Source organism: Zonotrichia leucophrys, chromosome 10 (assembly GCF_028769735.1).
Source record: "Zonotrichia leucophrys gambelii isolate GWCS_2022_RI chromosome 10, RI_Zleu_2.0, whole genome shotgun sequence".
Classification (NCBI taxonomy): domain Eukaryota; kingdom Metazoa; phylum Chordata; class Aves; order Passeriformes; family Passerellidae; genus Zonotrichia; species Zonotrichia leucophrys.
Window position 1 is genome coordinate 9,609,432 of NC_088180.1, and position 576,716 is coordinate 10,186,147.

General features: G+C 40.0%; 12 protein-coding genes and 1 long non-coding RNA gene across 29 annotated transcripts; 6 read left to right on the plus strand and 7 right to left on the minus strand.

Moving 5' to 3' along the window:
- The first annotated feature begins 76,449 nt into the window (after nt 1-76,449).
- Nucleotides 76,450-84,863, plus strand: SLC24A5 (solute carrier family 24 member 5). The gene is made up of 9 exons (XM_064721753.1): nt 76,450-76,543; nt 76,778-76,957; nt 78,242-78,325; nt 78,415-78,518; nt 78,835-78,935; nt 79,692-79,975; nt 80,925-81,131; nt 83,890-83,991; nt 84,541-84,863. Exons 1-9 carry the CDS (start codon nt 76,450-76,452, stop codon nt 84,861-84,863), a joined length of 1,479 nt encoding a protein of 492 aa, XP_064577823.1.
- Nucleotides 78,599-102,496, minus strand: MYEF2 (myelin expression factor 2). 2 transcript variants are annotated; one of them, XM_064721755.1, is made up of 17 exons: nt 102,201-102,496; nt 97,565-97,794; nt 96,305-96,357; nt 95,027-95,034; nt 94,822-94,915; nt 93,768-93,959; nt 92,950-93,103; nt 92,491-92,540; nt 92,341-92,404; nt 92,105-92,206; nt 91,907-91,957; nt 91,764-91,832; nt 91,387-91,485; nt 89,056-89,127; nt 87,628-87,830; nt 87,466-87,517; nt 78,599-85,755 (listed from the first exon to the last, which is right to left on the minus strand). In XM_064721755.1, exons 1-17 carry the CDS (start codon nt 102,401-102,403, stop codon nt 85,592-85,594), a joined length of 1,860 nt encoding a protein of 619 aa, XP_064577825.1. In that variant the 5' UTR covers nt 102,404-102,496; the 3' UTR covers nt 78,599-85,591. The 2 variants fall into 2 exon arrangements, with proteins under 2 accessions (XP_064577825.1, XP_064577826.1); XM_064721756.1 differs by lacking the exon at nt 89,056-89,127.
- Nucleotides 102,497-110,703: 8,207 nt separating this feature from the next.
- CTXN2 (cortexin 2) lies at nt 110,704-115,883 on the plus strand. The gene is made up of 2 exons (XM_064722391.1): nt 110,704-110,842; nt 115,436-115,883. The coding sequence occupies exon 2, from the start codon at nt 115,493-115,495 to the stop codon at nt 115,736-115,738; it is 246 nt and encodes an 81-aa protein (XP_064578461.1). The 5' UTR covers nt 110,704-110,842; nt 115,436-115,492; the 3' UTR covers nt 115,739-115,883.
- A 4,043-nt stretch (nt 115,884-119,926) lies between these two features.
- Nucleotides 119,927-161,447, plus strand: SLC12A1 (solute carrier family 12 member 1). Of its 2 annotated transcripts, none has more exons than XM_064721936.1 (26): nt 119,927-120,337; nt 124,703-124,837; nt 125,034-125,109; nt 129,612-129,707; nt 131,053-131,192; nt 131,656-131,766; nt 132,713-132,824; nt 133,315-133,442; nt 136,123-136,207; nt 136,943-137,094; nt 138,667-138,774; nt 139,514-139,637; nt 140,539-140,640; nt 142,333-142,488; nt 144,167-144,266; nt 144,350-144,461; nt 146,868-147,008; nt 148,810-148,916; nt 149,750-149,832; nt 152,030-152,170; nt 154,084-154,215; nt 154,449-154,560; nt 156,945-157,031; nt 158,425-158,560; nt 160,502-160,569; nt 161,312-161,447. In XM_064721936.1, the coding sequence occupies exons 1-26, from the start codon at nt 119,927-119,929 to the stop codon at nt 161,445-161,447; spliced, it is 3,291 nt and encodes a 1,096-aa protein (XP_064578006.1). The 2 variants fall into 2 exon arrangements, with proteins under 2 accessions (XP_064578006.1, XP_064578005.1); XM_064721935.1 differs by lacking the exon at nt 129,612-129,707 and adding an exon at nt 130,344-130,439.
- A 6,008-nt stretch (nt 161,448-167,455) lies between these two features.
- On the plus strand, nt 167,456-174,080 carry DUT (deoxyuridine triphosphatase). Of its 2 annotated transcripts, none has more exons than XM_064722354.1 (7): nt 167,456-167,583; nt 168,151-168,313; nt 169,721-169,812; nt 170,849-170,893; nt 172,237-172,311; nt 173,242-173,312; nt 173,738-174,080. In XM_064722354.1, the coding sequence occupies exons 2-7, from the start codon at nt 168,153-168,155 to the stop codon at nt 173,792-173,794; spliced, it is 501 nt and encodes a 166-aa protein (XP_064578424.1). In that variant the 5' UTR covers nt 167,456-167,583; nt 168,151-168,152; the 3' UTR covers nt 173,795-174,080. The 2 variants fall into 2 exon arrangements, with proteins under 2 accessions (XP_064578424.1, XP_064578423.1); XM_064722353.1 differs by lacking the exon at nt 167,456-167,583 and adding an exon at nt 167,592-167,758.
- Nucleotides 174,081-192,833: 18,753 nt separating this feature from the next.
- FBN1 (fibrillin 1) lies at nt 192,834-334,329 on the minus strand. Of its 7 annotated transcripts, XM_064721767.1 has the most exons (65): nt 334,064-334,328; nt 320,526-320,608; nt 319,537-319,635; nt 312,971-313,066; nt 311,368-311,463; nt 285,157-285,354; nt 281,786-281,911; nt 277,280-277,405; nt 273,390-273,548; nt 270,359-270,517; nt 268,856-268,996; nt 267,968-268,087; nt 264,477-264,602; nt 262,232-262,354; nt 256,626-256,748; nt 255,577-255,729; nt 254,301-254,354; nt 253,292-253,417; nt 251,328-251,453; nt 250,680-250,799; nt 249,604-249,741; nt 248,567-248,617; nt 245,923-246,048; nt 244,912-245,136; nt 243,619-243,744; nt 243,398-243,526; nt 242,822-242,947; nt 242,568-242,693; nt 241,704-241,826; nt 238,020-238,145; nt 237,120-237,245; nt 228,941-229,063; nt 228,280-228,402; nt 226,407-226,532; nt 224,783-224,905; nt 224,099-224,221; nt 223,059-223,223; nt 222,583-222,651; nt 222,340-222,465; nt 220,961-221,083; nt 220,692-220,850; nt 219,765-219,836; nt 217,334-217,459; nt 216,460-216,582; nt 214,631-214,756; nt 213,801-213,917; nt 213,331-213,459; nt 212,943-213,062; nt 212,371-212,496; nt 210,254-210,403; nt 208,838-208,903; nt 208,017-208,133; nt 207,543-207,662; nt 205,856-205,978; nt 205,299-205,430; nt 204,555-204,680; nt 203,823-204,029; nt 203,096-203,221; nt 202,755-202,877; nt 201,784-201,900; nt 201,198-201,326; nt 200,262-200,381; nt 197,229-197,460; nt 196,034-196,208; nt 192,834-195,309 (listed from the first exon to the last, which is right to left on the minus strand). In XM_064721767.1, the coding sequence occupies exons 1-65, from the start codon at nt 334,228-334,230 to the stop codon at nt 194,920-194,922; spliced, it is 8,595 nt and encodes a 2,864-aa protein (XP_064577837.1). In that variant the 5' UTR covers nt 334,231-334,328; the 3' UTR covers nt 192,834-194,919. The 7 variants fall into 7 exon arrangements, 5 of the variants coding, with proteins under 5 accessions (XP_064577837.1, XP_064577839.1, XP_064577838.1 ...); XM_064721769.1 differs by lacking the exons at nt 311,368-311,463; nt 312,971-313,066; nt 319,537-319,635; nt 320,526-320,608; nt 334,064-334,328 and adding an exon at nt 297,470-297,505 and having other exon boundaries at nt 192,836-195,309; XM_064721768.1 differs by lacking the exons at nt 311,368-311,463; nt 312,971-313,066; nt 319,537-319,635; nt 320,526-320,608; nt 334,064-334,328 and adding an exon at nt 289,100-289,139 and having other exon boundaries at nt 192,836-195,309.
- A 16,084-nt stretch (nt 334,330-350,413) lies between these two features.
- On the minus strand, nt 350,414-371,559 carry CEP152 (centrosomal protein 152). Of its 6 annotated transcripts, none has more exons than XM_064722367.1 (27): nt 371,481-371,559; nt 370,269-370,391; nt 369,511-369,611; nt 369,233-369,299; nt 368,672-369,016; nt 368,037-368,205; nt 367,249-367,389; nt 366,321-366,460; nt 365,842-366,042; nt 364,277-364,424; nt 363,529-363,620; nt 362,527-362,690; nt 361,731-361,935; nt 360,868-360,960; nt 360,614-360,744; nt 360,311-360,439; nt 360,038-360,173; nt 359,135-359,314; nt 358,363-358,626; nt 357,810-357,923; nt 356,896-357,546; nt 355,352-355,526; nt 353,119-353,200; nt 352,926-353,032; nt 352,022-352,178; nt 351,643-351,746; nt 350,414-351,518 (listed from the first exon to the last, which is right to left on the minus strand). In XM_064722367.1, the coding sequence occupies exons 2-27, from the start codon at nt 370,353-370,355 to the stop codon at nt 350,638-350,640; spliced, it is 5,064 nt and encodes a 1,687-aa protein (XP_064578437.1). In that variant the 5' UTR covers nt 370,356-370,391; nt 371,481-371,559; the 3' UTR covers nt 350,414-350,637. The 6 variants fall into 6 exon arrangements, with proteins under 6 accessions (XP_064578437.1, XP_064578439.1, XP_064578441.1 ...); XM_064722369.1 differs by lacking the exon at nt 371,481-371,559 and adding an exon at nt 371,315-371,412; XM_064722371.1 differs by lacking the exon at nt 368,672-369,016.
- A 2,378-nt stretch (nt 371,560-373,937) lies between these two features.
- Nucleotides 373,938-401,214, minus strand: SHC4 (SHC adaptor protein 4). Of its 2 annotated transcripts, XM_064722271.1 has the most exons (12): nt 399,860-401,210; nt 393,050-393,120; nt 387,591-387,654; nt 386,654-386,773; nt 385,560-385,613; nt 383,168-383,219; nt 382,665-382,791; nt 380,484-380,664; nt 379,099-379,159; nt 377,545-377,724; nt 375,836-376,089; nt 373,938-375,154 (listed from the first exon to the last, which is right to left on the minus strand). In XM_064722271.1, the coding sequence occupies exons 1-12, from the start codon at nt 400,427-400,429 to the stop codon at nt 374,999-375,001; spliced, it is 1,890 nt and encodes a 629-aa protein (XP_064578341.1). In that variant the 5' UTR covers nt 400,430-401,210; the 3' UTR covers nt 373,938-374,998. The 2 variants fall into 2 exon arrangements, with proteins under 2 accessions (XP_064578341.1, XP_064578342.1); XM_064722272.1 differs by lacking the exon at nt 377,545-377,724 and having other exon boundaries at nt 399,860-401,214.
- Nucleotides 401,215-408,248: 7,034 nt separating this feature from the next.
- SECISBP2L (SECIS binding protein 2 like) lies at nt 408,249-436,260 on the minus strand. The gene is made up of 18 exons (XM_064721892.1): nt 436,058-436,260; nt 426,819-426,997; nt 425,959-426,283; nt 425,700-425,835; nt 425,084-425,313; nt 424,969-424,993; nt 424,139-424,254; nt 422,206-422,337; nt 421,591-421,674; nt 420,565-420,732; nt 420,272-420,413; nt 418,522-418,691; nt 417,290-417,422; nt 416,203-416,365; nt 415,288-415,508; nt 414,483-414,637; nt 413,797-414,016; nt 408,249-412,797 (listed from the first exon to the last, which is right to left on the minus strand). The coding sequence occupies exons 1-18, from the start codon at nt 436,073-436,075 to the stop codon at nt 412,124-412,126; spliced, it is 3,291 nt and encodes a 1,096-aa protein (XP_064577962.1). The 5' UTR covers nt 436,076-436,260; the 3' UTR covers nt 408,249-412,123.
- Nucleotides 436,261-443,256: 6,996 nt separating this feature from the next.
- COPS2 (COP9 signalosome subunit 2) lies at nt 443,257-465,439 on the minus strand. 2 transcript variants are annotated; one of them, XM_064721855.1, is made up of 13 exons: nt 465,254-465,439; nt 455,778-455,891; nt 454,645-454,722; nt 453,936-454,061; nt 452,549-452,659; nt 452,355-452,432; nt 451,323-451,497; nt 450,126-450,304; nt 449,933-449,985; nt 447,754-447,851; nt 445,926-446,008; nt 444,777-444,835; nt 443,257-444,011 (listed from the first exon to the last, which is right to left on the minus strand). In XM_064721855.1, the coding sequence occupies exons 1-13, from the start codon at nt 465,305-465,307 to the stop codon at nt 443,867-443,869; spliced, it is 1,353 nt and encodes a 450-aa protein (XP_064577925.1). In that variant the 5' UTR covers nt 465,308-465,439; the 3' UTR covers nt 443,257-443,866. The 2 variants fall into 2 exon arrangements, with proteins under 2 accessions (XP_064577925.1, XP_064577926.1); XM_064721856.1 differs by having other exon boundaries at nt 452,549-452,638; nt 465,254-465,435.
- Nucleotides 465,440-466,883: 1,444 nt separating this feature from the next.
- GALK2 (galactokinase 2) lies at nt 466,884-513,511 on the plus strand. Its single transcript, XM_064721854.1, has 10 exons — nt 466,884-467,041; nt 469,284-469,372; nt 470,497-470,620; nt 475,286-475,376; nt 478,239-478,385; nt 490,877-490,975; nt 493,698-493,850; nt 498,612-498,822; nt 506,037-506,238; nt 513,033-513,511. Exons 1-10 carry the CDS (start codon nt 466,989-466,991, stop codon nt 513,238-513,240), a joined length of 1,377 nt encoding a protein of 458 aa, XP_064577924.1. The 5' UTR covers nt 466,884-466,988; the 3' UTR covers nt 513,241-513,511.
- On the minus strand, nt 467,748-476,142 carry LOC135452089 (uncharacterized). The gene is made up of 3 exons (XR_010441533.1): nt 476,007-476,142; nt 469,819-469,939; nt 467,748-468,070 (listed from the first exon to the last, which is right to left on the minus strand). It is a non-coding gene; the product is annotated as an uncharacterized LOC135452089 (long non-coding RNA).
- Nucleotides 513,512-547,445: 33,934 nt separating the features above from the next.
- Nucleotides 547,446-571,892, plus strand: FGF7 (fibroblast growth factor 7). Its single transcript, XM_064722532.1, has 3 exons — nt 547,446-547,731; nt 571,204-571,307; nt 571,698-571,892. Exons 1-3 carry the CDS (start codon nt 547,446-547,448, stop codon nt 571,890-571,892), a joined length of 585 nt encoding a protein of 194 aa, XP_064578602.1.
- The last annotated feature ends 4,824 nt before the right edge of the window (nt 571,893-576,716 follow it).

Here is a 576,716-nt window from a genome sequence, read left to right on the forward strand (position 1 = left end):
GTATCAGTAACTTCAAAAAGGAGGGAATAATGTCATGAGGGAAAAACTGTAAGAAATATTTCCCCGTTCACGCCCCTCCAAGTTTTTATTTTGGCTCTCTTAACTGAAACATCTTATTTTTCTCAGGAAGTTTTTTGCCTGTTTGTACCATTTTCCCCAAATGGAAAGCATCTCACAGCAGCTCAAGTGGCTCTGCCTTGCATGTTGCCCTAGAGCTTCTGGCCTTGGAATAACTTCCAGCTAGCTATGATTTATCTGGCTGGTCAGAGGTTACTGTACACAGAAATGCAATTCCTTCCTCATACTTGCTCTAGCCTTCTTTGGCTACTCCAGGTGTCATCAACAATCTGCTGTATGCCATTTTGTGGCCTTTCTTCCAATATTTTATTCCACTGATAGCCCTTTTGCTGAGCTACACTGCCTAGAAAGGACTAAAGTCCTTTTCTCTATATATATTTAATTAAACTGCTGATTTATGTGCTAAAGAATTGACAATTAATGTATAATAGTTCTGTCCTTGCAATACTGCCAGTGCCTTGCTTCATCTTGACATTTGAAAAAAATGTCTTTTTATTCTTGACTGCATTCAGGTCTGGGTTGATGCTGCTCTCCGGAAATTAGTGTTCAGAATTACCTGGCTACTCCATGGTTTCCCACTTTTGAGCTACATTAAATACCATTAAGGTTTTACCTTGAGCTTTCAGAGTTGTGTGTTTTGATGACCCTCTTAAGCCCGGCCACTGACAATCTCAAAACCTCCTTAATTCCAGCAAAATAAATGAATTTTCCCATGCTCCCAATAATGTTTTAAACAGAAAGCAGGAAAACTGCATCAAAAAAAGCCTTTACTTTCTTTGCAAATCTGTTGCTATGCTGCTTTATCTCTTCTTCTGTTTTTAGATCAGCCCCACAATGATCCACAGTGACCCAGATCAGATTATTGCCAACATCCACTTCTTGCTAGTTAAACCTGGGGGAAAGTCTGCACCACAGCTGAGTCTAGTCTAATGTCACAGAAAATACATGTAATTTTCTTTCTTTTTAGTTACTTTTTTAGAATATTGGCAGTGACCAGGACAAATTATCATCCTTTACTTCATCTTATTAGGTAATGGCAATGCTATTCTTCTGCTATAAATTTTTGCAAATACTTCCATCAGCAGCCCACAGTTTTAATTTAACAGCAATAGATAAAACCAAATGGACATAAGAGACAAAGTAACTTTAATGAAATAATTTTAATTACTAAAGTCTTGAGGATTTGCATATTATAGAAAATAAAGCTTTACCCATAAACACTTCTACTGGCCTAACTATACCCTCGACCTGTGCTCCTGGAGAGAATGGGAGTTTTTAGTTCTCTTCAATGTAAACACAATCAAACCCAGTAAAGCCGAGAATGCAGCACTGATCTATGATCAGAAGGGCAATTCAGAGTAAGGAAAGGTACATCCCATAAAGGAAGAAGATATATCTTCCCTTTTTCTTACTAGGTGCTCTAAGGTACTCCAAAGCCTGATTTATGGCACTCAAAATTTACAGCACTTGAAAATCCTGTGTACCCAGGTACCTTCTTATTTTCTTAATCTGAGTCTTTTTTGCCCCTATTTGAAATAAAACTGCTTGCTTATAATCTGCAGCAAATCCACAATGCCAACATTCATCAAATTATGCCACAAGGTATACCACTAGCTCATTTTTAAAATGTTTCCAGCTTGGGCTGCCTGGGGTTTTCACCAAAGCAGATACACAATTACAGCTTTATAAGGCTAATTTTTAAGCACCAAGGATTGAAAATATTGGTCTAACAAAAAGTCAAGAATAATAACCCCTGTCAGTTAGAGCTGGCTGATTAAGAATGAAGGTGGCACTAAGAAGTCAGCCTGTGATCACATTAAAGAACATGATCCTGTTATAGGAGCACATGACAAGAGAAACAGAAAGCAGGCTCTGAGCACTGCTAAACCATTGAAGGAACAAGACAATTCTATGTCTGAATATTTTTTTTTAGTATTTAAATTTAAGCAATTAATTTTGAGGCATGCTTTAATATGACATGTAATTTACAAAATATCTCCCAACACAACAAAAGTTTTCTCAGTCCTCCTAGGAAAAAAACAGAGATAGCCCACATAGTTTTGGGCACAACTTTGCAGTGGGTCAAAAGATCAAGCAAGAAGATGAACAAATGAAATGTTATAAAATTGATTGACTTCATAAGGCCAAACATCTACGTGAACTGCTTTGCCAAAAGTTATATCAATAAGTATATAGAGCAATACCTTCAGCAACAAATCAACTCTGAAATGAGTATGAACAGCTCTCTACACACAAACTCCCACGGGTGAATCACTGATAGCCAGTGCTTGTATCACATGGTCACACTTCTGTGGTTACTGAGGGCCAGGGGGCTGCAATGCCTTTCAGTAGATTAGCTGCAGCCTCATGCTAAACTGGTTGGTACCTTCATTACTGACTCTCACAGACACTGGCCCTGTTTGTGCCCCTCTTCTTTCTCCCTGTTGGCTTCAGTTGTTAGCTTGAACACTCCCAGCTCAGACTGCCTGAGGAAGCTGAGGCAGTTCCACGCAACACAGGATCCAAAGCTTTTGCTGTGTTCACTCATAATAACTTCAGATTAACATTAAGCACATGATACATTGGCTCACATTACATTACTTCTACTGTAGCATGTCACGTTATGTCAGCCAAGGTCAACATGCAGTGTGACATGATACGATCTAACACTGCACAGGGTTATTGCCTCCTGAGTGAGGAATCTCAGGCGAAGGATCAGAAATAGAACGAGCAGATGCACATAACAGATCACTTTATAATACTCCTGGGAAAAAAGAATCATTTGATGCATTGCAAATTTTGCCAGTATCCTCCCTCTCGGATTCATCTGAACTTCCAAACTACCATGATACGTCTCTTTCTTTTCTCTTTCTTTTTAAAGTAAGACATGAGGCTTGTCGAGTCAATCAGACTGACACTTGGACCTCACCACAGGAAGAATTTCAAATAATTCAGTGAACTTCATAAGCTCTGATCACTCTGCTAATACTTTCTTCTCTCGTAGACTTCAGTGACCTCTGTTTCATGAATAATGTGAGTAGTAGTGCTGCAAGTCCCAGAGGATTTTGATTCCATTGAGCAACGTGGGGTTTTGGCCTGCAGGGTGACAAGCTGTAGGAAGGAAATGTTTGGCTGTATCCAAAAAGGGGAAACTTTTAAAAGAACTGCTAAGTCTTCTGGAGCTTTAACTTGTTTTCACACACTGTGGAGCTTCCAAGTCACAGTCTCTGCTCCCTCCCCTGTTACGCCCACAAAACTGCATCTGTACTTCAAAGACCGAGAGATAGCAAAGTTAAACTCAGCAATATGATGAGTCAAAGGGCTGGTTACATTCAATTCTGCTACATGGCAATAACCTCCCTGATTTTATTCCTGCACCCATTATAAGTACAGCCAATATGTGCAGTGTAAGAACGGTAATTTTCAGCTTTACACATGCAAAAGTCTTGCAAGAGACTAAAGACAGGAAATTCTCATGTTAGGGTAAAGCTTTAGTTTTCAATTAGACATAATAAACTTGCAAAAACTACAATAGAGTTATCAATGGCCACTGAGATAATTTCATATCTGGCAAAACAAAAAAGCAGAGCTTCAAGAGCCCATCCTGTCTCTGATATAACACAAGGATGTATCATTTTTAGAACAAAGGCTAAGCTAATCACAGCTGACTTCACATTTCTCTGTTTTTTGTTCACCTTTGTAAACACAAAGGTAATGTTTTTCTTTTTAGTATTCTGTGACAACAGAAAACACAAGCATTATTTTATTAACCTTTAAATGCAATTTGGTCGCTCTTTCCATTTCAGCTCTGGAGCTTTGATGTCTGAGTGACATTGGATATACCTTAAGGGCTCAAAAAAAAGTTCAATAGTCTTCATAGCCTCAGCATAAAATACAGAATAAGAAGAGAAAATAAATAAATAAGTACATACACACACATTTCCCTCTTTTATGACTTTGAAAAGCTGCAGCTGTCATTTGGTTCCTTGCTCTTTCCTCAGGCTAGAGATCATCTGATCAGATAGGAATAAGCAGAGTAGAATCCTTAGATTGGATACAGAGAAACTGGTATTTTTACCTAGTCAGCCATCTCAGTGAAAAAAACAATTTCAAAAAAATAGACAACTCCTCAGATATATCCAGAGAACAGCTCCCCAAATTCATCAGAACTTACCTGCACCAGCTGACTCCCATTTCTGTGTAGTGTCCAGAACCCAGGAAAAAAATTCTTGAACCTTAATCTTCAAAATTTTTGTACCAAGGCTTAAAAATCTTGAACCTTGAGCCACCATTATGGAATCTTGAACCACATTTTTCCAAGACTGAGTCAATTTGGGTAAAAATTGACCCAAAATCAATGAAAACATTAATTCAGGTCAGAAAAATTAATCCTTGGAGTAAAACACACAGCATTGTTCATTATTTTGAGATACCTTCAGCACCACGGTTCCAAACCTTCAAAACAACCTACTAGTACAGAAAACAGACAGTAGGTTTAGAGTCCTATTGACAACAGGCTATTGTAGCACTGCAAGAAATAAGCTGGATTCTTGACCGTTTCAATCTAAGTCCCTAACAGAAATGCCAAAAAAAATCCCAAAATTTTCAATTTAGAAGTCGGACTGACCATGCAATAGTCAAGAGGGGACATTGGTTTTTACTAATATAAGTTTTGCTGAATTCTGTGACCTGTGCCTTGATAGACAACATGATCTCTGCCACCCTAACCCTCAGCATAACTCTTCATGTGTGACAGACCCATTGCTTTCACAAAAGACAGTATCAGCCATACCAACACTTTCCCTTCCAGCACATCACCTCCTTCTACAAAAGCTCTCTCTGAAGGGCTCTTTACACAGTCCAGTAAAGATAAAAATGTCTAAATTTTTTCTCAACTAACAATCTTATGAACAACTGCCCAATGTTTTGAAGAAGCTTAATATGGCTCGTTATTGTTGTGAATTAAGGCTTGATGAGGACTGTGAAGATGCCTCTTGGGTCTTACAGTGTCTTGGAGCTCTGTTTTATTGTCTGTATTTCTGATATTCAAAACAGAGCTTACATTTAGAACATACTATTGCATGCAGCTCTACAGAAAATGAGGAAATAAAAGCCTGATCATGCCCTGACAATGGTGACTCAGTTAATTTTCACAAATAGCACAAGCTCCTGAAATGGGAACAGCAGAGCAGCATAAGCCAGGATGGCAGGTGTCACTACTGAAGTGACAAATCATCTTTACTTGATCTTTAAAACAAGGTTGCATCACATGAAACTGAACTCTGATTCAGAAACAAGCAGGTGAGCTTATACCAGATTACCTGATTGCACTGACCCTCTTTTTGTATGCATTGTACTGAAATAAAAATAAAAATCACACCCTTATCAAAACAAATGGAGCCAAGTTATATATTGCTTGTACTACTCTGTCATTTGTCAGTGAGCAAAGGCAGAAAGCAAAGCAGCAGGGTGATGTAGTGACTATAACTAATGTTGCTAAATATCACAACATTTTTAGCAAGTCTGGCTTCTCTCCCCAGTAAACAAGAGACAGTCACTGAGCTTGGTGACAATGAAGAAAATCTGCTTTTTTGTGGAGGTGGGTGTATTTCACTGGCAGAATTATGGAAGATCCAGTATCAGTGAGATATTCTGATTGAAGCTAAAGGCAATCCTGTCCTGAAAGCTGATAAATTCCCAAGCATATACCCAGGCAAACGTTAACGTAAAGGACAGTTCAATTTCTTGCAAGGGATTATAGAGAAGAAATGGACATTTATATTTCAATCCCACTATAATATTCACAGCAAGTCTTTGCTCTCCAGAAAATAAACCTGACAAACATTTCCCCCCCCCCCCCCAAGGCTTCCACCAGACCTAAGCAGGCAGTGATTTTTAGAGATTCTGAACCTCTAGAATAATTTTTGTAAAAATCTGGACTAAAAATTACTATTCAGGAAGACCACAGAGCTACAAGAACTAAGATTAAAATAAAAATGGGAGAAGATCCAGTAAAGGAAAACTGCAACAAAGTGGTAAAAGCCAAAACCACTGACCATCCAGCAGGGAGAAAACACAGTGGTCCTATTACTTGCACTGTTAATTAGGTAGGGCAGTTGTCAGTACAGGAACATTACTGTTGAGTGCCTACCTGAACAACTTAGTATGCTTAAAATATTCAAAATCCATTTCAGTTTCAATTAAGAAATTTTCAATTAAGATAATTTTTTAACCTACAGTAGGTTTCAAGACGGAATGAGTAACCATGGTACACTTCACCTGTAAATAGAATTTTTTGGCTCTTATACCACATACCCTAAATCTCTGTATTTTCTCATCTGTCAATCTTCATTACAAAAATTCCCATTCAAGCAGAATAACTGTCTTCTAAGACCTCATCTGCTCATGGCATTGATTCCTCAATTGAAGCCAGGCCCCTGCTGGAGATGTCATCTGCACACCCACAGTTGCAATGTCATATGCAAGGGATTACAACTTTAGGTAAGGGACTGGAAGATGATATAAATGCAGTTAAGGAACTGAAAATTTCTCTCCAAGTGAATGCCCCAAGCACGTGGACAGTAAGCATAGAGAAACAGATCATAGACATTAGTATACGCAGAAAGATTTTGAAATAGATTTGGGGGTTCAAAACTGCCATGGAAATGTGCAACCTCTAAATAAAATGCTTGGTGTAACATACCTCGCTGCTGGCAAAATTTAAATTTGGTTTTTTTAGGCTACAGGGAGAGAAAATATAAGAAAAAAGAGATTGTTCATTATTCAGATGGAGCTACTCTTGATGTCAGGTTGGGTGAGGTTATTGACAAATGCATAGAGATATTTTAGTCTTGGGGAAGTTGGGGTCCTGTACTGTCTTTCCAGTCAAAAATTGTACTAAGAAATTTTTATATTGGTTTGACTGATATTTGATATAATGACCTTCAAAGCAGTAAACCCACTCTTAATCAAGTCTGCTTAAGCAAAGGGCATGTTGTCAGAGGATGCTGCAAGGCAGCAACAACCTCTGGGTTATTTCACCTAACGAGGACCGTCCCACAGCAGGGCCGAGCCTTACAGCGTTGCAGCGCTCTGATCCGCCGGGATAACCATCCTGCTGGCCTTGAAGCGGAAAAGCTGAAGCTGTGCCATGAACAAGCCTTAGCTTGGTGAAGGGGGGAGAGATGGGGGATTCCAAGAATTGGATTAGCTTTTACTGGAATCCTTTCATATCACTAGAATAGATATATAAGCAGAAAAACAGAAATAGGGTAAACTCTGCCAGAAAGCATCATGCCCTAGTAGCAATCTGCAGAGTAAACTTGACACTCCTGCTTCATCATATGTTTTCCAATTCCAGGATCATTAAATAGTAATTGTTCTGCTCTGCTTCCTGTTTTGAAAAATGCTGCTTTTTGCTCTGCCTTTGTAACATCTTAAGTCATTTAAGTTTTAATACTCTCACAATGAACGGCTGTGAGAAGGAACCTTGCTGAACTGCATGAATTTATTTCGGGGCTTGAAGAAGCCATTATTTATATTAGTTCATAATTATTGGAGCAGTCTCTTCCAGATGCCTCAAAATGCCCCCATGAAAAAGGGAAGTACTAAAAGGAAAATTTTCAAAGGATTTAAAGCTTCTATTGTGGTTGTTGGATACAGAAAGCTAGCACATTTAAGTGGCTAAAGAAAAAGCAGAGAGCTCTTTCAAGAATGTGACCATGAATGACTTGTTCTCATGAATGTCTGTGTCAGAACTGAGAACAGGCCATGCATCCACAGCAGTGAAAGTACTACCTTTAAAATTCAGCTTACAACTCATGGAAGGTAGAGAATAGCAATAACAATTTACAGCATCCCAGTCCTTTACTTTCGCAGGATACACGTTCCTTTTCCAAGTTCAAAAATGTCAAGCAAGGGCATGCATATTCAGGTGACGGAAACATTTTAGTTCACAAAAAACAAAATATGTGAAGCAGGAAAAGGAGAAATAGGAGATTGTAAGAAAATGACACAATATAATTAAACCTGAGCAAGCAAGATATAATTCTGATAAGACTGGGAGGGAAAAGAAAGCATAAGTAAGTATCCTGATGAGGAAAGCATCTTTGTCAGCCACTTCACTATTCAAATATTCTCTACGTCACATGTTTTGCATGTTCTGGTGCTATAAAGCAGGGTCACTGATCTGTGGTACTCTTTCCTACTTAACTCCACTGTGGAAATAAAGGTTTGTGCTTCTGCTGCACTTGACAAAACAAGGCTTTTGATAAATGCAATGCAGCAAAAAAATCAAAGAATCAGGCGCAGAAACAGGAGGGCAATGACTGCATTATGCCCTCAGTACCTCGTGGGTTGCTTAGCCAATGTTTCAGAAACACCACCAGAGCAGAAACCAGCAAACTAAGACATTCTTCACTGTCATCACACGCAGGAAGTTTATAACCACCTTGCAGCATTCATAACTGTGCTGCTTTGTAGCTGTTTTCTCCAAGCAGTATTGGGCAATGAGCACACGTCAGCATGCCTCATCTCCAGCCAGGGAGTGACCATCGGTCCGCCCAGAGCAAGCTGTGTGCCTGCTGACACATTTATTGCTGACTTGGGCAGGGGTTTGAGCCCCACTCACAAGCTCAACAGAGTCAAGCTCGACTTGCTGCCAAGAAGGCTGTTTCACCAGTGTCAGTGGTGACATCTGATTGCTGGACTACTGTCTCACATTTGACAGAAAGCTGCCTGCTGATCTGCTGCACACCCCAACCCTTTGCTTCTGACTGAAGATTTTGCTGCATCCCAACCTGCAAGTTTTTATTAAAAAGGCAGAAATTCCCGAAGCCCTCTTTAGTGTGTTTCCTCCGAGCCTCTGGTTTCTCAGTGGTGGGTCTATAGCAAGAAGGGGTTCACACACTGCAGGGGGAAGTATAAAATCTGCTATTACAGCTGCCCTGCCCTCAGCAGTGGGGTTGAAATCTGTAAAAGAGTGCCCAGGAGTAGGACCTAAGGCTGAGTAGTCTGGAATAAGATTTATTTGAAAGAACCTATACAGCAAAGGAAAGGTATGTTCAGATCACTCCAGGTATTGCTTTAAATCTCATAGAAATCAACTGCAGTGCCTGTGCAGAACCTCTCTGAACACCCAAAAACCCCCCAGGAGCTTCCAGAACAGGGTAATTACCTCAAAATTTAGAAATCCTGTCTTTCAGCATGAAGGTCACTGACATTGGGCCACCTTATTTTCTGCAGAGCGTGTTTAAGAGCCTTTAGTAAGACAAAAAAGCTGGGTCACATATTCTCACATCAGTGTTCACACTCACAGAGACAAGGGAGACTTGCTAAAAGCCTGCTCAGTGAGAATCTCTCTGCCAAAAGGATATTCCTCCAGAGGCTGGGAATGTCAAACCTGGAGTCTCTGCAGCTGCCTTACAACCCTTTGGGGTCAGCCCATCCTTCCCTTAGCTCCCAGTACAGCGTTCAGCTGGCTACCAGTATGCCATGAGGACCAGATGTGAGCAGGAGTCTCCAGACCAAGCCTATTTAACAACCTTGTACCTCTGGAGTTTGGCATTCAGCAATTCTGGCCACATTTCTCCAGAATTTTTGGGTTTTGTGCATCCTTCTCGCAGTTCCAACAGGAGGAAGACTGTAGGGACCCCCATGAGGGAAGGGGGGGGGCTGCCCTGGCTGGGCACAATGAGTGCCAGCCTGTCCCCCACTGTGGGGTGCAGCCAAGGCCCCAGAGCTACTGGTGCAGCCTCTGTGGAATATGTTTAAGAGCAGGCAGAGCCTCACAGGCAGTGGGTGTGAGGAACAGCCCTGCCCACTCTGGGGTCAAGGAGAAACAGGGCAGGAGATGCTTCAGGGACTGGAGCAGGGATTCCCCTGTGACCCTGAGGAGCAAGGGGACCCTGAGAGACTGCAGCCCATCGGGGTTAGTTTCTCACCACCAACTCTGTTTTAATTGGACAGATGAAATTAATTTTCCCCATGTCAAGCATGTTCTGCCTGTGGGGGTAACTGGAAGTGACCTCCCCAAGTTTATCTCACCACAATAAGATTTTACATCTTATTATTGAGGAGGTAAGTGGGAGTGTGGGGGACATGTTAACCCACAACACTATGTTTGGTAATTCCCAGGGAGACAGCTAATATAATACTGAGAGCAAAATGTGAGAGTGTCATTATTCCCACTCAGAAATAAAATTAATTCTAAGCTTTTATTCCTGGAAACCCCAGTTTTGTCAGTGGCATTACAGCAAACATGACCTCCCTACCTCTGTACAGTTCTTGCTACATGTAAAATATCCAGAAGAACAAAAGCAAAATGAACTGTTAAAGCAGAGAATTCAACTAAAATTTGTGAGAAGATACAGATGCAAGAAAAAACACTTGCTTTGGTATTAAGGCTCCTAAAACAAAGTCAATTGCCAGTAGTGTGCTTTTTCACCAGTATGTCTAGTTGTTTAAAATATAGTCTCAGTCCTGGTCTAATGACAGAAGACTGTCCTTGTAAGCAATTTCACTCAGAGTGACTTGGACACTGCACATTCATTTGCAATTACAAGTCAAAGTTAACTGCTAGAGACGAGCCAGCAGAAAACACCTTCTAAAGGAACAGCAAAACTGTGAAAAACATTTTTGTTCAGAAGACACTCTGTCTTGATAAGTGTTCCCAGACAGGCAAGACTTCCATACCTCCCCCACCTCCTTTGGGTCACACATCCCACTAGGGCTGAGAGGAGGCAACGAAGCCCCTCACCTTCCACGGCAGAAAAGTGAAAGAGGAAGGACCAGGGGCTGCAGAACAGCCCTGAAAGGAAGCAGAGGAGCAAGGTGATTGGAACTGCTACACAGAGGAGCAGTTCTTGGTGTGGTAAACTGTTCCTCACCTCACCACTCCTTCCATCCCCTCCCCACACAGACAGGAGGGGCTGCACAAGCCAAAAGAGCCAACCATTGCCTCCCCATCCCCGGGCAGACTTGACAGGCAGCTACAGGCTGATGAATTAGGCGGTGGCCTGTTCTTCCAAGGCCCAGAGTTGGCTCTGGTGATGGCCTCTTGGAAAGCAAGTACAGACACCTGAGTATGAGCAATTAAAATGATGCAATACATGACACATATCCATCAGAAATAACCTAGCAATTGGGTTGCTGGCACAGCATGCTGCAGATAAGGCAGCGCTGATAATACTTGAACTTCTATGTCTCTCACTGAGATGTTTGCCACAATGCTATTTGTTCTTTGCTCTTAAATCTTATGCTCACTTAGCTTCACCAAATGATTGCAGGATAAGACTCTGATTTGCCAAATCCAGAAATAATGCAACTTGTTTGAAGATGCATTTTGCTGGGTTTTTTTCTCATTGATCTTGGGAGTCATGCAATAATATTGAAAACTGAGGCACCACAAAGAGCACAGCAAGGTACACCAAAGAAACAAGAACAACCTTGATAGCCCTCTTCACAAGTTGTTTCAACAACTTATCTTGCACACAAAGAACATTCACATATTTAAACACCGTTCTAGGCTCTGACAGAAGGCAAGAAGTTTGGTGGAGGGCTCGCCCCATGTTGGTTGTGCAGTGAGGTCCCGATGGAGACAAGAGGTTGAGCAAGTGCAGCACCTGGCTGAGCAGGACAGGCAGGTGCTGCTGCAGGTACAGCATGCTGTGTGACGTGGGGTAGGCAGCTCTTCCTCTGCCAGGCCTGTCTGCACAGCACAAGGTGGGGCCAAGCAGAGAAATATGACTCAGTCTCCACATAACTCATTCACAGCTATCTTAGATCCTAAAAACAACAGTCATGTTAACATAGTGCTCCTGCCTGGGCATGGCTAACCAGTCTTCCCAAGTATTGCACAAGGTAGCTGTTCCTCTGTTCCACAAAACCCAGTCATATGAACAGATCTTCTCACTCCCTTACTATGCCTTGTCAGTTTAGGTCTGAAGCACCTTCAGAGAAGGTCCACTGGACTGGTTTAGTGTGCCACATCACAGCCTCAGGACTGTCAGCTGGAAGAAACTGCATAAGGATCTCTCAGTCTAAGTATGGTTAAAGTAACATTATCCAGAAATTACAAAAAAGTTGAAAATCATGCAATTGTAAAAAAAAAAGCATTAAAAGCTCAGATCTACACATGAATGGACACTTATGTATCAAACAAGCAGGTAGCTGTAGATGTTCCTATGTGCCATATAGTAATTGCTTGATTTCTGCTACAGCAACCTGTGTAAAAATAGATATCAGTTCCCTGAGGTCATATTTACTAGTGTTCCCTTCAACTAAAACACCCACAACAGTTATTTTTGGAAACAAGTTATCTGTATGTATTTGGTGTCCTACTAGTATTCCCCACGTTGAAATCTTGGCAATACCTTCCAGTCAAACACAGCTACAGGTCTTACCCAGAAAAATCTTCCTTATGCACATAAGGCTTACTCATGTTCAGTAGTCACACGGATTGGAACAACATATGTACATGAGTTAAGATTTGCAAGAAAGGATCTTGAATGGTGATGGAGCAGTCACAACATTCATAGCTAATTAAATTAATTTGGAAAGGTGTATTTATGGTTAGGTTTAGACTATTAACACAATAGATTTGCAATGGAAGCATATATTTTAATTGTCAAAGAGCTTTTGGATAGGATACAGTAATCATAGAAATTCTGTACTTTGATATATCACATGCTGTCAGGGTGGTTTTTTTGCTTTTTCTTTGCCTAGGTCAACCGACTACATACCCATGCCTTGAGCAAGAAGTAGCCATTGAACTGATCACTCCTTAAATTTCAATTCCTAGTCACACTTAATAACTGTCTATCCCCAAACCCCTGCAAGGGACAGGAGAGTATCACAATGATACAGAGTTCACATCAATTTCTATGACACTGACTTGGGTACTGCTGGCATTAGAAACACTCCACTTTCAGACTGTGAGCCTACAAGCTCAGAGTACAGTGTAGGGAATAGAAGAAATATTAAGGAAAAACTAGGGAACTGGGACTCTGCTTCTTATTCAAGTATTTTTGTTGGTCTTTTTTTATATGACTTCAAATGCAACTATACAATATTTTTAAAGGTACAGATAACCAGAAACTGAGAAATGAGCATCATTGCTAGATGCACTCTATATTTATGCTTCAACTGTTTCCTCAAATTCTGCAGATTTTAGTCAATCTAGTCACATGCATGCACAACTGAGCTTTGGCTCTTTCCAAAAGGAAGCAAATCTAACACTGCACAGCTTGGTATTTTATCAAAAGTATTTTATCAAAACTGCTTATTGGGAAAACTGAGTGATCCTTCCATATTCCTGAGCAGTGGACTCTTTGGTCAGGAGAAAGTGGTGACTTTCAATAGAATTTTCTCCCTACCAGTTTATAAAGAAAACACTCGTTAATTATGAAAAAAATCTATCAATTAAAGTAGAAACTACTCCTCTAACATCATAACTGTGACCTTGTTACAAAAAGGAACAGCGAGTCAAGTGTGTCCAGAGAGCACTGGACTATCTTCAAACAAGTTTGTTGGCAGCTTAAAGGCTGCTGAACATTATGATTTTAATACAGCTGCATTATCTTGTTCACATTAATAAACACATGTGTGGGAAGGTTCAACTCTCTGCGAGGCAAAGTAGTTCTACCTCTTTGGTTTCCAATGGGACTTTGTTTTAATCTTAGTCCTGAAAGGAGATCAAAGTTGGTGAAAGCCTCAGAGTGGGCGTTCAGTGCTGCTGCTGGGCTGTGCTTCCAGATGCTGTCGCAGAGAAAAAGCACTTGCAAAGAATTGACACTGTATTTCATCGATGTCATTCATAATCCTTTTTAACAGATAAAAATTATGGGCTGTCTGGTTCTCAAACACAACATCATCCAATTTGCATGGTCCAGGTCCTCTTCTGCAATGAATGATGGGCTTAGTAAGTGATATTTACCAGTCCGTCATGCCATTGCACTGCATTTAATACACACTGAACCTTCAGAAAGGAGTGTGGAATTAATTCTCAGAAGCAATCAACAGTCATTTGACTCTTTTCCTATTTCCTCTGCATCTCCAACTTCAGTGATTTCACATCAAGAGAAATAAGCAAACCCTTAAGCACTCTCAGCAAACATCAAAACGTGAACTGCTAGAAATACATAGGGAGACTGCCAAAGGCACCAAATGGCAGCTAGAAATTTAACTTTCACTGATGAGCCATGATCCAGAAGTCAGCAAGCATGGGATAACTTTGCTGGCATTTTTATTTTTGGAAGTCTCCCCCTATGGCCACTTACATGTGTCTACGATTGTGCATTGTAAAACCAAATGCCATTCTAAAGCACACACCCCATACAGAGACACACACACAGACTCACAACACAGATCAAATGCTTGTTTTGCCCTCCAGGAGTCTCAAGGGCCTTCAACTACTGAAATTAACCCCTGTCCTTCAGTGTGCTGTGCCTATGGCTTTACAGCATTCCACAGCATCTAAGACAACACAACTATTTATGTTCCTGCACATACTGAGGTTTTTAGAATGACCGCATCAGAATCCACATCATAACCATTCCTCATGACAATAGGAGTGTATCGGGAACACTTGCAACACATAACAAAGAAACCATCACCACTCGTCTGATGTTGACATCAGCCTGAAGGATCTGCAGACCCTATATTGCTCCGAAAGTGACATTTATATAGATAAACACACGTCTAACTTTTGCTTGTTTGTACACACACAGGTAATATTTGCACTCTACTCCCACATAAAGACTTCCTTGTGAAACCAAAATATTATAATTGCCATTTTACTGTCAGTGGAGTGATATGTAATACACCAACTCTAGTCCAAGGCACTGCCCGCAGCTGCCCTGAGCAGCTTCTGCCCCAAGTACCTGCAGTAGAGCCCTGACAGCACCTAAGCTCTGGGAGTCACAGGGTGGTCACCATCCTGTCTGCAGGTAATTCCCCAAGCAGGTGGCAGGGAAGACAGGCAGTGCACTCCCCTGTGCAATACAGATATCGACATCTCCCACAGAAAAGAACTTTTTAAGCAATTTGTTAGAAATAATCAGCACTTCATTTACATAATTTCAGAGCACAGTTAAGCCCGAAAGCACAATTCCCCAGCTCCAAGAGTCCTGGCTCAGCAATGTCACCAAGTGCTCCTGGGTTCCCCCTGCCCCATCAGCCCAAATGAACCGGCAAGGGGTTCAAAGCCCTGCGAGCCATAAGAGAGCAGGAAGTCACAGAGCTTGGGAATCATGGTTCCAACACTTCCAGTTGTGTGGCATGCTGCCCAGAAGCCCTCAAAGGACCCATGGAATATCCCAGGTCTTTGGGGATCTCCAGAGGCAGCCAGCATGTCAAGGCTATCCCAGAGACACAGACCTCACAGCTTGCCAGGAGCCATGAAGTCAGGCATGCAGCCTGTCAGAACTCATCCTATGTCTTTGTAGAAAGTCACTAAAAAATGATGTTTCTGCAAAATATTTTGATATCAATGGATCTGCCTTCTCTGATGGAAAATTGTTTTGGCAGAAAGTTTCCAGCTAGCTCCAGACTGTCCCCTAGGCAGGTTAAAAAATTAGAGGAACTGCTCCACTGAAGCCCCAAGTTCTTGTCTAAAATTATTTAGAGCATTAACTTACAGTTGTTCACAAATATCAAACTTCTGATGAAACACCCAAAGACAATGTAAATGAGGTAGCAGACTGGACCTGCATTTCCTTATCCATGATCACATTGTGTTTTATCTGCAAGCCCTTACACTCTAACATTTTTCTTTTCTTTGTCCCAACTACAAGTTCTTTGAGGCAGGACCCTTTTCCTGACAAGCAGCATGTGCTATCATGTAAGCAACAAGTTCATATCAGTAACAACCCTGGTATTTTCTGTTTCAGAAGAATGACCTCAGCAATACATTTCCAGAGTGACTTTGTCCTTCAGAACCCATCAATTGCAGGAGCATAATACTGCCAATAAATTTAAGAGCATTTTACATAGAAAATACTTTCTTTTAAGGTCCACACAGAAAATCCTCTTATGTAAGGATCTGAGCTCTTTTAAAGCACTCTTGGAACAGAGTGAAGTATATAAAACAAATTTCACTAGTATAATATTTCTCCCCCAAACTAGGTGTTGCGTATTAAACATGACATTGATGGTTTCTTGCTCTCACTGTTGTACTGCCACTGACTAGATTTTGCATCTTTTCAATAAACAACACAGACCTTTAATCCCTACCAGGTAGGAAAAATTCCCCCCCAAAAAATTTGTTTCAGAACAAATAGGGAAAGAAATTATCCTTTTGTTCAAATGAAAATCTTATAAAATATTCTAAGCCCTAATTTTTCCATACAAAAAAAAACATCTAATGCATTAAGTAACATCACAGGATATTACTGCAAAACTTTCATCACAAGCCCAAGCTACATAAACCAGCTATAAAGCTTTTAATTTGTCTGAAGAGATAATTAGGCAGGATCAAGCATACTCAGGTGTTATAACTCACCAAAGGAGTTGGGCAATTCTTCCTTTGACAAAAGACCTGCACTAACCAGTATCACTTTCGTCTCAAGTGATCCAACATGCAATACCTACTGCAGCAATAATTAATTTTGCCCACATTTTTAAAATGCTTCGAATTTTAAAACAGAAGAACTACATTTTTAGAATTTTATTATCATTTTATTTTAGAATTTCAGAAAACCTTTTCATGCTTTACCTAAATTGCACACAACAAATATTTGCCATCAATTCAAGTCCATGTACATTTCTTTTGATGCAATTTGTTCATGCATATTACCTGAAATTTGACTTCTGATTCCAACATTCTTCTAAATTGAACTGGAAAGCATAATTTGTTATGCTAAAATATTCATAGTTCAAAAAGCTAGATTAGTAAGTATTTTATAGCCTCAGTAACCTCTTTCAAATACTTCATAAGCAGGAAGAACCTAACCTAAAAAAGAAGAGTTTGAAACTTACTGCAGAGTCTGAGCTAAAATCCACTGAAGTGAGTTACAAAAAATTCATTTGACTCTCAGAATTTCAGGTAAATGACCTAGTAAAGATAGTGATCACAGCATCGTAGTTTCCTATGCTTTTTAAATTTCTTTTAAAATTTCTTCCAATGCATTTATTAGCATAGGAAGCTACAATGCTGTGATCATAGCGGCATAGTTTTACAAGGTTTGTTTTGATGAAAACATTTTTCAATCCACTGAGACTTTCAGTCCATAAAGGGAATCTCACTGGGTCTGGAATAACAGGATCCCAATAGTTTCAGATACTCCACAGCCTGAATTTAGCTGAAGTCTCCAGCAAGACCTGAAGAGCCACATTCTTGCCACCATCTGACAGAAACTCCTAGCCTGCCATACACCTACAAGTGTTGTTCCTTGTACTGCAGTTCAGAATAGGCTCTGTACTATGTACTATAAAGAACTGAGAGCACACTAACAGATGTTCATTAAATTGCATGCACTGCGACTTTAGCACATACAGCAAAAGCTGGTTCAGGGTTCATCCTAAATGACTGGCAACTGGCATCTGCAGAAACCTCCCATCTCTATATTTTTTGTCTTCTCGTCTGATGATGAATTTTTTTTTCTACTTCATATTTCAATCCCTGATTTAAGTATATTTGAAAGATTAGTAATACCCATATTTTACACAAAATGGTATATCATTACCTATATATTTAAGAACTAACTAGCTCCCATCCTTACCACCTTAGTATTGAAAGATGTGCAATTTTAACCATGGTTAAACAGCTGACAAGCTGCCACCACTGCTTGCTGCATAGCCTGGCACAGTTTTCCCAAGTCCTTCCATTCCCCACCTGTAGCTTTTCCCTGCCACTTGTCACATCCTTGCTTGAGCTTCTACACCGCCTGACACTGAGGCCTCTAGTCAACCAACTCTTTGATACTGCTAACTTCCAAAAAAATTAACTGCATAACGTCATATTAGTGCAGGAGCTTCTTTATAGGGAAATTAATTACAGTTTATTTCTATTTTCATTTTAAACTCCTTGGTAACATTTTTGTCAGATGCAAAATTTTCTTAGGAAGCAGTTTGATGAAACACTGAGTTGGCTACTCTTTACAAACCACAAAATTCCATGTGGTATGAAACTTGGAATACTTTAATTGCTACATACAAGGGAAACCCTTCAAGTTTAGCCATAAAAAGAACCCTTACCTTTTTCTGATCTATATCAAAACAAAGTTTGTAAAGTGTATAAGGATCATAGTCATAATGCAAGTAAACACTTCACTGCCTCAAAGTCATAGTTTTCAAATACTCTAAGCATTCCAAAGAGTAAGACAAAACATGGAGCGACAATGTTATAAGAACAATAAATAAAACTTCAGTCACTGTAGGTCAAGTCAAGAAAAATGCTGCTAGCTGTGGTAGTGCATAATGAAAGCAAAGATACTGTGTTACAAGAATTAGAGTTCTTAATGATTCTGAAATCTATACAGCACCACAGGTCGCTCAGAGCTTTTCACTGAATTTAGTGACTGAAAAATTTGATCCTCCATTTAATTTGATTTAAAGCTCTCTAAAAAAACATTTGTGTGTGCAACTATTTCCAACCTTTTGTTTTGATCAGTTTTCAGCACTTGTTACAACAGTATCTACTTCACAATTGCAATTTAGTCACTGACTTGTAAAAAGAAGAAATTTAATTAAAAATGCCAATTTTAAAAGAGTACCAGAACAGCCCATTGAAAGTTAGATTACATGGGTCATTGGTGCCATTACAGACACTTTCCTGTTGTTAAGCAGGTTACATGGAGTAACTTTATGCCTATACATGAAAAACTCTAATCAGCCACTTTTACTGATTGATGAAACAGGAGCAGATGCTTTGCAGGCAGCAGAAAATACAAAGGTGCACATGGAAATTGAGTTATCTTAGTCTACTGAGATCCACTGCTGCACTGTGTGTTTGTTTTGTGAGAATTTGACAGCTCTTGTACTGGCCAATACATGCTCACTGCTGCAGTGTCCTGGATCTGTTTTCCTGGCTGAGAATTTGACAGCTGTACAATTATTTCTAGAGCAGAACAAGAAAACACACCGATTATTGCCATCATCTTGCTTTATGAAATTCAGTGTCAGTACAATGCAATATAGTTGCTATTCTTCCATGTCAGCTGCTTTCTGGAACTGCAATTTGGCAATGAAAACACAGAAGATAGGCCTTAGGTTAACACACAAGAAAAAGTCTTGATAATCATCTGAAATACTTATTTTTTCCATCCAGACAGAAAGAACTCAAGATGAGCTGTTTTTCTAGAAATGAGCCTGATGTGATGACAGCCCAGCAGATTTCTCAGTGATCTTAATGTTCCAATCAATTTTCTGATTCCCAGCTGATTAGTGGTGATGACCCTTCAAAGACTATTTGACCAAAAATAGTCTTTGAACCCTCTTTCCTATTTCTCATTAATTGTTCTACATCAGCTCTTGGAACAACTGCTACAAGTATCTCTCTCACTCTTGCATACCTTCACCTTCTTCCATCCATTTTCCTCCATTTTTTTACTTAAAAAAAAAGATGTTTTGTGCATTGTTTTATTACTAGTTTTCTGTCCTCTGCAGTGATTACTCTCTCCCTCCCTGCCACATCCTTGGAGCCTCTCTCACTCCAACTCAAGAGGAGCTGCATGTTGCAACTGGTGAAACTCTGATGTGGTTAAATGCTGTGCCAAGGGCTCTGGAGAGAAGAATAGACGCTGAGACTGGCAGGAAGAGGGAAGCTGGATAATATTCAAGAGGCTGAGTACTGTTTTGTTCAGAAGAGAGAATAATTGATTTCAGAGTAATCAACAGCTACGTGGCTTTTCCCAGGTCCAACCCCCACCACCCCACCCCCCCCCAAAAAAAGGATATTTGCATAGTATTTCTAATCCACAGGTCTCATAATGAATGTCATCACCCCTTCACCGAGGACAAAGACCAAGTCACAGCAAGGTTGGGTGATTTTCCTATACAGTAAGGGAAGGGCAGAGTCCTGGCTAAGATCTGGCTCCCACTCATGCAGTGACTCCACAAGGTCCCTACAAGTCTCCTCTGCTCATGACAGCCCAGAACAAAGATCTCTGCAGCATAACCAGGGCAGCACAAAGCTCCAGCACAAGCTGAGTGTCTCAGCCATCGCCCCACTTCTCAGTGGCCTGGCAGCCCTTTCTGACAGGCAGCCTGTAACACAGCCCTGAATGCCGAGGCAGCTCAGGCAGCAGCAGCACAAACCATCAGGGAAGAAGGCAAAGGCAGCCAGGCTGCTCACTGCACGACGCCAGCCCCCCGCTGGGCTGCACCTCTTGGCTCTGAAATCTCCAGGAACACACACCTGAGCCCTGTGCTGCTGGATGGCACTGCTGCCCACAGGTCAGCCTGCCAATTTCAGACCAGTCCTGGGGAGCGCACTGGCTTTAATGTGGAAGTTTCCTACATATCCTGTAGGAAAAAGATAAGAAACTGCAACAAACAAACAGATTTCCCAACTCACCAGGGAAACTCTTTTCTAAAGGATTATTCAGGAACTGTCACCAATTTACTGCCTGCCTCTATCAGTCTTAAATGTGCATTATTACTTTGTTTGGTTTTGCTGACATTTGTGTTTTGTTTAAGGGTCTCTTTGTGCAATCTTTTGTGTCTGTTTTAAATAAACACTCTTCCTGTGCTTGTTGCAGCATGCTTGGGTTCAGCAAGATGTCTATCACTTAATAACCAAATGAAAAGTTTAATCACCCAAAAGCTAGCTTTCAACCTGCAGTTAAGAAAACAGAAAAGCTAAGGGTGTTCCGTATGCATTTTTCTTTCTATTTCTTCTGTTATCATATTTGCTAGTCCAAGCAAGTTTGATGTTGTGTATTTAGGCCTGTAAATATCAGCTTAGCATGTGGAAACAAGAACATTTATTCTTCTTTTGCAGTAAGAATCAGTGCAATTAAAAAAAAAAAACACATCAACAAAAAAACAAACCTCACTGTATTCCTTAAAAAACAGGGGTTTTTTTCATAGTAATCACTGAGCATGTATGAAACAGAAATATACTCTAATAGCTTGTTGAGCACACTTACTGCAGAAAATTGGGCAACCAACCATGACATGGAAACCAAAACAGGAAAACACAAGTCATGCCAAGGTGTCATTTTTACAAAGTGACTTTAAAAAAAAAAAACCAAAAAAACACAGGGAGACATGTTAATGTCCCAATATGGGACAATAAAGCTATGTTAAAAACACTTGCCATTAACAGCCATCTGCTCTCTGCAATTTGGGGGTAATTTTTATGTACAGCTGACAGCTTTGCATCATCTTTCCTCACTTGTGAAAGATTGTCTCTGCCTCTAGTGCACAAAACCTCTGAGAAGCTGGATCTGTCCACTGAGTTGCAGCCCTCAATAAGCTTGTGCTGCTAAAAAACACATAGCATTCTGCACTAGATTCCCAAACAGAAATCAAACATAAGGTTTGAGGGGAAAAGATATCTGTATATGCTAATAATATTCCAGTTCACTCTAATAATATTCTGCTCGTGTCAGCATTGCCTGTAAAAATCAAGAGGCAAAATGTGCTCGCTGCCCTTGACATATTGTGATGGTAAGAAAAATCAAGACTGCTTTCTCACTGTTCTCTGAGTACAAGGGTAAATCTCTGCTTAAGCATATCTTTCTTGATCAGAACCTCTCTGGTGTCCTTACGCCTTTTCCTCCTGTTTGAACTTGTACCTTCAGAATATTTAGTAAATACATTTTATGTTCACACCTAAAGTAAAGTTACCTTCTTTTGTTTTGTTATGTGTTAGAAGTCCTAAAATACACATGCACAACAAATGGCTGGGTCACATTTCCCTCATCTGCAATCCTTGCAAAGAACAGTTATGCAAGAAAAGTGCAGAGAAAATGAAAATTCTATTAACATTCAAATCATACTCAACCATTTCCATTCTTCAGATCTGATATAATTTTAATATACATTAGGAATAAGATCAGGAAAAAAAGAAACTGAAGCAGCAAAAAATGATTTGTCTATTGCTTTGTAGTGTTCCCTTCAATACACAAGAGATGCTGATAAGATTCTTCCATCAAACCTAAATCAATTCATTACCTACATCCCACCAACCAAACACCCTGTAAACAGTAGGCACATGTAGAGAGTATCTAACACTGAACTACACAAATTAGTGAAAACCCCTGCAATGTCAAGTGTTGTTGATGGGCCTACACTCAATATGATTTTATTCCATGTTTCAAACATTCCAAAGTTAAGGAGTTGGTTTTCATTCACTTGAGAGAAAAAAGAAAAAAAAAAAAAAAAAAAAAAAAAGACTATTTTCACAGGTATCCTTCAGGGTCAAGTTACAAACATCTTCAACTGAAGTGAATTTTCTTCAACTTGTAGCAACCTATAGAAGGGAGCCAATTATCATGCTGGTTTTATTTCATGCCCTCCATTTCCTTACACTTGGGTCTGACCCAAACCCAGAAATGTAACAATGGAAAGACATGCAATTTTTACTTGATTTGGTTCCAAATCAGTATCAGGATCTAGTATTTTTCTTCTGTGTCGTATCTGAAGCTTGGTGCAGATGACCTAAGAGGAAGTTTCATGAAAGAATTCCCCACACAAACTGGGAGCCCGATGTTCAACAACAGTGAAGCAGACATGGCATTACTGCCTGAAGAGATCCAGCTTAACTGCAGCACACACCTTAAGACTTGAACCTTTCTTCAGGTTGCTATAAAAACAGCCATTCCTGTGGTACAACCCATCACACATCTCACCTCTAGACTGCATTGTCAAGGTATTGTAAATACTCCCAAGTCAAGAGAACACCCCTCCATAAGGTCCTTTTTGAGAATATTTTACCCTTCTAACTCTGAATCTTGGTGAAGCTGATTCTTATGAACAATGCAATCATTTCAGGTAAGCCCTTATTCCCTACCCTTTTTCTAGGTGTTCTGCAGCAGCTGCTGTCATAGGCTGAGATTATCATGAGATAATCACATTTCTGCCTCTCAGCATGACATTCTGCAGCTCCCAAGTGCTACTAAACCACATCCATCATTTAGTATCCATGCTGGATTTCCATAGCTCCCTCCCTGTACATGATCACAGGACCTGCAGTACCCCTGCAGTTTCTCATATGGCTGAGCCACATGCAAGTAAATTCCAGTTAATGGGACTGAGCACCATCACAGTGACTGCTCTGTGCTCTCACATGTGCTCTTTCAGTTTAGATTTACAGGTGATTCCAGCCTGGGTGCTTTTCCCTAGCTGGTCAGTATGGCACAGGCCTCTGTTGGGCCGATCCCAGTCGGTGCTCGCCTCCTTGTCAATGTGCTGAATGCTAACTGCTGAATCTCAGTCTCTGCACTGTTGTGCTTGGGGTATCTTCCACAGGAACTAAAGCAAAAATACCATGATTGATGTTACATTTTTTGCTATCTCCTCTCCAACTCTATTTTTTTCAAACAGCCACTCACCTTAGGACCACCTTTCTTCTGCTCATTTCCTTGCCTGTCCTCTTTCCTAAATGTTATTGCTCACTTCCTATAGTTTTGTTTCCTTTGAAACATTTTGATTCAGAACAAAAGGAAATTTGTGCTTTGCATGTCTGTAGGCACAGAATCATGCATGTGTTTCTCATTATATTGCTATGAATATTTATTTAGTCATCCATTCTAGTAATCCATATACCTTACTTCCTTCTTAACTCTTATTAGTCTCTTATTAACGATCCACTAGAACTGAACAACACACTACTTTGCACTGATGAAAATTATGTATTGTGTTTTAGAGTATCATTCAATTCCTGTCTCCCACTCAAATCAGAAACATTAGAAACTGTTTTTTACCAGATTTGCAGCACACGGAAAATTTCAAATGTCTTTGCAAAGACAAAGATGAGAAGTGCAGCTGGTACAGGCAAACCATTTGGAATTTGCAAAAGTCTTATCAGCTAAGCTGTGATTCTGTAGACTGAAACAGATCTAAAGTCCATTGAACCCACACAGAATACCCTCTGCAACTTCAGATAACCAAGTCCTATTTTGCCCCTTTCTATACAGAACTATAAATCTATGAATGACTGAATTGGGTTAAAAAAACTAACCTCAACCCACGTCTTCCTCAAACTTCATCTCAGAGTTTACATGTCTATTTTTCCCCAGATTTTCCTACTGCTTCTTCCTGTGGGGCCTGTAAACACACTCCAGGAAAGAAGCTTGCCAGGATATAAGAGAAATCTCACGAGAAATTCTGTTGTTGGTTCATTTCCAGGAAAATTCTTTGAACTCAAGACATACAAGTATATTTCTCCAAACCAGGGACACAATACCTATGATATCTCTAAGAGCAACAGTGATCACTTCCTGAAAGCTGCTCTTAATAGTCTCCTTTCTTAAACCCCACTTGAATGTGGAAACTTCATTTCTAGACTGAGTAGCAGAGTCATAATCAAAACTTAATCTAAAAGAGTGAATTTAAGTTTTACAGAGGGCTGCAGATAGCTTGCTTGGAATTTAAGAAAATTAAAGGATGAAAATCCTGTACTGTTTCTCCTTCTCTTATTTTCTTGGGTTCAAGACCGAAGTGTTTGTGGGAATAACAGAAACTGGTTGTTCTGCTTGGGCCCAAGTCTGTGATTCCACAAACATTTCTTTAGCAACACCATTAACCTAATTAGCTGCCGTTCGAGGAGGAAAGCAAATGTCCTGAGGATGTGTATGGGGACAAACAAGGGTCTCAGAAGAGCCACCACACTAAAAAGGGAGCACCTCAGCATACTCCATGAGAAACTGTGTAGTACTAGCAAAAAGAGAAAGTAAGATAACAGGAAGGCACCTGATATCCAGGAAACATTTCCTCAAAACTGAAACTAAAGTTAAATATCTCTGTCTGATTATGCTCCACAGCTTAGAATGGTGTTGCAACACCAGAATGTCATCTTCCATTCTCAACAAAACCGACCTAAAAAGAAAATACTGCCAACATTGAAACGGATCATTGCATAAAATCCCCAAGTAATAACAACAACTCGAGTTTCCCTAATCCTAATACCAACACACTATCCATTCCTGCATACTCTTATTTTCCCTAAAAAATTAGACCATCAACAGATATTTTTTCTGGATCTAGCTGCCTCTAAGGAGAGGTTACTGTCCACCTCACCATCACCACTTTGGTGTAGCTTACAGCACAGGTGATGCCTGAGACCAGTTAGAAAATATTCACACAGCCAGCTCTCCTACCCTAATCAGGAACTCTACTGTCTTCCCTAGTGCACATTCAGCCCAGAGCCCAGCACTGCCACTGCACACGCTACAGCCATCAGCCAAAGCAGCTTCCCAGGAGAGACAGACAAAGGAGTCTCACTGTCCACTTCTGATCATGTTTGGATACGTCCTGGGCAATGGACTGCTCTGATTTGGAGCCTTCTAGGTGTTCACAGCACATTTCAAGCAGCTCAGGAATGTTATCACTAAAAACATATTCATGAAACTGAGGCAACTCTAGGGCCAGGTAGTAACTGAGCTAGATCAGAATTTAAATCCAATTTAAAAATTTTAAATTTAAAAATTTAATTTAAATCCAATTTCAGGCACATCTTGTGTTATGAAGTCTAGTTCCAAACTGCACACCTTATCTGCCTCATTTGAGTAAGTTAAGAGAAATGCTTCCTTGTTCCGTATTCTTAAGCTATTTGCATACAATAGATACTAAATAATTCACGAGATTGATTTGTAAAAGATGAAGGATTTACAAAAGGCTGGAAATAGAATTTCTGGAAAACACTTCAGAGTACCCTACTTCTGCTATTGAGCCTCAAGTGCTTTTAGTTATTACTATGCAAGGATTTTCATTTCTGAGACAAGTACTGATCTTTCAGAACACATCCCTTGGACACACGCACACACCCATAGTACACCATTAGACAAACAAATGAACATTTTCCCACCTATGAACCATTTCCCTTGATTTTAGTAAGCAATTTTTGCTCAGTTGCTAGCCATAAGTAAAGTCCATCATCTTACTTTCATCAGTTGTAACAGAGCATTCCCACTCAGTAAAATTAACATCTGACCTAATTCCCACTGAACACAAAAGGAAGAAATTCTCTGATTTCACTGGGTGGGGAAACAAGCAGATAGCAAAGTGGTGTGCAGCTATTTGTTGACTAAATCCTAGCAGCTTGAAATGCATATAATTTACTTCAGGGGTTAATTTTATACTGAATTATAGAGGGTTAAATTGTTGACACAATCAAAGAAAGGCAGCATATCCAGATCAACAAAATCACCCAAGTTCTGATTTATGACCTATAAACTGGTGTGGACAAAGAGTTTCCCCATTGAAGACTAAAATGCCACCCATTTACATTCTCTTTTAACTTTTTCAAAATGACTTTTTGTTGGTTTACAGTGAGGTAACTATTGAGTTTAGCAGGTCAGAGAACCAAACGAAGGCACCAATTTAACCCCACATACTGCAGCCCACAGCCACAAAGATACAATTTCTTCAACTGAAAGCAATTCAGCACAACTTCACGGGACTCCTGCTCGTGGGTGTCTGTAACTTGCATCTTTGCGATGCAGCAATCATATCTCCACAATAAAACTTGTAGGGGTAATTTGATTTTACGCTGCCACCAGCACTTCATTGCTAGTGCTTATGATGCATTCCCTATTTGTCTGAGAACATTAGCACTCAGATAATTAACTCTTCTGCTGGGTGTCCGGTTTATGCTCTTTACTCAAAACACTGCTCCCACAGAGACATGTCTTGCATGCGAGCAAATCTAATCCCTAAATCTCAGATGTGGTCAGTCAATTAAAATCTAGGTTTGTAGCAGTTAAATTAATTCCTTTTTCCCCTGATTTTTTCTTCTTTTTTTTGGGCACTTTCTAGCAAAACAGTTCACATACAATCACTCAAAGGCTGGAAAGTGGGCTTGGCAGGAGGAGCCAAGACTCAGCACGGCTCCAGTCAAGACAAATGGCTGAATTATTGTGACGTTAGTAAACAGGTAATTAGCTTTGCATGTCATTGTTCACCACCTCAAGCTCATTACTGAAGTCTTACAACACTCTCTTTAAAAATTCAGACCTGTTTGACCTGCTACCAGCTATAGTGCATTTCAAGTACTCATGGATAAAGTGCAATCTTGTCAAACTGAAGACACCTGCTCCCAGCAGGAACACTACTTATGAACTGCCAAGTCTTTTGTTACAGTACCTTGAGAAGCAATGATCTTTCCATCTGGAATAACCAGCATCAACTTGGCTGCAACCACTGTAAAGCAATCTTTGAATATTTATTACCACATGAAGTACACAGAGCTCTAAAAGCAGTATGTACACAAATGCAAAAAGGGAGAAGACTACTCCTGAAAATTTTGCTGTTTGCCACACAAGTGTATGAAATTAATTTTCTTTCAAAACTGGCTACTGATAACAACTTCCAGTTCTTTTTTCTCTATCACCAGATCTATCAGAGTGAAGCTCAACCCAATATAAATAACTTATTTTACAGCTGACACACTTAACTCAATGTATCTCCTCTTTCTGTTACTCTTGTGCTCAATTTTTTGTCAATGATTGTGCATCTTGGGGTGGATAATTCGTGCTAATAATTCATCAGACTGTCCTTGCCTACTCCCCAAGGCCCCAGCATGGCACACTGCTTTAGGCTCCACTCTACCAATGTTCTTTCAGGCTGCCCCTACTCCCTTTTGCAAGCTTTGCAGAGGATTTTATACTGAACTATTCCTCTTTGCTTAGTTTTTAGCTCAATCTCATTTCTTCGGCTATTCACCCACCTGGATAGTGGACTATATTCCTCAGTTTACTTCTGATTAACAGCCATGATTAATCCATTCTGATAAAAGAAAAGCACTGGGTAATTCTCCCCTTGTCATCTTTATTTTGCAAGGGTACAAGTGGTAATTAAAGATAATTACATTTTTGCACTGTAGTCATTAAAAATCCAGTAAAAGCAGTCTAGAGCTTCGCTGAAGGTACCATGGAATTTAGGTTTATTCCCTGCATTTTCTTTGCTTCGGTGCTTTCCACAAGGGCAATGAAAAGCCTGATCACAAGCTCAGTGCTCCTCAGACTTCCAAAGGCAGTTTAATTCAACAACACATTCCTTGCTATCTTCTCTGCCCTTAAGAGACCTCAGTGAGCAAAGTCCATTCTGCAGCACTTAGTCATATATATGTAAATGTTGCATTTAGAATTTGGAGCCCACTGTGAGCCTATTTTTCTTGAGCTGTTATTTTAAAATGCGCTTTAAATCAATTTTGCAGTAAACATGGGGTTTGTTCCAATAACAACCATTTTTCTCCTGATTAGTAAATTACTGTTGTTTCCAATGTTTCATTCTAACTACTACTTGCTCAGAGTCATAGGAAAACAGAGCACTTAGTCAAGACAAACTTCCCTTTATTTCCATCTCAGCAAAGCAAGGTCTAGATTACTTTCAGAAAAACAGTTTTCAGCTGACAAAGTGAAAAATGTTGCATAACAGCAAACTTATAACATGGTAAGAAAGTTTTAATAGAAGGATTACCACTTGCTGTTGTAACTAGTTTAAAAGTCCTTTAAGACTTTCTGCTAAGAACAGATGATTATATTTGCAGTATTTATGTAATTTCTATTGGCTGGCTGTGTAATAATTTATGAAAGTTGTGACAGAACAGTGCTTTAATACAGATTAAACTATATTGAGAGAGGAAAAATACAACAAAATTCCAGTGTGCTGCACAGAATACCAATCCAAGGATCATCTAGAATTTTAAAGCAATTCTGTTGGAAAACACAAATTGTCTTTTTCCAACCACTGAACAACATCTCTCAAGCACATGTTTTTCTATGTGGATATGCATTAAATGTGTCTCTTTGCATCAGGTTATCTGTATTGTCAGATCCCCATTATACAGGCTTAGGAAAAGAAGCAAGTCATTCATGCCATCTTTATCCAGAGACAACACATATCCTAAATGCTATATTCTGGTGCATTGAGCATTGGCCACATGTCTTGAAAATGTTATCAATGCTACTTGTACAAATTTCTATTTGTTAAGCCAGGCAATCATAAAGGAGAAAGCTGAAAGTTTTCACTTTTTAATTCATGACAGAACTGTCCAAAACAACTTCAAAGAGTCCATACAAAATTATTCCAATTGTAGCAGAGTATTGCAGTGGGGAAAAAAAGGTGAAGTCTGTGAAAAGCTAGAGCAAATCACTTTACACTGACACTGCTCCCATCCACAAGCCTGATAGTTACTGGAAATAGTTTTCTCATGAATGATTTTTATTTAGGGTAGTAATTGGAGGATAAGTTAGATTTTACTTTGGTTTGAGGCTGGTCAAGAACTTTGATGTCCAGGAAATCTATTAGCAGATCAGTAAACTGGTCAGAAGTGAAACCTAAAAGCAGCTGACAACATAGATTTCTCATCTTTAGACCTGTAGATGCACAAAAAAATGTACCTGCAAGCCATAGACCCTGTAGATCTGTCTTTTACATTTGCAAAGTTTCCATTTTAATTAATATCAGCTGTAATCATATGGGAAACTAGGCATAATAACAGTAATTAAAGGCCTTGTCCTCTTAAAACACATCAGACACACACACAAGGGCAAAATCCAATTTGGAGAAATATATGGAGCATTCAAAGGTCGATATGGAGATTCTATCTAGGCTACCTAAATAAACAGGCAAATCAACCCTATTTAACAATGAAAGTGTTTTTCTTGAGATCTCAAGAGGATTTCCAATTATTCACAAATGACTAACCGTGCACTCCTTTCCCAGAATTATAAACAAGTCACCAGAAAATAGCAAGTTTGACAAAATTGTCCAACAGCCCATTAACTGTACAACTGTGCTAAATAGCCAGAGACAAGTCTAAATCTGCCAGAACCAGTGTCTCTCGAGCCTGCTGAAGGGATAGATGTTTCAGCTGCAGAGTATCCATTTGCAGCTTGCCACCATCTGGACCCTGGAAAATGAGAACTCAAGTGATGGGCTGGCAAATCCAGCTCGGGAGTGACCCTCTGGTTCTTAGGAAAGTCTTTAAAGTTAAGGATGGTGTTACTGAAAGGAAGTCAGGCTTGCTTGCAACAAATATTTGAGTTCACAAAAAAAAAAAAAAATTTTTACCTGTATTCCTTCAAAAGTCTGTTTAGCATGTAATTCTAAAGATTTATTAAACATATCAACAGCTTCACCTGTTGTGAGGCCCAGCAACTGGAATTCTTCATATATTCAGATTTACACCTCACCTCAGCTGACTCTGAGTTTATTCACTCAAATTTCACAACATGCAGATGCAAGCAGATAATTGGAAGAGTCCTGTCAACACTTATATGAAATTAGACTGGGCACATGGGGATCACCTGAATGCAATTAACAAGGCTGAGGCACAGTGGTGCAGCAAACATGTATTTGAGTTTCAAACCTTTACAAAAAAGCATAACAAATTAGTCAAGTAGTCTCTTCCTCTTCAAGCTTTTTTTTCTGCAAGTGTGGAAGGGGAAAAAACACCAAACAATCTTGATTTTTTGGAAAAAAGCATAGTACTGCAAGCTTTGAGTTAAAGAAATACATGGAAGCAAAAGAAGGGGACACAATGACTACAGTCTACAGTAAGAAATATTACTATAAAGGAATTTTTGCCCAAAAAATATACACTATTTGGGTTTTTTAACAAATATACTTGTTTGTACTACCTTTATACAAACAGGATTGTGAGGCTGTGCTTGCCTCCTTTTGGACTGGCTGAACACAAATACTTCTTTAGATCAGGGCTGCACTCTTCAAGCATAGAACTCTGTGAAGCTTATTCCTTTTGTAAAACCCTAGAGAAAGCTAACATACAGAATATTGTTTTGAGGTTATGTTTGAGCACACTCTAACTTGTGAGCCTACAAATTGTTTTTTGTTCATCTAATGTAAGATGATTCATAATCAATTACAGTTCTTATGTCAAAGGCTCCCAGGTGTCTTCAAACCATCAGATCCAGAGCCATCACCACCAGCAGCAGGCATGCTTAGAGTTGTACTTTTTAAGTTGTATGAAATCAACCTGTCTCTATTGGTTATCTCCTGAAAAAGCATTGCTTAGTCTTCTTTGAGGCTCATGCTTGACCCTGACACCAATGAACCCAGAATGGCTCTGTTACACCAGAAGTTTCTTCTCAAACTATCAGACAAGTTGTAGATCTCTGCTCTAGAGGAAGCATACACAAATGTGGGTCAGGCATGCAGATTCAGGTTGCTAGCTATAGGAATATCATCCCAGGCTCACTCCATTGAGCACTGCAGGTTTAAGAATTGCCTTTGGAGTTCTAGAGCTGTTTCTGTATTTGAATTCACTCATTTACAAACTTAAGACTATTGAGCATTCTTTAACCACCTAATTTCATTAACCACTCTTCTGATGATGCCTTTCTACTCACTAACAAAATCTTAAATTTAAGTTTTTAGGAACCAATAACAACTCCAAAGTTTTGGAAGTGGGCCACAGCCTTAAGAAGGGCTAAGCACCAGATCCTGAGCCAGATGATGGGCCCTTGCACAACAACCAGCATGTTTAGATTAAACCTTTTCCTGACTTTAAGAAGCAGTTCTTTATTTATCAGCGAATGTTACACAGTGATTGAAAAGAAAAGAAACTACCCTTTAGGGCCCTTTGGCCCTCCTCTAAAGACACATTATCAATTTCTTTAATTATCACAGTGGTAGGAAAACTTGGTGAAATATTTAAAAGGTAGCAGGAGGAAAACATGTGTTACACTCATTTAGGACCACTTGAAAACAGATTATTCTGAAGCTGGAAAGAGAATCATTGGACATTTAAATAATTAATCTCAGCAAATACATTAAATGCAAAACAGTGTAACATTTTGACTGATTCAGCACAATTCGCTTTCACTGCTTCAAAATTGCTATTGCTAAATTGCCATTTGCAGAAATTTCAGCATAGCACAGTGTAACTCACTAGTCAGTCATGTGCCCCGGGCACAGGCAGAACTAAGATACAAACAGCCTGGTGACAGCTGGCTATGATAACTAGATAGAAATCATGCAGACAGACACAGAACTTCTATCGTGTCCATCTCTCTGAGCAGCTCCCCTGTTTATAAAACATTAAACCCTGGACATTTATTTTAGTTAAGATTTACACCAAGTCATCTGCCATATTGTTGAGCACTAATAGGTTTCCATGGTTGAAAAGCAGAGAGCATAATTTCTCCAGCATCATTGTTTGATAGAAGATGAGAAAATTATGAGCAATAGTCTGGTTAAGACTGCTCCTACCAGTGTGTTTATCAGAGCAGGAAGCCAGAATGAGAGGATGAGAAGTAGGTTTTGCTGGTTCAGATGAGCTGCACCAATTCCCTGATGCATAGGGCATAAAGAGCCAAAAGCAGGTAAATGCACAAGGTCAAAAGTAATAAAAGCAGCTTCTTAAAAGCTAGTCATCTCTCTATGCTTAATTTTTTTTTATGAAGTGTCTTTGTGAAACATCTATTTTTGTTTCTTTATATGTGATACCAGCCAGTGACTGCAATCTCAGCTCAGCCAAGCTGAGTAAGGTTAAAGAAAGGAGCCTCCTCCAAAGACATTGCTGCTGCAAGAGCTCCAAACAGTCTGGTAAGCAGCACTTTTTTGTCAACGATATAACAGCTTAAAATGCATGGGTTTTGTGATGTTATTGCTGACAAACAGGCAGTTGCAATTCTTCTATATGAAACATTATTTAACCTGCATCCCAGCAAATTGCCTGTCCCTGGAGCTGCAGTTTTTCATATGAGCCATAAAGGCACTTCTGAGCCTTTGAGTTCAGACCCCAATTCTCATGGTACATCATGTGAAAAAAGAAGCTACACCACCCAACCTCCTCCCAGGACACAGCTGATGATTACTTTCTCTCTATGTTCTTCCAGTATTTTAACATTGTGCTTTCCCATTTATATTTTTATAACATTTTGTTTTGTTTCACTGCTCTGTCAAACAGTGCTCTACCTTGACAGAGCTGCTATAATCTATATATAGTTTGCATATTGATTCCTGTAGCACTTGGAGATCCTTCAGGCAGAAGGTTACCACAATATAAGGTTCCCTCATCTGTCCTTTAAGATAACCTTTAAAAAAGATAGAGCTCAGTTCACTCCAGATGTTTATCCAAATGGTTCTAAATCTCTAATGTCTGAAAAAAAACCAGAAGGAACAGGTTTTTTGAGAGCCTTCCAGTACCACTTAATACCAATTCAGACAAACTACCATATCATCCTGTCACTGTAATCACATGGGATGCTAATAACATCTACCATTTCTGTAGAACTTGATAAAGAGGAATCACCACAACAGCCCTTTGCAATATTATCGCCATTTTATTATTGAGGCAAGAGTGTGTTTGCTTTTACATTACACCATAAAGTGACCTGCTCTTTCAATCTAAAAAGAACAGCAATGAAAAATGCAGAAACTATTACTGTAACTTCCCCTGCTTTTGTTTGGTGAAATGCTGTTTAAATATTTAGATCCTGCAAATTCTTTTACCATCACAGACATTGTTAAAAAAGCAGGCCTCTGAATAATCAAAGTGACACTCTCTTTTGAGTGTCTGACTTAACAGCAATATTTCAATTTATTGCAATTTTGATCATGGTAGAAAAGTCAGCTGAATGAAAAAATAAAGACACCTGTCACTGCTCACTATTTTCTCATGCAGGCTTGAATGTGTGATCCTATCATTTAGGTAAGGCATCAACTTCTTGAAATCACAACAGCTCTCCATAGGAAAATAACAAGGTATGTATTCACTATGTACATATCACAGACTGCAATATAGTCCATTATCTACTGAAACACTTCCCAGTTCCTGCTTTCCATGAAAGGCCAGCGGGGTTGAAAAATCTGGAAGTCATTTTTATTTTATTTCAGGGAGTTTTGTGTTTGTTTTTTTTTAAACATCAGCTTTCATGACTAACATTACAGGTACAAGAAAAGCTTGGGGAAAGCATTTTATGAAAAATATTTTTGAATCTCTATCAGAAATCTGAAGGACCTAAGCACAAGAGATGCTGTGTTAACTTCACTAATCACAGAAGCCAGAAAAAAAAACAAACAAAAAATATGGTTAGCATCATTTTGGACTCACTTCCAAATTAATATTTATGTGGCATACAACTGTATACAACCTGGAAAAACGAATTCTACAGTAGAATAGTCTCTGCAGAATTAATTAAGTACCAGCTTGGCTCCGCTTCACATTTCAGCAAAGTCATCTAAGGAAAAGTTCTTCACAAAAAATCCGACAATTCCAGCTTCCAACTCCCAGGGGTCACAACCTGGGAGTTATCCCAAAATATTGCAGCACAGGTTTCATAGTAACTACACTCCAAATTGTACAAGACATAAATCTTTTCATATTAACAAAACATGGCTTCCTGTCAAACACTGATAGAACCATCATGGGTCCACAGTATCATTGTTGAGTTGGGATTTTCCAGTGAAAAGCCCTCCAGATAAGACCAGTTTTAGATTTGACCTTCTGGAAGAAAACAATTCACAGAAAATGGATCATCACATCCAAATTCTGCCCTCTGCAGCAAACTAGAGAGGGATCAAAGGAGATTTTCATTATACCAGTTCTGTAGCTGGATAGAGAAATTAGTGTCATGGTATACCTAAGCGTAAGTGTAAAAGAAATTGCATCTTCACTGGTATTTTACCAAAAACTCCTATTTCAGAATTAATTCACATGGCACTTAGAAATTAAATTACTGAGTATTGTATGTTAAAAAAAAATTAAGTATAATTGGCACAGAAGCAAATGATGTGAGATTTTTCCCTTGATGCTTCTATTTCGTTCACCAATTTTGCAGTAGCAACTCTGAGACCAAAACACAGCAGAAGTGTGGTCTTCCCAGCTTCATCTAAGGGTGTGGCTCATTCTCACATCTCAATAATCATAGCAAGAACAGCTCTTTCCCCCTTTCCCCCTTGACTTTGCAGAAGACAGACCTTATCAAAATTGAGCAGTCTCACTGAAACGTGGTTTGTGTATTCTTTGTTTTTACATGTCTTTAGAGATGTTTCTACGCCTTAGTAGCAAAAGCAGCTTAGGTGAATTCTACACATTAAAAGAGATGGAGAAAAGTTAAAGCTGGCAAGATGGGAAAGACAGAATTTGATAGCTTCATTAGCAGAATTACATGAAAGAGTGGCACAGGGCAGCAAAGGACTAGATTCCCTCAAGGAGTCTGGTGTAGTTCCTACTTTACATCCTTGTGATAAAACTCTGATGCTGAATGGATAAAAAATTACAGATGGCGACTGAAAAGGGCTGGGAGAGAAAGACTGCAGGATATTGAACAGTTATTCTCCCCAAACCTTTATTATTTTGATCACCAAAGCATTGCATCTTCTGCTCTATTCTACGTGTGATATATAGGAACTAGACCTGAATAGCGACGTTCAAACAACCACAGCTAATAACTACATTCATCCTCAAGGATTATCTACGTGCACACATATTGCTGTTCCTGGAGGGTACTGGGATCTTTGAAGAGTCAAGATAGAGAAGCTGAAGATAAGCCTAGCAGATTTGCTAATTTTAGTAGACAAATAATGATTCTCCCTGTTAAAGATAACTTGGAATTAATCAATGGTATTGTTTGTTCCTGCTTTCTAGCCTGCAGAGCATGACAAGCTGTAGCTATCCTCATGGAGTCCCACAATTGGGCATCTTCCTGGTGAACAGAAGCACCAATTGCAAGGAGACCAGGGTCTGCAGCTCCATTTTCAATGGGGAGTCATTAAGGTGCCTAGAGGAGGCAGCATTTTACAGCTGTACTAACACAACAGGAGAGTTTCATCTTGTCAAGCACCTTTGCACTCACCTCACCACCAAAGAGGGAAATGAGTACCTCTTAATTTATTTTCTGTTCTAGAAGAGATACCAATAGTCAGTCTATGTAGAAAAAGAAAAATGCCTTGCAAACACAGAATTAAATAAGCCCTCAAAAACTGTATATAGTATAGTGTTAACTTCCATGACAATTCTTTGTGGCAGGACACATCCTCATGCATAATGTACTTTCTAGGCATAACACTAAAACTGGCCAGGGGTATTATTTCAATTTCTAGAAAGGGCAGTTGATATAGATGTGAATCAGGGCTGTTTAGTAGAGAAGACAGCAGCACTGACCCACATATTTTAACAAGGAGGCATGCACATGCAGGATAATTCCAGTAATTTACATCAAAGTTATATGCACAAGAGGTGTGGAACAGGGCAGATGATGGTAATTGAACATGAAGACTACAGCAAAACATTTTTGTAGTGTGTTTGAAGATGTTAGAATAAAAGGCTTTAAACACATGGATGATGAGTGAGCTCCTATTTTAATCACCCTCCAAAGGATTCTACAGTCCATGTCTGAAGCCAAATTCCAAATCTGTTACAGCCTAGACTGAATCGCATTAGACAAAAAAGCCTTCTATGCACAACCAGTGTTTTGTTGCACTCCACTCAGCTTCCTAGAAGGCATGGCACTTGAATTTTGCTGGCTGAATCTGTCATTGTCACAAATGTACTGCTACTTCCTCATAGCATGAACAATGTATTTTCATCTCATACATTACTATGAAGGAAGATTAATCAGAATCCAAAATTGTGGCATTTCTTAGTTTCACCTTACTTAAGAAAAGCTGCAGAGTATCGTGGATCCTTTGCACAATAAAAGGGTACTGTTCCCATTCCTTTAGAGAAAAGATTTAGTGTGTACAATACAAACCCTGATAGAGGTGTAGAGAACACACATGGGCCTCATTTTCCAGTGCAATGGACAAACCTAAAGAAGCAGTCTGATATTGCTGCCGAGATAAGCAGCAGTTACTGGGCAGCAGCCAGCAGATAAAGCCACAGTATTATCCAAAGCAATATTGCCAGTGTCATTCTGGAACAGTAACTTTACCTACCACCAGTAGAGAAGCACAGTAGATTGAATACCTCTCTAGGTGCTTCATGCACTGCAAGGCTGCTCTAATTGTGTAGCTGTAAATCCTCCATGAAAGGGAAACCCTGGGCACAGAGAGCCAATACAGGAGACACTGGACACCTGCTTCCATCCCTGTCTTGGTTGATTTGCCTTATTGTGAGTAGTCATGTGAGCATCTTTCCACCCCCTCTGTATCTGACCACTGCCTACACTCAGTCCTTTTCCAGACTTCAATTTAAACACCAAGGAATCCCCATTCAAAAGCCATTGCCCTCTGTCTTTACTAGTGGATGATCCTTATGGGAGTGTGTCCCAGTGGCACAAGTGTTTTGTAGTCTTTGTAGCTTTGAGACAAGCTACATATTTGATATTTTAGTGAAAAAGCAGCCAAATTTTATTAGTAGCTAACGTAGTTAGATTTTTTTTAAAATCCTCATTCCTCTCTCTCTATTTTCTAAAACTAATTCTCTCACTATCCTGATTTATCCCACTGTTTTACTATTGCTCTGTTGGCTTTTTTATCTTGCAGGAACAAATTTAAGACTCTTTTTATTTAATTGCTCTTATTAATATTCATATATTAATGCAACACATTTATTATTCAAGTTGATAATGTCTGTCTTCTAACAGCCTAAATCCAGAGAATGAAGATCCTAAGGAAATCAGAATGACATTGTTAAAAGTCAAAGCATTACTTGTTTTGTTTCCAGCTATCTTGGAGCTTTTTCAGGTCCAAAAACACAACATGTATTTGAACAGGAGTAGAAATGATGCACAGTTTTCTCAATGCACATTAATTGCTCTTTCTTGCCAACTTGCCAGTATGACATTTCAGTGAGCCCTTCTCCAAGTCCCTGCTTCTACCTTCAAACAGACCTTAGACTGGAAGTCTGACAACACGGTGGACATGGAGAAAAACCGACCCAAAACCAAAGGAAAAAGCCATGTTTAAAGCAAATGGACAAAGAACAAGCGAGTCTGACAGAGATGTCAGAAAAGTCCTGCCTCACATTTACCCGTAGAAAAGCAGAATGTTGACCTTAAAAAAGGGGTGGGGACCTCTTGGTTTTAATTTTCAGTTTCCCAATGACGCTGGGATGCCGGGCACAGGCTCCACATCCCATAAAACAGGAAGATGCTGCCACCTGCAGGTGGGAGTCCCCGGAAGCCCCAAATGACAGCCGTGGGAGCCCACCAGGGGCAGGGACCCCGCAGCTGCCATAGACCCCCAGCTCCGTGCTACCTGCCAGAGAGATGCTTCATCCCGTTTCTTAGTGTCGTGTTCAGAGAGCAACACAGGCACATAAATCAGCATCTTTTGCAGAAAATAAGAGTTTTTGCTTTGTAGTCTTTAGAGAGCAAAGATCCACTGCAGGAAATACAAGACCTCTCAAATCCTCACCGCATGACACTTCCATCCCCATGATGCAAAGATGAGAGTAAGTTGTTCTTGTAAATAAGTCCATGAATCCTCATCTAAGGTCATATCAACATTCATAGAGGCCCAAACACCTCTCATGGCTGTACTTTCAGCTTGCAAGTTAATGGAAATTTGCAGGTTTTAGCTTTATGAACCTTATTCTTAGTCCTAAGGTGGGTCTATAAGCATAGTTCTTTATAAAAAGAGCTCAAGAAAAAGTAAACAGAGAAATTATTTAAGAAGATACTTAAAAGAATACAGAAATTGGCACTGTAGAGGAAGAAAGTAGTCTATATAAAGATGGTTCACACAGAATTTGGGGTTGGGCATATAACTTCCATATTCAAAGAACATATTCAGAAGGCCTCTATTTTACAGAGCACTCAGTGAAACATGGAAAGACTCACCTTTCGAGTCCAATAGTTTACAATTTTATATTCTTATTACCATGCAACACTGTAGTAAAAAAAAAACATAACAAAACAAGAAGTCTTGGGGAAAAAAACCCCAAAACCAGTACCTTTTATCAGAGCCTTTTTCTCTGAATAGTGTATTTGGCTGCTTTTTTTTTTAATTAGAGTGTAAATATTGTATTATGTTTATTCAATAATACTCCCATCAGCATACCAAACAGCACAACTTTTTGACTAGGGACACAGTAAACCTACAAAGTCTGCCAAAGTTTACTCCCTTGAGGCATTAGGGAGTCTCTTGAAAGTAGCTGTGCTTTGAACTGCCCTGGCTCCTGTGGGTTGTGACTGATTAACTGATATTTTACATAACACTAGCAACCAGCACCACAGGGAAAGAAAATAAAACAAGTAATCTACAAATGCAGGGGGCACCTTCTTCCCACATTGCCTGTTGCAAACTAACACAGCAGATTATTCCCTCCTGTGTAAATAGCTATGGAGCTAGGACAGCCACTGGAACCTCATCTGCTCCAACAGCCAAATCTGGCATTCCAAGTCTTCATTTTAAGAAGGCAGCAAACTTAGCCCTAGTCCTAAATTTTACAGACAAAGAGACTCCTAAAGTTGAAAGAGACCTACCTGCAAAGGCACACTGAACTTTACAAGCACTCCAGAAACTACCAGCATTAACAGCACTCCTGCAGAGAGGTGGATGTGTGGAGCAGCTTGTTTGCCTGTGTGCTGAGCTGGGCGAGGGGCAGCCAGCCCTACCTCAATTCTGCTTTACAGCATCCTTCAGAGGCACTCCCTGCACAGCCTGCACAAATGCCAGCACATCAGTTGTGTATCAGATTGCAACATGCTCCCTTTGTGTTCACATGTTTCAGTTCACAACTGCAAAAGCTGGAGTACCATTCAATAAAATACATTTTTTGTACTCTGCTTATGAAAATAACTGACACTAATAGACAACTTCCACCCACATGCAGCACACTAGGGATTTCCACAGCTAAAAGCGTGTCATGCACCAGCTTGACTAAAGCACCAATGCTCATTCTTAGTGGCTATAATAATTCACACCTTCTGTGTCAGACACAGAAAACTACCTAAATCACACTCATGCCACGGGGCTACATATGCAGATTACACCTTGCTGGGCAACAAGATTAAGCCTAGAACAGGTGTTGTTGTGGGTGTTTTACACCCATAAACAACACCTTTATCTCTCTGCATATATCCAGATCCAGACAAATGCGTCAGTGCTATTAGTACATTAGAAATGTGAATGTATGCATTGCAGTAGGGTAAAAAAAGATACTTTGCTGATTCTCACCAAACTGATTACTGGCAGGTAACCTGGATTAAGTAAAGCCAACATGAAGTCAAAGACAAATCAGCCTTGATTCACAGAAATGCAAAACACTAAAATTTAGGATAACAAATTCTGCCTTTTAAATTTCATTGATAGCTTTCTTAATTTAAACTCACCTATCTGTGTCGGAACAAAACAGCAGTCTGCACAACAGGAATGCTGAAAAGAGCTTACAGATTTAGGGAAGAACACTGCTACTTGGATGCCATTCTCTCGATCCTGTCCAGCTGAGCAGAGCTGGAAAGTGGCTCTGCAAATGTAAAGCAAAAAAGTGAATTGATTAATCTCAGAAAATATAAAAATACAACACTATTACATTGTTGCATAATTACTATTACTTTCCCCTATAGGCAACAAGCAATGTATTCTCTTTTCAATCTGGAGGATTTATTTCTAATTATTGGAAGACAAAATGAAAAAATACAGCTCCTGATATTGTTTGCAGCTCTATACAGACAGACCACTGCATCTGCATGAGTCTCCTACCAAAAATCACAGTGAAAAAGTCTGTCAAAAAGAGTAAAAGCAGCTTTGACTTATTCTCAGTCTGAGCTGGGATGGCTGGGACAAGTTCATCTCAAAATACATCCCTGTGTATTCACCTAAGTTTAGATCTGCAGTAGATCTAAACAACCCTCTCCACAGAAAAAGCACAGCCCCTCCCCACTCCCTCAGAGAAAGGAGGTGGGGAGAGAGTCAACACACACCACATTTTCAGACAGATAGTTCATCACTGTTCTAATTAATTGCTGTGCATCACTGAGTGCTTTCATCCTTTATGGCTACAGCAGGTGCCATAATGGGCAAGCAAAGGAAACATCTTTGTTTGCCTATTATGGCACCTGCTGTAGCCAAAAATCAATTCCTCTTGAACCAGTACCCAGTGAGTCATCTAAAGCTCACACAAGCTTAGGCATTCCTTCTTTGTGAGATCAGCAAGAGACTAAAATATCAAAACTTCTTTATTGTGTCTATCACTTATTACCATTTAATAGCCTGAGACCATCCAAATGCTGTTATTGTACTAGAAGATGGCATCAGCATAACCCATCATTCTAAGCTTACCACTCATCCCCAGCTAAGCAGCCAACAGGGTGTTTGATCATGGCTGTCCAAGATTCAGTCTCTTCCTTACAGATTGGCATCTTCTGAAGTGTAAAATCAGAACACCTCCATTCATCAAAGTCTTGGCAGTTAGAAAGTCTCAGCAAATAGCAAAGTCATGTTGAGAAGCAAAACCCATCTGACACTAGACTTGATGGCATCAGAGGCCTCTCAAATAGTGGAAGATGTGCACAAAGTGCCAGCCATGGACTTCACAAGCACTGCAGCAGCCCAGAACCCAAACCAAGGCACAGCACTAACCTCACATCTCTGGGGAGAAGCCCAGGTGCTCACATGCCAAACTGGAGGAGCAGGAGTTGGCTCCTCTGACATTTAGCAAGATGCATTCAGAGACCTGCACCCAAGCTAAACAGCAGCAGCTCAGAGCTACTGGTGCTTGCCTTGGACAGTTTGCACAAATGCCAATGGATCTGCTACTGCTGCTGAAGAGTCAGGTCTTGGGTAACTAGAAAGCAAAGGAAGCAGTGCTGTCCTGATTTAGATTGCTTCAATATTTAATCAGTACTGATTGTCTTTATAAGTCTCATAGATAAATAGCCAGAAACTGAACACAGGATTTTAAGCTGTGGATGAAGCTGGGGATGGGTGAAGCATTCCTACATTCTTTTTCTCCATACCATAGTATCAGCTGCTAAATTGGAGAATTCCTTGTCACAGATTTCTGCTCATCCCTCCCCATTGTATAATGGGATCAAAGATGACTTATCTGAATTATCCCACAATTGTAATTGAAAATCTCTCTGCTCTGTATGTGCATTTTGCAGTATGACTCCAAGTTGCAATAGATTTGTCCATAAAGCCCATTTCAGCTGATAAATGATTCAGTGCCTGGGGAAGAGGGAGTGGCAAAAAGACTGAGACTTACTGCTTTAATACTGGGATCATGTCTTAAAGCTTAGATTGTCTTATATCTGGCAATATGAACAAAGTAAAAACCTGATTTTGCCACATTTCTCAGTGGCCAGAAGTAACAGAGCAGATGAAATCACAGCAATACAAAGCACCTCTGCAGAGCTGCAAGTGGAACTATTATTCACTTCATGGCAGTAAAATGGGGTAAAAAGCCCCTAATCTGCCCTTGGGTAAAAGCCAGGGAAGTGATACCAAGAAATCTCCTGCTAGATATAATAGGCCCCAAGAGGAAATTATATGAGTCTTATCTTTAACTCAGCTGAACCATAAAATGGGAAGAAAGCAGACCTGAACAGAAGACAGATTCTATAACTAAGCTGCTTGTTATGAAATTCTACTACGAAATTTCAATAGCAATTTCTGTGTCAATATTTTACAAAATAAAAGGAGCTAGAAAGAGGCAAAAAAATGTAACTCAATTGGGATTAGAGAAAAACAGCTACTGAAATAAGGTACTCTTCACTCATTCCTTTCTAAAGCCCCACCTTTAATAAAGACTTTTTTGTAAGTTTAGGGTTTCAAAAGTCAAGTTCAGGTATCTCATTATCAGCAGCTTTATACTGATTACATTCCCACTAATACTGGGAAAGAAAAATAGTTTTACACAGTTTTCAGAATCTCCTTGCACAAATCTGTTCAAGGGTCTCACATATATGGGCATCCCCTCAGGTACAGTGTCCTGTTGGGGATCCAGTGGCAGGCCACATGGACTAATAATGTCCCATTTATTCTCCCATGCAAGCTAAGTCTTGCAGGTTAGGTTCCAGCAGGTGGAATTTCTAAATCAAGGATATAGTAGGTCTCCTTTCATGTAAAAAGTAGAGTTGGGGTTTTTTGATAAAAGCTTTCTAGTGGCTTCCCTTCCTGCTGCCCTTATGCCATCCACCAAGCAATCTTATCTTCAGATGTGCTCAAGTGAAGACAACTTTGCATAAAGAGCTTAAATTAAATGAATTCTCTCTCCCCCAGAATATAATATACATACACACACATACACTATATGACCCATATTTAATTTTTTATTTTTGGTCCATACTGTTGAAAAGAAAATCTCTTCTGATGCACCCAAATAAGAAGCAGAAGAATAAGCTAGTACAAGCTCTGTCAATAAATGCACACTTTGAGAAATGGTATCCTAGTTCATAGCAGATTTATAGTTCTTATCTCAAGTTTCCAAAGTTCATCTGAATCTCCAATACAGGGAATTTCAATGTATCAGTAAATCTTTTAAGCCATGAAGAAAACTCACTCAAAGAAGCTATGTCCCTTATCAGTGGAAGAAGTGATAAATCTGAAATAATATATAATTCATGATGACACATATCAAGACATTACAGCAAACACTGACACAAGACCTATTTATGGCATTGCTTTGCTAAGCATATTCCCTACAGAACTATCTCTTTTCTTATTCTGAGCCAAACAACTGCTTTGATAATGCACATCTTTTCAGAGCTGGGTAAAAAAAGCAAATCTAATTCAGCATCCATTTTTCGTGATAGAAGCTAGTGGCCCTCAGCCAGCAACATATAGAAGGAAATGAAAATTTAAGTGCAGATCAAAAGGAAATGTGACATGGTATGGCTACTTTAAAAAATTCATGACCTCAGACATCAAACTATCCATTGTCTAAAAGATGCTAATACAAATGTTAAACTGTCCTTGGCTGGGGGACAAAGGTTTTGTTTAGTTCCTTCTCATCTTTCTCAGTCTGTATTGTTTAATACATCTGGGATTCACAAGCTCTGTAGAAATGCAGATTCTTCTCGAATCTCTCTGATATAGTTCATCACCACCCTGATTCAGAATCTGGAAACACACTGCAAATTTTAGCTAGAACTTGCAACAACCTCAGGAACAAGGTCACCATCAGACAATTTTGGGAAGTGCATTAAATTTAGTGACTACAGATGACATGACTGGCATAAAATATCACATGAGTCAGTATCACAATCCTCGAACAGTAAAAACAGCTTTTAAATAGTTTAAATATCACTCAACAAAACCGCCTGGGATAATGTGGAGTTTGAGAAGAGGCATAGGTATATATCTGGAAAAACAAGAGAAATCATTTCCCTGCCAAGGCCATCACTGAGGTTCACCTTCAAATTAACAACCAAGTAATGAAAAAAAAAAAACAACCCAAAACCCACAAAACCCCAAAGTATCTTTGCTAGCATAAATGTTTCCTTAAGAATCCACAGGAGAGACAATCTCTCTAGACACAGAGCAGGCATATATTTCCCTAGCCACTCCATACCATCAGACATTAGCCAAACAATAATACCTACAGTGGCTGGCATGCCAGGGTTAAACTAAGAACTCAAAAACTGGCACAGATGTTGCACACAAGTTTCATACTATTTAGCTAATTATGGTTTTTTTCCTCTCATCTTTTTAAGTGAGTCATACAGCATAATATCATTTCAAATGTTAATATATTTGGTTTGAAGAGAGAAAATTATTCCAAACCTGGCTGTGCTGCAATCGAAGGAGCACCGTGCTCTGAACAGCAGCAGATGTGCTGTCTACAAAGTCTGTTCAGACCAACCTGTGAGATACCAGCACATTAGAAGAACAGAAAGAACACTTACAGACTGGAAAGGATTACAGTTTAATGTTATGATGTCCAATATATTTTTTTAAAAGACAAAGATAGTGCCAGGGTGGGTGTAGACTGGTGGAACAAAGAGACAGACATGCAGGAACAAGGCTTACAGAGAAGTCAGACAAGGAGAAGAATAAACCCAGTGACATATGTACTTGGGTAAACACCACAGTAGTTATATTGAGGTGGTAGAAGTACAATAACGTCTACAAATGGAAGTGGAACAAGAATTTTATGCACACATACATTTGATATATACAGATGCACACACATATATACTTGTTCAGTTTAGTTAGGCTGCCAGTTGAAGGGAACAATGGGGCAAGAAACAATAAAATCATGCAGACAAACACCTGGCTTCAAGACTGCAGCTACCAGCAGAATTTTGGGGGTTTGATCATGGTTCTGGTTATACAACACCAAACCTGCTGGCAACAAACAGGATTCCCCTGTCTCAAAGGGGAAAGAATAACCCCATGCACCAGTACAGGCTGGGGCCAGCCTGCTGGAAAAAGAAGGAGCTGGGAGTCCTGGTGGACGTGTCCCTGAGCCAGCAGTGTGTCCTTGTGACCATGAAGGCCCATGGTATTCTGACATGCACTGCCAGCAGGTCAACCAACATGATTCTACCCCTCTAGATTAGCTCAGTTGATTAGAGCAGGGTGCTAATTACACCAAGGTTGTGGATTCAGTCCCCTTAGAGGCCATTCACTTAAGAGCAAGACTTGATGATCCTTATAAGTCCCTCTCAACTCAGAATATTCTGTGATCTCTAACTACTCAGCCATAGTGAGGCCAGGTCTGGAGTGCTGGCTCCAGTTCTGGGCTCAGCAGCATAGGAGAGACATGGAGCTGCTGAAGCAGGTCCAGCAGAGGGCAACAAAGATAATTAAGGGACTGAAGTATCTCTCTCACTGGGACAACTTGAAAGAGTCAGGTCTGTTCAGCCTTGAGAAGAGATGACTGAGATGGGACCTCATCAACCCATACCAGTACCTGAAGGGAGGGTGTCAAGAGATGGAATCAGGCTCTTCTTTGGTGCTGCCAATCAAGAGAACAAAAGGCAATGGGCAGAAAGTGGTGGACAGTAAACTCTACCTGAATATGAAGAGGAATTTGTTTACTGGGCAGTGACCATACACTGGAACGGATTTCTCCAGAAGATTGTGGATTCTCCTTCAGGGGAGGCATTGCAGAAGTCTGATACAATCCTCTGCCATGTGCTTTAGAACAACCCTGCTTGATCAGGGACCAGGTGACCCACAGTGGTTCCTTTCAACATGACTCATTCTGTGCTTCTGTGATATGTGAAACAAATTAATCCGCCCATCTGCATTCAACTGAGTATCTCTGTTCCTTGATGCCCTGGGCTGCCTTGATTACCTCTGCAGTAAGGAAAATAAAGCTTTGCAGCATCCACTGTAATCCAGTCCAGTTTCCCTTTAAGCTTCATGAAAGCCTGATCATTTCTGGCAGGCTCCTGTGAAGCATCTCCTCTGAATAGCATAGCCCACATTGATTTTTTTCCCTACAATAAATTAATAAAATTGAAAAATCTTTGTCATCTCAATAGATCAACCTGCAGTTTTGGGGCACCATGAGAAGAGCCTCAGCACAAAGTTTTAATCACCAACTGATTTCCCGCATTTAAATTCAGTATACATAAACTAGGCACAGCTATTAGGTGGTCCAAACTTGGCCTTTAATTAGTCAAGTGATCCTGTTTTCCATCTTTATAGTGGCCTTCCAGACAAAAGGTAACAACAGTCCATTAGTAAGTATGGATCGTTTAGGTTCTGTAATAATGGGGGTTGTATAAAAAAGCTAAAGATAAGAAGAGGCTAAGACAGAGCAGTAATGGAATTGCCTACCTCATTCACAAACAGAAAAAGCTCTCAGGTATATTAGATAACTCCCACTAAAACCAATACATTTTGTGGTACAATGAGTACAACTCATCCCCTTCCATTCCCAGGTGTTCACAGTTTTAAACTCATACAAAATGACCTGTAGCAGTATAACTTACTCTATTTCTGCCCATGAAGCATGAATAAAGGAGAATCTTAAACTATAAAGCCAAGAATCAGACTAGAAAAACTTGAGTAAATCAGCCCATAACCAACCCTAGACTAGAAGGGAAAGAATCTGGCACTTTCTCCAGCTAATCTTAATATGTGAAGGAGGAATTCACCTTACTTTCTTCTTTCTTAGATGAACAATAAAAGAAAATCACTGTTTATAAAAAAAAAAAATCATCCTTTCATGCAAAGCGTCAGGTAGGAATGGCTTGATGACAGGACATTTGATGTGTTATCCACTAATGCTTTTTTAAAATCCAGATAGGTTTCATATGATAATGATTTTACTGAGTTTCAAATTGAATGTATTCCCCATCTCTTCTCTCCCTCAAAAAAAAAACAAACAACTGAATACATAAGAACTTCAGAATAATTTGTTGAAAATAAAAGAACATCACCACTGAAATTGCTATGACAGATGTGAAATATAATCCTCTAAACCAGCTTAATTTCCAGCAAACCTTGTGCAGATGCTACATAGATGACTCATTACTTACACTATCATAAAAATGATAAAAGACCCACAATGGAGGCATTCAAAGTAACAATAACAAGAGATCACCTTCACTAAAGACTAGGAGAGACTTTTCATTTTTAGACAGTTATTTACATGCAAGGGAATGTAAACTAAACAAAACTAAGAAGTAAACAAAAATGAAATTGTCATAAGTACCACACTAAAAATTGCCAGAAATTCAAGCCATTTTCCTGTAGCTTCCTCAACATGGGATGCTTCTCTTTTTGATTTGCTTGTCCCTCTGATACAGTAGGACTGCACTAATTCCAAGTGCTAAGGACTGGGAGGCCAATTGCAAATTACCAGACCTTGCAAATTAGCAAGTAAGCAAACAAACCTTATTAAAAAGCCCAGTCAAGGGTATCACAGCACATCATTTACTTTGTTCATTTGTTTTTCCAAAGGGCAATTTAGTCTCCTAAGATTCCACAGCATACCACGGAGAGTAGTGGCCAGAAAAAGCATAAAAGCCCCCACCATCATGTCTGTTTATTAGGTTTTTCAATCCTGTCCTCTCAGCCTGCTTCAAGAGCTAAGACTTTGCTCCTAGACACAATTCAGAAAAACAAAAATCACTGTGGCACCACTACTGTGTGCTGGAATCTGCACGTGTTGCAGCTACACTGAATGTCTACAGATGATTAAGGTGCCTTCCAGTCCACAAGAAGGTATCAAGTGCCCTGTTCAACCAACAGCAATCAGTATTGTCACAAAAAATTAATTATTTACAAAGCAGAAGTAACCACAAAGAGTTTAGACTAAACTATGTCAGTATAACGTATCTGTGGCTTAATTCTGATGGTGACTATCAAAAGGCTGGTTGCACAGTCTGAAGCAGAACAGACAGGGTAGAGTCAGTATTAATGGTTTAGCTGCACCTCTCCTGATCTGAGGGCAGCATAAACATAAAAGTAACTAGAAAACTTCTGTCTGCAGTCACTAAACTGCAGAGAGCTGGGGCAATGCCACAAGGGAGGTTGTGAGGTTGTGAGAACTATCAAGTTTAAAGTTTTGCAAGGCTAGAGGCATTTTCACAATATGGATATTGCTTCAAGGATTAAATCTGTACATTTAATTCAGGTATTTTTGTTCTTATTTTTCCTGCCAGTTGTCTGCTGAATTTTTTTACAGCACGAAGCTCTGACACAGGGTACAATTTCCAGGTTGATGTGTGTGTCAGCAAAGGGGCTTGCACTGCTCAGCTCTGACTGCAGGCGTGTATGTACCCACAGTGGGCTAAAGTTTTATCTGCCTTAAGGCACAGCCAAACTACCTCAAACCAAAGAGGACCTACCTCAGATCCAGCAGGAGATCCTCAGCCTTCACGACAGTTCATTTTCTGCAACTTCAAGTACACATGAAAACTGTACCTTTTAAAATTTCTTGAACCCTTAAACCTTCAAGCTTCTAGGCTTTCTTATTCCTCAGAAGGCCACAACATTTCAACAGATGAACCGTGTTTTCTTCTTAAAATGTACTCCAGAACTCTACCCAGACTTCACTAAAGAAACAGTATTGTGCTACACTTCCCACCTTGCCACAGCCCTCTGAACTATATTGTGTTTTCATGCAGCTGTAAAGGGAAACTACAGCCTCTGGGAACTATGATAATATAAATTGATATCACATCTATTTACTGTCCACATTTAAAATATATAAATACATATTTAAGTAAATCCAAACAGGGATTCCACTTCATAAGTGGGAAATTAAATTATAACCAGCAGCTTATGAACTTTGCAATCAGTAATAAGCAATAAGGCAGACATGCATTCCTGGAGAAAGTCTTAAAATTAACATGGTTTGTTATTCCAATTTAATTGGGTCAGATCCTTGGCCGGCATAAGGTAATACTGCTGTAATTACCTAAATTAGTCTATGGAAATGGGCATAGCTTCAGCTATTCCAGTGCCATAAGGGGTCCATTATATGGGTTAAGTCAGTTCTTTTTTATGACACCTGCCCAAGGAGGATATGTATTAATTCCTTCATTAAGCCCTAATCTTATCCTAGAGTCTGACTTGCATGTAAGGGGTCCTGCAGTCTGGTAAAACAAAGGACTTATGCCACTTCCCCAGTTTGCAGAGTGCACAGCTCACAGCACTGAATGCTCCTCTCACAGAAAGCAAAAGAAGCAGCAAGGAATCCCCAACCAAATCCTCTCTTTTCTCTCATCACACACCTTCTGCCAGTCAGTCCTGCAAAAAGGAGGCAGTCTGTCCCAAAAGGAGCTGGACAGAATGAAGTGTGAGTTCCTTGCAGCCGACAAGCTGCCTGGCTGCGATTGCCCAGATCCCTTCTCAGGAGCCACCTGTGCCAGAGCCTCCTGTTTGGCCACTTGTGCAAAGGTGCCAGGCTTTGCTGCACGCCTGGACTTGCTTTGGGAGCTGGCTGTCAACACCACCTTGGAAGAAGCTGTGCTGCAGGGGGACATTCAGGATGTACAGCAGCTCTGAGCGCCTCAGCACCACAGGCAAGGCAGGACAAGCAGAGTGCAGAGAGCTCAGTTTTGTTCTGCTCGTACAGAAAATTGAGTCAGGTTTAAGGAGTGAGATGGTTATTTTTGGAGCAGATGCCAGGATGACAGTGCAGATCCTGTGTCTATGGTAAAGCCTGACCTGTGGGTCTGTCTCTGCAGCAGTATATTCATCCAACATGATAACAATACTGAAGTCAACCAGGGAAAGTTTTTAAAATATATATTGGATTCCTGATATCCTTGAGGAAATTATTTTGACCTTATATTGCTGAAAGTTCTCCTGCAGTCATACTGACAGAGCTCCTTTGTGGCATATAAGTTTATTAGAAAAAATGCCTGTTGCAGATTTTCTGATCAGAACCTAGTAATGCAAGTCAGAGGCTCTGTTCAGCTGATTCAGTGATAGCTCTCTTCAGTAGGGAGAAATTACTTTTGTGTAAGAAGCAATACCCAGCTTGTTTCAAACCTCAGCCTCTGGCAAATCTGTCATAGCAGGAGACATTCCCTGTTTCTTTGACAGATTGGCCTGCGGCTGAAAGTTAATCTAACATGTCAGGAAAAGTATACAGTAGGTAAAGAAAAAAGCCAATGCTAACCCTCTCAGCATTTTACATCAAGGCATATTTGAAACAAACACTCATTTATAGACAGTAAAATATTGTTCTAAGTCTTCAAATTAAAAGAAAATGAAGGCATAAAAATATGCTAGCAATAAGAAATTAAGCTTACAGAATTAATGGAACAGAATCTGTGACCTACACCAGGGATAAAAAAATACTACCACCAGCTGACTTCCAAGACTGGGTTTTTGCTACTACAGATCAATTTTCTTTCTCCTTATCACTCTGAGTTCCAAATTAATAACTGGTTTCAATTATCATGATGCATAAAACCATGAATTTAGGCTACTACAACAATTTAAAATCCCACTTGCCAATACTATCAATGTGTAATTTTGTTCTTGTCACTATTTTATATATCCCTACAGTCAGCAGCCCAAGTTTGCTTCAGTTTCTCTATTCTTTCTTGCTGATAAGGTCCCTGAAGTTGCACAAAATCACATTCTAGAAATGCACAACATGTAAACACACTGAAGCTTTTGCTTTAAACTCAGCCCCAGATCTTAAGCAAAGTTAATAGGATTGCTGCTGGCTAGCACTAATCTTAGAAAAGCAAAGTAAGCCAAAACTACATTCTCTGTGGGAAATGTAGTTTTATCAGAAGACTAAACATTTTGCAAGAATAGTTCAATAACTTAACTCCTTGATCAGTATTAAAGCAATAAATTTTTATTATTTTTTCCCAGTGATATGATTTTCATTGTACCAAACTATTAAGATTATATTTATGATTTTACATTCATAAAGTGAAAATACTGAACATCTCAAAAATTACTTTCCATTCAGTGAAAAACTTATAGATGGGGGAGAGGGTTGGAGAGAAGAGGGGTCTGACACCAAATGAAAACACATTTAGCAGTGCAAGATTTTCCCAGGGGTTTAAATTTCCAGGCAGACACATCCAAATCATTAAAACAGGATGAAATTCTGCTGCTTATTGCTATTCTAAACATGTAAGGAAAATTTCATTAAAACTTTGCATGTTGCCAACTTTCTTACGCAAAGTAACACTCCTGGTTCATCCATACAATGTTTATATTAAATGGTGAACAATATGAGAAAAAAGTGTGATACAGTTTAATCTCTGTAGCACTTTTACAAGACAAAAAGAACCCAAAGAATGAAGCAACTCAGCAACCAGTCTAAAAGTTGTGTTAAGTCTCTGAATGCCCTTTGTCAGAGTCACCTGAAGCATCATTTTCCACTTTTCAGGTCTTTAACATCCCATTCCAATACTGTGACAGTTTTTTTCCTAATCCGGTAATGCCAAAATAAGGGCAATCGTTAAAGCAAAGCCTGCTTTGCAGCAGGCACCATTTGACACCGCGGGATTACTTTCCACGGCCCTGTGCTCTGCACTGGAAGGTGCGGTGGGAGGCCAGCCCCGCTCCCTGCCGGGCACAGCGCACTCAGGCGCTCCGCACAAATCGGGAGCCGCAGGCCCGGGCTGTGCCTGCAGGGAGGCACCGGAGCCCAGCCACAAACGCAAACGGCAGCAGGAAATCCGGGGAGCATCGAGCGGGGAGGGCACCGTCCCAAGCCCCTTCACTGCTTTGCCCGCCCTTGCAGCTCCTGGCTGGGGGGCACTCCAGTCCCCTCTGATCTCAGGAGTTGGAATGGCTGCCTGCCCCACCAGCCAGCCCTGCTCCTTGGTCCTAGGTTGAAGAAAAACTGGAAAATGAAGGAATTGATTGAGAGGCTCAGGCAAGACTCCCCAGAAACAGGGAATCAGAAGCGTGTAAAACATTCTGCTGCAGGGCACCTTCTCTCCCAGCCAGTCCTACTGACCACAGCAATCTCTGTCCTGCCCCCATCTCCTAGGGGTTCTGCAACAGTGTATTGATAGGGCACCTCCCACTGTGTTTACAAGACCCAAATAGGTTAGGGCAAGGAGAAAGGAAGGAAGAGAAAAATGTTTGAGAACCAGTCTTAATAATTTCTGCAGTTACTGAAAAAATCCTGAATTAAATGATTTACAAATTCTGCTCCAGTACATCTTTTGTACCTCAAAGGATGACTTAATGGATGGTTGAAAACATTAAACACTAAGCATTGTTCATTTTATAATGTGTGTTTTGAAAAGTTGACTGGGCTCATATTAATCTAACAGCAGCTTTCCAGCCTGACAGCTTCATAATGGACATCTTGGCCTTTCAGGAGTCTTCCTCTTTATCCCTCAGAGACTATAAATGTGCTATTGCAGGTGAACCACCAGCCTTGACAAGAAGGAGATTGCACATCATGTTGTCCTGCTAGCAAACTGATTCTCCTAACAAAGGCACCAATCTTCATCCTTCCTATTATGATTTTTCAAGGGGTTATTTGTGACAGCAGGCATGAAGGTCACATTTGCTTTTGTGTGTATTTTGTTCCCCCACAATTTTGGGAGAAGCTATAACAACAACAAAAAAAACCCCATCAGATTTATTTTCCAGATTAAAAAAAATACAAGTATTAAGAGTTACCCACCAGCACAGTTCCCCTAATAGTCATGAAATGAGTTCCACCTGCATACAATGTGAAACACCTTTCACAAGCTAAGTCCAAGCTTTAAGAGAGAAAATTTCCAGCATTAATAGCATGGAACATCAAGTTCAGTTCCTCTTTTAGGTGAGTTCTCCTGTGGTACATTTGAAGCACTGCTCTGACAGATTATTTGAATGAGCCTATACCATAACAGTTAGGGATGTCTCAAACTTCATTTCATACAATTGTTTAAAGTAATCGCTGAATGCTTCACATTCTGAGCATGACAGCCACAAAATTTGACAGTCATCAGCAAGCAACAGAATCATATTGTCAGCTAATTATCACTGCCAAACTTCAGCATTACAGCAATGAAAATACAGGTGCTCATATGGAGAGGACCAGACACACCACACCACGCTGAAGCCTTTGCTGCTCTGTGCAGGTATCCCCGCTGCAGTGCACTGCAGTCACCTGGGGGGAAACCACTGCAGGGACAGGCATGAAAAGTGTGTGAAGCACAGAGGTTTGGTTTCATGAAAGCTTCTGAGCTTTCAACTCTTCAGCTTTCTGCCAAGTCTGAATGGGAATTTATAATACAATTTCCCATAAAATTATTACAACTCAATCTAAATGTCTGTGTTTCACTTTGGTTTTAATGCTTTTCTTGCACAAAAAGAGCTTTAAAATGAAAAGCTGCTTTCAGTTTAGAAGAAGAAAAAAAATTAAAGGGAGGAGGAAAAAAATTTTAAAAGTAACTTTCTATCTATTCCAAAACAGTAAAATGGGAGTATGTTCTCATTTATCACAGGGGTTCCATACTGTTGTCTCCTTATCACAAAAGTTCCATACCTTCTTGGTGTTCCTCGTGGGCAGCTCCTCAGAGCACTGACCCTTTCTGCCTCACAAAGCAGCCAACTGACTCCAGCTCCCTCCCCACCCAGCCACCCCACTCTTTATAGCATCTGCTTCTCATTGGTTACACCTGTGGCCTGTTAAAGTCAGGCCTGCTCCTGATCTTTGCTAATTGGCCCAGCTGCAACTCCTTAGGGGTGAGATTAGTTTCTACACTATCTTTATTTTCATATATTCTATCCCCCTACAGGAGTGACCTCTCACCAGAAGTTCTTTTTTTTTTTTTAATAAAACCAACATCCCTAATCAACCTAATTTGGCAAGATATTCTGGTTCATACAAAGTACTTGCTCCCAAGAAACATGCTCCTCTCTGAGCTGGGACTAGCATTGGCAGGCTTGCTGCTCTCCAGAAAGAATGCAAGATGCACTACACTCATGAACACTGAGGCTGTTGGTTACTGAAGAGATCACTTAAGCTACATAAGCCCAAGGGATCAAAACGAAATTGAAACAAAACCCTTCATCTACAAGTATTGTCCAGACATGAGTGTTGAGTGTGCAGCCCTCCTGCCACCCAGGGAGCTTCCAACCATTGCACCAGAGGAAAAGAGAAGTTGTTGGACTGGGATCTATACAATGTTCACAAATGCAGTAACACAAGGGTGTCTCTCATAGAAACAACCATTGACTAGAACCTCAAAAACCTTGTATTTTAAATGCTAATCTTCTACTTAGGAATGGACTAGAGCCTCTGGTACTTTACGAAACAGTTGTTATCATTTTAAATATCAGACATACAATCTATTTACTGTCCCACTTCCCCATGTGAGCCAAAGGGACCAAAATAAACGTCACAAAAATCCTTGCCCTTTCATTCAGAAATAACAGCTTCATAGACTGTTTCCAGCTGCAAAAGTAAGTCAGACTGGCATCAACAGAAGAAAAAAACATTTTCCCTTGGGATATTGTTCCCAAACACTCCCAGCAAAAATCTTTTTCTTCTAAAGGCTTCCTTTTGGGATGAAAAAAATCCAAGGCTTTGTCCTCTGCAGGCTGGCATTTACAGCAAGAGCAGATGAGCTCATATGAGGAGCCCTTTGATTCTGGGAGAACAGTTGCAGTGCTGTCAGCACAGTACATGTGACTTTGCATGTGTCTGGATAAGAAGGGAACAACAGATGAGAAGGAGAGATCACTGCAATAGGGAAAGGATCCAGTTTCTAGTCTGAATGCACAGAAGGTGTCACAGTGCAGCTTGCCCTCTGTCTCAACACTTCTTGATTTTGGTTTCTAACATCACAGGCTAAATCAATTTCCCCCTTCTGGACCAGAGCTGGAAGAAAAGCTTAAGTAAAATGTCTTTGTCATAAAGGATATTACTCCTCTGCAGTGCCAGATGGGTCTACAGACGTGCAATTCATCCAATATTGGGAGGTGAACGTGGGGTTAGCAAAACCATTTTCCACTACTCTCTTAAGCCTTTTTTGCTTTTGCTATCCCAAGTGGTGGTTCATGGTTTCAGGCTTTTGCCATACTGCAAGATTTAAAGTCCTGAGCAAGGAATACAGGACAGGAATGAAGGAACAACACATGCTGAAGAATATTAATCTGAATTACCTTTCAAAATGAAATCATTAAACAGATCCACTCTGCAAACACTCTCAATCAAAAGTAAAGAAAAAGAGAGAAAACACTTTCCTTTGACTCCCACTGCTGCAACAGTACATAGTTTACACTGCTTCTACCCCAGTTCTCTATCCTAGCTTCTGAAAGCAGAGTAGCTTAACATCCTTCCCAGGGATCAGCCTTCCTTATCTATAAAGTCTAGAAAATGAAGGGGATAAATAAAGTAAATAAATAAAGTAAAACTATTCTTTGAGAACTGCCATACCTAGGGAAATACCCACAGAGTTAAGGTGGGAAGACAGCACTGGGTTAGGCTTAGATTCTGCCTATACCTGGAAGGTGTTTCTGCGTGTCTGAGCAGATGTGCTGCTGTTAGAGAAAATACACATCCCTTACAGGTAATTGCACTCATCTGAATAAATTTCCTGCTCCTCTTTGGTAGACAAAATATATTTACCTCAGTTATATTTTCACTATTTTCTTGCAGTTTTGGAAAACTGATGCACATCCTGTTTAAGCCCCATTGCTTGCAAGTGGTCAGAAGATCAGAAGGCTCCCAACTAATCCATGCAGTTTTGTGTAGCTGTAACATGGCACTCATGCCATGCAGGGCCCCATCACAAACATCCCCTGCTCACACATACCCTGACAAGGGGGAAGGACAGCAGAACAGAGGTAGTTAGGAGCAGACTACCCCAGCTAAAAGAGCCACTTCTTTTGCCTGCAAGCCTCTTCCAAGTTATGCCAGGAAGCTGGCCAGATTAATTACCCTGGTAGACCACACACAGCCCATGGGTAAGAAGCCTTTGCCTTGAAAAACCGAGTTGAATTATGAAACTCTCTCTCTTGTCAAAGGTGCCAGACTTGAAAAATAACACTGCACAAGATTCCCTTCATTCAGCTGCTATGCTTTCAGTTGTACTCGTTTAGGATGCAGCCCATTGCACCTTGTGAGCAGACAGCTGTTGGAGGGCAAATGCACAGTTGTAGGAGGGGAATTACAAAACTCACCTAATCCTAGCCTTCTAGTTAGAGGACTCCAGAATATGGATACTGTTTAAATCACAGACAAGTACATGCATTTGTCACCAGCCTTCCAATTTCCCTGCCAAGTCCACTTTTTATGAATGACTGAAGTATAGAAATCAGCCAGAATCCTGCTTTCAAAAGGTCCAGAGCTGGAGGAATTCTTATGAATCTCAAATCCTGCCAGGTAGGAGAATCCAAGGGATTCTCCAATGCATACTGGATGGTGACTGAGGTTACTGTTAAATCAACAAGATTCTGGGTAGGCAGAATTTTGTCAGTGACACAGTTCAGTGTTCATTTCTGGAAGCATCCTTTAAGTATTGAGCAGAAAGGACTATAATTTGTCTACAATGCAAAAGCTGTATTTTCTTGGGGTACCCAAAGTGCTAAATAACCTTGCAAACATCTGAAGCAGCACAGCACCTTGCGAGTGACTTACCATGACAGTGATTGTTTCTCTACAACTGCACAGCACATGGGCAGGAACTAGAGATGCTTTAAGGTGGACCTCCCTGTTCCAACCCTTTGTTCTAGCACTGGAGTTCACAAAACAGCACACACAGTGATGTGTGAAACACATGGGTTGGATTAGTGTGAACTAAAAGGGAATTGTTCTAAGGTGCTGGACTGTGAAATGGAGTGGCTGCGTTCCCCTACACCAATTCTGTTGCAGGAGGGCAACCTCTAGCAGAGACAGGAACAAATTACTGCAGGCAGTGACATGGAAATTGCTGCAGCTGTTTGGGCACACAGAAGCCAAGGCAGACAGCCTTGTTTCAGCAAACACCAGCGGGTTTGATGAGACCTAGTGGTGGGCACTTCAGACCACAGAGGAAGATTGAATCGAAGAAAGAGAGAGAAGTGTTAAACAAAATCAGAGAAATTTTGGGTTTGAGAAGCAGCTTGGATGAGAGGAGGAAATTTACTTGAAGACAGTAACCTGCAAGTCTACCATTGGTAAAAGCACTAAACAGCTTCCAAGGTTGTCTTCCTAGACATGGAAGAGGATTGCTGCTGGAGACACGCATCACTTCCCATGGTGATTTTCTGCACCTTTAGGAAAGTTTTCCTTTGTCTATCTGAATTCATTTTCACAAAGTACTTGACAGCTTGGCATAAGCTTGATATGCTTACTTTAGTCCTTGCTAATTACATAGCACCTCAGCAATCGATGGTACACTAGCCAAATAAATTCAGAAAATAGTTATCTCAGTAAGACATTGTTTGGAGCAACCCAATGAATAAAACTTTAAATCGATGCTTTAAAATAATAAAATTATACTTTTCTCACTGCTAGTGAAATTGCAGGCAACTCAATTAAGACTATCTTGTTAAAGCCTGAACAAAATTCTCTGCCAGAAAGGAGGCTTAAAGGTGGGTGGAAGAATGAACATGATATACAAGAAAGGCAGTACTTGTCTTTTGGCTACCTACAATAAAAGGTGGCTCCATGGAGTAACACAAACTTCCTAGGAAAAAGAAGTTGTCTTCTAAGGACAAAAATTTTCCCATGCCAGAAACATCCTCCCAAGAAGTCCTGTTTAATCAAATTGCAAATGCAGTAAAATTCCCTACTGTCTTTCTGATGGGGCAATGAAAGTCTCAAGTCATCAAGGACAGTCATCAATAAACAGCCATCACACTGACTCAACTGTCAAGGCTTGAGTTAAAATAGCCCTCTATCTCAAAACTTGAGTCAATGTTGACAAAAGTTTAGCAAAAGACTCAAAAATACATATCCTTTCTGGAATAATGGGAATAAAAGAAAACCAAACCAGCCAGAAGTCACCAGGGCAAGCCACAAGCCAATCACTACAAGAGAGGCCAAGCTGAGCACAATGAAGCCCAACTTCAACCCTGCCAACAATCAGGCATGACCATTATCAATGCTACACAGCTTCAACAGTAACTGAAGCATTTGGCACCAACCCACCACACCAGGAGTCCACTGATCTTTGTGAAAGATCCAGAAGCAGTGAAAATATGAGAAAAGATGAAGAAACTCATTAAATGCTCAACTAAGTACAACAGTTTAAAATAAGCTAAAGTTGTGGGATTACATGATTTTTTGTTTTTAAACACCCTTTAAGAACATAGTAAATGGTTATATTCACCAGTTACCATCAAATTTCTTTACAATTCTATATATTACACCTATATTTAGGCAAATCTCTCTCTTTTATGTGGGATAATTTAGAAATAAGGTAGGCATATGCAACAAATTCTAATAGAAAATACACCTTCACATGACTAAGAAATACAGAAAAGGTGGACCTGGCTGTACAACACACAGCTTCAGAATTCCTCACAAAGCCTGAATGAGCTCAATCATCAACCCTCCTGCACCATAGTGCAGGATTGAGGCCCATTTAAAATTCTCTTCACAAAACAGCCTGTAGCACAATCTTTAACAAAACCAAGATAAAAACCAAATTAATGTTTGAATAACACAAGAACTTTTTTAGGCAGAAAAAAGGCATGGCTTAGTTACATATCACTACAAAATAATGGTGGAATGAAGTGAAATTATGCTATCTATCACCCCTGGGCCATCTGAGCTGGTTTCAGAAATGGAAACCAGCAGGAGAACAACTAGTTCTCTGAACTGTTTAGCCACTGATAGCTAATCTCTTGTTTACTGTCCTTTCTCCCCCTCATTCTCTTAAATCTGGACTTCAGAGAATGCACATTAAATGACTGAACAGACCTCAGTGCTGTTTTCTCCTACACCACTGTAAAATAGTAGCATATCAAGAGCTTAAAAAGAAATGTTGTACAGATCTGAAGTGGACAGAATCTCTATTAATACAAGAGTTTCTGTCCAGTTCAGAATTAGTTTTCAAATATTAAAATATTTGATACAGTATTAGAGATTATTTGAGAAAATAGCACATACATTTATGAAGTGCTGCAGATTCAGCTGGTGTTTTGAAACAAAAACAGTAAGTGTTTCTAAGTAAAATATCATCTGTCTATAGTACTCAGTATGTAGAATTTCAGAGGGAATATTTGAAACACCAGAGAGGAAACAGAGTGGCATTTACAGTTCCTAAGCTCAATACCAAACAGCCTCCATTTAAAACAAACAAACCCCACCACAGACAACACAAAAGCTTTAAGCTGTTTTCCCCTGCTTGGATATCCAAGTTTCTCTGACCACAGAGCAGTTCAAGGTTTTCAAACTCAGGTGAAACCTTGTAGCAGAGACCATTTCCTCAAACATCCACTACTGCCATGTAGGTAACCAAGTGTACTGGTACCACTTTGGCCTTTTGTTCAACCTTACAAAAGAACAAACTTGTCCTTATTCTACTGAAATATTAATTCACATTCCACAGGCAACAGAAACCAAACGAGATAATTCTGTAACATGCAACTCACCAAGGCTGCACATACTTTCAAAGCCAGATTCTGAGAATATAATGGTCTTGATAGATTTAAAGATATCAACAGCCATTACAACTTTTATTGCAAGAGAAGACAAATAAAGCAAAATAAAGCAAATGAGTCACTTACCAGTACTAATGACTGCTTCTGCATTAACAAATTAATTACCTTTAGGACCAAGAAAGGATATTAAGCAAGTTCTGGCACATATCCACTGCATTGGTCAAATGGGAATTAGCAACACTTAGTCATCCACATCCAAAGTAGAATTTTTTTTAAAGGTAAAACCCACCATCTAAACAAACTATGGTCACATTTTAGGTAAGATTACTGCTGCTGCTATTTCTGCCACGAGTTTTTAATCAGTCCTTAGCCCCTTATATCACTGAAGAATCAATAAGCTGATAGCAAGCAATGCTTTCCTGGACACGTAATTAACAAAGCCCTGGTCCATCTAAGTCACAAATACAGATTGTACAGAACAGAATGTGTGAGAGAGAGAGGGGGAGGGAGAGAATTAATTATGAATGCATCTAATTTGGCTATAGTACAAGCTGCACATGTGGACTGAGAAGAGTCCACGGCCCACGGTGTGTAGGCTGTCACCAAATTGCATTTTGCTAATATTTCATATCTGTAGCCAGCAAATTAAGGCAGCCAAAGTGCCTCCTGCCCAGGTAGCTGTGCTGGCTGTGTTTAGGTATCAGTTTGACAGCTACAGCTTAGTTTTGCTTAATATGGTTTCTCTTAAAATTTCAACAGCTGGCTGAATGCTCTAGCAGCTTTTAGTCAAATTATGCAAGGTTTCAATTTTCATCTTAAACCCTGCAGAAAGGAATGTAATCATATTATGCTAATAAATAACCAGTGCTTTCAAGGTCAACAGAGGAAAGAGATCATAAAATTGTACAAATCAAAAATATAAAGAAAAGTCTTAAGCAGGCACAAGTTCTAATTTATTTCACATTGATGCTTCACACTAGTGGTCAAATAAATGCTGTTTTGCTTTCATTTTTGCCATTCATTTTGATATCCTGAGGTATTGTAACCAGCAGGAGGAGAACATTAGCTGTGATGGAACATTTGCTTTCTGAGAGCTCTTAAATTCACCAAATGTCCTCACTGCATATTTGGGTATGTAATGGTAGAGATATACCTGAAGCAGACAGAAACCTCAGAAAAACATCACAACCTTACAGTCTACTCAACCAAGCTAATTTCCTAAGAACAAAATATTTAGGGGTATCTAGCCATAACTGTTTCTATCTCAAACAAGGTATTATGGTAGTAAGTATCATTTACACACAGAGGTAAATTATTAGATCCATAATGACCTAGCAACTTAAGTATTTTATTACTAAAGTAGATTATGTTCCTTCAGAACTTGATAGAAAATCAGCTGCAAACATGCAGGACCTATCACTTCAGTTAGAGGCAGAATAATGAAAAATGTTGATAAGCACTGCTGCTGAATAATAGCCACTCCTCTTGCACCTGAGATTCGTCTGCATTTGGATATGGCTCCAAAGCATCTGGATTTTTCTTGACAGCTTTGAGATTAGGAACAAGAAGGTCACCAGGATTTGGTTTGTAAAATTTTCTCTCATTCAATATTTTACTCATATTTCATATTCAGTGCAACAAGAGAAAAATCAAGGTAAGGTACTCAAAGGCATGAATAATCTTGATTTTTTTTTTGCCTGTATTGGTATGGATACAGCCATTATCAACACTGGTATGGAACTAAGAACATAAGTTTTTCCTTAAAAATGTTAACAATAATTAAGTATCAATTGCACAGCATATTTGCATGCACTCCAATAGGGAGCACAGAATGAGGCAGCACGTGACAGAAGCAAGCTCTAGGGAGACAGGGTCACTCCATTAATAAATCCACATGGACTGCAACAGATGCCACCTCCTGTCTCAGCCATTACAAAACACTTGATCATTTGCTCCGGTTTTGTTTGCCATGTACAGCATAATCAAGAAAATGACTTCTCAAGTAACACTAATCTTTAGAACATTATGATTATTTTACTCCTACACAGAACATTGACACTGTCCTTGTTTTAAAGGCTACAGATATGGGAGGAACCTGCTGAACTCATCCTGCAAGCACCAGCAGAGGCAGCAATGTGCATTTGTTTCTCACACTGCCCTCTGTGCTTTGCAGGGTCACTGCCTCCAGACAGCTGGGAAGTATCCACCTGCAGACAGACAGACAGCACAGATCCATGCAGCACTTGTGGAACAAGGCACACAAGGAAATGATGGTGAGCCACTGAAAGGCAAGGGAGAAACCAAACTGCTCAGGAGTAAATACAATGATACACACGTGCCTGGAGCAAACCCCAAGTGGCCCCCACACAGCACTGCTTCAGAGACCCACTTCCTACCATTCAACTGCCAAGTGAAGGCCACTAATAGCACAAACCCTAGAAATCACAGTGGATGTAGAACAGCCAAAAAGAGCAGTAGGAATTCGTTTTCATCCCCCCCCAAGTTATCACAGATCTTCAATACAGAAAACTATTCCCATCTTAGAAAATCCAAGTACACTAACAACAGTTACAGAAACAGTCACCATACACTGCTGCTTTAGCTGTTGGAAGTCTCTACTCCCACCCCTGGATTTTAAAGACATGCTTGGCATGACTGCTCAACCAGATCTGCCTGAAGATCTTAACAGGCTCATTCTGTGTGAGTACCAGCTGAACAGAAATTGCAGCCACAGCACTCAGCCAAGCATGTCGTGCCCATCACACACAGCTTGCTACGTTAAAGCAGACAAGACTGCAATAACCTTGGGCTTTTAAGACAACAAATACTAATCACCAGTTGACACCAGCAAGTCCTGCTTTCTAGTGAAGAGTTTTCACTTTTGCACGTGTCACCTCAAGAATCATCACATTTTTAATTGCTTCAAACACTGCAGTGATGGTGCCAAGGACTCTTATCTTGAACTTGTAAATCACTGGTCTTGCTATGAAATAACATCACAAGGAAATGTTTCTAACCATGGCTAAACACTACCCACAGCACACCTGTCAGACCGAAAAATAAATTCAATTTTTATATGAAGTAAGAACCAATTTATTGAGGGGAAAAAAGTAAACTGTAGAGCTTTATTGCTACCATAATCATTTTCTGTTATCTGATTCTTTCCTGACTGACTGCACACACAACTGCCTATAAACATCAATAGGAAGTACATAATGACAACTTGGGGAGGGGAGAAACAACCTTCACCAATCTTCCCATCAGCTTTTAGAATTACCCTCTTCTCCCTCAGCTTTGGATAATATATGTGGACATAAGTTATCTGAAAAATAGCTGTAGCCTTTAAGCTCTCAAGGTATAAGCTGGTACATATTTCCTTGTAGCAAATGATACTACATCATTTAACTTGTTTTTAAACTAACACATATTGAAGCCAACAGATATTATGAAGAGGGCAGGTGATGTAGCTGGTGACACTAATGGGTGTTAGAGAACTGCACAACATAAGGAATGCAAAAGTGCTTTATTTTCAACAGTTTGCACCCAACCACAAACACCTGGATAAGAGATTTTTTAACTCTGGGAAAACAAACAAACAAACACAAAAAATCCCAGTCCAAAAGAAGCAAATAAAGTAGCATCAAAAAATTGTAAAAAACACAGAAATGAAAGAGGGTTTGGCCTCTGTTGCACAGATGCTTGGGGTGTCAGGCAGTAGCTATGCAAGGTAAAAACATGTGTGGGACACTGATTCTAACAGCTCTGAGATGATACACAAGTACAACCACATCACTCAATAATTTTTCCCCACTAGGTATCATTTCAGAATGATAACACAGCCACTACCAACCTCTTTCAGAATTAGATCTCTCTATTGTTTCTCAATTCCAATACAAATAAAAATTACAGTTTTCTATCCCTATGGCTGATGTGGGTTTCACATGGGTCCAACACTTCAAATGATGTGACAAAGTGGGAAATGGCTGAATCACTTTATGAACATTTTGCATAGCTCAGCTTGGCTGTTTGAGACAGATAGGTTTCTGTAGGCAAGATCAAAGAGAGTTGTAGGAGGAATCTGACAGGAAAGAAAAACTATGAGTTAGAGAAGGAGCAACCCAACAAACATTCAAACCACAAGAGAGAAGCTATTAGCTGTGAAGAGACAATCTGCCTGCAGCCAGCAGTTAGATGCTTTTCCCAGGGCTAAGGGAAGAGAAACAAGATAAATAAGTAAACAAACACATTGGTCCATTGAAGAAAGGGAGGAGCAGGGCTAATACATTGACACTTTCAGAGGATGCAGCTGTCAGCAACCAATCCAACCTGTCTGACCTGGAGTCAGCTGGCAAGAAACACTATAAAAAATGGTCAAAGCAGCAGTAAATGCAGAAAGGTCCTTCTTTTTTACTGTTGGGTGAAGAAATAAATTAGCAGTCTAAGCTTTGCACAGATAATCCTACTGGGTAAAAACTGCTCCAGTCACAAAAGGCAAAGCACCTAGGCAGATGAGAGAGAGAGTCTGACACAGGCAAGAGCATATCAGCACTACAGGCAGCATCATAACAGAACATCAGCAACCAGGCCTGAGAGCCAGAGGCAGCCCAGCCATGCAGAGCAGAGCTCAGGTACAGCCAGCCCATGTAAAATTCTGTCCTCATGCCAGCCCAAGCCACAGTACATCTCATGAGCTGGTCAGGAAACAAACCAGGGTCAGAGGCACACAGCTGTGGGACTCTCTCCATATGGCTCATCAGAAACATTAATCTCATTTCTCACTGATTTCTGAGGAGATGAAAGAAGGTGAATACAGGTGTAAACTACTCTCTTCCCTACCTGCTTGCCTTAAACAATGAAAATCACTTCATGTAATGAGCACTTCATGCTTCTCTTGGTACAGAAGCAACATGATGATTTCTACCTTACCCACAGGGTCAGCCAAACACATCCCAGAAACCTCTAGAGCTCTTCTCGGTGCAGTGCAGGTTGGTGATGCTCAGCATGATCAAATATTTAGCCAACTTTATTTGTATTCAAGCTTTCATAATACAAATTTTGTAAAATAAAGTGTTCTTTTTTCACAATGTATATATATAAAGTTCTATTGGAACACGCTTGCCGTGTGCCTCACTTACCATGCTTTTTGCTGCTGGGCCAAATGCCAGAACAGTTCTGTTTTCCAGATTCCAGTCTTGGTTTTCTCTGGATGAATACTGGAATGAGCAGACTGACAAAGGACAATGCAGTTAAACCCTCTTTAGGAGAAACAAAGGTCCAAACATGGCATGGCAGCAGGTTTCCTGCTCCACCAGCAGTAGGAGGAAGGCCATAGCATGTTCTGCATAGGTAACAGTTGCAGTTTATACTCACACAGGCGTTTGCAAGTGCTGCCCCAGTAATACCATGAACAGGACATGCAGTTCCTCTCAGTGAACCACACTTGGAAAGTTGTTTTCTCTGAACAGCTGGAGGAATGCTGCTCTCCCAGTCCTCAAACAGGCCATAAAACTAAAGACTTACTGACAGCCTGGAAGAAGCTCTGTTGCAGTACTACACAACAGAGCCAATTTCTTACAAGCCATTTCCAGTTCCGTGTTGCAGGAGATTTTTATGCTGTCAACTTAATAATGCAATAAAAGGCAGAGGAGAGCTTTAGTTATAAGTATCAAAATATAAAATTCTACCACAGACATAGGGCTGGGAAGATAAAGTCTCTTCTCACAGACTAGAAGTGACAGCTTTGCATTAGAAAGCAGCAGTAGATATTCAAAAGCTCCAGGAAAACCTGTAGTAAAGGCACCAAAAATCAAAGTGCAGCTGCTCTTTTTACTGTTTAAATCATTATATATTAGCAACAAATCTTGTTGTTGGCCAACACTCAGAAATGGCATATGGCCAATAAAAGGTTCAGTGGAGTTTTCCATCTGTCACTGGAATCAGCTATGGCTCCAGCTCATACATAGTAAGTTTAGTGTCATAATTATTTGTGTACTAGATGTCAACCACTCAGTCTAACATAATCATTTGACTACACAATTTGCTAAATATACTGCCCAAGCAAAACACACCATAACCACAGAACTGCAGCCCAAGAGAGGCATTCACAGGGTGTAAGACCAGCACTAACCAGAGATAAGCCTGCTTGCTGAGGGGGCTGGCTTGCATCAGAGACAGTAAGAGGCACCATTCTCTTACTAAAATCAAAAGTCAAACACCAGAAAGATACCAAGTCAGTGAGTGGATGAGTAAAAGTGGACACAACATGGTTTCTTGTAGCTCTGCTTGCTCCTTACAGATTCTAAGCATATGGATTTACTTTGCTCTCTTCACAGTCCTGCCAGCACAAGAAGGCTGACAGACTAAGCTTTAAACTATTTTGTTTCAGTGTAGGTTCAGGAAATACCTTAGTAAGAGTATTGTCTGAGGTTTTTTAAATTCCTTCTACAGCATATTCCATTCGTTTTTAACAGCCATGGAATGACATTTTTTCTCCCTCCCCTCATAGCACTCCAACGCTATGGATCCTGCACTGATAGCTCTTTAGGGCTGTATTTAGATGTGGTTTTTCCAGACACTGGGATTTGTATTTCCATCAGCCAAGAGTCACAGTCTGCTTGGTCCCAGATCTGGGTGCAGGCACAGGCACATTTCTATTTTCTTAGTTCAGACAGAAAAATCTGTAGTACTCCCAAATGCAGACTTTGCTAAAGTGGGGGACGTGGGAGCAGGGAGAGAGGGGGAAGTGTTCTAAGTTGTGCTGGAAGACAAATGCAAGAACATTTTTGTTTGTGCAAGTTTGCAACTGTACTCTCTTCCCTAAGCTCTACATCTGCTCAAAGATGACTGCCAAAGTACTTTAGAGCTACTGGATCTGACCTGTGGCTGGCTTTTACCGTTTAGAACCTGGGAAGCAGGGAGCATGGTAAAGAGGCATGTAGGAATTCAATGAAACCTTTCAGAATATTTAATAATCCCTTTGTGGTTTGGTCAGAATTGGCACAACTTCACAGCAGTAAGCTGATTTGCACAGAAATGGCCTCATGGCTCTAACAGATGCTAACAGCTCACAATTTCCTGCTGCAAACAAGGTCCTATCCATAGTGCTGTTCTGCTCCAAACAGGGTTGAGAGTAGAAACAGATTATTAAAAAAAAATCAAAACACCACAAATAATGAGAATAACTTAAATGCTCAACTCAGTTGCTGAAATATTTGTTATCTTCATCAGAATTGGCACCTTAGAGTAACCAAGACACTCTGTGAGGCTGGCAGCCATAGCAGGGCCTATTCAGAGCAGCAGGGGGAAAGCTGAGGAAACTCTTGAGCATCCAAAGGTCAAAAACTCACAATTATGGAACCAGACTGGTGTTTATAACATTTTTAAATTCTTGGACAGCAGAAAATCCCATTAAGCAGATTCAGTATTCAATATCTCAGGGATTAATAAATTGAATATTTTTAAAGTCTGTTTATGTTTACATCATTTACTTTATTGCTTCAACGTTGAAAGAATATTTAGATCAGAAAGCACTAGGGAAAAACTGTTCTCAGTAAGAGATTTTAAAAGCCTTAAGTCTTCTACTGCCAATTGCTTGTCCTGTCTTAAAGTTTACAGATTGTGCTAGGTATGTTACCAACAGCATCAACTCATTAGGACATAAATACACCCCTCTGCCAGAGAATCAAAATAAGCATCATACAGAATTTAAAAAAAAAATCAGTTTCCTCTAACTAGAAAATGACTGGTTCTGGTTCCAAGACCAGTTCACAGGAAAATCCAAGAACCCATCTAAAGCCATTCCTTGTCCCAAGTGATTTTGACTTGGCTTCAGTGGGCATAAACACCAGAAAAATAAAATGAGAGGCTTCACACAGTCTAAACCCAGCCCAAGTTTGTCAAACACTAAAAAAATCAAGATGTATTTCCAGCCAAAAGTGTGGAGGCAGTTCACAAAGCTGAAGCTCTCATGACTGCTCCTCTTCAAAGAAATGGGAAAAAATGGAAAAAAAGGGTGGAGAAAAACCAGTCCATTTAACGACATGTTTCTCAGTGTGGCAGGTAAAATCCAGCAGCAACAGACTTAAGAAAGCAAAATCATGGCTCAACATTTACAAAAACCTCTGAGCCAGCTGTTCTCACTCAAATTGAGAGTGAAGAGGGTCAAAAGTGGACAAAATGGATAAGAGCCAAAGCATCTGAAAGTAGGTCCACTGGATTCACCATTCTGCAGTTGTTACTAACAGAGTAGCAACAGAGTATTCAATTTCTAGCTGATTTGCAATATCCCCACTATTTTTTAATCCCAGCTGGTGGCTTTCAGCCTGTTATGCTGAATCAACTATTCATTTAGGCAAACTCTAGCTGAGAAATCTTTGGCAATAGGTGGGAACATCCAAAAGTCATCCAGGAAAAGGTAAGTCATCGTTGTTTGTAAGAATTTACTGTGAGTAAACTAGTCAGTAGTGAAACAGCTTTCTTGGATAGCAGAAAGAGAACACCAGCAGGAGACCTGGCTGCCATTTCCATCCCCTGCTTACAAGAAAAATGGCCCATGAAAGAAGTTATATAAACTTGCATATACTGTGCACATTGTTTCCATGGTCATTGATTATGTTTATCAGTGACAAATTACTACAATGAAATGATGTTTCTAGTGGCCAGGGAACAGATGCATAAGCTAGAAGCTTTTAGATTTCATGATATGTGAGAATATGAGATTTCTGCTTTAGCAACAGAAGGATATAATAATTTTTGTATCCTGAGGGAAAAAGTTTCAGCTCTATCACATCAGTTCTTCTGTCAGCAGAACATGATTCTTGTGAAAGATACAGTATTATCTATATATTCTGTGCTAGCAATTAAGGCATCAATATGTTCATTTTTTAAGGTCTGATAGAAACTTAAAAGTTGCCTTACAATATTGAAAACATTATGTTCTAGCATATACAGCAATGACAGGATTACTATAAAATGCATGAGGTTTTAAATATTCTCCATTTCACAGTGGAGCCTTTTAAAGCTAGCATTGTGAAGGAATCAGTTGGAACTCCACAGAAGTTTATGTCAGCTTTGGAGACGCTCAGTCCTTTGACAAAACACAAACTGCATTTCTGGTGATGTCTCATGAGGAAGCAGAGGGGGCTGCACCAAAGCTCTCTAAAGAGACACACTCTCAAAGACTGCAATAATTCTATCTTTACTTGTCTGCACTGCTCAGTTTGAGCAGTCATAGCTCTGTCATCTCCTCTGCAGAAGCACAGAATTGATTTTGTTCCTTTGTCCTCCTGTAAACATTACAGTATTTCCAGAGGAAAGGCAGGCATCTGCACATATGCAGAACTTGTATATTAGTCAGAATATAATTTGCATTAACTCTACCCAAAATATAAACTGAGAGAACTGATTTACCAAGAAGTTCCAGTTGAATTTCAGCCAGTTTTCCTAAACTCCAGGTTCACAGAGCTATCTATCTAGACCACCTTTTTGGCATGCAGCTGTTCATTTATGCTTTGCCAGAAGGTTCTCTTCAGTTTGATGCCCCAAACACCCCCCATTCATTGCAGAACAGGCTCATGCTCCACTGTCCAGCCAGGTTGCAACAAAGGTCTCTGCCCTGAGAAAACTCTGCACTCTTATTTTCTTCGCCTCAGCAAAAGCACATCCAAAAAGCAGCCAAGCTGATTTTTTCCTTGTCAGCCTCACCCCTAAGGCTACACAGGAGTGAAGGGAGGAAGAGAGAATTTACATGAACATCTCACAACACGCACAAAGTAACAAAGGTTTAGCACCACAGTTACTGCACCAAAAACTGAAGGTGCTTTAAAATCAAAGAACTCTCTAGACAGATGCACAGTAACCTAACCCAACACACACAAGTCGAATTTTGCAACACACTGCCTTGTAGCAATCCATTTCTGAAACAGAGAAACATCCTCAAATCAACAACATCTATTACATTGTAAATAATGTTAGTACATGCTGATGCTACCTGGTGAAATAACTTGGTAGCCTATAAGATAGAATTGAATGTGTCCCTTTCCTAGTATGTCAATAATAATTATTTTTCTAATGCTTGTTCAGTTATAGGAATACATGAAAAGAAGCAATTGTGTTGCAGAAAACATGATTGGATGTGGTTTATACAGACACTTATGTCCTGAGAGTTTATTTTATCTCCTGAGATATCACTGAGATTACAGAACTTGCAGGCAATAACCATAAGAATAATATTTTTAATCATAAGAATAATATTTTCCATTTTATATATGTAGAATATAAATTCCAAAGTACTTGAAACTTCAAGGTCAACTGAAAGCTGCCAGAGCAGCTGGATTGTTTCATTACAAATGCAATGAAAATCAGCAAAACTTCAACAAACTCAGCAGATGCACTGAGACCAAAAAGGCTGTGAGACATAGCCTTCAACTCACATCTTGCTCTCCAAAATGCTTCAAGAAATTTACCCTGAAAGGACAGCAGGTAGCAGATGAAGCCAAGCCAAGAGCAAGAACTGAAGGAAAAAAATTCAGAGCAAACATGGACTTCAAAGAGGAAAAAACAAACTTCTACTCCAGTGTATGTACACGCACAACAACTGAAGTGCTTGCGTCAACAGGAAGAGGAAAGCAAGTGGAAGCAAAAGTCACTGAGAAACCAGAACTCCTTGGTGCACAAACCTGGCAGAAAACAGGAGCTGAGAGATTGCAGGCAAGGAAGGAGTTTTCTGCTCTGTTTCTCTTTAGTCCACAGAAACAAGACTTTGAGTAGTTGAGGGAGAGAAGGAAAGCAAAACAATCAAGAAAATGGCCCCCCAAGGTGTTAGCAAAGAAGTCCATGACTCACTCATTGCCAGTATCTACTCCCATGTATGTGCTGTGGTGTATTTACCTGATGCCCTGGCATAACAGTGTAGGAATAGAAGTGAATGTGTATTTGGGCTATTCATAAACCCCTGAGGGATGGAACAGAGCAACCTGAAGTGATCATGGTGCAATATTACTGTTATCCATGGGATGGCCTCACAAACCTCATCATTTTGCTCTGCTCTTTGGTCATCCTGCACTGAAACACCTGATTTAGGTTCTTGAAGCAGGCTGGCTCTATTTGAAATCTTTTTAGACTGTGTGCAATCTTCTGAGCTTCACAGCCTTAAGATGTTCTAAAGGCACTATTGAGAACAAAACAAGAGCTACATAAAGAAACTTCTCTACAGCCTTATTACTGGCTAGCAATAGGCCTGCTCTCTTGGTATACGTATTGGTATTTATATATAAGTGTAGCAAGCCTTTGTGGCAAGATTTTCTGTTGTGATCAAGCTAGTTACCCATCATCAGTTTCATGATGAAACCATTCCGTTTCATGATACCACAAACACTGACATTCACAAGATTTCAATTGTCCTAATGAGAACTCGTAACAAAGGAAAGCAGTTAACATGGAGGAGCACTCAAATAATACTGGAGAAGTTCTATCTTAAATCTCAACAACATTTAATCTGAGACATGTTTCATTTTCAGTTTGAGAGATTCCTTCCATGTCCTAAATGGATGAACAAACCACCTGGTGAGCAAGCTAAGACCATGAGAACTGCTGTAGAACTTTACCACATAGGCAGCACATGAAGTGATGGAGGTCTTTGGGCCTCAAGATGGAAGGTGCAATTTTATACACTTGAATTGCTGGGAAAATAGAAATCCCCAGGCACCAAAATGAACAGATTCAATTTTCTTCAACTAAAAATAGTGCACCCTCCTTTAAGCAGGCATTCCCTTGAACTTGAATTCACTTGAGAACCACCAAGCAAAAACATTCTGCTAAGGGGTTTTTAGCTTTTTTGACATTGTGGGTACCCATAAGATACACCTTTATCTGGCTGTGAGCCACTCTGTCACAGGTGAGGCCTGTACTCCACAGCATACACAAAAAATATTCCACAACTGAAACCCCACAGAAGAGCAATCTCAACAGCTCCCCACCCTCACCCACCTCCCCTTATTATGTCATTTGAATGCTTCCATGGGCCACGTGCCAAAAATGTCCACTTTGCTCACATTCTTCTGAAAGCAGGCAGACAGCACTGCTGAAAAACTGGAAGCTCCCTGCATTTAGCTCACCTATAATTAACACAGTCTAATTATGGACCACCTGAAAACATACAGTGTTCACAACTTCACAGCTTAGAGTCAACAAAAACTGTCACATGAGTAAGGTCAGAACACAAAGGCAAGGAGACCAAGAATAATTTTGACTCCCATCAGCCTGCACCAGCTACCACAAAACATTCCTTAGCTCAGCAGCTTTCCTGGCTGTCACCAGGGATTGCAGTTGAGTTATATCTTCCAGTGGTCTTCAGAGATTTTCCCAGCAAGAGCATTTGGATCTTGGAGCTAAGGGTCAGAAATCAAATCCTTCCCTTTGACATTGTTCTAAAACCATGAATGAACCTATCACCCCTTTCCTAAGTCATGAGATCGGCTTGAAAATAGTATTGTCATGTGCTTATTTGCCTCCAGCATTAGATGTTCAGATTCCTCTTTTCAAGCTTTCTTTACAACTATGTATTTGAAAAAAAGAGAAAGCAAGCTCTGATTCTTGTGTGGCTAATGAACATCAAGCTGATGCTTTAAGAAAAACAGCAGCCATCATGAGAGTTGGCAACTCTCAAATTGGTGGTTATGGAGGAAAGAATATTAAACAGCTATCATCAATCTATCTAGACCCAGGAAGTGAGCCATGAAACGCTGACAAAGGGGAATATCTGATCTGACAATGACGGTATATTTATCTTTTAAATGAAGAATAATGGAGTTACACTGGAGAGACTCATTTTAACTTTGCAACAGCATTTATCTCATCACCTTAGGGTGGTATCTGAGCACCTCAGGCTAAGAGAATTTGTTCTATCAGCTCTTTTAAAGGCCACCATTTAACACTCCAGAGATGCTACAGGAGCTACACAACCAGAAGAGAATGGAAACTGACCTCCTGAACAGCCCTCGTGCAGCCTCCCACTGCAGCAGCGGGCCAGGCACTCAGTGCCCTGCTCATCCTCAACTTCTTCTCTGCCAAACAGGGATACCACCAGGTTCTCACAACACTGAGGTTTGGGGTATGTTCTGAGGATGAAAACATCCTCACTTATTTTGTTTCCCAGCACATTAGGCCTTGTGACTGGGAGCATAAGTGGTGTGTGCATGCACAGGCTGTCACACAAGAAAAGCACAGCTGTGCACAGGCTCTACATCCTGGGGTAGGAGCCAGAGCACTGAGGGACAGCCAACACCAAACCACACTCATATCAGCCCTGGGGCTGTCTAAGCACCCTCATCTAAACACAGACCAGAATATTTTTATACAGAGCTCTACCAAAAACAAAATCTCAAACAAATCCCCAAAACCAAACCCACAAGGCAAGGATGATGCAGACACTGATCTGTTTTAATCACTGTGATTAAAGCAGTAGGTTGCAGCATGAGTTAAAAGAAAGATTGGAAGTGTGTTTATAAAAAAGGAAGGCAGAGAAACTCAGGATTCCTACACAGGTGTGATTACCTATACCTAAGTTAACCACAGATTCCTTACAAGGATCTATACCACTCTTTCCTTCCCTCAAAAAGACTGGACCCCACACCACACAATAATAATTTTTGTTGTTATTTTAAGCTAGTCATGAATTCATCATGCCATTCTCATATCTCTTTTGTCTAAGGACTGATCCTACCAACAAGGACTAATGCTGCCCTTAAGTTCTGATAAACCCACCTGCTTTTTTCCCCTCGCTATCCATGGTCTGTCTGCTCAAATTGTGGAAAAAGGTAGAAGAAAAAAACTTTCAAACAATCCTAAGCAAACTCCCTGCTTATAGAAAAAGTCCTTGGTCTTGTACTGAAGTCCCACTCTCCTCTCAAGAAAATGAGTGCTTGTTCTGTGGAGATACAGCAGCTGATTCCAATTAACATTTTCTCTCCCACCTGTTCCCTAAATTGCACCATAAGAATAACATTTGTGACTCAGCTGGAGTCACGCCTCTAGACAGCCCAACCTCCTTTTGCTTTGTTGGGCAGCAACCCAACTGCCTGTCCTGAGCTGTGTGGGACATTCAGATGCAGTGTAGCCAGTTCACACCAGATTATGATCGCTGGAAAGGAGCTGCAGCTGCTGCAGTTTGATGCTCCCTTACCCTTTCCAAGGCCTGTGCTCAGGCAGCCCTAGCAGCCTTCAGCACATCCCCGGTGGAGCATCAGTGTTAGCAACCTGACTAGCAAACAGTCACCCATCTCTCTCCTCCAGAAGCTCAGAAACATTTATTTATTCATTATTTTTACTACCAGAGAGTAGACATTTACCTTAACACAGCCAAAAAATGCAGAAGCACACATCAAATGTGCACTGATGTTTGCCTGACCCCAGCTTCACAGAATGCTGTGTCACGGTGCAATAGCCCAGAGCTGGCAGCCAGCAATGCTGAGCCCAAAGCCTGCTCTGGCAGCTGTGCTTCTGTGCTGGGTCAAGCACACAGAACAGGCAGCACGTGGTTCCTCATGCTGGGACACTGAGGGGGTTTCTGTTTGCTGCTCTCTCCAGGGGTGCTCTTGGCAAGGAGGGTGCGAGTGCAGCACCCTCACTCAATAACTTCTCAGCAAACTAAGTGGAATTAAGCCTTCAGTAAAATCAAAGCTCTGGCTTTGCTTCAGCTATGCATGGAGAGGGGGTGCCTATAGAAGGGAATTAGAGCTTGAACACAGAGTAAAAGCAGAGCAGAGCAAAACCTTCAAATCCTGAAATCACATGACTGAGCTTTCCTAACCGTGCAGTGAACATGTTGCTGTACCAGGGAACTCATTCTCATCAGAAAGGCAGGCTTGTGAGTACTCTAAAGCAATTAAAGAAAAAGCTCACCAGCAAAAAACAACTACTTTGAAATGAAGCAGCTGATAATAAAAAACTGTGCAGGAGCTTTAAGAGTAAGCCAATGATATGTTTCAAGGAAGAGAAGCAGTGGCAAGGAAGCCACTTACCTTGATAGCAAAACCCTTTCTGTTGGCTTGTGTAAGGAAAGAGCCACCAGTAATTTAGACAGGGAATTTTGTACTGTTGTCTCTGGTGGACAGTAGGATTCAGAAGAAAATCCCTAAATCTTTCCAGACCAAAATGATCTGGTTTTTTTCTGTAAAGCAAGAGAAGCAGCATCTTCTCTGCAGCAGTCTGATTTTCAGAGAGCACACAGAATCATTTGTGAAAGTTTGTTGACACCCCTAAAAATCTATTAAAATCATTCTTGCTCTAGTAAAAAGCAGCCTGGACCACAGAGGGATCAGAAATGGGCAACAGCAATTGCTGCAGAGTTTGTTGTTCCAGGCCATTTTTTTCATTGTTCATGCTATAATAGTGGCTGTATGTATGTTATAAATATAAAAAGGAAAATACCCACTTTGTCACCTTATTTCCTGTATTGTAGAGTGGGGTTGATCACATATTAGCCAAACACCATGGATGCAAGGAACCTGAGGAGTTTAGAGGGATTAGACGCAATGAAGCAAACCGATCTGTTTCTGTTTGCACTTCTTGCTCACAAATGTAATAAACAAATAATAAAACAGACACCCCAAAACTCCATTTGGCATCATGGGGTTGCAAATGTTTCTGGAGACATGTCTGAAAGTGATACAAGGGAAACAGCTCCCTTCCTGAGAAACCAGTGACTGCAGAAGGGGCAGGGGTGATGACTTTACAAAGCTTAAAGACTGCATTTTACTCTTTAATCTTCGGTTATACACATGACTTCATTGTGAGAAGGTCACCAGACAAAGGAGTTCAGTGAACTGGGTCTGAAGGGAGGAACTGTGAGTGGGTCTCAGCTTTGCTCATGCAAACCATTCACGTAACTGGCATGGCCATCTGCCCAGTGAGGGGAGAGCCCGGTGCTCACACAGCCCGGCACAGAAATCCTGGGAATCGGTGGGAATAAACAGAAATTGTCACAGCAGAAGAAAAGGTATTGCACCTTCTGCATCCCGAGACATTACACAGCACCTGGGTATCGCGGTCAGCACCTTGCACCAAGGCCGAACCTTCGCTCTCCCCAAACACGAGGCAGGACGGGGCTAGGGCCGGAGCGCGGCTCCCTGTGGGACGCGGGTCAGAGGCGCTGCCCGCGAACCCCGAGCCCCTCGCTGCCGGCGGCGAGCAGCGGAGCGCTGAGCGGGGCGGCGGGACCCTGCGGGATGGGGCGAGCCTCTGAGGGGCGGTAGAATTTGGGGAGGCGGTGGGATCTGGGCAGGCGGCAGTGGGACCCCTGCGGGATGGGGCGAGCCTCTGAGGGGCGGGGGGGGGGGCGCGGCCCCATGTGACGCTGGCGCCCGGGCCGCCGCTCGCGCTGTTGCCGCTCGCGCTGGAGCCGCTCGCGCCCTCGCCGCGCGCGCAGTCCGGGCGATGCGGGCGGGCGCGCGGCGGCGCGCGGCGCTGATGGTGCTGGCGGCGCTCGCGGCCTGGGGCGCGCGGGCCCAGGGCCCCGGGGACCCCGCGGGTACGGCGGGACCGGCAGGGACCGGGAGGGCACCGGGACACCGGGAGGGCACCGCGCTCCGCTCGAGCGCTGCACAGCCCGTCCCGCAGGCGCTCTGCCCCGCCGCAGGTGTGCGGCGCTCTGGCGGCATCGCTGCAGCGCTCCTTGCTGTGCTCGAATCCGCAGACGTCCCGGGGCCTGAGGAATGGGAAGGTGCCATACACGATGTGTAACACTTTTGCGCTCAATTTTCAGAGAACGGGACGCGTTGCATCCTCTCGTCTTCATCGGAGTTTCCTGAAGGATTTTTCACACCGCAGGAGAGGAAGGATGGAGGAATCGTTATCTACTTCATAATTATACTGTACATGTTTCTGGCCGTGTCTATTGTGTGCGATGATTACTTCCTACCTTCCCTAGAGATCATCAGTGAATGTAAGTGACATCCTGACTGTTTTCCTGAAAAACTGAGAAGCTTGGCATAAAACTTTCTCATTTAAAAAGCTTTAGAGTGCTCTGAAAGAAAACTGAACAAGTTTCACTTTCCATGCACAGATGTGTCCATAGACTATTTAATTTGATACACAGGATCAATATTTTATTGAAAAAAACCTAGTGATTACAGTGCACATGTATTCATTTAATATTTGCTTTCTTTCTGCCTGGAGGAAAATCTTAAGATTCCTCAGTATTAACTAAACTGACAATTTCCATTTCAGTTGCACAGTACTATGTCCAGGTAACTACTAGTAAAAGAAAAAAAATTAGGAGGGATGGTGATTGGTGAAACCAAAACTCTTTCTAGGGTTTGTTTTTCTTTAAAAGTAGTGATGAGCTACTGCTAACATATTAAAGGTATGACACAGGAGGGACAGGAATTCTATGGTTACCACGGTTCTAAGAAATCTAATCAACCTGCAACAATTCCCCAGGCTCCAGCAGACCACTGAAGAGATGGTCTTGGCAGGGAGTTGAGATTTTCGCTGCCAAGAATTAATAAAATTCTCTAGGGAAACTCATCCCTGAACTGGAAAACCTCCTCCAAATCTGAACACTTACAGCAAATGTAAGCTTCTACACTGCCATAAGAGCTGGTGTTTTGTTTATTGGCAATAAATTAGCATTTGTCAGACTTTTGCCATGGTCAGCCATACATCCCTGTACTTGGTGTGCAGGACTTGATCCACAGAGTGAGTTACATTCCAGAAAGTCAATTTGCCAGAACAAAAATCTCATTTCTCTTAAGCAACACACAGGCTCTTACGCTGTCCATACAAAATGAAAATTTGATTTTAAGATCACAGCAGTGGTTTGAATTTAACTAATGTTTCTGGTATGTGAAGACACAGTAGTACAGATTTCCCTGGAAGATGGATAGAATTGATATGGATCATACAGCAATATCACACTACAGTCCATGGAATTTCCCCATAATTATTACCAATAGGAAACAAGGTTTAATCCTGCATACAAATGCTGATTTTACAAGATTTAAACTAATTTCTGTAATGAAGTTAGAAATAAACTAGCCCAATAGATCAGGCTAATTTTCAGTATATTACTTTATGACTCTCATATAAATGTATTGACTGTATGAAAATAAACTTTAATCTACTAAACTGTTGTAGCAGCAGCTAACATTATGTACTGGTGAGAGCAAAGGGTACAGGCTACTCAGCATCAGTTTTGTTAAAGCAATTCCTTTTGTTCTGTCCTCAGGCCTTGGCCTCTCACAGGATGTAGCTGGAGCCACTTTCATGGCTGCTGGAAGCTCTGCTCCAGAGCTTGTCACTGCTTTTCTAGGTAAGAGATGTGTTTTATAACTCCTTATAACTTGGAGCTCTTTTCCTTGCATGCCAAACTGAAACATACCAGAGTCATTTTCCTTACAGGAGTTTTTGTGACAAAGGGAGACATCGGCGTCAGCACCATCCTTGGATCAGCAATATATAATCTTCTTGGTATTTCTGCAGCTTGTGGGCTGTTTTCCAGTGTGGTATGTATAACTTTGATAGTTCTGCTCCTAAGGGCAAAAGAGTTATCCTTTCTCATTTGCCAACAAAAGCCAAGAGAGACTTACTATGACAACTGCCAAGTTTATTATTTAGTAGCAAAACCAGCATGTAATCAGTTTTAAGATAACTTGCTATGAAAGTTTTTAAAAACACTAACTTGTTGAATATCATACTTAAGTCATTCCTAAGAATCTTTAATTTTTACATAATATAGAAACAACATATTGATGCAGCATTTACAGCACTTAGTGAAAGTATTACAGAGAGGTTTAAGAAAAGTACATGACTGATCTGCAGGTTTCCAGGCTGTCCTGTTGGCCACTGTTCAGAGACTGCCTGGCATATACCATCAGTGCAGCAGCCGTCCTTGCCATGATATCTGACAGCAGAATTTACTGGTAAGAGCACAAGTAGTGTTGAATTCCTGTTGACTGGAGATTTGTGAGACAGTGTTTTGAAAAACAAATGAAAATCCCCAAGCCCCAAACTTCAAGTAGCCTGAACTGCCGTTCACTAACAGAAATAAACATCCTGTAGGCTTTAAAAAAAAAGTCACAATGCTTGTAAAGATTATTACCTAAACATTCAAACTCTGCATATTTGAAGTTTGACCTGCATAGGTTTGTCTGTACAGACTTCACAATTTCTATCACAACTGTTCTGACATGGCAATTAGTGTTCAGCATTTACTCCTTTTAAGCCTTTCCTTTCATACCAGCATTGTTCAGAAAAACTTTTGTGTGCCAAAGGAGATCATGAGTTTCTGATGTTTTAACTCTTCCATCAACACTGAAACTCCTGTTACCTCAACAAGACAGTCAGGTCCAGCAATAAGTCTCTTGAAGTTTATAATTTAAGCATCACATGAAGACTCAATTTTGCAAATATCAGGAAAATGTTCAATCAGTAAGATCCCCTGAAAAAACATGCAGCTATACAATACACAAACAAGATTCTGCAGAGGAGGGGAGTTAATTAAACTGCTGAAAGACATGGGGACACTCACAAACTTCCATGACATTAGCCATACAATTGCAAATAGATGCTTTTGTGTGTTCTCCTTCTGCTACTCATGCAAATCTTTTCTGTCTTCTTATGCCAACAACTAGGTTCTTTTATACTACATGTTATATAAAACTTGTTTTTCATTCTAGGTATGAAAGTGCATCCCTATTATTGATATATGGGTGTTATATTCTGGTACTATGTTTTGACATTAAAATCAACCAATACCTCATGAAAAAGTTCAGTCCCTGCTGCACGTGTTTTACAAAAGCCATGGAAGAGAGCACGGAGCAGCAGCCACTGGTTGGATGGAGGGACGAGAGTGGACCTCTCATTCGCCAACAGTCAAGGACAGACAGCGGCATTTTTCAAGATGAGCTGGACTACTCTCAACTTTCCACAAGCTTACACGGGCTCGATGAAATCTCTGAAGGTACAGGTTTGTTACAGCTGTCTCTAGCACCCTGCATGCCTGTCTGCATCAATTCTCATCAACAGCAGATTCTCAGACAGTATTACGATTTTGCTCACAAAAGAACTCCAGCATAGTATTTAAGCAAATCATTATTCTAACGTGGAATATAACACTGAGCAAAATCAGAGTGATGGTTTTTATATGAAGTCAGTTGCTAGAGGAATGCAAGGATAGTTGCTCATTTGTGTAGTAGTAGAACTTCTGTCTTTGTTGTATTTGAAACTTCCCAGCAACATTGCCTGTAAAATGCACTATCAGCTGAAAGCCACACAGGTACTGTAGTAATAGATACTCTTTCCATATGACAGTGGCAGGTTGGTAGCCCAAAATATGCATAATATCAAAAGTAAAGGGATAGCTGTGATGTGGCCACAGGTCATGTTTCCACTCAGGCAAAAAAGAGCAGTTGGTACTTACTCTTGGTAAATGCTATGGGCAAACCCTTATAAAGAAATTCATTTTTCATCCACCTTAGTTCACCCCTGGTGATGTAATATAAAACATTTTAATCATAGAATATTAGGCTGGAAAGAGATCTCAAGGATCATCTGGTCCAACCTTTCCTGGCAAAAGCATGATCCCAGATGGGCCAGCACCTGTTCAGCTGAATCTTAGAAATGTCCAACACTGGGGAATCACAACTTCCTGGGGAGATTATTTTATTGGTTATTATTCTCATTGTGAAACAATGTTTTTCTTGTGTGCAAGCAGAATCTCCCCAGAAGTAAATTGATTTCAGAACTTTGTCCAGACAGATGTAGGTACTGGGTAATACTACAGCTGAAACTTGAGGAAGAAGTATTTTTCACCTTTTTTCAGTATTCTCACAAGTAGAGGACAGTAACATACTGTACGCTATGAATTCAAACTTAATGCCACAATTTAAAAGTTGCTTTTTCCTCAACAGATCATCCAAATGTCTTTACCATGCCTGAAGCAGATATGAAGAGAATTTTGTGGGTGTTATCCCTTCCTATTATCACACTACTCTATTTAACTATACCAGATTGCAGAAGACAGTTTTGGAGGAACTGGTTCATGGTGACATTTTTAATTTCAGCAGCATGGATTTCTGCAATAACTTATGTTCTTGTATGGATGGTAACAATAGCAGGTAGGTACCTAAAGTGGTGTTGCTATACCAGTCAAGAATCACGGGAAAAGTTGTGTGGTTTCCCTGTGAGGTTTCCCTTTAAAAGTCAATTTAGCAACTCAGACTGTGCTGTAAAAAAACACAAGAAAAACAAGAGAAACTTATGTTTGACTGCTTAGTTTGCCACCCTCTTCTATCCACTGATGGAACACTTTTATAGAGTTTAGCTGCTTCACACTGCTTACCATCACATGAAGGAGAACTTGATGTAGCTACAAAAAACCCTATCTATTTTTAAAAACAGTTTCACTAAACTGCTTCATTAAGCAAAGCAATTAGACACACAGCAATAAACTTGTCATGCTGAAGGCTGACAAACATGAAATCCCCCAAGACTGGAATTAGAGGTCAAAGTTTTTTGAAAAAATCCATAATTTCTATACCTGTGTTTTTCACAAATGTTACAGTAAGAGATTTGGCATTAAATTCACTGCCAAAAAACCTCTCAAATGTGTTTATAAACATATTTGGAGTGTGTATATGTGGACCTCTTACAAATCTGCATCATAAAGTGGGTCAGTAAAAGGATTGCATTTAAGTGAGAGAAGGGGTATGGACTTATATGTAAAAACCTTCTCCTAAAAGTACTTTGAGGTATTAAAGGTCTCCTCATTTCATTGTTTCTCCAGTCAGCTTGAAAGACATCCAGTTTTTATATTTAAGAACAAGCAGAAAATGAAACTGAAACTCTACAGAATGTTTCAAAGCTTGCCATTTTCACATTATAGCTCACTAATCCTATTCAATCTTTCTACTACTTCAGACATGAATAACTCCTTGTTCAGTGCAGAAGCAGACCTACACAGTCAGTAAACCTTTGAGAAATTATTAGTAGATCACTGGATATTACACCCACCATGTTAACTCCTTGGTTAAATAATTTTCCACTTGTACCCAAAGAGCAAGGGTTCACTGTCTGGATGCTAAAAGCCTTTGAAACAGGATTCAAGTCAACATTATTGCTGTTCTACAAGACAAAGCATTAATTAAAATGAAAGTAGGTATGGTGGAGATTGAGAGAGTGTATTAGTTCACTTTCCAGAGTCATCACAGGTAGTACTGGGGTCTTTGGCCCACTACTTCCAGGTAAATTATATTCTATTTACATGTTAAAACACTACAAGTTAAACACACAATATATTCAAGTCCAGGCTCTCATGAAGGTTGAGAACTCAAAGGTTCTACCATTGCATAATCAGTCTATCAGAATGTCACAAAAGTATCATAGCTGGGCACTAAACTGGGATGGTCAAGAACAAACCTAATTTAGTACATCTTTCTGTTGCTGGCAAAGAAAATTCGACTACTTATAGCAACACATTGCTACTAATACACAAAATTAACAAAAGCCTAGAAAAATAAGACTTTTCTGTCTTAATGGTCAGTTGCTAGAAAATAAACCACTACACATTAAATAGAAGATAAATCTATCTAATAAAATAAAAAAAAACTAACTTCTCCTGAGTTTATATTCTGTCTTATAACCTTCAGAGGGCTAGAAACTAATGTTGGGTACATAAGGCTGGTTCATTCGTATTTCACCTTGGTTTGAACCATTATTTTCCAGCCTGGATGATTTATAAAAGCTGATTTGTTGGTCCCTCACCCTACAAATCTATTAGAAGTGATGGAAGGATAAAAAGAATACTAATTCTGCAACAGGATCATGTTAGTACCCCTCAAATCAACAAACATTTTCAAATATAAATTTACTGGGCTGCTCTAGACTAAGCTGGTAAGTAATAGACAAGCATTGCTGACCTAGCTTAGTGTACTGCCTCTTATTTAAATAAAACTGCTCTTATTAAATATGTCAAAATATTTCATGTAAGAACTCAGATTTCAACACTAAAAAATATTAAGATACTTTTTAGTGAACCAAAATGTTTAAGAAAAATTAATTACTTTGTAGCTTGACTAGAGGTATCAAATACTGATGCACCTGAATGGTACAACTGCTGAAACAGTTTTGAAGAATCCCTGTATTTTAAGTCAGAAATTAATATGATTAAAAGACATTTGGGGCTGAGAAAAATAGAGATTAGGGAAAAATACGCTGCTCTTCTAATAACAGTTTAAAACTTTTCTTTAAATTTAAATGAGTATTTCCCTAAAGGAACTCACACTTCTAAGGGGTTACTTGTACTTACAAGTCTTATAAAAATTCCGCACTCTGATTCTTCCAAATCACTTTCTAATTGGAATGAAATAGTAAAGGCATGTAGTTGAGACAGTATTCTCACAATATCTTAATGACAGTCCTCCCCAAGGTAATTCATGTGCTTATTCCCCTCCCCCTGAGGGGATTAAAAAGAATGATTATAAGAGTTATTGCTTCATGAGACTTTTGAACACTAACAAGGAGATGCCCAAAACTGTAAGAGACTATAGTATTTTCTAGAAGTTGAGGGAAAAAAAAAGGAATAGTAATTTGTTAGATATTTAAACTTTTACTTTATCTGCAAGAAAAAAATCTTAATTGCTACTGTCTTGACCACTGCAGACTTGAAGAACAAGGAAAGGATATTTGTTGTTACTCTTTGTTTGAACTGCTTTGTGGTTCTGTCACATCACATGTAGTTACATTAGCTGATACATTCCATATGGAATTACTGTATGATTGATTCTTTCTCCAGCAAACAAAGTCCAAACCATTTTCAGTGGATGAGCCCTAACTTAAACCACACTTGCATTTTCTACCCTTATTTCTCAACTGCAGGTGAAACGCTGGGAATCCCAGAGTCAGTCATGGGTCTCACCCTGCTGGCAGCAGGAACCAGTGTACCAGATACAGTTGCAAGTGTGCTGGTGGCTCGGAAAGGTAAAGATGTTCGTATTTAGGCTCATGCCAATGGATGTGTTTAAAAAGGTACTACAAAAAGAAAGAATTCTAGTCAACATTTCGATAAATTCAAGGAGTAACCTCAAAATCCAAGCTTCAGATTCTAGAGCTTAAGTTTACTGAAAATAAATAAATAGCTTACCTGAAAAAGCTGTGGCTCAGACATTTAAAAACTTCTCATAGTATCTCAGAGAAGTATTCTAGATTGGTTTATTTGTTGTTGATTACATATTACAGTTTTACTGCAGAACACAACTGTAGGTCTCAGTATTTTAAGCATAAATGGATTTTATAATAGCCTGTCTAGCTTAATTTTAAGTGCAGCTGTGCAGATGCTGGTGATTTAGGGAGACTTTTATGGTTGTGGTACCCATGTTCTGTAGAATCTGTGACTATAGTTCTTCCAATGCAAAATCTGAAAAGGGTGCTCTGTGAGAAACTGAGGGCTGGGAGTCTGTTCCTCCAAAACAGTTTGGCAATTTCATGCAATACAATTAAGCCAATTTATCTGTATTTCTTCTTTTACAGGAAATGGAGATATGGCTATGTCTAACATCGTAGGATCCAATGTATTTGATATGCTCTGTTTGGGAATACCCTGGTTTATAAAAACTGCCTTCATAAATACATCAGGACCCATAGAAGTGAACAGCAGTGGTCTGACATACACAGCCATTTCCCTTATCTGTTCTGTTGGTTTCATTTTTCTGGCAGTTCACCTGAATGGCTGGAAAATAGATAAAAAATTGGGGACAATTTGTCTTGTCCTATACTTAGTATTTACTGTATTATCAATTTTATATGAACTTGGCATCATAGGAAACAATCCTACAAGGGTCTGTGGTAACTAGTTTTAATCAGTGATTATGCTGATGAAAAAAATAAAAGCAGGAAAAAAAAAAACGGTTTCTTCATTTAGTCAAAATAAAATTTAAAAAAACAACTCCAAACTCCCATTGGGCTCTAAATCTTATATACAGAACTAAGTCATATCATTAAAGTAATATTAAGTAGAACAAAAACATCACAGCCTAACTGGAGCCCTTTCTTTTAGAGTCAAGAATTACAGTATGACTACAACGCACATATAAAACCAAAATTCTGAAAAAGACATCTACTTCTTACATTACAATGTTGATACACACGTTTGGCGGGGAAAAAAAAAGATCAGAAAACACTAAATAAATCCCACTATGCAATCTGGAGATTAACAGAGAAAATGGCTTATTTTATTAAAAACAGTATAACCATTCATTTAAACTGAATGACTAGAGACACTTGGCCTAATTTTCCAAAGACACTGAGCATCCAAAGCATCCCCTGCTTTTATAGGGACCTGCAGGTGCTCAGTGCCTCTAAAAAAAACAACAAAAATCAGGCGAATTGTCTTTAAAAACCAAACATAGTAAGATTCAGTTAACAAGTATCACAGTATATTAAACACTATACTGTTAAAGGCTGGTGGGATTTAAAAGTTCCTTTTTACAGCTTTTGTAAGCATACAATGTTACTAAAAATGACTTACTAAGACAGAGAAGCTAAACAGACATAGGAATGTTCCTGAACACACAGTTTTAAATTATGCATTGCGATCCAAGCGGACATCAATTTCTCTGCCACTGATTTTTATGCCGTTCATTATCCTACAGGCCTTTTCAGCAGATTCTGGTGAGTCAAATCTGACTGTTCCACAGCCCTTTGATTTTCCATTCTCCATTTTTATTTCTGCAAACATTACATGACCTGAATAAATAAGTTAAACAGCAGTTATTTCAAGTCCTCAGTGTACTAACAACTTAACTCAGAAGTAATAAAAGAAAAAACTTAAGCATAATCTAGGGGAACATATGAAACTGGCACTTTCAGACTGACGGTACACTCACTCATTCAGGCAAGGTGACATGAAACAAAACAGCAGCAAAGAATCCAAATCCAGATCTGCTATCTCAAATCTTTCCTGAAGTGTGCCTGTATTTGACCTCAAGTTTGAAACAAAGTGCCCTGTAAGACTCAGGGAAAGGTTTGTGTTTCATACTGACAAAAGTGTGAGTATTGAACTGTAGCTTAATCCAGTCCACTCTGTTCATGACAAAAACATACCAAAGCAATAGTCACAACCAAGCAATTTTGCTAAGAAGCTGCAGAGCAAAATTAAAGCAATAACAATGAAGTTACCAGGCAGGGAGTGGTGGAAAAGTAGCATGCACGATCCAACTCCTGCTGAGCTTCCTTGAGGTTGGACACTCAACTCACAAGGAAATATTTTTATAAAGATGTACCTCTGAGAATGTTCAGTTCCCTGGAGTTAATGAGCTTTTGGTTATAGTATGTTGTAGCACACCCCTCGTGAGCCCCTGAACATCACTAGGAAGAAAAAACTTTTCCCTGAAATACAAAGCCTTTTATTTTTAAATATCATGTAAGACTGTCCTTTCAGTCTTGAAAGAAATGGTACACTGGGAAACAGTCTCTGTATTTCTTTATGATACTGACATGAACACAATCTGTTGCTTATAATTCTTTAAAGCAACTGAACATACTTACTACATCTATTAGCTGACAGAGATACTGAAAAAAAAGTTCTGAACTATCTGAAAGTTGCCCAGGAGGTTAAAACTTAGAAAAAAAGGAAAGAACCTGTTGTGCTATATCCTCCATCTACAAAGAAAACATCAACACCTTGTAATTTTTCATAATTGAACTGCAAGGTCTAATTTATAGCAATATCTCTAAACAGCTGTATGATGACTGCCTTAGGCATCAGCAGTATGTTTTAGATTATTTATCTTTTCAGTCTATCCAAAATAAGAAGTCATCCAGTAATTCAGTTAAAGCTCTCCGTTCTGAAAACGTGTTTTCAAAACATGTATTTTGACACTCAAGCTTTATTTTTCACTTATTTCTGTGAAAAGACCAACTTTTCTGAATTAGATAAAACCAAATATTGAATATTTGTAGCAAACTTTTATTTTTTAAGATAAAGGAGAACATACAGCCTGCAAATACTCTAATCAGGATCACTCATATGTATAAAACCTGTAATGCTATTCTGGCAAAATTACTAACTCTGATTTGATGCAGCACCATTTCTAAAGTAATGCATGACCTGGACAGATCCAGGCTCCTGCACATATTTAACTCATAGGAAACACTACATTATATACTTCTACTGGCCAGGGAATACGTCAAAAAAAGAAAAAAAATCAAAGCGTAATTTTATTAAAGGAACAGGTTAAAGTTCATAGCAAGTGAGCACTCAGAGCCAACACAGCACATACTGTACCTTGGTCTTGTGTTCTGTCATGCCTAAAGATTATTTATATAACTCAAGAAAGCTGGGTGAAACAAGGAAAATTAAGCTAGCCAGACAACAGTCTTCCTGTTATTATCTAATAAACACCACATAACACCTGAAGTCCATAGAGATGAACAGGGTAAGGTTCATATACATACCACATTGACTGAATTTCTCCTTTAGCTTCTGCCAGGTCAAGTCAAAAGGAAGCTAAAATAAAAAGGTATTATTGGTAACAAAATATTACAATGAGAATAAGAGCATGTAATCAAACATACCCACAAAATAAGCTTGTGGTTCCTATATATTTCATTGCTTACATTTCTCACAAATATCTGGTTGCCTTTGGAGCCCAATCTCTCTCTCATGCCACCTCCCATCGGGCCAGGCCCAAATCCTCGATCCATGTCCATGTTCCTGTCCAGGCCTCCACCCATGGCGGGTCCCATCCGATCAAAACCGGAGCCCATCCGATCCATTCCCATTCCTCCAGCCATATTGTTCATACCACCCATGCCACCACCTACACAGAGAGAGATGGAGGATAAAATAAAATCTCCTTTTAGCAATAAACACACAAGTATTTGGGATAAAGTTCTTGTGTCAGGAGAAGAATAACTTTATTAAAAGTGCTGTAATATAAACCGTAACTTTTATACATGCACAGTACATCAAGGAGCACAGCCAGTATTTTAAGACAAAGTATTATACAAGATCTAGAGTGTCAGCTCTAAAATAGTAAAACCAAACTGCATCAGGCTATAAGTCATACCATCTAATGTAGCAAAATGTTGAACACAAGAATTCAAAGTCTGTCTTGTTTAATTAAAAAAAAAAAAAATTATATCTTTTACCAAAAAGATCAAATAAATAATTGTGGCAATACTTAGATACAGGTAATTGGACCAGATATACAACTGTTTATTTGGCTTCCTTCATTTTTCCTTCATTAAGCTTAACTTAATGCAGATGTGCCCACACCTAACTGCAAAATCTTCTAGAGAAGGCTTTTTTTTGGCCAACAACAGAAGTTACTGCAAGTACTGCAAAGAGCATGAACTTTCCTATGTGTCACAGTTTAAACCCCAATAAAAGTACAACCACGGAATAAAATGTATTAATTCATTTATATAAGCAACTAAGAGCAATAGCATTCAAATACTACAATATTTCTGGATTAATAATTAAAAATTAATGTACAGTAAAACTATCAAGAACATTCATGAGGGACCCTGTCTTTAAGCCTTATGCCTTCTAAGATCGGCACTAGCAAGATTTTAGTTTCTCATCTGCTCTAGACTGAGGAACTCAGAGTGTTGCTGCAACACAAACTCAGTATTGGAGCTTTGCACAAAATTAAACTGGGGGATAATCTGAAATTCAAGGCTGATTTTTTATTTCAATGATGACATTACTGAGGTTCAGCTTTCATGAACTTTACTCAAATAACTCTGCCTGTCTCTTTTTCTGAAACACAAGTTTATTTTAATCACTTCTCCCTCCAAACTACAAGTTGAAACCATTCCAAATCTAAGATTTAGGGAAAGACTCTATTAGCTAGTTTTCCTGTGAACTTTTACATAAACATAAGAGCTTTGAAAACTGTTAGACTTGTCACATGCAACAGAGTTCCACTTCCCTCAACAGCAAGACACTACACTACACCAAGTTCCTCTGACACAAGTAGGTGTACATGGCATTGTTACATTGCCTATGCATTTAGGTTCTATTGAAACAAGTTAACCTACTCATTCCAGATCTTACTGGGCCCATGCTAGGTGCTCCCATTCCTCCTGCAAAAACACCAATCATTGCACCACCTAAACAGAGAAAAATAATGAAGTGACATACACTGAAACCAGCAGTTAGTGCAGAAACAAAGCACACGCTAATGAAGTGCACTGTTCTCAGTGTCACCTGGCAATATTCTTCTATAAGGACACTTGTGCGTGTGCCTTTACCATACAAACTACATAGGAACACCTTGTAAGTAAAGTTAGTTTCTCCTTTTCTACTACAGGATTTAAGCTACTCTGATTTTTTTCTAGCTTTTCTCCCCTCTGACAGCCTGCCAGCAGCACAAACGTGGTAAAACTAAATGGGCCATTTCCCACATTGGGAAAAACAACTTCAAAATTCAAGGCTGCATCTTATATGAACTTGATAGTATAAAAAGCCAACAATTCTGTTGCAAATCAAACATCCTCAATTCCATTCTGATACTACAGCTCAATCAAAGACACCTTCCTTGATTTCAAGGTTACTAAAACCAAATGCCTTCACAGTATTTTTTTCTAAGATACCATTAACCTAAATACTGCAACAGGAGTACATCAGGGCCTTCCCTGATCAACACAGTATCTATTAGAAGTCCCTACAATTTCCTTCCATTATTTAAGGTGAAGCTGGGAATCTCTAATCTGGGTTCTCAGGACACTATTCAAATGGGCAGATCACTGATAGTTTGTAAACTGAAGCGTGCTGGATCTACTGAATGAAAGACACCCCCATCAGTTTCTCACAATGGCCATGTTCATAAATTTTTAAACCAACGTGTTACCTGAAGACTCAGAAGCCTTCTGCTTGCAGAAACATTTATAACTTGAGTGGCCTTGCATTTTCACTCAGGGAACAGATGTTTATGCAAGTAGCCAGAGTGAAAGCATACACTTGATTTCGAAGACATTCATTCCAAGGCATTAAGACTAGCTTAAAGGACAAGCTTATTATGTTCTTACCACTTCTACATAATTATCAGCATTGAAAACAAGCACACAACGGTTACCCTTTTCCATGACTTGCCTCAACTAATCCAATTTTTAAAAAAAAAACAACTTTTATACCAGATGAACCTTATGCTCTTAGCAGTTCTTCTCTTTCAAGGTGGTGAATTAAGGGAATGGAAAAGTACAAGAAACACGGAAGAGGAAGAAGAGCTGTCTCCTATGATGCATTTTGTGTTCAGTTTCAGGCCTTTTACAAGAAGAAACACACAGAGGTGCTGGAGTGTGTCCAGAAAAGGGCAACACAGCTGCTCAAGGCTCTGGAGCACAAGCCTTGTGAAGAATGGCTGAGGGAGCTGGGGTGCTCAGCCTGGAGAGGAAGAGACTCGGGGAGGACCTTTCTGCTCTCTGTAACTATCTAACAGGAGGCTGCAGAGACATGGGGTCACTGTCTTCTACCAAGTAACAAGCAATAGCACAAGAGGAAACAGCCTCAAGTTAAACAAGGGAGGTTCAGATGGGATATTAGAAAAAATGCTTCAAAGGAAGAGTTGTCAATCATAGGAACAGGCTGACCAACAAAGTGGCGGCGTCACCATCCCTGAAGGGATTTAAAAGACGTGTACTCGTGGCTCTTGGTGACCTGGTTTAGTGGTTAACCCAACCTCGGCAGTGTTGGGTTAAAGGCTGGACTCGGTGATCTTCTCCAACCTAAGGGATTCTGTGATTCATCCAGGTAACAGCAGACTAACAAAGGGCAAGAAGGCTCTGCTGTTGAGCTCTTCCACACCTCTGAAGATGGAAGAGTAACTCATCCGAGGGAAGCCCACTGCCAACAAGACATCATCTATAAACAAAATAATCCCGGCGCAGTTACAGAAGAGGCCAATAAATACCACTCTGAGCTACAGAAGCTCAGAATGCAGGACAAAAACTGAGGGCACCAAAATCCAACACTCCTGTCCAATGCTACCTGATCTGCAGTAGAAACAGTACTATACCCACCATGCATTTGCAAACAGGCTCATGGAAGGTACAAAGGCTGTACATGGACACCGTGTTCAGCATTATCAGAAGCATGTATTTCAACACCCCACAGATTTAATACCCCACAAAATATACAGCATGAAGATAAATGCTTTCCTCAAACAGCTATTCCATTTATATTTTACAGAGGGAAAAAAACCCTCCACATCTGAACCCTTGTCTTAAGTGGTGACTGTAATGAATATTCAGATTCCATCCTTACAGCAGTGACTGGGGGAGAAGAAACAGAAGATGACCAAATGAAACCAGGTCTCCTTCTAGCAAAATTCTTCCAATACTATGTTACAGAAAATTTAACAGTTACCATACCCATCCTTCCAAAAGACTCTCCAAAACCACGGTTCAATGCCATGTCACCACGACCAAATTCTCTTTCCATGTTTGCTCCCATTCCACCACGGAACATTTCTGGAAAGAACAAAGCAAAAATCTGGAATATTCTGTTATTCACACCTGAGCTGATGCTCCTACAATACTTCTTTCACAGCCACTTGTTTAAATAGAAGTGAGTCTAATGCACAAGTCAGAGGCACCTATTACACACTCAACTCCCCTGCCAGTTCCCAGGCCTCCACTCATACAACTACTTCCCTTGAACTGATCTATATTACCCACCCCTAAATGGAGAGATTTTAATAAAAAAATATCAGCAAACTAGTAGGTGTACAGGAACGGTGTTCAACTACCTCCCATTCGGTTGACTCCAAACCCTCCCATGTTGGGCATTCCTTCCATCCCACGAAATCCAGGAAGTCCTGCAAAATAAGGAAAAGTGTTTTCTATATAGTATTAAAGAAATATTTAATGCAAAAAACTTCATTGCACGTACCGCCTCCCATTCTACTCATTCCACCAAATCCTGGGCCGTCTATTCCCATACCTTTAAACCAAAAAGATAAACAACACTTAGTACACCCTAATGGATTTTTTAAAAGTCAGAGTTTCTGTGTTGCACAAATGGCAACTTTAAACTTTAAAATCTTTAAACAAGCTCCATATAACTTAAAAATGAAGAATCTGGATTTACCTCCCGGACCCATGCTCCCCATTCCACCACCCATGCTCAGCTGTGTTGCACTGATGGGCTGTCCACCTGGTCCAAGTCCCATACCAATGCCACCAAGACCACCTCAAAAACAAAAAAAAAGTATGATCAGAAGAGAGACCTTCCTCTGCATCACAGAGACCACAGTAAGCAAAAGTGTGAAAACACAGATCACCATATACTAAGTGCAAGGGGTAGAAAACAGAGCAGGCACTCACGAGGTAATTGAGAGCTTTTGCTGTCCACAACACGGAAGTCTTCATGAGGAACTGATTTGTCATCCTGACAAAAAACAAGCATGGAATGCTGTGATCCTTTCAATGTTTTGGCAGAGACATATAAAGTAGAATGAAATGAAAGCAACTTACCATTTTTACATGCATGGGTCTATCAAACAGGAATTGTCCATTGAACATAGCTGAAGAAATGCAAGTCAAGGAGTCTTAAGAAGGCAACTGAACTGTTTCTGAAGAATCAATGTAATAACTTATTATATTTCTGTACAATTGCTCTGAGTCTTATCTTTCCCTACTGTAGCTTAAGAAACCCAATTCAATGGCCAGAAGATGCAACACAAGCTGTTAGGTACACTGAAGTTAATTTCACAATCGTCACACTGCCGGGTATTTTAATTTTGTTCAACATCATGAGGAAGTTTTAGAATTTATTAGTAAATTCAGGCATTACAAATGCAATCTGGACAGTATTACACTCTAGTCCCTGTATCATAGCTACAAAGCAAATAGGCATCATTTGTAAAACTGCGCTGCCAGAACCATTAAAGACTAATCAATATATGATCAATTGTTTTCCAAAGCCAAGGATACATATTGCTTGAACAGCTTCAATTGCTTGTTCAAAGGTAACTGTCCCCATTCCTCGACTCTTGCCATCTTTATCTTCTTTGATGTCTGCACGCTTCACAGTTCCAGCAATGCTGAATACCTCCTTCAGTTTCTTCCAGCCAACTTTGAAGTCAAGCTTAAACACAGAAATACATCAGTGATGTCAGTGCACATCTCTGTTTTGCTATTACATTTGGAAGAGATTTTCTGCATTGCTGTTAACTCTTCATTGACAAAATGGTTGAAAATTGTAAATAGTTGAGATTTTGCAATACACGCACTGTGTCAAAGTCCAAAAAATCACCATTTGAACACGTATGTACAATATGTACATGTATTTTACTTGAATTAACATACTACCATTGGGTTGGTTCTTGAGAAGAGCAGCTGTAATTCCACAAGACCTCATATAAATACATAGTCTTTTGTGCTAATAAAGAACTTGAACCATTGCATTTTTTGGAACTTGATTGTGTTAGTCTAAAGTAACTAGCAAGTAAACTTAGGTAAGCTGACATATATATTGAATAAAAAACAAATGCAATTGTAAATAGTGAAAAGATGTATAAAATAGTTTTGAATCAACAGATGACTGCAATCATTAGAAGTGCATGTCAGTCTCAAGAGTTTAATGTATCTTTCCATGTCCAAAATCTGAATACATACCCAACACTTTCAATTCAATACACTAACTGTGAACTCTTTCCAACCTCCTCTTAATATTAAATCTGAACTACACAGGTGTAAGATGTCTTACAAAGATCAAACAATAAAGTTATAAAATACAGTTTTAAGCTTACATTGGCAACAAAAATCGTGGATCCAAGCCTGCCTGCTTGCAAATTACTGATAACCTCAGGAGGAATGTTTGGATTATTGAGAATAGAAGGTGGTAAATTCATCATTCCAGGTGCTGCATCAGGTCCATGTGCTCCTGGAAACTGCCCTCCTCCCCGCTGCAGTGCCCTACGAGCATGCTCCCCTTCAGGATCCTGAAACGTGGACACAAACAAAGCCACTTAACCATCAACAACCAGACTGGCAACAAACAAAATGGTACTATTTGAAACTCTGCATAAACCCATCAAAATTATCAACTAATAAATACACTTGTCCATGTCAGAGGGATCATGAACTGAATTAGCATGGAGCCCTAATTCCCTCACCTCTAGAGGTGGGTCCTTTCAGATGAGGGTTGAGGCATATTGGCAAAGCACTTGTTGAGGAAGCGTGCACTGCCACTTCACATGCTGTACCTAGCCTATGGACAAGTAGAAAAGATTTCAAGCTAAAGGACTGTCAGTCTAGCACTTTCTCCAAGAATTGAATTCATTTAAGTAGGTGGTGGTTTTGTATCATTTATTAATACCATTATTAAAACTGTAACAGGACAGGAAGAACTGCATCAGATACCATCATATTACAGCACTACAATAGAAATGTTGACATTATTTCACTTTCCAGACAGCACAACTTCTCTATTTCCAGCCCCACTTTTGCACATATGTAGTGGTCTAATAATTAGCTCATTCTGTGTCATATTTTGAAGCAGGGACACAATGTAAACATAGATTACCTAGGTTGGAAAAACCCTAAGGTAAGAATATGAAGTAAAGCTGTTTTAACAGAAAACAGCATTAGATTATTTTGAGTTTAGGACATGCTTTTTGTCAGTTTACTCAGCATAGTATCCAACCTTCTGCAAGCCAACAGGCAGTTCAGCTCATCAATAAAAATTCACAAAAAAATGAAACTGGAAATTGCACATCTAAGACTCTCAAAACCCTATATGGTCATCTCAGTAGCTTTAGTATCTTCACCATTTCCAATTCAAAACAGCAGCAATAAACATACCTCTTTAATATTCAGGGGTCTTCCACTAAGATCATATTTGTTCATAGTGTCTAATGCCTTCTTAACAAATTCTTCATCTTTAAATTCAACCACACTTAGAAAGAGATCAAAACATTTAGAGTATTAAAATAAAGTTGAACATGCCAAATCTAATAGAATGTTTGGATAGCAGTGTGCTTCTACACACATAAAAAAAGAAACTTACCCACAACCCTATATCCACGAGATTTGTCATCATATGTAAAGAGAAAACAAGCAAGAAAAAAAAGAAGTCAGTTAGCACATATGACAGAACAATGAAGCTTCCAGTTAAAGATCCCAGCTCACTGTTAAGTAGCTATACAAGTTATTTTCAGCTTCAAAATGCATAATATATGCTCTTTAGTGGTAGCCAATCTGAATTTCTCCTACTTTCTCAGCATACATACCATCCAAATGCAAGAGAATACATTGTCTCTTATGCTCTTTGAGTCAAACCAGAATTGGAAAAATGCCACACAGATCCATGTAAGGACAACTGGGAAGAGGAGGTGGGAGGGAAAGGGTGGAAAGAAAATAACCCCAAAACAACCAAAAACCAATCAAGACACTCATCACGTCATTAAAAGTTGTCCACTAACCACAAAATTAAAATCTACCTACATCAAGTACACCACTACAATGAAAAAGCAGTCTGCATACCTCTTCAGTACTACAACATAATTGAACAATTACAAGAAAATAACCTTATTGACTGCACCAGCATCCTTCTAATCAAGCAAAGAGTTGAGGATTTCTTAAAGCATAGCAAAGCTGACAGCATGTTTTAGTTTTAACAAGTATTAAAGAAAGTAATTTACAACAACTGATCCAACCTCAGTTAAAACTCAAACCTGCATTTCTCATGTTCTTCACTGCAGGTTTGGAGCTGCTATTGGCCAAACTTTTGACTATTATTAAGAAGACAAAGGAACTTTAACAAACTTCACTATTAGTGCCTCATTGCTGGCACTCTGTTGGCTACCAACCATCTCCATTCATTTAGTTTTAAGAAAGTAAATACATTAAGCCAGTGTTTAAAAGTACCGATCCTGCAAAGCTGTGAAATCAGGCACTTCACCCAGTATATTCTTAGCTAACATTTTATACTTATTGGCTCCAAGAAGAGCATACTACACTAACAAAATTTAAATAGAATGATTGGTTTATTGAACATCCTTTATATGAAACAGATTTGTACCAAGACAAAGGTGTTGGCTAAAAAGAAGGATTAAGTAAAAGCCATTTGTTAACATTTACAGAAGTACTTTGTCCCTTACAACCAACTAGTGGGAGTTGCATGAAGGTGTCAGACTACTTCTAATAGAGAATCCTCAAGGCTACCTTAATGAAAATCAGTGTAAAAATGAAACTTACTTTCCAATAACTGGTACAGGTATTATACAAAAATAAAACTGCTGAGGAACTTTTAAACCTCTAGCAGATTGTTGCCCACGGCACTTACCCTTGATTTTCCTTCAGCATCCTTAAACAGCTCCACGTATGTAACCTCACCAACTACATAAGACATACAAAGGGAAAATACCAAGAGACAATGCATTTAAACACCAGTATCTTTCTTTACTGTGCCCCTGTGCACAAGTCTACAGAGAATCACCTATTATTCACCAACAATCAAAACCAGACCAACCATACCTCCTGTCAATGGCTATATAATTTAGCTATTTTCAGAAATATGCAGCAGCCACATTCTCAAAACTAAAAACAAACAACTATATTTAACCTAATTCATACTAGAGATCATATTTTGGCCAGTATGATATAGTTGGTGAACAAATTCAGATATACACAGTCCCTTAACCTAACAAATGAAACGTCAACGTTCACTGAAAAGTGTTACATTTATCATCCTACTCAACACCTGTTTTAAGGTGACTTTCTACCTGAATATCTTCAATCAAAAGTTTGCCTTCAATAATAACCAAATTTACACATCAAATATTTCACAGCAAGCGACTCACTTTCTAAAGTAGGAAGTTTAAGTAAATAAACCAATCAAATAGTCACGTCACCTTACAACAGATAAGCCAGCAGTTACAGAAGGGGGCTCTGGCATTTTTCACAGCCTAAAAGCCAAGTGTGCTTTGCATTACTTTTGAAGAATCAATTTTTCAAGGAAAACACAGAACTAACTTTTTACAAAAGCCATATGTTATTATTATTTTACCCCAAATTTAAAATAAAATTTTTGGGGTAGTCAGGTTTCTCTATCAGAACTGCAACAATAGGAACAAGCTTTTAATACAAAGCTCCAGACAAACAGTCATGGCAGTAGTGACAATGCAGACCAAGTTAATGCCACAGCCAGATTCCACCAAAGAAATACAAAACAACTTTTGAAAGACATCCCTTATTATTCAGGTTAACACACTTCATGTGTTGCTTAAATACAAAAGCCCTCAGAGAAAAAAAAAATCTACAAGATCTACAACTAGACAAAACACAATCTCTTTGAGAACTCATGAGGTCATGCATATACTCTCTACTATCACACCAGAATGGCAGAAGATTGTGAGCACTTCATTTACCCAGCCTACCCTGCAATGCAATTGTCTCGGATGAAAGAGGGGGAAGGGAGATAGATGTACCAAGTACAGCCCAAAACAAAAAAACTCAAATCAAATCTGTGTGGCTCAAAGGACACATGGGTTGCATTTAAGCCCCACTGGTTTCTGTGTGAAGTGTATTACAAGGAGTAAGTTACCTTTCTCTCTCATCAGGTCTTTAATAGCTTGCCATTTCATGTCATACGGGATGTTGCTAATAAAAACCCGATTGCGGTTAACGGCCTTCTTGTCTGCAGAGCCTGCATTCTTCTCCTTTGCATAGGGGTGGAATCTATTCTTGTTTCCAAGAGAAGGGATTGCCTTTGCTTTTGCAACAAACTTTTCTTTCACAGGTGCTTTCCCTTCTTTTGCTGTCTCATCATTATCCCTACATTAAAAAACAAAAATCCAAACAAAAACACTGTTAGTCTTGTGTTGGACCATTAGACTATCCCAGTTCCTACTTATATAACTGAGTATTTCCTATGCTATAGGAATTCCCAGGATGTCAAATGCAGCTTTTCAAATTAGGAAAAATAAATTCATGCTATCAGAGTAATTCCAAAACACACTGATTTATCAGGAACAAAAAAACATTCCAATGCTAAGTAAAGAACGTACATCTTACTAATTAACTTTCATTCCATTTCACAGAATCATAGAATCCTAGAATGGTTTGAGTTGGAAGGGACCTTAAAGATCATGGGCAGGGACACCTTGCACTAGATCACCTTACTCAGGGCTCCATCCAACTTTTACCACTTGCAGGGTTGGAGCATCCTCAACTCTGGGCAACCTGTGCCAGCACATCCTGTCTGTCAAGACTCAGAAAGATGGAACTGTGAAACTACTACAAAGTAGTAGTACTACCAAGAAAGAGTGAAAAATGACCTAAAATACCCATGCCTTGGTGCTTTGGTAATTTTCACACCTCACTTGGACAAGTTACAGGATATTCACCACAGAAGGGTGGGAGTAGAAACAGTTTAAGCTTGAGAGTTGAAACAGCTCAAGATGCTTAATTCAATGGAATTCAATATATCAAAATCAACTCCAAGAGGTTTTATATCAAATTATGTTTTATCTACCCCATAAATGACTTTTATTCACAATTTGTGTCAGACTACTGTTAGAAATTAAAATCCAGCTAAGAACAACAAATGTTTTTTCAGTTTCACTGTTTAACACTACTAGAATTTTAGAACTTGTTAAATGCATAGGAAACAGCTGTATTAAGCCATGCTATGAATCTAAGACTAATTAAGTAACTAGGTATTATCCATTAAAACAACAAAGCAGACACCTCCTCGGTCTTTCAAAACTTCACCAATAGCACTGAAATCTTCCTTTTAAAATATTTTTATATTTTAGATGAAAATTGGCTGCTTTTCCTTTACAGCAGTCCAAATCTCAACTTCAGTAAGACCATACATTTTCAACAGAATTAGAAGAAGTATCTGTAACTCTTCAGCATTCCTGATATTGTTATTATCACAAGGTCATTTAGCATGCCAACAGAGGCTCAAGGAGCCTGAATTGTTACTTTTAAAAAAGAGAACTGCTGAACTGAAAGAATCCACTGAATAAAGCCACACAAATGTGATCCACTAAACAGATGCTACTTAGAATCTTTAACTACACATCAGTGTCTATTTAAAGAGAAATTTTAAAAGTACTTTTATAGAAGCATGTATTTTAAAAAGCCAGAATTAGCATCTTGATTTAGAACAATTAGAAGGAGATGTCCTACAGGACTGACAGAAGTGAATGGTTGTGAACCCTCCTTTTAAATTACATCACTATCTTTACTATATTTCTCACATCTCAGAAGGCTTAGTTTTTATCTCATTGAGACACTTTGGAAGGTTTCAGGCATTTCAGTTTTACAACCACAACATATGGCAAAAGCAGTGATTTTGATTAACTGACAAGTTTTCAGCTCTCTGCACAGTTAACAAAACAGTGAGTAAGTGGCAGTCCTGCACTCAAAAGCACATGCAAGGAGCTCCTACTGAAGCCTGGGCATTTTTCAGGGAGGAGTACATTCAAATACATCCATATTTCTCCCCTGACTTTTTCCCCAATTTTGAAATAGTCACATGGTATTAACTTCACAGTCCTTGTGTTTATATGTGGATTAAGAGTGGATTAGCAACTGGGAAATGCATGGATACTCCCCTGGGGCAAGTATTTGTAAAATTTAAAACATCTCAAGTCAACAACATGTTATCTGGTTCAAGCTTTCTCCAAGTCCTGCTGCATCATCCCTCCTCCACACCATTCTGTGTGACAACACAATTCTTGTGTGGCTGTGCAGTGAAGTGAAATGAAGGGAACAATGCAGCAACTGGAGGGATGCAGGGGAGGAGGCAAAGAGCAGAGTATCAGTTCCTTCCAACCCAACCCCACCTGCAAATGCAAAACTCCTGCCCAACCAGACTCCCAGTAAAAACCTGAGTTCTTCCTTAAGTTTTAGGATTAGAGCAATGGATTCTCTTCAGCCTTTTAAGCTCTTTCCTACTTAAAGGATTATGAAACAGCCCCTTGGTGCTCAGTGCAGTGCACAGGATGAGACAGGTCTCCAAACAGGGAATCCAGAGGCTCTGCAAGACCTGGCTGTACAAATCAGTAGAGAGCACAGAAGATACAAGCCTGGCATAAACTCCCAAATCTGGGAAACAAAGCCCCTGCACTTGGTCTGGGAATCACAGCCAGGCTGCTGAAAACAGAGGATTAATTAAAGAAACAATCCTTCTTGCAAAACTCATCTGCCAAAACCAACACAGGCCAGGCTGGAGGCAGAAATCCTTTCACAACTCCTACCTTCCTCCTTGAATATTAACAATAATTTCAATCATAAATACATTCAAAGCAATGTCATATTACTCACCTACAGATCACAGAAAAGACAGACTCAGAAATTCTAAACTGACATTTACATGGGGGGAAAACAGTAATTTCTAATCTTTATTTTCTGTATGAGCTACAAATTTCATACATTAAATTAATATTTATATATCACAGACCACCACTATTCTTAGGACTGGAAAAAAGATGTCTACAAGTAGTTCTCAAAAAAAGTGCATATGCTCATTGATTTGAAAGACCATTATACCTTTTGAAAAAAAAAAAAGCTTTTGAACTTTCCATGAAGTTTTGAAGACAAAAGACAAGCTTTCCGTATGCCAGACTAGAAGCCTATAAATAATAAGCACAAGATACATCAACATGAAAGCCCTAAAACTTGATTTTTTAAAAAAAACTTCTACTCCTCCTCACAAGTGTCCATAATAAGATAAGCAGACAGAAATGGAAGAAGTTCTCAACATGTGATTTCAAAGCACATGGATCACTTTAGCTTTGCTGTGCTGAATGGTTCCACTGCCCAATACAAAAAACTCAGGGAAGTGTGCAAAACGAGTCAGGATTCCTCTCCAGTTTAATGAATGCTAAGCAAACCAGGTTAATAAAATCATTCTTTTAAGTAACACATTTCACCCACAGACTGACAGTTTAATCCTTTGTAAACCCGTTTGCGGGAAGATTAGAAATAAGAATAAGATTTGAATCTCTGTTAACAAGAGCCTGCCATTACTTTCAAACTTCAAGTTGTGACTTCTACCGGGCAGAATGACTGGGATTCTTCATTTGCTTGTGAGGTTTTGGAGGCAAAAGAAGATACTGTTGACAGGAGGGATACAGAGAAAATATATCATTTCAACAGCAGCAACCCTAAAAGGCAATAAAATTAATATGCCTAAAAAGGACAAAAAGGGTGACAATCATCCTGTGAAATTCAATTCTAATCTGTGCAGTTTGGAAGCTGAGGGCCAGACTAGGGAAAAAGAAAACAAATCCACAAATTCCATTTTACAGTGAAGTGGAATTTATAGCTTGTAAACTAAACTAAATTTTACAGGGAGTCAAGTAAAGGCATGAAGTACATATTTATTCCTCCAGCTTTATATAGAAGATGATCCCATATGCATTTTTTTAAACACAACAATATCAGAGCAGGGCTGCTTAGAACATGTCAAAACTTCACAGACGCCAGCAGCTTTGATGTACTGTAACAGTAAGTCTACTGTAAATGTATTTTCCCTCCAAGATCTGAATGAGATTGGAAGAGATATTGAAATTCCAACGATCTGAGGCCAAAATCCAGCTCATGTAAAGAATGACAACCTTCCAAGCCTGACATCAGGAACAACCACGCACACAAAGTTATTCACGGTATTGTTCCAGAGAGCCGGTATTTCCAGCTCCCTTATTCTAAGTTCCTTTTAGCCATACTATACATGGCACAATTTTACATACTCTGTGTATGAAAATGTTACCGTTTCCAAGAAAACTTCATGTATGCATGTGCGGGGTTTGTTTTTAGAAAGTAAATTACTATAGGGCTGTCCTACCACTCTCACGTAAACAAAGACTACTTCAACGGCTTTAAATAAAATCGTTTCGGCAAGAAGTGGAAACGTAACCGGCGCCAGCAGCGATGCGGAACACTCCCGGACGGGTATCCCGTGGGAACGGGCCCGCCAGGTACCAGAGCCGGGGCTCGGAGCCCAGCCCAGCCCTGCGGGGCGGCCTCGCACGCCCAGCCCTCAGCGGCGCTGCCCCACAGCCGCCCCCTGCCCCGTGCCCCGGCCGCGGCCTCCCCGAGGGCCCCCCAGGCCCCGGCCCCGGCCCCGCGGAGGAGGAGCCACGGGGGCGGGGGGGGTCCGGCCGCCTCCTCCCGCCGCCCCCCGGCCGCGCTGCCCCCGCCGCCCTCCTGGCCCTGCTCTCACACACATTTTGACGCCATTTGCGCTGCCCGCGCCGCTACCGGCTGCCGCGGCCGCCGCCGCCGCCTCCTCATCCTGCGGCGGCTGTTGCGGTGTCTGTTGTTGCGGTGCCGGCTGCTGCTGCTGCTGCGGCGGCGGCTGTGGCGCCTGGCCGGCCGCCTCCTCGGCTCGGCGCGGCGCGGCCGCCTCCGCCCTGTCGCTCTCCGCCATGTCGTGCCGGGCCGCGGCCCAGCGACCGCCGGTTTGAAACGGGCCCCGAACGCCTCGGCCTCGCCGCCCCGCGCCGCGCGAAGTCTCGCGAGAGCGCCGCTCGCGGCCGGGGGAGGGCACGCGCGCCGAGGCTTTGTGCGTTGCCATGGCGACGCGGGGTCGGGCATGGCCGGCCCTGCCCCTCACAACAGCCGCCTTCAGTGAGGCGCTGAAACACACAATACAGAAACAGCTCGGTGGGGAAAGACCCCGAGATCTTCAAGTGCACCCTTTAATACAGCACTGCTAAGTACGCCACTAAGCCAAGTCCCCAGGTGGGGGATCCTTCCTGCAATTGTGACTCCACCACTTCCCCGTTCAGCCTGTGCCAGTGATGGACAACCCATTCCGTGAAGAAATTTTTCTTAATATCTTAATATCCCTCTGGTGCAAGTTCACGCCATTTTCTATCACTTGTTTCATGGAAGAACAGACCAAGTCCCACCTGGCTACATCCTCCTTTCAGGCAGTCGGAAGCGATAATGTCCCTCCTGAGCCTCCTTTTCTCCAGGCTGAACTCCCTCAGATGCTCCTCACAAGAGTCATGCTCCAGACGTGGCCACAGCTCTCTCCACAGAGAGCAGCAGGCATTGTCCTGGGGAAGGCTCTGAGATGATCAGAGAAAAGAATGATAAACAATTCTTATCTTCACTTGCTGCATCTGTTGTTGTGAACATGTGGAATGTATTATGGAGATTTGTTTACCAAAGGGTGATTTCTCAATTGGCCAGTGGTGATGGTGTTTGGATTCAAGTGACCAATCTGGTCTATCTGTATCAGACTGTCTGTAAGGGGATGAGTTTCTTAATTATTAGAGTATAATAAAGCAATTGATCAGCCTTCTGGAATCGTGGAGTCAATGCTAATTATTACGTGCTAGGGTCCCATGCTATGATACTCCGGGCTCTTGATCAGCTGCCCTTCTCTGGACACACTTCTGCACCTCAATGTCCTTCTTGCTGTGAAGGGTCCAAAACTGAACACAGGAATCATTGTGCAACCTCGCCAGTGTGAGTAGAGGGGGATGCTCTAGTCCTGCTGGCCACACCATTTCCAATTAAAAATAACCTGTATGCTTGTTTTCCAAACATTTCAGTACCCTTCTACATTAATAAGATCCCCACATTCATCGTGAACTGAAGGCTCCTGAATTCTGAAGGATTTGGACCTTTAAACTGTTGTTGAGACAGTTCAGACCAAATATAGAATCATAGAATATGCTGAGTGGGAAGGGACTCATCAGGATCATCCAGTCCAACTCCTGGCCCTGCACAAAACTCCCCAAGAGTCACATCATGTGCCCTAGAGCATTGTCCAAACTCCTCTGGAACTCTCTCAGGCCTGGTGCTGTGACCACTTCACCGGGGAGGCTGTTCCAGTGCTCAGCCACCCTCTGGGTGAAAAACCTTCTCCTGATCTAACCTAAACCTCTCCTGCCTCAGCTTTGTGTTATTTCCTCAGGTCCTGTCACTGCTCACCAGACAGAAGAGATCAGTAGCTGCACTTCTGCTTGTCCTTGTGACAATGTTGAAGATCCCAGTGAGGTCTCCCCTCTGTCTCCTCCAGGCTGACCAAGTGACCTCAGTCACTCCTCATAAGGCCTCCAGACACTCCACCATCTTTGCTGCCTCCTTTGGACACTCTCTAATACGCAGTATTTTTAAAAGAAGAAGAAAAGCATTTATCATTTGGACAAAGTTTAATCATTTTACTAACCACAAGTACAAAAGCATTTCTAAAGTGGGAACCAAATATTATATAAATATCTATTATATAAGGAAAGCCATTCACTCCTCTACAATGAATTTAGATTGGTGGCTTTTGGATAATGTGGCTTTTGGAAGTAAACTCCTTATGAACTGCTGGGACTCTCTTTTGTCTGTCCTCATGACTGTCACAGCAGCTGTTGGTAACATGTCAGATTTTGGAGAAAGCACTCAAAGCTGCTGCAAAACACCCAGTAACCTCCATTCCAGGTGAAGGTAGAAAGGCATGTCCAGAGGTCTGATAAGAGATGTAATTCTGTTCACATATTAACCATAATTAGATAAATATCTTGGTATTTGTGATAATGATCACTGCTGGAATAGTTAATGTTTACTTGATATTGCTGTCATTACATTTTACAGCTCTCACTTCTTTGGGATGAAGGGGAGTAATTCCCATGTTCAGGTTACCAGCCCCTCTGTTTGACTGTGCTTTGCACAGAGCATCTCAGGTGTTGGAATCTCCACTCCCTAAAGCAGCATTATGGCACCAAGCACTGAATTCCTGTGCTGATGGGCCTGTGGATGTAACAGGAGTTGCTGACTTTCTTACACACAGTTTGCCCACTTGTTCTGAATAATGTCCTGGCTGTTTCAATTGCTGCCTCCCAGGTTTGTATGCCTTTTGGGCCCGTGGGTCTGGCTGAGGTGAAGTCAGTTTTGCCCAGAGCAGCCCTCAGTGCTGTGCTCTGCACTGGCAGCTGGAAAGGAGTAGGTAACACATTGGTGTTTGCTGGGGCAGCATCACAGCTGTGTCTCCAACATTCCCCTCTCACCAGTGGGCAAGACCTTGGGACAGGACATAGCCAGGACAGCTGACCCAAACTATCCAAAGGGATATTCCACAAGATTGACCCAGCACAGCCCAGAGTGCACGGTTTTGTACCCGTAAACTGCTGTCACATAATGGGTTTTGCAGCAAATACTCAGAACTGCACAATCCATACACATCCCAAGATGAAGAGGTGTTCTGTATTAAGGCTGCACTGGGGCAAAGTCTGGCTAAAAGCCTGGAGGAGTTATGGTGGCTTTGCTCTGTCTCCCTCACACCACAATTCCAATTTAGAGCATTCTGTTCAGCTCAATTGCCTGTGTCAGGATTTTAATGGGAGTCTTGCCTCCTATTCTACAAGTCTCACACACAATCACTCAGTATTTCTGTCTACAAAGAACAATCATAAAAATGGGAGAATAATGCCACAAAGAGCTGTTAGGGACCTTCCAGGGGTGAACTGGAATTAAAAAGTAGAATTTCTTTGGTCTACAAAACTGTGTTGAAAAATATTTAAGTTTTTCCCTAGGAAAACTCTAGTATAAAATGATTGAAATAATTATTATTTTTTTTAAATCTACTTACCATAGTTAAGTGAACCATTGTCTTTCCATGCCATTTCCTGTGCTTAGAAAGTCTCCTTTGTTACACACTACTGGTCCCTCCTGAGAATATTGTTAAATCATCTTTTGATATGCAGGCTTCCAACATCTCTTCTGCCTCTATTCATGTTCTTAGAGAAGACGGACAAGATTTCTGAGAAATGTTCCCATTAAAAGGGGATCCTTCATTTAGTATAACACTGTTACAAGTGTTCTTAATCTCCTGTCCTAACAAATTCCTCTTATCCTCCCCTAACATAAATAGTGTTTCACACTTATAGGTAGGGTGTATGGCATAATGGCTGTTCAGTCTTGGCAAGCACAGAGTTGACAGCACTAATTTACACACAGAGTTGAGGTTAATGGAATATTATTCATGTTCTTGCATATATATGTAAATATAAGCAACTGTAAAGAAACTACTATTGAAAGTGTCTTGCACAAGTAGTTACTGAGGTAAAATAATTATGTGTATTTTAAGTATCAGCATTCTTTTCAAAACAGTAACTCTCCAGTTAATTCAAGTGTCAAGTCCTCAGTAACAAACAAGGCATAGCATCCAATATGCTAATGAACAAATATGTATCATCATCCTTTTAGAAAGGACCACTTTCATTCATCTTTTGTTTATCTCAATTTTTTTAAAATTTTGTTTCTGGATAAATCATGATCAAAAGCAGTTCATCAATACTTTTATCAGGTAGAACTTGTGAAAAAACTCTATGTTCCTGAAAGTCAGTTTGTATGGAACTTCATAAAATGGCAACTTTGAGTCTCAGAGCTTTTAAATCCATTTGACTTTTTTCTTGTAAATTACTGTTTTCAGTTGTCACCTATATGAGAGAGAGCAGAGCAACCTGCATGGTGGATATGTCACACATAATTTTTCTTCTTCTGTTTGCCATGGTACCTAAACATGCCTAGCATTTTTTAGACCCTGTCCCTTCTCCAGGAAGCCCCAAGTACAGCTGGAGAAGGACTCCTTTAGCAATATATTTGCTTTGTAAATATTTTTTACTTTCATACCTTATCTAAAGATTCCTCTTTGCAGAGACACAAGTATTTCCAGACCAGTCTGCACTGCCTAAGGCTGGACCCAACCTACACTGCTTTACTTTGTGCTAAAAAAAAAATAAAATTAACCCTACTCTGCAACTGGCACCCTCTTTTGCATACTTATAGTGAACCTATAGTAAAGCAAATACTATTTTCCCCAAAGGCTCTCTTTGCATTTTTTAAGCATTATCTTTCTGGGCAGAGAAACAGCCTGGTATCAGTCACACAGGAGACCTGCTCTACTTGATCTGCAGGGACCTAACTTCTTTGTCCCCCACAGCAGGCCTACATCTCCCTGAGTCTCATAAAATTTTTCTTCAGTGTTGCGCAACCCTTGACCACAGCTTGAGTCTCAATGTTAATCACCCACTTTTTATCCCTAAAAGGCTGCATAGGACCAGATTTTGATAGCACTTTTACTGTTCCTACATGGAAACAATTCACATTACCCCTCTTCCCCCAGACATTACTCTAGCTGCTGAATTATGAAAGAAAAAACTGAGCAACCTGCTTTTGTGTTGGTCCTTCTTCCACTGTCAGGCTGAGTGTCCCGAACATAGCCACCACCTCTGCCTTTCAAGTGAGGCAGCAAACACCTCCGTGCTGCAGGTCTGAGGGAACTCATCCTTCCCTGTGCCCTGTCCCAGCTGGCCGGGGTGCAGAGCTGGAGATGCACCGGGGGCCCTTCGCCTCCTCATGGACGAACTCTCCCGTCCCACCCACACAAGGTGGCACTGTTGGTTTTCACTGCATTCATGCACTCTTCCACCTTCCTCAACACTGGCACTGACTGGACTCAAATGGGGTGATTTTCAACCTTCTTCTGAATCCCTACACTTTTCCTAACTGAAGAGTGGACCTAGTCAGACGTTTAACATGGGGAGACTGCTCTGTAGGACTTGTTTTTCAGCCCCATTCCCAGCAGTCACCAAAGCAGTGCCCTACAGACCCTCAGGGCCAGAGACTCTGTGTTGCTGGTAAAGTCAGAGTCTAGTAAAAGCACAGCCTTTGAACAAGCACAAATAGAGATTCAGACCTTTTAAGACTATGTAAAAAAACCATGGTAGAATAGATATTTATTCTTTTAAAAATGCTAAATACCTTGAATTAAATTACATTAAATAATTCCAAGTTGCAACTGTGATCAATACATAAATTAGTATATAATCCACCTGCTTTTGCTGTGTGCTTATATTACTGCTTTTATCTCCCTTATATACTATTGCTTCCTGATTATGCATATTCTCAAAAAACTTGCTTAAATTTGCTTGGGAGGGGAGTTTCAACTTGATCCATTTTTTCTGTGCACAATATTCTTCCTTGACTCTACCCTCTTCAGCCCATTTAAAATTTCTAGCAATTGAAGGGAGAGTTTGCTTGCAAACGAACATGCAAAGAGCTGTTTAAAGCTAAGCTGAAAAGCAAGTTACAAGGGAGTTAGTTATCCCTCAAAACAGTTACATTTTCTTGACACCTACACCACTCAAGTGATCCTTAAACTTTAAAAGTATTGACCATATTGACCAGCTAATAGCTCTAAGACTTCCACATTGCCTTTCACTCACTGGCACCCACTTGGCTTTAAGTGTCTTGCCCAACCTTAAATTAGGCCAGTTGAATTTGCCAACTCAACATAACAAATTACTAGATCATTATGAAAATCTCTATTTGTGATCAAGGGCTCTCCTTTGAGGAAACACAGCACTGCCTAAATAAGGATCAAATCAACAGCAAATATGATTGAAGTCAGATGAAAGTGAGAGTAACTGTCAGTTGAATACAAAAGATGGATCCTGATAAAGAAATTGAAAGCAAAGAGTAGTGAACGCTCCCTTTATCCATATACCCAGAATGATTCACATACACTGCTACCCATTTGCCTTACCAAAAAACCTTCTCCCATGCAAAAGAAAAACTTGTGAATTTCAAGTGAAAAAGAAATGAAATGTAGAAAAAGATTGTTATTCCATCACTTTTCCATTTTAAAATATACCATCTTGAACAGAAAAACAGTGCTACTGCTCTGTTGACAACTGGTAGATGAAGGAGATTCATGCCCTATTGCTGGCTGCCAGTTTCTTTTCCAGTTTCAATTCCAGAGTAGATCTTCAATATATAAAGTCAGAAGTCTTCAGAATAGACCGTGAGTGTCAGATTCCTAGAAATAAACACACAATTTCAGCAACTTCTGCCAAGCCAGAGTACAAGAGGGACAATTATTTCAATGTTTAAAAAAAATTCTTTAAGTTTAATCCTCTAAGAATAACAAGACAAAAGGATAATGTATCAATAAGGACTTCCCACAAGTAAACCTTTCCCAGGAAAATGGTAGTGAAAGGCCCAGCATCCATGCCTAAATTCTGGCAGAAGAGGGAAGAAGCACCCCCTCAGAATGTGTTTCTATTGTCAGCGCTGTCCCTCATTCCCAGCCACAATAGTCAGAGTGGTCCTGGCTACTCCCCAAGTCATATTTCCAATAAGGTTCTCCAAGTATAGTAAAGCTCAGCAATTATTATGAATCCCTGGATTTCTGTCACTCTCCCTGAATTATGCTAGGTTGAGGAGGCACTCTGAAATTCGGAGATCTTCTATTTGCTCCTCCCAAAATTTCAAACTACAGCTTTCAGTCTAGTGAGAGACCTTCATGGGGTCCCCAAGCAAATCAGGGACAGGGCTAAAAAAGAAAACTAGAGCTCCTTAGGAACAGTTGGGGCTCTATATACATATTCAGAAAGCACAATCTTATACTATTTAAAACTATCTATTTATAAAGTCTTCATGGATCTTTAAATATGAGAGGCACTTCAAAAATTAGCTTGATTTACAGACATTGTTTATCACATGACTAATCATGCAGCATTAGAAAATCAAACCAATAACCATTAGCAAGTAGATAGTTAACTATCAGTTTAACCATTAGTTTTAATAGCAGGAGAAAGCTGTATTTTGACTCAGTGTTTGGAAGTTCACTGCAGTCACAGCAGAGGAAATCAGGCATTAAAATGGCAGACAAGGTAAAACCCTTTTTTTCCCCAGATTATTTCAAGAAGGCGGCTTAACCTACCATAGTGTTATTGCATGTAGCAAGAAACATGAGGAGTTTTAAAATTATTTTCCATAGAACCAAATCTGCTAGTAGCTCTACAGCAGTCCCATAAGTCTCATGATGCATGGCAGTGTGATACAGTCCTGTGTCACTGACCCACGTGCATCCCTGCAGGGGCGTATTCACCCTGGTGATTTACACATATGGAATCACTATCATTTCAAACAGATTTGTGATTTATTAATGCAATATATACACATCCAGCTTTGGGAAAATGAATCTTCTTTCCTGATCTAACTTAAACACCTGCTGTTGTGGTAAATAGAAACATCTCTAATATACAACCAGCATCAGCTAAACGCGGCTAATGAAAGGATATAAAGCGAGCTCTATGCTTTAATCGCTATTACTATTAGAGCTGCTGGGAGGACCCGAGGCCACACTGCGGGCACAGCCCAAGAGGCTTTCGGCTCAGCACGGCGCACTCAGCCGAGCGTGTGAAACCCTGCCCGCTGCTTCAGGGCGAGCAGCGGCCCCGCCGCGCCCAGCGCGGCTCCACAGGTCCCGCTCGGCGCCGGCGGCGGGGCCGCGCCTCTCGGCGGTACCGGGGCCGGCAGGGATGCAGCCCCTCCTGCGGGTACCGCAGCCCCGTTCTCCAGCACTGCAGAGACCACCCGGCCCTCGAGGCCCCGGTGCCCGGCCTGGGCGGCGGCAGCGGAACGGAGGAGGGAGGGCTGCTCCCGCCGCGCTCCGCAGCGGCCCCGGCCCGGCCCTTACCGATGCACCGCACGTAGTGTTTTGCAGGAAGTTTCCACGCTCCTGGGTTTAATCCGTGAAAAGCGGGGCTGGAGAGGAGCGCGGCTGAATAGCGATGGAAAGGGGCGGGCGAAGAGGTGGAGGAGGAGGCGGTAGCACCAGCGGCCGTGTTTAATTTTTTAATTAGGGCGGTTTGAGCATCTCCCGGCGGGGTCGCATCGCCGGGCGGCGAGGGGAGCCCGGGCGAGCTGCCCCCGCCGCCCGGGAGCGGGGCACCCGGGACCCCCCCGTGCCCCGAGCCGTCGGGACTCCAGCCTGGACTTTGCAGAGCCGGCGCGGCGGCGGAGGCGCGGACAGCCCCGCGCTCCGCCACCATGGGCAGCGCGGGCGCGCAGGACAAGGGTTCGTAGCGGGCGGCGCGGCGGGGCCGGCGGGCGGGGCGCGGGGCTGACCTTGCGGGGCCGCCCGGCCCGGCCCGGCCGCTCTCCGGCGGGGCAGGGAGGCACGGAGGGAGGCAGCCGGGGCGGCGGGGGGAGCAGGGCAGGGTAAGCGCCGAAATCTGCCTTCCCCGGGGCAGCGGGGCCGCTGAAAGCGAAGGCTGGGCGCGCCATCCATCCTACAGCAACAATTGCTTTGCAGGTGCTCGGTCTGTCTCAGCCTCCATCCCCTGGGAAGCAGGCAACACTTTTCCACATTCCCAAGTTAAGGATGATGCTAGTAAAGGTTTCATTTTCCTGCATCTCTATATTACTCAAATCTAGACCACGTATATGAATTCACAGCACAGAAGCTCTCATCCAATGAAGAATCCAGGCTCATATATTTGCTACAGATAAAATCTCATTTTGGCAATTCATTCCCTGTTGGAAGGCTGGAAGTGTCACAGCTCGGCTGCTGCTTCTTTGCAGGGGAATGCTGTTTATGTGGAAAAGTGTTGCTTGCACCCAGACATGCTGCAAAAGCACTGTGTGGGGCTCTCTTTGCAGAGCTGTAAGCCATGCCTTCATTTGCTGAGCATCCGTGCCATGGCCTTCCTACTTTCACCTCCCTGAATGTCTCAGAACCCATACCCTGAAGATACTGTGCTCTCCCCAGCAATTTAGAGAATACAAGCATGCAGTGAGCACATGAGTATGACAAGTCAGCTGTGTGGTCACAGTGCTCCTTTTGCAGCATTTCTGCACATGTGTTATTAACTCAGGTAGCTCAGACTCTTCAGAGATTTTCATATTCATGCTGATTTATATTTTTAGTCTATTTTATAGGACTTCTTCATTGTTAATAATTTTTTCTTACCACCTTCTATGACCAATTTCTGTAATAGCATTTCTGGAATATAGTTTTGTTTCCCTGAACAGATAGCTAAGGGCAAATGAGGTGCTTTCAAAGCTCCCAGAGAATTCTTGTTTTTATATGTCCCTTTCCAAGTTAGGTTTGCTGTTATTCAAGCACAAGCTCAGGACTGAAGCTATTCAAAGTACTTTCAAAATAACCACATCCATGAACATGCAAGCAGTTGGGCTGTAGACATCCAAGAAGAGAACAGATGGCCACTAATGTGGTCAATTTTGTTCCAAACTGTCATTTAGGAAGTGAGTTTTTAGGCACCTGAGGCTTCGTCATGCCAAGAGGATGAATATTCCCAGCTTGAGATGGTGTAAAGATACCAGTTTCCTGAGTATTCAGCCACTAGAAAAAAATCCTGTAGGGGGTTCTGTGAGAGAAGGACTGAAACCCAGAACCCCAGGAAGATTATCCTGGTTATTTTCTTGATCTTCTCAAGTCTCTCTGTAAAGCTGAGAGTAAAGGCTTGGTCCGGAAAAAATGATACCCTGTCACCCCAAACCCCAAATGGCTGAGGCTGGGATCTTCACACCAAACACTGGTAGAATTGAGGTGGTGATTCTGCTAGAATAAGAATTTCAACATCTTCCTTCCAGCTGCCTCACAAAACCTAGTGCCCATGGTGTTCCCCTTCATCCCCCCACAGGTGCAGCCAGCATCACCAGCTCATACCTCTGTTTTTCTCAGCTCAGTATTAAGCTGTTTTCCTCATTCCTATTTTCTTGAGGATTCAGATTGTTTCTTCTGGCCTCAGAAGGACTTCCAGTGGCCTTTTATTTCACAGTAGGATGTTAAGAAGCCTTTCTTTTTGCCTGTGTCTATATGGGTAATGAACCAAAGGAGGAGAAGAATTCTCACCTGTAAAAAAAAGATCAAGCTCTGTCTAGGGCTAGCCCCCACAAAATGGCTCTGCAGATTATAAATGATACAATGCCTGTCCCCACAATGCTGTCCTAAAGGCTATCTTGGAGGATTTTGGGATCCAGGCCAGGTTAGTTAGCATTCAGAGTCTTCTGACTCAGGACTTTGACAGATACACTGCAGCAAATGAAAAGGTGTCTGACTGACTGGGAGAGGACATCTAACCTGTGTGCAGCACTGAAATGTGAAAGCAACAAAAGGTACTCAAGGTACCACGGGTTTGGGGATAAATAATTTGAACAAAATTTCCTGTGAACTTTAGGGCTTCAATTGCAGTTTCTGAAATTCAGGACAAGGAACAGAACACAAAGCTGCACATTAGAGTTTCCCAGAACCAATCCCCCCCAGGCAAAATACACAGTTTTCTCATGCAGCTTTTTCAGGCAAACTATTGTTAAATAAGACTAAGATATCAATTTCTCCACATTTCAGCATCAGTCAAGCTTTGCACAGAGATTTGTCCCATAATGTCTCCTGACAAGCACATAATGTACAAACAAATCTCATCTAATTCCAGTGTGTAAGCTGCAAAATTACTAAGACTGGAAGTCATATTCTTGGAAAATTACTTTGTGGTGAAGTAATGTTATGTCAAACACAAACCTATTTGTCTGGACTCAGCTCAAACTCAAGGTTCTCCATGGCCAGCCTACCCCTGACATTCTTCTCAATATCTTTCAAGAGAGCAACTGGCATTTTTGGGTCTGGCTTTTCCAATCAGTGACTAGGTATAATTTTCCTGTATAAACCTTCTTTTTAATTTTTATAACCCATTACTCTAGAACTTCTGGAAAGTATTTTTTTTTCCTTGACTGGCTTTTGCTCAAATCAACTGACTTCTAACATAAATTTGTGGTATTGAACTTTCTGTATTTTTTTTTTCCTGCAGAAGGTCAAATTAATTAGAAAAATTGGAAGTATGCCAAATGAAAATTCATATAGCAGGTGGGCTTTACCTATGATGTATTTTCAGAAAATATTGGTTATTGACATTATTTCTAATTCCTATAGGCTGTATCTGGATCTTGCTTCCAGCTTAACAGGAATTGAAACAGCATGACTCAAAGAGCCAAATATAATTCAAAACAAGGAAAGATCTCATACAAAGGTCTACAGAATAAACAGAGCATTGGTTGTTATGCTCTGGTAAATGTGTAAAGATTAACAGGAAACATTTAATATCTACTATACTGAGCTTTATTGGAAGAAAAAAGACATACTTCTGTTTTGCCCTTTTGCTCTTCATTCTAAAATTTTCGTTCTTTAGGATAACAGTCAAAAAACCCATAAATTTTGAAGTGAGAAAGGAGACACCAAAGAAGATAAAAGTTCTGTCCGTTTCTGTCTACTCAGGAATACCAAAAGTTATTTTTACTTTTTCTGTTGTTTTTACCTGTAGGCTGACTCAGAGTATGGCTCCTCTCAGCCATGGCTGCAGTACAGAGCACACACACTGGAACTCCCTTTAACCTGGCTGAGCAGTGCAGGCACCTGAAGCTGTGTAGCCATGGCAGCACAGAGCTCTGAGTGGCCTAATTACTCTGCCAAGAAATAAATGGATACTGGCAATTCCCTGGGGAAAAAGAGGTTGAATTGTTAATAAAAAGAGTTTCCCCTGAGGCACACTCGTTAAATAGGTGTTAGCAAGAGCCAGAAAGCCTCCAGTTCTAACCTTACAATAAAAATGTCTTTGTCCTTTGGCACTTTTGATGTCCCAGCCTTCCAATTCTCCCACTGTCTACAGATACAAAAGAAAGATGTGATTGCAATATCTGATGGAAAACGTGAAATAAAGCAAATTATCCTCACCCCCAACTAAAATCTATAAGTAAAATCACCTTAAAAAGACAAATACAGGAAGTTTCTCCTTTCTGGAAACATGCAGAGCTCTCCTGGCAGCAGTGGGGTGGAGTTGCTTGAGCATCCTGCTTCCCTAGGACACACGTCAGGGTCAGCCCCCGAGGAGCAGGGGCACATCTCCTGTTTACTGTGCCTGGGAAAATGGCAGGGTATGTATGGGGAAGACCAAGGAGAAGAAACAAATGAAAGCAAGATTTAGGGGAAGGGAATTGATTCTTTTATCTCTTCTTCCACCAATCTTTACTCATACACAAGAGTGGACGTGTATAGAGAAAGGTGAAGGGATTTTAGCAATCTGCTCACTTTCTTACAAGCTCAAAATACACCCAATATTTTTTTCTGAAACTGGAGCCCAAGACTTCAGACTGTGCACACACAGTCTTTTATTTCACAAGTTGGATCTATCTATGTAGACTCTGAGCTAAATCAAATGAGTAAAATCCACATTATTTAGCTGAAATTGCCTTTGAGGTCAATGCAAGTTTAACTAGTTTAAGTACAGAGATGTAAAGTCATTTCAGGAAACATACTGGCTTTCTGCATGTGGAGACCTTAGAGAGTTTTGCCAAATCACAATCTGTACACTTGTGCGAAGTCTGACAAAATGCTGTTTGCAACAACTGAAATTTCTGTTTTGAGGAGACAGAAAGCAGGAAAATTGTGAGTCTGCTGTCTCAAAACAGAGGCCAGTAAGTGAATGGTGTGTAGAGGCTAATAGTTGCAATTTTATCACATTAATTTAAATGTGAAAAAACAACAGGACACTTCTAAAATCCAAGCTGGTTTTCATTTTCAAATGTTCATATGTTACAGCTCAGATGCATGCACCCCATTTAGAGCTAACCACACTGATTTGATATTTCTATGCAGGCAAAGAAGCAATAGAGGTGAAAATCCCACAGAGCCACCAGGATGTGATGCCCAAGGATGAGCAGTAATTACTGCAGCAACACTTCAGCCAGTATGAGTGTCAACGAAATGTCTGCCTTCCCTCTGACTTTAGAACAAAAAACTGGCTTTGCCTTTGTGGGGATTTTGTGTGTTTTCCTGGGACTTCTAATTATCAGATGCTTCAAAATCTTGCTAGACCCCTACAGCAGTATGCCTTCTTCCACATGGGAAGATGAAGTTGAGGGGTTGGATAAAGGAACATTTGAATATGCTCTTGCATGAAAACTCACAGAATATCCTGCCTTAAATTTGATGTTGATTTCATTTTAGAAACCAACTGTTGTTACATTTGTTATACATACCTGCATTTTGGAGATATGTTGGTGGCATCCATTTTGTTAAATAAATATTTGTTGCAAACTCAAAAGGTACTTCATGTTGCTTTTATTTGATCAACAGTGGAATGGTAGATAAAAAATGGCTAACAGCAAAAAAATACCAAAAAATCACTAGAAAGTTACCATGGCCAGTATTTAAAGGATCAGATGAAATCTGGCTCTTCAGAGGAGGATCTCACGTCTACTGTGTCTCATGACAGGCTCATGAATGGTGAATGTTTAAGTAGTAGCCCCCTGCCCTCCTCATTCAACACAATTTTCTGAAACTCAGTGTCTGTACATGTACACTGAGGATACAAAAGTGGAGGACAACAAATGGTTGTGGCTTAGATGAGGTGTCTGTCCATGTTTGTATTCCACTTGGTTACAGAATATGATTCACTTTAAAGTGGAACTTAAACTGTCTGGTTAACAGCTCCCAGCAGCAATTACACCATCCTGGCAAGGCCAAAGCAGACACAATCATGCTGCTTACCCATTTTTACCCAGCCCTCAAGGAGGGATGGGGTCCAGAGCTCTGTACACTCCAGCACTCTCCACAGCTGGTTCTCCTCCTTGTGCTCCAGCCGTTGTGCACAGTGTATGATCTGGACTATCACTGATGAACTGGTCATGGGAGATCCTATCAAAGCAGAAGTGGAAGAGCAAAAGCAGAGATTCAAATCTGGATATTCAAGGTCACCCTCATACACACAGCTGTTTAGCAAGTGTGACAGTACTTGACAGAAATTCAATTCCGTTTTTAAGAAGGCTGGCATTAGAATTTTAGGCACTGTCACTTTTGCTAAACAGATCTGTTTGCAATGAGGAGCTAAGACAAGGAGATCAGTTACAGCAGTTGTTTTCTTTTCCCTGTATTCTGAAAAATACATGTTATTCCTTTTGCCCTATATCCTAGGCAGAGGCAGACAGTGGAACAGCAGAGCTCAAGTGCCATTTGGAACATAAAATACTCGATTGTACAGAGAAGGACATTAATCTCCTGTCTGAAAAATACAAGAGATGAACAGCCAATATTAATCTACCCTGGTCCATTTAAATTACAAAACATAAACAATTTTTTGAATGTAAGGGCTTTCAACTGCTTCAGATTATACACAAGAAAAAATTCCAGACCCTCAGAGACTCAGTATATTGCATTTATCCTAGTTAATTTAGCCATAAAATCCAAGGTAGATATCAGTACAATGATTCATGTGATCTGTTATTGCTGGATAGGATCATCCACTGCAGAGACCTGACACTGCCATTCTTTTTATGTACATCTAATCAGCACAGCTGAGCTCTGGGCTGTCAGGTTAGAGTGCTGAAGGTACTTAAGCTATCTGGGTTAAATATAGTTCAGTTATCTCTAAACTACACAGCAAACACTGCAAACATATCCAAAGAACCCCAATATTGTCTTATTATTTTTGTTCTTGACCCAATCTATTGCTGGAAGCAAATTATCTAATTCCCTTCTAATCACAAAGCTTCATAATTTCCTGCCTGCTCTTTTCTTCATTCCAAAAAGATTAGGAAGTCAGCCTTCCCAGACACAATACAGAGAACATAATTTTTCAAAGGCTTATTGAACATACAGAGTAAAACTTTAAATAGGGTCAGGAGTAAATGCTTTAAAACTGCATGTAGGACAAGAGGACCCCAAAAGAATGATCCCACTGACTTCACTGAATCTTCTGCATAAGCACTGAGCAGATCCTGTCCTGAACTCCTGTTATCTGCATGACTATATATGCAGAACTGAAAGACAGAGTATGATCTGTGCAGAATCAGGCATAGTGGGGAGGGAAATGGAGATAACAAAAGTATTTTCAGGCCCCCTCAGAAATTTCGCAATGCCATAAACCCAGTAATTGTAATGGATAGGTACATTTGCTGGTTAAAAGTTAACAAGCTAGAATGCCTTTCTAAATCACCATCTAGAAATGTTTTGAAAGAGAGGGATTGGATGGCCTACTCAGTATATTAAACAGGAGAAAAATCTGGCCAATAAGGCAGAGTCTGTAATGCCTCAAAGAGAGGGTCACACTATATGCATGAATAAAAGAGGCAGATTGTCCTTCCCTAAAAACACAGGATTGAATGGTAAGTTGAATTACCCTGAATAAGGTAGACTTGATTATATATGCATAATGCTGGAAAACTAAACACAAAGTTAATGACAAATAACAGTTCAGAGCTCTCTGGAAATACATTGTGAAAACCTAAGTATTATTTTCAAGAACAACAGAAAGGTAAGAGATTTTACTTTTCATAGCAAAACAATAATATGGTAATAAGACAATGAAATGACAGAATCATTTTACTTGGTAGCAAATGTTTCATTGTCATCAAAGAATCAGAATTTCATTTAGTCACAGAGATGGAAACAAATATTTTCACTGACCTCAGTGACAGAGGATTTGTCTTTGCTCCTTCATGCCTGAAGATGAAACACTTCCTTGCAACTTTAAAAGGCTGAAGGAAGGAGAATACTATGATAATAAATGTGTAATAATAATAATAACAATAACAATACAAAGCCAGTAGAAGTAAAATAAACTAAATAAATGTAATATGTTGCTGTGAGGCTTATACAACATTAAGCAGGAAAACTAACATAAATATGAGGAGTGACAAAGTGGAGTCTTAGCAGAGAGGTGACAGCAGAATATTACCTATAGCTGATGGAAGAAATAAGAAAATATGCTTTAGCTGTAACTCATACTGAAGATGGAAGATATCTGATTATCAGCTCTTCAAATTATAATTTGGATATGTGATTTTAGAGAAAATTTACGGTGCTAAGCTATAAATATTGATGTCGTATTTTATCTTTCTGTGCCAAAGGTCCAAGTCATTGAGAAATTTAAATTGAAAAATTCTTACCAGTTCATCTAGTCCAACCTCTTGCAAAAATATGGAATTTTAAAAAAATGTCTGCAATGGGCCTATTTATCCAGATTTTCAGGTCATATATTTGTTTATTAGATACATTTTGTTTCTAAAACTTTCTGCTTTTACAAATGCTTTCAAAGTTTCAATGTCTAAGCATGCTCTGGTTTTGAACAAGCTGGGCTCCTCCTGAATTATACAATCTATACAGTCTATACAATCACATTCCCTAATCTCCTTAGAAATATGTTTCAAGACAAATGATTGCCATCATTTCAATAGCTCATTTCAGAGCTTTCTAAGCCATACTTTAAATTGCTGCAAAGGTACTTAACCCACAAAAGGCCTTAAATATACATACCCTTTCTTCTCTTGGAGTTTTTGTTTGCTTCTGTATTTTCATTGAGGAGAACTGTGTGGGAAAGGGGAGGTGAGAAGCAGATTATACAGCTGTGTGTTCACCTCTCCATGGGCTGCCACTCAGGGGGACCCAGACAGGCCAGAGGAATGGGCCAGCAGGAACCTCATGACATTCAACAAGGACAAATGCAAATCCTGTACCTCAAACAGATTTTAACATTGGCACCATACAGGGAGCAACCCTCCTGGAAGGGACTGGGGGAGCAGGCTACAGAGGAGTGAGCCCCACACTATCCATGTGTTAACAGAATGATCATGTTCCAAGCTTGTGTGCATGGATTCTCACCATGCCACCCTGCTCTTTCGTGGGTTTTCATAAAACAGATTGAAACTAGAGGTGTTCTTGGCCCATTTACAGCTCAGGCCTTTACCTCCTCTGGAGCTTGTACCAAAATACTGCTGGTTTGGTTAGAGGGTCAACTGCATCCATCACAGATGGAACATCTCCACAAGCTCTGTGTTGGCTTCAACTATGTTTTTACTCAAGTCACAGGATGACAGTCTCAGGGATACATGGTGAGAGCTTGTGGTGGAAAACTTATCTAACCGTGCAAGATAATAGAAATAGTTTATTTGTATCTTTTATAGCAGTAAACCTGCAGCCAACATCAGGAAGACTGCTTAGAGATTCAAGAGAAAATTCCCAGCCCTTCATTATTTGAGAAGCAAAGGTCTGATATGCAACAGCACTAAACCTTTGCTGTATCTGCAACTGTGTGGCTGCAGCCACAGAAGAGTCAGGGATCAGTGACCTAAGTCTGTGGCACCCCTGAAGATGTCAATGAACAACACTCCAAATGTTTTCTTGGATCCAAACGCAAACCGCTTTCAAGTTAACATCATTAATGAAGACCATGACAACAATGAAACAGCCCAAGAGGATGTGGGCTCTGACCCACCACATTATGAAGAAACGTCTTTTACTGATGAAACACATAACAGACTAAGAATCAGTTACAGACCAGGAAAACGAGAATTATACGACAATTTCCGTCAAAACGGGGAGAAAACAGAAGCTAGCTTACACCCCTATGATACTCACAGTAAAATGTATTATCTACAAACTTTTGGCCATAACACAATGGACCCAGTTCCCAAAATTGATTATTATAGAAACACTGGCAGCGTCAGTGGGAATAAGCTCAACAGACCAAGCTTATTAGAAATTCATGAACAACTGGCAAAGGTAAGTGAAAAGGAAAGATATAATTTTTCTTTATTCCATTTCCAGACTGTTAATTCTGTTTATTAATAAGAGAAAGTCCTTAAATTCATGGACCTTGCCCAAGAGAAGAAGCGCAAGTAACTACTTACCATATTTCCTTTGCTAGCTGCAGTTTGTTCTCTGCTCTGCACCCTGCTCAAAGAAAAGATTTTTATTAAAAGGTATTTGTAATGTACTTGATAAGCAGAAACACATAGCTTAATCTTGTCTCAAAGTATGGATCTACCAAATCTCTTCTGTTTCACATAAGAGTTAGGATGGCAGATGGTGAATGTCAATTCATACTTTAACCAAGCTACACAATTCACACTTATTCTGAACTTGAATTTTACATCAATGCATATTAATTTTGACAGATTCCTCCATTTTACTCATTAACCAATATAAGCATTGTAAAAAAAATTATGTGAAACAAATGCAATTTCAGTGAATCAGATATCCAAAGCACTACCTGCTTGTTGCTGTGACAAATCCAAACAGTAAGAAGGAATCAAGAACAAAGGTGTTGAGGGATAGCAGACAACACTTCAGTGAAAAAATCTGAGGTTAATATGCACTTATCAGGGCAGGGCAGGAAAGAGAAATACCATTGCTATAGTTAAACTGAGACTAAAAGTGTCAATATGCAGCAAAACCTCCTGTTCTTTTTTTGAGTTAGACAATTGTGAAATGAGAAAACTTGAGCAAAAACAAGCTCTCATCCCCATTCTGCTCAGTTCTTCATACTTTTGAGGTCTGAATACTGGTTTTTGAATGCTTGCCCAGATCTTGTTCAGACTTCTGTTCTCTGGCAATTTCTCTTTCCTATGGAGGTTAATATAAAGTAATGAAATCAAGAAAAAATATAGACATTAGTAAATTAGGATCTGATTCTTTAGGATCTTATTAGGGCAGTTTCCTAGTTTTGGCCTGACTTACTCAAATTAAGCTGTCCATAGACCTGTGTCAAATGGCTTAAAAGGACAAACATTTCCAAAGATGAAAACAAAGCGGATACAAAAAGGGGAACATACCAATTTAGTATGCCTACTCATTTGCAGATGCACAAACTGCTACTGAAAGGAGTAAACACATTTCCATGCTCAGAAGAAATATCCTCTTATAGAAATAATTTACTTCAGTAGTGGCCAGATAGGAGTAAAATTGTATATTGGCTTTGAACATAATGCTGAATGAACATGTACTGAACATCAGCACATTAAAGGATTTTCAGTTTTGATGGTAACCAGAAAATTCTGGGGGGTTTACTGTTGTATCTCTCAATAGTTTATATATTTTAAATAAAAGATAATTTTTTTAGGGTTTTTTTAAGGCTTCCTCTTAGAGATGATTAAAAAGAAGGCAGATCACACCACAAAGTAAAATGAAGAGATAATTGTTTCATGTGTTGAGACTGTTAGAAAAAAAGAGAAAAAAGCATAACCTAACTTAGAGATTTCCAGACTTTTTCCAGTATCCAGTATGCATCTTACAGAAAGATAATCTTATGTCTTTCAAAACAGGAAGGTGAATGTCATAGGTAATGGGATTTTTGTTACACTGGCAACCTGCTGTGCCCTTTTGTGGGTTGTGGCCCAGGTCTGGGAGCACAAGCACAGCTCTGGAACAAACGATGCCCCATTAGCATGGCTGGAGCCCATTCCTGCCTGTCCCATGATCTCCCTTGGTGACCTTGGACAAATCACTTCTGTCTGCTGAGCTTTTGCTGAGGAATAAACAAGCACGAGGTCACCAAACCGGAGCTCAGTAGGAAGGGGAATTGAGCTGTGTGGGAAGGCAGAGCCCCTCTCAGGAGGCACAGGCTGTGCAGGCTCCGGTGGGGCTCCAGCCCCGGCAGGGAGGGAGGGGGTGCCACACTGAGCGTGGACAGGAGCCACAGTGACAGCCCAAGCTGCACTCCTGAAGCAGATCCTTTATTCCTTTTTTACTTAACCACTAAAGTCTGGGTTTACCACACCATACCCCAAGGCAATCCCACCCCCCTTGCCCCCGATTTGGAACTCAAGTTTTTGAAGACAACTGTTCTGTCAGAGCCTGTTGTGAGATTCTGATAAGAAGTGGCATATGTTTGACTTCAGATTGCTAAACATCACATAAGCATTCCCATTGTGCTTTGATGCTGGGCTTAACATCAGAAGATAAATATTAATATTTAATACATTTTTTAATATGTAATTTTTCAAATGTCAGAACGTAAGACAGGCTGAAAGGAACTTCAAATATCTAGTTTCCACACTGCTGGAGTCAAATGTGTGTCATCTTTTAGCAAGATGTGTCAGTTTTTGCACACATTAAGCCAATTAAATTCCTAAAAAATAGTCTAAGTGCTATTTCACAGTTGATGGCTGGTGATAATTACTTGGGCTTAATATTTACCCTACATAAAAAATAATCTAACCTTTCTTCCTCTTGGCTATTCTCCACACTTGTTATGGAGATTTGATGAGCTCATCATCTTTAGCCCCAGGAGAGATGAAGACTAAGCCATTCTGAAACAAGGAAAGGAAAATGTTTGGGTTAGGGTTTTTTGGGGGGATTTTTAAAGCAAAAAACTTTTTATTTTAGTAGCTTTTCAAAATGTTCTGTCACTTTTATTCCACATCCTTAATGCATGAGTAGCACAGGTACAGCTGCTTGGTAAATAACCAATCATTCACTAAAGCACACCAATTTAAAATGCATTTATGGAAGGTTTAAGGCCATAATTTATGATAATGGCACAGAGAGCACAAATTAATTCAAACTACAGAGGAAACAACTTGTTTCAAGTACAAAGACCAAGCCCTTTTAATTTTTTGTCTTTGAAATTCTAATCGCTGTAGCAAAAGCCTGTCATATTATTCTGCTAATCTTCCTTCATTGACTTCAATCATTTACTGTATTTTGAGCAAACACAGACATTATTATTTCAGAGTAAGAATTTTCAAAATTATCTAAGTATCTCAAAGGAGCTCAAAGTCACAGGCTTCCAACAGATCTTGTATTCCCACTCTTTGGGCCAGAAGGGCAATAGACACCAAGCTTAGCCCATGTCAAAATATATTATCCAGTCACTTATTTTTCATTTGTGAGCACAGTCTGGGATTTACTGTGTCAAAGGCATTCAAAAACCTTATATCATTTTGGCTAGAGCCTCCCTCCTTGAGAGCCAGCTCCAGACATATAAAAGACCAGCTGTATAAGAGGCATATACAGCTGGTCTTTATGTCTGTTTTGGGTTTGTGTGTTGGCTATTTTTAAATTTATGGACAAAATATAGAAACAACCTTAAAGTTAACCAAGATTTAAAATCTCATGTTTCACAGAATCACAAATATCTTTCCTCCCTGACCTGCTAAGTTAATCTGAAAATCTCTTCATCACCTATCAAAGCCTAAAAGCATCTTGATTCCTCTCCAGGAGTGGTACCCGCTCCTGACTCTCTGCCAGACTACGGCAACGGGCAGAGTCCTTCTTGAAGACCTTTGAGGAGGACTCACAAAAATCAGGCAATTGATAACCTAATGCCAATTTCTCACAGAAACAGTGTGAGCTCTGAATAAAAAAATCAAATTAAATAAAAAGACAATTACAATAAGTACAAATCTCAGCACCATGACCAATTCCTATTCAAGCTACAAGAAATATATATAACATATCAAAGATTCTGGGGCAAGAGAACTGAAGAGATAAAATTCACATTTATATCTGTAACAGATGTGAACAATCTAAAACTCTGGGCTCCTCACTCTTGTTGCACCATAAATATGGCATTTCCTAATCCTATCTACTATGGTTACACCAGTTGTGGCTAAGCCACAGAAAAGATTATTAAATTTCTACATTTCACTGGCATTTCTCTAGTTGTTTTCAGGAACATGTTACCCATGTGCTGCTGCAGTCATGTTTGTACTTCATTCAATAGGAAACACTAGATTTCATCACACAACTTAGCCAAGCTGCACTCAGTTAGGTCTCTTTTCACTGTTTGCAATTATCCCCATTTCTACACTTAGCATTATCCTACACTGGTGCTAGAGCATGCAGAGGCCAACCACAAGACCCTCATTATGTTAGACACTCTACAAACATGCCAACACAACATATATGTGGAATAGCTTACAATAAAAACAGGTCAGTATCAGATCAGGTAATAATGTATTTACTCTGCTTAAGTGATTCTTTCATCTCCTCCCCTTGTCAGCAAGCCCACCTGCTGATGCCTGGTGTGAGCAGAATATTGCTCTCTACTCCAGTGACTGTAAAATGGGATCTTTGGAATTCTTTTCTATCATGCCTTCCTCTGCCTGGCCCAGAGATGTATTTGTTTTCTGTGTGATCCCTCAGAACATTGCTGTGAGCACCGGCTCCGTGGAGAGAGTAGCAAATGGAGAAAGCAGTGCTGGAGATGAGACAGCAGCCAGCAAGGAAGAAGAAAACAAAACAGGATTTGTCAAGTTCGGCTGGGTGAAGGGTGTGCTGGTGAGAAACTTACCTGCATTTCTAAAGAAAATAAAATTAAAATAAAATCAGTTGTGTTACACTTAAATCATTGAAGAATTAAGAGAGGGAGGCAGACTTCAGGGATGTTTGGGGTGAAATGCACTTTATCACCCTTCTGGTTTTAAACATTACTTTCAACCTTGAACTAATGCAGTAATTTTTCTTTAAAACCTAGGTAAGATGCATGCTTAATATTTGGGGTGTGATGCTCTTTATTCGACTTTCCTGGATTGTAGGTCAAGCAGGAATTGGTATGTATCTTATTTAATATCATTTTCAACAGTGAAAGGGATAAAGAGGATAAACTATACATGATCATGATTAATATATAATCTGAGATGTGCATTTGCATGTTGAACTAAATAATGTTTTCAAATGCTTGCCAGGGTAAAAGACATTAATCCTCCAAACTATTGGAATTTTCCAGACTCACAGCCAAATTACTGCTTAGAGGCATAGATCTGTTAACTATGCATATGATCATCACATTTGAATATTTCTGAGCTTTAGTGAAATTTGTATTTAGATCCTGTAACAGATGTAAACTTTATGACTCGGGCCAATTTCTAATATGTGCGTACAGAGTTAACCTTTAAGAGTTCACACTTTGCTTATCTGTGAAACCCAAACCTTGTCATCTACATACTATAAACAACACTTCTTCACACTTCTCTGCCAAGATGAAAACAGAACTGGAAGGAGGTCTCATCTCATCAGGATTTTGTTATTTTTAACTACAGAACAGCACTTGATACTAGTGTACTATGAAAGATTAAGTTTTAAAAACTCTGCTACAGCTTTTATATAAATGAAATAAGCACATTTCATTGTGTGCTGTATCTTTGCTTCTTCATTGTGCAATTTGATTAATGCAAATTCCAGATCCCTGGGAGACTGGGCCCCAAGGCCTCCATCCAGTACACTGCAGAGTGTTCAGTGAAACCAGTGAGAGAGGGAAGAGCTCCCAGCAGTGCAAGAGGAGCTCAGCAAGGTGCAGTGTCCCAGAGCTGGGTGCTACAACTCCCCCTTCAGAGCTACTGCTCTGGGGAAGCACAGAAACCTGAGCTGCCATGGCAGTGTCCCTCTGTGAGCCTGATCACACAATTAGAGCAATGGGACTCTGATCTTTGACTGGCATCGAGATGTTTCAGAAAACAGCAAAGGCAGGACAGCAAATAGTCCAGTCTGGATAATCACAGAATGGAAATATTCAGTTATATTAAGGGGTGTCAGCTCTGCTGGACTTGGATAAAAGTCACTGCTCAAAATCAGATTGACTATACTATCATTTATGTCCTTGTCAATGGAAGTGAAATGAAACCTCTCCAAAATTTTGCATGGTTGAAGTCTCATTTCCAATAAAAAGCAGTAACTTCATAGAAGTTTCACTTGAGCAAGACTGAGCTTTTAATAAAAAAATAACAATGAAACACTTAAGAAAAAAATCACAAACTTACAGAGACACAAATAGGAAAAGAAAAAACAACCCAGCAATAAAAGATCCAGAACTAAGCGGAAGAACTTTACTACTTCTGCCGTGCTCCATGCCTGGCTCCAGCACCGTGCCTGACAAAAGGGTGCTTTCTGATTTTATGATGCATACCAAATGAGCACATACAGCCCAGGGCACTCATAACTATATGCCTTGCCATGAAAATTCTGCATCTTAATATTGCCAAGACTTTGCTCTAGGGTTTCATGCAAAATTAGTTTTTAAGGGCAGTTTAGTAACTTATTGAGATCATCAAGAAGTATTACTTTGTTTTGAGGTGTGAGAATAGCCATGGGCAAGAGTAATTCATTTTGGAACAACTTACTTAGGAGCCATATGCCTGGATTTCAATCTAAACTTTAATCAGATTTTAACATTAATTTGCACCAACATCAGTTACAACTTTCCTGCTTTCATTTTTAATTTTACCACTTTAACTCATTGATAAGCAGGCTCTTCTTTCTTACAGTTTATTGCTCTGCTGTTGCTTTTTTAAATTGCATGTGTTATGCAAGGGGGTTACTTTTACTTTTGAAAATGAGATGTCAAATTCCATTTGAATAATTTCTCAGTGCATTTTTGGAATGCCTTAAAAGCAATAAGCTTTAAGTCCCCAGCCAAGCTGCTTAAGGAGAACAGTGATGGAAGCTCATCATCACCAAGGCTCAGGGATTTCACTGGGTACTGCTACTAACATGGAAATTAAATGAGACAGTTAAACCACCATCTGGGCACCATTTACATCCCCATCATTAGAGGGCCAAAGAGAGACAACCCAATTATTTTCATACCCTGATAGGCTGTCTTGGGCAAAAGCTCTTACAGGGGAAAAAATAGGATTCTGCAAGGTTCTCTGGCTATCATCAGCTAGGGAAAAAAAAAAAAAAGGGACAGAATTGTTCTGACAAGATTCCAGGTCCAAAACTAGTCTGCTATTTCCACCTAATACCTGAGGACTCTCTGAAATCTGTATTTGTACCTGGACATGGAATGGTTAGACAAAGGCAGGGAAAACCAAGTTTATGCTACCTGCAAATATGGCACCAAATATTAGAATTATGTTACATTACATTATATAACAATGATGTTTTGGTTGAGTCACTTCATTTTATGCACTTTTCTTCTTAAATGATAAAATATTTTTTAAAAAATTATCATTAAAGCCTTCCCAAGAAGATGTTACTATCAGATTAGCAAAATATCTGACCCTACAATATCACGCACATGATAAAAATATGAATTGTGAAATGCAGTAGAACACCCTTGAAAAGTATCCTTAGGATGCACACAGCAAATAATTTTAAAACTGCTTTGAGAATTATGTGTCTAACTTACTCAATTTAAGAGTTAACAGCTCTTAAAGTCAGTCCCCTTCTCAGACACAAAATTTGCATGGTTGAACAATATCCTTCATAGCACATCCTGCTCAATGGCAGCTGACCAAAAGGAATGACCATTTGGAATTTTTTATACAGACCTGCACATAAAACACTTTCATGACTAGCTATAGTAAGAGCTCAGAAATCAGTAAGATAAACATGATTTATTAGAGGCTCAAATCACTTTAAATATGCTACACTATGTTATATATCATTTATAGCTCACACATTACATTGCTTTATCTTAAAGGATTGTGATAACATGGCTGTAATTTAAGCAGCAAAGAACATTAATTCAGGGACTGGATGTCTGTAGCCATCCAGTATGAACAGAACTCAGGAATCTGATCTGTAAGTCAGATGGTAGAAATACAGCAGATAAATCAATAAGTTTGCAGCACTCCTAGCTCAATGTCAATTGTAGGATCTAAGTTTCAATTTGGATGAGCCCTGGCCAATAAATACAGCTACAAGCAATGTATATTTCCCAGTTCCACAGTGAATGCCTATGTACCCTATGGAAACAAGACAGTTATTGCATAAGCCTCAGCAAGTTCAGATAAAACTAAGAACTGTTTCCACGCTTGGTACCAAACTGTAATTATTTACTTTTTTCTCCTGGTTTTCTACCTCCCTTCTCATAGACAGAAGTGAGAATAAAAGCAATAAAGTTGAGAGAAAAACATTATATTATTTCTTCACCTGACTTGAAACAAAAAGGAGATCTGGAACTACAGAGACAAACTCCTCTAGGTAGTGCCAGAAATGTAACAGCAAAGGCTGCAATTGTACCTTGGGAGGTGCAGTTTGTACACGTTTTATTGGGCAGGTAGTCTAGCCCCAGAACATGTAATTCAAAGAGGATCTTTTGTGGGATCTTTATCCATGAGGTTTTCAAGAGCCAGCTAGCCAAGGTCATCACTGATTTCATCCTGTGTTGGCAGCAGTTCTGCTATGACTGGGAGGTTGAGCTGCAGACCTCCTGAAATCACTTCCAACCAAAGCTTCTATGATTCTGAATCACACAAAGCACATCTGCTCATATGGTTTCTAGCAGTTTTACAAAGTTTAAAGAAACCCAGCCATATAGGCAAAAACTGGAAACATTATCAGATTTCAGTCTTACTCCGAAACCCAGTTACCTATAACTAATCATCTATCACTGATATTTTGATATTTGATTATCATTGTGTTATCAGCTAATATTCTAAGTTCTTTATGAGTATATATTACAGGTCACCTGTTAAAGTAAATGGCATCTAAAAAGCAGTATTTCCATTTTCAAGTGTTTTTTTTGTGTTAGAGTAAAACTACTTTTTGCAGGGAAAGAGGCAGAAAGCAGAGAGTGAGAAAGCCCAGCATTTGATACCTTAGCAAATGAGGATGTAAAAGGCTCCCACTCCAGGTCTTGTCCCTCTGCCTGACAGACTCTTTGTTCTCATGCACTGTGAACTTATAGTCAGTCTTCCTCTGATTCAACATTTCATTAACTGATGAAAGACAACAGCATTGTCACAAACATTGTCACAAAAGTTCATGTGCCTCTCTCTTAATTTTAAACAGCCAGGATGTGTGTTAAAGGTAGATATAAGCATCCATGTCAAGGGATGCCTGTTTGTTTGTTTCCTCCATCCTTTGGAAATGATAAGAATTCCTGGACAGAGTACTCCTATCAGAAAGAATCACTGCTTGAAGACTGATGGGAATAATTTACTATGGTGACACAGACTTCATGAAAATGTTCTGCAAGCTGCAAGTGGTCCACAAACCATCTTTTCAGTTTACTACTGTGATTCTGGCCTGAAAATTCAATTTAAAGAAAGAATGATTTGTAGGAAACATGGAACATGAGTAAAATATTTTATCTTCTTATTACTGACAGGTCTTGGAGTAATCATAATTCTTCTGGCCACGATGGTAACCTCAATTACTGGGTTGTCAACTTCTGCAATAGCAACTAATGGGTTTGTCCGTGGAGGTAAAAATCTTAGGGTTACTAATGCTTTCAAGCCCCAGAAGGTATTTATGTATTATTTTTGTGTGAGACAAACCAGAGGGACCATAAACCAAAGGGCACAGCTAGTGGAACTGGAAGGTAACAATTCTAGCCACCTCTCATCACAATTTCAGGTGTGTTTCAGCTGTCATTTCTAATAAAGCACAGCTTTCAGTTCAGCCTGAAAAGTACATTTCAGATGTTCCTGCCAACTGCTGAGCAAGGGATGGTTCTGGCTTTTCATGGAGTTCTTTCACCTTTCAGCCGGTCGTTCCTATTCAGAGCATTCCAGGTTGGACACTCTTCAACAAACAGAGCATGAGGCATCTCTTCCTGTCATTTTGAAGACCAATGCAGATCAGTGGATATCTTCAGTTTAATGCCTTCTTTATAACCCTCCTTACATTTCAGCCCCTCCTTGGAAGACGGGTAAATAATTCAGCTGTAGAAGTCCATGTCAGGTAATTTGTGAAACAAAGTTTTGGTGCATTTCAGAGCCTTTAAGTTTTAACTGGTCTGGTCTAAGCCCTGGGGAAAATGGAAAGTTCTTACTACATCCCTAAAGGAGAACAGGTACTGGAATACACTTGCATGTACTTTCTTTTTCGGATCTTTCAGGTCTTGGAATCATAGTTATTGCTCTGAGTGTAGTAGTAACAACATTGACAGGTATCTCCATGTCTGCCATTTGCACTAATGGAGTAGTAAGAGGAGGTAAGTGAATATGATCTCATGAATATGATCTTCTCTGCAGATTTGAATTAGAAGAATAAATGGAATTGAGATAACTGTTATAAGCAAAGAAAAAATATGTATATTTGCAGTGATTTCTCCCAGTGAATCAACAGCAAATAGAAATGGGTATAGAATTAATGCAAAAACCATTAAAGATTCACTGTATCACTATGATGCAGGAACTTAAACAATGTACCACAAAATGTGACATTCCATGTTAACATTGGGACAGACCCATGCAAGTTAGAACTTAGTTAAAAGTTAGTTAACTTCACTTTTTAGAAGTGAAGTTCTCTCTCCTTTATGTTACTATATCATGCATCATGAAAAATTATAACAAGGTCCAGTTTTGCATGCTAATATGCACTAAAAAGACTTCTGGAATAGAAAAGCGTACTGAAAAGCCTGAAGGCAGAACCAGTATAAAGCACATTGCTTTTCTGCAGTGTCCCCTATTAACACAGGGCAAAGACTGATTATATTTGTGAGAGAAAAGGCACAGATTTCTCCAGTAACAGTTATGTGAGGGGGAAAAAAAGCACAAAATCTGAGTGTTTAGTTGTGCTGAAATAACAATTATTTCTGTCTGCAGGTGGAGCATACTATCTTATCTCAAGAAGTCTGGGCCCAGAGTTTGGTGGATCTATCGGCCTTATCTTTGCATTTGCAAATGCAGTGGCAGTTGCCATGTATGTAGTTGGATTTGCTGAAACTGTTGTGGAACTTCTTAAGGTAAATACAGATGTTTCATGTATATGATTAAATTGGCTCAGTTTTGTTTTGTGTGGCTTTTCTTTTTTTTTTTTTTTTTTTTTGGAGGGTGGTGATGGTGGTGTTTGTTTTACATAATGTATTTGTGTAAGTGGTGATATGTTTTAGTTAAGGCTTGAGGGGGATCTTTAGCAGGGAAGAAGCTGGTCTGCCTAAATATGCCACAGAGTGCTGCTTCATTATTTCTACCTTTTGAATATATTTCATACATTACTTGACAAGAATCTCAAAATCAGAATAGGAACAGACATCCCATTAGCCAAATAACCCCAACTGCAAAAAGTCAGTTGGAACGTGACATACCAACTTGGTCTCACAAAGCTCTGAAACTTTGACAGCTCACTGCTTTCTACTTCACCTTGTTACTTGGTCCCACCAGCTGGGCAGAGAGACTGGTTCTCATAACATTTCTAACCACTTTCAGGAGAGTGATACACTGATGGTAGATGAGTCCAACGACATCAGAATCATAGGGACCATCACTGTGGTGTGTCTTCTTGGCATCTCTGTTGCTGGCATGGAATGGGAAGCAAAGGTAAACTTTTAAAAGAATATAAAAGCAAGCAGTATATTAACCTGCTGTACACCATTAGTGTGTGAGGAATGTTATTCAACAGATGGAATTTTCAAAAGCACTCAATTTCAGTTTATGCTTAATCTTTCTAAAAGCAATAGCAGTTTAATCATTACATTCAATGAAAGTACAATGACTCTAAACTCTTCCTTGAACAAACATTTAAAAGCACAGAGGAAGTTTGGGTTTTGCAGACAACTTGGTTATATTCATTTTTATTATTCATGGCATCATTTAGAGTCTTGGCTATCTGCCCCTTTTGTCCTTATTTTTGATGCAGCTTGATAGAATAAACAGTAGCAAAACCAATATATGGTTTTATCACTGTACTCTCTCAAGCCCTACTCAGCAGAAGAGCTCTATTTGTTACCCATTCTTTAATCTCTAAGATTTCTGCTATTCCTTCACCTGTGAAAAAGGTCAGAATGCAAATTCAAATGGAAATACTTGAGAGTGGAATAACAGCTATTGAAATCAGGTCCAGAAATCAGGTTCAACAGTACCCTTGTTTTTGCTGTGATGGAGACTAGAATAACTTGTAAAAGAGATCAGAAAACAATTTGATATTATAAGTTTTGAAGTGACAACCCCCTGCAACTAAGAAAAAATTATAACAATATAAAAGCGTCTTATACTTGATACTAATGCATTAGGTGTTCCATTTTGCCTTTTGCTGTAAGGAAGTTAACCTAAAATTAAATTATAACTCTGTATTTCATTACCCCCTTAGTAAAAAGCATCTGCTGTTGTCACTAGCTGATTCAGCTGTCTTGACTCCTGGTATTTTCAAAAACTATAGAAATGAATAACCTGTTATAGGGAACAGATACAGATAACTTACTATATAGCCATCTCCACAGCAACAAAGTTAAAAACTACAGGAGAATCTCTTTGTTTCTATTAATAGGCTCAAGTTATTCTTCTTATTGTTCTCCTTGTTGCCATTGTAAATTTCTTTATTGGCACAGTCATTCCTACCAACACTGAAAAGAAGGCAAGAGGCTTTTTTAATTACCAAGGTAAGCAAAAATTATGTCATAAAATTATGTTTGCATTCTTTTGACTTAATAAATTGCTAAGGATTCCATTGAAAAATGTCACAAGATCAGAATCTTCTGCCCAAGTTTAAGTGAGCTTGCAAACACAGAGAATGGGTTTCATCTCTAATTTTCAGTCTGTCTCTGCTGCTGCAGCTGACAGCACAGTAAGATGCAGCTTGAGTCATTTATACAGCAGTAGAGCACAGACAAACTTTAACACAGAGCTAAGAGCAAGTGCTGCAGTGACATTTGTGTCACTTCAGCATGGATCTGTAGCTCTGAGATGCAGACAAGCACATCCCTTCTGAGGAGCAGACTAAGGAAATCAAATTCACTTTGTTTGTGATGTGATGTGAGACAGATTCAAACCCAGTTGTCCAGATGTGAATGACTGACTTACTTACCTCCTTCATTAAGTAACTTTGGAATCAAATCCTGTTGTTATATTTCATTCTCATTATATTTGCAGCATCAATATTTGCAGAAAACTTTGGACCAGATTTCAGAAGTGGAGAAGGATTTTTTTCGGTGTTTGCCATATTTTTCCCAGCTGCCACTGGCATTCTTGCAGGAGCCAACATCTCAGGAGATCTGAAAGTATGTATTTCATGAACTTCATCATACTAGCCACAGTTTGGAAAAATAACAAGAAAACCAATCATGAATCAACAGTCTATTCAGTTTTAAATAATGTCTTTGCTTTCCAAATTAAGCTCTCTCTTTTAAGTACCTGCTTTATTATTTAAAAACATCAATTCACAAATTCTCTTGTAATGCATTATGGGCATTTCAAGAAATTACTGTAGCTAGAGTTGGGTTGCTATATAATTTAAAAACATGTTTCAATAACCTGTAATAATATATCATTAATGGTTCATTAGCAGCATATGCTATAAGAGAAATTACATGTGTATCTCTTGGAGCTCATCTTCTGTAAACATCAGCCCAAAAAGCATCCCTGGAAAGCCCATGTTTGTACTCACAAGAATCAGTGGAGACCAGCTTTTCATATTCAGGGTCATAGCAAGGGCAGAGCAAACAGAGCATTTAAAGAATGAGCAGCAATACTGACTTGGGATTGGGAGAAAGGAAAAGCTGCAAGATGCAGCTGTGACCAAAAATAGTCTGAAGAGAAAGGTAAGGAGGTCCAAGGGTGCCCAGTTGTCTTGCTGTGGCCAATCTGTCAGTTCCCCATTCTCCTCTTGTAGTTTACCAGTTATAGGAGATGGAATTTCTAGTATTTAAACATACAGGTAAATTAGAGACAGGAATTTAGTTTTGAGTGCTCTCTAGTTTTCATGACAAAAACACTCAGAAAACAACCAAAATAAATAAAGGGAAAAAAGTCACCAACAAGACTCACAGCTTGATAACCCCAGCATGTCAAATGAAGTTATTTGGCCTTATCCTATAAATCCATTGCCTTGCAAACCTTAAAGAATTCAACCAAAGCTCTTCTATTTCTGTACTGGTACAGCAGTCACAAGTTCACCAGATCCTACCACCCCTGAGAGCCAATTCTCTTTCCTTTCCTCACCCTGAGCTGCATGCCTCAGCTCCTTTGTTTTCAGAGGACTGCTTTTCAAGCCAAGCACAGAGAAAATACGTAGGACCTGAGCCACTGATAGCGTCAATGAGATTCCATTTTTAATTAAAAAAGCAAAAACCATTGTACTTCTGCCCAGTGAGACTGCACCAGCCTCACACAATCTTCATCCTTTCATCAAACAAAAATAATTCTTTAGCCATATATGGTGTTCTGTCTGCACGGCAGACTCCCAAAGCAGCAGCACTTCTTTCATCAGCTGTTTGACACAGTCTGAGCAGACCTAGGGAAGCAGCTCTCCCACTGGATCTCTGCAGCCGTTTCAGTCTCACAATAAGTGGACTCCTGTAACCAAGTCCTCCAGGCAGCAGATTCCCCACTGAGCATGTTTAGATGCATTAGACAAGTCTGATTAAATTAACCAGCCACTCCAGAATCTAAAATACAAGCTAAGGAGCGTTTAAAAGTGTAAAATTTACCAATCAAACTTTCTTTAGAATTTGCTGCAAGCACCTCTGTCCGTGCTCCTGCAGCCACTACACACTCGAGTTATGTCCTACTCCAGAGCCTCCTTATAGGGACAGCTTCCTAGTGACTTCCTACTGACTTCAGTGGGCCTTAGCCCCTAAAGTTCTAACATCATAGTAAATATGGGTTGAAATTTTGAAAACATAAAAGTTGTTAAGTTGTAAGAACCTTTAACCTTAACATGTAATGTTACAGAGTTTAGGACAACCACAAGATTCCACAAAAACAATTACCTAAAACATGCACATCAGAACTGCATAAAGTCACCATGCTCTGAGTGCAAAGGCTCTTATGCAGCAGAAGTGACTCCACAAACATTTTCCCCCTCAATAAATCCTTACCTTATTTAAAAATTATATTAATTACTAATCCAGTTAGGTAATTCATGTATGCCTCACAATAAACTCCAAATTTGTATTTTGGTTTTTCACCCTGCAACAAGCATAGTTAAAAAGAGTCTGTGACTTCAAATGCATTCGACAAATCTTGGATTTAAAAACACCATGCTAAACCAACTTAAGGAGAAAATTAATAAAAAATTCTTCCTAGCATAAACAAACACCCTAAATTGTAAGGTTATCTAGCATTAAAAATCCCTTTAAAATGTACAGTGCAGATCTTTGGACTCTTACTTACAGTTGCATTATCAAGGCTGATGCTGTTGTGAGCCAGTCTGTAAGCATTATAACCCAGGCTCATTAAATTATCTAAATTAAGTCAATACAGTGAAAGAAAGTAGCTGTTTTGAAGACCCAACTAACAATTACTGGTTACAAAGCACAGAAGTTCTGTATTCTGTACAGGGTGACTCCATCTATCTTACCAATTAACCAAAAATGGTCCCATCTTGTCATCCACAAGGGTCTGATGGCTCAGTATTTACCCACTACATCATCAAACATTAAGATAAAGCCAATTGCAATGTGAAGAGTTTGGAGTTCAAGAAATGCAGACCTCAGGACACTTCTGTTGCTATAAATGTGAGCTCTGCTCCTGCAGAATGTCCTTCCTGTGTGCAGGGTAGGAGTGCTGCCCCACAGGAGCTCTGCTGTGCTGGGACCAGAAATGTGGCTCAGGTCAGAGTGATAAAAATCTGCTCTCTGGGGTATCTTCACCCCACACTGTGACAGAACTCCCAGCATGCAAATGCAATCAGGCTGCAGCACACAACTCAGTATTTCTTGTGTCACTGCTTTGTTTAAGGACCCACAAAGTGCCATACCCCAGGGAACAATGCTGGCCATTCTGATCACCACAATTGCTTACATTGCTGTTGCAATATGTGCAGGTAAGTACAGAACCTCTGCTTCACTTCTATAGTTAAGTTTGAAATTTGGCATGCAAGTGAATGATTAGCCTCACTGCTTTTGCATGCCATGGATTTATTTTTTAGAGAGACAGTAGTTTTGATTTTACTGTATGTCACAACAACGGTTTTTTAAAAGGCAGCAATCAATGGAAACAAAAGTCCCCATGTGGCAGCTGGACCTTCAGGTAACTTGTAAGGTTATTTTTGCATAAGTGACAAAGACCACCAGCAAATAGCAACCATGAGCATAATAAAGATCAAATGAACCTCTGATCAATCTGCTGATCTGTTCCTGGTTCACATTGAAATTTCACATGGCTTCTGCTTGTCTTCTTACTGAACACTCATGAGAATCACAGGAACAGGGTTACACACACATATTGTACATTATATGTCAAAGACAGAAATCAGTTGCCAGTCTCAAAGGAACTACACAACTACATGTTCTACAGTAGTGGGCTTGAGGTAACAAAATGGGCATGAGTGAAAAGGAGGCCTGTACTGAAAGCTATGAAATGTGTTGGAGGATTATGCAGTTAAATTCTCACTACAAGCATACAAAAAAATCCCTGCCCAACACAAAATGTTGCTCTTTGGGATGAATTTAAGGCAACAGCTGTACAACAAGTGTGCAGTTTAGGAGTCAAAGTGTGGCAAGAACATTCTTTCAATGTCACAGTGAAGCAAAATAACAATATATCATTTTTTCCACAGCCTCCTGTGTTGTAAGAGATGCTACTGGGAACGTCAATGATACAATTGTACCTGGAATGAGCTGCAATGGATCATCTGCCTGTGGCCTAGGCTATGATTTTTCCAGATGTGCAAGTCAGCCATGTGATTATGGGCTGATGAATAATTTTCAGGTTTTAGTGATAATATGGATTAGCATATACGCATATATTAGCATAATAAGCAGTACATGAATACATAAGTACAAACATGCAAAACTGTTGTCTGCAGACAACTACAACAGGACAACCACTTTTATCTAAAAAAGTAAATTATAGGAATGATGAAAGACAAAAATCCCCTGCATTGCATGTTTACCTTCACACTGCCCACCACTAGCCTTCCTAACTCTCTGGTAAGGCCTTTATCTCCTCTTTTAACAAGTACTATGCAGCAGTATATGTTATAACAGCTTCAAACTGAAAGCCCAGGCTTAACAGAGATCTCAGGAACTCCTGTTAGATGAGGAATTCACCTTGCTGCTCTTGACACATGGATGTGATTTTACCTCAGGGGTGCTGTGGTCACAGTTAAAGGGTTGTGTCACAGCACAAAAACCAGAGTTCTGACTTCTTTTAAAAAAGTATCCAACAGTAGAGCAAAAAATCAAGTGAGAAGTAACGGAGTCTTTCTCCTAGGCCAGAAACTGTCTGCCATTTTTATTCTTCAAAATAAAGCTTAGGCTAAGCATCAAAGTAAAGCAGTTCTGCAGCCTGACAGCCACAGGTTCCAGATCTCTGTTCAGCCCCTGTGCTTCATGGCCAGTGAGAGGAATTCACCCCCCACATGCACAGGCTTTTCAACGAGTCATTTGTACCTTTTAAAGTCACTCGCTTTCTTCCCAGCTGGCTCTGCTGAATGACAGGGCTGGGGAACCACCTTGAAAGGGATTTGCTGTCCCTTTCATAGACTACTTTCCCTTCCTTCCTTGATCGTTTACCATCCTTACTCCCACCTCAGTTCAGCTGCCCACACTCAGGGCACCCCTTAAAATCAGTAACCTCCCTACAGCCAGACAAATTTTCACTTCTTGCATTTACCCCTGCCAGACTAGAGCCATACAATGTTATGACTGCATCTGACAAATCTTAAGGATGCACTGGTTTCTTCTCTGAAGTACTGCCCACATACCACCAATCACATCCATCTATCTTTTAGTTTCCTTGTCTGGTGCCTCTCGACAATCTTTTCCCTTCAGTAGGCCAGCCCAGCACTCCTGGGAGGGCTGAGGGAGGCCTGACAGTGACCATCATTACTGTTTGCAGCACTGCAGCTTCATCAGGCATTTTCTCTCATTTTCAGCCATATTAAATAATCAAGGGAAAAAAAAACCCCACATAATATAAAGTGCCTCCAACCACATTTCATACATTGGGGCTTTTTCCTGCTCTTTTCATTTTCTTGTCTGCTACAAGCTGACTATTTACTCATCAAGTAGAGGCTGTTACTTACAGCAGTCAGTTAGTAAAGGCAGTGAGGAAATCTCAGAGTACTCATCTGCCCCAGCAGACAGCTGCATATTTGAATAAGAATTTGGCTTTGCCTCCATTGCTTTCAACTAAACCCAAAATAATAGTACAGTTTGTGGCAGATTAAATTTAGAACCACGAAAAGTAGAGACACATAGAGCACTTGAATGGGTTTGTCATTAAAAAGTGCATCCAAATGCAAGCCTGTTCTTTTTACCTTCATTTTTTTCCCTAAAGGTGATGAGCATGGTGTCTGGCTTTGGTCCTCTCATCACAGCTGGCATCTTCTCAGCTACTTTGTCATCAGCTCTAGCATCTCTTGTCAGCGCACCCAAAGTTTTCCAGGTAAAATTAAAACATCCATTTCCTTATACTTGGTTTTACTTCAGAGACAAAGTTGAACTCTGTGTGCCAAATGTATATTTAAGCAACACTGACACATGTGGCAGGAAGAGGCAGGGAAAACAATATGTAGAATGTTTTTCAGCAGAAAAACACAAATCTTATCATCATACAAGGGAGATAATGTTCCTTTGGTCAGAGCTCAGCTTTGCTGCAGGAGCAGGGGATACTCATGTGCCTGTCATAAATAGCTCCAAGGGTACTTTCAGGACCACTTCTGTCTTCTTACAAAAAGCTGCCCTGTAAGCACAGGAGCAGCAGGAGCCCTCAGGTCCATAAGATTCAGGTGCTGTCAGGTGTGCCCTTAACAGGCAGCAGCAACGACGACAGACTGGGAGCAGAGGGCATGGGAGAGATAAGCTGTACAAATTACATCAAGCCACTGATTTATGCTTCAACTTCTCACAATTTAGACTCTATTTAGCTATTTAATTACCTTTTCATTTGAAGCACTGAATAAGCATTAAATGCCTGTGATTCTATTTCCTATGATATAATAACATAGTAGCACATTGTCTTATCACCTTATTTAAATGTTCATATGCCACAGCAGTTGATGAACTTGAAGCACTGAGATTTAACTTTTGTTTAGCGAAAGCCTGGAAAGCTGCCACTCACAGACAGTGACTTCTGGTGCAAGAAAGTGCTGCTTAATAGAGTTATGTGCTGATTTTCTTACCAGGCTCTTTGCAAGGACAACGTCTACAAAGGGCTAGAATTCTTTGCCAAAGGATATGGAAAAAACAACGAGCCTATCAGGGGATATGTCCTCACCTTTGCCATCGCCATGGCCTTCATTCTGATTGGTTTGTATCAGGTTACACAGCTGCTACAGTGTCATGCTCTGAAATGACACAAACTCACACTATAATACAATCAGTAGCTGCAGTTTGGAAAATTTCCAGTCGGGTAAGCTCTGGCATAAGCACACCCCAAGTCCTGTAGCAGTCCCACTATTCCTAATGAAGGCAAAAAGAAGGCAGCAGGGATTCCAGTGACTTACCTCCATCACCACAGCCTCATTCTCCAAGTGTGGAGTAGCTGCAATTCCTGCTCACTCTGCTGGAAGAGGGCAGTGCTCAGAACTCTATCAGAAATGGCAAAGTCACAATCTTTGAAAATGGTTTTCCAGTTTATATTGCACATAGCTCTGAGGTAATACTTAAGAAGCCTATTCTGCCCAAGCCTTTCCCACAGTCAGCTCCAAAGCAAATCCCAGTTTACCAGGACTGATGAAACAAAATCCCAGCTATTACATTTAGGGGTGCAGGTATTGTTATCAGTTTTTCTAAGATTTGAAATTCAAACTGTCTTGTGCTAAGTAAATAGGATGTCTAGTAGAGAATTCAGATTCCCACTGAAGTTGTAATTACAAGTATTTTTTTAAATGAATCCATCCTGTCAATTGTGTATTTAAAATTCTGGACTTTACATGAGATCTACATCATTAAGAGACAGTATGCTGAATCACAGTATCAAGTATAACGCTGCATAGCACATAATGTTATTAAAATCAGGATTAGCAGACATAATTCATATGAATGAATGTAGATCAAGGGTGCCTTAAATTAGTAATACACAAAAATACCCAAGCTCTTCCTGGATGATAAATGCAGACAATGTTCAGATTTAATGCATCATTAGGAAACAGCTAGCCAGCAGCCCAGGAAACTGGTCCTCTGTCTGACTTGTGTATGTGTCTTGCAGCTGAACTGAATACCATTGCTCCCATCATCTCCAATTTCTTCCTGGCTTCATACGCTTTGATTAATTTCTCCTGCTTTCATGCCTCATATGCAAAATCTCCAGGTGAGTCTGCATTCAGCAGTGATTTAAATATGGGCTTTATAGTCTGATCTCTGGAAGGTTTAGACTGTATGTCAGAGAAAACTGCAGTATGTGTAAAGTATCTAAGTTATGTGATCTGATGCCTTACTGAATATGATGTTTTATTTATCTCCAAAACATAAAAATAATGGCTCTAAGTCCTTACAACACCTACAGTCATACAGAATGAGAAAGGTGCATCCCACTGGAGAAAAAATTTCTGCTCCAAGTGGTTTTTTTTTTCCCTTACTATTAAAAAATGTGTGGGTAAAAGCTTATGCCCACTCTGGCCAAGGAAGCTGCAAGGTACAGTGGGGAATCATCACTCCCTTCTCCAAACCTACAGCAAAACGTTCGGGGAGATTCCTAAGCACAGTGACAGTGCTACAAGTGATGCTGCCTGGAGGGGAACATGCAGAGCAAGAGCAGGTCCATCAAACAGCACCAGCCCAGCTCTGCAGTGCCTACAAGCAGAATTGTAAAGCACAATTGTGAAGCACAATGAGGTCCTGTTCAGGGGTAACTTGAGATCCTCCCTCTACACTTGCAGCAAAGGAACATTCTGGCTGTCAAACTTGTGCACTGCCACAGCAGAATGATTCTCACCATCTCATAAAGGAAGGGGTGACACCTTCAGGAATGAAGTCAATCAGCTGAGCAACACTGGTTTGGCACACAGGAAAGACAATTTCCTGCTTTATGAATTAGTTATTCAACTCAAGGAGCAAGGAATACATTTTTGATTTCCAGTGTGAAGAAACTGCAGTAGTGACATAAATGCCTGCATCAACTTCCTTCCTATAGATCTGCAGAGTGCCATTTGTTTAGAGGGCAGAAAAGATGAGCACTTCTGCTAATTACCTGCACAGCTGAACAAATGCAGATCTGCTCCATGTGGCCTTGGTGCTGAGTGACAATTACCTCTACAGATTTCATCTGCCTACATCTGACTCTGCTCTGCCACTACTTAACATTTCACACAGAACTGCAGCCATTTTCTTTTCTCATTTCCTCCAGTTAATTTCTGCCAATTCACAATGATAGATTACAATAATTGCAAGGCTGCGGGACAGACAATTTCTTCCCAGCAGGTCCTTCCTATTCCCTCATTATAAAGATGATCCAAGATGGGGTTGCTCAGCCTCTTGTATCTTCTGTGTTTTCTCCCTCTCCAAAGTCTGCTCTGTGGAACACCTGGCAGAGACCTGCAAACCATGAAGGCTCAGTGCTTGCCTCATCATTTTAATTGGTAGCAGGGGATGGAATCAGTATTGCAGCTGAAAAGCAGCAGGAATAATATCTTTTTAAAGTCAATTGCAGATGATTTTATTTTTCTGCCACAAGGCCAGGCAATTTCCAAGTTTAAGACAGGTGCATTTACAGTATTGGGATAAACACTCCTCTCAGCAAGTGTTTAGCTACTGATAATAACTTCTGTGTATAAGCATCAAAAGTATACAATCATCAATTACCTGGAGTTACAGGTAATCTCCTGATGTCCTAAAATATTCTGAACCAATAAACTTTACTTTTGCAAATACATATAAATAGAATAGCTACTTCTGACAGAGCCTGAAACAAACTATACATGGGATTTTATCCACAAAAATCATGGATCATCATTTTATCAATATATTTTATGCTCTTCCAATTTCCTCAATTCTCTTTAAACAGGTTGGAGACCTGCATTCAGATATTATAACATGTGGGTGTCACTTTTTGGAGCCCTGCTGTGCTGTGGGGTGATGTTTGTCATCAACTGGTGGGCAGCTCTCATCACTTATGCCATTGAGCTCTTCCTATATATTTATGTAACATATAAGAAGCCAGGTAAGGCCAAACCCCACTATTATTACATATACATGTTGTGCTGTTAGACTGAATTTTAAAGGAATCAATTCTGCTAACAGAACTAGAAATTATTTTTCTGTGCTATCTTTATTTAGGGGGAAGTCTGAAGCATCCCATTAAACCCCTTGTAATACAGATTAAGTTGACAGTCTGGTGACTGCCTGTTTAACAAGCAGCTCAAGTGTGGTGCAGGGTTTTCTGTAAACATTCCAGCAGACTGGTTTATTCCCACCACATCTTTTTGACATTTGGGCTTTTACTTGAGTAGCACTCATAATTTTTTTCCACCCACGCACAAAACCTTACCTGAATTTTGCAGTGCTCTTACACTGACTCAAGCAGGGTCCTCACTCAAAATGTAAACGTGCTGCCCATTATACAACAAAAATGCAAGCTGAATTACTTATGAACTGATCATCCTCCAGCACCTCCCTACAATTCCCCCATAAATCAAGACAGAGGGGCCCACTTTACTGTTGGAAAAAAACCACTTTGTAGCTCAGCAAATCACAGGAGCTGTCCTCAAAAACCTGTGTCGTGTACAAGCCAGACAGTCTGGCTATTCATATCCAGGACAAAACTAGCCCAGGTCCAGATTTAGGTGCTAACCACCTGAATTACTTCTGCAGCAGAAAACATAAAACAAAACCAACAAATAAAAGAAGCACAGTTCCCAGCAACAGATGTACTTTTATTGGAGTTATCTTGGGACAGCAACACCTGGTCTGAGACTGTTATTGTTTCTCTTGCTGTTGCCTCCCTATCTGTGCTCTCTCACACCCACTGGGGTGGTCTGTGCTTCTCTCCTGTAAATGTATCATCAGCTGCAGGAAAGCACACCCATCTCCAGTCTGTTGTCAAAAACATTCCAGGATTTCTACTCTTTTCTTAGATATTGCCATGGTCCCTAATGCAAAGCAGCACATTAAAGCTTGGTTAAATTCACTGAAGCTGCTGTACAAAAGCCCTGCCTCCTGCTAACAGAGTGACTTTTGTTCAGCAGTAATTTACCAGCAACTGGAGGGTTCAGAAAAAACTAATATTCCTCAGAAAAGGTGACTTTACACAAACCTCCACTTAGTTGCACTTAATATTGCTTTGTATCTTGGCATAACAGGACTTGATCTGCATTCATGTAGATCTCAAAGCATAGAAAGCCATTTCTTATATGCCTGCACTGACCAAACAGCTGCACAATAATGAGAAAATATGTATATGCCAAAATGGGCTTAGGAGACCAATTTTTGGCCTGTACAGTAGAACAGAGCAAACTGGCACCAGCAATGTTCCTTCCTACTGGTTTCATTTGCACCTCCTGGAATTCCCCACCACATACATGACTCGGGGCTGTCCATTTTCTAATGGGAGAAGGACACAAAGTTAATGTAACAAATAAGAGAATAGTTTTTAAGCACAGAAAGAACATTCCCTACAAGATTTATATAAAGAATGAAACTATTTACTTGCATGGGGTTTTCTGCATCACACAAGCAAAACCAATCCCTTCTATTATGAAGCACAAAGAACAGATCTGTATCTATGAAGTACAAGAGAATATACTCTGCTCTTCATAGAGAACACCATTGCTCATCTTTGTGACAGAATGTAAGGAGAAGTCTGTGGTTTAATGTGCATTATTTATCTTTATCATATGCAGAAGTAAACTGGGGCTCCTCTACCCAGGCTCTGTACTTTGTTAATGCCTTAGACAGCGCTCTGGCTTTAACGACAGTGGAGGACCATGTTAAAAACTTCAGGTAAGATTTCTACTGGACAGTAGAATGGCTTGTCCTGAATCTGTACACAGCCAATTATAAACAAGCTCTTTTTTCCCCACCAGACCCCAGTGCTTAGCATTAACAGGAGCTCCTATGGTCAGGCCTGCTCTGCTGGACATCACCCACGCCTTCACGAAGAACAACGGGCTGTGCATCTGCTGTGAGGTGTACACGGTAAGGGAGCTCCCCCATTGCACCCCAGCACCAGTGGGGCTGCAGGGCTCTGTTCCACATCCCACTCCCACCCAGCACACAGTGCTCCCACTGGGGCTGGCTGGCAGCCGTGCACAGCACCAGAGAGATCTGCACTGAGAATCAATTTCGTCACAATTCGTGACACGAAAGCTACCGGCTGATACAAAGCCTGCTGGTAAATGCCTCACTGAGATGCATTTCAAAGTTCACAGTAGGTGAACAAAAATTGGTTTGAATGAAAAAAAAAAACCAAAAAACCAAAACATTACAAGGAAAGATTTTAGGCTTAGAAAACAGAAAACCCCCAAACCACACAAAGCCTGATGGGTTATTGCGTGAGAGTCAAATTACCCAGGTTCTATTTTCAGCTTTGTCACTGATTTGCAGAGGTGGGGATTGGCAAGTAATTCAGCTCTCTTTGCAGTGGTTCCTCCAAAACTGTTACAATGCTAATTTTGAGGATAAACATGCTCTTCTGAGATCTAAAGAGAGGAGAAAAGTGTATTTCTAGATATAAATACACAGCAAATGATGCATCTTGGAGGATGAAGATCTAGTCTCTCATCAGGACAGAACAAAAATAGATAGATTTGTAGTGTAGAGAGAAAATGTATTTTAAATATTACATTGCCCTTTTAATTTTGAGAGAGAGGAAAAAAAACCAGAACAGCTCATGGCACTAAATGAGGCTACAGAATTTAGATAATAGAATCAGTCCAGCTAAGATAATGTATTCCTCTATAGCAGTAAAGGAATAATTCATTTGATGCTGCAACACTGCAGAAACAGAGTACAGAAGATCCACATGTGACTCTTCCCAAATCAAATGGATCCATAAAGAATGAATGGTCCTAATTCTTCCCTACTATAATTATTGTTCCATTTCCCACTGAATTCACTAAGCACAGAACAAATCCCAACAAGACCCTGAGACTATGCAGCTTCCTAAAGTTAAGTTCCAGCAAGTTTTCTGAATTATTAGGCACGTTTTTCCAATATTAATACTTTCTATGGAGAACTGAGATTTCATTCCTGTTGATACAAAAAACTCCAAAGACCATTTCATTAGTATAAGCTTTGTAATTGTTTAGGGGGGCTTTCTAATTATTTCTTCAGCAACTTAAGTGAAATTTAATTTCCTTGGTAATAAAAGTGTGACAAAATGAACCTCTATGAATTGCAAAATTGTGGTAAAAACCAGATGATAAAATTCACAATCACACTGAAGAGCAGCCTGCAATAAATATCACAGCAAATGCAGCAAGAGTATTCAGCCATAAATGTAACACCCAGCACATTCTGCCTCAAAAGCTGACATGCTGTTAGCAATGCATAGGTTTGAAACACCATGCCAGAGAGAACATCTTCGTTCTTTTCTTCCAAAAGGCAGCAAGAAACTTTCCAGGAACTTGGTGATACATAGCTCAGAAATGGACAAAATAAAGATCATAACAGAACATAAAGATGATTTCAAGATTACTTGTCTCTGAGGTTATGGCTGCATGTTGGCTTGAACAGTCTGCACTTTAGTAAAAGGGACTCTTTCTGCTTTTACTCCCTGCCTTCACGTAAAATCCTTTTTCAGGGTTAGTCCTCAGCCTGCAAATTCACAGGACTCCCTGTACAAGTGCACAAACATTCCACAAGTGCAAAGGAGGAGCAGGGGAGGTCACAGACAGGCCCCTGGGCCAGCAGAAACACATTGTGCAAGCCAGTTACAAAACCACCTTCAGGTGCTTTCCTCTGAGACAGGGAAGAAGGGCAAAACTTGTTTATTTCCCCTCCTCACTCACAATGAAACATCAGGCTTATTGTTGAAATTATTATTCCCAGCTCTTCATACATCCAGGATCAAATCCTTCTTAAGTTATATTGATGTTTTGTGACTTGGATATGCACACGGATTTTTTCCCATTAAATTACCAGATGACCACAGAAAGAAAACTGGCAACAAAGGCATTTGCATCTTTAATTGTATTGCATCAACTCTTTTCTCTTATGTCAGTAGACAGGAACTTCACCATGTATATTTAGATCTGCTGACACTCTTTTACATAGTCAAGCCAGGGAGGGACTTTATTCACTCTGAGCTGCTTTATCATACCTTAGATTTTTTTTAAGATGTTACAATCCATAGCACTCCTTCCTTCTGTCAGAATGACTGCATTTAAGTAGCATTAACAGCCTCAGCCCTCTCAAACAGAATGTGAATAATGTTTGCAGCCCAGATATTTTCAAAGGGCTGAATCTCTGTGGACCCTTTCTGGAAAGGTATTTTTCTGACTCTCTCCATTTGCTCCCACAGCAGACTAGGTAACTCCTTCAAAATCACCGTGTGATGTACAATACAAAGCCTTTATAATAATATTTTACTGTATCATGCAGGGCCCACGCAAGCTGTGTGTTAAGGAGATGAACAGTGGCATGGAAAAAAAGCAGGCCTGGCTCACAAAGAACAAAAGAAAAGCCTTTTATGCAGCAGTGGCAGCTGACAGCTTCAGAGATGGAGTCAAAAGTCTACTTCAAGTAAGCTTTTTGTTTACAGAACACACAGGAGAGCGTACATCAAAGCATCCTTTATGTGAGACATTACTATTCGCTTGTGAAGAAGCTCTACACACACATGGGTAATGTTATAGACAGAAAGGGGGTACATGTATATTCTATCACAGATTATTTCATAAAGATCTAGTTCTGGGCTATGGAATTATGAGACAAGGCATACTGATTCTCTCCTAAATGAATGAGACACTATTATGAAAAAAGAGAAGCATCTACAGGGCAACATATCAATGTCTATGCAGCTGACACTTGATACACTTCAAATCAATTCTATTGTTTGGTATTACACAGCATATTGAATATCTGAGAATGTTTGGCACATTTTCTGCAAATAGCGAGAAGGTCATTTAAATGAAAGTCTGCAATATTTTTCTATTACCCTAAGAATGCAGGAGATAATTTCCAACAGTCTATTTAAAATGGCCATAATGAAGGCACAGAGACACTGTTTTCATTTTTCCCATCTCCTTTCCTCTCTCATATATATGAATATTTAAACACGTAGGTACTGAGGCAAAATATAGAGCAAATTCATATCATTTTCACAAAATAGACTGCTGAAAAAACAACAGTGCCAAGTGAGACAGTAGGGAGCCAACTAAAATACTCTGGGTAAGTCACCCACTGGTGTCCTACCAGGGCTCTTTGTACACTTGCTGAATGGACAGGACAATTGAGCGAGATGAAACGCGATTAATAAAGATCTCTTTGTTCTGTAAAAGCCTCACAAAGACACTTCATCTTGGGCTTATACATTGTCTCAGTAGGAGATCTTTGTGATGTTTTTGAGAACTGCTACAGTCTGATGATCTCTTCCTTTCCATTACTACATAAGCACTATTGACAAAGTCAACTACTGGACCCCAAATAATTCTCTTCCAGCAAACAGAAGGATAACCATATCATCATTATTGCAACCTAAGGACATCAGCGACAATTGCTGATTTCAACATAAACAGTGCTACTCAAAACACCCACCAAGGATCCAAGGATCCATTTTTACCTATTTTCTGTTTGCTAGCAGTAAAAAGTTGGCAAGAGTAACAACTTTACAAGCTGGTGTTTTGTGTGTCTCCACCTAGAGGTTCCCAATACACTGAATATTTAGATTTCTATAAACACTAGGTTAGCTGACTCTAGATCTGACTTTCCTTACTTGTCCAGGTTTCAGCATCCAGAACCAGTTTTGAAGGCAAACTAATATTTTGCCAAACCATTTCTTTTTCCCATTTATGAACCACAATTTTATCTACAAAGCAAGCTCAGCTGATTTTGGATCATCCTTTGAAAAGAACACAGCAAATGAAACAGCAACAGTTTTCAAATTCAAGGCAAAAAAATATTCTTAGGAGCCCATCCCTTCTCTGTGTATCTGAGATGTTTTAAAAGACTACAGACTCACTTCATCTACTGAGTATTCCAAAGCTGATTAAAGCTTTGTGACATTATATCAGAATGAACATACAAACAGTTCTTGAACTCCCTCTTGATTCCAAGTTATTGAACCATTTTAATGAGAGCATGTCAGAAGAAATGCAAATGAATGCTAATTTAGCAAAACTACACTTCTGTCATCTAAAATAATTTATAGTTGGAATGATTTAAAGCTAATCTTTTTGCATGGGTATGAGCATGAAGGGCATTTATGAAATGCAATCTAGTTGTGTCTCCAGAACATTACTTCAGTTATCTTTTGCCATTACTTTTCATTTACAGTAAAAGCATGTATGTGCACCTCTCTCAAGCAGTGTTTTACTATTGGCAGGCCTCAGGCTTGGGTAGAATGAAACCAAACACCCTGGTGATTGGATTTAAGAAGGACTGGAGAAGTGCACCTGCCACTCAAGTTGAGAACTATGTGGGCATTATACAGTAAGTCAGCTCAGTACCTCCCTTTTCACTCCTCTTAGACCAGATTAATGCAGCAGTTCCATAGAGAATTTCATGTGTAGGAACAATGCAAGGACACAGGTACAGACCTAGCTCTGTGGCTGAAGTTATTGCCCATCAAAAAAGATTCATGGGTTCCCCACACCTTGTAGGATTTGCTTTGCAAACACCTGGCACCATCAGAGCTGATGTGGCTTGACAATGCTGAAGAAGCTGCACTGCTGCCAGCAGTGCTTTTGCAGAACTGTATTTTCCCATTTTTAGTGGCCAGGGGCTCAGAGAAAAACAATGCTAATGTTCATACTAAGGGAATAAGAGAACATCATGGAATTCTTCTTTTAAGCCTAAGAGACAGAGGAAGAGCTTTGCTTCAAATCTCATGTGTGCCTAAGGCTCAGCAGCTCTGTGGGTTGGGATTTAGCTAGGAAACAGTCATTTTAGAACAGGCTTCTCATAGATGCTTGCTCAAAATTCACTTGTAAAGCTGAAGCAAGTTACAGAGCATCAAAACCTACCTCAGCTTTGTTATTTCCTCAGAGAAGGGAGAAAAAAATTACCCTGTAGCAACCTAATTCCTAAAAAAGTGCAGTCTGAAAGACCCATTTCAGGAATAGCTGATGTGTTCCCATGCCCAGTCAAACCTTTTTTTAAATGAGGGGAGAGGACTACTATAAATTTATCTGGGACAATTCCTTCTGCAATTTTACCTAGTCTGTCCTCTCTGTGAACACTTTCACTGATCTTTCCAAAACAGCTTTCCTCATCAACATGCATGATGTAAAACCATGTTTTCTCTTCCTTTTCTTTCTTTCCAGTGATGCCTTTGATTTTGAGCTCGGTGTAATTATCATCAGAATTAGCCAAGGATTTGATATATCTCAGGTCCTTCAGGTTCAAGGTATGTGGTGACTTGACAGCTGAGTATCTCTGCTGGTTAGATGCACAGCATAAGGACTCTGACACTCAGAAGAGTCACCATCTGCTTTCTAGAATAGTTCCTACACTCACAACTTCTATAGTTCATCCTTGCTTGTGCAGTTTAAATCCTGTCTGAAATTCCTGCTGATCACTAGCAGTGACAGAAGGAGTCCAAGCCTCACACATTAAGGGGCTCTGCACACCAGAGAACTCAACTCCCAAAGCAGTTGCAGCACAGGCACAGGCTAAAGCAATAAAATCATATTGTGCCACAGCAACCGGTTACCCTGCTACAGATTTCCTTCCTGCTCATGGCACAACTGCTCTCTCTGCCTACCTGATAGCTCTGGGACAGACAGGAAATGGGAAGCTGCACTTTTGGTACCACCTCTGTGCAACTCTGAGTCTCACAGAGCTCCCACCCCTACAAAAATCTGAAATCCGCAGGGAATCATCAGTTCTCTCTCCCCCCTTTCCATTCATTCTTCCTTAGCTTAGCAGCGCATATTCTAGGGGGCAAGGGCAACCCTTCCGCCATGCCACCACCATTTCAGGAGACATGCCTTGGTGTGCCCAAGGCGGAATGGTTCCCCAGGTTTCCGGCAGGGTCGCTCTCCCCCCGGCCCTGTTTGCCCGGAGCAGCCAGGCTGGGCCAGGCCGGGCCGGGCCCGGAGCTCCCGGGGCAGCACAGCCGGGCCCGCGGCTCTCTGCTGCCGCCTGCCGCCCGCCCGCCGCCATCGCGGCACCGCGGGAAGGAGCAAATCAGCGCAGAGGGAAAAGCGCCAGAGACTCCTTTAAGGAACAAGGGTACGTGAACACTCCGTCACACCGGCAGCTCGATGTGCTTGGAGACCCACGGGGAAAAACTGCAGAGACGCAGAAAATATTCCAAAATAATCAACCTTTTCTTCACCCGCGGTGATTTCTGAGAGGCATCTGCCTATCTGTGCCTGCTGCGAGTCAGAAACTGAGGGCTCAAAATGTACAGTCATGGGAACACCTGTAAAAACACAGTGAGAACAACTCTGCAATCTAACAAATGAGCAAATGTTATCCAAGTGTTGTGACACAAGGAGTAAGAAAGAATCAAGGGGGGGAGCCTCAAATACAATGAAATGTTTTGAAGCAGATACAGAATCATTGTAGTGGAAAAGAATTGTCATTGTGTTCTCTTATACTTGGTACAGCATTCTGTTCAATAGAAAAACTGAAATTTTAGTTTTGAGTAGCCATTAAGTCTGTGGCTATCACTGTGTCTAATAATCAGAAGTATGAGACTGTCATTGGTTAAAAACTAAAAGAAAGTATAATGTTTCTGTTGGCAGCTGAGAGTGCTAACAGAGCTAATAATGACTAGCTAGCAAGGGTTTATTCTACTTTTTTAACACAATGTCTTAAATTAACTGACCTCATATTTAGTTAATTTATTACTCAAATAGAAGATTTCCTTATGAAAAAGTTTTCTGCAGGCAAATTTGAATCATGAGTGCCTCACCATAATATATTCCACAATAGCACATAGTACCTTTTTCTCAGCAAAAGCATAATAATGCTAAGATCAAATTGTTCTTTTATATTACTAAGTTTATAGAACTGATTGGCTAAATCTTACATCTTTGCAACTAATGCTTTAAAAAAACCCATGAAAAATATTTCTGCATGGAGAATGATTGCATATTCAGGATCCTTATGTATTTCTGAGAATCTCAAAGTACAAACCATGAGACTTTGTTCTAAGAAAAGAGACCCACAGGCTAGAACTAAATACCTCAGCTTCCTCAGTGTAGGAAAACAGCTTTCCTTATGTCTTTTCAAATTCTTGGCTAAAGAAACCAACTAAACATCCACAAACATAACACAATAAATAATATCTCATGTAACTATAAAATGTCATAATACTGAATTGAATTTGGAAGAAACAACCTGAGAGCAGCTGGCACACCACAGTGCTGTAGGCACAGGCATCCCAAGCTAGGGCTTCCAGAGGTGAATTTTGCTTACTTCTCCCTACTTGTTGGCAAAGAAAAAGCATTTTAACAGAAATTTTCATACCATGAGCTTGACATTGTCTACAAACTACCACAACAGCAATCATATCATCACCATTAGCTCAGTAAGGGATTTAATTTAAAAGACAGCAATGTCTTACCAGTTCTCTTACTTTTTCTAATATACAGAGGAATTAGAGAAGCTGGAGCAGGAGAGATTGGCACTCGAGGCCACCATTAAAGAAAATGACTTTGAAGAAGGAAAAAGGGGTATCTGTGGATTCTTCAAAAAAGCTAGCACATTGAATATCTCAAAACACGAAACAAAGGGTAAGTTCCAAAATGACAACTTATCTCCAACCCTTCAATGCATTACACTTTTACCAACATGAAAACTGGAATTTTCTCCAAGCCAAAACCTCCTGAGCCACAGAGAAGCCCCTGGAACAGAACCTCTCTTGTGCAAACTGTGGTGGCCAAACCTTATAACACAACATGGGGACATCCTGTGCTCGCAGGACACGCTGTCTGCAGCACAACCACTCCCCCTCACTTGCTAGATAAACTTCTCAGCTCAGCTTATCTTCACTGCTACTTGACAAAAACAGATCATGGTTATTAAAGTTTGAGGAATTCAGAACAAGTTGGTTGAGGGGGTTTTGGGGTTGTTTTTGTCTTTTTAATAGGGCGTTTTAAGCTTTTAAACAGAAAAAAAGCTTTTAAGCTTTTTCCCCTCCTCTCTAAAGAAAATAGGAACATATGCACAGTATGCAGGGAACAAGCATTCTTACTTAATATACACACACAACCTTAGTACACAGCTGAAAAACAGGTAAAAATAGCACTGCTCTATAGTCTAAGCATAATTTCATAAGAATGCACAAGTGAAGGTGGTAAAAAGTACTGAAAGTACATACACAGCACACTGTCAAATAACTAACACATTGATGTGTAGGTGATGAAGTCAATTATACATTTCAGATCTAGTGAAATGATACAGACCCAATTTAAGGTCTCATTTCACAACTGCTAGGCTGTAATGATAATGACCCACCTGAAGCCATGCTTGTACACAGACATGTATTTTGAGAGTTTGCACCTGCAGAGACAATTACATCTGGCTGTGCATGCAACTCCCACAGGTGCCAGGAAGAGCTACAAACTGGGAACATAAAATGCCATTATTCTTCAGCTGGCAGGCTTCAGTTGATTTTGTTTCAGTAGAACATATTTTTATGACAATTCCAAGACTGCATGCCCCTGTTTCAGCTTCCTTTTTGATTTTGTTGAGAAATGCATAAAGTAAATACATATTAAAAATTTTGGCTCTCTGTATTAGATAGATCGTGTTAATAAGTAGCCCCACCTCTCTGTTTTGTTTTTATGTTTATACTCCCCAGAGTTGTTCCATCTCCCAGCAGAGATGCTAGAACTGTAGAGGAAAGCCAATAACTGCTTTGGAACTATCCTGTACACAGTCCAGAAGCACAGGAAAACCCAAACAAAGCATTTTCAGAACCCTGCAGATCAGAGTAAAACCTCTAAAGAAGCCTGTTTGTTCCACTTAGAATACTGCTCTGACACCATCTCTTTGAAATCATTGAAAGAGAAGCAGTAATAAAGCCAGAGGCCTCAAAAGGTGGAATGAGAGAAGGTTTTGTTAGTACAGAGTCAGGACTGCATCTTTTCAAGCCAGCCAAGCAAACAGCAAGAACCAAAATTTGTTTCCAGTGATCAGTGACCATGTCAGCATAGGGAAACAGCCATGTGTGCTTGTGCTCTCCAACTTCCAGCTTCCCCATACCAGCCCTGCACCCCATCAGCTCACTGCATCCACTCTGCCTGTGCCTTTCAGGGAGCTCTGGATTTTACAACACAGCTGAGCTTGTAAATGATGCAAAATGACACATTTACTTCTAAAATCTATCAGGTATTTCCCAGTGGCTTTTTAAGGCCCCAGTGAATTTCACATTAACTAAAAAGAGACAGAACAAATTATTAGGTAACCTCTTTCAAATGTTATCATCTAGTGACAATGTGTTACACAAGCTTTGGTTTCTGTGTCTATGAGAAAATTAAAAGTCCAAAGCATCTACTCTGTACCTTTTTTTCAGATTTAAAGGATAGAAATTATGTCAGAAACAGTTCATTTTCCTGAAGCTTTCCCTCCATTTGGCTCCCTAAAGCTACTTATTGCCTCACTTATCAGACATCCTTCCACATTTTTTTCTTTCTCATTACAGAGAGCACCATTAACACCATACAGTCAATGCATGTGGGTGAATTCAATCAGAGGCTGCTAGAAGCCAGCACTCAATTTAAAAAGAAGCAAGGAAAAGGTACAATTGACATTTGGTGGCTGTTCGATGATGGAGGTAAGGAATTTGAGTAAGAATCACAGGGAGAGACATTCCTCTGTTACTAAATATAAAAACCAGACTTGGGAAGTTGCATAAAACTGCTTTTTATTAAGCTAACATAATCCATTTTCTGTCAGGATTAAATGTTTTAAAATTAAATTATATCCAACACTGCTTAAGTGAAAGATAGAATTTTTACCATACAATGCACTAATTTGACATTCCTCCAATTTTCTGTGTTCTTCCAGGTCTAACAATCCTGATTCCTTACATTCTAACTATCAGGAAGAAGTGGAAGAATTGTAAATTAAGGATCTTCACTGGGGGAAAAGTCAATAGGATTGAAGAGGAAAAACTAGTGTAAATATAACTTTATTTGTCTCACTTGTTTAAAGAATTAGAATTGATGCTGAATATAATGCATATACAGCAGGAAGGTGAGAAATTTTCAGCACAACTGGTTTGTTATACTGTGGGCATCATGAAAAAAAAAAAAAAGTACTTGATTGAAAGGTGTTAAGCTTATGGCATGGCCCTTAAAGCTCTGCAAATGGTGATTACCAAAGGAAACTCACATCCAGCACTGTTTCCCATTAATAGTTCATATTCCCTTCTCTGAGAAGAGCAGTCTGCACTCTGTAATGAGAATATGATTACTCTTATGGGATTTACATGAGATTGTCCAGGTAACAGGAAGTAAAATTGCACATGAAGCTCTCACGTGCAAATAGCATAGACAGATAACTCACATAAATGTGATTTACTGTGGTAAAATGGATAGAAGTTAAAGAGCAAGTTAATCAACTTTAAGGCCAAGTTGATTTTACTCAGTGTTTTAAAGAAAGTCTAAATTTCATAATCATCATTTCATAATCATTTGCCTTTGAGCAAATGAAAGGTATCAATACAAATTTATTTTTATCACTACTGCATGCAGGACCTTTCCTTCCTAAGCACTTCACACGTTACAGCACAGCCATTTCAGCACCACTGGAAGCAGCTCAGTTTGGGATGAAAGTCAGTGACTGCTTAACAAAGAGCAAAAGCACCATGTAGGAAGTTAAAAACATCTCCAGCCAAAACTTCAGTGACAAACAAGAGAGAGGGGTACAAGGACAGGAGTCAGAATGAGCAGCTTCACCAGGATTACAACACAGTGCCTTGGAAAGGCAGCTGCCACAGGATGTTCCCCTAAAGCAAAAGGGAACACATAGACCAAATTTACTCACTCTGGTTCCCTCAGTTTTAAACAGTCCCCTAAAATTAATGTACCTCTGCAGAAGACATTCACAAGTGTTTGCACAAACTATCCTCGTAATTGGGTTAAAAAAGCCCTAGAGCTGTTCAAGGACCCACTGGGAAGTGTTCTCTGCCCCCTGTCCAGAGTCTGCCCAGTCTTGGCTGCTCAGAACTGCAAGCAGGCTCCTGAACCCCCATGTCACCTGATTTTGCTGGAAGTAGGAAGTTGTGGCACCAAATGGGATTTGTAAAAACACAACAGTTTCCACAGAGGCAGCTCTGACACCTGCATACCCTGCTTGTCCCACAAAGGCCAGAGTAACCAGCATGATCAGGACAGCTGACAAAGGCCCAGCTTGTCCCCAAGAAAACAGTATGTGTGTATAGCTACCTAAACAGCAGCCTTCCTCAGGACATGCCTACCTGCCACAAGCAAAAGCCTTCACAGAGACAAATCTGGGCTGGCTGATTCCTCCCTTCCCTAGGTAGAGCTCATACTAAATCATCCAAGTACAATTTCAGCCATGTTTTTTGAATTCAGAATTTTACTAACATGTAATTGCCCAAATATTAAAACCTTTTCACAGAAGTTGAGATTTTGCTCTTTAACGTGTTCAAAACAGGGATTGCCACCAGGGACATCAAGATTTATACAAGCTGTATGTTCTTTTTATATAAACACATTACAAGAAAGAGTAAACTCTCAGGTCATAAACAAATATGTATTTCTACCGTGGTTTGCTCCTAGGAACTCTCTGACCTTTTCAAAATCCAAAGCTAGATATTCTACCAGAAATAGAAACAAAAAAGGAGGTGGGAGAAGGAGGTGTGGGGAAGAACCACAAGATCCCAACCACGGTTCAAACAAGGCCAAAACTGACCTAATTAAACCTCTCTATCCTCAACACAAACACACAAAAACCTATCAGCTATTCCTTCTGCCAAGGAAAGGCAGAAAAGCAAATTATTTTTTAATGAACATGTGTAAAGACACCATGCGAGTAGCTCAATATAAATTCATAAATTCCAAAAAAAAGAAGATTCTTTAAGTATTGGACCTTCTGGATCAAATTTTGACCAACACATGCACTACCAGTACTGTAAAGGCCCATGCACAGCATTCTGACAGTAACAGAGTAACAGAAGCCTCCTGTAAGTATTGGAGAATTCTGACCTACTGTATATAGAATATTCCTTCTTTGTAACTCAAGCCTTTGGGAATACTTAAAGTACCATTGTTTTCCCAAAATGTAAACCATCCCCCCCCCGTTTGCTATTAGTTTCTTTTTATTTTGTGATTTTCATCAATCATCAGTTAAATGAAATATGCTACAGCAATCACATTAATCCAGTTCCGCAATTAGAAATTGAAACACTAAAGCATTTAAAGTAATTTGTCATATAGTCAAAAATATAAAATGCAGTTGTCTAACTCATTTACAAGTGTTCTTTGATATAAGGCACTCCAAAGTACAGTGATAAAACATTCTCTCTTTTGTTTTCAGGATGGCTTCACTCCTAAGCAAATTCAGAATAAAATTTGCTGATATTAATATCATTTGTGATATCAATATAAAGCCCAACAAAGAAAGGTAAGAAGCATTACCAAACCCACTATTTAGCAGCCAGCCTTTATCTAGAGTTTATTTCTTTTATGTTGAAAATTAAAAGGAAAAAAAAACCAACAAAGCACAACACAAAAAACACTGTCACTTCATTGTAATCATTTTCTAAGTATCAAGAGCAGGAAAAAGGAAAGAGTTTCTATAGACCATTGGAGACTTGACTGAAGAAATGCAACTAAAGAATATAAAAGGTTTTATAACTAGATACCTAAAGTCCCCTTTCAGTGCTCTCCTGATCTCTCAAGTAAAATCTTTTAATCATATAAAGAACTGTGCAATACAAATCTTGTTTTTCCTCCAGTACAATGCAGTGATTTTACATAAATAAAAGCTATCAAAAAGAATTAATATCTGGCATTAACATAAAAAGCCACACACATTTGCTGCATCAGCACTGTCTGAACTGAACAAGTGAGCTCTATGCCAGACACTTGCTAGGCAGACCATTGTATCTCTCTTCCAGCTGGCACCCCATCTATTTAATGAATAATAAGAGGATTATCACTATTTTACATACTGAAACAGACAGTGAGGATGTTGACAAACAATGACAGCTTAGCAATAGCAACACTAAATATTGCATTTCACAGCCTTTAACCCACCTCTGGGCTTCCTGGCCATACAGCCAAGGCCAGCCTGTGCCCAGTCTGCCACTTCACAACAAGGCCTGTCAGCACCAAGTGCTCAGAGAAATACTCAGACTCACACCCATACAAAAAACTCCCCGAGGTCTCTGTGAATTTTCAACAATGGGCAAGCAAGGAAGTACTGAAGGACAATAAGGTTCTCCAGATGAAACCATTCAAAAGTTCAAGAAACAACTTGAAATTTAGAGAGAAAATCTGAACACAATTCCAAGTCCACATATAGCAAAAAACCCTACAGTGCTTCCTTCAGCCCTTGTAACAGGCAGTTTGTATCACCTGTTTATCCATTGCATTAAAGCCACATCAGTGAGGTGAATGATTGGTCCAGCTAGTGCTGAAACAATAATAAAATGTTCAGTATTCATGAGAAGACCACATTCATTGTTAATGTTAGCAACCAACATTCTGCAGTTTGCAGTTACTGTAAAACTCATTTCAGTATTTTTGCTAGAACCAGGACAACGCAGAAAATTCTCTGCTAAATGCAGTGTTTAATTATCCTCAAATAACCTTTTAATTATTCTCAAATAACCCAAACATACAGAAGTGGCACAGCTATAACTTGGGGCACAATGTAGCAGAGAACAGTTAAAGATTTTGCATGTTTTTCAGCCATAATTATTATCAGTGAGGCCCCTCATCCACAGTGACTGTGAAATAAGTTAGTGAGTTCATACCCTGCAGCAAGGCCTCCTTTGTAATCCCTGTTTCAGCTGGAAATTCTTTGAAGAGATGATTGAACCATATCGCCTCCATGAAAGCTGCAAAGATATGCCAACTGCTGAGAAATTAAAGCGAGAGACTCCATGGAAAATTACAGATGCAGAGCTGGAAGCATTCAAGGAGAAGGTAAAGCCTCACCTACTTTTTTACATGTCTGCCTTCTCTTACCCTCCAGATGTCTGAAGCGATTAGTAAGAAAAAGTGAAACAGCAGATATGGCATTAAAAACACGACATGTACAAACCTGTATTTGATATTTACAGATTGGATTTACATTGTAAACACTGCAGAGGTGTGTTATGATTGCATTATTGAGCTCTCTCAGACCTTGGCATGTTTACACAGTATTTTCCAGGCTGGTGAGAAGCTCTGCCCACATCAAAGCCAGCCAGATGAAAACCACCTCTGAACCAGAAGCCACACAGTTACTGCACTGAGCCTGAGCTAATTGGGTCTGCTGAGGTTTTTTAAATGGCTCCACTGTTTTGGAGCTTGAATCTCTTAAAGGGTGCAGTTCCAAACATTCACCACTTTGGGCCATTTGGAACTGAATCCAGACACTTCAACTAAGCTAGAAACTTCTCCAAAGGCAGGGTTGAGCATGAATTCTTACCTCAATGGCAGAGTGAAGACTAAACCAGTCTACGGTGCAGAAGTTTTCCTGCAGTGCAGAGGAACTTCAAGGCCAATGCTGGCTGATCCACTGGGTGAATTACAGCCTGGCCTGCTCTTTACATTTGTTAGAAAAATACCTTTTTACCAATGAACCACCAGGATTCATCAGGCCAGTGACAAAAGGATGCAAACTCCTTCACCCTTAAGAGACAAATTCTCCTGTAACTCACAGAGAATTAATCCAGCAATTTTAGTTATGGTTCCTGTGGAATTAACCTGAGTACACTGGGAGTTTAGTTATCTCTACTTTATGATGCTGGTAACTTCCTCAACAGAGCAAGGATTGCAACTCTGAGCTCAGAGCTGCCAGAAGTCACAGCCTGGCATATTAGCATAAGCAGAAATCAATGATGATTTAAGATAGCACACTACACTACTGACTGCAGCAGCTGGGAAGCAGACTGACTGCTCATGGAGCTGATAATCAGCATAAGGTTATATAGTCAGCTATGGGCAAAAAACCTCAGAATTATTCTCCCCTTAAATTATCAAAAAGTGGGAGTCAGAGCCCTTAAAACACCTCAGTATAAAAGATAACAGGAATATAATCACAGACACTCACATGCAGAACTAATGAGGATACAACAGGAAGAAAATATGTGATCAAGCTTGGTCCTGGTCTAGGTCACTAATTAAGGAACCAGAAAATTTCGTCAAAAGTTGAAGAGAGTCAGCAATATTAAAATACCAAATTACTCTGTAAAACAAGAACAGCAACAAAAAGTTTAGCTTACACATCTGGAAAGACATGCCTCTTAACTTCAGAAGTAGGGCAATTCTAGGAATTGTACAGAGGACATTAGAACACCTTTACAATTTAACAGATAAAAACCTGGCAGCACAGATAAAGGGTGATGTTATAGGATGATTCTCATGAGGTAACAGCTGGCTACATTATGAGGGTTCTTACCTATATAGTATGTACAAGAACAGTGACATTTCTGTATAGAAGGAAAATTTAAGATCTGAATGGAGAAAAATCTGCTTTTTACTTTCTCCAGGGAAAGAGAAAATAATTTACAAAATCAGTTAAGATACATCTATCTTACATAAACCTGCCCTGGTCTCTTATTCCCTGTGACTTGTGGTTAAGCCATAAAAATATGGAGGGCTTGAGCTCATAAAGTAAGTTCAGTACAAAATTAATCCCTATCCCCAGGGGTGAACCATTAGAGTGGCCCTAATATAACTACACCAATCAAAAAGTGTGGCTGAGCCTCATATTCTGCCATGGCTGAGACTGTGGACCCCAGAGCAGACCTGGCTTCCAGTGCTGCCAAAGCAGCAGCAGAAAATCTTGCAGGCAAGGGGGAGTGCACAAGTCCCAAAGGCACCAGAGCTGAGGATCACTGACCTGACTGATGTTTTTCTTTTCCTGGTGTGTTTAACCAGAGTTACCGCCAAGTCCGTCTGAACGAGCTCTTACAGGAGCACTCGAGAGCAGCCAACCTCATTGTCCTGTGAGTTGCAACACTTGTGATCCTAAGAATAATGTGGAATGGGATTCTGGACTGCAGCTACAGAAACCCTTGTGTCAATTCACTGAGCACAAAAGTGATCTTTTGAGTACCTTCTGGAGGACTTGCATCTGGACTGATGCTTCTCTGGGACTGCACTGAATATGAATCCTTCCTGGTGATGAAGCAATTGTATAAAGGAAAGGAGGCCACCAATAAAATTACCCAAAAAGGCCCTTTGCAGAATCAATTTTTATTTACAGACACATTTGTTGTGCACAGCTTCAATAAATTAGCTTGCACTTGTGATGCACAGATAAACCTCTACAGTTCTATTAATTCAGTCTCAAAAATGGGGTGGTCATATAGTGCTTACCACAAATTGACCATATTTTAAAACTCCCATCTCACAGTAAGTGCAGATTAGAAAACTGACTGATGGACTGCAAAACTGTGCATGTGTTGCATTTTTATCCTTTTTAAAAAATCATACTATTTGTGAGTTTTATAACCCCCAAAATAGTCTTTACCAGTTTAAGGCTACAATCAAAAGCAGTTAATATCCAGTACAATCAGGTGAGCAAGGGTTTGTTTTCACATCCTAAGGCCTTAATTTGCAATCTTTTAGAGTAATTCTATCAGAGTTGTATATGAACAGTGATGTTTTCTGCTTAGTATTTAATGAGAAGCCTGGGCTACCCCTGCCTTCATAATTATAATTTTATTTTTCTCTCTGCCCAAACAGGAGCCTCCCTGTGGCAAGAAAAGGAGCAGTGTCTGATTACCTGTACATGGCTTGGCTAGAAATTCTCTCCAAGAACCTTCCTCCAGTCTTAATGGTCAGAGGCAACCACAAAAATGTACTGACTTTCTATTCTTAGAAAAACAGCAGTGCCTGGAACATGCCTTGCTTGATTCCAACAGCTACATTTTTAATGGCAATGGTTCATCAAAGACACACTCATTTAATAGAAATCTAAAATTTTCATAATTGAAAGGTTTTTTTTCATAAATCCAAAGCAAAGAATTAGAAAAAAAAATGTAAATGGTCCCTGCTGGTGCTACACTCCAGTACAGGCAAAAGATGGAAAATCTACCTATATGTCACATGAGACAGCAAATATTTTGAGCACACAAAGAAGAAATTCTTCTGATTTTATAAAGTATTGAAAAAGTCTTTGATATTTATCATAGAAAGCAAAACCTAACTGTGATAAAATTGAAAGGATTAAATCTCTAAATTTTTTCAAACTGCACTATCATAGCTGCTGACAGGCACACAGTAGGATTCAAATGAAATGCACCAACTTGTGAGACAAAAACCTGTATGGCATCCATCAGGTGGAAGCCATGAACTGATAGAATGCAAGTAGAATATATGCAATGATTTCTGATTGTAATATTGCCAAATTAGGATCTGCCTACAGCAGGTGCTTTTACCTAAAATGTTCTGCTAATTTAAATGAATTAAACACTTCTAATTTAGTCACAAAAAATTAAATGCATAAAAACATGGACTTTATTACAAGACTTGATAATGCATTTTCAAGCCCTGACATGCAATAGAATATGTGATTGAAATAAATAAATATTGTAAGTAAATTTCACCAGAAAATTAGTAAAACACTAAATATTCTGACAATTTTTGCTATGAATGTTAGGGTTAATACAATCTGATATTATACATTGGGATAATATGTACAGTGATTTATGTGATTAGAAAACAAAAACTCATTAGCTGAGTTGAATGCCTTACTTTTGATTTATATAAAAGATTTCTCTCTTTTTTGACTTTCTAAATAATATTAATTACACACAAACTTCAAATAAAGGCAATTCATTAAGTTGTGTAATTTTTCTATTTTCTACTCTGCAATGTTATGGTACTTTATAATTTCAGCTGTCAAGAAAAGCAGCTTCTCTTTTTAATGGGTAAAGCTATATCCTATGGGTAAGCACTATTTAAATTAAAGACCATCAAGGAACATTTATTTATTTATTTTCTATAGTCCTGCAACTCCTTTGCAGAGATCAACCAACATTAAACCATCATGAAAGCCAGGGAACCCTGGATTTCACTAATTGTATATTTTAAAGCAGGCCTCAGCTTCCATCTTGCTTGAATTATTAGAATTTGACTTGTAGTGGATTTAGCACTCCATCTCCAAAAATGACAAATATTTAATATTCATATTTTTTCTGAGTGCAACAGCAGCAATTCAGCAGAACATGGTAATGTAGCCCAGTAATCCATGCTTTATTTTCTCTATCTAGTAAAGGCAGGATATTAAATATTGATATTTTCTCATAATGTTCTTCCTTTGCCTCTCACACATTTCCAATCAGGCTGAAGGATCATTTCACAACCTAACTGCATTACACAGAAGTTTCCTCCATATACCAGCCTTCCTGCACAACTCTGAGCCAAAGCTCCCATTCTGCACATGCAAAACAAGGAGATTATTCTCATCCCTCACAGAGATGTCAGCAGTGATACTGGAGCTGTTCCAGGTGCCAGCTCCTTGTGGAATTGTAGTGGTCACCATCCTCCCCACCTCACACAGACACATCTGAATGGCACCCAGCCAAAGCCAGGCTTTTAGGGAGGCTCCACTTAGGCTTTGTGGGTTTCTTATCACACAAGGACCTGGAGGAATTCTACACCTCTGTTAAGCCCTTTAATAATGCACATGACTGGGGATTGTTTCTTAAACAGTCCCAAGTACTGTAATTCTCAACCTGCAGGGAACACGGACCCAAATGTGCTGGGGGACCCTAAGCAGGTCCAAAAGGAGAATGAGCACAAAATAAAACAGCAATGGCACTCTCAAAACTACTCACACTTCTCTCTCACAAACACACTGCTGTGGGCATTGCAAAAATAAATCCCAAGAGATACCTTTCTAAATAAACGGTCATCAAAAACTAAGTACTGACATACACATTTCTGTAAAATTTCTTGCTTGCACTACAGTGACTAATTAGAAGACATACCTACACAACAGTGGAATGGGATAAACTCAGGATGCACAGCACTTGACTACCTGAAAGTGTTATTTCCACAAATTCACAAGTAATTTAAACAAAGTATTTTCCTGGCAGCTTCTACTCTGTTCCTCACCATGATTTCTGAATGTTTCTAGACCAATTTGGAGAGTATACTAATTATGAACTACCTTAAATTGCAACTTAGATGGCAAAATTTTGTTAAGTCCACCTACCTCATTTCCAACTCCATAAGAGACAGTACTGTTGCAGTTGAGTCAGCCACAACACACAGAGTAACACCACCCAGTTTCTGAGGGCTTCAAGCTCTGCCCTTCTCGTTCTTTAGCCACACCTTTCACGCTGCTGTTGCTGCCCTGCCCCTGTGTGCCCTCTGTTCCTGTGTTTGGTCAGTGCCCCTGGGCACTCCCTGGCTCAGTGCTGTCAGTGCTGTCAGTGCTGCTCACAGCTGTGCCCACTGGGGATGAGGCTGGGCCAGCCCCACTCCCAATCACCACAAACTGGAGACCTACACAAAACTCTTTATGTAAGTTATGCATAAAACAACTGCTGAATTTTAATCAAGTTAGTAACTAAACTACATGTTTGACATCTCTAGGAAAAAATACAGTTCTAATGCTGTCTAGCACATTTTTTGCTTATATCACACTACCAATTCCACAAGTTTATATCATTTAGGCTGGATTTGGTCAGTCACGACAAAAGCAAGCATGGGTAAGGTGACCAGGGACATTTAAGTCTGAAAATACCATTGCTATGAAGCAAGGACAAAGAATATTCTGAATTTTGTTCAAAAGCCCAGGCATCCTGCACAGCTAAGCTTGTGCCTAAGGGCCTGTTAAAATGATCCACTACTGTTCCTCTCATCAGTGAATCTTACCTTTCCCTTCTAATGTTAGTGGAGCTCCAACAGGTATCACAGAAGGCATTTCATCATAGTTCAGAGACTGCACTTTCCTTAAATCTTCTTACAACCACTGGCAAGTTGCCCATCTTGATCACCCCTAAAGCACAGTCCAGATTATGCTGTCCAGAACAGTATTCTTCCAGTGTTTTTTCACTAGATCACAACAGAGATTCTTTTTCAATGGATTGTTTCTTTATTTTATTTTTAAATCAGCTATCCAACAGTGCAAGTAGAAAAGCTACCTAACCAAAAAGGCACTGAGTTGTGAGGATTAACAACTGTAACCACACTGCAAAAAGCATCTTGTTATCCTGCTTCACACTTGAAGGAGTTTCCACTCAATCTTCATCATCACAAACTACAAAGCTCCAGCCACCAGCATAGGAAATTTCATCAGTCTTAAACCTCAGTAACTTTCATTACATCTTTGAGAAGTCCTACCAAAAGCTTTCCTGACTGAGCAATACTAATCCTCAGAAAACTTGAACATTTCTCATTTTTTCTCTCCTTCTCTAATTCCATGTGGGATTTCAAGATCATTTTGGCAAAAGCAGTTTCAGCACCTGATCAGTAGTTTACAAGCCAGAGACATCAGCAGGTAACAGGAATCTGCACTGCAGTTGTACATACAGGGCAAACAGCTACAAGCTGTTCTAGCAACTACTGACTCATCTAACTCCCCTTAGCTGTTTGTCAGCTCCCCTCAGGCAGAGGTCCCTGACCTGCCAGCAAAGCTGTGGGGACAGATTGTGAGTAACCCTCAGGATTTTCACCTTGATTTTCAGGGGTCTCCCTCAAGCTTCCTCCTCTGGTGGTTTGGTGTCATTGGATATCAAGGAAGTGGGTGTGGATCAAAGATCCTGCTCCGTCTCCCTTGTTACCTCTCCAACTCTTGGCAGCAGAACAAAACCCTCCTGTGCTGCAGCTCTTTGCTAAATGAGTGACTCATCCCTCGAGTTACAGATGAGCAAAGTCAAGGTTTGCAAGTGTTGTGCTTCAGCAGAGGTCAGGCCACTGCTCAAACGTCTCTTCATGCTGGTGCCCAGGGCAGAGCCCCCTGGCAGCTGTGCAGGCCAGCACTGCTGAGGGAACACCTCACACTGGCCTTGACCCTGCAAGGAAAATGGCAACAAACAACTACAGGGAGCTGCAGCACACATTCTCCACAAACAAGTGCCATCATGCCATTGGCTGGAATTTCAAACAAAATCAAACTCACTCAGGTTGTCTGGAACAGAGTAAAAAGCAATGGCAAAATTCCACAACCCCCATGCTGTGCTGCAAACATGCAATCAAAAATAGAGTTTCATTACAAACAGACAACATCATAACAGCCGTTTTAAATTACAAACCTTCATCATTGGGAAAGAGACAGCTGTGCTAAGTAAGAATGGGGTGGGAAGTCGCTCTTTTAAAGCCAGGGTTTCCTTCTAGTAAAAATCCTCATTTTAACACCAAAACTTCAATGGGGAGAATTTTGTGGCTATTACCCCAAAAGAGGCTCTGTTTCTTTCTGTGTACAACAAAGCAGCCTCCACTCCTGCTCTCAGTCCAGGCAAAAAGGCAAATGATTTCAGTTTATCTCAGCAGTGTATTCCAAAGGCAGGAGGAAATAACCAATGGACAGCAGCACTAATCAGCCATCAGGAATGCAGGAAGGGTTACTGACTCTACAAAGCAAGCAACACATTCCCAGAACCACGGTAAACTTGGTTTTAGACCTCCAGCATAAGGCTAGGGGGGAGTTCCCCTTGTAAAGATCTGGGGAAAAAACAAGTGTGACTCAGCTGAGTCCTTTCCTCTCTATTATTCACGGGCTTCCAGGCTACCTCAAGCAGAGTTTAGAACCCAGCCTACTTCCCCAAGTCTGGCCACTCATCAAAATGGTCCTTTTCTACACTATGATGCAGGATGCAGTCGTAAACTCCATAAAGTCCTGCTTGTATAAATAAACATTGACAATTAGACACTAATCTGATACTAATGCTATCAACTTCAATTTTTGGATAGCTTACATCAGAAGCCATAAAATATTTTAAGTAGCTTTTTCACATGGGTCTGTTACATATATATTCTCCTTAAAACAGTGCATACTATTTAGACTGAAAATACTGAACAGGAATAAAAGAAAGCCCAATTTGGGACATTCTTAAAAATACCTTTCACAACTGAACTGCAATGTGTAGTAAAGGTTTCACTGCCATCTGGCTGCATTTAGAAAACATAACATAGCAAGGAGACAATCACATACACTTAAGAGTTTAAAACAAAAATCACAGAGAGTAGTTGACAAAATCTGGACCAGCAAAAAGAATCCAAAAGCCTGTAGCTATTATGCAGAGCCAAATACCTCCATTAGCCTCACCGGGGACAATTCTGGAACTATGAATCCAATGGATAGTCTTTTCAGCCCATAGCAGAGAGCCATGGGGGAATGCAGGAAATTCCCTATTCCTAAGGATATACATATGTCCTGTAGAATATATCTATATGTAGATAGAAAGACATAAATGTAGGAAAAACAGGGGGGAAATTACATCATAAATCGAATGGCAAGATGGCAGAGTGTATTGTAGACTATGAAATAAGTCTTGTGCTCCAAGACAGAAGAACAGGACAGGCCTAGCACTGGCAGGTTTTCCCATCCACCTCGTCATCAAGAACTGTTCTCCTCCCTTAAGGCAAACGCCTCTGTCGTGGCCTGACCATTTCTGAAGGAGTCTCTTTCTGCCTCTACTCTGTGCAACGTGCTCTAAGATCTGCTTTAACAGCAGGATTACACTGGGTGCTCTCCAGAGGTCCCTCCGCCCCAAGCACCCCGTGCCTGTGGAGGACAGCGGCTGTTTACTGGCCGCGGGGCAGCCCTCTGTGCTCAGCCTCTCCCGGCAGTGCGGGGCGGGAACGGCCCCGGGGCTCCTGAGGGCGCCGCCGCCACCGCCCGCGCCTGCCCCGGTCCCGGCCCCGCCCGCCCGTGCAGCCGCAATCGCGTCCCCCGGCAACGCCGCGCGGCCCGCGGGGTCCGCCCGCCAGCCTGCGGCAACGCCGCCGCCGCTTTCCGAGGGGCGCCGCGGGCCGGGTTGCTGCCTGAGGGGCTGCGCCGGCAGGTAGAGCCCGGGCACGGAGAGAACGGGGCGCCGGCACCTCCGCCCGCCCCCCATGAGCTGCGCGGACCGCGGCGGGGAGCGCCTGGCGAGCTGTCCATGGCGCGCTTCCCACACGGCGGCGGCAGCGCTATGTTGGCCCGGTGCCTCCGGTGGCTCCGGCACCCCTTCGGGCGCTGTAAGGAGGGGTGGTGGAGTTGCGGGGCAGCATACACTGCCCTGCCCGCAACCCTCCGGGGCTTTGGGGGATACACGCTCCCCAGCCGCACCGTAGGCCCGCTCGGTGCCCCTCAGGGGCCGCCCGGCCGTGACGCGGTGGCCGCGGTTTGGGGCGATGGGCGAGCCCCGCCTGACACACGGGGCGGGACCCTCAGTGCGGGCGCGGGGTGCCCGGGAGGAGCTGGGCGAGGCCATTCTTACCGAGGGGGGAAACGGGTTGCTACGCGCGCGGAGAGGCCGCGGACAGGCCGGTTTCCCCCCCCGCTCCCGCCCTCATGGGCCGCGCCGCGTTTTGGCGGGTTTTTGGCGTGCGGGTGGCCGTCCCTGACAGCGTCTCTGCCGCTCCCTCAGCCATGCCCGCCTCCGAGGCCGTGCCGCAGCCGTCCCCCAGCAAGAGGCAGAAGGGCTCGGGGCCTGGAGAAGCCTCCGCACGGCTGCGCTTCACCAAGCTGTCCGAGAACGCCTTCGCCCCGTCCAGGGGCTCCGCGCGGGCTGCGGGCTACGATCTGTACAGGTGAGGGTACGGCATCCGCGGCGGGAGCTCCGCCCCGCTCGGCGAGCCCTGGGCGCGGGGCTCCGGCTGCTGGGAGGGCACCGTGGCCTCTGGCCGAGCTGAGTCCCCGGGCAGTCTCGCTGGCCGTGCAGGAGAGGAGGCCAGAACTGATCTAGCTCCGCTGCTCCCCCCATCCCTGGAGGATCCGTTATCTGTGGTCCAGCCATGTTACAGCATAGATTGCATCAGGCACAGATGCAGTCGTTGGCTAAAAGTCAGGCTTGACAGAACATCCAGAATTGCTGTTGGTGCTCACATCGGCCAGGTTGTTCCTCTTGAAAGGAAAATACGGTAGCGCACGTGGGCCCTCCCTGCCAGCACTTGTGCTTTTCTGCTTTCCTCTTGGCTCCGGGGCTGCTGCCTGCCAAAGGGTCTTGGAGCAGTTTGATAATGCTCCTGGCTGGAAACCGCGTGGGTTCATGTACAGACTTAGGTTTTGGTTTGCATTAACAATGGCCCTTATTCAATGGCTTTCACTATGTTCAGGAATACCCCTAGCTAGACTTGTGGTTATTTGCATAGTGCTTCTGTGATCACTAGTTTTGAACGAGTGAACTTTGCTGCTGCCACTTCTAACTTACCTTTTTTAGTATTACGTAGAATAACCAGCCTTTTTCTTCCTTCACCTCTCTGACTTTCCTGAAGATTTACTGCACTACACCTTACCCTTTTTTCTTTTTATCCCTTTCATCTCACCAGGTTTGTTTTTGTTCTTGTTCCAATGTTGCACTGTAGACCTGGGAAAAGTCTGTTTTATAGAAAACCTTTCAGTGCTTCCCATCATTTGAAAAACAGCTCTTTGTCAAGGTCAAGACATAACAAGTATTGTCATCACTGCTTTTCATTAGGCCTCCAGTTGGGTAGCTTCAGCCAGTTCTTAAAATCTCTGTAGTTCAGAGTTTCCAGGAGAATTGTGTGAATCATGAACTGTCAGACTGCTCAGAAAAAAAAAACATGGTTGCCTAAAAGTTAACTTACTAGATTGTTAATTTTGATTACAACTAGTTCATCTGCTTAATCAGATTGTATTATTCATAAAGTTTTTGCTATTGCACAGAAAATGTACAATCACATTCACCTAATGGTTATTTTAAATTTGTATTTTTTTTTATATCTTACTAATTAAAAAACATTTGAAACTGGCTGTTCAAATGACACTTCTGGAATCTTAAACCAACACCATCAGAATTGAAGCATCTTGTGTTTTAGGATCTGCATTCAATTTTGCAAATCTGTAAATATTTGTTGTTTAAATTTCATGGTATAAATTCCCTGACAGATAATTCTGAGTAATTTTGTACCTTAAGTTACAATAAAGAAACTTTAAAAAATATTCTATATAAACTAATGTTTCTTCCTTTAATGTAGTGCCTATGACTGTGTGATCCCCCCCATGGAAAAGGCTGTGGTGAAAACAGACATTCAAATAGCACTTCCTTCTGGCTGCTATGGCCGAGTGGGTGAGTACACAGCTGTCAGAGGCTGCAGAGGCATTCTAGAACAGGTTGGACAGCATCTTCACATTTAGATTCTGCCTAAAGCTTTCAGAATTAGTCAGCACAAAAAAGGGATGCCACGTGGCTGTGTGATTTACTTAATCTTGTGGTGTTTTCCTGTTACCTGTTGTCAGACACATTTGAGGTTTGGTGTATGTCAGGTGGCCAAAGGATGATCAGCAAAAATGTCTGTACTCTACATACAGCTTAACCTTATAGGCCCCACAGTAGTTCATTATTTGTATGCAGCTTCAGAATTCAAACCACAAAGACTAATAGGTATTGGACATAGAGAAAATGCATCCCTGGTTGTTTCAAAATTAACCCCAGAGCATCAGTGTTGTAGAATTTGATGACATATTGTGATAGAATAAGAAAGATATATATACAAGATATTTTGTTTATTTTGTGCATTCTTTATCTGAATTATGTAGAAATTCTCTATGTAAAAAAGCAGTGGAAGAACATGATCAGAGTTTGCCATGTCCTTTTATGTAAAAGAACACATGCATTTCTCTTAGCCCAAAGAAAATTGTAAAGATCGTAAAGTAAAAACCGAAATCCCCACACATAATTTTTCTGTGTATAACACTGCTTAGGAAATTCCTTGCCAGGTATTGTTTTCCTTCATAACTTAAATGGATTGACCTAATATTGTTCTGAGATGATGCTGAACCAGTGGTAGTCGCCAAAAATAAACCAAGATTAGACAGACTGTCTGCTCCAGTTGCCTTCCTTGGAGAAACCTACTCTGCAAGTACATGTCAAATAAAGATACATTTCCATTACTTAAAAATTGCAATTTTTTTGTTGCCTGTTGCAGCTGTTATTCTGTTTAATGTATATGTAAACTCTTAACATAATTCCTGTAATATGTTTATTTTAAAAAGACTGGAAACAATTGTCATTCCCAAGACTCTGTGCAAGCACCCTATATAACCTGTAAATACTGTCTTTTTAAAGAAATAAATTGTAATACTTAATAAAAATTCTTTTCTAGCACCACGTTCTGGTTTAGCTGCAAAGCACTTCATAGATGTTGGAGGTAAGCTTTTTGTTCTTTTTATTAAGACTTGGTAAGTACTGATCACAGAAGTGCCTTAGTTTCACACTGTAGTGTGCAAATAAATGATGGCTTCCTGGGCAGGTCATCATAATTATGTTAACACTTTCTTAATGATAAGAAAGATTACTGATTTTTTTTTTAACTAATAACTGTATCATACTTCTGTAGGCAGTGCCTGCCATAGAAGTTACTTTTTGGCTTAGGCATTAAAAATGACTTCTTACATGCTGGTTTCTCCGTTTTTTTAACCAGCAAATTAACTTGAGAATTGCTTGTTTTTCTGAATTTTCAAAACTCAGGGGATACTCCCAGTGTTACTAGCACCTTAATTAGGAAGCTGTTCAGCAATGCCATTGGATTAACCCAAAACATTACATAGGAGAGCTGTGTAAATACTTTTTCCACACTGGAATTAATGAAGAGATTGCATGGGAACTATGGATCATAGGCACTACAATTTTTTCAAAAGCTGAAGGAAATACTTCACAAAGTAGGTTTTACTTCTTAAATGTGCATTTTGTGGTTCACAAAACATGAAAACTTCAAGGTACACTCATGCTACAGTTTCTTCTGGTGTTAGTCATCTCTAATGGTAGTACTTTGTATAAACTGGGGAATGTCTTGAACTTGAATAATTTTATTTTGGTATTTAAATTATTTCTGCAATTAGACTTCCAAATATACATACTTAGGACCACAGGGAGGCCCAAACTCATATTTTCTACTGGAAATGCATTCCTGTCTGAGAGGAAAACTCTAAAGAAGCAGAATATCATTATTTTAATGTAGCTAGTCTTCTGAACTATGCAGTTAATACAGCCATACAAAATAGAAGAGTAAGCCTGTTATATAGTCTTGGTACTAGAATGCAGCTGTATGACTGCCATTTCCTTAGAGTCTGATTCTGTTACCTTGCCAGAGGTACAGGGTTTGGATCTGTGCAAATCACAGCTCTCAAATGAAATGTTAGAGTTAAGAACAGATTTCTGCTTGACACTGAACGAGCTGAAGTTAGCAGAACAAATGGGGCCTGAATTTAGTCCAGCTGTCTTGATTTCAGATAGGGTATTACTACTAAAATTAGTAGTACAGTGGTAAAGCACTTCTTGACATGTGATGGGGGTTTTCAGTTCCTTTTTCAAGACTGATTAGCATTTTTAGATCTCATTATTTGCATATATATTGTTAGTTGTGCATCAGAAGTATTAAGCCTGTCATTATGAGATACTGTAATCATTTTTTAATCTAAACTTCAATCTAATCTAGTTATCTCATACACTGACATTTACTAACTGGGCACCTCTCAAAATTTCTCCTGACAGCTGGTGTTATTGATGAGGATTACAGGGGAAATGTTGGTGTGGTACTGTTCAACTTTGGCAAGGAGACATTTGAAGGTAGGTGTTAAGCCTGGCACAGCCTATTTTCAGCCATGAAAATGACTGGGAACAAGAAACTAATTTTTTCTTTAAAAGTTTATGCAGAGGTGGAACTAGCTGGGAACATTTTTCTTCTCTCAGTTAACAAAAGCATAGATATTTAATAATGTCCTGTCAAGGGAACTTGTAAAGATTGTACTCAAATTAAGCAGCATGCAAAAAAACTGCCCCCAAAACCAGCACACCACCACAGAAGCAAACCAAAACATCCCCACTTAGCTAAGCTTTAGATTCACAAGCTGTACTGAAATGCAACTTTGTATCAAGTTACTGCCTTTCTCTGAAAAACAAAATTACCTAAGCAGTATTTGAGAAAAACCTTCTGCAGAGTCCTGGGAAACCTGAGTAACAGAAAGGATTTTCCCTTTATTACACCATCTTTCTGCAAAAAGTCAGTTTTAAGTTGCAGTGCCCAGGTGCAAGAAGTGCTTTTGTGGCCTTTCCTGCATCTTCACATCACAAGCTGCTTATGGAAGTTCTGTGAGCCTGATTGGTTTTTAGTGAGAAACTCAGTGTTCCTTTTATCAGTTTGCCTTTTTCTCCCCAAATTCCTGGGTCTAGTTCATAAAAGGAGCTCCATTATCCATCCAGCTGTGTCTCCATCTCTGCAGTACTTGTACATAATGAACGTGGGATGCCAGAGTGTGGCAGCAGGAATGAATGGAAAGGCCTTGGGCTGGTACAGCTGATGACATTCAACATAGAAGGACCAAGCTAAACTTTATCTTAACCTATATTTTTCTGTGTCTGTTAACCTCTGTTTAGATAAGTTTCAAATAAGTGCTTTCACTTTTATATATTCTGATATTCTTGAAAGGAGATTGTCTAAAGTCTATATTCATTGTTCACTTTTTTGAAGGAACTAACGATATTTTAACTTCTCTGCAGTTAAAAAGGGGGATAGAATTGCCCAGCTCATCTGTGAACGCATTTATTATCCTGAGCTAGAAGAAGTTGAAGTAAGTCGACAAAAGAAAATATTTCTGCCTTTTCAATGATTATTAGCTTAAGATACTTGTATATAAGAGGAAGCTTATTATACAGATAAATACTTGGCTGAAATTGCTTTCAGTGGTAAAACTGCATAGCAGCAGTACTACCTGAATGAAAGTCTTGATTCTTTGTACATACTTGCATAGATGTTCTTTTTTTTCCTTTTTTGGTAAGTTTTCAGAGTTTTTGAGGAACAGTTCAGTATATACTAGAAATGATTGTCTCACAAGCATTTAAGCTTGTACAAAAGGTATTCTAAAGTCTCTTGCATACATTGTTTTCTTTCTTAATTATAGCACTTGTTACAAGTAAATGATAGACAATATCTCTTGTATAGAAATAAAAATAAGTTAAGGCACTAAACCAGCTTATCATAATTGATGTCTTTCAGACTCTGGATGATACAGAACGTGGTGAAGGTGGCTTTGGCTCTACTGGAAAGAACTGAAAATCACTTGAATACGCTTTCTGTTTTTGTTTTTTGTTATACTATTTCTAAATTTTCATCTGAATTAGAAGTAGGATTTCTGGAGTACATAAGAATATTTCAAGTTTTATTGAGACTTTTCTGTATCTATCCTCCAGTGAATTTGTCTGCATAATGAGGAAATATGCATGACTGGCTTGACTTACTAGTTAATGTATTATTTTCTCTTTCAAGAAGTTTGGTCCTCAGCAATAAGAACATATTGTTTATGTGGCAATTATGCTGTAATAAATGAAAAAAATAACGATGTATTTTATTTTACTGACCTAACCTACAACAGCCAATTGTTCCCTTGCCAATTTTTGTTAGACTTCTGAAAGCTATCTTCCCCATGGCTCAGGATTTCATACTGAGACCCTGCTTCATCAGCATCAGTGACAGCACCAGTAGGACTTTCCACTGTGACACCAAAATCAGAATAAGACAAAGATATTCAATATTGCATCCTCTACAACCTGTCCAAATACTTGTGTTTCTGTTCAAAGCTAAAGTTCCGACTTTGATCCTTAGTTGATCTTCAAGTGACCAAGTTTTCAGCTCTCTTATATTCAAAGTAATACAGTTTGAGTTAAATAACACAACTCACCTGGAAATAGCTTCTATGTAGTAAACAAGAGCTATGAATTACACTTTTGGAATATTTTTACAAATTTATCAATATGTTTCTGTATGGAAGAAAAATTCTGAATTATTGAAACAATGCACAGTTTGGTGTTTTAAAGTCACTTTTGTCCAGTTAACAGAGAATGTTTTTTGAATCTGTCCTAAACTTGATTCAATAAGTGTGTGGAATTTCTTAAATGACTCTCTGACTTTTAGGTGAAAGAACATAGAGGAGAGAAGAAATAAAAAAAGAAAGAAAAGTGACTATTTTCCCACTTTACATAAAAGAATTAGAAAAGGCTCTGAAGCTCTCACTTTTTTCCTGCAGCTGTCTGTACTTTAAGATTTTCTTATCCGGAAGATCACAGGAAATTCTGTGCTTTAAGTTTTAGCAGTGGAAAGGGCACCTTTGTAGGCTGATGTTCACACTGCTCTTCTGCTGGGTAGTTTCAGCTCAGGATAATCCTGTTGGTATTAGTTTCATGTTCCTGTCTAGGACTGTTTTTAGTGAAGTAGGCCTAAAATGCTTCACATTTTGTACATTTTATCCTGCCTGCCCCTGGAGCTGGAAAATAGAAGAGCAGTGTGACAGCATTCAGATCCCTTCAGCCATGGGATAGGCATTACACTGGCTTGGCAGTGCTGAAACAAGAAGTAGATTCATCTTTGTCTAGGGTAGAAGCCTTTTCCTCTAAGTGCATGATGTGCTGATCAGGGGTTTTGCTGTTGGTCCTTACCCCTCATCATAGGCCTGTGCTTGGATCTGTACCCCCAGACAGAGCATCAGGAGCAGGCACATCCTGCAGAAGGCCCCTGTGAGCAAGAGCTCATCATACCAATGCAGCCTAAATGAACTGGGGAAGCTGAGCTTGACACTAATTCTATTCAGTTCTATACCCTGCCAAAAAGGAACTTGAAGGCTATTTAAGGGCTGAAAAATCTATGATCCTTTTGTGAAAAGCTGTTTCCTCTTCTGGACTGTAAGTCAAAGTTTTGCTGCAGTTTTTAGTTTCTACCTCCCAAAGCAAGCACCCAGCAGGGGTTCCACTGATGCAAGTCCTTTTTAAAAAAAGATGCTACAAGAGACCTCACTTGGAACAGCAAGGGTTTTGAAGGAACATGGGATTCCTATACAATTCCTACCACTTGAACTCTCCACTTTTGGACCAAAATCTTAAAACAAAAATTATGGCAGTAATACCACTGCTACCATTGATCTTTAGTTCTTTCTTTCCCCCAGAGTGTTAACCTGGTGTAGTTGAGAATTTAGGCACAGCTTCCTCAGCTCAGCTGTTATATTGCTCTATGGCATGGTAGGAATTTTTTAATCTGTTTAATGTTTTCTACATCAGCCACTAGATGGCACTTAAAGTTTGCTTTCTTTTCCACTTCTTTTTCAGAGGTATTTTTCAAAGATCTGTTCATCTATAATTAAGAGTTGATGACTCCCACTGGGACTATGTTGGTGGAAAGAAAGATGCAGCAATATTTGAGTGAAAGCAGGCAAAAGTATGACCATTAAAGGGGGAACAATGACAATAATTTAAATAAGATTTGGGTGGTTGCAGTGTTTGCATAATCCCTCCTGGCATGCAAGAGCACTAGAGAAGCCTGTGGCTTTTCTCTCCTGCTGCGTTTCAACAAAAATGGAAAATTGTAATGAACAGCAACATTTTTCCTGTCTTTCGTATTCACTGTGCTCTTACTCTCTCTTCCTCCATTCCTTTAAGTGGAATGCAGACTACTTAAGGATTGCATTGTAATGAAAGTAATGTATAGCCTGGTCAGCTCTGCATTGGATTTTCCAAATCAAATGCCTGTGGCTGCAAGGTCAGGATATAAATTAAAACCTACTTAATACCTGTTAACTCACTAAGGGTGGGTGATATATAGTAACCTAAATGATTTAATTTAAGGTTCCCTAGTTTCTGTATTGCTTGCTGCTGTAACACAGTTTGGAGCTCTTGTATGTCTTCTAATTTTTCTTTTTTTTCTTTTTTTTTTGTGTTAAATAACTATCATTGTATTTTGGCTTAAAGATGGTTAAGTAAGTTTTGGTATTAAGTAAACTTCTATGACCCTGCCTATTTCCTGTCCTGTCAAACCTTTCCTTGTAAGAATAACAGTGTCCTTTTATTTGGTGGAGTGTAGCATGATGTTTTTGGCAGGCACGCCATTTTTGACTTGCATAAATTTGTGACCTCAAGTGCAAGAAAAGTGAATGCTTGCTTCAGTACCTCATGGTTTTTGCCTAAAAAGAAAAGTGTCCACATGGCTAACCATTACAGTTTCTGAAGGAAAATTATCAGCACACTTATTCCACCTGATTGCACATGACTGCACTTCCAAAGAAAAGAACCAGAAATAAAAATAAGTATTTTGCACCTAGTTATGTAAGTTACTGAAAGCCTGAAAATATAGGGCAGACTGTACTGCTTACTGGTTTCTGGAGTTGGCACACATGGCACTTCCCTCACTAACAGCTATTTGGCAGTCCTAGCTCAGTAAAGATGTGATTCTGCAAAGTGTAAATTCGGGTCTGCTGCTGGCCAGAGAATGTCACTGCATGGTTAGAGGTTGCAGGATCGGGTCTGAAGTGAATTTACGTAATTATTTTCCTAAACTTTCCCTCCATTAACTGTGTGGTTATTTAGCTCTTTGCCACTGAAGTGATGCTTTTCCCCTACTCAGAACACAGCAAGAAAGCCTTTTACCCTGCCAAGTCTGAAAACTTGACAGATTAATTTTATAATTTGAGAGCTCTTATCCAGAAAGTAACTACTGTATTTTAACATGTAAATTGTGTTTAAACAAACACATGTGAGCTCTGTATGCCTACTTGTTTCCCCTTAGAATTTGATGGGTTTTTTTTTCATTGTCACAAAAATTTTATATTAACCTTCTGCATTTTAGAGAACATTTGTACAGTATAATTCATAACAAGAGTTTTGTATCAATCAATACTGCTCATAGCCTTGAACTGAAAAAAGTTATCTTTTGTCTACTATTGATTGTAGCAAAGGAATTAATTTGCTTTCATTTTGTAAAAGGAAAAAGGAAAAGCAAACAGACATGAATGTAGCATCCTTGGCCAGATTCTTTTAACATGAATATTTTTGTTTATGAATTCCTACTGTGAAAGGTTGTGTCCAAGTGTCCAAGACAAAATAACTATGTGTTCTCCTTGGAAGGAAACATCTTTCCTTTGCAGCTAAACTGATAGTGCCATGTCTGGCAAGCACAGTAGTTATCCAGTGCTGTCTGCTAATACAGCTCAATCCTGATGACAACCTTCCCACCTGCTTAGCTTACACTCTGTTCACTGCCAAATTCCAGGGTCCCTTCCTTAGGCTGCAGGAGAGCATCAAGGAATCCCACTTGTCAGGTTTTCACAGCAGCAAACACAAAACCACCAGTCTCACTATCCCACATAGGAGTCACTGCTGGCAGCAAGCCAAGCTGATCAGCATTACAGGTAATTCAAGCCATTTAAATTCTGCAATAGTTTTTTTATTCATCCTATATGTGATGCTGTATCTTAGCAGCATGTATAGGCTAGAGCAGTCAAAGAGAAGGAGGTGTTTTGTTAGGGGAGAAAGTGTATTTCAGTCCTGTCCTTACCTTTCTTCTCAACTTGCTTTTAAGTCATTAGTAACGTGAGAAAACTGAAAAGGGAGCTGTGACAAGAGGAAGTAATGGATTCAGCAGCAGAGAACTCATTGCTCTCCCTGAACATGAAGAGGAGGTGACTGAGAGCTCCACTCATCTTGGTGAGGATTATTTTGTTTGGGATGGGATTTTTTGTCTGGTTAGTTGGGTTTTAGTACTAATCATATCAATTAAGCTACTAAAAGTTCTCCAGGAAAAACTGGATAGAACTCACTGCCTGGAAGACTGCCACCAGATATAAAGCCAAACTGCTGCACCAGGGAGGCAGCAAGGTACTGGGTTTTTTGTCAAAAATAATTTCTTATTGTACCCTTTGTTATCAGTTTCTAGCCAAGAAAGGCTTTAAGAGTGGCTTTAAAGGGGGCCTCATATTTCTGGAAGCCTGACAGATGTTGTGTCCCACCCTAGGTCACCTGCAAAGAGCCCCCAGACTGCTGTTCATAACTTTCCCAAAAGGCAGTTGAATAAGACTGACTAATAGGAAAAACAGGCAGGCTTTCACTATTGTATCTTGAGCAGGCTGGAGGTCTGCTGTGTGGGAGAAAGAAGCCTCTGTTTGCATTTACTTTTTATTTGGATGACCTTTGAGATGCTTAGCATTTATGGGACAGCCTGGACTGAGCAGAAAAACACTCAGGCACTTCCAGGTAGTTTGGATCCTACAACAGGATTTTATTTTTTTTCTGCCTGCTCCTGGCCACCTGCTTGCCAACAGAACCTGCCTATTTATTTTTACATCGTTTATTTTCTGCTAATAAAGTTGATTTTAAAACTATAAGAACTTAAACTAATAACAATAATAACAAATGGGACTCTACCACTGTCCCCCTCCTCCTGAAGTTTGCTATTCAAGTGTACAGAACTAATGTCCAAAGCATGGCTGGATATTTATTACAGCATGCAAATGATCACTGATTCCAGAGCTGCATATATGCTAAATGAGAAATTATTACTCATTTGCAATTATTCCAGGAAATCTTGAGTAGCTGCCAAAATAATAAAACAGCTGGATGAGCAGAGGGATGGGATCAGTTTAAGCTGGCACTCAGGCTAAAGGAACTCATGCAAAGTCAGCCATGGGTGTCTGGAAGACTCAGCTTTATCCCACTGTGGAGCTGGTGCACAACATTGTGCACTGTTCCATGCTAACAACATCTGCCCAGAAAATGAGTTACTCCTCCAGTCTCCATTGGAGAGCCCCAAGTGCCTCTAGAGCCACAGATCAGCAAAAACACTGCATCAAAATCAGAACCATGATAGATTTATTAATCAAGACAGTGTTGTTGATACTAACCCAGGTTAGACATGATATGAGTGGAGTTTATTACAAATACTGTGACTGCACAAATAGAGTGGGTAGGGAGAAAGCTAAGGCTAAAGTCGTATTTTATGATGCCTTAGGATCTCCTTGCATAAATCCTTTTCTCCTCATGCCACTGCTCATTGATCTCTACCATCTGGACCACCAAACTTTCATCTCCAGGTGTGCTATCAGCTAGCAGGCAATGGTAGGAGTGATTAAATAGGAGGTTGAAAAATTCATGTGAAACTTACTCACTTCTAATGAACAATAGAGAAATAATTTGAGCTGTATTTAGCTGGTACAAAAGAAAAGTGCTTATAAGATAGGCATTAGAATCAAAAATTACACCTAAGAGCAAAGCTCCTGGCTTAGCACTATAAAGTACGTGCCAATAGTCCAGGGAAAACTCTTTTCTTAAACTCCATCATAGGTCCATTAAAAGTTGCCTCTTCTGCTGATAAAAGTGCATTCCATGGTCTCACTGGTCTGTGCATATTCCCAAAGTCTGATGCTGTTGCTGGCAAAGCCTTATTATAATCCTACATTACACAGAGCACTGTGCAAATACTAAACAAAAGAAAATGACATCCAACTGCTAACACAGACTTACCCTTCCCCACAGCCAAAGTAGCCGTCAGACAAAGGCTTCCTCTGAACCCTTGCTCATTGTGTGAAGCACAATTCAAACAATCATCAAATGGTATTAATCATGGCCTTCCATAACTCTATAACTAGTATCTTTAAAGTTATCCTGCATGGTAAATATAATTTTCAGCAGCTGAGAACTATGAAACTGCTACAGCCCTCATCAGAATGCTGAGGGTATTGGCATTGCTTTAAAACTATCTCCATACTCAAACAGTTTCTATGCACAGATGTCTTCAAGAAAAGTCAGAGGATTGCATGTTTTAATAGCAATGGAAATATTTTATTCCCTCTGAAAAAAATATTTGGGTTCATGTTTATTAATGCCCAATACTCAAGGTCAAGAAGAACATTCATATATTTGGCCAGAAGCATGGCTTTGCATGAGATCAAGATGCCAGAAGGTTATACTTGATCAACAGTAGATGCCCAAGGGATTTGATTGAAAACATTTGGAAGTATTAAATCAATAGCTGACAAGATTCCTCTATCTATAAATGCAGTTGGTTTTAGTAAACATGTGTTGAGTGGTTTTAATTTACCTAAGGAAAATATGTTGGAATTATGGGTTTTTACATGTTTCTGGGACATGAGCTCACAAATTGCCAAAGAACTTTGGCACAATTAAAAGGAGTGAGAGTCAGACAGACACTTCAAACACTAGTAAGGGCAAATTTTGAATGCTTGCCAAATGAAATGCAATTAATCAGGGTCTCTGCACTATTTACTACTGAGAGATGACAAAAATCTGTCTAAGGAATAATTACTAAAAGAGACAACTGTGGGGTGGGACACAGCATTGGCCTCATATGATCTGCATACAAAAAATTATTAATATAGAATTACATCTGAGATACAGTATAGTCATAAGGCTGAGGGACCTTCTCTCAGAGTTCCTTTTCTCCACCAAAATGAAACATAGAATGCTTCTATTATTCCAGAGGCTCAAAGTTATTCCTAAGGGCAGTAACTAGTCAGCTATGTCATACTCTCCCTAGGGATGCTGTGGAAACCCCTCTGGCTTGATGCAGACAAAGAAAGGAAAAAGCATAGCACCAAGAACAGCCCAGCATTGGCTGGTAGGTTGAGTAGATGACCTGACAGATCTTTTCCATCTATAATTTTCTTCTGTGGCTTTGATACTGAAGGCCCTGTGGACATGCACAGTGCTCTTGCTTTCCTGGAAGCCTTAATAAGGATCTGGTTTGGAACTCAGAAATACAACTAATACCACTGAGCATATTATTCTAGTGTGGTGTGAGAGGCAAAAAGAATGCCAGTGGGAACATACCCCATCATGCTAGTTGGGTTTATTTGGGCTTTTAACACCAGGATCCCCTGAAACACTTGCATCAATGCATTCTAATTGCAATGGTTGTCAGCGTGCTGCTTACTTCAGAGCAGAAAAACCCTGGTGCATACCCAGTTATTGTACTGTTTACCCAAGATATTGTTTGGGTTTATAAGCTCACATGTTTGACCTGGTCCCAAGGCTTTGGTTCATTAGGAGATGCAGAAACTAATCTAGATATCCTCACTCTGCAACAAATGTGTCAGTATTTCTTCTCTACTCTTCACCTAGTCTGTGCCTACCAGAAGCCTCTTCTCTATAGCTCATCCACTTGTAAAGTTGGTACAAGCTCACAAAAGCCTCTTTATCAGGTTTATCCATCAGTCTGAAGACCAGACCTTCTACTCTTCCTCTGTTGCCACTGGAATTACTTAAGGGGCAAACACAGTTCCAATTCTACCTCAGGGTACAGCAGGAAGATTGACAATCTCTCTTGTCACCCAAAGCTTGGTCACTTGCTTCTCCACAGCAGATACACCAGAAGCCCCAAAGGCAGGACCAGTTGTGAGCAGTTTCTGTTGGTCCCTGGGGCCGAGGTCCTCAGCCAGCAGTCAGATTTCCAATGGTTTGCAAAGCCAAAAGATATTTTGCCAATACCTTAACTAGATGAAATATGGTAGCATGTAGCCTACAGCAACTCAGATCTGAATCTAGAAATCTGGCCTTTGGAGGACTGGTGGAACCAGAGGAATATTCTGACTCAGCTGGAGCAACTTCTCAGATCTGAAGGAAACTTTGCCCAGTGGGAACTCACAGCAGGTCACAGCTCAGTTTCTCATGAGATTGGCCACATCTGTTCTCTTTTATGCAAGAGAAACACTTCATTAGAGCCCTATGTAACCTTCTGTTGGGCAATACTGGGCACTCCTGGTTTCATCAAAAGATGAATCAGTGGGTTCCATTATTGCTTCATACCTCAACAGTAAAGTTTTGGGTGGGTTCTTGGACAAGAATCTTGGCTCTGAGAGACATGTTTGATATGGTAGCCTTGGACACAACTATACAATAATTCAAGCACTTCTTACAAAGCACATGTGTTTACTTACATCAATAAGCACAAAATTAAAGCCAACATTTGTGCTCTTGTATAAAATGGAACACCTCAACACTTATAATAGTTATATCTCTTGGAGTTCAGGGGGACCTACACAGACAGACATACCCCTGCTGTGTGACTTAGGAGAATATCTTAAAATCCAGACCTTTCCATGTGCTGCAGAATGGCCCTTTGGAAAAACCTTCCAGAATTGAAAGCTGACTGTAAGGTCCTCCACAGACCAGTATCCCTAATATTCAGTGAATCATGCTGCAACACATATGGAAGGCAGAACAGAGTCTGGCACTTAGTAACATTTAAATTGCTCTTTTTAAAGGCCATGTTGGTATCTTTTTCAATGTTTCTTATGAATTTAGCCGTTTATTTCTTGGATCTATCACAATCCATTTTACTCTCCAGAGTAAATTTGAAGTCTGAATGCAGCAGCATTCTAATACCAATCAGTCACCCACTACAGAGAAAAGTTCTTGGTGCTGAAAGAGTTATGTTTGTTCCCATTCTTACCCTAATGTAATATTGCTGCTATATGTTGTGCTCCAGAAAGCACCAGAGACTGTGCCTTCGCAGCTCTCCCTTTCCGCTAAATGTCTCACACAGATGACACACCCTAGCTGGGCCTGAGCTTGGGAACATCTGCCTCTTCCAAAACCCAGAGTTCCCACATAACTACATAATTCACTGCTATCGAGTTACTGGGCTAGCCACAAATTGACTAATGCAATAGTCATCAAGGATCAGGAGGTTGGAGCATGAGGGCTTAAATTTCAGGGCAGGGTGATTTGTCCTTTAGAATCACAAACACTTTATCAACACACAAAGCAGGAAAATTCTCCATCTGCCAGCCATGAACAGTACAAAAAGAAAAGGAATCTACATGCAGCCTTTAATTTGCAGTGATGCACCCTAGGCAGGGCCTTTCAAAATCTCCAGCTGTGGAAAGAGCACCTGGGCCTTGGCACTGGAGAGCTTTGCTTGCCTTACTGTGACTGAGGAGTATCATTCTCACAATGGATATCACTCCCTCTCCCTGTGTTTTCAGCATACAAACTAAACAGCAACAGCAGTCAAGAGCAATTCCTTCTCCCCCACATACCTCACTGATAAAATAAAACTTTCCTGAAAAGTCCTTTCAGTCTTAAAAAACCGAATTAGTCTTTTTCTAAGCTAGAAGGATCTTCTGAGTTGCTCCTTAAGCTTCACATGACTCTGGTTATTTCTCGTAGTCTTTAAGCAACCAAAGCAGCCCATAACCCACAAAGAGAGACTGTGCTCCATCTGTAACAACAGGTTAAATTAGAGGAAAACAGAACTTACTACTTCAGTAGTTTAAAATCCTGAACACACTGATGATATTCTCTTCACCAACCCAGCAATGCTGAGGAACCAGGGCAATGAGAAGAGTCTGTAATTATTGACTGCAGCTGTTTGTGCCAGCCAGTCTCCTGCCTTTAATTGCCAGAGTCACAGAATCTCAGAATGCTTTGGGCTAGAAACTAGATATTACCTAGTTCAAACCCCCTACCATGGGCAAAGACACCTTCCACTACACCAGGCTGTTCAGTGCCCCATCCAAACTCCTCTGGGCAGTGGCACATACACCAGCATGAGTATCTGGTGATGATCTGCAAATGACTGCAGAATAAAAGACAGGCTGAATTCATTGACAAGGAACTAGTAAGGAGAGTTCATTCAAAGTCTGCCTGAGCTCTGCTATAGCTGCTAATCTACTCTGTAGTAATCTGTTTTCTGAAGAGTTCTAAATGTTAAACCACAATATCTAAACTAGAAAGTTATTTTACAATAGATCATCCTTCTCTGGATATCCCAATACCAGCACTTTAGAGCACTTTAGAGGGGGAAAATAAATAGGAAACAATTTTTCTAATTAGCTTCTATAATGAAAAAGAGAAATGGAAAGGAACCTCTTGCATAGTATTAAGATTGAAATTATGTCAAGTCCTCTTCAATAGAATTTTTTCCACAGTGACTATAAGCCATGTACTCACTGTTGCTTTCTCTCTGTATGTACTTAAACATCTTCTAGTAAGAGTGCAAAGCCCAAAGCCACTGGTCAGCCTCAGCCAGACTCAAGCAAGAGCTAAATGTCAACCAGCTGCTGAGCCTATAAATACCCTTCAGGAAAGAAGGCAGACAAGGAGAGGCTGGATTAGTTGCCACCCAAATGAAAACAAGCAGGATGAGCTTCTCCTGTATTAGACTGCAGTAAATAGGAAGGGGCTGCAACTGAAAGTCCTTGTGGGGACTGGACCTGACTGAACCTTGGCTCTTCCTAGACATATAAGTCTTGTCTTTAGGGTGCCAGACTGCTCTTATTACAGATTTGAATTGCCACTCCAATATTAGTGTTGAAAGAGCTCCATATATCAGAAATTGCACGGCACACTTTAAAGATGAGCTCACCTGTGATCAGTGGGAGGGCAACTCTATTTTGCTGTCAAGGAAAATAATTTTGTTTAAATAAAAAATGGGGAAAACCTTTCAGTCAGCTTAGCAAAATATAAGGTATGGAAGAGTTGGCAAAACCTGAAACCAGTGGAATAGTTCTTGCATAACAGCAATTAACTTCTTTAGTTGATCTTGTTCATTTACTGAGGTAGATGGTAAAATATTGTCACTAGAGGTTGTGTGCAGGGGTGATAGGAAAGTGTAAGAGCAGGAAGCAGTTAAATGGTTGTAAAAGAGACGGGCAAAATATGACACAGTGCCAAGTCCAGCTAAGGAAACTGACTCAATTTATAGCTGGATAAAATATATTAAGTTATGGGTCATTTGAGTTCTCAAGTGACAGGTCAGATCTATGGAGTGGCAAGAAGAGCATAATTATTGAAATAAGCATCAGCAAACTTGTCTGCCCTTATGTTTAATAATATTCAATTTTATAAGCAGTTCTGGATGATAGCAAGTGGCTCTTCAGTCAATTAAATGCACACAAAGAAGTGACTCTGGAGGCTGGATTACTGGCACCAGGTCAAGGCATTACTGGGTGGGTGGGACATCTCTCCATACATAAAAATTTTTGTGTGTTACTTATGCTCTGACCCTCTGGGAGCTCAGGGCAAAATTCCAGTGACCTATGAAATTCTGCTTCTGAGCCAAAGTATCTGCACAGCACCTATCTCACACCCAAGCCTGTCAGTACTGCCAAAGTGATATTCTCATATCTATCAGAGCTCAGCCATCTGAGCAGGACACAGGCTCAGCTAAGGAAGCACCAGGGCACTTCTCTGCTCTTTATTTTCCTTTCCTCTATGGTGAACATGGGTGAGATCCCAGGGGCACTTTGAGGATTCAGGGTAAAGTCTTGTTGCACAGAAATCAATGTGAGTTTTGCCACTGACTTTGGTGGGGCCGGACTTCATTCATAAAGTGTTGACTGTTTTAATAGATTTACCAGCCCTGCAGGCAGCCCATGCAGAAGTGTAATAGATCTTGCACTCTTGCTTCTAGAAATGAATCCCCTGGCTCAGGCCAAGGTCTGCAGAGAGCAGCTTCCCTGTGCCAAGCCCTTCATCTGGGAAACCTACCAAGCCAGTATTGCACTGTAAGTTTGCAGCTTAGTGGGACTGACTTGTGCCTCCACCACAGGAGTATAACCATACGTGCTGCCCAGCCTTGGGAAAGCCCAAAAGCCCCATGGAGGTGTAGCCCAGGTGGTTCTGCCTCACAGTGGGCTGGGCCCTCAAGCAATAGCAGCAAGGGTGGACTTTGCCAGTTTGCACCATGGCCAAGCTGGCCTCAGCAGCCTCAGACAAAGCTGGCTGAAGCCACCATCCAAGCCAGTGCTGCACAGGCAAAGGGATGGAGCCTGGCTCGTTATAGGGCCAGGCCCTGCTGCAGTAGCCAGCAGAGGCCCTGTGCTAAAGCTGCAGAGAGGACTGTGGTCTGAGTGCTGCCTGCCATTTGTACTGCCCTGGCACCATGGTCACTGTTCTAAAAAAGAAAAAAAGGAGAGAGGGAATCCTGCTCCATTGTCCTACTGCAAGTGGAAAAGGGCTGAACTAATTCAAACCAAACTCCGAACAGAAACTCCTCCCAGGCAGAGACATTTTTCTGTCAAGTTTCGGCCCTTGGAGAATTTTTACAGCTGAGCAATAAAGTCTTGAAACAGAGGTTAAGGCCCTCACTAGCTCCAGGCTTTTAATACAAGAAGCAGCACAGAGCAGTGGGTACTCCATGTGGAGGGATGTGTCAGACTGAAGGGAGGTTGGATGTACTGGGGAAAGGAGGGGGTTAATTACCATAATTGCCCAACAAACATTTCCTAATATTGTCACTTTTTACCCAGAAGTTACCATTTCTGTTACTATAGAAGCAAGATGTTGATACTGGATTCATTTTCTGGGTTTTATTCCTTTTTGTCATTTTTCCCATGAACTAATAAGCCACAGTGGATTTGAAAGTATGAGCAAATGTGGACACTATACAAAGCACTTTTATGTTCTATTGACATTTTCTTCCCACCCTAATAATTTAGAGCTGTTAACATAAAAATAATTAAGATGATCATACTTCCCATCACTTTCATTTCCCATGTTTATGAAGGAAGAATTGTGAGTAATTTCCCATAGTTATTGTTTGCAGCACAACACATGGTCTCAATTACTGGGATAAGAAACATAGAGAGGGTATTGGTGAGGATAAATGATTTATCTGTGCATTTCATTCAAAATTCATTTTCCATGCCATAGTTTATATTACTTTGATCAACATCATCTTTCTTGTTTGACTTTATAAACATAACTCAACTATTCTGGGCAGGACCTTGGGTCATGAGAGATCACTTTGTTGACATATATCTGGAGCAGTGAAGCATAAGCAGAGTGATCCTGCACCAAGCCTACTTTCTGATAAAGGTATCTACCCAAGAAGGGCACATCTGGATAAATCTAGAGTAATGGAACACCTAATAACCCCTGGATTAGACTTTTGTTATCATTTCCAAGTAAATAAAAAGGGACAACAGCTAGTGTCAGGATCCATCCACACATAGAACATAATTCCATGCATTAATTTGTATTTTCTTTCTGGCACTTGGAGTTCCTTCACTCACCTTTGCAGTACTGCCATGCAAATGCCTTTTCTGCATTAATGACCCGAGTGGTTGCAGGCCCATGGCTGATGCCTCTGTGTGGGAGCTGTCTCCAGGCAGCTCTGGGACAGCCTTGGGGCACTTGGCTCCTGCTGCTCAAGGAGGGACAGGTACCATTGGCATGTGACTGTGCTGAACCAGCACAGGCTACAAAGAGCAGCTTTAGCACACATCACAGCAGCTCAGATGTGGCAGAATAAGTGGATTTGTCATTCAGGGCTGGATTATTGCTGTAGATTTGAAGAGTGTGTCTGGCGGGAACAGGCTGGTGGCACTGCTGAGACTGGCAGCAAAGGATGTTTGGTTAATGGCAGATTTTGCAGGGTGGGGGTTCAGCTGACACCAAAGACAGCATTATTTTCTTACTTTTTTACCCTCCCTTCCCAGCTGGTGCTCAAAGACAATGTTCAGCTGCTTCTCTTGTAGGACTGATCTTTGTTAGACATCATGCAGGACATGAGATATTTAATGCTTAGAGGGTTGATGGGGAGGTGCCCCTGCATAAATCCTTCACCAATTCTCTATTTTTTAAATAAATTCCAGGCTGGTCTGTGGGGAACTCAAGACTGTGCTGTTTGTTAGCACAAATGAGCCCAACACAAATAGTTGGTCTTTTTGACCAGAGGGTTGTGCAACTCCAGTGGACTTGGCCTTCAAACCAGGCCTGGCAGCCGCTTTGGGACCCACAATTTCCTCCCATGGTTTTATCTGTGCTGCAGAAAACACTTTTGTTCCCAGGATATTTTGGAATATAGGAGTGTGGAGTTTGCCTGTGTATGGGCCACAACATGATCTGTAGTAAATTCAGTCTCCTAAATGATATAATCATATTATAGGGCAAATGTATAACAGAAAAATTCACACAGAGCTGGCTTTGTTGAAGACTGAACTTTTGAATTACAGTGCTGCTTCCTGGTTCCTTACCCTTGCCCTGAACACGTGTAGTGGATTTTCTCAGCCTTTTTTTCTCCCTTCCATTTCTGGGTGCTGCTTTCAGTGTTAATCCATGAAACACACAGATGGTACATGGTTTACAGATAAAGACCAGGTCTCTTCAGGACCTCCTCCATGGCATACAGCAGCTCTCATGGCCTGAGACTCCACCTGCAGTGGGGAACAGATCTCAGTGCTGGTGCTCAGTGCAGTGCCTGGCTTTGGGCTCCCATACTGTAAACCAGTTTCTGCATGATTTGTCTTGAGACTCACCTCTTTGCTCTGATTGTTTTGTTTTTATGGTCTAAAATCAAAACCAAAGTGAAACTCAGCCAAAGTGCCAAGATTTCCTGGTTACAGGTTGAAACCAAGCAAAAAGTCCATCGTTGATATGGTTTCAACCTAAAACCATAAATCATTTTTTATTCACCTAAAGTTCATTCCAAATTTATGCAAAACTTGGCCTAGATTTGCCTGAAACTTGGCCTATTATTGCTTGAAACTGAGCCCAGCTTCAGAGAGGTTCATGAACCTCCACAACCCTGGCCCAAGTCTCGAGTTTGTAATGAAACCCAAAACCAGGGGAGTTTCACCTGATTTGGGTTGGGTCATAGACATTTCTCAAGGCTCTAGTATTTATTGTGATTATAATAATAACACATTTATACAGAGCTGCAAGCACACACAGAGAAGTCCAGACAGCTTTCCTACCTGTCCAAGCTCACCAGCTCAATCATGTGCTGGACTGGAGCTATAGTCAAACTCAGACCCAGATGAGCTGATTTAAAAAAATATATTCTCCTGAGTTGTCAAAGACCAAAAAAAAAAAAAAAATCACCCTGAAGCACTTCACACAGAAATTACAGGGATAAAGAATCAATCTCCAAAGAAAACTAAGCAGTAGCCCTGTTTTCTGAATGGTCCTTCCAGCAGCCTGAGAGATAAGCCAGGCAGGCTGGCAGAGCCCAGGTCCTGCCCACTAGCAGTGCCAATTTTGATTATCTCCATGCAGCCTGCTGGCCCTACCCAAAATCTTTTTTTGCAGTAAATTATCAAGAACTGACACTGGTTTTGCTTAGTTTTTTTTTTTTAAACTGGTGCAGCTGCACCTGCAGTGGCACAATTCTGGGTGGGGCACCCATGGGAAGAGACTCTCCAGGGGCTCTGTGCTAGAGCACGGGGTGATGCTCCTGGCTTTCTGAAGAGTGTGGGGAATGGCCAGAGCTCCAGCAGGCTCCATCTGAGATGCACTTTAGTGAAGAGGGGCAGTTCCCATGGCTTTATGCCTGCTGGGGCTGTCATGGCTGATGAGCCCCTGTGGCTTCTTGTCCTCCTCTCCAAGGACACCTCAGTATTTTGGAGTTACTCCTGGCAGAATGGCCATTGCCTGTGAGCTCTCCCAAACCAAAACATCTGGTTCTCAGTTCTTGTCCTGTAAAACAAGGATGACAAACACATCCCAACCTCACAAGGGTGTAGCAAGGAACATCCTACAGCCCTGGGAGCCATAGAGAAGCTCATAAACAAACAAACCTGCAGATGTGAGAGCCAAGCCAGGGAGAGGCTGGGCCAGCACTGCTGCCACGTGCAAGGGAAAGGGGAAAAGCCCTTCCTTGTACTTAACAAAGACTTACCACAGCATCACTTTGGCCTGTGACACAGCATCTGTCTCGACTCTTCAGACAAAACCACCTACATTGCTGTGTGCACACAAGGGCACGTGTCTAAGCAGGCTGAGGACTCGGCTGCACACCAACAAGCAGCCATGGCACACGCTGGACAGGCTGGCACCAGCACAGGGCAGCAGCCCAGCTTTGCCAGCACACTCCCACTGGTCAGGCAGCCTGGGCCTCCGCAGACACTTTCTGTCACATGGCACAGTAGAAATAGAAAGGAGAGCCCAAAATACAAAAATAAACACTTTGTTGACCTCTCTGGCCCCAAGGTTCCTCTCCTGAACTCAATGGGAAGCTCATAACTGAGAAATTGGCTTGGGTGTGATATTCCTCAAAAGCATTTCTTATGAGGGTGTGAAATATTTGGCAAGTTCTAAGGACAACAGAAGCAGATAGTTGGAATTTGTCAGAGCTGAAGTCATCAACATCTTCAACATTTTTGCTGCACAGAAAGAGGGTCTCATCTTCAGGCAAACCAGAGCACACAGCCTGCTCCTGTGGGATTGGATTTCAAAGTCTCCAAGAGCAGCACCAGCCTTGGTGACTGGGGACCACCTCCACCAGCCTGGCACCAGCAGTGCCTCTGCCTGCTCCGAGAGCCTGGGCATGTCCTGCTCTGTGGGGGAAGCTGCTGGTCCCTGCAGCACCTTCCTGGGGACCTGCAAGGGACAACTCAGAAGCACAAAGCACCAGGGCTTGTGCAGGACCAGCACATGTGAGTGAAACAGAGCACGCATTGGAGCACTTTGGGCCATTGAATTACTGCAGCATTCTACCCTCTCCCTATTTCTTCCCCTCTTGTTCCTACTGCAACCTCTACAATCATTCACATTTTCATTGGTGTAAATGATGGCATATTTCACCCCAAATCACACCTGCCTGTTTGCCCTAAGTTTTCACAGCACTCCAAACCGACACAATCTCACAGGTGATGTGACAGCCCAGACCTGAGGTGATGGGGTTTGCACACAGAGCTCTCTAGGCAGCTCTGTGTAACCACAGGAGCTGCACAGGTCTCTGCAGGCATCCAACATGCTCAGGCCACAGGCAACAACTAGAAGCTCTGGGATTTTCTGAACACAAGGGTTTTAGCCAAGTGCTAGTCTGCCAAGATTGTGATAACATGAGGGCTTACTCTGGGCAACTACTCTGGTAGGACACTGCCAACCCGGATTTACTGGATTAATCTGGTGTACATCATATCTTGGCCTTAGCTCCCAGCCACTCCTGCAAGCAGAAAAGCTGCAAGATTTGCTCTGGGGAAAGACTGAAGTAGACAAGATCCTGGGCTCAGATGTCCCAGTTTTCTGAAGCTGGTGTGTCCCATTAGCTCCTGTCCTACCTGGCACAGTGCAGCCAGGGGGCACTGAGAGGGGTGCACAGCTCCTGCAGCTCCAGCCTCATCCAATGCAGAACTCTGGCTTCCTTTCTGTAACTGAAAAGACAAAATTTTCTCATCACAGTGAAGTGAGAAGCTCTCTCCTCTTCACCTGGTGCCTACTCAGAAAGTAGCAGCACAACACAGGCTGTTAACCTCGCTAATTTGGGCAGAGACCATCAGGTCCACAAGAATACTGCGAGGCTTTAATGGCTCAAGTGGCCATTCCTTCACAGCCAACATCCATTTTTAAAAGTGGTGAGAAAGCTTTTGCAATGCCACCACCACCACATCCTCCTCGGCCTAGAGCAGCGGGTTTGGTGCCTTGGGATGCACTTACCTGTTGTGCTGCTGCTGGCAGGGACTGGCAGTGCCCAATTGGGCCCAGGAAGGCACAGGCAGCTGCTGCACATGAACTGTGGCATCTTGATCCAAACAGCTCAGGCCTGTCTGTGTTGAGGAGTCTTGACCTGATTAGCTCTTCCAAAGCACAAAGCTGAACTTGAATCACAGCACAGAATATTTATCTTAGAGAAAACCTGAGTATGACCCTTCAAGACCTGCCATAAGAAAGCAAATACTTGGGGTTCTTTAAAAGTCAGCTTAAAAGAGAGACTGTGGAAACAGTGGTGTTCTGCCAAAATACACGTGGGCTGTCAAGTTTACAAGATACTGTTACAACACACAATAAGAGAATGATTTGCTGTGTACAGTAACAAGCCATCTTTGTTAAAATCTGTTAACCAAAAATTAGGTTTATTATCCATGCAATCATCTATGCAGAGTCATATGCACAATCGCAGTGGAGGGCAGCCACACTTATTTCAAGCAATTAAAGCATTTTGTTATTTCCTTGAATTTGAAAAATATCCTTTAATTGCCAAAGGATACACATTTAGAAAAACCTCTACTTCAGTCTGTCTAGTGCTTAGAGTCATTCTGGTGTCCCACTATGAAATGAGATACAGCAAATTAGTTCAAAATCACACTGCAAGTTACAAACCACTTTTTAATTGCAGGTTGCATGCTATGTTATTGTGCAACATTTGTGCTTCACTGAGACACCAAGGAAGCTGCAAATATTCAAACTAACAGAAATGATGATACACATACAGCAAACTAAAACCAAGACAAAAATTATATATCAATTAAAGGACATTGCTGCAAAGAGACAGATGAATAATGTACAAAAAAGTGGATTTTTATGTGCAGATTGGTACAGCATGTCTGGGTCTTCCATTTTTAAATTACTAAAAGAGCTACTGTCAAGATTTCTTGTTTCTGAAGCATAGCAAAGGCAATTTGCAGAACGGTGTGGGCAACACTGGGGCTGCTGGAACACAGTCAAAGAACCTTTGGCATCATAAGGTGTTACATGGAGCTTAAATGTAAACCAAGTCTACTGGATAGACTCCTGACAGGTCTTTCTGAAATCGTCCTTCTCAGTTCCCCTCAGTGTTTAGGGGCTGAGAAAAAATACTTAAATGGTACTTACCTATAAACTATACAATCATGCACACTGGCACTAAAAATCATTCCAAACCCGCTGATATAGGAGCGCCATTTACAACTGTAAAGTTCTGATTATATCTCGCCATAGTTACGCAACATATGGAAAAAAATACACTGTTCAACATTTTGGCACACTAATAAATAAAATCCAGACATGGTCTATTAAAAATATCAAAGTAATCCTGTGCACAAGCTTACTTTTTATATAGTTGTATTTGTTATGCAGACGAAATCACAGAGAGCAATAATACAATTTGGGGTGAATTATAGGAGTACATTTCCCTTCCAAAGCTATTATAGCTCAATATATGTTCCCTCTATCACCTACAGTGCTGTCCCAGCAGCAGTTTCAGTGCTTCTTTCTTCCAGATTTTATAGCATCACACCTCAGTACAATGGTCTGCCATTGCTGCTGAAAGATACACCATGGCATTTGCATATACAAGTACACCCACATACTGAATAATTCACTTGATATTATAACCCATCTAAAGCTTGTGATGGTTTCTGGTATTGGATTATTCTTCTGTTATCAGTCTTGGGTTATACAACAGTAACTGTTGAATTGGGGGTAAAAGAAGGAACATCTTAAGGAAGTTTTAGCAAACAATAGTGGGTTTTTTCAACCTTAACTGTGTTTTCTGTATAATGATTGAACATCCACTTCTGCGTGTTTTGGCTATCAGATTACTTTTTGACCAGACTACTCAGGTCAAGTCATTGGAAATGTTCTCGCTTCCTTTCTGCAACCATACAGTAACTTGAGAGAGGTCCACTGCTGTTTAGATTTGTGAAGGTTTCTGTACTTCTTCTGTTCTTTCTCTGCATGCAGAATGAACAGTAGCAGCTCCCTCAAGAAGGAATCACCTGGACACACAGACACATACAAAGACAACCCTACTGACAACGCCTGAAGTATGCAGTTTATCACACTTTTAGCAAAAACACAAGGCCACAGAATAAACTAAAAAAAAAAACTGTTTTATTGTGACATTTATGACATTGAACCCTTGTTGATATGAATGGCTATGGGTACTCTTGACATGTTACAATATGTCATGGTGTAGGATGGCACTGATTGTCATCTGACTTTTGAGAATGTTTAATGGTCCCTACTGACCTCAGTGCATTTTGGCAAGTCACAGAAACTTTATCATCAGGTTTGTGTATACAGTTAACAAGTAGTTGGTCTTATAAGCACCATTACAAACCCTCACATTAAGGGTATTATTAATCTAGTTTACAAATGCTTCATTGATAAAAATAGCATGATTACAGTATACACACACTTAATTTACATGTAATGTATTATAGGCATAACTGAGATAAACTACTGAGCTAACTTTGGTTGATTGAAGTATTTAGACTGAATAATGGCAATTTTGGCTTCTAAGTTGTGTAAATATTACAGTGCATTTATAAATCTAGGTTGAAAATTTACTAGCACCAAATGGATATCATAAATGGCTGACCTAGTAAGTTGTAGTTGGAGAAGCGAAGTTTAAGAATTACAAAAATAGAGCTGTCCATCAGTTGAAAGCACATTCTTGTACCTCTGCTGAAATGATGACGTGTCTCAGCATCAGTGGCCAACTTCCAATGATAAAAGTCCCAGTTTTCAAGATTCAACATATCAAGGTAGCTCAGCTACACGTAAAAGCCTGAGGAAGTGGTAGTTTTGAGCTCACGTATTCATCCTGTACCTTGTTTATGTAATAATACAATAGTGCTTGTTCATACAAATGTACTCATGTAAGATTGTACCTATGATATGGAGAATCTGATTGGGAGGAATATTCAGTCCTACCTATCTATCTTTGGTTTAATTATTTGGTCTTTGGTTGATGAATTAATGAAGCAATATCTGAATTTTCATTTTCAGGTTATCTCCCAGCTCACCACTGAGGTAGTCTTTGTCATGTTTCGCTTCAAGCTGGTTAAGTTCCTTCTTTTTATAGAGTGGAATACTACTGATTTGTAATGAATAATTTCCAGGCACTGGCTTCTTCTTTGTGAAATGAAGGTAACTTATCCCGTCCTTCTTATTGATTCTAAAGAAACCATCTTCATTTCCGGAGTCAATTAAGTATCGGTTGTGGTTTGTCAGTGTGGTGAGGGCAGGGAGCAGCTCCAGGATGCGATCTTTGTTACTCAGATCCGAGATGTTGATGGAGAAGATCGCTGCTTTCTCAATGTCCCAGCTGGCGAGACTGATCGGTGGCTCCAGCTCTTGCTGATCCTGCACAAGGACAAAGGATGTCAGTTGGCTTTGTCAGAGAGCATTTCACACATGCCTGTGTGTATTTCTTGCCCAGGTCAATAATTACTAACTAGACAATTTTTAAAAGGATGTTCTGTAACATCCTCTGTCAAATCCACTCTTATGGGCCTAGGACTCCTCAGGGTGAAGTACAGAGCCTGTCACCTCTGCTGTGTGGGTTAGAGGAGCCTGAGACACACACTGGAAGTTTCTGTGCACGTGCCTTGCTGCCTGACAGGTGAAGCCCCTGCATGCTGGGAGCCTGTGACCAGCCTCCTGCAAAGAGAGCAAACAAGGCACTCTCCTCCTCTCTGCTAGGGAAGCCACAGGCTAAGAGAACAGCTGTGAGGGAGCCACAGCATTTCAATGGGGATTTTCTGCTTTGCAACAATCATTTGGGTTAAGTGTGGAGCCAGGGCAGCCTGCAAGTGCAGCAGCGTGCTGGAAAAGCAGCCTCACCCTTCACCTCTGGCTGGGTGGTAACATTTGAGACAGCAGCACAAACTGTAACATTTTCATTTGGAAAGCAAGGGAAGCTCTGTATCACTTCTGATACAAAAACACTACCTGACATCCAAAACCAGCTTTGATCTACTTTAGGGTGTAGATTTTCCCTGAGGGATTGTCTCTTGGCACACACCCTTCTGAGCCCAGCTCTCACAAGACAGCCACAAACCCTTTCCCCCCAGAAAGGGTCAATTACCTCTGCTTCACTTGCAGTTTCATTAGTGCTCCTGCGCTTCCTTCCTCTCTTGGGATAGCCATTGATTTTACATTCATAACAAGCTTCTGGAGAGAGGGAGTTGTCATCTACTTCTCCACTGAGTGAAAGCTCTTGTCCTTGACCTCTGCCTAGCCCCACTCCAGAAACACAGTGTCTGAGGAAGGAAGAAATTCAAAATTAACTCCAGTGAGACATAGAGATCTATGTACCAAAAGCTGCATTTGGGGGACTGTAAGCACAAATAATTAAGCAATCATGTTGCATTCATTTCATAGGAAAAATTTCTGCTAAAGTCAACAGACAAAATTCTCACTGAATCACAATGAAGCCACTCTTTATTTCAAGAATCTGCCTTCATGTGTTTTTGCCCAAGACAGACCTGCCAATATTTAACAGTCTTAAAAACACAGGCATAAGCTCTGAGTTGTTGTTAGCATTTTCTGTTATCCAGCCTGGAACACATTTAAAGAGACCAATTTTCAACAACTGCTGAAAAGTCTGGAGAGTGAGGTCTTTCATAATGCATCCCAAAGCTTTTAGTCACTTACAAACTTTAAACCACAATCTTTCTGCTTTCCATTTGGGTTGCTTGGTCCTATATGATGTGCAGCCCTAGCACACCCACTGGGGCAAGGGAAAATTTGTTTTATTGATAAAGCATTTATTTAAAAAATATTAATTTGAAACACAGAAGAATATGGAACATACAGGAACCTAAGAGCATGCAGAGCTGTTATTCCAACCAGCAGGTGAAACCTCTTGTATAATGTAATTTCTTTTTGCAGCAGGTAGGGGGTGTTATTATTAATGTTTGTTTTGTTCTTCTTTAAGGAGACAAGTGAATCACAACAAGGAGTATGAGCTCCCAAGTGCCAAGCTCAGAGGACTTGGCAGCCTGCTGGGGTGTGCAGGAGAGGTGAAAGCAGTAGTTTAAAACAGAGGATTAAACCTGGTAGCCCTGACCAAACTTCAAGCATTAAACCCCTCCCTTTCCATGGTTACCTTTCCCCACCCTCCCCTCCCCAGTCTCCAAAATCAGTAGGTGCATCCAACTCTTGAGCACCTATCCTTGTTAATGGCTGGCAATCCCCCTGGTTCTGCTGCTCCACACTGCTAGGAAAGGAGTGGGCCACATCCCCTTGGTATCTGTTAGTTTAAAATGAGAATCCCTTACCCTTGTCCTATTCTGAAGTAACCAGGTGGACACCCACAGACGTAGCCACCTTCAGTGTTTGAACAGCCATAACTGCACGGGGCTTGTGCAGAACCGCATTCATTGATATCTTGGCAACCTCCACTAAACTGCTCATACTGAAATCCAGTAGGGCACATACATTTATAGCTTCCCAAAGTATTGTGGCAGGATGCTCCTCCACAAATGTGTGCACTGAGACATTCATTTTCATCTGGAAAAGAAGCAGAATATACCATGTTAACTTTTACCCAGGTACAGTCCAGCCTACCCCTTGTACGGGTCCTGCTTGGCTGAATGTGCTGCCACCTCAGAGGGACACACAAACTGGGCTTGTCCTTCCTCTTGGCTGGGGCACTGCTCCCTGGGAGATGACTACAAAGCACACAACAGCAACACTGGGGCTGCTCTACAGAAGATATTTCAGGCCATGTCAGGTCATGCTCTGGAGAGCAGTGAAACAAAGATAGCTTTTTTTTTTTTACAGAAATAACTGAGAAGGATAAAACTTTGTACAGCCAAAAATCTGGTCAAGTAATCCCTTGTTCATAGTGTTATTCAACATTAAAGGAAGAGTAAGGAATCAAGCTCTGATACTTTTTCCAGGGATTGAAAATACCTCTCTACACACTTACATTTAAACATTAGACATAGGTAAGATAGGGGAAGTAGTAAAGTAAAAATAAAAGCAGCTATAGATACAAAAGACCGCTATACTCTGAACCAGTCCTTTTCCAAACTTCCTAAGGGTGGCACTGTAGGAGTTTCAGGTCACTTCAGGCTTATTTACTGAAAATGGCTACTTTTTGAAATGAAGCTGGTCTGATTTTTGATGTCTGATGTGGCAAATTGCTTCAAAAAGTTCTGAATATTATTGTTCTCCATTTTCTGTGATAAATGTATATGTTCATTGTGGGTGTGCACACATAAAAACTCCATCTGGGAAGTACAGAGCAGCATCTCTGACCTCAACATCCAGGTTACAGGAGAATAATAAGTCAGAGCATTATTGTCTTTTTCCAAACAATGTGGCTCTTTGTTTAAAAGCAATGTCTTTGCTTCTTGCAGCCTGATTCACAATGTGGTGTGCTGTGGAAGGGCCTGGGCAGGGGATGCAGTCACAGACAGCACAAGACATGGGAGGAACCAAAGCATTCTTCAGTGATTATCTAAATGTGTTGCAGCAACATAAAAAATCCCTGAACGATTCATTAAATAGGCTAAAAAAGACACAAACTGTTTGCAGAGTTGGGATTGCCAAGGAATATGAAGGAATTGTCACGGAAAATCCTAGCACATGAATTCTTCCCCTGTGGTACACCCAGCAGATCCAGATAAGTATCTTAAGAATATAGAGTTACAGACAGTACAATGTGGAGACCACAAGGTATTAAAACCTGGGGCTGAATCCTGTGTTCCCAAAGCCTGTAAGGGTTTGCCATTAGCTCAGAGAGATGCTTCAGTGTTTCTCACACCTCAGAGCAACTATACCAACATCATAGATGCTTGTTTGGGCCACAGGAAGTTACTGCACCAAGAGCAGATACGCTCACTTCACCATGCTCCACAGTGGCAAGAAAGGGGACATTAGTGAGAATAATTCCCATATTTGGGTGAGTGTTGGAAGAAAAAGAATAGGAAGAAAAAGTCTTGGGACCCTCAGACTGCACAAGCTGTGCTGTCAGGCACCAGCCTTGCTCTCCTGTGCTCTGTAACACACAGCTCTGTCATGCTCAGTTTCAGCAGGAAGGAGAAATGCCACGAGGACACAGGGACCCATGCCTCCTTTCCTGCAGCCTTGGATTTCTGCCTGGACTGCCCCATGTCCACGAAGGTGGAAGTACTGGCTGAGGCTTGCCCCAGGTGTGGCCCTCAAGAATCTTCCCTGGTGAATTTTCTGGTGGACCAGTAGATTTGGTGCCAAGGCTGGCACCTTTCTTTCAGTGGGGCAAATACTCAGTGCTTGTGCATTTTGAAACTGGTATTCCCTGTATAAATCTAAACAGTAGTCAATGGCCTCAAAAGCTGGAATAGCAGTGTACACCTGGTTTGGAAATACACTTAGTTAAATGTTTTCACCCAGGAACACCTGGAAACAGCCCAGATGTTTCACAAAATTCAGCACTGCACTTCTTCAGATTTTGCAGTGTCCTCCAGCAGCCAGACATGACAGTGCTGGTTTCTTGGGGGATTTTTATCCTCCTGCAGATTAAATTCTAATTTGACCCTAAACTCTGCTAATTGAATTAACATTCAAAACCCCCACACGTTTGTGTTTCTTGTATGTTACGGGTATAGAGTGCTAGAGCAAAGCAAATGCCACAGCAAGGCCTACATATAATGTCAGGAGGTTTGGTAAGCACAATTAAAAGCAGAGACCTCCCTGGAGCACCACAGTGATAACAAGGTAAGGCATTTCTATCTTTCTGAGAGCAAAGAAAGCCAAACAAAAAGTTATAAAGCTCTTTGTTCTCAAGAGAACACAACTCTGGGTATCCACAGAAGGCTAACTTGCATGAAGCCCATTAAATGTAAGAATGACAAAAGCACAGATCAAGTAGGATTTTAATGGAATTTGAGATTCTTGGAGCCAGAAGCTGAATTTTATGATTTAACAATCCAAATTTGTATTTCTGAGAGTTCCAGGCTCAATCCACCATCCACTCTTAGACAGGACCTTTGTCCAAGCAGAAACTATTGCAGAGCTGAGGAAGACTTCCTTTGTTCGGATCACAAAATAAATGAGCAACATGAGTTTCCTCAATGCCAATACAGCCTCTAGCACCCTCAGGGAGAGCTTTGTGCCTAAACACTTCTTGAACCAGGCCATGAGTTACTGTGTGCTTCATATCCACTCTGCCTTCACAGGAGACCACACTTGTAATGAAACTCTGCTGAACTTAGCAAATTATAATCACCACAGAAAGTATGGCCAACTGCACCACTGCCCTTCACTTCTTGCTGCTAACTAAAGTAACATGCATTTTAATGTATGAATTAACAAAAGTGACTTGCCAACACATTGGTTCCACTGGTAATGCTGGAGATATCCTTGTGGGCAGCTGCACCTGTATCCTCCAATTATATTTTGGCAGCCATGCTGACACCGGTGGTTACCATCACATTCATCAACATCTAAAAGGGTGAAACACACTCTGAGTTTTGGGAGAGAAGCTCAAATTATGCTGTATTTGGAAAATATGTTACAAATAATCATATATATTCATTTATCATAAATATATATAATATATTTCATGATCTCCCAAAAACTTGACCACTATGGGCCTTTCTGGTTTGGATTTGTGGCTCCACAACAAGTAATACAGGGCTGAAAACCATGGAAAGTGCTCACATTCAGCAAAAATTTTCAGTTTTTGCATTCTGCTGTGGAGCAGACAGTAGAAAGCCATTTGTATATGGGATCCCTAATGCTTAAGGGTCCCAGCTCCACAGCAGACTGACCCTTGCTTTTACCCAGGCATCCAACCCAAAAATCCCAGGATACCTCTTTTCAAAACAACAGAGTTTCAACCCAAACTCTGTCCCAGGAGAAGGCTCCAAGGACCCAGAGGAATAAGTCTACAGCCCTTGAACTCTCTCTTTAGCAGGTCACCTTGGAGATGCAAGACTTCCTGTCCTTGAATCCCTCAGAAACCCATGCAGGATTCAAAAGAAGTTCACTGAACTTATGACACTTAAACTAATTCCAGGCTACATCTCCTCAGAAAATATCTGTCCAGCTCTTTAGAATCCCACAATATATCCACAATATTTTCTGGCCCATGAAGAGAAATACTGCCTTGTTGCTAAATTTCTGTACACCCCCCTCGCTTCAACCCACACATGCTTGCTTCTGCAGATTTTGGTGCTTACTCCTTGGGTGACATTATGGCTGAAAGAAGATTAAGGAAGCACGAGAAGGCCAAGTGAAATGCACTGTGCTGTACCCACCTTCACAGCTCTGCCCAGTTTGATCAAGTGAGAAGCCACGCTGACACTCACAAACAAAACTTCCTGGGGTATTCTGGCAAATGCCCTTTGCCCCACAGAGATTGATCTCAGTAGCACACTCGTTGTTGTCTGGGGGAAAGCAAAGCTCAGTGTTAGTCTGTAGCTGTCATTTCAAAGCTGATGTTTTGGCCATGCTGATGATGGAGGGGTTGTGGCAGGAGGTAAAGGCACATCAGTAACATAGGTGTCCCACTGCCCTCCCAGGTTCTCACTTTGCATTACAGGACAGTTTACACTGCCTTCTTTTGAATTTGGAAACACAAAAGTAATTGGAAGGGAAACTTTCTTTTCTTCACCAAAATATGAAGTTTGATGGTTTGGTCTCCAAACACCTGCAAATTCACACCAATACCACGGGATCATCAAACTGATACAGAAACAGGACCCAGCTTGCAGAGCAGAAAGTGATCTGGCTTATGTTTCCATTTGATTCCTCAGGAAGATGATTTTACCTCCTTGCTACGTTGCTTCTGGAGTAAGGGTCAATAATAAATCCCAAATCTATCCACCTTCCCATGTCACCTACCAATGCAGGCTGTATGGTGCTGAGTGAATCCAGGAGGACATTTGCAAGTGAATCCCCCAATAGTGTTGACACAAAGGAACTGGCAGTTGTGCTGCTTTGTTGCACATTCATCAAGATCTAAAAAAAACCCAAGAAAACATCTTTCAATTATATTCCCTGGACTCAGAAATAAGTGATTACAAATAAATCACACTGGTTTCCAGCTCCTCTTACGTGAAAGCCCCACATTCAAGGAATGAGACTTGGGAGCTACACAATGTCCATGCTAACACTGAACTGCAGACATCACTCACATTTGTCTGAAAGTTTCTGTGATGTAATAAATGTCAGCTCAGCCAATAAATGGGAAGTTACCATCTTCATGAGATCTGGCAGACTGGAAAATGGCCTTGCACTGAAGCACACTATTACTCCAAAAGAAATACTGAAATGCTAACAACAAAGTACACTGTCATTCTGCATGCCAAATTTGGAATTGCTGCTCTAATTTGTGTGGTTTTAATCAAATCTTAGTTACCAAGACACATAAATGTATGGAATTCTCCAAAATCTCTCCTGCACTGCTGTGCCTTATCCAGCATGCTGCAAAAGCAATGGTAAAAGTTCTGTTGATGCTGGGCAACGTACTGCAAATCACCTTTGCATCCAATAAGATTCATTTATCATTGAATGATATGGCTTAAACCAACAAGCTTACCAAAATGAGAACAATCCTATATATTATTAATTACAAAATCTTTTGAAGATCAGCTGCCATCAACCTGCAAAAATTCCCATCCATCTGTTGTTCATCCAAATTAAAAAGGAGTTAACTGAAATACCAGCTCCATCCTGTGCAAGTCACTTCCACTGTCTTTAGTGGAAATACTCACATCAATCAAGGAGACAGATTTGAATCATTTAAATGTCCTTGCAATTATTTTTGCCTGAGAAACACAGTTTCTGCAGTAAATTATTTTCTTGATTTTTACCTTTGCAGCTTCTCCCATCTTCTTGCAGGATGTATCCCTTTGGACATGAACACTGGTAGCTCCCTTCTGTGTTTTTGCAGATGAAATTGCAAGGTTTTGGAGATTCATTGCATTCATTCAGATCTACAAGAAACAAAACCAGATACCTCATTGCTGGTAATCAAGATTTGTGATAATGTTTTACAAAATGTTCAGGATAGATCAGAAGGAAAATCAAATCCCCAAAGCACTAACAAGTGACATTTTTTTTTTCTCATTTTTCAAAAGCTTTCTATTTCTTTCTTCAAATCCTCTCTTAGTAATAAACTTTATATATACAAACACCACAATGTAAAACCTACCAATGCAAAGAGTGCCAGTGACATCTGTGGTATAGCCCAGATTGCACAGACAATGGTAAGTGCCCCTCTCGTTGATGCACTCCCCATTGCGGCAGACGTCGTGAATGACCTTGCACTCATCAATATCTGCAATTAAACAAGGGTTAGCTCTCAATGGAACAAAACTGATTTTGTGCAGCTTCAATAGGTTCTTGTGACCTGACACAGAGAAACACACACCATACATAAAATAACTACATAAAATAGTGAAATATTGCACAGATTTAACTAGAAATAGCAAGTGGAAAAATACGGAATGGAGCATTAATTTAACTTTCTTAGTTAAGATGCAAGCTGTAACTGGAAGGAAACAACTGAAGCTGATCATGAATCAGCCTTCACAAATCAAACATCCCTTTGCCTTCATGTACACAAACAGCTCTCAATATGTGCCTGCAACACACTCAAATGTGAGATGCAAATTCCCATTTGAGTGCATGTCAGAGTCAACCAGGACATAAAGAAAGTATCTGCCAAGGTGGGATGGATGCCTCATCATCCAGGACCTTTGGCTGTGCACCATCCTCCCAAGGGACTATACTCAGTCAACACGAAAAATCTCAGAAAATTTCAGCTGATACTCAAAACATTTAGGACATTACAGTGTTTGAATATGCAAAAAGAGAGTTCATAATTTATCACCTAATTTAGCATAAATTAGTCTAAGAGATCATTTAATGAGAAGTACCTGCTCCACTGGATGTGTATCCTCGGCCATGAGGGCAAAGCTTCTTGAAGGCCACGGTGCCAGGGAAGGGACAGACCTCACAGTTCTGCCCCCAGCCTCGGCCCCCGTCACAGCAGCACTCCGACTTGGTGACAGCGTTCCTGTTGCTCGATCCGATTTGGCACATGCTTTGTAAGACTTCAGTGAAGCAGTAGCCCTCCCTGTTGTCTGGAAAACAAATTGTGCATCACAGAGAATCCTAATGGTGAATCCCAGAGGGTCAAGAGATGTTGGGAATTTAGTCAGAAATGTAAGAGAAAGGGCATACTTCACCCTGAGACTGCGGAACAGAGAGTGAAAGACTACCAGCAGTAAGAACGAGAGAATGACATCTAAGGGAAACAAAGACAAGAAATTTAGCAAAAGGTGGAAGGCAAGAAGTTACAATATACTTAATAAAATGTATGTTTCTGTTTGAACCTAGAGAAAAAGGACTGGCTGAAAATCAGGACCAAAGAAATGTCAGAGCAACTCCTGGCTGACTGAAACCATGGAACACTCAGCTTTCACCCCAGCTGGACTGATTGAGGCAGGGACATGGTGAGCATGGGAAGAAGGAACTTGCAGGAGGGCCCCTTCCCAAAGGCATGTAAATTCAAGAGTGGGTTTTCTCACCATACATTTTAAGTTTAATTTCAGCCCTCATTGCAGCTATTCAAGTGACAGCTCATCCAGGTGGAAGTTGGGACTTACCAAGGCACTCGTCCTGGCTGTCGCTGACAGTGAACCCCTCGTTGCACTCACACCTGTAACTCCCCACTGTGTTCACACAACGGCCGTTCTCACAGAGCCCAGGCTTGGTCTGACATTCATTCTCATCTGCATTTTTGAAAATTTATGACAAAAGGCTATTATTAGATTAATGTAGATAACAGACTGGTATGGAGCTTTCATGCTGTGCATTATGCCTGGTTAAACTTCAATTTTTTTTCTTTTTCTTATATTTTAAAGGGTTTTTTAAATTCAATTTTCAGAAGAAAGATGGCCATCTAGCTCACAATTTTTATATATATTATATCTGCAGTATAATATATATATCTGCATTCCTCACTGGTTTTCAACACTTTTCATAGTTACAGCTGCTGTTCTAAATGTCTTCCAAGGTTTACAAAAAATTCAGATCTACTCTCATTCCTGCTAGCAGAGATAAACAAGCCTACAGCAACCAACCAAATCCTCACCTTCTTCCCTCAGAGCAGTCAGCAGCAGCAGTACAAACTGACACCCACACCCAGATTTTCGACTTACTACCCACAGAACCCACAGATGTGTACACCTGAACAGCAAAACCAAGTGTGTACAGCACCAATAGATCCATTACACAGGTAGTTGTGTAATTCTGCCCCTGAGTTTCTTAACACTTCATTAAATCCAAAATTTTTAGATGTGCTGAGGAACTGTGTATTTCAAGAGCTTCACCACTTCAGTGTCACTTACCTATACAGCCTTCCCCATCTGGTCTGCGCTGATAACCAGGCCCACAGATACACATATAGGTGCCAATTAGGTTTTTGCATTCCATCTGTTTTGAGTCACAGTCATGAATTCCTTCTTCACACTCATTCTGATCTAAAACACAAGGTTTAGACTTTATTATGTAGAGACATGATCCTGGAAATTCATATTAGTAAATTCTGACTTTGGAATCTCTATCATAATCAAACCCTACACATACATTTATTGTTCTCAACCAACCATAAAATATACTAGCCCTGAGCAAATTGATTTCTCCCAAATGCCCCTTTTTAGGGCAAGACAAAACTGTATCATCTGATATGATCTCACTTTAGGAAGATGTGTAAATTTACTGGCAGGAAAGGCCTAGTACAATCAAGTGCATAATGCAAACCATAGAATTTCATCCCAAATTCTTTCTGACTTAGTTACTTCCTGGGATTAAAACTCTGGCCCAACAGTGCAGTGAGTCAGAGCCCTGCCCCTGCAGGATCTGAAATCATTATCTCAGCACTGTGAGAGTGTGGTAGGAGCTTTACCTCTGCACATTCTCCGGTCCTCGCGCAGAACGTACCCCCCGGGGCACTTGCACTCGTAGGATCCAAACGTGTTCACGCAGCGGAAGGCGCAGAGCAGAGGGTTCTGGATGCACTCATTCACATCTGGGTTTGGGGTGACAAAGACCAAGGGGGGAGGGAAACACTTGTGTAAAACTCAGCCAACTTGAGTGCACAGGCTTTGGGTACAGGCAATACCACAGATCCCCGTTTACTGAGGACTAGATTTCAATAGCTGGGGACCCTTGGTTCTACTCTTCATGGATTTCTGCAGAGAAGCAGGCAACAGACACACCAGGATGTTTGCACAGCTACCTGAAGTTTCAATAATTTCAACAGCAGGCAGCCAATGGAAATAATTTCCAGATCCATGGGGCCAAAATACTTGCTCAGTTAAAACTGCATCTTTTTGAGTTTTTTTAATTGGATATTTAAATTCTACATGCACTAATTCAGATTCTTCATAAACTGAATTCCATAAAACAATATCCTTACTTGAAACATTACTCTGAAGTACATTTACACAAAAATGCCTGGACTACTTGAGCTATTACTGCTATATAGTGACGTTTATGCACTCAGCTAGCTCCTCCTCTGCAATTCGAGCTTTTACCCAAATTCCACAGAGAAGCAAATGAAGCTCTAACTGTACTCAAAAACACAGTTTGCATTTGCAATCTGATGCAAAAATAGAGGCATTCTTTTGCATGGGCTTGCAAAGAAATAGATTGTGGCAGATTATTTAGGAACAGCTGTGTCAAGCCAGAAGACAGTGTCAGAACGTCCTAGGACATTCTCCTCTCCCTGGCTGTAACAGAAGGAGATGAATATTAAAAACCTCACCCCGTGTATGCAGAGATCTTTCCCCTGACACAGCCTCTCAGTTTAAGGACTTCCACAGCCACTGATGGATTCCCCCACAAATTTGTAAAATCTCTTTCTGGGTCAATTTATACTTGTGGCCTTGCTAATATTCTGCAGCAAAGGGTTCCACAACATAAATAAGTACCATGCATACAAAAATATTTGCTTTGGTTTCTCTAACGTGGTCCCTCTATTTTTGGTACCTTTACCACTTGTGGCTTTATAAAATCATATATTTCTTCAACCACATTTTCCACACTGAAAAATTCTTATTTATTTTTCTTCTATACCTCTGATCTTCCTTACTTCTCTTCATGCATTTTCAAATTTTAATTTTTGAAATGAGACACCAAAGCAGGAAAAATATTCAACCTAGGGGTACCATGGTAATTGTTGAGTAATGTATTAGTATTTTCCTGTTTCTTCCCTAACTCACTCAAGCAGCCCATTTCCTATCTTCATCATGCACAGTGAGTCTCTTCACTCAAGGAGGTAGGCAAAAACCATGCACACAGTAAGCAGCACTTCTGGGAACTGTTCTGAAGAGACTGCGCCCAACATGCTCCTCTCTGGGCAGTCCAGTTACATTTACCACCTGAAAGTCTGTCCACCCCAGCCCCAGTCAGAAAAACATACTACAGTTCAAGGTGGATACAGGAAGGGGAGCCCATTTTCCCATTTCAGATAAAGAGGTACTGTTCCAAGTGTCCATATTTTATTTTTAAAGCTGCTTTACTCCCCTCAGCTGTTTTCAAAATGAGGGAACACAATTACAACAACAGTCCTTAGCACACAGGAGTCTCACCTTCACAGGTCATCATTGGCCCAGGCTCAAATCCTTCTACACAGGTGCATTCAAAGCCTCCTATCACATTCCTGCAAGTTCCATTTCCACATGGGTTTCCAACAGCACATTCATCAGTATCTGCAAGAGTTACACCAAGGCAGGAATACATGGTTATACACAACCAAAATGATAAAAAAATCCATGTTGTTGATGTACAACCAGAAAAACAGAAAATGCAAGAACTGAAAATACTGAATTAGAACCACAGACTCCTAAATTAATGTGGGATTGCTAGAGGCTATCTGGGTTAAACACTCAGCCAGAGCAGGGCCAACTTAGAGCAGATTGCTCTGGCCCTGCCCTGGCAGGCTTTAAGCACTAGCAGGGATGAAGACCCCAAATGTTAGAATAAAACTACCCCACTGCTTCTTAATGCCATACTTAGCAACTCAGGAGAATCTCTAAAATGGAAGCTGGAAGATCTGTACTTACCCACACATTCTGCTCCTTGTAGGATGTAACCATATGGACATTCACAGCGGAAAGACCCATCTGTGTTGATACACTGCCCAAATTTACAGTTATCAGGATCAAGGCACTCATCCACATCTTAACCAGAAATACAAACAACACAGTAAGTGCAACTGGCTTCATGTGCTTTCAGACTTCTCTCAAAGAACAAGTGTTCTGGCAAGAAATATTTCTGAGATCACAAAAAATACTAATATTTAAATTCTGACATATTAGGATTAGGGCACAGAAATTGTTTTGCAGGCCAGCTTTTGCAATGCAGAAAAGAAACTGATTCTAAATGTCAGATATAAACCTCTCTGACTGGGGCTACAGGGAAAGCAGCAGATACGAAAAGCAGTAGTCATCCAGTGCTCCTTAAATGCAAACTTTTGCCAATAAGGCTGAAGTGCTGTTTGTCTTGGGAGAGAACAGAATGTACTGAAGGGATCTGGGAAACTGTGGTTTGCACTTCTAGAGGATTAAAACCATTTACAGTAAACAGGCTACACATATTGTATAAGAAAAGACAAGTATGCTACATGACATTAGATCTATTCTCTAGATCCTACACAAGTTTCCTAGCTTTAAAACAAGTTTAATTTCTGATGTTTGAAATATTCAAGCAGGCATTTGAAATCAGTATGTAAAACTGGGGAAGATAAAAGGGTATAGAAGTTTCCAGAATTCATGGCTTTGGGAAATAGTTGCAGAGGTGTTATTCTCAATTGGAATGGAGAATGGCTTATGGGTGGAAAAGGCACACTGATGTAGAAGTGGCATTGTGCAGTTCAGGCACTTACCCAGCCTTGCATCACCAGGTCCAACAAGGATGCCAATTCCAAATGGACAAATCTGTCTGAATGCCTCTGAAAAAAAAACCCCATAAAAATCAAACCATATGTTTAATTCTAGCTTAGCAATCAGCATTCTGCACAAACTACCTGGAACCCCTGCTATCAGCTCATCCTCCTCATGTTCAGAAAAAAAAGTATGTTAATATATAAACTTATCATCTTATATTCATGCAAAAACTGTATGTTTGCTATACATCTCCTCTATGCATAAGTACAAAATCCTGTTAATAATTAGCAGTATTTAACTTCCTTAAGAAACAAACTAATGCAGCATTTCTATTTTAGAAGTATCAGTAGTAGTGACTGCATTTTTTCTGTTGTAAAAGTAAAATTTGCTATAGTTTCTGAAGAAGTCATAATTTAATCCAGACTTGGCTATCTTAAAGCTATTTCTATTTTAAAAGATGATAAAAGGGGCTTTGATACCCTTTGGGAGAGTTTGGACTGTGAAAAACACATATGCTGACACTTCAAGGAAATGCTGCAACACAAGCTGCGCTTTTCAACTGCCTTTGGTTCACATGGTCTGTGTCAATGGAGTGAAACATGCACAGGCAATAGGCCTAGGAGGAATATTGCAACTGGCACTTCTAATTCTCTTTTCTAACCTCAGCTTTTGTGAGGATTTTCTGCAAAAAATCTACATGACTAATGAATGAAATGAGCTGCAATCATGTATTGCTGAAACCAGTGACGCTGTTAACCGCATTTGTCAGCACGAATTACAGTCTGTTCAGCAAATTGCACCACCATGCTACAGAGCCCTGTTGAGTTGCTTGATGTTGAGTTACTCAGGCTTAAAAAGGATACCAACAAAGGAAAGTGTTTCTTTAGCAATGGTCCAGGCAGGCTTTCCTTCCTCAAGGCCTGTATTTTGTTATTTTTGCAAGTCATTCATATTTATAAGATTGCAAATTTACATTGTCTTAATAAAAAAATTCAGATAAAGATCCAGTTTAACTGTTTGGGGCTTTATTTTAACTAGATTTCAAGTTAATGGCACCTCTTCCTATAGCTATTTAAAATTAGAAGAATTCCATTTTCATCTTGCAGGAATTGCTACTCAGAGCCTATCAAGGACCTACTTGTTGCTTTCCACTTCCTGTATGTGATACCTCCATAGCAAAATACCCAGCACCTAAACACTGTAACAAACTATAAGCAAAGAAGAAATATGTTTGATATCTGACTATCCAAGGGACATGGTTTTTAAGGCTGCAATGGCATCTACTTTACAGTGACCTATGACAATTACTAGGGTTAAACACTTTTAGAAAACTATTTTTCTAAATTCCTTCTAATAAGAATCCCAATCTCCTTTCTGCTCAGAGAGGCCGTATGGTCACCTAGTCAATAACCCACCATCTGCTTCCTCTGGGCAGAGCTCACAGGGATCTCCCCATCCCTGCCCCTTCAGGGCACAGCAACACTCTTGTTTGGAGTGGTTTCGGGACTTTGGCACAGAACACTTCCCATCTTCAAACTTGGTAAAGCAGTAGCTCACTCTCAGATCTGCACAGAGAAAAAAATTTGTTATGAGCAGTTAGAGTAACCTTGGCACAATTTTCACTTGAAGGTGCTAACTGCAAAATTACAAGATACACACCACCAAAACACCCAACTTCCATCTAGCTCTGTTAATAGGGACCATCATTGTCTCTGACTGTGGAAGATTTGAATAAGGAGGGAAGCTCCCTACCTCAGTAAAGAAAAGCTATGGAACAGTTTCCTACTTCAGTATGGAAAAGCAAGGGTTTTTCTCTTTGGCCCAGCAGAAGTGGAAGGGCTGTACTGTCCTCTTATCCTCATTCCTCTTTGAAAAAATGGAATATTGCCTCATGAATTTATATTCTATTACTAGTAAGAATCACTCAAGTCAAGAGATTTTCATCAACTTGCAAAGACAATATTGTGTAGTGCTAAAATGAGAGGCAATTTTCAACAGCCCTTTCCTTCCTCATTCTTCCGGAGGTACACACAAACAAAGCAAACTCTCCCTGTGGCACCACATTTTATTCCCTGAAGCTGGGTAACCAGGATGCTGGACAGAACTGAGATCACAGACCACAAGCATCCAGCAGGAAGGGAGCTGGCAGCTCTCTGTGCTGGCAGGGGGACAGCAGCAGGGCAGTTCTGGAAGCAGCTGCTCATCCAGTTTTCCGGCTGCAGCATCAATGCTGGGCAATGTCCAGGTTTTAACAAAGTCCTAGGTAATGGGAAGTTTTAAACAAAACTTTGCTTGGCCTGAGGTATTTGAAAAAAAGAACAGTCCTCTTTAGGGCATAGAAAGAAGCCCTTTTGAAATTCATACACAAGTGTGCACTTTCCCCTGACTTTGTGTGGAACAGTGGCCTATGTTAAAAAGCAGAAGATTGGGCGACATTCGTTTTTAGGATTTTGTTTCTCAGTGGGTTTTTGTGATATTTTTCTTCTCACCTGAAGAAAAAAAACCCCTCAGACTTAAAGAAACTTCATTTATACAAGCTACATAAACACAGCTAAAACATGCTTTCTTGATGTTGAGTGAAGTAACCGTGCCAAACTGCATGGTGGTTTGAAGACTTGGATGAATGTTTACTGCAGGTTGGATTCATTTTTACCAAAACCACAATTTCATTTAGCCCACTGTGAAGGGAAGAACTCGCTATGGTGTCAACAAGCATCACTGCTCTGTGCCAAACAAAACTACAGAGGTCCTTATAAAGGTCTTACTCATCAGTGGTTCCCACTGTGCACAGTGTATAAGACATTTAATGCTGCATCTATTTAATAATTTCCAAAGTGTTTAAAGTAACTCACTCCCTAATTTGTTGTGCTTATTCTTTATACACAAAATAAACTAACCTGTGGCTTTTAATTACTAGATATTCAGCTTTTAGCATCTCATCTATTAGTGTCCATGTTTAGGCTCTGAACTGTGTATGCAGTAATCTGGAAGCCAAATGACACTTCAGATTTCCCTAAGCAGATGGGTACTTATTGTCCACACAACATTGTTTGCAAATTTTTTCCAATAATCTTTTTTTCCACCCACGTTTGCAGAGAGGATCAGCATATAACAAGTGTTATGGTGAATATGATGAGTGCCAAGGAGAGTCTTAAAACCAGAAATGCTGCCTTGAGCCTCCTGCCTGTGTTCGTGCTCCATCTCTGTCTTGTTGGTGTCTACCAAGAGTCCAGGTAGCCCCAATATTTCTTCCAGGGGTGTAACAAAGGATTTCAGGACAACATAATTTCTTTGCTTAACCTGGTGCATTTAACATTAACTTCACCCCTTTTATTGCAGTGTTCTGTTTAATGAAAAACAGATGTTAGGGCAAGACAGAACCTGGCCCCAGCTACAGAATTATCATGTTTTCCCTATGAAAAACACTGTTTGAGTCCAGAGCTTTCTTGCTGTATTACAAACAGCTCGCTAAAAAGGCTTTTATGAAACAGCAAACAAATTTTGAAATGCCATAAAATAGGAATGAACTTACCTTGGCATCGCCTTCCTGTGGAAGACAATACAAAGCCTTCTGGACACAGACATTTGAAACTGCCTGGAGTGTTGCTGCATGTGCCCAGGGCGCAAATTTCTGGCTGTTCCACACACTCATCAATGTCTGTAAGAAAAGTAATTAAAGAGATGAGAAACAATAATATTTACACTGGCAGCTGTACTACATAAAGGGCTATCTTACATCATCACTGATATCTATCATATTTGACAAACAAAAAAGTCCAAAAAAAGAAAGAAAGAGAAGCAGTAACCCAAGTGCAAAATCCACAGTTAGTTTTCAAATCCTCAGGCAGTAGGCAAACTTTAGCAGTGTATCACCAAGGAAACAGCCTGAGATTATATTTTTCTAGGGTTCAGAGCAAGTAGTTCTGGTTCAAACAAATGTTGGAGAGACCTTTTCTATGAAATGAGAGACTTACTAGTGGCTACAGTTCAGAACTGTACACTGCCAGAAAGGACTAAACATTACTCACATTTAAATGCAAAGAGAATAGGTAACAATTGTGAGCAGCTAAGAAATAGACAGAAGAAGGATTGTTCTGTACACACCTTCACATTTGTCATTCTGCAGGATGTATCCAGGAGGACAGATACATCTGAATGAGCCATCCAAGTTCTGGCATGTGCCTGGTGAGCATTTTCCAGGCTCCAGTGCACACTCATTGATATCTAGAAGAAAAGAAAGACAATTTATTGGAGGTAATTGCTGTTATCTCAATAAATCTCTGACTATGGCCACTTTAATTTTGATTCCATCAAACTGAAAGTGGAACTATTCAGGAGTGGGAGGAGTCATCTTCTTGTCCTCTTGTCATTGTTTCTTTCTGCCAGGTACAATGATGGCAGTGTGATAGTTCTCTCTGACCCCGCTGTTTCACTAAGCATATCTGCTCAAGGTTTGCCACACTTTTTTTCAACCCTAAAAGAAAGCACTCACCAACACAAGTCCTTCCATCCAGAGCCACCTCATAGCCATCATTGCAGAGACACTGGAACGACCCAATGGTGTTCACACACTGACCATTTCTGCAGAGCATTCCATTTCCACTTGCACACTCATCCACGTCTAGGACAAATAACATTGAAAGATGTCAGAAACATCAGCAACAATGGAAACTGGCTAAGTGAGGTTTCTGTTTCCACCATATCAACAAAGTAACTGGTAACACAATCTCATTTCAAAAGCAAGTGAGAAGAAATTACTCTATTATAAAATTGTCACAGCAGGAGTGGAACACAAATGTTTCTGTATCTTGGGCCAACATTCAAGTGGCTCTAGAAAAGGGAGCGGTGCAGAATCAGAGGCCTTTTGAGACTGACACCATAGGGTTACTTAATGGTACTTATGGCACTTCTGTTAGAAGGAGGAAGCCTCAGGAACACGTGCCTGTGCTCAGCACTCCTCACCTATGCAGTCATTGTTGTGTGAGAGGATGAAGCCCAGGTTGCAGCGGCAGTTGAAGGAGCCAATGGTGTTCCTGCAGGTTCCGTTGCCGCAGGCGTCTCTCTCACACTCGTTAATATCTACAAGGAACAGCAGAGAAATAACCCACTGCCACCACACTGAACACAAGGGCAAAGGATTATCACAGCTCTCAAAAAGAAGACTTTACATACATTTACACACCTTGGTATTAACATATACAAAAATAATGAAGGGTCCAACAATCATTTACTTTACTATGGCTCCTCTATCACCCTTCCCAAAGTAAGTGTAAGCTACTTTAATTGTAAGCATTCTGAAATCTCAATTTGTTCATACAACACACAACTGACAGCTGTGAATGGGTTAAATACAAAATCTCCTTGTTAATGAAGATGACTGTTTCTGAAAAAGGTTTTTTCCTGGCAAGAAATCTACCCTTCATTTACTCTGTTAACAAGTAAGTTGTATATAACTGCTGCATTGCAATATTAATCTATTAAATTTCTTGCCTAAAGGAATAAATGAGATATGATGCTCCAGAAAATTCTAAGATTAATATTTTCTTCAAAAATGAAAACAGCAGTAGTTCATTAGACAGGATATGTAATTTTAAAGGTTCACTCTATTTTACTGAGATGGTTTTCATTCTGTATCAGCTTTTAGTCATCTCTAATGGCCAGTTTTGCACCTCTGTCTGGTGGCAAATGGCTCACAATCTCAAATATTGTAATGCAACTCCTTATTACAGAGAGGACAGGCTTAGTAACTATTTTAATGGGAGCCTAAGCTCAGTTTAATTTGATATACTTGCCTATACACATTGTCCTGTCATCATTGGTTTTGAATCCATTGTGACAAATGCAGTAGAAGCTTCCAACAGTGTCAATACACTGCCCATGGCTGCAGATATTGGGGATTTCTTGACATTCATTCCGATCTGAAAACAAAGAGGAGCAGTGAAAGTTAAGGCTTCTAAACCACAAGGCTGGGAAGATGTGTTAGCAGCAACCAAGACAGTATACAGTGCATGGCCTAACTTAAAATAGTATTTTTAATTTATTAATGACAAAAATATTACCAAGTAAATCCTAGACAGTCATGGATGACCCTGAGAGCCCCATCCCCAGGACCTCTGTACATCCCATGGGGCTGTGAGTAACTCTGGATGGGTGTGCACTGAGGACCAAGCTGTCCCAAGGCTATTGATGAGAGCACTGCTAATTACAGCTTAAAGGAGGCAGAAGGAAAGCCAATGCTGTCTTAAGAACTCCTAATCTTCAGCTCAGGAGAGCAGAGACAAAAGAAAATCTATGACTCTCTGGTGCTTTGTGGGTAAATGAATAGTCATGTGAAAAACTAATTTATAAGAAAAACTATTTAGTTTACCACAATAGAGAGCACCAGAAGAATGCTATCTTGAAGGTAAGATAAATGCAGGACTGCTAGTGCTAGTGGCTGTGATATACTGGCTTTGACTCAATAGCACATAAACTACAGGGGTGTGATAGTTTTCCATGCAGTAGCATGGCTGATCCAAGGTGCTCCCAGCAGAGTGGTTGGGAATTTCCTTCCTTTGCTGGATCATGTACTTTATCAACCACTTGTATTTTTACTCTAATTGTGTAGCTTTATTTTCACCACATATAAAATAAGAGCTAAATACAGGGAAGTATTAGTATTTGTGCCAATTCATCTTTGGAATTGTAACCCATATCAGAACCTCCCCTTGCTCTTCCTGTACTCCTGCAATGAACCCTTAACAACAACAATTACATTAGGAACATATTGAATATTTACATGTGCCACTGCATAGCTTAACAAAGCAAAGTTTTAGTTCTCATAGTAGTGTTCTGATTTCCACTACACCCTTTTCCCACAAGGGTCACATGAAACAATGAAAAACTGCACTGCAAGGAAAAGTGCACTTCCTAAAACTCAAGTACTGAGAAGCAAAATCCCAAGGATCATGTAACTAGCTTCCATTGTAATTCTTATTTTGTTCAGAAATGTATATAGCATATAATATTTACAGCAGCTTGTCCCACTGCACTCTTTAAAATCTCAGCAATTCTTCAAGTAAGATAACTTGAATGCCTCTCTGGACTAAGATATTGTAAGAAAAAGCAAATAGATTAGAAAAGTTCAGTCCCACTCAAAGAGTATTTAAAAATAAAGTTATGGGCCCTGTTTAAATCTGTATCAAAGTTAGGAAATTCAAAAATAAGCTTTTCAAGTCAGTTATTGCATACAGGCAGGAAGATAAGTCTACCTTATCCACAGAGGCTCCAGCAGCAAGCAGGGAATTATTTGTAAAAATACAAGTGGAAAATAAATTGCTAAAACACATATAGAAAATCATAATGAAAATCAGAAAATACAGAAAGGTAGTGCACCAAATGGTCTTCCATTCCTAGATGTGACAAGGGCTAAAGAAAATGAAAGACAAACAACTACTTAGGTTTTTAACTCCCACTAATACATCCATGGGATGTGCCTGGAATTACCTCAATGATTACGGGATGCCCTAAAAGATTTTAAAAGAGCTCTTGAAGCTCAGCTCATCTCCTGAAATACCGACTTTGTGGGGAGGAGAGACGTTTTCCAAGGCCTTTAGAAGCCCCTGGTGCTGGCAGCACTCACCAGTGCAGCGCCCTGTGGATGTGAACCTGTAGCCCGGCTTGCAGTCGCAGCGGTAGCTCCCGGCTGTGTTCACACACTCTGCGTTCTGCTGGCAAACTGGGCCGTTCTGGCACTCGTCAATATCTGCCCAGACAAAGAGGAAGTTGAGTTTTATAGTAAGTGGAAAGATGTCAAAAGCATTTTTTTTAGCATGCAAGTATTAATTAGTAGCTTTCAATGTAAACACCATAAGAAAGCTTTAGGCAAAAAAAAACTTGATCAATTTTCTTTACTTCAGGTGCTGCAAAAGGAGAACTTTATCTCCCTAGAAATGTAATTGGTTTTCACTTAGAAGCAGCACAAAGAAGAAGCTTTTACTCAAAGCTCTCAGTGCCTTGCCTGCAGCTCCCATTGTTGCCAGCAGTCATAACACACAGCAGAGAATGACAGCAACTCATATGCTACCTTCAGTTTCTTCATTAAACTGACTAATACAATGTTAGGGAATGTTTAAACTAGAAATAAACAACCATCTGTTTCTATTTTTTACAAAAATATTTGTTCCATTAGAAAAAATTATTTTGGAATTAAAAAAAAATTGTGCTCATGATCTGACTCAATACTACTATTTTTTTCTTGGCTTTACTGTCAAATGTGAAAAAAAAGACATTACTTCCCAGTACTGCTGACTCATGTGCCTTCAAGGCCTTAGATGTCTGACAGAAAATATGGTATTTTCTATGCAAAAGAATTCAAAATGTCTGAATTAGCACAGACTTATTACACTGATAGCAGTATTTTCCCCTCATTAAAAATGCCTTCCAGGCTCTGGTTAGGCAGTGTCTGAGCTGCCACTGGTGAAACACCATTCCTCTGAATGAGAGGAGCACTCTACCTTCACAGATCAGGAGCTTGTCATTGTAGAAGAAGCCCACAGGACACTCGCACCGGAAGCTGCCAACCATGTTTATACAGATCCCATTTTCACACACTCCAGGAATCTCTCTGCATTCATCAATATCTGCAAGAATAATTTTTTTTAATGCTTGTACTGAGAACTTCATGGAATCTTCTGCTACAGAGTATGTCCTTATGCATTTGCCTTTAAGATAATTATCAAACATAATGCAAGCATCAGAATGTTCCCAACTGAACAGTTGAGCGAGTCACTCCACACTGTGGAAATTTAGGTATTTCCTGTTTTCTCAGGTTCTGACTCTTCTCTGTACTGAAGGTATATTCTGCTACAGAGGAATACAGAGGAAGACACGTCCTTCCTCATGTCTCCCACCCACAGCCCTGATGAACCTCATCACCTTCCCAAGTGCCACAGTGGAGTTGTTGGGAAGAGTCAAAGAGAGACAATGGAACTGTCTTTGGTTTAACACAGGAGAGCATGATTGAATGAAAACACCCATCAGAATTAGTTTTGCACTATTTTACCCTAGTTAATCTGAAAAGCCTTTCAGGGTCTTATGTAAGAGTTTGAAAGTGCCAATGACAGGTAACATCTGAAGTGCTGCCAACATGCTATTAATTAGATTGATTAAGCCAGGCAGCCAGGGTTTGCCAATGCTTTACATACACCCCAGTTAAGTAACTGATTTTGGCAGGAAAAAACCCAGCTGCTATTACAATTATATGGTTTACCTATTGGGTCCTTAAACATCTTAATATTCTGACATGAGAGAGTTCAGAGACTCCTCTGCCTTCAGTAAACATTGACATATGCACTGAGGTACACAGTCATAGAATATGGTGGGAAATTGTCAGCTGACAGGAGTTTCCATCAGATAATGTGGTTTTGTTTGTTTGGGGTTTTGGTGGGTTTTGTTTGTTTGCTTTGTTTTTCTGCTGGATCCAACCCCTAATTTTCTACATTAGATTCTGTAATTTTGAGTCCTCTCATATACAGGGCGAATAAAACCAGAACAATTTCTGTTTCTGAAACAAACACCTGGAGTAACTATATAAAACTTTAATCCAAATAGAGAGTAACATCATTGGACTGTAAGCAAACATTAGAGGGTACACAGAGCAGTGCCCCTGCAGAGGGCTCTCCCTTGATCCTGTGCCTGCAGGTGTATGGGACATGAGTGACCCCTGTGCAAAGCAGCAGGCTGAGGCTACAGCCTGGATCCCAAAGCAGCAGCTGAGGCTACAGCCTGGATCCCAAAGCAGCAGCTGAGGCTACAGCCTGGATCCCAAAGCAGCAGCTGAGGCTACAGCCTGGATCCCAAAGCAGAGGGAGAGCTGTGATTTGCACAGCTGTGAGAAGCTGTGCGTGCACCAGTCTCAGCACAGCCTGCAGGCACTGGCAGTGCTGGGGGCTCTGTGGGACAGCCCTGCTGTTTCCATTGGCTCCTGCACTGCACAGCCCTGTGCTGTGGTAGCCTGCAACAGCCCTGCACACACGCCAAGCTCTGCAGCTGCAGCTTCTACCTGTGCATGCTAGCAACATCCAAGGGCTCCCTGCTGGTGCTGGGCCCAATTAGCTGAGCAGACTCTGCAACAATCTGGACTAATGCTAATAGCTACAAAGAGAAACTTTGCTTCCAAGCAATGACCTTGTAAATAAATATTGTGAATTTCTGTAACCTCTTTAAAAATTACATTCCCCACTTTACTAGAAACATTTTCATTGAACTAGCTAAACACTGCACGACAGAACAGCTTCGTGCTAAAGCATCTGATTACTGCCTATATGCCATCTCTGTTTGTTACAGGGTACATTATCTGCTTTTCATTTGCATTTTAGTGTAAATGAAAACAAAAGGGAGTCCCATTAGGGATTTACTCAATTCCTTGTCCTAAAATTCCTCCTCTCTCTCTCTTTTTGTTTTGCAATTTGTTACTCACGATTCAAATGTAACACACAATAACATATGTGAGAAATATTCCAGCTGAGCAGAAAAAAGGATTTTTGTGTCAAACCAATACCCAGGGGGACTGATGTGAAATGTCAGACTAAATCTTGCTTCAGTTTGAAGGAAAGACTCCCAGTTCCTCTCAGACCAAATGCTGGTTGGCCTTACTCCCAGACCTCTCATTCCCACTATCTGTGCCCTGCTCATGTAGCCCTGATTACAGTTTCTTTGGAGCTCTGTGTTGCCTTGATTACAAGCAGCAACTGTCACTGCTGCCAGCAAGGAGTAGCCAGTTTGCACTCAAGTTTGACTTAAACAGAGGGTTGAACTCCATCACACTGTTTAATTGTTATTCCTCACATGAAAAAAACAAACAAAACTGGGAAAACAAACCTCCCCTCCCTCTTCCCTGGGCAGAGGTAGCATGGAATTTAGTTCAAAACATAAATTACAGCTCACCAACTGGTAATCCTGTATAAATGTCAATGAAGAAGCCAGGCCTTTGACTTCCACAGAGTGTGGAGAATTCATCTGCAACAGGAAAGCAAAGCAGTGATTGAAGCATTTGGAATTAATCAACAGTCAAAAAGTCATCATATGCTCTGGCCAAGAAAGTTCTTCTACTCTTTCAGAACGTGCGGAGCATGCAGAGGTAGGCAGCCCCTTTCCCAAACTCACCATGCCTGTTCCCTTGGGTTCTCATTCAGTTGGGATCACATGCTGATTTTGCTCTGTTTATGCCTATCCCTGTGCACTACAATGTTTGCACACAATTTCAGATCTGACTTGTAAAAACCTGAACTGTAAGTGGGAAGAATCAAGTGTCTAGGAAGTTGCTCTTGAAGCAAACCACCTCAAACCAGAGTGGATGTCCTGAAGTCTCACCCAGTGTGGAAGAGTCCTGTGTGCCCATGCAATTAGCAGAGACACTCCTACATTTTACATTTGGCTGCTCAACACAGATCACTCCCAGAGCACACCAAGGTATCTCTGCCAGCCCCCAGCCTGCACAAAGGCCCTTCATGGCAAACAGCAATCAAGGCAGAGCAGAGCAGATCCTGTATTTGCTGGAGCAACACCAATAAAGTCTTGGTCAGTGCCTCAACACTGGATCAACAAAGCAAGGAGATGGATTAATCAATATAAAGCATGAAGTCTCTGAGACAGTGAAACTGGCACAAGGCAGGCACAACCCAGCAGCACAGACACAAACCACTCCACGTATGCCTGCATCATGACTAGGGCTGGTCATCTCCAGGACAAAGAGGCAACTAATCCCTTCATTTTAGACACATGAGAGCAAAAAAAGACATAGCATCCCTAATGGTGTTACACTCACTAAGAGTGATTATGACGTTACCAAGGCCTTGCAATGCAAAAATGTACCTGTGCTTGGGATAGGACACTGCTCACAAGGCTTATTCCAGGCACGCCCAATGTTGTAGGAACAGCAGCACATTTTCTTGGTCATATTGAAGAGCAGCTCTCCATCACAGGTTTGATTGTCAGCATAGTAATTTCTATAACACAGACTTCTTCTCATATCTGTGAAAATTAAGAAAACCTCAGGCCAATGCAGTAGGCAACTCTCAGGGGAGATGATCTCCCTGGCCCAAAGCACTAAGCTAAAGCTTTAGAGAAACCCCAGCACACACCCATGCAGTTGTTTCCTCCATTGACTTGCATGTAATCAGGAGGGCAGATGCAGGTGTAGTTTCCAACAGTATTGTAACACGTGCCAGGCCCACAGATGCCAGGTGTCTCACACTCATTCACATCTAGAAGAGAACAAACAGGCAGTGAGTGAGTGGCCACAGAAACTCTCTTGTTGTGCTTCTGAGAACAAAAATGTCTCAGTAATGCCTGAGGTAGGAAGGTGCTGGTGGAGAAGAGCTGAAGGGGCTCTGAGGAAGGTCATGGTGGAGCGAAGCCACACAGAAAAGGAAGTGGCAGCACAGGTGGCCATGGAAAGCCCAGCTGTGATGCAAAGATGGGAACTCTGATATGTGTGAAAGCTCAGAAACAGCAATTTGACTTTTGCATCTGTTGCACAAAAATAGTGTTTGAGAATCTTCTCCATTCTGGACTCTAAGATCTAGAAAAGAACCAGGTGGCTCCCTGTGGAGTCCCTACTGAGCATTGCCTGAGTGGGGAAAGTGAGCCGTGTTTTCAACACAAGATGTCACATTTACTTCATCAAGAGACTAAGTTTTCTTTAAAAAAATCTAACCAAAATCAAACCAACTCCAAAACACCTCAGTTCCCAAAAGTTCAAAAACATTTTCCCAGCCTTAAAACTTTAGGGTATCTTTGACAGACCACTCAGCATCTGTCGGGCTACATAAGCATAATGTGGATGAAGCACTTTGGTTCAGTTTTAATTTAGGACCTGAATGTTTTGTATTTCTGCAGTGGTTTGCACCTCATGGGCACTACATTAACATTATTAACAATCTGGAAGACCAAAGACAGAATGGACAACAGGAAACTTTGGAACTTGATGGGTTGCTTAAGATTTTATATCCAGCACACCTTGAGAGTGGCACATGATGTGACACATACTTGTGATTGTGCTGTGGAAAGGAACATGTTTTGCAGTAAAACCAATATTTTCAGTTGATGACTTGATAAGCAGGGGTGAAAAAGCAGTGGAAAAATACATGGACACACCAGTCCACCAGATTCATGGGGAAAATTTCTTTTATCTGACTGCTTATTCATTGCCCATTACCAAACAGCTATTTTTTTATAGCCAGTTACCAAATTATGTCTTACAGAAAAAAATGCTTGGACTTTCAGGTTTTGATCAAAATATGATAATAAAAAACCCCCTTTCATCTATTTCAACATGGTCAAGAAGGAATTTTCACACTCTTAATGCAATATTTCAACTTGTTCAATTTTACCACCCTATAGCTTTCCAGTGCTTAGTCTGGTTGTGCTCCTTTTCAAGGAAAGATTCATTCTCTGCATATTGATCTGTCTTTATTTTCAAAGAATAAAGCAGAAGTCTAGTTAAGTGAAAGCTCCATACCATCACACACTCGAGTCTCTTCATTCAAGTAGTATCCTGATGGACACTGACACTGGAAGCTCCCAAATGTATTAATACATTTTCCTCCTTGGCAAAGTCCAGGCAGTTCTTGACATTCATCAATATCTGTCCAAACAAACACATAAACATTTTATTAATGTTTGCAATGGAAAAAAAAAAAAGACCCTCACTACAGAGTTTTACAATTTCAGACATGTAAACATAAATAATTGCAAATATTACCTTCTAATATAACTGTGATAGGGTTTGGTCTGAATCCTTCCCCTCCAGGGCAAAGAACCTTATATTCAGCTGGAAACAAAACAGATTTATGAGCATATGATAGTAGAAACAGTTTCAGCACAATTGTTTTTGAAAATAGATCAGATAATTACAGATAATTTAAATGTAAATTTACAAAGTAACCAGCTAGAGACACTAGATTTTACCCTGTAACATTATCTGTTATTCCATTTCATAAACAGTTCAGTAGTCTTCAGTGTAAGAGCAAACTTTCTCAGAAGAAACAATAATATTCTGACTAAATAATCTTTCTGAAAGAATGGTAAAGTTTTTGGTGAAGACCAGCGGAAGCCAGCCCCTTGCATGCCCACAATAAATGCACACCAGTATTTGAGCTATTTTAGCTATTCCTGGCTAAATGAGGAAAAAACCCGCCAAACACATGGCTGTGCTCAAGCCAGGCAGTGCAGACTTACTTGTGTTCACCAGTGGGCAGTGCTCACAGGGAACTCCCCAGGCTTTGCCCAGGGAGCAGCAGCAGGAGGCCTTGGAAACGCCCACTCCAATCTCATTGCTGCAGAAGGTGCCGCCGTTATCCCCCCGAGTTTTGATGTCCAGGTAACAGTTGCCAGACCGTGTATCTATTCACAATGCACACAATGACAAACACATCTTAGGAGAGAGCAAAACACAGCACATCCTCCCGGGGTGAGGGACACCCACAGATGGCTGCCATTTCTTGCAGGACACAAAAGCAAGTGAGTTGTGCTGCCCAGCGGGCCCCAGCATTTCCACTTAGGTAGGTTGCTGCTGCTCCATATCTTGGCTTTTTTGGACTTTTCACAAAGTAGGAAATTTACTTATTGAGTCCAAGGGCATGTCAGCGAGGCTTTTTCTCATTTTCACTCACATTTTCCCTGACATTAGTACATCTTTCCAGTTCCAGATATCCACTACTCTCTCCTCTACTCAAGGTTTACAAGCAGGAAAGCATCTACTAAATGTTAGGAATTTCAAACACATTATAATTTGAGAAGCATCCTACACCCACTTAAACAAACAAAACCAAGGAAATATTAGGATTACTAAGCAGTTGGAGCCTAATACAAGAGCATTTCCATTGGTCATGAAGCTGCACCCAGCCAAGTGCACTCAGTGCTCCAAGAGCATGGGTGGCTTCATGCCACAGCTTCATTTGCCTGCCATCTTGGGGCCAGCTGGATGTGGACTAAAGTTTGTTGAATTTTAAAATTGTCTCCTGCTTGCTGTAAATTGTGGACAGCTCTTACAAGCCCCAGGGGGTTGCTTCTGGCAGTGGGGCACTGCTGGCATGCTGCATCAATTCTGGACATGCTCCTGCTGCCCTACTCCAGCTTCTAAGCCAGGGGCGGTGAGATGGGAATTGAAGAGCCTGATCAAGCCCTTTCCCATGACCCAGGACTTTATTCTTAAGCAGCCAGCTTGGAGCCCCTCTCTGGAAGCTCCCTTGTGAACAGCACAGGGAGTGGTCCCTTACCAACGCATCCAACGCGCGTGGGGTTCAGCTCGAAATCCGGAGGGCACTCGCAGGTGTAGCTGCCAGCAGTGTTGATACACGTGCCACTAATGCACGTTGTGGGGTCTGCACATTCATTAACATCTGCAAGAAAAACACAGCATGTCCTAGGCAAATACTCCAGGACACTCAAGAGCACTGTGATACATCAGATACCGTATGCTGACCATCACAAATCCATTAGTTATGAGACAGTGGTCTCCAGAAAGCTCTAAAAAATAAACAGGCATCTTAGAAGAACAGTAGTCTGAGATGAATTCATCATTTCATAGGAGAAAGAAAAAAAGCATTTTTCCTGAAAAAAATCAATCTATGAACAAGATTCACATAAAGTACTAAAAAAGAACTTAAGGGAAAAATACAAGACAAGGCCATAGCTTACCATCCAGTACTGCACAAAGCACAATACATCTCTGCCAGAGGGATTCTCTGTTCTGTTTTTCCCCTTCTTAAGGGGATATCAGAGGTGGACAAAGAACAGTAAAGAGGAGCATAAAAAAGATATGGTGAATCCTGTGTTATACAGTAGAGAAGTCTGTATTTTCCTACAACCAGTTTGATTTGTACAGCTTCTTAAAAGAATTTCCCAAGGAGCTGACTATGGCACTGACAGCAGATTAAAAGGCATGCTGTGCAGAGTTTTACCTGTGCAGTTGCCACCACTTCTGTCCAACTCGTAGCCCACTTCACACTCGCATCGGAAGAGTCCAGGGAGGTTATGACAAGTACCATAGACACAGATGTTAGGAAGTGAGCACTCATCAATATCTGATTAAGGAACAGGAAGAGAAAAATATGAGGTTTCCTGATCTTTTTGAGACATAGAGAACTGCAGACATTTTCAGCAGCATGGATCTGGAAGACAACAGCTTCTGCACATCAAGTAAGACAAGAAAAAGAAACATGGAAAATTTATGTTGGAGCCTAAGGAATCTAATCCATAATGATTTTTTGAGAAAACGGCTCCTTCCAATATCTCTGGAAGCTATGCCAGAAACTATCCCAGCTTATTAGTGGGCTAATCTGACAAGTAGAAATATTAAAGATAGCAGAAGACATGTCTTAATAAAATGAAGTTTATTAAAAATCAGCAGTCATCTGCAGAAAGCTGGACACCAGCAAGAGCTGTGTCTAAAGGGGAACTTCAAAGCTTGGCAAGCAGACACTTTTGTGTCTTTTCTTCAAATCACTGAGTCTGAACCAGCATTTACTGAATGCCACATGCACTGCACAAAGAACAACTAATTTGATACAATAAAAAGTGTGTGTTTACAAAGGACCTTAAAATACTGCACTTAGTGTACACAACTAAGACATGAAGGCAAGTCTGTTTTAGCAACAGGAGCTAGCCTTTCAAAAAGCTAAACTTAGCTAAAAGATTTGAAAGTAAATTGTTTCGTGAAACATTATGGAACCTAATATTGGTTTTGTTTAAAGAAACTCACTTAAATTATTTGACTCAGTAGATTTCTAAAAAATACACAGAACACTTTTCAGGGGAAAAATCCTTTTTAAAGTGATGTACTTATGAACGCCATTAAATATCAGTTGTCATGAGTTATTGCTATGTCAGATGATAGGGCTGCAACTCCTTGACTGACTTAACTCATTAATGCTATAACAAATGAGGATTTCAAATGTTCAAATCAAATATATTGCCTTAATCACATTGGTAACATGTTTATTATTTGATTGTTTTGAATCTTTGCATATGCAAAGCTCTTATGAATGAGCGGTAAACTATTAACAGCTCACTTTTGAAATTGAACAAATAGTCACACTGGATTTTTTTTTTTTTTGGTGTAGTCATACAGACTTTCTGCAAGGCTTCGCACTCTGATTCTGCACCTCACAGAAGCCATCAAAGCATTTGCATTGCATTGGTTACCAAATCACTGCTTTTCAGCTTCAGACATACCAACGAGAACTAACAACTTTTTCTGTTTAATTGTTTTTAATAAAATGAAGATCTGGACATCAATGATCAAGAAGAAATGGCAGCTATCAGTGCCATTTGGATCACCAATCAGACCCCAAAATAAAATATCATAAGATAGGCTTTCAAAAGCTGTTCTATTTATATATAGCAGGTAGATGAACATCTACAGATCCATAATAAATGTATCAAGTGCAAAAAAGCAAATACATTAAAAAAATTCATGCAGTTCTCAATACAACCACAACAGCAAACAATTGTAAAAAATTGGAACATTAAAACAGTATTAAGGCAGAATCTGTTGAGTGTTGTTCAAAGCTTACAAAGAATTACCTTCACATGCTTTCCCATCTACGCTTGGCAAAAATCCCATTTCACATTCACAGCGATAGCCTCCAGGGGCATTGAGGCACTGCCCATTTTCACAGAGATTCAAGTTTTCTGCGCATTCATCGAGGTCTGTAAAAGGAAGGGATATTGCAAGTTAGCAGTAAAGATGTTTTTCTCACCAACATTTGAGCTGAAGCATTCAGTGCTCCAAGAATTTTAATTATTCTATCTGAACATGTGCAGAAGAAACTGCAATCTAGCTATGTGTATATGTAACAGCTCTGTATATTCCTGACATATTGCAAATACAGCTTCTAATCAAAAGGAAAATCTTTAGGAGACTTGTATAGTAGCTCCCGTTAATAACAACTGGAGGCAGTCACAGGGTCAAATTTAGACTCAGAATGAGCACATGAAATTTATTATAGCTATTGTTTCTATTACAGCAAAGCCTAGAGGCAGTAATTGGAAAAAAAAAAAAAGGAGGTTTACTATGCAGTGAGCAAGTGAGCAAACACAGGGTAATAGGCAGTTCTCCATGCCAAACATCAAAACACTGACAAAAAGAACTTCATCAAAACTAAACTGCAGGTTAACAGCTGACGAGAGAAACAGCCTTCCTACCGGACTCCACTCACCTTTGGATAGATCATGGCCCTTACTCTCAAGCTGAAATGTTACACATCACCAAAACACCTCCTTATTGCAACACAGTCTGGCTGGCAGTAAGAGTTCTGAAAAGTCCATGGCTGGTAAATCAAAAATCACCTACCAGGGAGAATGCTGCACACTGCACACTTTGGCAGAGGGCTTACAGAGCATTTGAGTGCTCTAGCTTGAGTCCCAGACACCTCTTGAATTCACAAACAATAAAGAATCCAAATAGAAAAACGTTCTACTGAATGCAGAGTTCTGTAAGCAGTTCATCTGAAGGGTGTAGCTTACAGACTCCTGGAAATCATCATACAGGAAATTAACAAAGAGCACTGGGTTAGGATGGCCACTAAGGAAGCTGAATCAGATTCAAGATGAAATTACACTGAGAGAATTAAACAGAATTCCAAGGTCTGCTTAGAATTTGGAATTATTCAAACCCAGCCTTAAACCTGATAATCCAGATTCTCAGATGCTCTAAAAACCTGCTGCAGCTGATAGAGAGCTGCTGATTTGCACCAGCTGAAAAGCTGGCCCACCAGCTCTGTGACATGGCTCTGCTCCAGGCAGCAACATCCCAGCCACACTGCAATCCTCAGTGCAAGAGCAGGGCTCCTCATGACTAAGCACACATGAACTAATCTGCTCTTCAAAGCAGAAGACTGAAGTGTGGGTGGGAAACGTCTCCCTAGCAAAGTTTTATAATCTCATTTACAGTTTATAAAATGAGGTTTCAGAAGCAGCTACTTCCTTCATTCTACATGCCAGCACTGCATCCTGACAGCAGCTCTCAGGATGATGGAGCAAAGCAGACAGACATCACACACTCACTTGAGGAAAGGACAAACTTTTTAGGCAATTTTGTGAAGTAATTTTGATGCATATGCCCTACTATTTAAGTGTTAAGGTGAGTAGCCAATGGACTAGTTTACTAACTAGCCAAATTACATATTCAAGCATTGTTTTAGAAATTTTGCCACTCATTTAAACTAACAAGAAAAGCAGAATGAAAAATTACATTTTATCAAGGGAAAAAAAGGATTGAGTTAGACTATGTATAATATATAATATTTCTTTTAAGCTGTGGCAGCCTAGGTGAGGAGAAGACAATTAATGATGACATATTAATGAAAATTTCAAATGTTTAAAAGCTGGTTTTGTGCATTGGATCACAGAATAACTTAGGCTGCACGGAGCTGATCCTTTGCTCTCCTGAGCTCACCTGTACAAGTGAAGCCATCCCCAGTGTAACCCTCTTTACACAGGCAGCGGTAAGAGCCCATCGTGTTCTTGCAGTCAGCGTGTGGGCTGCACATGTGGGTTCCATTGGAGCACTCATCCAGATCTTTAAAGTAATAAAACAGGGGAAAAAATTAGTTAAAAACCCATACAGGAATACAAAGTTTAAGTAGTGTATGGCACACAGAAGCTCTACTTTAAATAATCTTCCATAATAAAACCCATACATATGTGTGGCCATCTGACTGAAAAAGTGGGGAAAGGTTATTTGCAGCCCACCAAAGAAGTCTGACAAGCTAACTGTGAGGAAGCTCCAGGCACTCAGTACTAAGGCCTGTACCTTGTTTTCAAGGGGAGCACCAGGAGGCCCTCACTGCCTCCCATCAGCTGCCCTCAAGCACAAAGCATCTCTGTCCATGGTTCAGTCTGTTCCCGTCATTTCACAAACCAAACAGGAGATAAAGCTGATTTCACAGATACCATGGTGCAGGACTTGTCCTCCAACAGATCATGTCAAATCAACCTAACAGTTCAATAACCACTTGCCTTCACATTTTATAGGTGTAGTATTACTTTTTTCAAAATTGCTAGAACCCCATTGTGGTCTGGCCTTACAAATAAATACAAATGCATAAGACTCTCACCTGTGCACTTGATACCATCTCCAATCCAGCCAGGGCTGCAGCTACATTTGAAGCTTCCTGCTGTGTTTGTACATATGGCGTGTCTGTCGCAGTTATGGGCTCCAATTTCACACTCATTGATATCTGTAAACAGAGATGTTTGAGCAGCTCATGGAACCACTTTCTCATATCCAGACAACTGACACTAGAATTTCTCAAGAAAGGCAATGTGAACATGAAAGCAAGACTGCATTTTTTACAACATGACATTTAAAAAGGAAGCTGAAGATGAAATCACAACAAAGGAAAGGAAAGGAAAAAGGAGCACGTAGCGCATTTCAAACATGCTGCCCCACTACCTGTTCTTCTGATAGGCACGTAAAGCAGTGCTGCTGCAGCTCACTCCAAAGGATATTTCAGAAGGAAGACAGTACCTCAGGAAACAGCCTTCCCAGAGAGCCCATCCTGCAGAGATGGGCAGAGTCTGCAGAGAGGGACTACAACAGTGGCTCCACACTGCAGAGTTTGCTAAAAAGTGTCAAAGGAAACTCTGCTGCCCAGGGATTCCTGGAATGCAGCACTCCCACAGCCCCCAGCACAGATGCTGATGAACTCCAGCCAGGCACCACCAGCTGGCTGCCCCTAGGATTGTCCCCAGGCAGGGAACGAAGCAGGTTCTGCTGGGCCAGGGGCTGTGTGCAAGGCTGGGCACAGGCTGTTCCACTGCATTTACCAGGAGAGCTGAGCAGCTCATCAGGCAGGCAGTTAATTAGGAACTCAGTGAGAAGTCAGCATCCTTGGAGACACCAGGCAGCAAGTCATTCAGTCTTCAACATGCATGGTCATGCCAGCACATTCTATTTCAGTACTTGCTATTTTCACGTTATTTTCATGTTTGGGCATTCTCTGGCAATGTCAAAATGTATAGACTACAAAAAAAACCCAAACTGGACTCCATTCTTCCTGCTCTTCTCACTAAGCATTATTAATGCTCCATATAAGTAGTTGAAGAATGTATAAACTAAAAGGTGATGTTTTCAGAAGTTATTACTGGTAACTGAAACAAAACTGGTGGGGATTTTCTTGCCTATCTGAGCTTTGGATTTTACAGTATTTTCTGTAACTGCCCTATTGAACTGCACTTTACCTCCATGCAGGATGTAATCTACCTAGGGTCCACATCAAACCACTTAAAACTAATACCCATTTCTCAGCCTTCCCAGGTGTCTTTGATCTTGCTGTAAGCCAAACCATCTCCCTCTGTAAAACAGCTGATGGAAAGGCAAAACAAGCTCATAACTCTATGTGATTCCACAGACAAAAACCCAGCTCAGACCCTCCAGAAAGGCATCAGCCATCAAATATGTAACAACCTTTGGGATTTCCAGCCCCAAAATCACAGACTTCAATTTCCCTATGATTTTACCTGCAAACAATTAGCTCTTTAAAGACGGTGAAGTTGTGGAGCTAATGCAGAAAGTGACCAGATATCACCTTAACTATTTCCTTTAAAACACTTTCTTAAGTTTTTCTGTCCACACTTCTCTAGACAAAAGGCTGTGTCCTTTCACTATGCCTTGTACACATATTTTGCCTTTTCATAAAGGCAACATACGACTTCAAAAAGCAGACTACATCTGTCTATTATCCTAAAATTAAATATTCAAGGCCAGAAAACACCCAAAATGACTGCTGGCTGGGAGGGATGGGGCGTTTGTTTGGTGAGTTTTGTGCTTGCTTGAGGTTTTATGTTGTTGAGATTTTGGGGGTTTTTCGTGATTTGGTTTTTGGGCTTTTTGTTTTGCTTTGTTTGTTTGGGGTTGGTTTTGTTTTGTATTGTTGTGGTTTTTTTTTTTTTTTTTTGGTGGGTTGGCTTTTAATGCTTTGGAGTTTTTGTAGTCTGTTGAAGTGGAATTTAATCCAATCTTGCTTTTCTGAGTCTCTTTCTAAGCAAGGCATTGCTTTGACTCAAAACTCCAGACATGAGCATTCCCATAATCTGAATGCTGACATCTAGATATGAATCTAAATCTGGCAGCTGGAATCTACCATTAATGAATGTTAACTCCAGGCCTGAAAACATGCAAATGGACACTTACTTCTTAAAACTTAAAAAAGGGTCAGGAGCAAATAATCTCAGAGCAGTTTTGCCTTTAGCATGTGCAGAAACTCATGAAGATAACATCACACTAAACAGGAAACTTGCATCTGTCAAAAAATCTTAAGGGTGGCCTGAAAAAAATGCAACTCATTTTGGCTTGGGGAAAGACTGGAAGGAATTTAGAGAGGTCAGCTACAGTATACACTGACATAAAAAAGCTGAGACAAACACTCTATATTTTAACCTTTACATGATTTTAAACTCCAAACTGTTAAACTGCTCACATTAAGACTCCACTGTATTTGATTGTTTGGTGCTTTTAAACATACAATCACCAGCTTCCTTATACCCTGCAGAGCACAACAAAACACAAAAAAAACCCATCACCAGAAGAGAGGTTTCTGCCAAGAATTTTTTTTTAAACCACCAGCAAACACAAACAGAAACTTGCATGCAACAGCTATACCACAATGAAGTCATGCTCAGGCTCAGATTTAAGAAAAATCAAGCCAAACTTTCCACTCTCCATAAAGTGACTGTGGGCTCCATCCCACCAAGCACTGACCCACTGACACATTGTACCTGAGAATCCCCGCTAACACCTCCCAGCAGAACAGCAGCACCACAACACTGGGGCCCTTGCAGTGGACACTTGTTCCCCATCAGCTGTTTGACACACACTCTAAAAAGCTTAGAATCTTCCTTGGAATGAATGCTGCAAATATAAATCTATACCCAAACACGGGTATTTATAATGGGTTCAACTTTCTCAGGCATCAACCACTGAAATGTCATTCCAGTTGCTTTGAATAAAAAAAATATCTTTTCTCCAGTAAAAATTTTCAATAGATTTCCACACTTTTTTGCCTGGGTAAAGATCAAATAGGGAATGCAAATTGTATTCTCGAATGCCATCTACCTTTAAAGGCACATTGCAGGGCTTATTTCCATGATGTATGGAAAGTTTTTTCAGATATTTAAATGAAAGATGATTGAGGCATATAAAATACCATCACTGGCTTCATCCCAGATTTTACTTCTTTTCCCCTGTGTTTAACTCTGATGTTGTTTTGCTATAATCCCAATTCTTTCCTTTCATTGCACAGCTGAGTTGTAAGTCTACATTTATTATGCTGCCATTATTTCCAAGGCAAAAGAGATCTCAGACCAAACATGGCTCTGTGTAAACAGTGCACTGAAATCATTGGAATTTATGCCTTCTTATACTGGAGCTTAATATGGATTTATGTTGCCATAAGTATTGAATTATGGCTTCACAGAATGAAACAGAAAGGAGAAGTTGAGCTCTGTAGGGGAAAAATTAACTCAAGATCTTTAATAAAAGCATGAGTCCAGTTCTGTCTCCCTGTTCTGTCTGCATGGCAGTACAAACAGTACTATACTCTTCAAATACTCCAGCTAGTTCCATTTAATTGTCTGAAGACAAAGGCACTGCTCTGAGTAAAGGTATCATGACCCAAAGAGCACCCACGAGGACACTACTGAAGTCAGGGTTTCACACAATGATGGCTTATTCCCACTGACTTCATGGGGATTTTCACTACAGAGTAAAGGAGTGAGTCACTGATTTATATCAACCTTCTCCTTCTGCCTCCAGCATGAGTCCGTGACAAGCCAAGGAAAATAAAGACATTCCAGTCAGAGACTGACACTGCATCCTCAGCCGGTCCCACTGTGCCCCAGTGCTGCTGCACACATGTTCTCAGCTTTGCAATTGCACAACTCCCATTCCTACTAAGAGAGTTGTCTGCCTACAACAGATGAGAATATGCACAATAAATAATATGCAGGTCTGACATCATAACAATCCTAAGCACTCTGGGGAAACAAACCTGTCAGTCACCCTGTTTTGTTGGCTCCTTCAGTTCTCTTCTTTGGACAAATATTTTTTCTCTCGAGCCTTTGCCAATTAATAAAGTGTCTCTCCCATTAATCACAGTGGCACAAACTTTTAGGGCTCTCAATGTGTGTGCAGAAAAAATACATCATATATACCTGTCACCCTTTGCCTATGCTCGCAAAATGCGGCAACCAAAGGAAAGAAACTGCACAACACACCCTTACCCACTCTGGAAGTGGATCACTGAAGCTGGCCAGAGAGGAGCATGGCAATAAGTCACTGTTTCCTCACCTACATTCTAGAAACATTCCTTTGCATTTGAACAGAATGATAGTGTACACTAACTGAAGAAAATTCACATGTTCATCACTGGGCATGAAATCCTCCAGGTACTCTGTGTACTGTTTTCTATTAGGTTTCATTGGGCTTCAATGGTCTACAAGAATCCTTAGCAAACTGTAAATTTAATTCAGACTCCACCTATAAATCAGTACTGTTTGTCAGCAATTATGCAAATCCCTTAAGCATTTTCTGACTTTTACATTTTTTTGGCAGTCTCTGCATATCTGTGCATTTTACTGCACTGACGTTTCGCTGGCATCGTGAGCCTGGGCCCAGTTCCCCAAGGGCCAGTCGTCTGGTGGAAGTCACAAGGCATTTCCTCCTCCTGGGCTGCTGCCCATGTAATCAGGTAGGAAAAACTAAGGCTTTTTAGAGGGAAAAGACTGTGAATTTCATCTTGGCGGTCATACTAGTTGAAAAATACATGGGAAAAAATTCCCTATTCTCATCTTCCTATATGTAAAATTGTTTTCTCTTTTGGAATCACTCTCAGATTTTATTCAGCATACTGTAGTCTTGGAGTTTCACATGGGACAGTTCAGCTCTTGCCTGCTATCCATCCTTACATCATCAGCACACTGAGGCACAGCGTGTTATTGCTGGACAGATGCCTACTGCCAGTACACTCCTCCTGTAATACCCCCCTTTGGTGGGCAGGATTTCATTATCATCCTCTGGTATTTGGCCTGACACAGCCAGCTCCCAGACTCATGATGGCAAACATATGCTTCACTGGTACCAGAACTCTCTTGTGCCACCAAGCCTGAAACACAATGTATTATTAATGGCCAGAAGCCACGAATAATGGAGAGGAGAGTACATTATACAAGTCACAAAATATTATGGCTCTATTTCTGAGGGCAAATGACAGGCTCACCTTTTCCTTTCCCTGCCTCAGATGTCTGACCTCTCTAGACCCAAGTTCCTGTCAGCCATGCAAGCATGCAGTGTGCACTCACTCTTCCTGTATCCACTAATGCTGTCATCAGTGGAAGATGCTTCACACCAAACCCTCCAAGCTCACAGCCCACACCAAGGCTGCAGCTGAGTAACTCCCACCAGCCTTCCTCCACATGGCAACAGCATGGCCCTTGCAGAATCAGAGCCTGGTCTCAGCCTCCCAACTCCCTGAGCCTGCTAAGGAGAAATCCAGCTGACTTGTAACATATTCCTTTTTGATCTGTTGGCTATGTTGGGAAATTACTGCCAAGTTCACCTCTTGCAGTCTGACTCTGTGAAGACCACGTTAAGCTTGTCCAAGCCCCCCTCCACCAGGAACAACCAGTGGGGGTGTGCACACAGCCATAACTGCAAGGATGGATGGGAGAGAGTCAGAGAGGAATTTGTTTCTCTTTGAAAATATCAGAGCAAGTTTAAGTCTCTACATCAACAGTGAAATACTGCAGATTTACAGGCAGTAATTCAGTGGTGATGAATCACAAAATACAAACCCAAGTTCCAAAGCAGGACTTCATTTCTGCACAAGCACATGTATACTTTATAGACAGAAAAAGCAGAGACAAGATATTTGTCATAAAGCTCGGTGATCTGGAACTGAGATAGGGGAAAACACAGCAATCTCCTCTCTAGTGGCTGCATACCATTGCCTGCCTAGGAAAATCTAAAATGAACTGTTCTAAGCCTGGATTATCACAGTTTGCCCTGTGAATGGAAATTAAGTCATTCACAGCACTTGATGTTGGAAAGCTGCATCTACAACCTGTATTTTTGCATAGTATTTTTAAAATCGTGGTTTTGTTACTGAACTGTCCACATTCTTACTGAGAACCAAGGAGAGGGGAGAACTAGGGCAACTAACATCTGTGTGGGATGGGAATGTAAGTCAGTGGGTGGATTCTGAACACTGTTAAAAGATTGGGGGGGAAAAACAAGTTTATTTGTTAAAATGAAATCACTCAGTAATGACAAGGGAGCTGAAATATTTAGACAAAACTGGAATGGAACCCAAAGGACATGATTTAGTTGTTCTCAGAAACAGAGGATCTCCCATTCAAAGTGCTGTACATGTTTTTGTAACTTTTTTTTCCATGGGAATTCCTAAAAACTGTGGATGTTTTTGATCTGTCTGTAAGACAAGAACTGGGTTCTGGAGTCAAAATGCTGTTGGCAAGGTCCGTCCTGAGAAAATCTTGAAGGAGGCTCTGATGGTCTGCAGTACCTGAGCCTGGGAACTTCAGCTCTGCTCTAATACTGTGCAAACAAGAAATGAGAAATTCAAAATTCTCCAGCAGCAAATAAGACATTTTAAAAAACAGAATGTGAGAACCTACCCAATGTAATCACTATGGGATCTGTATCCACAGTTTTTTCATTATTTAACCAATCTAGAAATTTCCTGCTCTGCTTCTTGCTTTCTTATTTGAATCATTTTTTAAAAATTCATTATTTGAATATGATCCCATCTCAACTGTATCAGCATAACTGATACTTCACTTTTTCATCTTAGACCATGGGGATCTTTCAAATTACTGAGCCCTTCTACAGTATCTGTTGGAATTAAGGTGTTCTGCTGTTTTTCCTTGTGAGTGCCAAACTCTCTGAAATACTGGCATGCAGACAAAAGCAGCAGGAAAGGTTAAAAATATGTAAGGAGGTGGCAAGAGCCTTCGTGACAATGTCCATCCACAGGTCAGGGCTTGGCTGGGACTAGGACAGAGGGATTTCCTGATGTCTCCGTTAACAAAAAATATTGCTTGGGACATTTGCCACCCCCTTGAATCACATGATGCCAGAATGGTGGCTATTTCCAGGCACTTCTCCAGAAGCCATACCTGAGATTCCTCCCCTGCCTCCACGACCTTTCTCTGTCTTTTGCCTTCAACTCACTGCCTCATCTTCCCAGCCTGCTCCCTAGGCTGGGACTGACAGCTGCGCCATGTGTGACTGAGCAGTGAGAGGGTGCTCAGGTCCAGAGCTCTGAAAATCTTCATATCATTTAGCACAGAAACAAAGAACACTGAAATGTTGGTCTAAAGAGTACAATTAGGGATTTCTTGGATTTAGATCAGTTCATGTGTAAAGGCAGCTGTTACTAATGCACCATTATTCATCCATAGCCCAATATACAAAATACAACTCCAGCTCTCAGACTTTTCTGTGAGAGCTGTAAAAAACCAGCTTCATATATTTGGGGCACTTAAAAAAATATATTATTAAATCTGTACAATAAGTGCAGACTAAGAATAAAAGTGTGTCTCAAAGACATTGCCAGAAATGTGTTTACCCTAAGTCTACATTAAAAATTATATTAAACATATGTTTGCATTCATATTTGGGCAAAGTCTAAGACTCTCAACACCTTGGCTTGAGACACCAGCACTTGGATTATTAATATATCATGGCCTCAGAGCTTGTATATTTGAATCTCATTTCTGTTTGCTGGCAATACATGAAATAAAGCAAATTCTGATTCAGCTGATAGAATGTAGTTGTGTAACTGTATTGTCGACACTTTGCAAAAACTGAAAATATATTTTAGCATATATTTCAAACCATCTGTATTTGCCAAATAATACTTTGAACAGATACATGTTATTTGCTTGCACAGTATACAATTAACTAATCCAAATGCACTGAGGTCCTCAGGAGTTTGTCAAGTTACAGAGAATGGCATTTTCTGTTCTCAGATGAACAACTGTGCAGTAACACACCCAGTTGTGATCCCAATCCTTGCTCCACTCATTTCAGCAGAAGCAGCATCAGGCTGAATGCTGTACCACTGAAGTTTAGCAGAACACAAGCTCAGCAAATTCAGATGAGAGGTAAAATAGGAGCACAAGTAAGTGAAAAGAAGCACAGTGAAAGGAGGTTCTAAACACCAGAAAAGCAGACTCATGAGTTTAAGTAAAAATTAATAATTAAGCTTTAAAACTTACCTGTGCAACCAGTCGTGCCTTTCTTGCCTGAATATCCCATATCACAGTGACAGATAAATGAGCCTTTTGTATTCTCACAGGTTCCACTCAGACAGATGTTTGGATGCAGATCACACTCATTAACATCTAAAAAACCCCAAGAATTAAAATGTCTTAGAAAGTAACTGAAAGATCTCTTTAGATATTAATTCTGATACAAACACAGGTCTAAATACGCAAAGAAAAATCTGTTTATAGTAGTTATTCCTTACCTAGCATACAAGCACACATCTTGAGATCTGGGGTAACTGTTAATAACCATATCTGCATTAACATACCTTTAATGCCAGCTTTTTGTAAAAATAGACACTAAGGTGCAGTACAATATCCAAAGAATGGCTGTGATTATTGATAATTCCTACATATATATGTCTGTACACATTTATATATATGCCTGCATGCATTGTCTAGTTTTGTCTGACATTTCTCTCGAAATACACTCAAGATTTTAAATTAAAATGTGAAAATGTGGCTTTGGAGATATGCTGTTTCACAACTCTGTTGTACCAAGGTACAACACTTCCACAAAGTTTTGTCTGAGACAAGTTTAAATCAGCACTGGTGATTTATCTTGCTAGATATCCTTCTGCAGGCGCTCTTTTATCTAAGTTGCACAAAAAACTACACTGGAAGAGGACACAGAGATGCAAGGCTACAGATCATGTTTGCACCCCAATCTCCAGGGATATACAGATTACATTTGCACTTGTGCAATAGGGCTGGTTCTGTGGTCAGGTGACCAAAACTAGGAAATAAGAGGAATACTCTTCAAATATCATTGTCTGTCTACTTGGAAAGAGTGCCCTAATAAATATTTTTTCAGTTTTTAATGCAGATTGGAATATATGTACTTTCACTTACCTATGCAAGTCTTCATGTCTTCAGATGCCATGAATCCATCATAGCAAAGACACCTGTACTCTCCTGGGATGTTTGTACACTGGCCTCCATCACAGATGTTAGGATTGTCTTCACACTCATCAATATCTACAGGGGAAAATCAAATTAAAACATGTTACCTTTATCCAGTTCAATGAACCATTATCATGGCAAGTAGGCATTTTAATGCTCTGATAAACATGGTGAAGATTGAATCCTTGTAAATAACTGAGCAGTACATTGCAAAATTGTGCTGATGAGTAAGTTCCTTGTCTTCAGCTAAAGTCAATGGCAGAATATTCCCTTCTGAGTCAAGTGGGAGGAACAGGAACCAACTTTTTCTTCAGAGAAAAGAGCTCCAACAGAACTTTTGTCGTACCACAAAGCCACATATAATTGGGCATTCTTGGATACAAGCCATCATTGTTGAAATCAAAAGAAGCTCTGAAGTCAAATTCAGCAACAAAAACATCAAACTTTACAGATCTTTAAAAAGGATCATACATGCAAAGTACCTCTACAGATCTCAAGGTGGTGACAAACTGGAAACCGTTCAACTCATGATGGGAATAATTACAGTACATACATTTATTTCACTAAGAGATTTTTATGGTCTTATTTAGTATTTCAGTTGACTGCCCAGGCCAGCAATATAGTTACATCCTCTAGGATGAAAAGTTGTTTTCTCAATTGATAACTGATAAAATTGCCATCACTGATTGGAGCCAAGCTGCAGAAGCAGATCCTGTATTCTATTAAGGAAATCATGCTAAGTTCTGGAATCTTACAGAGCCCCTGGGGTTATACTAGTGTTACTTGTAAAAATCCCCAGAATCTTCCTGTGTCAGCACCAACACAGACCAGCAAGAGCAAAATCAGAATCTCTGCCTAGTATACCATGGGAAAAAAATCAGCACAAAAAGGACAAGATTCAGGAATCTTCTCCAAGAGAAAGGGTGTAACTCATTATCAGAGCAGTCTATTGTGGATTGCAGTAATTATGCAGCTGCAGAAAATGAACTCACATTAATTTAAAATATTATGTTCATTATTCTGCTGTATTTCCAGCAGCTAGTGCTTGTGTGGATACACAACTTCCGCAAGGAAGAAGGCTGACCAGTCCCTGTTTGTCTTAACAAGCAAATAATGTTGACATGGACATTAGCCTGAAAATGTTAATTTGGAATGGAATTTCAATTAACATGCAAATTTAAGCTCTAGAAATGGGAATAATAATGACAGAAATAAAGAACTTTATTTACCAACCTGCCACTGTACCAATTTCACAGTTGGGGGAAAATCAGCTGACAAAGAACCTGTTGTTTCTCCTAATTGAGCTGATTATTTATGCATAACCTCACCAATTCAAACATGACCTACTACTGAATTGCAGAGCATTCTTACCAGGTCAATTATCAGCAAATATATTCTGTGATGGCTTCCAGCTTTGTGTGATGTTAAAGATAAAAGACATGTTCACGCACAGAGAAAACTGAAAACTGAAAATAGGTGTTTCACAATTGAAGGTCACAGTCCTATTTTATCTTGTAATCTAACAGTGTAAAACCAAGTATTTAGTGCCATGAAAGCAAAGTTACAAATTATTTTTCTTCTTCTTAGTTTGGGCAGAGGCAAAACTTTAGTATGTGGATTTTGAATACTCACCAGATGTTTACATATGTAAATAACATCTTTTCAAGAAAAGGAAAGAGCGCTGTCAATACTAATAGGGTAGTGAAGGTGACCCCTCACATCTCTGGATATTTTCTTAGATTTGACTTGACATCCAAAGTTGTCTGGTGTTTCTGCTATTTAAACCTTTTTATATTGCACTCAAGTCCTTATAAGAAGATAGTATGAAAATGAATAGCTAATAGTTATTACAGCTGGTCTGTGAAGGAAATTCTATTTTTCAGAGTCAAGACAGGATATGTAGAAATCGATATGTAGAAATTCACAACTGAAGTAAGATCTGACTACCAGCTTCAATGGACGTGTTCAGGGTCAGGTTGATGTGTGGACAAACCACAGAGAATCCGTCCCCTCCCCACAGCAAAGAGAGCTGCTTGCATTTTGACTTTGAGAACAGAAAGATGATAAGTTTCCTATTCCAAGGGTTTTAGTTCAATATGCAGGAAGGTGCTGTAAATGATCTGTTCTGGTTTTGGGTGGCAAAGGATAAGGGGGAGTAAAGAGAGAACTGTTTCTAGCCAGCAGATTTGAGATCCCAAAGACTGTTGAAGTGACATTTGGGTCATTTGGTCCAAGTCAAATAAAGAAGATGAAAACAGAAAAGTGGCTCAGAGACTCTGCTCCCCTCCCTCCTCCCTTCCCTCTCATGTCACTCTAATCCTCTCACTGGGTTTAGATTCTGGCTGAGGCACAGTTTTGATCAGCCAGTTTTATTTTTGCATTTAAAAAGTGCCCCAAACACCAATGTTTGGGCAAGTTTTTGTAAAAGCTTGCCTTTTCTAGACACTTGAGCTAAAGCAAACTACTTCTAATCTAAATATTTTAGGTTTTCAGGGTCAATCAAATCTGCACTTTTTTAGTTGAATTCTTTATTTGAATGAGGGTCTGATACTTGCTGAAGGCTGGCTACTTTAAATCTTTCTGACAGAGCAAGCCACAATGTGGGAGAAAACTACATTTTGCTGTGCTTTAGGGCTCTTTTATCTTCTGGAATGGTAGTGGGTGGGCTCAGGGTAATTGAGACCCTGGTTCAAGGTCCATAAATATTTACAGATTCTAAATGTGAGCATTCTAATAATCCAGTATAGAAAACTCTCCATTTGTTCAACTATAAAGGCAATTCTATTCCAAGGGATTAATCCTGTTATAATTCACATGCTCTTCAAGGAGCTCTCAGATGGAATTGGCAAACAGCTGGCAAATATTCACATGCCTCATCAGGCCAGTGCCTGTGAGGCAAGAAGTAAGAGAAAATTGTCTTTCCAGTAACCTATGTGGAAATCACCAAGTACAATTCACTTCCTGGGATTATGACTTTGAGACTCCCAAAGGAGAACAGTTGGTCATAACAGAGCTCTAAAAATTTTCTCACAAACTCTTCTAAGAGTGCAAAAGACCTGTTTCCTAAGAAAGATTTCTCTGCAAGTCATTTAGCTCTGACTTAATGTAGCATACTTGCACTTGACTAAACAAAGAACTAAAAATAGGAATTTTTTTGCTTGCTTAATAGCAGATACCACAAAACAACAGAACAGAGCAATCAGCTTCTTTACTAGCATCTCTGTCTATCCTCTCTCCAACATAACCATACAATACACATGCACAGCATCTTGGCTTCTGTTCGTGATAATTTTTTTAATGGTCTTCAACCTGCTTTAGATTTGGATCGACTACAATACCTTAAAGGGGAAAATTTATATCCTACTGAAAAAATTAGAGATATTTGTTATTAAAATCAGAATCAACTTGCACACTTTCTGAAATTGTCAGCAACCAATTCTCTTCAAAGCACTTGTTTCTGCAGTTCCCCAGTTCTGATACTTTGGAGATATTTACTTCAGAAAAAGAACTTTCTATTTATTTTCTTTTTTAATAGTGCATTTGTTACAATAGCTTTAACCTTAAAAAGAAGGCTAGTTTTTAAACTATTGAAATAAGCCTTTTAAGCAGAAAAGTTCCCAAAATCTCCCTTACCAGTGCATGTCCTGTGGTCTGGCATGAGGGCAAAGCCTTGTTTACAGCTACATTCATAGCTGCCCTCTGAGTTTGTACAGAAGTCCTCACAGCCACCATTCATTATTTGGCACTCATCAATATCTAAAAAAAGAGAAAATAACAGTTAAACCCACAACACTTTTTACTTTAAAGCGCATTTCAAGGACATATTTAGAGTCAGCCTTCCAGTACACCATCAATCCAGAGTCTACACTTGGTGTTTGCACACTGACATTCAAGTGTTTGCAAAGGCACTGGGAAGGATTCACACAAACCAGGGATGGAAAGACTGCATATACAAACACTTCTGTGCTTCTCCTTCCACACATAGAAATAGCACTGAGTTACCACAGATCATTAGGGCAACAAAGTTTTTTGTAAGATTCAAGGTAAAAAATTACTTGGCAGAATTAAAGCCAGTGGATTTTTCCATGGCACAGTAGAAGGAATGTATGCAACTGAACCTCATGATTTTATTTCATGGTCCAGCAAGAGTGATGATTTTTAATTAAATATATAACTAATCTAACAAGTTACTCCCTCTTAAGCATCGAAGTCTGAAGTCTTGGGGCACTAAAAATAGTATGCGATTTTATGCATCATGATTGATTAACTAGAGAAAATAATCTGTTACTCAGCTAAGTGCAGCACTGCCATAACTTCATTCAATTCTCTCAAAAACAGATGTGCATGTTTTGGAGATTTTGCGTACTATTTCAACAAACTGTAATAGATTTTTTCATTCATGGTTAAAAATTACTTTATATATCTACTAAACTGAAACAACCCTGTGTGTTTTATCTTCCCTGTTAGCTAGAGCTCCTGTGCAGATTCTGTCCTTACCAATGCAGTACAGCTTGTCTTGTGTGGACTGATAGCCAGGGTTGCAGGCACACTGATACTTTCCAATCAGGTTGACACAACGGCCATTGCGGCACAGGTTGCTGCTCAGCTCACACTCATTAATATCTGTTGCAAAAGAAAAAGAGGAACACGTTAGAGGTAAATAAACGGTACTAAAGCCAACGCTGCAAATGCACAGCACAAGAGAGGTACAAAATGCTGTGCACAATTTTGATTTTGCCTGCGTGTCTCACCTACACATGCAGAGATATTTGGTGATATCTGATGGCCTGGAGGGCAATCACACCGAAAACTTCCCTCAGTGTTGATGCAGGTGCCACCTCGGCAGAGGAGGGGATTGCGCTGACACTCGTCGATGTCTGTGGGGACAAAGGAGGCACATCAGTGCAGGGCCAGCACATCCCTCAGCACAGCCCCTCACCCACCACAGCCTGATCAACCCTGCAGCCTGTCCTAGAGTCAGTCATCCTTTGCACCATAATGCAGTTAGGAAAAGAAAATAAATTCAAAAAGGCTTCTCCTAAATTTTAATTTACCTTAACTTCAAAGTTCAGGATGATGTCCCACTCAGCAAGATGGGGATTGTGGGGATAAATTTAACCTACTAAAATCCTGTCGCTTACTTATATATGCTTTGGCAACTTGCACAAGCAGCCAATTCTCATTTAAAGTTAGCTTTAATAGGGTTCACAAAATAAGAGAGACCTAAACCCAAGCACAGTCAAACCTTAAAAAAACCCCAAAGAAACTATGCATAGCATACTAGCACATAGCATACTATTGTACATCTAAAGTCTGTAAAAACATACCCATGCAGTTTTTCATCATCATAAATCCACTTTCATAGCCTTCAAAGCATTCACACTCGAAGTCTCCGGGAGTATTGACACAGATGCCTTGGCCACAAAGGTCAGGAGAGATGCGGCATTCATCGATATCTGTAAGACAAAACACGCCCGCAGGGTTTCCAAAGGAGCTCAGTTTTCCCTTTTCAATTCCCAGCTATGACAGACACATCCATGCAGTTTACCTGTGCAGTTCCTCTCTTCAGAATCGAGGGCAAATCCACTGTCACACCTACACTTAAAACTGCCAATGGTATTTCTGCATTTTCCATGGGTACAAAGGCTGGGGAACATTTTGCACTCATTGATATCTGAAAACGAGATAGTAAGGACATATGATGTTACCATTGCATACAAAAACAGTGCACACAAGAGCAATGCTGACATCAGAGCTCATCCTTTTTCATGGCAGTGATCCTTCCTTGTGGGAAAATTGGACCACACTACATAAACTGATACTGACTTCCCCTTAACAAATAGTGTAGACAGATACTCTGTGCTGGAATTTCCAAGAACCCTTTCTGCTACAGAATAGTATCAGTCTCCCCTTTGTCCTGCAGGATCTGATCTGCAGCTCAGGAAGATTTCAGTGGACAAAGGATGAAGGCAAAGACAGCTTTCAAAGGAAGCACTCTGTCTTCTAATTTCTGAGAAAAGAAATGTGACTTCCATGAGTCACAGAAAACATAATGAACATAAGTAAAAGCACATGTCACTTTCTTTATGGACAATTAATGGCTTAGTAACTGTTTATAAAACAAGGCTGAAACAAACAACAGCAATTGTCATTCATATATATATATATATATTCCCCTCATTTCAGACATCATAATGTTTAGTTTTTGGCTGTCTTCTGACATTGTCCAGCTTAACCTCAGTGGTAATCCTGAAAATACAGCTTTCAGCACATGATGCTGGGGTGTCACTGTGTGATTCCCATTTAATGTTGGAAGTTTACCAACAAGAGTCATAACACAACTAGGTTTACTGTAAATAAAATTTTCTGATTTGAGCCATCCTGGAAGCTATTTCCTCTACTTCTCCAAGTAGTTTCACAAGAAATTCCCAAAATTATTCACCATTTCTTCATTGTTTCACATTAGAATTAAAGTTATTGCACCCTTCACAAGTAAGGATTGTTCCTTCAATACATTCAAAGCTGACTGCCCAGTTTGTTCTTGTACTACGAGATGCCAGGAGGCAAAGTCAGGCATCATTTAACCTCTCTAGTGACACAAATTCTGTGTTTTGAGCCTGCAGTATTATATGTCATTTAATGCCCTCTATCACAAACTAAATTCTCTTGTATTTTATTTGGATTTCAGTTGCCATGAAATCTAACTGGATTTTCAAACCTGCCTTAGGGTGAGTGAAGTGCCTATCACCAGAATTTTCAAACCCAGAGGAGCTGTCTGATAGAACAGTAAAAGCAGAAGCCATCGGGATTTGCCAGCATCAACCCCAAATGGATCACATACCTTTAGAGAAAGGCTTCCCACTTATTTCTATCTTCGTGGAGAAGCCAGGACCCCTTGGGCAAAGCGCCTCAAACTCGGGGGTTCCCCTGAGGGGACACTCCTCGCACTCGTAGCCCCAGGCCGCCCCCACGGAGCAGCAGCAGGCGTCCATGCGGTGCCGCCCGGGGATCTGCGCCGTGCACTGCTCGTCCTCGTGCCGCAGGTAGCAGCTCTCCAGCCGGATGTCTGTTGGGCAATTTAACAACATGTTGAGGAAGAAAGAGAAAATTTACTTCACTGCAGAGGAATTTTTTTTTCAAAATCCCTTCACAGGACAGCTCGCTCCACGTTTTTGTGGACTCGGAGGAGCGTAACAAGTTCACTGCATAATTCCTAACAGCAAAATATTAACGCTAAACTCAGAAATTAACAGTTGAAGTAAGTTTAAAGCACCACTCTGAAAAATGGTGTTCAACACTTAAAGAAAATTTTGGATCAGAAAAGGATTTTAAACATTCCAGCTCGCCATACTTATATAAGGCCTTTTAGTTACTAGAAGCTATGCCTTGTTCAGAGGCAAACCTTGGGCATTATTGTCATAAATGGACAAAGGTGCTTTGGGGGGACAGCATACAAAACTTGGGATATTCAGTTGCACACTGCATCAAGGTGCATGGCGTGGCCAAGCCGCAGACCACAATGGTGCAGCCTCCACTATTCCAGCCTTTGTGGAAAGTGGGGCTGCAAATGAAGAGTGCTAAGAACATGCATGATCTGTAGGGATTTGTCAGATGAACAATCTGGAACTAAATGACAGCTATTAATCAGCTAACAGATGGTGACGGGCTTTAGCTACTACCATTGGAACCTGTTGCTATTCCAGGTGAACCAAGTTCATGTCCCTGACTAATTCAATTTGAAAAATGGGCAAAAATAACTTTCCTTTACTGTTAGAAAACACGCAGTGCAACCACTGGTCACTGCATAGATCTGCTCTTCACTAGCAGACCTGTACATGGAATTAACACCTACCAAGACAAGTCCGTCCAGAAGCATCTAAAGTCATTCCATTGGGGCACTGGCAAACAAATGATCCCAAGGTATTGACACACTGCCCATTTGTACAGACTCCAGGAAACACCTCACATTCATTAACATCTATTAAAGAAAAAAAGGAAGTGAGTAAGAGTAATCACTAGCATGCTAAACACGAACAAATTAGCAAAAATATAAAAAAAATTATAACATTGCAATGTTTTTAGGATAAAATAAAAAACTACAGCAGTCTATATGGCCTGAAAAAATTAAAAACATTTACAACTCCCAAAGTAAGTCAGCCAGATCCAATTAATTACAAAAAACTGTTGATGATCAGAAATAATACATGTTGCTATTAGCGATTCCTACATATACTGAAATTAAATTCAAAAGCAACAGAAAGGGAAGGAGTGTTTAAAAACTATATCCATTTCCATACTCACTGTGGGCCAGATATTTGAAGCAAATGGACAAAGAAAGACCAAAATAAGTGCCAAATTACATTATACATTATTCCAACTAGATTCAGTATTTTTTAAAGATTATTTTCTCTAGCTGCACATCTGGAAACTCCAAGAACATTTGAAATCTGGATCTATGGCCTTGTCAGCAATTAGCAACATTATATATATTAAAATAACCTACTTACAACTACACACAGAGTTTAACTTTGTTAAATAAAAACGGTATTTCTATATTTAAAAGGCAAATTTAGCACTTTTTGGTAAGGAAAAATTGATTATATGCATTAGCTTGGCTTGAGCTTAAATAAATGTTTAGTAATCTAAGTGTGAGGTCCTCCCACCCATGTCCTTTGTGGAAAGCATATGCTTCACAACTGCCTTTGGGAAAAAGCTTCCAGCATTAAACATGCTCCAAGATGAAGCGTGACAACTTTTAGGACAGAAGAGGATAAGAACAAGAAATGGAAAAAGAATGACTGGCAATCTGTAGATGAATACTCATGTATAGAGTAACCAAAAAGTGGGAAGGTTGGGCTGGTTAGGCCTCCAGACAAAACTCGTGGTGCAGAGACTGCATCTCTCAAACCTCATGGAGCACGATGGAGGACAAACGCTGGGGGGCAAAGCAGTGGCCTCTGCCCCTGAACAGATATTGTAAATTGACTGGAAGGTATGAAGTAAAGCAGTGGATTATTAGAAACCACTGAAACACTGCTCACAGCCTGCGAGCAATAGTGCAGCTGACAACTCCTGGGCTCACCCGTAAAGGAGAGGAATGCTGTCAATTTAGTTTGCTTATTTCCCTGCACAAGATCTATTGCTCATTTTACATAGGCTGTGTATGGGAGAACTGACTATCACCTTTTGGGAACTAAACTTACTCCTGTCTCTAACTTGCCAGTAAATGTCCTAGAGAACTTTTCCCTGTCTTGAAAAATGCTTACATTGGTTGAAAACCAAGTAAGGCTTCACTAAGGTTACAAGGGAGGAAAACTACTCTGAAAAACCTGGGGCTATCCAGGTCCCATAGAAATGAGAAAGATTAAAGCATGCAATAGATGCAATCCGATGTGCTGGTAAAGGAAATGCTGAAAACAGTTCTGTCTGCATCTTGGAAGGATAAACTTTCCATCCCAGCAGTGTTGAAAATGTTCTAAGACTTTCCTTGTGAAGAGAGATAGGTGGGCCCACTTTTTTTTTTCTTTTTCTTTCACTTACACACTCTGCAAAGTGTTGCTGAGGTCAGATAAGTTATGTACAGTGGGTCTGCAGCACAGACGTGCCAAGGGATTCAGTCATCATTTGGAAAGCAAAGAGTATGTGTGAGGGTGTTCCTCTCTTTTTTTTTTTTTTTTTTTAAGGGAAAAAACAATGTTTCTTTATGGAAGCTACATATGGGAGTAATTTTTAAAAAATATTTTAACTGCAGTGTCATGTCAGATGTTGTCAGTCAGGATGACCCACAGCAGTTTGAGACTCTCTGAGCTTCTGCGTATTATGTAAATATGCAGTACTTTTCCAAGGGTTCAAATCAATTCAAATAGAGATGAAATAGGGTGGGACCTTCAATTCTCACAGAATAGTATAGAGTCATCCCATACCAAGCAAAAAAATACACATTTAAAATATTAACCTTTCTTTAACCAAAGTATAACTGTGTCCTGATGTTTTTTGTTTGTTTTTACAGGACAGTGAAAAATACATTTTGGAATGTGTAAGATTTCATATAATGTCATATGGGAGAAAGCCAAGATTAGGGAAAAAAGAAAAAGAAAACTAAAGTGAACTACAGTCCTTGAATGTTCTTTTTCTAAAGCATAGTAATGGCTTATCATACCACTTTAGTGCTTATGCCATGTTTTGTAATATATATAAAATACATGATTTGTAAAAACAGGTTACTCGGTTAACAGTGTTTGAAGAGAGAGAGCCACCTCCTTATACTGGTTGACATTGTCTTTGCAAGTCTGTACTTTGAGATAAAGTGTGAGTATGCAGGAATGCTAAACAAACTGAAACCAAATTCATCCCTGACATAACCCTAATGAAGTCAATGGAACAACACAAGGTAAGAACTTGGCATAGCGTTCCTCTATGATAAATTAACCACTTAAATCAAAACACTGGCATTTTTTTATTCAAGCTCTGATTTATGTTAAGGCAACAATAAATACCTTCACACAATGTTCCTCTTATTCTTGAATATCCCTTTTGACATATTGGGTCTGTAAAACAAACAGAAGTGAAGTTTCAGAATACTACAGTCCAAAACTCACCATTAATTTATTGTGCAAAACTGATCATGTGAAACATTATCTAGTTTATTGCTATGAGAAGTCTGAGTGCTTAGACAGTATCCCAGTATTTCTGAAATAATAAAGAGATAAGATGGGGCAACTACATAAACTGTGTCAGCCTTTATCCTCTTTTGCTTCCCATGTGTCTCAGCTAGCTAGCCTAAAAGTGGTTATGATTTCTGTTTCATTTGAACCAATTAATTCATTTCACTCGATCACAGCACATTACAATCCTATTTACCATGGATGAATGAGGATGAATTCTGTTAAGATACACAGAATGAAATTAACCGAAGATTTGAGCAAACTAGCAGCTTTCAGGATATAGAAATAACAACCCACACACATTTCTGCATTCATCAGCTCATCCCTGGGTTCCCAGCTCATCCCACAGTTCAGTAAAGTTATCAAATGAATATGCAGCAACCTCAACCCATTTTTTCACCAATTGTATGATTCTCCAGGTCATCAGTTAATCTACAGAGTATAATAAGAAGGACTACTCCCTCTCCTCCCTTCATTACCACACCAAAGATCCATTTGTTGCAGACATTTCCTTGGGATCTCTGGGGAACATGCATTTATTGCTACATCATTAGGAACTCCAGATCACTAATTATGACAAACCATGCTAAAGTAAGGCTGCCAGTTACAGACTGTAGGTGTGGTCCCATCCCTTCAGCACTTAAACTTGTAAAATATGTACTGTAAAATCCAGTTAGAACCTTCTATAGCTACATGCTACCTCTCAAATATTAAGACTTCTCTTTTTTGGGACTGAATAAGGAATGACTGCTTGACAACAGAACAAGTAAAGTTATTTGTCTAGCCTGTGCCCAACTTCTACAATAATAATCTCAACCAAGCTCAGAGAGGAAAATTCCTGGGTTCCTGAGGAAAATGAATGGCATTACCTCGTTCACATGGTGTACATGGGCTTCCCCAAGCAGCACCTAGTGAGGAACAGCACTGGGACTTCAGGGTTGCTCCATTGATATTTATTTCACACCTTCCATTGACTATGTTCTGCCAACAGGTACCCTTGACAGTTTCTGTTTGGAAAAAAACAATATATTTTCATGCAGATTCTCTAGCATTATGCACTACTGTATTTACAAACACATGTGCTTTAACCATGAAGAAGAATCATCCTTTCATTAGAATTTACCACATCAGAGCTAAATTTATTTTAAAATCTCTTAATTTAACCTTCTCTAAACTGGATTATAGCCTGAAATCATGCCAGCACAAAGTTCTTGCAAATCCTTGTTTATGCTTACTGTGCTTAACAGGGACTATGTCAATACCACTCACAATCTGAGTCCCTGTACTGATTATGGGTCAGATTAGGAGCCTGTGCAGAAGACCCCTTGCTACACCTTCCATTATTTTACTAGATCCCCTAGTCTGGATATCTTCCCATGTAGGAGAGTAGCAGGAGTTAGCTAAGGATGAGACAGCTGTAGTCCTACAGCTTTCCTCACTGACTAGAAAAGAGCTACAAATTACTGTCCCAACAAAACAGGCAAGAAAGGAAATTATGAGCCCACAGAGCATCTGAGCACAGCATTGTCCATGGATGCTCTTGAGCTGGTTTGGACTGTGCATAACTTGTTCATGCTCCATCTCAAACACAATTTTTTTTCCAGAGAGCAGATACTAACTAGAACATGCTCAGCTTATTACAGGAGAAATTAAGGGGGTGACCACAGACCTGAAGTACGGGTCATAGGATTTCTGTGCTGGTTTAAAAAAATTTTCACCTCTCTTTCAAATTTGGCATGAAAGCACACCAAGCCCCCAAGTGCACTCCATGCCCCCAGAGTAATGGTGAAATAAAGCATTTTTAAACATTGTTTCTGTTATGTTTCTCATTAAATTAATCTACACAAGTTTAATTTAAAAGTATTTTCTTAACCTGGTCTACAATGTTCACATGTCACCAGATATTTTTAACCAGCAAACACAAAATCTTCAGAGGAATAAATACCTATGCAGATGGTCTTGGTTGGATCCAAAGTACTTTCAGGAGAACATTCACAAACAAAAGAACCTGGTGTGTTTTTGCACACTCCATTAACACAGGGGCTGGATTCACATTCATCAATATCTAGAAAAGAAACACACTGCTATTAGTGCCAGAAAACATGAACAAAAATACATATGGCTCTTTTCAGTTTAGGACAAAGAGGACAAAGCTTTCTTCACACCCAATCTTGCCAATATTCCCCTTTTCTGCTATGAGCCCCTCACAACAGACCAGCAATGCTGTGTCCCAAAGACACACTAATGCATTAGAACTGTCTGTGGCTCAAAAAGGGGTCAAACTAGGGGCCCTTTGGCTCTGCTCCTCACACAAGAGATTTGTAAAGCTTGGTTCTTCTCACCCTTGGCATACTGGTAGCAGTAAATAGGGAGAGTAGATACAGGCTATTCCATGAGGTTATCTAATAAGTTCATTTTGGCTTTGTCCCTCTCTCCTCATTCTCCTACTTTCCCACTGAATTTATTTATTGTGATTTTTTTGTTGTTTTTGTTTTACACATTATACCATCATGAAGGTTCAAAGAATTTCTGGCACAATCTGAGAACAATCCATATGAATAAAACTAGGATGAAATGCTGCATTGCCACTTACCTTCACATGTTTTTAGATCAGGAGTGTATACAAATCCTTTTGGACAGGTGCAGGTGAAACTTCCAGGGGTATTTCTGCACTGTCCATTGTCACAAAGCAGCATGTTCAGAGCACATTCATCGATATCTACAATGAAAATAAAGAACTTTTTAAGAAATAAAACATTTCTGGAATAGAAATCGGGACAGAATTTCACTCCCAACAGCCACTTTTCAGAGGAGACAGATAGGGCAGGGGGATGTGGAATATGAATACTGGATTCTTTTTGTAGACAACAGGTTTGCACAAGAACTTGTACTTTCTTTCTTCACATATTCATAGTATGTGACAGCCACACTACAGTTCAAAATAAAGCTGTATCAAAAAGATACAGTTCAAAGGCACTTTCATCCTGCCTTTATTATGGATTAGGTCTATGCAGTCTCTGAGTCCCTGCACAGCAGCACCCACAGTCATGACAGAAACAAGGAGAGGATTGGTTTGAAAAGGTAGGTCCTTAAATCACCAGTTTTTCCAAGCTGGCTCTGAACTTAGATGTTATAGTTAACAAGGCTAATGTAAGTCTACACTTGCTTCAGAGATGAAAAATTTAAATAGAATTGCTAGGGCTAAATTTAAGAACCCTGAGGAAATCTTTGGAAGAACTGTGGTCATCAGGGAGAAGTTGCAAGAAGGTGGCAGTGGGCCATGAATAGCAGGTGAAGACCAGAAGAGACCCAGAGAGCAGACAGGAACAATTGGCTAAGTCAGAGAGGCCTAGAAAGTGTTGAGAGAAGTTGGGAAGACTCAGAGGGTCAGTGCAGCAGCTGGGAACAGCAAAAGTGCTCGGAAAAGAAGGGAGACTTGCAGAATAAAGCAGACCATGTGGGAAGCTTCACAGGAGTTCAGAAAAATTGAGAGAGGGCCAGGTGGAACATTACAGGAGAATGGGAAACAGCTGTGATGGAGCATGGATGTGGGCTACAACAGGGTGGGCTGGGGAGCATCTGGAAAACTCACAGATGGATTGGGAGAAGAGAAGAGATGCCATCAGCTACAAGCAAACACTGGAATAGGACATGGATAATTAAATCCAAAGAAGCAAAAGGGAAAATGGGATGAATTACAGTGTGATTTTTATCTAAGAAAGATTAACTCTTCTTTTTTTTTTTTTTTTAAGATAATGGATAGTTTAGACTGGGATAACACCCATGACTTAAGCTATTTAGGTTTAAGTAGAGAATACAGAACCCAAATAAAATTATTATGTAAGCTGGAGATAATAGAAAGGAATTTAGGCATTTTAAGGTGGTTCCAGAGCTGGACAAAGGAGAGATTACAGTAGGATATATTAAAAAGGAGAATAATCATGATGAAGCAAGGATATCAGAAATGCTTTCAGGGATCAGACTTGGGACTGATCCTATAAAATATTCATTTTAAGGCAGAAGTAAAAAACTAATTGAACCAAAAGTTGTGGACAACACTAAGCTGGAAGTTATTGCCAATACAGAGATTCAGGCAAGGCTAAATTAATCTTGACAACATGAACAAGAAAAATAAGATGAAATATAATCGCCAACATTCAAAACTTTGCAATTAGGGACCAGTAACAATAACATGCTAGAAACCAGAACTCATCAGCTGAAGGCTAGTGAGCAAAATCTGGACGTAAGTCTCAATTAGAGGTTGACTTTGATCCCACAGTATAACATGTATTTGAGAAAAGACTAATGCACACTAGAATCAGTTTAGGCAGGATATTCCATGGGGAAATGGAGAATTTCTGGCACAACTATACAAGGCACCAGTCAGACTTCATCAGAGCACTGTACACTGGTCAGATCAGTCATATTCAAGAGAGGGCTGCAGCCTCTCTTTGTATGAAAAGAATGGAAGTACAGATTTGGATAGTTCAGCCAACAGAGTTTGAGAAAGGATATGATGATTCTTTATAAATACTTTGAGGATAAGACATTTCATACCGATGCAGTTTTTCCCAGTTGAGTCTACTTCATATCCAGGGTCACAATAACATTTGTATGTTCCATGCAGGTTCTCACACCTTCCATTTGGACAGAGATCAGGATCCAATAAGCACTCATTAATATCTACATAAAGGTAAAAAAACACAAACATCAGAGCAGCAGTTATTGCGGGCTTGTAGGGGTTAATTCTCCAAGCTAGAAAAAGACAGTTTCAATATCATTTAACGTTGGCAACTCCCTATTTATAATTATGTCGTTCTGATTGGAAAATTCACACTTAAATATTAACACTCAAGGGAAAAAAAGCTTCTCTTGATCATTGATTTATCTCTAGCCCATGGTCATTTAGGAAGGCTTCAACTGAAGGGAAGAACTGGGATATTAAACTGGGGATCAGAGATTAGATTTAGAGAGGCCATGTATTAATACTCCCCATATCTCTTGATTCATAGCATTTCCAGATGGCATCACTTGCCAAAGCATTAATATCCCTCCTTTCTGAGTGCTTTTCCCTATCTACTGCCAGCAAATCTACTAGTGAGCACTGGCTGATTTAAGAGCTTGCAGTTTCACAGTTCTATGACTACAAAGCTTTCATTGTAATAATTTCCTTCTTCTCTATAGTTAAACAAACCCTGGCCTATTTTGACAGATGAAAACATGAGTAAGCTCAATGTTCAATACAGCTTTATTCTTCAGGATGATTTCACCTGAAATATGCAAATATGACTTACATATAAAGTCACGTAGGTAATGACACTTCTCATAAATTTGTCACTATTTTATAATGACAGTTACATACACTCCATGATGTAAACCAGAGAGGCCCCACTGGTGAAATGGCATGATCCTGAAACTCCATGCTCCATTCATTTCACCCTAAACCTGTCTCCCCTTCTCTTCTGTCACCATCCCCATCAGCACAGCTAACAAATTAAGGATATCAAGGTAACACTTTCAGACAAAAGTGCTATATATAAATTTAAATAACATTAGGTGATCTTACCATTTCCTCCTGCAGTCATGCCAGTTCCACTGCTACACAGAGCCTGATATTCAGCTGGAAAAATGATTAAAAAACTTATTGGAATATTCCTTCTTAGCTCATTCAGCATCACCATTGACAGTATGGCAATTAATTATTTGAAAGAAGTAACATGCTTTCCAATTCTTCTGAAAACATTAATAACCTCACAGTATTCTGAACCTGTGAAGCATTTTAGCAGATTCAGGGTCTGAATCTGCTTATGAAGATGGATGAGTAAAAACTTCACATGATGAACTGTGGCATTTAAGAATAGACATAAACTTCATGCTGGTCCTCCTACACAAACGAACCATAACACATTCACAGCAAGATTCTCCAGAACTTTATGCCCAAGTCCCTGCCCAAGGTGCATGTTAAAAGAGACCAGGAAACAGAACATTTTTTCCTATAAATCTGCCCCATATTTAACTACATTTAGCAGGAGTGTCTTCATGAGTTCACAACAGATCAAGGATATCTTATCAAATGGTATAGTTTGTTTATGTGCGACAACAAATTTGCTGAATAACAAGAAACACATAATAAATTGAAGTTTCAAACCAGCTCCCTGCAGCCATTCTCCACAAAATCAAGTTACTGCCTTCACAGCAAGGACTGTGTAAGCAGAGTCTTGTTGGAAGAATTTTCCTAAAACACTTCTGCCCATTGAAATCATTAGGATTGCTTTCTTGCCAGAGAGAAGTTATGTCCCAGACAACTTCACTTGGTGGGGATTTCAGTGACAGACTCAAGTGTTTGCAAGAAACTGAACTGGACATTTGTCTGTGCATTGACTACCCAAAGGCAAGGTACTGAATAAGCTACTTTCAGATAACTTGAAGGATATAGGAGTCGTGCAGCAAACATATGACTGGCAGGTGTACCTTATGGAGTTGAAGCTATGAATTAAGCAAATTTTTTCCATTAATAACTTGGGTTAAAATTTACATTCTTTGTTATCTACATCTACCAAAATGCAGTTTGTTATCTGAAAATGTCCTGTTTGTTTTTAATGTGAGTATCAAATCTGGAGCCAGATATTGTAATTTACTGTTGCTTAAAAAAATTATCTCATCTCCTGTAGTCTTAAAACATATAAAAATAAAAGATTGCTCAAAATATGTAACATATTATATAACAATGTAATCTCCTGATTTAAGTTGCAATGTTAATATGAAACTTTCTTCTACCTTTCTAGAAATAGTGTACGAACAGAATTTGTAAATGAGAAGATTTACCAGCGAACATGGCATACCTGAGTTTTGTGCTGGGCAGGGCTGGCAAGGCTCTCCAAAGGCATAGTCAGTGCTGGCACAGCAGCATTCTGACTTTGTAACTGCGCCCGTTAATGGTCTCACACATTGTCCTCTCTTGTAGCCGCCGTAGCATGTGCTCCGCATGTGTGTATCTGGGGGAAGAAACCTCTCTTAATCCTGCCATAGCCAACTATCCTGCCATAAATTACAGCAAGCATTAAATGGAGCTCTGGTGTCATAAACACCATAAAATAGCTGTCAAAACAAAGTCTCTTTCACTATTTCCCTCTGCTTTCCAGCCACCTGTATGCATCCCTCTACTAGGGAAAAGAAATTTTTCTTCCTCACGCTCCCAAGAATTAAGGCATTCAAATAGTCACTGTATTTAATGACTTAACATGCATTGGTGAACAACTAGGCAAACAATCAATTCTTAACCCTGAACTAGTGAGAAGCTGTGGGGAAAATGGACAAAGTCTTTGCTCTTTCTTTGCTTATAAAAAACCCAAGGAAAAGTCATTAATGCTATTCTGGTACGTAAGACCTGATATGTTTATGTTTTCAGGTCCAGGGGTGATTTTTCTCTTTCTTTACGAACTGGCCCATAAATAGCTTTCATGCATATTAGTATTTTACCATCAACACTGAGCTTGTACAGAAATGGGCAGAAAATCGGGTACATCCCATGTTAAAAAGACGTGACAGAGTAATTACGTCTTTAAGCTTAGTGACAAATGAAGAATTTTACATTGACAGAAACAGGGCAAATTCTCACCTACTCAGAACTGACAGAGCAATAGTCACCTCTACTCTGTATAGTCTACCTGACCTTGTGATTTGACCCACACTTTTTTTCTCCTTAAATAAAAAGGAAATTAAAAATTTGGCCTATTACAGTAAACACTACAGAGTTATTATTAGCCATTAGAACTACTACCCACCATTCCATTAAAAAATGGTAAATTCTACATTCAAACTTGATCTGTTCCTCAGACTAGCACTATTATCTTAACTTTGGTTAACTGTGACTCCATTAAGTTTGTCTTACCAACACAGACACGTCCATCCAGTCCTACTGCAAGGCCAGGGAAGCATTCACATCTGAAAGAGCCATCAGTGTTCACACAGCGCCCGTTCATGCATATTCCATCTGTCTCACACTCATTGATGTCTGTTGGAGAACAGAATGAGCTTTATTAGAAGTTAAACTACATAGTGTTCGATGCCTGGCTGAAACTTGCATTTGTGCAGCTTATTTTCAATGTATCCTATAGAAAAATATCAAGGGTAAATGGAAAGTAGTTCAAGTAAAGATTTTGTTAGGAATAATGATGAATTTGTTCTTTGAAATAGAATAGGAAAATGCCAAATTCAGGAGAAATAAACAGAACAAAATTATTTTCCTCTCCTTGGAGAATAAAAGGGACTACATTTTCCTGACTTGTTCCCAAGAGGTACATGTTCCGATTTAAGGGTCATTCAGGCAAAATCATAATTGGAGGAAGGAGGAAACTGTGGCTGCTGAGACAAAGGACTTGTGTAGTATATAACAGGACATTCCCTTCCCATACTAACAGTTCATGCTGTAAGAAATCAGTCCAAATAGCAAATTGAATCTTTCACCCTCCAACAAGGTGCCTTCACAGGGCCACCAAAGCATTTCCTTTCCTCCTGCAGCACATCTGAATCTCCCCAGCCAGCCCCTGCCTGCAGTCCCTGTCTCTCTGGTGATCTGCATCACAATGGGTTTTCCCATCGGATGCTCATTACAGCCCATTTTAAAAACTTTCAATGAACAGAGTGCACTCCAGCCTTGAAAGGAATTCATTAATGATTTGAGTCCTGCACAAGTCACCATCTTTGCCCAACAATGGCACATTGGACAATAAGGCCCATGGCAATGAAATACAGGAACTAAAATTTGTAATATTAAACTATCACATAGCCATGTTAAATTATATATAGACTGTGTATCCTGATAATAGTAAGATCATTCTCTAGATGCAGAGAGAATACTATCCTTTTAGAAATGATAAAGAAAATGAGTGTCATAAATATTGTTTGGATGTATAACCTTTATAAAATAATCACTTCATAAGAATTCACCATATTATATACAAGAGACAGTGTGTGTGACAATTTCCTTTTTTCTGACCTTAAAAGGGCAAATTGAGAGTGAAACACCTCTGTGTTTTACTTAGTTTGTGTTGTTTGGCATAAAAAACAGCTTGTATGATCCAAGATTCCTTCTTCAAACTGCATTTTAAAATAAAAGCTATATTTAAGTACATGGGCTCAAATAATTTTTACTTCATCCTACAATCTTTTGTTGTGTTAAGACAAATCTTAGATGTTTTTCCCACTTTAAATTTACTCAGTGCAGGTAAAACCGGAGTTGGGATTCAAAATGAGCCCATGCTATTTAATGGTGTAGACAGCTATTTTGGTGAACAACACTGAACTCCTATTACAGATTCTCATACAAGCGAAAAAAAAAAAAAAAAAAAAAAAAGCTTTCCTTTTTAGAGGTTATTTCTAGAAACAGAAAGGCAAAATTACTTCTTTCCCATTTCCTGTAGTTCTGTAGTTCACATTTTTTAAAAAAGATTTTGTAACCTAGTAAAGGGAGAAATGTGTCATCTATTTTCTTTTGTACTGATTTACAAATGTGTTGGAAATACCACTATAAAATTTTTAAAGGTAAAGTGGGTCACATAAAATGGTGCAAGTCAGCTGAAAACCTGGTTCCTGTAAAGATGAGTAAAAAGCCTCTGCTTTTACCAGGCCTGAGATTCCACAGAGTAAATCAACTTCACCCACAGGAATAAAGTCCAAATTTCTGACCTTGAGAATGCTCCACTGTCTTCTGTGGTAAAAGTCACCATTTGGATGACTTAAAATATATTCAACCTGGTTCTGGAAACCCAACTGATGGATTAATTCTCCATGTTCAATAAGTTTTGCCTTTTCTGCTTAGCTTGCTTAGTAGTGCTAGCTGGGTACACAAAGTTCTGTAATTTTAAGCAGGAAAAATTTACTCAGACTACTAAACTACCATTTTCAATTGTCTTGCCATGACTTTTAATTTGGGGAATTCCTGCTGATCTAAAGATTAAACAATGTATGGAATAGAACTAATGCTTCAAACTTCTGTATGCCTGATATGTGTTTCTGAAAAATCAAGAAAATCATCATTGAAAGAAGCTAATGGTGAATAAATTTAGCATGTCTTGTATTTCAGGGAATATATAAGACTATGGTGTAACATTATTTTTTGGCAAGTTATTTCAGAAAGTCTAAGTGGAATTTTTTACCAGACAGCCAAGCATATACCCTGTACTTATACTTAAATTCCAGCTTTATGGAACCAAGTGTTAATTACATTATCCCCATCTTTGGGTTAGAAGACCTTCCTAACAGCTGAAAACTCAGCTTGGAGGACATCAAACCAGACAGTTACAGATGCAATGAGCTGCACTCTTCCATTCCTTTGTTGATTCCCTAGTTCTGCAAAAACACACGTACAATTCCCTATCAAAACTGCTCAGGCAGGAAACGAATTTGCTGCAGAAATGCCCATTTGTGCAAACACTCCCTGCACATCCAAGCATGACCTTAGAGTTTCGTAGCAATGAGGACCAAAGACACACGGATCTCCTTCTTGCTTGCTCCAGAGAAGATCACTTATTGCTACAAATGAAGCCTTGTTATGCTCTAAACCTCACCCAAACAGGCACGCACAGGCTGCCTGCCCCTGCAGTGGGGCTGTTCACGTGTCCTTTTACCCCATGAGCTCTCTGGTGTCCGTGTGTCTCCCCAACCAACCACTGCCTCATGCACAGGGCAACCACAGGCCAGCCAGGCAACCCCATCTCTGGTTATATGACCTGTTCTTTACCTCAAACTTAGCTGAACCTTTCCCAGAGTGCTTTCTGTTGCTCACCAGAAGAGAACAGGATTTCTTATCTCCCACATCTTCCCCTTCTTTGTTCAATCCATAAAAACACAGCAAAAATAACTATGCCACTGACAAAGAGACCCACAGCCTAGGAAAACAAAAAGACAGTGTCCAATGTCCCCAGGAAGAGTTGCTTTTTCTGCATTTGGAAATAAATGGCTACTGTTCCAAAGTTCTCAGGGCCTTGGCTCAGGGGCTGTGCTGTTTAGGCAGGAGGGAGTCCACTGGCTGGAAATGCTGGCTTTGATGGTTTTGAATGTCTTTCTGGAAGCATGGAGCAGGGAATAACTGAAGAAAGTCAGCAGGAACATAACAATATGATGGTGAGTGCAGTGAGACACAAGGTCTCTACTGGCAAGCTGCCTCTGCAAGCTTTCAGGCACAGCCATGTTCCTGGCAGCCCTACCCTGCTCCTGCTTTGGCCACAAGGCCTGGATGGTGATTAGGCCATTTTTCCTCTCACTGGGCTTTGTGTCAAAGGCAAACAATGTTTGTCCAGACGAGCAGGTGAGCACTTTGGACCTGCTGGTGATAGAACACAGGCACACCTTATCCCCTAGCAGGGCCTTGCCACTGCACACCCAATTCTGGATCCCTAAATAAAACTTTTGGAAATTGGTTCCACGCACACAGATCTTCAGAGCAGCATCACTCTGCCAGGGATCAAAACTGATGATCTGCACCCATAAAATTTAGTGTAAATATTGCATTATCTAAATGTTCTTGAGGAGCCATATTCCCCTTTTTTATTTTTTGATAACATGCACTTCTCTGACTATGAACAGTAAAACAATGCATCTAATAAAACAACAGGCACACACCAAGCACAAATAAGCAAGGTAATACATCATCAACTGCCTAAATACTTTACCATCACCCAAGGTCTGCAATCACTGGGGAGCCCCACTTCACAGTGATAACCTGAAGGACCTTTCCCAGGAAAGCTTTCCAAGTTTACCTTGAAAAGGGGGTCCAGCTTTTATAAGACCATATCAGCAAGTCAAAGTGACTTTATAACATTTTTAGTGCAGAAACACCTGGGTCTGTTGGCATGCTTTCCAACCAGCCAGGACCAGGGCTTGGCCAGAGCCTAGGCCTTGACAGGAAGGGTTTCCCTAAAATATCTTTCAAGCAAACTTCTATCTATATCAGTTGGGAAATTTTCTTAAAATTATGCATTTCTTGCAGACAGGTAGCTAAATATTCAATGGTAACAGGAACAACCTACGAACAACCAAAGGAATGCATATACGTAACATCTAATAATTATTTTACAGCTAAATCCCTTTACAAAACTCTATGTATTAACATTATGATACAAACAACATATTCAGAATCACTAATAATATTAACTGCTGAAGACCTGGGAATTGTTTCATGATAGTTTGGGTGAATGGAAGAAACAACATAAATATGAAGAAGGTAAAAAGTGTAATTTGGGTGTCCAGGTTTCAAAATCTGGTATGATTTTCACCAATAACAACTTTACCATGTAATAAATGTTTTCATGCTCATTCATAAATAACAAGGCTTAGCACAAGTGCAAAAAGCAGTGGGAGAAATCCTTCTTTTTACTATAAGATTTGTTCCAAGTTTCTGTAGGAATCAGTTGAGTTCTCTACAATTCTGGATAATTGTCAAATATTCCTCCTTTGATGCAGAGAAGTAACACTTCTCTAGGGCCAGAAACCCATTTTGACTGTATCCACACTCTTAGTCAGGAGGCACATAGCAGAGGCAGAACATCATTGTGTTTTAAGTAGTCAGGTAGAGTTACCATCTTCTTGGGTGGTATTTCAGGGCACAGACAGATGTAATTTAAAAAAAAATTAAAAACCACCAGAAGATACTCAAGGCAAAAATCAAGAGAAGCATTTGGGCTTGGCTGAGCTTCCATCCATGAGTCAAATCCTTCTTAATGACACAGAGAGCAGCCAGAGATCTCTGGGAACACAACTGGCTGATGTGCCATGGCCTGATGGGCACTGAAATCTCACTGACATCCCACACATAGACCAGCTGGAAAACAAGCTTTGGCAAACCACACACATCCCACATGGAAATCAGGTAAGAATTGAAATAAATGCCATTGCTCGAAGTGTGTGAAGGCTGCAGCCAACACAGCCAGCAGCTGTGAAGCTAAGGAGACACTTGTGTGGTAATGCACAATAGTTCATTTGCATCCATGCAGCAAATGGAAAAGACAATCTTGCTGTGGTGCTCATGTCTGCATCTTGGTCACACCAAGTGCTGGGCACTCCTCAGAGATGTTGTATTGTCTAGGAGCACCCAGACAGGAATAGGAGAAAAGCCCAAAAATGGCAACAAGCCAGGATGTTTGGGTGGCCAAAGGCAGAATACTTTCAAAGACCAAACACAAAATGTAAGATACACTGGAACCAATCTGCAGAAGACACCACAGGCAAAAAAACCCCAGAGTTTAACTAGGTCAGATCATGCAGTTCTTGTTCAAAGAATATTTCCCACTGGCTGGTTGGGGCAGTTGCTCAACAATGTGGAGAAGACTCAGGACTGTCTTGCAGTATGACAAAATTCCAGCTGATTAAAAAAGCACACCTGCTGAGAACTCTGCCCCATACCTCCTGTTCCCAAGAATCACAAATAAGGCTATTCTTGAAGCTACCCAGAGAGACAAGACTCACAAGTTTCGGGAACCCATAATTTCTTGTGCTTACCTGTGCAATAGCGTCCATCAGATGCTAACTGGAACCCTGGTTTACAAATGCATTTAAAACTGCCATCTTCATTGATGCACATCCCATTGAGGCAAATGTTCCTGATGCTGCATTCGTCCATATCTGAAAATGCAGACAATAGACATAATGCTCATAATGTTAAAGCATAAGGACTGTTAGTGGTTATATTCAAAAGATACACCTTAATTTTTTTCTTAGTTGTCAGAGCTATAATGATAATCAGAAACATATGAGGGGACAGACTGCACTGTCCTAGAGAATGTGTCAAAGCAATGATTCCATTTTTCACAATGAATCATTAACATAAAAAGGAATGAATCCAAAGAAGCAAAGAGAACAAAAAACGGATGAGAAACTGGACAGGTTAAGAACTTCCACTTGGTAAAAGTCATCAAAAAGTGAGAAGGGATGTAATTAAAGAGGGTTTGATATCTTAATCTAAATAGAAGCTAGGTTAGAAGCAGCCTCCTGTTTGGAATGTAAATACAATTTTATGTTACTAAGAAGACCTGAAGGAAGAGGAGACAACATTTGGGTTTGGAGTGAAAACTTTTATAACCTCCACTGGACAAGTCTAAGATTTATGGTATGGGAGAATTCTCAGCACTGTGCTCAAGCATGAATTCTATGGGCACTGCCATCCTCAACTTCCATTTAAAATAAAACCTGCCCCTGCATTCAGCATGACAGGCCATACAGAAGGGTACTTAGTAATTACAGCTTCATGAAAGCATTATTCATCCTCTGACCAAATGGGATATCATGGAGGATTCAAATAGGAAAAGGTGGAGGTTCTCAGATACTGTTATTCTGAACCCTGCACAGTTACTCACAAAATGGGAAAGGAAAAAAAAAAAAGCAAGTACAGAGAATTCTGTTCTTGATTTGAGTAAGCTTTTATATCCTCTCAGTCTTTACTTGGTCCTGGCACAGATGAAATCAGTTTCGGATGTTACATCCAAAAAAAAATCAGTAGTATTTACCAGTTACATCTAAAGAACTACACACAGTTACATTAAGGTATGGCACAACGCCATGCTCTTTACTGATTAGTGTGTGTGCATACAACTCAATGCATTACAATGCCAGAGATGAAACTGTTTCATAACTGGATGCAACAGACATTTTGGCAGCACATGCAATGGAATTAAAAATGTTTTACCAGACTGCCGATGTCCTGGTTTTTATTACTATTAGCACATGGTATTTGGTGGGAAAGGAAGAAATCAGAATAAAGAGTTTTTTCCCCAAATAGTCTAATTTCCAAATATATTTAGTCAATGTACTTCCATAATAAGATATTTTAAAAGCAGCTTATGGTGTTAAACTGCATCTAAAAAAGAGTCAGGAAAAATAGAGTCTTAAAATGTCTGTCTCTACCAAGGATTAACAGAATCACTACTAGCACATAAAATCACTGGATCATAATGACATTACAATATATTCAGAATCATGCTATTTTCCTTAATATTGCAGCTGTCTTGGACAGAAATTACACTTCTAGACATAGTGTGTTTTCTTTTTACTTACAGGCTAAGTCAGACAAAAATAATTTATGATTTAAAAAAAAAAAATCATGTATCTATCCCAACCAGGAATTTTGGCATTAAGTCTTTGAGCTGAATCACTGAGATAATATTCTGCCAAAAATGTTTCTAAGAACAGTGCTTGAAATTCTTTTAACGTATGAATAGATCATTGGGAACCCTCCCAAAGACCTTGGGAAGCATGATAAAGAACATTCTTCTTTTCTTCCCCTTTACTAAAGGTCTGGGAGGTAGGAACACATCAATTATGTTTACAAATTTTTGTTAAAACAATTTTTATAGGTCAGACCAGCCTGCATCTACACAAACCACATTGCTAGTCACCCAGCAAGATCCCATAAAGCATGCTGTTAAGCACACAGTAAAATCAGGCAGCATGTGACTTGTGCTGTGTTTTAAAATGTACCACTCCCATCAAAGCAACTGCATTTTGTGATAGTGGTATGTGCTATTTCTCCTGCTGGACAGACATCCCGTTGAGGATTGCCAAGCCAAGACTCCAGAACTGGCTGCAAAAGACATTTTACTTGCCCTCCCAGATACAGCAAAAGGTATTTGGATATCTGACTCCTTGTTCCTTCCCTTCCCCCCACCAGTGGTCCTTTTCTTTTTCATTGATGTGAATAACCTCTTGCAACTGTAATTACTGATATGGAATGACTTCAGAAGAGTCTTACCTTCACAGTTTTTCCCATCAACTGCCACTTGAAAGCCAGCATTACACACACAGTGAAAACTGCCATCTGTGTTTATGCATCGTCCATTATTACAGATACGACCATTCTGTAAGCATTCATCGATGTCTGAAAGCCAACCAGAAAGAAAAATAACATTTTGGGAGATTCTTTTTTATACTCAAGAGGAATTTTTCCCATTTTCCCTTCCCGTAGGTCTTTAAACCTCCATGGAAATTGTATTAGCTGAAAAATGATTTATTTTGATTTCCATCACTGTACATTATGGGGGTGGAAAATGTTTGTCAGCTTGAAATTTCAAGTTGCTGTGAAAGAATTTCTGTGCATACCACCCTGCAGCTTTCTCAAACAAGAATCACAATTTTGGCGGGTTTTTAAAATTTTTGCTCATCATTAAAATGTTTTTACTTAATTTTAATTTAATTTAACAGTACCTAACTACTTAAGGAAATATGTGGGAAAGCTTGTCTTTTGCTGCTGGTTTGTAAGATAACAGGAAAGTTCAAGACTTTCCCACCTCAGAAGAATTTCTCCTGCTTACTTTGTATTTGAAACATCAGATCCTCTTTCCCCTCTCTCTGCGGGAGGTGCTTGGCCAGTGTTTTGGAGGACCTGAAGAGTGATATCACACGAGGCTGGCAGCTCGCCCTCTCCTCCAAAGCAGAGGAGAGGAGATGCTGAGACAGACTGTCTAGACATTTCAGATTGCTCAGTATTCTCCATCAGGGCCTGGACCATCTCCCAGAGATTCCTGCACACAGGAGACTCAGCTCACAGAGCTCACAACCAGCCCATGCAGACCTGTCTATTTTGCACCCACACTTCCCAAATACCCTGGGGGTGCCCCTCCCGAGCCCTCTCTGTGGAAATGCACTGCTGCACTTCAGGAAGAAGTGGAGCACAGCGTGTGCTCCCAAATGCCCCTGCTCTCTGGACACTTAGGCCAGGGGAGCTGATGCCGATAAAATTGTGAATCTATATTTGCCTTCTTAGCAGCATGGTAGTTCTGTGAAGAGTCTAAGAAATCCCTGAGAATCACTGTATTGCAAGCAAGTAACCATGCCAGCAGAGGCACGAGCTGCTCAGTGACCACTCACCGCAGCAGCAGCTTGCAGCCCTCCACCAAAAGCGTACAGGCTAGATAAACCTCATTCAATAAACAAGCATCATCAGGTAGCAGTGCATAAATGTGGGTTTCCTCTCTGCTCAGTCCCTTTTCACCCCACTTTTCCAGCCCTTGATTGCACCCGTGTCTGGCTTCAGCTACTCCACCAGCTTTCTTCTTTAGGACAGGCAGAAATGCTGAGGAATCTCAAGGCCTTTTAATTTTTAGAGCTCATTTGTTTTTGTATTTTTATGCATCTGATGCCATTTAAATGTGTTGAAAATTAATACCGAACCTCACTGTTCTTTACTTACACACAGCTGATCAGAGTCCCACCACTAGTCCAATATAACATCACCATTTCTTTTCTCCTCTGAGAAACTTGCAAAACAAAGTATCCTTCTCAATGATATACCCAAAATTGCTGTTATCTCTCTGTAAGACCTGACCTCCACTCATCAGAAATGTTGAGCAGATTATAGCAAAGACTTAGCTGTTAAATCACACATTGATAGATTATCATAATAAAATTTCACCTTTTTTTGAGGTCCATTTCATATCCTCTCTTCTGCAATTGAGAAGCATTTTTTTCAGATTATTAATCACAATGTGACTTTATTCCCCTATGTCTCCAATTAAGATATTAATTCAGCCAAGCTCATATTAGAATTATAAGGGATCCTAAGAAGGGATGAATCAGTAGCTTGTAATAAAGACTGCAATGTTTAGTCACCAATCAGAGTCATCATGCAGAAAAAATCCTCCCCTGGAACCTCAGAGCAAGGAACAGATAAACATGTGGTCATTATGGAGACTTCGTTTTTCAAGAGCTTGAGAGACTTCATAAGGAACACATTTCCAAAAGCACATCAGCACAGACACATTTGTGCATGCAAAAAATAAAATCTCTACATCCAAAGTAGTCATGCAAAGTAATTCTACAGCAAATTCTGATTTGGCAGGCACCAGTGCTATATGTACACTTTGCCAAATGCACCCCACCAGCCTTTTTCTTTTCCCTACACTGGTCCTAAAAATTCCTTTAGAAAAACAAGATTCTGCACATCGCAGCACTTTCTGCTCTGGCTGTCAAGCAGGCACGGCTCCCATAGACTGCAAAGGAACTGCTAAGTGACCACACTTAAATGCCATTAAGCTACTGGGCTTCTGACAACCATGTGTTTGTGTAATGAATCAGTCAAATTAAAAGTGTGTGACAAAAATGACTCATGAGTAAATTCATCACAGCTGAGACTCCCCTTCAGCACTCCCTCACCACCAGTCAGCTGAGCTATGAAGATGCTTCCGCAACACGGCTGCTTGGCAGCAATTAGGTCAAACACTCCCCAGCAACAGGCAGCAGTGCTGCTGGCTCTGCATGTCTTCCTGGACCAGAGAGCAAGCTTCTCTACCACAAACACCTTTCTGATTCCCAAAAAGAAGGAAAGAAATGCACACTAACACAGGTAACTTTCTTCTGGCTTTTTCAAAACTTTCCGCTTCAGACTGAGGGCCTGCTCTGCATCCAGTGCAGAAAGCAAAATATGAAGACAAGCTGTGACTCTGGGCATTCAAACATCCTGTTTCATTTAGATGCTTCATTTCTTATGGAATATCAAAGCAATCATTTATTCTTCTGCCAGAAATCTCTCATCATGCCTTAATTATAAAGGACCACATCTATCTACCTTTACAGTTGAATGCCTACCCCGATTTGGGAGTCACAAAACCCTGACAGAGGGTCGGCTGACCGCTGAGGAGTTATGTGGTCCCACTCCCATAGGAAGACAGGATGAGGACCATCAGAACTACAGTCGAGTCAGATCTTCAGAATAACTATAATGAGGATTCTGAGGCTTCCCCATCTAAACATTCCCACTACTTTTCCATATCTAAGCTTTCATTGCTGTTAGTTATGTTTAGTTGTTTCTCTGGCAGTAAGCAGAGATAACAGTAACCTTATATTTACTCAGTGGAAGTTTTATCTTTCTCCCTAACTTCCTTGGTCTTTCATACATAAAGTGTTTCTCAAGTGAAGGGATGCTTAATTGTCCTTGAGATCTTCGAGCAGCAAAAGAAAATAATGTCTAATGTTAAAAAAAAACAAAAAAAAATCCCAAAAACCAAGAAAATATGTCTATTCTATTTCAAAGCCATAAACAGTGCCAAGATCCTTCTAACACAAGGCAATATGCCTCTTCTCATAACCCAGTCAGTGAACAGCAAGCTCCAGCAAGTCAGTCATTTTTACCACCATACCTGAATTTCATTTTTTTTAAAACTCCCATATTTGACCCATCTGTTAAATTTTGCTTGCAAACTATTTTCCCTCCTGATACAATAGCAGATGTGGCTGTATGCACATTACCTCTGCACTCCGTTCTGGTGGCCGTGCTCTGATACCCAACACGACACTGGCAGATGTAGGATCCTTGTGTGTTCACACAGTCTCCACCAACACATGGATTCCTTTCACATTCATCAATATCTGTGGAACACAGACAATACAATTTTATTATCACACTGTCTGCCAGTTATTTTTGCCTGCAGGGGCATTTTATTATTTTGTACTTGGAGAAATAGTGCCTTTCAATCCCTAAGAAAAGGGGACATCACTGAGATCCCAAAAAAAGACCCCATGTTTTAAGATAAATAGGATCTGGGAAAAATGAATTTTTAGTAAAATATTGCACGTGTGAGAGACTGAGGCCTTAATCTTACATCTCTACATTCTCAGCTTCACTGAAGATTTTGACAGAACCAAAATCTTGCCTATAAGATACAGTTAATCTGTGCTTCTGTTGTTGAGCTCTTGCTGAGTTCCAAGCCTAAAGGTCTCAAGAGCCCAACAAGATACTATTCATGAAGTTAAAAAGGACTTGTAAATCCTACTAAGTCAAATTTATGATTTTTTTAACAATAGGTCATTGCATACTCAAAAAGCTAGTAGCATTTTAAAGAAACCATTTTCAATAACTAATAAACACATTATAGTAATGGGTCAGTAAAATAAGAAATCCTTGCTTCTGTGTAATTTTGTTACAAGATTTGTTAAATACTGTTTTAAAGGCAAAATTGTTGTAAAAATAAGTTTGCCACTGAAATCAATTCGTTTGCCAAGGTCTCTTTATTGGGGGTTTTTTTGGAGGCGGGGCTCTTCTATTTAAGAGCTCAGTTATTACATTGTGTGGAGAAGAATGTTTTTTTTCTCTAAAATGAAATTCCCCTCTGTGATTTACAGCAGAAAACCACATACCAAGGCATTCCTCTCTACCATGCAGTTGGAATCCTTTGTTGCACTCGCAGCGGTAGCTCCCAGGAGTGGGAATACAACGCCCATTTCGGCAGAGATGTCGGAATGTTTGGCAATAGTCAGTTAAGTTCACCGGCAAGATCGCTGAAATAACAACAGTTGGGAAAATATTTTAATAGTTCATCATAATAGCTTCTGATAATCTACAACTTGTGCAGGATTTTCCATTAAAAATCAACATTTAGCTTCCATTGTAATGTGAATTACATAGTGAAATGGGAGAGAGAAAATGGCACTTGGGACTCTTAGAGATTTCTTTGAAAACAGCTAACCACAGAAATTTTCATTAAGGCAAGTCTGGTGGTGTTTTCATCTTTTGTCCTATCAAAGAGGACTATGTCTGCTCATACCTAGAGCTAAAGTGGATGTGTGGCACTGCAGGTACTCTACTAAAAGCCTGGAGTAGCAAAGAGCAGGCAGACTGGTTCATTAATTTCTCTTTCCCAGATAGCAGTGAGGAGGGCAGGGATAACCCTGGGAATATGCCTATACTGTCTTTGGCAGGCAGGCATGAGCTGGCTCTGTCCCTGCTAGCAGCTGACCAGAAGCTGTGCAACTACGTCAGTGCAGTGTCAGCCTAAGCTAAAATACTTTGCCTCTTAGGCTGATTAGCTCAGCTTGGTGCTGAACCAAGACTAAATAGTTTCAGCTGGTGCCAGTGCAAGCAGAGACTGCTTGCATCTGCACGGAGTGTGGGCAAAACCAGCTTGTTTACTTGCAAAAGAGTATGTGGTTATGCCAAATGATTTCAGGGGGCACATGCCTACTCCAGACCACATGGGCATGTAGTAAATTCTCTGAGCAAAGACAAAAAAGGACTACATTATATTGGAATGTTGCTCTATATTGGTAGTCTGCTCTGGCTTGCTCCTTACTTTAGGGAAAACTAACCCATCCATGTGTCCGTGTGTATCACTAAAATAGTTCTTTCTGTGCACTGGGTCAGTCTCAGTGACCAGCAGAGTACAGCAGAGTTTTGATCAGTACATTTCATACCTGGCCAAGTGCAAGTGAGGAAAACAACCTGAAAGAAGTTGCTTTCTCTCAGACAAGCTCTTTAATGTAAATATCTGTCACAACCTAGTAAAAAAGCTATTCATATTATGCAGTGCTGACATGCAGCAGAACTCACAACAGCCTTAAAATAACAGTAATGTAACTATTATGATACATGAGCCACAGTACAGACAGTGAGAATGGAATTTTTGAAGCCTATGTTATCAGGGAAAACACTACTAATGAGATAGTTATCTTGCCACAAGGCACATGGTAGGCAGGCTCTGATTGAAAGGACATCCAGAGCCTCCCTGTCCACATAAAGTAAGTAAAAGACACCAACAGCTGAAGGGAGCACACTGCTCCTGGGGAATGCATGTTTTGAAAGAAGCTAAATGCACATGGTGCAAGGAGAGGTTGTTTCAGAGAGGTTGTTTCTGTCTCTCTTACGATGCACTGGTGGAGCCCGGGATGGATAGATGATCTCTGGATGGGGAGGAGGGTAAACGTCAGGAAAGCGTGGTGGGGGGATGACATCAGGACGGGCTGGAGGAAGGTCAGGTCTTGCTGGCAGCATAGCAGACACTGAGCACAATTTACGGTACTCGTCTGAAACAAGAAAATATCAATGCTGTTTTAGACTCTTGCAGCCTGTTCCATTTAATCCAACACTCCCCCTTTTTGCAGTGTTTCAGATTAGCAATAACAAACCTTAAATAATCTGGAAAATGTGAGCCTATATGTTTTCTTCATAGCAACAAGCTTTGCTCTCTGAATTGAGTCATTAATCCACAGAATCTCAACACTACTTGTCAGAAGACTGCCAGTAAAAAGGTAACAGAACTGATATTCTGGACATGAAATTGAACAGTGAGGCAGGGACCTGATCCTAATCTACTTAGTCTTCTTTCAAGCAAAAATCTTTGGTGAACTCAGTGTGAAGTTTACCTAGAGAAGGACTTCTGGATTTGATCTCAAGTTAATTTAACAGAAAGCTTGCCACAGAGTTAGAAAAATACTGAACAGGGAAAAAAGCCCAGTTTCAAACGGGTTTCTTAAAAGTTAACCTCCTAAAACAAAGAAATACAAATATAAGCAATGAGGCAAAACCAATTAGAGAATGAATACACTAACACTATTTCCCTGGGAAAATTAAGTTTGCCAATAAAAGCAGAAACCAAATAAGGTGTAGTCTAAGCAGTGTAGCCAAAGAGAAACCAAGTCAGATTCACATAAATTCATCCTTTTCCAGGTGATGGGAATGATCTATGACAAATGATCTATTTTGCTGGAAGAGCAGTCTATGGTGTATGTGTTGCATTCTCCTATTGTTTATCTCTATTAGTGGCATCTGCCCTACTGCCCCACTTTTCCTCTTGCCCATGACTCTTTTGTCTTCAGGAAGTGTGGGTTTGGAACTTCCAATCCAAAATATGCACACAGAGTATCACAATTAAAGACCACATTCCAGCTGACCTAATTAATGTTAACAATTTGTGCGCACACAAGCAGTTATTTGTGCAGTCAATATCTTTGAACTTCAAAATTTAAAGTCTATGGAACAACAGGGAAGAAGAATTATATAAGGGGAAAAAAATCTAGAAATTAATGAATTCTTGAAACAATATGAAAAACAAGAACAGAAAAATAAAGTAAATGTTGGGAGAAGTAAACTGGGTATTTCAGCCTTCAACACTTTCATCATATCTGTTTCCACCTGTCAAACACATCAGAAACTCTTCTTGAATCACAGAGGATTTGTTCAACAAACTTGACCTAAAGTTCTGCTTTTCCTGATTATGATGTTTGCATTTATTTCATGCTGTTGGGTGATCAGTTTGCTTCATGTGTCACTGCATTTCACTCTGTTGTTCCTTTTAGTCTTTAAATAGTGTCAATGGTAAACCCTGTTATTCCACATAAACAATTACCACCATATTATAAAAAATTACAGTGCTAGCCTTTTTTATTGCAACTTCAATTTCCATGTGTAATTCCTAGCAATTTTATAGTTACCACTTTGCAGCAGCAACTGGGTCTGATGTCCACATTTAAAATGCAACTACTCAGTTACATTATGCACCTAGTGCTCCCCTTTATATTGCAGTAAATTTCCATTTCAGAGTTAAAGATGCTTTGGGCCACTGACAGCTCTAATATCCTTGTCTTGCCTTCTCAGGATATACTATGTAAGGAATATTTGACCTTAATTACATAATGACAGCAATACCTTAAATGCATGTAAAGCTTTTCAAAGAATTTCAAAGCACTTTTAAAAAGAGTAATTTATAGTCTTAATGTATGTCTCAGGTCGGAAGCAAAACCAAAAACGAAGTGGCATGTAACCATGATCTGGAAGACTTTGCATGGATTTATGAGTCAGGAAGTCCTGGGTTCTAGCTCCTTCTCCATGACGTCTCAGTCTGCAGCTGTGGCCAAATTACCTTACTTTTCCACCCAGTTTACTCACCAGTTAGATATGAACAATTAGAAAGCATTTGAAGAAAGCAAGAACTGTGTTAAGACTGAAAGATTTCTCGTTGTCTTCCTATTTCAGAGGGTTGTCAATAGAGTGCACTATGTTTTAGCATTGTTCTAGCCAGTTTTGAACTTTTAACGTGTTTAAATATTATTAATAAGAGTGACAGAAAGTCTTCCAACAGTTCTGATTGCAGATTTCTGCTCCAGTATTATGCAGTTTCACTCAAAGGATTAAAAATAAGAATAATAAAAACTCCCATATATGAACTCTGACAATTTCTTCAGTTACACTGCTATAGTGTTACAATCCCATTCCTTCATAAACTCTGCACCTCCCTTAACCTCCTCCTATAAATTCTTAAATTTCTTGTATTCTCCTCTTCTAAAGGATTTTATTAGGTCTCTAGTCCTAAACAATCTCAAAATCAGCTTCCGTCCAGTCCCTCATACTTAGTTTAACATTCTTCTCCCTCACCATCTTCTCTCAATTCAAGTGATACATTATCTGAGGATCTCAATACCCAAGGAGACAATAAAGAATTTTGGTAGCAGAGAGAAATCATCTTCTGTGTCAAATTTCAGGAAATATATGGTATCACAGAAACCTTGTCATGAGGAAGGAAATCCCTGTTTCCCAAAGAGAATGAAAATGCAGAGGGATTAGGGACATATTAAAAGGGTCTAGAGGAAGTAACTTGATCTTGAAGAGGCTTTTGAAAACAAATCTGAAGCAGGTAAGGTCAGAATAACTTGACTAAAAAACAAGCAACAAATAATTCTTTCTGTCTGCTTGCCCTCCTGGGGATCCTGAGCACTCTTCCACATAGGAGGCTTTGCAGGAGCAGGGGAGTTGGACTGAACAATCTGCCAAGGTGCGCTTAAGCCTCAACCACTCCCCGTAGCTCTTCAATGAAAACATTACAGCTAAAAACCCAACCAAAAGGAAACGACTGATAATTCAGTGCCGAGGCAGGCTGAGCGGAGCTCAGGGGGTTCCTACCGGTGGATCGGATGGGGCACATCTCCGGGGCGGCGGCGGGGGCGGGTGACCAGCAGCGGCCGCTGTCACAGCAGCACTGCATCCTGGACAGGGGCTGCGGCAGCTGCCCGCCACAGCGCCCGTTGCTCAGCGTGGAGTAGCAGAACCCAGGGCGCACGTCTGCAGAGAGAGGGGAATGGATGGGTGAGCATCGGTTCAACGAGAAACGGGGCTTCCACAAAAGGGAAAGGTGCCATTGTTCTGGAGGGATTTGTATTATCAGTGGCATAGCCCTTGCAACAGCACAAGAATCAGAAAAATAGAAAAATTAGACAATATTTGGGCTGCTTTGGACTCAAGCATAACCTGTGAGAAAGCAGCAGTGAAATATGGAGCTGCAATGCATTAAAGGATACAAAAATGCAGTGAAAACATACATTCAGTATGCAACAACAAATGCTTCTATGACCCTAAAGAAAAACTGCAGTGTCATCCTTATTAAAGATCGGAGCAGATCAATTAAGTCTTGATTTGAAAGCACTGACGCACAGCAATAAATTCACAGCATTGCAATTCACAAAGCATTAGTTCATTTTTCATTAGTCATGGCTTCCCCAGCTGAAGTATGTAGTGATTTGACAAGATATAGGCTTGAAGGCAAGAAAGTGCAACACAGTTTTAACTGGTGCAATCACACTGTTTATGGAGATCTGTTGGCTTCCTGTCTGAAAGGGTAAGCATGTGCTGTACAAAGAATGTCCTGTACCCAGATTTTATACACTCAGCTCTGTGCAATGTTGTTAGAGATAGCTCAGCTTAGAGAAAATGTGGATGGGATTAAAAAAATAATAAAAAATAATCCTGTGATACCATCTGAAGCTTTGAGGAACTGTTTCACAGTATGTCATATCATGTCAAATTCAATATTAGCAGTAATGTGATTTGACACTGCATGATAAACCAGACCAAGTTTGTTTCTAAAATATACAAAGAGTTGCAGTCAAGATGTAGTGGAAAAAGTTGCAGATCTAGTCTTACAACAGGAGACATCATTCCCTAAAAAACAGTACTTCAATTACCCAGGGCTTGGTGGATTATCTGTCTAGTACCAGTGCTTTCCAGAATTCACTAGCTACACAAGTGGATGTAAAAAAAAAGCAGAGGAGTTTCTTACTATTTTGAGGAAACTGACATATATAGTGATATGTTGTGAGAATCTGTGATAGTTCTGTCTTTTATTAGCCGGAACCCTAAACATGGATATTACTGACAATACAGCTAAAAGAGTTTGTTGGCCTTTATTTCCAACTTTATTTAGATCAGTCATACTATCATGTGATGGAAACCTGAAAGAGAGAACAAAAAATCAGGTTTCAGTTTTACTACTGGTTCTCTGTTTTCTCTTGGTGCCCAGCTAAACTGCCACACATATTTACTTCTTCATCTACCCTCTTAAAAATCAAATACAACTCCTTGGAGTTAAAACTGTTCTCCACTACTCCTGGAGAGATATTCAGTGGTTTGGAGCGATGGTGGGGTGGATGGGAAGAAGGATTTAATCTAACAGACCTGATCATCATCTTTCGTAATTCACCCTTCTCCATTTTGGTCAGTACCAAGTTTTGAAACATTAAAAAGCAGTAATGGAAAGTGGAAAAGGAAGTTACATGGGATCTTGCAAGTACACAATATGGCACAGAAAGATAAGCACACAGCAAACACCTTTATCTACCTACAATTATAAGAGTGTGTCCAAAAGCCACAACATTTTCAGAAAAAACTCAGCAAGTTTATGAGAAAAACACCAAATCTTTCCATATTCTAATCAGAAGGCATCATTCTTAATTTTTCCCCCTTCCTCTTCTGTTTCAAATGGTAAAAACACACAAACCAGGACAAGAACAGCAGGAAATTACCTTTATCTGTTTCAGTTGTCAGTATTTATTGTTTTTACGAAAAATTACAGTCTTCTGAAAAGGCAAAAAATCACCACAAGAATAAATTTCAATAAAAATGTGTCTCTCAAAAATAAAAAATGTAAAAAGAGGCCATCAAAAAGTAACACAGACCAAACAAATTTATGCCAGTTGGAAGCATGGGCTAGCAACTTTCTTCACTGCACTTTTCATGCACTTGGGATGAGATGCCCTGCTCTTGTTTCTGCTCTGCAGCTCTAGGAGATATCTTTGCTTTGTCTATTCTTATTTTTAAGATTTGTAATAATGGAGCTCCTGGTGCATCCTTTGGATATCTGGCCCCAGTGCTGCTGAGCTGGAGTCCCCTAAGGGATACATTTCTCAGAAGCATTTCCTCCTCTCTAACAGAACAGACACGTCCAGCTAACACTTTTCACTTAAGACAGGCATGTTGTAATTAAATCAAGATTACATGTTTTGCCCAGCACTAACACAGATCTGGGCTCTGTCCCTGTGAATATGGCAAGAATGTGTCTGCAAATTACACAAGAATCCAAAATATCTGCAAACAATTGATAGTGCTTCCCATTTAGCACATTTTGCCTTGAACACAAACCCAAAATTTCAATGATGGCTCATAGTCTGACATATTATTTATCAAACCTTGTCACCATTTAAAATCCCAATTCTTTAGCTGAATTATTTCAGTCTACAAACACAGGGGGTAAAAATGCTGAGAAACTGCAAGAATATGACATGGGTCTGGATGTTGGGCAGCTCTGACAGAGTGGTGACTACAAAAAGTAAAAAGCAAATGCAAGTTGTGCATCTCTAGAAAATTTTTGTTATGGAAAGGTAAATCTTGCTCAAAAATACTAAGTACAGGCAGCAATCAATGATTTAATGATCCATAGCAATTTAGAAGCTATTAATCTGAAGCAATAAAAGCAACTCCCATTGGCATTTTAAGTGTACAGTGTGGATGAAATCTACAGGAAAGCCATTCTTGATGATGGAAGAAAGGCAGTTTATTTCTTACAGCCTGAAGAAATTGAATGGCACCATGCAAAATTAATTGTAACCCAAAGTACTTGCAGATCTCTTGGGAAAGTTAGTATTATTTGGTACTGATCTCTGAACTTTGGGATTCCTTCCAAAATTATTTCCTACCAAAGGTACTAAACAGGATGTTGTATTGGTTCCTAGTGCTGGCACAGTGTAAGAACCATTAAATAAATATACTAAAACTGAGGAAATAAACCTGTCATTTGATTTGTGCTCAAAATTCAGCACTGGCACTGAAAAAAATAAATTACTGCACAAAAATGAGAAAAAATCCAATTAATTAACTACTCCACCTGCCTCAGAGCAGGCAGTTAATGCTTCCCAGAAGAATGAACTGCTAACACTGTTCTTTCAGGGCTTTGGCACTGCAGTGGCAATCATTTCATTCACAAAGCTCTCTGGTTCCCAGTCCAGCCTCTGGAAGATGGGTTCTGCTCTACCACAGTGAAAGCCAGAGAGAACAACTCTGCCAAATCATCAATGTCATAAAAGCACATTAAAATATCCAATACTCAGTTTATCACATTACTTCCTTTAATAACAAAGGCCTGCAACAGGGTTATAACAGTTGGAATGCAAATTGGCTTTTCTAAATGAGCGCTGAATATAAAGCAGACTAAATTAAAGACAAGCATGAGAGCAACAATACCAAGGAGACCTTTAAACAAGTTCTAAGGCAACAAATATGACATAACAGAAAAGCCGCAGTAGAAAAATAAAAGAGGTCTCAAAGAAGACCAAAAAAACAACTATCCTGCACATGGAAAACTCATTTCAGAATACATATACAGGCATGTGATGTACTTCTACATAAAAGAAGGATTTCAAGTCCCCAAGCTGAAATATGTTTCTGACACATTGTTGCCCATTCTTGATATTAATGAATTGTTATAACACCTACTGTTCTATTGTTCACAGGATTCTACTCACCTATGCATTTCAAGCCATCAGGAGCTGTATAAAACCCTGGAGGACACTTGCAGAAGTAACTGCTAACCGTGTTTGAACATTCTCCTCCATCACAAATTCCAGGAATGGTGCTACATTCATCAATATCTTTAAGACAAAAAGAGATGCAGAGGCAGGTTAGCTAAATTAGTTTTGGCACAAGAAAAGGTTTTATAATTTTATAATTAGTAGCAATAATCAAATTCAGGGCATAATCAGTAGTTTTGAAATAGTATGTTTCATTAGGTATTTTATAAACAGAAATTAAACAGAATATTGAAAAAAATGCATCTGCAAATTTAAAATACAGTATCTGTAAACTGCAAAAGTTTTACTGCTTAATATGGATGGATGAACATCTTAAAACTTCAGAAATTTACTAATTCTAACAAAACTGTAACTCATCCAGTCTGAATTCTGCATACTAGAATGAAGAAAACTGCATTGGGAGCAGCTGTGTAATGACCACAGTGATCAGGAGCGGAACCATTCTCTCCAGCAGCACAGCCTCTCCTGGTACACCCTGAGGCACGGCTTCAGGACAGACTGACAGACATGAACCACCCACTGGACTGCCTGTCCTTCCTGCACTCGGGTTTCTCTTGGAAATACCCCACACAAAAGCACTGAGCAGCTAGGTATTGTTCAGTTAATGCAATCTGACAGGATTACAGCTCTGACCAAGATGACTGCAGGCAACAAAAATTGTCTTCTCTGTCTTCTCCACTAAATCAATGTTCAGAAGTTTCAACAGGTTTCTAGAGTGTAACCAAAATATCTACTGCAGAAGCCAGGCAGCGTCCATAATTCTCCCTACATTTTGGCAGTGATTTTAAAATGAAGTTTCCATATCATGATTGTCCCCACTAACAAATGTCAATCCATATACTAAATCATCATCATCATAGATCCAATGTAAAAAAAATTTCAAATCTGCAGAGAAAAAAACCTAACAAATTCTTACAACTCATCATAGCTGCACAGAGGGAACTTGAAGGCTTTCTTCCACAGCTAGTTTATATAAGCTGCAGCTATGTGAATAACGACCTATGTCAGCCCCAAGTGTTCCCTAATTACCAGCAGTAGCCTGCCTGGATGTGTAGTTACTTTCCCCTTGGTTTCCAGTGACTGTCCTAACAATGCAGCTGTATCTAATTAGCACTGCCCTCATCTCCTAGGAACCTGGAGTTCTGCTGAGCCTAAAAACAGCTCACTCTTTTCCATGGTACCTACAAGAGGAATCAGGCAAACAGAGCAGAAAAGGAGGTTATTCTCTAGACTGATCAATGACATCTGCTTGTCACAGCCATCTACAATCACCCAGCTGCTCTCCTGACAGGGAGCATCCAGCTAGAAATAATGGCATCAGAGGTCTCTACCCAACCTCTCCTCCAGAGAGCTACGAAAACAGACACATGACTGTAATAATGATTTCACCAACCACAAAAATTTCTGAGAAGAAATACTTCAACACCACCCAACAGACCAAGGCAAGGAGTGAATAATACTGTAGTCATTAAAAAGGACTGGAAGAGTTTAATGTAACGCATAAATTGGAATTTGGCCCCAACAGATGGGGGAACACCCAAAGTCCCACAGGACCATTAATGAGCATCTTAGCAAGTAGAAAGGATCTCAGCTCTACTTCTTCTGTGAAGACAGTAATACAAAAACTAACAACTCCTGGTCTCCTAGGTAAAGCATGGGATGCTGCAATATTTCTGTGGCCTCCTGCCTTTGCAGGAAAGAAGTGGAGGGACTGGGATGGCACACGGATAACCCAAGTTTGCAGACTCAGCCATCCTAAGAGAAGCAGGGCTCTGGGTCCCCTGTGCACACATTCCTCCCCAGCATCTTGCTGGTTGTCCTGATGTGGGTCACATTCCTCACTTGGGTGTGTGAGAGGGGTGTGACCTTTTTTTCACTGCTACTTCGAGGATGTTGCCAAAGACTCAAGTCCAAGTGCCCTGGGAGCACAGCTAAGAGACTTCTGGCTTCTGCTCCAAGATTATACACCACAGGAGTCCCACAAGTCTCAGTGACAAAAAATGTGGAAATTGAATTTTGGTCTGAATAAAGCCCTTAATTAACAGAGAAAAATGCAATCGTAAATGGATCAGATTCAAGCATTTTCTGACTCAAATTCACCAATGTTTATCTTAAAGTCAATGTTGCCACTGTTTATATAGAGTCTGACCTTTTTAAAAGCAAAATCATTGCTCTTGATTTTAGGGTTGAGCCTAACCCAAACAGTATTTCACTATTTATATTAGTGTTGACATCCATATAAGCAACATTGTTGTTGCTAAGTATGTGAGTTTTACAAAGGTAAGTATAATTGATGTACTTGCAGACTTAAATGTGACTCTAGGAAAAATTACTCCCCCGGTCACCACAAAAAGTAGAATTTACCTCAGCAGCAGTGCAAATCGAAAAGAAATATCAAACAGTGAAATAATGTAGCAGTTAAAATACAGATTTCCACCAGCAATGCTAACAAAGAGAACTTTGGTCAACCCCTCCCCTTTTCTATCGTGTTGATTCTCTACCTGTCCTTGACAATTGCTATTATGATCTTACTTTAATGGAGACCCCCTAAAAAAACAGTAATGTAATTCAGCAGGTAGCTCCCAGTTGAACTAAATCAGTGACCAAGGATATGTTACAACTGCTAGAAGTCCTACTTGCTAAATACTAAGCTAAACCAAGCAAACAATCAGATGTTATTCATTATGTATCAGAATAAAATATAGCTAATTACTGTGAACCAAAAAACGTGTCTTATATTGACTTATAAAATTCAAAAGATAATCTAGAAAGAACAGGACAGATGGGCTGTTGTTGTATGATCATGCTTTTAAATGTTGTGTTTCTATCTTATTTCATGCCACTGGTATAAAGGTGGTGCTTTTAATTATTTGAATTGTATTAATACTACATAGTTTTAACTTAAATTGCTTGGTACATACAATATGAAGATGTACTGAAAGTAACTCTCTGCAGAGATTCAAAAAATCAATAGATATGAATTTGAAGAAGGAAAAATCCATCTGATCTTTGCAGCCAGGTGATCACTGCAAGGGGATTTCACAAAAGGGGAGGAAATTTGTGGCAGGATTTGGGAACACAGCAACCTACACCAGGTTCTTGAGTTGCCTTCCTTTAATGTTAGCAAGTGCAGGCTCTTAGGGTCGTTGCTATTTGGGGTTTTGTGTTACTTGGTTGTTGGTTGGGGTTTGTTTTTAAAATGATGCAGCAATTGAAAAATACCATCAAAATGTTTATGAGATGCAGCCTACAGTTCTCAGCTTTTCATGTACTAATACTTAACAAGGCACTTGTTCAGTCTCTCCTATTCACCACATTCTTGGTACTTCATCCACAGAAGGAAACACTTGCAATGTTGCTCGATTCTAAATGTGGGTTACATTCTGCCAAAATTATTGGCAGGCAATATGTAAACCATGCTGTGTACAAGCTCTTCTGAAATTGCTCTCCCTAACCTGCAAATAAATTATAAAGTTTTGCCTAAAATAGCTCTTTTTCTTTTGAAAGAGTAATTAATAATTCTTCTAAAATGACTAAAAAGTTTTGAGTGCTTCTTAAAGAAAGGATGGTGATGCACACCTTCTTCTCACAAATAATTTTATTGTACTGAAAGTTGGCATTCCAAAATCACTAGCCACTTATGAAACTTGTCTACTCAAGTTAATTGTAGTCTAATGACTGAAAGTAGAATCAGTTGCAGAAGTTTAAACATTATCTGGACTTCACTGTAAATACAAATCGATAATGTGTAACTGACACATTTTAGTACTATGTTCTTTATCTACTCAAAATTCTCTTAAAGCAAAGGTGACATCTATGCTTATTATCTTAGAAAGGAAAAAAAAATCCCATCAAATCACAGTAAAAAAAAATAGCACGATTCCATAATCACACACTGCAAATTTCCACACTAATATCTAGCACCTGCTGTACCCCCAAGTTAGGATGACTAGTAAGTGAAGATAAAATGTTTGTCCTTCTGGAACATATGCAACTGTAAGGCTGAGTTTAGAGCACAATCCAGCAGCCTTCACACAGCAGTGTCAAACCCTCACTTATGTTAAATAGATTCACCTGAGTAGGTAGGAATGTGTTGAATCTTCCAGTCATATGCACTTTTTGGTCAAAAGATCCACAAAGAAACATGTGCCTCAAGCATTTCTAAAGCAACATGTCAGTTAGAAAGTATTTTCATGTTTAATGGTAGATGTACCTTCAAGTCTGAAATGCTACATGAATAAAAAGGCTATAAAGGTTGCAGGGCCAATATTTAACATTCTCTGCTCTGAGAGAAAGCACCTCTATTTGTATTTGTTGTGAATAATGCTACCTGCAGGCTCAAGGCAGAAAAGACAGTAAGTTTGTTACAAACTGTTAAACAAAGTTGGTCCTCCAAAAGAAGATACTCCCCTTTCAGAAGAAAGTTCTAGAAGTTCTTACCATCACATTTTTGTGTTACTTCATTAAACTTGTGTCCAGCTGGGCATTTGCACTCAAAAGATCCAACAGTATTAATGCAATTTCCCCCTTGACAGATCCCAGGGATGGCTTGGCATTCATCCACATCTGTGATATAAAAAAGGAAAAAACACCCACTTTTATTTCATTTCTCAAGAACAGCCATAATAATTTGTCTACACAGAAATGAAATATGCCTAAATCCGTTCTTCACCCATCATAATATTATGATACTTGCTTGGGAAGACAGACACTAATTTTGTAATTACTCTATGCAAAATATGATTAAGTACAGTACTCTAAATATTTTCTGCAAGAAATCACATGGTTATTATTGTTACAGACATTAAATATCTAACTGCTATTGCTTTGTTTTTCCAAAACATCTGGGGAATGGTGTGCAGAAAACACAGCCTGCCAGAGCTCAAGTTTCTTTGAAGTGTCTAAAGCTGGTCACCCAAAATCACTTGCCCCCTTGAAAATCTTGGCAATTCCATCCAGGGCTGAGGCCACCAGCATAGAGGAGCAGTTGCACTGTGCATGGAAGGGGCCTCATGGAGAGGCACAGCAACTGCAGAGGCATTTCTGATGGAAATTATTAACTTGACACTTCAGCAAGGTCAGCATCAATGACATTAGACTGTGGTTAGAATTTGACTCAAAAAGTTTCATAGCCATAATTAATGTTTCAAAAAGAATTATTAAGGACCTGCTTAGACATACATAAATTTGAGGGGTTTTTCCCTATTATTTTTCTTTCTTTGCTTTTCATTTTTTCACGGAGGAAAATGAAACAACAAAGATGGTATCACAGGCTAGGTAGTAAGCTCAAGACAAACATTTTCAAGAGGCCCCAGTTTGTGGCCTCACAATTATTTTAGCACAACAACATGTGTGTCGTCACTTAGCTGCAGAAGTGTTGCTATGGCTTAATAACAGCTACAGAAACAAGGCTAAAGGAGGCAGAGGAGTGGCATTGCAATAGGACACGGGGGAAGTCTGGCTCACAGTCCCCAGGGGCTGCCCTGTCTCTGCTGCTCAGGAATTCCTTCTGGACCACAGAGCACTCCACTCTCAGATTCTCTCATCTCCTCAGAAGAACCAGCTGCTGCTGCTAAAAACTGATTGCTTGAGTTCTTGGGCTTCACACTGACATAGGTTTCAATGCAGGGACACGAGCTGAAGGAGATGATGCCTTCAAATATCTCTTTATAAATCCCAGAGACATTTCTGTAACGTGTCTTGAAGTCTGAAAAGCAAAATATTATGTCTGTAGAAAAGGCTGAGAGGCAATTTTCCTGGGAGCCACAAGTAGGAAGTCTCGGGAACGCCAAGGAGCATATCTGCACCACATGGCAGAGTGTTCTGCAAAGATCCCTGGCTGAAGGGATCCAGGCCAGGGGCAGCAGCAGAGCTGTCCCTGGGGAAACTGCTGTGCCTGGAGGTCACAGAGCCAGCACAGCCTCAGCAGCCTCACAGCTGCTGGGACTCGAGCTGCAGCAATGGGCTGTGCTTTAGCAACAGCAATCGGCCAGACTTCATGGCACTGCACTGAATTAAAAAACCTCAAAAACTAAAGAAACAGAAGTAACGCCTCTGAGTCATGATGTCTGTTTCAAAATCCCACCTTTCGGTTTTATTTTTCTTCTTTGTATCTTTAACAATCTCGGCTGTGATATTAATTTAACTTTCAGCCAAAGTCAAAATTTGGGCAGTGATATTCTATTTGAAATCTTTTGAAAATAACCTTGCCTACCCTCACTATTTCTTTACTTTTTTTTTTACTTCCCCACACAATAATAATGATTTCTTTTTCTCTTCAGAGAACCTGGATTTTATTTAACCTGTTTTTCTTTATTTAGATTGAATATGGATGTGAAATCCCTGAAATGCCTTCAATCTAAATGGATGTTATCTGATTTCAAAAGGATTTAATACAAATGCATGAAAAATAAAGCTAATATGTGATTCCATAAAAGATGTGTTGAAATTACAAACGCAATACTTAAGAAGGGAAAACTGGAAAATGCAAGTCAAACATATTGGGCCAAAACTGTGTTGGCACCACATACAGATCAACATCAACGTAGCTGCTTGCTAAGAAATGTGCAGCAAGCAGAAGTATTCTTATTCCAAACTGCACAAACCCATTGGAGAGTTCAGTGCAGCTTTCCCATGACACAAACAAGAGGGATATAACTAGGTGTGGCATAACTTCAGGGGTGTGGGCCACATATTTATGTACATAAGCTTTCAAAAGTGTCCACAATCTCACTTCACAAATTCCTGCACAATTTAGTCCTGACCTTTACAGTGAGAGGGGGAATAGAATCACTGAGGTCAAAATATGGGCACTTCATGCAGTGCACACAACCATGTTGCTTATCTTGAAGTTCATCATGTCTGTCTGCAGGCACCAGCCATGACTTGGCATGTGACAGAGGGTATCTACATCTTTAACGCAATGGAATGCCTTGAAGTCCCTTCATAGGAATTTCATGATTATATAAAATTACTCATAGATTTAGAATCTTTATCTTCCCTATTTTCAAAAATATTGTAACTTATTAGAAAATGTTAGACAGATTGAAATAAACTGGCCCCAAAGATATGGTGCTGGGAATGTATAATCCACATCAGTTTAATACATAGTTGCCCCTGTTAACTTTCTCCTGTTTCCTGTCAGACATCCAGACAATAAAAGAATTTATACAGCTGGAAGTATTAGAATAAAAGCCAAAAGCAGTGTAAGGACTTTCTACAGTAAGGCATGCTCTGAAAGAAGTAAGCAACATCTGGGTGGATTTTATGATTTGAAACAAATGCAAATGCATTTCCAAAATTGTATAAAATATATAATAAGGCATTACAAATGGCACGACAGGCACTTTTTTCCAGGTCAAAGCAGTGGAGCTCAAGAGATAAGACATCCAAGATTAATCCAAATTACACAACTTTTAGCTAAAAAATCTCACACCAGGTAACTGGGGCATTATTGCCACAGATTCATGTTTGAATGTCCTGAGTGCTCTCTGAAAGAACAAATTCCTCCACAGAATGATCGTGTGGTACACTCAGAAAAACACCATTACAGAACCAAGGGAAAGCACTGCTGGCAGTGAGAAATTCATTAAGATGCTGGCTGCTCTCACATGACCTGAGTTACTAATGTACTCACTTGAACATCAGGCACTCACTGAATCATGAAGTAATGCATCTGACAGTGTTTTTCCATTCTTCACACATATAGCTGAGAATGGCTTAGGACAGGTTATTCACAGCAGTGTAACTCAATTAAGATTAATCCAGTAACAATTTCAGCAGCTTTTGGGGAAGCTGTGCTGGTAACTCACCTTGACAGGCCCCGGTTCGGATGTTTGGAATGAAGCCTCGGCGGCAGGGGTGCGGCTGGGCAGGACACATCTCACAGGGGTGGCCCCAGGCTCTCCCAACAGTTGCACAGCACAGGGTTTTTGTGCAGACAATTCCACTGAGCTGGCCCTGGCACATCTGGTTGGTTACCAAAGTGAAGCAAGGGCCAGTCCTGTAATCTGTGCCAAAAACAGGAAACCTGATCAGCTTCGCAACAGAAATACACAACAGAACTCCTAATAAAGCAACACAACAGCACATTTAGGCACTTCTTTTTCACACAAACTGCCCACCAACCCAACAATTTATGTTTGAAGTGTTCTACAGAGGATTTTTTTCTCTCTCTTTAATTCAAGTCCACTGAAAACAAACTGTGACTATTTTACCAGGAATGTTATATCTGTAGGTCCCCTGTGCTGCTTCTTATTTAATCACTCATAATATTCTTCCAAGGGTTTTTTCATCAGTTTCTTTTAGATATTCAGTGCATTATTTAAAAGAATACATATAAAAGAGTTAGGGTATGTTTATTTCCACAGGTTGGATGCCTGCTCTCAAATGAGGCTCAAGGGAAGCACATACAGACTACAGAAAGTTTTCTGAGGACAGTTTTCACTGCTATTCAGGCATATGCTGTACCAGATATGTGGGCAAGCTTTGCCTATAGCTGAACAGAGGGCACGTGGAACACATCTGCTTTGATTTGTTTATGGCAGGACAGGCCACAGCCAACAGACAGAATCGAACTGAGACATTAACAAAAAAACAGTAGGCTTCATTTTGTTCCACCCTCCAAGGGCAAAAACCCACAGTGGTAGTGCCAGCTCCTGCTGTCTCCTGGACATCCAGGGTGCACACTCCAGTTAATTCTTTGCAAGCAACTCTAAAATGCTTTTTTTGTTAAGGTGCACCAGGACAGAGTCCAGCATCCTGTAAGCACAGACACCAAATTATGAACCTGTTGTTTCTTTGTACTGAAGTAGTTACACACCCTGAAGCAGTTATGCACCCTGAAACCTATCCTTTAGTAAATCTTCATGCCAACCAGAGCTGGTGTCTCCATATGCTGTAATTCTGATAACTCATCAAGCCATTCTGATACAATTAATAAAACAGCTTACAGAAATATAGCAAACAATAATGCTATATTGCTACTGTTATCTTCATCAATAAACATGATGGTATCAGAAAGGATATTGATTTAGATAAAAGGACCTTTCTCTGATGAACTCATACTAAGTGACACTAAGTACCACTTATTCTTCATTAACTATGTATCACTCCAATAACGGCCATTCTATCTTTTGTCTGTTTAACACACCTATAAATCACTCAGATAATCTCTTCCTTTTAAAATACTGGATCAACAAAAATCTTCCTTCAGCCTCTGGAAATTTGTCTTGTATTTCCAACTCTATGGTGAATTAACCTGTGAGAACCCACTAACTATTTTCAGCCTACCTGGTTAGCTGGACTAAGTGTATAAAAATACTTAAATCCAATTCCTGCTACTTAATTTCAGCTTTAAAGGTTATCACATTTCAAGTATAAAATTCCTGCCCTATTCCCTCCAAACAGTACAGCTACATTTACCAAACACTTCTCTCATCTTCCTCTAGCAATTCCATCAGTCGCATCATGAAACAAGTCAGAATCTCTGATATCTCTCTTGCCCTTGATTAATTAATTCCTTATCATCATCTTAACTTTCTTTGGCTTGGTATTTCTTATTGTGTCCCTTCATATCCCATATGAATTTTCCACACTGCAGCTTCTATTAAGTTTTTACCTAAATTAATACAAATAATTCATGATCAATTACACCTATCAAATAAAAAAAAAATATTTCCTAGATCGATTTTTCATCTTTGATCAAAATAAGAATATGGGCTTTACTCTATGCAAAACTCCCAATGCTGTAACCCCAAATATTAAAACAAGAGACAACAATTTCTTTAGAAATGCCACAGTTTTGTGTTGGCAGCAGGAAATCTTCCGGGTACCTCCCAGAATGAAATCCCCCATTGTAGATTGTCCCTCTGCTGTTTATATATAGATGGGTTAGAAAGGAGTCATTTTGTTCTCGGGCGCAGTGGGAGCACGCGTCAGACAGCAGTGAATAACTCATCTTGTGTTTTATGGTGGGATATGAATGGATCAGCATTTACAATTGTTTGCTTTCAAGCTATAAATGACTTAGCAGGGGCTAATATGGCTTAGAAATATGGTGAACCCAATGAAGTTAACTTCATAATCATGCAAATCTTTCCACCAGGTCTCAGTAACAAGACATGGGTTGAATATGCACTCAAAACCAAGCTAGTCCAGTTTGTTATTAATCAAGTTCATAACACTTCAGTATGGAGAATTACAGACTCAATTTTCACCGAATACTTTGCCTGGATAAATTTTACTCGTAGTACTCAGTTTTCTTCTAAATACAGCTTCCCTTCTATTTTTTCAAATACAGTCTTCCATATTTTCACAACTATGATTTTTTCTTCTCTATTCTTAATGAAAAATTCTAAAGGTCAAAAATCCCATATGAAAAAAGATCATTTGAATGTACATGCCAGCCTAAGGCCTCAGAGAAATCCACACACCAATTCATTTTTTCATACAGAGGCCAAATAGAAAAAACTTTAAAATTCAAGTGGTTTAAATAGCAAGATTTTTTATTTATTACAAGAAGAAGGCCTATGAGAAGAAAATGAGATTCTACTAACACAGTAGCAAAATGAAAAAAGGATATGAGCTTAAAACACCAATCCTTATTTTGTAACATCAAAGTTTCCTTATACATTCGTGTCATTTGTGATTATTCAAACTACTTCAATAAGTAAAGCTCAAACACAAGGTATCAGTGACCAGTCAGGAGCTGGAAAGAGAGAAAGAAGGAAAATACATCCAGAAAAGCTATTACACAATTTGTATGGGTTGCTTTTTTTTTTACTCAAGGATAACTTCAACTTAACTGAAGAATGTTGAGGCTTGAAATGATTTTAGTAAAATGATTTAAGATGTGTGACTGGTAATTCAAATCTTTTGAGTCATTTGTAATGCAAACTTCAGCACGTGCAAGCAGCCCTCAGTAAGGCAGTAGCCACCATTATCTAACAATTTTATCTGCTTCTTTACATACTTCTTGGCTATTTTGATAAGGAATAATTCCACAGGGAGCTTCAAAACTCAGAAGATGGTACAAACTGTAAAAAACATACTAAAATCTCCTGATTTTAGAGGACAGAGAGAACAAACAAGAGGCTCTACATACACGAACCTCATCAAAAGTTAGTGCAAACCTCTGTGTGTCACTGTACAAAGAAAATAGGGAAGAGCAACAAGCTTGTAACTCATCTTCACTTGCAAAATTTTCCTGTCAGTTGCTTGTAGACTTGAAACTGCATTGATCGTTAAATTATATTTTCCATACAAGACCTTACAACTTTTAACTTCTGATCAGAAAAGTGAATGGCCATGCTCAGGGATGACCATGGGATAACTATCATTTACTTCCATCTTTTCTAATAGGGGACAGCCTCACATCTCAATTCACAGACCAAATCAAGACCAGACCCCGACACATTCCCAAGTCAGTTCAATAAACTGACTTCCAACTATTTAAAACTCAGACACAATAATGCTCTGTCCACAGGTGACACTGAAAGGCCAGTTGATAAATGCATCCAATCACAACACACTTTTCTTTCCACACAGACCATTTCCTTAAATAATTACTCACTGTTAAGCACTCCCTGTCCTCTCCTCCCCCCAGCCAGACACCATTACTCACCCCAGTCAGATCCCAATGTGTCATCATTGGAAAGTACATGGCAAAGATATCAGAGGGTGTTCAGAAGGAAAGAAAACAAAACTCTGTAAATATTTAAAAACTTATTTCCTATGATGTCTGACACTTCTTACCAACGAGGTTTGGTAGGTTTGGACGTGGTATGTGAAGAAATTATCACCATGCCACTTCTGTCTGCTCCCTTCCAGTGCCAGAGATGGTTTCACATATAAGCAAGACCATTCCCCAGCTGCTGCAGTGCACAGCACAGCCCTGAGCTCAAATAGCTGAGATTTAACACTGGCTAGTGCTAAGATGTCACTGGAACTAGGGACTCAGAGTGCAACATTCAGGCACAGTTTCTGGCAGGGATATAAACCTGGCAGCAGAAATGTCTCAAACTACTACAGCTGTGCTGAGGACAGATCACAGCTCCAAGTTGCTTCTCATTATTTTCACAAGAGTAAAAAATATCCAAGGAAGCATATCTAACACTGGTACCATAACTCTTTATTCTGTATTAGGCAGCCAAAAAGTTAGTTATTGCCTCATATAACCCAACCCCTGGAATATTACCCTTTAATTCATTAATCTGATGACCCCATTTCTTCATGTCTTCCTCACCTTTGCTTGCTGCAAATTGTTCTCATATATTGACTTGCTGGCACACTTCAGCTTAAATTTATTTTCCATTCTGTAAGCTGCTTCACAAATCCATTTCTGCACAGATGATCTGTTTAACACGTCTATCTAGCAAATATTATCTAGTCTTCCTAGGACACTGGTTAAAGTATAGGACTTTGAAATAAAAGCTTACTAATAATATGAGACTAACATTATCACTTAGATTTGATGCACAGAAAAATTCAGGCTGACTATTTTATAAAGTATGTTGGCAATCTATTTTCCAGAACAAATATACAACGATTTTTATGCCAATTTTGTTCTTGCAACTGACCCAGTTCTCAAAGTCTGTAGCTGAAAAGTAATAACATTACAGTAATAAAATAAAAAAAATAGTGTTCAAAAATTATTATTACAGAATTGGAGTGATTTGTTGCACACATTTTAATCCAACATGCAGACTAAGCATTTCACCAAAATCAAAGCCTTAGCTCTGTTGTTCCCAATTATGTGCAGCAGCAATCCAAATACAGAAAATTGTTACCACATTTTATTCTTTTCCATGATGAAGAAAACAGTAAGCAATGCAGCTAAATGTAGAATAACTTCTCATTTCTGAAGTCAGTTATTTGACAAACTCTAGCCTACCCTACTTTGCTGTATAAGCTGCAAATGACCAAGGCTTTGCAGATTTTAATTTTTCCAATATCTTTCACAGGCTAACAACAACTAAATAAAATTCTGGCTTTATTTTCATCTTCCATTCTGCTAAAAAGTAACTAGCTTTGGTGACATATTTATTGCCAAGACCAGATGATTATTAAGGAGAATGGATTCTACTACAGAACCTTGCACGTTTCACTTAATAAGAACGAGTTGACTGAAGTTTATCACTATTTTTTCAAAAGTGTTCTTAGGAGTGCCAAGTTATAGAAACCCTCTTTACATACCACTAAGTATTAACCATTCACTAGCATGGTGAAGACAAAGGTAGTAGACAAGCTCTGGGTATTTTTTTCCTCTTTGGCTTCAAAAGGCACTGACTAAAGTAACTAAGACTATCCAAACGTAGTTTAAGAAAAATAGAACCTAATGACTTACAGAATATTACATAGAGAGGCATCCAAAGAGAGGGAGAATGCTTTCAGACAATGCAATGTACAATTTAAAGAGATACTGCTCACATTTACAAAGGAGATAGAGTGGTACAATACACTAGAACTAACCTTTTCTTTTCTAAAATCTAAATAGTCCTTTGCAGTGCCATGAAACAAAATGCAATTGCAGAGCACTCGAATGGAACTCAGTCCAGAACAGAAAGCTGGTTACAAATAAAAAAGGGAGATGGGAGGGAGAGAGGGAACTGATTTTCAGTGCTCAAGCTCAGTGAAACCCAGCAGGAGTAAACACACAGCAGGAATGGAGAGAAGTTGACTTGCTTTCAGCATAGGAAAGCGTTAAGTGTAATAATGATGGTTTGAGTGTTGCAGTGAAATGTTAACTTAATGATACATGCACAAATAGCTAACACAACCCTGAACTTCTGGCTCTTGAACAAGCTCTCTTCTGGCTCTGACAAGCTGATTAGAACAATCAATATCTTTTATTCCTTTAAAAGAGGAATCATCAAACTTGTCTGAAGCAAGCTCCCTCTTTCCCATAATCCAAAAAGGCCAGCACTCCTGAGAAATTATAACGGTGGAAACCTTCCGCTGAATGAAAGGAAGGGGCAAACAGATTGTATCCCTGTAAAGACTCTTCTCCACATGGCAGACAGCTCCCTGGCCAAATTTCTTCAACCAGACACTCACTCAGGTTTTTGTATTCTCATATATATGCATTTTTGTGATATGATCTTAGCGATGACAGACTTGATATGATCTAAATATTTTTTTTTTTTTACACTAGTCTAAAGACTTTGGAAAAACTAATACTGTTCTTCTTGTGTAAAGCTGTAACACAGAGTTTTATATTTTGTACAGCCAGCTAATAAGACATGAAAAATATTTGGAAAACACTGACAACACAGAGTTTTTGATTTTTACAGAAATATTTTAACAATTATTTCACTTCATGGTTGCACAATAACCCACCAAAATCTCAGGAAGCATTAAAAATGTAAGTCATAACATACAAGAATTGCTTCAGACACTAATACCTCACCTCTAACTCCATGGTGAAACACATCAACTACCTAATTGAAATACCATGCAACCCTCTGTGTTACAGGATCACATTCCTTCCTCAATGAAACTGTGGCATCACTCTGTGTGTACATCAGTGTAATCATGACCAGAATCTGGATCATTTTGCATAACCACATATATGGAATTTGCATTAAGACTGTGGTCCAAAAATAAACACTGCAATAACATGCACTATTTAACTCTGAATAAGCCTGAGGTGTCTCTGTTGAAATGTTACAGAAGACATACCATAACGCTAGAATTATCACATGTATTCAATTTCTATTACTAGAAGTAAAAAACCAAGAAGGCAAATGATCCAATCTTGATTCACCAGTTTTCAATTAAGCAAGTGTAATTTTATTAAATAGATATTATACCCACCAATATAAAGTACATGAGATGCTAATACATGTGCTTCATTACTCCTACTATTGTTTAATGCCTTCTGTCATTCTTGTCCTCAGTGACCACTTGGTTGAAGGAGCCTTCTCTTTGCTTAGCACTAATGGGTGGATGTCCTCCAGTATCAGTAAAGGACAGGCCTCAAGTGACTGAGGACCCTCACATCTTTAATCTATGATTACTGAAAATATTTATAACAATTGTCAATTAAACCACATCAAAAGTCTGATTTTCCCAAGCAGTGAGAGAGTACAGAATAATAATATCCTAAAATGGGAAGGATGGTGATGGGGAGGGATGTTAATCCACAGACAATTCTCAAACTAAGGGTCGAGCTCTCTTCTTACGTGCAAGCAGCTGGAGAGAAGAGCAAAAGGTCTCTACTGACTCCCATTAATGATGTAATGAAGAGCACTTTTTGGTTCTTTAGCTTAAGTTAGTAATTAGTCAAGAAGAACTGCAAGTGTTTCTAAAAGACTTTGAATGACCATGAACACTCCAGATAAATACTGGAAAGGTTTCACACATTTACTGAAAGTGTAAGCAACTCCACATCTCCACATTCTTAGTGTATTGTTTAACACTTTTTAAGTTTTAATAGCAGCTGCGCTGATGCCTTTGGCCTTTTCTCACTCATCACACTTGCTCTGTACACACTATTTTAGTCCAACAGATACTGCAAATCTATTTTTACCTCAGCACTGGAAACTGGCATCTCCTACTTGTTGAAGGGAATGTCAGGTCCTAAGTTTTCATTTGCCTCCACATGTGGGACAAATCATTACAACTTGGAAACAGTCACCAGCCTGAGTGCCTTCAACAGGAACATTCAAGATCTAGGACTCCAGTCCTGGCAGTTTTTTCTTTCCTCTCTGTTACACAGAACTGCTTGGTTCTGTGAATGCCCAGCCATGACACGCAGCACGAAGCCCGGGTCCCAGTTACAAGGGAAAGGTTACACTCACTGACTTTGATGAGGGAACAATCATTCAGTGGTGGAATCCCATTGCCTGTGGCTGTATGAACATTCCCTCACACAGAAAACAGCCAGTGTTTGGGGAAGAGAGACCCAGCCAGCTTCAGAGGCCTCTTGTCAATAGCTGGGCCACAGTGGTTCAACCGAAAGTGACACACTCCAGTTGTAATTTACTAATTATGTGCTTACAAGGAAGAGCATCAGAATCCTGGAAACTGCTGTGTGTACTGAATGGTCCATTCCACTGATCATCATTTTGAATAATTTCTCATTTATTTTAGAAAACAATGTCTCTCTCACCTTCATGCTGCATAAATCCCATCAAAGCTGATGGGTTTTTTTCTATGACAATCACTGAAATTTATCTGTGTAAATGCACACAACATCTGGGATTAATAGTTTCAAATAATGGAGGTCCTGAAGTGGCCCAGAATATACATGAGAACCAGTGAGAACTAAATAAGTAATTTTTTTGGGGGGGGGGGGGTGCAGGAGAAAGGAATCAGGGGTTCAGCAAACAAGGCAGGTGTCTGTGAATAACTAACCAGGGTACTGAGGGGAACAAAAAAGCTCTGGCCTGTTCTTTGTAGACTACCACACACTAACATTGATTTCAGGCCCAAAATGGGAGATCCCAGTTGAAGAAGGGGGATGGTTACATATGTACACATATTCACTCACACTTGCACTTCTTTTATCCTCCTCCACTCAGGGTACAGATTCAAGCTGAAGTTTTGTTACACTCTGGCTACACGGAGATGTTCCAAAAGATAAGCAAATACTCCACATAATAGGAATCACTCAGATTTAGGTCAGCAAACTGCAAGCCTCACTAACTCCCAACACAGGAATACTTAACCTTTGCATAGCACTGGAGCGTTAGCCTGTCATGCGAGCCCAGCCTCCCTCTCTGAGCTTGCAGCACACGGCGCAGTGCCCTGCACAGCCACGCATCACTGCTAATGCATCCTGATGGATGAGCAGCACCACAGCCTAAAACACATGAAAATCAGAGAGCCACAGACAACACAAGCCCTTTAAACACATTTTCCATTCTTAAAAAAATCATTAAAATGCATTGAACTTAAGTATAGTCCTTATACATTTAACTATGTTATTTATTGATAAAATAGTAATTTATGTAAATTTTACAAAGCCCTTACAGGCTTTGCTTCTGTTTACAGATAAAAGTATCCGCAGAAACTGCTGCGGATCCAGATGCCTGTCTAATACATAATACTTCACAGCCTTGCAAAATGCTGTGTATTAAAGGTTGGAAACTGCTTTTTGGCCTACTTTCTACACTGACATACTGAAAAGGAGGGAGAGTCTTGTGGTTGAGACACTTGGCTGGGACTGGGATGACCTGGGTTCAGTTTCAGACTCTGCTGCAGACTCCCAGTACATCCTTACACAAGTGACTTAATCTCCCTGTAAATTAGCTCCCCACATGGAACATGGGGCTGCCAATATTTCTGGATGCTGGTGGGGCTTTTTCCTATTTAGACTACACAGGCTTTGGGATGCAGACTTGTGTGTTCTCTGAATGATAAAGGGAGCCTCAAGCTGAGTTCAGGCCTCTTGGAATTACTCTAATAAAATGAGAAAAGATCTTTCATGTAAAGTTTTTTGTGTTTTGATTCTTTAAGGTTTTATGGTGGTTGGGTTTGGGTTTTTTTCTTTTTTGGAGGAGGGATGGTTGTGGCATTTTATGGGGGTTTTTAATGTTCAATTAATTGTCAGTTTCTAGTAAAAGACGAGGAATTTGCTCCTGACATTTTCTGTACTGGGTGAGTGCAACAGCAGCAGAACACATTCCATGGAGCAACTCATGCACAATCAATTAGGTCGTCTAATTAAGTTTCCAACTCAATAGATGCTATGAACTTTTTTTCTTCAGAAATATATCTACACACATGTGTAAAAGCAACCCAAAAACTTTTAAAAGGAGAGGAGAAGGACTGATGATATTCACTTGAAAGAAATGGGCTGCTACATGGGAGCAATGTTCTCTCACATGGAATTCATATTTCTGTCATGAAGGGAGAAAACACATATGGGGGGCATAAGAGTATTTTCCCATACAAGGTTATGTAGTTACCATTAGGGACTGACTTGTTAATCAGTATTTAGAGTAATTTATGATATTAGGTTACCCCATAACTAGGGAGAATAAAAACATGTGGAGAGAAAAAGACACATAGGTTTGAATTAAATAGGGACAAAAAATGTAGCTATTTACAGGGGGTTAAACCACATATTACATCAGATGTGCTACAGCACCCAACAACAGGTATCTGTTTCTCTAGTCCTAACTCAGCTAAAACTTCAATCAGCATCACTCTGCCTGAATAAGGACTCTGGATCAAAGATTCAAAGAAGCAAGAGAAAAATACCCAGGCCAATTTTTTGCCTTCTCTCACAGGGTTTTACAGCAGCAAATTTTCAACTGCCATGAATTTTCTCTGCACTTCCTTTCCCATCATTGTGATCACCCACAAGTCCTTATTCCACACTAACATAATGAAGTGTTTGTGGGACCAGAGTTATAATTGTGATGTCTGGATTAAAACAGTGAGTTGTGACATTTCTAAGAGTCCTAAGGGAGATGACAGTGAATTATAGAGAATACACAGACACTTGATAGTCCACAATTATGGGAAAAAAAGGCACAGAAGCACAATAAAGTGCTTCAATTGGGGTTTTACTATGGGTGTTTCTATGGAAGCATAGACTAGATTTATAAAGAACTTATAAAAATATCCAAAGCAAATCAAAAGTGATAAACATTACAGTTTCTCCAACCTGTACCACAAATCAGTATTCTGTTAGTAACTGTTTCAAACAATGCGGCTGCTAGATCAGATGAACTGACAGGCGAGAGACAGCAAGCTCTGGAAAACACACATACTGCTTGTAGGTAGGGGAAAGCCAGAGCAAAAAGCCTTCAGGGAACAAGTGTGAAGGAAACAAGGATACAAAGAAGCAAAACAGCAAAAGAGCAGAGGGACCAAAAACAGGAAGGCAGCAAAGACGGGATGGATCAAAGCAAATCTAAGAAATGAGTGGGAGGCACAGAGACAAGGAGAGATAAACAGTGGGAGCCAGCAGACACCATGTGTGAGAAGGGGAGAAAAGGGAAGGGGAGGGAGGAAAAGGCTGGCCAGCCCCAGAGCTTCGCCAGCTGACCAGGACAGGGAAGTTTGCCAGGACAGGCTGGCCAGCCTGGGTTAAAACGAGGGCCAGAGAGCCAACTGGCAAAGAGCAGCCAGGCAGCCCAAGCCATCCGGGAGAGGAATCTGTGCATGGAGCAGGGTGGGCACAATCCCAGCTGCGCCCGGGAGCCGGGGGAGCCCAGCAAGCACCACACGGGGGAATGCGCAGGAGCAGCTCCAAGAACAGCAGCGAGCAAGAAGCAAAAAGATGCCTGAGAACATCCCAGCAATAGAGTGAGCATCTCACTGACACATCTGGCTATGCACTCTGAAATACTATCCACTAGGATCATTGGGTGGCCAAATATGAATAAACAATGACTACACAAATTGCAGCTATTAACCATCCCTTTTCCCAAAAGGCATCTTCCTCCCATTTGTAGGGCTGATATCTGTATTTGTTGTCTACTCTGATATTTTCAAGATGACACAGTACGAATTATGTACCCCAATATTATTTATATAGTTAAATGTCATAATCCTAAATCAAGAAAAACAAACACCAGGCCAGTGATAAATAAAAATATGAGCTAAAAAGGCGTTACAAACTACATGAGGAATGGCCTAATCTAGCAGTGACAACATTCTGCTTATCTCTTCAGTCAGGCAGCTCCAATCCATCCATCTCAAAGAAATAAAATTAGCTATACCGAATAAGAAAAACATTGAAAGCTGTTACTAAAGGATTTCTACTAGATAGTAAAAACTTGTGCTATCTTCTGAAAGACTTTTTACACTAAAAGAACAATAATTGAACAATTTAGTGGATTAGAATAAACCATGACAAGGTCTAAGTGTTCCTATCTTCAGAGCTACAATTTATTTTTTTAAAAAAGCAGTAAGGTGTGTGTACGTATGTATATATATATATATATATATATATTATTTCTGAGAAGAACAAGTTTCATTTCACAGTCAAAACAGACTGTTACGTGCATCCTGTTCATTTTTTTCTCCCCAACATTTTCCTGGTGTAAATCAGCATCATAAAAAGCAGGTACTTAAATTAATGGGTGATCCTGTCAAGGAATCAGGACTCAGAGAAAGAACAGAAGGGACGTAATCCAGGTGTGGGCAGTGTCTCAACGTTTACCTTACCTTTCAGGATACAGGACCTGCTCCACACCACCAAAACTCCTGAGTGTGTTTTTCCGTTTAACTTCACTGGGCTCTGAATGAAGTATCAAGCCATCAGGAAGCCAGTGATCCATGAAACTGCCTTACCCTCAAACCAAAAGAGATTCACAGCTGAGACAGATGATATTCTAGGTAGTAAAAGTCAAATTCTGCTTGGGACCAAGTGCAAGAGAGCAGCACATGCCAGGCAGCACCCTGGGGTTCCCACAGCTGGTAAGAGGAGGGAGGGGTAGGGAAGCAGGAGGGAAGAGGGAGCAGTGGGGAGTTACGAGGGGGAGCACACAGAGTGCAGCATAATGCAGTTTAAAGTTCCTCTGTGGGAGCTCTGGTACCTGCCTAAGCTGCAAGGTTTAGCAATTGCAGTGCCAATATAAATTTGTGCCTAAAAATATAGGAAATATTTTCTTTTAATTTTTACTAGAATGGGTACATTTAACAATCCAGGTGGTCATCAATATATATGTGATTCACTTCCAGCAACATTAGTGGAACAACAGACTGTTCTGTGGGGTGTCTAAAGTTTCAGCTGCTTGTAAACCAGCACTGTGGGAAAACTTTTAGGTGGCTTTAAAAATATTCTTGTAAAACAGTAGAAAGCTCATAATTTAAGACAGTTCAGTGGAGGAGAAACTTCCTCCTGATAATCAGAAATATTTTGCACTACATCCAAAAGGCAAGTAGGACTTCCTCCAGGAATAATGTCTTTTATCCACATCATTCTTTGTCAGGAAAGTGTCTGAATATCTGTTTTAATAATTAAGTTTCAGGTTTCAACTACACTTGTGATAAATAATACTCACAGGAGAAAAATGTTTTTAGAGCATCAAATAGTTTAGTCTTATAAAATAAAATAAGCTTGTGGTGGTTAAACTACCCTACATAAGAACATTTTATTAGTGTGAATATACTATAAGCTTAATTTATAAATATATTTAGCCCACACGTTCGAAATGAGATAACCACTGGATTGGAACTCTTGCCTGGCAGCATGCTGATCTCTTTCTTCCTCCCATTTCATTTAATTAGCAACTTGAAATGGATCAGCAACTTTCAAACAGCTGATCAAAATCCCTGTTCACAGAAATTATCTTGTTTATTTTTCACATGAGCATCAGGCTGCCCCTCTGCAGGGCAGTAACTCTGCTGTGACCTCATTCCACTTTGGAAAAGGTGTGGAGAACCACCAGCACCTTGGGTATTGCATCTGCACCAACATCCCCCACTGCAAACCACACACAATACTGACCACTTCAATAAAAACAACAAACATTAAAAAAAGACACACAAGGGCATCACCTCCGCAAAAAAGGAAAGTCAAAAACTCTTCTACATCTGCTCAAATTTGAGCATAACCTAAATCCTACTAAAATGCAAACATTTTCTTTAGATTTAAAAGAGCTACTTATGCTTCATCAGAGGCTATTGGAAGACACATATACAAACTTGTCTAGGTGTTAATCAATGTTCATTAACATACTAGCATTCTAAAAGTGCTTTAGAAATGAAAATATCACATGAAAGACTCTGTTTCTGGCATGTAAGCCCAAAAGGAAAAGAACAGTATATTATAAAACTGAAAGAGGCTGTACTGATTTTCTTTGCTATTTACTCTACTAGAGTATTTCTCACTCATCATCTTGGAATCCCTAGTTGTAGTTAAATAAATACCATTCCATATAATGGTATTTTCTATCCACTATAACCACAATCTTCACTAAACATATTCATATTTGTGGCTTATGCATTTAAGCACTTTTGACTTTTATCCAAAATTACTGATTGACATTATTGTGTGGTAGCACAGCATAGCTCTAATTGCTTTCTCAATAACATTATTAAAATCTGGCTGACAAGATTTGATAAAGTTTCTGACCCCTGATTCAAAGCCCACTTAAGTCTTTGGGCATCCTTTTATTTTATGTGAGTAGGTTTTGGATCACTTCAAGAGTGACTGTGAATTTTTCATCCAGGCTTCACCTCTCTGAACAATGTCAAGACTTCTACCTTTAGGTTTAAAATACTGCCTGAATGTCTGAATATAAAACTAATATACAGGCACAAGTGTGTGTGTGTGTGTGTGTGTAATGCAGGTATAACCTGCCCTCTGGACATAGCAAAACAGGCTGTAGAATAAACACAAGCCATTCCCTGCAGGGTTCTGGCAATAGTTTACACTAAGTGGCAAATCATTACTGCTTTAGACATTTCTTGAAATGCCAGTCATCTTGAACTCTTCTGGTATTTCCTGGGGTGCAATGGGCAGCTGCCTAGAAATTTTGTATGTGGTATTTGATGCCAAATCACTGCATATCTTATAAGACTACCTAAATATTTATGAACAAAGAATAAAAGTTATGCATGCATATGCACAAACTCCATCAAATCTGTTTAAATTATTTCAGACAGTGAAAAACTCAATTCCCATATCAAGAATTCCTTCAGCAGACAAACATGAAGCAGTCTCTCGGTAGTGGGAGATGTTAAAAGGAGCTCCTGTAAGCTGCACTCCAGGCAACTCCCACTGAAGTGTCAAAAATCAAAACTACCTTAAATTTTCCCAGTAAGTCTCTCCTCCATTATGCTGAATTCAAAGGGAGTTTATTTATTCATCCATTTATTTCAAAGAGGACCAGGATATCAGTCCTAATATGTCTGGGGATAGTCGAATCATGGATGCAAAGGCTTGCTGCTGCTGCACAGTAACAAAGAGAAATTCCTCCCAGCTTGAACTGAAACGGACATCAACAAGGCAGGCTGCAGGAAGTTGTTATTTCTGCTCAAAATTCTAAACAGCTGTTTTCAAGGCAGATTAAAAGATTTTTCAATGTTTGGATTCAACTCAAGAGCTTTATCTAATGCATACTTTGTATTTGAGTATTTGTTGAATTAGAAATTTAATAGAGCAGCTGAGTATTTTAAAATCTTTTGGAAGATGTGAAAAAGGGATGTGAACTCTAGCACACCCTGTAAAACATAAATTTCTTACCAAAAGAATATGTTATTCATGTGCTCTGTACATTAGGTCAATTATTACTCACTTTCTTTGGAGAACCACCAAGTGCCTCCACCCTTTATAACAGAGCACTGTAATCAACTGTAGTAAGAATAGCAGAATCATTTTAATACACACCGGTGGCTCAGGCCTGAGCTCAAGAAGGCTTGAACAGTAAGAGACTAAGAAGGATTTGCCATCATCTTTCCTTTTTAAGAGGGAAAGAAATTAATGTTTCCTTGTACACCTCTGTAAATAATTTCAATTGCACATAAATAGGGAACAATTTATAAAAAGGAATGCTTTAAATTTGGCCTCCAATTTAAACACTTCTGTTATTTATTGACAAATTCCATAAACAATCTGATACCAAAACTTCTTCCACAGCACGTCTTTCATTTCCGCTAACCCAATTTAACCTCTCATCTTCCTTGCACTCAGCAGCTGTACAAAGCACTTTTTTTGTACTGACATCAGCAAGTGACTGAAGTGTTAGATTTAAAATGCTTTCTAAAACCACGACATTTTGTATTGAATTTGGAACCAAGTTTGATACAACTTGTACTGTTATTTTAATATAGTATCACCTTTCATTAAACCATATCTTGTTGGGCTCCTGCTGGGACCTGAGAACTGAAATAGCACAAGGTTTAATGCATGGCACTTCATTTTGTCCAGCCTGGCTCAGGCCAAGAGAAGCATTTCAAATTATTTAGATAACCACACAGATTAAATACCCAGCAAGATAGCTTGCTAAGTCATTCATCATTCGCCATTCCTGGCCTGTGCTGGTGTCTAGCAATGTTTTCACTAGAAGAGCCATTCAGATGAATGGAATGCACATCTCACTGAGTCTCCCCTGCCCAAGCAGCAGTCTGAAAACGTCTCAACCTGCCTCCAATGCTCTTTTCCCCACATATGTGAAAACTGGCTAGATCCTCTCTGCCATCATCTTCTTTGCCTTATCTTCCCTTCTCACCTGTATCTCTTGCCTTTGCTTTATGAGCCCTATAACTTGACCAAATTTTAGTGTATTAAAACATTATCATCTCCTTACTTCAATCCCTCAAAAAGTTCACAAATTTTCCTCTTACTACTCTTTAACCCCTCAACTCAAGAATCAAGTAACTGGAATTTGTTCACACCCCAGGGTGTAATTCAATTTTTGACATAATACCTGCATCATTAAGCTATATCTTACCTTAAAGGTTATTGGAGCCAAAGTAACTTCACATCAACTCTCCTTTCGCAGAGGTGGATCACTCACCTCTTTTCTCACTGCAGATCTTCTGGCCTTTGAAGCCTGTGGCTTGGAAGTAATTTTTGACCCTGTGGCTTCTTCTGAAGCCTGTATTAATCCAACTGTAAAGCTGCCATACTTGCATTTTACAAACCTCTCCAAGTTACCACCCATACTGTCCCACCAGGACATGGAGATTCTCATAAAGGCTTTCATCACATCCCAGCAGGACAACTACACTTCACTGCTTGCTGGTTTTACTATTACTTCTTTCAAACATTTCAAGTCCAAGTAATGTTCTGTCACTGTACTGCTCAACTGAGCTAAGACATCTGGACAATCCAGACGAGAGACCAGTCCAATGGCCCTTGAAGAAACAGTTCAAGGTGTGTCTCACTTTAAGAGTCACCTTAATTGCACTTTAAAGAAAGTGCACAGCTTGCTTTTTCCACTGCATGTTTATCACTTTTTTCTTGCTGTAGTTCTCAGAAACATAAGCAAACAGGAGCTGCTGAGGTCCTAAAACCCTCCATCACTGAGGTACCCAGCTGCTTCCTAAATCAGGTGGAACTAGCAAGTACCTAATAGGTCTCCCCATCTTTTTGTATTAAGTGACAAGCAAGTAACTACAATTAGTGTCAAGTGCAAACAGGAAAACTCTCCTGACAGTGTGTCTGTAGTTATTAGTATTACTTGGATTTAAAACCATTCCCTACTCCACACCCCAAGAACCACTGTAGTTTTGTCAGCTTATTCTTCATTTTTAAACTAACTGTTCCATTTTTAAAATTTTATTAGGCAAGTACATTAGATCTCATCAGCATAACATGTGCTTTCATTTCACAGCACTCAATCAATCACTGCCACAGGAAAAACACTCTCTGGATAACAGAACACACAAATAAGAAAAAAAAAACCACAGAAGATCCAGAATTATGAGCACTTAGACAATGTTAACACTGGACCTTCATTAAATAGCTAATAGGTCTGATTAGTATAGCTGGAGGTGCACAAATCACAGACTAACACATATTTTAGCACATTTTCCACAGTCCTGGGCAATCTGCTCCAACTGATCCTGTTTGAGAAGGGGAGTTGGACTAGGTGATCTAAAGAGGTCCCTTCCACTCTATGCAATTCTGTAAGCTGAAATACAGCTAGAAATTGCCCTCTCTCCCTTTAAATCTTACAGTTCTATTTTTGAAAGAATGTGAATGCATTGTTTGATAGGCAGGAGTTACCCCACTAACCAGCAGATATGCATTTTGTTGTGCTGCCTGTTTTTGCCAGAGATAAACTGCTTTTCCAAACCTTGCTGAAAATTCAGCTACCAATAGATTCAATGGAGCAATTGTAAGTAATGGGACTGAGATAAAATGACCTAGAGCAAAAGCTGAGGGCTTAATCTTGAGACGAAAGAGTACTATGAGGTCCCTGTGCATACAGAAATAAGGAAAATGGTAAATCTTGTAAAATATCACTGAACTTATGACCACTGCTGCAATGGCAGCAAGGACACCTCTGGCTTGGTCCCATGCTGTGTGCAGTGGGGCAGGATGAAGGCATCAGCCACCACCTCCCCAAGGAGGCAACAACCGTGAGCATACAGGCTTCTCCTCAGCTCCTGCTTCCCCATGACTGTCAGAACCTCTGTGCCAGAAGAAAAAGCCCTAGAGGGTCACAGAAGACCATTCATTCCAAGGAGTAAGGAGCAAATGGGGACAGCACTGAACACCTGGCAATCACTGGGTAAACTTTGCAAAAAACATAAACATTGAGGACAGGATCATTATAAAACATAACCGAGATCACTTGGTAAGCCAGGCTTACTCCAGTAAATGCTTTTTAAAAATTAAGGCACACACTAAGTTAAAGATTCAGGGACAAGTAAAACAGTGCAGAGACCCCTCCTTCAGAATGGGAGACCTATAATGTGAATTACACCCCCATGGAAAGAAATGAAGGCTACAGCACAGCAGACTCAGTTCCATTAACCTACCTGCGCTAGTTTAGTTTGGGTAATGCCTGCAACAGATACAAAGTAAATGTATAAGACCACAACCAAAACTCAGGTGCTTAAAAAGGTTTACGTTTCTTAAAATATAAACCCACCTGTATATATGTGTAAACACACATGCACTTTTAATAACTTTCATGCTTTTTAAAATTACATATATGTAGCCTTTACACACTTAGCCACAGCGAAGGGAAATACTGAATCTTGGTTTCTTCACATAGCAAAATTCCACCTTTTTTTCCTAAAGAAGTTTCCTCTGGATAAAGAGTGCAAAGCCAAGCTCTGTTTTACAGCAGAGCAGAATTTGGAGAGTGATATTTCTCTCAGGGCTCCTTTCTTTTCAGACCTTATTTAGGCCTCTTTTCTTTTCCTACAGCATTTCTCTAAAGTGCCAAACTGTACAAGCTATCATAAAAAAAATATATATAAAAACTACTCAGTCATTATTCATGAACCTCTCAAGGGCAACTGGAAGTGAGAATGTGTCTGTCCTTACAGCTGCTCTTAGGTAGCTGTTTCCCACAATTTTTTGCAGCTTTTATGCTCATACAGGGTAGATCTCTTTCTAAATCTAACAGTTTACTTTAGAAAAGTCTTTTTTTTTACAGAGATTTCAACAGCTCTATTACAAATACATAGCAAAAAATCTTACATGTGTCAAAACAGTTACACTGACCACTTTGAGCACCTCTGTTTAAGATGCATTTTCATTAGCATTTTGCAGCTGACCTACATAAAAGAATTGTTTTACTTGGAAATGCCTTCATCAGTTTACCCTTTCATTAGGTTAGATCTATGTTTTAAAAGAGGTTTCTTTTCTTTTTTAGAACTGGCCTTCTAAAAAGTTTTAGATCTCTTGTAAAAACAAAGAAAAAAAAGTAAGTCACAAACTCAACTGAGGCATCATGCATACTGATACTTGCTTCTGTGGCAACTACAGCAAAAATTCTCAGCTTACCAGCCCAACAAGAAAAAAAGCTATGAATGGGTGATTTACAAGGAAAACATTTGTTTTCACTGTAACAAATGAGAGGATTTCAGGTAGCAGTGCTTTCTTATATCTAAATATATTGCAGCCCAGAGAAGAAGTAATTTTCTCCATAAACAGCTAAATAGGCATTGTTAGGTAAGTTCTCAGCTGCATTTATTCATTCCCTATATTATGTCTGACTCTGGGAGTCACCATGTCAAAGGCACCTTTTCTTTGGAAAGTTCCATGAGAAATCAGCTGTGGCCAGCTATTTTATTTTTTACAAGTTTTGGCTGAAATCAGAAAAATGGGCCTGGTAAAATGGCTCTAAGAGGGGAACATGAGCCCTAAGATACACATTCTGAATTTCTCAAATGTAACACCACGCTGCAATGACAAGCAATATCAATAAAAGCTGATTTAATCTTTCAGCACACATATACACAAAAAAAATTACTCTCGTGATACAACACATGAGAGGGATTCTTTCCAATTCTCCCTGGAACACTGCAGAGCACAGATCTGGCAGTGAAGGCCAGTCAGGGAAGCCACAGCTTTCCACTGTCTGCATGTGTATGTAGAAGTTACAGCTGGATGATCTGCATGCAACATCCCATAACCTCTCCGTGTAGGTACCTTCTAGAAAGCCTCTCCTCCACTGGCCTCCACCCTTCATTTCTCAAGGCACTGCAAGGCAGACAGCAAGAACCAGAGGCAGGCACAGCCAGCACAGGGTCCAGCCTGGCTGCAGTGAGAGCTGAACCCAATTTTTGCACAGCAAGCAGGAGCCAGAAGCTGCCAGCAAAGCTGGAGGCAGGAGTCAGGTTCAACAACAAAGCTGTCTGCAGTACCAGAAGAATGATCTAGCGACTCTCCTGTGAGTCCTTTCAATGCCCTACATACAAGAACCAAATCTTACAGATTACAACAATGCAGCTATTTCATTCAAATGTTTTGGTGATAATTTATACCAACTATGGGCTCCACAATTTGTGATTAAATTTGTATGCATCTCCACTGCTACAACTAAAACCAAAACAAAGCAAAGTCCAAACAATACTTTACTGCACATCTAAAGGTCAGTGTCCTTAGCAGCCAATCAAGAAAGCATGGAAATATAAAAAGGTCTGCCAAATAGCTGAATGAAAACTTTAGATTTGTTTGACTGAAACCAAAACTCAATTTGGAACAAAATGTAAATGTTCAGCTTCGTGTACAAAAGTTGGAGCCCTCACATCTCACAAGAGACCTAAGCCATATGTACTTAATCATTTATGGATCTTGATTAAGCTTACAAGCATATATCTCTGAAGAAACATTTTAGAACTGGCTATATGATATTTTAAGAAACACAGAGCACAGAGAAAGCAACCCAAGACCAGTTATGGAGTGAACAGGCAAGGATCAGAACAATGGATAAAAGCCTTCCTACACATAAGATCCCTGAAACTGCTTTTTGGCATCAAATAACAGACTGAACTGAATCCTGAGTTCTGACCCAGAGATCTATTGATTATATTGCTAAGTATTAAAAACCACCCAAATCACACACAATCATTCTGTAGAGGCTGACTTCTCGACCATAAAGTTGCAGCTTCAATTTTAGAAATTAAAAAACTCATCCACTTATCTCAACCTCGTTTTTAGAGAAGATAACCCAATGGAATTTTTATTCTAAAACTGAAAGACATCAAAGGTGACAACATATACTGAAATTATTTTAAAGTCAATAAAACATCACTCTGACTAAATATATTGATCTTCAGTCTGAAGCCATTTTTCATAATTTTTCAGGGGGGAAAAATGTATGCAAGAGTCCTTGTTGCAGGCCTTCAAGTCCAGCCACCCTTCAGTTTGCTGCTATAACACTGTACATGCATGCATTCATGTTACAGGGCTGCAGAAACTACATGTCTATGTCAACAGATGTGTTTCTTGGAAGAAAGCAACAGAAATCAAGTTTATTCAAATGTTTGCCAGCTACCATATGCTGCAATACTACTTTAAATGCAACATAAGGCTTTGGGAACATACTTTTACTGCTATCTACACTTTGTTATTTACTTTCCATTTAGACTAAATACCAGAGACGGGGCACACTAAGGGGTGCAGTGTCCTCTTCGTAAAAACATTCTACCCGTTGTAGTATTTAGAAAGAAAAAAAAATATACAGAGCCCTACATTACTCTTGACCACTTTCAGCGGCTGCACTTTCCTAGGGAGGCTCCGGGAAAGATATTTTTACATATGGCATTAATTCTGGGAACTTTTAATAATGGCCAAATATAATTAAAAATTATGCAAAAAGTCCTGCCATGAAGAGAGCAGTACAGAAACGACTCTGTTTGAAGAAAAAGCAATCATTTGCTCATATTCTGAGTCCATAAAAAAACAAAACACACGTGGTACGTTTTTAATATTTGAACTACATCAGGCCCAATTCTGCTCCTATGTGAAGCGAGTGGCAAAACTCCAGAATGCAGCAGGATTGAGCCCCTGATGTTGTCACAAGCATTCAAATAAACAAACAGGTCTGTAACACATTCTAAGCTTCCACTGTGTTCCTCTAAATGAATCCAGACAGAAAAAGAAAAGCACATTTCATTGCATATCTGCAATACAAGGATAACAACAATGTACAACTTTATATTATATAGAACTCACCCTCCTAAAGTATTATCACCCAAAAGTCTAAAGAGAAACAGTTTCAAAGAGTCAAGAAAACCTTTGTGCACAAATTTGTAGGCAGCTCTACCAAATCTGTGTTTTGATCTTCCTGAGGTCCTAACATCAATTTTTCTTTGGACTTTCATAAAGTGCAAGATACAGGGATGTATTCACATGACCCAAACGTGGGCATCTCCCACAGCCAGCTAAATCCTCTAGGCTCTTTCAGAGACAATAGAAAGAGCTGTCAATGTTCTGAATCATCCTCAGGGGAACATAAACTAAATCTCTGCTCTCAGCCTCTTCAGCAACTCTAAAAGAAACTGCAGAATCTGTAACTCACTCAAGTTATTCAGCATTAACAGTAAAATGGCAAAAGGATGGCATCCAGTTTTTAACCAGCGGGAGAAATTTTGCTTTGCCCACATCTTCATTTTCTGCTGTCTGTGATTTCATTAATAATAATATGATTACTGATAAACTAAAAGCTGAGTGCATCTCTCAGATCTTAACTAACTCTGAAAGCTTGGGCCAAAATCCAGCAAGGTCCTTAAGCACTTGCATAATTCTAAGCATATTGACATCTTGGGTTTGAACTTAAAGGCACGTCAAAGGTCATCACTGGACCATGGCCAGAGAACTCAGCACCTTCCCAAAAGCAGTCCCTGAAGTTTGATTTTTAACTGAGCCAATATCTGTGAAATACTTTCCTTCTTGGGCTATGTATTTTAAATGTGTCTTAAATGGCTGTAGGAAGCATTCCCAACTCCACTACACTTTTACTGTTGAGTGTATGTCAAGTCCACCTTTTTGAACACTATTGCACAGAGAAGCCAGGTCTGTTGCTTTATGACACAGCTGAATATATTTGACAGTACGTCCAGGCAGCTTCTCCTGCTCTGGAAAGGGGCCAAACACCTCACACAACAGCTCAGGAGTTAATGATACATGTGCACCATGGTGAAGTGATTGATGCAGCTCTGGTGAAGCCTGTCTCACCAGTGACATGGCATACACTCCCAGGACATGGAGAGGAACTCCACTGATTAGCGAATCTCAGAATTCCTTCTGCTCATGTTTATAGTGTTTTACACTAAGATTAACACTTTTAAGACATACAAAAAAAGCGATTTGTGTGCCAAAATGGGCCAAGGCCACCTGCTATCCTCTCAAAGAATGACTGAATAAATACATAGAAATACTCATGCCACAAATTTGATGGTGTTTGTTACACTTTGAAACAGTGGGTCGTTCACTAGATAAAGCCCTTGACCTACACAGGAATCCTGTCTTCATTAACAACCACATGGCCGACATTTACTGAGGTAATGTATGGAAAAGCTAGTTAAAACAGTAGACACTGTTTCAGAACAGAACTACACAACTTGTCTCTGTAGCTAAGAAACTGGATCTAACTTTGTTCCAACCACCTGCAACATTTTAAATATTTTCCCTATCCGATTATTAGAATAACCCCACGTGTTTGGTTGCCTCGACATCATTTTATTCAAGTCAGTTGTAAGTTATGACATATGCAGCAAAGGCTGGAATATTCTTTGGCGTGTGACATATGCGCCACAAACACTCTTGGACTGTTACTGTTAGTTGATGCTTGTAGAGAAAAGCACTGGGTGATACAGAGCAGTAAATTACTTCCATAACTCTTAGTTTGTGGGATGGCATAACCTAGAAGTCAAATCACAGCCAAACAGATGGAGAATGTGTATGCCACAAAACTGTATCACTGCACATTACGCTTATATCCAGAAATGGTGTTTTCAAAACAATCTGTTTCTCCTGCTTCTGCCAGAAATGGCATAGTTTAAGACACCATTTCTCTTGAGTATTTTCCTCCCCCCCCGGCCATTCCATGCACAGAGATGCTTTGGTTTTGTTTTGCTTCCTCCCCTCTTTCTTTTCTTTCTAATAAACACACCATTTTACTCTACAAGGCATGAATCTTGTCAATTTTCTGGCTAACATCCATTCACATGTACATCAGAAGCCCACCAGGGAGTGTCAAAGCCACAGAACTTTCCAAAGCTAGATTCAAAATATGGACCTCTTACTTAGCTGACAGCTGTGTAAAATCATATGCAGCCAGACAACTCCCCAGTGACCACACAGGTGCATGTGCTGAACAAGGCAAGTTATTCTAAGACCAAGATTAGTTTATACTTGAAAAGTTATCTTCAGAAAAAGTTTTTCTCATGGCATAATGTGATTCTGAGACCAAAAACCACCACACCCTCTTTAGAGGAGGGGAACATATTAGCTCAGCTAGGTAGAGAGACTGCAGAAAATCTGTGAAAGCAGCCAAATTTCAGAGGTTTTCTGGGAAGATATGACAATCATCTGGCCTCAACACAGCAAGCGAGCATTAACCAGGAATACTACAGCTCATTAATGTCTATTTTCTCTTTTATTGATAACTATAAAATCAAACACGTGTTTTAAAGTAAAATACTGCCTATGGACTAGGCATGTAAGTTATAGATTTCCACATCAATTGTGCTCAATAGCATGCATGTAATTTCAGGACAGCTTGACTTGGCTCAAATGGCTCTGTGCCACCAGTTTCTCACTCCACCCACCACTAGGAAGGAGCCCTGAGGGACAGGACTGAAGCTGTTACCAGAATTCAGCCTAGAAACTTGCCCTAATGATGTGGAGTCAAACTGGGCTCTGATCAGGCAACACAAAAGTAGCACTGAACAGTATCCTTCTGAACTTACACTTGATACTCCTCACCAGACTGAAGGCTCAAAAACTTCACCCATGAAGAACACACAGTAATTACTTGCAAATTCAAGTCTTTGCAGAAATACTCCGTGAATTCTCACCTATAAGCATTTATTCTCTTCAAAATTAGGAACTTTAACCTAATTGCCCATTCCTCTTACTCCTCTCCAGCAGGGAGATCCCACAATTCAGAACTGAGCTACTTGTCAATCCTCGGAAAAATCTCACCATTGGTTTCTACTACTTTTATAACATCTCAGTGGATAACTGGCATGACCACACACTGCCAACACAGCAATTCTATCTGTTGTAGGGAGTGTTGGAAATCCCTGATTCATCAGTTTAAGCACAGGAAAAAAAAACCTTTTGTCCCCTGAGAGTTGCTGTTCTGTATCACCCATCCATACTGCCACATAATAAAAGCCAACTGTTACTCCTCCAGGTGCAGCACTGACAGCAGAGATCATCTGACACACTCATTGACAGAAATTTCACGTGCTGAGAACATCCTCCACATGGAAGCCCAAAATCAGGTTATTGACGTCTATTCTGCCCCAGGTTCATAGAGATGCAACATAACCTATTCTATGAATAGAATGTATGAATTTCAACTACACAGACCAACTGCTCTGACAAATGAAAATATTTTATTTGCAGTTTTATAAAACTCAACAGGATTATACCTAAACATTGTCCACTGCTCACAAATGAAATGTTAAGTTGGTTTAATAACCCTGAGAAAAATCCACCTTATGGCAGTTGGTATCATTGCGTTTTCATTTGAAGATTATCACTATGGATATGCAACTAAAAAGCTAAATTCAAAACAATAAATCTGTACAAAATGGAAAAGAGAATTTAATAAACTCTACAAAAGAAAACATAACAAAGAGGCAAGATGCTACTTATCACATATATCAAATTCAAAGACTTTTTATGATGACTTAGAAACTGAAGTTTGAGCAAAAGCATGCAAACACTTTCATTTGCCACCTCTTCCACCGGAGTGTTTTCATCACAAACAAAGTAAACAGCTACGTGTGTGTTTCATCCTGGCCTCTATCCTTATGAAGTTCTTCTAAAAATGCTACTTATAATTTATTTTCTGTCTTGAGACCAGCAAAAAACAAACACAAGCAATTCAGCCATAGAACACAATAGGTAAAGGCCCAACAGCCCTGCTGCTGGAGGTGCTGGAACATAATCACTGCCACTGGCTTAGGGCACGTACCTCTCTCACACTGGGGTCCAGTGAAGCCGTACGTGCAGGCACAGCGGTTCGGAGCCACGCACCTCCCTCCATTGAGACATCCATTTTCACAGACAGCTGCAGCAAAGGGAAGGCAAGAGGAATCTTTATTGAGCTTTTTTTCAGAGAGACATGAAGGTATGTACTTGGCCAACTTAGGTAAACTGGTAAAAATGGTGAACAGACCAAACTCTTTTCCTAGAATCTACTTCATGACCTTTTACTACTTCCTGGCCTCATTAGTACCGTGGCTCATCATCAGTGGAGCATAACACAAATACAGGAACAACCACAGCTTTTCTGACCTCTCAGAGCCTTTCCCTTTGGGATAGCTGGACAATCCCATAACTTCAAAATAATATCTTTCAAACTTGTAACAAACAAACACTGATAGAGATTGCAGATAGAAGATGGAGAGGAATATTTCATCTCTAAATCCTCAAATGTGTTTGTTCCTTCTGTAATAACCCAGTATTAAAAGGCTGTTTGCTGATGTTAAATAAATAAGGCTATTAACTAGGAAAGCAAAATTGAATCAATATCTGTTCCATGTTAATTCCAGATACTCTTCCTCTGTATCATGTTGTCACTAGCTTCAGAAGTCAATTTTTAATAATAAACTCCAAAAGAAATTCTTCTCAGATATAATTAGAAAATACAACATGCACATGAAAAAGGAGATTTTAAATACAATTTCATGTTCATTGAGTAATGTTATTCTTTGTTCCATTTCACATTCACTTCAGTAGAAAGAAGATTTCCATTTATCCTCTTTTATCCACTTGATATTTCACAGTGAAGGCAGAAATACAATTCTTAATCCTTTCACCATGTGATCCTCCTCCAGATTATTAGGGTAAATTCCTGGTCCCACTGAAGTTCATGTAAAGTGTGCCATTGATTTTGACAGAGCACAAAAGGTTTTCATTAAATGAGCTAAACACATTTTCTGTGTCAGACCAATATTTCACTAGATAGCAACGTGACAGCCTTGGTTAAAAGCAGTGTCTACATCCTTATTTGAGTTACTCCACAGCATTCCAGCCAAGAACAAGAGAGCACCAGAGTCAGTTTGGGAGAGATTTCAAGCAGCACATCCAGGATTGCTTTTGACTAAGGACTGATTGAGGAAATAAAAACATCTGTCAATCAACTCTAATAAGACAACATCAAAATTTCTAAAGCATACTAGCTAAGTCTGATGCAAACACTGTAATGAAAACAAGACTTTTTATTAAAAATACTAATTTTATCTATAAAATTAAAACTGAATCTCATGTAAAATTTAGATGTATGATCTACTGCTTTAGTGGGTGAGAAGTCCTGGAGGTCAATGGGAATTATAGCAGAGAGAACTAGAGTGTCAAGTTATATCCAATTATTATGAAGTCACATGGTGTTATTAATAGTCTTGATCAGTAAGAATTCACTCAGCATTCATTACAAAGACATGTATTTTTCTGTATTTTTCACTATATCTGATCAAAAACAAGCTCAACAGCAGCTGAAGTTTAGTGCTAAAGTGTGTCCAACCCACACATCACAGAGCCACAGAGGAGTATCTGCATTCCAGGAGTGTACTTACGCTGCCCACAGTGGGTTCCTGTGTATCCCTTCTGGCACAGGCAATGGTCATCGCTGCAGCTACCCCCGTTCATGCACCGGATGTTACAGTGTTGGACTTGAAAGGAAAAAGATTTTCCTCAGTTAAATCAAACCAAACTTTTTATTAAAAATCCTAATTTTAGCTATAAAATGAAAACTGAATCTGAGTCAGAAACACTTTACTGTTTGCTAAAGGTAAACATTTACTTTTACTTTTTTTTTAGGGATTGACACTATGAACCAGAAAGTTTTAGAAGTCAAGAATGGACATTTTATGACAGATATGGAAAATGGCACTACAGAACACAATATAGATTCACAGTTCCTAAGGAATATAGGATATGGTGCAAGAATTTGATGAACCCTCTCATTCAAATGAAGTCAAAGGCAGTTCATATGAGCATAAGTCCTCAACATTCCTCTCCTAGTTTGCAATTATGAGAAAAAGCCTTCAATAAGGGAAAGTACTAAATTTCTGGCAGACAGCATCATTAGAAAGGAGCCTTATCATCTGGGAAGTGGGGGAGGGAAGTATTGAAGGGAAGCATGTAAGGAAGCTCCTGCAGACAGCCCTGTTCTGCTAACACAAGCAACACCAGAAGCTGACCTGGCCAAGCAGGATTTCTTGCATAAAAAGGAGACATAACAGAGTGATTTCTTTCTGTATGCCAACTGTGGGCTCACCCCACTAGTAGAGCAGCTGTGCTTGGGAGCTGCAGAGCTCACAGACAGCCCTTCCCCAGAGCCAACAGCCTTCCCCTCCCAAGGGCAGGGGCAGGGGAGCAGCAGCACTCTCTCCCCAGCTGCATCCCCACCACTTATAATGGTTAACAGGCAGCTGAAGCCCCATGCCAGTAAAACACCATGTCTCTGAGTAATTTTTCTAGTAATAAGGGCAAATATATTTCTTAACTAGATGTTGGGAGACCTGCCCACTTCTCTATGCCTTATGAAGAGCCTGACATACTTTTAGTGTCTCCCAAGAAAGCAAAGTCCTTACAGGTCCTGCTGCCCAGCACAGCTGGGAACTGGGGCCTGCACTCCAGTAAGCAGCTGGGAAATGGTTTTCCTTCTCCCAGGAGCCACATGAAAGGCTCCTCCCCAGAAAGGATTACAGTCTGATCAGCCTTCAGTAGATTGTGATGGAGCAGTGGATACCTATACCATGCTGTCTGAATTGCTCAGGACTGAAAAATGCAAATTGCATGTCCTGTCAGAGCCTGCAGCTAACAGGTGCCATGCCAAACGCCAAATTTTTCATCTCACACAAAACTCTTAGGCATCATTTGGCTTTTAACAGTTCAGAAGTATGTGAACAGAATTTTTTTTAATTTTCAAGTAGCAATAATAATTTTAACTGTACTGCCTTCTATAACAATATGATTCCACAAAACAGAAGTAAAACATAAAACTGGAGAAAGAATTGAAAGCAATCTAGCATTTAAAACACTAGTAACCTTAATTCTTCAATTATAAAAGCAAAAACTGTGTATTACATTTCGTATGTGTCTAATAGCTATTATACGTCTTTGTTCTGCTTTGGATGTACTTCAGTACCTCAAGCAACAAAAATGTACTAACATTCCTCAATAAAAAGTAAAATTGTCTGCAAATACAGAGTGAATATCTGGTGAAGATTTTTGGACAATGTCCTAAGTAGGTCAGAAAAAGGTATACAATTACTTTAAAAGTTACTTTAAAATGTGTAGTTCAACTAGTTTCATACAATCTTAGAAAAACAGAGGGGATTACAAAAAGCATAGGAAATGATATCATCTGTCAAGCAGGGAAGGAACTTAAAAACCACAAACTGATTTCAATTAGAGCAAGCTATGCCAAGAGCTAATTTCCATTCCCACATGAAGACCAAAGCCATTTAAGTAGTTTGAACTACATTTGAGATTAAAAGGTTAACAGTAGCTTAAATGATGATTTTCATATTATCTATTCATGTATAAATAAAGTATATTTCCTCATTTTGGGGACACACACACAAAGTTTCCATAACTTGTCTTACTGCTTCTTAAAATAACTTTTTCAAGGTAAAATACTTCTTCCTCCTCTAAAAACTAAAATCATTATGGGAGACTGTTGGGACACCCAGTCATCCTTACTAAAATGAGCCATTTAAAGCAATGAGCTTTCTTGCCTATTACCAGGCAAGAGGATCACTGACATAGTCAGTAAACTAATTACTTATTTTCTGCCCTCTTTTGTGGGAATGTTGGAAAGAGTACTTCCAAAATCATACAAACTATTCTGTAATATTATCCTTCCAAAAGTTTACAGACACACATTCAAAGGCTGTCTGGAGCTCGGATGTTGATTTTAAAAATGCATTTTTGAAAACTAGCATATTAATGCAGGTCCAGGTTCTCTTTTCTCAGCTATATCAACAATTCCATTAATGTCAGTGGAGATATTCCGGTAAATGAAACAACCTGTTCCAAGATACCACACTGACATAGACTCAAAGAAAAAGCACAGGAATTACCATAAGGCTGGTGAATCAGTGCATATAGCTTTGCCTTATCTAGCAGGCACAGGAAATGTTAACATCAATAAACGGTTGCTTTCAATCAATTATTGTTCTTTTTCACATCCAATTTGTAAACAGTCTGCACTGGAAATGCCTGAAGTCAAAACAGGAATAACTGCAGGAACACAACTTTATAAACCTGCAAAAGAGCCAGCAAGACCATACATATCCACACAGGCTTCGCGTGTGGGCAAAAGTTGTGGTTTTTATCAAAGTGCTGCCCTCTTAAGCACAACAATTCCTGACTTTTTAAATAAATACCCAGCAAAACTGAGTAAAGACTTCATCACACCCAGAGCACGGCCACAAACACAACTGCTCATGAAGCGTGCAGGAGCTCACCAAGCAGACGAGAGGTAGCCCACGGGCTGTCCACTCTGCCCTCCCGAGCTCAGCACCGCCAGGCGGGAGGCTCGGCCCTCCCCGGGGGGAACCGGCGGCCCCTCCGGCTGAGGGCGGCAGCGCGGCCAGCGGGCACCGCGGGAGAGGAGAGGCCGGCTCTGCCTCTGTGCCACTGCCGAGGAAACGCGGCCAGCCCCGGCCGTGCATGACGCAGGGCTTTGCCTGCCAGGAGCTGTAAACAAGGAATGACGGCCGCATCGCATCCCAGATGCTCAGCGTGCTTTCTCTGTCAAGTGACTGACTCAGGAGAGAGATGGCAGCTAGCGCCAAGGCGGGACACGAGCCTGCTGCTCCACGGCCCTGCACAAGGCATAGACAAAATCCGCAGTACCCTCAACAACTCTGGGAACATTCGAAATTCAAGACCTTACCCCACATCTAACAGTAGCACAATATAAGGCTGAGTTTTTACTGTCATTGAGCAGACGCCTCCCATAGCACCGGAGGAGTGGGGTCCCGGGGCACGGAGCCAAGGCCCGGGCTCAGCCGCACACCACGGGCAGTCTCTGAGGAAGACTCCGGGCAGGAGCTCAGACCTCGGCTGTGCCTCTGATGCTGCCTACAGAAGCAAAACCAGGGGCTCAGCTCAGAGACAGACCTGACCCATAACCCTGGGGGCAGCCTGACACCTGACACCCTCCTCCTCGTTTGTCCCGTGCTCGCGCAGAGGCAGAGCAGCACCTCTAACACACGTCAGGATCACAGAGCGTGAATGGAGCACTGAGAGGGGCCGGGCTGCAGCAGTGACAGACACGGACACAGCAGCCCCAGCTGTGACAGCACCCTGCAGCAGTGACAGACACGGACACAGCAGCCCCAGCTGTGACAGCACCCTGCAGCAGCCACACACACGGACACAGCAGCCCCAGCCCGGGAGCTCTGGGGGCGGCAGTGAAGCCGCTGCCACAGCAGAGCTGGCAGAGCAGGGAGCACAGGACACCTCCCACAGCACATCACACACAGCTGCACCTGCAGCGTCAGAGCACGCAGCATCACAGCCAGCGGCAGGGAGGCCTCCACACTTGGCACTCATCTCCAAGCCTGCTGTAAGCACACCCAAAAATTCATTAATTACACAGCAATAACCACTACTCAGCCAGTAAGTTTACTGATGTCACTAAAATCCCTGCTGAGAAAACCACCGGTTGATCTTTTCAACCACAAATCAGATTCCTAAGGCTGACTCTTAACCAGAAAAGCCCCAGAAACTGACCTGCATGAGAATCAAACTTGGAGGCTTTGTTTTACTCTCAAAGCCACATGCTTTCCAATCCACATTCAATATTTTATTTCGACAGACAACCAGAGTATGAGTCACTGCCAATTCAGTTTCTATCTATGGATGTACCTGCTAGAAAATCTATGCCCACTACTGATTGTTTAAATACTAAAGACACACATAGCTTAAAATATCCAAAGGACACCTCAGACACATCTCATGTATCAGAAGCTATACACTTAATTCTGAGAAATCATGATTTTTAATTATTTAATTAGATTTTTTTCTTATTTTAAAAACATATATTTAAAATAAGGTTTAAAGAATGAATATTCTGACAAAATATTAACTGTAACCATTTGATGTCAAACAGTACTTTTAAACAAACTGTTTACTTTGTTTTCTATTTGCATATCTAAGTCATTGTGGTCTATTGTGTAAATACATATTCATGGGTTTTGTCTACAGTGCCAACAGCACAAATGATTTACATAAAGTATGTTCTGTAAGTACTAATGACGTGCTAAATCATAAAAACATTACACATGAGTGCACAGAAGCAGCGGAGAATCTTTTCTCCACAACTTACCAAACACTTTTGCTTTTAGAATTGGTATGTTTTAATAAATTAAGGGGATACACAAAATGTGTCTTATGTTACTGCAGAAACTGAACAACTCCAATGAAGGCTAAAACTATGGAGAACAATGGCGGAGTATTTCAGAAGAAAAGCTACAAGAACAAAAAACTTTACCCTATGTTTCTTTTGAGTCTTGACTCATAAAAGACTTCAGTGGGGCCAAAGAAAAACATGAGGTAAGGCCCACTTGTTCCTATCAAAGGTGCCAAAACAGGTAACAGAAACAGGGATGTATCTCTCCTTCTGTGCCTGAAGGGTAAGGGGAGAAGGTCATACCTTCCTTTACTGCCTTATAGGACTAAGGCATAAGCACCTGGTAAAACAGTAGCTGCAAACCCAGGCAGGAGCACACCACCACACACATTTGTGCAGAATTTTGCACCCTTCCCTCCCTCCACTACTCTCTGGGAACTCCATAGCTCCACATCTTCCTCATGCTGTCCTCTCCCTAACATACATCACAGGAGCATGAGATGGGTTGAACTACAAAGAACAATATTTACCATTTTAGTACATGCCATTCCATTACATTCTGCAGTTGTTAATGTTTTTCCACTGTTGTTGCATAAAAAGGATGCTAAAACCACAAACTGAAATGGCCAGTTATGTGGGAAAACTCTTATCAACCAGGAAAGCAAAAAAATGGCAAAATAAAAAATACAGAAGCAAAGCAGACCACACACTGAGTTTCAAAAGATATTCAGAAGTAAAAGGATAACTACTTTGCATAATATTAGAGACCTCAGCTGAGTGCATCCCCCCACTGACTTTTGTCAATATGTTGTTCAGATAGTTACAGGCATTTGTGGGAACAAGTCTCCCCCAAAATTCTTTCCAGAAACTACATATGTCGTAAAAAAATCTCAATCTTCTACATTCTAAGAGACAAGAACCACATTCAAATGAGAATACAGAGTACTTTACAGTTGGCATCTCAGATATGAATCCTACTCAATATCAAACACTCAACTCATGTTTAGCCATTGAGTTCTCTGTTCATTGAGTGAATTTAATTGTACATATTTTTCCCTGGCTCTGGGGAACCTTCCTTGAAAACTTGAAATACAAACACTTCTAGGAAAAGTCATCTCTCTGAAAACCTTCATTTTCAAAGAATCTTGGTTTTTCTGATGAAAAGCTGTTCCACTTAAAACCTTGGGCAAGGTTTTAAATGGACTCTGTACCTCTAGTACCTACAGAAGTCCCACCTGAAGAAAGTCAGCAGTATTAGATTCAGAAGATATGTACTGAGCCTGGCAAGGAAATGCTCTAAAGCTTGTAGGCCTAGGTATTAACATACAGCACACATAGTGTCTGATCTATAATCCTTGAAATCTGAAGGAAATTCCAAAGCATGTCAAGATCAGCCAATTGTCAAGAGCTGTCTCTCTATCACTACAACTTTTGTCGTATACATGCTCATGTCTTCCAGTGAACAGAAATAAGGTATTTTCTGGAAAACAAGGAGGACTGGAATTACTGTTAAAAAGTGGCAAATGAAAATAGCTTCCAATAAGACTGCTTTGGGTTTGATTTGGCAAAAAAAAAGAAGCATCTCCAAAAGCCCATCTCTGAGTCATTCTTCAGTTTCATCATAGAAAGCTACACTTCCCTTCCTGTGGTGAAAGTATGTCTGGTGACTCAGAGGTTATTTGTCTTAAATACTGACCACTGAACTATTTTACATACCTTAGTAGCTTCACAGACTCAAAAGAGCAATATCAGAGACACAGAAGAAATACTTACTTGATTTTGAACCACAGGAGGGGGCTATCTGACCATTTGGGCATGTGCACATGTTTGGTCTAGAGCAAAATCCATCCCCACAGGAATGTCTGCAGATTGCTATTAAGAAAACATAAATGCCTTTAAAATATGTCTCAAAAACCTCAAACACATAAAAAAACACCTGACAGAAAATTCAGTACCATAACATAAATACCCACAAACTCATTAAACTGCATATAACAGATCCCAAAACAGTTCCTCCTGTTCATCTGCATCTTTATGGGGGGCAGCTAAGACCTAGACCTTCACCATCTGCTATAAAAAGGTCTGGGTACATGCCACAGACCACACTAGATATGGGGAGATTTCCCTGGAAAAGTGAAACTGTTTTCCATTTTACCAGACCTTCCTGGAGGAAGGATGGCACTGAGGCAGCAACATAATGCTTCCTTTATTTCTGCACCACACACAGACAAGAGCAGACATTCCCATCTGACAGCATGCTGCTGCAGGATCTCTGGAGAGAGTCTTATCAGCCTTGGGCAAAGTGCCTTTAGGAGTTATTTCTGGTACACTGTTCTACTACACATGAATATGCATATAGCACTATGATGTATGCATACATTACATATTTCAGGGTTATGGTCCAAAGAAGTGGAGAAAATGCATTTGCTGGCCTGATGCTGTTGCCTCCTTCCATTAACCTACATAGATTAACATATTGCACTCATTCCCAGGAGTTTACACACCCCTTGGAAGCCTTTACTAGAGACTTAAACAGAACATGTGGACGAGATTAATCTTTTGTTAAATATTGGTATCACATCACTGTGTTGTAGCCCATGAAACTTTGTATATTAGCTTAATATATTTTAAATGGTAAAGCAATCATGCATAGCTGCTATTGAAAACATAGAGAAACACATTTCAGTTCTGGTATACAATTAAAACCACCCTGAGACATCGAAGGACAAAGATAAACATCAGTCATAACGAGATTGACTTACGGACTATGCATTGGTTTCCACCAGGTAACGTTTTCCATCCAGGGCAGCAGTAGGCATTGTAACGTGATCCACACACATTTGGTCTGGGAAAAAATAAAAAGGATAAGGATGAATTCTTATTTTTACTCAGAAATATGTTTTAGAAGTAGAGACCTAAAATGGCAAAGGTAAATCACTACAATATACATTTCAATAATTAAATTTAGAAGTGTTGTATGTTTTTGGCCTGTAGTTTTTGGGGTTTTTAGGTAACATACACTTCTGTAAATTAAAGATTACATTACAAGCACAAAATCAAATCAGTAATATCTGAACAACAAGAATAGAATGGGGAAACTTTGTCTCACAACACTCCATATCTGAAGAAGTAACCATCCAGGTTTTTTGAGCAAAACTCACACACTTAAATAAAAAATTAGCATCCAGCATCATTAATAATCACAAATTAAATCTAGTGCTCTTTGAGTAGGAATTTTAAATCTTCCTGTTGCTTTTTTTTCTGTACTCTAAAGCTGTATTTATTATTACTGTTCCCTGTTTTGTCCATGAACGAAACCTATGTATGTGTGAGTGAAACATGCCAAAAAGAGCATTGGCCAAATAAATGAGTCAAAATATGTTAACTCTTCATTAGGAAAAATTAACAATATGTTAATATGTTAATTCTTCATTAGGAAAAATTACCACCAAAAATAATCAAGGATGTGGGTGTATGTAGTGATAGGGTGCTATGAAATTAGTATGAGGGGCCTACTTCTCTCCTTAAATGAGGAGGAATCTACAGGAATTTTCCTTTCCAACCCATTCCTCTCATCCACATTTACCCTGTCAAATAACCTTATTACTAGAGTTCATGACAGCTGAGTTTATGACAGGACATGACACTATTCCTATCATGATTTTATTGATAAAAATAGAAAAGTTGAAATTATTCTATATCTCTGATACATAGAGGGACAGTAGATTCTTTTAATCTATCTTGTCCCATTTATTTGATCTATCTATCCATGCAAATAAAGCTAGTAAGAATACTTTAAAAAATGGGAACATGTGCCTTCTTTTGTTTTACACTTAGTAATCTTAGCACAGGAAAATTTTACAAACTCTGCTAATATTGTGAGCAATTACTCAATGGCTTAATGCAGCTAGAAACTTCCTAGGAACTGCTATATTAAAATATTGTATACAGTTAGAGACAGATTGAAATGTTTACTGTTTTAAGAAGGGTTCTCTATTATTATTTTGTCCTTGGTCTTTCAGAAAGTTCTTCATTGCTAGTATTGCAACGTTTAAGTAAACAATAGTTACTTCATATGGTGAGGCCACTTAAGACAAACAATCTCAATATATACAAACATTTCTTTATGCACGTTTTCCAACTAACAAAAGTTATATACTCTGTTTATTTAGGGATATGCAGTACTAATGCAATTTCAAGTATTCTGACTACACCAATTTCAGTGACACCTATTCTTTCCAACCATGGCCAGAATCTGCTTAAGTCAAAGCAAGCACTACCATTACCTTCCACTGGTTCTGGATAATTACAAAGTAGTAACAGAGAATGTGAGCAACACAATTGGACTTGTTGCAGGCTCCTTTTCCCTTCCTGCAACTGCTGTTACAGACTCAAAGTCTTATTCATTTAATTCCAAGGTATTCAGTTTTAGTATGTCAGCCACTTCCCTGCAGGGCCATAACCATGTAACTTTCCTAGAGTTTCCTGCTCATCAATGCCAAATGTTGCTCCACAATCATCTGCCAAGTAAGACTGGCAAGCACACGAGTGAGATTGCTTTTCACCTTCTCCAGTCAGAAGAAATAATGGAACTTATCCAGACAGATAGAGTGGGTTTCTTGCTACCTGTTACAACCTATGGCATAAACCACCCATTTCCTCTTCCAGCTGGTGAGGATCTATAGAAGGCTGACCATAAAGTGATGTTTATGTACTCTGCCAAATTTCAGTCTCAGCAAGTACGTGGCTTTGGGGACCATCTGGTCCATGTTAAGAGTCAAAAGCAGATTTCTGTGTCACAGAGAAACCTGGTTTTTTCCAAATGGGACTCTGGAAAACCTAGATGTGCCAGCAACTATGAAGTCAGAGACCCTGAGAGCCTTGAAGCTGTCCACAGGGTAGGCTAAGCCATACAACCAGGAGCCTCCAACTTCAGTGCAGTGAGGTTAGCTTTGAAAGAAAAAAAAAAAGAAAAGTCATCAAACTGTACTTCCATGGAACAGTTTGAGCCTGACAAGTGCATTTTCCAGTGGAACACTTTTTCGTCAGAAAGCTGCTGTCTAGCTTATAAAAGAAACCTATATTAAAGTCTGAACGTTGATTCTTTGAGGCTAAGAACATTCTAAGGGAGTGTTCTTAAGTTGTGCATATTTGTAAAATGACTTTGAAAATAATTAATTTTGAAGGTTAAATTAATTGATATTTATGAGGTGATCAGACACTATAGCAATAAATCCCCATAAATAAAGCATTCAAGGCAATAATAAATAATTTACCTCATGTAAAATCATGGAATCCATCAATCAAATAATAAAGGCTCTATCATGGCACTTGCTTTGAACAGTTACCCACTGTGTGTTGAATAGAGCATATTTTCCTGCTGATATTATAAGCTATGAATACTAAAAAAGTGTTTTATATTCTTATAAAACTGTTTTCCTGAACAGCACTAGAAACAGAATGCAGTTATAAAATCTGATTTGTAATGATAAAATAAGCAAAAACATATCTGTATACCCTGAAACTACCTACAGCACCTTCCTTTCACTCCAAAGCCCAGATAAGGAACAGAGAATCTCAGAACAAAGCTATTACCATTGAAATTTTAAAAGTCTTACATTTTATTTTAGAGACACTTAATGAACTTGTAAAGTATAAAAGGATTTCTGTAATGGTATGGTGCTGAGAGACAGGATGGCTGATGCCCAGACTTTCATCAAAGATGTCTAAATTAAACAAGATGTTATGTCTTTGATTAATGATACACAAGCAGAAATTCAGTAGCAAAGTGAGTTGAATTATCAAAAGACATTAGACATGAGTTATCAGCTAGAAAAATCTTGGAACAGCAGAGAGAAAAAGGTTCATCTGGAAATTCTGATAACTAACACCTGAGAGTGATAGATTTGCATGGATATTGACAGCACCTGCATGCACCAAACTAGAAGATATTCTTTGCAGAAGCAGCCACGGGGCCCTACGGCCGTTACCAAGGAAAGCCGTGTGGGTCCCTCCCCAGCGTGTGCAGAGTGAGCTGGGCAGAGCGGCAGCGTCGGCTCCTGGAGATGCACCCCTGCCTCTGGCTGGCACAGCCTCTCAAATAAAAGGTCTCCTGTCTCCACAGGGCAACACTGATGTGACCCACGGAAAGGACAGACTGGGGCTGTCCCTGCCATGCCTCCAGAGCCCTGGCTCAGCAGGGACGTGAGGCTGCCCGGCTCCCCCAACCTGCAGCCACTACCCAGGCACTGTACATGGATTGGCAGAGTGGGCACACAGAGGTAAAATAATGAGAAACAAATCATGCTAAGCTTGGCAGACTCTTCTTATCAGCTATAACCAGGCAGCGAGGGTACATGACAGCCAGAGAAGTGAGGGAGACTCTCAAAAGCCCTGTGTGAAGCCAGCAGCAGTGAACATCCAGCCCGGGAATGGCAGGGACACCTCTGGCATTGGGATTGTCCTCAGCAGAGCCCCGTGCTGCAGCCTGCCAGGGGGGAGGGCTAATTCTCTACATCCCCACTCTGCCCTGCCTGTGACCCCTCGAGGAAATGACAGCCCTCTCCGGAAGAAAGCATTGCCCATCTGCAACTCCCATGGGAGGAAGAGTTCCTGGCACTGCTGTGAGCGAGGCTTCAGGCAGAAATTGTGTCAGCAGCACTGCCAATGCTGGCGTAATCCGCGCTGAAACAAACCCAAAGCACAGGTCTCAAATAAATTACACAGACAGCAGACAGAGTGGGCAGAGGACAGCTGAGAGAGCAAGAGAAACAGCTGACCACCAGTTAGAGAGCTGGGATGCAGGGATACCGGGAAGGGTTTCCCATAGCACCCTCAACTCGTTTTTTCTCTCCCTAGGAAAACACCCGGGGACTCTTCCTTGCAAATGAACAACTTCTATTAACTATTTGGCTGCAGTGGTTAGCATATGACCCAGTTTTCTGGCAGAAAAATAGCATTTAAAGCAATATCATCAGCCAGGGGTTGTTTTTAGAGAAAGCTTTGCCTATTTTCCTTCTTATGTGGGTAACTTGTAGCTGCTAAAACTGTACCCAGAAGTATTTGCTGATCATGTCCACATAAAATTGGAGTAATGTTTCCATGCTTGCACTGGGCAGTTAAAAAGAATGACAAACTGCACCTGAAAAAATGGGAGGCTGGTCTTAAAAATGTGCTTGCTAAGGCTCCAGAATGTGATGATGAATTGCTTTTACTAGTAGGTTTCAAGAGACACAAAATCAGATTTATACTTTTTGCTGTAAGCCAGCTTTATGTACCTACCTAAACTTCTCAGTGTCTCAGAATTAATACTAAATGCACAGACTGGAGCAGCTCTGCTGACTCCACTGGAGTTTTACTCATCTTTCCTACAGAATCAAGAACTTCCATCAACAGATACAGTCCAAACTTTAGTGGACACAGCAATGAGCAACCTGATTTAAGTTCGCCCTGCTCTGAGTGGGGGTTGGACCACGTGGCCTTCCAAGATCCCTCCTCACTTAGATGACACAAGCCAAGCATGCATAAATTAGAGGTCAGTATCTAAAGCACCTCCTTTAGCTGGGCTTGCACCTACCCCCTCCTCCAAGGAGCAGTGAGCAAAGCAGAACTGGGAAGGGAAGATCTGATTCTTGAAGCTATTTATTTCAATCATATAAAAGGAAGCCCTAGGAAATGATGCTATACTCTGGAATAAACACAAAATTTAGCTTCTATTATACTATAAAGAATAAGCATGCACTTTTAATCAAAATATGTATTTTTACATAGAAAGGATTGCATGGGATGTACTCATTTTTACACTGCAATAAGCAAGGCTGTGCCATGCAGAGAGCCTAATATGATAACTATTTCTCACTCTGACAGTGAGGATAGTGCTGTCCAGAATCCTGGCTCCGTTCAACTAAAAAAATAACACGCTGAGTAGCTCTACGGGTATCTTTGGCTCTGGCCTAAAGTTCAAAATGACATGCAAGTTTCCTGCAGCAAACCTGAACACTTTTCTAACCCTAACCTCCATCACACTGTGACAGCTAAATACTGCAATCCAACAACAGCATTGACATTAAGAGAATTCTTCCGCAATTGCTCTGAAAATCCAACCCTGTCTTTTGCAGGGACACGCTCATCTAACCTGACAGCCAGGCATTGTTCTCATTCATAGCCAGGGACAGACGCGTTTCTGGCATGTATTCCTTCATTGTTCCACTTGAGAATGTCAACGGGTCCAGTTCAAAACCCATCTACATGGCTGTGTAAGACACATAAAGTACAAGGACATCATCAAAAGAAACCATCTGCCAGTGGACAAGTGAGGGTATAAACAGGAAGGATCCCTCAGGTACTTTCTTAAAACACACTCCAAAAAAAACCAAACTAAAAAGATATATTCAGAGGACAAGAAGTCTTTTCTATCTGGTAGCACTAAAAACGTCCCATGGGAAATGGATGTAACTGTGGGCTAAGGCAGTGCTTAGCTATCACTTCCAAGAGGGGAACAGGGAGAGATAATTTCACATCTCCAGGTCTACTCTCCACACTCACCATGTACCCACTAATGGCTCCTGAGGGGACAAACCTCTAAGAGTTTCCCAAGGGAAAGCACCCAGGGAGCTGAGGATTTCCACCACCCATGCCCAAGCTGAGCAGCAGCACAAGGGCTGGTGTGGGCACACCAGCCAGACAAACCCAAGGCCAGCCAGGCCCTTGTGGAGGCTTCCCTGGAGGCTGAAAGTTGTGCTGGTCCCACCCACCATCCCCCTCAGGGAGGACATCAATCCTTTAGGCAGTCTCCTATACCTGACACTTGCATCAATACTGGCAGAGAATGCACTTAGGTGTTAAGCAATACCATTAATTTGTGTATTAAGTGCTCTCCCTTAGGCTACTGAAGATTTATTTTAGGTAAGTTATGAGTATTTCTCCTCCCTTCACTACACAATATTCTACCCTTTGTCTCTCTCCTTGCTGGGACAGTGACTCCACATTTTCAAAAGGTTAATTACCTGCACATCTGCCATAAGGAAATAGGAAAACCTTGCTTTAGCTCAACTTGTCCCTAGCAGACACTGGTAATTTACTCTGTACACAGGGAAGAGAAAAAGATGGAATATTAAAGGGAAAAACAAAGAAGAAAAGAAACAGGAAAATAATGTTCCTGAAAGGAAACAAATTTTAGTCTCAAACCTCAGCTGAACATCACTGGATATTCTGATGTCCTCCAGCAAAATATGAGAGAGAGGGAAGCTTGAAAAAGAGGATGAAAATGATTAAGCCTGTAGACAAAAGAACTGTGGCTTTCATTTGGCATTTCTGAGGCTATAATGGTCATGAATCATTTCATAAAATGAGAAGTAGAAAGGAAAACAACAGATTCTCCAGCAAGTCAACATTGAAAATATTTTTCCAGATAAAAGCTAGACCTCCTTCATACTTCAGTCAAGATCTATAAGCAAAACCAGAAGGCAGAGGTTTTAATTTAACAGGCTATATTTTACATCCCAATGTACCTTCCAAAGAACAGCCTGACTTTACTGAACTGTCACAAAAGATCAAATTATTGTCCTCATGCCTCTATCTGCACACCAGCCTTAGCATGAATGAGGCCGTTCAGTAGGTCTAAAATCCTTTTAAAAAGATTAAACAAATAAAACTAGGTGGGAAGGTCAGATTGGATGAGTAAACAACCAAAGGAGAAATATAAGATTGAAAGGCTACAAATATATTTCCCGGCACAGTGCAATGGTTAATCAGAAACACTCTAGGCCATAATTGCTCCATTCTTCAAAAATAATTACTGAGTCTGGGGAGCAAGACCAAAGTGACAGACATGCTTCTATATCCTTTTCATCTTTAGGGTTCAGCAGGGAGATGAAGAAGAAGAATGAGATGGGATTCATTCTCATTGCAAAACAAAAAAGTTAATGATTCATTTCTTACTATTTTCATATGTGCACATTCAAAGATCTCAAGGTCCGAAAATCTTATTTAAGTAGAGATGGTCTCCTATTACCCAGTGTCTATCACATTTCTACCAAGAGGAAATTTTCCTAGTGATCCATACAGTTAAATATTTGGGGTCCTTCTTTTGGGTAATACTAACAATTCTAACAATCACAGGTTGCTCAGACCATGAACATATTTAAAGTGACCCTTGTCAAAAACTGTATTGAAGTTCATACACTAAACATTCAAGATTGCAGGATGGAAGAGGAATGACAAAGACTGTCCTAAGTGAGCAGCAATGCTGAGCAACACACCACAGGAAAGGAAAATAAACATACAGGGAAACAGAAGCTGTAATCTGATTTGATAAGGATGACTGTCAGTGAAGCTGACAGATGGACTGTTCCTGCCAAGCTCTGACCCAAAGATCCTCCCGTTGCTCCCATATCAACTGAGAGCAGCCCTACACTTACTTCAAGTCTGCATCCTCGAGCCAGCACAGCCCCAAAGGTTCTGACACTGGTGTGAAGGTGTACATGGAGCAGAACTTATCCAGTGACCAAGGGTAACTGACCCAGGAGATATAGAATCTGATAAACAACCTGTGGAACCACCACTGAACACAAAATGTATCCTGCTGGCTCACAACAGAGAAGTCTACTTTCATAATACTTAAGTAGGATCTTGACTGAGGAAAGTGCAGCTATGCAAAGCCAGAGTTTCTTCTGTCTCCTCGGAGCAATTCTCTCAGGAAATCTGCACTGCAAACTGCAAATTACTGCACCCTGCTCCAACAAGACACACTTCCTGCAGGTGCTGTTCTCCCCCCAACTCTTTATGCCTCCAGTTTCTAAACACAGTACACCCCTGTCAGTAAAAGTTCAATTAAACACTAACAAACTGAGATGAGAAAGTCTCCAGAAAGTCACCACCACATATAAGATGAGATAACTGCACACCAAATCCACAGAAGAAAATTATTATCTGAAACACAAAGAAAGAAAGCAAACACTATCCATGACATACCTTGTGTCTGAGTAAGGGCTATGGGATTAATCTGTTTCTAACCTGCCAAGCAATTATGTCATAGCAACAATCACCCTTAAAGGACCCCTCAGAATGCACCTTCCTGCAATGGGACACAAAGTGACAACCCTGATGTGAAATACACAAATCCCACCACAGGCCAGCTGTGACTGGTCCTGCAGCATCAGGGGCAGCCAGCCTGATAAAGCCAACAGCTAAGCAGACAAAAATGAATAAATAGATAAATGAGGGGAAGAAAGGAAAAGAATTACATCCAGTCTTGCCTTCCTGATGTTCAACATGTCAACTTGGCGCAGTGGTGCTGGGTCATAGGAAACCTGCTGCATCTTAGTCTCCCAGGCTGATTTTACATTTCCGAAACAATCTTGTTTCAGACAGTCCATCAAGAATGCTGCTACACTGTTGATTGTAGCCTTTTTCCTCTGCTTCTCTGTTTATGACCTACTACCATCAAATAGCAAAAAGTCATTATCTAATGTATTTTAGGAGAGGCATATGGCTCTTCAAAACCATTTGTGTTCTGCTAGAATATAATATGAGAAAGATTACAAAGAGGAAGACTGGCTAGGCTGTCAGAAACAGATCATGTGCCTCAGAGCCTCCCACTGAAAGAGAGACCACAATGGTATTCACCAAGAGTTTTAACCACAGGTTGCACTGGCATGCCCAAAATGAATAAAGTCCTAATTTTGCCCTACAAACTACACAGGCCAAGAAGCCGCTCCCCCAAAACTGATAAACCAGAATTTGGATTAAGGCTGTGCCTTCCAAAGAGATGGTGTCCAAACAACACAGTTCGGACTACAAGGACCACAAAGCCCTGAAGATGATTTCCTTTTTACTGTTTTTCTCCTGCTGCACAAAGTCACACCTATACCAAATCACATCATACCAAAAGAGAGGAAACACATATATGAGGAATAGTGCCAATGTCTGTGAACTCATTTCACTCCAGAACTAGATTTCAAAGGATCATGTAATAACAAAAGAACAGTACCATAATCATTGGCAAATATATTCAGAGAGGTGCAGAATGTTAACACTATGCGTAATTGCCCAAGACTTCGGTTTTCACACAAGGATATGCTGGAAAAAAAGGTCTTCATCCTCCAAGTAAGCTTTACCCCACAGGCACAGAGGACTGGAAGGAGGCCAGCCAGGCCACCTGGAAGCCAGGTGAGTGCTCCAGCACATGGGGTATTACAGCAACCTGCATGTATTTTTAATTAAGTTTTTTATTTCCAAGTATTCAGGCTGCCCCCACTTGCAGAGTGGCACTGACAAGGTGTGGCACCAGCAGCTGCACAGAGGTGTGCAGGCCACAAGTGGTAAGAAAAATCTTTGAGGTTTTTCAGTATAAACAAATATTTACCAGTACAGAAAGTCTGCTTTTCTTCAGCAGGCTTTTAGTGGTAAAGATTGGTTTAAAACTAAAACCAGAAGCCCTAATTATATAGCTGAACACTAGAATTAAGTTATAGATTAATAAGATTATTCTATTTCACGGAGCACTGATGCATAAAAAGGGTCAAATCCAACCAAGTTTACTCAGGAAAGTGTATCAGTGGTCTTCATTTGAGATACCCAAAAGAAATTGGTCCAAAAAGCTCAATCTCCTGTTGAATACCTTTAATGCAAGACTTTAATAGACTTGAATCCTTTTGGAGCCAACTATTCTGTTCTCCAATATTCACTATCATTTTGACTTAATAAAAATTAAGAAACTAAATAATTCTTGCACAAGTACATTTAATTAGTCTCCTAATTAGAAACATGTCAAAATTCAGCTATCTTGAAGAAATTTCAGTTCTTTCAAAATTTCTGCTATTTGCTAAGCAAATCATTGCTTTCTTTGGTCATTCTACTGAGAAGAGACTGATAAACAAGACAAACATTGCTTAAAATGTTATTAAGAACTGACTGATACTCATTAGTGTTTGAAGTCTTCTAGCATCACCAGAAAATGAGAAATCCTAATTAATTCTAAGACTTTGGGTACAATACTTCTTGTATTCAGACAAATACTAATCAAATCACCAGTAAATTATTTTTTGCTTTATATTCAAATGATTGAAACACATAGGAATGGTTGTGTTCAAGTATATATTGTTTAAAATGAACTTCCTGTTCATGGCCAGTTTTGTGGAGTTTAATTCTTGCAGAATTTGACACTGCATTCTTGGGTGCTTAGGGGTAGCAGGATAATGGCTTGATGCCTTACAGCTCAATACAGTAAGTATAAGTCACAATAACTGTGAGAAGTTCTGGGGATCTGGAGAAGTGTCTCACTAGCAGCTTATTATTTTAACTTGCTGATTCGTAATGGATTGCAGCACCATTTCCATGACCAGAGAGTCTAGTTATATTTTTTTAATAATTACTGCCTTTATTCTGCTTGCTTTCTGATCACTTAGAGGCATCAGGCACCAGCACATAAATATCCATTGAGTTAGGCCAAACACAGATGGCATTAAAAGGACTTCACCTTTAATGCCTCCAAAGCAGGATTGATTCAAACTTTGAATACACTACATGAGCGGCAAGTGTAACATCTTAAAATGAGACCCTAAGAGGCACTTCCAAGTAATTTATAATTATTAAAATATGCTTCTAGAATCACATTATACATTTGGACAGCTCATTGCCATAAACAATGAGGCAAAGGTCACATAGATGAAAGCAAACATCTCCTGCAGTCAACAGCTTGCAGTAAAAAATGTTTAGGAAAAATCATGAGAACTGAAACAGATCTTCAGCCTCTTCATTTTAACATACAAGACCAGTATTCACACACAGAATAACCTCAATACTTTCAAATGCTTTAAGACTTCCAATAGTTATTATAATCAAACACACAAAATGACTGAAGTGTAAAAGGGTTTTCCTTAAAAATATATCCCCATGTGCCTTACAACCAGAGCAGGAGTTCACTTCAAAATGAAAAGAAAGTCTTAGTCAACTGTAATAACATGGAAATAAAGTTTCCCAGCATCTGTTATGACTTGTATTACAATTAACAGATTCCCAAATGTATTTGTACTGATGAACAAGTTAAAAAAATACTATGTCTTCTTGTAAAATCATATTTTTAGTGCTTTAGTCCTCCAATTACAATGACTAATATATGTACACTTCCTATATATTCAAAATATATTTTCCATCTGTCCTTCCAAATTTGTTCCAACCTTGTCGTTAGAATGACAATTCTTTTTATTCACATTGTAAAGTACAGTACCACACCTAAGAAAGTGCTCACAACTTCTAAGCTGGAAATATCCAGCAGCATTCACCCAACAATGATCAAAATTACTGTTCTCCAAGCACTTAGGGAACTCTATATACAGCCTCAAATCAGGGTTACAAAAGAAGGTCAAACAAGAAACCAAATTAATAATTTGTTTTGTCTTTTTCTCAGTTCATCTGGCAAATTATTACATCCTTGTTAAGAATCTGCTTCCCAGGGGCACTCATTCATGTTGGCAATATTCCAAAAACCTGACCAAGATACAGAAAAACTAAAATTTATGTTGACACTATCTCCAGATTTGCAGATTACTAAGCAGATATATAACTCATAGATAACATACGATAAAAGGAAGAATTATTGCAAAGGACATAAAAGATGTCAGGCTTCTGTCAAGTATAAGAATCAACTCATAAGATTAAATACTTACCACCCTAACCCATTTTAGATTCCAAAAATAATTAACACATTAAATATGATTCCTGGATGCATTATGTCTAAGCAGCATAGTTCAGAGTGACAGTTACACACACCAAAGAAATTTTGTCCTCAGCCAACATGCCTCTAACTTCCACCAAGTCAGCACAGTGTGCTAGATGGCATATTCTGTGCCACTGAGCAAAAAATTCTGTTTATCAGTTTGATATTATCTCAGAATCCTATAACAACAAAGGTCATTAAAACACTCTAAAGAATGCAGGCACTTTCTAATAAATGTTTTTTTTATTATCATCTTTTATTGCTTACAATTAGCCCCTCAAACTTTACTGTACGTCCTCCACACCTCCTAGATTTTGTCACATCTACTTTGGATCTGCTTTGTCCAACCATTTCTTTTGAGACAAGGTATAAGGAAATGAGAGACTGCAAAATCAGATCCATGAGAAACAATGCTGACAGCTTGCATCCATTTTTGCAGCATGCAGATCTAAAAACATAAATCCTTTTCAATCAGGCAAGCATTAAAAAAGCCAAGACTGTAAATCCAAATATAGGTAAAAAATACTATAGAACTACGAGGAAGTTAGTAAGAAATTAAAGCACATTCATCAAGGCCTCTAACAAGTTGTAATAGCTCCTTTTTAAGAAAATGGGGGCAAAATAAGCAATAGCTTGTATCCCTTACAGAAGCCTAAGTATTTTAATACATTTTTTGTTACATTTCTTCTCTGTCTGACAACAGAAAAAATTTGGCTATGTGCTGAAAATGCACACTGGATCACCTGAGAAAGGAAACTTCTTTTTTATAACTTTGTTGCAAAGTTTTCACCTTCAGTGAACTAGATTTTCAACTGCACATGCACGCAATGCCTTTCAGCTGACTTCACAACTATTTCTGCATTGGAAAGGTGTTCCATTAGAATGGGGAAAAGTTTGCCTGACGGAGATTTAGTCTTTAAAAAAACCTCTCTTCTAGGCATGTATCACAATGTTTCTAAAGAAATTAAACTCTGGTATGTTGAGTTCACTCATACTCGTACTAGAGAGTTAGACAGTCCATACGAGAGCAAGATGGATATCACAAAAGGCTCAAGGTGGAGATGAGAGAGGACAGCTGATGGCAAGGGCATGCTGCGGGCTCCAGGCATCACCGTTATTCTGCTTTTATGCAAAGCAGAAGCGCGGGATGCGGGAGGAATGCACGAACCCGCAGTGTGCCCTTATCTGAGGCCTTCCTAGAAGATAAATTAGCAACCTCCGCGCTGCTGCGGCTCATCCTCACGAAGCATCGCCCACCCAGAGCTGAAGCAGGGCTGCAGGTCGCAGAGGACCCTGTCGGGCGGGGGGGCCGGCAGGGTGGCGGGGCTCCGCGCCCCGAGCCCTGGCGCTGCCCTGCCGGGCTGCAGGCGGCGTCCGGCGCCCCCCAGCCCAAACCGCTCCTCCGTAAGGGCAGCCCCAAGGGGGCTCGGGGAGCTCTCGCACCCCCAGAGCCCCCATCGCCAAGGGGCTCTGGCCGTGGATACACACATACACAGACACACACACACGGAGGCAGATGTGCGCCGGCTGCCCGGCCCGCGCCGAGGCACCCCGGGAGGGGCTGGCCCCGCACCCCGCACCTACCCTTTGAGCGCGTCGTGCCCGCCGCCGTGCCCTCGCCTCTTGGCCCGGCTGGACCGGCTCTCCTTGGCGCTCACCCCCTCGGTGTGCCCGGCGGCGGCGGCACCAGCCTGGGACGCCCACAGCACGGCAACTCCCAGGGCGATCCCCAGCAGCCGCCCCCGCCACATCGCGTCCCCCGAGCCCCCGGGCTGCGAGCGGCCGCTGCCTCCTCTCCGCCGCCGAAGACTGCCGGTCCCCGCCGCCCTGTCTCCGACCAGCCTCTCCAATGCGAGCTGCGAGGGGACAAACGAGGAGGAAGAGGAGTTAGAGACCGAGGAAAAGCGGCCGCGGCCACCCCGCGCCCCCCGCCGCCTGCCCCCGCGCCCCGGCCCCCGGCCAGCCCGGCGCTATCGCGCCCGCGAGAGGCGGCGGCCGCGGGGGACGGTGAGGGGCTGCCCGCGGCCGCGCGGGCTCTGCCTCCCCTCGGCAGCATCCGCGGGGGCTCCCGCACCGCCGCGGACAGACCGCGGCCGCCGCCACCGCTCCCGAAGCCGCTCCGGGGCGGGAAGCGTCCCCCGGGCACGAACCCTCCCGGCTCCCGAGCCGGGCAGCGCTGGAGCCGCAGCGGCCGGAGCGCCGCGGGCAGGAGCCCCGCGCCCAGCCCGCCCGCCCCGGGAGAAGCCGCTGCGAGGGGCGCGCACCCGCTGGAGCCGCCGCCGCCGGCTGCCGTTCCCGCTGCTGTTCCAGCTGCGGCCGCTGCACCCGCCGCTAATCCAGCTGCGGTTCCAGCTGCCCCCTCCCTCCTCCTCCTCCTTTTTCCCCTCCTCTCCCCCCCTCCCTCCTCTTCAAGTATCGCCCGCCCAACCCTTTCTCGCGAGAGAGAGGGGAATAAAAATGTTTCCCCCACCCCCGAGCCGCCGAGCCGGGGGCTCCCGGCGGTGCCCGGCCGGCTCCTGGCCAGCCCCAGGCCAGCCCCGCCGTGGGTCACCTGCGGCCGGCCCCGGGCTGCGGGGATGCTCGGCCCCGAGAGGCTCCCCGGGCGCCGCGGGAAGCGTGCGGTGCTGCCCGGGAGGACGCGGCGCTGCCGCTCCCTCCGCTCCGGAGGCAGCTGCGGCCAGGCAGCGCTGCCAGCTCGGGTTACCCCGCGGGTCCCCGGCTCGCACGGCGGCAGAGGCATCAGCGCCTGCGGTAGTCTCAGTGCTGAGCCAAGTGTGTCAGACGGGAATGGGGAACCGAAGGTAGTGCACGCCTCTGCCTCCATCTAAATACCTCTACATATACATATCTATAGGCATCTACTTCCCAGAGGTGCAGCATTTTGCATCTATAGTTTATGAAAATAACGTAAAGGTATCTGTTTCCCTTATAAGGAAAAATAGCATGGATGGTGGCTTTACCGGAGAGGCTGCTGCAGAATGAATAATGCGCTTTCTAGCAACTAACATGGCACAGACACCAAGGCACCAAACTCTTCTGTACCTACTCCTAAATCTCCACAGCCAGCTCCAGAACAAATGCCCGCCTCATCCTTCTCAAGGAAAGAAAGCCCTGCAGTTTTTATTTATGGTTTAAATCAAAAAGAGCAAACCACTACCAACACCTGAAAGGTATTTAGGCTTTATACTGAAATAATTGAGCAGGGAACACAACACAACACAGTCAACAGAGTTCAAGCCCAGATTCTATACACTCCTATCAAGTAACTCTCTGTACCAGGATTATCCCATTTCAACATAGACAGGAAATACAAAAAAAAAAAAACAAAACAAACAGGCAAAAAAGTTAGGCTGAAAGTAAATGATGCAGTCTGCTGCTGCTCACATATAAATACTTTGGCAGAAATGTTGGATTTCCTAATTTTCAGGTATTTTCCCTTTTTGTTAGTTTCAGGTAGGTACTGATGGTTAGTGGCTCTGTATTATTGCATTGATGTTGCAAATGCTCAGCTGCACAATTTCATAAGCCAGCAGCTGACCAGGCACAGCAGCTGCCAAACCACCCATACCAGATAAATGCATGGTGTATTCTGCCACTAAAACAGTATCAGAAAAAAAGGAAGTCGTGTGTGAGATTTCCTAGTACCAGGGTGTTTACAGCTGAATTGTAATGGTGTCACAAGATATGACAGATGCTAGTTGAAATATACAGTGTGAATCAGTTTCCAGTAGTTTATATATTACATACATAAATATGTATTGTCCTTCTAAACATACATGGAAGTATGTAAACTATGTACTGGCCACAATAGCAGCTTTCTAATAATTTTGGCTGATTTTTATCACCAAGTGTTAGGTTCTGCAAATTACAAAACAGTCATTTGATATTGACCATTTCAATGTCACTCTTTAGTAGTGTAGTGTTAAGAGTTTCAGATAAAGAGCATAAGGTAAAATGTAGATGTGAAATACTATGAGATAGTGGCCCAAGAAAGAAGTAATGGGGTACAGACTATGCCACCTCAGTGTGCCTGAACAAGGCTCAAGACATTAGCAGCCCACACCTTATACCACTCTTTTGTTACTTATACAAAATGAACTAATTAACTTCAATTCTGCAAGCAAAGTATTACTGATTTGTAGTAAGCAGAAGTTTGGGGTTGTGATTAATGAAAAATATGGATTTTTATGTTACAATCTAACAGAATAAATAGGATAAATAGGAATTTGATTTTTCAGAGTTTTTGTTTGCCTGACACATAAGCATGTCTGACACATTAAGGTTTTTTTTTTTTATGGCTATGCTTGTTGAAGAGACAATATAGCATTGCCTAAAGTATTTTATATTTCTTTTGCAGTGTCAAATTAAATTTTGCTCAAAACCAAAAAGAGATGCGGATAAAGGTGGTAGTAATTATCCCTTTCATTAAGAAATTCAGGACAAGCTATACAGCTCTCTTCCTTCACTATCACCTATGCATACAGCAAAATCTAAGCATTTACTTAGTTAATATAGAAGTTAAACTGAACCTGCAAAAATGACACTAGATATTTACAAATTATGTTCACAATGTGAAAATAGAATTTACCAGTAAACAAAAGTGAGTTATGAAAGGAATTCTTGGTTGCTATTTACTCGAACATTCTTTTGGTTTCAACATGTTCTGTTTCAACCACTTTAATTTTGTGGATGAGCTACTAGAAAAATATCTAGTCTGTGTCCCAGGCTAATGGGGTGACTCTCATATCTTCCTGCACATTTTATGATGTATTTTTTGGTATCTTGCATGGTTGCAGAAATGTGGATTACACTATATGAAGTAATGCTACATGATATGTGGGCTGGAAGTTCATTAATCTAGTGAAACATGCAGCACATCATCAGCTTCTGGTGTGTCATTTTAAAGAATATGCTTATACATTAGAAGTATTTACATTGTTGACAACTTTAAAATGGTGCCCACCTGGATTCTCAAACCACCAGAAAAATACACTGTCACAAGCCAAAGACTTAACTTCTGCTCTCTGCTGCTGAACAGAGCAGGCCCTACTAATAAGGGTCATCCACACTCTTTCCCACAGCCACTTGAGTTTCTGCAAACATTTGGACTCTGAAGAACATCTAGACAAACAGATTTCTATATGGTCTCCAAAACACTTGTCAGGCACTTGAAGCTTCACTTAAGGGGAAAAAAACCAAGGCAACTAAGAAGCAATTCTGATGATCCAGTTGATCACCATTTCCTGTGACAAACAAAGATGAACTCACAGATTAACCAGTGATATTTGAGTTCCTTGATCAAACCATGGAATCAAATCCAAAAATAAAAGACACCAAGAACAAGACATATAACATCACTACTACATGCACAGCAGAATTTTCCATAACATTTAAGCAACTCTTTTTCCACAATGCTCATTCTTCCAGGTGATTTTGAGGATCTTACAGGCGTATCTTGAAGGATGTAGATGGCATGGATTGTGGTGGCAGGGTCAAAATCAGGGCAGGATAATTACAGGTAGATTGATTCTAAGTAGGAATGATAGAAAAGACAAAAACCACGCTTTACCAGGCTATCACCTGGGAAACAGTGACCCTAAATATTTACATAACTTTACGCACACTTTAAATCAAGTCTAGTATATTCCTCTAGTAAGACATCCTACTTGCTAACCATGCCTTAGTGTACCTCCCTGTGCTCATCACCATCAGGTACATAAATCATTTTACACAGTGCCCAAATTATTAACATGTAACTGATCCTCAGACACACTTACTTGTCCTGCTGTTTGGTTTACATAAAAAACACTGGACTGAAATTTCCAGTGCTGGTGATCTTCATGCTCAGCAGCTGAGATGCAAAGTACTGGTCTCCCTCCTTGCAGGCCTTTGGCTGGCCAGTCCTCTTCATCTTACTCAAACACTCCTTCCTCTCCTCCTGAAGGATGCTTAGCAGAATAGTCATATTTCAGGCAAACTGTTTTGAACTGTTGCAAATAAAAAAATCTTATCACTAGAAGTACTATGATGAGTTGGGAGCTCATTTCAAAAAGTTTTTCTTTATTTCAATTTGTATGAACTTCTGCAATAATTGCATTTTCTTTTAATCTGCAAATTTACTCTAATCCAAGTGAGCAAAAATAAGTACGTCCATCTTCCATATTTCTTTATTAAGAGGGCCTTTATTATGCCAATGAAAACAAATAGTGTGGGAAAGTTTTAGTGTGTGTATTTTTTTAAGTACATTAAAAGCACAAACAGTAATTACATCCAGACAAGCAATTAACTGGTTTAAATCTAAAAAAATAAAAATATTAGGTAACTCAAAATAAAACACATCAATTTTCCTTAATGCTGTTTGGTCAGACAAGCTGTGATAAGTAGCTGTGGAATCCATTATTAATAGATATGGAAACATATTTCACCCCAGACTTTTACTTCATTCTTACAAATGGCTTAATTGAAGTTTTCATCTATCAGCAGAGTTTACAGTGATGGAGAAAGAAATCCATCCTACATTAACATATAATTCCATAATTTGTGATACTGTGCAAAGTGTTGTTGTAATATTTCTGTAATATAAGAAATATGAGAGGAAATAAAAAAGTTCTTTCTTGGGTAAGATAATAAGGGCCTATGTGCTTCTGCAGAAATTACAATGTATTATCTCAGTTGTATCCTAAGTGAGCATAAACCTATTACATTTTATTACATTCAGAACACATCTCTCCTATTTATACCTCTATGGAACAGTTTAACACAGATCATATGTTGTCCTAAACAAAAAAAATCTTCAGTTTACAAGAAGAAGGCAAATTTTTTATCACCCCACCAAAATCATACATTTCTCTTTACTAAGGTCTGAATAAAACAGATGCTCTTTCTCCTCCAAAGAACCTGGATTCCCCAGTATCAGTGACAAAGAAAGTACAAGGAAACTCAGACCCTAATTCAGACATTCCCTTCTCAGTATTTTTTTTTAGTTGGTTTTGTTTTTTAAGCTAGATCTCATTTTGAATCAACCCTTACCCAGAAAGGGTGAAACTTATCCTATGTCTCCCTTTGCTGAAGGCAGATCCATTATCAGGGTTATTCTTTAGGGGGTCCTAAATAAAAGAACTAAACCAGAAGAAATCCAAAGACTTTCATTCTATCTTCCAGGTAGGGGAAGCACAACCTATTTTTGTAAGACTAGTGCTGAACAAAAATATAACTACAAATACAGTGGAATTTTATTTTTAATCCCAATCTAATATACATACAGTGATGTATTTAATTCTATGTGTACTGCTAGAAAATCTAACAATAGCAATTGCTTCCTTGATTTAAAAATCAGAATTTTAATCCACCCTTAGTGCAAGAAAAGGAAATATATATACTACTACTTTCTGTCAGCTAATAACCCTGTCAAATTTAATGGGAATTTTGCCACAGTAACAGTTGCAAGCCAAGCTTCCTCAGTCTTACATTTGTCCCCAATGACCTCTTAAATCCCACCTGTAAACTCAGAAGCAAAGTGAAACAACTTTCATTGCTTAGCATAAAATGCCAACTGTCGGGTGAATTTTCAGGCTAAAACACTGAGCCAAATGGATATAGCTTTTTATCCAAATTAATACATTCCAAGTGGGTGGAAATCAGTAACCAAGAGCCTCTTCTTTAAACTCTGATTTATGCAGAACTCCCTACTGACTCCAACAAAGACAGCTGAATCAGGCCCTACATTCCTTCAAACACTGTCAGCAAGGGATTGGGTGTCTCTGCCTCTGTTTTCCATCCCAGTGTTCCTCTGGCTATGTGATGTCTCAGTTGATAGGGAGTTGCCCCATGATGCAGTTAAAATAATAAAATAGGTAATAGGAGACCAGGGATTAGACACTGAACCCACCACATTCCATTTGCAAGGCCCTTCCTTTGAGAAATAGCACTATGAGAGCATTGCATACAGCTCTGATAGAATCAATGATGAGTTTAAATAGGAAGGGACTTGTCAAAGTCCTTCAGTCCAATTCCCTGTTCAGAACAGGACCAGCTTAAGAATGGGCTGCTCAGTCTCTGTCCACACAAGTTCTGAATATCTCCAAGGATGGACACTCCACTTTTCTGGAGTAACCTACTCCATTGTTTCACAACCCTTGCTGTGACAAAATTTTCTTACACTTAGTAGGAATTTCCCTTCCCCAGAATTTGTGCCTGCTCTTCATCTTACCACTGCTCAGGCTCTATCTGCTCTATACCCTGAAGACAGCAGGCTATATGTCTCCTTTCTAACCCATGCTTCTTAAGCTGGGATGAACCCTCTGCTCAGAGAGCATTGCCTTAGCCCCTCACCACGTTGGTGTCCCCTGCCAGGCTTGTTCCAGTTGTCAGTGGCTTTTGAGTTTAGGGTTTGGGGCCTGGTTTTTCTGTGCCAGGGTGTCCAGAGTAGGATAGAGCACTGCAGATGCAGTTTCTAAAGCAGCAAGAGAGGTAAATGATCCCCTCCCTGCAGTCCCACAGCACAGCCCATGTGCAGTTGGCCACCCCTGTGCGAGAGCGCCGCTGACTCACGGAGGACAGGGATGAGTCTTTGGCCAGCAAAGAGTTCAGAACAGCTCTGATCTGCACTTTCCTTTATTCAGTAACTTTCTAAAGGCTGACTTCATTTCCTCAGGTTTTCTAGATACCAGTAAACTGAGACAACCTCATCTAGAGTCTGTGATTTCTTCCCGGGTGTAAAATCATTTGGGGATTTCCCTCCCACTTTTGTCTGTTGAAAGGATTAAAATTTACTTACTGAGGATCACTGGGTGGGTTTTTATCAGTTCACAAGTTTCAGCAGCCAGCCTTCATTCCCTCCAAATGTCCATCAGATGCAAGGTCTTTATACACCACACTGGATAGGACATGATCCATTTATTAATACATACATCTTTAATGTATTGCCTTGCACACTTCCAGTACGGTTACTTGGATAAATTCAGCCCACAGACATCAATAGCAAGCTTCCGATTAACTCACAGAGTATTCTGCTTCATTTTTAGCCCCTTCTCATTTATGCATTGGCTCAACTCATGCCTTTACTTATAAGGCAACTGGAAATAAAAATTGCAGTTAATTAAAAAATATATTCATTTTACCAATAGTCAAATTAAGTAAAAGAAGCTGTTTGAGGAGGAAGTTGCAATAGATTCCACATACTGTTGCTTAAAGTGGGAATGAGAAGGGACAGGAAGAAAGCTCTGCATGCCTTTTGGAGGCTGAAAAGCTTTTTTACTCTCCTACAGAAAATTAAGATACAGGGATAGAGTTAAAATCTATTTAAGAACACTTGAAATGAGAGTAACTTTTACTAGTTTCTAGAAAAATTATTCAGATTATGTTTAAATGAGGGAAGAAATTCCAACAATAAAAAAATCTTTTCAGCTTTTTTTAAAACACAGAATTACTGCCTCTAGAATGTCCCTAATGGTTTACAAATTGCCAACACCAGGTCCACCCAAAATTGCTTTTACTGTGATGAATGGGGTGGAGTTCAGAAGAGACTGAGTTGCTACATTTCTTTTTTAAAGAGTCAGGTTTTGACACTTTGCAAATTTGAAATAAAGATATTGAACACTTTTTCTAGCTTCATGAACTCCTTTCAATACCAAGAAAAATACCACACAACTTCAGACAAATAAGAATGAAGGTCAAACAGGCAGAGTCGGCAGAGGAAATGTCACTTGAAACACATGAGAGAGAGCCAAGGGAAAATACTTGACAGGAGATGCCTGGGAAAAAGGACATCTATATCTATCTATGGATACATGGATATATATTAAGGCTGACTTTTCCAACTCCTGTTCATCAGTAAAAGGAAGGAAGTGCAATTTTATGGCTGAAAAGTGGATGATGTCAATAAGAAGATTCATGGTGCCTTTTCAAGATAAGGAAATCTTTCAGAGGCTCCAGTCTGGACACATTTTATGATAAACTATTGGGAAAACAGAGTTTCCCTGCACTGCAATGATCTGGAGAAGCTTCCCTTGGCACTATAAGCCTAGTCCAAGCCCAAGATATTTTTTTTCCTCTCCACTTATTTCAGTGGAGTTCAGAGCATGCCCTGACTTCAGTGTGGTGAATGCTATTCCATCAGTTAAGCTGAGCTAGAGCAGTGAAAGTTCTGAAAAGAGCCTATTACATAGATTTGAAAGCTTTATGGAGAGCTGGAAACAATTCCTTCCATACAGCTGGCTACAAAATCTTTCCTCCTGTTCAAAGTACGCAATTCTCTGCATTCATTGGTCTGTACATGAGGCTCTTTACCTACTTGGGGTTTTGTCACAAACAGCAACCTAAGAACAAAGAGCCTGTGCAGTCTTGCTGACTAAATATTCAAAGTCCTACACAGAAAAAATACAAAGCAAAATTCCAAAAGTGTTCTCTAAACCAAGAAATAACTGTTTTTTGAATTTACTCACACTTGTAAAAAATAAGTATTCAGAATTCACATATGTATCATGCTCTAATACACATGTTCAAGAGTGTCAAATTCAGAGCTAGATGTCTTATAAAAACAACTGTACCATTGTATCAGTTCAGCAGATCACTGATATGTATGTGCCAACAACAGTCATTGCCCACAGAATCCTGAAGAAATTGTTTCTTCTCAGGCAGCTCAGCATTTGAAATCTATTATTTTTTGTGTTATTTCTTTTTGTTTGGTTTCCATCTTTCCCCCTATCACAAACTCCATTTTAAGGGCAGTTGACTCAGGCAACTCTGGTAGCTACTTACCCTGCTTTGACACAAGCTGTCCTCCCCCTGCCTGCAGTCAAAAACTATATAATACCATTTGCAAGTAAAAAATAAAGAAAAGAATAAAGTTTAAACATTTTAAACTGACTATTACCAATTATGCCATTGGCTACACCCATTATATGGGAAATGTTAGTCCTGTGCTTATCCAAACCCCATGCTGAATAAGACAGCTCTTCTAAAACATTTGGAACTGAATTCTGTTTACTGTGATTGAAGGACCAGAGCAGAAAGAAAACGTGAGGAATTTCTTTCCTTCATGAAGAATGCAGGTGGGATGTAGCCCAGGAAGATGCTGCAGAGTACAACAGAGTGTTAATCTGCAAATCCCAGCTATAAACCCATTGGAACCTGCACTGTTCAGCCCTGCTCCTGAGCTACCAGCAGCCAGCTGTGTGTCAAGAACAACATCTGGCAGCTGCCAGGTGTAGAAGCTGCTGTTCCTCAAATGATCAGCAAAATGTGTTCCACAGTTTCCAGCACTTCTGCAAGAAAGCATTCAGCAGACAGCGTGGTGATTTCATTTATAAGGTTGTTCATACTCCAGGAGCTCTCAGAAAGCCCAGGGAAGACTGGCTTATTACAGAGTATGAACAGGACAGAAAGCAAGCTCCAGACAAGTGGGCACTGCCTTTGGCAGCAGGTCTAGGCAAGGTGCAGCAGCATTGCAACGACATTTGGACAGCAAGGCAGAAACACAGGCAGCAAGTAGCCCATCCCTTGGGTTACTCCAGAACTTCATTTGCCATAACAGGATCTTACAGCTTTTGCATAGGGCCTCTTACACAGTCATTTTAAAACCTGTTTTCCTCGTCAACAGCCTCATTCTTCTCAAACTAAAAAACGGAAGAGAATAATTATAAGGGTGGCTGAATGTGTCTCATTGTTAGGGATTTTAGCAAGTATTTATCAGTTACACTCAGAGATTTGTGGAGGTGACTGAGCACTGGAACAGGTAGTGCCATAGGGGTTGTGGAGTCTCCATCACTGGAGATATTCCAAATCCTGGGCACCAGGCTCTAGGTAATTCAAAGGAATCTATTCAGTCACTCCTCTCTGATACTTCTATGGGGTATGGTGTTTCAACAGATTTTCTGTTTCAGAAACCCACAATCACTGAGTTTGAATCCATACTGGCCAATTTCCCTGTTCTCCTAAGCACAGGAACCCTGCAGTCCTACTTTGACTCATGTGTTAAGCTCTTAAATAACTACATCTGCTCCTTGGAGAAAGGTGCTGGAGCATATGCCTGGAATTGCAAGGTTATGGGACTAGACACAGACTGGATGCAGAGAGCTGACAAATGGAACCCACAAAGAATAACAGCAATACCACAAAGGAGGCAGGGAAGTGTGTGTCAGCCCAGCCCCAGTGCCTGCACTGCAGTGTGGAGCAGCAGTGCTGGGCTGGGCCCACCTGCAGAACTGCCAGGGGTCACACAGGGTCACACAGCAGCAGGCCCTGCCCTGGCCCACACACCCCCAAGGCAGGGCCTGCCAGCTCATTGAGTAAAGCAACTCTGCACCAGCTGCCTGCCTGTGTGCTTTTTACAGCTACACAGGTGATCTTTTTTTTAACATTGCATGTCTTACCTGCTTCCTACATGTACATGGGGATGATTTTGATTTCGTTTGACTGCTGACACTGCTGTTCAAGGGAAGAGTTAAGAACAAGTTAAACTCCCTGGCTGATGAATTGGTCACAGCTTCCCACAGGGACTGCTCAGACATCCGCAGTGATAAATAGAGTCAAAGCCTCTGCTGGCTCAGCTCATGTTTATTAGAACTATCTGCTAATGACCTAAAGGGAACAATCTTGAGAAGTGTAGGAAATGGTTTCCCCAGCTATTGGTTATTGTAGCATGCATGGCTGACACAGGCAAATAATCTCTAGCAAGAGCACTGCAGGAAGACAGGAGTTACGTTTTATGAAGGATTTTACTTTTCACATTTGGTTTCCTTCCAGTTTGGAAGGAAACTGAGATACTTAAGTTTTCCACAAAAGAAAAATCACGTGGGGAAAAAAGGCCGGATTTGGATCTCCTAAACTGTTTAGTTTCAATTTTGACTTTTTAGAGCTGCAAAAGTTTACAAACCAAGACTCATTTTAAAACAAAAGGTTCCAGTCAAAGAGTGTTAAAATGTTTTCATTCTTGGAATGTTTCCATTTTTCTCCCATAGCTAAATATGAAGACAAACACAATTCTGTGAAGGATTTTAGAAGAACTGTATTTTTTCAAATGGAAAATTGTCAACATTTTATTGACCCTATATTCTTTTTATTCCCCTTTATTTTCTTCAAAATATTAGTCCAAAGCATTCTAGAAGAAAATGGAAATGTTTCTAGTCGGAAGTTTGAAAAGAGCAACTAACTTCTGAAAAGTGAATCCTCTATCTACATTTTTTTATACCCTTTGCCTAAAGCAGAAACAGATGATAAGTCTCTTACTAGTTACCCTATCTTCTCCAAGGACATTAGCAAGTAATTTATGTTTAAAATACAGATTCCAGGAACCAAAGAAAAAGATAAGAACTTACCAATTAACAATTGCTAAATGTAGCTTGTGCTGCACACCTGGATTACAACATCAGTAACTTAAGCAACAAACCAGGGAAATACAGGAAAATAAAAAGTTACCATTCTGATCCTGTAGGTTCTTGTCCGCTTTCCACCTCATGAAAGCTGCATACTACACAAAATGGCCAACTGGCAAGCTTAGAGGAGGAACTCAGTCATCTGACAGGCTCCTTATGTCCCACAGCTCCCACAGGCCCGAACACTGTTAGACACGCACCGAAACCTGGCACGTGCCACAGAACACACACAGAGCAGCACTGCAGTCAGGACTGGGCTCTGCTGCTGTTTCTACAGCCCTGGCTGAATTTGGTCACAATGACATTGACACCAACACCCCCTGTGAGGACCTTTGAGGGCACAGAAAATAAATGTTTACTACATAGCTTTGAGATTTTTCTGCACGTATGGATTTTAAAGCTGGGGGTACAGTTTGGCCTTCAATTAAAGTCAACAAATAACAAAAATTTCACTTAGAGACCTTCATTGGATAGAACCCCAATCCCTGAAGAGGTTTCTCTACAGAAAGAGAAGAGGAGCAGAAGGAAGGAGAAGTTACCAGGAGACTTTTGTTTTTTACAGAATACTAACACTGTCCTTAAACATATGGTGATGAAGTGTTACATAAATGTTCGTGTGGTGTGAGACCACTAGAGGGGAGTAAAGTAACTTACAAGTGAATGTTTCCTCTACTCGGTTTTGCTGTACAAATTGCATTTGCACATGGTAATTAACAGCTATAGTAAAGCCAGAGTATTAAAGAATTGCATTTGCTTAACATTCTAAGCAAAGTTGATTAGATAATTACAGTATTTCTGTACCATTGTCCCCTCTCACTAGGCTGCAGGCTGACAGGGAACATTCGTCATCTGGATGAAGCCAGAACACCAGGGATGGCATTCAGCCAGAACATTTGGCAATAGACATGTATTTCTTTACTTGTATTCACATTTACAAAGAAGCAATGCTGCATGATGGAAACAGACTCATTTTACCAAGTGTGAAAAAGGCACTGGGCTCAAAAGCTTGCTTGGTAGGTAAGCATGTACAGGAGGGAAATGGAGAACCTTGGTTCTCACACAGATCACCATCAAACTCTACACAAGAGTGAAATATTTACCCAAGCAACAAGAACAGAGAGGAGCATGATTAATTTGGAAGTGCAAAGTACTCTGCATCAGAATGCTGGGTGAAATCTCACTACAGCTGCAAGTAATGTGCTCCTGTATCACTGCCAGGTTGCCATCGTCTCCATTGTGAGCCATCCTCACTGTGGGAGACAGGACTGCACAGTCAATCTGCACAAAAGAGAAAAATAAATTTCAATGGGAAATCTTAGCAACTCCCACAGAACAAAGGGAAACATGAGAACAGAGTTCCAACAGCAGAAGAATAGCTTTGACAGCAAATTTTAAGGATGAATGACTGAAATATATATATGTGACTGTGTATCTCAATACTTCTGAGAAGTGTACCCAGTTTGAGATTTTATGGAAAAGGGAACATGACACAGCAGTAAACAGATCTTCAAACCTCAGAGCAAAGTTCCACCTATAAAGTAAAGTAAGAGGTAGGGGGCAAATGAGATATGAAACTGCAAAGGTGGTTAGTAAAGCCTGGGAATGCAAGCAAGCCAGAGATCTCCTTAGTTGTATATCCACAGGTGACACTCAGGGAACTTGAATTTAATCATAGCAGTCTTGAAAGGCTTTCACAATCTGATAAGAGTATTTTGCAAAGATTGCAGTAATTCTGCAGAATGGACAACTGGCTGAACCAGACTGAAAACTATCTAGAATGGTAGGACCAAGACTGCTGGGTCTAATTTTTTTCTATTTATCATTTGCAAGATCAATCAGCCAAAGAAAATATAGGGAGCAAAAATACAGCAAACAGAAGAATACCACTGTGTTCTGCTACTTTGGGCATGTTGTTAAGGAAGTTTAAGTTAAATAGTGCCAAACTGCAACATTACTAGAAATCTGGCTCCCACAGCATAAACACAGTGCTGAAAAAGGAATCATCTGAATCAAAACCATCTAACAGCAGGCAACCAGCTCTTGAATAAAGCAGGTAAGTTCTTTCAGCCATACAACCTAGTGGGTAGGAATATGTGACAGGCTTATTTTAAGAGATTCATTTAGTGACTCTACTACAATCTTGGCTCAACTATCCAAGTCCAAGCACACATATTGCAACATGACATCCCCCTTGCTGACTGGGGTCAGCTGTCCAATTTCAGGAGTTGCCACCCCCTAGGCTACTCTGTTTATTGCTTCATTCTTTCCTACTGACATTGGAAGGAGGAGGGCTGAGGAACACTTCTGACTAAGAGTTGTTGATTCTTGGGCTAAGGATCATCTTGCGCCTTAAACTTTACTCACCAGGGAATGATTGCTGCTATTTCAAGGTAGATCTTCCCTCTTGGCCTCTACTGCTGACTTTCATTAAGCAAAACTTAAAATCTCCTTGGCAGTTCTGGAGCTCCCTGGAGTTGTCACTGCAACAAGACACAAAGTAAACATTAGGTGAGCAAGAATTTAACTGAATCTTTACTTACCTTCACATTCTCACACACATTTCAGCTTTGGTGCCTGAAGTTGTCCAGTATGATACAACTGAAACAGCAGTACAAGAGCAGTCAGTCAGTCAAGTGGAAGGTCCCTCCTCATTGGCCCCAATTTCTAAATTTAATACATAGGATCAGTAAACACTTCACTCTGCATTGAAATCACTGAGCTTTTAAACACAGGGAATTTGTTAAGAGCTGTGGAAATTGACAGTAAGAGTTAGGTACACAACACTGAGCAAAGCAACAGAAATGTGTTACAAAAAGTTACATTTTAGAATTTTAAAAGCAGTTTGCACATGGTCACTAACTGTGACATTAAGAGGAGCAACTACAGAGAAACTTTTGAACCCACCTCAGATGGAATATTTGGAAAACTTCCATTTGGTCCACAGCAATGAGATGATGGGCCCTCAGCTGCTGTCTGAATGGCCAGGGATGTCATGGATAGCTGGATGTTTACTTTTACAGATCAAATCTGTAAGCTGGGTCGGATTCTGAACTTGCCCAATGATTGAATCAGTCTGATGTATTGGCTTAAACACTCAAACATCTTACACAGGACTAAACATGCTTCTTTTTTACCATGTGGAATTCGGGAAAATGTTTAAGCTAACCAGAAACAGCCACTCATTGGAAAAAGAAAAGGAAAAAAGCCTCCATTTGGGGCTTAGAGGACAACTAGTAAAAACTTTCCTTTGCAGACAAGGCCACAGCTATTTCCTCAGCTAAGAGCTCGGAATTTGGCCCTTGAACTTAACCACGGCCCGTGTTTGTTTAGGCACCAGCGGTCTCTCATGGCCTCGGTTTGCTCCCGCTGATGATGACAAACCCCACCTCACTAAAGAGGAAGTGGGGTTGGATTTATGGGCAACATGAAAGCCACCAAGAAATTCAGAAGTCTCTTGTTAGAGTGCCTGTGAAAGTCTCAAGTCACAACCCAGGCCTGTGTACCAAGAGCCAAAATGCATTCTGCCTGGCCAGTTGTCCTGGAATATAAACATGCAGGACAGTTTTGTAAAGGAAGTGAAGCACATTTGTCTTCAGATTCTGTACTATTTTCCTCTTAAAACTCAAAAGATTCTCAAACTGAACTGTGATGTTCAACTCCAAAATAACAAATAAGCAACCTTGACAAATAATCAGTTAAATGTTACATATGAAAGGGATACAGAACATCCTTGAGAGAACAGTCAGACTTTTTTTTCAAATGTCACAGAACAATAGCAAGCAAAACCTTTTTGCTTACAACTCCCATATTACTGCGGCTGTGAATTGCTGGCCCATAACTATGAATTGCAACAAGTGTGATTTAATCACCCCCTGCATAACCAGCAGCAAAATCCTCTGCTCATCACAGGATCACTGGAAATGAAATGCCATCCCAAAGAAAGGGAAGTCTAGGAAAAAAGATACATTTTGCAATTCTCTTTAAAATGTGAGCAGGCCTTTAAAATAGGAGATTTCTAAGCATCAGGAGGACAAAGTACCACATCTTCAGTTTACCCTGATAACACAGTAATTAAGAAACACCTACAGGAATATGGTCATTCTAACTTAAGATACCTTTCTTATGCCCAGTATCAGATTTTTTTTTTTGCTGTATCAAAGGGAAGAATAATTGAAACATGATTTGTTATGATAATTTAATGAAAAAATGCAACCATATTTGCTTTTGTTGTGGGAACACAAACAGAGGGTTATAGGAGGTCCTTCAAAATGGGAAAGTCAATTAAAATACTAACTTCAAACATCTCTCATTACGCTCTGAAGGAATTTTGATAACCATTTTAAAACTGACCACAAATTACAGTAGTTTGGTTTTAGATAAACACTGCATGCTAAATTGAATATAAAAATAGATTCTATTTCATAAATTTGTATCTAGTGCACTATAAACATTTATCAAAGTGTTATTACAAGGGTAAAAAAATGTCTGCAGCAATATTTCAAGTAACTTGATAAAATTTGTTCAGGTAACATTGATCACGAAATAGACACAACAGGAAAGATTTTCCTCAATCATCACACTTTATTTAAACATCAAGTTAATTTCTTCCTTCAAACGAGGACTGCTGGTATAGGTTCAAGTTAGAGAGAGAGTGGGCTATTTAAAAAACACTATCTTGCTGAGAGTGGGGATCCCACACCATTTTTCTCCAAGCATATGTTGCAGCATTTTCCTACATTTGAATCTGATGTTGCATTGAGAAGTGGGAGAACTGAATTTGATTTGTCAAGAGTTGAGGAATGAAGTATGCTCCGGGTTTGTTATCTGCTGGCCTCTACTGTAAACTTTTGTGCTGCTTTTTGTACTCAGAGTCTTGCCACTGCCACTAGAAATGTCTCTCTGAGAAGTAACATTTTCATCTGCAGGAGAAAATGACCTGAGGTGAGGAAACTCTTCACAGTACACAGTCTGTGCTTGAATATTAGTATTGGCTTTTTGTTGAGGATACAAGAGAGGCATTTCACCACAATCCAGATACATGCTTCCATTCCCAGAACTCCATTCACTACTGCTTCCTTCATCTCTTTCTGGAGGGTCTTTAAAATCAAATTCCTGACTTCTCTTAGACTTAGTTTTCCATTTTCCACATGATTGGATATATTTATCCTCTTTCAAGCCTGTTCTTCCCTTCTTGCTCTTAAGCACATGATGAGTTGGCCCAGAGCTGCTGTGGCCATTTGTAGCCCTGCATATTTCCATATTTTGTAGCGCTCCCTGACCAGCAAAGGGAGCAGCATCACCATTACTCACAGCACACAATGGTCCTTTGTCTATATTTGCAAGGGGGCCATATTTTTCTCTTCTTCCATCTTCATTTGGGTAACATCCTGGTAGAACACCTCTAGATGCACCATCCAGATTTTGAGAATTATTCCTGTTCCGAATATCTGAAGTCACTGTTTCACAAAGCACGTGTTGAGTTTTGGTCTGTGTTGCATCAAACTGCTGTCTCAAGTCACGTGGAACACGCTGCTGGACAACTTTATCAGTGCCTTTTTCAGTACTGCCTTCACTACATGATTTGCTTTCCACATGGTGTGACCTTGTCTGAAGCACACAATCTCTCTTGGAGCACTCACCTCCAGGATCAGAATTTAAACGCAGAGCTAGGAGAGGAGAGAAAGAGATAGATAATTAAAGATAATGTTAATATTGGAAGAAAAGCATTTCATTACTACATGCACTAAATCAGTATGCTCAAGAAGAGCAGGAGCACAGACTCCAGCTCACCTGGGCGGGCAGATTTGCGCTGGGGAATGGGCCGCAGAGGCGTTTCCAGCCCTTTAGCCATCGTAGCAAGTTTACTGGCAGCATCCATTATTTTCTTTTCAGCTCTGTCAAGAATTGCAGAACATGTGGGGAAAAAAAACCAAAACCAAGTTTAAGGGTAATTCAACTCTATGTTTTACTTCAAGGCAACGCTACTGAGAGCCAGAGAATACTGACAGGACAGTGTGCCAGGCAGCTCAGCAGTGACCTGGCGCCAACACGCACACCCTGGCAAGACTTCAGGCCAGGCACTGTTTGCTCCAAGGTGGACAAACACCAGCCTGAGATCTACACACCTCTTGCACAGCCAACAGCCATTTCCAAACATCCTTGAACTCACCCTTCATGTTTGCCATCATCAGTGAGCAGCTGCTGAAGGCATGTCAAGTAATATTTGCGCATTTTCCGTGCTGTCTCCTGGCGCTCTCTTAAAACCTCCACTTTAATCATTTCAGCAGCTCGTTCCTTACTTTCACGGATATAACAAAGCATATCACCTACAAACACACTTCATTAGTACCAGTTTTCCCCCAGAGTGGGGAAGAAGCCAACACCACAAACTGGGATTGTCTAGCAGACCTGGAACAAGTCAGCAAGGACATGGATTTACCTGCCAACATTCCACCAAATCCTCGTGCCAGTTGTTGCCTACTGGATGAATGCCAGGGCAAACCCCAGCAGGTCAATATGAAGCATCAGAAAGGAATTCAGTGATCTGATTCTGTATCTGAAGCAGTCACAGGGATTTGGGAGGAATGTTGGCTGGTAAAAACATGGGTCTAGAAACTTTTCAATGGCCATGAAGAAATTTTGGGACCTGCTGCACTCAGGTAAGAGCTGGTGCTACACTTAATCCTTTCTCCTCAGAGAGAAAGTTGCTGACTAGGCCAGAAGGCAGGATACAGCACAAGAGAAAAGCAGATTTTCTCTCAGGAGAAGCTGCAATCTAGATAGATTTTTCTTTCCTGGAGAAACAAGATCAGTACTCAAAACACACTTTACCACTTTAAAAGACACATTACAGTACAACAAAGCAAGGATGGTAAAACAAGGCTTTGCCCATCCCAATTACATGTTGAATTTAGGGTGACAATTCCATTTCTCACAGTCACTCTAGTAAGATGGAAAAATTTACTTCTCATGTGATTTGGTTGTCAGATTCCTGTCCAAGCTGGCTGAAGGAAGATGCAACAAAGTAATTTATTTTCCTCCACTAAATCTTTAACTAAGGCTTTAGTACTTACACTTAATCTTGCTCAAAGCTTTGATGTAGTGAGCACGCATTTCTTCCAGACCTTTCACAGAGTCAGAGGATGCACAAGGTTTTGAGATGCCTTCACTGGACAGTGACCTGAAAGGCATACACATCATATTGCACAAAAGAAGCAACTTGTATCTTCCCAAAATAAGAAATCATCATCTTTATTTTTTAAATACCTTGGTAGTGATCCCTGGTCTTTCAATTTGGTCTTCACCACAGAGTTTTGTGCAATTAGACCTCCTGAGACCATCTCATTTTCTATTAAAAAAAAACCAAACAGCTGAACCATATTTCACTGTATTTCTCTAAATCCAAGTTCAAGAGATACTTATTAATAACTGCTGCCTCTGATACATGACCCCAATGTCACAAAGCATCATTAGTTGCAGTACAGCTGTTGCAGTAACAAGCAGACACACTTCAATGAAGTCTGAATATAAAAATCATCTCATACAGTAATTAAATAAGCTTAAAGCCTTCATATGCCATTACTAACACTACACTGAAATATCAAGTATACTTGGAGAGAAATGACAGGATAAAAAAATAACAAGGGTGATTTTGACAAACATTAAAAAAGAATTATTAATTTGTTAGCAACTGTGCCTTTGAGATATAAAGATACAAGATAAAACTTGGTAGGTTTTGTCAGTTTACTGTGGTGAGGGTTTCTTTGTTTGTTTTGAAGTCAATAACCAAAACCCCAGTATCCACTGAAAATTAGAAGATCCTACAGATGAGAGAATCAAGGTTGTCTTTAGGTGACTATCAACCCTAACCTTGGATTTGCCCTGACTTAGCTTCATATTCCTTCTCAGCAAGCTGAAGATGTTTGGGGGCCATCTCCAGCTCTCTTTTCAAGTCCTGGCACACCACACTGCCTCTTTTTACAAGCTCCGGGCAGCAGCATTTGCAGCACAAATCTTCCTGAGACCCGAGGTTCCTTTTTGTTCATTTCTGACTTCCAACAGTAACTACTAAAAGTTACACATCAACACGGGACCCAAAAAAAAAAAAAAAAAAAAAAAAAAAAAAAAAAAAAAAATCAAGCCCAACCTATTTTCAGTGTTCTACTTAGTCCTCTTCTCACTGGAATGTGTGTAATATTTTAGCCCAATTAAACTAATCACAAGAGGCTGGTACCCTGTTCCATAAGGTACAGCAGCATCTATCAATCTGTCAACTCAGAGCCCTCACAGCCTCAATGTACTTCCATCAGCGATGATCTGAGTTCTTCAGTCAACAAAAAAACTTGCAGGTTAAATTCTTTTAGATTTTTTTTTTTTTTTTTTAATAACAGCCAAGCAGGGTCTTTTGAAGTCAGTGGAAGGAAACTGTCGCAGCTGGAAAGCCTCACACACGTCTGAGCCTGGTTAAGGGATACACAAAGACTGGGCTCCTTCCAGCCAGCGCTGGCTGCTCCCCACAGCCAGGCCAGGGCGCTCTAGAGGCAGCAGCACTGCAGTGCTGCTATTGTTCTGTTAATAGACCACTCTGATGCTGGTGCTGAAGGAACTCAAGCCACACTACAGGCACAGAGCCAAAACCTCTCTTGGGTTTTGCTGCTTTATGTTTTTCAGTTGCGTAAGACCTCAAACTAAACAGAAAGCCCCAGGGACATCTGTCCCTCCCATGAAGCTTTTCCCATCCACACTGGCTCCATGGTACACGTGACAGCCCTGGGAAGAGCTACAATGCCAAAGTACATACTAGGCTCAGGGAGTGGGGGGAAAGGGAAGAAGGGGAAAAACAAAAAAACACCAGAGAGAAACACCACCCAGGGATTCACACTTTTTTCAACTACATTCTTGACCAAAAGAACCAGAGAAGACTACCATGCCAGGTCAAGTTCTTGACACAACAGTATCTTTTACATGAATGCAGAATTCCTTGTCTTGTGTACTGCCAAGAGCAAGCAGTACAATTCAATCTCTGAAGCTCCAATCTAGTATTACCCATTTACAAGACATAGTTTAGACCATACCCTGCATATCATGGTAGCACTGCCTTGCATGTGAACTGTTACATACTCCAAAGGCTGTGCTGCTAACAACCCCCAAAGAACACACACACCTCTAGCAGATGGGACAGCTATTTCTTTCCTCCTAAAGAATGGCTTTAAAAAGCAGAAAGCTACTAGCATTTCATAAAATGAAACCTCAAAGCCAGCATTAAATCATTAAACTGGAGACCAGTACCATTAGTTGCAGTTTGTGACTTTAACTTAGGTTATGCAGTGTTAAACAACCTTACAGTCAGAAGAGCTGTATCTTCCTCTATCACCCAAATATTTACTAATTAACTAACTTGGCATTGGGGTCATCAATAGGACATTGAACATTAAAGACTGCTACTAACAAGATCAATCTGATGATATGCAATCTGCCCGATTAAGATCAAACCCAATACCTTTGCCTGTTCCAGCTTCCTGCAAGGGTGTCTGTCTTCTCAGTCTCCTTTGTGCTTCTGCCTGGTGTCCAACACTGCACACAGGGGGCCTTGCCACGTCCCCAGTGTTTCCTGCACCATGTTGTGGGTGAGGGTACGATTCTTTATTTGCATTACTCACTAGCTCTTCATATTTCTGCAATTGAAAAACACTTCCTGAAAACACAACACAGCAAAAGAAGCGCTCCACACTACAACCAGCCCTGGTCACCACGTAATTTTAACACAGGTACTTTAAACCTGCAGTAGAACCACAGATTACAAGTCAAATCGTGAAGAAAACATCAATTCTATGGTATAGAAATTGTATTTAGCATAAATCATTGCAACAGCAGTGCCTGAATATCTTGAGTATTATTTGGAAATTCAGTAGCCCTTAACACTGCAGAACTATATCCTGTCTTTGAACAGCTGAAGATAACTTGCTTTTTGAAGAGAAAAGACATTACTAGGAAATTAAAGACTTCATTAGATAAGGTGGTTCAAGCCAACCAATGTTTTGAGATTCAAGGGCATATTAAACAGTTTACCAAGAGACATTTCATTTCCACTGCAGAAGGCGCATAAGGCACAGGAAAAAATTTCTCTCTTTATCATTGTGGATATAACTTGTGCCATGAAAACCTTTCAGGCCCACTTGCTGAACAGAAATATATTAACATTAAAGAAATGGTAACATCCCATCTTGTCTTGAAAAACAAGTCATTTTCTGTCTTATTCTCAGATAATTCCCCAGCTATTAACTGCTGGGGAGCAATGGCATTTCCGGTGGGATGCTGCCCACAACAAAAAAATTATTACAAGCATAAGCACTGCAAGAAGAGGAATCTGCTAAAACAACAGAAACAAGGGCTTTGGGACACAACCTGACTTAGCCCCAAACTCCTCCAGAAGAGGGTAAGACATCTTTCCTTATTTGGGCAGGCACACTGAAAAAGATTTCCTAGAGGCACAATAAAATAGGCAAGACTCTTATTCCCAAAACAGAACTGACAAACTGACCTACTGCAGGCAACTTGCAAAAAGGATTTTTAGTTCTGCAAGGTTTTCATCTTTATTTGTATAAAGAGGAGGAAAAAAAGCTTAACATGATCGAAAATCACTGTCCAATCACCAGTGCAAACTGGATTTTGCAGCTATGCAAAAATCTGAGGTGGGTTCTGTCATTACAGCCCATCAAAGAGATTACAAGGAGCCTTTAACAGGCTCCCAAACTCAAGCAGGTGGATTGATCTCCTTAACTTACAAGTCTTTGCATAAATGACATTCCTAACCTGACCTTCTCTTCTTTAAAGACTGAAGATGTCAAAGCTACATCCTTTTCCTTTTCACTTGTTAATAGTAGATTTAGTCTCCTTTTAGTTTTAGAATACATTTATTAATGAACACAAATGTTGACTTTTCTATTTTCCACAATCCCACGGATATTTCATGGGAGAAAACAAGCCTGAGTGACTTCTCAAATCCCTTTTCTGACATGCAGTTATAACTAACAGAAATATTACCTCTTTCCATTCTTGCTCTTTCTTTTCCAGAATTGTGCACACTGTGGTTCTATAGGCCTTTTGTAAACAAGCCTTCAGCTTGTCTTTGCCTTGACTGGCTAATTGAACATGAGAATCAAAACCCTTGTCCTTCCAAGAATGTTTACTCTGTGCGCACTTGACCAGTTCTTCATGAATTTCACTCAACAAATACTCCAGCTCAAGCAGAGTCTTCTCCTCATACTGATTCATCTCATCCTGCAGCCTCTTGGCTTCCTGAGCCTCCCATTCCCGCTGCTTTTGCTCTAGTAACATCTTGATTTCTGCCTCTTTCTGAATGGAGAGATCATTCTTCTGCTTTGCAAGGTCCTCCTTTGCTGTTGCAAGGACCTCTTTAATTCTGTTTCTATGATCATCTAAGAATGATTGGTAGTCTCGCTCATTTTGCTCTTGTATCTGCAGAATTTCTTCTTGCTTTTCTTTGTTCCACTGCACACGGGCTTTTGCTAGTTCTGCTTTGACAGCTGCAGGGATTTCCTCTTTCTTTAGCTCCAGTTCCCTCCTCAGAGAAATTATCTTTTCTTCAAGTTCTTTAACTCTTAGTCCAGATGTCTCTGTACTTTCATATTCTTTCTTCCATTTCTCCTCAGCAGCTGAGAGAACCATGGCTAACTGGCAAATAAACAACACAGTCATTAGAAATACATACATACATTCACAGATAGACAAAATGTAACTCTGAGTCATTAAAATCTATTTCAGATCTTTTCAATTTATTTAATAAAAAACAAACCTATATAGGCTTTTCCTTTTATAAGGAAACATCTTTCCTTAGTGACTCCCTGTGTCTGTGTCTACACCCACTCCTCAGTAATATATGGGATTTGGAAGACTTAACTGTTTATCAACACACATATAGCAGTAATTTGGGCTACCTGCTCTGCTGTAGTCTTTTGGTGTTCCTTTTCCCATTTTTCTTGCTCTGTCTTTAGATTTAGTTTGTACTCTTGCAGCCACTTGGCATGAGCTTGGGCTAAAGCTGCATCTACCTTTAAACAGATAAAAAACCTGCTTCAGTGCATAGGTAGGTACACTGAATACATTTTTGTTATTACTTTCATGTAACAGTGCAAGAACATATTTCAGTTTGGATTGCCTATGTTTATAGAAATTAAAAGAATCAGACCAGCAGCACTTCATGCATTTCTTGATGCAAAAATTATGCCAAAATTAAAAATACTAAATTTATTTTTAACAAAATAGTATAAAATCTAAATGCTGCTCAGTTCTGTTCAAAACAGTGTGAAAAACAAACCACATGCTACAGTTTTTTCAGAACTTTAAGAACTCTATTTCTAATATAGCAAATATCAATACTAAACTTAAGAGGAAGATAGTGAAGGAGTCCACTTTCTTATTTTTTTAAGTTGTCTAAAGTGGACACAGCAGTTTCACAGACTCCAGGTAGATAGAACAATTATTTGTTACCTGGCTGGCAAGATTTTTACAGTATTTATTTTCCAGTTCTAATTGAAATTCTTTTAAGGCCTCTTCAGAGGCTGTACTTTCTTTCAGAGCCTTCTGGATCTGCAGCCTCTGGTCTTCAACAGTCCCTTCTAACTCTTTAGCTGAAGCTTCATCCACAGCTTGGTCAGTTTGGCAGCTGCAGTCACTACATTCAACTACAGTTCTCACTTCTTCCAGCCTACTTTGCCATTCTCTTTCTAATTTGGCAAAAACTTGTTCTTTATTCTAAGGAAAAAAAATATTTTTAAGAAAAATCTCCCCAGTGTCTCAATAAACAGATTTCACTGGTGTTCAGCAAATGAAACCCTGTTCACATCAATGATACTCCCTAACAGGAGAAAAACAAAACCATGCACAGAGAGAGTTTGGTGACTCATCAGAGCTTTCTCCTATGGGGTGGGATACACAAAGGATTTCTATATGATACCTGAGTGAAACAACAGAAAGCATAACCCTTCACTCAAGCACCAGGGGGGAAAACTCCAGCATATTACCAGCTGTGACACTCAGGGTGTTCTGTTTGTTACTTTGCAAGATCTAGGTTTTGGGTTTCTTTAAAAATATGGAACATGTATAATGCCTAATGACTCTTTCAGAGGCTTTTAAAATGACAAATCCTTAACAGCCACTTCCAATGGCAGAATAGCGCCACATAAATCTAAAGTTCTGTTTCTGAAAATAAACAGCAAAACAACAACAAAAAAATTTAAATTCCCTGATCTAAGTCTCATACCTCCTTTTCTTCCTTTTCCCAGTGAACTTTGGCTAAGGCAACTTCCTCTTGAACCTGCTGGTTTTTCTCTTCCAGCCACTGCTTCTTTGCTGCTGTCATAGACCTGATGTGTTCCTCTTCAAGCTCAGTCCTTAGAAGTTTAAGGGAGAGTTCTTTTTCTTCTAGTAGCTGTTTCTTGAGCTAGACCAAAAAATAAATTAAGAATTCTCCAAGGCACAACTGCTCTGGTACGAAACTATGAGAATGCATGAGACACGTGATTAACTCTCTAGAGGCTGTGCACTGATCTTACAGAAGACACCTAGATAAGAGATTTAACTCTCAAAAAAAGGTGTTTTAAGATATTATATCAAAGATTATTATAGGCTATTGCCATAAAGCAAGTTTTCTTACTCCCCTCATACTTTGAGCACCTCTTTGCTGTACTTGCTTACCCAGAGAGTTGATCTACTTCAGTCATTGCACACTGATATCTTCAGACAAGCAAAGTTTTTAATCCAATCAGTCTAAATTCATTACTACTTAAAAAAACCACAGAATTTTTTAGATCAGTTTTATATAGGGAGAAGTAAACTTGTATCATCATTCAGGGTTTTTTGAAAATGTCTTATGAATGTAAAAGCTCATACTGCTGACTAAGCATCCTCAGAAGTCAGAATTATGGCAGTTCACTACATGAAAACAAACAGCTATTGGAAAGAATTTACTTGTACTGTATTTCAAACCCAGAACACAACATCAGCTTAATTTAAAAAGTCACCAAGTTATATGTATGAGCTTTCTGATTCAGCTGCATCTCTTCCAAGTAGGTTCTGCAAACATTAACAAAATTAAATACACACTGTTTTCAAGATGCAATATTAATGAGTGAAATTATATGGTTTATAGGCAATTCCTTTGTACCTTCTCTTCCTTCAGCTGCTGCTCTTGTTGAAATTTCTGTCTTAAAGTAGTTTCCAAGGTTTCCTTCTCCTGACAAACTCCAATGTAACATTCCTTCACTGCAGTAATCTCTTTGTTCAGCTCCTCTATGTTATCCCTTCAAAGGACAGATTACTTATTATCCATTGGCCTCAGAGGACAGCAAGCCAGCTTTAAAATAAGTGTAACTAGCAGTGAAAGTCAGACAGGAAACATGAAAGTTTCAGTAAAAATGGAAATAATGCTAAGTCTTACTTTAACTTCGAGATTGTCTCTTCAGAAGTTTGAAGCAGCAGCTGCTTTTCCACAGCAAACCTCTCCATCAGCTCCTTCTCAAAATGTGCTTTGGTGTCCTCATGATGTTGCTGATAAGTTCTTTCACACCTACAATTCCAAGACAGGAAAAATAACTACCTGATTTCAACTACCTAGGTTCAAGTTTTCTGTAAGAAAATATCTTTCTAACATTGACCTCCTCTTCTACCTGATAGCTGGAACAAGATTATATGTGCAGGATGAAAATGCACAAATTAAACTAAACTAAGTTAACAGACTTACCTGTCAATGGCCTCTTGCTTGTCATGATCAAACTCCTGAACCATCTTTCTCATCTGACAACAGAGGTCTTGATTTAAGCTTTTCAGTTTTTCTTCATTTTCCTTCAGTTCTTCAATAGTTGAAGTATGGGCCTGGACAAACAAGGGTCAAGTAATATGGGGTAGTAAGAACCTTTTCTAATAACAGATTTTTAGCATGGTGGGGGTTTTTTGTGATTTTTTTTTTCCTGTAGTGGTAAGCAGCATCTGTCTTACCTCAACTTGCTGCAGCAAAGCTTCATTAGCCTCTTTGAGTCGCAGAACTTCTTCCTTTAGATTATCAGAAGCATCCTTCAAATTTGTGACAGTCTAAAAATAAATAAAATTAAGATGATATCTTTCAAGACATAAATGATTTAGCAGTTAATGCTTAAAAAGTTCAGTTGTCAAATAAAAATTGTACTTAAGAAATACAGGGAATTATTGCACTGCAAGATCACAAAATCACTGCTGTTCTAGATGAATTCTTAAAACTCAGTATTGTGAAGCTTTGCAGAAGCACACGCTCAGTGTAGTGTTTGCAAGCTGAATGACAACAGTCATCCAACAGAGAGCACACTTCCCACAGACATTGGATTCCTACCCCACAGCCAGGTCTCCATGTACAGATACTGCAACTCTGATCAATCCACAGAGGGAAGGCAATAATGGGGTGAAGAGAGATGCAATATCAAGGAGATTCCATTTTGATGAAATTACCCATGATGGCCCTCTGAAGGCAATCTGTTAAATGTTCTGATTGCATCATCTAATGGTACTGTCAGCCCTCTTACAGAAATTACAAGGTCCTTTTGGCTAAAGAAAACCATCTTTTTCCAATGAAATTTACTTGTAACATAAGCATGGCAGACATCAGGCACTCTCAAGCATGTAAGTCATCATTTAAGGACTCACTTAATAATGCACAGGCTGCCCAGGTTCTGCTTCAGTTGTTTTCTTTTCAACCAAAGATACAAAACCAGAATTGCTATGAATACTCAGCTATGCATAAATTTTTGCTCTCTTCTCATAAGCAGCTTTGGTTTTGTTCCCCAAAAACCAGGAATGCTTGACTTTTAAAGAAGTGTAACACAACAAACCTCTGAATCTCTTGATGCTTTTTCTGCTTTCAACTGTTTGTATTTCTCTACTGTCTTCTGGCAATCCTTAAGACTATTTTGTAGTTGAGTAATCTGGTTTCTCTTCATTTTATTACTGTTCAATAAACGTTCCAGCTCAGCTTTTAATTCTACAATAATTTCATCTTTAGAGAGTTCCTTATCCATGTCTCTGTTCTGTATTGCACTATCAGGAAAGACATAACCAGTTCAGTATTTAAGAGACAAAAATCATTTAGCTGAAAGGCAGTGGCAGCAAAGAGAAGAGTAAGTAACTAATGCTACCAGAAATACAAGAATGTCTAAGATCTAATTGTAAAAAGCATAAGAGGACATGAATATCAAAGCTTTTCCATCAAGCAATTAATTTACAGAGAACTTGTTAATTCAGCTGTTTCCTCAAAAGATTCATTCTCACATGATGTGAAGAGTTTTGAAGCAACTCCACTGATGTTGATGTAAAAGACAGCTTTAGCTTTAAGCAACTGTGTGGAGTCTTTGAGCAAGAAAAGTATCCATGAATATACTTCAACAATTAAAGGAACAGCAATACAGTCCCTATAAAATCTGAAGACTTATTAACCAAGATTACTAATTGGGCAACCAATTTATGGTATTAATACAGTTTCTGTTTCTCAGATTACCTGGCAATACAAGCAGTATTTCAATTATCTATCAAAAACCTATGTGTTGATCCAGCAGAACTCTCTTTTTACACATAACTTGCATGATTTCTTAAGGATTTAAAGTTTTTCTTTCAACAAGAATCACTCAATACCTGCAGAATTTTGGCTTCTTCCCTGTGATTTTTTTAATTCCCAGTTCTACATAGGAATCACCCAGGCTCGTAGGTCGCTCTCCACCTGAATCATTCAAAAATACTCCAAGCTTGGCAGCAGATTCATACAAAGCTATTTCTTCTTTCAGTTCCATTAATTCTTCCTGAAAGGAAGAGACAGAAAAAAAAAAAAAAAAAAAAAATCACACTGACCAGAGAGACTCCAAGCCAACATATCAGGCCCATGATAACTCTACCAAAGAAAATAAACACATGGAGCTCTTCCTTCTAAATATAATTCTATTTAGCTGCATTTAGTTGAATGGTCTAGCATTAACTTATTTATACTTTTGTTTTTCATTTCTGATACCTCTGGCAAAGCATATATTAAAACTAAAAATTTGTTAAAATATACAAGAAATATTCCCTCTTGTTCTTGTTACAGTCCATCTATGAAGCATTATTTCTTTTGCTCTTCTGCATTCCTGCTGTCCTTGCACAGCAAAATGGATGACAACAGAGAAGTACATACCTGGGAAACAGCTATTACTCTAGTACTTAGTAGGATTCACAGTTTCCAAGACAACAGATTTAAATCAAACATATGAATTGGAAACACAGACTTCCACTGATGCTTTACAGAGGACTTTGTAGCATTCCCTTTTGCTGACAAAAGATAAATTTCACAACATGATATCTCCTCATTAAATTACAAGACTTCAAGCACACAGAATTTACATTCAATTTTTTTGTCCAAAAGCAGGCTGGACAGAAGTATGATATCAGATTTGTGCCAATACAATTGCCCAATTGTGTTTTAATTGGTGGAAGGAAGGAAGGAAGACCAACATGCAACACTGGGAGAGGAAGTAGTCAAAGATGATGTACTTGTTTCCTCCAAAAATTTAAAATGTTTCAACCACCAACATCTTAGTAATAATGCCTCTCCCCCCACCATCAAATGAAAACATTTCATTCAAACATAAAATACTCAAAATTAACCTGCAAAGCCTTGTTCATGTTGTTGCTTATAATCTGTGCAGACTGAGCTTGTTGCAATTGAAACCGTAACTGATTTGTCTCCTGCATTGAGCCTATTGTAGGAAAGAAAAGGGAGAAAAAGAACAAGTCAGAAATATGCAAGAAAGTCCACGCAATCTGAAGATGTCTGTTAAAAATAGCAATGTTGATTCTGGCAATAGACATGACTGTTTCCATTTCCTTGGGCTCACTAACAGTTACTAAACACATTACTATGAAAAGACTGCAATGTGTGAAGGTGGGCAAAAGTCAAACACACAAACTGCAAAACATTTCATTATCTATTTCTATGATACAGGTTTCCAAAAATCAGCCTCCAGCTCCCAAAACAATTCTTCTCACTAGGACCTGAATTCAGAATGGCAATTCAAGTCAAGCATCTTAATAGAAAATTAAGTAACTTGCATCCAAAGTCTGTTGTTTAGTATGAAACAAGGTTAAACATCTGCAGCACAAAATACATATGAAAACACTTTAATCACTGTTGTTTGGGGTTTGGAGATGCTGTTTACTTTTATTCCTATTTGGTTTTTACATCTTAGTCTAGAATGAACTTTCAATCTGACTAATCCCCTACATAGGAAACAGTCAAGAACACAATTAGGTTGAATTGATGTTGATTCCACTTCCACAGAAACATCAATTTCATATTTAGAAAAAATGAAGATATTTCTCCAAGGAAAGGTAATAGTATGAGTAAAGGGCTGACCTGTTTGCAGTAAATTTGCACATTGCTTTTGGCTTTCTTCTAGGCTTCTTGTCAGTCGATTTATTATTTCTGTTTTTTCACATTTGGTTTCTTCCAACAATTTTTCAAGCTGCTTAACGTGCTCTCCTCGATTTTTGCAAAGCTCTTTCTAGGAAGAGAATATTTTTACTCTTTTCACAAACATTTAACCATCTAGAACTGTTTCAGATACAGAAAAATTCAATATATACAGGATAAAGGAGAAAAATAAATGAGATACCTAAAGGGGTAGAGGACAGTTAAATCAATCACAGACCAAACACTATCCTTGGCTGACAAGTGACCTCCTACAGCATCAAAGTTCAGTTTTCACTGGGAGGCAGTAATTGTACTCATATATAAACATACATGGATGAGAATCATTTCATATTTCCTAGAGCAGTTACTTTTCAGCAAATCAGATTATCTCCTGTAATTAATCACATACACTTAGTCTATTGCAGAAAAAAAAAAAAAAAAAAAAAAATCAAGCCTTCACATGATATCAAGCCAGTTTATTTTAACTGAGCACAAGCCAAGCTAGCAAATGCCAATACTCTGTATAAGAGGAATTGTAATTTCTTTTTCACAGGATACACAAAGTAGACATTTCTATAACATTACTTAGTTACCTACACAGACCTGGGAGACACAGTGCTTTGTATCTACACCTTTTGACTTTTCTATCTTCTCTCAAAAAACAGATCTCCCTCTTTGAATACCCCAAAAATGCTACTCTATATTTTACACCAGAGACAAAGTTGTATAAGCTTTGCTGAGGTACTAACAGACAAAAATTCACCAGTGCATTTTGTTTAGAAGCAAGTACCAGTCACCTTTCCAAATATACATCCCCTCTATTTCTATATGTTGAGACAAGAATTAGAGAAACTTAAATTTATTTTCTTTATGTGAAATAAGAGGAAAATATATTAAGAACTGCCTGGAATACATTGCTTGAATATTTCTGATAGTGGAATGGATTCTTATGACATATCAAGCAGAATAATTTCAGTAAACTCTACAACCACGTAACACAATCTATATCAAACTCTATCTTAAAGACAGCCTTTTACCCCTTCTCTGTTTTTAAATCCTTACTTCTAAAATAAAGTCACTGTTGAATGGTTAGTCATCCTTCAGCATTTTGAGACCAAATCTTAGCAGACTGTTCAATAAAAAGTTTTTCTTGTCTTTTTCTTGCAAGAAAACATTATTTCTTAATTAGTCCTTTTCTTTCCCAGAGTTATTTGCAGAACTCCTTCAAAAAAAGTTGTGCACAGAAGGAAAGCTCAGGAGAGCAACTAAGACAATGAATTCCTGCCTCCTCTGCATCTGCTATGTACAAACTCACAATTTGAATTTATGACTGCCTGCAGATGTTAATGAAAACATACCACATAGGCCTCAATGTTGAGACTTTCCATTTTCTTAGCAGCTTCCATAAGGAGTTATTAGAATTGTAGGTCAAAAAATGCAGTTTAGGAAACATGGGGAGCTGTCAGTGTCTCCAGTACAGTACTCAGCATCCTAAAATAATTTCTCACCTGCTCTCTGAGTGCAGATTGTGTAGTGTCAAGCTTCTGCTCTAATGACAATACTTGCTGTTCATACTTCTGCTTGAGTGCAGAAACAATGGCCTCATGTTGTTCTCTGGCTCGCTGGAGGGCATCTGATCTCTGGAGCTCTAACAGCTGCTTTTGCATGCTTTCCATGGCCACCTCTGCCACTTTGGATTGCTTCAGTATCTGTAGGAACAGTATGACAGAAGTTCCTAGTTACATACATTTCACTGTTGCTCCAATATTCTGTACATCAGTTCATTTTTGTTCTGTGCAGAAGTTGCCACAAGTCCTCAGATGATGCCTGTGTTTTCACACACACTGAATCCTGTCCATCCATCATGTATTTAGCTTTTGCAGTGATCATGACCAGCATTCAAAGAGACTAGCACTTCTGTTTAATGCACCACACATTGAACTGCAGAGGTCTCCCACAATCAACAGTCTAAAAATATTTACAGTACCTGCTCCTCTTTGGTAGTAAGAGTCTGAATTTGAGTTTCAAGGGCCTTGATTTGGCCTTCAAGATGCATTTCCCGCTCCTTTCCATTCTGATAGAGTTTCTGAGACTCATGAAGACTAAGAGCCAAACCATCCTTTTCATCTGAAAAAACAGACATAACTGTGTGAGAACCATGGCCAGCCACCCAAGAGCTTCATGCAACACAACTGCTCAGTACCTGCTCTACAGAACCATTCACTCTGCCCTGTGCTGTGAACAACAACAGAAGACTGAACAAAACCACTCAGTCTCCATCCAGCACCCACGGTGTCCCCCTGGCAGCAGGGAGCACTCCAATGCACTGCATCCAGGAGGGTCCTGAAGGTACAAGCCCCATCCTGGCAGCAGGAGAACCTCACATTGTGGCATTCACATTCTCTGAAAAATCCCTTTGCCCAGGATTTTTCTCCTGGGACGCTGAGAAGCCTCAGAGAAAAGGGAAACAATTATTATCTCATTTGCCTCTCCTGTGTTTTCCCCCTCTGGAATGTGTTTGGAAATTGTTTACAGGTGATGGTTTCATTGGATTCTGGTGTGAGTTGTTTTCACTCATTGGCCAATCAGGGCAAAGCTGTGTCAGGACTCTGGAAAGAGTCACAAGTTTTCATTATTATCTTTTTAGCATTGTGCAAGTATCCTTTCTGTATTCTTTAGTATAGTTTAGTATAGTGTCCTTTAATATAATATAGTACCTTAAAATAATAAATTAGCCTTCTGAGAACATGGAGTCAGATCCATCATTCCTTCCTGCCACAAGGGTCCCCACAAATAGTCTCAAATCAAGTTTACAAGTATGATAAATACCTTCAAAGACGCTTTCTAAATCAATCTCAGAATTTAAAAGTTGCTAGATATCAATAAAATCTAAGAATTACCACAAAACATTTTACCTTTGACCATTGAAAGCTGATGATTCAAATATCTAATCTGCTGTGCACTCTTTTCTAGCTTTTCATTAAGTTCTTCCAGTTGTCTTTCCCTTGCTTTATTTAGAACTTGAAGTTGAAGAATCTGCATGTTTTCTGAAGAATCTGCCAAATTTCAAACAGCATGCAGACAAGTCAGCAGAGATACCAAGAAAGTCATCGTTGTAATTCCTACTTCAAAATACTTTTTATAGTGCTAAGTTCATTGCTGGTGCACAGAATCTTTTTTTTTTTCCTTAATCCACATTTAATTTACATCACACAAATTGCTCTGGCAGCAATGGCTGAAAGATTGTGCAAACCACAATTCCAACCTTACAGCAGGCCCAGATAAAAGTTTCCATGCTGTGAACTCACAGACTTGTGGCCAGTTCAAGTTTACAACATCTGACAAAGCAGTTCAGCCATTTGAAGGGCACCTAACAGAAAAGCCCAACGTGACATCACTCAGAGTGCACTTCCCAAGGTACAGTGAGTCGTTACTTTCCAATATTATGGAAGGAGGCAAAGTGTCAACAAGGTTTGACATCAAGCCACCAGAAATAATTTTTCAGTTTCACCAATCAAAACTGCATTTTCAATGCCTGAAACTCATATACCCTGAACAAAAAAAGATCATTTCTAGATATAAAAGATTCTATACACACTTTTAGTTGTCCTCTTACTGAAAAACTACTGAAATCAACATGTTCACTTGTTTCTAGTGAACTTTTTACACAAGTTTATTACCAGTCTAAGCACCAAACACTTACTTTCATCACTGCCCAAGAATTCATGTTGCAAACCTTCAAACACTTCATTTCTTCTGTTTCCTTCTTGCATTCCTGGAATATTTTGATGAATGCCATTTTGGTATGGTTTATAAGCCACTTTGTAAGATTCTGGTGACTGGCCATTGACAACATCAGATGCAACAAATTGCTGTTGTGACAATATATACATAAGAGGAAATACATTAAAGCTACAACAGTACTCTTGCTCAATGAAAAAATATTTTTCATTTTACAGGTTGACATTAAGAAGAGTTCTAGTAGCTCTTCATTGTGAGGCTCCAATCCAGCACACCATTTCATTCTTCATGAAAGCTTCCAGCTTAGAAAAGCAGTGAAATGTTAACTTAAATAGAGTAAGCACACACTTAAGTGAATCACATTCATTCTACCTCATGGAATTCTACCAAGACAACAGGAGAAAGAACAAAAATTATAACATGAACATACGAAAATTTAGTTAACAATGTCTCATTTTTTAAATAGGCTACAGAAGCCTCCCATTACTGTTTGAACTGATTGTAAGAGAATAAAGGCATATAGAAATATTACTACCATAGCTAAAATCCTGTGAAAATTTTCAAAGAGATAGAAAAATGTGTCAGCTTCTAAAATACCTTAAGATGTTCCTTTGGATCATCTGAAAAATTTAGTATTTTATTTTGCTGATTGTCAAATTCTGGTTTATGGCCATTTGTATAAGGCCTGAAGTTTTCAGGAAGATGATAGACATTGTTGTCTTGGTAGCAGCTTGGAGAGTTAAACCCATCTCTACCAAGATACACATGATCTGGATCATCTTGGCCATCCTGGCCACAGTAATCTTCTTTAACATCATATAAATGTTTCTTCTCTTCATCATTATGCAGGCCATTCCAATTCTTCCCATGTTTTTCACCATGATCAGTTTGCTGCTCACACAAGAATTGTTCAGGGTACAGATTTTGTCCTTGTTCATAGCCCTATGAATGGATATGAGGTTTAGAATTGCTCTCTCAAAACTCAGATTTCACCCCACCCTACCCTCTTCTTCCTGAGGTTACCAGCCCTCAAGTTAGAAATATTTCAAATGAACACCAAAACACTTCACCTACATGTAATTCTCTAATTAATTTAAACAACATTCAGCATGTTATTATGAACAAGCAGCAATTACATCCCTGCTCATACAAACTTACATTTGGAGGATCACTGATCAGTGGATGATCCTTCCACCTTCCATCAAGCTTCCCAGGCTCATGTGACCTAGACAGACACAAGCAGCTTAACCATGTACTAATAACTTCAGGGAAAAAACAAACTTCTTCTCTTAAATTAAGGCACATCTAATTTATTGCAAATTGCACTGCAACTCCCCTTTTATTGGGATTACTTTTACACACCTCATCAACTCAGACTTTGCTCTATTCTTGAAAGCACAACATAAATAATAAAAAGATGGTGCCAAATGCCTTACTGATCCTCAGTGTCCTGGATGCTACAGTCTGAGTAACTGGAGAGTTGGTCTCCACTGTCCTCCAGCATATCATGGGGAAGGTCTGTCAACAATTGCTGCAACTGAAATAGAACAACATTCATTATACACTTTTCAGGAAAATTAATACAATTTCAGCCCAAAAACACTGGCAAAGCAGGCCACTTGCACAAAATCCTGGTTTTCTTCCTCCAAGGAGGAATTCACAACACTGGAATTCAGAGAGACTTTCACCACAGAATGCTTACTAGAGTACCAACCAAAGCATTTTTCTGCCAAACTCTTGTTAAGAAAAGAGCTGCACCAGAAAGAGGTAAGGCAAATGCCATCTAGTAGACATGTTCCAGGACAGACTAATTTCAAAGAATCATCTGCAAATGGATGATGCCAGGATTTCTCCTCTCTGATCTCCAGGGTAGAGAGGTATTGGACATTCAAAACACGCTCTGAGAAGTCTGGATGGAAATCCAGGTAAGAACTTGCCAGTCAGTACCACTACATTCAAGAAGTCATCACTGCAATGATTAGTGCTCTGCACAACTGGACACAAACAGAGAAAAACACCACAACTAAAACACACCCAAACTTCACTCCTTATGCTTTTCAAGAGTGGAACAGTCTGCACCCTCTTTAGCTCTTACCAGACTACATAAACCTTTTTCTTTCTTTTTATACACTTAAAAGATAGGAAGAAGCTAAATTCATAAGCCTTCAGATTAAATTACTTAATCCTTTTTCACCTCTTGTTCTCTTGCATAATCTTCCTGGTCATAGTCTTCATCTTCATGTTGGGTTTGTAGAGCTGCACTATCAAAGTCAAGGGACATTGTTTTCTAATATTGATTTTGTGTATCCAGCAAAACCTACCACAGGACAGGAAAACATCACATGTCAGTAAAATACATGAGGAATCAAAAAGCATCACCCAAATTACTCAGCATGAAAATATAATTCTTGAAAGAGTCATTGCACACTATTTGTTCCTCATACATCCAAGCCTACTCACTTCCAAGAATTTAGCTTTTAAAATAAGACGGACGTAATTTCTTAAGTTCACTTACAAGCAGACATTATTTTCTGCAAGTACTGCACAGTATACCTAAGATGTGATACATGATGATAGTGAGGTCCACTTTTACTTCTGCTTCATAGTCTTCTAGAAAACAACTATAGTTAGTATTAAAAACTGAAAGTATGCTGTTCCTTGTTCATTTGTATAACAGCTCCAAAAGGAAAAATAGGAAAAGCATCACAGAAATCTGAAAAGCATCACATGAGCTGCAGATTTCACTGCTTAAGAAGAGAGTCTTGACCCCAAGGGCCTGTGAACACTGAGCAGTGTGCTCACAGAAAGCCGCTGTGTGTAAGTGCCGGCCCGGGTCTGGTTACAAGATAAGTTACTCCCTGTTCAAGGGACACTTGTTTGGGCACACAGGTGCAGCACACACTGAAGTCTTTACTTGGTATAATGTAACACTACAGGAGCATTATCTCCAAGTTAAAAGTCACTTCATCACGGTTAAAGGACCTTTTTGCCCACAGCCGTCCATGGAATCTCTCCAGCAGAGCTGCAGGAGGCCTCACAACGCAGCCCCTGTCGCTGTGCCCCCGTGACCCCTCTCACAGGCGGCTCTGAGGCTCCCGCTGCCCCCACACCGCACCAGCGGAACCACCGGCCCCTTCCCCTTCCTTAGGGCACTCCCCAGCCCCGGGAGCGAAGGCAGCCGGCCGAGAGTGCACAGCCGGCACAGCCGCCAGAGCCGCGGCCAGCCCCGGAGAGCCGCACCTGGACGGGCCGGGGGCAGCTCCAGGGGCGCGGGGTGAGCTCGGCCGCCGCCACCTCAGTCCGCTCAGACGGCGGCGCGGGGCGATCCTGCCGTTATCCAGCGCACCTCCCGCGGGACCCAGGGCCGCGGACGGCAGCAAAACGCGGCCCGAACAGCGGAACCCACCTGAGCCGCCGCGGCCACCCGACCTCACAGCCACCACCGGGGCGGGCCCGCCGCACTTCCTCATCACACCCGGCCCGCGCCCGCCGCGCTGATTGACAGCCCCGGGCACCAACCCGCGGCCAGAACAGCACGGAACGGCGATGATTGACAGCCCGAGGGACCAACCGCGACCAGAGCCCGCCCGTCGCGCAGGAGAGCAGGCCCGCCCCCGCTAATTGTTTGAAAGCAGGCGCGCATGGTCGCGGGAACGCGCCTGGCGAGCTGATTGGCCAAGCAGGCGACCAATGATAGTGTGAGTTTTGCGGAGGGGCGGAGTTTCGCGGGCGGGCAGCGGCGCCATCTCGCAGCGGGACGTGGCGGTCGCCTGGCAACGCGCGGCCGCGGGGTGACGTCACCAGCCCGCGAGCTGCGCCTCACGGCGGTGTGACGATGGTGCTGAGGGGACGCTGGGTCACCGCTGCTGCCCGAGCCCCTGCCCCAGGCAGCCTTCGCTTGGCTGCTCGGGAACCCTCTCTGCTTCCAGAGCTCGTTCTCTTTAAAAAGTTAAAACCTCCTCAGAAGGAGCAGATTTATTGCGCAGAGTCGCAGGAAGCAATTCTGACCGAGGGTTGGTTCCGTTTGTAACAGCCCCACCTGGTGCCTCGCCCTCAGCCCGGACAGCGGGAAAGGACCCCGGGCAGAGACGTTTGGGTCATTTGTTGGAGGATTTTTATTAATGGGAGCAAACACTTCGTGTGTTTCAGTGAAATTTATAGAAGTTTGAAAAGGAACGAACAGGCTGTCTAGTAAACGTGACATTATAGGCGAAATCAGCCATTTTTCCCAGAGGAATCTAGTAACCATTCAAAGAGATATTAACCAATTCTCATCATTTTTACAGGCATTAAATGACTCAAACAAGAAAGGGTTTAAATGTGTCTGACAATTCATATTGAGTTTCTTATGAACAATATTTTGGAAACTTTCCAAAATTCAGACAATTATTTTTCTTTTTAGCATGATTATTTCTAAGACTTCCACAGAGGAGCTGACAGAGTATTTTACATGAGACAGCTGGGCCACAGAGCAGCATTAATAGCTTAAATGAAGGCATGTAAATGCCAGAAACCAAAAACTGAGAATGAATGTAGTTTTCTCTAGGAAAATGCATGGATGCATTGTGTTTGATTTTTATGTGTAATTAATTGGATTATCTGCTTTCTCCCACATCACAAGATTTTGATATACTTCTTTATTGCTCTAGCACCCAATTATCTTCCTTTCCTTCCTTTTTACTTCACACACATAAAAAATATGCAGGAGCATCAGAACAAAGATCCAGGTCTTTTAAATGTTTTACATTGGTGATATTCAAAGAGAGAGACACATTATACTGTGATGCACATCACACACTGGCTCTGGCTGTCCTTATTCACTGGTTAAGTGAAAACTGATGAAGAGAAAAAAGTCCCTGAGTCAGCATCTTGACTGGCAGAGTCAAGAAACTTTGATCTCATACTATCACAGCTCCAAATGCTGTTATTTAAGTCCTGAGTAACTTTGATTTGTTCCAAAAATAGAGGTGGAGTTCTGCATATTTTCCTTCTATGACCTGTCATAAAACTCAGCTTTGATACAAAAATCAGAACAGGTCTTTCTCTCCACTTGACATGCCACAGAAGTAGCTGGGTTTGCTTCATTGCTTGCTCCATAGTCATATCAAGCACATTCTGAAGTTTGACAAGATGTGAGAATAGAAATGATATTATGCAGGGGGTTGATATCCCAGTTACAGTTTCTTGCTGTGGTACAAAGCATGAACTCTTGCTGGAGGCCTTCACACGTGAGCACCTTGTGCAGGAGAGAATGGGCAGAAGTTTGGGCTGCTAGCCCTGAAGGCTCAGGGTATTGAAAATGCCAGACTATTAGCAAGGAAATGAACTACTAATGTTTAAACCTTCCCACTGCTTCAGTATATGTAATTGAGTAGTTTAATAATATTGTTATCAAAGAATGAAATGTATTTTTAGGCTATTAGCTGAGGATAAAAATAAATATGTTTTCTAGTAGACTCTAAGTGTGGCTCTTTACATTAGATTTTCCCCTCCAAGGAAGCTTGTCTTCCATAATTTTATAAGACCTCTCCTCTTGTTTTCTAGAAGAAGGAGCTCATACTACAGTGTTCCCTTTACCATGAACACTGGCAAACAAACAATGTATTTTTTATGGTCAAGATTTCCAGCAACTGCTGAACTCCACAATTGTCTGCCTTAGGAACTGAGCCAGTGGGCTGGGAGACAGAGAGAATTATGTCTGTTCATGCCAGAGAATATTGCTTGTCTCAAATGCACCATTTCCCTCAGGCCATCACCTGGACTACCAGTTCATTCCCCAAATCTCCCCTGCCTTTCTTCAGTCACTTTTTAAATTACTGTTTCTTCAACAGGAAGCCAAATAAATCACTGTTCACTCTGAATATAGGATTGTTCATGTTTAGAGTATTTATTGTGGCAAAACAATTAATAGATTTCTTTTAAAAGATTTTTCCATGTTTAGGAACAAAGGGACTCTATGTGAAGAGGGGAAAACTATCTTGTTTTGGAAAGAACACTGACTAAGGACACATGCAAAGTTCAAACATCCTTTAAATAGCTTTCTCCCAAAATGTATCATTAGTTTTGTTCAGCTTTTCTAGTTTGTAAACAACTATGTAATCAATGAAAATATATTTAGCCTACCTTTAAAAAGATGTTTCCAGTATTAAGTGATAATAATAGTAAAATCATATGCAAGACAAAAATATTAAGATCTAGCATGCTTGTCCCTTAACAAGTTCTATTCCAAAATTATATTACATATATTAATTTAAACTTTGTAAATGTTCGTAATCTCAAATCTTTGAGTAGCCAGACAGTGACAAAAAATTATTAAGAAATTGGACAACCTTTCTGTACTGTGAATGCCATTCATTTCAAACATTACTTGCTAGTAAAGTGCTGTTACAAGCAAAATGAAATTGTTAGTGTCTATCGAAAGATGACATTTTAGTAATATTCAAATTGTACTTGTTTTTGGCAAATAGTTAAAAGCATAGACGTGTTTGTTTAACCACCCAAAACTAATTCAGTATAAATAACATTGGTTTCAATAATTCTATGCTAAAAGGCACATACTAATGTTCCAGCAGTTCTTTCAAGTGAGCTTTTGTATGTAGTTTTAATTGTGCTTTTAAATAGTTACTGATTCAGTATGACCTTGAAAGTGACATTTGTGCATGTCTAAAATACCTTCTCACAAATGAATCTCACACTCTGAAGGTGTAATTTTGTTAAGATTAAGATTATGTGTATCTATATAACTATGCTTGTTGATCTCTATAGATCTACATAGATATACACATATACATATATTCATACATACACACACATAAGGGCTTCTTCTGGAACAGCAGCAGAAAGTGCAGTCTATACTTTTTTGACTTGTCTTCATAATAGAAAGTTCAGGTATGAATTGTTTTGGGATTTGTGAGATCCAAGGGATTATTTGTGATACTGCGTGTGTCCCATATTACTCTCTTTCCTTACAGGCTGCTTCAAGCTCACTTCACTTCCAGAAGAGATGATTGGCAAATTATTTTCCATGTGATACTGAATAAGATGACCCACACTATCAAATATATGATCTTTGGTTCTCACCTAGTGGAAGAAGCAAAAGAATATATTTTAGGTTAGATTGTGCTTATAACCGGTTGGACATGAGGCTAACACATTAAAATCAAAAGGCACTTAAGCCACTGAACTCACTTGAGCAGGATCATTAGACTGTAGACAGCAATTCAGATCTATCCTTTGGCCCACAAGAAAAGTAGTGGTAAAGTGAAAAGATTGTATGTCAAACTGGGCTGATTATGCTCAGGGGAAAGAAATAACCTTTTATTCCTCCAAAGAAGAGAGACATTTTTCCCTAAATCCCACTGAGGATTACTTTTTTGATTTGCTCTCTTCTCAAAAATGTCACTCAAGACTGCTCTTCTCAGCAGAAGAAAGTAGAATTGAAGTGACAACAAACCTTTTTGTATCCAGAAATTCATCATTAAGGATAGGGTTTTTTTTTCTAGCACTAACGGTTTGCAGGATGTGTTAAGTGTATACACTAATTATCAGCACCTGGACTAACAGTATTTAAATTCCTCACTGCTACTTCCATGGTACTTCAGTGCTTTTAAGTTTTTGAACTTTTAAACCTACTGCAGCCACTGGCCATATTTAAATTAACCTGAATGGAATCAAATCACTTCCACTTGATGGAATGCAGCCATGCATTTTGATTGAAATATCTGAGCAGCACTGAAATTTCATTATATGAAATATTCATACCTTGCCCTCAGGATCCACCAAGAGTAGATGCTTTGCCTGCCCTCCCTGAAGTCCACTGAGGACATACTGACCAGGTGACGTTGTGCTTTCTCGTACCAGAAAATCCCCGTCGTTGACTAAGAGGCTCTCTGCTGCTTTCCTGTTCAATTTGCCATGGTAACAATCTTCATTCTTGAGCTGTTGCTTTATTTGTGGCAGAGCACAGAGACCAGCTGTGTTGCTTGTGGCACTCTGCTGAACAGGTTCCGGTAACTCTAAAATTAAATGAAAGGGAATGTATTGGACACTTCACCTAAAACCTCATCCTAAAAGGATGCAAGCCAATATCTTTAATAGCTTTTAAAAAATTCAAACAATTCAGCCTTGAAGCAAACCAACCTTACTGACTGTAAGAATATGCACACATGAATGCTCATGACCCTTCAGTGCATTAGGCAAAATTATCACACCACCTCTTCCCCTACCTTAGATGGGAAAGCCTTTGGTCGCTAGGCAACAGGGATTAGAAAGAGGAATTTTTCTGATGCTGTACTGGTTTGGGGTTACATTTCTTTGTATGAAATAGTCAAATTTTCCCTGTAAAAACGAGATTTTTGTTGGCTTTTTAGCTTTATTTTTTTCCCCTAAGATCTTGTTTTTCCTTCTTCCTTAACAAGCTCTGAAGAGATTGTCACAGATCATTGGGAGAGTCATGTTGAGTGGCTCCAGCTATGTGCAGGAATGTAAGACAACATAGCCAATGTAGCCAGAAGGGAAGGATTACAGCATGATACATTTGCTGTTAAAAAACGAACAATTACCAAATGTACTAAAAAAACTGGGTGGTTTGGGATATAGCCAGTCAGACTGCAAATGATTCACAGGCAGGCAGGATTCTTCTAAGGAAAATATGAGGATACCACTTCTTCAATGGAATTGTGCAACCTAAGGCTCCTCAGGATATAGGCAGCTCCTTTTAGAGAATGATGCAGTCCCAAGTTGGAAATGTCTCAATGGTCAAAGATTTCTTTATTGTGTTTCCTTTATTGTCCAGTCCTTTTTCCACTTTCTTGTGTGGAGCCAACTCTGACAGAGAAAACACTCAGTGGGAAACCATAAAAGGCAAGGCTAATAAAGTATATTCAATAATGAGGACAATCAGTAGCAACTATATAATCATTTAATGGATATCCTCCACTTTGAGTCCATTAATCAAGTTTGGACGTACATTACGTTGATACGACAGATCAAACAGTTTGATTTCGAAATTATTGGATGAGATTCAATGGTCAGTTTTGGAAGAACTAAGAAAAGACAGTCACAATAATTCCACTTTAACCTTGCATGCTACTGCCTGTGAAGCAAAGGCATCTGAGGTCATTTGAACCTTAGAGTGGTTAAGACCTTGAGCATACTCTTCCTTGAGGCAATGTGCAGTCCCAGGCTCCTGTCATCCTAAAGACTTGTTTTTTAATACCTGTGGCACTCCATTCATTGTCATCAATGAACTACAGAAGATGAAAGGTTACTCTGCTTGTTTACCATCACTATTTCTGCTCTTTAATCCCGTTTCTCTTGAATCTCACAAGGAAAAAGAACAACCAGGATAGATTTCTTCCCCCATCTTTTCTGTATTTGTTATGGAAAAGCCAAATCTTTCTGCATGCAGAGAAATGAGAAGCCCCCCTCCTCCCATGCTGAGACAGGTGTGGCACCGCAGTGGGACCTACTGGCCTGGCGCAGAGGGCTCCCAGGGCTCTGTGCTGCTGCTGCACCTCGGGCTGCACAGGCTGCAGGGTGCAGGGACTGCGTGTTGATGTAACATGGATCATCAAAGAGATCTGCTTTGTAGGCAGGTTTCAATGAGGTTGCCTCTTTTATTGTCTTCTGTGATCTCTCATCGCAATTACCTGCAATTAGTATATAGTATGCACAGATTTTCCTTCTTTTTTTTTTTTAACTCAGCTTTAAGTAACTGTAAAAGCTGAAATAGGAATGATGTTCTTCTTTATAGCCCACTAAAGTAATTCAGAAGGAAAATAAAAATGCAAATGAACTTATTTTTCCTGATGTCTAGAAGGCATCAGGTCCAAAAGTAATTAGAATGAAGTTTTCAGAAACGCTCTGCACTGATCCAGTTCTCCTCCAATCAATGTCACTGAACCCCCCACAGACTGGAAAGAAAATAATACATATGCCTCTACAAAAACACAAACCATACATGTTATTTGTTGCAAAATCCTTTCCTTCTCCTCTGCACCACAAAAAGAGCTTGTGGGAAGCTGAGCAATTCTCTCTCTTGCTATTCTGGTGGAGAAGGGAGAGATGGAGGAGATTGGTGCTTTGAGGCTCTGCCTGGAGAGCCCAAGCCACATCTGTCAGGTTAGGATCCAAGCCTAGGAACAGGCTAACAGAATATCCCCTGCAGGGTATGAAAATAATAGCACTTCAGCTAGCCAAATAGCAGGCATATTTTTGCTCTTCAACAAACGTTTTATTCATAGATCTATTCATTCATTCTTTTATTTGTTCTCCCTCTCTTTGTAGAAACCATTTGATTCTCCTTTCCTTGAATTGGAAATAACACAAGAAACTGAAGTATCCCCTACAGACAGTGTAATGGATCACTTCAGAGCCGTGCAGGTGGGAATTCAGAAAGGACCCCATTGTGCAGTGAAAGAGAGGAGCTGAGCAAATGTGCTCAGGGCATCAGCTGTGGCAAAGTCCAGAAAGGGATGGAGGCTGATCATCTCCTGGGGTCCCTGAGAGCAGACTTTGCTAAAGGCAAATTGATCCTGGGCACAAAGCTGCCTGAGGCAGGGGAAGGGCACAGCCATACCGAAGCCAGGGATGCTGGAACCAAGGGGCCAGACTCTGTTGGAAAAATCCAATGCTGATACTTTGGATCTCATTGAGCATTTGTAGGAGAAGGGGATATACTCAGAGACTGATATGTAATGAAGTATCTTCGTTTTTCAAATGGTATGAAGAAAGGGAACAACAAAGGAACAACAAAGAGTATGAAAAAGAATAAAAAAACAAAGAGCTACTGTACAGTTTCATGAGAAGTAAAATGAGTAAGTCTGCCAGCAGACATGAAGATAGATAAGTGGCCTTTAGAAAAGCTGTAAGGCTTTTTTGTCTGCCCTGCATCTAGGGAACTAAAAATGACCCACTAAGTAGAACACTTTTCACCATTGTATTGAAAGCCAAGGGGCAGCTCTTCCAGGCAGCCTGCCCTGGTTAATTCTGCATATGCATGAGAAGGAAAAGAGAGTACATACCCACAGTTTTGTTTTCTTCTGGACAATTTTCATATATATTGATGAAGGTTGGGCTGCCTGTCTGCAGAAAAATTTTAAAATCAGTCACGTAAAGTAGTCCCCTAGAAAAACCCGGGTAACTTCAAAACATCCATGCATTAGTTACTAGATATACAGGTAATTAAACATGTTCTTCACCAAAAAATTCCCATCTCCTCAAATAATATTTCACACTGATACTCTTCTTTCTTTAGATGTCACGTCTGGACTCCAGTGTGAGTCTCATAACTGCCCAGTTATGTATCTAATGTTTACTATATATACAGTATAACTCCTAGGTAAGAAAGCTCAGATTTTCTAGTAGGTGTCCCTCATCATAAAATCAACTACAGTTATCATGGTTTGAAAGTGAAATGGTGAAATGGTTGCTAAATTGTCTGAACAGCACTGAAAGAGAAAGGAAAACCAAAAAATAATACCCCATGGGGAAAAAGGCATTTGCATTAACATGCAGAGTAACTCCTTGCAACAACACTGGTGAGCATCAGGTGCAAACTCTGGATATAGTAAAACATTTTTTGATTTAGAGAACTGCTGGGGAGGTGGGGACCTGATTTGCAGAGTATGGTTCATGTCAGCAAAAATAGATGGTGCAGTAGCACAGGAACACACGGCAGCCCAGGAGCAGTTGCTACCAAACACAAATAACACCTGGGAGCAGCAAGCTTTTAGACAGAACCAACTGGATTCCAGCAGGCACATCTGAGTGTGCTCCCTCTGAGCAAAGTGGTAGTGCCTTCTTTCCTGTGTGGGGAAAGGATGGTGCTCCCAAGGCCTCACACAGCAGACTCTGAAATCCGTGCAGCCATCTGAACTTGGCTTGTTTTACTCCTTGATTGGTTTTTATTTCCCACTATGCCAGACAAGAGCCACAGATCTCTTTTGCTGATTTAACAGAGCTTCTTGAAACAATCCAAGAGTAATGAATATTGTATATATATTGCAATCAGTCAATGTTGTATGTGTAAGTTGTAGAGCATAATGGACAGGATGAAATATTTATTAGATCACAGAATAGGGAGCCAGGAGGTCCCAGATTTTGCAGATGTTCTCTCCAACAAGCCATTTAAATTGGTATCTATTTTCTTCTCAGAGCTAATGAGTGAACAAGGGAATATTACTTGGTCTCCTGAAAGTACTCTAAGGACAAACCAGTTAATATTCAGAAAGTGCTTTGGGATTCAATTATGTACTAAGCATCATTAAATCTAGCCTAAAAAAACTTTTCCCAGGATAATCAGGACCTAGTTCTGATGTTAATGCCATGCTTTAACACCACAGAAACATTTTATTATTCATTCCCATAATAGGCAGTGAGTATTTATGCCAGCAGATGCTGTACTTACTGAGCAATACTGCTTTTTGCACTGGACAGGACACTTAGCCCTTGGGTCTGTCTGCACTTTCATTCGCATGTCCAACACTCCGCCGGTGGGAGGCTCCTTCCCTGGAATTTCGTTGTAATATTCATGATGATCCTCCCTCTCCTGTGAATTCCCAGCTGTTCCATTAGCATTTGCTGCCTCACTGAAAAAAATATGGGGAGGGGGGGAAAAAAAATGAAGCTTCTGATGTAATCAATTGCTTTCTAGTGCAGGCAAACATCCCCAGTGTCTGCACAACGCACAATACACAGATCCGCCATATGGAGGCTGTAAAGGGCTTTGGGCCGGAACTTTCAGAGCTGTTTATTTTTCCAGTTACTTCTTCCTGAATTAAAAACAGTCATGACAGTTTGGGGTAAAGGGAGATGCAGTCATTTCATTAGCACCAGGCAGCCCAGATATATTTTCAAGTCAAAGAAAAGGTAAGAGGAATCCACTGAAACTTTAAGAATTTCAATGCATTGTTCATTAAGGTATCCAAAATGCTGACTGTAAAACTAATTCTTATGGCTTCTTGACTGAAGTCTATAAATCTAGAGATTGCTGGGGGGCAGCCAGACTTCAAGAGAAAAATTAAAACCTCATGGCATTTAGTCAGACAAGCCTGCAACTGTGTTAGAAAATCAAATATTACTACCAAAAAAATAAATAACTAACTAAATAAAAAAGTAGCTGTCCTCAGAGGCATTTACTCTGATTTTAATAACCACAATCAATATTCTGGCTCAGCTTGAAGGAACACTGAATGACATGAAGGAGAGCACACAATGTTTTTTTTGAGCTAAACCAGAATGATGATAGTTTAAATGTACAGCTGATACACTGCAAAACAACTAGGTGCTTCCTGTACTGTCTCCGGTCCCAAAATAAAAAAACTCATCTCAAATCTTACTTCTCTGATTAACAAGAGTATAATTGGATAAAAGGCCATGAGCAGGAAAGAGATAAAGTTCAAGTAGTTGATTATGTGATATGCAGTGCAAGTATTTGATTATGTGATTCACAGTAGTTTGGAAGGGAGTGACTCATTCACGCAGCAATATCCGACTCCTCTGCCTGAGGACCGTTCTCAGAGGCTGCCTGTGGGTTATGCTCAAGGAGGAAATCTAATTACCCTCTTCCATTCCTCCCTGCTCCTATGCTGCTTGTGACATAACCTAGCAGGATTTCTCAGGAATAAAAGGCTTTTCCTCTGGTTATTTTCCCCAGGAAAAACAGATCAGTTTTAGCAGTGGAATGGCAAGAAGCATCATATACATTGAAATAAATATAAACTGGGGTTGCATTTATGCAATAAGACCAGCTCTGCTGTGATGCATTAGGCCCTGTTCCAGTGACTGCTCAGGACTCCTGTGCTCAGGGTGCAGGTAAGCAGTGGCACAGCTTTACCTATTCATGGGAAGCAGCACACAATCAAATTTGGTGTTACAGTAAAAAGAAGCCTGAGAAAAATAGGCATGTCTAATCTGTGAGGAGAGCCATAAATTATAGCAAGAATTGTGTCCCCAGTGCAATGGAAGAAGGGTAATTGAAATGGGGAATTGTGGTCCAGAAACTAATCTAGGCCCTGTATTTCAGGCAATGTGCAGAGGACAGGGCTTCACACTAACATGCCAGGTGGTGGCTGTGTTTATCTCAGTTCATGAGGCCGATGTAAGTCATGCCAGGTGAAAACTGAGGCTGCTGCCAGAACATGAGCAGAAGCAGAAAGGTGAATTAAAATGGCTTTTTTCCCCACCACACACTTTCCACAGCTGCAGCAAGCTTAAACTTGGCACAGGTCAGGACTGAGCTCAGTCTCTGTGTGTGTCTGCTATTTATAGAGCTGAACTTACTTGGGCAGAGTAATTTGTTCAACTTGCATGACTTAAAATAAGGCTGCTTTATCTAAGGAACAATACAGCTTAATTCTGTGCTCTGCACCTGTACAAATGTCACAAAAATCAATGGAGTTCACTGGAATAAGCTAATTTTGGTACCTTATACACTGCACGTACAGGCAGGCATACATTAGACTTATCCTATGTCCAGAAAGCATATTCAAAGCATCTTACTTATGGATCACTCTTTGTAGTGTATTGTTTTCCTGAAAAGTACCAAAGAGAAGGAAACTGCCATTTAAGTGACTGAGAATGTGCTGACCTTTCATTAGATGTAACCAGGCTAGATGGGTTCTTCAGGTACTGTCTGAACCGGAGCTCAAAGGCCTGCCCTATGGTGTTGATCACCTCCTGTGCCATCCCATTGGGACATTCCAGGATGTGGCATGCTGAAAAGAGACACCTTACTTTAATTCAGTAAATGCAGTTTATACCAGAAAGTAAAGACTCAAGCTATATTGCTATATATGAAAGTAAAGACTCTATATACTGCTATATATAGAAAGGCTGTTGCCCCTTCATGGAGCCAGCAGCTAGTACAGCTCCAGTCTGACCTGCAGATCCCCACTTCACTGCACAAAGAACATGACACTTAAAGCCTCAGCCTGCATATTATTGCCCCTATACATACAGCAAGGCCAGAAATTGTACAGAGTATTCAGCTGAGTTCAGTAGCTTCCTTATTTTAAAACTCAAACAATTCCTTGTTACATACAAATAAAGCAATCCTATAAATACATAACAATTGGAAACGTGTTTCAATACCTCTCTGATTTACAGGGTCTTTTGCTACATATGCCACGTAGTCTGTTGTATCCTACAGGAAAGAAGACAACAAAGGTCTTGAACATTGTAATTATGAACAACTCTACCACCACAGCACAGCAATTGCATATAGACAGGTACATTTTTAGCTTTAAAATGCACGCTTCCTTCAGGGAAAAACAACCAGAGGTACTAGCAAAGTGAGCCAAGGAAAATATCAATGACACACTGGTGGCTATCAACACAGTAATTGTCTCATATTCTTTTTCTTCTAAAAAATGCACTAGACCATTTGTCATTCTTTGGGTCTTCAATAAACTGTGTATTCAATTCCAGCTCTGCATCAGGAGTAGAAACACAACTGGTGCCTCATCCACTCCCCTTCCACTCTCCCCATGGAGCTCACAGCCCTTCCCATGTAACACATCAGGGCTGTGTGACTGCTGCTTTTGGCTGGGACTGTCCTTGCCAGACTCACTGGAAGATAAAATAGTGCTAGCATACTGCAAAGGACAAATTTCCAATGTTCCCAATTTGTAGCAATAAGATTGAGTTTTGAAGGCATCTTAGAGAAAAGTTAAACTTTAAAATTACGCAGAATAAAATGGGTATCTGATCTCAATTGCTCCTGCCCAATTTTAGTCTGGCTACAATCAGGTTAAATTACCCTGGATCTCAAAGCTGCTGCTGAGATCAGACAACCTCAGTATAATCAGTTTTCTGTTTCTGATTCTCTTTCTAGCCAGCACTGAAATAATCCTCTTTTTCTAGTCAAATTGAAAAGGGAACTGGAATAGGAAAATTAACATTTCTAATGATACCACAAAAGCAAAGAGTGGCTTGATAATTCTGTGTTATAGTCAAATTGGCGAGGTAATGAATAACATTCTTTTAATTATTAAAGATGCATTTTGTTATTTTGGATTTTTAAGGTGGGACAGGGAAAATGCAATTCACAGCTTAAAGGCATGGTTCTCTTGGGGGAAGAGGCAATCAGCTGGCAGGAAACAAGGCCCCATTTGCAATATGCACAAGAACAATCATTTAATAATTCACAATGAATGACACAAGAGGCAGGTCTTAGGGCCAGCAGAACTTGTCCTAGATTTTTTTTTTTCATCTCTAAAGTTAATATCACTAAAGCAAAGCAAGCTAAATATTTCTTATGTGTCTAGTGAACTCAATTTCCTTCCTTTTCCTTTCAAGTTTTTCTTAAAGTTCATAAATATTTCAGGATAGAGATTTTAAAATAAATCAGATCTAGGGAATGACGAGAAACTAAAGTAACTGGAGCAGCACCTGCTATTTTTTATGTCTTTTTAATGTTTATGTAGCTGCCTGGATGATTTTGCTTCAAAATAAAGCCAGAATAGGCTCAATTATCAGGCAGAATAGTGCTACTCCTTCACAGCCCAGAACAACACTGAACTTCAATTAGACCCTGAATGTGGGGCAGGTGGAAAGACAGGTCCTGTGGAAACTATCTCCCATTTTAAATGTAAATGGAATTTTGAAAAAATTACCTGAACAGGACAACAAAATTGCCCATTATGTGAAGGGCCACTAGATTTATAGTTATCACTGATGAGCAAGACCTCTATTTTGCATTATCCTCCCAGTAAGAAGTGTCAGCAGCTGCTCCACCAAGCCCATCTCCTGCAGCACATCTGTGCACGCACATCTCTTGCTGGCCCTGCCATTAAGCACTGACCAAACCCAGCCCTGTGTAGCCTCTGAAATCTGAGGTTACTGTGCAAGACCCGTGCAGGATAATAATATAAAAAACACTATAAAAGGTAAACAAGCCCTAAGGAATTACTTATCCAACCCAGATAGATGCATTTCTTGCTTACAATCATTACAGTAGAGTCTGGAATAGAATAAAAACCCTCTGACTTGAAAATATCCATGACTGCATGGCAGTGACACTGGGAAGAACAGCCCTATCTGCAGGAAGAAGGTGGTTATGCCACATCTGTCTCGTAGGAGCTGTTGGCTTGAGTTAAAATTAATCTAAAAATTTAGTGGTGCCAGTGCTGACAGCTTTTATGACAGATATTGGATCACAGGGACCACTGAACTGATCAATTCCTATGTTCACATTCTTATTTTTAGATCCCCAAGTCAGAGGGCTTTTGAATGGACTGACACTCACTGATGGGCGACAGGAAAGTTAACTGTGTATCTATTAAATAGGCACTGAGTCACTATTCCACATTTCCTTTTCAATGTCAGCCCCCCTGTTTTCTTGTATTACTGCTCATGATCCAGAAATGCAGTGTACTCTGTTAGTGCTTGTGGAAGGAAAGGATGAAGCAAAGTATTTGCAGGTAGCAATTATTACATGAGTTCATCATACCTGCAGAAATATATTTTATAAATCAATACTTACTGGGTCACCTCCAGAAGCAAATGAGATGGACTGCATGTGATGGTTGGCAATAATCTGAAAGGCATAACAGGCTAATTAAACATGCTCTTGGGCCACACATTAGAAGACATCAGAACATATGTCTCTATAGAACAAGCAATTAAATTCATAGCAATCCCATTTATTAATTTATGCATGTATCATTTAGGAAGGAAAGAGATAAAAAAAGGAATATTTTTGAGACTACCCATTCATGTTTAACAATGTCTAGATCCCTGAGTAATCTTCCTTAAAGAGTCTTCAGAATGAATTCAACCACCAAATTCTAATTGTACCCAAAAGGAAGAAAGGGAAACCTGGTGTCCTAATCCCCTCCCAGGATGTGCAATGGACAGGAGACCTCTGCACTACAGACAGCCCCTAAGAGCTCCTTGATGCTCAGCATGGCACCAGCTCAGTGCAGCATTCCTCAGAGCCAGTGAGCCAAAATGACCTCCCTGATGTTCCCCTGCTCCAGCTTGGAGCAAAACCTGCTGCTGGCCTGAGGTGAGATCACCCAGGGAGCAATACCAACAGCTGAGGGAGGAATTCGGTGGGCAGGACAAAGATCCTCATCATATCTGCCAAGAAGGAAGGGAGCACAGCCCAGTTCCAAGCAAACCCAGGCTCTCAGGAACACACCTCAATGGAGCCTAGAGACTTTACACAGTATAACTGATTGTACATGTGTTTTATCCAGCTGTAATATAGCTTTGAATGATACCAAAGCCAAGCTCTGACTTAATAGCTATATCAATTCTTTTTTCCTCCTATGACTTGTCAGAAACTACAGTCAGGACTTGTTTATTGGCACTTGACAGGCAAACACATCCAGAGAAACATTTTGCCAAGTGCTCAAGGATCCCTCCCCATGGAACACACCATCATGAACAAAAAGGACCTGTGTGCTTTCATTTTTAAATTCAGAGGCATCATGTACTTCAGCTTCACCAGGCATGCCCAGGTCTGCTAAAGGGTGCTGCATTCCCTTTGCAGGGCACTTCCTTCCCTCAGAAGCCACAAATTAGGACAAAACTGTAGCATGGAGAAAAGGACCCTGAGTACAAGGATCCTACCTGCTGCGTGTCAGCATTAATCAAAGTGAGGCTGCTTGTTGAAATGGTCAGCTTTATATTCATGCCAGAAAACTGAAGGTTACTTTTGCCAAGTACAGAAGACAGAAACTTCACTGGAGGCTTTGAACAAAGAAAGAAAAGAAAGAGGCTGTCAGCCCAGTCTGTGAGGGGCAGAAACATATGAAAGTCAAGGAGGTTTTATGGTATCTTATTGAAACTTTCAATGGAGCAAGGATAATGGCTTGATCAAATGCAAATAGATCTTCTAACAAACATCAGCTCTGAATGCAATACTGGTAGGAATGGGTTTTATGTCAATAATGGGAAAAAAAAACCCAGTGAGCTAAATGTTATAGCTGGCTCAGTAATTTAGAATGTGCAGTTTTCTTTCTGAACTCTTCTTTGTTTCTAGAGGATGAAGTGTTTCTGGGTAAAGCAAGAAATTCTCTCATGTATTCCTCTTTCAGAAGCAAGTTCATTCCTCTTGAGCTCCACAGTTACAGAAGGAAATCTGTAAGTTCTGCTGGACACAACCCAACAGCAACCACTGATGTTGCCCCTCACTGCATCCCAGTTACTTAATAAAATCCATTAAACACTGCCATTTTAGTTTAATGTGTTTAATTTTTTAATATATATAAATAAGTAGCAGATAACATCCCAGTGAATTAGCTCCCTCTTGCACTGCAAGGGCTGGTAGAAGCAGGAACTCTGGGCAAAGCATTAATCCTGAGAAAAATAAAGTAGGGCATAGCCTCAGCCCCAAACCAAACAGGATAAACACCCTGCTACCAGCACTTCCATGTTATCGAGGCTCAGTTCAGATGGATTAAAATGCACTAATTCCAGCATGGACTGAAGCCTGTTAGAGAATCATGTATCCAGCTTATCAAAAGCAGATATAGAAAAATAATTGCTGAGCTAAAACAGGATTTACCTTCCGCTTTTTTATAGCTCCATTTGTACCCGCCACAGCTTCGCACAGTCGGCTTATTGCTTCCCTGCAAATAAAAAATACAGCACAAACTGTTGGATCATTTCACATGCACCATCTGTAACAGAGCCAGCAACTCTGCAATTTATTGTTATCGGCCCACTTATAAACTCTTAAATCTTCTGGAAGGTCTTTCACAGTTGTTTTTCTTTCTTCTTTCCTCCCACTGTTAAAAAAAAAAAAAACAAAAAAAAAACTAAAAACAACAACCAAAAGAGCTATTGAACAAAATACAGCGATTCAGCAGCCTGGTTTGGATTCTTTTTCTTCATCAAACCCATCCATTTCACCTTATGAAAATGTTTTTAATTAAAAAACCCTCAAACATAACTAACCAGAAGACAAGCAACTTAATACCTTCAAATCCTTTTTTTCAGAATGGTTGATAGTTCCCTTGCATGGCAGGAGGGGCTCCTCCCTACTTAATCCTTCCTATTTAGCACAGCAGGTGCAAGCTGAGTGAGCCCACCTGGGTTCTCTGATTGACTTTCTGGGGTTTGGGATTTCTTTTCCCGTAAAAAAAAAAGAAAAAATCCCAAAACAACACCTTCCCCCTGCCAAAAAACCAGAAACCCAGAATCAAAACCAAAAAACACAATAGCCCAAACAACAGTGGGGATGTATAATCACTTTCTCCAGTTCCTTTTCAGAGCTATCCATATGTTTCCTTCTCTGGTAGGAATTTCCCACCCAGCTCCAGCATCTCCAGCTGCCCTGGCCCTGTCCCACAGGGGCTGGGTCTTCTCAGGCTTAGGCTCCCATATTGGGCACTCCAAGCCTCAGCCTTTCTCTTGTGGCTAAATTCAGACTTACCTTCCCAGGATGGGATTTTGTTTGGTTCTAAAGGGGAAGGGAGTTTGTTTAATTGTTTGTTTGTATTATTGAATTATTATCCAAAGAGCTAATTAGGAAACGAGCTGGTTGGGAAAGCTTGTCTGTTTCCAGATCCCAGCGTGTGTGTGGGAGGAAAACACCACTGGCCTTCACCTCCTGAGAAATGTTTAGTCCAGAAGGGCTGAAAATTATCAGGAAAGCACACAATGACAAGAGGTTCCAGCCAGGTATGTCCCATGAAGCAGAGATGCCCAGTGAGGAGGAGTGTGGTCCCCCCAGGACCCTGCAGATGAGAGAGGAAGCAAAGCCAGCCCAGCATGGGTGAACCCAGAGCTGCTGCTGCCCCTGCTCAGGCCCCAGGGCTGCCACACCAGTGGGCTGTGTGCTGGAGCACTGAGGATCAGTGATACACACTGAGGGAACACCCTGAGAAATTCAACCTGGATGCTGTCACATGAATGGAGATCTCACCCACAGCAATATATAATTAATATTTTCTGAGTGAAAGCATCAGGGAAGAAAAGGGGCCTCATTGTGGGCAACACAAGATCAGAAACCCAGCCTTTTAAACACTGACCCTTCTTAGCATTTAAAAGCAAAGTACTTCCCCCTCCACAACTGAAAATATGTTTTTTAAGAAAATTTCTGATACTTTTCTTGGTTAGCTCCTGTTTTATTTATCAGGAGGAAGGCCAAACATGACCAAATTAAAAAAAAAAAAAGGGGGAAGGCATCCTGCAGGATGATCTTGCAGATTCCAATAATCAGCCTGGAAAATGAGAACTCATCTTCTCATTCAATATTAAAGGAAATTAAAATCAGAGCCAAGACATTAAGGCTACTTGGAGCCTTCAAGTCTAGCCTTACCTAGAAAGAAAACCAGATACAGAACAAATTGAAAAAACAGGGAAGTTGTCTCTTTTGGTGACAAATGAGTTATTGCATATCAGGCAGCCCATGTGAAATCAGGAATTGCCAGCCACAGAGCCAATTCTTGTACAAGCCAGTCTGGTGGCTGCCCACCTCACCGTGCTCTGAAGCAAGTGTCCAGTAAAAAGGAACCAAAAAGTAGCAAACCATTTAATAGTTTCTATTACCTCTCTTTGGTAGGGGAAATAGCTGTACAGACATTTCTTGCTGCGTTCCTCTGGGTGATTTTCTAAGTGATCTAGCAAAACTTTACAAATATTATTTGAAAGGTGTGAAAAGCAGGAGTTTGGTAACACCTGCTGCTACAACTGAACACTTCCTACATGCAGTCATTTCCACAAACTAGAAACTGCTCCACACACTAGGAAGAAAAGAAACTCTGGATGCGCTCACGATAAACAGAAATGAGTGACCGATTTTTGGCATCCACAAGCCTTTAAACCAGCTTTTTGGGGTTTTTTTTCAGGCCCACTCAGAAGTACAGTGCACAGGTTCCCTCTGTGTCTGCAGCCTGCAGTGAAACCTGTGGCAGACCCAGCTCCTGCCGCCCGCAGAGCTGCCCGTGAGGAGAGCGCCTGTGGGCAGCAACACTGAGCCGCCTTGTTCATTGTTCCCCCAAAACCAGAATAAAGGACGAAGGATGGGCTGATGTAAGCAAGCAAGCATGCTGTTGAGGATTTGCTTTTAAGCATCTAAGGCCCTGCCTACACCATGTAACAGAAAGGGATTATGTGGCTCAACAAAGTTGAAATTAATCTTCCAAACAAAGTCAGCCTTCTTCCAGCAGCCCTCCCTGGCTGCACATTTCAGACACCCTTCACCCCTCACTGCCTGATCATTTTCGAGTTTATAAGTTAATGCCCTAGTCCAAGATACAGAACCTCTTTTCCCAGAAATGCCCAAATTTGATGACTAATAATCAGCTTGATTTAACAGAAATGTGTAAGAGGAAAAGAGCTGAATGGCTGGACAAGAGAAGCACACATCAGGGTCCAGCAAAGGCAGGACCTGCCACAGCACAAGGGTGACACAACCCAAACACATCTTGTATCCAGAGCAGCAAGCACAGGAATAAAAAAAAAAAAAAAAAAAAAGATACAAAGACCCTCAAGCAGAAGAACCTGTTACATTTATTATTTTTGGTGTTACTTTGTAACCTACATGGAGTTTGAGATCACAGACTTCTGCAAAATGGGAGGAATGTCCATAAGAACAAGCGGGGTCATGGGCAGGCAACAGCAGAGAGCTGGAAAACTCGCAGTGGAATCTCCTGTGCCAACCTCCCCACCCCACAGCCACGGAGGGTAGAAGCACCTCAGTGCCCACCCTTCTCCTGCTGTGCTGGGGTCATTTGGCCACACAGCACCTCTGCATCCCATGGTCATTCACAGCGCCAGAGAGGACACTGTCTGCCTTCCCTGACCATGTGCCTGCCAAACAACTGAAAATGCAAATCCAGCAAGAAGTAGACAGTAAATTCTCCACGTTCTCCTTTGGATTCCTCACTGCACTTTGGCAAACATTCTTTCCAAAGATAAATAATATCTTCAATTTTAGAAACCATGAGGTAACGAAGCATGCACATACACATAAATCAAGGCAGGCTGCAGACATAACTAGAGACCCTTTCTACATCACTTTAAAACAGAAGATGCCTCTTTGTTTAGTGAAATGCCATCCAAGTAAAAATATTTTTTACCCCAATTCAAATAACAAGCATGGTTACAAAGGGGTAATTTCCAGCAGCTCCTTGGTTGGTGCATTGTGCATGTGTCTATAAACTTCCTCCCCTGAGAGAACAATAGGGGAATAATCAATGTTATCTTTGCTCCAGTCAGCTTGTCATCGATCGGACTTTAAAGTCTGCATGTGTGAGCTCAGCACTTCAGCATTTGGTTTGCAAACAGTTGAAGTTTAGAATTTCTCATGCACAAAAGAGCCCGTTAAGGTCAGCAGTGCCATTTTTTTTAGGTGATGGAAATATTTCCATTGTTAAGTTTTGACACAGTTCTGCTTAACAAAACCTTACTATCTAGCCCAAATTTAAGTTGGCAAGCTCTTGTCACGCAGTAATTCATATTCATTATTTCCCTGACAAACCAGCCAAAGCTCTGCTCTGTTAGCACAGCAGCACACACACCTCTTGCAAACAGGAGATAACCTCGCCCTCTGGCTGAGCTGTGAAGAACACAGTGCCCTGGGCTGGGTGTATTACATGGCTCTTCTTGGTCTGTAAAGGACCTGCCTGAGGGAGGTATATTGGTATCTCAGGCACCTTTTCATACACTCATGCAGGAACTGGGTGAGTGTGTGCTTGTACCAGTTGTACATTCAACAACTGCTGGTTTTAATATAAAACAAACAGGACAGCTTTCAAGTGAAGTCTATAGGCATTGAAGGACTCATGCTTTTCAGTTTGTAAGTTTGGAAGCCAGAAGGTATAAATGTAACATTAATCTCTTCAGGTTGCTTTCCCTTCTCCAGGAATTTTTGGATACAAACTTGAGGAAGAAAAACAGCATCTGAAAATCTCCCTCCAGCAGGAAGGAAGAGCTGGGCAGGTGCAGGAAGCCTCAAACACACTCCTGGCATCCTCAGCATGAACTAATGAAAAAGCAGATGAGAGGAACATGTCTAAGGCCAGGTGAAGATAACCTGCAGCCACCCACCCCCCAAAAAGCTGAGTGGCTGCTGGGGCTGCCTGGTGGACCATGAGCACATCACAGCACCACACAGCACTCAGAGCTGGATAGAAGGTGATTGTTTTGAGAACTAAAACACTCCTGCACTGCCAGACTTATAAGAATAAATGTAAAAATAAAAATCTGCTTTTCTATTTCTGACAGGACATTTCAGCCACCCCACAGGCATAGGGGTACTAACAATCTACACCCAGAAACTGGCAGTAACCTGCAACAGAAGTTGCAAAGTTCTTAAAAGACCACAAAATATTTCACGTTTTAACCACATCCCCAGTTGTATCTAAGAATGAAACATTAATCTTTCTCTGATTTGCAGCCTAAAAACTTAGGCTTGCAGTGCAGATGGAAACAGCTGTATTTCAACATGTTTTCCTTGTGACTCCACTTCCAGCTGAGGCTGGTCTTGGTGCAGATGGGGTCAAGCGATGTCAAACATCTGATAAAAATCCCTTAGATGACGTTGCTGGATTGAGGGGCTGATGGCACTTTCTGCACCAGGGGGGAAGCAGCAGATGCAGATTGCTGACAGAGACCCGTGAGGGTCCTGGCCCTGCACCCTGGCCATGGCAGCCCAGGCCCAGCAGCACCAGTGCGTGTGCCCCTGCCTTGGGGAGCGCTGAGCCACGTGCAGAGCCCAGCTGCTGCTGGTGCCCAGCTGGCTGGGGACGTCTGCTCTGTGTTGCCACTGCAGGGGGAGGCTCTGAGCAAGAGCTGGGAGAGAAATTACGTCTGTGCCTGAAACAATTCATTTTCCAATGCAAATAGCCTATTGTAATGATCAAATAATTCAAATCATCACTTAGGAAAAGACAAAACAAAACATGCAAACTCCTATTCAGAATTGTCTCAGAGCTTGGCACGCACCCTCAGCTTGATACAAAAATTAGCACTCAGGCTTTTCATTCTTGGGCTGAATCTCAGTTTTACACCACCTACCTGGTGACTTGTGTTCGTGTGCCAAAGTCCAGGGATCTCATCGACTGCAGCACCTCAATACAGCCCATGTACTATGGAAAACAGAGAAAAGGGAGGACTGTTAATATCTGGTACACAAGTAAGAGGAGGATCTCAGGAGGAAGCAAATGTGATTATTGTCCGCTAAGTTTATGCAGAACCACAGTCTAAATGGAAAATCAAATCAGCCATCCTAAAGCTGCTTCCTAAATAGATCTTGTTTTACTAAAAGTGTAGAGAAGAGCAATAAAGATACCAACGGCTTAAACACCATAGCACTAAAAAAAAAAAAAAAAAAAAAGGCAAAGCACTCTGGGAACACAAAATCCAATTATTCATTTTTTTTCCCATTTCTGCTTACTCTCACTTATTAGCCTGTGACACTGAGCTGGGAGGAATACATGAGGAAATACTGGAGAGAAAGAGTCCTCAGGAGCAGAGAGGCTCTGGAAGCCCCTCGAGACCAATTCACTCAGAGCCCCCACGCAGAAGAGCTGAGTGTCCTTTCAGAGAGAAGGAGGCATTACAGGCCACAAGGTAAACCACTGGCTCCACACTGCTCCATGTCTGATGACAAACAACCTCTGCACAGGATGAAGGATGTGAAGTTGCAATTCCAGCTCATAGCAACAGCTCTTAAGAGCCTACACTATAAACTGACCTGCTTTAAATGAAAGGCTGACTGCCACATTTCTGTTTTATGGGACAGAGCTGGGGCTTTTTCTATTCTCATCTGGGATTTGTATAAAACTAATTCCCAGAAAAATCAAGGATGTGATGGCATATCCCCAACCATATCTTACTAATCCTTCAGCATTTCTATGGACGTCAGTCTCTCTGTTGTTGAAGCAGTCTGATCTCTTCATTTCAACAGGCTGGCACAGGTCTGGGTCTCTCATTTTTGCTCTCGGGACCATCCTGCAGTGCTCACACAGAGCCCAAGGGCTGCAGTCACAGCATGCCTGTGCAGACCTCTCCTGCAGGAAGTCAAAGCCTCTGGGACAGAGACAACTTGGAAAACCCAGGCAGGGTCATGCATGCTCTGTGGTTTGTCTGAACGGATGGAGGAGGCATTCTGTGTCAGAGAAAGGGCCCATATTTAGTTCCTCTGCCTCACTTTGCCCGTAAATCAATTTTTCTGCTGGGCCATTCAGAGAGGGTTGGATTTAGGTATATGTTTCAGCTTTGCAGACTTTCAGAAATGAGTGTGTGAAAAAGAGAATGTTATATGTGCAGTCAGGGATTCCACAACAATTGTATTATCCCTATTTTGCTTTCTTTCCAATAGCAATGTAACCCTTGGGAGAACTCCAGAATTAGGTCAGAGACCTGGAAGGACATCAATAAGAATCTGAAAGGTTGGCAGAACTGCTTCCCTAATGAACATTTAATGACTTTGAGAGCTATCTGCCTTGTTAAAGATATTCCTGCTTAACAGGAACAAAGCAAATGTGGAAAATATGTCTAGAGCCTCAGCTTGTAGCACAGCAACGACCTCTGATCCTACAGTATAAGGTCAAGCATCCTGTAAGCTGGTTGGCTGCTCCTCTATCCTTGAAAAAAACATAATTTAGAGAAGTAGGTGAGTCATATGCTGACAAGTGAGTCCCCATTGCATCCTGAACAGATGCGTGGGAAGCTACTCTAAGCAAAGATGAAAAATCAATATTAGGTTTTTGCATAAGTGACCCTGAGTGAAGCTGAACTTATCAATGATTCACAAAAGACCTTTTTTTTTTTCCCTTTAAAAGCCTGAGTAGGGAAGTGCATTAACATGGCACCTCACTACATCTCTCATTTATTTCAGCTGTCGTTGGTTATCTGAACTGGCACAGTTGGAAATGGCTGAACACTCACATCACAGGCATAGAGAACCAGCAGAGCCTTGGGCAGGGGGACAATGTGGGGCTGGGGCAGAGCAAGTCAGGGTCACAGAGCCTGGGAGAAGCCCATGGAGCACACAAAAGGACAATGGAATACCAGAAGCCTATTCAAGAAAACAAAAGACGCTCTCCAAGGAGGAAAAAAAAATAACAATAAACAAAAATATTAACCCCTCCACAGCAAAATATGAGAAGCAGCACAAGCAATGCACGAGAGGAAGGGGAAGGCAGCAGAGAAGGACAATGTTTGTCTCAGAGACTTCTGCACCCACACTCCAGTTCAGGTGGTGCCCCCACTCTCCGTCCTGTACACCCCAAACAGCACCTCCCAGGAAAACAAAAATGGGATTCTCTGGTGATGCAGGGCCAAGGCCAGCTCCATCCTTCCTGCTGCAGGGAAGGTTAAGCTAAAGCATGAGCAGGGCAGCAACCACAGGTGCCTGGGAGAAGAAGCCACAGCAGCCCACAGCTCTTGCTCCAGTGCAAGCTGTTCACCAGGTGCTCTTGTGAAAGCCAGGTCCAAAGGGGGTGTACAGGGAGGGGTGTTCATCTTCTGAAGCCCACAGAGAGGCAAGGCCCCCTTCACTGAGCTGCTGGGCAAGCTGGGGAAAGCTGGACACAGGCCCAAGGGTGCACCAACCAGCCTGGGGCAACAAGCACAGACGTGACTGCAGAATTCAGCTACCTACAGAAAAACAGGACAGCAACAGTGAAACAAGCCAAGTGCTGAAGATCTGACATGGCTAATGAAAGAGGATGCTGAACCCACTGTTCTGTCAGCAGCAGGATGGAGAGCTCTTGCCAAGACAAGCAGCAGCTCTTAGGAAGGAAAGGAAAGACTCACTGGCCCCTGCTGGAAAGGGAAGGGCTTCACTAATGGCAATGTGTGCAGAGATATCCCATCTGCCTGCAAAGGGCTGTGAGAGCACTGGCACCAGGACTGCTTTGTCCCTTGGTGTTTGAGTACAGAGGGTGTTCTGGGACTGGCTTGCATTTCCCCACACCACCAGGAGAGAACAGCAGTTATTGAAGATGCACACACCTTTCCACATCTGTTTACATGAGATGACAGTGCCTGCAAACAGGATGAGGAACTGTGTGGGAGGAGATGAGAAGGCACCAGGCAGGGCCCATGTGAATAAGCAGCACATGGCAGGACAATGCAGAGTGCCAGGCTCAGGAACCTGTTGTGAGATTTCTCTGCTTTCACCCTAGCAGGAAGGTAAAGTGTTGCCTTCCCTCATGGACAATACCAGAAGCCAGCCAGGGATGTGGTGACAGAGCAAAGCATGATTACTGGAGTTTTGATAGGGGAGTTTTCTCAGCCCTTCCTTAGATGCTCCCTGTGGTAGCCTTGGGGTTAGAAAGGCACTGTGTCCACTGGAAAGCAGAGACCACCAGGGCTCCCCTGGCAGTGGCTCTGCTCCTGCCAGCACACAGACTGCACTGTGCCAGCCAGCTCAGTGCTCATCCTGCCTCTCACAGCAGGGTTCACTGCGCTGGGGTAAGTGCTCTGTAACTCTGTAAGCAGCCTCTAGTCAGGCAGCTAAATGAGAACTTTGGCCCAGGTTTGCACCCTGCAGGACATTCAACTGGCTCATTCCTCCGCCTGAACCTCACTGGTTTCCTCCAGCAAACACCAACCCCATCCAGATGCAAAAGCAAAGGCAGCAGAACCTCTGCCATCCCCAGCACGGGAAGCAGAGGCCAAGGCAGCCCCCAGCACACCACTGCAGACGTGGGTGGTACCCCCAGGGCACCTGTGAGACAGCACAAAATGCAGGCAGAACCAGCTGGAAAACAGACGAGATACCTTCAAGGATCAAAGGAGCCCATTAAAGATCATTAAACACAAACCCACAAACCTAGCCTAACTCTCCTCATGTGCTTGCCCTGCTCTCATCTTCCCCCCTGCAGCAGCTGCAGTGCAGACAGACAGACAGACAGGCCCTTGGTCTGTCCCACTCCTCATGCCCACGCAGCACAGCCTGAGGGCAGCAAGACAGGGCTTTTTGTGAAGAAGAATACCTTTTGATAAATGAAATTTTTTTCTGGGAAAGTCTGACTCTTTCATTCACAGGTTTTCAATTAAAAAAGAAAACTAAGGAAAAATTATAAATACAGATATACATAAATATTTTAGTTTGTTTTCTGAAAAACCTATTTCTGCAGCACTGCACTCAGCCAGGTCTCTAACAGAATTGTTCCCAACCCACCCTGTCCCGGTTCTCCGGCTGTGCTGAAGGGAATGCCCTGGAAACCCGCGGGTTCCTGAGGGGATCGATCCCCGAGAGGCGCGGGCGCCCCGCGGGCGGTGCCGGTGCCGGGCGCGTTCCGTGGGACGAGGCTGCCGGAACCCCGAACCCGAGCCCGGCACAGCAGCACCGCCCGGCACCCCGCTCATGATTCACAGCTGCGGCTGGAGCCATGAATCACCGGAGCCCGGCTCCTTCCTGCGGGAGCCCGGCTCTGCAGACGCCCGGAGTTATTTATTTACGACGGGCGATGCAGAGCAGCTCTCCGGGGACAGTGTCGGGTGCTGCGCGCCACGGAGGTGGCTGCAGCTCAAACACCACAATATTTCCCTGCCCTGAACGTGGAAGAAGCGCTGGTGGCAAGCTAGGACAGGAAAGGGCTGTGCTGGACCCTTCCCCACCCCGGCAAGGAGCAGCTGCTCCAGGCTGACCTGTGGCATCCTCGGTGGCCAGCAGCAGGGCTGAGCAGGGCACTGGTGCCCACACGTGCTTCAGGGTGCAGTTCATGTAATTCTGAACTAGCGTGCTGGAAATGGTCAGGCTCCTTTTAATCTAGAGACACGTGGCTGATTTTAGACATACATGCTGGCATATATCTATATGCATTCACCATCAAGCCACTAGCAGAGGATCAACCAGTACATTGCTAAAAGCCCTTTGAAACAAAGGATGCTGCAAACAACCTTTACCACATTATTATAAAGTATAATGGTTTTATTATGAAATACCTGGCAATAGTATTTCCTTTTCACATTTTAGTTAAATAATTTTTAAAAACCAATCATCTTTCAAAGACTCACGCTTTGATTTAATCTCAGGTACAGAGCCTTACTCCATGTTAGGTCCAGTAAACATCATCCTTGCTATTCTCAGATAAACCACTGCTGCAGGACAGTGCTGAGAGACAGATCTTATCCTCCTTCCCAGCAGCAGCCACATCCCTGGCACTCCCCAACAAGCAAGAGAAAGGATGGCAAGTGCCTCTTGGAATGTTCCTCAGGCTCATCACAGCCATAACAAACACCATCAGGAAAGATAAGTGCCATGGCCACTATGGGTGCCCTTCAGAGACAACCTCAGCCTCAGATGGGCAGCATTGTGGGAGGTTTTTAACAGGTAGAATGTGAACAAGGACATGGTGAATATCCCCCTGGGAGAGCCTGCAGCAATCTGCATACAAAGTATGTTTTGAAACACAACAGCATGAGAATCAGAGCTGTCCAGGCTTCTCTTGGAATATCAGTATTTGGGCTCTTTGTTATTTGCACGAGCATTTGGGGGGACCAGGTGCTATTATGGGTCTCAGCTTCCCCAGCAGGCCCGGGTGACACGTGGCTGTGACACAGGTGCCCTGCCACCACCAGTCTCACCCAGCACAGCTGCTTCCCCAGGGGATGCAATGAGCCCAGCACGGCCCCTCGTTAAAACAGCACCAAGGAAAATTCTGCCTCACTGCAGTCTGCAGGGGACAGCTTCTGCCCTACAACATTTCTCTAATTCACCACATTACTGTCTTTCTAAAATCACTGTAGATCCTCTCCATGTACTTGCTGAATCCTCCTCTTACTCTGATTAAGCTGTTAAGGACAAAGATCTCTGGCAGCAGCCATCCCAATAACGTGGACCTGCCCTGCTTCCTAAAAGGGTCTCTGTGGAGATCCCAGCAATCCCATACCCCAGCAGGGCACAAGAAGCTGCATGGGGAGAGTGAGTGCCTCCAAACACACAGGAGGGCCAGGGCTAGAGGATTGGAAGCAGCCCCAAATGCCCAGCCCTTGGTCTCTTGGCCCCGCTTTGCCTTCAGGTAAAACCATTCCTCTGCACCATAGTCCTGCCATGCTGCAGCCCTGGCCACTTCCCAGCCCATCTGAGCCTTCATCACCAGCTACTGAAGAAGCCTGGTGGTCTCTGGGGAAATGAGTGCCTTGCTCATCCTCTCACCTTGCACATCCTCTGATGCTGAAACACCCAAATCCCCATGTTACTTATTTACCAATCTGCTGTTACTATTGAAAGGGCTAGTTGAAAAAACCACCAAGATTTTGGCCAGGACATGTCAGCGATGTTCCTGCAGCTCTCCTTGGGCTGGATCTTGCAGGCCCACAGCCATGGGAGCCACATAACCAGGAAGATGAAGGGAAAAAAAAAATCTCCCTGTTGCATTGTGAGGCTCCTGCCAGTGAAGCCCCTTAGGAGATACTGCCCACAAAAGGAAGACCAGCAGAAAACCACACTGGAAATACAACCTGGGCAGTGCCTGCCCCACACCCTCCCTGACAAATGTCAGCAGTGTGGGCCAGAACACACCTAATGCCTGGAGCTGCTCTCTGTGAGGGATGGGAGGCCCTTTCATGGGCCTCCTTTTCCCTCCAACATGCAGAGTAACCCGTTTCAGTTGTGGTTCAGCAGCACTTCTCAGAGAGTCTACAAACAGTCCTTTGGAATTGGATGTTGTGTTACCTCTGGAAGCAGCTGGGGTGCTTTTAGCTCCCTCAGCTCAATGCCACAGCCCTACGGACACCAAAAGACAGGAACTACATGGGAGAACGCAGTGGTTTGGGGCATGGACTCTAGAGGCAGGAAAATGGAGGTGACCAGCAGCCAGCTGAGCTGTTTGCTTTGTCAGAGGATGGGAGCCCAGGGGATGTACTCACCCGCACGCTGTAGGTGGTTCCTGGCTCCTGGCTGTACGTGCTGTCATTGCTCTGGGCCTGGCCCCTGTCCTGCCTGCCCACAGCAGCCTCCTCAGCACAGTCACCCGCTGCCTTTGGGGCCAGGACCAGCTTGTCCAGGTCGGGCTGGGGGTAGGAGGCCGACAGGCAGCTGATCTCAGGCGAGGTGGGGCTGCTGGGGATGGTAACGCACTCGGTGAGTTTAATGCGTGGCACCTCTTTGGTTCCCAGGCAGAAGCTTTTCAGGCCCGGCAGACTGGAGGGGTTGGCAAGTTTGATGTTGGCCATCCGGGGGATCAGCGTGCACAGCGTGGTGCAGGTGTCCTGCGGCCCCAGGGACACATCTTCTGCCAGTAAATTGGGTGTTGAAGAGTGGGAAGAGGAGGAAGAACCTTTGATATTTAAAGACGTATTTTGTGTACCTTCATCTAGGGAGGTAATGGAATCATTCCTGAATCGGCTGTACTTAGCCCTGTGCAGCATTCCTGGATGTCTGAATAACCCTACATACAGGACGTGTCCACCGAGGCTCTGCTGGCTGCGTTCTCTCATAGCCTTGGCAGGTCTGTAACTGGATATTCTTGCATAAATTAGCTCTTGTAGATAAATTATATGGAAATCAAACAAGTCAAACAATTTTTAAAACAGAAACCTATAGGATATTTTTGCTGACTCCCTCTTGGATGGTTTATTTTCCTCAAAGAACAAGGCTTAAAACTGCATGGGCATCTGGCATTTTGTAAGCAGAAATAAAAGCAGCATACAGGAAAGCACATCGGTGGTACAGCAGCTTAAGGTGAAGAGCCACTATCCAAACCTGCCTTCATTGCTGCCTCAAGCCAGGCACTAAATCCCACCTAGCTCTGAAGATTCACAGCTGTAGCATCAATAATTGCAGAGTCCTGGCTGCAGCGAAAGCTCAAGCATATTCCACACAAAGCAGATCAAGGCAGCTACAAGCCCAAAGGTATTTTCAGACCGGCATGAACCCCGTAAGGTGCCCGGCTCTCTGCACTTCCACCGCCGCTGCCCCAGAGGCGAAGAGCATCCCTGCGCTGCAGCTCCTGCCCCGCCGTCAGGCGCAAACCCAGGATTCTTTCCAAAAACACTGAGCAGCGTCGGTCTGGCTAATTCCTGCTGGAAGGTCCTTCAGCACCATAATAATCCCGAAACAGCGGAACACTCCCGCGGCTCCGGGGCCGTTTCCCGCAGCGCCGCGGGGCAGCAGCTCCGCAGCGCCCGGGCCGCCCCCGCCGCCGCCGCCGGTTTTATGAATGAAGTTTTTGTGAATGGGCTCGGCGCGTGCGGGCGGGCAGCGCCGTGAATGGCGCTCGGCGCGCGGCCGCGGCCCGGCGGCCCCCGGGGGGCGCCTCGCAGCCAATCACCGCCCGCCGCCGGCTCACGCGCCCTCAGCGCGCGGGGAACGCGGGGGGCGGGGGGAGAGGGGGCGCGAGGGACCCTCGGGGTGGTGCCCAAAACCCCAAAAATGCCCAAAATCCCAAAAAATCCCCGAAATCCCCGTTCTGCGGCCATCTCTCCTCCGCGGCTGCACCGGCAGAGCCAAGGGCCGGGGCCCAGCCGGAGCCGGGGCTGCGATGCCTCCCTGGCTGCCCGGCCGGCGCCAAGGAAAGGACAGGCTCGTCCGGCGCTCCCTGCCCTCAGCTCCAGCCCGGGGCATCCCCTCAGGCATCGCGGGCACCGCCGGCAGCCAAGGAGCGAGACAGGTTTGCTTTACTCTCCGAAAATATCAGGGCACGCGTTAGCTCGGCCCCGTGCGGGGCTCCGACCCCCGGGCAGGGAAATTCAGCGCCGCGGGGCTCGGAAACCCGGCGGGAGGGCCTCGCTCCCTGCTCAGCTGAGGCGATTTCTCTCCCCACATTTGCCGTGTTGAGTTCACCCTCCCCATGCTCGCGGTGCTGCGGCCTCGTTCCCCGCTGGTGTTCAGGGCTGTGCATCAGCTGCGGCTGCCCCAGGAGAGGCCGTGCTGCCATCGCCCTGCCCGTGACAGGCAGAGAGAATGACAGCTCTCTGTCACAGAGAGAGAAGCCTCATCGCAGCCATTCCCTGGTTTTACCCCTGTGTGAAAGCTGCTGTTAATCCTAGAGATGCAATAGTTGCCACAGTAAAGTAGAGGAGAAAAAGCCAGTCCAAACTCTTTTAGTGAAATGTGGCTCAAAGGGGCAGTGGCTGCTTCGAATGAGCCCATTTTGGTGAGAATGGCTCAGACTGCTCACAAAATCAAACTCAAAGGCAAAACCTGGACCAGCCACAAGTTACAAAGAATTACTAATTTCTCATGAAGCTTTAATGATGGCTTTCAGCACAAAGGAACAGAAATTTCAGAAGTGACTAGCAGCACTACTGATTGTACATAAAGCACAGAATCTCTCCTGGCATGAGCATTTTTCTTTCATTTCAGTGCCATGCTAAACATGACATCAACATGGCTGGAAGGAAAACTGGGATGGAGAGGCCATGGGGCCCACACTGGTGATGAGGAGGGGAGTGCAAACTGTGCTTCCCATGGAGGATCAGCATTCTGGGAGACGCTGATGCCCCAAGCTTCCATACTGGGGAACCTCCCAGATTTGCCTTCTCTCTACTGCCATGAAACACGTGCAAAGAGACAAGCCAAATTTCCTCTTCATGCAAGATCAGCCCTAGCATCCTTCCTACCTTGTCTCTGAGCACACAGCAAGGGTCTCCTTGCCTTACAGCAGCCCCTTGGCATAGATGACAGCACCAGGAGAGTATGACTTGGTGACCAGGACACTCCCCTGTGCATTAGGTCCTCATCTCCTGAGCCTGCCTGCTGATTCTTCCTCAGGAGGTGATTTGAGCCTTCTTTGCCTGTGTGAGTGACAAAATGGGCAGTGGGGTCCCTGCTGGGCCTGCAGGAGCTGCAATCCCCTCCATGTCCCACTGCAGCTAACAGGAGCTGGCAGGTGAAAAGGGTTAATGGGGCAGGCTTTAAACCTGTGAGGTGAAAGGGGACATTTTCAAGAAAAAGAAACAGTAATGCAGCAGCCTGTCCTTCACAGTCCCCCATGAGCTGTGTCTGGAGCCCTGCACGGCACCAGCATCTGCTACCCCATGGCCAAAGCCTTGCTGCCCTCTCAGGGTGCCAGGGGGCTCAGGGTGGCTTCTCCAGAGACACAAGGGAGGCTGGCACTTCAATCAGCATTTCTCTGCTCACAGGCACCAGCAAGTGTGATCACAGTGTGGGAGGTGAAGAATGGCTGGTGTTTTACTGCAGGTTCCAGAGAAAAATGCAATTGTGACAAGCTCTGCTTTCAGCAGTGATCAGGAAATACAAGCTCAGAGCAGAACCCCCTTGGACAAGGCTGCAAAGAGCAGCATTGTCCAAGCAATACCAGCCATTGTGGGGAGGGAGAGCAGGGAAAAGAAAAATGCCATGCCTTTATAAATTAAAAAGCTTTTTTTTTCAAGGCTAAAACAAGATTTCTGTTTAAGATACTGGGAAATCAGCCTCTAACCAGCACAGAGAACAAAGCTCCTTTAAGCACTGGTGAAAGTGAGCCTACAGCCTTGTCTAAAAGGAGCCTGTGTTTCTTGCTCACAGCTTGAGTTCCCTGTTGCTCACTGTGTTCAGGGCTCCTCACCCTCCCAGCTCTGCCCACCCCTGCTGCTGCCCCAGCAGGACACAGGGAAAAACCATTTTTCCCCTCCCATGGCTGCTGACCAAGGGCTGTGCCACACATGGGAATGCCCTAATGGTGCACAGCTGAAACCTCTGCCTCAATCTCTGTTACCCATCTCACCCCAGCCCTCCAGCACCCCCTGTTACAGCCCCAAGCAGCCTCTCAGCCTCAAAGATGCTGCAGGAGAGCCTGCTGTGAGCAGCCCCAGGCAGGCACTGCCAGAGGGGACAGGAGGTGTAAGCACAGGGCTGGGGCAGCGAAGCAGCTCCAGCCACTGCTGACACCCTCAAAGAGCTGCAGAGCAGGAGGCAAGGCAGCAGCAGCCACAGCCCCAGCATCAGCACAGGCAGCTGCTCTGGCTGGAGCAGCAGTATCAGCCTGGAGCCTCGGGCACCTGTGGCAGTGGCTCCGTTTCAGATCTGGGGCTGTGGAATCAGGGCTCGTCCTAATGGCACCACCCCACCTGCTCCTTCAGTGCGGGGCACTCAGCACTCGCTGGGGGCGGGAGAGTTCGCAGTGAGCTGGAGACCAGCTGAGAGGAGAGCAGAGGGCAGGAGAGCAGCAGGCAGCCCGGCCCATCCCATCTGGGCCCAGCCCGGCCCTGCAGTCTCACATTGAGGAGTGAGGGGGCAGCACGCAGGGCAGGAGCGCTGTCGCACACCTGCAGAGCACACCCCGCCAGCAGCTGCCTCTCGCAGGAGCCCAGAGGAAGCCTTTACATGCTGCTTGCAACCCGTGCATCAGAGCCTGGCCTTTCTGTTAGAGTATGGACTAACCAAGGGACTTTTTTCCCTTTATAAATAGCAACAGCAGAGTCAACTCATGCTGAGGTGCACCGAGCTGATCTGCCTTACTTCCTCATTGACATGCCTGGCTGATCCTGGCAGAAATCAGCAAATTGTTACAGAATGGCAGGAAAATCCCGTGGCAGGTAGCAATATGGTGGCAGCCACCTCTGGGAAGCCTGAAGCAGTTTATTTTCACTAGAGAAAGTCACACACACAAACTGTTTTATTTCAATTGAGAGAAATTTCTTTTCCCCCACATTGAATCATTCTCACTGTTGTATCTCCCATCCATTGTTCTGAATGAGATAAAACCAAGTGTGTTTGACAACTGCAGCCCCTCCTACTTTCCAGGAGAGTCCAAGAGGGTTTGCTTGTGCTGAAAACACAGGGATCAGAGCTACTGGGTTTGAGGAGGACAAAGACAGGGCCCTAGATACAAAAATCAGAGATTAGACTATCAGTGATTCTGTCCTATTCTAGCTAATCCCAGAAATCTAGGGTGAAAAAGTCAAGTAGCAATTTCCCTTCTTGGGCACCAGGCTGTGTTTAGCTCAGCCCAGTTTCAGCAGCCACAGTAACATTGCTCTCTCCAAAACTGCAGCTCTGAGACAGCAGTGGGACAGGGCAGCTCCACCTGGGCAAAGCTCACACCCAGCAGGATGCATGGAAGGACCGAGCCTGCTGTGCAACAGGGCTGAGCTGGATGTGCTCCATGCCCTCTGGTTTTACATCCTCTTTGCCTGGCAGGACCACCACCTCCTCCCCTCCTCCTTCAAACACTGCTGGGCTTTGTTGTCCTTTCCCCCAGGACAGTCCCAGAGCTCAGGGGAACAGAAATGAGATGGAGAGTCCTGTGCAAAAGCCCAAAATCCAGCCTAAAGGCTGCTCAAGAGCCAGCACAGAGCCAGGCCTTGGAGCTCTGAGGGAAAGCAGCCATCAAACATAAACAGTGAGAGCTGAGCACGGGAGGAGAGCACAGCACGGGGCACCGGTGCTGCAGCTGTCCCATCTCCAAGACAGAAGAGCTCGTGAGAGCTGCTGCACATCAGAAAACACCACACTGCCCTAACCACTGCTTCCTGAAGGGATCTGCAGACTGAGAGCCCAAAGGTACAGTCAGCAGCACTTGCTGGGCTCCCTCAGCACTGCTTGCAAGGAGGCTGAGTGCCCATGAGCAAAACCCAGCATCACCTGGCATCTGGTGCATAAAGTCCTCAGAGAGCACACTAAGAGTCTAATGACTGGATCCAAATCTGAACACAGCCCACTGCAGGAGGAATAAAAAGAGAAATTTCAGCCCAAAGCAGCCTAAAGCTTCCTCTCAACAGAATAACCCACCACATGAAACAAATTTCAGCAACAGCATCACCAAACCAGTCAGCTCCAAAGGAAGCTGGGAGCAGTCATGCTTTAGTGTCATCACAGGGCTTGGTATCCTCGTGGTAGCAGGCAGGGAACCATCCTTTCCTGCAATTATCTTTAAAGCTGTATTTTTGTAGGGCAATCCTCTAGCCCATATTAGAAATAATAAATCCCACACAGGGTTGAATTTTCCCAGTGTCTCCTGGTGTGCAGAGGAGACCCAAGGAAACACTGAAGGAAGTACCCTTGTTCAGCATCTGCCACTTCTATACTTGGTCATTGCCTTTAACTTGGAAAAAATCAGAAAGTAAACCTTGACATGGGGGCATTTCCAATCACTTCTTTTTGTTAATTTGCTCTCTTCCTCTAGGGTCAATATTCCTCCATAACGAAAACTTTCCAAGAGCTGCTTCTTGCTTTATATATTTTTTTTTTTTTTTTTTTTTGCCAAGCATCCTCACTTCTCTGGTGCTTACCTATCACTCAAGACAATCAATGACAGAAGAGACACCATCACACCTGCAGGCAGGAAGTCCCCAAGACCTTGAAACAGCACTCTTGGGCAGAATGCATCTGAAAACGTGACCTTCACTTGCAGGAAAAGCATTATAAGGAGTTTAATGTGATAAACATACATTTAGGGTTCCTTTCCCTGAGAGATGCCACTTAACAGGAAGACTTTTGCTACAATTTTTTCAAAAACTGTACAAAACCCCCAAAGGTTTTGAGTGACAACATTTATTATTGCTTTATAACTGCAAGAAACGAAGCCTACAAAAGTACAAAGCCTTACAGAAGGCTGAAGTTGTTTTACGTTTGGTGTGGACACACATTAACTTTCCCTGTAAACACAGACTGAATTGCTGTGGGTGTGAGCAGTGCTGCTGCACCTCCAGAGTCTCCTGAGGAAGCCAAAGCCAAACAGAGCTGCACACAGATAAGTGTGGGACATGCAGTCCATCCCAGGGCCCCTCTCCCATTTCCCTTTGCAGAGGAACAAGTCTGTTATCAGCCTTACATGATGATTAAATTCCTCATTGCTCACCGAGGAGTAATTGCCCACCACAGGAGAGAGCTGGGTGTTCCCCTGGCGCCCAGACAGAGCCCCCACGCCTCTGCCTCGTGTGGGAGCTCCCCAGGCTCCCTGGAAAAAACTCCTTCACCAGCCTGGAGCACGCTGGGGCTGCAGCTGGGCCCAGCAAGTGCATTCCAGCTCAGCTTCCCCTGCACCTGCTAACTCATAGAAGAGCCCCTGAGGTAAAGAGCCTGCAGCTGGCAGCAGCTCCTCTGGGATGGGTTGGTTTTGCCCAGTAGCACTTAAAAAAAAAAAAATCCCACAACAATAAACAAACAAAAAATTAATAAAGCCCTGTGTTTATTCACAATGATCCCAAAAATCTAAAAGCAAGTCCAAGGAGCTGTCCTTTTTGCTTAGTGCAGTTTGACTGACTGGGGTCTTTCCATACCTCGTGGACACAGATTCAGAAAATTCCAGCCCCATCCCTACAAGCCTGGTATTGGAGAGCCCATGCTGCTGTGGGAGCACAGGCAGGGCAGTGCTGCCTGAAGGAATTTAGCAGGAGCAATTATTTTCTTGTGGTGCCTTTTTGGTATGTGCAAAAGTGCAAAGCACCACTTAAAAACTCACCAGAGGCAAGGAAATTTGCTCAACGTTAGTGTTTCTTAAATGGCAAAGAAATGAAGAGGGAGTAAAAAAATTCAGTTTGTAAAGGCATAAGGGTAACTAATTTTTGGTCATTTCCATAGCACAGGTCACACTGTGCCACCCACATTTTCTTGTACTTTCCAAACTCCTATCAGGTAGAGAAGACAGAGGCTGACCCCAGACGAGAGGAGTAATTGCTGGAGTAATTCTGACTGCAAGTCACAGAACCTCCAAAGTGAGGTTTGTAACAGAAGCACTTCCACCAGAAGACAACTGCAATAACAGAACTGAAACATGAAGTTCAGGTACATAAAGAGAAACTTCAGAATTACAGGACAAAGCTTGATCCTTTTTGAACTGCTATAGGTATTTTCACATGTGGGAGCTGCAGCCCAGGTAATGACACTGTTACAGGTCACTGTTACTGACACAGAGGTGTGAGTAGTTAAACAGGGGACAACATGCAGGGAACTTAAGTTATTTTCCAGATGTGACTTCATCCATCTCTCCAACAATAAAGGCAGATCAACTCAAGTTCTCATCCAGTAGAGTATGAGAGAAATCCCAGCTTTTGGAAGTACCTGTGCTTATCCTTGCCCATTTCCTCTTAAGTAAAACATTGTTTCCAACTCAATATTGTGGACCTGCTTCAGTCCCAGGGCCTCTGAAGCAGGGTGGGTTTTTCTGTCAGTGACACGGTGGGTGACAACAGAGGGCTGGGATCCATGTGAAGAGCCCTCTGCTCACCCTGCTTTCTGCCTCAGCCACTCCCACTCGGTGTCACCCCCAGTGCCACCACACGGCTCCTCCACCCTGTGGCCGCAGTGTGACACACACCTGTCCCACCTCAGCACCACAGAGTCCTGAACAAACACAGCACTGGAATAAAGCCATAAATTTCTACAATCATTTTTATTAGTTATGCAAGAATCCCCACTAGTATTTACATAGTGCAAAAAAGCTGTTATTACTCCAAAAAGTACGGTAGACAGAACAGTTATCCTTCATACAGCAAAAAAGAAATGGAACAAACCCCTTCATATTGTATTTTATAATGTTTTTTCTACTACTTTAACCTAAATATTACTATAAATTTTAAGACATTGAAGATTAAACAGCTTTCCTTATTAGAATCTATTTAAAAAGTAAATTATATGAACTATTGATGAACATTTAGAACGTGGGCTGTGCCAACTGGGTTTCTACTTTCAGCATTAGCATTCATTGGTGAGGAAGTTTTGGGTCAGACATTCTCATGTTTCCTTGTGTGTGGCAGGGTGAGCCCCCTGTTCCTGGTTTCTATGGCTTGTTTCTGCTGGGTTTTGTTCTGTTAACAAATTGCCATGTCTAATTTTTAAATGGCTGACACTGAAATCATCTGAACAGTTTCATTAGTTGGCACAACTTCACAAGAATTACTAAGTGACAGTTTCAGCAACAGCAGCTTTTCAAACAATAATACTTTTTTACATACATATTTAAAGTAACATTATTAAAATTTAAGCTTGTGTTAAAGAACTGGACAGAACCACATTGTGTAAGCTCCCACCCACCCATAAAGACACCTCTTAGCTTTACCAGAAGAACACCAACAAGTGCATTACTGAACATTTTCTATAATGAATTTTTAAAACACAGGTCAATACTATCTGTCACTGTTCAGCTCCAATCCTACAACAGCCTGCACACAACTTAAGCAGATAAACAGGCCACCAGTTTAAGCCAGTGGCACTAACACTCCAAAGTATGTGTGAGCAGGATCAGGGCCTTGGCCTTAATCAGACATTGCTACTTGGTCCAACTAAGGACTGAAGTTCTTCAGAATTTTTCCCTTTTACAGATTTGTAATCCATGTTTTATTATTGACAGAGACACTTAAGAGTATTTATATAAATAGGTTGTATACATAGCCACCTCTATGAGTTTTAAAGATCCCTACCCCTACCACAGATACATTATTTTTGATTTTACCAGATAAAGTAAGTGGTGAAATCATTTCTATAAACAATGCCTTAAGAAAAGTAGATTTGTTTCCCAAATAATTATTTTCACAACAAAAATATCTATACACCTATAACTACAGAAACATCTTTTCATGGGGACAGTAACAACCTGTATAAACTGCACACTTTTACACTGAAATAGAAATTCAACTACTTTTTAAAAAAATCATGGTATTGTAGAACATTTGTATGCTTTTTTCTTAAATTCTGCTGATAATAGAACCAAAATTACCACAGTGAGATACTCTCCATAAGTGCTTCAAGTGGCAAGGAACTTCCCTAATTTCCGATGCAAATGGATCACTCCCAAAGCAATTGCAATTTCATTCTTACAGTTATTGCTTATTCCCAGCTTATCAAAAAGGAAGCACTAAACCCAGTTTTCTTTACTCAGTTTCAGTTTGCTCCCCTAAGGGTGATCTGCCACATTTTAAAAAGAAACTAGTTCCTTATTTGCTGGCAAATTGAAATATAATTATAAGTGCTGTACCACTTTCAAGAACTCTATTAAACTTGTAGCAAAATTGCAGTTAAATAGTGGGCTGAATATTACAAGACTTCTTTGATATAAATGTCAGAAAACTTTAAAATGACAGTCCAAGTTCAGAAAGACATATAAAAAGATGCGCCTCTGATGTTAATACTTCAAGATCAAAAGTTATTTGAATCACTGGCACTGAAAAAGCTCAAGGAGAAACTACAAACACCTTTGTTTTTTGATGTTCTGGCAAAGTTTTGCCCTCAGTGTATGCACTCATCTCACCTGTGCCGAGATGTGCTTACACATCCAAGGGCAAGTTTTGCTTGTCAGCAGTTCAAACACCTGTCATGTCCTAAAGCAAAAACTCTTAAAACATACAGACAGTAGAAATCTGCCATGGGGACAGTAAAAGGTTTAACATTCAGGAGGCATCATTCCTTAGTCCTTGTTTTCCTATGAAGTGCCTGTTCTACACCTAGGAGGATTACACTAAGGAGCTAAGAACGTGACACAACAGCCAGTTGTCACAGCAGCTCTCTACTGCTTATCTACATAGCATTTGCTATGCCTAGAGCTATCAAAGCATTATTTACATAATACACAGTTTCTATTATTCTCATTAGCATCCAAAAACCCAGGGCTAGATGACTTCTAAACCTGGAGTCTTATTTTCCCAGTGCAACTTAAAACACCAGCATCACTACTGCTATAAACATTGGTCCCATGTTCCTAAGTGTGGACTGAACACCCAACTCAGCTAATTTCAGTTTCCTGTGGTTTTCAGCCTACCCAGAGGCTTTTCATGCATTTTGATACAAGTGATCAAAAAAATTAAGTGAAATTAAAAGAAACATGTTTGCTACGAAAGTGTTATTCACGTGAGTTACTCTTTGGCTACCCCTGTGGTGAAGCTCCTGCTGCTGGCAGTTTCAGGATATCCCTTGCCAATACCAAGGATGGAAAACAGACTCCTGACGTGCAAGGTTTAGACACACCCTCCATCCTCAGTCTGAAACAAATTCATCACCAGTTAATGCATTTCACTTCAGTATTCAGAACAGAACATGGAACAATTCTCTAGGAACAGGTATGTTTCAGAAAGGGCATATTTTTGTTTCTTTTACCTCTGCACCACTGAAATACTTCCCCAAACTACAGGGCACTTCCTCATGTCCTGGAATAACTACTTTCTTCTCTATCTAGAGGTCAACTCCTAAAGCTGTTACAACTGCAAGAGGAGACAGAGAGGTCACGTTTTCAGCAGCAGCTCTTCAGATCCATCCTGGCCAGGATCACAGCATGCAGGTGAAGGCAGAGATAGCCACCACATCATTCACACTTGCTGTTAAAGGATTATTCTTGCTTTTTGCAGTGTTATGCAGAATACAAAATGCAAAACAGCATTCCTGAGGTAAGTGACAGGAGAGAGAGGAAGTCATCAGTTTACTAAAAGCCCTGAATAGGGATTATGGTTAATGAGTCACTAGTGTGGTTTGGCAGACAGCAACTGCAGAGAGAATGGGGCATTTTTTGTTTTCTTTCCTGTTTTGTTTTTTTTTTTTTTTAATGCAATATTTCTACCTTGTAAAGAAAACCTGCAAAACATTAATTGCATCCCTCTGGTTTAAAGTTTTTCTGGAATCAAAGTTATTATAGCTTATTGTAACCATTTCAGCTATCAGCAGCTTTTTAATGATGCATTCACCAAGATGAACTAAAAAGCTGCATCTATCTTAGCATAAGAATCACACACAATTTCTCTACTATTTAATTCTCATTAAGATTGCAAATGGCTTCTTCTAGCTTTTCATGAAAGAGAATCAAAATTTTCTTTTTATTTCTAGATAGAATTAGAAAGTCATGGCCAAATACACTGACAGGCCTAGTATAACACCACACCACCAACATGAACTGCTGGTCATTTGTCAGTGTTAATGTAGGCTACCTGTTTGAAAATAAGCTTAAGAGTCACAACTTGAAAGAATTTTTCTTAAAACTGGTCAGTTACAAGATGTTTCCTTTTACAAAACATCAAATGAATGCTTACTGACAACTTTTCCACACAGTTTCTAATCTGGGAAATCAATACTGATTAAGAGCTAAGATCGTTTTTAAATCAAAAAAGTAACAGACAGCTACAAAAATATTGTTGTGAATTAAATACAAGTATTAAATGTTTAACAGTGCAAAATGTTGAGATGAAGCATATGGAATAATGGCTGCAACCTTTACAACAGTTAGTTTTACTATAGTTTCTAAAAAGTTCCTGAGTTCCTGCTTATTTTTACGGCATGTAGATGGAATCTGTGTGTTCTTTGTTCAAAGAACTGCAGATGGTGGGTTTATGTTGAGTGTTACTTGCGTGCTTATCATTTGTCCATTCCTCCCCATCAGTGCCAGGATCAGCCTGCTCTGAGGTCTCCATTTCTTCCTCCTCACTTTGCTCAGCATTGTCTTCCTCAGCACCACTAAGGGTCTTCCCGAGCTGCAGCGTCTCCATAGTTCTCTGGGTCTCTGAAACCCAAGATTCAATTCTGCTATTAAGCTGAACTTCTACAGAAATTGGTTCGTGGGCATAATCCTCATCATCGTCATCTTCCTCTTCCTCCTCCTCTTCCAGCATTCCTGGCACAAGGGTACTGGTGGTACTGGTCATGGAGGAATTCAGAAGGTCTCGGCAGCTGCCATCCAGGGATCCTGTTTCTGTACTCTGCTGTGAGGCCCATTCCAGGTTGTCATCTGGTTTCACCTCATCTTTGTCACCTGGGGTGGATTTCCCGTGATTCGTTGCTGAGGTAGTGCCAGTTGTAGCCAGAGGTGGTTGTTTATTAAGAGTGGTTTTTTCCATTTGGCCATTGCCAGCCTTTTCTGGTACTGCAGCCTTGCACACAGATTCTCTCTCATTTTCAGAGGTCTCTAGCCCATCAGATGTTTCCACCATATTTCTCCAGTTTGTTTCTACAAATTTTGAAAGAAGTTGAAGTAGGAAACATTAATTCCTTGTACATAAAAATATCTCTCCTGAGCATGCAACAACAGCCTAAATAGCAAAATGAGCTAATATTAATATTATTCTATGCTTTCTAGAAACATTTCTACTAGAAAAAAGAGGAAGAAGGGAAAAGGAGAGACAACAGAAAGAGCTGTGAATAACTTTGGGTTTTTACCGTACTCTAAAGCAGACATTACAAAGTTGAAAGTTTGTGCCACTTAGTTTCCTGTGTAAACACCAAATGTAGTACTAGGAATATTCAAAGAGGCTACTCTTTTTATACTCTCAAGTATAAATTAAAAGAAGAAAATTGCCACCATCTTAAGTTATTATTTAATGATTTTTTATAAAACACTTAACTCCTGAAATGAATTTAAGATACCACAAAAAAGAACTCACTAAAAAAGACAACATCCTCTTTAATTCACTCTCAGAATCAAAAAAGAAGGCTTTTGACTCTAACAAGTAGTCTCCCTTTTATATTCTTTTTCATCTGGGCTTAAGCAACTGGATAAATGAACTCTCCTTTGCTCACAGCTGAATCACTCACTGCCATCTCAAGTTTAAAAATGTAAGCTACATTAAACATGTCCTATCTTCAGAGACCTCATATTTTAGTTCCTGCTGCCATCAGTTCTTCCTCAGTCATATGATCAAGATATGTTCAATAACAGAACAACTCTGTTCTGTTCAACAGAACAGTTCAATACAACTGGAGAAGCCACCTACCCTGATCTTAGATACCTATAACACTCCTGAGGATGGAAATTATTGTTTCCTATATTTTTTCAGGGAAAGAATTACTTATGAAATTTACTGAAATCTAGCTGATCTCTTCTTATCCCTGGACACTGTAGAATACTGTAAATTAGGAAGAAGGATTGCATCTTCAGCTACATTTCACAACAAACATCATTTGGAAAACCCCAGCTTCTATTTCCAAAGGTAAGCTTTGAGGGACTTACCATATTCTTTCTCATTGACCTCAGAGATGGGTTCAGAAATAACACTGCAGAAGGAGATAGCACTGGCTGCAGAAGGGTTACGAGAATGGCCCATGTGATGTGGGGCTTTCTTGACGTTCTTCAAGGCCTCTTCTGCCTGTTCCTGCTCCATTGCAGCCACCATGTCCCTGTAGGCTTTCCTGGCCTCTTCAGTCAGGGATACCAGCTTATTAAACAGATCCTAAGTACAAAGGCAGTTTTATCAGCAGTAGTTCTTACTAACAGTTTTCACTTTATGCCTTTCAGTCCAAGGTTTACCACATATCAACCTCAAGATTAGCACCAAATACCTCAACTTGAACTAAGAATTAGTTCCTCTCTGTATTAAATAATAAAAACATCACTCCAGGTTTATGTAACTTTAAGGAGATGGCCATACTTTAGAATACTCGTTTTCTAACATTCTTAAGCCTTCCAGAGAATTTCATATTACAGTTTAAGTCTGTTTAAAATCTACTATGAGATTTGACCAAAGTGTTTTAGCACAGTCTCTCAGTACCATAAAACTGAATTTCAAAGAAAAGACACCATAATATAGATGAGCTCAGGGTTATTATCAAAGGTGTATTAGGTGTGCTCCAATGCCAAACCAATCCTTTACTAGATAATTGTTGACTCCAGCCACTTGTGTGATTGGAATGACTCACCTCAGCCCCTGAGTAGTTGAAGATGCCCACAACACTGACAGGAACCAGCTTGTTCACACAGCGGCCAAGGGCCTTGCGGCCCAGAGCAAACACAAACGGAATTTCTTGTTCCCGTGCCATGGCTATGACATTATAGAGAGCTTCATCTAGTCCACCTTGAAGAAAGCAATTTTAAATAGATATCTAGTCATTTGAAGTCATCATATGGCACTACACAATTCTCTAATCCACTGCAATTAGCCAGTAGAACTTCAATGCACACATCAGCAGCTCCTATGTCCCAGAGATAACACACAATACATTTCAAGGGTAGTGAATGAGTAGAGATGAAGGTGATATTCTGTATTCTCTATTAGTCCTGCACACAAACCAGAGTTTCACAGGTCATTTCTTAAGAGAGCTTTGCTATTCTCCTATCTCAGGAAGCCTCTGTTTATACTTCTGTTAGTGGCAAAATGCTTTGGTTGGCTAACTAACAATCACATTCTTCTCAAGGAACCTTCCTAAAAAGCACCGAGAGCCCAGAACTCTCTGCAAGGTGTACTGAACACAGAATGAAGTAACACACAGAATAAATTTCAATTCCACAATACCTATTCTTCTTGAAGTTTTTCACCCTCATGAACAAGTTTCTTCCAGAACAGAACAGAAAGGAATAAATGTGGAATGGCAATTACCCAGTTGGAGTCTGGAATGTTACATCATGCATAATAACAAATGCTTCTAACCTTGCTAATTAACACATTTAATCAGCACAAGAAAACTGTAAAGAGCCAAGTGCACCACTTGTTTTTATCATTTATACCTTTTGACTGAATTTTTTCACAGTTGGGGGATATGATGACACACTTGATCTTGTTTAGCTTCATGTGTTTTGTAACCTCGCGTAACCCCATGACGAGTCTCCTCCTGGCTTTGGCTCTCGTGGGATCCTTTTGGTAAATCCGCTCCTGGAAGCTGACAAGCTCTTGCAATAGCAGAGTCACACACTCATCTATTTCTTTACTTAGAACTTGGTTACAGTATCTGTCAATTCAAAACATTGAGGAGTGTCAGCATTGCTACTTCACAAATGCTAGCATAACCAATGTTTCACCCAGCCTTTTTGCAAATGAAAATAATTTTACTTCCTCAGAACAGTTATTTAGCTTTTACCGAAGTCACTAAAAGGATTTAGAAATCAGACTGCAAACTGTAAGTTAAAAACACATCCATAAAATATTTGTAGTGATATCCCTTACTTCAAGAAGCCAATCAAAAATATTAAAAATACAAACAAATACTGCAGTAAGTGCCACAAGTATTTTCCTCTACTTAATTTAGTACATTACAAAGATACATTAATAAAAAAGCCCTAACACATTAAGAGGTACTATTACAGTATTTTAAGCATTCCTAAGTATTCCTTCCTTTCCCATTCAAAGCATACAGAGCCTTCCTTCAAAAAATATTTTGCAGAGAAGACTCCCAACCTTGCTTATTTCCTGTGGCAACGAAAGAACGTCTCAAGTGAGTGTTTGTTCATCTATACACACATTTGTGTGCAAACACAAGCAATCCATTTAGGGGGAAAAAATAAAATACTTGCAGAACCTTCTATTTCTGAAAGGGAAGCTTATGTTCATTAAGCTCTTAAGTCTACTAAATCTACCCACACTTGAAACACAAGGGTGACTGAAGTGCAAGCCTTGAATTTATATAAAAAAAGCAAAACTCTTACTCTCTGAATCTCTTGCTGTGAATTTTGGTTATTGCAGAAGATGCCATTGGACTGCCTATTCCAGAACTAGCAGGTGAACCCTGTGACACTGGGGTCATGCAGTATGGAGAATTCTGACTTGCTGGAGAAAGTGAAGTATCACTAGGCATACTCAGACCAGTTTCTGAAAGGCAATTTTTCAACATTACAAAATACAAATACATTTTTAATGTAAAAGAAACAGAACCACATTTCTTGTGTTATCACTCCCTTACTTTCTCCAAATTCCATTTTGGAAACACTAAGCATTATTCTTCCCTCCCCTTCTGGAGGGGTAGGGAAAAGGGGAAAAAAACTGAACAAACATCCACCACTTAGCATGGACTGGATAAATAAGCAGTATTTGAATATTCATTAAAAAATATCTTGAGCTTACTTTAGGAACTTGATAAAACAGAAGAAAAAACCTGTTTAAATGTTATTACTTCTCCAAATAATTCCTTACTATTTATATATATAAAATACTCTAACTTATTCCTAAAACATCTGGGATTTTCCCACTCTAGTCAGACAGGTCCATTCAGAAGAAAAAGTTATGAAGCAGCACATGCAGAATTCTGACAGACACCTCCTTCCCCCACTCCCACTGCCCCAAACACATTGAAGACATTGAACATTCACTGAAGCTTCTCAGTTGCTCAGGCCTGCTGCTACAAACTGACAATTCAGAAATTGCAGCTGATTTACATGTTCAACAAACTGGAAAAATCTATTTACAGTTTGCAACTCCTATATCTGGAAAACTTTCAGTATGTTCATCAAAAAGTACTGTTATCAACACAGCATGGTTGACAAGAGCCACATTTTGCTTGCTTATCAAAACTACTATCAACTCTGACATGTGGTGGGAACAGCCACTTGAGATGATAATTAAAATGCTGTATGGAGATCATGTACTGACAGTGTATTGAGCCTTCCACAAGTGAGGGACAGCTAAGAAGAGAAACATATTTTATGTTTCTCTTCTTATGCCAATTGTGGAAATATGAGAATAAGCAGATGAGTATAGCTGAGGGGCAGTGATGGGCATCTAGAGACAGAGACCAACCTTCCTGAGAGGCCAGCTCCTGAGACTGGTCAGCAGTCAGGTTTAGATGAGCCTCTTTCTGTTCATCAGAACCCAGAAGGCTGTGGTCAGCTGATAAACGGCCTTTCTTCTCTTCTCTCTCTTTCAAAATAATCTAGAAACAAAACCAACAGCTGTCAGCATCTGAAAGTTAGATATACCTGTAAATAAAAACACCCCTTTCACTGAACATCACAATGTTAAGCAAATTGTTTTGAGCCCTCCTACTCATGCCAGGTTAGAAATCCTGGAAATCGTTTCAAGTTTCCTCTTGGATTACAAAGAGTATTTCACTGCAGCATTTTACAGATGGTATACTCAATACTCACACACTTCTCCATAAATAGTACTTTCAGTAGTTTAAGTACTTTCACAGCTTCCTTTCTGATACATAACATTCACTCATTAACAATTCCTCATCCCCATGCCTGTGAAAGAATTCCTAATGCAGGCATACCAATCATCTTCATGAAGCACCTCAATAAAGACAACCCTTTCCATACAAGAAAGGAAAGTGCAAAGGTAAGTAGCCATGGATATACTGGTATTACTACCATTTTTAATAGCAAAAACATAAAAGCCTTGACAACAAAGAGTTTAGAAAACTTTTCTGAACAGGTGAATTCCTCTACCTCAGATCACAGGCCAGTCAGAAAAAGGCCAGCATTTTTAGGGGTCACTTTTTATATTTTACCTTCTGATCTCCATATACATACCCTATTCCTTCTGCACATATCTAGCTTATGACTGTGTGACTACAGATATATACAGGTAATTAATATTATTTCTAAGCTTACTCAAAAATTGTGGGTTTGCTTCAAATTCTTTACCCATCTCTATAAAAAGGAGTAAGAAAAACTAAGGTTGCCATACTAAATTACACTACAGACTAGGAATCAGCCACATGAAAAAACTATGGAAGCTTTTCCATGTGTCCTGGTGCCTGTAGTAAAAATAAGAAAACACCCTTGCAATCTGTATTGAGATACATTTTTATTAACTTCAACTGATTATGTGGATATCAAAGTTATGTTCTATGTCTAGATCCAAAGGAGAGAGCATCAATTTAACAGAACTGGAGGCAGAAGCTCATAATTCCCTTGCTCAATGCTCATGGCAAGTAGTCTTCAACTAAGAAAACAACAGAGGTTTTTTAATATTATTTTTGAAGTATGAGTGTGGCTCAAAACACTCTAAGGTTGGCTCATTTTTACCTTTTTAAGTGCTGTAGGGCGTTTCAGTTTTGCAATCTCTCTCTCTTTTCCTCTCTTCACTTTTGGGGCAGTCGAATCCAAAGGATTAAGGCAACCCATAGAGGGCTGTCCCTTTGTGAAGGACTTTCTGCTGGCAGATTCTTTGGTATGAAAGGGAGCGGCACTGCCAACTAAATACAAGATAGATATTAGTTTCACCAAAAGCCATGTCAGCTTTATTTCAACACTGTTTTCAGAATTTCCACTGATGAATTCTCTAAGTAGATTTTCCTTCCTTGGAAAAAAAGCAGTTCATAATGACAGGAAAATTACATCATCAGATATTGTTGCTTCCAGATGGTTTTAAGCTTTCTTCAACTTAGCCTCATGTTTTAGGAAACTGTGGATTCCAGGAATTATTTTAATAAATGGTAAGGGGTCTCTCTCAAATGACCACACGTAGCTTTATTAGTTAGATGACTATAGTAAGATAAATTGCAAATATTTATCCAAACGTTGATTTTCAGTTGTTAAAGACTTGAATAGGTGAGAGGACAAAACAGATGAGAGAGTGCAGCATGTAGTTAAGTGGATCTTTTGCCAGAAAGAATAAAACAAGTGCTGTCTCCAATGGAAATGCCAACAGTTCTTTGCTGAGCTTTGTTTGATATAACCTTGCCAACTTGAATTAATGTTTGAACACTGCTGAAACTCAAAGCAGGTAAAGGAACCAACACACCAGAAAGAAAAGGGTAACTATGTGCATAATGATGGACTCCAGGCTACATACAAGAGTTTAGGAATCAGACTGGCAGGGTTTTAAGTAATTACAAAAATGTCAAGTCAGCATTTGGCAGCTAGTATTAAAAAAGCTAATTTAATGTTGTGTTGATACAGACATAGGAGAAAAGCATAATTAAGCCATTGTATACATTCATGATGGAACTATAACCTAATCTGTGTATGTCTGATCTTATTTTTAAAAGAATAGTAGAACTACATGAAGGTACAGAAAAAGAAATATGGATTCTCAGAAAAGATACCTCCAGAATTAAATAACTAAATAGACTAGGACTCCTCAGAGACTGGACAGACATCTAGGGATCAGAAGAGGAAAGAAGGGAATGACTACTCAGTCTTTGTAATACAAAGGCTGTGAAAGCTAGCAAAATTTTGAGTTACAGCACAAAAAATCCCAATACTGACCTCCATCCCAAAAAAACACAGCAGAAAGAAAAGTTTCTCCACACAGGATGTAGTAAGGTTACAATTCATTGCCATTGGACATTATGCATGATAAAAGCATAAGGTAAAAACAATGGACAGCTTAAGAAACAAATTTGATTTGAGTAAGCCTTGAGTCAGGAGACCTTGAACTATAAACAGCAGAAATGGGAAGAATATCCTAGTGACATATCCCTCCACATCACAGCCAAAGGTATCCCCTCCAAAGAGTATTTTATAACATCTGCAGTAGAGATGTTCCTTTCACATATTCATTTCGGCACTGAATTACTCTCAGGACACAACTGAGTTTTGAACAGCAGATCTTAAAAGCCTCAGCTCTAGATGGATTTTCACCACTGTGTACAGCAGCTCAGAGGATGATAGCACAAGTAATTTATTGAGAAATGCATTAAAAATCATCTTCCCAGGTTTTTATCACACTTATATTCAACAGGTAAAACTTGACAGAAAGAAAAACATTGAAGATGCTCAGATCAATCACATTCATGTTGGCACAAAATGTTGTCAGGCACATCAGAAATACCTGTGTATGAGAGAGGCCTGGTGTTGGTGATCTGCCGAGCTTTCATTGCTTGCTGCTGCTTTTCAAGAGCTGCTAACATGTCCCCCAAATCCAGCTGAACAGGGGTCTTGCTCTTCTTTCCAGCTGCTTTAGATAAAGCCTCCTACAACAGGAACAGCACATACAATAAATGCAAAGAAACGGTGCCTGCAACATTCTTTACAAAGGATTACTGCTATTAGAGATTAAGAGGAGCAACAGATAACTAATCCTCCTCTTGACCAAGTGCTGGGGGTGGGCAGGGTGCTACACACTTGAAGTTTTTTCTGTTCCATGCTTATCTCTGAATACTCTTGAGCTGTTGCAAGTGCTGCAGCCAAGGCCTTCTTCTTCTGACTTTTTGCACGCTTTGGTACAGAGGTTGTAATGGGAATTGGAGTTTGGACTATATTGATTGGAGAATTCTCTGGTAAGTCATCCAACTAGAATTTTAAACAAAATGCAAAAAAGCCACAGTTAAAAGACATTTCTCTACAGACTACCAAATATGAGGCATTTCAGAAATCAAATCACCCAAGGTTTTGATTACCAGTATGACATGCTAATTAACTACAGCTAGATGACACAAGTTAATAAGCAAGTTAATAAAACTTCTTTATATTTCATTTTTGTCTGGGAAAGCTATTCTATTTAGCTCCAACGATGGCTTCAGAAGGTCTTCCAATCTGATTACTAAATAAACAATTTTCCCCTCCCCAAGCTTTCACTTAGGACTTGACTTTCCTGGAAAGCAGCCAAATAGATTAAGCAGTCTATAGGCACAGTTCTGCAACAAAATATTTAAGTAGATCACATACTAAAAAAAAAAGTACCTTTCCAACAACTGCTTCCACAGCCTTAAAGCAGATTGAAATTAAAAAATCTACAAACTGTAATTATTTTGAAAAATTGACACCATTACTAAATATTTGCAGATTTAACAATTTTAAGAGACGTCTGCATGAAAGCATCATGATGCAGCCTGGGACAGTCTGTGATACTGAGTGTCTGTTACATGTATCTTACAATCTCATTAAAAGAGAAAAATCCTGAAGTTGGGTTGTTGGTTTTTTTTTTTTTTTTTGGTTTTTTTTTTTTTTTTTTTTTTTTTTTTTTTACGATGGGTTCCCTTCACTACTTATTTTAACTGGTACTTCCTTAGCATCCAAGGCTGGTAACACAAACACCCCAAGATCATCACAATTACTGCAATGTAAGTCTTGTAGCAGAGATTCCTAAAAAATTACACAAACTGAATAGTCTCAAAACACAATGCTTTGCAAAAGAAAATAAATACTTACAACTTTGGGTGAAATCTTCTGTTGGATGCTACTACTTTTGCTGCTGCCATTGTCACTATTTAGCTCTGGAAACTCATCTTCATCCTAAACAATACAGAAGTTAAGAATAAAAAGGATGGAACCAAAGTCACCTGAGAAGCATCAACTGAAACTGCTTAAAGTAGGAAAACAAATTGAATCCCTAAGTCCCACATAAACTAGAAGGGATTATGTGACACTAATAGAAAATAATGCAAAATTAAGAAAGCATTCGTGTATCCAAATAGTACTTTTAATGAAAAATTTTGTTTTTTTACACTAGAGTAAAAAATCCTATTACAATCAGAGGGGATAAGCCAGCAAACATACCAATTTCTATTCACAAGTGAACAGAAAAAGTTAATTGAAGGCTGCTTATTTAATTTGTCAACCACAGTGTTCTCTATTACTGCACTTTCCACAACACCCAAATCCAAGTCTCTTTGTGTACACACTGCAAGGATCATCTAATAAATCCGTGACCTTGACTGTACACCTCTTGGAGCCAGATGTTTTGTAAGTTCCCATTGAGAACATCACTTATTCCACACACAACTGGCACTGCTACTATGTGAAAGGGTTTTCATACACCAGTACCTCAAAATACAGAGGTTCAGGGCTCTGCTCTGCCCTGCTCCCCTGGCTCGTAGCTGAAGGTTTTTCGTGTCGTTTCTGCAAACTCTGCATTCTTTCTGAAGATGTGCTGTGGTCTCTGCATCTGAAACCAGACTGAAAAACAAACTGTGATTGGCATCTTGTAATTTCAATATTTCAAGTTATGTATGTGCATGCACATAAAGCTGTCTCATCCATGCTAATCAGCAACTAGGTACAGTTTCTAGAGGATAAATTGTGCTTTGGTGTTGGGGATTTTTTCTTTTGTGGGGCTTTCTGGTGTGGTTTTTTGGTTGTCTTTTTCTTTAAAGCCTGCACAGAAGTTCTATAGAGAGTACCACATTATTCCTGCCCCTCAAGACAGTTAATCTTCAGGTTTGTAACTTAAATAAAAAGGTTTCTTTTGGCCAAATATGAAAAAATTCAGGAGCTGCTGGTGACTAACAGCCATGAACCCTGAGGAACTGTCTGTAACCATGATCACTCCAAAGAACTTCCTCCCACTACATAATTATTCTGCATGCAGTTACTGCCTTTTCAACACATTTTTTATGACAATGCCCATGCACACAATTCTCTAAAGGCCAGAGACAGCAGCATAGTGGTATAACCATTCTTCTGTTTATTATGTGACAGGTTGGTGGGAACCTATGTGCAAGTGGTTGGCAAAAACCAGTGGATGAATTGAATTTCACCTTTATACTTACCTGTTTCTCCAGAAAATTTCCTACAGACCTCATACCAATTTAGTTTCAACAGAAAATAGTTTCTAGGACAATTCTGCCTTGAGGTACAGTGAATTTGGCTGAGGCAGCCTCATTTAAAACTTTTTGTGCCAGCTTTGTTTTTAAATATCTAAAAGAGCTGCCAGATTTAGAGCCTAAACTGTGACTGGATGAAAGAAAGTCTGGTTCTTCCTGCTCTCCCAATGCCACAAACTAACAATAGTGGCTTCCAAAGCCTCTGATTTGACAGCAGGTTATAAAAAGATTCAGAACTGCTACACTGCCAGATACAAGCATCCACAAACTTCTTTCTATAATAAACCCACAGTTACCAAACAGGAAGATTCAAGACAATTTAAGAATTCCATCTAAAAACCTAAACAGGCCAAGCTGGCTCACATATGTTTGCACAAACAGGCACGTTTATACAAAGCTCCCACTTGGAGCTCAGATTTCTTGTCTGCAATAACAGAATTCAAGCAAAACCTATGTTCAAACACAGACAAATGTTTCAGCTTTCTTTGCACCCCTCTGGATCACCTGTCCCAGCAAAGTCTCTCAAAATTAGGAAGACAACCTTCCCCATTCTCCTCACATACCAATAAGAGAAATCCTCTGCCAGCTGAAGGAAGTCTCACAGAAAGATATTCAAGCTTCAGAATAAAATAATTTTAAGCCATTAAGAAATAATAAAAAATGTTTTAAAAATGGTATGCTAATGTAAATTTTAAAAAGTTTTGAAGACAACAGGAGTGAGAACACAGGATTCTAGTTCACCAACACATCAGAATCTTTCTTTAGAAAGTTGGAGAATTTTTTTTTTCTGAGGTGTGAATGGGTCAAAAACTGAACCAACTTTTCCACATCCACACTATCGTCATTTCACAGGTTGCTTTATATATCCAATGTTCTTCCTAGGCAGATACAGATAAAGCACAGGCTATAGGCAGAGAACTGTCAAGGACATTAAATTTTATAGATCTATATATATGATATAGAGCTAACTTACAAAACAGACCAGTTAGAAATGTGGAAACGAACAAATGTGCAACTGGACTTTAAGGTTAACTTCTATACTGTTTTCATTACATAGTTTCAGAATGTTTATTTTATAATTCCCTCCGAATTCCTTATTTCTCCATATTTTAAAAAGCCCCAAATACTTCAGTTGAGAACCACTGGCAGCATACCTGTGGATTATTTCTTTGCTCAGCTTGTCTTCCACCTCTAGAAAAGGTTGGAGTTTTTTCAATCCAAGGTTTTTTTTGAGTTGCTTGGGAATTTACATTAGTCCAGCCTATACCAGCTGAAAGAGAAGTGCCATCTATGAAAAACTGAATTAGTACCCAGAACATATCATAATGATTCATATGCCACCAGAGCCAGGAACACAGTCCTGATACAAATAAAGTTCTTGGAGAAAGTCTAATTCTCCTGTGACAACACTGACTTCCGCAGCTATTCTCAGTTACCTTTGTGGAACATTCAAGCTGCCAAGAATTGATCCCCACAAAGCAGTGAGAAAGGAAATCTCAGGTTCATATCCATATCTATTTCTGTTCAGTCATAAATAGCAGTCCCTGGTATCACCTACTATTTCCAGGCTAATCAAACTATTTGTTCATGGTATATGTACAGCTTCTAAAAAGTATCAGTGCTTCTGAAATAAGAGAGTAAGAACTCCCTGGCTCTGTTACTACCCACTACTGCAGCCCCTGAGGACAAGCTAAACAGAAGCACAGCTTTGTCTGAATGCTGCCACTGGAGTCTCTAGCTTTTTTTTAAACCCATTAAAGAAAGGCAGCTGTTAATAAATTATTAGTGATAGCTATATACTTGTTCATTCAGCAAGTAACAGGTGTCTTAGTGGAGGTGGTTGGAAATCACAGTAAAGATGCATCCTCAGAAGTATCTGATCAGTTAGAGCAGCATGCTCAAGTAGATAAGAGGTATGGAAAGCAAAAATACGAATGCAACCCAGCCAAATTTTAAAAAGCTCACCAGTCAAGGCAATGCTTACTTGTATTTATCGATGGTTCTACAACCTGAAAAGGAAAAAAACCAATTATTTTTAGTAATTTTCATTAGTCTGTAGGCTACAAATATAGTTAAGTTACTCAGTTATGTTTACATACATTCATTGCACATGAATCTGTGTTTCTTGAAGCCATAGCTGCAGCCTGGTTATTGCCATGCTTGGGACTGCAGTAGCCACTGTCACTGTCAATGTCTGCCTCACTTGCTCCCTGCTCACTGGAGGACTCTGCAGCAGGGTGAGAGGTTCTCCTGCGCCTGCCTTTTGACTTCCAAAGCATCGTGGAGGCACTCTCAGAAAGTGACTTATTGGCTATATCAGAAGGAAAGTCTTCAAGAAACAATAAAATAAAAATAATTGTATAGGAATTCATAAGAGACATGAAAAAGCTACACATCATAAAAACAAATAAAGAGTCAGTCTTTGCATTAAACCAGCAGTGAATTCAAATTACATCTAGGTCCCACTTTATTGATAACAAACTCCTTCAAGAGTTGGCAAAGTCTCTGCAGGAGTACCATGTCACTGCAACATATAAGGTGACATACTGAGAAGGTATCTGCAACCATCAGCACCTTTTCTTCATTATCCTTTTGAACTGCAAAGACTTCTCTTAAAAGCTGCATCTGAATCAGGTCCACCCTCTTTTAGAAAAGATGACAACTGACACGTAGTTCTAGTTATTTCATACACCCAGAACTTAAAAATAAAATTACCTGTTTGCTGTGATGCATCAACCAACAAAACAATCTTTGATCTGTTCTCAGGACCTGATGAACTGGTCTCCTTCTGAGTGGCAACATTTTTCACTGGAGGACGTTTACTTTTTATGTGCATCTGTAGCTGCTGCTGCTGCTTTCAAACATTGCCACAAACACAAAAAAAAAAGTTGATTAAAAATGAGATATGTGCTTCCTTTGCAAAGACATTTTCTTTTTATACACTTCTACTTATCCTATTCAAAAGCAGACTTACTTTTTGAATGACTGGTCCCCTGTTAGTGCTTCTGCTCCGCTGAGTGGACAATGGAAAGACCTGGCCTGAGGGGCTGGGACGCTCAGTGCACTCTGCAGTAACTGTACCCACAGCACTTGCTGCTTGAAAGGGTGCAGGATAGGGCGTAGGGAAAGGATGATAGAAACCCATGACCTGAGCACATGGTGCTGGCATCAGCTGGTAGTAAGTATATTCTGTAGAAACAGGCGGCTGTGCAGATATTATAGGATAAGCAAGGTATGGTCCTGCAGGATTTGGGCTGGGTTGTTGCCATCTGATGTCATTGTTATATAATGGAAACTGCCTATTAAAAAAAAAAAGACAAAAACAAAAAGAAAATTCAGGCCTTATTCAAAAATAACAGCTTATTATAATAAGTTCCTAAACTCAACATATTCTTCACTAATTATGTGAAGAAAACTGGATACAGTTACATATAATACTGAATCAGGTACATAGTACCACACCATGTTTCACCATGGCAGGACCCAAGCTGGACACCCAAAGCTTTGCTTCATTCAGAGAATCAGACAAAAAAACCATCCTGACTGCCCTAGATGATCCAAGAGCACAGCAGGTAACTTTGGGAGGGATTTGTACCAGACCTTCATAGCCAAGAAAAAGAAAAGGCAACAAAGAATATGATAAGAGAAAAGCAAAGGGAAGAATATAGGTAAAAGACTGAAGGCAGAGAAACTTCCTCCTCATACATGAAGGGTTAAATGTGGTGAACAAAAACCTTAATAGACAGCCCACAATCACTGACTCTTCTCAAGCCTGCAAGTTCAAACCCATTTAAAACCAGATCATCTTCCACAAAGATCACAACCACTTCTTACCTGTTGGATTGATTTTCCTGTACAAATGGATAGCAAGTGATCAGGTAGCTAGGGATTGGAGTTGGTTCCATGCCATTAATTCCTCCACTGTCGTTAGGAAGTGCCATTGGGATCATTAGTGTTTCTGGACCCTTCTTCTGAGGAATAAATGGTTCTACTTCAGCTGACAGCTTGACATTCTTAAGAGAAAAGAAACAATGTCTTCATTAACTACAATCATAAATTGCTTGGGAAAATTTAGATTCATAAAGTTGTACGCAAAGAACCATGAACAGCAGGCAAACGGATGACAAGGCTACAGGATTTCTGCAGCAAACCAAGAGAGGTGGAAAACAGTTGGCAAGAGCTTATTGCATCCTTCCAATCAATGCAGGGTGTAACACAGATCACTAACATTTAGCATTTGTGTTAACCTTTACAACTGCAATGCGAGCACTAATTAATTGAAAAGGGACTGAAGCCCAGATCCTGCAGAGGATCTATGAGTCTGAGCACAGAACGAAACCAAATTAGCACTGCATGTGGAGCACAGTTGTGTAGGCTTTCAGAAGTGAAACCAACATATGGAAGATATAGTAATGCTGGCCTGCTCTACAGAACTGACCATGTTTCCAGGCAATTATAAAAAAGACTTTTCAGCACTAAATCATAGTTTAACTGCTAAGAGATGATGCACCACAGAAGAACCCTCCCCACACACTCTAGATGCACAACTTGGATGCATTTTAAAGTGTTAAGATTATGATTAAAGGTTTTCAACTGTGCTTTCAAAGAAAAGGACCTCCCTCAATCCTAAAGGTATCCTTAGTTTAAGATAGTTTCGCTCACATTTTTGGTTTTGTACAACATAGCTTCTTACACTCAAACAATGAAAAATGTTGTAGTCAATAAAACAACTGCAGAACCAAAGACTCCTTAAATTCTACACTCCACTATAACTTACATTCAGATGAAAATAATCTCTTTTTTGTACAAATATTTCAGCCTAATTACATGTGTCTCAGATTACTACCTCATGGAGTACCAAATACTAAGAAGATTTATTCTAAAGCAGAGAAGAGCTCCAAACATTTTTCCTTCCATATGCCTATAAAATAATCTCAAAGGTAACACATAACCTATATGAGTACATGCTCTCATAGTAGAAAGATGAAATCCTAAATGTTTGCTGAGGACAATCTTCTATCCTTGGTACTGCCTCCAGAACACCACTGAGCTGAAACAGTTAAATGGGAGCTCTGGAAGGATCATAGCAAGCAGTCCCACACCTACCACACACTTCTCACTCCGTGCCTTTGCTCTGTGTCACATCCACAATCCATCCTGAGACAGCCTTCCCACCCAATATCTGAATCTCCAACTCTCCAAAACTGCTACTTAAATAAGATCCCATAGCATGGGAGTGGAAGAGGTAGGAAGGGCAAGTTCAAAAGTTTTTTGAAAATACAGTTGTCCTGATGAAAAATATCTTTTAAACTGACCAGATACACTGTTCTTGGCAGGAAAGTTTATTTTAATGACTGTTCTGAAAATGCTTATGGCTATAGTATGGACATACATATATAAACATAGATGGAATATAACATATGAAAGGATGTCACATCCCTAGAAGTGTTAAGGCCAGCCTGGATGGGGCTTTGAGCAACCTGGTACAGTGGAAGGTGTCCCTGTCCATGGCAGGGGTTTGGAACCAAACCATTTTTAAGGTCTGTTCCGGTGTAAGGCAGTCTGATTCCATAAGCACAGATGCAGGAGTATCACTCCTGCTGTACAACAAGATCTGCATTACAGCAGAACAATTACCTTATATCAATTAAATGCATTTCTTTATCATTAGTAGAGGGTGAACATTCCTTTCTTCTACAGTAACTCTTCTATTTCCTGAAGTTCCACTCAGAGCAAAGGCTGTGGGGCAGCTGCAGCAGCAGCACCGAACTTGTGCAACACAAATCAAACCCAGCTCTACCCAGAGCTTCCTCTCTGGCCTCGGGCACATCCCTCAGCTGCCTCGTGACTCGCCTACCCCTCTGCAGAGCTCCAAGGCATTCTCCTCCACACAAGAGAAAAACTTCTCACAATTTTTTTTAAAGTGTTTATGTACAGTGAACAAATAATAAGTATCAGAAATGCCAACACTGAAATCCCTCCCTGAACTTAAGAAGGTTTTTTCCATGCTATTTCAAGACTGTGAGGCAAAAATATTTGCTTAAGAATAAATTCACTTAAGGGCTGGCCTACAACACTAGATCAGAGATATTGTGAATTGGAAGAGACCCACAAGGGTCATTGAGCCCAGCTCTGTAAGGAATGGCCCATTGGGGACTGAACCCACAACCTCAGTGCCCTTAGCACCTGCTCTAATCCATGAGCAACCAAAACGTTAAAGGAACACACCGAGGGCGCTTCATCCCAGGACACACAGGAGTAAAACTGGCATGAGTGTTTTATAAACGTGGCATTCCTAAGGAAACACTGAAAACTGCCAAACAACTATTCCTAACCTGCTGGTCACTATCCTACCACAACATGCCAAGTGAACTTTAGCCAAGATACTAAAAATAAACTAGTACTGGCTCAGAAAAGAGTCAAAACATTCTATTTGTCATTCATATTGGGACCAGATTTCCTGTTTTAAGGATCTCTCCTATGTGGCTGTCTGCTCTTTCCCTTATTTGGGAGATTAAAATGAAAACACAAAAATCATTCTTTATTGACAAATCTCTTGCAGAATGGTCTCATGACAGTGATTTATGTGATATTGTGCTATATCATCACTCATTATTAGGATTGTGTCTTTCACATCAGATATTAGAAACAGAGCTGTAGCTGATCCAAGCAGGGAGCGAGTGATTCCCACCTGTGAGGCTGCCATAGCAAAATATTTCTTGTCAATTCTCAAAGATAATCCCTACCTTACTTTTACATCCAAAGTGGATTCAATTAAATTTGACTTATTTAAATCTGTCCAGCAAAAAAAAGGTATGGTGGAGTTTCTTGGGTTTTGTTTATTTTAAATGTATTAAAAACCTCCAGAAGACTCAACACTCTTATAATGTAATTTCATAATTTTAGGAAAATAATGCACATTTTTCTGCTTGATTTTATCAGGTTCAAACATTTCAGAGATGCCCAGACTAGAAAGACAACTGTAATTCTTCCTTTCCTGTTGTCAGTCCCTTATACAGGTTATGATTACTACTGCTATGACAGAGCAATTACCTGATATATTTAATTATCATTTTCTGTACAGCTCAAAACAAGTTTAGCTTACCTGTAATGATAAAATAAAGATACAGCAGATCTTGTAATCATAAACACATCTGGGTGCATTAGAAAGTTAAATCCTTTTTTTGCTTACAGAAGAACTTGGGGAGTGTGTGTTACTTAAAGGAATCAGAACTGTGTTCCACACACCCCTCACATGCATTTACACCTCACACACTTCTCTTGCGCAGCTCAGTCTGCACCTACAGGTTTGGTTGGTTTATGGCAGTTGGGGTTTTTTTTAATCCTTTCAAGAAACTTGTTTTGGCAAAGGATTTAGGGCAAACTTCTGCTTTCAGATTTTGCATTTTGTTCTATAATGCACACACACATATATATGCCAACTCATCAAAAGAGCAATTGAAAACTCAGAAACCTCAGTACAGGTGTTTCAAAATCATTCTGCAAGCATAATACATCCAATTCTCACATCATTTATACATTTAGACAACAGGGCCCCATTTTCACTTTGGGGTAGAAAACAGGAAGGCAGCTCAAGTGTATTACCAACTAAACTAAATTAACTTCAACATATTGCTTCCTTAGAGCATTCTACCAGGCTTTCAAAAATACTTCAAGAGTTCCGTGTTTACAGGCTGTGTGTTCAGACGAGGGCAGTAAATTTACCGACCTTGAAGCAAAACGAGGAACAAATGTACTAAGTCAGGTCAGACTGCTAACCAAACCAAAACATCAACAGAATCAACTCTGCAGGGTGATTCTCCAGACATCTCAGCACATTTCACAGATGGCCAGTGGGTTCACTGGACAAGGGAGGGAAACAAAAAAGACACGCTAAGTAATTTGTCCAAAGCTATCTTAGCAGATCTTTTCAGGACCATAGATTTCTCAGCTAGGAGGAAATGTTGGTGAGGACAGACAGCAAAGTACCTCCTCTTTTTGATAAATGGCCTTCTTCCTTCATAGTGTAAGGAGAAAAATTGAAACAATAATAAAAAAAACAGCCATCAATCAATTTAGTCTCAAGTAAAGGTGCTGCTAATTTCTCATTGCACTGGACAAACAGAAGGTGTCTCCTACTGAAACTTGTAATTTCTTCTAACAGGAAAGGCTCCTTTGGTGAGCTACAGAAACAACAATGCCAAAGAAGCAGTTTGGCGGTGGGTTTGGTTTTTTAAATACTGATTTGCTTAAGACTCAGGGGAAAATGCAACCAATAACAAATGAAGTAAACTCCAGAATACAAGACAAGCTCCTTTTTGTTTCAGAAGCAAACAAGAAAATGCATAAAACAAAGTGCATGCAAATATACGTGAACACAATTCCTCAGAGATTTCACCCACACAGTACAAGTGGAGTGCCAAGTGCACACGAACAGCACAAACAGGATCATGCCACTGGTTCCCAACCACAGACAAGAAAGATCTGTCAAACACAAAAAGATTTGGGAAAAGGCTGCTCACTTTCCCTAGTCCTTACAACAGAGCACTTGTGATACAAGCTTATGCTTTAATTGCTCTCACAGTATTGAGATTTATTCTAGTCTGCATCCTCTGAAACAAATTAGTGCCTTGCCACTGCCATCAGCAAATGCAAGGTGGTTTGATCACGCCATCTAAAAGCAAACACTGAAAACACTGCAAGACCAAACTTATTTTTGACTGCAACTTTTTCATGTTTGTTCAACCTTTCACATCACAAAACCAAACAAAGCTTTATTGAAATCAACCTTTGATAACCAAACTCAATTCTAAACATAAATTTAAGTCATGCTGAAACATCAGATTTTCAATCAGCTGCCTATTAATGGAAACACACCCCTTCAAAAGAAACCAAGATTGAGACAGAGGCCTCTTTTGTAGATACCCCTAGTTTCAATTTACAAAACGTTTTGCAGCAGCTCATTACATATTTCAGTCCAACAATTACAAGTCTTTCAAGACAGCACATATACTGAAGAGCTCCTTTGTTTCCTATATAAAAGCTACTGTAGTCATCAACAGCTGCAAAGACAGAAGATGACACAAGCAGGAACAGACTGGTAAACTTTGTCCTATAGTTATAGCACTGTACATTTAATCTTAGAAAAGTTTTTGTTCATTGTAGCCTAATATCATTCAGCATTTTCCATTAAATAGGATCTCTGTCATCCTGCTCTCAGAGGAGAATGCTTAGATATCAATCTCACCATTTACAGGGTGAGAAAATAGACACAGATGCCACATCTCAGAGGGCTATAATAAAATCAGCTGGTTTACTGTCTCAAAGTCTGGAAACAAGAAGTCTCATCCCAAAGTAAAATAAAAGCAGAGCTCAAACTTTTGGGAATTTTTTTTAAGAAAAACAATCCTGCTTCTGAATGCTGGATTTCATCATTTAAACGCCATGTTAGTAGCAAGGCAAGTCACAGTTCATCTATTTTAAGATAAACTTTGCAAATATGGAAGTCATTGTTTCTATAATTAGTTGCTTCTAAGTGGCAGATACCTCGGGAATGGTAAATATGCAGTCCAACTGGAAACACCAGCAGCAGGCCATTTAACGAAGCACAAAATTTAATCTTCCCTATTTACATTTGACATAGTCATTTCAACAGAGCACTTAAAGCAAATACACTATGAAGTGACTCCTTCCCTTTTCCCTCAGCTCATAAAAAGGGAATTGTGCATAACTCTCTTCCCTTTCACAGGATTAAGTATCATGTTCAGAGCATAACAAAGCTAAATATTTAACATTTTAACCTATATATAGGAAACAAGCAAGTGGCACAACATGACAAGCTAGCATGTTTAAACTCAAAGCCAGACTATTCTAAGAAAAAAGAGGGGGAAACTAAAATTTAAAACTCACACAAAGCTTGTCCAAAGACACAAAAAAGCTACCAAAAGGATCCTCCTCACTTGCCTACTTTACAGCATTTAATAGTACAAACTTCTAAACTCATACTATCCAAATGAAGTAGCAATATTTGAGTGCTTTGTAGATAGTGTACTAAAAGGATTAATCCAACCCCTTTATGCAAATCAGTCTCCTGATCTCCACAAACGAGTCAATGACAAATAATTTTGTACTCAAACAGTTAAGATATTCACAGAATCACATCAGTAACACTTAAATTCACCAAAGAACATATTCTAAAATAAGACAACACAAAACTCACAAAATCCAAAACTATTTGGCACTTTCAAGATTCAAAAGAAAGCAACCTACAGGAAACCAGGCATTTTCCAGTTTTCCTCAGCTGAAAAATCTGCCATGGGTAAGAAACACTGAAGGAAACTGGACAGGATAAAAGAGCACAAAAGCTGATCTAGATCTACTTCTATGACAATCATTATCAAGCCACCTGTTGAGTGGTCATGAATAGCAGAGGTAAGCAGAACAGGCTGTCTTTAAGCAATACTAAAACAAAACACAGGTCACTGATTTTGCAACTTCACCTGATTTCTCAACTGTACTAAAGGAACCAACTGTCTTAATCACAGAGCAAGACAAAAGTATAAGACTGAGAAAAATCAAAGCACAGCAGTACCTTTGAAAGGGGAAGTTGTTTCTCTTTAGTTTTCTGTCATATTCTGCTTAAACAGAAAGCATCATCTGGTGAGTTTTCTCTCTTGTAGGAAAATAACCTACACTTAACTGCTGAAATCCATACACTTTTTAATGGGAAAATTTTTTTCTGGTGTAGACAGAAGTAAACTTACACACCCAATACAAAAATTACAACGACTCTTATCATAAAATAATTGTGTTTAAGCAGCTTTACTCAATTTTCCTTTATGTCAGCTGCCAAAATATCACTGAGCATATTAAAACAAGTAATATTAAAAATTAGGTAACAGAAACCTTAAAGGCAATTCAAAAGCAACATATTTTTTATCAATTAGGTGTCCAAATGATCTTGCAACCAGAAATCTCATACTGATTCACTAAGCCAACACCACAAAAGCATTTGTGATCTTCCCTTACTCTTGAAATACCATGCTAACACAGCACAATAGTTGTAGCTGCTCATACTCCAATTCCACAGCAGTTACTCCTATAAGCACCTACAGTCACTATACTGTGCCTGAGAGAGCAATCTGAGAGAAAGGAAGGAGAGAATCAGTACTGCTAACACACATTTGGAGGCTTTAATGCTCATTTATCAGATGTCATGCAGTACAGGCACAGAAAGGAGCCCAAATAAAGAAAAAATGAAATGGCTCCCAAAACTGATGCAACCTGACCAAACACTTACATTGGTAACAAATGATTACATTCAATTCTTACAGCACAAAAGGGTCAAACCCAAAGCACATAGGAGTCTCCTAATCAAGATGCTGCTGTACAATGAGCAGACAAAAGCACCAAGATTGTTGAATCATTTTAGAAACTAATCAGGTATTCATTATTTGTCTGCCCCTTACTAGGGGATAAGGAACCAACAGGACCTGATATGCTGCAAACATAATAAACAAGATGATTCCTGCTTCAGAGCTTAACTACACCTTCAAGTTGAAATACTGCACTTAGTTAAGACAATCACTCCAAGCCAACACTTTATACTGTAAATAACATAACTCTCTGTTTTCATGAACTATTTGACAGATGAAAAGAGAGTGGTTTGATAAGGACACGCGTGTGAACCTCCAGTACTGAAGAGCTCAAGCAACAAGGAATAAATATTTCACAAGTGTACTGCAGTACTAATTGCAGATGAAACAAAGGGGAAAAAAACCCACCACACCAAAATCCAAGATTTTAAAGCAAAAACTACTACAGATTGGGCTAATGTAAATTTTACAGAATAAGATCAGGTTTTATATATGAGACCAAATAAAAAGCCTTAAAAAATTAAAATGATTACCACACCAAAAAGCCCAGGAAGAAAGCCACAGTGGGAGCCACACTGTAATAACACACACTGTTCACAAACTTCCTTAGCTATATGTACAGAATGAAAAGCAGTGTATCTTTACAGAGTACATTATTAGTCATTATCTACTTTGCTACAGGAACCTGTGTTATTTTATTCCTTAACCCTACTATTAGAACCCCTGGAGACACCAAAGCTGAAAACTAGGAAACAAAGACCTGTAAATCACCAATTTTCAACACACTCGGCCGAAACAGAAGCTTAGAAGTAATATCGGGCTCTAGCAGATGACATCATTCATTTCAGATACATCTTTTAGAACTACCTCCTGATGATGAAATGTTTTATTGCACATATGCAACAAATTATACAAATTCTTAAGTCCCTGCTTCTGTTTCTTCATACCTACACTAATAAAAGCTCATAAAAACAATGCAAACTGATTACCTCACAAAGCCAAGTTTAATACGGAAGAAAAAAATACAGCGACCTGTAGAATTAGTGAGCTACACCCACTCAGCGATGAGACCATCAGCTGTGTCCTATCACTGAAAACTTCAACCCAACCGTGACATTTACAGCAATCAACAAGAGTGACACCTCGATTGTGCTGCTAAGTTCTCAAAGAAACCTGTTCCTTTCTCCAGAAACCAAGTCTCTCCTACCGACCAGCCAGGCTTAGCCTAAATGTCACTAACTGCGATACTTCCCTAAGCTTGAAACAAAGCCTGAAGGAACAGGGGGGCGAAGAACAGACCCGAGTTTTGAATTCCCTTGGAATTCCCAGGGCAGCCGCTCGCGGGTTCCCGGCTCCCCCGGACAGCCGGGCCGGGCGCGGCCTGACGCCTCCCGCGCAGGGAGGGGACGGCGGCGGCGGGCACACACCGAGCTCCGGCTTGCAGCCCGCAGAACGCCCTGTCGGCACCTCCCGAGGGCCGCTCTCGGCCGGCGCGGGGCGGCGGCTCCTCAGGGCCGGTCCCGGTGCCCTCACGCGCGGTCCCGGCGCCCCCCGCCCCGCAGGCCGCGAGCCGCGCCCCGCCCTGCCCGCCGCTCGGCCGCTGCCGGGGCCCTGCCGGGGCTGACACGGCCGGGCCCGCTCCGCTCCCCGCCCTCACCGCCGCCCCTCCCGCCGCGGCCGCTCGCGGTCCCTTCGTACCTTGTCCGCTTTGTCCATGGCTCCAGCTGCGCCGGGCGGCGGCTCTAATGAGGGCGGCGGAGGGCCCGGGCCGCCTCCCCCATGGCGCTGCTTCCCCCGCCGCGCTCCGCACACGCCCGGAGCGGCGCCGGCCCCGCTCGCGGTTATCACGGGAACCGGGACCGGCTACGCCACGGCCGGGGCGGGACGGGCGGCGGGGAGGGACCAGCTGAGACGGAAGCCGGGCGGGCTCAGGCCGGGAACGCCTTCGCTCCCGCCACGGCGGGCGTTCCCCTCCCGCGTTCCGCTGCCCGAAAACAAGCGAGGCCGTGACAGCAGTGTGGGGGAAAGCCGCGGCAATGAGCGCGGAGAGCGCTGTTCCCCCCGCCCGGGGCCGCTTCGCCTGCGGCCAGCGAGGGCGGCAGGTGCGCGGCGGGCCCGTCTGCTCGCGGGCGGCGCCGGGGGAGGCTCTGGCCGACGGTGTCCTTGAAATTATCTGGAACGCCGAGAGAAAAAAAAAAAAAAAAACAAACAAAAAACCCTGTGATTTATTTAGAGACAGAAATCTAAAAATGTCCCAGCAGCGTCTGGAGCGCAGGGCTGGGCTGTGGAGCGGGTCCCGTGTGTGCAGGGACTGGGGCGGCAGCAGAGCGGGGGGATTCTGAGACGTGAGGCTTGTGTGACGTTCCTTTATTTTGCTGCCCGGCTTTTACATGTGGTGAATGATGAGTAACGCCAGCGAAATCCGTGAGACCGTGTTCACCCGAGCCTGGAGAATGGGAAACGCATGTAGGAGCCTGTGCTGCACATGATCCCATAACAACACACGATCCCGTAGTGTGTTCTGCAGGGGATGTCCCCGCATTTCATTACGCTAATAGGTCTGCTGCCTTGGGTTTAGTGGAAATGAGGCATGATTTATTTACAACTTGGTTGATTCATGGCAAGGGGAAGAAAAAGCAGAAATAGACTAAGTACCTTTGTAAAAGAAATACACAAAGGATATCCCAGATCAGACTCTTGAGCGCTTCCGGGTGAAATACATTATAAAAAGTATTACCTATTAATACATGAGTCAGGTTCCTGCTTGATATTCTTTTGAGGAATAAATGGCTTGCTTTTTAAAGAAGCAAGAATGCCTGTATCTGAATTTGACAGCAGAAGAAGCTATCAAGAACGTCTTGACAGACCAATCTTGCTATAGCTTCCTAGATTGAACCTTTATAATTAATCTTTCTAGATTTATTATTCCACATAATAATTTTTCCTATAAAATTTTATTTATTGGATAAACCAACATAATCTCTTTGTACTTTCTTTGGTGTTGCTTTTCACCATTATAACTTCATATGTACCATATGGGATTATGAAGAGGGCTATTGCATGGCACAGCAAGATCTCATCTTGTGAACAGATGAGATGAACAGAGAACTGTGCAGACTGTCACTGCCTTCTGTGCTATTCCATCCACATCAGCAGGATCACCATCTAAGTGTAACTTTTGCCTAGATGTCTGCAATATTACGTATGTTCTGTAATTTAAGTTTTCATGAGGTCACAGTACACAAATTCATAGGTCCCACTGAGCATATGGGAAAGGGAGTGGGCCAGGTTGTAACCCCAATTAAATTGAACTTACAGGTTTCTACTAACTTCAGTGAGTACAGTGTTTAACTACCAGCGGAGAGAACAGGAGAGCTGCTGCAGTGTCCTAACTGATACAGAAACCTCATCTGAACTGGAAAAGCTGCAACAGTTGTGTGCTTTATATGCACTTCTGTAACCCAGCACGTTTCTTGACAAGATTAAATGGTCAGCAGAACTCACATAAGTGTTTATAATGCTGGGAAGCCATTTCAAGGTGGTAAGACAGACTAATTTGAGGTTATGAGGTTGTGTTCCCAGGGGCTTTTACACAATGAGATTTGTTATTTCAACACAAGTCATGAAAGTAAAACTAGGTATTAAGCTGGTTGTACACAGAGCTTTCAACTGATGCAATGGAACAGCATTTCATCAGTAACTGATGAACCTAAATATGAGATGGAAATCTACAGATAAATAATTATGAAACATAAACTACCTAAACTTCATCTCACTTAAACAACAAATCTCTACTGAGAAAAATGTAGTAGTTGAGAAAAAATCCTAGTAGTTGAATGTGTTTTACTTATTTGTGTGAAATTAGGTAGATTTATTTCAAACTTAATAACTTTTCATCTCCAATGTGGGAGAACTTGCCTGACTGGACAGAAAACAGTGAAAAAATCCCACTGAAACAACTAGAACAATTGTCCTCTTGTATTATCACACCAGTGTTTCAGTGTGGAATGCAGCTTAATTTGTTCAAATTGATGCTGACCATGGAATATATATTATGACATTTGCTTAAGATAGTTGCTGTGTTTTTAAAAAAGAATGACTCATTATGGCAAGGCTGTCCGTTATGAAATTCTTCTTTTGTTCCCAAGATACATACCAACAGAAAGGTCACACTTGAAAGGACTGTTATGCACACTCAAATAACAGGAATATCTAAGATCTAAATTGGGCAGTGATTAAATAGACATCAGATCTACATAAATCTATACAATATACAGAATACAGAAAGTCATGGTGGCTGACCTGAGTGGTCACTCAGGTGAAAAAAACTCAAGTCTCCTGTAAAATTTAAATGTGTTATCACCAAAAAGAAAAACAAACCAAAGCACTCAGAACCAGTTATGTTAGCTCCTCTATCCACAGCTATCACAAATATGCCAGGGTATTTGGTTACAACATCATCTTGATCAAGTGTTGTGTAAGAGAACTTGACAGTGTCAAAATTCTTAAGGAAGCCATTAAAAATTCTACAAACCCTGTTGAATTTTAAAACACTTGGTAGCTGCACATGGCTGAATTTGAACATCCTTGGCAGCTGAATTTTCATACTCAATTGTAAGGGTCCAGTTCTCAAATCTGGCAGTTTGTAAACAATTATTGCTACTTCTTTGCTCCAACATGGAGTAAGTGAATAGCTCATAAGCAAAAACGATGGTTGAGCTCAGCATGTGCTGACTGCAATTTTGCTACTAAGTTTTTGACTTTATCTACTGGGTAGTGGAGATATTCTTCCTGAACACAATGGAGGAAACAAACCAAATAAAGAAAATCTAGGTTGACACAAAAATAAAAAATGGGAGACTAAACCAAAATATGTCAGTAAAATGGAAAGGCACTCGGTAATGACTGTATTCAGAATTCAAATCATAGGATTACAAGCAAATCTAAGAGCACATGTGTGGCTACTCACACCCTTACTTATATGGGCTCTGTTTACATCTAGTGGGTACAAAGTCCTGTGAAACACAAGGATTTGATTACACACATCTCACTGAATTCAAGGCAGCTTCTCATATGGAAAGCTTGAACATTTGTACAGGCTTAGTGGCACTGGCATGGAAGCATGAATGAGGGTTGCTCAGTAACAGCCTCCCCCTCAGAGCGAGCTCCACGGCAGCAGCAGCACCTGAACAGGGACTGCAGCAGCACCAGGGGGGAGCAAGTGGAAAAGGCAGCACGAACAAAGCAGACTGCAAAATGACACAGTTTTACTGGCCTGGGACTAAAATCTTCAGCATAATTACTGGAAAAGACAAGCCCACAGTGTATCTTGGCACATAAAGCTGTACGTGGCACGGGACAGGGGGTGTCCTGCAGGCAGCCCCAGCAGGGAACAGAGCCTGACCCAAAGCGGGAAGGTGAGCTGGGAGCTGCTCCAGGCAGCTGAGAATCACGGTTCAACAGCGATCACTGCCTGGCAGCAGGCAGAGAGAGCCCAGCTCTCCCACCCAGAGCAGCTGCAGGGCCAGGCAGCAGAGCCAGCCAGGACAGAGCTGCCATGCAGCTCCTCCTAACACGGCCAGGGAAGGATCAGCCTTCACCCTTGCTGGAATGCTTGCACTATTACATCTAAAATTTAGCACTACATATGCAATTATTCTATCACAGATAGTTTGCAACCTATCTTACCACACAGAGGCATTTCAGATGGTGATAATCCTTTCTTAATATCTTAATTAACATTTAAATAGTTGACTAGCTTGTAATGTAGTTTATCTAGTTCACTAACCTGGTTCTAAAATACATTTTTAGCACTTTGAAAATAATAAAGTAACAGCTACACTTTTATATTTAAATTCCATATTACCATCTATATAAAGAAATTTACTTCTGTATTTAGGCTGTATTTCTGAGAAAGCAAGGGGTACTGCCCCAAGTGATGTCATTTTACTCTACTCCATACATACACAGCTCCTACTCAAATTAATTCACTACCTCTCAAAGAAAAAAATATGAAAATACAATCTTCAATTACAGACAATGTTTTACAGCTGTCAGCTCCTGAATAATTACAAAATCAGAGTTTATTTACAGACTAATATTCAAATAACTTCATTCTCTTATTTTGCTAGGTGCATTTCAGCTGCCTTGCTGTTTTTCTGGGGTTTGTTGTTGTTGTTCAATGTATTTTCAGGCCTTTTTAAAAGGAAAATGAAAATAAATTGGTTTCAGATCCAATCCATTAGAATAGGACTTTGAGATGCACAAATACATTCCTTCACAGTATGTTTGACTAAAAATAATAGTAAAAATCTAAAATGCAGACAAAGCACCCACATCCTCCCAGATTTGCCTCTTGTTCAGCATTAATGCATAAGCTGCCAGCGACTCAAAAGAAGGGTTTATATATACACAGCTTAATCACTGTTGTATTCTTACATAAGATTACAACAGCCATTAAAATGTTCTTTTGCAAACAGTGTTATGGTAACTAGCTAAAATGCCAGTCTGTCTTGTACCAGCAGCAATAAGAGGTGTATAAAATCACCCAAGAAGTTGTGACAAGTGTGGGTCTGACAATTAACAACAATTGCAGGAATTTAATGATTGGACCCAAGACTGAGAATGCAGTGAGGCTGCTTACCATGTCTCAAACAACCTGCAGTGCAATGGTATTTCTTGGGAAAAAAAATCATTCACCCTCTTCTTCAAATGCTTGTTCACTTTTCCTGAGGAGACAGAAATGACATCAGAACCAGATCTACCAGGGACTACAGGAGGGCTACAGCAACTGTTGGTGATTTATTGCTACTGCACTTGTCTGACAACAGAACTCCTCAGTATTTCCCCAGAGAAAATCTTCATCTTCCAGGTTAAGAATTGAGAGAACTCAGAAAAGGGGTAGAATCCCTTAGGGATTATATAAATCTTCCTTATGTGCCTAGAGCACAGATGCTAAGGCACTGTACACATCAGTAAGACCTGAAGAATGCCAAAACACACAACCATTTCTTAGAGGTAGACTGACCCTTTTTCTGTCTCAAAACATTGCTAGCCCTCACTGTTCAGACTGACAGTCCTTGACTACTTGCAATAGTCCTACAACAATTAATCCTTCAGAAGAAAAACATAAAACAAGGGAACTAGATGGACATGACAAGATGTACTGCAGTATTCCCATTTCCTTCTTGAAAAAAATCCCAGAATGCCAAAATGCCTCCCCAGCAGACATATCTGGGATGGAAAAGGTTACATCAGGTACAACACACAAAGTCAAGAAGACTTTTATTTTCAGTGATTTTAAGTTTATGGACAGTTCTCTTTTTCCCCCTCCTTTAGAAGAGAGGACTTGTTCCTTCCCACAGCAAGGGTGGTGGGAAATGGCACAGACAGGAAATCTACTCAAACAAATACTCAAACACTGTCCCCATGGGAAGGAAAACCTTGACAGAGCTGTGACAATCCTTGTCCCCATAATAGGAAGAACCCTGCAAGATCTCTATCCAATATAAAATCTCTGGATGTGTAGGTAAGGGTCCCAAGGACTGTGCACTGTTGTTACGTTCAACTTCACATCACCAGGTATTACTGGAATTTTCCACGTAAAAACTACATTACACATCACAGCATTATAAGGAAGCAAAATACAAGGTGCTTTAGTCAAATGTTATATACAAATTTTACAAAAGAAAAAAAAACCTTTGCTTAAAAATTTAAATTTTACTATTATTTTAAGTAAGTGGATAAATTAAAAACACCTATTGGTAAAAAAATACATGAGTGAAGAAGAAATTCTCACCCAAGATTCAATAACATGCTACTCATGGTACACATTAAGTTTTATGGTGTAAACACTAGTAAAAAAAAATCACTTGCTTTGACAACTGCAGAACAAAATAATTTTCTAAGGGACATAACTATTCCTTAGATTGAAGTTAATTTTATCCTATTTAATTATACCCTGTTACCAATTTAAATCCTGCCCTAGAACATTGAGTTTACCACGCTGCCTTTCATGTATGTGATGAACATTTGTAATTTATTAGACTTTTTCATTATTTTTGAGGTGTTGTTAATTACTCTACATACAGATTTTTCCTTTTACTGTTACAATGCCTGTGTGTGGCACTGCTTGTGTACCATCACCCACTACTCTCTGCTTTAAACTGGAATACTTGCATTTATGGAAAATTTCACCCTTTTTACTACATTTCTGAGACCTGCAAGAGAATTTTTCTGTCAGCTCCAATCTGCTACAGGAATAAAATTTGCTGTGGTCAACACTTTATTTATTTTAAAATGATCTGGTGATCCCAAAATCTTAGGCCACAGAAGGCACGTGGCAATACTGTGGTAGGGAACAGCAGCTCTGAAGGGATTGCTGTGCATTCAAACACTTGGGACAGAACAGATTCCATTACCAGCAGGGTCACTGCATACACAGCAATCACACATACACACATTGTGTCATTTTCTGTACACTGGATCTGCTCAAAAAGAGCACAGATTAGGCAAAGAGAGAGAAAAATCAGGGTCTGCATCTCTGTTCCCACCGAGCTGCATGGAAAATCTCTATTCTTAAAGTAGCAAAATGAAAACCAAGAATATCCCTGAGAAATGCCAAATACCCACCAACATACCTAGACTGATAATAGTTTGGCATATTGAAGCTAAAAGTTAGTTAGCAACACTGCTAAATGTCAGCTCTTTAGTATTTATGTTTCACTATTTCAAGGGGAATAAAATGAAAAATCAACAGCACACATACCAAGGGGGTCAGACTTAGAATCTCCATATTGTCCTTCACAAATGTGATGAGATTGAGTAATACCTATTTTCTTTTAAAAATAACACAAGTGAAATTCAAGTATAATGAAAGCACATCAAGAAACAAACTGTACAATTTCTGAACTGCACTGTTTATTTTGCTGCTTGAAACCTAAGTGACAGTATGCCACTATAATTATGGGGTTTCTTCTAAACCTTTACTACACTGCAGGTACAGAAATATATGGACACATTTTTGGAGAATTGACATTTTGCAAAATGCAGCAAACATTTCAATTTATACATGAGAAAAGGAAGTGTTCAAAAGGGTAGCATTTCAAGTTATTGCAGGTTATTTCTGTGAGAGAATTTCTGCAGGTAAAACATGTTTAAATTTAACCAACAGTAACGTGTCAGTGTACTTAAAATCATGACAAAAATCTTCTCTCTGGTCATTAATTGCCCCTTGACAAATTACTAGGATGTTGTATGTTTAGGGCAAGATGTCAATACAGCATAAATCCCGTGGCATTTTGGTTTTCTTCTGGAGATTAAAGCTGTTTTTTTCTTGGGATAAATGCAGCAGCAAAACACAAACCAGCTGATCAAAAAAGCACTTCTGCCATAACTCCAATAATTTCAGGGCACACCAACCGACAGTAGTTTTGCCATTCCCAGTTCTTTTAAGGTTTACATCACTGCACAGTTGCCTTAAGTAGGTTTGTAGAAGCTTGGTTTCTGTTAGGCCAGCTTGCTGACTACAGCCTGGTTGAGAGAATTTAGTTGGTTGGTCCATTTATCTAACGCAGTATAACGTGCACCACCTCTCTTCTGATGGTCCAGTTCTAGGAGCTGGTTGACTTGATCAATTCGGCCATGTATAGTGCTAGGAGCAAATAAATAAAAACTATAAATTGCTAATGGACATGGAAATAGGAGCTAACAATGAATCAGAGGTAAAAGAAGAGGGCTTATACAAGAGAGGCACAAAGTCCATTTCAGAATTCAGCACTTTTATAATTACTGTCCTGGGCAGTAGTGCCTATTAAGCTGTCATCATGACTGGAAATCAAACAACTAATTCATTGGGCAATGCATGTTTTATCTGCTTGGCTATGACCCCACACAAAGTCTGAAGCAATATGACATAAACAGTTCTTGAAAGTCAAAGAATCATGAAAAATGGAGATTTATGTGAAGTCAAACAATACAAGCCCATGTATATATGTATTATATATTTGTAGTAGTTATAACAAGTTACTCTCCAGAAAAATAGGTTTTACAAATTGTAGTTAAATTTTTCTAGTTAAGAGAGCAGACTACCAATCTGTCAACTTGAAAATGAATTCAAAAATATTCATGGGTGTAAGCAGCAATTACTAACAATAACAACTTTCATAATTTTATAATAATTCACTATTTAATTAATATTTAAAGAAAGAAGATGCTCCCTGTATAATTTTCTTGGTTCCCATCCTTCAAACATACTTTACTGCTCAGAAACCAAGCAAATACAAAATCAGCACCGTTACCTTTCACTTCTAGAATCAAACAGTATTATCACAATGCCCCAAAATAGTTTTGTTGCCACTTCTCCAGTTTGATTATTTTAAAGTAATCAAAAATCAATAATCAAGAATCAGGTACATACTTATCCAATATGCACTGCACAAGCAAGCTTTCCACATCAGCTACATCTATGTTTAACTCCTGAAACAAAAATAAAACTCATTATGCTGTTACTATGTTCTGCAACATTAAAACCCCCCAATCTTTATTTTCATATACAGAATTTAGTTTAACCTGTTTCTTACTGTTCATAAGTATCAATTCAGTAATGATCAATTAAGCAAAAGACTTCCACCCAAAGGACACATGGCCAAGAATCAAGAGACCAGTAACCTCTCAGAAAAAACTAAAGAGGCAAAAGCAAAATTATAGAAGCTCCAGAAATGGGTTCCTTTACTGACTTACTGAGAAAACAAACAGATAAAAAATATCCCAAACCAAATAACAACAAAATAAACCACAACCACAAAAACCTAGGAAATAAAATAAGACAATAATTATCAGAAAAGAATGGATCTCCACTCAAAACCATTTAGAGACATAATTGCATCTTCTGGCTCAAGCAAGTTCTGCAAATGTTAAGTCTAGCTTAACAAAAACAAGTATACCAAGTTCTAAAAGGAATTTAAGCATAAAAAACCAGGCATCCCTAATATTTCATGATGTATTTTGTAATGCTGTGAATTTTTGCAGGCAAAATCACAGACCCACAGGAGATGGGAATAGTCATATATTACCACTGGGGTTTTATTTCATTCTTTGCGGATTAGGCAGTGAAATCAGGGATTCTATGGTAATACTTGGTTTGTTCTACTACCACAGTTCTGTAACTACATATGTGAACATAGCTTAGGAGCAAAAGAGGTTAAAATTTTGATTTTTATGTACATAAAATTTATGTTCATAATTACATTTTTATTATACAAATTTCACTTCTTATACTTTTCCTAAGAAATGTGATTTTTCTACACCAAGTAGAATATGGTAGTTGAGTATTTTAGAAGTATATCATAGTACATATTATAATAAGCAGTTGGATGACACTTGAAATTTACACTTTTGCACTGCAAAGCTGCCAGCAAGTGCATCATTAGTACTTTATGGTTTAGAGTGTATTTCAGATGTTCTATTTCTGGAAGCAAATTTTTTTATTTAAAAAAAAAAATTATTTAAAAGCTTTTATTCACACTTAATAATTTACTTAAGCAAATGCAAGGCTACTGACACATACCTTAGAAATAAAAGGAATATGTATTCTTGTGTAAGGCTTAATTAATTTTATAAGCACTTGTGTTCTGATGTTTCGCAAAAGCTCTGTAAGAGAAGAAAACACAAACAGTGTAAAAACAACAGTATTGAAATAAAGCTGCAATACCACTCCATACAGAAAGGTGCTACCTTCCAAGACCATGGTGTTTAGTGTAATTCAGTGGGTGGGGAAGCCCAGCAAAATAACAAGGACCCTCCTTTTCCAGGGATCCAAGCAATATGGAACTCTGAAGGTGGACAGACAGAGCTGAAAACTGTTCAAACATGGAGCAACATGTTCTCTGGTAAAAATTTTATTTATTCAAGTTAACTGGATAGATCATAAAAATCATTGCCTGGTATGTCTGGCCCCCTAATTTATGGCTAGAATGTTTGCTGTGTACAAAAGTGAAAAGGGGCTTAAAGCCATGCAATTTAAAATGTCTGAGCATTTAACTTCATAGAGAGTATTCACATTTAAAGTTAAAAGTCAGGGCCTAATGGTGTAGTCAGGGCCTAATGGTGTAATTACAATGAGGAACTGAAGTTGTATAAAATGGTCTGCATGGAAAGGCTCATTTTGCTTAGATAAAATAGTGCAGTAGTTTTTTTAAAGACAGTTGGGATAAAATGAAAGCATAAATTATAAATTAACAGAGAAAATAACCCCTAGATCCATTTTTACTTGTTTAAACAAGGACTGTTTATATAATAATATACCACTGAACACCAGATTATGTGTCTCAATAAACTATGGAGATTAAAACAACGAGGCAAGGTATGTAAACATAACCATGAACAAGTTGTGTATCACTGCAGAGTGAACGTGGTGAGACATCAGTAGCATATAAGGAGTGACACTCAATTCCCTTCAATGCCTTAATTCAGCTTCCTGCTCTTGCTCTCCAGTTCTGGCACACCTTCCTCCATGAGCATCCAGCTCTGATCTTACCAAGTCTCCCCCCAAGACTGCAGCTCACCAGCAGTCCACATGGAACAGCAGCAGTGGGTTATATTTAGTTTCCCCTGCTGTTTGCCCTGTTCTCTTTTACAAACAAGTATAAGGAAACCAGGTCTCTGGATTTAACTCTTTTCTTTCAATAACTACCCAGCTAAATGATCCTGCACTGCCACAGTCAGACCCACTCTTGAAAAACAACAGTTAGCTGAAGAACTGAGCACTGTATTCAAGTGAAGAGACTCTTCAATTCTCAGATACATGAAAAATGGGTGAGGTAACTTTATTTTGTCACATTAATGGAACAGAAGGGCATGTGTTAATGTGCTCCCATTCTATTAAGTAGAGGTACTATAACTCCAACTATTGTTTACAAGATAGAAATGAAAAGTATGCATCTTTTAATATGTTATATTACTATATATTTATTAGTGCAACCTTCATTACACTGTCTATGTATTTTGTGTAATCTGAAGCAGTAAATTATAACCTAGCAAACATCAAAGTGCGTGAGACTCATACAAACCACCTTCAGAGATGAGGCTTGCTCTCATTTCACTATTCCAAAAACAATATTCAAAGTATTCAAGTGTCTTAACACCACCATAGATATCTTACAATATCCACTCCTCTAGAACTTTCTCCATCAACTCTGCATATCTTTGCAGTCATGCCACATGCCTGGATGCAAGTTAGCCCTGACCAACTTCTAAATAACTTGTAAAGGAATAATCCACAAGTAATTACAAGGAACTCAGTGCCAAAAAGAAAAATAAACCAAGGTGGGGAAGAAAAAAAAAAGGAGCTTACTAAGTAGTGAAAACAAAAATGATTATAACAGCCTTTAAAATACCTTCAATGTGCTCCCTTATGAAGGGATCGTCCATGATGTTGCTGTGATTTGTTTTCAGAATCTTCTCAAATTCAGTGATGTCATTATTCTGATAGGCACTTCAGAAAAAAACCAAGGGACTGAATTATTCATTTTAACAGTAAAACAGACTCATAAGATTATGTTCCACAATTTCTAAAAAAACATGTATTAATCACTGGTGGAAAATATTTCTATTCAGAACCTTTATATGCAAAAACTCGATTTCAAGATGAAATGCAGCAGAAATGACCTTTCTCCTGTTTCAATTTTAGCAACATTTACTGAAGTTTGAACTTTTACTGAAGGTATGAACATTTAGTTGTTCCACAAGTGCACTCTAGTTTAAAAACTTTTGTACTTTAAGAAGCTATTCTTAAATACCCTGTTTTGAAAAGTATCATTACATGAATTTTGGCTTCATGAAGTCATACTTTATGGAACAAATAAGAGCTAAAAAGAGTCTACAGGGCTGTTGCTGTCTCTACAATGTCCAGCTTAAGCTGAATGCTAAAAATACTGAAAGATGAAAGAAATACGGACTTCCAGGATTATTCATCACTAATTTTGGCATAATATTACTTTTTAGATTTTTATTTATAGCTTATTTGTGTATATATCCTTTCATGAGTCAATCCTGTCATCTAAGAAAGCATTGCAAAAAGAAGGTGCCACCACAGTGTCATTTAAAGGCCAAGAGCTTCAACCTCTGAAGAAAGGACTTTTTCTTGAAAAACATTCTTTCAAAACAAAACTTTCAACTTCTGTTTAAATACTAACATCAAACATTTTAATAAAAACATCTATTTGTCCTTCATATTCTGTACATTCTAAGATTGTTTTGAAACTGGTCAAAAAAAGATTCATCTGTTATTAAAATGGCCAAGAAAAAGGCCTATTAAGGCAGAACTTAAGCAGCTTATAAATAGTTATGTGAGTGGCATGGACTGTATCACATGAAACCAGTAAATTTTACTTCATAATAAAAGAAATTGCATTTCTGTATATTTTATTGTTTATTTCATAAGTCTTTTTATCATATGTAAAGCATGCAAGTTCCCACTGTAGAGTACAGGAAGGATTAAAAACATAACTGTAATATTTGAAATTAATTTTATCATCACACATTCCTTATCAATATTGCTTTAACTGTGTTATTAATTTTAAAGAAGGAGTTATACTCAAATGTCAAGATAAAAGATATAAATGAGAAACATGAATAAAATCAGATTGCGTAAGACCATCTGGAGTTCCTTCTGCCTCAAATTCACATGAAACTATGACAGTGAATTAGAAAAAAACACATCTAAAGTGGAAGGAGTTACTGGAAATAATCCCTTACTAAACTGCCAAATAATTGATTCAATCACCATGTCAGTAATGGATGAATGTCCTCACTTTCAGAAACAATTTGTATGTATACAATGGTAAAGCACAACAGCAGTATCACAGCAGTTTGTTCCCACCCAGATCAACTGTTTCAAAATGTGAGCAGACATCACTTCTTATGGAGGGAAAATATGGGAAAAGAGCAGAGGCAGGCCAGAGAGGACACAGTAGGTGAGCTTCAAAACCCAGTGTACAAAACCTGCCTCAGTTCATTGACCTAATGAGCTTCATGCACTGGAAATTCTCACAGTTGCCTGTGAGGTACAGGTAACGAGGTGCCTAAGAGATAATGAGGCTTTCTTTTGATTTTTCACTTGTTTGAAGGATACAGGAGATCACTGAGCGTTAAGTTTCATATTCCTAACTTAGGAACCCATGATATATCCATGCAGCAAATTATTCTACTGGCTTTGGTATGAGATGTCACTCAACTCAATTTCTCTTATGTAATCAGCCAGAGCCCAAAAAGACCAGTTGCAGTACAAGATGGGACAACTTTATTTAAGGGGAGAAAAGAGGGTTTTGTCCCACCATAAAGTGGCAAAAGTACACAGCTTCGATACCCCCACATAGTGTGGCATCTATACTATGGTCACTCGTAGTTAGTTTCTAAAGAAAAACAATCCTTGAATATTTGCCCAATATTTATCAATAACTGTGTTAAGGGTGCAGAGAAAAGCCATTTCTAAAAACGTTCCCTTTCAAGTTTAGACAGTATATCTTTTTTCTTTTTATTATTTTGTTCCCTTCTCCAAAAAAATTAAAATCTTACCTTACTAAATTCGTCATTGCTAGAATCTCTGGATCATTTTTGTATGGTTTAGCCTACACAGAACAGAAAGCATAATATGCAAATTCACATTTTTTTTTTCCATTTCCATCCTTTGGGTAATTTCTCTATATATTCAGAAAAGGGTGAGGGGATGGGGGGTGGGTGCGTGTGTGAAGGAGAAAGAAAAAAATACCTCCTGAGAATCAAATGGATTTATTCCAGACTTCATGAGCATGTTTGCTAAGACCAAATATTTTAAGCAAGTGGTTCTTCTGGGGCTCCCTGATTCATCGTAATTCTTGAATGCTTCAAAAAAATCAGTATGTGCCTTTTCAAACTCTCCTTCTCTTAAGTGCATTTTGCCTCCACATTCTGAAAAGAAAACACAGATGAAAAGGAACACTGTGTGCTTGTTGCTGGCTGCAATAATTGTACTCAAGTTCCATGCTATTTCTAAATAGATTACTGAAACATTTTCAGAAGTGATTTAGTTCTCAGAAATCATTAGGAAAAAAAAGCATTAAGGCCTTAACATATAGCACTGCCATTTGAATAAACCCATTCCAAAGAGGAAAAAACAAAACCCAGCCTACACCATAGAACTTAAAGAACACTAATCCTCATAGCCAATAATTACATCACCATTATGTTACAATATTGCAAAAACTGAGATAGAATTTATCTCCATTTCAGTGGCAACAGACTTTGTATATTTATGGAATTTTCCCTATCTGTTAAGGAAAAACACACAGAAAAAATGAGAAATACTTTCTGTATCCTTTTATTTCTGAAGTGCCCACTGCTGCCTGATTGTCTGTGCAGCATCTACACCAGGGAAAGGAGGAAGGCATAACAATGTTCTGAAGAAAGCTGTTTTTTTTCAAGACACACGGCTTGCTTCCACTACAATTCATTATTGCAGATAATGAATTATATTTTCAAACACATCTTAAAGCCCTTTGGTTCCTGCTGAGTTTTAGTGAGGTAAGACACAAATTTATAAAAGGAGATTGCAGGAACAGCAGCCTTTCTGCCAGCAGTCCCTTCTGCCAGCAGTCCTGTCAAGCCTTTGTTTTTATGCCCTGCAGATGCCTTTGCATTCTTCTTTCGCTGCCTCCCCTGGTGTCAAACAGCAAGTCCTCCCCTTGTCTTTCTACTGCTTCTCTCCTAACAGTTATTTAGCCAACTGTCCTGCCCTTCTGACCAGTGCCTCTGGTACCTGGGCACCAAAACTGCAGAGCTGCAGTCCTGCAAGAAGAAAATGATGAGACTGAATCTCCAGAAGCCTCTGTCTCTATAGGTGGAACTGGAAAAAAACCACTGGTTATCAGATTTTCATGGAACAAATCTCTGCAACAGAAGACAAATGAAAAATTCAAGATGAACTTGCCTCTGATAACTCCCATGATCAGTGGATGAGGAATGGCTGACTTGATGTGCAATGACTGTTCATATAGTGCTTTAAGTTTTTTGTTATTTTTCTGTGCTGTATACATTTGAATTTCCAAAGCATAGATTTCCAATAGTTGAGTACCTTTTTTTAGATCATCTTCCCCATCATCAGTCTAGGACAGATTAAGTAATAAATACTGTGAAATTTTAAGAGAACAGCAATTTCAGTTTTATACTAGTAAAATACTGATAACCAAATACTCTCAGTAATTTCCTGTCAAAAACAAGGATATTCCTGAAATTCTGATGTAACTACTAAGAGAAAACATAGTACTCAAAGAACTTACCACAGGCTACATTTTGAAGCCCTTTATTTAAAACATCATTATTTTCTATTAAATGTTTTTCTCAAAACTTTAATTCTTTTCCACATTCCTTAAGCCACACTCTCAGTATATAAATACAATGACTGACACAAATGCATATATATATATATATATATACACACACACACATATATATATATATAAAAAACACATATGACTTTTTTGCTACTTCTAACAGAACCATTTCCCAGATATCTGTAACCTATTTCCATACTGAAGGAGGAAAAGTGTCAGAAACAAGCACAGCAGACTGCATTGGTAATTTATTTTTTTCCCCTTCCAGATGGGAAAGTAACAACTGCACTTTCAGTTTTGAATAAAGCTCACTTGGAATCTTTGCTATATTTTCAAATGAATGTTCATGCATTATAGATTATTGATATGTGCTTCTCATCCTTGCACCTGAAGAGAAACCCAATCAGCAATCATGAATAATTTTTTAAAAATCATCTCTAAGAAAGGAATAAAGCACTTAGCATTTTTTATTCATGTTACCAAGCAGATAACAAATAAAATCAGACACAGTATTTCTTCCCTCTGTACTAAAGCTCAGCAAAATGCCTCAAAGGCCAACAACAGATATATTTAAAAAAAACCCATCAATGTTGTTTACTAAGGGACAGTGATTTAGAATATAAAGGTACCTGGCATGACTGATGCAGCTGACGCAAAATCTTTTGTAACTTTCCATATTCTTCTCGTTCTAAATATAATTTGCCAAGCTGTAATGAAAAGAAAGTTGAAGTACTGAGGTCTATTAAAATTTCACAATTATAAATTATAAGAATTAGCTGAAGGTGTCAAAGAAAAGCAAAAAATAGGAAGTTATATATTTTACCTTTGTGTTTGTCTTAAACCACAATCTATCATTCTTAGCATCTTTCAGAGCTTCAAGTGTTGTTTCATAGAATTCCTGAAGCAAATCCATCTGACATAAAAAATCAGAATTCTATAATTGTAAACAGCAAATTTGTACCTGTTAATAAAGTCAATCTGAACAAACTAAAAGTGCATGCTTGAACTTCAAAATAAGAAAGGTATCTGCATCTTAGTTTATGTTTGCATTTAAACTGCAAACAGCTTCTAAAATAACCAAATTAACTACATTACCTTTTCTTATATGAAACAGATATAATTAAAAAGTATTCACATTTTAAGATTTGTACCCATCTGTGAAAAATGAAAGCCACCTTATAAAACCCATCTTATATAACCAAGGCACAGAACTCTGATGTTTTGTAACAAACACAGGCAATATTGTTCCCACTTAAAAGAATAAAAATAATTTACATATCAAAAAGAAAATATGCTTTACAAAAAAAGAGGAATATGGTCAAAGGAGAAGATGTCTTCTTCTTTCTGGAGTGGCAATGCTGAGTGGAAGAAAGCTCTTGAGTGCATCAAAATAATTCTTTGCATAAAACCAAAACAACCCCATCTGAAATGGGAATTAAAGTGCTGAGTGTTACCTTTTACAAGGGTTCTACAAAGAATGCATTGGTATTGTTCATGCCACTGTTCCTTTGGAGATAACAAATCTGTGACTATACATTAAGTTGAGACTTCCAGACTGTCCCTGCAGGTCTGGCTCAGCTACAAACCAGAGCCACTGAGCTCTGCCAAGAAGGGACAGTCTGAGACAATCCTTTAGACCTCAGAGTAACCCAGCATTCAAGTTCCACCTCTACGAGTGGCAGGATTGTGACAATGACCAAGGACTCAGCACTGATCACCAATGATCCTCCATAGGAATGTGCTACTTTAGGCAGTCAGTGAGGGAGCTTCCTTTTCTTTGTAAAGCTTCTACAACAACTCAAGAGGAGCTGGGCTGTGCATTGATGGACATGAACCTCACCAGCACAGTGCACTGGACAGGCAGGATTTCACACCAACACTTCACTGCAAAGATTCCCCTTCCCCTCCCCCCCCAAAAACCCCCACATTATTTAATTAAAAATTATGTTTGAAAGGGTACTTCTATTGTGTAGCTATGCTAAAAAAAAAATAGAAATTTCAGGTAAATGTTGCCAAAAAAGGACAACTTTATGAAGATCTGTGTTAACAGAATCCACTACATGTGGGAAATATATTTTTACATATGACAGCAAATGAATACTCAAAATTCCTCTATTAAGATCAAAAAAGCCCAAAACAAACATAAAAATTGTCCACAGTTAAAAATGCAAAACTGAAAACTATGAAGATGAAATAATTGATGACCCAACCTGCTTGGAAGTCGAGATATAATCAAGAATAGAATTGATGGATTTTTCAGAGTAATTTCTTGTAACTGCACTCCGTATGTAGGTCAATAGCTGTTTATACCTATTCATCATTTCAGGAAAGTTAGTCTAAAAGAAAAACAAAATAACATTAGAATTTTTGTCTTAATTGTTGAAACTGAGATATCTTGCAAGTTTACATACAGGAGAAAAAAAATGCTTAAAGACAGACAATGCAGTAGTGGTTGCTATTAAAACTTTCATATCACCACTTTATCCATAACCTGCAGAATCAGCAATAAGCTCAGGACTGCATAAAACACACAATTAAAATATTCATCTCAATGAAGAAAACAGAGGTGGCCAGACAACTCTTTGGAATGGCTGCATACACAGCATATAAATTTTTCCCAGATTTGTCCTGGTGCAGTACACACAGAGAACCATGACCACTGTCAGTGGTGTGACCCCTGAGCCTCACACTTTCATGGAGCACCAGCTGCCTACAGCAGTTATTTCCCATCCATTTCGCCTTTGTCTTGCAAACACCACAGCATTTCCCTTCCATATCTGTAGTAGCCATTAAAGGCTGCAAAAGGCAAGTTCTGATAGATTTAGCTGTCATAGCCATAAATTAGAACACTAATTTAAGATCTCTGGATCAAATACATATTTATGCTATTTATTCCCAAGTGATAGCTGTAATTCCTACCAATTTAAAGTTTATTTTAATCATCTGTTTCAGAGCTTTGAATCCCCATTCTCCCTTTTCGCCTTCGAGCTCCAAAACCTGAAAAAGAAGAATTTTAAAAACAATATTTATAAAAGCTTTACTCAAACTTGAGTTGTTTAAAATACACATATCCCATACGTGCCCTTCCCTCCCACTTTGTTCCTTACAAAGTAATGTTTGACTCTGCCCTGTTCTTCAATTTTATTCTTTCCTGGTAGTATTGAAAAAGTGAGAGTCAATCTCCTCAGTGTTCACAACTTAGCTGACATAGGGAGGGTGAACCTGATTGTTGCTGTTGTTGTTATCATCTAACAGCAAACCCTTTAATGCCAAACACTAAATTTTAACACCACTCCATAAACATGTAAGCAAAAATAGTTGTAACACCTCCTGCAAAACTGAGGCAACTAAATTTTGACCAAATTAAGTTAAAAAGCTCTTCTGAATTACTATGAAGACGATTCCTTCACAGAGGAGAAACACTTCTAGGTTTTAATGCAACAATGCAAGGAAATGTTTTGTAAGTAAAAACTTTAGAAACTTTTTTTTTTGAAGTCATGTACATAGTTTTGCTGTACACTATAAATGAGGAAAGAAATGCAAAAATCTATTTTTTCTTTAAAAAGTTGCATCTAACATACTGCTTTCTCATAGCAGTGTGCAAACATTAAAATTTTAAAACTGAGAGGAACAAAAGAAACTGTGTTAGTTAGTATTTATACATTTAAAGCTTTGGAATCAGATAGCAAAGCAAATATAATGTTACATAAGACACTGGGGAAAACACCATTTCATTTAAAAAACCCAAATGGATCTGGTTTCTATTGTTGATGCATGAAAACACATTTAGACCTGTTTAATTAACTTAGTAAATCCTGAAGATTAAAAAGTCAAATCTGTGATAAGACTATACCATGTCCTATTTATTCTCCCTAAGAATGATCCTGAAAGCCAGTCAGGAGTTTAAGATACTCAATAATAAACTTAGCACATTAGTAATTTAAAAAATAAATCCTACTCTTAAAATTTCAGAGAATAACTCAAATGGTACCAAATATTTTAAAATGTGAATTAATATAAAAAAGAAGAGATAGAATATAAAGACAGACAACCTTCTGAAAACTGCTTAATGCTGCTTTGGGGTCATCTTCCTTCAAAGCTTTGGAATTGTAGTATTGATTTTCCAGATCCACATTTGGTTCAGAATTGCTGTCCTCCGAATATTCCTACATTTCAAGAAAAAATTAATAATCAGAGAAAAAAAAATAATCAGAAAAAAAAATCTGCTGAAAACTAGTAATACATATCACTCCAGCTGGCACAGAACGCTTGTTTGAACAGGCCGTGTTTGGTTTCAGAGCACAGAACAGGTACGGGCCCACATAAGGATTCTCCCTCTCTCCCATTCCCAGGCCAGACTCCCCATGCACCAACATTTGCTGCCAGCAGGTTTCTTTCTGGATGCATGAACTCAGAGCTCCACCAACTTCACCTTTATGACAAGTACAGATTGTATTACTGAAATTCTGCCAGCGCTGGAGTTTCAGCACAGAGGCCCAAGGGCACAAGGCATTTCTGGGAGGGGGAGAACACGCTGCCCACTGCTCCTCCTGAGGGCACCCAGTGATGCAGCCTTTGGCAGCCACAGAAAGGGCTCTGGTCAGCTGCCACGCAAGCGATGATTCAGCCATGGAGGGTAGCAAATGCTTCCATGAATGTCTCTATCATCTGCCTTTCTATGCCATAACGATTCATCCTTGTCTAAGGAAATTTAAAAAAAGAATAATGACAATAACACCAGCTGCTTCTGCCCTGAGAAGCAGGAGATGATTATGAAAATGCTAAAAATTATGCCAAAGATGTTGGGGCACAATAATTTAATCAAATAATTATCCATCATGTACACTAGTGCCAAAGAAACTGAAGTATTTACTTCTAACAATTGCTACTTAATTTTTTAAGAAGTACTCTGAGACTACTTCTGATGAAAAATCCCTGCATATTTTATCTTCTTCTGCTAAAGGACAATGCTGTATGTCCAAATTACAAAACACTAATAAAGCTCAAATAATAATTTCATTTGATATTTACATGATTCAAAACCACTTCACACCTCTGCATTTTCAAGCTAACTTCTCTGAACAGGATTTTGGCTATTAGGAGATGAACTGTTCTAACAGAATCGTTTAAATCTCAAAGTTGCTGCTGTCAGAGTAACTTTCCTTGCACCAACATAAGCAATGCACAGTCAGGTTCCTTCCTTTAGGGTGGATTTTACTCTTGCTGTACTTTGTCAGGCACATTTATTCTTTTGTTCATTTGTATATTCCTACTATTAATGGACTCCTCCAAAACCATAGGAAGGAATGAAAAAAGATGAGACAAAAGTTTTAAATTAGCTCTCTCCTCCCTGCACTGCAAGCAATCTCTCAAAGTTTAATTTTACTGAAGTTCTAAAGCAAAAATTAATTATGGGAGCCCACAGTCAAACCAAGTTTTAATAAACATGGTGCTTGAGATATTTGTCCTTCTGCATTTTAATGCTTCTATTTGTAACATGTAGGCAAGTTGCCCACGTATGTATTTATTTTCACCCAACAAAGTACTATCATTAGTGAGAATGAATGGACTGAAAAGTTTTGTGAATTCCACAAACCTGTTTTCTGAATTCCCACAGAACTATAACAACATGATACTGAAAACAGCAAAGAAAACAGGAAGCAAGTGTCTTATTTAATTGGGCAGTCTCTCATTTTGGTTGGCTTGTTTTTGTAAACTCCTTATCCTATCCATCCAACTCCAGTGGAGCAGCCATGGGTACACACCTGATGTTACAGCTGTATCGGGCACCTTATACACACAGGCTGCCAAAAATAAACAACAAAGCATTTAAGATATGTGTAATCAGCTGATGTCTTGTTTATGCTTAACTTGGACAATGGGGAATAATTTTGGCAGAAGTGTCTGTTTGCAAAGATAAAAGGAAAGCAAACTAAATTAATTCCTTTTAGGAGACAACGTGCTCCATTAGCCTCAAGCCAGAAACATCTGAACTTTCATCTTAGCTCTGGCAATGATTCTGGATGTGGATTCATGCAGGAAGCCTTTTTTCAGATGATTTTTCTCAATGCTACTTAAATATCCCATAAAGATAATTTTATAATATTAATACATAATAAAGAAGTGTTAAGTCTACTGATATTTTCCCCCCAGCGGAAATGCATTGAAATTCATAAAAAGTACTGGTTTACATTTTCACAGCTATATTTTTTTCTTCACTTGATGCCTATGTGCATCAGACTTAGGATGATATGGACTCAAAGCTGCAATGGAAATAAGGCTTTCCTACTTCCAGAAAATGTAAGGTGGTTTATTTAAAAAAAGACATATTTAGACTTAATGGCTGTGAAAACTTTAAAACCTCAAACTAAGTATGAGTGGATGCCATTAATCTTTAAACAATGTTAAAAACCCCAAAGATCAGCAATGTAGATACTGAATCTTATTTCAAGCACTGATGCTCATCATGCCAGTGCTGATATTCAGAAGGACAAGCACTCTGTCTTCTTTTGATGCAGAGATGGATAAGTGCACTAGGATACAAATGCAAGAACATCAAGCTTCTGCCAAAAGCAAAAAAGGAGGAAAGTATAAAGCTGTGTCCTCAAAGTTCCAATTAAGAAAAAGATGAATTTCCTTCTCAGTTCTGAAAACAGAAAAGTTCTTTTAACAATAAATTCAGATAGCAAGAGCCTATTCTTTCCTCACCCTCATTTTCAACACCCCTTGTTCCTGCCTGAACAGGAACCTCAAACCTTATAGGTAGAAAGTTTGCTGCAAATCAGGTAGAAATATATGGTTTACTAATAGGATTTCTACATAACTCTAAAAATTTCCACTACAGCATCCAGACCTAACAATTTGCATAGTGACGAACATACTTAATTAGAACTCTGAGATATAAAAGCAGCTGGATGATATAATTTATCTCTAGCTGATGCAAAAAAAAGTAAGAGGCCTAGGAATTTTTAAAACTAAGGTCCTGTTGATATTTTTTAAATGAACATGAACATTATAAGAACAAATGAAAAAAAAGGGCACTATGATTACACAGAAACCCATTGCTCTTTGAAACCCATTGAATTTTTCCTTCCTCTGAGGATCATCAAAACAAACAATTGGGGTTTTTATCACCACTCAAGAAATTTGAAAGCCCTGGTAAGAGCTTGAAAAAACGCAGTTAAATAAATCAGGATATTATTAAAGCATTGCTATGTTGAAAATCTTAATGTTGTAAATATAATCAGTTATATTCAATCCTAAGCCATCCCATTGCTTTTTGGAGGAAGAGAAATTACTACAGTAGCTCAATTGTAACAGAGATAAAACCTCTGATGGAGTTTACTCTGTCTGGAACGTCGTTCTTTCAAACAGTTTTAATAAAAGTTAAATTAGTATCAAGAAACCAATTTATTTAAGCAGCCTTTATTATGTTACATATTTTCATAGAATTTTATCTAGTAAACAGCTTTAAAACATTGAGCCTCAGCTTCTAAAATGAGCACACACAGAAGTCAATTCACCCGAGTCAGCTTTAGTCATCCTTTTCAGTGCCCGGCTCCATCTGCAGAGTGTCCAGCAGCAAAGGCACACGAACAGCACCCAGCGCTCCGGCTCCTCCCATCCTGGCTGCTCCCGGCCTGCCCCTTCCATCCCCGCGGCAGGCAGGGCCCTGGGCTGCTCCCGGCCTGCCCCTTCCATCCCTGGGCTGCTCCCGGCCCGCCCTATCCATCCCTGGCTGTTCCCAGCCTGCCCCTTCCATCCCTGGGCTGCTCCCGGCCTGCCCTATCCATCCCTGGCTGTTCCCAGCCTGCCCCTTCCATCCCTGGCTGCTCCCGGCCTGCCCCTTCCATCCCTGGCTGCTCCCAGCCTGCCCCTTCCATCCCTGGCTGCTCCCGGCCTGCCCCTTCCATCCCTGGGCTGCTCCCGGCCTGCCCCTTCCATCCCTGGCTGCTCCCAGCCTGCCCTTTCCATCCCTGGGCTGCTCCCGGCCTGCCCCTTCCATCCCTGGCTGCTCCCGGCCTGCCCCTTCCATCCCTGGCTGCTCCCAGCCTGCCCTATCCATCCCTGGCTGCTCCCGGCCTGCCCCTTCCATCCCCGCAGCAGGCAGGGCCCTGGGCTGCTCAGCTCCTTGCTGCTTTCTGACAACTGTGCCAGGAGCTGGGTCAATGTGGCCTCCAGAGATTATCGCGGCCCCTGAGCTCGGGCCGGAACAGGGCCAGGGACACGAGACTGTAACAGTGTATCAGTGACATTTCAATGTACACGTCTGGCATTCTGTTAGAGTGGCACACTGACCTGCTAAAGTTCTACATGAACAAAAACAAAGATACAAGTATTTTGTCAAATCTACTGTTGTTACCAATTTTCTGGTCTCCCCTCTTGCCTGAAGCACTTCTCTAATTTCTACATCTACTTCTTACCTAAACTTGTGCTGCTCCGTTTATCATTTGCCATCACTACAGGAACTGAATTCCTACTTTACAAACCTTTTTTAATAAAAGGAGTAGGGGGAAAGCAGCTATATACAGGCAACTTCCCAGAAAAAAAGGCAATACAAAGAGTTCTATTTCTGTAAAAAATTATCTTTCAAGGACATTGTTGAAATGCTTATTACTATTAATTGTCAGTTGCTGGTGATTTTACCAAATTTCATCCATTTGACTGACTCAATTTTTTTATGAAGTGCAATTGTTTCTGAGAGCAATTCTGGTACAAATTTGGTTTTACTTCAGCTAACTTTGTTTCATAACCATGGCATTATGCGGTTTACTAAGCACAACTTTCTCTGCATTGGCTCCTCCTCACCTGCAGGCACCAGGACAAGCAGCAACTACCAGGTTCTACCTGCATTGGCCGGTTGGTATCCAGGCACATGAATAGAAAGACAGCAATCAGACTGGAATGCAAAATAGCAAAGAGGAAAAAAACAGAGGCAAATCCTGAGAGTAAAACCAGAGTGTGATTTGTGGAAGGAGCCTGCAGCAGCTCAGCCATGCATTGGGAGTCCTGGTTTCTTTTTCTTCACATTGCAGGTCTCTGTTCTGCTGCTACTCCCTAGCTCTGCAAGTCATCCCGTGCCTGCTGGCTCACACCAGGGCTGACACCAGGAACAGAAGTCTGTGAAACCAGCGATTTGCAATGGCGTCACGAGAGTTCCATGAAAGACAGTGCTCTGCCTTTGTTTTATTTATTTTTTTTCAGTTGGAAGATGCACAGAAATGAGACAGGAGACTGCAGAAAGAAAAACCTGATATTATGACATGTAGAGTACAGCAAAAAAGTGCTTTTTCTTTCTACCTCTGTTGTGCAGCTCTGTAGTCTTCTCAAAGTCCAGTTTTCAGCATAACTTAGACCTAAGTTTGGTGTTAAACAGACAGATTTATGTCTCTAACACCAACTGCATATCAGATCCTGGAGAGCACCGTTCTAAATACAGCCCTAAATAACTGTCAAAAGAAGCCAACAAAAACCAGAACTTACCAGCACTAGTCAGTGTTTAGATAGAAGGAATTTACTGACTAATTATTCTCAGGGTTTTTGCCTCAATACTTCCTTCTGAGACATTATGGTAATGAGCAAAATAAGCCTCAAATATATTAATTCTGTGTTTGAAGACGAGTCTGAAGAGAATGCATAAAAAATATCACAACACATGCTGAATCCATATAAAATATGAAACAATAACTAATTTAGAGAACAGTATGTCCTATGTCCTCTGTAAAGTACACTTTTTTTAAAATCACATACTACCGTAATTAAACTCCACTAAGAAACAGAAGAGGGCCAAGTGGATACGCTTCATTTGGTACTTCCCTAGATATGAATACTTGTTTTTGCAGCATTACCACATTCTTGTTTGCAACATATATATGTATTTCATAAAATGATGATAATATGAAATATGAGCAATTGGGAAGAGGAGACAACATCCACATCAAATTTCAACTGTATCTACTAAAATCCAGCAATAAAAGACAGAATAATGTCTCTGTCTACTGATGAGATTGTTTATCAAGTTTGGTAACAAACAAAAATTCCTTTTGCAAAGGACTCTGTATTTCACTCTGTTGGGAAGAAAGAGACAGCCAACTCATGCAGTTTGAAATGAGTAGTAAGGCTGCATTTGTCCCAATATCATCATATCCCAAAACAGGAAATCCTCAGCAATCCGAAGGGATGCTGCTGCATCTGAGTTGTGCCAACCTCATGAACCTGCAGCCACCTCCAGGGAGCAAACTGATGGCTGCTCATTGGAATTGTTACAGATCTCCCACAAGTCACTGCAACAATACAACTTTGTAAGGTAAAAAGACCAGTAGCTTGGAAATATATTTGTCCAGTCTTTCCTCGGATTAATTTTAAAGTTGCATTTCAGAACACACTAAAATGACTCATTCAGAACACCACAGATTCCTTATTTATTTAAAACAAAACAAGTAAACCAGTAGATGTACTACAACAACTGTCAATGTGTTGTCATTGTGCCTGGAACAATCAATTTCTGAAGGAAGACTGAGTTTAGCCTCCAAGTCAATTCTAAATATAGTCTTTTGTCCCAGACTGAAAACAAAAATGGAATTTACAATGGTCCTTCCCTCTTTGTACTTCTCCACCCTCAAGCTGGATCTAGTAAAAATAACTTGTACTGAAATCATGAAAGGCACCTAGCAGCACCAAACTAAAAATTAAAATTGAGCGGCTTTCATAATGACCAGTAAACATTATTCTGTTCATTGAAGCATAAAGTGGAATAATTCATGTTATAATCAAAGCTGTCACAGCACATTACTAGCAAATTGTGAATCTAGGTTCATCCACCCACAAATATAAATGAAATTTCTTCCTGATACCAAGACTCCAGTGAATAAACTCCATTTCTGTAGGAGTAGCTGAGGTCATTTACATGTAAAACTTTGACTTTTTACCTACTGAAAAACTAAACAGAAACAATCCAATACAACCTGGATAGTCTTCAATTGTTTAACAATGTAGTAATTACACTTAATTATATAAAATTCCACAATGAAGCTGGGAAAGATCTGGGACTTTGGAATATCTGCTCACATTTCAGTTCAAGTGTGAAACATTTGCATACTTAAGGAAATTTAACTGACTGGCTCTACATAATCAGCAGGTCAAGTGCACATTGAAGAGGAACAGCCATAATCACTTCTAATAAAAGCTGACAAAATTAATTTTTTGGGGAGTCTTCACTGCAATTGTTATGATGGCAGCTACCCTGGGAGACCTGAACCTACTTTCACCATATTTTGACAAAATAGCTGCTTCTTTCATTGACTGTTTCTGTAATCACTGCTTTTCCTCTGGTTCTTATTCACAGCACTCACATGTGCTCTTTTACTTTCAATTCTGCACTGATAGGAGTATTATGTCTTGTACTCATTCTTTTGTTGCAAAGCCTCTTGCAGCAGCCGTGATGCTCAACTCTAGAATCCCCTCACAGTCTTCTCTTAATTTAACAAGCTACCAACATGAAAGGAAGGAATCAGGCCCTATCTTCAGGGCCCTTAAGTTTTTTCTGAAACAGTTCTGTGGAACACTACAATTACAGTCTCAAGCATTTTTGAAAACAACAGTCAATCATGGTTTGTTAGTCCCAGAATGCTGAAGCTAATCTAGCTGGAATGTTTTTACTCTTCAACTCTTGGGTTTTTTCCCCCCATCAATTATGAACTGAAATTTTAAAAATCTGAAGCTTGGGTACTAGTTGATGCTTTACATGGGTGTTACACGCTGAAAAGAAAAAAATGAATGTGCTCCTAATTATTACAAGCAGTATTTTAAAAATTTTGAAAGGTCTGAGCTAAGGGTAATTAATGACAATGAAAATGTTCCAGTAAAAGTAACCCCAGTCAGGAGTGGAAATCTGCCACAAGCAAGGTGTTTCAGGAAGGTTTTTCCAATGAGAAATAAAGTACTTCAAAAGAAACAAACACAGGAAAAAGCACTAGACTTAGTTATTCTTGGAGAAAACTGACATAAAGCAGTGTAAGTTTGAACTGCACTTTTATTCACATCTGTTTGGTTTAAAAAATGCAATTCCAATGGTTTCTCTACATGCCCAGCTCTGATGTTATGGAAGGATATGGAACATGAATTCTGATTGTATTACATGGAAAAAGAACACCACAGTATTTCACATCAGGACACAAATTTCAGTGTTAATAAAAATGATGGAAATTAATTTTGGAACAAAATGTTTTTTAATGGTCTCTGTGTATTTCCTTCAGTAACCCTGTCTCTACAGTATGTGAATTCGTTGATAGACTGAAAGGGGAACACAAACAGTTTTTGGAATAGTGACACGAGCAGCTCGTAGGGTTTTCATGTCAATGCCTGTCAAGCAAGCACTCTTACATGAATGGAAAGAACCCTCAAAACCAAAAGCAGATGCTTTTATTCTATGTCTACTGTCATCCAACCATTCTAAGCAGTTCCTAACAAAAACTGCCCAGAAACTATTCCAAATAAAATTAGGTAAACATTTTAAGTGAATTCCTAAGCGGCAATGACTATCAAATAATGTGTCAGAGAGCAAGTCTTCCAGAAGCAAGTGTCTGGAGTTTTTCAGTGTAACTGCAACACTGTAAACACAGGTTTAGCTGAAATTAATTAAATAGACTCTCAAGCTTCTACCATACAGTTTTTGTTTTTTTTTTAAAAAGTCTCTAGTTCTAAATCAATCAATCAAAGTTCAGAAAAGAAAAAAAACCCAAACAAGCAAACCTCAAGCTCCAATATAACGTAAGGGCAATAGAAATATAATTAATCAGACAAACAGCAATTTTTAAACTTTAAAAGCTTAGGACAAAACTTGATGTTAACATTTAACTAAATGTAACACGAAAACCCCCAAATCTTACAATTAAAACCAAAAAGGGAGTGGTAGAAAGGTTACAAACACTACAAAGACAAAAAGTTAGAAATAAGCGCACCCTTCGGCGCGTTGGATCAGAAACCGGCTGTGAGGCCATTTCTCCTCACTCTCCTTTCTCTTCCCCCTACTTTTCCCCAGTTTGTGGCTCACACAAGCACACGAACGGTATCTGCCCCAGGGGCCTCTCGCCATCGCGGGTGGGGAGAAGGGCGGGCAACTTTATCACTTCACTCCGTGCCCACACTCGGGCCGGGGCAGGAGGAGAGAGGGACGGAGGCAGCGCGCCCGAGCCCTCCCCTCAGCGGGAGCCCTGCGGGGACACCGGGGCCAGCCCGGGGCCGGGGCACCAGCCCGGGCCTATCCACCTGCCCGCCCGGGCTGGCCTGCTTCTCCGCGGAGAGGCGGCCGAGCGGCTGCTCCGACAGCAGCACCCGCCCTCGCAGCCCCTGCCCGCATCCTCCTCCTCGGGAGGGAAACTCATCCTGGATGTCCGCGCTCCCTGCCGGGGCAGCACCCGGCGGGGCGGCCGCTGCGGCGGGTGGCCGCACCAGCAGCGGCCCGCAGCGCCGCCGCGCCGGCGGCACCCCCGGCTGTACCGCTGAGCCCCCGCGCCGCCCCGCGCCCTACCAGATCGTAGTCCTCCTCATCATCGCACATGAAATCATCCTCCATGTCAGACATCTTGGCCGGAGGACGGGCGGGGGGCGGCGGCGGGGACGGCCCCTTCTCCCAGAAGCCCGCGCGGCGCTGCCCAATGTGGCTCCGCTCCGCCCGGAACCCGCTGCCGCCCGCGCCTCTCCCGCCCCCGGCCCGGGGCGCTCGGAGCCCAATCCGCGCCGCCCCGCCGCCGGCTCCCTCCCTCTGCTAGCGACCGGCCCTTGGCAACGGCGACCGGGCGGGGCCTGGTCACTGCGCGCCGGAACCTCCGGGGCCGGCGCTGCCGCTACCCGGAGTGCGCCGTGCTGGCGCCGGGGCCGCCTGCCGTGGGTCCGGCGGGGCGCTGCCAGCCCGGGTTCCCCGCGGAGGCTGCGAGTCTGGTGACTGGCGCGTCTCCGGAAAGGTCGAGGGAAGTGATCCTGCCCCTCTACTCAGCCTCGATGAGGCCGCATTTGGAGTATTGTGTGCAGTTAGGACTTTTACAGTAGGAAAGAGCTATGGAACTCCTAGAGCAAGTCCAGCAGAGAGCTAGTAAATTGGCCAAGGGTCTGGAGAGATCTCTTATGAGGAAGGGCTAAGGAAGCCAGGCCTGTTCAGTCTCAAGAAGAGGTCCCTTCCACCCTGACCCATTCTGTGAAAGCTCGGCCTGTTGCTGTGACCAGCACCACTGCTCAGCTCCATTTTGCTTTACTCAGTATTGCTGAGTTTACCTGGGCTGTGTTTACCATAAACAAATAATACCAGAGCAGCAGTTTTAAAGGCCCGAACTCTGAATCCACAGGCCTTGTAAAGCAATAGCTTTATAAAGATTTTTACATGCTAATTTCTGCTGCTGTCTTCAACGGAGTGAGGCAAAACCCCCAAGTGAGTAGCTCTGCTTTCCCATCTCCACAAGGCCTGGGCTTCTCACAGACACACAGATGCATCTACAATATTTACTAGGTCTCCAGGTTTTCCTGTTATTGGTCATTTTACACTGTTACGGTTTCTGACAGTGGGTTTTTGTTTGTTTTTTTTCCCCTACAGCTACTGACAAGTCTTTAAAAAGCTGTGTTTGTATTCTGCAACTGTACTAAGGGTGAAATAAATATTTTACCTCAGAAAACCCACAATGAGGTTTATTACTGTGCTTCCTTCAGTCTGAGCACTTAAAGGTGCCAGAATGGGATGAGGAACAGTAATACAGATACCAAAAAGGACAAAGATATACACCAGAACACTGAGTGAGTGAGCCTGCGAACACTTTTGAAATGCTCAGTTCCTTGCAAGTATCCGTAGCCATTAATCCAAGGGTAACAGGAGCCACGAGGCCGCCTGTTGGGAGGGGAGCTGGAGCAACCACACACCGCACAAAACACGGGGACAGAGACACCCATCCCTCCAGGCCATGAGGGATGCGACTGTCCATTATTTTCATCTCACGTGCATTTTGCAGGAGCCCCGGCAGGAATACCGGAAACCCCCAAACATTTCTTTCGCACGTCGCAGCAGCGTCCCCGTCCCAGCGGGGCTGTGGCGGCCGCGGGGCCGAGGGCGGAGCGGCTCCAGGCCGGGCGGCCCGTGGGGTATCCAGGGCCGAGCACTGCCGGCGGGGCGGGACGGGGCCGGGCCGCCAGCGCTGCCGCCCGGAAGGACGCGGCGTTCGCCTGCCCCGTGACCGCGGCCCCGCCGGAGCCGCCTCAGCCGGGCCCGCGGTGCCGCCGCCATGGCGGGGGACAGCCCCAGCGCCGTGCCGGTACAGCTGGTGGAGCAGCCCAGGTGGGTGGGTCGCACCCCGACCCCGCCGCCGCTTATCCCGGCGCGGGTGGGCGGTGCGCGGGCGGCCGCGGGGGGTGGGAGGATGGGTGGGAAAGCCCGTCCTCATGCTCCGGGCTGAGGTGCGAGGAGGTGTGGACTCGTCGCGTCCACACTCCGCAAGTTTTTCCCTGACACGACCAAAGACTGCTCGGGAAGCTCCCGCTGGCCGGGGCGCGCCTGCCTCGGGCCCCTTCTCCACCCACAGCATCCCTGACGCTGACCCACATCCGCCCTGACGCCCCTCGCAGGGTGGCGCTGGGGCTGCAGGAGGAATCGTTCATTCATTCATTCGTTCATTCATTCATTTAGTCATTCATCATTTCGCCTACATCATTTTCCCCCCAGAGTTTTTGGGGAATGCTAATTATTCTCTCGTCCTTTTTGCTGGAAAAGCCCTGGAGCAGCGCTAGCCTGGCCCGTCCTGGGAATGGCTGCGGCACCTGTCAGAGCCCGCTCCTTGCCCGTGGAGTTGCGCTCGGTTTGTGCAATGAACACGCACACACACGAACCTTTGTGCTTGCTCGGTGTGTGCAATGAACACGCACACACACGAACCTTTGTGCCTGCTCGGTGTGTGCAATGAACACACACACACACACGAACCTTTGTGCCTGCTCGGTGTGTGCAATGAACACGCACACACACACGAACCTTTGTGCTTGCTGGGTGTGTGCAATGAACACGCACACACATACGAACCTTTGTGCCTGCTGGGTGTGTGCAATGAACACGCACACACACACGAACCTTTCCGCTTGCCTTAGCGCTGCAGAAGGGACACTTCTTAAAACGCCGCTTACTTGCATATGATTGCACCATAAATCTCACGGAAACGACGAGTCCAGCATTTCCAGACTTGGAAGTGTGAAGTTGTGAGGAGTACCTTTGCTTTAAGGCTTCTGACAATTTTCTTCTTGATGGAGGTGCTTGAAACGCAGTGTGTGTCTTGCAACATCAAGGCCAAAGCCTGTAAATAGCCTTTCATCACGCCTGCTTGTAAAACCCACATTAAAAAAAGAGATCAGTCAGCACTTAGATAAACATGCCCTCATGACTGCTTTGTTTGTTGTCTCTTGGTACCAACACTACTATAAAAATATCTGTGAAACAAAGCAGCATTCTAAATACTGACACAAAAATGAATAAAGTTAACACCTAGAATTCTGCCAACAGATTCCCCTGTGGACTATAATATTATTAATGTGATCTAGAGAAGGGATTGAACAATGAAATGGCAGAAATTGCTTTTGTTAATTGGATGAGCAATATACCAGTCAATAGTAGGGGAGATTATCAGAAGGGGAAATCACACACCTAATACAGCCTTGTAACACGGCACAAAGATAGGTGCTGAAAGATCTGTTAAAAAATATCACAACAAATCATATTTTGTAGCTTTCCATTTATAAAAACCTTATGAAACATTTGCATACACGTAGCTGAACAGTAACACAGCCTTTACAAAGATGTAGAAACAAAGTAATTGTGGAATTTTCGAACATCTGTTTCTCATTGCAGTCTTCTTACTTCTACTTTGCATTAACTAGGCTTCCAGTTCTAGATGTAGATTAAATGTAGAAACCTTATCAGGGTTCCTGTTACTAGATTTTTGTCAGTAGACTGAAATTTTGCTCTAAGGTAGTTTCAAAATGAATTACTATCAAGTTTCTTATGCCTCACTAAAATAAATGACTTCATCTGTTCTCAGCCCTTGTTTTCCTACTGTTCTGCATGACACACTAAAGTATTCCAACTTAGCAAACATCAGGCAGAAGGTTGGTACCTTTACAGTTGCAGAAAGTAAAGCAATATGACAAAGTTTATTTGCTTTGAACTTTCAGTAGCACAACAGACACCTCTAAAACCTGGAGGAAAACCTGAAGTACTTTTGCTGGAATCCTGTGGAGTAAATACTGTCATAAGTCAAGGGGATAATCTGATGTTTGGAATTTTAGTTCTCTGTGTATGTATTTATACAAAGATGGGGTGTGCCAAATAGGAAAATTGATAAAAATCAAAATCTAAGTAGAGTCTTCAATTTTATGTGAAAAGCAGAAATAACCAGCTTAATGTCACTCCTGAGGTAGCAGAGAAAACTCCACATACTTCAGGAAGCTGAACTGAATTTGCTTCAAGAAGCATTGAAGCTTCCTGCCTTTTATGCAAATATAGTCCTTCTAAATGTTTCTAACCTGCCTTTCAGATTGCAGAAACTGAAGGAGATGTTTATATCAAAGTTTGGATCAGCTCCCAAGTTTTATGCTCGTGCACCAGGACGAGTCAACTTAATAGGTAAAAGAGAAAAATTAACCTTATGTTGTTTTACTTCATCTGTCATCATGGAAACCTAGTAGTTTAAAACACAGAATGAAAATGCTGGTCTTAATTTTATTTTTTCAGAGAAGATTCTTGTGATAAATGGAAAATCATATATAATTTAGTAGATTTTACTGTATCTTATTATAAACAACTCTACATGGATATCAGTTTTGGAGAAAAACATTCATAGACAGTAGTGATGTTTTTGAAAATTGGAGTAACTTGCCAGCTTTTTTTTTTTTTTTAATCAGTTAAAGTTACCAAATATAACCACAGCAATATACATGATAAAGCATAAAATTATTCTACCATCATCTCTTATTTTCTCTTCCATAGAGATGTGTCCACAGAACTTAAAATAGTGGGTGTGATTCACTGGCAGACTGGAGAGTCACAATTATTTTGTGTTTAGAACTTACTTTTATTTCTGTAGCAGCCTTACTTTTTAGATTGTCTGTCCATATTAGGATTGTGGTCTCCCTGGAGCTGAGTTTCTTGCATAAAATAATCCTACACATTTGAAGACCTAGTAAAAGGATCCTGAGAAACAGAGCAGTAAAAGTCAATTAGTTTATTATGCAGTTGATGTTAATTTTTATCTCAGTGTTGTGGGAACATCTCATATAGACTAAATGGACAGCATATGGTAACTGGGAATTATTCCCAAGGGAGAGGATGTTTACTACATACATTTTCTATTTGAATGTTACTTTATATGTTGTATGCAACTGTATTAATAATTATTTTAAAATAGTAGTTATCTTCTTGGAAAAAGGTCCATAAATTGTACATACAACACAGTTCTCATTCTTGGACAGTAATCTACATGGTGGGGGTTTTTTAGAACTTTTGTAAGCCAGTGTTAAAATACGAACATTTATAAACAGGTGCAATAGATAAAAATCACTAAAGAAACAAGAAGTTTTTGTGAAGTAATAAGAAATGGAAGAAACGTACCCCAAACTTTAGGTAATAGGAGTTGAAACTACAGTAAGAAATTGTCTCATCCAGTAAACAACACTGAAGCCCTGTAGAAATTGTGTTACTGCTATTCTAGAAAGAATTATTACAAAGTATTTTCTTTGTTTCTTTGCTAGGAGAACACATAGACTACTGTGGTTATGCTGTGCTCCCCATGGCTATAGAACAAGATATCCTGATTGCAGTAGAACCTGCACAAACTCAAGTTGTGCAACTGGCAAATACCAATTCTTCGTACTTGTATGTAATTACTTTGTTTATTCATTATTTTTTATGAACCTCTTCATGCACTGCAATACAGTTTACCTTTTCAGAGATCTGACAGACTTCCACTGCAATAGAGAGTCTGATTGTGTAAACAATTTATATCAGCAGATGGAATCCCACAGACTGACTCCATGCCACGTCTATTAGTTCAGAGCAATAGCTTTGCAGCTGCTGTGTCTCCCACCTGTTTGTTCATATTACTCTGTAAGGCCTCTGATTTTCCAATCCTTCTAAAACTCCGCAATTCTGTCCTCCCTTCTTTTATCTCATCTTTCTTGATATAATCTCCATAACTGGCAGCAGCTCCGTGTCCCCTGGAGAAGGGAGTGAAATGTTTTGTAATCAATTACTGCAAAAGTAAGGTAACACTCCCTGCTCTGGAGAACCTGGGCCCGTGTTTTCGCAGCACAACAGCTTTAGCAACAATCCTGGCTCAAAAAACCTGTATTCCCTCACTTCCACTTCCTCCACAGCTGCTCATAGAATTAGAGGGCAATTTAGGGTGGAAAGGACCTTTGAAGATCCCTTGTAAATAATCTTGTTGGCCTTCTGTCAACTCCCTGCCAATGTCTTTCATGTATTGGGAAACCCCAGGACTGGACGCAATATTCCAGCTATGGTCTCACAAGTGCTGAACATAGGGAAATAATCCTGCCACTCTTCTCAACTTCAGGCACGTTTTCCTGCCTCTTTGTCACAGACTGATATTTGTGTAGTTGCATGGCAGTTCAGATCAGGTCACTCACCCACATGAGCTTTTGTGGGCATTTTGCAAAAATGAGAATCAGCAAAAGCTTAGTTAAAGCCATTTTTATTGAGCCATTGGTTTAATTGGTAAATTAGTTCCTGAAAGCACAGTGTGTGGCAGCACAGGGACAGGAACACACTGTCAAAAGTGGGAAATATTTGAGCACATATTCCTGCTTGAAACTCAGTTTGTTATGAACACATTCTGAACTGCTGCCTGTGACTAAGACAGTTCAAAGGAATTTCTACTTCCATGCTAAGTATAAATACTCAGAGATTTTTCACTTTGTGGAATATGTTTTCACATTATAGCTGGGCTGAATTAAGAGTTTGCCACTGGCAAAAAGCAATGGCTTGGCTTCTTTTACCTCTAGTCTCCCTGTAGCTGCTTCTAAGATCAACTCAGCCTCTGCCTTTTAGCAGGCGTAGAATACTTGTTCGATCTTAAGGTAAAGTTCACTATTCCCCATTTTTTGCTTGGATAATTTTCTGTCATTTTAGTGAATTGCCATGCACTCAGCACTAAAGCTGACTTGGGGTAAAGAGTGGGAACAAGCAGTGGTGAACAGGGAAGGGAAATGGAAGGTGTGCCTGGGACCTTTCTCTGTCTTCAACTGCAGCCTCCCACCAGGGCTTAAGCTGTGTTGCAAAAGCATTCTGCAAGAGACAATGGCTTCAGAATTACAATAGTTTTGACTAGGACAAGATGTTATAGTGAACACAAAATAAAGCAGTAATGAAAAGGTAAACATTTTCACTTGGTGTTCAAGCTTTGCTGCCTTATATTGCAATTGAAATGGCCTTCTCAGGACAGTTCCACAAAATGTAGAATTACAGCCTTTGAATTAAATTGCAGACACTGTCATTGTATTTTTACATCTGTCCTGGTTTCAGTTTAAAATCATATGCTTTAAACCATAAACCAAGAAAGGATCTCATAACACAGCATTAAGCATCTTGGTTTTGTTGAGACACTGTTGCTTAAAAACAAAGCTAAAACATGTCCATAATTTCATAACAAAGAAATATTTTTCAACACTTTGAATGTTACACCACACAACAAAACTGATGACAGTATGTCTTTTTTTTCCCAGCCTGTTCCACTGGTGGATTTATGCCTGTGGTGAATGTGTATCTATAGGCCTTTGGTGACCAAGGACTAACCAGAATCCTCTGTAGAATTAAAATTTCCTATTTCATTCTTATTTTGTGAACTGGTAAAATGTGGAACAGTTCTGTAACACTCTTCCACCCTGATAGTTCATGTTAACTTTTAGTAGAAATAGAACAGAGAACAGGTTGCTAGAAAAACACCTGCTTGTTTTTTATCATAAATTATCTCAACTGATCTCATGCCTTTTATGTTACTGGGACTAAAAAGGTATTCAAAACTTACATTCTTTTGAAGTTCCTGATACCTTCCCTTCACAAAACATCTTTGTAATTGAGAAGTATGTGTAGAGAGAATATCTGACATTATACTTCTCAAAGTGCCTTCAGAAGTACCAGAGGATGGTAATTACCAATCAGTTTCCATCTCACAACAAAACCTGAAAGTTTTATTTGTTTGTTTTTAAATCAGGGTATTTGTACAGAAGACTCAAACAGATAAGCTACCAGACTGACAAGACAATAAGGTTCTGTGAGAAAGAGCCAAATTGATCTCCCAAAAATAAGGATTATTTTCTTTTCAAGCAGTAAAAACCACCTCAGACACACTACTTAAAAATCCTATCTCTTCTAATTATACAGAAAAATTGAAGTTTTTATGTCTGCTTATGGAGAACTGGCATTTTTCCCCCAAGCATTCTTTAAAACAGAAAGGCTGGAAGAGACAATATCAGAGTATTTTTATCTCATGGGTATGTTTTTCCCAATATTTTATTTTATTTTGTTATAAAGTTATGATCTTAAATAGCCTAATTTTCAGTAGGAGGTTCAAAGGCAAGCCTAAACATTTACTGATTTAAAGCTTGGATATTTAGGAATTGTTTTTTATAAAAACTGAATATCATAACAAAAAATAGACTTAAGGATTCTGGGAATTTTGACAGTCCAACATTCTGTGTTTGTGTAAATTATGTTCATATAAAACCTGCCAAAATCAAAGCCATATTTTTCTTCCATTTTCTATGTGAGAAGATTGCAAAAAATAGCAAAATGCATTTTAAGAAGTCATTATTTTATTTTATCTTGAGAACCAGAAAATATATAATTATAATATGTGTCTTCTTGTTCATTGAAATTTTACTCTGTCTGAGAGGGTAAAATGAATTATGAAGGTAAAATATTTTAGAATTCTTTGAGGCAAAGAAGACTTAAGATTCCTTTTCTCTTAATCACTTTCATCCATTGCTTTCTACCAGCCTTGTTTTTTATAACAATAATTTAGGATTATTGTAGGAAGCAAGCATAAACAAACACAGAATTTTAAAATCTTCATTACTTATGACAAGTATTTTCTATTTTACAAATACCTCGTGGGGGGTTTATTTTATTCAAAAACCATAAGCAAGTTTTATTCTCTTGGAGATCCTTCTAAATACACATGAATCTCAAATTGGAAGAATTTACAGCCATTCTCAAACTTCCTTAGTACTCTAATCTCAGTACTCCCTTTCATATCTTTTGTGTTCCTCAGCAAAACCTGGTAACTTTTTACTCTAGCTTTGTGCAATCTTTGCTGTTAAAATCCTGTTTGTGGCACTAAGATAGCAGCTTACACATTAAACTGCACACCAAACTGATGCTCTGTAATTAAGGTTGAACTTGAATGTCTAAAGATGCTTTAGATTTGTATAACTTTTTCTCCATGGGTAACAGAATAATCAACTGATAAAAACATCTTTTCACAGGTATCCATTACAAGTATTAATTAGTGTTGTCCTTTTGGACAAAAATAAACCCAGGAAATCAATAATCTATGTACTTTACTAGGACCAGTGTAAAAAAGAAAAATTCCATGCTTTTAGGAGTTACAGACTATCCCCTGAAGTATTATTTCTTGAAACTGGTTTTATTCCTGTTAAATATTTCCAGGAATTCAGCTGCCTCTGTTCATATTTTCTAGCAGACCTTGCCTTGTAGAGCACATGTTAGTCTGGAACTTTTGAATATTTTTAATTTGATTTCTTGCTGTTCTCAGTGCCTTTGCTGTTTCTGCATTGGGCACCTTCTGTCACAACATCAAGCAGATGAAATTCCTGGATGTTCAAGGGTACAGACTGCCAAAACACTTGCACCTCCCTGAGGCCTCTGTGTGTCACCCATGCCCATTCTGACAGCACCTGGCTGTTCTTTAAGAACATTCAAGCTCAGTATTTTTATTACTTTGAAAGAAAGGTGGAGTAGGAATTATCTGGGAGGAAACAGATAAAATATTTAAACTAAAAATTTTTGTCTTGTAACATACTTAATATAAATTTGGAGCATTAGGCTTGTTTTAGTGAAGTGCCATTCAGAGCAAAGGTAATGAAGATGAAATCCTGAGCAGGAATTACCAGAGAGCCTGAGGTTTATCTGTCTCTAGTCATGGTTTGACAGATATGATTATTTGAATTTCCACTTCTAAGAAATCATGATAGCATACATGTACATGATAGAAGGCATCCTGCCTTAATTAAGGATGTCAAAGGCAGCTTAATTTCTGGATTTATTTAATATATTCTTTATACTTGCTCAAGAATTCTTATGTTTTCATCTAAAATAACCATATAGAAATGATTAATAAAGAATATATGTAAAAAGATCAAACAAGAAACCAAGCCTGAAAACATTGCACTGAAAACCATCAAGCCAGTTTTTTCCATCAGCAGGTGGCAGTAACAAGCCATGTTTTTTCAAACTAAATTTAATACAAATTAAAGCCTTAAGGTTTTTCTGTTTTTGCAGGGATTTCAGTACTAGTGTTAATAACATTCAGATTAACAAAACCAAACCTCAGTGGCATAACTACTTCCTGTGTGGACTGAAGGGTATTCAGGTAAGCCAAATCCATTTAATTTATAAAATTACTGTAGAAGTAAAATACAACAAGAATACCTATTTACCCTTGAAATGTTTTCCTGCATTCTACAGCTTTTTTTAACATAAAGTTAAGTATTTTAATGTTAAAACTTGAAGAGGAGATATGACTTGGTTTGCTTTAAAATATTGGCAGAGCACTATTTTCATCTCTATAAAACAAATTACAGTAGCAAATAATTGCTTTGGAAAGTTGTGATCAAACATTATCAGGATGACATTTCTGGATTTTGAAGTCAAATGGAATGCTTTCCAATGGATTCTTTAATTAAAAGCTGCTTTGAAAAAGGTTTAGAGGTTTGTTTTTCAGGACATGAAGATCATATCTTAACCCTTTTCTTTCCATGGAAGCATTTAAAAACAATGAACTTCCATTAAAGCTGAAAACCTGTAATTTGTGCACAACAGCTGAGTGAAACTGACTCATGCAATAGGCAAAAGAAAATGCAAAAGCCAAGTAAACAGCACACAGAAGAAATAATTCATTAAGAACCATTACTCATCATGGTTTTCAGGGTTTGGAATTTGAATGGGATTTTCAGAATGTCCTGAGTTAAAAGTGCGGCTGTGCAGAAGGGGGCACACTTACAGAAAGGCAGGAGCACAACCTCCCAGATGTTCTCCTGTCTGCCCACTCCAGCTCTGTCTCCCTGGGCAGCTCCCCCTGGGCAGCAGCCTGGCCCCAAGGCCCAGGTGACAGCAGGTGCTGCTCCTCACTGCTGCCCTGGGAGCAGCCTGAGCTCCCCATCGAGGCTCCTGCAAATCTCACCTGCTCTTTGCAGGTGAGGCACAGGATTCACAGAATTCATGGCCCTTTGAGGGGAAAAAAAAGGTGTCTTCTCTGCTTGATGTCAATCTAATGATATTTCTGGAAGGGCAGATGGACTAAACAGTGATGGCAGGTCAGGAACAGGTTGCCACAGCCAGCCCAAATTATGGGTAAATTTGGTTTTTAAAGCACATGAAGTTTTCCTTAGGATAGGCCGTCCAGGTCACCCCACAGGATGTTCCAATAGACAAGGACTGCAGATTGTTGAAAAGCCTCCCTCACACCTGCCACTGAATACAATATTCAGAACAATCAGTGCCACAAATCACTTTATTACAATTCACAGGTCCCAAACCGCCCCCTGCTCCTATGCATAGACCCAAATAAATTACTCATGCAGTAACATGAGTATTTTCAATTTTACATTGCTCAGTATGACAGGCATTTAAACTGCACTGAATGTAGAGATATAGATTAGGTTTCTTTACAATATATCCTTTCTTATATTAAGGCTTGCATGACCAATTGACTTTATTTATTTTGCAGTCTGCTACTGAGATCTGTTTCCTAAGGACAAGCTTTCATACTTGAAGGTTAATTTGCAAAGCAGGTTTGCAGACTCTGGTACTGGCAGAGAATAAGCATAAATGTTACAGACTTAAGAAAGTCTGAAATACAAGTACTCAGAGGGTCCAGCGGGATAATCTGTTTATATTAAGTTGAGCATGCTATCCTTTTGGGACAGAACTGTTGCAGAACTTGGCAAAATCCATTTTCATTTTTGAAACTGAAGTACGTTTTCTATTTAAACATCGCGTGATAAGTCTGCGAGCCTGATTCACATTCAAGACGATCCAGAAACTGTGGATCAGTTTCTGGTTACTCAAGCATTTTCTGTTTATGAACAAGCCTGTCTAGTGTTCTTCATAAAGGGGCATGGGCAGCAATAGTATGCTAGATATGAATTTCCTTTATTTGTAAAACAGGAAATTCAAAATATAATTTGAAGTGATGGTAGAAGACTTTAAAGGAGGCTCTTTGTGTTTGCTGATCTCTACCATTGGTATTTATGGTTGAAGTTGTTTCAGAAGAAGTAGCAGAAATCTTTTCAAGATGGACATTTCTTCATAGAAATACTGTTATTTTTTCTGATTATTGGCACTGTAACAGTTTATTGATGTGTAAATTGCATCAGAAGTTAGCTATTCATATACCCCCCATATCCAATGATTTCTTAATAAGTACTGCATGTTTGTTTCAAACTAATAGCAGAGAGAAATGTATATAAAAGTGATTATAAATAAAAAGAAAAAGCAACTAAAGAGTATTTAAAAGAGTACGTACATGAGGATTTATGACTTCTGGATTAAATGTATTATCTGTATTATCAGTCATGAATATTTTAAACTTCATTCAAAAAATAGCATGCCAGAGAACATCCCCACTGGTAGGTGTGTCTTTGTGACCCTAAAGCACAGAGTTCTTTAAGTACCATTGTGGTTTTCCCAGTGTCAGTCCTGTGGGTGCTTCAGGACACAAGTATCTGCTTTGAAAACCCTGCATGGCTACTGCTTCCCCCTCAGTGTCATGTGGCTGCCTAATAGCACGTGCCAGCCTTGGAAGTGAAGCACAAAGTGGGCCTTGAGCTCTTTGTGGTGCCTAAATGAAGAGCTGTGGAGAAAAGGACAAAAGTAGGGTATAAAAGGAGTGGTAACTTTGCATTGTCACCACAGCAGCTCAAAGCAGAGCCAGTTGCTGCAAAACCCACCCACGGAGCTTGGTGAATTCTTGGGCATGCAGCCCATCCTGAGTTCTGCTTGGGGTAGTTATATGTTTGTGTACAGCCATTGCAGACATACCTTTGGCTGAAGCCCCACCATTGCCTTTGTTCTTAAGGAACAGAATGAAAATTTTGCTTTATTTTGTAGATACCAGAAGCAGGTCCTTGCTTCCAGCAATTCAGCAGAAGGATTCTCTTTCTAAGTATCAGATAATTGCAAGCCTGAGCCTGTCTGTACTTGAAACTGAGATTGTTTATTTTTTCATTGTTAGGAACATTTTGGTCTCAATAACCCAACTGGAATGAATTGTCTGCTCGATGGAACCATCCCTCCAAGTTCTGGTCTCTCTAGCTCCAGTGCTTTGGTGTGCTGTGCAGGACTCGTGACACTCAGAGCTAATGGAAAAACCCTCTCTAAGGTAATTTACTGTAAAACACGAGAGTGTCAGCAGTAAAATTCTACTTAAAATTAAATATTGTTAATGCCTGTAAACATTAAAAACACGATACAATTGTTTTTGCAAAGAGTTGTTGGATATAAACTTAAGATATTGCACAATCGAGCAAACATCTTTGGCCAAATTTTGGCAGGATTTGAATTTGGCAAGAAAACAGGCTTACATTAAAGCTGAAAAAAGGAGCATTATTGTAAGCCTGTATCTTGGCCAACCATCAGGTCCATGCCTGGACCAGATGTGCTATCTGCAGGCCAGGGCTGAGGATATATGTGCTGAAGCATGTGGACCACACCCCCGAGGCTTTACTCTCTCCCTGAATGACTTTTCATGGCTTTAACAACAGAGCATCTGTTGGAGGCCTGTGGAACAATTTCTTGATAAATTATGTAATCAGCACAAAGTAGAGGTAAAATTCTTCCATCTGACTCTCCTTATTCTCTTCACAGTTTTTTTGGAACACATATTTACAATCCAAAATGTATTCCTCACTTTTAAACAAACATTAGTCTAAAAACAAACCCCAAGTATGTGACCTGTTAGCAGTACAACTGTTAGCACTGTTTGGCTTGCGTAATACAGATTTCTGGAGGAGTCATGGTCCTTGAAGGTGCCATATGGGAATGAAGTTCTCTCCATTAAAAATGTCTGGTTAAGTGAAACTAGGATCTTAAATTAGAACATTGTCAGGAAGAGAAAAGAACAGATCTAAATGTGACTGTTACACATATTTGTGCCTATTGTCTAAGACAGACATTCCCAAATTGTGGTACTAAGCCAACTGAAAGTGGCACATGATGATGGCAGCTGTTAACTCTGCTTGTAACAAGCACTTCTCTGAGCCATGAATTGAACAGATCCACACAGAAGGTTTTTGCTGATCTGTTGAGACTCTCTCTGAGGCTGCAGTTGCAGGAATGCTCTCAGCAGTGAGTGCACAATCCCACATTGCCCAGCTCCCAGGGCTGCCTTCAGGAGCATCAGGCAGGGCTCAGGCAGAAGGGAGCAGGGTTGGAGAGGTGGGGAAGCTTTTTAGGTAGGAGGATGTGGCTCCAGTCACTGTCACCCTGACTGTGTTGGTGTCCAATCAAAGGTCAGTAAGGGATTGGACACTGTAAGAGAGGCTCTGGTTTGGGAGCTGAGAGCAGTGGTAGATGAAAACACAGAATTGGGGATCCTTCTTGGATGAGTGAGACTGTAATTAAAGGGTTGGAGGTGACTGAATATGTACCTGGCCTGACAAGAAGCCTCTGGTTTTGCATAGATGGTCCTACCACAGGTCATCACTGTCTCTCATGGTGGTCAACTCAAGAGTGAAGCTTGGGAACAACTGAGCAAAATCACTGGAGTGCACATGTTCAGAAATTGGGTATCTGCACAAGCATAAAACTGGCAGAGGTCAGAAAGCCCACATTTTACTAGCGAGTAAAAATCTGTATCTGGAAAACCAGAAGCCAGGTTTTCATTATTCCAGTTCTGCACAGTGTTCTTCAGAGAACAAATGATAGATACAGTGTGTATCTTGAGCTGAACCTGCACATGGCTTGGGAGTGCCAGCCAGCATTATGCCAGATTTGTTGTAAAGAAAGGTGCAAAACTCCTTCTGTCATTTTCATAGAAAATTATGGAAGAACAGAAGGAAGACAGAGACTCCACTGAGTGTCTTCTCTTCTCCTCATGTGTCCTGTTCAATCCTCTTCTTGCTAGTTGAAAAATGTGCTGAACGTTAAGCTTGTGTCTGAAATACAGTTGGACAAACACAAGAGACACAATTGCACATTTTTGTCAGGAAACCCTGCTGCCTGCAGCCAGATATTTTGCACTTACGATGAAAAATGAGCAATTAATGTACAGATGAGACTTCTGAATAGCCTCCATAGGAGCAGTTAAGAACATATCCAAGGTTTTGAATGCTTGCACAAACCAAGGCACCTGGTTGTCATGCTTAGGAAAGAGGGTGGCAGCTCTGAAGACTGACTGCTTTTGTTCAGGCTTTAAGTTGCCCCAAATCTTACAGGATAGTAAAAACTCATTCATTGTTTTTTGCTAATTTATGATTTACCCTTAGAGACTTCTTATATGTAGCTAAATCCAGAGTCTCTGTTGCACTGGATTTATGCTTAGCCTAGCAGAACTGCCTGGTAAAAGGCAGGGCTAGTCAGAGGATAAATTAGAGCAATTTAGGCATGTGAGTCCTCAGAAGAATAAAACGTGCTCTGGCCACTTCTTGCCAGCTCCTAATGCATCCTGTGCTGGTGTCAGATGGGATCTGTGCAGGATCCAGTCCTGCTGGCTCTGTGTCAGTAGGGAGCTCCCCCATGGCAGGGAAATTTTAGCTGAGCACAAGTAGGGGCCTTCCAGATCCTTTCTATTAGAAAGCTAACCAAGACCGTGTATTTTTGAGGCTCTGGATATTTATGTGTTTGTTTATTTTAAATAAGAAATATCACTTTACCCCTCCCATCCATCTTTTTATTCCCAAACGCTTTATAGTTGTGAAACTTGTAAATTGTGGTATTTATAAGTAACAATATTTGGTTATGATGGTAATTTTATGAGAAAATATTGACTTTTTGCCCCTCACTAGTCTGATGGACTTTGCAAAATCTTAATGTGATGGTTTGTAGCAGGAAGACAGGAAACTTCTGGCTTTGGAATCAAATTTGGCTGAATTGTAGGGCTTCAGTAGCCAAAGTTATGAAAAAATGACCTTTTACTGAATGGAACATTTATCTGTTTTGTTTCTGTGAAACTATTTTTATGAGAATATTTTAGTTACATGCTCTTTTTCCTGATAAATGTAAGTTTAAAATAGTTGCTGTAGAGTAAAAGCCGTTGAAATTTAGAGCTTTTATGAGATAACACTTCCAGTGTGAGGTTCAGGCCTATGAGATTAAGAGTCAGAGTCCCACAAAATTAAAAAACATTGTAAAAGCATGGCTAGAATTTCATGGTCGCTAACTTTAAAAATAGCACTTTTTTGACATTGAAAACAAAATCAGAAAACACATGCTCTCACTAATTGTGTGTAGCAGTCTGAAACAGGGCATTGTTTCACTGTGCATACAATATTGAAAAAAACCAAACATCATACACAATAGTTAGGGAAAATACCAGTTCAAGACAATTCAGACAGATGTGCACTGCTAACCAGTTGCAGCAGTGCAATAGCATTCAAATAACAAGATGGAAAATGTAGAATGCAATCTTTAAAAAGAATCCCTTTTTCCCCTCCAAACAGGATCCCACTCTAAGGCTGTGTTGGCATCACTCAAACAGCAGCAATGCTCAGAAGTAGTGGTTCTTGACTTTAAAGTGATTTTTATTTCACAGTTACAAAATCAATCTTTTGTATAACTTTTCATCAGGACATGATACTTTTTGTAAAGGAAACATAATAATGCTCTAAACTGTCCCAGCTTTGTGTTTTGTGGTAGGAATTAACGAGTACAGAAAATCACTTAGGACTGAGTAACTAGATTTACTTCAAAGATGTGATAATAATGTTGTTGTCAAATGTTAGATTGTGTGAAAATAAGCTCTGTTCAGCCACCTTAACATTCTGTTACATCAAGGCTGGGTATCTGTGCACATACTTATTGGGAAGAAGAGATCAAAACTGAATAGGGTTTATGTAATTTAATATGAAATGTTGAGCATAGGAAGGGGAATCATATTTAGCTTTATCTAGACTGAGAAAAAGCTAAGTCAGACAGAGTAAAAAAAGGACTTAAACCTAACCTGTAATGGCACAGTGTCCATTGGTTTCACTTTTCCCAAACTATGGCTCAGATGAATTAGAGTGTGGGTGTTAAACATTTTTAAACAGCATTTCAACAGTTACTGTACCTGCTACTGTCACTGGTTGCAGTGGGAGAATAGAAAGGCCATCTGGAATCCTTTCTGCTTGGTTTCTGAAGCCTCTGTATAATATTGAAAGTGCTTGAGTTGAGCCCTTTACCACTCCTAATCCATAGCTGTCTGTGAGTAGCCACACTGGTAGTGTGACTTTGAAATGAGCAACTTGTGCTGATAATACTCTTTAGGATTGGATTATAATTTATTTTATTTTTAAAATATTTCTTTTTATAATTTATTTTCTTGATCTATCAAAATCTTTGATAGGTACATGCTCGGGATAATTATGTAAGAAACCAAACTGTTTACACAAAAAATGGCACACAGATACTGTATTTTAAAGTACTCTTAATACAGAGAAATGCTAAAGTTCCTCTCTCTGTGGAACTGAAAACCAGGGTTCTTGTTAAGCTTGACTGTATGTTTGTAATCAAGGGGAAACAGAGTACTTTAGAGCTGTGGTAATCAAAGGCCATAATCTCTCATCAACCTAATTGATAACCTTCTATTTGAGCATGTTAGGGGGCAGACAAAGTCAAGCTAAGATTGCTGTGCTTATGAGGACATCCAGATACTATCTGACAAATATATTCCCATTCTGGAAAAAAGTAAGCATAATTACCTTGCAAAACATATATGAAATTCAGCTAATTGGAATTTTATGTGCAAACTGGAAGCAGATGGTAACTTTCAGCAACCTATTCCTAGTCAAGATGAGATATTAAAAATAAAGGCATTCCTGGTGGTAAAAATAATATTTAAAATCTGAGGATCATTTTATACCTTACTAAATTAAACACAGTGCTTTATATTTCAGAAATTATTTTTATACCTGTATATATGTATATAAAATGTGCAAAGATTGGAAAAAATTACAGTCTAACTAGAGTTGAAATATGATATATGATGGAGAATGTTTCCTTCTTACTGTAAAACACTCATCTTTATCTATAAATGTTTCTTCTGCATTTTCAGTCTTGTGTGTTGTGAACCAAACGCTGTAGAATTTAACAGAAAATCTACACTACATTTGCCATCAAATTACCAACATTATTTGTTGTAAAGGAAAGCAGCAGACTGTGTCTGACTTTTCAGATTAACTTGCTGAAATGCTAAGGAATGTTCATTGGGGGACCATTAATCTATTTCTATAGAGGGAGTAAATATATGCACAGCACTTTTGACTGAGTTGATATTTAAATACTCCAGTTACTTAAATTTGCATGATGAAGAGAATTCTGGAGCACTGAAAAAGACAGTGCTAAAAATAACTTATATTAACAAATGCATTTTCTTCATGGACCTTCCAGTCACAAACAATAAAATTTAAAACAAGAAGAAAAATGCCCTTTTTTAAATTTTAAAGATTAGTTACCATTACTACTGCACTGTAGTGCATAGAAAATCTAGCACACTTAACTTGGGCCAAAATGAACTACATTAAACCACTGAGGCAGATGTAATTCAATACTATCATTTTATGGAGAAGATTGCTTTATTTTGGCTGCTGTCATTCTGGATTTGTGTATATCAAGTTTCTGTGTAATGTAGGGTGAGCTGTTCCAAAAAAATACTAAGCAACACTAATTCTGTTTTACTAACAAATATTTGCCTGTCTCCTACTCACTAATTGTCTTACTCTTTTAAGGGGTTTACTCTTACACAAGTTTACTTCTTTGAAGGGCTGTGGGAGATTGAAAGGGATTGATCACTGATTTGGAACATATTAACAGTGACAGTTATATGGGGACAAATTCTGTCACAGTTTACACACTGTCCAGACCCATTATTGCATGAGTCAAAATCAGAGCAGTTGGCCCTTGGCCTCTTTGTGAGCAAGAGGAATACTAAAGGTGAAACTCCCTTATCTGTCCTCATTCAGATAATTCATTAAGTTTCTAATTTTTAGGAATTTTTTTTATAATTAAATGATCATCTGTTCACTTTCATTATTCCTAGGATATCTAAATACCTTTCTACATTTAGGTCTTCATGCTCATTATCACTAACATCAAACTGATAGAAAGTAAAATAAATGATGGGGCAACAGAGAATCAAGTGAGCTGTATGGGGTGGGTTATAATTTATCAGTTCTTTGACTTGAAAGACCAAAAAGACTCAGTTGTAAATCTAAACCTGAATTTGAGGTGTTTCATATTGAAATATAAGTATAGAAAAGCACATATTAATGAAAAGTATCATTTTACTGAAAACTCACTTTTTCCATTAAAAATCCCAAACAAGGTAATATGATGCAGAGCTACTGATGAGTTCTTATTAGAAGAAATCTCTCCATCTAGAGTAACTACACATAAGGCAATTAATAATAAAAAATCACAACCTTTCTTTGTCAGACTAAATTATATCTCCACTGATATGATTTCCCAGATTAGACTCTCTGCATGCTGGATAGGAAATCTTGTGACTCAAAGATAAAACAGATTTAAGTGGTAGTAATTTCTTTCTTCGTAACCCAAGACTGACTTGCTCCTTATCAGGGAGAACCTTAAATTGTTCAAACAAAAAGCAGGGGTAGTTAGTAGAGTCTTAGATCAAAAGCTAGCCTAGGTCTGCTCAGGGGAGGCAGCTGCCTGTTAGGGTGTTACCTTCTGCAGTAGGATACATTCTGGACAGACTTCAGAATTAAGCTTCTCAAACAAACAGCCTAAAAAGTACCTTCTAAAAACTGTTAGTTTTAGATATTTCCTAGTGCTCCAACTAACATTGTCTAAAACATGTGAGCAGCTTCCTTAAGTAATTAATTTACATAAATTTCTTAAAACTTAATTGTTTGTTAGTGAATTGTATGTATTGAGATTCTTTTCCTAGTGATGTGGCTTTATATTGTTTTAATTATAGACATTCGAATTTATTGTGTTGTATCTTTTTTTGTTGGATAAACAGCAAAATCCCCAAGGTTAATATATCATGAAACTCATTGATTCTAAACATCTCCCATGGAAGCACAGCCAACCTGGTATGTGTACTTGCCAACAGCTATAAAAGTAGTGTTTGTGTGGATGATATTTGGCCTGGCATTCACAAGCTGCAATATTTAGTGTTTCTTGACAGATCACCAGGGAGACTTCAAGGTTTTACTCACCTGCCAGCTACTGCTGCTGTCCCGTTACGCTCAGAGGCTGAACAGAGCCCGAGTGGGAGCAGCTCTGGGTACTGCTGGAATAACTGCAGGTATTTCCAGTCTCCATCCCAGCTGCCCCACTCACCCACCTCCCTGCAGCCTGCAGAAGGGAACAGCTGGCTTCAGCTATGTCACTGCCAGGTTTAAACAAAGGGACTTTGCACAGATGTGGTCACATAATGACTCTGGCAGTCCAACCTCAGGGAAAGGGGTGGAATAGTAGTGCTGAACTGCTTGAGGTTGCATTACAATGTGCTTATGTTAACACTAATTAACACACATTTTATGTGGCTCATTTGTCACATTAAAATTGCAAATGATACAGTGACATTTTCCCTAAGGTGTCTAGGAAGTGCTGTAAGTCTGCCTTTCTCCTTTCTTACCAACCAAGATAGTTAAACTGAAAAAGATTTAGGAAAAAGCCACATGGAACAATTAAAGGTACAGAATGACCACCATAAAAAAGTATGTTAGGACTCTGGAAAAAATCACCTAAAGGAGGAAGGGTCAGAGATCCATCAAATGATGAATTTAATTGATTGAGTGGGTGGCAATCATTGTTTGTTGCTCCCTCAAGTGTTTAGAGCCAGTAGGTATGAAATAAAGCTAATCAGGTACACATTAATAATTGACAAAAGGAGACAGTTCTTCACCTGACAAGGTGTAGAAGTCCTTGTTCCTAGATCTACATGTTGAAGTTATGCATAAGTTAAAAGGCAGTCTGGATAAATTCACATATAAAAATCAGTTGTTGGTAACTAAGGGTGCAGAACTGACATTCAGCTTAGGGAACTCCCGATCACAACATAAAGTCCTGGGGAAATAAGATCTTTACTTGGCCTTTGGTCCATACTAAGAGCCCACATTCAATTACAAGATACAGGACTAGACGTGGTATTGGTTTGATCCACAGAGGCTGCCTTTATCTTCATATATTCCATATTTTTATTCTGACTCAAGTCTATTAATGAATTTATCCAGCTGACAAGCCCTTACTTACTTACAGGCTCAGGCTCAGGCACATGCTGGGATTCTGGGGCTTGTCCTGGCAGGGCCAGGAGAGGAACTTGGAGATCCTTGGGTGGTTCATTCCACATCAGGATATTCTGTGATTATGTGTACTTCCCTTCTTAGCTAGGTTGTTGGGTTCTTTGGAGGTTTTTGCAGGGGGGTCAGATCAAAGGAAATATCTCCTGATGTCTGAGCTTTTTGAATTACTGTATTAAATATATCACTTTGCTTGTTTAATAGTGTAGATGACAGCTTAGGGCTTACTGTCTGCATGATATCGTTTACTTGGTCTAGTTAGTTCTGTTGGAACAACTTCCTGAAACAATAATACAGAAATTCAGAGGGCAGTAACATATGTAGACCTCACAATAGGTGAGCTAAGGAAATTTTTCATTTATCTAAGTAGTTTTTTTGCAGAGTCATAATGTTACTATTCAGACCCATTTTAACTATGATTTTAGTATCTCTCTGTTCCTCTTTTCCTTACCATCATATGAATAAGATTTTACATCTACCCTGCAGCTGTTTCCATGAGACTATATTCCTTACAGAATAAGCCACAATGCTGGAAATAGGGAGGGTTTTGAATTCTCATTTCATCTTTGTGACTGATTCACATGACTTTGAACAAATCATGTAAGTATCTGTGCTGTCTCTAAGTTGAAGATAACAGCAGCCTTATAGGAATGCTTTTAAAGTAAACTATGTAAAATTCTATGAAGATTTAAATTGTGATTTACTAGTATTTTTGAAATACTGCTTTAGGGAAGGAAAAGCATGCTAATGAACCTTGAGTGCATAGAACAAGCTATGTTTTGTGGCTGGCTCAAAGTGGTCTGTCATATGAATCAGAATGTGTGGGATGCAAGTGGAGTCTATGTGCAGATGGGGTTTTTTCATTCTCTGTATTTCTCATGGTGCCTCATGAGGAACAAATATCCGCCTGAGTTCAGTGAGAAAACCTGTTCTAGGACTTCTGCAGAACTCAAGAGGCTAACACTGTTTATTTTATACACATAACAATTGTAACTGGAAGTCTGCCAAGGAGTGTCAGGCCCCTCTAACCTACCAGCCTGACAGGTGATGCTGTGGTGCAGTTCCCCTAAATGTGACTGTGAGAATGCTCCAAGTTACTTCTCTGCAGAAACTGCAGTGCATCCAGAAGGAAGTTCTATGCTCAGGTATTCTTCAGGCAGATATTTGAGATGTTGCCAAGTTATGCAGTGAAATCTGGGGTCTGAGAAGCTCTGTATTTTTACAGACATACAATGAAAAGGTATAAATAGTAGATGATCCAAACAGTCTCTGCCCTAAAGACCTTCTGGGTTTGCAAGTTGAATGGAGACAAGGCATTGCTCTGAGATAGGCAAAAGCTATTTCCTTTTATTACGTGGTTCTCACAGACTTTTTTCCTTAGAGATATTTTCCGTGGAAGTCTAAACTCTAAGAACTTGTGTAGTAAAATGGGGATTTTTTCACTTTCTAGCAATGAAGTCACATATATTTATAGCATTATCATGTAAGAATCCCAAGTAGCAATTACTAATTAGAAAGAGGGGGAAGATACTCCTCATTTTACTGAAGAAATGGAGCCGTGATGAATTAAAGAGACTTTCCCTGACTCACAAGAAACTTAATGTGGAGCTAGAAATTGAGCCCAGACCTCCTGAAATTCAGTTCACTCTTTCAGTCATATGGCCATCCTTTTCCAAGTATCAAATATGTACACAAGGCTTTCCAGTTTAGTCTTCACATTAGTTTCCAATGAAACTTTGCCCTTTCACTCATTTTAGCAAAAGGCAAACATTTGCCCATTTGTCTCAATAGTAAGTAGAAACTGCTCTCTATACAATGACAATTTCCTCTCCATTCACATGCTTCTCATCCTAGTATTAAAGCCAGCCTGTGTCAGCAAGGGCCCGTTTAAATTAGAAACCAAATAATATTTCAGGGATGCCTTGGGCTGTCTTGTGGAGAGGGTTCTTTGCAACCCTTGCCAGTTACTACTTGGTGGTCCTGCCAATCCTTGCTAAGTTTCAAAACAGAAGTTGCTCAAGCCGGAGCAGCGCTGCCTGCCCGGCATACGCAGCTGGACAGCTGGAGAGCCGGGACCCAGCAAGGCCTGCTGCTCAACCAGGCACAGTTCACCAGACCTTGTAAAGGGACAGGGGAGTGGCACTGTCCTAATTGTTAACATTCCTCCTCTGCAAGGCTTCTCCTGATACTCATTTAATAAGCCTAGGCTCATAAAGTCTAAACAATTTAGGCAATCAAGTGGTAGCTGATGTGTATGTGGAGATAGAGATGCAGCCAGACTAAGTGAAGAGTGAAATGCCTCATTTCTGACTTTGCCAAGCTTTATCTGGCAGCTGCAGATGAATAGCTCAGGCAGCTGTACCCAAGGACAGAATTTATGTTGGGAGTACCTCAGGAGCTGTACTTAGGCCAGGTTTGCACAGCCACAGCTCCTACTTGAGTGCACATGGCCCATCTGCCAACATGTTCTTCTCACACAGTGAGTAATACCCATAAGCTCCAGTCTGAAAGCTCCTGCCAGTGGCAACAACAGTTAGGGATGTGGTATTGCTGTGTTCTCAGAGAGACAAAAGGCAGGTTCAGCAGAACTGACTGAAACATGCAGGTATTCCCATGTCACAGCAACAGTTTTAAATAGGCACACCTTCATATGTAGAAAGGAGTGAGCATCTAGAAACTGTTGTGTCTGGAGGTTTGTTATTTTCTGTGGAGCTGTTTTTGAGTACTTTAGCATTAAATGGGAAAAAGCATCATTGCCTTCATCAGCATTTAATTCAGAATTATTTTCAGCTCATAGTGGAGCAGGGAGATATGGTAACTAGATGTTAAACTTTCATTGATGGGATGAAGAGATCTGAGGTTCAGACTGGAAATGGGACTTAAGTGAACATGGGACAGGGAGGAAAAATGAAGCTTCATTAACCTGGGAAATGGGTTTTGTTAAAAAGAGAGAGAGCCACAATGTTTCTATAGTTTCAAAGTTTCTATGGTTTCTCAAGAAAAATAAAAGAAACATTGTTTCAGCTCATCTTTAAAATACACAAAGGAAAGGCAGTGCCAAAAGGGAGAGTATTTTTGCCGATTGTACTCTCAATGTTCTCTCCTTAATGGTATTTTTCATGTCTTTTACTATGTTTGAGTCAAAGAGATCCACTCTGCATAGTTTTAGAGTACCTTTGTTAATGTTTTTTTGATAACTTCTGCTTATCAGCCTAAGGCTTATTGGCTATAACTGCACTGTGAGCTGAGTAAATTGGTTGTTAGTGCATTTGCAAACAGTTCAGCCTGATTACATTCATCCAAGCACCAATTTTACAGCTGTGTCAGTGGGGCCATTAAAGGACTTGAGCAAGCAGGCAGGCAGGCACCCTGCACATACCTCTCTGAGCATCGTGATTTACTGCCTCTATCTGCTGCCTTTTACAGCTGTGTGCTGGCTAGTGTCCCTGTCTTGCTGCTTAGCTTTTTTCAGTCCTGTAATGCTGCATCCTTACTGTGGAATCTGAATCTGACTTTGCCACTGAAAAAACGCCTGTGGCTTTTCTAAAGTTCTTTTCCCATCTTCCTTGGGGTTACCTTGTGCTTAGAAAAACTGACTGCTAGGGGTCATAGTAGGTGGACACAAATACTTTCCTCTTAATCCACTTCTTTTTGACTACTCTGTGTTCTTTGACCATTTTCCAAAGTTTCTCTTGTGTTTTGTTTTGACTTAGCCTGATAGCCGAAAACTTTACTGGTAATTATTATTTTTGACTGTTACAACATTGATATTCCACCCTCCCATAGTATCCTCTGACCTGCAGGTACTAGAATGCACAAAGATATGCCCACAATGTCACAAAGGAATGCACATCACATACAGCTATGAGTTAGTTCAGATAAGCAGAGTACAGTATCTTAAGGAGACACAACAAGCATCACTGACTTGAATATCTGCAGTGAGAAACAGTTTTGGAGTAAATTCTGATTACGGAATCAGTACATTAAAACAGTCTGGAATAATAACTTGCAATTTTTTGCTAAGCTGAGATTCACAAGTAGATGGATTCATCTAATTAAATCAACAAATCATTGCCTATTGGGATGGAAGGATATGAAGTGCACAAGGAAGGTGGGAGGAGGACAGCTACAAGAGTTAAGTGTCTAAACAAGGATACTCTGAAAAGCATTTGGCTGTGGTGGGTCCTCTGGAGGCTGGGTAGTTGGTTCTTTTTTGCTTCAGAAAAAAAGGGAAAAGGGGCCATGTGGCATCCTGGTTGATAGCAGCATATGTTATTTGACTTGTGAGAGATAATAGTGTCAGAACTCTGACATTGTTTCCTTCATTTTCTCACTAATTAATATGTAAGCAGAATAAAAGTATCGTCCTTAACTGTGGCTGAAGGTTCACATGTTAATATTTTTCCAGGTGGAACTTGCAGAAATTTGCACAAAGAGCGAACGTTACATTGGCACAGAAGGTGGAGGAATGGACCAGTCAATCTCTTTTCTGGCAGAAGAAGGAACTGTATGTGTACCTTTGTAATCTAAGCTAACAATGTAGTATTAATTAATGTAAGCAAAAAAATACCTTCATTAGTATGTAGAAGACAAGACTAGAAACTAGAATACCCTAATAAGCAGTACAAGCACCATTGGTATACAAATGAATCAGGAATTAAACTTACAAACTTGGGTACATTGGAGTATGACAAGTTTGAATGGATATGATGAGAAAAATCAGAAATGGCAAGGAGGAAGGAAAAGATGTGGGGGAAAGATGCACTCTAGAAGAGCACCAGGTTCCACTATTTGGCTAATTCATGCTGAACTTAGAATGTTTCCCATATAATGAAATCTGAATGGTCGGCATGCCTTGTATTCAGTGCAAATGGGATAATTATTACAAAAATGCTTTCTTGAAACTTCTTATAACCAAACAGTTCTAGGAAGTTTTGCCAGGTTCAGTTACAAAGACAATGGAGACTTTTTTTTCACCAGTTTTGCTAATTCCAGACAATTCTGTGGCTGAATTTTGATGTAGAAGGCATTTAGCAGTCTTAAACGTGGTGACAGAAGGTGAACTAGCTGTGATAAACAGGGCCTGCCAAGTTATGCATGAGTGCTTGCAGAGGAATTTACAGTGAGGTTCATCTGCTGTCCCAGAAGGTGCACAGGACTGCAACTGTTCAAACCTCAGACCTGTCAAAGTACTTTTATTGGAATTAATGTAGTGTTTCATAACAACCTTTCCTTTCCTTATGATTGTGGCATTATATCTCACAGCTTTTGTTCCTAATGAGATGTCTTGGATTGCCTTACACAAAAAAAACCCCTATTTCCTAGAATTACACCAAACATTTAATGCCATCATGAGACACATATATTTTCAACTTCACATCACTATACCTACTCTACACCTTTCCTTCATGTTTTTACTGTTAGTAGTAAAAACACAGTGACATGAATAATGAAAGAAGGAAGCAGCAGATTTTCCTGCCATACACAGACACGATTATGTAAGTGGAAGCTTTTCTGATATATAGCAGTGGTGACCAAAAAGACAAAGAAAACGTTAGCACAGATGAGAAAAGAATTGTGAACAAACCAGAAAAATATCCTTGCTTCAGTGTATTTGCAGCTGAATGAAGCTTGAGCCACCCATCTTAAAAAAAAGAGAAAAGTACAGTAAAGGACACTGAGGTTTATCAAAGCTATTTTTTAAAATATGAGCATTGACTGAACAATTTAAAACTTTTTGGCTTGGAAAATGAGAAGCTTTGAGGGTGATACTTTGAAGTTTGCAGATTCCCTAAACAAGTAAAGAGAAGGTAAATGGAGGATTCAATGTTTTTCATAACTGAAGAACTAATAGAAACACAATGACATTAGCAAGCAGCTTGTAAAAAACAAACAAGGAAGTTTGGGTTTTTTCCCAAAATATTCATTGTTAAATTGAGAAATACCATACATTGTGGAAGGCAGAAGTTTTAAAAGGATTCAAAAAAGACCTTTGTGGATACACTAAGAGAGTGTTAAACTGTATGTAGCTATCTAATTTAATAGATGTTTCTTCCAGTGTGAGTATAACCATTGTAATCTTTGTTTATGGGAATCTGGAAAAACATACCCCTAGAAAAGATTGCTTTGTATATGTTCTATCTTTATATTCCCCCTAAATAGCCATTTATGGCTACTGTCAGAATCAGGACACTAGACCAGCTTAGTGGTACATTGTGGTCTAATGGAGCAGATCTTAAAGAGTATATTTAAATGTAAGCAATTCTGTGTGTCTTGATAGGAATTCTGTGATGGGGTCCAGAATCTCAATGGCAGGGAGTAACACATATGCTGTACATAATGTACAAGCAGATTTGTCATTGTTTATTTAGCACTCTAGCTGCTCAAGGGACTCTCTGGGGTTGAACAATGCCAAAACCAGTAAGATGTCCCTGCTTGCACAGTTACAGTCTATTCTAAGAAGCCAAAACAGGGCACATGATTTACAACTTACCCCAGTAAAAAACCAGATGTGAATTTAATCTCTTGATTACATTTCATCCTGAATTATTTAATTAATGGATGCCTAACTTATTCCATGAAAAGGTCACAAATGTTGGGAACATCTTACACAGCTTGTGTAAGCATGTGTGAGGCAAGGCAGTCTCTTATGTCAGAAAGGAGGAAACAGTAACTACGTTCTTACACTTAGTTTTATTTAGTTTCTTGGTTTGATTGTCTGTATGTACCATGATCACTGCCTCACATCAGTCTGAAAATGTTGGTCCCATACTGTACCTCAGTGTACTAATCTTGCTGCAGTGCAAAATGAGAGGACTGAGGGGGAGATGGACAGTGATGAAGGGGCAGGGAATGCAAAGCCCCTTGTTTCTAGGGGCATGCACATTAGCTTCAGCCAGGCCTGGTACTTCTCTGCAGATCAAAGTGAAACTGTTGTCTTAAACAGGCAAGAAAAATAGGTTGGGTGGGGTTCTGTAAAATGCTGAAAAGACCCAAAGACTTAATGGAAACATTTTAAAATCCAGCTACAGGGAAGGGTTTGAAGTGTATGTGTAACTTGACCAATGAGGTTAAATCTCTTTTCTTCCTGTTTCATGTCAGTTTTCTTTCCTTAACTGTGCCTGGATTTTCAAGAGAAAAAACATGCAAATTTGCATTTGATTTATAGAACTAAGTGCACTGTTAGCTAGTAGTAAATTAAAACTAACCATTCATTTTTCTTTCAATAGGCCAAGTTGATAGAGTTCAGTCCACTGAGGGCAACTGATGTTAGACTTCCAAGTGGAGCAACGTTTGTTATTGCTAACAGTTGTGTTGAAATGAATAAAGCAGCAACTTCTCATTACAATATTAGGGTAATGGAGTGTCGGCTGGCTACAAAGGTAACGCATGGCTTATGTCAAACTCTAATGAAACCTTCATCTAAATATGTGCTTTTTTCCACTTCTGACCAGTTGTGTCTTTAACACCTGGCTAGGTGCTACTCTTATATAATTTTTCTTTCCAGAACCAGACACTTCCATATGCAGGAACAGAACTCCTGCTGAGCTTAATGGAAGTACAAGGACTGTGTCCTTATATAGAAGATTGTGTGATTTAGTTCTATTAAATTATTTTTATTGTATTTCAGTGGAGGAAATAAGTCTATTTTTCAGAAAAAAATATTCCCAGTTAATAAGATAGACTGTTTCTAATTAAAGCTGAATAAGCTGAATAATGACAAATAATGGAAAGCGACCACTATGGTCACATGTTTATATGTACATATGGCAATAGATGTGTATTTTCTAGGATTTAGAGAGCATCCAAGCTAGTAGTTGAAGGCCAGGAAGTAATATTAGAAATGCTGAATAGCAGCATGTGTCTCAGCATAAAGTTAAAAACAGGCTTGAATGAAACCCCAATATTTAGGGTGTACTGCCAGTTTACAGCTTGAAATTATCTCTAAGGTGTATGTAAACTGAATAGGGGAAATCTGAGTTCTGCTTTAATTCTGGATTTTGTATGTTTAGGAGCATGTAGATGTAGGGTTTGATTTGAGTTCTTCATGAGAAGACAGTACATTTTTCTTTGATAAGAGTAAAGGAGGAGTAAGCATAAAGATTCACTGCAGTTGCACCAACATAGGGTGCTCTGGGAAAGAACAGAATGTGGGTCACAAAGTCTAGAAGAAAGCTTTGAAATGCAATATGAAACTCCTTGCCACAGAATATCAGACCAATATCTGATCAATATTCAAAAGCACTTTGAACTCTTGCTGGTGTCATGATTCCATTAAAAAATAATTTTTTACAAGTCTTAGTTAGTGCTAAAAAATACTTGAAGATCTGATCAGACATTGACAAAATGTATTAAAAAATAATGTGCTGAGATTTTTTTGAGGAGGGAAGCTAGATTTCAGATGACTTTTAAAATGGGCTTTAAACTCAAGTATCAAAGGAATAGTTGTATTTCCATTGTATCTAAGATGTGGTAAAACAAATAGCACCAATGACCACAGTTAAAGCTGTTGTCACTGAAGTTAACACAATTTTTAAGCCATTAAGAAATGAAGATAAGGACCTGTCTATTTGTTAGTTCTGTTATAACTGATAAATCTCTAATTTGGGATTGCTAATGGACAAAATATATGTTTTTAAGAGGAACTTCTTTTTTTTTTGCATAGGAATAGAGAGCCTTCACAGATAATCCATTCTAAAAGGCACTGTACAATGAGTGCATTAAGCTGTGAGAGCTTTTGAAGTTATTGTTCCATATACCAGACTTTGTGAATTGAATCACAGTTTTCTAAATTGCTTTAAATTATTAGTCCTGTACAGTATACTGAAGAGGTAGTAAGGAAACATCTTTTCTTTTACATTTCTGTTAACTATGATGCAATCTCTAAAAATGCACTTTTAGCAGATGCTCGACTGTAAGGAGACTAACAACATACACCTGTCTGTTTTTAAACATATGCTACCCAGATGGAAAGCTGCACACACTATAAAAATACATTGAGCCAGGAAAAGTCTGTCTTTAGGAAGAGGTCACAGTGGGGTGAAGGAGGGCAGGTATGTAAGTTGAAACAGGGAAGTCTTTTAAGCACCATTAAGCTAATGGAACTATGAACTAACATGCTGGGCCTTGCAATGATGCTTTAAAAGAAATTCTCATTCTAAGTGCCTTAGGATAGGCTTTTCCCCCCCTTTTCTGCTTTAGGTAATTCTAGAATTTCATACTGCTATACTGCATAGGCAAAGATGCCAACACAACATATCCCTGCTAGCATTAGTGTAGAACATTTTGCTATCAGTCAGCGAGTTCTTGATCATCCTGGTAAATTATCTTTCTTAGATTCGGTTCCTTTCCTTTCCCTCTAGAGAATCATTCTTTTGCCTTTCTCTTCCCCTCTCTCTGTTCTTGTAGCAGCCTCTGAGTGCTCTCCTGCACTCTGTCACAGTGAGTTTCCAGTTTAAAGACGTTTCCTGTCCTCACTGCTCCGAGCTCCCCCCGGCTGGGCTGGGGATGTCACCCCCTGCTTCACCCTCAGCCTGGAGTGGGGCCAGCAGTGGCTGCAGCTGCAGGGCCACCATCAGCTCCTGGGCACAGGGCTCAGATGGCATTATAGAAATGCCAAGTGTAAGGAAGTGATGCTGCTATAAAAGTATTCCTGGACTTACTCTTAGTCAGACTTTCTTGTATTTATATTTGTCCCATCATTTACCAAGTATGTTTTCCTCTCAGTTACTCACAGTTTTCCAGTGTGCCTATGTTGAACAATAAAGAATAATAAAGCCCAAAGATTCTATATCCTGGCAGTTAAGAGCTGCTTGATGTCCATATCTTTAATCAATCTAGTCAGTGATCATCAAGAAAATATCCAACTGTGGAAGAAGTATTGGGATTAGTTTTTGTACATTAAAGAGATGGGATTTTTTCCCCCCATTTCTGTTCCATGTCCATTACAATTCAAGCTGCTGCAGCTAAACTATTTTCAAAAACCATTTCTGTTTGCCCATAATATTTTTCCCAGTGCTGTTAGAATCAAACCTTTGCTCTAAGCAGGACAGACCTTTCCAGCAAAGCTGTGCCCACTGGCCCAGCAGGGTCAGTTTCCATTTGGAACATTTGACCTGTAAAACCCCAGTGTAGTGGCTTGCCTGAAATACAGCATCTCCCTTCAAGAATGGGAACAGATGTGACAATGCATGTGGCATATTTCTGCAGGGGATTATTTATTAAAAAAGAAAGTAGAAAAAATTTTGTTGCCTTATAGAATAGTATTGTTTGTAAATTCTGTTTAACTTCTCAGAATGAAGTCCAGGGGATGCTAAATATTGGGATTAAAGCATAAGGAAAATAATTTCCATTCATTTAGCACCTTGAAGAAGATGTGTATGCACCACCATACAACATATTTAACTAAAATGAAGCAGTAATTTTTATTGACTTATCAGTAAGTAAGCTAATATACAAATTACATAAAGGCTGTAGAGTTCTAGGTATTCAGAGTCTTTAAAAAGGAGACCAGAAGTGACTTAACCAGTCTTTTACAGAAAAAATTGTCTCATGCTGATTTCTGCATTAGGCACTAAACAGTTCTGCTTCTTTCCCTACCACTGAACATGTAAAATTGTATTTTAAATGGCAACAAAGTTATATGATGAGGATCTTGTTTGTTTTGCTCTGCTGAGCCTCACATAAATCTCAGCGAGTCACTAGATGGCACCAAAAGTAGTTAATTTTTAGATACTGCACTAAAGCAAAACTGGAGGGGCCCCTGCAAAAAAAGCTCTGTTGGGGGAGAGCAAGAATCTACACCAGATAGCTGGGCAGCAGATCTGCTTAAATTTCATGCTGTAACTTTGCACAAAACAAAACAAATACTTTTCAGATATGTATCAAGAGAAATTATTTCAAACCAATCTCATTCTGAACCGGTGTTCATTGAGAAGAATAAAACACATTGGGTGAAATCTTGGCCTTGTTAATAAAAGATTTGAATGCTGATTTGTATAGAAAAAGGATTTATTCCCTGGTCTTTCTACACTGTTTTAAACTCTTTCCAGACATACAGCTTGATTTGGAAGTTTTAAACTCAATTTAAATGGTGCAGCACTGGACACACATCATGTGCCTGTGAACACAATAAAATGACATTGCTGTGTACCTGCTAATCTTTGTTTTACTTTGTCATCTGCTGAAATTACAGGTGCTAGGTCAATGACCACTGACTATTCATCTATCATTCATAACATCAAAATATTTCACCTTATGAGGAAAGGTGAAAATACTTTACCATTTTCATTAGAGGCATAGGAGCATCAACACATATTTCAGCCTTCCAGAGAAAAGCCTGTTGGACATTCTGTCTTTCAGGATTCTGGTGTGTTGTAGTAACGACTGTCAACTGCCAAAACATCACAAAGATACACAAAGCATGATATCATTGCCAGGAGTGGGGAAAGCAGATCCATCTATAACTAATAAATATCACAGCAACCATGTAGGAATGGAACAGATTCAGACCAACACTGTACCACTCCTTTAAAGGCTCAGAAGTTCCTTTAAATTTGATGTTAAAGAAAGTACTTAAATTTTACTTAAAACTCCAGAGATTGAGAAAGGTTATGGTTATTCTCCCCACAAATCTTATGACCACTGTCATGTTTTTAAGGCTATTATGAGAAAAGGTTGTAATGACAACCTCAAATGTTCATCAGAAAATTCCAGGGGTGTATTGGAAATGTCAAACCAAAATGTTAGAGTAATAGTATGGAAATAAACTTTTTAAGGACTTCTAGTGTTACTGCATCATAGCATTTGTATAAAGAGTTGTCCAGATGGGATTGTAAAAGGTTGGTAAGTGCTTGAAGTAACAAAGTCCATGGAAGAGGATAGATCACTGATCTGATTTCAAACAAATAATGCCAGTAGGGCTTTTACAGACAGTATCTGATTTGAGGGAAGAATACCTGTCATTCACAGACCTTTAATAATAGATATAAGTATTGTCTGCTCTTTACTGATAGCAAGTAGGTTCTGAAGGTTCTCAATTAAGAAGTGAAAAGAGAAAATGGGCCTTAAAGGTACTTATGGACAACTAAAAGTTTTAAACAGGAAAGCACAATTTTTATGGTTTTTTTTTTTTTTAATTTTAGCTTCTCTCAAAGTCAAAAGGCTTGGAGTGGAGAAAAATGTTGAGACTCCATGATGTGCAAAGCAAGCTGGGAGTTAGCCTAGAGGAAATGCTGACCATTGTCGAGGAGGTATTACATCCTGAGCCTTACAGCACAGAGGAAATTTGTAAATGCCTGGGAATTAGCCTGGAGGAGCTCCACTCTCAGATCCTTAGTCAAAACATGCAAGATGGTGAGCATATATGAAATGGTGGGGTTTACTGTACAATGTTTGTATTATATAAAAGTTTTATGCACTAATAAGTAGTTCAAGTGGAAGTCTTGCCAGAATACTTGGCTGGAATCTTGTTTGGGAAGTGAAAGAATTGATACCATCATCAATTGATATTTTCATTCTAACTTTTAACCTAAAATTGAGCAAACTTTGATTTTGATTGAACTGTTTCTAAAATGATGAAAATTGCAGATCGCTTAACTGGTGTTCAAGACCAGCAGAGATGATCTTGTGCTTCTGTTCTTAACTGATAAATACATGATCACTTCCTAAAACAGTCACTGGGCAGCAAGTCTCAGTCTTTCCTGAGAAAGTTTCTGTCACTTTACTTTTTCTTCTAGGAAGATGTTGGTGGAGATGAACAATTTGCTGTTTAAAGTGTTTCCCATGTATTATTGTTTAGGATTATACCAGGCAGTCATGAGCATTGTCACACATGAAATAAATCCTGCATTCATATAGTAGGGTTGCTAATAATACCAAATAATAGAGAATTTATGGAATAATTTGTTTGCATTCATAACAAGTTTCCAGTTGAGATCAGAATTTTCCTTTAAGAACTACACAGAATCCTTCTTCCTTGTTTCCATTCTGTAGCATTAATACCTGTATTCTCTTGGAGCCAAATTACATCCTTATCAGTCCTTTCCAAGACTACTTTCAGGAATGTGTACATTGGATGTATATAGATCTGTAACATACCTATCTATGCTGACACTTAAATAATCTGTTCATCTGGAGTGATTGTAAATTTTATATATTAACCAAGGACCAGGTCCTGAATCTTCAACTTGTTTTGCACCCCAGTGGTATCAGACAGTACAAGATTATCTTATTGTCTAATTACACTGCCAGCAGATATCAGGATGGAATAAGATATCTTAAGTCAGCTCTTTATCTCCATAGAAAGAGTTTTGATAACTTTGTACTGTCTGTACATGAGGAATATAGGAACCATGTACCTGCACTCTGCAGCACTTTCCTGGGAAGCTGCAAGGTTGTAAATCTTACACAGTCCATGCACTCTCCCCTTCATGAAGCAAGACTACTAACTTACAGATGTTTATACTCCTTACACCTGGTTATAAAACAAAATTCTACAGTTCTGCAAAATTGAGTTGCTTATACAGGTTATCTTGGTATTTAAAAAAAAAGTCTAGATGAAAAATTTAGACATAAAAGCCATAGAAGAAACTCAAAGGAAATTTTATACTGTAGCTCTGAATACCATTTGCAGATGTTTGCTGAACACAATCTCTTAAACTTGCATGACTGTGATTTCATTTGATAAGACCAATTAAAAAGGATTATGCTGAAAGCCTTTTTGCATGTACAATATAAAATTAAATAACAGATTTCTGTAAAACATGCAGAAGAAATAAGACAGACATAGAAGGAATCTAAATCTGCTGGGTTTGTTACACACTATACAGATTACACATTATGTTGGCTTTGGAATTGTTTGAAGAAAACATTTTTCTTACTTCCCCTCTACTTTCCCACTCTACTTTAATGACAATGCCTGGCTTCTTGATGTGAGAGAGAAAACATCCTGTTAAATAAGTAACCTCTTCAGAGGATTTCAGAGTGTCATTGATTTTCTTTGTTCAACATGAAGAACAAACCATAACATTTAGGGGATCTTTTCATGCCCAGGGATCGTTACAAATACTGTTTTGTATTGGCATTATGTCTCATGTTTAAGGATCTAAAAGTGCTCTGTACATACTAAATGATCCTTAAGTCCAGCTCCCTCTCTACTCCTCCAGTGACAGTGCTGTATACTCACATAAAGTTTTATCAGTATGCAAGGGTGACCAGATAAAAAGTCCACATCTCAAAGGAACATTCTATGGACTGGCTTTGGTCAAGTCCCAGGCCAGGTCTGGAAGCCCACAGCAACTCTGCATCCCTTTTACAGCAAGTATTCAAGGATTTCTGCAGTTCCCCACTGTACAGCCCATTCGTTCCCCATGTTTGGAGAACTACAGATGGTGTGTAAATCCTCTCTAAACTTTTTGCAGTTGTTCTTTGGTCAGCTCAAAATCCTGAGTTTAAAGCTCCCTTGAAAATGTTTACACATGGATTGCACTTGTGGCTTCTGAACATCTCTAGAAAAATAATATTTATTACTTTCTAAGGTGCACTGTGCCATAATTTTGGCTTGGACTCGGCTGCTTCACAGAACACATAGTGTGTGGTGATTGTGGGACATTAAGTATTTATAAGCTTTGCCACAAAAGGATATTCTTCTGTAAAACACTGTATTCCTTTAACCATGAAATGTTTTTTCTTCTTAAATGAGGTATTTTTAAAACCCATTTTTCCTCTTCATATAAAAAAAAATTAATCTAATTCTGACATTTAAACCAGAGAATGAAAACGCCATGGGAGGAGTAGGCATCCATTTTCTGTGTGGATTTGGCTGTTTAACTCCTATTTGTCCCCTGGAAAGAGAATTCTAAATCTGTGCTGCAAATTCCACTGGTGCTTGAACAGCCATTCATGGGTGGTGATGGTGACCTGAGTGCAGGAACAGTTTCCACACTCCCTGCACTGATGGGTGCAGGTGAGGGGGTCTCGAGTGTTCTGTCAGGCAGCTCAGGGGCACAAAAAGCTCTCTCTGTGCACCAGATGTCCTGCATGACACCTCCAAACTGACAGGCTTCAGAGCACTTTCCAGTTTAAGGGTCCAGGTGCCTAGTTCAGCCTTGCCCTGATCCATGTCATGGAGAAATTTTGGGATATACCACAGAAACGGAGATATGGCTACTCCAGGCAGATGCCATACCTAAAAGATGGAGGCTTTGGGGTGTGCCACAGGTTAGGCACAGGCCCTGAATAGTCCAAATTAATTGCAAAAGTCTGTAAAGCCATCAGTCCTCTGGAGGAAAAATCACTTCAAACCAGTAGTTATCATAATCTCAAAACAGGTGTCTGCTAAATGTGTCACCGAATCCAGTGATGACTCGTCCCCTGGTTTATTTTCAGAAAGCTGGATTGCAAGCAGTTACTTGAGCAGTCCCAGTAGAGTAACTGTTCCCCACTTCAAGTAGGGGGTTCACAATCTGGCTCAAATTAAAGCCATCTGGCAGCGTTTTCTTATATACATTATGAGCCAGAAACCTTCACCCTCATCATGTTCAATCAGCAGGATGCCTAACAGAGAAGGGTACAATTCCACGTGAGTAATGGTGCTAGAAGCTGTCCCCTACACAACTGCGGGTCCGTGAGTTTTTCCGGTTGTAAATTTCTGACAGTCCCATCAGCCATGTGTAGCTCATTAATCTCCAGTGAAATGTATCTTTAGAAGCTGCCAAAGCAACTAGAAAAAAATATATTGCCTGGAGAGGTTGGTCTTTAGCTAAAGGTCAGATAGAATTGTACAGGAAGCCTCTACAGAAAGGAATCTGCTGAAGTTGAAGTTGTAACAAATAATAGGAGTTGCTGAGAAGCCACAACACTTAATTATACAGGAAAAAAAAATCCTTTAAATGGACTGGACAGGTTTGCACAATTTTTGTAAAGCTAAAATTAAAAATAAGACCATACGGTTGAAAATCCACAGTAAACATTTCTGTTTTATTTAGTTAGCCCACAATTACTTGGGTCTATTAGCCCAGATTTTTGTCTGTTAAGGGATTTTATATGGATTTTGGACCAGCTTTCATTAACATTAGTCTGCTGGGTCACAGCAACTTGGAAGGCTCTTGCTGCAGTGCTATCTACTAGTGCCCTGGAAAATGGCACCATTTTTTCAAGGGCATTTGGTGGTTTGTAAGTGAACTGAATTTACCTGTTCATGGGTGACCTGACAGAAATCCTCTGCAGGAGCAAAGCTCAGAGAACTTGGAAGTGGAAGTGGGAGAAGAAACCAGGCCTTTATTATAGTTGAGTGGATTAGGAAAGTATATTTACATTTTTGGTCTAATTAATTACTTAATTCCATACATTACAGTAGCTTTAAGGATGCACATGCTTTTAAGAATCTGGCTTTTAAGAATCATGCTTTTAAGAATTTGTTCCCTAACCCTACTTTTTATGCTCTATTTTGAGCACCACAGAAGGTGAGACCATATAACCCAGTTCTGTGCAATACTGCAAGGGTTTCTTTGAGGGCTTCAGTTTTTCCTCTTTCAGAGCCCTCCAGCCTTGGCTCAGGTATAAACTAATCAGGTGTGGACCCTCTGGTTTTGTTTCTTTTAACTGTGACTGGCTTAGGAAATGAGTGAGTATGGCTTAGGAAATCAATGGAGCTCATATACAAGCTGTGATGCAGCAAACAGATTCCAATATAGATGCGACTTTTAGAAATATCATCTGTACTCTATCTTCAGTTAGGTAAAGAGGGTTTGTTTGGACTACCCATCCAAACAGAAGACATAGAAGAAAGTTTCTGTATTATCAGAGGCATTTGGTGTTGAAAGCTGAAAATGTGTGAATCATATCATTATTTTAGAATAAGGCTTTTTGCTATCCTGAAGATAATTTTGCCTGAAAAGAAAACTGCCTGAGAAGAAAAGCAAGCTATAACAAAAATTTTTAAACACAAACATAATTTTTTGGAAATAAAATGCTGCCTATAACAGACCCATAGCTAATGCCAGGATCCCAGCCTTTAACTGGTACATTTGGTAAACGTCCGCAAAGGAGTCTGCAAATAACACACAGCCACTCTCTGCTGCCTGGAAGGAGCCAGAGGAAGCTGTGGCAAGGTAGCAAATTCCCCCCTCCACTGAGAGGCTCTCCCAGAGCCAGCACTGCCCAGGACACAGCTCAGGTCCCCTGGCTCACAGCCAGAGCCAAGAGCCCATTGTGGTTGCCAATTCCCATCGTGACGAGCACAACACAACCCCAGAGGTTTTAAGGTAATCTGGCCAGTAGAGCACTGCTCTACCAAAGGGTGGTCTCCGAATCAATCACAGCCTTTGGCAAGTCTGTGGCCTGACAATTGAAACCAGACATGTTTTCAGTTCATTCTTTGGGTTACTACTGTTCTATGGTGATTTACAAGAGAGTGTGAGCTATGGCAATCTCTCACGCAACTTTAGATATTCCCTAAACGAATGCACATTTAGAAATCTCCTTGCTCTAAAACAATGCCTCATAAGAAAAAAATATTTAAAGAGAAACCATCCTTAAAAATAGGCCAAGCTGCCTTTCTTCAGTGTTCAAAATAGAGGCACCACTTTGCAAAACACAGTGCAACTAACTCCAGCAGCAACAAAATCAGAAACTAAAATATGCTCTTCCTGTGTGATACTCTCAAGTCCATGGTTCTGGGGGGCACTCAATTTTCTCATTTCTGTCCTAGTTTGAAATGCTTTCAGAAGGCCTGTTCACAAGACAAACAGCACAGGGTTTCTCAGTAGCAGGCTGTATTGAATTACAAAATAAATAGGAGCAGAAGCAATATCAGCAGTAGCAGAACATTGCTATGTTAAATGTTTCTGTCTCATTTTAGACTAGTTCTGTCTCAGCACTATTTTCAGCATTTACAGTTGTGAAATACTCTGGAGAAAAAAAAAGGCATTATAGAGGTGCTGATGAAGTTTTAGGTTGTAAGGATTGCTGCCTGGAGTGTTCAACACGAGAGACTTCATACTGAACCTAATTTTATTTCCAGTCTTTCAAGGAAGATTTCTACATGTATTTGCAAATCTAGATTACTGAAAGTGTCAGAAGTGGTTCCAGAACTTGGCAGTCTCCACAGAACAGCCAAGTAGGAACTCTGTGGGACTGGGTCAGACAGCAAGTTCTATTTTAAATACAGGGCTGGTCTTGCTTCTCCTTTTACCTCTATTTGAGAGTTTTATCAGCCATTTTAGAAAGCAAGAGAGACCAGGAGTTGAACTGAGAGAGAAACTTCACTCTAAAGGAGAATTTACATGCAGAAAAAAAAGAAGATGAAGGATGTTCTGAAGTGCTCTAGCAAGGCTTTGCTGTGCTAAAATAAGGAAACAGTGCAGTAGGTGCTCCATATAGAGGTTAAAGTCCATTAATATTTACCACCCAAACAGCTCACACAAACCAATTAAGTCATAAATTAAATTATGTCATGCATGCTTCTGGTGAACAATACTTCCTAAATAGTAGCCATGGTATTAAAGCAAACAGAACTATATTGGGAGAGGAAAACAATGGACTACAGCACGAGCTTGGGAACAGCAGATCAATTCCCAAATATTAGTTGCAAACCAAACCTTCCTGTAAATATGGGTGGCTTGTGGTGTCTTTAACCACAGCCATCTCCTTCCTTTTTGTGCCCCATTATTCAGGCTTGGTGGAGGTCTCTACGCTGATGGCCACACAGGTTTGGACACCCCCCTGACCCTTCCCAGCAGAATTGCTTTTTCATGGCACAACAGAAAAAATTTAGCCAAAATCCTTGCACTAGTCTTTGATCTTAGTAGGTCAGCACTAACCTGTCTGGGCTTGGCATCTCTTCACATCCACACAGGCAGCATTGACACTGGCAAGTAACCTGTACCAAAAGTGAACCCTGAAAACCAAAGTGAAAGCACCTGTTCTCTTCACGGTACCTTTAATCCAGTATTAACTACAGTCACAGTAAGCCTGCATTGTTGAGAAAAGGAAAAAAAAAAAAGAAAAAATTGGGTGGTGTTTTTTGTGGTTTGGTGGTTGTCTTTTCCCAAGTAAAGGTCCATCTGCACAGTTCCACAGTTGCTGCAGATTTGGCCTGGAGCAGCCACAGACAAGGCCCTGGGCCAGCAGGTGCTGGCTGACAGCTGCCTGCAGGGCACTGGGGACCCTCCAGGTGTTCTGCTGATATTCTGCCTGTGTTCTGCTGCTATTTGAAAACCTGAGAGCTTTAGATTAATGCCCTAATGCTGTCACTGCCAACCCTTAAGCTTCTGCCTTGCCTCTGCAAAGTAAGAGGAGAGACTGAGCCTGTTCAGTGGCACAGGAAATAATCAGAGCATGTGCATGAAGCTGTCAAAATGAAAAAAGATGTGTACATCGCATTTTGATAACCTCTAAATATTAAGTTTTATTAGGGCTTTGAAAGAAGATGTAGGAGAACTTTTGCAGAAGACTTTCAGCCTAGAGAGTTCTCATATAAAGGATAAATTGCTAAACCCCCACCATTCTGTTATGTTTTTGTATGTTGCTTTTGTAGCAAATAATAATGCAGTTTTCTTTTTGTGTAGTTTCCACCTTTAAGTTATACCAGCGTGCAAAGCACGTGTACAGTGAGGCTGCCAGAGTGCTGGAATTCCAGAAGATTTGCAGTGAAGCACCTGCCAATGCACTCCAGCTGCTGGGAGAATTAATGAAGCAGAGCCATATCAGCTGCAGGGAGATGTATGAGTGCAGCTGTCCTGAACTGGACCGCCTGGTCGACATCTGCCTGTAAGTTGTGACCACAAGGAAGAGTAATCGCCTGTGGAGAATACGGTTTGGATTGAGGAGAAAACATCACATCCTTGGCTATTGCAATCTTAAAATGAAAGTATTCTTGTCTCTTCTTACAAAATTAATCTCCTGCAGGGACATTACATGGTCAATTGTTTCCCTGCTGACATCTGTGTAATACTTTCAGATGAAAGCCACGGTTTATGGCTTTATTACAGATTTTGCTTTTGGTCTGACTCATCGTCACAAGTGTTACGTTAGACTGTTGGCTACTCTTTTTTAAGTTGCAAAAGAAGTCATAAGTAGTTTTCTTAAAACATCATCTTACTTGTTCTATCTGAACTGCTACTTTTTCTCTATTTCTTAGAATTACAGCACCATAGAATGATTTGGGTCGGAAGGGTCCTTAAAGATCATCATGTTCCAACTCCCCTGCCATGGGCAGGGACACCTTGCACCAGACCAGGCTGCTCAGAGCCCCATCCAAACTGGCCTTGGACACTACCAGGGATGGGGCATCCAGTTTCTCTGGGCAACCTATTCCAGTGCCTCACAACTCTCATATGAAAGAATTTCTTTCCAATACCTAATCTAAATCTACCTTTCTCATGTTTCTTAACCATTTCAGTACTGCTGCCACAGGAGTTCCAGGGCATAAATGAGCTGTTCTACAATCTTAGGTTGTCTTGGATTTATAATGAAATGTAGTGAAATGCCGTTTGCATTTTTTCAATTAAAAAATAAGTTGTCCAGGGTATCAGATAGGTTGGACAGCATTTTGCTGTTTAAGAAATAAGTGTGCTGTTACAGGGGTTGACACTCTGCTTCTCTCTGTGCTGTTTGAGCTTTCCACATATAATTAAGTCCCCATCTCTGCCTCAGCATTAATCTTTCAGCTGTGATCCCTTCCTAACTCAGTTTGGTGGTGAGGAAACAATCTCAATTCCAATGTACATTCTCTGAGTGCCATTTTGTCCCTTCTTGTCTCCCCCACACAGGTTGTCCCTTCTCTTCATACACGGGCTGTTGTTTCCATGGCTCAGCTACAGGGGACAATGAGATCTGGTACAATCGTGTGTTAATCCACAAAGTAAAAACAAACACTTAGTACTCACATCCTACACAGCATTTCATCCCTCCAGCAGGGTCAGCATCGAACAATGGACACATTTCAGTCCTTCCTTATTTCTCTTTTTCTGGTATATTTAATCACAGGACAGACTACCTTTCATCTAAATCCAGTGCCTATAGAAGGAATTTAGTGGTTGGTGATCATTTTAACAGTGGCTGGGGGAAATAAACAGTTGCCCAGCTGGGCTGTCCCTGCCTCTGCTCCAGCACCTTGACCCACCTGCTCCCCACAGTCCCATAATGGCTCCCTGGTGATGCCACCCTCCTAACCTGTGCCCCTAATTGTTCCTTCTTCTCCTTGGCGAAGGGTGTGCTTAGTTTGGGAAACAGCCCTAAGCCAGAGCATTATGGCCCTGCCAGAAGGGAAATGTGTTTGCAGGCCTGGGTCAAGAAATGTTGTTTCACTGTCTTTTAGAAGCAGATATCCCATCCTCTCTCTACATCTTTTCAGTCTTGAAGAAAATAAACAGTTTCAATTTGAAGTTTAAAAAATTTAAATAATTAATACCTTACCACCTTTAGAAATTAGTCTGGCTTAGAATGAAAATATCAATTTTACAAGCATGCAATTTACCATATGTATTTTTCTTCTGCACTCATGGATTTTTTAAATTGCAGTACCATATATCAGGTTTGTAAATCAACAGAGTATGAAACATGATTATTTAGGTGGGTCTCATTTGTTTTGCAGACAAGATGGAATGTGTGCAAGTCAAAATGTCTTTCTGAGGCAGAAAGGTACAAACGTAAAAACTGAACAGAAGACTTCTGGACATTGACAGATTATTTTGCATGTGGGATACACGTGCTCTTTTGTGCTAAAACACAAAGCAGCCTGATAGCCACTGGACAGACTGATAGCAACTGAGCAGAACAAGTTCTGATTCTTCTCTTGGGACCCAGTCCAGGGTGTAACTCCCAGGCTGTGTTCAGTTTATTGTATCACATAGTGACCACATCATACAATAAGCTGTGACAGTCACTCAGCAGGAGAGTTCCACCAGAGTTACCCCAGCTGCTCAAAGGGAACTGCTGATCTGAGTGTGAGAGGGGAGAACCATCTCCAGGGCCAGCTGGAGACAGAGACTGAGCTCTACTGAATTATCAAAGATCTTGGGCAACAAAGTCTTGATCCTGTGCAAGGCATTGGCATTGCCTGTTCTGAGGCACCACTGGCAGGGCAGGAGCCTTACATTAACATCTGCATTGCTTTTGATACAGTAACTGCCCAGAGCTGGTGCCTCAGTCAGTGCCATCCAATGAATGCACTTGGCAGATCTGAGGAACCCATTCTGACAGGGCCTGTTCTCAGGAAAGCTGGGAGGAAACTGTCCTGCCCTGGGCAAGGGACAACAAGCAGGTACAGCCTGGCCAGATGTGCTCTGCAGTGTGGAGTTACCTGTGCCACGTTCCAGCAGACACAGAGTTACCTGTGCCATGTTCCAGCAGACACAGAGTTATCTGTGCCACGTTCCAGTATACACAGAGTTACCTGTGCCATGTCCCAGTAAAGCAGCAAGCACGGCAGTGACAGCCTCTGGCAGCAGGAAGCTCAGCACAGGAATGGAAATTGTCCCCCCCATTTGTGCTGAGCTCTGTGCTTCCATGGTGACACAGCTCCAGCCAGCTCAGGCAGGGGGACACTGGCTGGCAGGGAGGAGCACAGCCACAGCACCAAAAGGAAAGCAGCAGTTAGGATTTTTTCTAAATTAAATTAAAACTCATCGGAGCATTTCAGTTCCAGGGAGCAAAATATAAATAGTAAAGGAAAAAAATGATGTGTGTGCCCATGTAACATCAGATTTCTGATTTACCAGCAGAAGAGCCCACAGTATATGATGGCAGAGCTAAGTACCACAGTGGAGTGTCATTCAGATGGAATGATTTCAGATTTATATATTAAAATTATTTCATCTAGGTTTTTTTATTGTATTCTTTGCACAGAAAAAAGTAAATTGCTTGTTCATTATTCTTTGCAGTCTTGTCCCATCAAGAGTATTTCCTAAGAAATGCATCTTTCTTCTCTAGAATTTTAGTATTAAATCTTTTTCTGATTCAGTAGTTAGATTTCTAAAAGTGTATAGCTCTTCTGGATGAATGCAGCTTAAGCCACCATTTAATTTTTGGAAAAAAAGTCTTAACTTTTCTTAAGTTGTACAAAAAAAAAAAAACCTAAAGAACATAAAATCACTAGTCACTCCAGGAAGACTTGGCTGATGTGATTATAGAAATGGTCAGGAACTACATAAATTACATTCTTTACTCACGATGATATACAGCCGCCCTGTAACTTTCAAAAGCTTTTCCAAAAATACATTCCACAGAATTGCCTGAGTCTACTGCTGCTCTCTCCTTACAAGGTTTAAACTGTGAAGAATAATCTGCATATCCAGATGTTTTCTCTTTTGCCTAGATCTTTATGTTTTAGTGTATAACCTCTGCCAAGAAAGAAAGGGATCCATACTTGCTGTGGTTTGTAGTGCTGAAAACTGTAACCACGAGTTGGTCAGTTGTTTTTTTCATTTTGCAAAGATTGAAGACTTGTGCTTTCTCTAACCCTCCTCATGCTCTTAGTAGCTGGTTTACCTGTTAGCCTTCTAAAGCAGGTAACACAGCAGATTACTAAACAGTTAAAGGACAAAAAATCTGATGTGAGCTCCCGAGTAAGTTAGGTACTCTTGAAAATCTCTCAGTCCTTAGTGTTGCACATAACTTACTTTCATTTTCTTACTCTCCATCTTTTGGTGCTATAAATCCTGATAATTTTTGTGTTCCCAGCCATGCCTCTTACATGACAGACAGATGAATCCTCTCTGACCACTTTTAAAACATACAGATTGTACATTACATCCAGGTACATTATGATAGCAAACACAATCCTGCATTTTATCAAGACTCTTACCATTTCCACTGATGATTTTCTTAGAGCAGCAGAGCCTGCAGTCATGGCATAATTTGAAATTTCAACAAAGCCAGAAACAGTTAAAGATGCTATCCAAATGCAAACTAAATTACAAAGCAGAATAAGCACAATCCTCTCCATTTATATATCTCAATCTTACCATGTTAACTCCATGCCTTCTGAAAAGCTACTTCATAATTTTAAGTATTTCAAATTAACAATATTGCTCTGGGGGTTTTTTACCTCTTAAAAGCACAGTTATTTTTAAAATGGACTACTACCATGTCTTGCCCACTGTTTCCATATACCAAACTATGGGATTTCCTATTTACTCCCTCCTTTTATTCTTTTATTCTTCTTTCCTTTGCTGCCCTACTCATATTTTTACTCATTTACACCCCCATAAGCTAATTCTCTTTATGTCCAGTGAAGACTGGAACAAGATACACAAACATTTGCAGAAGCAAAGGCCAGACCCTGGGACTGGGGGCTGAGTGCCCCAGCCCTGGGCTCCAGCCCCAGCACCCTGCTCGCTGCAGCACAGCCCAGCATCAAACCCACAGCTCCCACTGCGTGGGGCAGCTCCCCATCCATGGGATTGTCTGCTCAGACTCCTCTCTCAAAGATCCCAGTGCACAAGAGGAGTGTCTGGCCAGGAATCCCACTTTACCAGAGGGGTCCAGCTTAGTACTGAACTGATTAAAACTTTAATGAGGCAGTTTCAGACCTGTTCCAAAGAGAACTTCCTTGTGTTTGATCTAGAAACCTCCCAGGCACCACATCTCCTGCAGACATAGAATTGGGTGCTCCCTCCTGGATCCAGGTAGTACCAGGTACCTGGTTTTCAGATGGTGCAGCACTGCCCATCAGGTTCCTCAGCAGCCCCAGGTGGCTTCTATCACCACATTTGACACTGTTAAGCCACAGTATTTTGAAACACAGTGACTTCAGCTCTGCAACAGGCATATTTTCTGTCTACTTTATGCTTTATTTCTACTAAGTATTTGAAAATGACTCAGTAAAAATGAGGCATGAGCATGACCACAGAGAATTATGAAATCAATAAAAGGTTCAGAACAATTCTGAAGGGATTTCGGTTGCCTACCAAAATAAAAGCCAGACACCATCTGAAATACGAAGTTCTGTTTGAGGTAACAGACAAAATGAGTACAGACAATTGATTTAACGGACACTGAAAAGTGGATTGGGCCTTATAAAGTCAATGGGAATATCCTTATTGATTGCAACTGATATTGGATTGGGTCCTGTTCATTTTAGGAGGTTGCACCATGGACTAGAAACTACCAAAATTGCATCAGAGAATGAGTGGCTTACAGGAATAACAATAAGTAAAATAAAACATCAACAGGAAATGCAGAATGAACATAAAATCGAGTCAATATGAAGGGTGGCACCACACAGACACACTGAAGAAAGTGTTTCTGTTCAAGAAGAGATGTGTGTTTAGAATCAAACACATATGCAAGTACTTGCTTGAAATATGACCTAAACCTCTACTAACCCAGCACTACACCAGATTCATTTAACATAAAATGCACACATGAAGAATTACAACAGCCCACTCTAAATGAGCTGTCATTTTCCAATGCTATTCACATGATATTGTCTCTCCCTCTAACATATTCTAGGGCTGGTGAATCTCTCTATGCATGGCTATTGGAAACACATCAAAAGTATTTGTTTGTAAGTCAGATTAGATCTCCCACAAGAATAAGATTTCAGAAGAGTTTTCTAAATCTGACTGGTTCTGTTCTCATTAAGTTAGAAAAGCCCCAAAGTAACTCATTACATGGTCTTTTCCTACTTTTTCCAAGTAAAGATCAGGAACACAGGTAAGCAAACTATTGAAAACAGTGCTAAATTCTAATGAGATGGCATCTGAGCCCTGCAGTGTAACAGCATGGGATTTGCTCTAGGACATTTCTAGCAGGCCAGTGTCTTGAGGCTGGGAATGGTTTATATTTTGCATGTCATTTATTTGTCATTGTTCTTTCTGTTCACACTCCTCATTAAGAGCTTTCTTTTTTTTTTTGGGACTACATTCATACTTTACCTCTACTGCTGTCAGTCTTAAGTTCTTGAGGTTCCTCTAAAGAGAGATACCCACCTATGTCCATTCAGCATAAACACAAGTTTATGTGAGTTTATTTATACAGAGTGCAGTGACTCTATGACTTTTTGAGAGTCTCTGAACTCTCCTTTTCTTGACTGGCATGCTCAGTAGTCATGCAGAAGCCTGTGAATCTTCAGCATGGTTTAGATCTGTCCTGGAAGAATAGAGCTATTTGTCTTTGCCACATTAGAAAATGGCTTGCATGCCTACATCCTGTGCAATTAGTTTATGAACCCTCTTTTGTTATTTTTGTCATGTATTTCTGTTTTCACTTCTGATGTCTCATGAATGTTGCTAACACAATTCCTTTCTTCTCCTGCTTTCTTCATCTCAGCTGTGCTGTGATCCTAAAAACAGCTGATGCTGAAGCTTTAGAAAACAAGGGGACTTTTGGAGCTGACAGAAATTACTATATTGCAGTTTAAGGCATCAGTACTTTTCTTAGGTCCAAAAGGGTAACTGCAAATTTCTGTAGTGTTACATACAAGGACGTGAACATCAGAAAAATCTGATGACATGGGAATACTCAAAACACATCTGAGTTTTCTATAAAAATTTATATATGACAAAGTACCTCTTTTTGGTGTATTTTACATGATTTTTTCCCCTGTTATTTTCTTTTAGGCAATTTGGGGCCATTGGGTCACGTCTGACTGGAGCTGGATGGGGTGGCTGCACTGTGTCAATGGTGCCTACTGACAAGCTGAACACTTTCCTAAAAAATGTAAAAAAAGCTTATTACCAAACAGATGGCCAAAGGTTAGCAGTGGAGAATAACAGTCTGTTTGCTACCAAACCTGGAAGAGGAGCTTTGGTTTTTGTTGAGGCCTAAAGAACGTAAAAATTTTAAAGAAACTATGTAGAGCATGTAGAACTGGCAGTACTTCCCATGCCACAGTACATGAATGCTTTTTTCTGGTTTGTATTGTAATGAGCAGTTGCTATTATCAAAATGTATTTCTGAAGAAGCAATTAAAAGTAAACTCTTTGATTATAAAAGTCTTTTTTTCTCCCATATTAATATATCTTTCAGTATAAACATTGATTTACTAAAACCTAATGACAGGGAAAACTGAAATTGAAATAAAGATGATGATTTGTTAGAGTGTCTCTCTCTTCTTTTCCCATTACTGTATTAAAAGAGAGATGAGGTGTGCAATGAGCTGCCTCAGTGGAGGGAGGGTACCTTGCAGTGTTTGCAGGGCTGTTCAGTGCTTTTCCTCTTCAGGTCCTGGGCATTGGTTTTTTTTGGAGTGTTCTGTAAATAAGGAAGATTAAATTGAAGCATTCAAAAAATTGGAAGGGCCTTGCTAAACATTTGAAGTTTTCTTTTCTCCACAAGTAGGATAATTACTGTTGTAATTCATGATAATATTGAAGGAGCACCTGCAGGCCAAGTAAAGCATTAGGAATACATTATGTTGAGTAGGACTTTTCTCCTAGGGATATTTCTTAGTGTCTTTGTGAAGGTATGAAAGTTTCAACAAAAATGTTGAAAATGCTATTCATGAGCTCTATGATGTGACAACTTAAGTGAATGAGCAAATAATGAAGTCAATGGATTTTGAGTGATCCAAACACCAAACTCTCATGCTTGAGTCCCAGCTGTGCATCTACATCATAGAACATTTTCATTTTATGCAAAACTATTATAAAGGACTAAATACGATCTGCTGACCATGTAAAAGAACAATTAAAATGTAGAAGGAATAATTAATGAGAGAATTTACTGAGTTGTACTAGGCAAAAGTAAGTCCTAGGTAGGACCAAGGGAAACTGTCATTGACATTACTGACAAATTCTGACCTTGCTACCACTGTCTGCTCCTGCCATCTCCTACAGCTGCTCTGGCAGTACAGAACCACAGTTCATAACCTGCCTCCTCAGCAGGAGAAATAGTTGTGATTGCAGAAAGGGCACTGTACATCAGGATCCCCCAAAGATGTCCTAACCCTGCTCCCAAAGGGAAAGTCAGGCTCCTGTGGCCTCTCTCTTGCACAAACTTCCACTTCTCTGCTCTCTCCAAAGAAAACCAAAGAGGAGATTTTGTTGTGTCACAGCCCTTGCAGCCATAAAAGACACAGCAAGAGTTGGCCCTGGGCACGTTTTTGTGATGCTAAGCACAAGTTAATGTCCAGAAGTCTGCATCAAATTAGAGATCTCTCAAATTTTCTGTACATTACCCATGCTAATTCAGGCCAAACCCAAATTCTCAGAAGCTCCTCATTCTGTGAGAAGACTCTGCCAAATCTGAGCACAGCAGATGAACGACAGCCAATGCAAACTACCAGATCTTTTCAGGAACCTCAGAGGGGAATGTCATAGCAGTAATATCAGTAGAGAAGATCTCTTATTTCTGAAAACCAGGAAGAATGGAAGAGAATGCTTGGGTCAAGTAAATCAAACACTCAAGAGGAAAAGGATGGGCTCTGGGCACAAGGGGGGGAGATGAAAAGACGATTTGCAGGACAGTTACAAGGATGAATGTGAGAAGAGGAAAGTGAGGGAGAGGTGAAACAGTTCTGAACAATTGGCAGAATAATACAATGGGCTAATCTTAAACATTCCCTTTTGCCATCTTGGAAATTTATTACCTTATAACCAATTTGTAATGTAGTAGATATACTGTGCATTCAAATAAACCTGTAGTTATAGGACCCCCAAAAGTAGAAAAATCAGATAAGTATCTTCAACAATGTGTAAAATAACCACTGCTATTTTAAAGAAAATATTGTTATTGCTTTGTTACCAACTGCCTAACAAAATACAATCCTGAGCTTACTTCAGTGAGCTCCTATTTATTCTCCTGTCATAAAAATGGAGCAGAATACAGTAAATACCAGTCCCTTAGTAAGATATTTGCTTATAAAACTTCAGTTCAGCTGGATTAATGGAAACAGTAATCAGCATATGAGCAGAATAAAAATATATTATGGGGGTTTTTTCTTCTTCTTTTTTAAACTAAGCATGACACACAAAGTCATAGGATCTTCCCCACAACACACAGGCTGCAGTACATTTCAAAATTTTTCTGACAATGAATCTTATAAATTATATTCTCATAAACAAAGAAAAGGAAACCAGATATAAAAGGAAGACAGTATAAAAGAATAAAACCAAAAGTTCTAAACTTCTGATGAATCTCTTTCCAAGTAAAATTTAGACCTAATTTCCATGGAAAAACCTACAGAATTCAATTCATATAAAAAGGGCACTCAGGCATTTTTATTTACTCACTGTATACAGGAAGTAAATGTTTCTTTTTAAACGAACAAAAAATGGTTTTGGGATTTTGTTTTGCTTGCTTTTTGAACCTTTAAAGACCTGTTTCTACATAATGGTAAAACTCCCCAGTGATCAGAGCATGACAATGAGAAGTGGCAAAGGTATTACAACTATCTCTAACAATAAAGCAAGAAGATTTTGATGAAAATGTCTAAGCCTAGAGCAGCAGCTCATGAGCATATTGCCTAAGCAAGGCTTTCCAGGCCTGTATTTTTAGTGGCTTTTCCTGACTACCTTTTAAAAATCTCTTCTATAGCTAGAGTAACGCTGATTGGTAAATCAGATCATAGAATTGTTTAGGTTGGAGAAGACCTCTAAGACCATCAAGTCCAACCATTGAGCCAGCACTGACAAGTGCACCACAAACCCTGTCCCCAAGTGCCACATCAACACATCTTTTAAATCCCTCCAGGGATCACCACCACTGCCCTGGGCAGGCTTCTTTCAGTGCTTCACAATCCTTGCCATGAAGAACTTTTTCCAAATACCCAATCTAAACCTCCTCTGGTGAAACTGCTGATCAATGATGGAATGGCTCAGTGAGCCCTTCCACCAGGTCTCTCGGTTCCCTTGGGTGGATCCATCCAGCCCCAGAAACTTGTGAGTGTGGAAGTCAAGTGGCAGTGAAGTTACTGACAATCTTCCCTTGGATTACAGGTGCTTCATTCTGATCCCTGTCCCTCTCCTCCAGCTCAGGGGGTTTGGTACTCTGAGAACAACTGCTCTTACTATTAATGCCTTCTCTGCCTCAGTCCTTAAGTGCCTCAGGCGTTTCCTCATCCTTTGTTACCCCCTGCACCCAATAAAGGTTAGCACAAGCTATGATTATCCATGGAGTGTAATTTTATCTTAGGCCTGACTGTAATTCATTCAATCAGGAGTTTAATCTTAGCGTGCAGTAAATGGGCTCTAAACATTTCCAAAAAGGATCTGGAATGGAGACACTGTTAGACATCTGGGTGCAGCATCATTGCCTGGTGCCATATTAATACCCTGTATTAGGGTAATCCCACTGACATGTATGTATTCATCACTGCACTTGCTGACTGTGTCTCTCACACAGGAACACGCTCATCCTCTGAAATAGCACGAGAGCAATTTTACCATTCACTCAACAGGAGGGGATCAGGACCATGCATTTGACGTTTGCTGTCTTGGACACAGCACACACACAGACATATGGCAACCTAATATATAATAATTACTTACATAACATTTTCGGGAATATTGGTTCCTAGTTAATATGATCTGAATGCCAACTTTTATTTTAGCAACTGCTGAGTACTCAGTCAGTATAATCCTTCTGAAATTCCTCTTTGAGTCCATGTGTCTCTTTAATAACATCTTGAAATGTTGGAGCAACTGGTGCACTGCAGCTTCAGTCTAGTGAAACATTTGTATTTTCAGCTAACTACGAAGCTTATTTGTGTGCTAAATCCCAACTAGGTCTAGTTAAAGATACCCAACATTCACAAGAGTATCCTGTTCTAAAAAAGGATACCTTGGAAATGATATCTGTTCTGGGCAGGACTAAAGTAGTGCTCCCCAATATAAGGTTCATCAATAAAAAACGACCTCTATAAAAGAACTTCTACTAAAAGTACCAGTAGCATGAAAACTGGACTGGTAAGACAATGTCATGAAACCTGTGCTGTGAATCATGCAGCACATTAAATTGAGATTGAAGGCTAGGAATTGATAAGAGAGACTAGTTCACAGTGCAGGAAGGACTACAGTGGGGAATGTAAAACTAACTGCCAATTGCTCACTCTGATACAGCCCCGTTTGACAGATTTTCCCAGTGCACAGAGAACTGGCAGAGGAAGCACTGCCAAGCAATGCTGCCGACACATCTGTCCTCCCTCAGCTCTGCAGTTCTGCCAGTTCTTTCATCAGATGCTTTTCTGAGATTCAATATCTCATAAAATAGAGACAAGAGATTTAATTCTGGTACTGGTCTTATCTCTCATACTGTGCTTTTGGACTTGTGTCACAAGTAATTGAGATTCTCTGAGACAAGACAGACCACAGCCTCCCGTGACAGCCCTGAGCTCACAGAGACAGCTGTCACTGTGCCCAGGGTGGGCAGTGCCCAGCCTGCTCCTCTGCAGCCTCCCTGAGCCCCACACTGCAGTGCTGCCCTGCCTTGGACAGCTGGAGCCGCTCCATTGGCAACCGCTGCTTCCTGAGCACGTGGTTTTCCTCTGGTCACCTACGACTGTCTGAGCAGTGAAACCTGTGGGTGAAGGTTCTCTGGAGCTCCCAAAGCCTCTGCAGGTTTGGTCACTGATTTCAGCACAATGTGGATTTACCCAGCCCATACTCCCTGCAAACAGTTCAAGCAATACAATAAGAAATACTGAGGATTTGCACATAGAGCTAACGTACCCAAATCTCACAAGTAACTTAAGGCACTCAGACCAAATTCATCACAGGTGTCAGACCTAGCAATGGAAAAAAACTGTAGACAATGGAAAAATGTTGAAGCTTCAGATGAGAAGACAGTAAGGAGCTTTCAGAATTAATTGATCATTAAAATGCTTGAGATTGATTTCCAATAGGAGTGCTTCCTGTAGAAGCAACAAACTGAGGAGGATTCATACAAAAGCACTGGGTATACTTATTGGATTTTAAGTCTAATGCATTTTGAGAACTGCTATCATTTTCTAAACCTTTTTTTGTTGGCCAAAATTACACATAAATATTAAAAGGGGAAAAAAAATCTTCCCACTAAAGCACAACTTTCTGCACTTGGCACATGAGAATCAAATACATCAATAAAGATTAGATGTACTTCAGACTGAAACACAACTAGTGCCCAAGCAGCTGTCTTCTTTCCAGCCAAGCTGTATGTGATTTGGGGTGGGAATAAAAATATATTTTATCAGCCAATGATCAAGCCAGATGTGTGGGGTTCTTTTTCTAAAATACAAATTAATTTTTCAAGGGATACTGAAGCAGGTTTGTATGAAGCTCTTACAGCAATTCCTCAGGAATATTATTAAATATCTTCTTTTTTGCTAAATTCCATATGGTGGAAGGTTTTATTCATGTTGTTCTACATTTTCTGGTTTCTTATCTGTCCCTCATGTGACAAATACATGCATTTATTTCTGTTGGCTGAGCTGTTTTGACATTGAGCAGGATTCTTTAATTGTGTTCTACTGATCAATTATCAACAGATTGAAATTGTTCTGATTAAATGCTGAAGCACTTTCTACTGACTTTGTCCCTGGGAACATTCTTTCCTATCTGCTTCCTTTTCAGGCTTCAGTCTAGAGGAGAATTCAGACAAGACCCTGTACTTGAGGGGAAAAAATTTAAAAATCAGAGCAACCCTTTTAAACATCTATAGCAGCTCCAAGAATAAGAAGTTTTTTTATGAAGGGCTGAACTTAATTTTATTTAGGAACATAAAGCTCTAACTTTCATAGCTGAATTAAAAAGTCTAACCGAAACCAGAAGCTAAAATCAGAACCAAAAACATCTAGCAAGGATTTACAGAACTTCTGTCAGATTAAGTTAAAGCTCCACAGCTGAATCATAAACTCAGTCAGACTCAAATACTATCTGTGAATAAAAAAATTTGGGGACAAAGGGTTAAAGGTCAAGGAAAAAGTACCTATTGGGCTTTTTCCCAAGCTGGTTATGGTCAGACCTCGGCCCTACAAATATATCCAGTCAAATTCCTCTGCAATCTTTCCACAGCCAATCTGACTATGTCAGCAGCAAAACAGATGAGGAGCTTTGAATAGCCTTGATTTTAAAAATTATTTTGGTTTTTTTCATTTATTTTCAGAAGGCCATTTGAGAGAGTGAGTGAGGGCCTGGGCAGCTTTTGTTTCTGAAGATCTATAACCCGATGATGGCCAGCGGGGAGAGAGGGGTCACTGGCTGCAAATGATTTTCAATACTTCCTCTAGAGGGAATAGGATGGTTTTTGGGAGCTGCTTCAGGAGCTGGACCTAAAGCCCTCTTGCTATTGTTACTGAAAACCTTCAAAATTTATTGTCCTGCCTAAAAGTCATAAAATGTTTAACTTTCTTGATTTTAAGATTGCAGTGGTATGCCTTCCTAAAGCTGATTTTTCATAAAACAAATTAAATGGTTAAATTAATAAATTTTTTTGGACAGAACAACACTGTCAAGATTTATGGGATTTCTTAGTACCATCCTCAGCTATCAGCCCCTTGCACACAACTCCTCTGGGTGCCCTTTCCTCCTGCCTTAGCTGTGCTCATCCACAAGAACAACCAGCTTGGCTTGTCGGGAGCGAGGGCACAGCCAGACAGGAAATGCACACCCGGCTCTAGGGCTGAGAGAGGGGCACAGAGGGGCTTGCAGGGCTCTCCCCATCCCAAGGAAAATGGCAGTGACTGCACAAGCTCCTGGAGAGCTTGGTTTTGGTTAGCAGAGTTTCAATCTCAACTATCTGCTTTAGCTCCATTTAATGAGATTTATTTTATTTCTATGTAGGTGGTCTTTTATTTCTTAAATGCAATTAGCATACAGTTGTTGCCTGATGGTTTTATTTATTTTTGAAAGTGCCGACTACTGGACTTGCTTTCATAGTTCTCGCATTTCCAGAATTGACTTTTGTGCTCCACAAGCCTATTTTCAGGAAATATTTTGTAAGAGGGATGATATTTTGAACTCTAAATTTAAGGCTGCAAAGTCTTCTGCTTTTCTCATTCCTTTGTCTGTTCATTAGGGGCCATGTTTAATTCCTAGATGTGTTTTTTGGAGTCAAGTTCATTTCCTTTGAAACATACCATGAAAACAAAACACTAAAAATACTTTCAGACTTTAGGCAAAGTTATATGTTTATTTTATGAGATCCTATGCTATATGAGATTTCAGGTGGGGCACTGAAATTCACATATTTGTCCCTTTCTAGGTCTTGTCTAAACATTTCCTGACGTGTTCATTATATAAATGCATAAAAAACTATCTGACCTGTTCAGCTTCAGCAGTACAATGAATAGAAGGTTTTAGGCTTTTATTCAAACTATGAAAAATTTCAACAATCCCATTTTTTGAGGATGACATGGATGAGTGCTATGTAGTGTTTCCAACTCCTGAGTTGTATTACAGTCTTGATTTTTGTGATTCATGAATTTATAATTAATACTCTCAAAAAAGAAAATGGAACATTTTTGAAAATCAACATCATGCATATTGCAAACTACAATAAACATGTCAGCAAAACTGGATATACTAACAGTTTATGGTGGCCAATTTGCTACTTTATTCTTTTTTATAAATGGACAAATTATGACTGCCCATTGTGGTCACATTAAAGGGAGAATGGTGTGGAAATTTCTGTTCTCAATAAACCCATAAAAAAGTGGACAGAACTTATTTTTAGACAGAATTGTGCTCATAATGTGAATAGTCACCTAAAATCTGCTGAGAAAAACATAATCAGTTTCACAAGAAGTCTAAAATTTTCTTTTTATCCCATTAGTCAGCCTAATAACAAGTTTTACAATTTGTCCTTGTGAAGTTCATAAAAACAATGACAAATATAAAAATGCCACACTGAAAGTTGAGCAAAAAAGAAGTTTTCCACTCTTCTATATGATGTTGCGAAATGTGTTGAAGTCAGTGCAGTTAAAGTACCATAACACAAACTGACCTCTGAATCCACTGAATGAGGGCTGGCCTGCTGTAACAGAAGCTGCTGAGGTTTTACAAGCAAGCTGAGGCATCCCTATGCTGAATATGCTGAAAAGCAGTGGGAAACTGGTTTTCCTTTAATGTGTTGAGTGCAAATTCTTCAATATACAGAAAACTGAAATGCTAAGAATCCCTTGAGAAAAGGTTTCACAGAAACTCAAGTAAGTCTTCATTAAATCCTCCAAAAACATTGTAATTAACGAAGTCCTATGTGTGTCAGGGAAAGAATTTAATTAATTAGCAAATCTTTGCTTGTGAAACCTCTTTGTTTTAAGATAAAAAGAACAAAGGGCTCTGAATATCTGTACCACACAACAGACAGGTCCTTTCTACATTCAGAAGGACACATGCCAGATAGAAATATGTCCACATTCAGAAAACACTCTAAGCTTCCTCAAGATTTATAGATATTTGAATCCAAAGAGTATAATTCAGGGCCATAATAGAACCAAGTCCATCTATAAAGCCAGAATCCAGATATGAGAGGAATTTCATTACATTCTGGGAGGTTTGATTTATGTTTCTCACTCAGCCTTATTCCCCAAAATCTAACAGAAATAAAGCAACCAAGCTGAAGTGCAGTCTCACTTCAGACATTTTAAATCATATGTTAGTTTAAAGGATAACAAGATGAGGAACCAATCAAACCTTTTTTCTGTATTTTTAAGTTTCTGTCTTTTAGGCAAACCACTTGCTGAGATTGTCTGCATTACTGTGGTCTGTCTCAGTCTAGAAAAGAGAAAACTGTCCCAGCTATTGTGGATCATAGCAGAAAAAGGAAACAAAATAAATGGGTGAGACTTGAGTAATGCATTCTTCTCCTCCCTGCCTCAGCTGGTTTAAACCACCTTGGCAAAAACTTAAGAAGAAAGGTTTTAAACACAATACAGGTTGGTTTGGGAGTCCAAAAGGATATCTGTTTGTAAACTAGAGGACAATGACTCTTCAAGTGCAGGGGAAAGACACACCATTATCAGTATTGTGGGCTTGAAGAAAGTAGGAGATAAAGGACTTTGGCCACTGAATTCTGAGGAGCACAGAGGTGCATTCAACTTTGAGCCCATACAAGAGGGCTGTAAAAATGGGAGAAATGTCAGTAAAGGATATTATCAAACTGAGAAGACTAGCAGAAGGGACTAAGAAATTCTACAGTCATATTACAAAATATTTATACTGAGATTTTTTTTAACTAAGATTTTTGGTTTTCACCAAAAATGAAGTACTGTACTACTTAATGGTGGTGCAGTGTATGAAGGGGTCAGAATTTCTGGCAAGGATTGATGGCAATGATCTAATAGGCTACAGGAGACCATTCTCCATCTCAAGCAGAAAAACTGCAGATGACAATAGGCATGGAACATAAACACCTGCAAACCTGAGTTATTCTAAAAACTAATGCTGACTTTTGTGTACAGCTATTTTAGAAGAATCAAGGTGTGTGATAAAGTTTTATCAAGAATTAAGCTAGTGTATCACATTTTAGGCTGCAGTTTACTACAACCATGCCCTTAGCTTTATCTAATTGATTCTTATCTCCGGCAAGAACATTTTCCTTTTGTGAACATTGAAAGCATAAAAAGATGTCAGAAAGAAGAACAGGAAAAAAACCCCATGTAAAACACACTAAAAAACCCCAACCCAGCACAAATACTAGTTATAAAAGGAAAAGCCCAACATAAATGCAGCACTGTTCAAAGTCTCTGACAGTTTAACCTACACAACAAACTTTAAGATGATGTTCACCTCTGGCTTCTCTGCTTAGTTTTTAAAAGATATCACACCTAATGTTACTGCAACTGCCAGACCAGTGGAGAAAAGAAACACTTTGTTGCTGAGTTTTTCTTCAGTTACATGCATTGTTGTTTTTCCTCCCCCGTAATGCTCTGTATTCTGTTAAGCATTTTATAACTTGACAGAATATAACTATATAATTTATAGTTTATAAATACTGACAGAATCATGGCTTTTGTTAGCATGTTACCCATGGTATGATCCTTTTAATATCAGAAGTATGTAAGGCAAACCTCTGTTATGGCTTTGGATTCCTTTGGCACAGTATTTATATGTTCACAACATTCACTTATTTCTTCATCTGCCATTTTTTTCCTATCTTTAGGTAGATTTTTGCAAATTGAATCCTCTTCTAACAAAAATATAAAAATCATACATAATATTTTCTTTGTACTTTAGGATGCACATCAGCCTTCCAGTGAACTTAATTTCTCCTTAGTACATTTTCCACACTTTTTCTTCCCAGACAAAAGGCTATGCAAAGAGATTTCTCCGCAGATAATGAATTGGTTAATGAAAAATGGTGCTAAGAAGGTTATTTGATCTACTAAAACACTAACAATAAAATACAGATACTTAGATCTGTCTCAGATGTTTTATAAAGACTGTGTCTGGACAGACTGGCATGAATAGTCCTGGATTTCTGTGGTGGTAAAGAGGAGTATTTATCCAGTCTCACAAGGTGATGTCTTTCTGTCTGTCTGTCCCTGTCCCATCTGCCCATAAGGGAAAAATAACTGTAAAGCAGAGGTGTGTGCCAAGCCTTGCAGCATCCAAAGGGGCTCCAGGAGAGCTGGAGAGGAAACTTTTAGAAAGAAACAAAGTGACAGAACAAGGAACAACGGCTTAAAACTGAGAGAGGGCAGGTTTAGATTACATAACAGGAATGAAATCTGTCCTGTGAAGGGGGTGAGGCACTGGAACAGCCTGCCCAGAGGGGTGGTGGATGCCCCATCCCAGAAGTGTTCAAGGCCAGGCTGGATGGGGCTGTGAGCAGGTGGGAGGTGTCCCTGGATGGATGGTTGGGACTCAATGACCTTTGGTTGCTTCCAACCCAAACCATTCTGTGGCTGTGATTTGTCCTGTGCTCCACAAACAAACCTGGCACTTCGTGCAGCGCAAGCCTTATGCTTTAAAGCTTCCCCTGGGATTCTTTTTACAGTAACAAAGGAATAAAATTCTTACTCCAACTATGGTATGCAAGAACAACATGCTGATAATTTTATGGAGATTTTCAGTACCCTCGTGTCCATTCAGAAAAACTGTTAAAGAAAAGCAAAGTTGTTCACTTCTTGAAGGTCTTGAAACAAGCAAGCAGGAGCTCTAACTTGCAGTTTTACAGTAAGTTGTCAGACATCCACAAAGACAAAGCCAGATCTTAAATAGGCAAATACATCTTAGCCACAGGTTATAAAGCAGATACAGATGTACAAAACTATCAAGACAGGAAAACAAAAGTTTGGAAGAACAGTGAGAAAAGCTTTACATTTTTGCATAACAGGAAATCCACTGAACAAAAAAGAATTACAAAGAACCACTAACATGTCTCATTTGCCTTAAAGAAATACAAAAGCTCCTAAAATGAGAAATAACATCATTGAAAAAGAACCACAAAATGAAGAATTTTATTTCAAAAAATGTCTTTGAACACAGCAGCTCAGTGCACAGAGAAGATGATGGAGTTGAAGACAAAGAACTGCTAAAATAGAACTGAAATGAAAGCCAAGATGAAATAACCTCCTCAAGTTCTGATGCTGGCAGACAAACACCATTCAATAAAAGTTTTCCAGCAATGACAATTATCCCATAGGGCTTCAAAACAATTTATATATTCACAAGAAGAATACGTGTGAGAACAATGTTCCAGATTGCTGAAAATTAGCAAGAGGGGGAAGGAGGTACCAAGGCTTCCAAATCAGTTAATTTGAATTCTTAAAAAGATCTTAGAAAAGGCCTGAGTTTCCTGATCTAGCCCAGGACTTTTTGAAACTCATAAGCATAGAAACTCTTTAGCTCCAAAATGAGAGTTTAGGAAAGAAAAGGGATAAAGCAATGTCCTGATTTAAACTGAATTATAATCTAACCTTACAATTTGGGGTTTGGAGACACACTATCTGGAATCTGTGTGCTCCACGAAAATCTCCCACTGCATGCAGAAGTGACACGCACAAAGCACACAGCTCCATGGGAAGGTGCAGCAGCAGCAGGCAGACAAGGGCCTGGAAGGCTGAGCAACAGGAGGAACAAATGGAGAAGTCAAAGGTGCAGGGCTCAGCTCAGGAGGAAACACCCTGGTACCAGAAACAACGAGGAGCCCCTTTGACAGGGTACTGAGGACAGATGTTTTACTGCCTCTTAAAACCAGGAGTGATCTCAAATCCTTGCAGTGCTCTCCTGCTGAGCAGCAGTGCTGTCCCTGGAAAGAAGCAAACGGACAGAATGGAACAGGACCAGTAACCAACAACATGAGGCTAAAGAAAAGATACTGTCATCAAAGAGTGCCAGATGATCTGACAGGAACAAAATGAGAAAAGTATGACAAAGAAGATGAACATTTTCTCCTCCTCCCTTGATCCTGAAAGTATCCCAGGGTACCAGGCTAAGAGAGACAGAGACAAAATCCAGCCCAGTTTGCCACTCTTAGCGAGCAGAGCAGTGGAAAAGTCACATCTCAGAGCATGGCTGAGCCTGCAGCCTGACAACAAGGTCTTTGATGACAAGATTTGGGTACAGTTTGGATCCCTGAATATCTGTCAGAGAGAGGAAGGAGGGCAAGATCACCTCGGGTATCCCTCTTGTCCTTTACTATAACCACCAAGCTCAGTGGTGCTGCCATCAAAGCACCCTCAGAGGCCACACTTAAATGCACCCCAACACTTTCCAGATTGCTGGCTCTTTACCTGATAACATGATTCCAATTATGAGTATTATGATTCCAATTGGATTTAAAGAAGGACCTGAAAGCCTGAAAGTTGACATTTTTCAAATTACATCATTTGATTTAATTAAAAGACTGACTCTTCCCATGAATTTCTCATTTGTGTTATATATGAGCGCTAGATACTCAAATCCTTGAGAAATTTAAACTTATCAAGATGGCCAGCATGTCAACGGGACTTAATTTATAACTGTGATGACCTCACCCAACAATCCTTATGTGCAATACAAAAATAATAGCTCTGAGGTTTATTCCTCTTCTTTGACATTCCTCCACAGTAGACAAGTCCAGAAACCAATACAACAGACATGTGTTTAAAAGGGTTAATAAGACTTAATTAAGACTAATCAGGACAAGACAAATTCTGATTTTGATAAGCTTCTCATCAACAGCATTAACATTCACTTCCAGTACAGTGATGGACAGTTTAACTAAAGGCACAATATACCCTGAAGAACCTTTTTATTACTGACAGCAATACTTGGATTAGAATTAGCACAGCATGATTTTTAAATCCCCAATTGAGTCTGTAGAGAAGGCAGTTAAAAAAGGGTGAGTTTTTTTATACTCACAAACTGAGCAAACTTGATCTGGAAGTCATTAACAGATAATAAACATAACCTTCCCCCACTCACTCCCAAGATGCCATCTCTACAGTCACTTTTCAGCATAGAGTTGTATTTTTACAACTTGTCATCCTACAGAGAAAAGACTCACAGGCTTTCATTTTATCCGATTTCTCCCTTACTGGTAAGGAATTAGTGCCTTCTTTTCAACAGGACTCAGTTCCTAACAGGGAAAAATAAGTGGAATGAAAAGAGAGGAAAAATTTGGTTTGCTTAGTGAAAAGGTTACAAAGTTCCCTTTAGGATGACAAAAGCCATTCTGAAAAGAAAGTAAAAAATTAAATCAGGTCAGCTTTCAAGTGAGCTGCAACAACTGCCTCACACAGACACCTCATTCACACAGCCTATTATGGAACAGACTCAAGAGAACCAAAGGCAGCCACTACTTCTCACAAGATCTTTTCTTACAAAGGAAAAAAAAGTCTGTAAAAACAGCTTTGGAAATTTTAAACTACTCTTTCACAGGAAGTATCTGCACCCTTTTGGCATCCCACACCAAATGTCTTCTTTTTCATGACAGCCGTGTAAATGAAATTGTAATCTGGTTTTCTGCATCACAACTGGTCATAGTCTACTGTCAGACTAGGCCTGGAGATGCACATTTTTTAACTCCTTACATTCCCAACAGAAAAAGAATTAATCTGAAAAGAGTAGTATTGATTAGCTAATTAAATAACTTACATAAATAGAATTAAACAAGCATTAAAGGTTCTAAAGATGAGAGCCTGCTTTACTACATTAAGATCCACAATCTTTTATTTTGTCATCAAAAAAAGCTGAAGAGTTTATCCTCACTATGGAAGGGTAACTTATCTTTTCTCACTCTCTAAGGGACACAAAATTCTATGGGATGCAAACATTGCTGTAGGTGCCCAGTTTGTGGTGATGGGGCTGGGGCAGCCTCATCCCCAGCGGGCACAGCTGTGAGCAGCACTGACAGCACTGACAGCACTGAGCCAGGGAGTGCCCAGGGGCACTGAGCAACCACACAGGAACAGAGGGCACACAGGGGCAGGGCAGCAGCGTGAGGGGATAAAAGTTGGGCTAAAGAACAGGAAGGGCAGAGCTCAAAGCCTTCTGATGTGGTAAGATGTTCTGTGTATGGGGTGAAGCTTTCTGAAACTGTATGATGACACTCTGTGTACCATGGCCATCTCAACTTCATCATAGGCTGCAACACATCATATCACCTGTTTCTCCTATTTGAAATGATTTACAATGCAGCTCCTATGAGTCTTGGAGAAACATTGATTTCTTAAAAGAAGAACTAGTGACCCAAGGAATATTGAAGGGAAAGATGTTTAGTGCTGAAAGGAGTAAGTGCAAGTTAAGTAAATCACAAAGCATCAAACAGGGGCTGGGCATTCAAAATTTGATGTTCAAGAAGAGATCACTGATAGGAGGATATTTTGCAACACAACCAACACATCATTCTAACACAGTTCTAATACAAAAGAACAACTTGGTCAACCATTGGATACCACTCAGTTCCTCTGAGTCTTTTCAAACCCTTAAGAAAAAAAAAGAGAGAAAGATGGCTTTCAAAACAAGCCTACAGAGCCAAATCATGCAGGCTCTGAGTAAGAGGAGAACTAGATAATTTAAAAATCAATAAAATTTGCTATCAGTTCCTTCTTATTAAAATGTAGAATCCATAGATTAATAAGTCTGCTTATCTGCAGATGAGAAGACATTAAAAATCAAAATTAACAAATTAACAATATGACTGTCACCAGACATCTTAATGCTGCATATGCTTTCCTCTATTTAAAATCAGACTTCTCTCAGCAGAACAAAAAATAAAAGATATCTGGATTGTTTCCTGTTACAACAGAAGAATACAAGAATAGCTGTACTCGGTCAAACCAAAGGTACACAGAGTGTAAGATCCAATTTCCAGCTCTGACCAACAGCGGATGCCTAAGGAAGACTAAGAACACGGCAAGCACACAGTGATATTTCCACAGAAATCTCTCATGGCCACAAGCATTTTGTGGCTCAGGAACCAGAGGCAGTGACTCTATTTGACAGCTCTGTACAAGTTTCTTCAAACTACTTCACTAATCCTTGGAACTTTTTAAAATTTAATATCTACAGTGTCCTTTAGTGCCTAATAATATTGCACAAAGAGCCATTTTTCTTTTATTTTAGTTTAATCTGATATTCTGATAGTCTTGCTTGTTTGAAAATCAGGGAATAATCAGAGGACTTCTTGTAACACATAAGATCTTGCTATAGACAGCTGAAGACTTTTGTATATTAAGATGTCTTGCAAACAAAAGCTTGCTGTTCTCTCATTACACATTCCTTTTCCTGATTTTGCTCATTTAATACTCCCAAATTTATAGAGAACAATTTCCATTTTGTGGAGTCAATATTTCTGAGTTCTTATACAATGAACAAAACTTTTAATAACACTTTTATCAAACATTTTGATGTTAGACGATACTTTTCTGAGAGATGATTTTACATCTTTTAGCCAGACAAAAATCATCCATTCCAGACAGGTCAGTGTGTTACCTGGCATTCAGGTACATTCAATCCACAACAACCCAATACCATCAGAGTGTTCTGTGCAAGCCAGCTACTGCAGTTTAATACCTTCCTGCTGCTACCACTGCTGCCCAGACTTCTGCCTTACAGACCCAATATTGTTGCTATCAACAGAAGGATTTATTCTCCCCTCAATTACTTTGTTTCTTAGAAGCCAAATTTTACTGTACAGCACATAATAAGTAAAACACCACCTGGAGTTTGGTGATCACCTTGATCCTTGAAAAAAGAAATTCTGCCTCCCAGCAAGTATGGGAAATCTTTCAGACCAGGCTGCTTTAGGGATGCTTCATCTCAGTGGCACAGCTACTGCACTGCCCTCAATTCCAGAGTGGTTTCAGGAACAATGTTCTTTAAGTCAAGTCTTCAGAGAGTACTGCAAATTACCTACTGCATATGAGCAAAACAACCTCCTTATTTCATGACCAAATATCTAAGCAGACACATATTAGTGGCTATTGGTATTTTCATCCCACTGGATATGTCAGAAATAACTAGAGGTTATTAGCAATAACTTTGAATGGGCTACTTTCAGTGAACAAGCCGTTGGGAGCTCTTGTGCTTTCAACATTGTTACTTATATATCACCCTTAGGGTTATCTCCCACACAGCTAGGAAATAATATGGAAACTTGACCTACAGCTATATGACCTAACAAAATATGGCAGTAAGAGTAAAAACTTGAAACAAATCTGATGCTATTAACTCAGTGTCTTAGTTGACATCTTACCCACATCTTATCTCACCAATATCCTAATGTGTGGTGGGAAGGAATGAAATATGCTCCTATCTGAATGACTTGAAAGTGTCTTGAGTGATGCTCAGTCTAGATCAGCTGCAGAGAAGACACGCAGGCCACCCAGACAGAGCAGACCTTGTGACTGCCCTCCAGAAGATTTTGCCTCCTTTGCAGTGCAAGGTAATAATTGGATCAGAGTGTGGCTTTAACATCTGCTGCTGGTTGATACCTCTGACTGGCCTTTGCAGCTTCAATCTGAGATACATTTTGAACATTATTAATTTCCATGACCTAGTGTCAAAGTCTGATAGAGAAAGTGATCTGGTTGTGTTATCTTCCAGTATTTAATATCAGTTCTGGATAGAAACAGCTGGAAACAATATCACTTTTGCTGTAATAAATTTTCAGAGGAATTTGTTGAAAATATCTCATATGTACAAAGAGCTGAATTCAAAAACAGACTTATAAACTGAAGGTGTAGAGGAAAAGCCACATGAGCAAACTGCTCGAGATGGGTACTTGATCCTGCTGTGCAGGACATATTCAGAGGTAAATTCATACCTTAGAAAGTCATATGGAAGTCTAGGTACAATTTCACCCCAAATTCTGAACCAAAATTTTCTAATTAAAAGGAAGTTGAGTCAGATTATCTCATACTCACTATTTATTTATCATTAAGCTGTGGATGGGTTCTGCAATATCTCTTCATGTGCAGCTGTCATTGATTTCAGTAGATGCTTAGCATGCAGAAACTTAGAATGAACTCTGAGTCTGCTCTAATATCATGCACAAATTGTACTATATAAGCTTTTACTCTGCTGGGATTTTTCCAACTTAAATGAAAGCATTTAACTCTTAAAAATGTTTTTGATTTAAAAACCAGAGTACCTAGGCTGTCATTAGTTATTGCAGCATGCCATGAAATAACCACAAATGAAAGTAAGAAATGAGGAATTATTAACAACTGAAAGTGAGGCTTTATTTATAATTACCTAGTCAAAAAAGTATGACAATTTTGATGGGTCAAGTTCCCCTGCTCCTTTGATGAGATGAGGCAAATGAGTGTTGCATGCCTATCTAGGAAATTCCACCAGCACTGTGTGCACTGTCAGAGATTACACGGTGGATGAATGCTTCCAGAACCTCTCCAAGCAGCACTTGCATGCTGGCAGGAAAAAAAAGTCTCTCTTTGTTTTCATCCTGGGAGGTACTAACAAAATATTTGAACCATCTAGAGCAGCAATTTTAGGGAACAGAAATGGGCTAAGTCCAAATAAAAAATTTAGAAAATAATTTTGCTCTCTTATTGGCCATGAAGTAATTTATATAAAAGTGCTTTGCATATTTTTGCATGAAAGAAGAATAAAAGGAGTAGAATATATGTGCATTGTCTATTTCTTTCTGATTAAATACTGCATGTAACCCTCTGACTAACAGCAGGAACAGTACTGGCAAGAGAAAGCTGATGAATTTTTAATATGGTGGCAAAAGTTTTTATATGGGAGTCTTGGAAAGTGGGGACTGATACCTTGGTCATTCAAATACGCATGCATAAAACCCCCACACCTCAAAAAACAGGTACAGAATTTCTGTTCCCCATTACTGCCACTCAAATTTCAAGAGACTTTTGAGTGAAAGAGCAACTTCCAAGAGGCTTCAGGAATTCAGCTTGCTTCTATTTTTTCATTAAATTATGAAACACTCCAAGGCCCTTCTATTCTCTGAGGCTATTTGAGGCTTAGAAAAAGGAAGGAGCTAAAATTCTGTTTCTAATTATTACAGTAATTTTGAATGAACAATTATCAGGTGATGAGAACCTGGCAACACTTTAATACATTCCCCAGTTTTTGAAGATGGAAGCAGAAAAGAACTGGTGCAGTAGCTGGAACTCAAATCTTTCTGAGATCTACTTTTCTTAGAGCAAATACCTAAAACTTAATGTTTCTTTCCTGAAAGTGCAAACACATAATATCAGATTTTCCACACTTCTGTATTTCTTGCACGGTAATGGGAAGTCTGCTTTTTTTTCTCCCTGTCTGCTTGAATGCCAGAAGATAATTTATAGTTCTTAATCCTTCATTAATAATTATTGCCATTAATACAGCAATCTGAGTCCTTTTAGAAGATCACCACCAGAAGAAGAGTTTATTACAGATATGCTCTCTTAGGAAGCATACAAGTTGAACACAAATTTAATCATACTTGACTATATTATTTTGAGGGTCTGACACTTTAGTTCACACACAATTATTTTCTGGATACAGACTCAACATCTGAGCAAAGATAGCATGTACTTCTGTAGATATATTATTGGCTCCCATTCTTAAATCCAGTATGAGGCGTCAAATAAAATGTGGATTGTACTTTTCTTCAGTGTCAAAGTAAAAGAAAAACATTGTAATGAAGTTAATCAGCAAAGATTTACATCCCTGTAAATGACAGTATCTCTGGCAGTGACAATTAGTAACTTCACTAGTGCAGTCATGCAGCTATTGCTGCTTCTAAGTGGAGGGGGAAGTTAGAACTGCAGTACTCCCCAAGATGGACAATAAAGCACAGATCCTCCTCTTTTTTATGTAAATCTGTATCAATAAAGCACACATCCTCCTCCTTTTTATGTAAATCTGCATTTTGCTTTTGATCACCTGAAGTGCAGGAAGCTGGTTTTGGTTAATAGAAATCATAGTCTTGCATGAAGGTTATGGATAAAATATAATTTCAGCTTTGCTCCTTATTCCTAGTAGTGCTCACTAAACTGTACCATCACTTTATACATTAGAACATCCAAAATTCCCAAAACCTTTTAGTCCAAAATTGCAGTAACATCAGAGGAAGGAAGCAAGAAAGAACCATTATATTTTGTCCTTTAAAATGAATCATGACTGGGAAAGCATGATGCTATTCCAGTCTCTGAATACACTGGCTACTGTTGCCCAGAGGCACCAGAAATCCATCTCCATTTAAAAAGCAGCTTCCTTGCCACACACACACAAATGTATTCTCAGAATAGCAGAAAGCTGGAACAGGTGCAGAGGGCAGGGAATTGCATGTGTACACTGGCATGTGGCACAGCATCAGGCCAGAGTCCAGCCCTGGGACACCAGGCACTCTCCTACAACTTGAAACTTTATCTCCAAATATTTAATTTACACATTTATCTATTTGCAAGCAAAAACAGTAATTAAAATTAAACTCCTAAACTGACTAATTTCTTCAAGACAATGCCAGAAAAATTTAATCTATCAAGGAATACAACTGACTGAATCCATAGCAGCCCTAATTCCCTTGTCACTTTTGTGAATAGAGTAAAACAGCCATAAATAATTAAATAGAAAAGCTGCATTACACAGCCTTTAAATAGTGAGGAAATGTAAAAGTAACACTTTAACTTAGGTTACAAAAGATTTCCCTTATTATGAAATATGGGCTAAATATACAATGAATTCTGAATTACCATGAATTTCCTTGGACTAAGTATGAAAACAACACAGTAATTTTAGAAAGTCATTCTGTGATAGTGTTTAATTTTGAAACAAATCTGGCATATTGCAAGAGTAGTTAATCAAAAGGGATTGATTTCTAACAGCTGTTATTGTTTGAGAAGTTAATATCTAGGAATTTTGTATTGGTTTAAAAAGGCATCTGTTTCTAGAACGTGTAAAGCTTTGATAAAGCAGAGATAATTTATCTGCTTTCATTTTGTACAATAAAGCTGCTCTTAATATTCTTATCTTATAATATTGGTTGTTAAATAGAGTGACTTTATCACATCATCAGTTCTTAAGGAAAATCATTGAAGTCAGGTGGGTTTTCTATTTCAGAATAGAGGAACTATGTGATCCACTATCTTCTTACTTGTAGTGAGAAAGTGAAAGAAAATCAACAAAACAGAAATGGCTGTATTATGCCACTGGTTTATGAACAGATTATCCTTTAAGAAAATGAGAAATTTTGCTTTATAAACTAAGCCCAAATTTATATTTCATAGTATCTACTTGGAGAAAGTGAGTACACACCAAATACTTCTTTTAGTATGTTTTCTACTAATCATACAACTTATTTACTCATTTATTCAACAAAACTCCAAATTGGCACCATGCACACAGACAAAACAATTTTAGGAAACCAAACACTTCTTGAGCCAAAGGAAAAATTGAACTGGCTTCCGTAAACAAGACAGTAGCATCTTTCAAAATAGGTGGAGCTAATTATTTTCATGGGGGAGAAAAGGAGGGGAAGTATTCTGAAAAAAATTGCAAAAAGAACATCTGCTCTGACAATGAGGTCAAGAAGAGAATTGTGAAAAACTACATGCTTGAGCTGCAACCAGCTTACCAATATATTGGGGGTGAGGTGGGACATAAAAGTAGTTCTTAAAAGTTGCAGAAGTTCCATGACTTCATAACTTTCTGAGCCTTTATCCCATTCCAGAAATGTGTTTTATTTAACAATTTATGTGCTGTTCCTAAGTACGTGTACATAGAAAATTGAACAGATATCTTCTTCTGTAAATAGTACCAAGAAAAGGAAAAATATGATGACAAGGGGAAAACCAGAAAGCAAAATGCACACTTGAGACACAGCCCGAGCAGTTGATCTCATTCTAAAACCTCCTGCAGTGAGGCCACCTGCACTTAACTCCAAGATCTATGGCTACATCACTTCATAGCCATGGAAAATGTACATCTCCTCCCTGCACCTCACTTTCCCCAGCTATGATATCAACTTACAAGGACCTTCTCTGTCATTTCTTCAGAATGCCTGCTGCTTGCATATGCCTCTTGCTATGCAGTCAGGAAACTCTTCTTCTGAAGAAAACTACTAAATATCAGAAATCATATATCTACATATAAAAAGCTTTATTTCCCTTTCATTATTTACAGTTATTCCTCAAGTATCCTTAAAATATTTATATGGAATTTAAATTGTGATACATATGAGAAACATACAAGAGGAGGCACTTAAAGAAGACCACAAGAAATTAAACCTGGAAAGGATCTGGAAAGACAAATTTGGTTTGTATTGAGGATACAATTTCAACATGAGAAACAATGCACATCATCTACAACTTGAAGAGCAAGCCAGACTGGAAACTTGTTTCAGTATCCACAGCTTGAAATTGGCTACTAGGGAAATCTAAATGTGCCAAAGGGACTGTACAGTGATTCTCCACCCCCTCCTTCTGCGGAAACAAAAATATTTTTGATTCGAGAAAGTCCTTTCAAAATAAAACATTCTAAAGATGAGAACGGTTTTTAAAATACAGATTAAATACTGGAATTAAACAGTGTCAGAACAGGAAAAAATTAAAACAAATAATGAAATCCAGTTCACAAAAGCAACCAGGAATGTAGCTTAACTTCAAATGAGAGCAAGGAATATGGCTTGATAATCTTCTGGAGATTCTCTCTTGTAAATGGGTAGCTGAAAATACAACATTTCACCAGTTCAACCAACTCCATACTTCATGATGCTGGAATAAAATTATGCAAAGATATTCCTTCTGCCAGCATAAGGCTGTGGTACTATATATACCCTGCACTTGTTCCTGGTTTATTTAAAAATGCAAACCAAAAACTTCAGTGATGAGAGATACTGCAGCTCCCTGCTCTGATGTGCAGTCATTGGATATCCCTGACCTGGTGTTCTGACCTTGAGCACAGATCATTCAGAGAAGTTCAGACAGAGTTTCAAAAACTTAGCTCCTCTGAAAATTGCTTTGCTTTGCTCTGATGTTTTATATCATTTATTCTCTTAGAATTGTGAGGAAAATGGCTTGTTTTATTACACAGAATAAAACCATGGAAGTGTTAAGATAATAACCAATTGTCTTAAGATGGGAAAGTAAGTTGATAAATTAAGAGCAGTTTCTTAGAGAACTAGAGAAACCTGCTGCTGAGTTTCACTTGTACACCTTCTCCATACTCTCTTACCAAGAACACAGACCTTAAGGAGGATTCCACTAACAGTGACTGCAGTTATTGTTCTCTAACACATAACCATTCCTATCTAAAAACTGATTTTGCAAAATTTTAATGTTTCTTTTCATTTTGGGCTTTAGCTCTTCCTAACACCAGGCTAGAGGAGAAAGAAGGTCATGAAGATCAACGTGTAAATTTAGTCTCTAAAATAATTAATGTATAATTCTATCATCCTGTCAAGAATGTCATTACTTACTTGATCTTACCAATTTAAGATATGCTACAACCTTATTCATTGAGAAACTTTGCTGAAGAGCCAAGGTGTATATCAATGAGACAGTTCCAATAAATATTTGGAAGGCTGAATGAAATTTTTAGATAGCTCTGATAACAGAGGATTCTTTCCCAACAAACAGGAGCACATTTTCCCCACCTCTCAAAGCTATTTTTGAAGGACAGTCTCTTCAGTTTATTCTGCTATCTTGTGGAATTCTAGTCTGGAGATGGCTACAGAATGATACACTTTAAAGTGGCAATGCTGTTATGAATGTGACTGAGAGGTCCACACTTCAACAAACACCTGGTCAGCAAAAGTACTGGGGGTAGCTGCTTTGCAGGATCATCCTTGTGGAAATTGCAGGGACACAAAGTTTCACTTTTACATAACTGCTAAATATGCATTAGTTAGAGAAACAGTAGAAGTCTCTCCTCTTTGTTGCTGGCTTAAACCAAGACAGGAAATACAGAAAACAAGTCCTACCACTTGAAGGCGGTTTGGCAACCCATCTCAGTTTATCTGCTAACACACAGCTCTGTAATAAAACAACCACTGTCGCTTTCTGGCAGTCTCACCATATAACGCTGAGTATTGAATCAACTAACAAAGTGAAGAAAAACAAGCGCAAGACCTCCAACTCTGCCACCTCTAGAGGCAGAACTATGTAAAATAAAAGGCAGAAGTAAAGACATCTAAACCAGCACCGGGGCTGTTTTACCCAACCTCTTTGTCAAGTGATTGCTTCAGTTTGCACAACTGTCAGTTCTGCACTTTCTGTAAGTACTGAAATGCTCAGACACTTCAGGAATTGCTGACAGTTCGAAGGGTTCACCTATGTGGATGTAGATATTCTCTGTCATGAGGACCCAGAGTGAGTTTAATCTACAAAGAGATCAGTTGGCCAACATCATTAACACACTTCTACAAACAGTGGATAAAACAGTTTTAAATTACCAGAAGTTGCATCATTACGGATTATTATTTTAGCATTGTTAGCCTTCTATAATATGATGTTGCTCCCACTGGAATACTGATTAAAATAGGAACCAGATGTGCTTTTCATGACCAGATTGAAAAAGATAAACAACCAGAAAATCAATTCAAATAAAAAGGATGCCCTGGGGGTGTTTCTCGAAACTGAAGAGGGAGAGTGTAAGTATCTTTTAGAAGGGTGGGGTAGGAACTGAAAAACACTCAAACCCAGAAATCTCCTCTTTCACAAAAAAAAAATCCCTAAAAAACATGAAACAATCTAGTTCTTTAGACACCTATTTTGATTATACTCCAATGCACCATTATCTTAAAACTGGGCATACTGGCCAACACTAAAACAAAGAAAAATCTCTATTTTCAGTTTTGCTCATAAATCCACAAGAAATAAAGCTCACAGGAAAACGACTAATTTACATTTAGACCTCAGCATTTTACAGGAATACCACTTTGGTTTACTGGACTGTAAGATAAATTTTTTGGAACCTACATATCAATCTTCAACTCCAGAGAGGCACTAAATGGAGATCTTTGTGCCAATCCTGATGGGAGCTTTTTCTGCTAAATGCAGGCCAGTATCTGCAATCTTGAAGATTAAGTATGACTTAACAGCACTGTTTTGCAGAGCAGACCATCTGTTTCTTTACACGGAATAGAAAAGAACAAAATTTCGAGTCACAAAGGAACAGGGATCCCAAACCACAAAGGAAAATAAAGGACCACTCCTCAATATCACAGATTCTACTGCAGATAGTGTGGCCCTAATGAAGCCATATTTTTTCCCTTGAACCTTTACATCTAGGCCAGGAACCAGAGACCAGTGAGAAGAGTGGCAGTTTCTTTTGGCAAGCATGGAGAAGAAGGGATTTCCTCACTGCGTAGCTAAAATAATAATTTTAAAAATAGATTTTAAAAAATTCTCTCTCACATATCAGCCCTATTTTCAAAAGAACTAGAAGAGAGACTGGGTTAGCACCAATTCTAATGAGCACTGTCCCAGTAGTGCCAGGTCATTTTGCTGCAGCTGAGCGTCACAAAGGGAAATGCGCAAGCAACACAATCAGGCCCGCAAAACTTGAAATAGCACACCATATAAAGGTAGAAAGGATAATTTAGAAATAACTTATCTCTTTTAGCTATCAGCATCTGATAACAAATGATCATCACATGCTATCAGCAATGCTTCAGCAAATGATACAAATCTTCATCACCATGTGGTACAGCAATCACTCCATCCCTAGAAGTCCTTCACTGCAGGTTACCAAAGCCAAAATACAAACTTTGAAATGAAAGATTTCATGCACTACAGCCTACTACATATTTGATTTGCCAAATTATGTTATTTCTTTTAGATATATTTTGAAAAAGCAACAGACAGAAGAAAAGAGGATTTGTATGAGAAATTCCTCGATCTCTTTGTGTATCTTCTTAAAGTGACTTCCAAGGTTCCCCTATTTCCTAGCTCCTTTTCCTTCTGACATACTGCATACATTAGGACCTCCTTACTTTCCTCTGTTCTATCTTGTATTGCTCTCCCTCTTCCTGAGAGTTCACCAACTTTTGTCCATTATTTCTTCTCTTCCACAATTTTTAGTGCTCCTAATTTTCCTCTTGCCCTGGCTGGTTCTCCATTCTCTTCCACATGCCAGCACCCACTTGTGAATTACCAGCCCCTTGTGGTACTTCAAGAAACCCACCACTGCCTTCATGCAGAAGTGTACAGAGTTTGTGTACTCAGACAATAACCTTCCTGAGAAGCAGCACTAGTGAATGCTGAAAGACCGGTACTGGAACAAAGTTCCCTTTTCTGAGACATCCCCTGATACATTTGAGATGCTGGTGCCAACTGTGTAAATCAGCAATTACAACTATCAATTACTCTAATATCAGAAGAAAATGAAGATCATAAAGTCAAACACAGAATTTTGGAAAAACCAGAATTAACATTTTTCATGAACCCTTACATCAACTCATGTGTACACAGCTGATCCTTTGCATTAGCACTTTTTTTTTCCACATCTGTATAATGTGAGACTCCTATACCTTTTTTTGCTTTTGAAGTAATGGCTATCAAATCATGTTGGTATTGGGGATTATTGATAGAACCTCACAATCCTCACAGAAGAGTCAGAATTGTAACAAGCCCCTAAATTTCAGGACACATTGAGAGAGCTGTCTTTTCCTCCACAGGTTTCTCATCAATAAAAGATATAAAAACAGATAGTCACCATTAGGAATAATGAGGCACAACACACTTACTTGAAAAAAATGAATCTGTAATTTAAGATTATAGAACATATGTTCAATTTGATAAACCATTCATCAGAGACTTTTTAGAGACCAAGAATTCATACCAGGCACTGCCAACTTATTGTTCATGTCTAACAATGCTATGAAACAAACAAACAAACAATGACATGATCTTCAGAGAGGAATTTTATTGAAATGTGGTTGACTAGCAAAAAACTGCATGTCAAATTTTTTTTTTTAAATAGCTTTTCAGTAACTTCCCTTTAATATTTTCATCTTCTTATTCTGGGACTTTCAATCAACTGGATTAAAAAACCCACAAAAACTTTTTCAGTTGATTGCAGTGTCAAGGGACTACCACATTGTACCTCAGCATGGTGGAGTTTAGCACAGTGACTTCAGCCAATACACACAGTCAGGGTGAGAAAAGCTTTCACAAAGCCATGTCCATACAAGTTCTCTACTCCAGAAAAGGCCTCTGTTGCAATAACCCGCTGTCAAGCATGAGAGAGATATCAGAGAGGCAAGAGGTACACAAGCTAGACAGATGCTGCACTCAACCCAGTATCATAAAAGGCTGATGAAGGGAATTTACCACTACACTAGACAAATTCCTATCAGAGAATCAAGTTTTCCCCCTCTTTTACATGTGAGGAAGGAATACACAGATTCTTTAGTCACAGCTCTTTACCCCGCTCTTTCTATCACCTCCCAAATGTTACACATTCCAGCTTCACAGAACAGTAATATTTAGTTTGTGGAGAATACTTCAGTTGCAATGGACAGTTGTTGTCAAAGGTATGAAAAGCTAGCAACTGGCATTACTGTTAAAAGGGTAGAAATTATTTTAGTAATGTGATAATTATGTCAAGCAAAATAAGGCAGGAGTTGGGATGCAGATCAGAACAATATCAAGTCTAGTCACAATCTGTTTCAACGTTTGACCCTTGTCAGTCCCTGACAAAATTCAATCCTTGCTGATGCCACAAGCCAGGTAAATAATCATCTAACAGAGCAACAGCTGCACTGGCAGGCATTTCAACTCTTGCAAGCACAGCTATTCCCAGAAAGAAGGGATCACTCCTGCAATCTACAGTACTATACATACAGAGGAGCAGGATGGTTCATATTGCAAATAAACAAACAGCACTATCTGGTAACTCTCAGTCTAGGCATCTTTAAATTACAGCCAGTTTGAAATCAATAGTGTCCCTTCTTGCCTAAATCTCTTGAGGAAGCTCTGAAAGAAACTGCAGTTTTGACATAGCCTCAATTTGCCCTTTGAGTACAAAGGTATTTTGACACTTTCTTTTCTTCCTTTTATAATTAGAAAAACTGGCTCACCAGTCCATGCCTACACCAGATGCCTCAGGAATGATGCTGACATGCTCATTCTAACCCTGCACTTGATATGCTGAACTGCACTCAGATCCTAGCACTTCTCATCCTTCTTTCACACCCTTACCAGATTATGAAATGACTATTCTGGCCTGAATTTACATAGGAATTAGTAGGATATCACGGACTTCATTATCAGTAAGTGAGGGAATGGAAAAAGTGAGGGAATGTGGTGGAGTTCACTCTGTAAGCCAATTACTAACACAGATTCCCTAGGAACGACACCCTTTTATTAGATTCCCTCAGTTTAGCAAATGCTTATCTACCACTCAAATGGCAAACAGCTGGAAAATCTTACATTTTTGGGACTAAGTGGTGTCCCTGTCTCTGAAAGATGAGTAATAAATAAAGCACTCATTACAGAGAATTACTCTTACTCTGAGTCAGCTGGTGAGTTTTGAACTTTACAAGGATTACAGCTTTACAGGGGAATAGGGCAGTTTCCCTGTAGGTTATTTTGCTTTTAGAACACATGTAACAATAGCCCATATAATTACCTGAAAGTTAGGAAAGGTCTTACTCCAGCTGTTTCCCAACATAAAATAATAAATATACAGTAGTACTCCAGTAGCATTTCTGCCATACACAGTCCCACCTTTTGTTATTTAGTATTTGTTGCATTGATGGTACCAACCTGCTTTATTGCCTTGTACAGAGAAAGCCACTGAAAAAATGTCAAGTTAAATCTCAACACTTGTAAATAACAGGGAACCATAAAGAAGGAATTTACATTAAACCTTGGGTGAAATCCTGGACTCACTGAATTATACAGAGATGCCAAGAGCTTACTTTGAGAAACACTGGTTTGGTTGAACGTGTATGTACCATGATACAGACTAAGCTTTACCATTATTGTTCTCTTCAATATTTTCCCCCCTGATGAATGCATGAGATACATAGCTAGAATTTGTGCCTTTTGAGTATTTTATTTTACAGCCTTAGGAATGTTTCAGTGTATGGTGTGTACATATGTGAGCCCAGGTTTTTAGAAATCAATCACAGGAGTATTTTGACACCTACACTACTCAACAGAGGCAGTAGATATTGGATGTATCACACTTATTTAATTGGAGACAGCTGCAGGAGGTGACTAAGCACACAGATTCCACAAATCCAGGTCTTAAAGCTGGTTCTTATCCAACCATCTGGGTATATAAAAAGATGCTACAAGTTATTTATTTTGCAAAAAGAATATATTTAAAGTCAGGCAGAAGAAACCACTGAATGGTTAAGTATTTTGGTAAAAAACATTTGACTAGAAATGTATGGATTGCTCGAGAGAAGAGAGACCTCTGAACATCATACCTAGTAATAAATAAGATGAACCAAAGGGTCTCCTCAATATTTTCTCATACCAGTTCTCTATTTTTTGTATCTCCACCAAAAATGTACTGTTACAATTCTGCATCAAGATCTGAGGTTATGGTAAACATAGCCTGAATGTCCTGATGTCATTACAAGTAGAATCTCCTAAGGCTGAGGGTTATTGAGCTATGAATACCAAGATCTAACATAACCATTCCATTCAGAAAGGAAGGACTCATCCAGTTGTCATTGTATTCTGGTTTTATCCTATCTCCTTCAAAAGTCACTATCATGATACTCCATTGTCCAAGTGAAAAGTCTGGATAGATTTATCTTTAAGTTGACTGTTGACTGAGCTAAGGTATTCCCAGCCTTTGTTTTCCCTAAAGTAAGCTATATAAAACACATTTGCTGTAACTAATTAAAAGAAAAGGAATGAGTTATGCAGTAGTCAAACTATTTGATAGTTTGAGCGGAGGTTTTTTCCAAGTATCTGCCGCATCCCATTCAATTCTTCCTGTAAATTTAAATCAGCTCAATATGAACTGGATGAATAGGAGGAAACAAAAAAAGGAATGATGTTGAAGAGATTTGTTTTGAAAATTGCTAGGAAAAAATAGCTGTTGTCTTTTCAATATGATTTTAATAACCCATAGCAGTTACCAAAACCAAAAAGACATTCTTATAGTCAGGGAGACAAAGGATTCATAGTTACAGTTTTTAATCTCAGCCTTACAACCTGAAAAGATAAATCCAAACTGAAGTGCAATATTCCCTGTCTCTCTTGTTTTTACTGCCTCGTTATATGAGTTTATTTTCCACACATGTTGCCGTGTTTCTCAGATACCACAATGCTGACCAAAGATTTGCTCCAACTGCAGCACTTTCCTCGTATCTTTTGCGTGTAGTAACAGTCAGCCTTGATCTGATGCTGATTTCTGAGGTCTGGAAGCTGTGGATAAGGATTTAACCACAAGAATATTTAGCACCTTCGCTTCTATGGTATTTTTTCCCTGGGACCTTCCAATCCCAGTTTAGCTATTGCTGCAGGGCATTAAAACTCAAGATCTGGGATTTAAAGTTTGAGCCAAAGATTTTTATCTTCCTACTGTCTTAAACTTTGGAAATTCTGGAAGATGTTCTAAAGCAAATTTGAAATGGATCAGGAAACAAGGAGGAAGAGAATGATAAGTTTCTTAGCAGTGATGTGTTGCCCTAAGGGCAAACTGGACAAAAATGGAGGGTTTTTTAGTCACATTCATGACCCAATGCCACAGTTGGGCAGTAAATTTGCAGCAGGCCAGCCTGGAGATGAAGAAAGCATGGGTCCTTGTGGTCATGCTTTGATCTGAAAGGACAAAAAGCAATTTCCTATGTAAGGAAAAAGGGAATACCCTTTATTGAGTTCTATTTTAACTGGAGACCAATGCACAATCTTTACAATGAGAAGCAAAGTGCTTGCAATTCATTTTGACTTTCCTTTTCAGTATGGGCACAGTAATAATGCTGTGGAAAACTCTCATCAACAGGGAGAATGAAGCACCAATGCATGCATTAAGTATTAAAGGATGGCTTACAGCATGTGCATATTGCACATTTCCACGTTTCCTGCAGTCCTGAAACTTGAACACATCACCAAAGAAACAGAAAATCACAAGCATTTTAGGTGGAAAATTTTTACGTATTACTAAAGATTTGCTTGGGATTGTAATGCAAAGACCTGGGCATGCAATTTGTTAAACAGATAGAGAACCAAATGTCAATTAAGATAAAACTTCTCTAAACAGACATAACAGTTATGCTTGATTTATCAGATGCATGTTGGGCCATTCAGAGCTTGGCAACTCATGCAGAGAAGCCTGATGTACGCATGCACGGTGAGAAAGCATCCCTCCATTAAAAGATACAGAACTGGACTTGTGTAGCAAAACACAAAAATGAGTAATTAAGAAAACTGCAGCTAAAGCACAGTGGAAAGATATTATTCTATAATTACAAAATACAAGGCTATCCCTGTATTTTGAATGTTAGCAGCAATAATTAAAGAGTAACTGCACTGTTCACCAACTAAAATAAGAGCTAGTACCTTATCTAAGCCACTTTTAATTTATTCTTAACTACAAAAGTTTCCAGAGATCTGAAGTGAGGTGCCACTTAAGAAAAGTCACTTACAGCAAGTGATTTATTTTTTCAGAGCCAAGAGAAATACATGCCTGCCTATGCCTGGACCACAAATAGCTCCAGCTTTCTGGAACCAAAACCTCAGGTATGTATTTTTTCTCCTGGTACTAACTGTCAGAAACAGTAAGTAAGCAAGGAGAAAGAAAAATTGAAGCCAGTACAGATCTGAAAGCACAGGTTGTTATTGGACATAAAAGACACAGAATATTTACAAAAACATTTCTACTTGCATCCTATTCTGCTGAGTAAAACACAGATTACCTTTTATCCTTGATTGCTTTCTTTATAATACACAAGAGATAAGCCTTTTGAATACCACAAATTTTTTTCATTGCTATCATTCTGAATTCAGACTGTGGAATGGGTCAGAGAACATGCATAAAAAGAAATAAAATAAATCCAGCAAACATACTGCAAAAGGCACACTGGGATAAGTGACTTCAGTCCCCACTCCTTGTCAGAATGGTGGCATGGGTTGACAAGACAGAAGTCAAACTGGAGACAGCTGTGATCACAGTTTACAAGAGTGAACTAATGACAGCCACTTCTCTGTGTATCAGCTGCAGGTATGCAGCCTTTGAAAGTCCTCAGCAGCACAACTTTCATATCAGAAAGGTGAATACACTGAGTCTCTTGCTAAAGTAGGAAAATGAGCTACAGAACACTGAAAACAGCCCAGTATGCTGAAATAGAGGTAACCACAAGAAAAATCTATCCATTTTGGACTATGTGTGAAAATGGTTAAAAAAGAATGCAAAGCAAGTGACAAATGGGACTGATCCCTGTGAGTGCTGACAAGGGGGCTGTTGATGTTAAGGAAGGAAATTACTCATTCTCTCTGTGTATAGGAAGGGCTGAGTACTACAAGTTTGCCTGGTGCAGCTTTTTGTTAATTTTGGATCAGTCCAGTGAAATGCCCTGTTTATTTATGTCCCCCTCACCACAAGGTGGCACATACGTACTCCCTGGGATTTTTAACTGCCTCTACAGCTCACTTGATTTTTAATTAAGAGGGAGGAAGGGAGTGGGGATGGGACAAGAGCATGGAATGATAAACTGCATTATATTATTAGGCAGAAACTATTAAACATAAGTACACTATTCTTAACAACTGGATTAATTCCAAACTCTCCTTGTTGGTATTGCTTACTAAAGGGATTGAGGCGTGCTCACATCAACAGTGGGGCAGTTAAAAGGATAAAGAGCTACTGCAAACTTTGCTTCAGTGTGTTTTACAAATATACTCACCAGAAACTCAACAGAATTTAGGGGTGAAATGGAACATGGGCAGGCTGGTGTCAGAGAGGGAAACAGGTACACAAAAGCAGAAAACTGGGTGTATCCACTCATTATTTTCATTCCCTAGATTTTAAGCCCGTTGCTTGGTGTGCAGTACCTGGGGTGTTCTTACATTGCTGCCAGTTTTCATCCTCCCTTTGCGAGTTTCCAGAACTAACTACATACGCTAAAAAAAGGCTGTTTCATAGTAGCAATTTTTCTTTCAAGCTGATAAAGGTTTTGTTTGAATGTCAGACTTTGAAACATCCAAATATACTTTCTCATTTTCACCTAGTGGCTGATGAAATAAAACCTCAGTGCAGTGGTCTCTCTTTTCAAATTCATGGTATAAAAATGTACCTCATGATCTCTAAGGGCTACAGCACACCCTTCTCCACAGTATGTAACAGACCCACATTTCATATATCCTTCAGAAAGGCACTAAGCAGACTATGAATCCACCAAACTGCAGAAGAGATTTGAAAGCACACTGAGATAAGCATGTGAGTACAAAAGAGAGGAGGAGGAATTTTTTAAGGACAGAAGAATACTGACCTAAACCAGAGCACAGAAACACTAACTAGCATGTGAAGCAATTCTCTCCACGCAGCACAAAATATACATTTTTAGAAAGAAGATTCTTGGAGATTTAAACCATAAACTATGTACATAGCTCCCTCTGATGACCATTGGACACGATACAATGCAAGTCTCCTTTTACTTTTGTTCGTGCATTCAACTGACAGCTGACTGGTTAAATTCTAATTGCTTCCAAGTGAGGTCAGCAAAGGTATTTATCGAAAAGGACTGAACAGGCTCAACACACACATGCACGCGCACGCATAAGCACATACACACCATCTCTCCAGCCTGTTGATTTATGGAAACAATTATAATTCTGGTGGAGTGTTTCTGAGCTGAGAAAGTTTGTAGCTACAGTAGAGTGTCTCATGTTGCAAAAAGGAGACAACAGAAATGGAGTACTTGGGTATCCAGCTCTTATCAACAGGAACAAGTAAGTTATCTGTCCTTTATAAGATTATTCAACAGTTTCTAACAGCTAATAACTTGTTTTTATTTCTATATGCTAGATGCTAAGATAAGAATGAAGAAAACTATTTCTACTAATAATCTGAAAAGGGTAGAATAAAAACACAGGGCTAAAGCCATGAGGTCTGTTTTGAAACGTGAACTAGAGAAAAGTTGTATGATAGGTTGTGCTAATAGTAAAAATATAGGTATGAAGTAATCAGTAGAATTTTATTATGCATGAGAATTGAAATGAATCAATAGGAGATTTTTGGAAGGACTTAAAACTGAGGAGAGAACTGTGTTTACAATCAGTGTAAATGTCTGGTTATGTAAAAAGTTGTATGAGAGATATCTATTGTATATGCATTAGCATGTTTTTAAAAATCTGCTCGGCATGTCATGTATTTCTGTGTAGTAATTTTCATTAGCATAATGTATCCTTGCACGTTTGTAACAATTGAGCATAAAGACTTACACATGCACCTTTTCTCACAGATCTTTTACTTTCAGTGCAAGCAGCAAATTCAAGTAGTAAAGAAGGTCCCAACAACAAAGGTTTTTATAACTTGTGTCTTTAAAGGATATTCTGACTGAAGAGATATTTAAGAAGCTCTTCTATTTCGCCATTAACTATTAAGGAATAACGATCAGAATTCTAGAAGAGGGAGCAATCTCACTTAAATGAATCTGTAACTCGTAAAGACAGAAGGCAGGTCGGTGACCTAAGAGCAACAGTCTACTTGAGATTTAATTTTCATTATGTTGTTCATGAACACCCAGAACACTGCACTATAATGCACAAATGGATACTGACATGGATCCTGCCAATTTTGCTCTACAGATCATACTTTTACATTATCTTTCTAATGGGCACTATATCTTTAGCTTGCAATGACATGACTCCAGAGCAAATGGCTACAAATGTGAACTGTTCCAGCCCTGAGCGACATACCAGAAGCTATGATTATATGGAAGGGGGGGATGTAAGAGTGAGAAGACTTTTCTGTCGAACTCAGTGGTATATGAGGATTGATAAACGAGGCAAAGTGAAAGGGACAAGAGAAGCAAACAACAACTACAGTAAGTACTATTTTTGCTTTTCCTAAGTTTTTAGAAATTTACACATCATTGTTTCCTATTCCTTGATTTACCATAATTCCTAAAGAGATTTTTATCATGTACTGACCATTGTGTAAAACAAGTTTTCCAATTAATCGTACAGCAGGACATTTGCTATTGATTTTGAAATGCGTCATTTTAAATACTGCATTGTAGATCTGTTAATGTATTAGTTACAGCTGGGAACTATTAGCAAACAGAGAGCCTATTTTAACAAGTGAACTAAGGTTATATGTATGAAAATGTATAGCCACCAACTCTCCTCATAAAATACTCCTGAAACATTAAACCACACTTATATAGAGCACAAACTACCTAAAAGTTTGGTGTGTTTGAGTTAACAATTAAAACATAGAAATACTAGAAAGTTAAATGGAAAGAATTATGTAAACTCTCTTGCAAAATCTTTTAGATAGTTTGCCAAGCCAGGAACAAAATCTATTATAGTTTCTGCAGTTCATTATTACAATGATCATAATGCTGAAAAAATATTCTCCCCCCTTTCTTCCAAAACTATGACTCATCTAGAGAGAATGGACATACAATATTTTATGAAGCTCTACCAAGTACAAATTCTGATCTGGAAAAGGAATTGTTGTACTAATATGTATTTTCCACACAAATACCTATATAATCTTTGATTAATATTTGAAGACATGAAATTTTCCAGTCACTATTTTTCCACTTTGTCTTTTGTGTTGTTACAAATGTATTGTTTATTTAGAGAAACACATCTACTTGAAAAGGCATTACTTTATTAAGATGCAATGGGAAAATACATAGGATTATACCACACATTTCAAAACCAAATTATAACAAAAAGGGGCCAGGGACATGCTGGTCTAGTGTTTAGAGACAAATAAAAGGACAAATATATTTCCAAGAATGCTGCTTAAAAATGATTTAATTTGTTGTATATAATAGTGTGCTTTTTATAATAGCAGCAGCAAAAGAAATCCATAAATCAAACTTGAAGAACTGTTAGTGTGTCTCAGGCTGAAGCTGAGTGCCTGTGTTCTAGCAGAGCAGCACTCTGGCGTGCTCCACGCCTGGCCAGTGGGCTTCAGCATTTATCCCTCTGCTTCATGACTACATTAATGCTTGGCAACTTGTGTGGCTAAAACTGCATTGACTAATGTTACAGTTTCTTTTAAAATTTGTTTCCATATGTCTCCTTTCTTTCTACGCTATTACATAGTGAATAACCATATTCCTCTGAAAGACAACACATGGCCAGCAGCCAACTAAATTATTTGGTCCATGTTCAAGAAGACTCCCTTGGAGTTTCAGGAAGGCATTGCTACAATAGAGATCCATAGGACTAGTTTTGAAGTGAAATGTTGTTCCCATTAAAAATCACCGGAAAAAATGTTACTGATTGTGATTCTTCTAAATTAATGAAGAGGTGAATATTCACAGTACCCAATTTTTTTCTCTTATTAGTTACAAACACATTATGACAGCATCTAGAGCTAAGTAATTTATTATACAGAGCTGCTTTTTTAGTTCCATGATGTTTAAGTAAAACTTTGTTAGCAATTTAGCATTATTTCAAATTCAAGCTGAGGTTCTCAGTTCTCTGAATTATCCCGTTCTGCTTAAGCACATTAATGACACCTTTAAACATTCTGTAGTGAGCCCATTAGAGAACACCACATCCTCTTGTGCCAATGATGCAGTCTCTTGCAGTTTCCTGAACACCTCATGATAATTTAATAATGGTAACTAACTATTACAAATTATTCAAAGGCAAACTTGAGTCACTAAACCCTTATGTTTACATTGTAGTGGAAAAAACCCTTAATCCGTTTTCTGGAAAATGCAATGAGTATGATGAGAAAAACCAAATGGAATTGTACCAATTATCTGGTAACTGATGTGCACTGTGATTAACTATCTTTAAACTGGCAGAAGTATGTAGGAAGTTCCCACCCTCTCAACTTTAATACTCTAATTTATTTATTGTATCTTAAGGAATAATACCCAAATGCTTTTGTTGCAAAAGTAGATAGGCAAATATAGACAAAGAGGACTAGAAAAATGTGAACACTGATAATCTGGATTTTGTGAGAAACTACAGAAATTAGTACTGTAGCAGTATTATGGGAACACTTTTTGTCATACCCTTGGTTCAACAAAAGATGTAAACAGCCTTTCTGAAGATGTGCCTCTGGCTCTCTACTAAAATCAATAATCATAAAGAAAATTATATTATATGAGGGGGCAAAAAGCAAAACAAACAAAAACCCAGAAAAAATAATGCCCACCTAGACTAGTACACCTTCTCTAAGGCATACTAGTGGTTTTTCTTCCCTAAGGAAAAAAAATTAACATTAAAACTTTAAACCAGCTATTTTTATCGAGGTTCTCTGGATAAAAGCGTAATTTTAAAACCATACAGATGAAAAGGATGTATTTCTGTGCGTTCAAACATTTTTGTTCCATGATTTCTGAAAATTAGTAAAAGGTAAATCAAACCTGTTTCTTAGGATGGAATGTCAGAACTGCTGCAGTCAAACTAATCAGTGGACATGAAAAGTGTTGCCCAAAGAGGTTTCTTCTCATTTTATCCCAATTTCCCACTTACATAATAAATAAAAGGAATTCTTGTCCCTTTTGAATTTGCTAATTTGTGCTACTGAAATAAAATGAGAACAAAACCCTATTTTTACCTATCATAACTTAACTTCATGAAGGAAGCTGTCCTGACAGTTGTGTAGATCAAGTGAGCTACTTCCTTTCAGCCCATGAGGTGTGAAGCATGAACGTTGTGAAGAACAATCTTCACACCGAGAAATGGCTGTGGAAGGATAACTTCATCACAACTTTGGCAAGTGCCAAAATTCATAAAGATTCTCTTACCAGTTGGGACTAAAAGAACACCAATGGTGAGGAATTAAGGTCTTTGTATTTCAAACTTCTCTAATTACAGAATAAATATATACACACATACTATGAAAGTAACAGCATAAATAGTGAAAGTGTTAAAATTTCTAAGGTTTTCCGTTAACAGCCACTGTATTAAATGTGTGTGGATTCAAATTTCACATCAGAACTAAATACTGAACCAAATCTTCACTCACCAATTGTAAAAAATCTGTATTTATCAAATTTTGATTTCTTAAAAATATTAGAATTTAATTGCTTAGTTGTGTGTGCTGCCTCAGTGCAAGCAAATTGCTAAATCCCATTTACAACAGTGCTGACCTTGTTAGGTACCCAAAGAACATGGTTCTGTGCACATTTCAGAAAGCAGTAGAGCCTTCTGGTGGACATAAAGGTGATAACTCAAGAGTGAACTAATCAAATCAGAGGACAGTGATCTCCACTGAGTAGGGGAAATCAATTTGCACCTGACAGATTTGCTTTCAATCTGAAAACCAAATGGCAGAGGGAGAGTTGAGAGTCACCCACTGAAAAACTAAAGCAAGAATTAGGCAGCAGCCAAGACCTAACCAAGAGGTTAGGTCACCCAGAAAAATCTGTCATTATTCATAAAAAAATTTCTCTTTTACAAAAACTTACTATAACTTGCCAAAGCCTGAACTTTTTAAACAAAAAATAAATTCTGCATCTTGTTCAAGGAAAAGAATCTCAGTGTGCACACAAAAAGCACTTTTTAAATTCATGATTGTAAAACGTGAAATTGACTGAACAAATCTTGGAGATAACAAGGTGATTTGCTAACTCTTAATCTTGATAGAAAAATTAATCACTCCTTATCACTGTTTACTCCTGCCTTCATTTCAGTCTGCATTTCAAAATTTTGCCAGATTTAGTTAATTTTGTTCAGAAAAGAGGCATCAAAAATCAGAGTTTGTTTTGACTCTCTCCAAGAGGATTTTTAACTATGACTGGATGATGCTTTAGGACTTTCCATGCTCTGTTGCCTTTGGAATCTCATTTTAAAGACTTCAAAGCCTTCCCGGAACCTGAATCCTGTCTGATCCTATCATATTCCACGTGTGCTCTAAACCCAGAAAGTGCCTATTTCCTCTTCTTTTTCAGTGGGTAAAGCCAACCAAAGAAAAAGCAGAGAAAGTATTCTAGTGAAATCTTGACATAAAATGGCTGAAATCTTGATTACAATTTTATCTTGGAAAACTACTTCTATTTTGACCAGAATCCAGCAAGTCAAAGTTTTTGGCAATATTAAATGAACTTCAACTCAGTTTCGCTCAAATGTAAACCCTAACTGATGACAAAATACACTTTATACGCATCTTAGTGGTTAAATATTCTAACTTGCTTAGAAATCAGAATTACTAGTATTTTATATAAGCTTCTTAGCAAAAAACAAATATAAGTATGCTGTGTTACTGTATAAATTTTATTGCTGTTGCTTAAATACATATTACATAGATGAGCCAAGAAGATTCAGCTCCTGAAAATGAGGTATTTCAAGGCAGGTATTGATGGACTAGATGCAGTTAAGGGTTATGTGTGCTCCAGACAAACAGAAAGTCTGTCTCTGCAGCTGCATTCTTGGTTTTTCAAGAAGTTGTGGTTCAACCAACACTTTGGTGCCAGGACAACACAAACCTTCACTAACATGGAAGTGGTTTTGCTTCACATTAGTACTCTGCTAATCTTTCCAATTATAACAGAAAGATTTCATTCCAATGGAAATAGATACATATCCTCTAAAACCTAACCCACAGCACCAAGGATGACTTTCTCTCTCACAGTAACTAACCAAACCTAATATACCAGATTCCCCTGCTACCTCCCCAGTTCGTTGTCTGGCACTGGGGTACCCTCAAGTAGCCACAGAGAGATCTATGCCTACCCCTCAGTCTATGCCTTTTGACAAATGCCAGGTTTTCACCCTCAGCTGCTGATGAAGATGGGTTTTAGCAAAGATGCAGATAACAGAAGCAGCTGAGTTATACCTGTTTTACAGCTTCTATAGAGTGTTTTGGTGAGTGTAGCCTTTGGGGAGGTGAGAAGAAAGCAAGGTGTGAAGCCTTGAAGGATTGCAGCACAATTCTTCAGTCTCACCTATCAACATCCAGATCACTGCTCAACTGGCATAGTATAAGAGGGGTGACACAGAACACAATTAAAACTGTTTACAACTTCTGAATTTACCTCCTGAATCTTCATCACCTTGTCTATTCTTAGGCATTTGCCAGCTGAAAAATATGTGTAAAGCCAGACGGTAGCAGTTTGCACTCACTTTCTTCTCACTCTCATGAACAAAAATGATTGCATAAGCTCTGTGGGGGAAAACTCAAACCTCTGGCCTGAGGCCCAGGCAGCAGCTCCACAAGTTAACATACACCAACAGGGCTATGCCTGCCTGGGGGAGCTTCAAAACAGAGCTACCATCGGTCTGAGCAGTGAAAAAATCTGAGTGTGTGCACACTGCCCTTATGGATTCCTTCCACCTTGATACACCCTCGTAGTTCAGCTGTGACTTGGCAGTTTTTCTGTATCTCTCAATACTGAAATTTATCAGAAATGAGAAATAGTGCACTTTTATAGAACTATCAATCAAATTTAGCAGCAAACTACAGAAGCAGTCACAGGATACATATAAAGATAAATTGCAGCTCCTTTTCCCCCACAGCTTTCCCCCCCACATTGTTTACAATTTCTAAATCTTCAAAAAATTCAGTGTTGTATCATTAAATATGTTATTGCTCCATCCTGAAGAAAATGTGCTGAAGTGGCCCTGACCTGAGACTCAAGAGACTTGAGGCTAATCCAGACTTCTAAGCAATTTGCTTACAGACTTTGGGAAAACTCTTCAAACTCTCTATGCCTCTATGAAAAAGAATTATTCACCTCTTCATAAAGAGCTTTTTAAAGTATTAGCAAAAAACTTTCAAACCACAAAAGAATTGTGTGTTACTATTTTCAAAATTAAATAATTTGATAATAGAACATTAATTGACTAATTGAGAATGAACTAGAAGTCCTGAAGTCAGTAGCCAGACAAAAACACAGAGCTCAGATGAATCTTAAAGAAACAATTTCCCTACAGGCAAACAGAATTTGGTATAAAATTTAATTCCTTATACAGTCAGTCTTGCAAAACAAAGCCCAAATCCAGATATTCCCCTTCACAGCTTCTGTACTTTCCCACTTTCTATATTGTTTGAGTATCTGAAAGAGATTGTTTCAGATTTCTAGGATCCTGGAATACACAACAGAGGTGGCTTTCCTCCCCATCTTCCTTAAAGCTTGGGAAGACCAAGACATCCTAAACCATGTGATTACACTGTCCACATTACAAGTTCTATCAACTAGCAGTATATTTTGGAACACATTTCTCATCAAAACAAAGTTTAGGCAAATGTAGGCTGTTACTCTTCATGGGTGGCATACTGCTTTTGTTGCATAATTGACTGTCTATGACTATATTTGGCAACAGTATTTCAATTGTCTTGTTTGACCTTTGACATTATTTTTAAATCAGGATATGAGAGAAAGATCAAGTTAGCCTTCTGGTGTATGCAATTTAGAAACATTATTAATAAAATGTTAATAGTGAAAATTTTTATGGCAGTAACATAATAGAGGTTAACAATCATAGCACTGAATTGTCACACTTTAAAACTTTCATAACACATGACATCATTTATTCAGATGGAAAAAATTCTTTGTAACAATTGGCGTTGAAAAGTTAGAAGTGGATATTCAAGATGTGGCCCACAAATTCATGAAAAGACACCAAAGAAGCAATAAAAATACCAATGCAATCAATAGGCTCTTTTGACTATTATTTAGCTTTTAAAACAAAGAACAAAACCAGGATGAAATTATTAAAGGGTCTAGATACTCTATTGAAAACACTGAAATCTTCCTTCTGCATCCAGTTTTTCAAAATTAAGCCCAGGCAGAATGGATAGATCAACTCAAAACTATAAAGAAAACAGCAAACATGACCATTCCATGGCATTGATAAACACAGTGACTTCTACAGGGACCAACACACACCACTCATGTCCATCTCTTCAATAATGACATGTTCTGAATACCCCCCTAACCTGGAGGATTTTTCTTTTTAAGGTGTTTCTTAGCATTAGTACTTCCATTTTTGGTAAGCTGGCTTGCTCCCTCTTAAACGTGTCAGCAGACACTGGGAGGTGCTATAGACTATAAAAAGAAGGTGATCAGACTTGTCCTTGGCTATTTTGATACCTTGCATTTTTAATATTTTTCTAACGAGAAGGTATTGTATTTCAAAGCAGAAAAAACAGCCCCAAAAAAGAAGCATATTTTCCCTAATAATCTTGCTGATTTTATGTTTTATTATGACCTTTAAATGTCACATGTGGTTTGATATTTCAATCAGAAGTAAATGTTTACAGAAAAAAAGAAAAAAGATAACTTTATGACTGTTAAAACACAGAAATTCTTTTAGATTAACATATTATCTAGAGCTGAAAAAATATAAGAGGGAAAAAATAACCACAATCAACATCAAATTAGGAAAAGGTTGTACGTGAATCTGTGCTGCAGTCCCTGAGCTGCTCAGGTGAACTGGAGCCATTGTTCAGTGGCTGTTTGTGTGCACAGCTGGAATGCAATGGCAAATGTGGAGTTTTACATGCCAGGTGTGTGGAAATGCTCATTGCAAGAGCTTGCTGGCTTCTTGTATAACACATTCACAACATTATATGGTGATGAGAGACTTGTCCTTTGAGTGGTCTACATGGACTCTAAGGGTGCCAATGTTCAGGCCCTCTAGCTAGTCACTAAGCAGATACATTTGGGAGAGAATGCTGACCTAGTCAAGGGAAAAAGGCAGCAAACAGAGGAGTGATTCCATCCAGTGTTTGTGTAGGTCCTTGTGAAAACAAGAGCTGTACTCCCTGACAGAAACTCTGAACTAAACCAGAAAGGATAACTGAATCCTGGAGAGTGCAGTCAGTACTAACACAATAGGAAACTGCAACTTTCACCAGCTTTCAAAAGCAACTTTTAACTCCACCAAGCTAATTTATTTCCTTTGGAATAGCCCAGGCAGCTTGGGGACTGTGCATAATGTGCAAGATGATACACAGAAATCCAAGCCGTTTTTCAGTGCTTATTGGTGACACTTTACAAGGATTTAGGGAACTAGCTATGTAAATCTGGCACAGAGTGATTCAAATAATGGAACTTGCTTGATAGAGCTGCCTTACAACAAGGGAGATTTATGCTGTGGGAAAGGCCAGTACCAGATCTCCCTCAGCAGCAGCCCTTGATGTTTGCTTGTGGGAAAACTGCACCTGAAAAGTCCTGAAGTCATCACAGCCATGTCACTTCCCAATGCTACAGCAAAAAATTGTAACAGTACCTTTACATAAGGACAGGGACAAATACCTGTGCATTTGTCCAGTGAGATTCATCCCAACTGAATTGCACACACAGCAGGAGTGCCTGCATTAGTTCAGCATCACCTTAGCAACACCACACTAGAACATAGCACAAAAAGAATTCTCTGCCATGTACATGTCTGACCACATCTGAACTACAAATGTGACAGAGCTCACACAGCACTCTGCCTACAAACATTGCTACTAATCAAAAGCAAAATTATATACAAGTACTTTCAAACTAACAAGCGAAAAAAAGCCATTCTTCCTATTTAAATAAAATCCACTCTTCTAACCAAACTTCTTACGTCTTTTACTGAGCACGGAGATTCCATTCAGTATTTCCAACAAAGACTGAAAACCAAAACCAAATAAAAAGGTACATAATTCCCAGGGCAAGCAAGTTCTATAGAGCACTCTAAATGACTGCAAACCAGTCAGAAAAAAAGAAACTAACTATGCCCAAATGATGATTCCAAAAAGACAATTCATCTACTCAGGAAACAAAATACCACCTACCACACCAGATAAGGGACGAGACAAGAACTGAGGCAAAAACCCCAATAGGAAATGGATGGAGAGCCTCCTCCCTGTAAGGAGTCCTCTCCTGACTGCTGGCCAGCCACGAGGGCCTGGCTCTGCCCTCCTTCCTCTCATTAGCATGGCATCAGGTACACAGCTGCCTTGAGTCTCTTGCTCTGTTTTGCATCCTGCCACCCCATCAGTACTGACACTGTTTCACAGGGCTGAGCATTTTCTCTGAGCATCTGCTTCAGCAACCAGAAAAGCTCCCTTTTTGAAGTTGTGAAAGACAGTCTGGCAAGTTGTTCTACCTTACTAACAGTGCAACAGCCACATATTTGGGTGAGTTTGTGTTGGACTTTGTAGAAGATATTTATTAGCTCAAAGGAAATCAAATGTTACATCAACTTTGAGAGTAGCCTTAGGAGAGTCTGCTCAAATGATAGAGTAAATGCCAAGAGTCCTAGCCCACTTATACTCGTCCCTTTAAATGCCTTCTAAATTGAGCAATGAAAATAGCACAGCTATTAATAAAGCCAAGCTTTTAGATTATTATACACCAACTTCAATCAGAATGTTTATATTAGCAAACTGGCACTCAGCCTCCTTTACCAAATATCAAACTAAAATTACTTAGCATGCTTCTATTTCTGATTGCACCCTTATGTGACTTGGGAAATTCAGTCTATATTACTGAAGAGAACTATCATGCAACAAAACTAAAGAAAAAGAAATTACCACATCTTTCTAGGAAACTATTACCACATATTTCGCAGAAATCATGCTCTGTTGATTTTTTAGCTAAGTAATACAGTGTTTTGAATTTGAATTCCTCTAATTTAGTCATATTCTTCTAGGACATTCTGATGAAAACTTCTGAAATGGCACTTTCATCCAGAAAGAACACTGGAAGCAAAACCAGTCTATACCAAAACCATAAAACTACCATTAGACAAAAGGAGAAGTTTCAAATTATTTACAACATGCAAGGCAAACCCCATTAATTTAGTTCAGTGATGAACAGCCTAACTCTGATCCAGGGAGATTATTTAAGAGAAGCAAATGGGCAACAATGGCTATATCATCTAAGCAGAAAATGATCTAGTGATAAAAGATACATTTATCATAATTATAGTAAGAAATTATTGGAGAATTATTCAGAACTGTTCAACATTTGAAATAGACTACATTTCTATGTTTGTTAAAACAAGACATTTTCTTCTTAGATAACAAAATATTCCATAAATACAGGTAGGTATCTGTATGCTGTCCTTTTCACATAGGATCTGTAGACAACCCAGAGACAGTTCTCTAAAAGGGCTGACAAACACTCAAGGGACACTTCAAGCTACCTTAAAAAAGGGCAATACTTAAGCCTAAACCCCACATCATATATATATGGTGCTTACATTTCTGCATCACTTTAGGTGGTATCTACAAAAATGTACAAGTTGCCACTGTTATTCAACTGTGTGAGACAAAAATAACAGAAGCCATGTTTTCTGACTTTGTCCTATACACTTTTAAGTCATAATCTTGTATACATAGATAAAGACATTTTTCTCCTGCTAGGGGGCTCAATTAAAGTCATGACTGCCCTTACAAAAATCTTTCTTCCCTTTCTTCCTCTTCACATTGCTCTTCACTGTTTTCTGTCCATGATATAATTTTGTTTAGGGCGTCCTTATTCATGTATGAGAAAATAGAATATTAGTTTTGTATGAACTATTTCCCCAACAGACTACCCAGATTCCAAAGGTAGTCACCTCTTTTAAGGTGATTTAGAAAAATGAAGGCTATTTCTGTCTGTATACAGCACTGTAAATATTGAGGATTTTGGATCACAATTTATTATATTGTCTTGTTCATACTTCAACAATGCAGTTCTGGGTGTTTTCAGCTGAACTGAGCTTAGCAAGGAGAATTGTTTGTTACAGTGCTCGTTTCCCGAGTTTACTCTCCAACACCAGACCCGTCACAGCAGGATGGTTCTTTTCTTTGTTTTCCTCTTAAGAGTTATCTGGCAGCTGCACCCCAAACTAGCCTCTGTCAGTGGATTCCTAAAGAATTCTGCATACATCATCTTTTGTAATCACATGTGCTGCAATCTACATCACAGGTGGTATTGCACAAAAAAGTCGGATTTGAGCCCTGTCAGACCATGCCATATTTGTTTCATTAATTTTGATTTCTATGTGAAAAAAAACCAATTCCCTCTCTGTGTGCATTGTATTTGATTGAAATAAATTCTCAACAACACAGAGATGTAATCAACATGAGAAAGTAACTGCCAAGAAGTACAGCATTAGCTCTTTCCAAAAAAAAGGCAAAATATGGCTTTTCTATTCATACTGACTTAGGGATGAACTATGGAAAACTATCACTGATGGTCTAAATAGCTGCTGTTGAAAGTAAAGAATATTGCACAGCTGTGGAGGAGTTAAGTTACTGACTAGTGGAAAAGCTATCTAACCCTGTGATTCATTAGGAAAAGTTTGCTCAAGAGTTGAAAGACCCATATTAGGAAAGAGACAAATACATGCCATTTGTAAAAGTCTGTCTCTACTGAAATCAGTAAAAGTCTTGTTACTGATGCCTATCCATGGCTGAGGAGTTTATTTTAAAAGATGGCAAATAATAACTATTGCTTCTCCAAACCCATGTGCTTTTACTTTAAGACACCGTTTCATAACATTGGTAATAAATACTGGGCATAAAGGAAAATGAAATTCCTGTTCCACTATTAATCTCTTCCTGACTTTCAAGTCAGAATGACTTCTCTATCTTACCAATATCAATGTAGGAGTAACACTGCTATCACTAATTATCCTTCTTAAGATATGGTCTGAGAAGCGGAGTACATCAGAATATACCAATTTAGGATACTCAAAAAATAGTTAGATGTCACTTTTCAAATATATGTGCAAATTTATATTTACATATGAAAGATATAACAAGAAGTTTATTCTATGTTTTTCTGACCTATATTAAAATCACAGATTCACATTTCTATACTGACTAAAAACTGACAGCATTATTTATAGTGAATATATACTCAATAGTAGAAGTATATCTCATTTTGTGAGATTTTTTTCACACCATAGAACATTTGCATTTACATATGAATCAAGAATATGTTGATACTCATGGGGGAATTAAGGTGGCACAAAAAGAAGTTAAGAACAGCAGAATTACTTTGTTTCATTTTGTGCGGTTAAAAAACCCCACGATCTCAGTAAATTTGGGTAGGGTTTCCCTGGCTCTTTGCTGCAATACAGCTGAAGTCACAGATATTTTATGCAAAGAAAGAAAAGGTTTCTTCACCACTTAAGTGCTTAGAATAGCCATAATTGTTTCAGTCAGAGCAAAAAGCATAGCAAATCCTTTACTAAGAACAGGTTTCCTTTATATATTTTAAAACATACCACCACGGGCACAGCCAAGCCCTGTACACTCTTCAAGGCAGTTCAAAAATTCCTGCTAAGTTCAATGTTATGGAGTCACTATTTTATGGAACAAACATTAGGAGAGAACAGTACCATAAGGAGTAGAAATTATCATAAATATAATGCAGACTCAAAGAAGGCTGTCAAACTGAGTCTGCCAATCACAGAATTATGCAAACCTAAAGCAAATCCACGACAAAATAAAAATGTAAGAGCTGCAAACCCTTTATTTGCACATGCAGCATCTGCTACCCAGTCCAGATTCCTATATTAAAACCCCACCAGCAATTACCTGAGTAATCTAATTTAATAAACCTATGGAAGAAATCTTATTTTACTCTGATTCCTTAAAACGAACATTTTATTCTTCCCTTCTTGAACAAGGTCCTTGTTCAAGCCCACTACTGAAATGTATATTTTCAAATATCTATAACTCACAGACCAGCTGTTTCCCAGATTTTAAGAGGGTCCACATATTCTGCTACAGGTTGCTGATGTAGTACTTCTGTGGAGCTCATCAAACTTCCATGACACCACCACATATAAGAAAAAACTGTAGCAGAAAAAATTGAAAAGTGGAACATTCTCAAAGGCTCCTGACTGAAGCTGTTCTCTAGTGCTTGAATGCTATGAAATCTGCCATTTGTTTCAAGGTCAAGAGAAAAGTATGTCTTTACACTTATGCCAATGCACAGCACTGTTGTCTATCAAACAGGTTGGTCGATTATCATCAGAGATGGAAATTTGGAATTCCACCAATATAACAATATGGATGCCAGGATGGATCTGATTTTAAGTTATTAAATCCTTTTACAGACTGGTCACAGCTATCTTTATTACAAACAGTCACTGTATAGTGATACAGCAGTGCCCGTGGGCTTTGGGAGCTGAGAAAACGAAGTTGTGCAGTTTTGCAGGCACAGGAGAGCTCCCATCCTTCCTCAGGCTGCTCAGGGCCACAAGGAACTTTCCTTAGTTAAAAGGAAAGGCAAAGGCAAAGGCAAAGGCAAAGGCAAAGGCAAAGGCAAAGGCAAAGAAAGTGAACTGATTTCTACCATTTTTTACATGCTCAGGTTAATTGAGAGAATACTTCATGCGGGGTTCTCAGGGATAATGCAAAGGAACACAGGGTAAGACAACAAGGCAGCTTTCTAACTTCATAGTTGCCATTTTTTATGTTCCCTCTATATATTTTTAGCTAATATAAGCCCATAAATTAATTAAAACAACTATAACTGTGCTGATTCATACATGAGGATATAAAATTAGAACAAAAGCAATGGGAAACTGCATTATGTACAACCAACAGTATACTAAAATATGTTAAAGTTAATTAAAACATTTAAAGAAATATCATATAATTTGTCTAATCCTATGCTCTATTAATTGTTCAGTACTTATTCCATTACTTTTTTACATTAGCTATGACTGGTAACTCTTTCTCTTAAGATACCATCATAGTATTCTGTCACAACACACTGGAATGTGAGTACTAGAGCTCTGATTTCTATTTTCAGGGCACAATTAACTGACACTGAAAAATGAGGCCATTACTCCTATTTAATGCAAATAAAGCAAAGCACAGAAAGATTGTGGACTCTAGAAAATAGAATATGTTTACATTATTCTATTTGAAATAGTTTTCTCACTGACTTCCTGATATTATGCACATGGACAAAAGTAAGAGTGTGCATGGATACTTTTATCACCAGATTCAAGATGGTTACTCTGCATCCTGGCATTTGCAGTCAAAACTGAAATAAATCCAGATTTTCCAACTGGTCAACTGAGCTGAATTTTAAGAGGCAGATTAAAAAGTCACATAAATAAATACAGAATAAAAGAGAAGCTTGGCTGAGCTCCTACAGTCTATTTGCTCTGGTAACAGCAACTGGTCCTGTAGCAGAGGAACAATTTTCTCTGCTGCTGCTGATGCTGCTGTTTTCCTCAGTTTTGATATAGAATTGTAAAGCGAGCTAAAAACTAAAGGTAACAAGTGGATGACAATTACACATTTACAAATATCTGGTCATGTAAACAGAGAGGTTTCAAAGTGCTGCCTGTGTGTAACGGCAAATATTCTAATGATTTCCCTAAAGTCAGGCTTCCAGTCAGGTTTAAATTTTTAGACTGGTAAAAACAGGTTGTTTACCTGAAGGAAGGAAATTATTTACTTTAGGCAAAATTAAGACAAGGAATGAGCTAAGCTATTTGAAAAAACAACAGTGGTAGGATAATTGACACAAGTTTTGATCCATATGCTGAACAAGACAGGAGAAACATCTGCTACAAAATCCAAATTTATTTATCAGAATTTAATTAGATTATTCGATTGGTTTTGATTTTAAAGGAATTTAAATTTTCTCCTTCTATAAGTTTACAATTTAATATCTGGTCTTATACAGATTTTGAAAGTCCAACTAAATCTAAATTATTTGTCAGCAGTAAACCAGAATAACTTGAGCGGCCATCCATATAAATATATGTCCAGTAGTGTTTTGAAGGCAGGAGTGAGCCAGCTGGTTTCTATCAATTCCCACTCTGTGAGGCAGCAAGGGGTTAGCACAATTTTCTTAGCAGCTTCTTGCATTTTGTACCTTGGAAGGAATTACGTAGCGCCTGCCCGTGTTCTTCTAGACACTGTAATTGATATATTTAGATATCCAACTTCAGCTCTTCCTGCACAAAATAGCAGATCTGGTCTGGAAATGGAATTAAAATCTATGCACTTGGGTAGTGCCTGCCCTACATTCTGCATAACTACTGAGAGTGGGAAAAGATGTCTCTCTTCAAAAGGATTGCAGTGTTTATGACTGAAATGAGCTCTTAACTACGTGAAACAAAATTTAAATGTCTAAAATTTCAAACCATTTAAAACCCTTTGCTTCTACTCCATAGGCCCCTCTGGATATCTTCAAGCTCTAGAAAACTGCAGTCACCTTCTTTATTCTGCAACCACTTTCTGAATTTTACTTATTTTAAATAATTTTTGTTATTAGCTACTTCTGGGACCATTTTCACAGTTAAAAAGTGTTGTACTATATATTTTAACTGATAACACATTGCAGAATTTCATTATGATCAATCTACAGGAATTTAATATTTGCTTTTAGTGATTTGTCTCAACGATGTATAATTTTAAGTTTTCCTCAAAGAACACAGGAAGGCAGTTCTTAGACTCAGTTTGTCCCCAGAATATGGCTCTGCTCTTCCTCTTGTCAAGCCTGTTTCAGGAACCAGGCCTGTTCTAAAAACTGCCACAGGAACAGCTGGAGACAATACACAGAACAAAACAGCAAGGCCTTGAGCTCAGGGAAAATTTCATATAAAAAGAGCAGATTCTATGCTGGATTTATTTTTGCCCCGTTTAGCTGAATAAATCCAGCACCATTTGCCACGTTATATTTAAGTTGATTTACAACTGCCTGCAGCCAGTTCATCCAGGTGATATACAGGAAATGCACCTGGATTTAATGTTCCTCAGACACAATTCAGAGAATGAAATACTTGTACATGGAAAAGGCACGTTAACAGACACTCTATTTTTTCTTAGAAAAACAGAAGAAAAAAAATCTTCCACAGAAATGATATGAATCATTTTAGGTCAGCTGTGATCACTAACTCAGGAAAGGAGCAAACACAGCTCATCACCAGATAAAAACACAAAATAGCATAATAACGAAAAATTTTTAAAAAGACAAAGTAATCTTTTTAAAGACTTCTGCATTATGAAAGAATTTGAAAAAAAGGAGGCTCTGGTCTTATGTAGAATTTTCCAAGTTCAGATAACCAAAATAGCTGTGCACACTGAAACTGAGTCTGGGAAGTTTTCTCCCTTTAGTTGGATATATCTTATTTTGCTTTGGAAAGGTTAATAAGCAACATTTTACATTTACTTTTGGTATTTTGATTCTACATTCTGAAAGTCTGCAGAGCTTGAAAACATCATTTATTCTATTAAAATTGGCACAAAATATTTAAATACTAGAAATAGCCTTCGTCTGAGCTGTAGGGAAAGCATTTGTTGTACAAGTTCAACTCTAAAGTATTAAATCATTAATTTTATTACTGCTTGGAAACAATTACATTTTGTAAACAGTCATTCCACTCTTTTTTTCCATTTTTCATATCAGTAAATTATTAATGCTGTAATAAGAGATCAGTTTTTCAGACTGAGGATTAAGACTTGAATTTTACATGACAGTATTAATTCTAAAAAATAATATTATTCTTCATTATAACCATATGTTTAGCTTCAGGGCAATTTTTATTGGAGGGAAATGTAGTTTCCTGCAAAAATGAGAAATGACTACATGCTGTCTAAGAGGCTTATCAAGAAAATATTTATATAAAGCAGTGGAGATCAGTGAAGTAAGGACTTCTATTAAGTTTAATGAGACGTTGCCAAGAGAAGGACTGCCTGGGGCAGCATGTTATTCAGTTGTTACCATGTACTGCTATTCACAAGTCACACCTCAAAAACTGAAAAACTCCATAACTTTGCAATCTACTTAAGTGACAAATGTCACACCCTTTAGTTCTAAAGATCAAATCAACAGAAATATTGGAAATAGATTGGTCTGAATAGCTAATGTTCAACAGAGACATGCACAGAAGGCATCAATTTAGAGTCAGAACATTCTACACCAACTCTTACTATGCCACCATTTTCCATGAAGAATGAAGCTTTTGATTTATAAAACTATCTCCTAACTCTGCAAAATTAACAGAGAGTTAATACAAAACTGAGGCAAAACAGGTTGTACAGTAAGGAAAAATACTTGAAAATGTTAAGGTATTTCCCTTTAGCAATTATTAATTGCAATAGGGTCAATGAAATTCCCAGTACAGTAATTAGGGGAGGTAGACTTTACAGAGAGTTGTAAAGTGATGAGCACTGCATTAAATCTATTCATTATTATATTTATTATTGTTATTTGAAAAATGACTAAAAATAGGTATTATGGCATTTAATATTTCCCACTGCAGAAGAAATGTGTTAAGTTTAAAGTAAAAAGGAAGGTGTATTTCCAAACATAGTTCAAATCACACTCTTCACACTACAGTATCAGCCAACCATGGTTGGAAGGGCAGATTATACATTTCATGATGCATAAGAAAATGTGTAAATACTTGGAAAAATGCCGACTTAAGAGTGGAACTTGGCTTACCCCTTCCTTTTCTGCAATAAAGGTAAACACCCACAAGTCCAAGTGCACATGCAACAATATATCTTGGAAGTAAAATAACAGCATTTCTAAACAATCATTTTAGTTCCCTGTTGTATCTTCCCTCTTATTTTTGGTTCTTATCTTGCCTTTTTTATACTATTTTCACAGAGTGATCAGGTTAGCAGTTTCCTTCATACACCTTGACATGGCTCATATTCCATAACTAACTTATCTGTCATGTTGAGTATTACCAGGACAATGGTTTATCATAAAGTTGTTGCATCTAGCAATGCACATATAAATTAGTTTGTCTGACTGGAAAACAGTGGAGACATTTATGGATAAGGAAATGTCAAATAAAGAAAATTTAAAATTATAATCTAATGGAGTACAAAAAATGCTTTAATGGACTTCTGTTTAGCACTTAGTTGATTTTAATATAGTATGCCTCCTTTTTGTGCCCAATGAAATGCAAAAGGATAATTAAACATCAGCTATTTATGCTTAATCAAATGTTCTGTAACACAAACTAAATCTTGTCAGCAAATCCTGCTGCTCAAGGATGCTGAGCCCTGAGCTGCAGCAGGTCCTCAGGGAATACCTCTCTATCGTTAATCATGTTTCCTCAGACAACTACAATTTTTCCTGCTTGGAAATGACACACAGGACAAACCCGGGAGTTTTGAGTATGTCTCCATGATATCCAGATGTCTGGCATCTCACTCAAGCAGTAGCTTCAACTGTTCTCCTGAAAATCCTTGACAGATACATCATTTCTGTTCAGATCATTTTTACAGCCATATTCATATTTAAAGTGCTTCAGAGACTCTACACATGCACAGCAAATGCACACATGGATACAGCAAAAAGCCCCTGAAGACCTTTTTCAGCCTTCTATGCCGCAAATAACAACATATTTGTGTTTATGACATAAATCCAAATTCCAAGTATCACAAGGAGAAGACAGAAGAAAGTGATAGTGAATGTATGTACCAACTCGTTTTCTGTTAATTAATTCTTCATTAAAATCACATCCACAGACGGAAAATTCCTGGTGTGGAGAAATCTACTGCTTTGTAACATATTTTACATATACCTGTACAATTATTTCTACTTAAAATCTAGGAAACTCCTTCATTCTCCTGCTAAGTACTCAATACAAATGCAAATACTGCTTCCTATCAATTTTAATTTAATAATAGGGAAAGGTAACAATTAAGTCATATTACAAAATATCTTAAATCAAGACCTTTATTTGCAGTGAAATTTTTTACTGTTAGTTTTTATATTTGAGAGAGAAAGAGCACACAAATTGTTTTACCTAAAAATGAACTTCACGATGCATCCATTTAAAAATATTAAGACTCAAAATAACTTAAATTGCACAAATACTTTACAATATAGGCACCATATTAAAAAAAAAAAAAAAAGAAAGAAAGAAAAATATTTCCTGAAACAAATTACTTTCAAAACTATCCAATAAAAGTATTCATTTCACTGATAAGATTCTTCTGGAAAAACATTTAAGTGTAATACACCAGCTATTTACTGTGCTGGCTTACCAAATGCACACATGTACCAATAATATCATGAAAGTCTTCCAAGACTGACCATCATGAACCTTATTTTCTGGCTTTAACAGGCACAAAAATTAACTTATTAAGTGCCAGAACAAAAGAACAAATTACATTACTTATCATTAAACAGTGTCTTCTAAGCAAAGACAAGATAATTTTCCTTGGCCTTGAATCATTTGCAAAGGTCATTTGAATTCATAAATATGTGCTCCAAATTCCATTAATGAGAAACACAAGTTAGTGAAATTTAGCAGTTACATTTTGTTTTGACTCATTTTCCATCCAAGTCTTTTCTGCCCCTTTGTCCCTATTTAAGATTTCACATACTTTATTTTTAAAGACAATTCTGCTGAGGAAAGAGTGTTTCACAAAAACATTCCTCACAAGTGCTAAACTGTCAGTGCCAGCCTCCCTACCCTTAAAAATCAGCAAGAGACTGCTTTTTTTCAACTGCACAGAGAGCCACAAGAAATAAAGTGCTGTACGTATCACATGTGCTCCCTCAACACATGTACCTGGCAGCAAAGCACTGCCATGAAATTGCTGTCAGCTTTCTGAAAAATGTAATGGATGCCAAAATGTCTCTCTGAATGAATGTCTACAGACACTGACTGGGGCAAACTGAGGAGCAGTGGCCAGAAACCTCATGTGATAGACACTGAGGGGATACCTGCAACATATGAAACGTCTGGAAACAGAGCCAGCTGAACGGGGACTGAACTCAAAGTGTGCTTCCCACAACCTTCCTGAACAATCCTGCACACTGGGGCAGTTTCCTAGAACATGAAAAGAGATCTCCCTCTGTGGTTCTGCTGCCCCTCCTCTTCCAAAAGCTCCTGAGAGGTTACACCTGCCTGTGGGATCTTCAGGCATGGGCAGCATTTACTGAATCCCTCACACTCCCAGGAGCCAGAGCTGCAATTGCTCTTTCAGCCTCTTAGCTGACAGGTGACTAAAGGGAAATGCCCTGATTTTGCTAAATCACAAGGCTCTTGCTGCTTTGTTATAGATAAGATACTTTTATCCGAGGATATTATGGGCAAACACAAAGAAACTGCCTATTCAACTATGCCTGCACACTGATGGAAATTAATATAGTCTGCAAACAGATCGTTTGCAATAAAAGCAAAGATTTGTTTTAACAAATACAAAGTCAGTGTGTTGTAAAAGCAAAAAGGAGTCTAACAAATAAAACGAAGATGCTGATTTGAAAATATGAACTGAATCAGAAAACACACAATATCAGGAGATAAAAACAAAATTATCAAATACTACTTGCCAGGACAGAATCATCTCATGTGGCAATGCTCAGTGTTATAGCAATCATATAACTAAATGCCATTTTTCTGCACAAATTTCCAGCCTGAGGCACTGTCCTGCCATTCAGGCTACAGTTATGGAATAAGTCTGCACATAAAAGCGTCTGCTTCTAAGTACCTAGACCAGAATGCCAGGAAACTCACCTCATTAATGACACAAATTTGCTCCAAAACCTGATACATATTTCACCCACTGAAACTGTTGTGTCAGCCTAAAGGATTGTTTTGTTTATTTTTGTTTACTTTTTTTTTTCTACTGGATATCAACTGTGTGCTATTTAATTTGAACCAAGTGGTTCCAAAGGCTGCTGCCACCATCCACAGGCATCTTTTCTGAAGACAAACTGTGACCCATCTCTGCTGAGTGTCTTTTACATACACCAGAGGAATTTCAGCTCTGTAGGAAACTTCATTCACTACAGGAATTTCAAGCTATATTTGATACATTGACCATACAACCATATAAAATTGTTTGGAATTTCATGCTGATTTTATAGGAAGTACAGTTGTTTTCAATTTTGGATGCCCATCTCTAGGTTGTTTTTTTTTTTCTTTTCCTAGCTTTAATCTGATTTCTTTTCAGTTACTTTGTGGTATATTAAGTCTTTTCTTAAACTTCTTCCAAACTTCTCTGGGGATGCTTTAGATAAAGCAACTGAACATAGTTTACATTTTAATTTTGAAATCAGGGATATTTAAGATCTTTTTGAAGCTTGGCCTTCTGAATTTCTCCTCATCAACATCTTAATAATTTAAGCATGCCTTTAAAGTAATTTTGGTTACTAGAGTATGAAAAGAGTATTTCAATGAAAGAATCTATGTATAAAAATTTTCTCTTTCCCATCTTTTCACGAATAGATATTGAAAGGATTAAACACCTTTACTTCAAAAGGAAGCACATAAGAAGAGACCTTCTCATTTAAGACAAGGAAAGACAGTGATGTCTCAACTGTGAATAAAGTAGAAAAACAAGTACCCCAAACCAAAATAAAGTAACTCCATCAAGTTAGTCACAATCTACTTCAGGCAAGAAGAAAAAAACTAAAAAAATAATGTAGAAATTGTAACAATAATAATATTGCTTTGGACAAAACCTTTTGGCATTTCCTTTTTTAAAGTAGTAAGATTTCTTACTACTGTAACTTCAGCCAACATCAGCTTACTCAAGGAAATCTCAATTCCTATTAGCATTATTTGTTTTAAAAAGTAATTCTGAATCTTTTACTTTTTTAAAATTCTGTATAAATAGAAAACTCAAACATGGACTTTTTTAAAAAACTCCCCTTACATTAATGGCCAGCAGAGGCAAAAGAACAAATGGATATAAGCTGTCACTGAAGAAATGCAGATTGCAAATTACTACGAAGTCTCTAGCCATTAAAATAAATCAACCTCTGGAGCAGCCCTCGGCAGAAACACTGGGGGCAAAGAAATAACAACTCCAATTTAGTATTGGCAAAGTTTATGAAAAGAGAATTATCTGATGCAATTCCCAGGCTAGCAGAGCACTGGACTTGATGACCCAGAGATCCCTTCCACTGTTGTGTTCTTTGTTAGGCTAAATGCAGATGTTCATCTGTTTTTCAGCCTCACTGTGGTTTTTCTAAAGTGAAATTGAAATGATAGTTATTATAATTTTTGTAAGTTTCGGTTACAAATTACCCTTTGTTAGAACTATTGCTAGGCCTGCAGAAGAGTGGAACTTGTCAAAGAATTCTAAAAGCTTTACTTAAAAAAAGCTGGCTTAGCATTATAGGGGAGTACAGAAGTATAAACACTCTGAGCTGAATGCCCAGCAGTGCACACACCATGAGAAGAGGGAACTGATCTGTTAAAGAAAAAAGGACGAAAAATATACCCATATGTTCTACAACTGATACATCAGTAACATCAAGGAGAAAAGCAAAACAACAAGAAGGAAAGCAAAAGGCAAGAGGAGATAAAAATGTATGGGGAAGGAGAAATATCATAGATATTTAATGCCTTTCTTAAAAACCTAACTAACAAAAAACTGTTACCGTGTGGCTGTGAAAAGCCAATGCCAACTTGAAAGGGAAAACCAGGAAATGCTTTGTTAAAGAGGACATGCAGGTGATAACCTAACACCTCCCTCACTTGTCTCCCCCATGCTGAGCTCTTGCAATTTGCCTCAAGTTGGCTGCCTTTGAAAGACCCCATTTTGGAGACGGAGCCATAGTGCAGCTGCTATGGCAGAGCTCTGTCAGTGACTCAATATTGAAAGAAATAGCTCAAACTCAGATATATAACTCTAAACTACTGCTTAAGAAAACATTAATAACATTTAAGCTTGAAAACAACCTGGTGTTCCTTAATAACTTGCATAATCCACGTCTTCACTTTTTTTTTAATATTAACAAAAAAATATTTTTAATGTTGCAGGTAACTTAAATGTATCATAGTGACTACAGAAAAGCATTGCTGATATGTTCCAGTGAGATGAAAATAAATCAGGTTCTAGAAAACAACGCTAAAGGCTTTCTGGTTTTGAATAAATAGGCTCTCAGGGCAGCCTTTAATGATTTTCAAATACACGTATCTTTACAGCTCCAATCAGTCATAAAAGCACACAAAGGTCAAGCAAATACTTTATCTTATTTCAGACACTGTGGTCTGTTTTCTATCACTCGCAAGTTCTAAGGTTTACACTCTTTCAAGGGGATGATACTGCTACACAAAACTTCAAAATAAAGGATTTACACAAATTCTGTGAACCTTGATGGCTAACTACATATTCCAAATGAAACCCTGAGCCTGATAAACTCTAAGCTACACTGATTCTCTGAAAATAGAGGAATTACTTATATTGACATCACAACTTCAGTATATACTTAAAAATTACCACCAAACAATTTTAAAGTGGCTCTATGCAGACATGATCACACAGGGAATTGTAAAAGTCTAAAAAAGTCTAATTTTAAAAGCCCTTTCTTTCATGAAGGCACTTAAATTTCCTGTTTTCCAAAAAGAATTCAATAAATGTGGAAATAGTACAGAATGTTAGTTCAAGGAAAGCTGAGTTAACTGGAGAACCACCAAGCATTTACAGCCCTTGCTGTGTACCTTTGCAGGTATTCTAGAAATCCGCACGGTGGCAGTTGGAATAGTGGCAATCAAAGGAGTGGAAAGTGAATATTTTCTGGCAATGAACAAGTCAGGGCGACTCTATGGAAAGGTATGGATGCAAACTTCTCTTCTGTGTACATCCCTACAATCTTAGAGGTATTTTGAGATGTAACATTTGTATGGTTTTTCATAGAACAGATTCCTAATGAAGTAAAATGTATTCTGGAATATCCCATGCATTCCATATTGGACTTTTATGTCCATTTAATAAATTCAATGATTAGGCCTTATATACTTCTTCAAAATGTGGAATACTAAGGGGGAATACACAAAGCTAGAATTTTCAATACTCGGATTTCAGAGGCCAAATTTATTTATTAAAATATTCCTAACATGCAGGGTCTATAATGCCCATTCTTCTCCCACCTTCACTAATCTAAGTATTTTAAAAGACACTTTTGTTCTTGCCTTACCATATTTTATTTTTTACTCTCAACAGAAAGTCTGCAATGAGGACTGCAACTTCATTGAACTGATTGAAGAAAACCATTATAACACCTACGCTTCTGCAAAATGGACACACAAAGGGAAAGAGATGTTTATTACACTAAACCACAAAGGGGTTCCAATGAAAGGTAAAAAAACAAAGAAAGAACACAGAGCATCCCACTTTCTTCCTCTGGCAATATCCTAATCACAAATGATCTATAAAGAACTAGTTCCAGCAGGAAGATTAATTTTAAGAAGACTGTTTGACAAGATACCAAGAGAGGCTGGAATACTACTGAGAAACTGAACAAGCTGGACTTGCGCATTTATGTTTATTTTTAAGAGACTACATGAAAAAGATTTGAAAATATACACAAAACCAGATTTACTAACTAAAAGTTGTAAAAAATTCTAAAGAGTTGTACAATCATTATCTTAGTCATTGTAACTGGGTAGTTTCTTAAATTAATTTACCCTGAAGAATAAGTCATTACTTGATTATCTGATAATATTTTATTTAAAAAAACTATCTGCTTCTTAAATATGGCTGCTATAATAATAATAAGCAGATGATAATGTTGTGTAAAATATGTCAGACTTTAAGGCTGCTGGAATGAGTTGTCAGATTATCAAGTCAATAGAAAATGTGGAGGCTGAGCAGTATTTTAAATACTTTCCCCAAGAAACTCATATCCTATACATAAACTATATGATCAAAAAAATATAATCTTGTAAATGTTTATTGTTGTATTCAGATAAGAGAGTTAGTTTGGACAAATTAAGTTTACTCTAACACAAAATGTTCCTATCTATTAATGAAACAAATACCTAATGCTGCTCTAAAAGATGTTTCAAATAGTGTATGTAAAATAAAAATAGGAATAAATAATGTACTTCATCTCACTTTTCACAAATTAACATTTTATATAACAATGAAGCAAAAATTCAGACATATTAAGGTTTTTTATGTAACATATCCTATCTTTTGTATAATTCCTGTTAGGGCATACAGCTTTCAATATTGTTTTTCCATTCTTATACATGCTTTTTCTGTTGTTACAGCATTAAACTTTATTTTAAGTTGTATTTGAACTTTATTGTTTTAAGTTATTTAAATGTTATTTATAAAAAAAAAGATACTTATTAAGCTGCATCTGTTTCATATGCCTTTAATTCTAAAGGAATAACAAAATGGTCTGGCTGAGATGCATGAATTTTTTTCTGTGACCAACACAAAGCCTAGTATACAACCTTCCTGCCAACATACATTGGATGGCAGACAAAAATGACAGCCTGCAGCAAATCACACAATGGACATCTCAAAAGAAACAATGCAAAAATTTTAAAAATCTGTGCCACATACTCTGGATAATTGAATTACTGGCATGCTCAGAGTTATGCCAGGTAAAAGAAGGTTACAGTTCCAGCAGGCACTGTGAATAATCCAAAGGTGGTAGAACCTCCCCTCACAGATACAGAAATACGTGCAAGCCTGCATGACCAGTGTGAAACTACAGCTAAAATCCCTGGGGCCAGATGAAGAAAAGACATCCTAATTTTCTAGCCATGAAAGTACTCAGTTAAGCACTACTTGACTTATGCCTCCTCATATAATTTAATTCGGTTTCCCTACACTTTTTCTTGGGTTGTGATAATTGCACTTAGATAGAGATCACCAAAAACTAGCTAAAGCAGTGACGTGACTGGGATAAAGTTAATTTAAAATGGACTTAAATGTTTCAATGTTATGCATTGAATAGCAAGTGTCTAGTGTCAACCATTTCTTCCTACATGAAACATTTTCATTTTAAGAGCACTCACAGAAAATGGCAACAATTTCCTTTGACAAATATTTTCTTCTTTTAAAAAAATCTTGTTTAACAAATAGTGCCATTTAAAATCAAATTGTGATATTTGCAAGTCAAAAATCAAAACAGATATAAACAGATCCATGCAAAAATGTGTCAGTACAGCTCTATCAGTAAACCTTCACTGTGCTTTTGCTACTTTATTTATTACTTGTTCACTGAACACAACAGACTGTACTATAAAGGAAGCTTTTTTGCTGGTACCTCCCTGCACTACTTTCTGTGAATATGTAACAGTGAAACAAAGCTCACACTTATGATCAACATTAACATAGTAGCAGAAGTTTCTATATCTAAACTAGGTTAGCAGAAGCTTTGAAATAAAAATGAAAATAACAAAACCCCATTAGGATTGTTTGTGCCTAAAAGCTTTACTGAAGTTTTAATTAAAATGTATGTATGCACGTTAATATACAAATATATATGTAAAAAATCTTAAAACCAGATGCACACAGGCTCTTTTAAACAATCTTTTGATTATGTAATTCAAAAACACAGAAATACAGTTGAACAAATCCTGAATCCAAATTGTAATTAGCCCTTACTGCTGAATGCTTTATATAATGAATCACAATGTTACCACCATTTTCAGGTAAGCCAAGGCTGCCTTATGTTTTACAGCTGTCATAACTGAAATGTGTTCTGTGAGGGAATTGTTCTGATGCTGCAATTCATCAGTACCACACTCACATGTCCTTACAACTGAGCAATTGTCAATGTATCTTTATCTTAGAAAATCTATTCTCAAATACTGACTCAAAAAAAAATCAGTTAAGTGCTTAAACCAGAGAATAATCAGAAAATTTACAGTGATGATCTCCAGTAGCAAACTATTACAAGAGGAGGATAATAAGAATTTATTAGATTTTAACAGCAATTCAGAAAGATGCCAGAAATCTTCCCAAAAGCCTCTTACATCAATTCCATCACAATCCAAAGCAATCTGAGTGCCAACATACCATATACCATGTCGGAGGGAAACATGTTTGTACATAAAGAAACTGATACACAGCTGGAAATGGCTCATTACTAACCTGTATTATACTAAAAGTTCAAGTAAACCCAAGCAAAAAGGGATACAAAAGCCAAGCTCAAGTGTCATTTCTTTGCCCTCCCTTCAGAGGCACTGGCTTTGGAGCTTTTCTCTGTTTCCCACTGACACTACACAGTGTCAGTGAAACAACTCCTGTGGTCAAAGCAGCACCTACAGCAGCCACTCCCACCTCACAGAAACTGCTCCACCACACAGCAGCTGTAACTTCTGTACTCCTGTATCACTGCTGATAAACACTCTGGGGCACAAATGAGCAAATCTCACCTGAGGAATCTCAGAGAAGACGGCAGATCCTTTCTTGGAGGGTTTTAAAATACAGAGCCCAGTCCAAGCAGTGTGGGCCCCAATTTGAGCAGGACATTGGACAAGAGACCTGCAGTACTGCTCTCCCTATTTTAATGAGTCCAGGATTCCATAAGAAAGTTATTTTTCTTGAAACAATCCCTTCAAACAACTACACAAAACACATCTCCTTGTTAGGGAGATACTTCCACATTTGTCTCATAATTTGTGAGTCTTTAAAGGTATGCAAAATGGTGTAAATACATTTCATACACAATAAAAATGACAATTGGACAATATCCATGACCTTTAAAATATATTATATGGTACAATACAGTCTCACTTTTAGTTCTGTTGCAGGTACCTTAAAACACGGCTCTGCATAGCATCTGTAATAATCACATTACTAAATGGTTGATCAATTGACTATTAAAATACACCTGTCTGTGTTTTAAATTACTTTTTGAAGAAAATATGTATATTCTCTTTTAATAAGCTGAAGCAAGATGTAAGTTGATGTTAAATCAATAAAGAAATAAAAACATCAGTATTTCATTGCACTCAGTGACCAGTATCTGAGCAGTCTAAATATTTCATAAACCTATGAAATCTATCTCCTCACTACTAATTTTTCAAATACCATAATGATTTTGTAACTTTTATCATGTAGAAAAAGGAAGTGACAGGTTAGATGACTTTCCACAAATTAGGATAAGCCATCATCAGAGGTGAGATCCTCACTTAGAAATAATATTTTTTTAAACATTTAATAACAAAAAAAAAGGAAGTACAATTGTTTACATCACTGGATGAGTTTTAAATGGTTATAGTTATTTAAATCACACATTTACTTAATACAGCAGAGAAGGGGAATTTACTATCAGAAAAAGGTGCTTAATTTTCTATGCTGATAATTTTGAAGATTAGGACTGTACTCAAAGCAGAAACTAGATGGGAAAAATATTCAAAGAGTTGAACAAGGTTTTTAACATGATGTTTATCCTAACTTTCTAAATATTGCCCCAGCAAAAATACTAAAAGAGTTTTTTCACACTGAAATTCATAAAACAGCAAAATTTAATTTTAAATATTTGGGGGTTGGGGGCTTAATATAGCATTAAAACTACCAAGTGTTAAGTCTTGAACTCTGTAAATAACTTCACAATACCTGTCTGAGGAAAGCTAGCTTGTAAATCTTAAGCATTCCAGATACTGAAATTCCATAGCTGCTTACATTCCAGCCCTAAAAAGGGAGATTTCCTTCCATTCCATTTCCTGGAAGCCAATCCTAGCTCACCAAGATTGGTTGATTCATTAGGGAAACACTTTAATTTAGAGGCCTGGCACTTGAAAAGATCAACCCAATACAGAAGGAAAAACAAAATTACTCACTTCAAATGAAATTACTTTCTCATGAAAATCATTATTTTACTTTAGTACTAACCAGAAAAGCAGAGGAATTAGAATGAAGATGCCTCAATTTGTCACATAAGGGTTAGTGTTACAGAAGCCAGCCTGGCTCAGGTCTCTTTGCACTTCAGGAATTTGTACTCATTGCTAAGTTTGCCCCTAAGGCTCCCATCCCCAGGCTAAGCAGTCCCAGCTCCCCATCCCTGCTCATGGCAGAGATTCCCCCCAGTCACCTTCGTGCCACTGCCCCGGGCTCTCCTCTGGCCGTGTCTGTCCTGCTCTGCGAGCCCAGAACTGAACACAGCACTCCAGGCGTGGTGGAGAACAGAAGATTCACCTCCCTTTGCTTCCAGCTAATCTAGGAGTATCTTTACTACCCCTAGAAATGTTCTTTATCATGTTATATCATACAATT

What these genes read in the sequence shown, in the direction of transcription:
- SLC24A5 (XM_064721753.1), top strand. Translation starts at nt 76,450, where the DNA reads ATGCGGGCGGGCGCGCGGCGGCGCGCGGCGCTGATGGTGCTGGCGGCG. An exon ending in GGGCCCCGGGGACCCCGCGG is followed by an intron (nt 76,544 to 76,777) that starts GTACGGCGGGAC and finishes CTCAATTTTCAG; the next exon opens with AGAACGGGACGCGTTGCATC. An exon ending in CCTAGAGATCATCAGTGAAT is followed by an intron (nt 76,958 to 78,241) that starts GTAAGTGACATC and finishes TTCTGTCCTCAG; the next exon opens with GCCTTGGCCTCTCACAGGAT.
- MYEF2 (XM_064721755.1), bottom strand. Translation starts at nt 102,403, where the DNA reads ATGGCGGAGAGCGACAGGGCGGAGGCGGCCGCGCCGCGCCGAGCCGAG. An exon ending in CAAAAGCTCTCAATTACCTC is followed by an intron (nt 92,207 to 92,340) that starts GTGAGTGCCTGC and finishes TTTGTTTTTGAG; the next exon opens with GTGGTCTTGGTGGCATTGGT. An exon ending in AGAGTCTTTTGGAAGGATGG is followed by an intron (nt 89,128 to 91,386) that starts GTATGGTAACTG and finishes TTCTCTGTTTAG; the next exon opens with GTGGTGCAATGATTGGTGTT.
- CTXN2 (XM_064722391.1), top strand. Translation starts at nt 115,493, where the DNA reads ATGAGCAGTAATTACTGCAGCAACACTTCAGCCAGTATGAGTGTCAAC.
- SLC12A1 (XM_064721936.1), top strand. Translation starts at nt 119,927, where the DNA reads ATGTCAATGAACAACACTCCAAATGTTTTCTTGGATCCAAACGCAAAC. An exon ending in ATTGAAGAGGAAAAACTAGT is followed by an intron (nt 154,561 to 156,944) that starts GTAAATATAACT and finishes TTTTGTTTTCAG; the next exon opens with GATGGCTTCACTCCTAAGCA. An exon ending in TGGAAGCATTCAAGGAGAAG is followed by an intron (nt 158,561 to 160,501) that starts GTAAAGCCTCAC and finishes GTGTTTAACCAG; the next exon opens with AGTTACCGCCAAGTCCGTCT.
- DUT (XM_064722353.1), top strand. Translation starts at nt 167,680, where the DNA reads ATGGCGCGCTTCCCACACGGCGGCGGCAGCGCTATGTTGGCCCGGTGC. An exon ending in GCGGGCTACGATCTGTACAG is followed by an intron (nt 168,314 to 169,720) that starts GTGAGGGTACGG and finishes CCTTTAATGTAG; the next exon opens with TGCCTATGACTGTGTGATCC. An exon ending in TGGCTGCTATGGCCGAGTGG is followed by an intron (nt 169,813 to 170,848) that starts GTGAGTACACAG and finishes ATTCTTTTCTAG; the next exon opens with CACCACGTTCTGGTTTAGCT.
- FBN1 (XM_064721767.1), bottom strand. Translation starts at nt 334,230, where the DNA reads ATGTGGCGGGGGCGGCTGCTGGGGATCGCCCTGGGAGTTGCCGTGCTG. An exon ending in AACTGGGAAAAACTGCATCG is followed by an intron (nt 251,454 to 253,291) that starts GTATGAAATGTC and finishes TTTTCATTGTAG; the next exon opens with ATATCGATGAATGTGCTCTG. An exon ending in CTGCCCAGAGGAAGCAGATG is followed by an intron (nt 208,904 to 210,253) that starts GTGGGTTATTGA and finishes TTTTTTTTTCAG; the next exon opens with AGGCATTCAGACAGATTTGT.
- CEP152 (XM_064722367.1), bottom strand. Translation starts at nt 370,355, where the DNA reads ATGTCCCTTGACTTTGATAGTGCAGCTCTACAAACCCAACATGAAGAT. An exon ending in AAAAGACTACAGCAGAGCAG is followed by an intron (nt 357,547 to 357,809) that starts GTAGCCCAAATT and finishes TTTATTTGCCAG; the next exon opens with TTAGCCATGGTTCTCTCAGC. An exon ending in GGAAGCTGGAACAGGCAAAG is followed by an intron (nt 353,201 to 355,351) that starts GTATTGGGTTTG and finishes TTTTTTTAATAG; the next exon opens with AAAATGAGATGGTCTCAGGA.
- SHC4 (XM_064722271.1), bottom strand. Translation starts at nt 400,429, where the DNA reads ATGAGAGAACGCAGCCAGCAGAGCCTCGGTGGACACGTCCTGTATGTA. An exon ending in AGAAGAAAACAAAACTGTGG is followed by an intron (nt 377,725 to 379,098) that starts GTATGTACTCTC and finishes TACTAATTGCAG; the next exon opens with GTAATTGCGATGAGAGATCA. An exon ending in GAGCCCTCTGCGCCAGGCCA is followed by an intron (nt 376,090 to 377,544) that starts GTAGGTCCCACT and finishes ATTTAATTTTAG; the next exon opens with AGTTACCGGAACCTGTTCAG.
- SECISBP2L (XM_064721892.1), bottom strand. An exon ending in CAGGAAAATCAATCCAACAG is followed by an intron (nt 426,284 to 426,818) that starts GTAAGAAGTGGT and finishes TTTTTTTAATAG; the next exon opens with GCAGTTTCCATTATATAACA. An exon ending in TCAACTACTCAGGGGCTGAG is followed by an intron (nt 414,017 to 414,482) that starts GTGAGTCATTCC and finishes CTTTGTACTTAG; the next exon opens with GATCTGTTTAATAAGCTGGT.
- COPS2 (XM_064721855.1), bottom strand. Translation starts at nt 465,307, where the DNA reads ATGTCTGACATGGAGGATGATTTCATGTGCGATGATGAGGAGGACTAC. An exon ending in ATGAGGAGGACTACGATCTG is followed by an intron (nt 455,892 to 465,253) that starts GTAGGGCGCGGG and finishes CTTGAAATGTAG; the next exon opens with GAATATTCGGAGGACAGCAA. An exon ending in ATATTCCTTTTATTTCTAAG is followed by an intron (nt 444,836 to 445,925) that starts GTATGTGTCAGT and finishes TTTTTGTTTCAG; the next exon opens with GAGTTAAACATAGATGTAGC.
- GALK2 (XM_064721854.1), top strand. Translation starts at nt 466,989, where the DNA reads ATGGCGGGGGACAGCCCCAGCGCCGTGCCGGTACAGCTGGTGGAGCAG. An exon ending in TTCTGGCAGAAGAAGGAACT is followed by an intron (nt 490,976 to 493,697) that starts GTATGTGTACCT and finishes TTCTTTCAATAG; the next exon opens with GCCAAGTTGATAGAGTTCAG. An exon ending in CGCCTGGTCGACATCTGCCT is followed by an intron (nt 506,239 to 513,032) that starts GTAAGTTGTGAC and finishes ATTTTCTTTTAG; the next exon opens with GCAATTTGGGGCCATTGGGT.
- FGF7 (XM_064722532.1), top strand. Translation starts at nt 547,446, where the DNA reads ATGCACAAATGGATACTGACATGGATCCTGCCAATTTTGCTCTACAGA. An exon ending in AGAAGCAAACAACAACTACA is followed by an intron (nt 547,732 to 571,203) that starts GTAAGTACTATT and finishes GTACCTTTGCAG; the next exon opens with GTATTCTAGAAATCCGCACG. An exon ending in CAGGGCGACTCTATGGAAAG is followed by an intron (nt 571,308 to 571,697) that starts GTATGGATGCAA and finishes TACTCTCAACAG; the next exon opens with AAAGTCTGCAATGAGGACTG.